The sequence below is a fragment of the Canis lupus genome, chromosome 16, assembly GCF_011100685.1.
Source record: "Canis lupus familiaris isolate Mischka breed German Shepherd chromosome 16, alternate assembly UU_Cfam_GSD_1.0, whole genome shotgun sequence".
In the NCBI taxonomy this organism is placed as follows: domain Eukaryota; kingdom Metazoa; phylum Chordata; class Mammalia; order Carnivora; family Canidae; genus Canis; species Canis lupus.
In genome coordinates this window covers 10,477,368-10,949,404 of record NC_049237.1, presented here as the reverse complement: position 1 = coordinate 10,949,404, position 472,037 = coordinate 10,477,368, and the positions used below count along the sequence as shown (strand labels likewise).

The 472,037-nt window shown below is 39.6% G+C and overlaps 1 protein-coding gene and 1 long non-coding RNA gene across 2 annotated transcripts; one reads left to right on the top strand and one right to left on the bottom strand.

Moving 5' to 3' along the window:
- Nucleotides 1-22,426: 22,426 nt before the first annotated feature.
- DGKI (diacylglycerol kinase iota) lies at nucleotides 22,427-451,118 on the bottom strand. The gene is given in 35 exon segments (XM_038559441.1): nucleotides 22,427-32,927; nucleotides 36,887-36,986; nucleotides 38,598-38,634; nucleotides 48,944-49,064; nucleotides 52,672-52,709; nucleotides 80,021-80,046; nucleotides 106,994-107,116; nucleotides 109,217-109,344; nucleotides 110,244-110,284; nucleotides 112,454-112,523; nucleotides 127,681-127,725; nucleotides 129,737-129,816; nucleotides 150,095-150,195; nucleotides 174,325-174,387; nucleotides 179,561-179,760; nucleotides 190,735-190,846; nucleotides 192,288-192,361; nucleotides 196,712-196,774; nucleotides 197,701-197,756; nucleotides 206,501-206,579; nucleotides 209,595-209,732; nucleotides 211,155-211,268; nucleotides 220,873-220,933; nucleotides 222,991-223,073; nucleotides 232,934-233,032; nucleotides 233,559-233,633; nucleotides 243,792-243,908; nucleotides 247,385-247,456; nucleotides 259,747-259,812; nucleotides 267,803-267,859; nucleotides 269,199-269,273; nucleotides 290,721-290,816; nucleotides 304,998-305,106; nucleotides 450,756-451,040; nucleotides 451,042-451,118. Coding segments are annotated over 35 exon segments (3,198 nt in total). The 3' UTR covers nucleotides 22,427-32,810.
- On the top strand, nucleotides 388,055-413,024 carry LOC111090242. The gene is made up of 3 exons (XR_005371263.1): nucleotides 388,055-388,140; nucleotides 402,406-402,494; nucleotides 411,383-413,024. It is a non-coding gene; the product is annotated as an uncharacterized LOC111090242 (long non-coding RNA).
- Nucleotides 451,119-472,037: the final 20,919 nt, after the last annotated feature.

The following is a 472,037-nucleotide window of genomic DNA, read 5'->3' as shown; positions in this document are numbered from 1 at the left end:
CTCTACAAGTAGACCTTTTAATCAATCAAGCAACCTTTTTTTTTTTTTTTCCAAAAGAGGAGGCATCCGAAATTCCCTTAGGAAACTCCAGTCTATCTCTGTACCCAAACTCTTCATCCACCTGCCACATACCATCCTAAAGCAGAAATAAAGGAACAAGGAGCTGTCTCCCCTCCACACACAGACTTCATGTTGCCTCTTTCCCTCTTGTGATTCCATTTTCCCAGTGATGAAGCTATGTTTGCTTTAGTGTGATTTTACCCATTAAGCTGCAGAGGAATGCACATTGTTCTTTATTATTTTTATTTTGCCAAGGCTCTTTCCTGAGACTTCTCAACAGTCACCGTTACTCCTGAAGCATAGTTGCTAGGCCTTTTAACAAGGAGTTACCCATTTTCTATTTCTTCCTAAATTTTATCTTAACATTTACAAGTGTCACATGTTGCTACCAGTTATTACGATGCTTATCGACAGGGTTGATGACATAAGCATGAGATCCCCATGATTTCCACTCCATTGCATGTATCATATCAAAAATATACTTTATCCAAGTAGGAATATGTGAGCATTATTTATATCAGTGGTCCTCAACCAGGAGCAGTGTCACCCTCCAGGTGACATTCGACAACGTCTAAGACATTTTTGGTTGTCACAGCTTCGGGAGGCGTTTGCCACTGGCACCTGCTAAGTAGAGGCCGAAGATGCTGCTAATCATCCTATGATGCACAGAACAGCCCCCACAACAAAAAAAATTATTTGTCCCAAAATGTTAATAGTGCTGTGATTATGAAACCCTATATTATTAACTATTGTATTTTTAAATATAATGGAAGGAGTGCCTGGGTGACTTAGTTGGTTAGGGATCTGCCTTAGGCCCAGGTCATGATCCCAGGGTCCTGGGAATGAGCCCCCCATCAGGCTTCCTGCTCAGCTGAGAGCCTGCTTCACCCTCTTCTGCTGCTGCTCCCCCTGCTTGTGCTCTCTCTCTCTCTCTGTCTGTCAAATAAATAAACAAAATCTTTAATACATACATATGATAATTAAGGAGGTTTTCTTAAGGAATGGCAATCTCTGAGGTTGAGACTATTCATAATTTACTTCACCCCAGCATTTACACTAAAATTCAAGTAGAAGATATTTTGAACTGTACTCCAAAGTGTTCACCTCCAAATCCAACCTTCATTCTGCTGCCTCATCACAGGCGTGCTGATTCAAGATTTCAATTCATTCTGTTCATTTAGCTGACATTCTTTGAAGACTCAAGTTTTTGAGTGAATAGAGCCATGAACAAAAACAGATGAAAATTCCTACTGCGCTACAGCTTAAATTTTTTATTACATAAATAAACTTAATTAACCAATTAATTAAATTTTAAAAAGATGTGAGGATTGCCATGGGTAAAAATAAATAAATAAAATAAAGACAATGAAGGAAGATAAAGTCACCAATTCAGGGGAGGAAAATCTCCCTGGGTGAAATTTGAGTGAAAACATTGCAGAATTGAGGGAGTTGGCCAAGTAAATATTTTGGAAGATACTCACCAGGTAAAGGAGTCAGTCAGTGCAAAGGGCCTGAGGTCTGATCTTGCCCCAGGTGTTAGAGGACCGGAAGGAAGCCACTGTGGCGGGAACTCAGTGAGCGGAGATAGGCATCTAGGCTAGGCAAGTAATGGGCCAGATCATGCATGGCCTTTGTCTAATGTTAGGAATTCTACTTTTGCTCTAAATGAGGTGGGAAGCCATTAAGAGTGACAAATTCTGACTGATTTACTATGGCCTCTCTGTGTTGAATAGACCACGGGTGGTCAAGGATGGAAGCAGAGGTCCCAGATAGGATGCTACTGTAGTAATCCACTATCCAAACTTCTTCACCCTGTGTCTTGGGAAAAATAACTAACTGCAAACACCCATTCACACTTTCTCTGCACCCAGACATCGCCCCCCCCCCCCCCCCCCCCCCCGTGTTTGCTCTGGCTTGCTGATGCTCACCCTCCCTGCTACTGGCCAGCCTCTGCATGAGAGCTACCAGGCTAAAATATAACCAATGTAAGACGATCTGAAACCATAGAAATTATAACATGTCCTAAGGGTGATCTGAAAATGAGGCCACTGATTTTGCAGTGACAAATACAGGAAGTGTGATCAGCATGGAGCAAAAAAATGTGAAGGAACTGGATGAAAAATTTGTCAGGTGTCTCTCGGATTACCTACTTGGCAGGGTGTTTAGGTTCTTGATTACCATTCCGAGTGCTGCAATCTCCCTAGAATGGAGAAAAAGAACGATCCATCAGGCTCATGCAGTTTGATGGGAGTCCCGGTAATATACTTCTCTTTCTCTCTCTGAAATATTCCAAAGGTAATAAAACTTTATTTTTTGGTTAACTGTAATGAAATTACAAAACTTCTGTATCAATATTTTTGATAATGCCCATGCTACTTGATTAGAAAAAAACACACACACAGAAAACTCAACTAAAATGGCTTACATATTTTGGGATTTTATCTCAATAAGACTGGTTGGTAAAAAAAAAAAAAAAAAAAAAAACAAAGACTGGTTGGTAAAGTCAGTGTTTTGAAGTCTTCAAGGACCCAGGTGTTTTCATCTTTTGAATCTGCATCTTCAATCCATGAGCTAAGGGTTTTCAGTGTGGTTGTGAAGAGCTTCAGGCATATTTGATTTAAAGAAAATAAGGCAGGAGGGTGGGGGAGGGGGGCAGGAATGGTATAACTGGGTGAGAGGGGACATTAAGGAGGGCATGTGATGGAATGAGCACTGGGTGTCATGTGCAACTGATGAATCACTAAATTCTACCCCCTGAAACTAATAATGCGCTATATGTCAACTAAATTAAGTTTAAATAAAAAAATTTTTAAAGAAAAGTAATTAGGCCCAAACCCCAGTAGAGAATGGATCCAGCCGCCTAGTCACGTGGCCACACAGACTGCACCAGCAAAAGGAAGAGGAACAGATCTGGGGAGCAACCAGCAATGCTTATAAATTTTATGAATTATACTTTTATCAGTCAAGCTGTTGTGAATCTTAGTAGCTTGACTTAAGCACCTCAATCTTGTCTTTCTCAGCAAGAGCTGCTAAAATATCAAGGTTCTAAACTGGGAAAGCTGAGGAACAGGCCTTGGGCCTTATCCACACTTACCCAGCAAATCAGGCCTGAAATACCCAAAAGAGTTTTTGAGCACAAGATTTACAAGAAACTAAATCTATAGGCCAATATTCCTTGGAAAAATAAATGTGGAAGCCCTTAAAACATATCATCAAATGAATGCCAGTAGTGTATAAAAAAATAAGATTGTATATCCAAATTGGATGTTTACCCCTGAAAAACAATTTTGGTTTTACATGTGAAAATCAAATAGCATAATTCACTATATTAGTGGAATCGTTAGAGGAATAAAAAGCACATTTACGTTATAGAGGGAAAAACATTTGAAAACATTCAACACTCATTCATGATAAAAATTCTCACCCACTTAAGAATATAACTGAATATCCTTGTTCTGATCAGACCTATCTGCAGAAAGCCCCCAGCTACTGAGACACTTACTAGTGAAAGTGAACGCTTTCCATCAAAGACTAGGAACAAAGCAAAAATTATGATTGCTGTAATTTTTATTGGAGATTGTGCTGGAGATCTTAGCCAGTAAAATAAGGCCAGGAAAAAAGAAATAAAAATAATGGAAAGAGGTACAACTATTTCTATTCTCATGTGGCATGTGTGTATATACATAGAAAATTGTCAGTAATTCACAGAGAAGCTTCTAGAACTAAGTGCCCTTAGCTAGATACAAGTTCCAAGGATAAAAATCAATTTTATTTCTATATCTAGCAAATAGCCACTGGAAAAATAAAGAGTAAAAAACATATCTCAAAAGCATGAACAAGTAGTGAGATAAGTTTAGGAAAACATGTCTAAGGCTTGGGCACTGAAAAACACCAAACATTTCTGATGGAAGCCAAGGAACACAGAAATAAGTGGGAGAGATTCATTATGCTCACCAATCTGAAATTTTAAGACTTTTAAGATGTAAATTCCCTCCATATTTATCTACAGGTTCAGTTAATCCAAATCAAATGCCAATAGATTTTCTAATAGATATTGACAAACTGGTACCAAAATTTCTATGGCTGTACAAAGGATCTCAAAGGAGCAAAACATTTTTAAAATAAAGAATAAAGTTGATATCAAATCCCAGTATAAAGCAATACTAATTAAGATTACTGTGCAATACTGGCATAAAGATAGACTTTTAGATCAATGGAGAACAAAACCATCAATTCACAAATAGACCCAAACATATTTCATGGGGAAAAGATCGTCATTCCAACAACTGGTCCCCAAAGAACTGAATATTCATGTGGAAAAAATAAATTTCAAAAGTGTAGAGTAAAACAAACTCAAGATGGATTGTGGACTAAATGCAAAAGCAAAGGCTATAAAGTTTCTAGAGAAAATAATAGGAGAAAATCTTTGTTACCTTGGAGTAGGCAAAAGTTTCTTAGATAAAATACGAAGAACACATAAATTGTTATTAAAACATTGGTAATTTGAATGTCATAAAAATAAAATTTTACTCTTTGTAAGCTACCATTAATAATAATGCAATCCTGAGAATGCAAATAAATATTCTCAAACGCATGTCTGACAAAGATCGTGATCCAGGATACTAAACATTTTGTGTAACTGAATCATTGGAAGTCAATAAACCCAACTTAAAAAAACGGTCTTCATGGACACTTCACAAAAGAAAATGTGCGAAAAATTTTTTCCCAATAAGCATATGAAAAAATGCTTCATGCCATTTTCCTTGTCAAGGGAATGCAAACTAAAACACCAAATGAGATACCACCACATACCTACCAAAAGAGCTAAAATTAAAAAGACTGACAATCCCACGTGCTGGTGGGAATATAAAACAGTACGACCACTTTGGAAAACAGTTTGACAGCTTCTCATAATTAAATATACACCAACCATCTGACAGAGACTTTTTGCTGTTGGATATTTATTTGAGTTAAATACATATAGGTGTCCCACTCAAAAGTTTACACATAAATGTCTAATGCATCCTTATTTATAATAGCCCCAAACTGGAAATCCATCAGCTGATGAACGTGTTAATAAAATCTGGTTGATCCATTCAATGAGATATTATTCAGAAATAAAAGAATAAATGTTGATGCATGCAACAACTTGGATTAACCTCAAGAACATTATGCTGAGCAAAAAAAGCCAGACACTTCTGCGCACCTGTATGATTCCATTATATGAAACTGAAGAAAAAGCACATCTTTTGTCAATGCAGATTGACAAAAACAGATGAGTGGTTGTACTTGTGACTACAAGTTGAGGTTGGGGAGAGGTTGGGCGAACCACGAAGTATTCTATTGATAGGGTGTTTACACAGAAATAGACATTTGTCAAAACTCATCAAGCTGCGTGCTTTAAGTGGGTACATTTTACTGTATATAACTGAAGTTATTAAATGCACCTCAGTAAAGTTTGTTTACAGAGTAAAATAAAGAGATTGTGGTCTAGTGTTTAACAGCATTGGCCTTTGTCAGACTGCCTGAGGTCTTCCAAAACCTGGGTCTTTACTTACAGCAGGGTCACCTTTGGTTAGTTACTTATCCTTCTGTGCCTCAGTTTACCATTTGTGTAGTGAGGGCAATGACAGTGCCTGCCTCACGAGCTTGCTGAGAAAATTGGGCTTTTAACATGTTTGGAGCATTTCTTGCTAATTAAGAAACACACTCTATCATCATTTGTTACTTTAACAAAGAATCTTTAAAAATCACCCCACTAAATCCCCACTAAATTGAGAATAGATCCATGTAGAAACAAGCCGTAACCTAAGACTTTGAAAAGTAAACTCCTTTATTTTAAGACATCCATTTTTCTTTGCTCATTTCCTCCAGCAGATTGCCAACTGCTGTTATTAATAGGTATTCAGTTGATAACCCAGAAGGAGGTCTGCAGCATGTAGATGTCCAGCCCATCAGCCCCCTGAGACTCTGCTTCAGGACCAGCTCATGCACAGCAGCACTGGTGACTAGGAATATACAAAGAAGTGTCACATGTAAAGACATGTACCCTGTCCTCAAAGAGACTATGCAGACAGCATTACTGATAAAAGCATTATGAGTTTATAGTAAAAGGTGGTTTTCTCAGTTCAGAGGAAAAAGGATCCACATCAAAGGTTAGGGAAAAAAAAAAAAGCATAATAGAAATGGAAGAATTTATACTGGGTTTTGAAGAATGGGTTCTAAAATGGGTGGGGTCACACAATTATCCCAGCAGGTGAGGCCCACCAAGGCCAGCGAGAACAATGGGTACATTCATAGCCAACTTTGGCAGAAGCAAGGGGCTAGGCCTGGGAGCAAACCCGAGCTGAAGTGAGGTTTCCATGTGGCCAATCTGCAATTTGCCTTTGCGGTAGACACACCAGAGATGTGGGGGCTTCTAAAACAGACTGCCTCCGTCCAGGTAATATTTACGAAGATTGATGTCGAAAGCATGGACGCAGCCTCAATGAAAGACAACGTCCTCAAGATATGTCATCTCGTCCATCTCTCCTTCAAGAACCTAAGCTTTGATACCATCAAGCAAAATGTATTTGAAGGGCATCATCTAAAATCTGGTCTTTGGAACCCCTGGGTGGCTCAGTGGTTGAGCATCTGCCTTCGGCTCAAGTTGTGATCCCAGGGTCCTGGGATCGAGTCCCACTTCGGGCTCCCCACAGGGAGCCTACTTCTCCCTCTGCCTGTGTCTCTGCCTCTCTCTCTGTGTCTCTCATGAATAACTAAACAAAATCTTTAAAAAATAAAATAAAAATTGGTCCTTAATAATGCCCTTAATTTCTTATTGTCTCCAATGAACTATTTCTCCTGTAGCCGGGTAACCACCCCCACTGTCCTCTGCGTACGACAGCAGTGCTTCATGCCCCATGGGCTCTTGCTCTGTTCTGCACCCATAGAGCCTTCCCTGCTCTGCACTTACCTACACCCTACCCTTTGGTCAGGTTCTTCCTACACCATGAAGCCCTCCAGAATGACACAGCCACACGGAGCGTCCCTGTCACCACTGCCACCTCTCTCAGAGTTAATAGTCCATTTAGCAAAACAACAACAAAACCAGTGAGTTGTCCTTTGTCGCAAATGCAGATACAAGAATACAGGGTTGAAACGAAGAGTGAGAATCCCTCCAGCTGCTGCTGGTTCGTTTCAGACTTTGGATAAATCACGAATGGCTCTCGACCTTGATTTTCTGACCTCTAAAAATATAGTAATCTGCAAGATTCCTGCCATTCTGAGTGTAGGATTAGACATTTTGTTATAATTTTAGAAGTTTGGAAGCCCTGATGTATATTCATGGGAACAAAACCCATCTTTCTTTTAATTTCCCCTCTTAAGTAGTGCCATTCTCAAGTGCTGTGAAACTCTACCCCCTATGAATAATGTAGGTTTTATGAAGTCTTTCGCGTATATTTTCTCATTGGATACACTTCAGGAACCCTATAAGGATGGATATCATTATTACTACTTTATAGCTGGGGGAGCAGAAGTTTAATCCAGTAATGAGGAGAGAGGGGCGTGATAGCTTTTCACAACAGCATTTATGTGTCCTCTCTCCACTCTTCACTGACTCCCTCTGCTACTCAGCTGGTTCCAGAAAATATACATATTTCATATCTGAGATTAATTACCCACTAATGACAGTTCTGTAATAATGAAAGGGAGACAGCTTATGCCCATGTACTCCATTTAGGACTTCTTTAAGACCTTAATACTTCATTTCTTGTATCGAAAAGGTTTTTTGTTTTTTTCTGGTTTTGTTGTTGTTGTTGTTGTCATTGTTGTTGTTGTTGTTGTTGTTTTAGTGGAATCAGGCAAAGAGATGTGAGCCTGAGTCATTTTGTTATGATATGTTGGGGCTCTGTGGTTTATTTTAAGATCAGTTGCTATTTAGCAATTCATAGTTCTAGTTTTATTTTGGAAATGACTTTTAGTTTCCACTGCATATGAATATTTAAGACAAGATTATTATTATTTGAGACCAAAGTTTACTCTGGAACTCAGCAGAACATTTTCTGAGATTCAAGTAGAATGTGGCTCCAGGACCTATTAGCAGAGATGGATTCTGTGAAGCACACACCATCTACCCGCACACAAGTACACAATTACACACACACACACACACACACACGCAAAGAAGGGACTGAAGGAAATCTATACATGAACGGACACAGGGACACACGTGTCTAGAAATTGAAAGAAATTGGCCCGCAAATTCAGTTTACCAAAATTGCTCCTTGAGATGAAATTTCAGAAGTTATTAGGTCATTCAAGAGGGAAAAAGCGAAAGAAGCCCAAAGATACTGAATACCTTGTTTGTCCAAGGTTAACCCACAGTATCTTATGTCTATAAAGCAATTTTCCTTTAAAGGACATACCAGACTATCCATTTCCTGCTAAATGTGCATAACGAAATAGATACAGATGTTGGATTGCTGAGTTGGAAATGGAAATTTTCTTCTTACTCTGAGGGGTACCAGAGCTCAGAGTCCACAGCCATTTCTGCTTCTGCCCTCTTCCCCTGCACCCCCGCACGGGCTTGGGTTGTGCATGAAAAGGGAGATTCTGTGACTAATATCAATGAGACAAAGAAATGAAAGCTCTCTAATCCCTGGGCCGAGCGCCAGCCGTCCCACTGTACGGGGCCATTGGCCAGAAATCCCACTGTATGCTGGGCCTGAAGCCAACCAGGATTGGATACAATGAATTTCACAGCCACCTTTTCAGAGCTGACAGCAAATGTCAGGGCACCAACGGCCTTTGATAAGAGATCCAACTTTCTCTCTAACATTTCTACCCAATAATAATAAAGCTTTTTTATTTATAAAGCGGTACTCTCTTGAAGATTGCTTAGTGCTCTTAGAGACACCAACTCATTCATCTCAATGCTTATAGTGAGAAGGGGTGGGGCTGGTAGCCAAAACTGGGCAATCAATATTCTCTTCTGTTTTGAGAGAGAGAGAGAGAGAGAGAGAGAGAGAGAGAGAGAGGGAAGGCGGGGGGAAAAGACAGAGAGAGAGAGAGAGAGAGAGAGAGGGAGAGAGAGATTACTTTATGCAACAGTTGATGATATTATTGAAATTTCTAGACAAAGTCTCACATGAATATTCTTCCTTAAATTAAATCCGTTGCTGTGTGATTCTTAATGAGCTGTTTACTTAGAATACCTTCTCTCCTCTTAAAAGACTGGGGGCTTTTGAAAGACCAAACACATACACAAACCAGTTAATACTGGCACCCCTCGTGGAACTTTCTGGCCGTTTCAGATTTAAATATTGATTTCTTTCTCTCACTCTCCCTGTCTCCACAATGGCAGCAGCTGTCAGGAAGTTGGGAACTTCATGCCAAGAAAGCACCCAGGAGAATATGAACGCCATTAAAATATTTTTTACCTTTTACTTTATTGTTGTTTTCCAAAGCTCTTGAGTAGCTCGCTGGATATCAGGTAACCAAGAAGGGCTGCACTTCCACTGGGGAAACACTGGATCTGATTTCCATTAGGGAACTCTGAATTATTTAGTGGGACTCTTGAGTGCCCCAATCAGCTGCTTGCTGAGCAGTTGCCTCTCGGCATCCATTCACCTCAGTGTGTTTTGAGGCCTGCTCTTGAAACCAGAACATTCACAACTGGTCACTTTTTCATTTTCACATTTAGTGTAGAAAAAAAAATGTACTTTCTAAGGATTAGATTGAATATATCTTGTATGCAAAGGGAAGTCTAGAATATTGAAAATTTGAATAATTGCGACTACCTCACTTAATCACCACCTGCTTCTCATTTCCAAATCCTGTCATAATGTATTCCAGCATATAATTTCCAGATTTCTGCATTCTTTCAAACTGTAAATGAATAGTAATTGCGGTAAGAAGTTAAATTCCTAGCCCTCGTGTTACCTTGCTGACTCATCGGTTTGTGTTAATGGATTGACATTTTTGATTGACACCAGTAGAAATTCCAGTGGAAATCTGGGCGAGAAAATAAAATGTTGGGTTTGGGGGAAAGCCAATGTATAGATACATATACAGATAGATATCTCTTTTAATTTCTGTATGTATGTTAGAGAGAAAACAAAACTGAGTCACTATAGCTGACTACTTACCATAGATCTGTCATGTTTTTTTCATGACATGGCATGCTTCAAAAGAACATGTCTGAAGAGATGAGCATGGATCAGGTCTATGGATAACCTTGCCAACATTCATGTGGAAGTTAGACTTTATTGCATCATTATAGGCTTTCCTTGATATGTTCTAAGCCAAGAAGCACTATGTATTGAGTTGCCCATTTGAAAGGTCTGGCTCTGTCTGCCTGGAGTAGCAGGAGGAGGAGTGAAGACGCAGTGGCAATACGGGTTGAAATAATCCAGCTGGGAAATCACAGGTGGTTGAGTAAGTAAGCCAGCAATGATGATGATGGAGAGACAGCAGATTAGAGAGAAAATAATGGACAAGAAGCAGTGGAGGATTGGCTATGGATGGCAAAGGGAAAAAATGATCAGAAATAATCCCTAGAATTCAAGCTTTGTGGATGGTGATGCCAAACCTTGAGACAGGGAACAGGACTGGAGAAATGAGTCCACCCTTAGAAATGCTGAGTTTGGAGGTTTATGTGACATCCAAATGGAGAATGCATTATTCAAACAAGACTGAAAAGAAACGTATAGCACAGCACAAACTGACAATTTTAAGTTCACTTTTTATGTATTTTCAAAGCATTATCTAAGACTCTGGGCCACTTGCTTTGATTAGTCCATTTAGAATGCCTCTGTGAATCAGTTCGTGCAAGAAGCTCTCAACCCTGTAATAAAAATCTTCCCAAACGAGAGTCTGCCCTTTAAAAGGGGCTGTTAATTTTCGATGCTTCCATTTCCAAAATGGAAAGGAGAAACTTTGCTAATGACTAATTCTTTCATTTCACCCCCACTCGGAAGCAACCATATTTTGGAGGTTCCTTATATCAAAATGACTAGAGAAATGGGAAGCTGTGTCTTTATTTAAGTAAAAACCTGGTTGTCTGCGACTCCAGGGACAAAGCCGGTAGCTTAACTCAGTCTTGTTTTCCACCCATTGTCCCTCCTCCAGTGCCCTTCTCTTATCCATTTAAATAATTATTCTAATGAATATCTAGTACATTTGTCACCAGATTTTTGCTATTGCCCAAGACCTGTAATTCCAACGTCTTAAATCCTACTTGCTTTTTATTTGTTTTGTGTTTATGTCTGTGAGTCTTCTGACTCGTCTTATTGTTGTTTACTTTTGTTTTGGCTCCCTGTGTACAGTGTGAGAGGATCAGGGCCACCCTAACTTCCGTTTCATCTCCCTACCCCAGCTAGTTGACACTTCTTCAGCATTGCTTTTACATGTGTAGGGCTGGCTATTGTCTCCAGTTACTTTTGCCTCGCCATCTTGTGCCCTGCTCTCCACACTTCCTCTACATGACACTAATTTTGGTCCCATCCTACTCAGATGAGTCAGGGAGAGGTTGGTAAGAAGAATGCAGTGGTTGATTTGTGCATAATATCTAAAGGATTGGAATAAGTGACTACTCAGAAGAAACTTGGCTCCGATAGGAATTTTGTCAAAAAGGAAGAGTGAGTATATTTGAGAAGTAAATACAGAATAAAAGATTTCCTGAAAAACTGGAAAACTGAAAGTTGATATCAAGGAGATGACTATAAAGGTGAACATTTATTTTGCAAATTCGAGAATATGTAATAACAGGCCAGAATCATCTTCATCTTCCAGGCACCAGGGTAAATGATTTACAAAGATCACATGTAATTCTCACAACAACCCCATGAGGTAAGTGACTCATTATCCTTATTTTGCAGATGAAATCACACAGCTTGAGGTGGTCAAGTCAAGGTCTGAGCCAAGTCTGACCTAGAATGTACTCTGACCTTTTTTGGTCATCATCTTCCCAGACTTTTTGCCACATGATATGACATTTTGATCTGTGGGAAATGAATGATTATGGTTATTTACCTTTTGAAACTAAACTGTTAGAGAAAAATCATAATGGAATTCAGATGAAAAGATCCATTTCTGTCCTTAAATGTGGCCTCCATTTTTAGGAATAGTTAGGAATGCTTTCAGCTTCAAATAACAGAAAACCTGTCTAGCAATGTCTCACATAACAAGACTTCTGGAAATCTGTGGTTGTTGGCAATGGTTCAGAGTCTCCCAGATTCCAGAGCCCATTTGGTATCTCTGCCACACTATAGTCCTGCACCTTGTGTTACAAGATGGCTGCGTCTCAGGAGTGGTGCTCAGCAGAGGGTTTCACCTTAAATATCTCCTCCACATGGGGAGGAAAGAAATCCTTCCAAAGGCCCCCAGAAGACTCCTCATTGCACGCTATTAGCCATGACCGGGTCAGATGTGATCTTTCCTGGAAGAAATATTGAGTAAGTCGGAGATACAATTTTTTCAGCCTCCATAATGGGAGCCAGGCAGGGAAGATGGAATTTGCAGAAGGCATACAGACATCCGCACCAATTATTACATGGCATGGACAGACTTTTCCCCCCTCAGTTTGATGAATAAACCATAATCACATGATCTCTTCCCTGAAGAGGTAACACTGTTACCTGCACTTATCTGGGTTTTGGGGTGTTTTGTTTCATTTTGTTTTGCTTTTCTAATGCTGGATTTCAGCTCCTTTATCTTTACTAAGTTTTAGCAACATTTAATTTCCTGTTTTAATTACCACAGGCTTAATAGAAAGCTGTTGCGTGGAAAAATAGTTCTTTTACTCCTCGTTTCCATCAGGTTACTTACTTCGCCTGTGCAAACAATCTGTAAGCAGTTCTGTTCTTTTCCTTAGGCTCTTCATTGTCTATTTCGGCCTCTTTAGAGTTCTTTGTTGGTCTCACCATATAGACTCAGAACTCCTTAGTAGGATCTGCTGCTAACTGATTCATGTTTCAAGCACTTTTTCTGTCATAATGTTTAGAATAAGAAAACACTTAGAGCCTATGATAGACTCCCAATAAGTGATCCTAATGCCTCATTCAACCAAATATTTTATCTCTGGCAGCGGTATGAAAGTGTCAAGTGGTCAAGTGTTATTAAAGGAGGAATTTATGCTAAAGAAGATTCTTTTTCCTGACCTGCCAATCCTATATCTCTTGTTGATGAATTTTCTAGACCCCAATTGTTTCAATTCATAGTTCTTTTCCACTTTCAGGGTGGGAAGAGTTGAGGGACAACCTGTGATGCCATCCTGTGGGCTGTGTCCTTCTAGAAGCTAACAGGAAGCCCACTTATCCTTCAATATGAACCACACTCCTGATATCAGATTTGTCATTAATAAAAGAAATATTTTGGGCTCCCATTTGCTTTGTCCTATTTTATTTGTATTTACTTATTTTAATGTCTCAATTGGCTTGGAACTTGAACAGTAAGGTGATGTGTTATTTAGTGACTTTTTCTTGAACCACATCAATAAACAACTTGTGATCATAATTCCTTTTCTTTCCTAATCCTTGGTTTGTAATGGGGTTTATTTTATTTATAAAATGGGATTACCGGTAGGTTTTTACTCCATCCAGAAGGTTGTACAAGGATTAATAATGAGAAAGTGAATGTAAAAGACATTCAGTAAGTGGTCATCTCTTTCTGTCCTTTGTATCAGAAGCCAAATCATGCATATAATACAATTAATAAGTACAGGAGGATCTCATTACCAGAGTATAATTAGAACCTGGAAAGTATCTTTTTAGATAGGTGACCAATGTTTTATAGTAAATGGGGGTTTTTATATTGAAGAATAAAATAAAAGTATATTATTTAACAAATTTAGATTAATATAAAAATACACACTAATTGGGCACCTGGGTGGCTCAGTCAGTGAAGCTTCTGCCTTTGGCTCAAGTCATGATCCCGGGGTCATGGGATCAAGTCCTATGGCAGGCTCCCTGCTCAGTAGGGAGTCTGCTTCTCCCTCTGCCTGTCTTCCTTGCTCGTGCTTTCTCTCTCTCTCTCTCACTCTCTCTCAAATAAATAAATAAAATCTTTAAAAAAATACTAATTATAAACTCAAAGAATACATCAAATGGTAATTTAGTCTTTACACTTTGTTTCTGTTTTTTCCAACAAATTATATATGATAATATGCCCTATTTCACATTTTAAATCTGAAGCATGATTATATTTATAATAATATGGAAAGATTTCATCAATCTTCCGAGATTCCCTCTTATTCTTTGCTATTCAATTATCCTCATTTCCAGAAACTACACTGCCATTATTCTCTATCTTTTAAAAGATTTGTGATTTATTTCTATAATTTATTTTCCTCATATTATGCTGTACTGTTAGGATATTGCAGCATTAAAAAAAATCAGAAAAAAAAATCAGTGAGAGATGGCCCAATAAGATGTAAGTTCAACAGCTGACAATAGATGCTAGCATCTGGAATGAAAGGCTCGTTAAGGAGAGACTAATTTTGCTAGTGATATGCTCAAAAGTTAATGGTTCTATACCACCACAACTTTTGATCTACTACACATTCTACTACTACCTGAGGAATCTGAACAGCGAAGTCTTCTTGAATAACTAGGATATTACTGGTCAACTACCTTCAGTTTATTGTAAACTGGATAAACTATGTCATAAACAGTTGGGTGTTTTTGTTTTTTTTTTGTTTTTTTTTTTAACCTCAAAGATGTAGCTTAAGAACCTGTAGCATAGAATAGGTTCTTAAGTATAGTATAGAATAGGTTCTTTTAGTAGCTTCTCTAACCTCAAATTTTATGATTCCTTGACCGCATGGCGAGAGGCTTATCAGATTTGCATCCCTAGGGTTTAGAAACTCACAAATGGTTGGTGTGCACTATTTTTCTCTTAGAACCCAGTGGAGCTCTTCATTAAGAACCAAAAACTTGGGCAGCCCTGGTGGCTCAGTGGTTTAGCGCTGCCATCAGCCCAGTGTGTGATCCAGGAGTCCTGGGATCGAGTCCCACATCAGGCTCCCTGCATGGAGCCTGCTTCTCCTTCTGCCTGTGTCTCTGCCTCTTTCTCTCTGTGTGTCTCTCATGAATAAACAAATAAAATATTTTAAAAAAAACTTCTCCAGATCAGTAAGTGGGTATTTTTTTATAAAAGCAGAATTCTCAAATCACAAGTCATTGAGGCTAAAATATTCTATATTATGGGGTGACTGCAGACATAGCTGCTTCTTTATGAGGCCAGAAAGTGGCTGGAAGCTGTTTCCCTACAGATAATTTCTTAGCTTTCCTTTCAAAGATGTGATTATCAGCCTAAACTGTGTCCTTTGATACAGATATAGCTGTGAATCTGACAGCTTTTGGTGAACATGAGCAGAATAAGAACAATAAAGCAAATAAATTAATTCACATTAATTTAGCATTAACTATATGTTCCAGTGTTGTTAACAGTGGTCTGTGTCCATGAAAGTGTTGGAAACCACTAGAGTCAACATCATACAGATACTGGGAGAATTATGAGGCTTGAATTCTATTCCTAGTTTAACTTGTGTGGACTCCAGGGTCTTTGTGTTTTTGTTTTTGTTTTTGTTTGTTTAATTTTCTGGCTGGAGAGTTTGAAAATACAAATAAATACCGTGTGAGGACTCTCCAACTCCATAATTCTGATTCTATAGCATAGAATCAGGCCACTTCAATGTACAAATTCAATTATTGGTGGGCTAAAAAAATCATGTAAGTGTTCCTTTTCCTGTCTTCACTAACATAAGGGAACGGATCACAAATGGTCAAGCCAATCAGGCTGCATCGTTCCAGATAATGAGACTCAGATTCAGTTATCCATGGCTTTGTTTCGAACCACCCCAAAATCATTTATTTGCTCATGATTCTGCCGCTTGGACTGGACTTGTCAGGGCAGCTCTGCTCTGCTACACACTGGACTGGACCATCCGATATGTCCTCTTCAATCACCCATTGGATGGATGCCTCCACTGGGGGGGCTGAAACAGATCAGGGCTGGCTCAACATCTTTCTCTCTCTGCATGTCTCCCTGTGTGGCTAAGTTGGAATGGTGCTGAGTCCCCAGAAAGAGCATACAAGAGGGACAAGCCCCAGTAGGCAAGCACCTATCAAACCACTACTTGCTTCACACCAGCTAAAAGGAACATTAGCAAAAGGGACAAACCCAAGGTCAATGAGGAAGGGGATTATACAGGACATTAAGACCAGGAGGCAGGGTTCATATGGGCCATAAAATAGCAGTTGACCAGAAATACAAGTATGGGATCTCTGGTTCAATTGAAAAAGTCAGGAGACTGAAATAGCTTCTGATCAGGGCTCCCACAGCCCATGTTTTGTTCCTTGAAAATAGAAAAATGGCAATAGTACTAACACATTTCTGAAAGATTCATTTTTCTTGAGTGGGACTATTAAATCAGGTAACTAGGATATTATTCTAGCACAGATCCCATGGATGATATTTAGTAATTGTTGCTCATCCAACCTTAATTCCCTACTTCTTTTTAGACAAAATAGTAGAATGAAAAATATGCGTTGGGTTTGGGTTAGAGCAAGAAAATTCCATCCCTTCTGGATCACCCTACTCTTGACAACCAAAATGGCCATTTCATATTTGGTAATTAAGCATGTACCTTTTAGGCTACTGCTACCGGAGTTGAGAATCTCACCCCTGATTGCCTCTGTCAGAGGAATGAGTTTGTCGTTGGCAGCCAGGGCAGCTGTAATCTCTTTCTGCAATGAGCCAGCAGCTCACTGAGCCAGCGCAAACTGTTGCCATTGAGTTTTCTATACAGATAATTAAAAACAGCTTGCATGCCTGTATTTTATACCCATCATCAGTGACGATGAAAGGCCTTAATTCATGTGAATATATCATGGTCTTCATTGCAAACCTTAGGTTTGGGCTGAAGAAGCATTTTCCTTTCCGTGCAGTACAAAACAAAACAAAACAAAAACAAAAACACACAAAAAAAAACCTCACCACAAGGCCCCAAAAACCTAAATTCAGGGGGGCCAGACTCCATGTAATTCCAAAGCTGAGAATAAAAGTTATGAATACAGGACACTTAAAGAGAGGCTTCAAGGAATGGGACTAGACACAGAAGCCGAAACTGAACTGTATGGGTAATCTGGTGGGCATAAAGAATACCACTACAGCTTACCCATTGTCAGAGGTTTTCATGTTATGAAAGAATCTTCACAAGTTTGGCTCTATACCATCTGAGTCTAGAAATTTGGGATTCTCAGAAGAATAAAGACTGTTTAAAAATAGGTAAATTAAAATAAGAAAATTATCCCTAGACCTAACTAAATTGTTAATATGGGTTATGTGTGTATGCAATTACAAGAGACAGCACAGTGGTTTCTTAAACCAGCAATGCCCACAGACTGACATCATCTTGAAACTAGACTTACAATAAAGCTGATGAATTTTCTTTTCCATTCTCATTTCTAGCTTTTGGGTCTATTTATTCCATATTTTCTCTCAATTTAAGTTTTCAGAATTGTGCCGTATTTATCACTGTCAAAATGCGTATATCTTTAATTTTTAAGGCATTTTTACAAGCCAGAGAGAGTAAAAAGGATTGAGGCAAACTTTAGATTAGGAACTTCATGTCAGAGAAAAGACAATCAAGCAAACTAAGTCATCTAAGGTGAGTATGTATAGTCGCTCTCCTTTCACCTTGTCCCCTGCCCTGTAGGGCAGGGAAAGTGCAAGAAATGTGATAAGCATGTCACCAAAGCAATCCTCCCCAGCACATTTTCATGGGCACAATTTATTGAGCACTTACTATGTGTTAGGCTTTGTTCTTAATATTCTTTCAGCCAATATCTCATTTCATGTCCCCAAAACTCCACTTGGTTGGTAGGTATTGTTTTCTACATTTCCGATGGTTGAGAAATGGTTGGTACATTACTGAGGCTGAGAAACAGTATTACATGACCAAGTTCACCCCACCTGTCATCAGCAACATAGGTGTCAAAACCACAGCTGTCTCTATGGATTCAGACAATGTCAAGCCAAAAAGAAACCTCACAACCTAATTAGATTGGTCAGTGAAGGAGAAACATCCTTCCTTGTTATCATCACCATAGCTGAGATGTAATTGTAACATCTAATAGTTATTAAGTATCTGTGCTCCGTGTAAGTTCTGGTCCTTTCCATCTGTACAAAACTGAGCTAATTATCTCTATTCCTCAGAAGTGATAGCCTGTAGAGTCAGGGAGCTACCAACCTGTGACTCACTGCACTGATCCCTGAAAACAAGTGCATATAAAAATTTTCAAGGGTTGGAGCCAGAGATATCTTATTAAAAATGCATTTGTTTTAGATTTTTAAAATGCTAACCAGTTATGAAAGCTATGACAAATAGTGCTCAAACAAGATATTTGGGGGATAGCTTTAGTAATGTTTTCCAAAGGGAGGAGCTCAAATGGAGGTCATTTTGAAGCTTTTTCCATCTTTATAATGACTTTCAACTAAAAGATCCCCTTCAGGGTCACTTGGGTGGCTCAGTCAGTTAAGAGATGGATTCTTGGTTTCAGCTCATGTCATGATCTCAGGGCCATGGGACAGAGCTCGGCATCAGCTCTGTGCTTAGCACAGAGCTGCTTGAGAGTCTCTCTCTCTCTCTCTCCCTCCTCTCCCCCCTTTCTTTCTCTCTCTCAAATTAAATAAATAAAAACTTTTTTAAAAACCTCTTTAGAGAATTTCACTACTTGAGAAAAGAAAGGGGCCCTCCGAAGCCTATCATTTGTACAGGCTTATTCTACACATCAGGAAAGTTGAACTAAAGGAGATCAAGAACCATAGCTCCTTAGGAGCAGAGCTAGGCTGGAATCCAGTGCATTCTTTTCTGCTACAAGCATCTCTTTGTTTTACCCCAGTAGCTCCTTCAGACAGCATCCAAAGCATTTGAACATGCTATTGCAATAGGAGTTGCAAATGAGGAGGGGGCAAATGAGCCCCTGAGCTTTGGTGAAGTCTCCCTGGCACAGTTAGCTGTGTGATCTTGAGCAGCGCTTTCCATCTCTTTGAACCTTGGTTTCCTCCTGTGCAAAACAAAGTTATTCCACATGCTTTCTAGAGTCATTCTGCTCCCATAACATATGACTCTGTGATTTTAATGTATTGGCAAATTAGTTTCTACTTTTCACAAAACGCTTGGGCCTTCTTTTCCCTAAGATTTTCCAGATTTCTAAGGAAAAATGATATTGCCACCAGAATCCCAAAGACAGACAAACTTTAAGAGGCAAAATAGCCATTTTAAGACTTGCAAGAACTCAGAGAATTTATTTCCCTAGTGTTTAGTTTTAAGTAATTTGTGACTATACTCCAGCAAATCAAGAAACTAAGAAACACATGAGTTAAAAGTGATAAGACAAATGTGGAAATCCAAAGAAGAAAAGCCTAAGGTGATAGTTGTACAGCATTACGAGGAAAAAGCTCATCAAAATTAGAACAGGAAGCCACTGGGCTCTGAGGTGCCTTCAGAAAAAAGAATGAAATGGATTCCAGAATGACACAGGAGATCAATGATCCTAGAGACATAATGAAAAAATCTAAAAAAGAAAAAAAAAAAAAAAGAAAAAATCTGTGTGTGTGTGTGTGTGTTGTATCTTTCAACAACCAACACCAAGAGAAAGAAAAAAAAAAACAGTATCAAAAGGTCTAAATATGAAGCAGAGCAATCTAAAAAGAAGTGGTAAGAAAAATGATTTGATCTGAATGACAGAACATTGTCTTTCCTTGGCATTTGGGTGGCCTTGAAAAGCTTCAGAAAAAAAATGTAACTGTAGCTTACTATTTGCCTCTGAGGTACACATTAACATGCCATGCTAATGAATGTATGTGTTCTTAACTTTGAAACCTTAGAACTAAAAAAACTGATAATATGTAGAACTTTTAACATTGGTATGAAACAGAATGTAAAATGCACATCTGTAGACTATATCAAAACAGAGTTCTGTACAGTGAAGGAAATAATCAATAAAACTAAAAGACAACCTATAAATGGGAGATTTTTGCAAATGACATATCTTATAAAGAGTTAGTATCCAAAATATATAAAGAACTTAAATAAGTCAACACTCCCCAAAAAGTTACCCAATTGAAAATGGGCCAAAGGCATGAATAGACGTTCATCCAAAGAAGATATACAGAGTGCCAAAAGATGCGTGAAAAGATGGTCAGCATCACTCATTATCAGGGAAATGCAAATCAAAAGTATAATGAGGTAAAACTTCACACCTGTCAGAATGGCTAAAAGAAAAAAAAACACAATAAACAACAAGTGTTGGTGAGAATGTGGAGGAAAAGGAACACTTGTGTACTGTTGGTGGGAATGCAAACTGGTGCAGCCACTGTGGAAAACAGTATGGAGGTTCCTCAAAAAATTAAGAATAGGGAAGTCTAGGTAGCTCAGTGGTTTAGTGCCACCTTCAGCCAGGGTGTGATCCTGGAGACCTAGGATCGAGTCACACATCGGGCTCCCTGCATGGAGCCTGCTTCTCCTTCTGCCTGTGTCTCTGCCTCTCTCTCTCTCTGTGTCTCTCATGAATAAATAAAAAAAAAATCTTTTTCAAAAAATTAAGAGTAGAACTACCTTACAATCCAGTAATTGCACTACTGGGTATTTACCCCAAAAATAAAACAAATAATAATAATTTCAAAGGATATATGTATCTCTATGTTTATTGAAGTATTATTTACAATAGCCAAACTATGGAAACAGAGCAAGTGTCCATCAATAGATTAATGGATAAGGAAGAGGTTGTGTGTGTGTGTATGTGTGTGTTTGTGAGAAATATTACTCAGGCATAAAAAAAAAGAATGAAATGTTGCCTTTTGAAACAACATGGGTGGAGGTAGAGAGTATAAGACCATGCAAAATAAGCCAGTCACACCATGACTCCACACATATGTGGGATATAAGAAACAAAATGAAGGGGGAATAAAAGGAGAGGAACCAAGGAACAGATTCTTAACTACAGAGAACAAATGGGTGGTTTACCAGAGGGGAGGTGGGTTGGGGCAAAGAAGTGAAGAGGATTCAGAGTACACTTAATGTGATGAGCACCCAGTGATGTACAGAATTGTTGAATCATTATATTGTAGACTTGAAACAAATATAATCCTGTATGTTAACTATACTGGAATTAACAAAAAACTTAAAAAAAGTAAAATGCACATTTGTGACAGGGAATATAGTTATAGAAGTTGAGAAGTAGAGGGACAAGAGATGAGGATGTGTTACGCTTCATACAAAACCATCATAGCGATTGCCACTGTGGCCGGAGTGGAGATGTGTGACATTTTGTTAAGAAATAAAAGCTGTAGGGATCCCTGGGTGGCGCAGTGGTTTAGCGCCTGCCTTTGGCCCAGGGCGCGATCCTGGAGACCCGGGATCGAATCCCACGTCAGGCTCCCGGTGCATGGAGCCTGCTTCTCCCTCTGCCTGTGTCTCTGCCTCTCTCTCTCTCTCTGTGACTATCATAAATAAATAAAAATTAAAAAAAAATTAAAAAAAAAAAAAAATAAAAGCTGTAGCTGAGTAGATGGAAGGGGTGGGCATGGCTGGTGGCAAAGGGCATCATTCCCAGCCATGTGAGAGTACTGGTTGTTGTTCCTTCTAAGTATTTGGGACAGTTCTTCAAAGTCTGGGCAAGCTTCACACACACACACACACACACACACACACACACGCCCAAGTGTTTTCCTGAATAACTAAGGGGGTGTGTGTGTGGCAGGGGGGTCTCTGCAGATTTGTGGGGCTCCGTGTAGTTTCCTGATATTCCGCTCTGTAAGCACTGGTTGCCTCGGTCTCCCCAACTCAGGAAATCTGCCAGGCTCTGAGCCACTGTCTGGAAACGTTGAAGTCTGTAAAATGGCACAATCATGCAGCTAACTGCCATCTCTTAGGGATCACTGTCTTTCTTCGACTCACGCCCGGTGTCCTAACAATCACTGTTTTATATACAGATGTTCTTTACTCAGGTGGAAGGGTAAATGTGGCCTCTATTAGTCCATCTTTTATTTTATTTTTTAAGATTTGATTTATTTATTTGAGAGAGTGAGAGAGAGCACACAAGAGAGCACAAGCAGGGCGAAGGGCAGAGGGAGAGGGGGAAGCAGCTGAAGGCAGACACTTAACCGGCTGAGCCACCAAGTACCCTATTAGTCCATCTTGAAAGAAGAAATCTTTTTTATTTTTTATACCTTCTTCCTTGTCAGGGATCCCTTTCTGCCTTGTCTAACAGCCAATCTTTGCTTAGCTCATGATACCGAAACTCTAACTTAACTACCGTTACGGCCAGTGCTCCCACCGACTACACCTAGCAGCTAGTAACAGAAGAAAAGAAACTAGTTATGTTTCTTAATTTTTATTCTGTACATTGCCACACAATTCACAATACAGAAAAAGTGTCCAAAAAGTAACTGTAACTAGTCAATTTCGTTTTCAGAGATTAGTTCAGTCTCCCAAATGAAATTCTGTTGAAAATCTCTGTAGAGCAACACAGTGATCAAGATACTTTATATAAATAGGAAATGCAAGAAAATTAGGGAAAAATACTTTATGACTTTGTTACAAAAAAATCCATTCTTCCCTTCCCCTCCCCACCCTTCCCACCCCCCCCCCCTCCATTTTGTATTATCTGGATCCCACTTCACCTGGAAATAAAACTTCATCAATCTACTGCCACAGCTGCTACTTTCTTTTTTTTTTTTTTTTTTTTTTGGGGTGGGGGGGATTCCACCTGCCAGCTGGCAGCTTTGCAAAATCATGGCTCTGGGATGTGCTAGGGCATAATCAGAAATCATGAAAGAGCCCTTTATAATGTGGCTGCAACTCTTCATACAGATGTAGCCTCTGAGAGTGAACTACCCCCAGCCAAGGGTTCTCTGGATGCCCAAGAATCTTTTCACACTCAGAAATCAAATTAAACAAAATATATTCATTCGTAAGGAACCGAGATTGTCCTCTGTTCCTTTAACTCTTAACAGGAATGGTTTTCCCCTCTTTTGATCAGCTAGGATCCGTATTATATTCAGATTCATGGTTGTCACTTAATCATTGGTAAAACATAAATAGTAACCTAAAAAACAGACTACCTAACCTTTACTGAGACTAATTCAAACTCTACCCTTTCAAAGATGTGTTTTGCAAAATATTCTATTTTGCTAGAATATTATGTCTATGAAAGTTCTGAATCTCATTTCCCAGGATAGCAAGAAGCCCACGCTTCCCAGCCCACAATCAGGATGTTAGCATCAATCTGAGTTCTAGTCGTGTTGGAAATTATGCATGTGGTCAGAGCCTCAGTCCAACCAATAAGGAATTGAGGACAGCCAATGAAAAATTGTAGTGTTAATAAAACCCAAAAACCCAATGGTCAGGAACCATTTGGATTCATTATACGAGGTGCAGTAAGTATCAAAGCTAGATAGTATCTTAAAAGTGATAAATCTCGCCAACATATCTCACAGAGTTACCTATAAATTTCAAACAAAATATAAGGTAAACCAGTTTGGAGCTGTCATTGGTTTATTTTTACAAGTAAAGACAATTTGTAAACATTTCCTATTCTATAATTTTAAGAAGGTTATGTGTAAACCCCAAAATAAAAAAGTTAGCCTTTGAATTTTTAAGGATTGTATATATTTAGACTTATGAAAAAAAAAACCCTAAGTTGTCCTTATTTCTCTCAAATTTTACCATAGACCATCACAAATCTGTGGACAGGTCTAACCTCCTATGAGCACTTAGAGAAACTCCTTTAACAAACAACCCAGTCCTGAGGAAAGCTCTATCAGAAAGTTCTATTACAGGAACCCTCTCTTCCCCTAAATTCCACACATAATTTTTCTAAGCTACATAGATTGAAAATTTCATGATAGTCCTTGAAGCCACTGAATAAGTTCAATCTTTTTATACATCTTCTGAATTTGCTTTTCATGAGGATCAAAGTTTGCTGAGTGTATATATTATTTATTTGTGGGTTGCCATGGCAATTTGTGTAAAGACTGAGCCTTATTATTGCTCTACTCCTGCAAATCTTTTTTCCTTTATCATATCCCTGCTCTTCCTTTACCTTCCCAAGGCAAGGGTAACGGTGAGGTGGGGGAGAAGGTGGAGTGGGAGCATTTTCTGAGCAAGATTCCAGATAAGAGTTCATTTTTAAAGACTATCTCAACAGTGCCTTCCATTGAGCCAACCTGAAATCTAGGAACCAGGCCTAATATGGAAATAAGGGAGGATAAGCAATTAAAACTATAGTCCACAGAACACCTGGTGGCTCAGTCAGTTAAGCGTGGGACTCTTGGTTTCAACTGGGGTCATGATCTCATAGGCTGTGGGACAGAGCCCCACAATGGGCTCCTTGCTCAGCAGGGAATCTGCTTGAAACATTCTCTCCCTCTCCCCCTCCTCCAACTTGGGCACACATGCTCTCTCTCTCTAAAAATCTTATAAGATTTTAAAAATGGGTTTTAAAAAAACCTATAGTCTACAAACATTATAGCAACATTTCAGTCTAGTGACACAAGACTAAGTCCTACTTAATGGCAACAAGCTACAAAAATGGCCTTTTTGCCTCTTTACCAGAAAAGAGATCTGCCCCTTCCAAGCCCCAGCCACAACCACACACCCCAAACAACAAATGGGTAGAGAGTAGGAAAATGAATACTAGATCCTTTTTTTAAAGTTACTGAACCTGTGACTGTTCTGCCTTAGTAGAAACATATATCTTAGGAGATTTGGGAAACAGCTAGCAACAGACAGAGTGTGTGTGTGTGGGGGGGGGTGGTGTGCGTGCATGTACACATTTGCAGGTGTGTATATAAACAAAGAAAATTGTTTTAGAAGGTCATGAAATACTTGCTTCTCAATGATCTGGGATATATTTACAATGACTGGTGTTTCCACAAAATAGCTTTAATTGCCATCTACGTGGCAGGAACCTAGAGAAGCCAGGGACTCTAAATGAGTTCTCCTTGAGTCTGAAATCATTGACATCTAAAACTAGAAAATATCACAGAAGTCTTTTAGTCTAAGCTCCCTCACGATTAAGGAGGGAGCTTAGACTAAAGCTTTTTCCTGTTCCCTCATTTGGTTGTTCAATTTTTGCTTAAATACTAAAAGAAATCCTAGCTGCAGTAAGTCACTTTGCTTTTTAGAAAGCCCCACCCATTTTTCCGGAAAAAGAGAAATCCTTCTAGAAGTAATAATGCCCCATCCTTTTCATGTCAGTTCTGAACTCTTCTGTCCTTGCTTTATTCTACAAATTATCTGCTGTATGGAATTTGAATCTCACCATTCTACTTTACCCGGCTCCTCCAAACATTCCTGTTCCTAATCTAACTTTGTCCTCTTTCCAGATCAAATATCCTTCTTCTACATAGTCACTGATCTGCCCATCCAGGTGCCTTTTTGTAAAATATGAGATCCGGAAGTGAAGAATCCCTCAGGTCTGTTTATTCTTCCCATTTCAAGGTCAGCAGGACTTCCTGTGGGTCTACGAGGCCTCTACCTATGTGACTGTATGACAGATGCAGCTTTGCATGCCCACCCACTTAAAACAAGGGAGTCTTGAATGGCAAGCCATCGTCAACATTTTCCGGGACACAGAATTCTAAAATCTCATTCCAATAGTGACATCCAAGGAAAGAAGATAGTACTAACATTTTTAAATGTTGAGAACCACAGAGAAACCAGGAAGTCGTCCTCAGTGTTCACTTCTTCTCGTGAAATCCACCTTGGCACCAAAACATTTGATCTTTTATTCCTTGAAATTTGCCCAACCGATAAGCCTCTGGTAGCAAAAACTCTGACTTTGTAACTCCATATTTTCCCTCAGTTCTACTCAATTCTTGCTATGGGATACTAAATCATTATCTTTTCAAGGAGGCACCTTCTCAATTTGGAGAATGGAAATCTGAATGACGTGAAACAGCATCGCAGGCAGTGGTGGGAAATTACTGGATGTAGCAAACATCTACTGTGGATGTGTTAGCCTGTAATATCTAGAGATCCTAGTTCTGACTGCAGTTTTACCACTTACTATATGCATCCGTGCAAGGTGAATTCACTGTGTTGAGATTTGGTTTTATCACCTAAAATGGATTACCTGCATTATCCACCTCATGGGTTTGTACTGAAGCTCAAAGGTGTCACAACTGCACCGAAATGCTAAAACACTAAATTTTTCTTAAAATACTGAAATTGCAGTAGACAGTATCAATAACAGTAAGCAGTATAGATTTGAGTTGTTTAAACTATTTTCTTTTGAAAGCTATATGCATTTCATTAAAAGATTGAGAAACAAGAGAGTTTAGGTTGTTCCCGCCATGAAGGGATCCCTTTCAGATGCCATTTGGCTCAAATATGAAAACTTGGGAAAATGTTCAGAATCATCACTTATCATCATGGGTGAGCCCTCCCTAGTAGTTATCATGCCTGCAGCAGAAGCAAAGGCATTTTCCATGATTGTCTTTTGCATACATTTACTTGGCTCCTAAATATCTTTTGGGCAAAATTTTCTTCTGTGGTTGTAGTCCATTTAATTGTAAGAATATCAAATCACAGCACTTTTTTTGTTGTTGTTGGATGAACAGTAAAACCAATTTCTAATGTGACTTAAGAATGCCTAAGGAACATTCATCAAAATCCATGATGCTTCAAGCAGCATTTTGGAGTAAGTTAGACCTCTCAGTATGTTTTCTTTGCACTAGCTCTTAAATTCAGGCTTAGCTGGTTTAAATTGTTTTTAATGGCAACCAAAAATCATTATCTCCAAGATTTTTCCTCTCAATGGGATTTTTTAAAGATTAAAAATCAAGATCTTAATAAATTTTAAAAATGAAATCTTGTCATTTATCATTAAAAAAAAAAATAAACTTCAAAAACTCACAGAATCTGATTCCAGCCTCTCGGACAAATGTTCCTAATCACAGCATCCCTCCCAGGTAGTCAGGTAGCCTTTGTTCAAACAGTCTCAGGGCCTGAAAGCACATGTAATTCCATAGGAGTGCCCACTCCACTGTTGGATAATATTTATACTTCATCTTTGCATTCAGTCAAAACCCACTGCAAATTTTGCCTATTGCTTCTAGTTTTGTCCTGAAGACATAGCGTGAGTTTTAGCTCTCATTTTAGTAGTATTTCTGTCTCATCTGAAAGTCTTGGTTGCAAATATGTTTTTAAGAACATTACCAAGACTCTTAGGGAAAGGAAATGCAAAATATCATTTCTTTCATATTCATATTCTCATGTCATATTTCTTAGAACAAAAACATTGCTGGCTGAAGAGTGACTGGCACGATAAAGGCCTGATGGATCCCCCAGTCCATGCTTCCCTGCTACACTGTGCTTCTCCCATGCAGAACTGATCCCATTGGAATCTCTTAGGTTGCCAGCTCCATGAAGTCAAGAGTTTTGGTTCTTGCATTCATTCTTAGATCCTTAGCATGTTGCCTGCATCAGAGTGAGGGATAAATAGATTTTTAATAGAAATGATTAAATACATAAATGTATGCTTGACTCATGAACATATGATTGCATGCAGAATGCCTGAGTACATATATAGACTCTGGAATCTGTCTACCATGAGGACACCATTCAATATGCAAATCTCTACTGTAAACGGCAATGCTTCAACAGCCTAAGAATTATTTTTCCTGTTTTCTTTTGGGGACCAGGTCAGTGCTGTGTGTCCAGGGAGTGGCTTTTCCAAAGGCACTACTCCTTGCTTAATTCCTATTTTTAGGCTTCTCATTAAACTGTGGGGATACAGCCTAAAATCCACAGATGGGTATAACAGGTGTATAGTCCAGTCAACTAGGTGATCAGAGTTAGTGGACATCTCTTCATCCTTCAGACAAAATGGATACTTGTCCCAGAGGGTAACTGCATTTTGATACATTTTGAGCAGAATCCCTGAGGAAGAATTTGGGTGTCCGTATGACAAAATTACTGAAGGTAGTGGCAGAAAGTCCAGGAAGACTATGGCCATGGTCAGAAAACTAGAGGGACTAGAGATGAGTGAAGATCAGGACACAGAGCACAGGGATGGGACAAAGCCCATCTGAGAAGCCAGACAGAGAAAAAAAACTGCAGCAATCAGCTGAATATGGAATTCAGAGAATGAGGAAGTAGAGGGATTCAGAGAGGTTCTACTGAGACCTGGGTAGAAACTATTGTATACTAATAGGGATCCCTGGGTGGCGCAGCGGTTTGGCGCCTGCCTTTGGCCCAGGGCGTGATCCTGGAGACCCGGGATCGAATCCCACGTCGGGCTCCCGGCATGGAGCCTGCTTCTCCCTCTGCCTGTGTCTCTGCCTCTCTCTCTCTCTCTCTCTCTGTGTGACTATCATAAATAAATAAAAATTAAAAAAAAAAAAAAGAAACTATTGTATACAAATAAATGTCAAAAACTAGTTAGAAAAGTCTCCCATTTCAACAATGATCAACAATGATCTATTATTATATGTTTAAACAGCAGAACTGAATGAAAGATCATGCTGTTTTCAATGATTTCATGAGCTACACCTACTGGAAGGAAGCCGAGCTCCTCAGACCCCCAGCCCATATATCCCAGTTCCTACACCTTCCTGGCAGCAGCTTGCCCTCATTAAATATCATTAGGGCAACGTATTGAGTGTTAACCCTGCAAATTCAACCTTATAAAGCATTACAGAGAAAGAAACTTTCCATCTGAGATCCAAAAACAGCACAGACAAGTCTCTGGGCTCTAGGTTTCATGCTTCGTGTAAGGTAACATGAACTGTTATGAGACCTCTTGGTCATGGATTTTATGACGCAGGCAATAGCAAATGCCATGTGCAATTGGAGTGGCTGCAGTAAGAGAATTGAGCTTAGCAACAGCAGAAACAACAAAGAATAAATGAAAAATTTCTGTTAGCTTGTCTTTGCCTGTTGGTGTTAACTATACATAGAGAGATGACTAGCATGCTTCTAAAATGTTTTGTCTATTGGAAACCTATGTAATAACATGTGTATAGTATATGTATATATATGTACACATATAGATATGTACACATATGTATCCAAATAAATAGATTTCTATAGGTCTGTGGGGGCTTGTGTGCACACAATCTTTCTGACACAACATACAAGCAGCAATGTAGATCAGTGTTAACACTGTTTATCCCTGGGGAGTGGGATGGAGGACACTAGCACAGAGGAACACCTTGTTCCTCTTGCCTGTGATTCCCATCTGTACCATTAGAACTTTTTTATAAAAAGCATGTTCTACCTTTATAATTTAAAAAAATCTAAATATTTTAAATAAATCAAAATGTAAAAAAATAAAACTGCTGCCCCATATATTATAAAACATGGATATTGTGAGAAGTCTGGTAAATAAATTTCAGAAATCCTTTAGGCAAAGAAATGGTTACAAGGCCCAAATACAAACTACCTGTTGAGTATCTCCTGGTGCAAACACATCTGCCTAAGTGCTAAAGCCAGCTAGTATGACAGGAAAGGGAGTGATGGGGTGTGCAGGGCTTTCCATCAGCTGTCATGAATTTCAGGGCTGTGCACTTGCCAACTAAATTCTCTTCTTCAGAAATTGCATTGGTTGTAGGTTATAGTCTCCATAGAGGTAACCAGAACTCTCAAAGTGAAATTTGCAGCCATGGTGTTTATTTCCTTCTTGGCTTCTTTTTTTTAACAGTCCTTGAATGTGATATAGCACAGCTTAACTGGCTCCTATTTCATTAAATGTGTACTACTGGAATATATGGCTCCAAAAATGACTACCTTTAAGGTTGATGTTGTCTTGTAATAATTCTCCATTCCTTACCCCCCTCCCTGTCAACCTAACCTACACATGGAATCCAAGAGTAGATAGCACTGCTATGTAAGGGGCTCTTCTGAGCCAAACACAGAGGAATGGCAGCTAAGACAGCCTCTCTCCAATACCGCCTCAGGAGTTTTGTAGAAAATTGTATTTTTATAAGTGTACAGTTTTATGTCTTTTAAATTAAATGGATATGGGTCTACAGGCCAGGGCCAGATCATTTGCTTCTACGCTTTCTGATAGCCCATTAAAGGGGATACTATATACTTGAGCTGAGCTGGAAACTCCTGGAGCATATGGCTTCAGCTCTTTCTGAAGCCCAAGATTGTTACATGCAGTGATCAATTTAAAAAAAAAAAAATGCTACAGGAGGTAGGTTTAATATTGAATCCATTAAATATGTAACTGTTCTGCTTATTTTTTATATTCTTTTCTTGGAAAACCCAAGTCCAGAGGGTTGTTCACTTCTTCAAAGGGATATTTGCCTTGGTTGTACATAGTTTCCCATCAATAATGTAGAACTTTCTTTTTTTTTTTTTTTTCCTTTTTTTTTTTGGCTTGGAATGATTTCCAAATGTACCAGAACCCTACAGTAGTCATTATCTTATCAATTTTCATACCAGGAATTTACTTGTGACTTCAGTTGGACCTATTTGAATTGGCCCATAGCCATCTATACCCTAAATTTTCTCTGGGCTGCTTTGAAGCATCACAACGAAATATGAGATGGTAGTTGGTGAAAATAGTCCTACATCCCAGAAATGGCAGCTGCGTAACCAACCGTGTGGCCAACTGTTTGGCTCAGTCTAGGGAATGGAAGGCACCATTCGAAGCCAGATTCCAGTCTGTTTTAAGGATTATATTTCTGTCCTCACAACATCTCTTTGACAGTCCCACCAACTGAAAAACTCCCAGATGAAGCTCAGTGATTAAATTCTCCTGTAACATATTTTTTTCCAGCTTCTGGAAACAATCTACTGCTGTCCTCCTTACCTCACCATAAAACCCAACAGATAATTCCATTTCTAAGACTGATATATGGAAATAGATTACTCATAACCAACCTGTTCTCCTACAGCTGGAAATAACACTAACAATTTGATTTTGAATTGACTAAAGAGATACTTCATCCTCGTCCACTGAGAAGTTTCTCCTACTTAATACAGCATTCATATCTGTCCTTTCAAAATGATATGTGACCAAAATGTGGTTCCGATAAGCAATGTGTCAACAATGGACCTTTAAAGTAAATGTAGAAAAAAGATCATTTATATGTTCACATGCAGACACACTAGGGAAGCACTTTGCCTGTGTCTAAGAGCAAAATGGAAGAAAGCTCAGAAGACATCAGTTTTAGTCTGAGACAACCCTTTATCCACTTTCATTTCTGTTTTATACCCAAGGCAAGTAGACCTCCTCACTGAAAGTTAGGAGGCTTTTCCTCCTGCTATTGTAGTTATCACAGAGTCCCTGATAGAGGGACCTGTAGGTACCAACTGATCTGTGGCAAGATTCGAAGTTGTAATTCCAATGCCAGAGACACATTTCTAGCTAGGCTCCCACAGCAATTTGTACTAAGAATTTTCTGATAGGGGAAAACAGAGAAAAGAATGTGTTAGACTACCCTGTACATAAGAAATAGGGTTATAGTGCTATCGGGTATGACCTTGGGACCTGACAAGTAAAAGATGAGGCATCCATCAGAAAGATCCAGCCATCCTGGAAATCTGGCAGTGGAACTCATAAAACAAGGCTTTGTCCTTGGGACAAGGCTTACTTGGGGTGATGAGAACCAAAAACTTAGAAAGAGAACCTAAAATGGGCCCCCTCTCACCACAGTAACCCAACAGTCTATACTTATTAGTTTCTGTGCAACATGCCAGTGACTGTTTTCTTGCGTAAGTGAGTTATTTTGACAGATGCTGCTACTTTTGCATTGGCTGTTTTATTTCAAGTCAATTAGCCTGCTTTCTATTATCACTCAAGAAAGTCTAGAAGTAGAGGCTGTCACAGTGCTCCATTTCCTGTAATCGCAGTCCCCACACATGGTTTTCTGCTCAGCAACTTCAACTGCACTTAAAATCCAGTGGTTCCGCAAACTGGCCGTGGGCCTTTGTTGAACCCTTTGCTCGTCTCTATTGCAGCAAAAGGCAAAGATGGCTACACGTAGGCAGTATGGGGCTGTGCAAACAGCCCAAGCTGAACCAGTCTTTCATGGCTATCAGCAACAGCCCCGCGGCCAGGGCCGGCCCCTGAATGCCCTCCCATGCCACCTTACCAAACCTCAGATATATAGCGCACAAATTGACATCATCCATGTGGCACGTCCCAGCTCCTACATAATGACAAGGGATTGGGGAGGGAGGGGAAACATGCAAAAGGTCACTAATCATCTTGGTATATTTTGTCTTGGAAATGGAAGCAGCTTTACAGTTGTGTTTCTGCAGGACATCCAGAGGGTTTTCATAGACTTTCTGACAGTCTTGTGATCTTCAAAGACTGAACATAAAGAAAGCAGATCATATTTTTTGAATGATGGGTAGTTACAGTAGAATTGTGTGGTACAGAGGACTCAGGAATGCATTGGGGGAGGAGGGAGCGGTGCCATTTATACGAACATCCTTTGAATCTTGAAAATAAATTATACAGGTGAACACAGAAGTTCATGCTACTTGCTGGAAGCAATGAGGATCAAATTTTGTGGAATTGGGTATTCCACAAATCTCCAGGTATCCTGCCCCTTCCTCAGTAGGCTACCATGTTCTGTTGTACATCTTGGTAGCCCTTAACAACTGGTGGCATGGTATCAGATTCTTGCAGAGAGAGACAGATTTATGGATTCCATCAGCTTCTTCCAGGGGAGCTGCCCAGTCGCCGGGAGGGCACAGGTGATACACTTGCGCAGGTTCTCTTTGTGATCTACCAGGGTCAAACAGCAGTTTCCAGGTCCTCATGGCCAATGATCTTATAGTTCTGGCAGCTTTCTAGGTAAGCAGCCAAATCTGGGTCTCCAGCTTGCTGTGCTCTGTCTTGAGGGGTCTTACCCTATAGGTAACAGTGGGAAGGAAGGAGACACAAATACTTGGAATGAGATTTAAAAAAAAAAAAAAAAAAGGTACAGAGGTATTTAAAGATTACTCACTAAAGGATTTTTCCATGCTTGTGGTTTTAGAATCCACAAGACACTTTCAAATCTATTGTCACATTAAACATGTGAGTTAGGTAAGTTCAAGAGAAAGACATAATCACTTAACAGGTGGGGCTGAGATCCAAGGATACAGGAGTTCAGAGTAACTGAGTCCACAGCAGGAAACAGTGTGGTACAGTGAGTTTTGAACCCAGATTCTTTCCAGGAGAAGAGGAATAGAAATCACTGAACAAAAAAGTAGGAAGTTGGCATTCGGACTTCTGATGCTGGACTCTTCCTATTATCCTAAACTCTGGGAGGCAGCAAGCAGAAAATGAGAGGACCAGATGGTTGTAAATGATCTAAAGATGTTTCTTTGCTGATTTCAAAGTCTTCAGTTAAATTCTCCAAATTCAGAACCATCTCATCTCTCCAAAAAGTGCTTTAATTTCTGACTATAAAAGTGATGGATGTTGACTAAATAAACAGGGAAAAGCACAAAAGCATAAGGAAGAAAATAAAAATTGCCAATAATTCCTACACTATACTAAGATAACTGCTGTTAACCTTCTACGGAGTAGCTATTTTGTCTTTTTCTATAGTTCTACACATAACTATTTTTTGTAAAAATGAAACTATACTCTGGGGCACCTGGATGGCTCAGTCAGTTAAGTAGTCTGACTTTTGATTTCAGCTCAGGTCATATCACAGGGTCATGAAATCGATCCCCGCATCAGGCTCCATGCTAAGTGTGGAGTCTGCTTAAGATTCTCTCTCTCCCTCTCCCCCTGCTCCTCCCCTGCTTGTGCTCTCTCTCTCAATAAAAAAAAAAAGTTAAAAAAACATACTCTGTTTACATACTATTATATAACACACTTTTTTGCTTACTATATCAAATATATCACAAATATCAAATATATGACTTTTATGTCATTCAATGTTCTTCTACATCATCTTAAATGATCATATCATTTCTTGCAGCCTGCTATAAGGCTGTATGTATATTTATACACACACATGATATTTTTGGAAGAAGGTCAATGAAGAGAATTCAGTAGTAGAAGGAAGGAAGGTCTTCATTTTTTTGAATGCATATAGATATTACTTAACACTCCTTGAAACTTTTAATTTTTGTTCTATGATAAAGATACAGGTAAAACTATTTTAAAAAGTGATATTAAAAAATAAAAAAATAAAAAATAAAAAATAAAAGTGATATTAAGTTAAAAAAGGTGGAAGCATGGTCATTGTACCAAAGAAACAGCTCCAAGTATAAATGCACACAAGTATTACAAAAAATGATCGAAGGCTTCTCAGCTTCCATTTGAGTCACTGCAATGGAGAGCATCAAGCTCAATTAAGCCTGCTTCCACTAGCCTACAAAGATACGTGGGTAGAGGATGAAAGGAAAGTAACAGGGGCTCTTGATTCTTTCTAAAATTTTACTTATACATACTTAGCTGGGATTTAATATTTAACCACTAGCTTAAAGCTCTTTTAATATTTTTTCCAACTTATTTACAGTATAAATAGACTTATACGGGTCTTCAATATTATTAATGAGGTTGGAATTACTAGCTTCCAAGTATTCAGAGAGGGAGACTGGGGTGGCTCTTGAGTTGATACTAAAGAAACTGTTCTCTAGCAGGAGAAATTGTCAAGATACTACTTCTCACAAAAAAAAAATATATATATATATATATTTTTTTTAATTTTTATTTATTTATGATAGCCACACAGAGAGAGAGAGAGGCAGAGACACAGGCAGAGGGAGAAGCAGGCTCCATGCACCGGGAGCCCGATGTGGGATTCGATCCTGGTTCTCCAGGATCGTGCCCTGGGCCAAAGGCAGGCGCTAAACCGCTGCGCCACCCAGGGATCCCCTATATATATATATATATATATGAATGAAAAGATCCAGTTATAATTATCATGTTCTGCTTTAACCTAGCATAAAATTCCAAAATAGAAAAAATGAACAGATCTCCCAAAAGGATAAAGCATGTCATACGGTGAGACTTCTAGAACACAATGTTGGGTGAAAACAAGCGTTCTACAACAGCATGAATAGTATGACTTCACCGGCTTAAAAAAAAAATGAGGCAGAAAAACAGGTATACCTACATGTGAAGAGAGATCATTAAACTTTTAATAGTACATAGGTCTAGGGTGTGAGATTTCTAGTGATTTTTATCCTTTTACATATTCTTTGCATTGCTAGAGGTTTTTTTTTTTTTTTTGCTAGAGTTTTTTATATAAGAATGCCCTATATTTATAATCATAAATATAATGAAACTGTGTTTTGAAAAAAAGCAGGCACACACATAACACCAAAAAGGAAGCAATCTCAAGGAATGTCCAGCCTATTTATCTGATTTAGAAACTTCGAAAGATAAAAAAGAGCAATCTGCTCATGAGCCGGGTCTCCAGCCTAGTCTTTTGTTTGTCTCTTTCACGTTGCTCCTCCTTTTCTTTTTATTTTCTGAGTTGAGTGTAGGAGTAGCCCTTTGTGTGTAAATAGGCAATTGCCACGCTGTTGTGTGGTTGGCCCCAGCAAAGGCAACCCCTACCTGAAATCGTGCCCCCCCCCCTTTCCCGCCTACATGGTTTGTGTTTCTCAATCAATTTTTACAGTTCAACAGTCTTTCCTTTTTTAGGGTCAACCCAGGGTGGTTTCTCAGAGCTCATCAGGCTCCTCTGTGGCTCTGTCTTCTGTAGACGCTGTCTTCCCACCCCCACCCCCTTCTCCTGGGCTGCAGCTCCAGCTACACCACCTCCTCAGCTCCAGCTTTCTGCCCTTCCCTTGGTGCTCTCAGTAAATGAATGACTTGCGTTGTACCTTGACCTCAGGTCTCCTGAACCGAGTTTCTCCTGACGCCTTACCTCTCTACCTGTTGGCATTTTTCTGGTCAAGGCATTTTAGTGGGTCATTTTTATATGTCCCACTATCAGTTTCTGGCCTCCCTGCCCCCTCCTTAAGACGTTAACATATTTTAAATCCAGATTTACATGCCTTTAGCTGCAGGGTAACCAACCACACGATGCCATAGGTACCGCTGTAAGGCAAAAACATTATACAAACTATAGGAAAAAAACACATCTTGGTTACTTTGTTACCATACTTCATCCTGTTGGATCCAGTGGGGTATTCCATCACCAAATTAGAAGGGATCTGCTCAAACAACACTGGGCTGGGTGTCAAGAGAACTGGATTTGGATTTGGGCTCAGCTATGGTCTCAGGGCATAGAACTTTCTTTTAGTTTCAGTTCTTGCACTGATAAGAGCAATTCCCACCCTAACTTCAGGGGTTAGATTTTAGGAAAAAAGTATAAGAAAATAAATAGGAAGAAATTTTTAAAAATAGAAAGCCAACACAAATGCGCCAGATTTAAGATTGTAACCCTCTTGAAGTCAGGGCTGACCATCCTGACGGTGATTGCCAATCACCTGGGCACCTGTACATGGGGCCATCATAAATCATAGATTTTTAAGCTACCCTAGGTAAAGTAGCTGAAGGAGATAGTCCAAAGAGGCTCTCAGTAGCAGGGCAACGTCTTTCACCCCTCTCCTCAGGCTTTGAACCTCACGTCCCAGGGCCTTGGCTGCTGGCCTTCAGCAAGACAACCCCAAAATCCCAAGGCCAGGACATTCAGAGCTTTATAAAGTCCCATAGGCAAGCACACACCCTTCCCTTTGTGCTTATACATTTAAACTACAGTTTCTCTAAATGAAGCACTTTATTTTTTCCTCCTTTTTCCAAAGCCCCAGGCACTTCCATAAGCAAGAAAGGGCGCCTTTGCTATGCGCACAAGTGAAGGCAACAGTGCCGGTGATCCTGCCCAGCGGGAGGATGTTTGCACTCACTCATCAAGTTACCTTGGAGTCCGTCTTTCTCAGAGATGCTCCCGCATCCACCAGAAGCTGGCACACAGCCCGGTTCCGCTGGCAGGCAGCCTTGTGCAGTGCGGTCTCACCCCTAAATCAAAGAGGAAATGGGAAACCACCCATAAAGGGACTGGAGATGGGGGTGGGGGTAGAGGCAGCAGGGAGGGGGTGAGGATAGCTTCCCATCCCTGCTGCTGAGGCTCTGTGCTCCTGTGCCTCCTTGCACTCCTTGCACAGCTGAGACCATGGCTGGGGGGCACATTCTGGGGAGGTGGATGAGGGGGTGTCTAAACATGCCTTCAGTTAGTCATCAACGAACCATAATTTCTGATTCCAGTCTCTTTCCTCCACAGTGTTAACTAGGCTGAGCGACTTGTTTTCACCCATAACCTCTGGTTTAGGTCATACTGAATGGCACTATTCAACAGACGGATGTGTATAGACGCCTCTGAGCACCGTCAAACAATTTTCTCTGTGGATGCATCTGGGCAGAACATGGGGGAACCAGATAAAGCATACACGGGGCAGTGATGGAAAACCACCATCCCTTCAGATACTTCCCACTATGCTTGGCAGACCGCCATTGTGCCCTTGGTAGAGTATCTCGGGGGATTCAACTTCGAAGGACCAGGTCAACACAAGCTGCCCTATCTACTGATTTCATGTGAATGGCAGGTGGGAGGATGTGGGGAGCCATACAGGACATCTGGGAGAGTTGGGAACATGAGCTCTCCCATGTTGGCCATAGGCCCAAGGCCAGCCTCTCGGTGTAGGAAGAGAGCAAAGCCGAGTAGCTATTTCCACCCCTCTAACAGGCAGCATAGGGAGGCGAGATTTCCATTCAGGTAAGTGTTCACCTTGCCATTAGGATGTGGTATGTGGACAAACTCTATGGCACAAAGGAGTGTTTCCTCCATGTCCAGGAAGTCGTAAGTATAGAACTATACCCTTCCCACTCATCTGCCATTCTATTCATTCCTACTTTTCCTCCTCCAGACCTACTTAGCTGCTCTCCTTCCTTTATCTCTCTTCAAATTTCTTTGAAGTTTTTTAGTGCTTCTATGGGGCTTTCAGGGTTAGATGTTTAGCCTTTCTTTGTTCCTACTTGGGGAGTAGTAGCTATCTGGCTGCCCTAGGATTGGAAAAGTTGAAAACAAACATTATCAGTTTGGGGACCACACCAGAGAGGAGGACTTTCTGAACTGGAGTCTTTCATCTGGACCACAGAACATAAAAATGATTGGAATGACTATATTCTTAATTCTCCAGTGCTTGTATAGAACTTGCTCCATTCTAGAGCCAGGAGAGGGGTTTCATTACTAACGAAGGATGCCATAGGGCATTAGGATTTAATTTTCTCACAAACCTCAGTTGAGAAAGAGTAAATAAAAAAGGTGAATGTACTTATTTAGAGTTTTCAGTAGTCCAAGAGGCACCAGTGCAGAACTCCCTTGCCTGTAGGAAGCTCTAAATGATGAAGAGCAATGGCTGTGCATGTAATCATTATGATTCCTGTCATTAATTTTTATTGTGTAATTTTTGATTTAGAAGATTAGCCCTGCACAGTTGTAAATACAATTGAAAGTGAAGTTCTTATCACTGACATTTAAATTATCTATTGCATGCTCTATAGACTACATTCTTCTCCTAGATATGTACTAAAGAAAATAATCTAGACTATGTGACGAGAGGCAATACTCACGTTTCACTGTCTGCCATATCCAATAACTCAGAAGGTCCTAAATAAGGGGAAAGCAAGATGCCCATCAAAAATAAGTTCAAAAACTAACCATTTAACAAAAAATTATAGTCACAGAATTAAAATACCTTGGAAAGCTGAAAAAAGAGTCATTTGGTGATAGGGAAAAGAAAGCATTTCTCTGCCCCCCACTCACCAACCACCACCAGCCCATATGTGTGGAATGATATAGCCCATACCTTTAAAGCAACCTTCAATCAAGTAGAAGAAATAAAATTAACTGGAATAGAATAAGTGATAAATAGCTAAGTGGTTACCTTGGAGAAAGGGGACACTTCAGTAGGCTTTAAGGATTGTTTATAACTCCTCAGTGGCAGGTTGAGATGGGGTTTTATATAGTATAATTTTAAAGCTACAAGGTACCACAGATATCATTCCGTCTAATATCTGTATTTTAGAAACAGAGAAAAATTACATTTTTCATAAAATTTCCCTTCTAAGATCTGGAAGGAATGTCATGCATACACACCAAAAGATTATAGATGCTTCCTCAGGAAGTGACATGTTTGGTGAGTTTTTGCACTGACAACATTCTATTTGATCACCAATTAATTAATTCAATCTGCAAACAATCCTTGGAAATGATCACCTTTCCACCTTCTGCACCACTGCTTCCCTCCCCAACCCTCCTATACTCTAATTGGTCTGCAGGTATCAGCTGAGACATATTTTCCATAAAGCCCTCCACAACCCTCCCTCCAAATACTGCATCAAATGTTCCGTCTATGTGCCCCTCACTTTGTGCCCTAACCCTATGTCCTAAAATTGTGAAGGTAATATAATTTATCATCCAAATTGAGACTGTCCCAGATAGGTGGGAATAGGTAATCATTTTAACAATCATGAGATTTACACCATAATAAAACCACTAGTCTCTCTCCACAACTAGATTCTAGTAAACCCCTTGAAGCTGTGGCCTATGCCTTGTCCACCACTCCGTCCTTCCTTGGTACCTGGCATAGAGCCTGGTACCAAGCAGATGCTTAAATGTTTCGTTGAATTAATGAATAAATGTGCTTAGATGTACCAAACACAGTTCTATGTATTGAGCATTTTAGTCTTTAGAAATATAATCCTGTTGATCTGGTCGCTATATTGTTGAATATCATTATCATTGAAAATTTGCTTATATGATTGCTTATTACATAAAAGGAAGGGAAGAGGTTAGAACTCCCTGACCATGAAAGTCACAGGCCAAGAAGGACTTCCACAATCCTCATGGTCATCCAAGAGCTGCCTCCTCTTTCACATCTACAGCCACGTAGGTCCTGTGAATCTTCCTTTGTACCCCCTGCCCTACTCACCTCTTCGCTTTGTCCTGTTTGATAAATAGGCTTCCTAATTGGTCTCTGCCTAGGGCATAATTAGCATGCAGAAACAGTTACTAAGAAAAATGAAAAGTTCTCTTATCATTCAGATTTCTAGGTTTCTAATTCAACACATTGACTGCTTGCTCCCAAGTATTTAAACATGAAAGTTGGCAGACTTTCACCTGGAACTACCCTTTCTCAATTGTTCCAGGTTCCATTTTTTTCACATTACCTAAACTGATAACTGTGCCATCATCCCCCTCTCTCAGCCCCTCCCAGCTCACAGAGCTTGTTCCCACCACTCTCCCAATCCAGAACAGCCTTCCCTTTTCTAGCCACATACCTAAATCTTACTCATTCCATAAAGCCCAGTCTGTGACAAGGTCTTCTGAAAAGACCCGCTTTGACAGAAAGAATCTATCTTTGAACTCCTGTAACATTGACTTGGCTCCACTCTTGTACTATGTATTTGCTTTTCAGTCATATAACTTGTCTTCCTAAATGAATTATTCTAAATCCCTGCCATGTAAGAATATTTATTATTTTTCATTTATTATTTTGCTAGCACTATCCTACATGAAAGATTCAACAAAGACTTCATTCATTTATTTTTGTTCCTCAGTCTTGGCGTTCTGAGGAAACAGGAACAATAATTCCCACCACACACACCCAGGGAAGTGCAAGGCAGTATAGTGCAGTGATGGGGTCTAGAGACGAACCTGCTTGCTTCAAAATTCTGACTCTACCTGCCACTTACTGCATCTCGGGCAAGTTCATTTAATCTCTCAGTTCCTAATCTCTCAGCCACATTCATAACAAAAGACTGATATCTCTCTCACAGAATTGTTGTGAGATTTCACAAACTAATATAAGTTATGTGCTTAAAATGGGAGCTGGCAAGATACAGGCAATGTCTGAAGTCTAGATATGAAGTGTCCTACTTTCTGACATAATCCAGCAGGTTACACTAAGTGGAGATGTGAAGCATCTGTGGAGGAAGGACATATACCAGGATCTGCATTTACCTCCATTTACTTCTGAAGCCACTTGTTGACTCAAATTCAATGTCCTGAGAACCAGTAACTCCAGACCCCCTCAACCACTAGCAGGGCATTCTCCACAAGGTCAGGAATAAGAAGGCTTACAGGGTCCTAGGGTCCTCACAGAGAGTGCCTGCCACCTTCAGAGAACCTTTGGAGCCATTCATCTGGAAAGGAATTCCATGAATAGGAGCAACCCAGCCCCATGGGCAGGAGCTCTGTTCCCACCATTCACTGCTAAGTGCATGCCTATTCAGGCACCAGAAGCCTCACGTCCTTTCTCCCTTGGCCCATTGACTCCAGAGGCCACACTACCACGTAAGTGAGAGGCTGTGGAACCAGCTAAATCTGAGCTAAAATGGCAATTGTTGGACACTCTGAAAGCGAGGACAAGGAAAAGAAGGGACCCTGCTCCTTGAATTTCTTAAAGAATCACCATAAATGCAGCCAACCCAGGATAATTGCAGAGCTGATTATCCAGCATATGAGTCAGGCATGCCTATAGCTGCTTATCACATCCCCCTTCTCTCCTTTTCATCCTTGGCAGCTGGCAGAGGTGAGAGGGAGAGGTGCTGCTCCTAAAATGAGATACTTTTGCTCTTAATTAAAATCTAACGAAACTCCAATTACAGGTTTCAGGAATGGAATGGGCCCCGGAATGATGGACTTAATTAACCCAAACTTTCCTCCTCTTCCCATCAATACATAATAATCACAAAGGAGCAGAACATTTTGAACAGCGTCAGGCAAATCGCCAAAGAGCGAAGGGAGGCAGCAAACTGATGAGAGGCGGGAGTAGGGAGCTATTTTTAATAGTACGGCTACATTTTCTAATAATGTTTTAACCTGCTTTAAAATAACTGTGTTTGCATAATGCTAGCAAGAAGGGGGGTGCAGAGGAGGAAATAAGCAGAGGCCAGTGGGGCAGGGGCAGCCTCTGAACAGGCTGGAGTTTCCCTCCCTGTGTGTGCTTCCAATGACCTGCTGGGAGCCCCTTGGGTCCTATATTGTACTGGTGAGTGATGCCCTGCACAGGTTAGCAGCATTGGTGTAAGATTCAGAGAAGGGGACATGGCCAGAGAAACAAAAAATCATCTACACAGACCTCAAAAATTCTGTTCAAAAGAAAAAGTACTTTTAAAAATGGCATCTATGACTTTTGGAAAGTTAATTTGAGTGTCACTGATAAGAGAGAGCACTGATAAGAGACACAAGAAGGAAAAGATGATGGAATTCTTTCAATTTATGTCAATGGTGAACATTTGGACCTAGGGCTTACTGTGTATGTTAGGTATACATATGGTCTGATTGTGGAGATCATGCCATCTGCCCTGGGGAAGTCGAAGGAATACTATGAACATGTTAGCAGTGAACTCACAATAATTCCCTGAATATAAAAGGAAGTCTCGGTGCTCTGTCCCTCCTAGAGTTTACTACAATGTCCACACCCAATCTTACAAGTGACCTGCACCGGAAAACAACTATTAAATCCCAATTGAAGGCACACGTGTGTTCATGTTTGTCCATGAAACTTTCGGGGGCAGATGAGCCATCGCTGCCCCTCCATAGCTCTGCACCAGTTGTCCCTGGAACCCTGCAGACAACACTTATATTGAATGATCCTGCACTGTGGCTCTTTATCCATGTTTCACTGCCCTTACTGGGGTTTTAGAAATATGGAGGGCAGAGATCATATACTACGTATGTGTCTTGGCAAGGAACCTAACTTCACTATGCTTCAGCTGTCACCACCTCTCAGATGGAGATAAGAGAACTCACGTATGTAGGGCTGTTTTATGAATTAAACACATTAATACATACAAAGCATTTAGTCAGCAGTGGCTATTACTATAATATTTTTTCTCAAAAGTTCATGGGACAGAATTCATTTCTTTAATGAATGAATGAAGACATTTAAAAGTCAGTGTGGACCCTAGCCAGTATCATAACTTTTCTCAGAGAAAGATCCATAAATGTTACATGGATTCAAGAGACTGCTACATAGAAAATGGCCTGAAAAATAGGGGGGAAAATGTTTGAAGAGGGTTCACACCTCAGAATAGAGGTGAAAGCCAGGGAGTGTGAAAGGAAGCAAACTTCACAAATCTCCCCACTTGAGAAACTGTGGCCAAGTAGTCAAGCTTTCCAAACTGGAAGTTTGCGGCTCGGTGCTCATTCCACTGGCTCTTCCACTGGACATCCCAGCCTCTTGTGAGCACAACCCTATCATCGATTTTGTCCTTGCATTATATATGATGTGTCTTTTGTCACGTGCATCCTGTAGTTTGCTTCCCACACCAAGGCATCCAAATCCCCTTTGCTATTCCTTCCACCTCTCCATGGCCTCTCTCTCCCCAGACCTCATTTCCCATTAGTCTCCCTGACGCTGCCAGCAGACCATTCCAAATCCTCCTCTGCTTCAGGACAAAAGCTGCACAGATGTGGGGAGAGTTGGCTCTGGGAACTCTAACAGCACCGTCATCCTGTCCCAGCGGGATGGTGGTCGTTTCTCTCGGGGACCAGAGGCAGAAAAAAGGGGGGTAAAAAAAAAGAAAGACTAGAGACAGAAAAAGAGAGAAGGCAAAATAAGCCATTGAAATCAAAAAGGAAATGCATGAGTGAGATTTCTATCGGGACCCACGGTAGGGGGGCAAAGGGGTGGGAGTGAGGAGAATAAAAACAAAGGAGCAAAATGTGCGGGGTGGTAAAAGACTAAAACAACACAAAAGTGCCTCTCGGAGGGGTATGAGGAGGGAGGAGGGAGTGAGTAGAATATATGGTTGAAAGGAGCTGAAAAGCAGGAACCGCTGGGGGACCCTGGCTGGGACCCCTCGGCGTCCTTCCCTCTCCACCGTGTCCCCATGGAATTTTAGCTCTCTTCCCCCTCCATTCTCCCTGCAACCCTCCAAATGCCCCCAATTCCAGCTTTGCATAAAGGAAAACAGCAGGTTGTATGTTTGAGAGAAAGTCCCAAAGAAGATGTGGGACAGAAAAAAAATGCAAGCCTCCTGTGGCTTTTCAGAGTGTACCCCATACCCCTGCCCTTCGCCCCCCAGCCTGGCTTTCAAAGAGTGCTTAGAAGAGAAATGCATTGCTGAATGTGGAGTCTGGGAGAACAAGTAATGTCTCAGGCTCCTGTTGGGGGTAGGGAGGGTAGGGGGGTTGCCCTCCTGACTGTGGACCACTGCTCACCATAAACAACCAGTGAGGAGAGAGGCCAAGCAGAGGAGAGAGAGGCTCCCACCTGAGCAAGGATGCGAGAAGCAAACAAGCCAGCTCCCTCTCAGGCACCTTGGAGAGAGCCCACCAATTTCTGGGGAACCCTGGTCAGGACGGCATCTTTACAGTCAGGTCTATGAACAAGTTTTACGATTTATATCATATGAAGCCCCAGGAAAGACTTAAACCAAATTAAAAATAAATAAATAAACTAAAACTTCAAAAGATTTGCAGCATTCGAAATTGGAAGGAATGTCCATCTCCATCTCTGGCACAGTGTAAAATTTTAATATTTTTCCATTTCCATGAATTCATGTTGATCAGACATGTTGACCACAAATCTGATGCTGGTTTATAAATATGTCGCCACGGTCTGATGTACATCCTGACTCCCAGCCTCATTGAGGCCTCTTGGAAAAGGCTATTTTCCTTGTCAGACCAAGGGGATTCCATCACGTGAAATTAGGAGAGATGATTTCACTGAGCAGGGGTTACATTAAAAGGATTGCAACAGAGCAGAGAAAGGGTCATGTTTCCCATGTGCTTGTCCCTGCCTTCAAAAACACTATAATTTACAGAGGTTCCTATAATTTAAAAGAGACAATTTTTTTTTTTTTTACAAAAGTAGTTTACAATCTCAACATGCACAGGCTAATAGAAATTGTTATCAGCGACTAAAGATGTCAAAACAAACAACAATAATAAAAACAGGTAAGCAGATGCACTTAGCTCTTGGGGAAGCTGCTGACTTATTAGGCTGGCTACGTCAAAAGACTTACCTGCATATACCTAAATATGTTGGAATAGTGAGGTCTACGTTAAGGCTAAAATTGGCAGGGCCTATCAGGTTGATAAATGCTAATTTCAATAAAAACATCAACTGCAATTCAGTTTCCATTATTTGACTATAGTGCTGAAAGGTTAAAAATTGCCATCCCTCAGAACTGCAGTGATTCTTGGACTGGATAGCATAATAAGATTTTATTTTCAAACAGAAAGATGGAGCGTGCCTCATAACTCCAGTCTCTCCTCAGGTATGAGAGATTCTGATGAGGGGGGCCGGGAATCAGATGCCTCCCGTGACCATGGGAACTACATGCCTGTGAGGGAAGCAGAGGTGAGTGTTTCTCTCATTATCGTAAATATGACAGTAACTAATTTATAAAATCTAATCCCCACAGAAAGCTGGAAAAATAAACATCCTCCTCGCCCCAAATTAACAGATTGCTTTGTGTCCTTGGTTTTGATAGAGAGCTGTATTGTGTGATTCACCTTTGCCAGAGATGCTGGCGATGGAAGAGAAATGAGTTTAGCATTGGAACATCAGGCTTTGGTTACAGCACTAAGAGACTAACAAACCAGCTTGATTTCATGCCAGGCAAAGTATGGGTGCACCAGTCCATGGGGGGGGGGGGCTGTTAGAAACTGCAAGCTTGTAGAGGCACTATTATTTAGGGCAATGGAAAGAGTAGCGGGGAGATGAAGAATCTATGGTTTTATTTTTTTATTTTTTTTTTAAATCTATGGTTTTAGACTCATGTCATCTCATGCCTCATCACTCATGCTCCTGGGATATGCAACTGAGGAGAGGCATTGTGGTTTTGTTTTTAGTATAAGTACGTCCCAAATATTGCATGGGTCATACTTATGCTTAAAAAGGGGGAAACTGGTGTTTTGGCAGAAGCTGCAAATTAAAAGAATTATTGTTGCTAATCAACCTTAGGACCCAGAACCAAAGGAAAATGTAGAAGCTGAGGTCCAGGGGATTTCCAGGTGAGACAGTAGTTCAGGATATGGAGAAAGTAAGCTCATCATTTTCAACTGAAGAAAATAGAGAGTAAGGGAGAGCGGTAGGGTAAATCTGGCCACAGATTATTTGCAGCTCCTTTCATGGGTTGGTGGGGGCCATTTTGCCCTCCTTTGCCTTAGGGGTAACTCTGTGACCTATTTCAGCTAACAGAATGCTACAGAAATAATGCAGAACTTTCCAGCCTGGCCTCAAGGACATCTGGAAGCTTCTATCCTCACTTTCCTGGAACCCTAGGACTATCATGCTGTGAAGAAGCCTGGGATAAAAGAACAGGTAGAGAGAGAGGCTCAAGTGTGCTGGCCATTCCAGCCATCTTAGCTGAGACCCCCAAATATGTGGGGGAGTCTGTCTTCAATACAGACTCAATTACAGTTGCAGCTCCCTACAGCCTCATGAGTGAGATCAAATGAGACCAATAGGTAACTGATACAGAGAGGTTTTCAGAACTATGGGTGTATGTGGGGGTGGGGGAAGATGCTAGCTCTTCAGGAGAGGTAAAAGAGAGAGAGAGAGAGAGAGAGAGAGAGATCCTAAATTGCGTTAGCACTCAAAAAGATGGCCAGTGTCTCACCTAACTCGAGAGAGGATCTGTGGGTATTGAACCACTTAAAGTATGCCAGCAAGCATTCAATCTCATTGGGTAAAGGACAAACTAGGAAGAAATGATTGAAAAGGTCAAGAAGACAGCAATCAGGAGTACTTTAACTAGAGCTAAAGAGGAATAAACTGACAACATGTATAGCTAAAGCTCATCTCCATTTTGTATGGTAGAAATCCTGAGATCTTTTTTTCTTTCTTTAAGATTTTATTTATTGATTTGAGAGAGAGCAAGAGACAGAGACAGAGCACAGGCAGGGGGAGGAGGCAGAGACGGAAGGCAGAGTCCTTGAGGCCTTGAGCAGGGAGCCTGATGATGATGACAATGACTTCGGCCTCTATTCTAGGACTCTGGGATCATGACTTGAGCCAAAGGCAGCTACTTAATCAACTGAGCCACCCAGGTGCCCTGAGATCTATTCTGTTAAGAGAAAAATAATCATAAAAGCTCTGTGACTGTATGTGTTGTCTCTGGGACTGTTTTCTAACATTTGGTTTTACCTCTCACCAGCTTTTGGAGAAGTCACTGCGGGAAAGAGAAAATACCTATGCCTTTTTTTTTTCATGAAGGAGGTAAGCAGAACTTATGCCACCATTGCTAAGTCTTGCCCCTCTTCCCCAAGTGCTTTTATTGCAATGGGTAGAATGGGCAGGGGAATGGGAGATGAAAAGATGCATACCCCAGACACAGCACCAAGAATACAGCTTACCACCTAGGCTTTCCAGGGTAGACAGACTTGGAACTGTCCAGCCCAGCCTACAAGGGGGAAAGAAATGGTCAAATGATCATTAACCTGCTTTAACACACTTTCCTTTCCTTAAACCATTCTTTCCATCGTAACTCCAGCCAAGGGTTTAAGCAAAGTCATCACAGGGGGAAGGAACTGAAGTCAAAGCAAGGTGAGTCAAGCGTAACTGACAGTCTAATATCTACCTTACAAGGTCTTTGTAAGGATTAAATGATAGGATGTTTAGTATAAGCATCTGAAGTATAATAAGTGTGCGACAAATAGTAGCTGTGTTTTCTACCTGCGGCTTTACAATAGGACTTAAAACATCTATAAAGAACTGTTTTCAATTTAATTCTGCATATGATTATATATTTTTTAACCTCCAACTGCCTGAAAATAGTGACTGTATTGTGTGTGTAGTGTGTGTGTGTGTGTGTGTGTGTGTGTGTGTACACTGGTCTATAATAGGTAGTTCCTGTTGGGCACTCTACAAATACTTGTTGAATGACTAAAAGACACATTTGTGGAACTGAATAAAAGAGGAGCAGGGCACCTGGGTGGCTCAGTTGGTTAAACATCTGACTCTTTATTTCAGCTCAGGTTATGATCTCAGGGTCGTGAGACTGAGCTCCACACTGGGCTCTGTGCTGAGGGTGGAGCCTGCTTATGATTCTCTCTCCCTCTCTCTCTACCCCTTCCTCCTCTGCTCATGCATGCATGCTCTCTCTCTTTCTCAAAAAAAGAAAAAAAAAGCGGAGCAAAAGGAATGTACCTTTCTACTAATATGCTTACTTACAGCCTGAATCTGGATTTCACAGCCTCACTGCTAGGGCTCATAGAGTATCTTCTAGAATCTCTGTGTACCTGCATCTAGCAGAGCTAGAGGCTGCTCCAATCCCCGCCCCCCCCCCCAAAAAAAGAGCCAAGCCAGGCAGAGTTTTTCCTTTACTCCTGTTCTTAATTCCTACAAACACTATAAACATGGGAAGTTGAAGGTATTGGTCATGATTTGTTATCCATCCATGTGCTTATGCCTCTAAAGGGCCATGAGAGAATGATGCCACCATTGCATCTTCCATGTATGTGCTACTTCCAGCAAACATCTAAGTACAGAAGACATGAGAGTACCAGATGTTTTCAAAGAGAGTGAACTATGGCTTAAACTGAAATGATGAATGACATTCAGACCAAAAATAAAAAGAGAGAAGCCAAAGAGCTAGAAAAATACGGGTTCATGTAATCCTCAGAATGCTCAGCGATGAACATGGATTTGGTACCTGGTCCCAACCAGGCAACTTAAAGCTCTTCCCCCGAACAATCCAGCATATTCTGTAAGGACGCATTTGTTCTTGTCTTTTTTACCAATCAGCTCAACAATATCCTGCAAAGACTTTGCTATGAAAATTATTTCTAGGAGTTGTTTGGTTCTGGTGAGGAACACTTCTGTCTGCCGCACATAAGCAAGGAGGTGTCAGCTGTAAGTTGGGGAGCATTTCTACTGTTCTGAAGATAGCCTGAAGTCAACTTAGAAAATTCAGTGACTTCCTGGATAAGTGACCCTTGGTTTACTGTGCCTACTCACCGTGGTCCAGGATATATTTTACGATCTCCCCGTGGCCAGTTTTAGCTGCATGGTGAAGGAGGGAGCAGTGGTCCGGCCCCTGGATCAGCAGACTGCCTCCATTTTTATAGCTTTCCATTAGCTGAAAAAGAAACATAGGAAAAGCAGCTCAAGCAGAGTCCGGAACCAGGGAAATAGTTAACCGGTGATAAAATAAGAGTAATGTAGCAAACCACAAATGTTTCTGGCCTCAGAGGACACAGAAAAGTCAAAGAGATGAAGTAACACTCCTGGTCTGTGTTAGCACTCAAGGAGATGGCCAGTGTCTCCTCTCACTCCAGAGAGGGTCTGCGGGCACCGAGCAGCCAAGCAAAACTGAAAATGTGCTGCCTTAGTTATTTCTTTTCTGTTTGATGTCTTTTTCTTTTCTGGGCACTGGTCTCTGTCCCAAGAGAGCAGCAAAGAGGAAAAAAAAATGCTTTCCTATGTTGGCTTTGCTTTCTCTTGAGTGAAAGAGTAATTAAGGCTGGAGACAGGAATAGCTTGGTGTCTGGTAGCTAAGCTCCTTTCCTAGCCTAGGGTTTCTCTTCAAACTCTAATGAACCTAGCTACCAAATACAGAAGCTGCCTCCCATTTTCCCATGGGAGATGGTGGCACACGTGCGTGCAGCATACACAAGCACACACATGTATGGCCTCTTTCTTCTCCAACTCTGCAGCCCAGCCTGCACGCCTTCCATTAATCATCCAACCTATACCCAATCAGGCTAGAGACAATCCACGGGAGGAGAACCAGAAGGATTCAGAGAATGTTGCAGGAGAAACCTAAAACACCCGTATTACGAGAACAGACTGGAAAACAACCAACAGATTTTGCAGCCTGAGAACAATGTGGCAAAAAGAGGATGCAGTCTCATTTCATGAAATACTGAACATTACAGAAAGTGGAAATGGGTTCCTGTTCTCCAAACTGTGGAATAGCAGAACAAAAAAGAGTCTTTCTGGAACTTCTAAGAAGTAGTTTTAGGACAAAGAAGAATAAAGTAACCCAGCAGGTGCTAAGCAAAAGGAATGTATCTATCACCAAGAAGTTAGATCGCACATTATATATAAAAAAAAAAAGTAAACATCTCCTAAGGTCAAAGAAAGTAAACATAGTTCACGATTTCACTCAGATCCAACCAGGGAACTGCCATGTGCCAAATGCCACTGGCCTCGAGAACTTGCAGTCTGTGGGGAGGACAGATGTCGAAGACAGAGACAGGAATGCAGAAGAACACAGGAGGCTATTACAGAGTGAAAAAAAAGGAGTCAGGGAAGACTTCCTTGAAAATAGTTCAAAAAAGAAGAGTTGAAAAGAAGTAAAGAACATATGGTGGCTTGTATCCCTCAACCACAGGACAGCAAGAGGTAGCTAATAGTTGTCCCTCCAAAATCTAAGCATATCCGGTACTGGTCAATAACAATCTTACAATGACACTCCCTTTCTTTATAGGCAGACCCACAAAGGATTTGCGCTTGATGGACTAGCACAGACTCAATCCATCAGGTGCTGGGATGTTGCCTTTCTGTGGGGTCTTTGGACAGTACAGACATTAAGTCAATGCATGGGTATCTGACGCATCCCAGTTGCACAGAAGCCACTCCCAATACCCCTTGACACTGACTGCTTCCTGGGGTCTTCAGTTCTCTGCTGTCTGGTGTGTGCTCTCTCTCTTACAGACACATGCAATATTTAGTATTTATAATGCTTTCTGGGTGGGACAGAGAACCAGAAGAAGGCAGAAAAGAGGAAAGGAAAGGGGAAGAAAGACTTGGGAAGGAAAGAGAGAAAAAGGTGTAAGAAAAACTCTAAGTCACTATATTTCACCTCTCAATAAATAAACTTAAATAATTTCTTTTTCAAAAAAAGATTTTATTTATTGACTTATTTGAGAGAGAGAAAGAGAGCACAGAGGGAGAAGCCGACTCCCCACTAAGCAGAGAGCCTGATGCAGGGGCTCCATCCAGGGACCCTGACATCATGAGCTGAGCTGAAGGCAAATGCTTGACTGACTGAGCCACCCAGGTGCTCCACGGTGTAGTCATTTCTTAGGCACTTAGGAAAATGATTATAACAGAGAATGTAATAAGATAACCAACTGAATATAGCAATTGCTCATATTTCAAATAATTCTCTATTAAGCACAAAAAAAAGTGTGGTTGTATACCCAGAGACCTGAAAAATATGCTACTTAAATGAAAGGCACACACACAGTGAAATAAAAAGACTCCAAATTTACAGCAGCTTGCAAAATTTTTTTGACTTAGAAGCTCTGCAGAAGCAGGAATCCCATCGTAAGACTGCTCAAAGCATCTAATACAAGGCCTTGTGGGGAGTACAAGATAATATGGGTTCAATCCACTGCTGGCTGGACAACAGCATCAAACTCCCAGGTACGCTGCTTGGGGAATACTTTTCTTTTGTGGGTAACAGTTCCTCGTAACATTCTGCTCTAGACACTGCCACAGGCACCATTTCTAGGATTATGTGTCTAAAGATGGCAGTTTATCAAGATGCTTGCAACCTTCTCGCCATTTGTTTCCTATTAGTAACCTGTTAACACTGCAGCACAGCGGTTTCTCAGTTTATTCAACAGATGTGCTTCAAAGGAAATTGCAAGCAAGGTCAGTGCTTCTCAGCTCTCTTGTAAGGGTTTTGGTTTCCCGGTCTGCAATGGCACCACACTCCACAGGCTAATGAGTAAGGCAAGAGCCTCTGCCTCCATGCAGTTGCCTATATTATAGAGCAGATCAATGCCAGTGCGGGTTATACGGGGATATACAGGCCGTCATGGGTCCCAACGCCTGAAAATGATGTGAGACCAAATATAGCTTTTAGGATACTCGTGGACTATACTATAGTTTATAACAAATATTTGCATCTCCACTATGTTTATTTAAAAAACACAGACTAACACCACTAGGTAGCATTTTAGAGTCCCTTCTATATAATAAAAAGTCTTAAGAGCTTTACATGTGTTGTTACATTTGATCCTCACAATAAAGGAAAGAGGCACCATTATTCAATTTTACAGCTGAAGAAACTGAGGCACAGAGAGAATTAAATGATTATACAAGGTCACACATACAGTGAACGGCAGAGCCAAGATCTGAACCCAGGCATTCTGACTCCAGAATTTGCATTCCCTCTAGAGGCAGCAGTGACCACTTCCTTCCCTCCGAACTAAGAAAATATAAGCCTGAATTCAAGTATTCGAGGGAGACAAAGTGTGTTCTTTTGCTTACTTGTTATTCTCAACATACAAAACTGTAATACTGTTGGAAGCTGTAAGCTCTGGCCTGGGTAATGTATTTCTGGGTGTTGTCCAGATAATTTTTACAGATGCACTCATTTCAAGACCTATCTAAAAAGAAACCTTTAAATGTCAAATATCAGCTTCTAGAGAGCAGGGATTCCAGACACCCTGAACACTGCATCCAGGGAATGTGTGATCCATGTTAACTAGTTGAGGCAACCAGCATGGTACCCCTGCATACATTCTTCACTGTTAGGAAATGTAGAGATGCTGTGAAGACTTCTCTGGCCCTCTCTGCCCAGTTCTCAAAAGAGCATCCTTCCCCTTTCAAGTCAGCTAGCACAGGCAGGGGGATGATAAATGACATATGAGAGATCATGAAAATTTGGTGAGAAACGATGTTAAAGTTCTTAAAGAATCACCAAAAGTTTGGGTAGGAAGATATCTTACCTTCATAAGATCACCAGCTATTACTGCCTGCAAAATTGCTGTGGAAGACAAAAGAGAGATGTCCCATTAGTAGAAGACCCTCTCATTAAAATACACAAAGGGCTGGATCCATATTTTGCAGAAATAGTCTACATTTGGAGCAGGAATCAGGGAAGGAGAAACATGTCAAAGGTTGAATCTCGCAACAGGCTAACGCCTTCACTTCATCCTTTTGCTACCCAGGTACCCATTCTATCATTCTAGAATCTACCCGAACACTCCTCATAAAACTTGGAGCTACAGAGGTTAGATTCAAATCTTAGCTCCAACACAAGCTGCGGGCAAATCATGGAAGCCCTCTGAGCCCGATTTCTACATCTATCAACCAGCAAGTCTAAATCTTACAGAGTGACTGAAATGATGGATGAAATCACAGGGATTTCTCAACTCATCTACTGAGGCGGGTTGGGTGCCTAATCATGATCGTTTCTGCTCCCTTCTTTCCAATTCCTTTCGCTTTGTCCTCTTGGGGTCCTATAAATCACTAGTAATTTTGCTCTATAGTGAGAAACAAACTTCTACTGTTATGGAAATGAAGAGGACTGGAGGTAGTGAGGAGGGAACATGTATGCTTCATTATGTTCTACGGAAAATAACCATGTGGTCAGCATCTATCCTGATGACTCTTGTGAAAAGAACTCTAAAAGTCTTAGGAAGCCTAAACTAATTGTAAAGATATGTAGCTCCAGGGGCAAAGAATCAAAGTGGACATACAAGTCACTTGGGAGGTAGAGGAGAAGATAGAAGGGGGAGCTGGTGAGAGAGGGCAGGATTTGGAAGCATCTAATGACAGTGATGTCTCCTGAAGGGAACATGTGCATTGGAATAGAAATGGTCCCTTCAGAAAAAAGTATTTAGATTCTAGAACTACTGAAAACATAGATGATCTTAAGGCTTGAACAACACAAAATTTTAGAAGAAAGTAACTTGAATTTTATTTTTCAAAGCATCATTTTATTTTTTATTTTTACTTTTTTAAGACTTATTTATTTTAGAGACAGAGAGCATCTGCAGGAGGGGCGGAGGGAGAGGGAGAGGGAGAGAGAGAATCTCAAGAGTCCCCAATGAGTGCAGAGCCCAACGTGGGGCTGATCTCATCACCCTGGGATCATGACCTAAGCCAAATCAGGAGTCGGACACGTAACTGACTGAGCCACCCAGGAGCACCACTGCGGTGCCTTTTCACAACAGTATAAACTTGATAGCCTATAAAGACTATTTACTTTTCTTTTCTTCAGGCCTCCCAGAGCCTTGTGGAGCTTTACAGGGGGGACTCCCAGAGGGCACTGCACAGAGGCCGGGGTTGGACACAGGGACTTGCATTATGGTGACAACCGGGCCCCTTACTTGCATGCACATGCTTTCTCTCTCTCCATAAATAAATAAATAAATAAATAAATAAATAAATCCAAAAAAGGCACTGGATTGGAGTCTAATTCTAATCTCTAACTTAGCAGACATGTAAGTTTAACAAGTCAATGTTTATGAACCAACTTTCTTAATTTTTAAAATAAAATTAATAGCTGTCCTGTTCATCTCTCTATAGCAAGAACAAAACCAACAATGAAAGCTTTATAATTTTGAAACAGTAGAGTGCCCATTTTTCAAGATTATATTGAAACATTTTCCAGAAGTCAAGAGAAAAGGGGGAGAAAAGAAGAAAAATGAATTCATTAATTTAAAGCCTTTGTGTAATAAAATTCGGTGCATATAAGCAACAAATCAAGACAGTAAAGACAGTCTATTGAAGGAGCACCAGGAAGGGAAGAGAGAAAAGGAAAAGGAAGGGAAGGAAAGGATGAGAGAAAGAACAGAAAGAACGAAAAATATTAGGAGTCAGGGGAAAGCTTATTGATTAGCTGTGGAGTTCAAAGATTTCTTGGATGAAGCCTAAGCCAACTTTTCCATGGTAAATGGGATTAATTAGCAAAGAAGATTTGGAACATCCTGGCAAAACAAAGGGAGGATCTGAACAAAGACATGCAAATTAAGTTGTATTATCTAAGGGAACCCGCAAAGAGCTGTATATTATCCTCCCTGAGGTGGAGAGTGGTCTCAGGTAAGGTGCTGCAGAGTCAGAGGAATCCCCCACCCAGTGAGCACCTCTTCCGTCTAGATAAGGCACTTGGAGTTTATCCTGCAGGTGGTGAGAAACCACTGCAGAGGCAAAAGTAAAGCAGGGAAGCATATAAATGTCAACCATGCCAGTTCAATCCCACCCTTCTCCTCCCGGAAAGAGAGTTATGACCTGTTCCCTGCTCACTTTCTCCAGATTGCCCATATTATAGCCTCTTTAAATGTCTACCCCAACATTCACAAGCACTGCTATGTTTGTTGGTTTCCAGCTGCCTTGTGGGTTAAAGTCTCCATGAACAGGTAGAGGATCATATAACAGAATCATAACCACAGATAATTTCCAATTGTACTGGAGACGGAAAGCGGGGATATTTATTTTTAAGTCAAGCAATACACCCAAGGGTTGCTATTATGCAAACATTATTAGGCTCAAGGCTCACTTCTTTCTCTTGATTAATGTCCTTCCCCATGAACACTGTTGTTTAAGATTTCCTCTGCATAAAGGGAGCTTGAACCTATTAGTATTCAACTCCAGAAAATAACCTTCTGGAAGATCAAGCTTTAAAAACAAATAATGAGTTGTTATGATTATAGTATTATTCTTTATTATTTCTTGAGCTCCGAGCTTGCCTTCCCGCCTTTTCCAAAACTCTTTCCAACTGGGGAAATCATGCTCCTAAATGCAAAGAAAGGAAGTCAAATTGCTGATGGGATGTAAATGAGTAGATGGATAGTAAGTTTCCTGGACAATTAAATCACAGAAACTTGTGTAGTTAGGCAGGAAACTAAGGGAGTAGAGAACTGAGAAGCTGGTCATTTTTAGAGCTTAGAAGTGGAATCATTAATTCGTATGAAATGGTTGATTTTTCCTTCAATGCTATGCCTTCCATTAAACTGCTATCCAGTAAATATCCTGGAGCTGAGAAGTCAGGACTGCCAGGAAGGAATCACTATCTTCCTTCTTCTTCTCTTTTTTTTTTTTTTTTAAAGATTTTATTTATTTATTCATGAGAGACACACACAGAGAGAGAGAAAGGCAGAGACACAGGCAGAGGGAGAAGCAGGCTCCATTCCATGCAGGGAGCCCCATCCCGGGTCTCGATCCCGGTCTCCAGGACCATACCCTGGGCTGAAGGCAGTGCTAAACTGCTGAGCCACCCAGGCTGCCCACTATCTTCCTTCTTGTCTCTCTCTTTGGCTTCGATTCCCAACAGTCTGGATATCCTCAGGAATCATGCATGAAGGAATAATGGCTACCCACTGGAATTAGGATAGGGACCAAAGAATCCACTGGGGGCACTGGCTGGCCTCCTGCTCCTGTGCCAGGCCCTGTTGGAGCTTTTGGGGATACTTCTGGACAAAACAAACTCTATCCTCTCAGGGAACTGGCTTTTGGCAAGAAGTCCAAACTACGAAGGGATACATCATAACTGAGTCAAGAACCAGACTGCCGGTTAGCACCATGAACTAGCTATAACCTTGCACAAGTTTACTAAACTTCAGTTCTCTTGTTAGAATAATGAAGATAAAGTCAGTTCCTTTGGGACTCTGCCTTTTAAATAAGCTCAAGGACCAGAGGATTTATTATGGTCTCCTGCATAGAACACTACGGAATACTAATGTTTTTGACCTCACTACACAGAAAAAGAACCATTTTTCACCTATGAAATGAGGTTAGATTAAGGCCAATTACAGCTGTAGAGTTTGGCATATGACTACTTCCAAAGGTATAGTTTAAGGTTGCAGTTTTTGCTATGCCATCAAAAATATTTAATATAAAGTCTACAAGACTTGGCAAAGCCACATATCTGAGTTCTCAATAAATCAGCTGAAATAACTACATCATATAGTCTCAACTCTGAACACTTATGTCTATTTAAAAAGTTTAATCTTTCATGCTGCTTCTCAGTCCTTAAATTAATATTCTATTTCCAAATTGCTTGTCACCTACTAATGACAGCAGCTGCTTAAATCTTTTTTAAAAAATTGTGGAAGAAAAAAATTAAAAGTACAAACAACCACCATAGAACAAAGAGTAGCTTGTAGAGCCCTGAGGTAGTGGGAGAAATCAGCTGATGCATAAATATATACCTGGCATAAATATATCACTGGCTTTGCCAAGTTCTGCATACTTTTTACCCCGAAATATTTCATCCACAAAGCAAGAAGCATATGCGAGAACCATTCCTTCAGCAGTGGTCATGTTCTATATTCCAGAGCTATTTGGGGCCCTAGCCTAAACTTCTCATTTCATAGATGAGAAAAATGGTCTTGAGAAGTAACTGGACTTTTGCAAGATCACACAGAAGGTCACACAGGTAGTTAGCAACCCAGATGACAGAGACTCTTATTTATTTTTTTTTTTTATAGTTTCTTTAATGTTATTGTATCTGACCCCTATGTGAGAAGTCCTTCCACCATGCCATTTCCTCTTGAACTAGGATCAAGGTGGGCAAAAACTAAAGCAAATAACCCCTAATAAAAATTTCATGAATGCATCACATACAAAATGAAGTCAGTTTATCCTTTATGATCCAACTCTTTTTATGCTGACAGAGCCACTGAATAGAGAGGGCATGCAGGGCAGATATTGTGTTCACAGTCCTGTTAGTCTGATCATGATGGGCATCTTCCTACTTCCCCTTTATTCAAAGTTACTTATTGCATAGTCACAGATAGCTTGCATTGTCAGGTGCCCAAGAGCCTACTTCTTTCAGATACATATTTCTGCAGACCTTTTCCCATATTTTCCTTATCAGAAGCATTCTGTCCAATTTTTCTACTTTGTAAGCAGTCATGGGACATGAGCAACAGACCGTGAAGGCTTAGCTCCCCAAAATGGAATCTAGTATCATCATCAGATACAGCAAAGGTAACTAACACTCACTTAATGAATGGTATGGATAACTACTGTGAATTATGCTAATGAGGCATAAATGAGAAGCAGCTCATGAAAATGACTGTAATTAGTATTATTTTACATAGTCATACTCAACAAGATGAGGTGAGAGAACGGAGGAATTTGGTATCTCGAAAGACTCCTACATTTTAATATAAGTCTAGGGGAGGTTTTGACAACTGATAATAAGCTATGTGCCAAGTTATTTGTTAATAATTAAAATACTGGGGTTTTTAAATATATTGGAACAATTTCAAGATTATTCTTACAATGGTGCAAAATCTGTATCAGCTCTTTGTTATATAGTAACACAGAGCCGCATCATCCCAAAACACAGTGGCTTCAAACAAAACTATTATTTGTTTTGCTTAAAAATCTGCAACTTGGGCCATATTCAGCCATTAAGTTTGTCTCCCCTCCACCTGGCATCAGGTAGGGCAGCTCCATTGAGAGCTCAAAGATCCACTTTCAGGATGGTTACACATGACAGGTAAACTGGGTGCTGGCTCCAGCTGCTTTAGATCCTCAAGCATGACACTCCAGCTGCTTGGGCTTCCCCCTGAAATGGTGGCTGGGTTTCAAAAGCAACCATCCCAAGAAAGCCTCATGGAAGTCACCTTGCCTTGGAAATCATGTAGTGTCACTTCTGCTGCTACAGTCTTAAGTCTGCCCATATTTAAGAAGACACAGACCCCCACATCTCAATGAAAAGAATGTCAAAGTCATACGGCAAGAATAATGTGTGGGATGGGGAGATAATGCTGTGAATGTTTTTGGAAAATTCGGTCACATCATACGCTAGCATTGTGACAGGCCTTGATTAAGAGGGCTGACACTGACTTTTGGTTAGCATTGGGAAATGACCTTGAACCATAGCCTTTGCTACCTGTGTCATCTATAGTAGTGTGTTTTGCATACAACGTCATCTGTTTTAGGTCATGAATATCTCAGCAGAAAAATACAAAATGCTGCCAGCTGCTTATCTGAAGGATCAGCTTTTTGAAGCAGGAGGAAGAAAGGCAAGTAGAAGACACTGCAGACAAGTGTTTGTTGAGTTGAATTAAGAAGTCTATCTAAGGTAAGCTTTACCCTGAAATTCTCTTTAATAACCAGATGTAAAAAAAAACAAAAAACAAAAAACAAAAAAACCCACCATCTCTCCTCTTTTTCCTCCTCCAGTCAAGCAAGGACTCACTCACCAAACTAGTCCCATATCCCTCACACCTGGCCTACCGGCTTCTCCTCCATTGCTGAGATACAGGGCAGAGGGCTCAGAGCACACATCTCCAGGATCTCCTCATCAATGGGATTACTCCATCAGCACATCTGAAGGCCATTAAATGCTACAATGGTCTAATATTCACCCACCACCTGTGCCAATGGCACTCAGAGTGTGTAACCATAGATGGGAGACTTAAATAGGTTTTGTTTCTCTCTAATGACAGAGTTAATCCTCAAATTGAATTAGTCCCTGCTAATTGAATGCATGAATGCATATGGGTTCTTTCCATCTGCTGCTGAGATCCTTTTGAAGCTACTATTGGCATGGAAGGAGTTTCCTGTTTGGAGAAAAAACAAACAGCCCCCTATCCAGTGTTCCCTCCTGGCAGAAAACTTCTACCTTGCTGCCAGAGGACGGGACGTGTTCCCTTCAGAAGTGGTTGGTTCCATTTCTCTTATTTCCCCCCTGGAATTAGCTATAAACAGTGAGGAGACCAGATGTCTCTCCCAAACACCCCATTTGTTTACCTGGGGTTGCAAAACTGTTCTCTGGTTGTTTCACATGTGTAAGCCCCATCTCTGCACTTAAGCCAAAAGCACAGGGGCTATGTTTTAACTGTTTTTTTTTTTTTTCTCTTTGTTTTATCTACATTCCCTCTTTCAATAAAAGCTCTAGTACTAGAACTATATGAAGTGCTTAAGAAACACTTGGTTGATACTGTGGTCTGGTGATACAGTGAGCTATCATTCAATCTTCTTCCAACCCCCCTGAATCATGGAAGGCATTTTAAGGAATGGAAGCAAGCCCACTTTACTGGCCCCTGCTACACCTGGCAGTCAATTTTAGAGTTAAAAATATGTTCTTATCTTCTCAGGCATCTAATAGCGTTTATTAGATGCCATGAAACAACATCATAAGTATCTCAATGAACCAGGAATATTTATATTATGGGTCAAATCAGAGCCCTATGCTAAGCAATAGTTATTTCCTAGAACATCACTGGTAAGGTTTGGACTGGTGTAAAGAGAAATTTCATGGGTTAATTTGCTTTGAGCATTGGGCTAGAGAAGCCAAGTTCACAGGTCTTCCCCAGTCACGGTTTCAGACAGCTGTGTAAAATATGTGCCAATAGTCACAGGAGGGATGAGGCAGGTTCTTGAAAGTGCCTTCCTGAGAATCTATTAAACTCAAAATTAATATGTTCTCTAGTGATGATATATTAATCTTTGGATGTAGTCACCAACAGTTTTAAAAACATATAACATCACCTTCTAAAGTAATATCCAACCATTCCCTTAAAACTGGAAAAATATAAATTCTTTTTTACAGAATCCCATCAACTATTTTTGTTCAACAACTGTTAAGTCTCTACCAACAGGGAAGATTTTTTCATATATGTAAAGGGTTTTAAGCTGGTTACACCTTACTCAATTCATATTCGTGAACCCCATATAACCAGAGTCCACAATAACACTCTTTCTCCTTCACATTTGGATAAAGTGGTACATATTAAGATTCTTAGTAGGGGATCCCTGGGTGGCTCAGTGGTTTCGCGCCTGCCTTTGGCCCAGGGCGTGATCCTGGAGTCCCGGGATTGAATCCCGCGTCGGGCTCCCGGCATGGAGCCTGCTTCTCCCTCTGCCTGTGTCTCTGCCTCTCTCACGCGCTCTCTCTCTCTCTCTCTCCCTGTGTCTATCATAAATAAATAAAAAATAAATCTTTAAAAAAATAATAAAATTCTTAGTATATTAGAACCAATTTAGTGCTGTGAGAGATTTAAAAAAATTCTAGCACCCTCCAAAAGTCCTCTGCCTCTACAACCCCGAGAGAATTTAACTCAGGTTGATGAACTTTATTTTTGATTTCCCAGCATTATAGGTGATAGAGCTATAATCCTGAGAGGCTAAGAGAAATGGAAGAACAAATAAGCAAAGTCCTCATTTGCCTCACAGGTGGGAGGAAGGTGCCAAGTACAAGTGGTGCTGGGGCTGAACTTGGTTCCTAATGACTCTCACCAAGGACCCTTGGAGATTGCATCAGGGCCTTGGCTTCATCCCGCCTCTCAATATCAGGCCACCTTTCTCCTGTGATAGGTCTCCTTGAATTCATCTGATATATTGTAGCTGTGTCCTTCAGGACCTCTAAAAGGAACTTAGGTGGAATAGCTGCGCTCATATTTCATTCCATGATAGCCGCGAGCAGGTCTGACGTGGCCTGAAAGTGATGGATGGTTATTGGTTTTAACCAAACATCAAGACGGCATATGGGAAATGGTGTTTAAGGCCAGGATCCAAGTACAAATGAATGCGCTCTGGGGCTCAAAAAGATGACGGGTTTATAGGTCATCTGGTCATCGGAATGCACAGTAAGTAGCTTATCACTGTCTAGCAGCACACTGACCACTCTGTACGATGAAGGCCTTTTGAACTTAAAGGAAGAACAGGTTGAGCCCAAACACTCCTCCCTAGAACACAAGTAAAACCAGGGAGGGGTTAACATTGCAAAAGTCACTTTCAGGGACATCCAGCAGCAAAATGCACATATAGCAAAAGTGTCCAACTTTTTTTAAAAAAAGATAGTTTCTAGAACCTGCTCTCATGTATACTTGTAAATACAATTTGTACCTCTAATCAAGTTATAATAAAATGCTAATTTTGAACCTTCCCTGAATTAGCATAAGACAGATATGAACCAAAAGCACAGAAAACTTAAGCATTTTATTTCAGAGAAATGAACAGTAAACTTCAACTTTCACTTTGACATTATGCTAAGTTGACTGAAGCCATATCACACCTTAAAAGCAAGAATTCTAAAGTAAATGGTTAGTCCGGAAGCTTCCGAGGAAGATACAAAATAGAACAGGCTTCAGTGCATGAGCACATCTTCAATATTTACTCAAGAGCAGATTTTACCATCTAGTTGCCATGAAGAGAAATAAAAACTAAACCTTCGCTCTTCTTAAGAACTCATGTATTCTCAAGAAAGAGAGTCATCCATAAAGTAACACATGTATAATTACATATCTACTCATAGCCCCCTGACTGCTAAGGAAACAGAGTGGCATATGGAATGATTTCCTGGGAAAGTCATAAGAAATTGTGCAAAAAGGGAAGATCTGCCCTAGTAAAAAATAAGTAAGGGTGGAGGGTTTTCCCTGAAGAAGACTAGCTGGCATAGAGGCATGACGGAACAAGTGATAAATGGGTTCACTTGACTGAGTAGCATGTCTAGAATGGGAGTAGAGAGAAAAGAGGCAGGAAGGGGGTATGGAGGGCATCTGGAGAGAACAGCTTCCAAGACACAGTCATGTGAGGCCAAAAACTTTTTTTTTTTTAACATCACTGAAAAATCACTCACCAACTCCCTTTTCAGAATACAACTTTGACCAAGACTATCACTGTCTTCCTCAAATATAAAAGGAGCTTATAGAGAACAATTGCTGGGCAATCGGATGCCCAAAGAACATCTTGGGGTAAGCCCTGCTTTCTGAGAATGAGCCCACAGAGTTAGGGAAGATATGAGGCCCAAAGAGGCACATGGTCAGAGAAATAGAACAAGCAGCTACACAAACAATATGGTTTCAACATGGTCTTCTGTGGTCTTATAAAACACTACTTCTTTTGTTTTTTGTTTTTTGTTTTTTGTTTTTTGTTTTTTGTTTTTGCAATGGCTGAAATAATTGCCTTTACTTGGTTAAGCACAAGATGGGATGGAAATGTCACCAGACTGCACAAAATTGAATGGGTCCTGGCTGATTACAAATCCCTTTTCCAATAAGCACTAGGGCATCGTTTTGTCAAGAGAGAGGCTGCGAGCTGAATAATTAAATAGTAATGTAGTTTGTTACCTTGTTAAAGAAAGCTATCAGTGTGAAATCTGCCCGAAGCATTTATGCACTTGCAAAGTTGATTTTCTTTCTTTTCAGAAGGTGAGTACCTGGTGAGGTTTGGAAACAGCAGTGCTGTTTTGTCATCAGCAGCAGAAATATTAAGAGACTGGCACTCATCTGCAGGAATCCATATGCCTGCTCCTTAGAAAGCAGAGCTTGGATGTCTCCCAAATACTCTTCCGAAACTGAAGGTGACATTTTGGGGTTCATCTCATGTATCTCATTGCTCAGGAGTCTTCCCTGGCTCAGAGGCCTGAGTATGTATGTATGTATGTATGTATGTATGTATGTATTTATTTATTCATGAGAGACACACACAGAGAGAGGCAGAGACACAGGCAGAAGGAGAAGCAGGCTCCATGCTGGGAGCCCGATGTGGGACTCGATCCCGGGACCCCGGGATCACGCCCTGGGCCAAAGGCAGATGCTTAACCACTGAGCCACCCAGGGATCCCAAGGCTTGAGTTTAGAGGACAGGAAAAGGCTTAGATGGTGCCAGGTCAGCTTGTTCTCTGCAGAGACTAAGGTCTAAGGGGAAATGATCTGCCTTAGATTCCACACCCCCTACACCCCACACCCTAGCAGAAAGCAGAGCCGGGGCTGGGGTCAGTCCTCCTTACTCTGAAATAATGGTCTTGTCCTTGCCCTATACAACCATCCACATTCAAGTGGCCACTGCCCAGCACAATATGAGTCACTCTCTGCCCACTGGGCTGTAACCTGAAGGATGTTTAGTTCCAGGAAAGTTAGAATACAACATGCCTGAATAACATCCCAAGTCCAGGCAAATACAATGGGATGGGTCTATTTATAGAAAAAGATTCTCCCATTTTGTTTTTTGACTCTGGTAGCTTCTCTTGCTCTCTTTGGCACATCTACTCTCTTGCTCTGTCCCTTCCTTTTGTGAGTATTTGCAGGCAAACTATGCGCTAGGCAGAGAGCTAAATACTACCTAAGTTAATACTCTGATACAACTGCTGGACAGGTACTGTGACTGTCATCACCCCCATTTAAGTATGACAGACTGAGGCTTAGTGAGGCTAAGTCACTTTGCATGAGGCCACATGGCTTATATGTGGCAAAGCTAGGATGGAAACCTAGCATGTGGAAGAGTGACTTGCAAGACAGCTCTACACTCCTCCATTATTTGGCTGCACAGAGCATCAGACAGTACTAGGGTGCCATTAGGTGGTGAAACGAGGTCCTCTCTTCCCTTCATCTCCCTGGTCAGCCACGAGGAGTGCAGCTGTCATGCCTCCATGCCTTAGAATTCCCCGGCTCTGAAGAGGGAGGCTACAGAAAGAAATGTAGCAGTGCTGGGAGAAGGAAATGCAGTAGTAATGAACTGCTTATGGGCACCACGTGCAGTCATGGTGACCGGAAGAAGACATACCGCGTGCAGCTAAGACAGTCATGACCTGACACGTAGAGCACCCAGGGTGGACCCAGAAAATGAGGACTGACACAGAAGGCTGCTGAAATGAGGCAGCATTTCGTTGACTTCATTAGCTTGAAAGCGAGCTGGACTGATGGCTATTTCCAAGCTCTAAGGCTGGCATAGACAGCCTGCACAAACAAAAATTCACACAGAAAAAAAATGCTTCCAAGTGGAACATGCCAGGATGGAATGTACTGTAAAATATCCAGGGCTCATCTTCCAACTGAAAAAGTGATGAGGCATTCTAGTATTTTGCAACTGGTAAGCATGATAAGAGACGCTTGGGCCAAGACCATAATTCAGGGAAAGCAGTGCCCACACCCACATAGTTCTTTGCAGGAGGAAGGCATCAAAAGAACAAATCAGCTTTCGGTGGAGCTCCCTGGGGAAAAAATATTCACTGGATACTGAGGTTTCTCTTGTCAAGTAGACAACAGACAAATGGAGTGTTGATGACCTTCATCTAAGGGTCCTACTGTACTTGTCAGCATACCTGTCTAGCCCCTTGGTGATATGAGTTCATACCATAGCTCAGCTCCTATCATTTCATGCACTAGAAAGCTTAAGTAAACACAGTAAACTTTAAAAAGTAAGCACAATTCCATTCTTCATTTCTGCTCTTATCGATGACTACAAGGGACCAGGTCATACACCTCCCCTGTCCTTTCGCACATTCACCTGGTGGAGAAGTAACTGATTTGCAGGCATAAAATCTGTGATAGCTTCATCTGTTGCCAGAGGAACAGTGACACATAACCTTATTTGCTGACCTCTTCTGACCCATCCACTTACTTACATGCAAACCAGGGGGTTAATGTTCTCCCCTCCTCTCCCCTTTCTTGTCACTTTCTTATTTTGCAATGTTTTAAATACTTAGAATATTCTCTTGAGGCCAGATAAACTCAAGCCAAGTTGCAGGTGAATCTCAGTCAAGAGCACTCCTCCCCCTCAACATACACTCATCTCTAATAAGGCTTCAAAAGATAATTAGATGATGATCGCCAACAAAGCACTCCAAAGAAACCACAGGATCAAAGGATTATATGGTTACAATCAATAGTGAGATTTAAGATAGGGGGAGGAGAGAGGAGAGCAGGGTCAGGACACATAGAAAGTAATATAACCTGATTCTGGAAAGCCCAGGGTTTTTTGTTTTGTTTTGTTCGCTTGTACTGTTTTATTTTATTTTTTTAATCAGCAGTGATTGTCTGTTTTCCTACAAAATGTGAAAGAAGGCTAGCCAACTAAAAGCATGCCATCATTTTTATTCCTTTCCTTTTCACATAGTCTTTGGGGAGCACCCAGTGAGGCCACCATAAAAGGCCATTTTTTTCAGCACATTACCAACTGAATTTCATTGGAAAAGAACCAGGACTAACTTACCTTCTCCAACAGGGAACAATGTTAATGAGGCTACAATGGAATTCAAAGACGTGTATTGAAAGTTTCTGTTTGCCAACACCACATACTGCAGCAAATCTAACAGTGAGATTTGTATAGAGAAAATCAATTCTGTGCCAGGGCACAGCATAGAATGGGGCAACATCTCTATTCACTGGGTTCATAGTCAAATAAGAAGGGCAACACCACCCATGGGGAAACATTTTTGGAATACACTCAAAAAAACAGTAAATGAATAGGGAAGGAGAAATTGTGGGCATTTGAGTTGTCAGGAAAATTCATCATTGTTTGTCCTTCGAATCTATGGAGGTGGTTCCAACACATGGGAATTAATGAGTGCCAAGGAGGGATTTGAATGAATGACAATGAAGGTGGTCTGCCAGAGAGATGGTAGGAGGTGATATAAACCATATGGCTGGGTGAATATAAAGGAGATGAACATGGAGAGAGGCCCACAAGCAGAGGAGTAAAAATAATTCAATAAAGCCATATGAGCTAAACCAGGGTAAGAAGGGGCCTCAAAAGTGAGCACTAAAATGTTTGAATCTAATTAAAAAGCCAATGGGGGATTCCATAGTCAGAAATAGAATATGGGGCAAAAAAGAACACTCCAGCAACTTTGCATTAGCTAGCCCAAAGTCATTGCAGAGTGGCATACTGTGATGGCCAACACTGAAGACTCTTCCCAGTTGAGGCAATTAAGAGCTGTGAGGTTTCCAGCTGTATCATCAGCTGAGTTTACTTTACTCATCACATTTTGCTAATAAGCAGCTTATAGAAAATAAAAGGGAAAATACCAGATTTTCTTAATATATACTACCATTTTGGTCATCATATTGTCTTCCGGTTGTGATATCTCCTTAAGGAAATAGCTACCTTTCGAGAATTCTTCCTTTTGAAAAATGGATGCTATTGACAGGAAATTGTTTCCTTGATTAGCTTCCTTGATTGAAGAAACTGTTTCCCTGATCATGGAAGTATGAAGATAGGAGAAGTAGATCAAGAACACATCTTTGAATTATCCTGTGTCAGAGGTACTGGTCACTGATATTAAATAAATAAATAAATAAATAAATAAATAAATAAATAAATAAATAAATAAACCTCATTTTTAATGATGAATTGCCATCCAATAAGTAGGAGATCTCCATTCAACCAAAAGAATCAAGATTTCCTACCACATCAGTTCGACTCTTAGCAATGCTATTGAGGGACTCTGTGGGGCAGTGACTGAGAATAGGATCTGGATCTAGATTACTTGAGTATAAATCCAAGTTCTAACACTTATCAACTATGCATAGGACCTTGGAAAAATTACCTACAGGGTTTGTGCCTTAGTTTCCTCATGTGTAAAATGGTAAGAGTAGTATTATTATGATTGTTTTGTAGAGTAAATATGTCTAAAATATCCGGAGTAGTTGGTTCAATATACACTAGTTTGATGTGATCTGGAAGAAAGTATTTAACCTCTCTAAGCTTCATCAGAACACACCTTAGGACAATGCCTGGCATTAAGTTTTAATAACACGGACATTTTTTTTTTAATTTTAAGGACACCTAAGAGTATATTAACCCACATAATCCCAAAGGAGTAGTTGGAAGTATTTTGCTGAAACACAAGGACCCAAACCTTAATTAATCCCTTCCATTCTGAGTTTCTCAAAAATTATTATGCTTGTTTTAATTCTTCAATTTCAGGAGATAGCAGAAATTTAAAAATATATAAATTTCAAGATGTTTAACTTTAATTTGAATAAAAATGAATATAGGGTTCTCTTTTTGCTAATAAGGGGAATCACAGACACTAAATTTCTAACAATTTAAGCTAAAATGATGGATTTTTAAAAATCAGGAAATATGGGAAGATGGTGGTAATAGTAGCAGCAGACTTTTTGAATGTTTCTTTTTTGTTGTTTTTTTTCCCCCTCAAGTTTTAATTTAAATTCCAGTTAGTTAACATACAGTGTAATATCAGTTGCAGGTACAGAATTTAGTGATTTATCACTTACATACAATACTCAGTGCTCATCACAAGTGCCCTCCCTAATGCCCATCTGAATCTACACATAGAAAGAGAAACTCAGTAAAAGAACCAAAATACACCATCAATTGTAAAAACAAGGTAACAAGATATCCTTACAAACTTCAAGATTACAAGTGGCTGCAGAGAGGCCATTAACTGCCAAAAGACCTGCATTCTCCCAGTGTCTGCACAGGAGGGCATAGGGAGGCAGTGGGGAAGCTGATGTACCTAACAGCAGGAATGCCACAAAGTAGCCAACAGGTGGTCCTGGTAAAGTATTGGGCTCCAGTATGAGAGCAGCCTCAGAAGTTTTCCCCTTTCCCTTGCCAAATCCATGTAAGGGGCCCCACTACAAACGGAAGTACCTAGAGCATTGTAGCTCCTGTGAACTCTCAAAACTGACCACCTAGGATACCCCTTCAAGACAGGATCCAAACTGAGGATGAATTTCTGAGTGGAATTCACATTGTGCTGAATATGGCTAATGGGAGCAAAGAAAGAGGTCTTGATAAAAGTGAGGATATGGATCAAAGTCAGGAAGTCAGAGAAAGCAAGCTACCACATTTTCAATAGGACACAAAACCAACAGAAGAAAGAGGCCTCTGAAGCGAGAATAGCTAACTGAACTTACATTTCTTTCCAAAATTCAGAAAGAAAATGAATTTCATAGAAAAAATAGCAAAGAAAGGTAAAATCTCATATGAAGTTATTTTAGTTAAAAAAAAGGATAAAGAACAGAATAACATTGAGAGGCAATGAAAGTGTACCATAAAGACTTGCTTAAAAAGTAGCATACTATTTCAAGTAAGCTTAATGGCGTTAGTAAAGTGATACATGACATCAAGAATAGCCCATCTGAATCAGAATAATTCAGAAATGAGGTGATGTCATTCAACAAAAAACTAGAAATAACAGAAAAAAATCATTTTCCAATGAAGACAAACTGGAAGGAACACAGGAACAAATAAATTCAACCAGTAAAGCCTTAAGAAAAGTAGAAGGCACAAAGAAACTTTCAAAAAATAATGAAAGGGGTAAAAAGAATGTGATAGGAAATGACAAGTGTTAAAGAGACATAGAGAAGATCAAACATACAAAATGAGCTCCTAAAGAAGAAAACCAAAGCAAGAGAATAGACCATGTATAAACACTTAATTCAAGAACACTGCTTTGAAATTCAAAATGAACCATACATTTAAATAGTGTATCATGTATCTGAGAGCATCAATGTCTCAAAGTGATCTATACCAAGGCATATTTTTGTAAAGGTATTGGACATTAAAGAGAAATATCCTTTGGGTATCTATACAAAAAAAAGAAAAGAAAAGAAATGACTTTTTTGGAAAGATTTTATTTATTCATGAGAGACACAGAGAGAGAGAGAGAGAGAGGCAGAGACACAAGCAGAGGGAGAGACAGGCTCCATGCATGGAGCCTGACATGGGACTCGATCCTGGGACTCCAGGATCATGCCCTGGCGTGAAGGCAGTCAACTGCTGAGCCACCCAGGCATCCCAAGAAATGACTTTTTTTTTAAGATTTTATTTGTTTATTCATGAGAGACACAGAGAGAGAGAGAGAGAGAGAGAGAAAGAGAGAGGCAGAGACACAGGCAGAGGGAGAAGCAGGCTCTATGCAGGGAGCCTGATGTGAGACTCCATCCCAGGCCTCCAGGATCACGCCCTGGGCCAAAGGCAGGCGCTAAACTGCTGAGCCATCCAGGGATCCCAAGAAATGACTTTTATAAGAATATCATCAGACCTTAAAGGCAATACTTTATTCCAGGAGAAAATGGAATACTCAAAATATCAAGGAAAGAACATGTGACACGATGAGTCTGTAGAGACCATAACTATTTTTTTTCAAAAATTTATTTATTTATTTATTTAAGAGAGAGAGCATGTGTGAGCACATTAGGGGAAGGTCAGAGAGAGAGAGACAGAGAGCAGACTCCCCACTGAGGATAGAGCTTGACCCTGAGATCATGACCTGAGTCAAAATCAAGAGTCAGATGCTCAACTGACTGAGCCACCTAGGCACCACAGACCACAACTAATTTTTTAGGGTAAAAGGTCCAGATAAGCTTTTTCATGAAACAACTCAAAAAATACTGTTTTCAGGGGATTTTACCTAAGGGATCTGGGGGAAAAAGTGGCTCAGACAACCAAAATAACTAGACTTTCTTCAGCATATTAATTCATGATGAGCATTAGTTACTTTTGCAACCAAGTCAAAAATGAATATTAAAAGAGAGACATTATAGTGTACAATGTCTATATGATTTTAATACCAACATATCATAAATCAATAAAAATACAAGGAAATCTGTTTTAAATCCTTTCAGTAATCCTAAATGAATTGTGTGAGTTAAAATAAAAGATGAGGCATGTATATACACAGATATAGACACACATACGTATCCATAATGCAAATATAATTGTCTTATCTCTGCTCAACCAGAAACAATGAACAACATAATAGTAACTAGTGCCCAAATTGTGATCTTGAAATACTATTCTTCTTTGAAATAATCTAAGAAATTTTAGAGAAATGATGTCCAGGGCAAGAACTACAAAAGATGAGCTTGAAACATCTTGCTATGCTGGGTATCAAGGAAATTATCTATAAATATTAGGACCATATTAGACCTTAGAAGTCAAGATGAAGGGACTTCCTTCTTGCCATAGATAGGACAATTTAAGCTTCAATAAGAATGATAATTGCAATGCACTGAAGCCCATGAAATGTGTTAAAATTGTGAATTTATGGGGTGCCTAGCTGGTTCAGTTGGTAGAGCATGTGACTCTTGATCTCAGGGCCATGAGTTCAAGCTCTGCATTGGGCATGGAGCCTACAAAAAAAAAACATGAATTTGTAATGATTTTTGAAAATTGGTCATTTTTTACATTGATAAGGAATCAATTAATTATCTTGATAACCAGATAAATAAAAGGAAAGATTCAAACATTTATTGTTTTCCTTTACAGCACTGTTTCACTGAGAAATAAAACAGTAGAGGAGATGAAGTGATTCTTTATGAAATGAAAGAACTGGGAAAACCCCAAAGGTAGAACTAGAACAGCACTATTTTATAACCCTAATTGATAAGTCTGACATCAACAAAACAGTGAAATCCAGACATCATTTGTCTCTGATAAAAGAACAAATTCTCACCAATATACTTGCCAGAGATCAGAGTTTGTGTTAGAATACACTCAGCAAGACCCAGCCTGTGTGAAAGTCTGCAGTTCAAATGGCCTGAGCATTTCAAAAATAAATTCTAAGTAAAAGAAAGGGGTATGTGGAGAATGTACATTTAAAAGAGACTTAGATGACAATACTATATTTTTAAATGGGCAAGATTAAACTATAATATAGTTAAGATAAGACTAGAATGAGTGATTAGATTTTATAGATATACAAAAAAAATACTACAGAAGTCAAGATAGTGGTTACTTTTAGAGGCCTGGAGAGATGTAATTAGGATGGAGACACATGGAAGGAATTTCGGTTTTTGGTCTGAGTGATGGTTATGAGGATATTACCATGATAATATGCCAAGCTATGTATGGTGTTTCATTTTACAACAAAAATAACCTTTAAAAACTCATCATACACACACACTCTCTACTGTGAAGAAAGACAGGAATATATAAATCCATTAAACAAAGTAAATCCACTGACCTTCGCAGATGAACAGGTGCCCAAACCACCCGATGCCCTAAAGTTTTCTGCCACACCTTTAGGATTTTGAGCCTCTCTTTGATGACTGTGTGAGGCATGGGATATAGAAGATAAAGCCTGGAACCTGCCCAAAGAGACCCCCACATAAAATTGAGCCCCTGAAGAGCTAAATCAGTATAGGATGAATAATAAATAAGACCTATAAAGGACTGAACAAGAAAATTTGATGCTGTGTGGACATAAAACCAAAAACAAGGCAACTCTTATGTGAATTTATTGCCATCAATAGAACACTGGGCACTCTGAATTATTGTCTCTATGTTCTCTATGTATCTTAAGAAAGAAACAAACAAGCATACACACACACACTCACCAACAGATAATTTAATTAAGTTTGCTATTTTTCTTTGGTGATTGGAAAACCTCTCTCAAGGACTTAAAGAATTCTCATGTATGAAGGCCCAAAGATATGAGTGGCTCAAAGAATAATCAAAAACAGATAAATACAAATCAGTAAAAACACAAGAAAACAACTTTGAAGAAATAATGCAGGATGCATTCCAGAGAAACAAGGAGAAATAAAATACAAAAGAGAGTAGGACACATATAGGATGAAAAGGTCTATCATGCATCTAAACAGAATTCCAGAAGGACATATACAGAGAAGAGAAAGCATTCTGGTTACATTTGTACTTCAATTGTCTATGTTAGAAAAAAAAGGGGGATCCCCGGGTGGCTCACTGGTTTGGCTCCTGCCTTTGGCCCAGGGCGTGATCCTGGAGACCTGGGATCAAGTCCCACATCGGGCTCCCGGCATGGAGCCTGCTTCTCCCTCTGCCTGTGTCTCTGCCTCTGTGTGTGTGTGTGTGTGTGTGTCTTTCATGAATTAATAAATAAAATTGTTAATAAAAAAATAAAAAAATAGAAAAAAAGTATAAAAACAAGCCAAATGATTAGAATAAAGGAAACTATAAAGATAAGAAACCAATGAAACAGAAAACAAATATGTAATACAGAGGACCAATGAAGCTAAAAAGAAACATTCCTTGAAAAAAATAAAATAAAATAACAGTAAAAATCTAACTCCTTTTATAAAGCTAGATTTATCACACATGCTCTGTAAAATAGGAAGGAAAATGAGAGGCCAATCACATGGATGACCATGGACACAAAAATTCTAAAAAGAATAGGAACTGAATCCAGCAATATATAAGGGAGATTAATATAATAACCAATTTGAATTTATCTCATGCATATGGTATTGCTTTCTACTAGACAATGACATACACCAAAGAAGAAAAATCATTATCTCAAAAGATGAAGAAAAAAGTAGTCTGTAAAATTCTAATACCTGTTGAATTTATCACATTTGGATGAAAAGGAAAATCCTGAAGATACTATCTGCAAAACAACCAGCATCACCAGTGCTGTTCACCACACTTATTGGTGACTTGTGGTTGGCAGTCACTTTGAGATCAGAAACAAATCGATGATGCCACTATTCAATCTACTATCTCTACTTCTATTCAGTACTGTTCTGAAGGTTCTAATCAGCATAGAAAGGACCAGAAAAATATATAACAAAGTATAATCATTGGAAAGAACGAAACAAAATTATCATTACTTGCAGATGATAATGCCTCTGCAGAATTTCTTCCTCACAACAGACCCTTCAAGTAAAGTTTATGAATTTAAAAGTTTAGCCGGAATCTTGACTTAAGATTTTGAAGCAAGAACCTTGAAACAAGATTCTAAAGTGAATTTCATTCTACTATGCCAACAATGATCACTTAGAAAATACAATTTTTAAAATACAATTTTTAAAATATCACCAAAAACTGTAAAGTACCTAGGACTTTATTTAAAACTGACAGTCAAACCCTTCATGAAGAAAATTATGAAATTCTATGGACAGGCATTCTAAAAAAAACAAAAACAAAAAAATTAAATATAAAGAGATTGTTTGAGATAGACGTGTTGTTGTAGTATCAATTGTCTTTATACTGATTTATAGATTCATGCAATTTCCATGAAAATTACAACACAAAACTTGATAAAATGATTCTAAAATACATAGGCAGGAACAAAGGTCCAAATACAATTCAGACATTGTTGAAGAAGAACAAATTTTAGAGTATGTGCTCTCCCAGATAGCAAGATTTATACCAAAGTTAGAGCAATTTAAAAAATCATTGTACAAGAATTGACATACAGATCAATAAAATAGAAAAGAGATCTAGAAATCCACATATAGGGAAAGATAGAACAGGCTTTTCAAGTCAGTGAAAGAAATAAACAATAATGACTGGTTATATATATGAAAAAAATCAAAATAAAACTGGATCTTTACCTCTCATCAAACCACAAAATCATTTCCAAAATAATGAAGACACAATTGCAGTTTAACACTATGAAAACAGTAGAAGAGATAACGGGACAATATCCTTAGGATATTCTAGCCTATGAAAGGACTTCTTTAAGAACATACCAAAGCTAGATACCATAGAGAAAATATTAATAGGGCCCCGCTGGCTCAGAGGTTTAGCTCTGCCTTCAGCCCAGGGCGCGATCCTGGAGACCCGGGATCAAGTCCCAAGTCAGGCTCCCTACATGGAGCCTGCTTCTCCCTCTGCCTGTGTCTCTGCTTCTTTCTTTCTTTCTTTCTCTGTATCTATCATGAATAAATACATAAAATCTTAAAAAATATATTAGTAATTTGTTTACATTAAATTAAAGAATACCTATTCCTCAAAAAAAGTTTGGAAAGATAAACCACAAACTGGAAAAAAATTGCAACACGCTTATCAACAAAAAACCTTTACCTAGAATCTGTAGAGATGTTTATGAATCATTAAGAAAAAGAAAACCTAGTGGGAGAAAAACGAGCAAAAGAAATAAAGCAACATTTCACAGAAAAGTAAACACAAATGGCTTATATGAAAAATAGTTAATCTGACGTGTAATCATTTAGCACAAATTAAAACCCCAAGATAACATTTGACACTCCCACCAAATTGGTAAAATATTTTTTCATTAGTTAACATCAAGTGTTGGCAAGTATAGGGATCAATGGGAGCTCTGACTAGAGTTGTGAGAGTAAATTAGGATTACTTTGTAAAACAACTTGTCATGATGTGATAACTTACACAGATATATAACCTACCACCTAACTATGCCATCCCCAGGCTTAATCCCTAGAAGAATGCATACATATGGAAGCCAGAGGAGTTATGAAAAAGAATGTTCATAATGATATTGTTTACAATAGCAAACAAACAAAACCAAAAAACCCAGTCTGTGCAAATATTCATCAGAGTTTGGATATATAAGTTGTTTTATATTCATACAATAGAATACTATACAACATGAAAAATTAATGAAATAAATGTACGCAATAAGGCACTTAACAAGGATGTGTCACAAAAACATTCTGAACAAAAGAAGCACAGAAGAATTTACCACAGGGTTCAATTTATGAGAGTTCAATATAAGCAAATCTCTATACATATAAAGACACATATATCTGGAATACACACACACATTCATATGTGGAATATGTGTATATGTAGTAAAATGACCACAAGAAACAAGGAAATTATTTAAAAAACAGAACAGAGGTATCTCAGTGGGAGAGGGAAGAGAATGTAAACAGAAAGGGAAATATGAAGTTTCTAGATGACTACCAATGTTTTATATCTTAGGCTGGGGGCTGGGCATGCCATAGTTCCTTTTGGTTATCATTTAAACTAAGCTGATAAATTTTGTACATTTTTATGAATATTATCTATGTCAGTAAAACTGCATGTGTATATGTTTACATTGGAGAAAAAAACCATCTATGATGTTTGAGCCAAGAGATAGTTATTGATATATTAAAGAGTGGTAGGCCACCCAACAATGTGTTGTTTGGAGTTGTTTTTTTTCTTGTCTAACCTCCTGCAAAGTAAAACTGCCTCCAAGTCTGATACTGGACCCTTTGGGGACTTACTCTAGTGACTGTGGTCCTTAAAATTTTACTTCCAGATGCCTGCTACTCCCATCCTTGTCTACTGTGTTACTATTGCAACGAAAAAGCCACCATATAATGCAAGAACCATTATTGCCAACCGGTCTAGGAGGGAGGACAGGAAGGGGGTGCCTGCTTCAGACATCTAGGGGAATCAAACAGAGTGTTGGCACTTCCTTGTGAGAGATTCAGTGACTGTCCTGTATTTTGTAAGTGAGCAGACGTTAGTTGGAAGATGACCCTCTGTGAATGCACTGGTGGAGGAGCAGCAGCACAGGGGCATTCTCAGGGGTCCCCACAATAAGGTGGCCAAGATGACAAAACAGAATCTGAGAGCTCAAGCAGAGCAGCCTGGGCACAGGAATTATGCTCCTGGAGCAATTTAAATGATGAGGTGATAGGCTCTAAATGCAGAGGAAACTCCTAGGGCAGGGCAATCAATCACTGCCAGGCTTATCTTTTGACAAGGGGTAGGACTCCAGCTTGCAGCTGTAACATTAAAATGTAATGTTCCCACTGGGATTTGGTGTGGCAGGTTTCCCTGAAGCTTCGGTTTCACTCAGTTAACTAATTATGAGAGAATGTGACATTGGTATTTGCTTTTTCTACAGGGACAAATCATTCCCAGCAGGAGAGACAGGTTGTTATTTTTGTTCTGTTTTGTTTTGTCATTAAAAAGAGATTACTTACACAGTAGTAAATAAACTCTTGTTAGAGGGAATTTTTTTTCTTTATAATTCTATTCACCTTAATTCTGACAATCATTTCTTTTGTTTTCCGGAGATATGGTACATGAATGAGCAAGAGTTGGGTATTAGAACTGGGTTTGAGGGCAGCCCCGATGGCGCAGCGGTTTAGCACCGCCTGCAGCCTAGGGAGTGATCCTGGAGACCCGGGATCGAGTCCCACGTTGGGCTCCCTGCATGGAGCCTGCTTCTCCCTCTGCCTGTGTCTCTGCCTCTCTCTCTCTAGCTGTGTCTCTATGAATAAATAAATAAAATCTTAAAAAAAAAAAAGAACTGGGTTTGAAAATTAACTCTAGCTATGTGATCCTAAGCAAGTTATTTAAGTATCATGAACCTTTTGCCTCCCACTAAAAAATAGATGGTAAAATGTCTACTGTGTACTATTTGTTAAATGAGATGAAGTAATATAGTTGAAGTATTTTTAGCACAGTGTGTCTGCATCAAAAGTGCTAAAAAATGTTAGCCTTTATTCTTAATGACTCTGATACTATATATACCAATAGGAACATTTTATATTTCACTTATGCCTTATATGGTCAGTTTCCTATATGATGCCACATGTAATCATGAACTGTATTTTTACTTCGCCACTATAAGCTGCATTGTGCATTAACCATTTTACTCTTCCTTACCCAGATGTTCAAAGGTTTCCAATGAAAACACAATATTTATTTTTTTTTTAATTTTTAAAGATTTTATTTATTTATTCATTCATGAAAGACACACAGAGAGAGGCAGAGACACAGGCAGAGGGAGAAGCAGGCTCCATGCCTGCAGCCTGACATGGGATTCGATCCTAGGTCTCCAGGATCTCGCCTTGGGCCAAAGGCAGGCGCTAAACCACTGAGCCACCCAGGGACCTGAAAACACAATATTTAATGATAACATTGAAGGAAACAGTTTTCTATCTCTCCTTCTCCCCCAGGACACCTTTTAACTTTTCAAAGACAGTGTCCAATGCTGAGCAAACATCACAAATAAACTCACACTTCCTCATCCACTGCCTGGATGATATCAGCATTGTGTTTGGGGTGCTTTTAGCAAACTGGAAAATGATTTCACAGATGATCTCCCCTTGAACTCATAATCCCATGAGGTAGGCATGGTAGATATGATGATCTCCACTTTACAGATAAGGAGGTGGGAGATAAGAAAGGGTAAATGACAGAGCCATAATGTTCAAGCCTATTTTCTATGAAAAGTAATCTGTGGGAACTGAGAATACTGGGCATATTGGACTTTCGAAAATTAGATTTTCTCAAGAACAAAGTCTGTTTTGAAGTTAGCCAGCGCAACCGTTATTAGAGAGAAAAGTAAGATCACTGGTAGTAAGTTAACAAAATAGAAAGTCAAGAGGCATGGGGCATTATATTCCAATGTCACAATCCATTTGCCCAATGAACCTCAATTTTTCTATTGTTAAGTTTGAGAAAAGAAAACTGTTACCTCTTACCATTTTTAAAAGCACACATATTGCAATATCATTATCATGTATAAATGTAAGCTTGATAGAATATTCAGGAGATTTAATGTGAACCACAGAAAATATGAGAACCTAAAAATGTATAAGCAGGAGGAAACATATTTTAAGTTCTAGTAGAAAATCTTGGTGATAAAAGAAAAGGTTAAGAATATTTTCCTTTTCCTTGGGTTAAGAATACTTTTCCCAAGTATACATGGGCTAGAAGATGATGGAAAATTAATAAGATTAGATAAATCAGCACTGTAATTTCACCTTATATATTCAAGTAGTTTTTGGAAGTTGTAGAATCGACGAAGAATCATGGACATTTAATAACTTTTGAAGCCATGAAAATATAAAAGCCCTCAAATTTGGATAATATTTCCTTAACTAGTCACATATACTAGTTCTTAAAATAATTAATTCTGAAGTGCTATTCATACTGAGCAAGTCTTTCTGGTGATAGTCATTTTTCAAGGATTTCCAAGGATGCCATCACTTGCTCACTGATAGCTCATAACCCCTTAAGAATTCCTAGCGAACTACAGAATAACAATTCAGAAGTCCCCTACACACTCCTTTGTTAGGAATAGGGGATAAGTCTAATAGATTGGAAGGCCAAAGCAAACAAAAGTCATTTAGGAGAACCCTAGATCGAAATAAAAACGAAACACGTTTTGAGTCCATGGAAATTAGAAGCCCAAGGATCTCTAAACACACAATAAAAAATCTAGTCAGACCAACAATGATGAGCGAAATAGCATACCGTAATAGGTCATCATTAGGTGGTTGGTTACCCAATTCTGACTTAATAAGTTTAAACATGATTTGCCTATGATCCTCAGGGATGTGATACATCTTCATTTCAATATTACGAGAGATCTTATGATATGGCACGATATCCAAAAACTTCCTCTCTTTGTCCTTAATTCATTCACTTAATAAGCATTTGGTGAATGTTTACTGTTTGTTAGGATCTATATCAAAGAACTCACAGCCCAGCATGGGAGACAAGCAAATCAAGCATCAAATTTACTATTAAATTCTAGAAGAAAAATTTTTCATGCAAATGGTAAGTGGATCAGAGAGCTCTCAGGGAGGATGAAATGATTAACAAGGTCTCAAATGGTAAATGTAAACCATGTATATCACAAAAAGGAGTAGTTCTGTCACAAAGAACAGCATGGATAAAAGCAGGACACAGGAAACATGGTGAGTTTCAGAAATTAGTTGCAATATACTGCATGGCTTGCGCATTCAGAAGGGGGAAAAGATGCCATAAGAAGCAATAAGCAGTAGCAATAAACAAAGATTCCATCAGTTAGGATTTCCATTCCACATTAAAATACAATAGTGGAAACCTGAATACAACGAGTGATCTTTTGATAAGATTTCAACCCTTAGGCAATGGGTGCAGATTTTTGCTACAGAACAGACAATGTAGTGCTATCCAAGTATACAGAGAACTAGAGGATAGAAAGCTAGGGTATGGATAGCAGTTTTAAGATAACTTTAAAAGTACAAATAAGACATGGAGAAACCCTAAGCAACAGCATTGGGGATGGAAAAGAGAACAGAGATAAAAGAAATACAAAAACCAGAGTTAATAAAATTTAATGACCGAATAGACTAAAGGGATGAAGAGGGAAGCTTATAGCAGCTTTCATGTGTTGTATTTAGCTGGCTGAATGCAAAATAGTGCCCTCACTAATTAGGGATGGCATGACGAGGAATGCCAGTATTACTCAGAGTCCTACTATCTTCTCACCACTTCCTTCACCACTAGACTCATAAAGCTCCTGGAGGGAGAAAATTATGTCACGTACCACATGTGTTTGCACATAGTTCCTAATATTGTATAACATGATTACATAGTATAATGGACCCATTGTAGACACTTAAAGTGTACATTTTTTGAATGACTGACTGAATAAATGAACTCTAAAAGTTGGATGTGACAAAACTATATATTTTATCCTTTTAATAAAATAACTATGTCTGAAATGTGAATAACTCACCTTAGCTGGGTAACAGTTAATACCTCTGTGGATTAGGTTCATTTCAGACCTCTAGTACTTTTAGCAAATTCCAACATCCAATCTTAAAGAAACTTTTGGGAATGTCTACTACAAACTCTCATTTTAAAGATGAAAATCTGTGATCCAGAGAAGTTACACAGCTAGCCCCAAGTCACAGAAAGTATCCAGTCATAAATCAGGCAGATACATAAGCTTCATAATATTTGTCAACCAAATTGGTTATAATAGATTGGAAGACAAGACATCACATTTAGCTAGGATGCATTGAATTTTTAAAAGTGCATGACACTCCACATGAAAAAAAAAAATACTAGACCAATGTCTTAGAAACATTTCCTTAAATAATTCTTTCTTCTGACAATGAAATGTAAGGAACGGAGCTCAACTTTTAATCTTGAATTAGTATAAGTAAGACAGATTCTTACCGTGATCTTCTGAAGAGACTGGTGACCTAAAACGAGATAATAAGCATGATAAATGTTTTGTAAATAATACTAATAATTACAAATGCAATAATGATCAAGAATAATCTCCTAGGAATATTACCCCCCAAATTTAATTAAATACAAAGTCAATATAGTAGACAGTGTAATTAATTTGTTGGTCACATGGTATTTTCTAATTGATCACTCCCAAAGATTACCTTTGATTGGTTGGGGTTAATAAAATTCCAGTCTACTGCACAGTGTCATGGGACTGCAACGAACTTAAGTCTGTATTTATCACACACAAATAGAAAAGTCATAGAAATGTGATAATGGATGGAATGCTGTGATGTCACCAAAGGCCAAGCCTTCAGAGAAAATACCAGGGATATAAATAAGCACTAGACTGTGTGCAAGTAAAAAGAAATCTACTTGAACAGTAAAAAATGAGGCAGAAGTAAAACAAATGATACGTACCCTTATCATTATTGTTTTTTGTTTTCACTATTCGTGGAATTTAAGGTTTACGTGAGCATGACATAGAACCTCTTTGTACTGACCTCATAGCTCTAAACCTTTAAGAACCAGGATGAGCAAAAGAGTGATCATTGGGGTCCCACAGAACTTTTATATATGGATGACTTCTGCAGCTCCAATTATGTTAGGAAGACACTGATGAAGCATCTTATCGACCCTTTCTCAATAAAAACCTTTCTTTCTTCCTCAGCTAGCCACTGATTGAGTTACTCTGAGCAATACAGATTCATCCTTGAGGATGAATTTCCCTCAAGCTTGAAAGATACAGTCTTAAAAAAAAAAAAAAGAAAAAGAAAGATACAGTCTTGACTCTACCATATCATTCTTTCCTTGGGATAAAGGGAGGTGTATAATTCTGTACTAACAGGTGATAGAATTTTGTAGGGAAAGGCAAGAAACCAGGCAGGAGGCATCCTCTCTTCTACATGATCAGCCTCCTGAGGTCCACAGCAGGAAGATGACCAAAGAGAAATGCAAGAGTTTAGTAACACACCCATTTGCATAACTCGTGCCTGGGCAAGAATGATTCCATGGAGGCACAGTGGTTAAAGGAAGATTTTAGCTACTTTGGGATGCTTGAGAATGCTTTACTTTATTTACTGCTCAGTAATATTTTTGTTCATTATGTAAGTGATGAGTAAGGTGTAAGGACACAGCAGTAGTGGTGGGAAAGATAGTGGCAAAGTGTCAAATCATTTCAACCTTACAAGTTTCTTCAAGTGAACTTTTGCATGTGAAAACAACAGAGGGTCCCAAGCTTTGGTAGCGAGAAAACTGACATCAGGGTGATGGACACAGGGAGCACCGAGAGGGAACCTGCCATGAGCTAAGTCATCTCCACAGAGTCCACTGCTTGAGAAATACCACTTGGCCTCCCCAGGTGAAGCCAATCTGTGTTCTCCTCGGGATTTCCCTCTTTCATGCTATCACACACCAGTCTTCACACACCAGTCTTCCCCACTGGGTTGTGAACAAATAGAAAACTAGGACTATTTCCTACATGGTACAGAATGGGCCCCTGATTAAAATTTGTTGAACTGAATTAATTAATGTCAGCACCACCACAGTGGTGCTTAGGCTCAAACATATTCTGGAGGGCCTCAAAAAAATCATCATGTCACCTTCAAACTTTCTGCAAACCAGGTTTGCCAGGTCCTAGGACAACCATGACGGAAGGGCCTAGTGAGTGAGACAAGTTCCAGAATAAGGATAATGGGAGCACTCTCAGAATCAAAAGACATCCAATACACCCAGCAACAGAGACCCACGATCTGCCTTAGTGGTTAGGAAAAAGAAAGGGGGAGACAGTGCTGAATCGAGGTAAATAGGATTGAAAGGTGAGTCTAATGAGAAATATGTATTTAAAATAAGATAATTTCTTAAGATGCTTAGGGCATAAAAAGAAGTCAGCAACAAGGTAACATCTTTAGCCCTCGTGTATTCTGATGGAAATTAAGCAATAAGACTTGTTGGACTGTTGGCAATTAACTTCTACAGGAACAAAGAAAAATCCATGCCAACAGACGGCTAAATGTTTCAGGTAGAAGGCTTGTAAAGCAGGGCTTTTGGTGCCTTTCTGTGAAAGCAAAGAACTAATATTAAATCTGAAAAATTCCAGATGGCTTCGTTCAAGTCCCAAGGGGATGCAATCGTCCAGGCAGTGGGAAGAACTATCAATTTCAGAGTGTTTTCTGAAGATTAGTCATGTTGAGTTTCTGTGCTGAATGTCTCCCACACGCCTGGATTTGTGGAATTTTAAGACATATGGAGTATTTCAATCCTCACTCAGTATTTCACCTTTCACTCTAACGAGTCACTAAATTATACTACTGAGACATGCACATCATCCATTATTGCTGGAAATGGGCATAAAAAGTTTTACAGAACTTAGCTCAGGAGAGAGGAAAATTCATGCGATCAGCAATAGAAGTAGTTATTTTTAAAACAGAGTGGTTGAACTCCAGGAACAGATAATCTTCTTCAACCTGACAACTGAGGAATGCAGGAAAGTTCACTCTTATTCTTCCCACTGCACCTGCAAGACTTGTGGTTCTGTTCCAGACTGTTTATTTCTCCTCCACGTACACTTTATCTTGGGGATAGCATCGCTCTCATAGTGCAAACTATGACTATCATTCAAATAACTCCAGGATTTAGAGTTCTTACCTCTTTCCTCAGTACTAGTCTTTTATGACAGTCTGTAGAATATTTATACTTGATTTTACTTAGTTTCATTTGCTTTGTGGTTCTTAAAAACATTTTTTTTTTGCATTTCATTCAAATTCAGCAAAGTGAAAAAGCAGAAACAAAATCTCATGTCCTTAGATTTCAAAACCTCTCTCCTATTTTAAATCTATTTATGTTGATTCAAACCTACATAATAATTATTTGAGACCCTATTAGGTACCAGCCCTACACCTTGTGATGAGGATACAGAGATGAACAAGATACCGACTTTAAGGACCTCAGTCTAGTGAAGGAGAAAAATAGGTAAATAAAGGATTAAACTGAAAAAAGTATAATCATCAAAACATGTGTGAAGTAAAGAGGGAACAGGAGATAGAGAGACCCATTTATTCCAGAAGAGCAAAAGAAGACTTCAGAAAGCAAGAACCATGTGAGCTGGGCTTGGAAGGAAATGCAGAAACTTGTTAGGTAAATAAGAAAGGAAAAGAATCTCAGGCAGAAGGACCAGGCGTATGACAAGGAATCTGGGTAGGAAGTTTTGTAATACGTTATCAAGCAGATGAGTAACTCAGTGTTGCTAAAATGTAAAGGAGTAATAAGTTAGGCCTGGAGACAGAAGAGGCAGGAGCCATTTCATATATGGCCTGACAGGCCATTTCGAAGCACTGGTAATTTACCTCCTAAGCTAAATGAAGTGAGTTTCCGAAGCAGCGAGGTCATACATTTTCATTGGTGCTTCTCATCAGGCAGGCTGTGCAGAGTGGAATAAAAAAAAAAAAGCAAGAATAAAGGTGGAAGATGAGTTAGAAACTATTACTGCAAATCTTCTGCTCTTCTCTTTGAAATTCATGAAAAGCAACAGGGAGGGGGGCGCCTGGTGGCTCGGAGGTTGAGGGTCTATCTTTGGTGCAGGGTGTAATCCTGGGGTCCTGGGATTGAGTCCTACATCGGGCTCCCTTCATGGAACCTGCCTCTCTCTCTCTCTGCCTCTCCCTCTCTCTCTTTCTCTCTCTCTCAAATCAATCAATCAATCAATCAATCATCTTTTTTTTTTTAAGACAACAGGGAGAATAAGAAAACAGAAAAGGAAGCATCGTCTTTGACTAAGCCAGAAGATGCTCATAAACCAAAATCATCTTTAAAAAAAGAGCTACCAAGTAGGGGGAAAATTCGACCACGTTTCAGAAAGACAAGGAGAGCATATTTTGATCTCAGTCAACTCAAAAGATATGAGCTACACTGTGCACCACAAAATCTGGCAGAAAGCCCTCTGCTCTGAGCCAGGTGTCCTGTTAGTCAGAAGTAGAATCAAATGCCAGAGGATAGCGCTGCTAAAAAGAAATTGAAAACAGACCCAAAGTCAAGCTTCCAGAAACACACCAACCCACTATCCCTAATTATCCGTTCCAAACTAACAGTTCCAAAAAGAACTCCTCCAAAACAAATATGAGTAATGAAGAAAAGACAGCATGATATCCACACGAAAATACTCCAAGAAGAAAGCAGGATAAGGATCTGCTGACAAACAAAACTTAAGGTGGGAGTACACTAAAAAGATGATGGCAGGGGGTAGGTAAAACTATTAACAGATCTCCATAAAATTTTAAAATGGAAAAAGGGAAGGAGGGAAAGGAGGAAGGAGTAACGGATGGAATAGAGCCTCTGTGAACAGAAACATAAGGAAGAAATATAATGATTATGAAATAATCCTAACACTCTAGCAGAAGAAAAGAGCAAAAGTTGGTCCAGAATATTTGAACAGGTAAATTATAGAAAAAGCTTGAGGGCTCTTTCCACTGTGTCACCACTGCACTAGGAAAAGGATATTAAGAGAAGGTAAGAGATGAATAATAACTACAAATATATTAAGATATAAGCCATTCATTTATTCCTCTATTCAAGTAACTGCTTTGTGGAAAATGTCTTGCTGTTTTTCCACTTTGATTTACTTTTCTGTGATTTTTTTTTTTTTGCTTTTTAAGTTTTTTCAAAAACTCCAGTTAGTTAACATACAGCATCACGTGAATTTCAAGTATACAGATATAGTGACTCAACAATTCCATATATCACCCTGTGCTTATCATGACAAGTGCACCCACTGATCCCCATCACGTCTTTTCCCCATCAACCCACTCACCACCCCTCCTGTATCCATCAGTTTGTTCTCTGCAGTTAATGTCTGTTTTTTGATTCTCGCCCCCCTTTTATCCTCCCTTTGCTCATTTGCCTCGTTTCTTAAATTCCACGCAAGTGAAATTATATGGTATTTGTCTTTCTCTGACTGGCTTATTTCACTTAACATAAAACTCTCAGCTCCATCCATGTTGTTGCAAATAGCAAGATTTCATTCTTTTTTATGACTGAATAATATTCCTCTCTCTGTGTGTGTATGTGTGTGTGTATACCACTCCTTTATTCACTTCATCTATCAACAGACACTTGGGCTGCTTCCATAGTTTGGCTATTGTAAATAATGCTGCATTTATCCTTTCAAATTAGTATTTTTGTATTCTTTGGGTAAATACCCAATAGTTCGATTACTGGATCATATGGTAGTTCTATTTTTTACTTTATGAGGAACCTCCATACTGTTGGCCAAGTGGCTGCACCAGTTTGCGTTTCTACCAACAGTCACTGTGGTTTTGATTTGTATTTCCTGATGGTGAGTGATGCTGCCCATCTTTTCATGTGTCTGTTGTTGGCCATATAGATGTCTTTAGTGGAGAAATATCTGCTCTTATCTCTGTCCATTTCTAAATTAGCAGATTTGTTTTTTGGGAGTTGAGCTGTATATGTTCTTTATGTATTTTTAATACTGAACTTTTATTGGCTATGTCATTTGCAAATATCTTCTTCCATTCCATAGGTCGTCTTTTAGTTTCATTGATTGTTTCCTTTGCTGGGCAGAAGCTTTTGATTTTGATGTAGTTTATTTTTGCTTTTGTTCCCCTTGCCTGTGGAGACAGATCTAGAAAAAAGTTGCCACAGCAAATGTCAGAGAAGCTACTGTGTTCTCTTCTAGGATTTTTATGGCTTGAGGTCTCACATTTAGGTCTTTAATCCATTTAGAATTGATTTTTGTATATAGTATAATAAAATGGTCCGGTTTTCCCAACACCATTGTGTTTCTCCCAACAGATTGTCTTTCTCCCACTGGATATTCTTTTCTGCTTTTCTGAAGATGAATTGACCATGTAGTTGTAGGTTTATTTCTGGGTTTTCTATTCTGTTCCATGGATCTATGTGTTTGTGTTTGTGCCAATACCATACTGTTTTAAATTCTACGGCTTTATAAAATAACTTGAAGTATGAAATTGTGGTGCTTCCAGCCTTGTTTTTCTTTGTTAAGTTTGCTTTGGCTATTGGTCTTTTGTGGCACCAAACAAATATTAGAATTATTTGTTCTAGCTCTGTGAAAAATGCTGTTGGTATTTTGATAGGGATTGCATTAAGTCTGTATATTGCTTTGTGTAGCATAGATATTTTAACAATATTTATTCTTCCAGCCCATGAGCATGGAATGTCTATTTCTTTGTGTCATTTCAATTTCTTTCATCGGTGTTTTATAGTTTTTAGAGTATGGTCTTTCACCTCTTTGGTTAGGTTTATTCCTAGGCATCTTATTTTTGGTACAACTGTAACTGGGATTGTTTTCCTAGTTTCTTTCTGCCACTTCACTATTGGTGTATAGAAAAACAACAGATTTCTATACATTGATTTTGTATCCTGTGACTTTATCAATTCTAGCAGGCTTTTTTTTGGTGGAATGTTTCAAGTTTTCTCTATAGTATTATGTCATCTGCAAATAGTGAAGGTTTTACTTTTTCCTTGCCAATTTGGATGCCTTTTACGTCTTCTTGTTTGATTGCAGTGGCTAGGACTTCCAGTACTATACTGAATAAAAGTAGTTAGAGTAGACAAATTTGTTTTGTTCCTGACTGTAGGGGAAAAGCTCTCCATTTTCCCCTTATTAAGGATGATACTAGTGTGGGTTTTTCATATATGGCCTTTATTACGTTGATGTATGTTCCCTATAAACCTACTTTGTTTTTATCATGAATGGATGTTGTACTTTGTCAAATGCTTTTTCTATATTTATTGAAATGATCAGATGGCTTTTATCCTTTCTCTTATTGATGTGATATATCACACATTGTTGATCGATTTGTGAATATTAAACCACCCTTGCAACCAAGAAATAAATCCTACTTGATCATGGTGAATGATTTAATATATTGTTGGACTGGGCTTGCTAGTATTTTGTTGAGGAGTGTTGCATCTATGTTCATCAGGGGTTTCAGCCTGTAGTTTTCTTTTTTAGTTTATTTGGGTTTGGTATCAGGATAATGCTGGCCTCATAGAATGAATTTGGAAGTTTTCCTTCCTCTTCTATTTTTTGGAACAGTTTGAGAAGAATAGGTATTAACTCTTCTTTAAATGTTTGATCAAATTCAACTGTGAAGCCATCTGGTCTTTGCCTTTTGTTGGGAGTTTTTTGATTGCTAATTCAACTTCTTTGTTGGTTATAGGTCTGTTCAAATTTTCTATTTCTTACTGTTTCAGTTTTGGTATTTGATATGTTTCTAGGAATTTATCCATTCCTTCTAAGTTGTCCAATTTATTGGCATATAGTTTTTGATAATATTCTTTTATAATTGTTAGTATTTTTGTGGTGTTGGCTCTTCTCTCATATGTATTTTATTTATTTAAGTCCTTTGCATTTTTTTCCTTGATAAGTCTGGCTAGACATTTATCCATTTTATTGATCTTTTTCAAAGATCCAGCTCCTGGTTTTATTGATCTGTACTATTATTGTTTTTTTTAGATTCTATGTCATTTAATTCTGCTCTAATCTTTATTATTTACTTCCTCCTGCTGGTTTTAGGCTTTGTTTATTGTTCTTCTTCTACCTCCTTTGGGTATAAGGTTAGGATGTTTGAAATTTTTCTTGCTATAAACTTCCCTCCTAGAACTGCTTTTGCTATATCCCAAAGGTTTTGGACCCATGTGGTTTCATTTTCCTGTGTTTCCATGTACTTGTTAATTTCTTTTATTTCCTGGTTGACCCATTCATTGTTTAGTGGTATGCTATTTGACCTTCATATATTTGTGGTCTTTCCAGATTTCTTCTTATGGTTGACTTCTAGTTTCATAGTGTTGTGGTCAAAAAAGATCCATGATATGAGTTCAGTTTTCTAAAATTTATTGAGACTTTTTTGTGGCCTAATATGTGATTTATTCTGAAGAGTGACCCCTGTGCACTTGAAAAGAATGTGCATTCTGTTTTAGGATGGGATATTCTAAATATATCTGCTAAATGTATCTGGTCTAGTATGTCCTTCAAAGCCATCTTCTTGTTTTTTTTCTGTTTAAATGATCTTTCCATTGATGTAAGTGGGGTGTTAAAGTCCCTTACTATTATTTTATTATATCAATTAGGTCCTTTGTGTTCATAATAACTGTTTATGTATTTGAGTGCTCCTATGTTGAGCGCATAAATTTTATATCTCCTTGTTGGATTGTCCCCTTTATTATGATATAGCACTCTTCTTTGTCTTTTGTTACAGTATTTGTTTTAAGGTCTATTTTTTCCAATATAAGTATTGCTACTCCAGCTTTCTTTTGATCTCCATTTGCATAAATGTTTCTCTATCCTCTCACTTTTAGTCTGAGTGTCTTTAGGTTTAAAGTGAGTCTCTGGGGATTCCTGGGTGGCACAGTGGTTTGGCGCCTGCCTTTGGCCCAGGGCATGATCCTGGAGACCCGGGATCGAGTCCCACTTCGGGCTCCCGGTGCATGGAGCCTGCTTCTCCCTCTGCCTGTGTCTCTGCCTCTCTCTCTCTCTCTCTCTCTCTCTCTCTGTGACTATCATAAATAAATTTAAAAATAAAAATAAAAATAAAGTGAGTCTCTTGTAAGAAGCATGTAGATGGGTGTTGGGTATTTTTTATCCTATTTGTCACCCCATGTCTTTTGATTATAGCATTTAGTTCATCTACATTCAAAGTAATTGTTGATAGCTATGTATATATTGTCATTTTATTATTTGTTTTGTGGTTGTTTCTGAAGATTTTCTCTGATACTTGTCTTTTTTCATGTTTTGCTGATTTTCTTTAGTGATATATTTGGATTTATTTGTCTTTATTCTTTGCATATTTATTAGTAGCTTTTGTTATATGGTTACCATTATATTTGTATATAACCTTCTATGCAAATTGCAATCTATATTACGTTGATGGTAGTTTAAGTCTGAACACATTCTTTACTCCTCATGTCCTCATGTTTTAGGTATCTGTTGTATATTTTACATCCTTTTATTTTGTGAGTTCCTTGAATCATTTTTTTTACAAAAATATTCATTTTTACTGTTTTTGTTTCCTACCTTTATACTGTCACTTTTGTTCTCTCCTTTTCACTCAAAGAGTCTCCTTTAATGTTTCTTGCAGTGTTGTTTCAATGGTCATGAATTCCTTTAGTTTTTGTTTATCTGAGAAACTCTTTATCTTGCCTTCTATCCTGAATAATATTTTTGCTGAGTAGAGTATTCTTGGCTATAGATTTTTCTCATTTAGTGCTTTGAATATATCATGCCACTCACTCCCTTCTGGTTTGAAAAGTTTCTTCTGAAAAATGCCCTACTGCCCTTATAGGTTTTCCTTTGTAAGTTACTGTTCTTTTGTCTTGCTGCTTTTAAAATTTTTTCTTTATCCCTACATTTTGCCATACAACTTGTCTTGGTATGGATCTGCTTTTGCTGATCTTTATGCAAGTCTTCTGTGCCTCCTGGATCTGGATCTCTGTTTCCTTCCCCATATTAGGGAGGTTTTCAGCTATTATTTCTTTGAATATATTTTCTTCCCCTTTCTCTCTCTTCTTCTGGGACTCCTATAATGTGAATGTTATTACATTTGTTGGGAGACACTGAGTTCCCTAAAACTATTCTCATTTTGCATAATTCTTTATTCTCTCTTTTGTTCACTTGATTACCTAACATTACTTGTTCTTCTAGGTCATTAACTCATTCCTCTGCTTCTTCAGCCTGCAGTTCATTCAATCAAGTGTGTTCCTCATTTCATTTATTGAGCCCCTTTTCTCTGTTATTCCTTATCTCTGTAGGTAAGGGTCTCATATATCTCCTACTCTTTTCCCAAGTCCAGTGAGTATCCTTATTATGATCATTGCTTAAAATATTCCATTAGGCATGTTACTTATATTTATTTCACTTAGATATCTGGCCATGCCCTTGTCCTGTTCTTTAATTGGGGATAAATGTCTCTGTCTTCTCATTTTGTCTGAGTCTCTGTGCCTATTTCTCTGTGTTAGGAAAGTCAACTACATCTCCTATTCTTTTTTTTTAATATTTATTTATTTATTTGTTTGTTTGTTTGTTTGTTTGTTTATTTATTTATTTATGAGACTGAGCACTTGGGGGGAAGGGCTGAGGGAGGGGAAGGGTGGATAATCTCAAGCAGATTCCATGCTGAGCCCAACACAGAGCTCAATCCCACAACCTTGAGGTCATGACCTAAGCCAAAACCAAAAGTCAAATGCTTAAACAACAGAGCCACTCAGGTACCCCTACATCTCCTGTTATTGAAGGTAATGGCCTTTGAAGAGGAGATCTTGTAGTGTCCTGCGGTGTAGTGTCCCCTGTTTTCTAGGGCCTGGCACTTTTAGGAGTGCCTCCAATATGTGCTGCATGTGCTCTATCATTTTGTCCTGGTCACTTTATCCTTCAGGCCAGTTGCCTACAGAGGCTCTCTTTGCCTGCTATGAGCATTGCTTGGTACCTAGCCTGAATGTGGCATATTTTAACTAGGTTTGCTCTAGTCTATGAAATGAGACCTGTCACCACAAGAGACCTGTCTCCAGAACTGAGGCTCTGCACAACTACCCTGTTGGGAGATGTGGTGTGAGTAGTGTTTTAGGTTGGTTTTCTGGGGGCAAGGACACCCCCTCTGCTGGGACCAATATAAGTGTGACTGGGAGGAGTGGTTCCACCAAGGGGCAGGGCTTGATGTAAGTTAGGTAGTGTCAGCCCTGAACTGGTTCCCACGGGTGGCCCTGCACTTATGCTGAGGAGTAGGGGAGGTAAATGGTGCCGGCCACTTCCTCTGTTCCCAGAGGGGTCTCTCTGTGAACACTGACCCTCTGGGACATGCTCCAAGATGAGTGAATAACCTCCCCATTGTGTGTCATAGGTGCTCTTCAGATTGCTGTAGTCATGCTGTATGTCTGCAGGCTGCTTGCTCTGCCTTCTCCCCAGGAGCAGCACAATGCCCTCCAGGCTTTAGCCCAGCCAAGCCTGCTGACCTTTAAAACCTCAGGCTTTAAGCTCCCCTGGTTGCAAGAACTCATGAAATTTGGATCTTCTCACTTACCAAGCCAATTGCTATGGGAATTCATTCTCCTCATGCATTCTCTGTTAGTCTGTCTCTCACCCCTCTTGGCAACTGTGGCTCCCTCCTTTCCGTAGGAGCTACATGTTTCTCTCCCAAACTGTGTTTCCGCACATTGTACCTTCTTCAATGTGGCCTCTTATCTTCCTTTAATTGTGGGGTTTGTTCTGCCATTCTTCAGGTATTTCTGACAAATTTAGGATGACTGATTGTTATCTAGTTGTGTTCATGGGATGAGGTGCATCTAGGGTCCTCTTCTCCACCACTGTCTTCCTAGGATTATATCTACTTTTCTATAAATTTTTATTTGAAGATTTGCTAGTGAAAGTCCTCTTCTCAGTGTTAATTATGCTAAGAATATTCATACTGTTTTCGCCTTTTACATGAAGGCCACACTTCTCAAACAAGTATCTACACAGGAATTTGAAAATAGGGCAGCCTGGGTGGCTCAGCAGTTTAGCATCACCTTCGGCCCAGGGCGTGACCCTGGAGACCCGGGATCGAGTCCCATGTTGGGCTCCCTGCATGGAGCCTGCTTCTCCCTCTGCCTGTGTCTCTGCCTCTCTCTCTCTCATGAATAAATAAATAAAATCTTTAAGAAAAAAAAAGGAACTTGGAAAATAGGGGAGGCTCCCAGGAAAACCAACACACTGGTTTTGGATGGGGGATTACATAATTTAACAGGTAAAAATTAAAATATTATTTTTTTATTGAAATCAGCACCAACATATTATGGGTCCCAAAGCAAAAGTCACTTGACTTCTTAAAATAAAACAACAAAGTTAACAACATCAACAAAAAAGTCTGTATTTGAGGCAGTCAGCCTCAGGCAATAACCCCAAGGCCTGAATGGGGTAGATTTGTTCACCTCTAGAATAGGAGTGTTTCCAGGGAAAAATCTGCAAACATGAAAATATACACAGCCATAATATTTGGAATAAATCATTTTTATCAGATTAAGAATCTGAAGGAATGAGACATCAGGCATTTATTAACTAGCTGCTACTGTTAAACGGTAAACAGCACAGCTTATGATCCTGTTGTCCGTCATTAAGAAACAAGGAATCCCTAAGAAAATCAAAGATAGTTATTTAAATTGCTTTCCATCAGCAAGTTTCCCTTCAAGGCCTCTAATATTCCAAGTAGATCAATTACAAGGCTTAAAGACATTGAAAATCATGCTCAGTTTTCAATCAGCAAAGTAACACCTGAGATCTAAAGAGCCTAAGAGTGATATATTTATGAAGGCAAAAGTCTTTAAGAAGTACTACGCTTCTTGTGATTTCTTGTTGTTTTATCAATAAACCTAGAACTGAGATGATGAGCATCATGACTACCTCAGCCTGTAGGACGTGGTATGATGCTTTGCAATACATTTTAGATTAATGCATTTTCTTGGCAGCCTCCATGAAATGCTCTAAACCCATAAGCATCCTAAGACAAGATTTTTTTTTTTAATAATACTGTCCTGACTCTTTTTTTTAGGCCTCCTTACAGTATTTTGCTTTTTGTTTCATTTTGTGGTTTAAACCAATAGCATCCATGGCTTTCCTACTTGGCCCTTCCTCAGAATGTCTGTATCATTTCCTTCCTTCCTGGGAGGTAGTAGTAGATCAATAGACTGTCTAGTTCAGATAAGGTCTTTCTTAAAGACAGACCAAATGAATACTGGGGACCCATCTACTTCTTAGAAAGACTCATTCACAAATAAATGTCAATTTCCCTTCCCAGTGTCCCCAACCCATATACCCTCTACTTAGCATTTCTAAACCATCATCTGAGTAGGACAAGGGTTGGGGTTACCATATAGAAGTGGACTGGGAATAAACATATAGAATAAGTATAAGAACCAAGCTTGAATAGGCATAAAGGCAGAGATCCATATTCTGAAAATACCAAATACCAGATCCATATTCTGAAAATAGCAACAGAAAGTTTCTCTGACTGGACAGGAGAAGGAAGCTCTGACATATTCATACCAGCTCATAGGCCTGGCCAGAAAATCTGAGGCCCCTTTATTTCCTAGTTACTAACATGGAATTGTTAGAAAGCAAACAAGAATGGGCTGGAAGCTCTGCTACCTCTACAGTCCACTCAGCACACTATGAATAAATAAAACATTTCTCGACTGTGAAGTCCTCATGAGTAAGGCAGTCCATGCCCCCACACTGAAAGCAATGCTATGAATATTTTGTCAATGTTCCTTTTTCTGTCTGCCTTCCCTCTTCATGTTCCAGCTTTAGGGATGAGGACCAGCAAAAACACCACTTTCAATAAGCAAAGGTGACCATCCATCCTACTCAGGAAAGGAAGAGAAAATTGAAGTCTCTGGCTTCTAGCTGTTTATATCAATTCTGAATGCCTTTCATCAGTCTACTTTTATTTCTCTTTCCTTCTCCTTACCACAGCCTAAGAAGTACCTTGGCTTATCTCATACACCTTCCTCACACTTTGGTAGAATCCAATCTCTCTGTGAAATAGGCCTCCTCCCATCATGTGCTAATTAATACACTTGGTCCAACTGAAGAATACCAGGGACAGTCAGGTGTGGGCAAAGTCCTTGGGTTGGATGCTGTTCCTGCCTGAACTGTTACTGCTAGTTGTCTGTTAACAAACTCCTGAGAAGTACCCCAAATGGAAACTGATTTCCCAGCTGGACACCCCTTTTAGGCACATTTCAAGAGACCATGTCACTGCTGCAGAAACACAAATAAAACAAGCTTTATTTTTCTTTTGTTTTACCTTCAAGTAATGGTGTTACACAAATTCAATTTATTTCCTGAAACTGTTGATAGACAAAGAATTTTCATTTAAGTAAGCCAAAGGATGATTTAATGTGATTTGAAAACATGGCTGTAGATTATCATCTCTGGCAATGCGTTTCCCCCTTAAGATTCTCTCAAGGACGTGCACTGCCTACAGGACTGTCATGTCTAGCCTATGACATCATTTTAAGAGCTTGAGGGAGAAAGAGTAAGATCACAGATCCAGGTGACAACTTCACAACCATTACTTTAGCACCAAAGCATCCCTAACTAGATAAAACAGAACCAGAAGTCCCTTAGCACTGAGAATCTCCATCAACCAAACAATTCTCTCTTTGTTTGCTTTTCTTCCCTCTAATTATGAATATTGCTATTAAGACAATGAACAAAGCACCGACAGTAAAAGAGCTACAGAGAATGGGAGCCAGAAAGATGAAAGTTACAGCGACCATACAAAGTGGCATTGAGATGAGAGAGACAAACACATTCTCTATTCAAGTGGTCACAAACCCATTCAGGGAATGCCAAATAGCCTCAAAGGTAATATTCACCACAAATGAGGTGGGGGCAGGGAGGGGAGTGTGCTGAGGAAAGAGCAAAATTGAAGGAAGGAGAGAGAGATAGGTATCTATGTGAAAGTAAGGAAATAAGACACAGAACCTAAATGATAAAGGCTGCTCGGTCATTTCTCCATTTGATGTAAATATCCTCTAATTCCTTTCAGGGTCCTAATTTCCTATTCCTTGAGAGTCTTCTACCCAAATATATACCTGATGATCCCCACATGAACTGTACTTGAAATATCTTCCGGGTTTTTTTTTATATAAGCACCTGTATTTCATTGGTATCTAAAAAATACCACTGTATTTTAGTTGTTACACTAGCTTGTAACAACTGGATTTCTCCTATCCATCCTCTGCAATTTGTTTGCTGAGAAGGAAGCCCCTGAGGGCCCTTTGAGCTTGAAATTGTACTGCCACCTAATGTTCATGCCTAAGAACTGCAACAAAATGAAGGGAAAGGCATCTCTGAAATCTACTGGTAAAGATCAGGACAAGTGGGCAAAAGTGGGCAGTAGACACAGGGGAAGAAACAGATGAAGAGATGGTGCTGAAGAAACCAGTATCAACCAAGTTCATTCAACATGAAAACTTGTCCATCACACTTTTGATTGCCTAAAATATGAACATTCCTGGGAAACATTTTAGCATTTTGGAGACATGAAAATAATTGCATACGAGACTTAGGACAGCCATGTAGGCACAAAAGATGGGATACTTCACATTAGAAATCAGTTTTTGCAATATAGTTGCCTGCTTAATTTCTTTAAAAAAAGGGGGGGGGTAGTAAAAGAATAAGACAAGCATTTTTTTTCTGAAATTGAACCAAGGGAGATATATCTGCAGAGAGCCAATAGGCAGTATGAGTAAGGAGGACCTGATACCAAGAGCCACTGGCTCTAACTTAGTCACTCGGTGAATGCTGGCCAATAGCTCCTGTTGAGGCACAATAGATCTGGAGTTTTGTGAATATGGACTTTTTTTTTTTTTAAGTGTAATTTGAAACAAAGCTCTGGGCACTGAAGGCAAATCGTGTGAGTGTCACGTTATACTGTTAACAGAAGAAACTTCTCACATATCACAATATTCAGGATAAGCAGTATCTACCTTGTGGGGCCAACGTAATTGAGCAAAGACTTACTCACAACTAATTTTATTTTCATTAAATAAGACCTTCTGAATCCAGCTTTAGAAAATGGAAGAAAAGACAGAAGTGGAGTTGGAAGCTGCTTTGGCACTTTTCCTGAAAATAACTGTGATATATTCCAGAAGTTTTTCTATTAACATCTCCCACCTTACCCACTTCTCTGAAGAGGGAATTCATGTTCAAGACACTGGCATGGGAAACAGAATATGAAAAGTATCTCCTCCCCACACTTCTGTGTCCAAGGACAGGACAGTTTCTACGTAATATATTACCAACAACCCAAAATAGTAAAAAACAAACAAAAAAAAAAACCCACAAACCTCTATGAAAAAATGATAAATTAATACAAATAAACCACAGTAATATTGGGAACAAGATGTGAAAGTGGGCTCCACAGACTCTCTTTGAGAATAATTAATTCCACATGTGACTATCAAGCATTGCTATAAACCTAATTCAATTCCAGAAGTTGTCAGAGATACAGAACTTACAACATTTTATCCCACTTTTAAGGAGACTCTAAGAGGTTTATGGAGTAAGACCAACATCAAAGAGAGAATTGGAGAAACTGTAAAGCAATGCTGTCGATGTTCTTATGTTTGGTGATTAGCACAAGAGCCAGAAAAGTTAGGAAAAGGGAAAACATGGTCCCTGTCTCCCTGAATTCCAAGCAAGTCATTTCTCCATGTTGTAGAGAATTTTCTTGTGCCGGTCTCCTCAGGGTGGTCCTGGGTTCAGAGGTCCCCAGAGGTTCATGAGAGAAGTCCTATACCCACCCCTTCATTTCCAAAAGCAATAAAGGGACCCTTCTCACTCTGACCCCATACCTGTGCAAGCCAAGCAATTACTAGTCAATATCCCTCCAACCTGAGATTTCTGGGCAAGTATTTTTGGAAGGATTTCAAATTTATCACTGACATTTTAAATACATTTAATCAATACCTCATCTAAGGCAGATGCACTGAGAAAATAAGAGTTTGGGTGGCAGTCTGAGAAAGAAGCAAAAGGATGAGCAGGTTGTGGAAGTAAGTCAACAGGAGGCCCAGTGCCTCTTCACCCGTGTTCCGAGTGCTCTGCCCCTCTCTGTGGAGGTAAGCAGGAGGGCAAGAGGCAGCCAGTACTGAGCTTGTGTGTGCTCCCTCTTTAAAATAAATAAATCAAAAAACAAATGTTTAGTTCAGATCCTGTCAGTCACCCTTACTTGTAAAGGGATAATCTCTGGGAAAGATTATCTCACCTTTCCTCCTGTTGCCAAAACCTGCTATGGATGCCCAAGGACAAGGCATGTGTCCTGAGGAACAAGGACTCCATGGGATGGGCCCTCTGGGAATAACATCACAGAAGACCCAACTCTGGATTTTGCACCCTTTCCAAAAGGAAGGAAAGATCATTGATAAGAGTCCCCAGAAACTGTACAATTGTCTGATGGGTTGGACACTTTCCCAGCAGGCTCTGGGAGAGGATTCTTATCACACTTGACTAAATTTTAATCCTGATGCTTAGAAAAAGTGGGCCCTCAAGAAGAGACGTGCCATCATTTTCTGGGATTAACATCCACTTTATGCCAACTTTTTTTTTTTTTTTTTTTTTAGCTTGGATCCCATTCAACACACCCTAAATTCCTACTTTACCAGACTGAGAAGATTTCAACGTTAAGCCCTTAAAGAAGAACCAGGAACAGTTTCAAAAAAAAAAAAAAAAAAAAGAGCACCAAATGTGCAAAAGCCAGACTGCATGGTGAGCCAGCCACATGCTCATGGCTACTCCCAGAGGGCACAAGACAGAGGAATGACAGGAGATTCCTCTCGCACACACCCAAGTCTCCATCTCTGGCACAGCCTCTGAAAACAAAGAAAAATTCTCATTTCTCTACTGGCCTAACAATACCTGCTCTCACTTCCGGGCACAGAGAAGTTTAGTTTTAGAATGGCACGTAGATGCTTTTGTCACAAAAGACTGTGACCTGGGACCAGCTTTTCTTAATGCCCTAAGGCAGAATGTGTTGTTGGAAGGAGAGAGAAATTCCCTTTGTCTTGTTTTTAAATAAGACTGATAGTTTTTCATTAGAGGCTCCTTCTACTGCTCCCTACTTGTTAAGGGAACTCAAAAAAAAAAAAATGCTTTCCTTCTGCATGTCTCGTCCCCATATTTCCTCATGCTCTGGCTCTGTCCTGTCTCTTTAGGTTGGAAATCCTTAGGAAATCCCCAAATTCTCTTCCATCCATAACATTTTGACCGTTCATGGTTTCCCACTTGGCAACTTTCTTCCCCTTTGTCCAAAGAACATCCAAACCCTCCTCAAGCACTCAACTTACTGACATAACCAAAAAAATCCAGAGCTCTGACACAAGGAGCATGCTGACTTCTCAATGCACGAGGTTCTAGATGGGATTCTTCTCCTCCACCCCCTGGCCCCATCTCATCTGTGTGCTCATCAACAGTGCCTATAATTCTCTATACTCACCATTGTTGCTTTCTACTTTCTCACTTATAAAACAGCAACTTCTCTCTGTCTGAGGGACTCCATGCATCATTATTATTTTAATGTAAATTCCCTGCGTCAAACAGATCTACATTAAAATACGAAATACATAAATGGATTCCACAGCCTAACAAAAATGTTTAACATTTAATGTAACATTTTGTTACATTTTTGTATGTGTGTGATTAGAACTGGGTTTGCTGCAGTATTATAAATAGACATCTCTATTTTGGTTTGATAGAGTACCTTCTCTCTAATGTCCCATATTTATCCATTTATCCAATAAGCCTGCCTTACGGGACACCTGGTATACCAGATATGGTGCAAAGTGCTGTGGATGCAGAATGAGTAATATAGTTTGGCTATCCAAGGAACTCACATGCTTTAAAGAAGGGTCTGATAAAATTTCCCTCATTTACCATGTTCCTCAAGTGTGAGTAGGTAATGCCACATCTTTTGCAAGTGAAAAGAAAGAGCGCTTAAAGTAATATTCTGACGTGCTGTAATCACTGACCAAACTTGAACTCATAAAAATGGAAGGGTGGAATTTCTTGGCGTCATTTTAAATCCAATGGATGTTTAATATTAGAGCTTATTTACATTAACAAGATTTTTTTCAGTGTTGGTCAAAATAAGATATATTTTGACATATAAAGACATATAAAGAATTCTAGTCTGGCTCTGCCACTAACCAAACTTGGAAAAGGATTTCCATATCTGACAAAAGGTTTAGGACCCCCATATGCAGAAGTATTTGAGGAGCAACTATAAGAGGAATAGAGCAAATTTTCTTATTAAAAATTTTGCACACACAAGGGAACAGAGCATTATGTGCTTGGCTAAATAGGGAGGGTAAAAACTGGAGGTAAGGCAGGAAGAAAAAGAAAGGAAGATATATGTCAGATAAACTGGAGCCCTTCCAGCTTCAGTGATTAGGCAGGGAGAGCAAGATTTAGACCAGTCAACAGTAAGTAGGATGGGAACCAACTATCTTAGTGAAACAGATGCAAGGGACTGTGTGTCTCCATCCAGACAGCACTGATTTCATCTCTAAGACAGATTCCAGCAAAACTGGCATCCCACTAAGAAGATTAATTTTCTCCCTCTTATCAGATTGTGAAGCATGAAGGGTATTTCCACAACCCAATCACTGCCCAATGGTCTGTCCTCCTGTTGAGAACTTGGAGCTGTGACTATAAGCCAATTATCCTTTTTATTAGAGTCAGGCCATCACCTAATGTTCCCGAAGAAACTGGATAAAGGAAATAGTCGGAAAACAAGAGGGGAATGCAGCTCTTAACCCTATGTTCAGCCAAGAACGACTGAGTTTTTGGAAGGGGAAGGAAGGGTTATCTTCTCGATATTGTGGTTCAGAATTTTAGAGCCACTTGGAAATGCCAATTTCTAAAGTACTATTTGGTATCTTGGATATCCCTAAATAACTTGCTAGTTGTACCAACTTCCTTAAGCACATGTCAGTTAGAGTGATGCTAAACTGTGCATTCAATTATTCGAGGAGCATTTCTGGTTATATGATGATGAAAAGCAGATAGTTATCTGCTCATGTACAAAGGATGAAGAAAATAAGCTTGGAGTTCTTAAAAAGCCTCTTTCCTTTGAGGCTAACATTTTCATTATTTCTCTAAATACTCATTCTTTTCACATAAATATAAAACAGTGAAATCTGGAGGAAGCAGCAAATTCTAGTCCTCTTATTTCCAGGACATTTAATGCATATCTCCATTATGGCACTTAGCAGAGAGAACTCTAATAATTGATTTGTGTAATATTCCCCTTTGCATATAAGCTCTTCAAAGGAGATAATAATTTCTTGTTTAGTTTTATCTCTTCAGTGCCTACGTATGTATGAGTGTGCGCCTATATACATATACCAGATGGACAGTTCCTTACCGAGAAGGTGCTCAATATTTATTTGCTCAATCAATGAATGACTTACTGAATGACTCAGCCTGTTTCTTGGAATCCCAATGAAAATAATCAGACCAGATACATCATAGTTTGATTTTTGATAACATTATCTCTTAGAGACTGCAGATCATAAGGATCTATTAGCCCTGCTGAGTTGATCAGGTAATAGATACTTGCCTAGACACAGATGTCTGGATGGAACGTCTGCCTTCGGGTAGCTCACTACACTCTTCTTTCTTGTCTTAGTCACGTGGCAAGATATTCTGTTTTTACCTGTGTGACCTTTACTTAGTTCCTTCCAATTTAGGACTTGAAGACACTAAGAAAAAGTGTACTTCTTTCAGTCAGTTTTGGGGGTTTTGCATAACCCTAAATAAATAAAAATTTCAAAAAGATCATTCTTTTTCAGAAACTAAATATCCTCCCAGTCCCTTTACCGGTTTTTCCTTAACCCATCTGACTCAGGTTAAGTCTTTCCTTCTCAAAAAAATAACTTATTAAGAATATATTAGAGTTGAGGCACCCAGGTGGCTCCGTGGTTGAGCAGCTGCCTTGGCTCAGGTCATGATCCCGGGGTCCTAGGATGGAGTCCCACACTGGACTCCCCACGGGGACCCTGCTTCTCCCTCTGCCTATGTCTCTGCCTCTCTCTCTGTGTCTCTCATAAGTAAATAAATTAAATCTAAAAAAGAAAAAAAAAAGAACATACTAGTTTTCACTCAGTGCTATTTTTTTTTTTTTTCCAAATCTCAGATCCTGAAGTTGAGAAAACTCTTTCTCAGGACTAAGATTCTGTTTGCTATAATTTCCATTAATTCCTTCCTTACAAATCTTCTGCCAAAATGAAATATAGCCTTGTCACTAATTCTGGTGGTATGATTAATGATGAGAGCTGATGTGTTTCTAGAATCTACTTAAAATCATATTATTTTAAATAGATTTTAAATAGAACTTTCTTAGATACTGAAAATATTTTCTGAACCTAAAGACAAATTCATTATGGTTCTATTTGTAAGAATGCAAGTCAACTGTCTCTACCTAATTTATCTTAAAATTGGTACTTAAAGATTGTTTTCTACTATCTTCATAGGTTTTGAAGACCTTAGATGTGTTATACGTCCTTCACTGGAATTATGTTCTCTCCTAGAGGACTGTGTATAAGTAGAAGGAAGGATGATGGATCTTATGAATAAAAGTTAAAACGAAGAGACAACTCTGAGGAGACCCCTGGCATTAGGGCATTTGGAATTTAGAGAGGAAAAGGCCACTGTGAGCAGGTCGGGGAGCCAGGCAGGAAGGATGAGTTGGGAAAGCACTGCAGTTAAATTCCTCCTGTTTCCCGAATTTACTTTTTTTTTTTTTTAAAGATTTTATTTAGTCATTCATGAGAAAAACAGAGACAGAGGCAGAGACAGAGGCAGAGAAAGAAGCAGGCTCTGTGCAGGGAGCCTGATGCAGGACTTAATCCCAGGACTCTGGGATCATGACTTGAGCCAAAGGCAGATGCTCAACCACTGAGCCACCCAGGTAACTCCAAAATTTACTATTTTAAAAATCAGTCTTCTCAGGATTTTTGTCTCTTACCTACCTTTTTACCTACTTTTTGTCTCTTACCTACATTTTAGTCTTGGTTAATCATTTCTTTTTTTTAATTTATTTTTTATTGGTGTTCAATTTACCAACATACAGAATAACACCCAGTGCTCATCCCGTCAAGTGCCCCTCTCAGTGCCCGTCACCCACTCACCCCCACCCCCCGCCCTCCTCCCCTTCCACCACCCCTAGTTCGTTTCCCAGAGTTAGGAGTCTTTATGTTCTGTCTCCCTTTCTGATATTTCCCACACATTTCTTCTCCCTTCCCTTCTATTCCCTTTCACTATTATTTATATTCCCCAAATGAATGAGAACATACACTGTTTGTCCTTCTCTGATTGACTTACTTCACTCAGCATCATACCCTCCAGTTCCATCCACGTTGAAGCAAATGGTGGGTATTTGTCATTTCTAATGGCTGAGTAACATTCCATTGTATACATAAACCACATCTTCTTTATCCACTCATCTTTCGATGGACACCGAGGCTCCTTCCACAGTTTCTCTTTGTCATTGATTTGTCTCTATGATTCTTCCTCCCTCTTATTTCTTTGTTTTCTACTCTGGGATTCTTTTCCCAGTTTATCAAACTGAATGCTTTATTTGTATGAATCATTTTTCCTTTGATAAGTGAATTCATAGTCATAAATCATTCTGTGAGTAAGACTAGTGGTTTCTGCAGACTCTGATAAATAGTATTTTCAGTTCTAGGAATTCAAAATTTCCCTTTTGATTTTTTTAATGTAGTGTATTATTTAATATTGTAAACATGATGTTAAACTGGGACTTTCTCTCTCTCCAAACTTACTGGGGCTTTAAAGCTAAAGCAGCAGATGCCAACTGTACCTAAAATATTACAATAATTCTTCAGGTCTTTTTTACATACTTACTTTTAATATTCCTGATAGGAATATCAAGCAAAATTGAAACTGCACATACACCCTGCAACACAGGACACATGCAGCAGGGTATTCACTGCAGTTTTAAAATAATAAAATATTAGAAATCACTATCAAAATGGAGAAATAAGTTATGGAGTACTAATGATGCAATATTCCATACCAAGTAGAGTTAATTAAAAACTGCATATATCAATACTAATATATTTTAAAATATGACCATTGAATGAATGGCAAGTCTGAAAAGCGTATGCATTGTTCAATGTAGGTAATGAAAGTACAAAGACAATATAAACAAAAAAGTTCATAAAACAACATATTTTTATGTTACTCTATGTTGTTTATAGAGTGAAAGACCTAATGCAAATAATAACATAAAACAACATAATATTTCAGGGTATTTGCCACATGAATACCCTTCCTATAATTTTTTAAGATTTTTATTTAAATTCCAGCTACTTACCATACATGTAATATTAGCTTCTGATGTACAATATAGTAATTCAGCACTTCCATACAACACCAGGTGCTCATCACAAGTGCACTACTTAATCCTGGTCACCTGTTTCACCTATCCCCACCCCTCCTCCCTTCTGGTGAGCATCAGTTTATTCTCTATAGTTACAGATTCTTGGTTTGCCTCATTTAAAAAATATTTTATTCAAATTCAGTTCAATTAACACTTACTATACTAGTAGTTTCAGAGGTAGAATTCAGTGATTCATTGTTGCATAACACCCAGTGGTTGTTACATCACAGTCCCTCTTTAATGCCCATCGTCCAGTTACCCCATCTCTCATCTCCCCACCACTTCCCTCCAGCAACCCTCAGCTTGTTCCCTAGAGTTACAGTCTCTTATGGTTTGCCTCCTTCTTTGTCTTCCTCTTATTTTATTTTTCCTTCCTTTCCCTTATGTTCACCTGTTTTGTTTCTTAAATTCCACAGATGAGGTGTCAATGCCTGGTGGCTCAGTGGTTGAGCATCTGCCTTTGGCTCAGGGTGTGATCCTGGGGGTCTCTGATCAAATCCCACAACAGGCTCCTTGCAGAGAGCCTGCTTCTCCCTCTGCCTGTGTCTCTGCCTCTCTCTGTGTCTCTCATGAATAAATAAATAAAATCTTTAAAAAAAAACTCCACATATGGGTGAAACCAGGGAACCCTGGGTGGCGCAGTGGTTTAGCGCCTGCCTTTGGCCCAGGGCGCGATCCTAGAGACCCGGGATCGAATCCCATGTCAGGCTCCCGCTGCATGGAGTCTGCTTCTCCCTCTGCCTGTGTCTCTGCCTTTCTGTGTGTGTGTGTGTGTGTGTGTGACTATCATAAATAAAAAAAAAAATGGGTGAAACCATGTAGTATTTGTATTCCTCTGACTTATTTTGCCTAGCCTAATATCCTCTAGTTCATCCATATCATTGTAAATGGCAAGATTTCATTCTTTGTGATAGCTGAGTAATATTCCATTGTAAATATACACCATATGTTCTTTATCCATCCATCAATCAATGGACATCTGGGCTCTTTCCCCAGTTTGGCTATTGTGGACATTGCTGCTATAAACATGGGGGTGCATGTGCCCCTTGGAATCACTATGTTTGTACCTTTGGCTAAATACCAAGTAGGGCAATTGCTGGGTTATAGGGTAGCTCTATTTTTAACTTTTAAGGAAACTCCATACCATTTACCTCATATGTGGAATTTCTTTTTCCCTTGGCTCATATGTAGAATTTAAGAAACAGAACAAATGAGCTTTCAAATAATTTTTGTACTTATTTACATTGGGACAAATTTAATATAGTTTAATAATTTTTGAAAATAAAAGTCATTTTTAAAATTTCAATCTTTTTTTAAAAAGCAGTAAAACTGCTTTAAAATTAATTCTCAATCATATTTACTTTTGGGTTAATTTGTAGTTAAATATATATAATAATATATAATATATGTATAAAGTGAAAATTTCTATATAGGGAGATTATGTATGCAAATATATTATATATGCAAATATATTATATATGCAAATATATATTTCTCCCCACTACACTAAAGATGCTAAAAAAATAGAAACCAAAGTAAACCTTTTTTGGGCCGTGGAGCTGTGGGCACCATGCCTTTGCACTAGCCCTTCAGGAAGATTATACAGTATGGTCAGAAAAACCATGAAGTCAGAAGTCAAGCCAACTGACTCGAACCACAATTTCCATTCTTGCTATCTTGCATGATCCAAAATGAGTATTTTAAACTCTGTATGCCTCAATTTACTCATCTTTTAAGCAATGGCAAGATTTAGAAGTTGTTACAGGAATTAAAGATAATTTATCTATGACACAAAGCAAACAGGAGACATTCTATCAGTAGTAGCTATTACTAACATGGCACATAATATCTAGGTATTATATAATTGAACTATTTGATAACTGCAAATATACCTCTTCGCATCAGAGATGATCTCTGAAGGAAACAAAGAGATGTTCTTTCTAAGGAATTAATGGACACAGTAACAATAATAAAAAATTAAAGAATTAATAGGCAAAATGAGGGTAGAGTACGGTATTTGCTTATTGTCAGTGATTTAAAACAACTGTTTTATTATGGTCCTGTATTCTGAGTCAGGGATTCAGACAGAAGCCAGGGGGAACAACTTGTCTCGCTTCCATGATGCCCAGAGATTCAGCTAGGAGACTCGAGCACTAGAAGGTGAGTATTTGAGTGTTACTTTGTTTTCAAGGAGATTTGGCAGAATTTTTTTTTTTTTAAGTTAACTGCTCTAGTGCACTTGAGAGCTAAGGTAGTATAAATGACCAGGACAACTAACAGCTGCCAAGTGAAGATCAATAAGAAAATTAAGAGAAATCTTTGAAGGATAATATATCCCAAATAAAGAATAAGATTTGATTCTTATGTAGAGTTTTAAGAACTTGGCTATTAATATAAAGTAGTACATCTATTTGTGATTTAGGAAGGATATTTACTACCTTAGAAACAATCACTTCACATATCATGATACATACTTTAATATACTCCATATAGGGAAATCAGGAAACAGGAAACCAGGGTGAGGTCATACTCTACTTTTTGGAAATAGCTTGTCTGGAAGAACAACTACAATACTCATCTGGTTGGTCTAGGCATAATTTCTATTTCTGTGGCTAAACTCTAATTTTCAAATAAATCTGCCCACAGCTAGATAGCCATGTCTTTAACCATCAATGGGTGGCTGACTCACCATGGTTTACAAGCATCAATTTCATATAAAAAAGAAATGGAAAAACAACCCTGGGTTGTAAGGAATCAAGATGTGACCAAAATCTAACTATATGGTTGCATTATAAAGGAAAATCCATGGTAATTCACTTTTTTCCTTTCTACTCTTCACACAACAAAAATAAGAGGTAGTGCCGAGAAGCAATTAAAATGAAGTTGCCTTTTGCCCCTGGGATATTTGAGTAGAGCCTTCACCAAAGAAGTAATGAGCTCCAGATTTTTCACTTATTCTCCCCTTTGTCATACCAAAATTGCTGTGGTCTTCCTTTAGAAACAACACCTCTTCAGTTAACCTTAGGCTTCTAAGACTTTGACTCCTTTTATTTTGTAAAAATGGTAAGACTACATGGCAACAAGGCCATTTTCGCTATTCAATTAGGACCTAGGGTAGGAACGGAAATCAGCCTAATATCACAAATTTTGAATCAACCAACTTGTATGGCCTCTGAGATGGGGTGATTGGCCTGAAGTGTGGAAGAAATGTACCCATGACCACTGACTGTACTTAGAATCCGCTCCTGCAAGGAGATATCACAGGGAGAAAAAGATTCCCCAGCCAGAAATGTGCCAACACTGTTGCCAGAACTCCAACATTCATCCTACTTCTTGACTGTGATCCGACCTCAGAAGAAAACACACCGACTATTCTGATCTACAAACAAAAAGCATCCATAAGCATGAACAGATGCTGCTTCGTTTACCCAGAGACTCTGAGAAACATGAGCAGCTCCACTTCAGCCAACAAAACTACCTGGCTGTGCTACACAGAGCACACATCCAGAGGCTCAGGACTGGACACAAATGAAACAGAGTTGTAAAAGCAAGTGGGGATGTTCATACAGATGAAAAGATGCTATGTCACTTCCCAACTATTCATCATCTCTTTCATGCATGTCTTCCTGAGGCGGCAAACATAGGGACATCTAGTAAGCACTGGACTTCAGTAAAGCAAACACTGGTGACGTTCAACGTATTTGTAGATGGACATGCGAGGTCTCAGTGTGGTTTGGGGGCCAAAGAAATGGAAAGTGAAGCTCCACTAGGAGCCGGGGGTTGGGAAAAGTGAGCCAAGTGAATGCAATGTGAAACCACTGGGTGCCACAGGAGACAGCGTGGGAACAGCACTGGAAAGAGACCCCTTGTCACTGACAAGGTACCTGGCAGGCCTCTCCAGGTGACCACAGGGCGCACAGGAAAAGAACAGTGAGAGCGCGCTTACTGTAGCACACGTGAGTGGCTGAGATCCCTCAAATCGGAGTCCTCATAATGCGGAGTAATCGTTCCCAGACCACTGTCGCTCAGGATACGCTTCCGTAGGGCAGGATTCCACCATTCTGACAGCCTGGGAGAAGGAAGGTACCAGGCATTAGGCATTCAGGACCAGCCACAGGACCTACTCTGCTCTTCCTCAAGATGATGCTTGTCCGAACAGGAGATGGGAAATTAATCTTCATCTATTAGCTCCTTCTTCCACATTTATTATTTACTTTTCTCAACCATCATGAACTGCTTGTGTGCCTCTGCCTTCTTTACAGATGAGAAGACTACATTTCACGATTAGGTAATTTTAAATGTGATGTAAATAAGAAGTAATGGAACCTGATGGAGAAATGGAAATTGGGAAATAAAAAAGCTCAGCCCTTTTCACTGTTTTCCTGTCCTTGCTCATTTCCAGAAGGGGCAACTGATCTGAAATAAGAAAGGGATTGATTGAAGTTCTAGTAGATTTTCAGGCTACTTTGGGCTACTTTGTTTTGGGAGCTGGGGCTAATAGAGGTTTAACTCAGGACGAAGCCATTTCTTTTGGCCATTATTTGATATAGAGAAGGACAAAGACCAGGATGAGTGTGGCAGGATGAGTTGATTCTTTCCCAGATCAAATACTGTAGCCAAGATCATGTTGGGCAGGAGGACACCGAGACTCTAGTGCTCACTGCTCCTGCAGGAGGACCCAACATCTCACTTGCTTTCCTCCCTCCAGCTGACACACTGGATTTACAGTACGTGGACTGTGAAGATGGGCTTTTCCACCACGTTCTGGGATGCCCAGGGAAACATATCTGATATCACTAGCTCTGGCTTCCTAAACACAACTATATACTTGCCCTGTCATGCTACTTCGGTCTTTTCTTGACTTGATACATACCAGTGATATCAGCTGGCCCTTGCAGAGTGGGAGATATTCAGAAATGGCAACAATGGTCAAATAAATTAGTGCAGAGGAGTAAAAAGGCATAAGGGCTACCTCAAGTGAACATGTCAACTTATATGGTAGGTATGTGTGTGTGTGTGTGTGTGTGTGTGTGTACACAATCTGCAAATGCTATTTTAGCACATGTGTGTGTGCTTTCCAGGGAAATCCTTATTTTAACTAATTGGCCTCCATATACCAGTAAGACATCAAAGTTCATTAGACTTCACAAGGGCAGAGATTTTGTTTGCTTGCTTTTGGGGTTGTTTTTTTACATTGTTGTCTCTTAAGCACTTATACTAGTGGCTGGCACATAAAAAGTTGTCTAAATAAATATTTTGGAATTGCTGAAATAACCTAGAAATATTAATAATATTTTAGTGGCTCAAAGTAGTGATTAAATGCATAAGCTTTAGCATAAAACTTGGGACCAAATCTCAATTTTGCCATTCATTTTCTATGCAATACAGGCCAAGTTAAAGAATGCTCTAAGCCTCAATTTAGTTATCTATGGATTTAGGGTAATAAAAGTTCCAGATGCACAGGGGCATTGTTACATGACCGTGATGAGGCTGATAATTTTAACAACATCATATTTAATGAGTGTCTACCAAGTGTCAAAAACTATCCCAAATACTTCACAAGTATCAATTCATTTAATTTTTGAACAGTTCTCTGAGTAGGTTTTATTTCTATTTTACAGATCAGGAAATAAGCACAGAAATAAGCACCAAATCTGATGATTTGGTTACTATGAAGTGATGGCAGGGATATAATAAAGGCATTTAGGACAGTAGGTGGCTTATAATAAGTGCTTCATACATCATAGTTATTATTATACAATCTATGTCTCAAGCTGCTTAGATATAGCAAAAAAAGGAGAAGTGGTGGAGGAGAAACATAGAGTCAAACCACTTGTGCCCATTTTTCTTTGGATAATACAAGCATTATAGATATATACGCACAAATGCAAATACTAGCACTTTATAGTTTGGTAAGAGGTGTAGACATGGTGTGTAAAGAAGGCTCAGACATGGTACAAATCTTGGTGGGAAAGAATAATTCTATGCAGCCATTCAAAAGACAGACATATAATGGAACCAGTTATGCTACACTCTAATGAAACACAACAAGAAAACCTGTATCTTAAGTTAGTTTGATGTCATTAGAAATGCCAAGTGCAAAGTCAGATATGGATGTCACCCTGTGGCCAGCCTCGCTACCATGTCACCAAAAACGAGGCATACTCACCCTGAGGCTTGCTCCACCACCAGGTCAGGCATTCCTGGAGGTGTCCCTGCCTGCTGTGACAACACCATATCTGGGTCCAGAATAAAAATCTCATCTTGGGAAATCTCCATCACAAAGTGCAAATGTTCCTAAGGAAGAAAAAGGAGTCTGTCAGAGGATTGACAGGATGCTCAAATCTATCATCGGATATGTAACAAAATAAAGCCTTCTTGATCTTGAAAGATAATCAAAGTCTATGACATAACAAAAGACCAAGTGCATTTTCAGAGGTCTGACCTGTGGACATCCATCCCTGAAGCAACACGGGAGGAAGAGGCTGGTGAAGCCCTCTTGGCCTGGGATTCCTACTTGACCAGGATCTTGTCAGGTATGACCAGAGTTGGGCTTGCCTCTTTTCAAATACAGTCAAAGAAGTGATACCCCACCTGCGGCTTGGTCCAGCATGAGTTGTGCAATAAGCTGGACTTGGACCCCCAGGATCTGGCCAAACTAAGTGACATGATTAACAACTAGTTTTATCACTGGATTCCATACTGTATTATTTCTTCTCTTCCTCCTCCTCTTCTCTATCTTCTTCCTTTTTCTTTTTTTCAGGAGAATTTGGACAATGAGAACACATATTATCATTGGGCATAAGCATTTTTTTTCTCATTATGGAACTCTGGGAAGTGATGAATTGCAAGTAAGTAGCATAAATATATACTGGAGGTGTCAAACTTGTTAACCAAAATAAACTTTAAAAGCCATAAAATTGAGCTAGGAAGCAGTAAAAGTAGCAGTGTGTGAGAAAATTTAGAGCGCAGGCAGGTAATGATATCTACAAACCTAGTCATTTTCTGTACTCATCTGCAAGGTCAAGCCACATCATCCTGAGTCCACAGATTACAACATGTGTGAAGACAAATAAGAAAACTCATAGCTTCGGCTATGAGTGCCATTCCAGAATTTGTAAATGTTTTAGGGTTTACATTAGAAAATAATGTATAAGATTAGCTACCAATAAAGTGTTAGGCTCAAGAAAGCTTACCTGAGATCTGTCTATTCGGTAAAAGCGATCAGCAGAAGTTGCTAGGAAGAAAAAAAATGCATATGGCATTCAGAATCCTGTGTTCTGGCACCAAATTCATAGCCTTCTCTCATATTATGCCACCAAAATCTTAACATTCCAGTCCTGCCTTACTGCTAGCCCATTCCTAAGTCTACATAGAAACATCAGGACCTCCATGTCTGCTGTGTCCTCCATGTCCTTGCTTAGAAAGCCCTTCCCCATTATCTCCCTAACTAAATCTTACTTGTCTCTTCAGGACCAACTTAAATGCTACCTTCTCTGTGAAACATTCCTCGGTCCCATCCTCCCTAACCCAGAGAAAATTCATTGCTCCTACCTTTATTCATATTTACATTTTGTTTCTTCTTCTTGTACAAACCATCTTCACAAACAACTATGAGATGAAGATATCTGCCTCTTTAAAGGTCACTGTTTCATTTACTCTTTTATGTCTTCATACATTAACACAGGTCCTTAAACAGAGCTGGGACTCTGTATGTATTTATTAAGTAAATAAAGTTGGGGGTGTGTGTGTGAAAAATTCCTATAGGTAGCCAGACTTCTCAGGGAAATGATTCTCATTTTGAAAAAAAGCTTGAAGATGTGGAGCCAAGGACCACATCTGGTATTGAAGGATTCATTTCACTTCAAGGCTGAGTCCCTAAGCCATGTCTAAAGAAAGCCAAAACAGTGAAAAATAATTATTTAAGCATTCCTAAAAGGGATTGGGCTACATCTGTGGTTTGGGAGAAAAACTGCAAACTTTGAGTTTCTAGAAACTATTCTGATTATTCTTAATACTCAAAAGAATTATGTTCCTCCTCACTTAAATCTCTCCAACAGAGTCCAAATATTATAAATAGATTTTCTACAAAGTACATAGTACTAGAGGGAATAACTCAAAATGCAAATGATCATTCAAAAATCATAAATATTTAATGAGTAGCTTCTCTCCAAAGGAAATGAGTTGAGAAGACAATCATGGTCCCTGCCCCCTAAAAGCAGCAGGGGAGTAAAATCTATCTGAGAAGGACGTATTCTACTTTGTTCTTGTTAAACATAAGTGTGATCACCTTTTAAAGGTTTTTTATATCTATAGAGTATAATAAATATCTGTATTAACACACCAGTCCCTGCACTTAAAATTTTATCTAAGAGTGTATACAGAACAGACAATATATAGAACAATTCAAGTAAGTTTCCAAAATTTTCTTAAATATAAGTCTTCTGTGAAATCAGAAAAAAATACATGATTGTGCTTCTCATCACGAGGGAATAAAGGAGCCAGAGGAAAAGTGGTGTAGATTCTCTTCTTCAGAGGTAGGTGATGAGCTCTTAATGAAAACCTAGGTCATGATTCACATGGGTTAGGTCTGATATAAATGCAAGTGCTCAATCTTCATAGTACTGTTCGCATACTCACACATCCTGTCATACTCTTATCTGCATTTATATCTTCTCAGATGCACCCCCAGGTCAACCAATGAAATGTCTACAGTGAAAACCACATGTCCATGTAGACAAGAGAGATACCATGGAGTCAATATAATGGGCAGTAGGTAAGCAGAAGTGGATTGTAATATGGGTAACTAATGGATAGAAAAACAGAATTGGGCAGCATGTAGGGAGTGAGGGATGCTTGCAATGGAAAATGAACCTATTAACCAGTCTGAAAATACCTGAAATATTATGCATTCAATAGGTCATGCTCAGGAGAGCAGATCCGAATGCAACTGAAAATTTCTGCATTTTTGTAAAAATGTATACTTGTACTGAAATGATGGCTAATGGAAACATATGAAAGTTCCACAATAAGCAAACAACAGAGAAATCAGTACGTATCCCCAGTGTATTGGATCCATCTACTGGCCTGTATTTATGACAAGCACTCAATATGATTTAGGAAAGGGGAGGGGACACAGGAAGGGAAATGTCCACTTGGGCAATTTGAGGCTGAGAAGTTCAGCCCAAGTCAACCAACTTTCTTTGAGAAAAATGACGTCAGGAAAGTATATTGCAACATCAACAAGTCCACATCATTTGAGATGCAAATACCAATCACACAGAGCCACATGAAGGGTTTCTGAATAATCCCTTGGAAGACCAGGGTCCACTCCGCACCATCTATCAATTCATTGTCCTGCTGCTTATGCAACCCCCACCACTCCGTGAAATATAGAAATACTCACCATCTAGAAAGCACCACCGTGGGGAGAGTCTCTGAGCTGAGAGCGCCCTGGGGAAGGAGGTTTCATGGTCCTGGAAAGAGACACATACATCCTCCTGACTCCATTACTCCATTTGACTGACCTGGGGGATTTAACCTCATTGTACTCTATCAACTACTTCTAAGAGAGAGCATCCTTTCCTAAACTGAGCACTGGTGAGAAACCAAATCGTATTTTTACTAGAAAGAGGCTCTGCTTTCAAATAAATTATTTCACACGGAACCATTTAAAACTCCCACAAAGAAATTTCCAGGAAGTTTTCAACTATCATATTAAGCATTCATAAATGATATAACTTGGGACATTTATCTCCTTTAGGGAATTTCTTTCCTTTCGTGAAGCTGAGGAACTAGTGGCAGCTGGCTGACATTTACACCTTGGTTTCCCCTGTAGGTATAAGGCACTAGCACAAAATGGGAGAGTTGAGCTCATCTACTGGCCAGAATGGACTTGGGGCATCTAAGAAACAGAAGAAGCCATCCACATGTAGCGTCAAATCCCTTTAACTAGAGTAGCATCTGTTATACAGGGCAACTTGCATGAGAGCAAAGAAAACCTCATATGTTGAGGCCATCATTACCTCAACCTTATGCACTGACCCTGAGTGCAGAGCAGTGGAGGAAGAAAGTTCTGCCAAGCTGGCTGATGACAAACATCTCTTCAATGCTGACTTAGCCAGAGATGTCCTCATCCACCCCAGCAGTCTCTAGCTTTTTAGCTTCTAAGATGCCGACCCTCCCTCCCTCTCATGTGTGATCTCAAGCCTGAGGGCCTCTATCTTCTCTCCTCTAGGCTTAGATAAAAATATTTCTTTCCTGTTCAAAGCTAACCACTTCATCTAGTCTCCAGATTATTCTCTTCTTTCCTTTCAAGTTTTATTTCTGTATTCTTACCAAAATCCTTATCCCCCTACCCAGAAATTCATTAACTTTTCTGCTTTCAATGATTCACCTTCTCCAAAACAAATTCCCTTCAACTGATCTTGTTACATCTCCTGAAAATAAATCTTTCCTTCCTTCCTTGCTTTGCCAAACTCCTGAAGCATGCCATTAGTATATCTCCTGCCTCTTAACCATTTTGGCCCAATCTCTAGAAGGCTGGCTTCTGATACACCATTCTTCAAAAGCTACCCTTCCAAGAGATCGTCAAGACCAGCATCCTTCCTGATTTAACACTACTACCAGTTCCCAAGCTTCCCAGAAGTCTCTGAAGTGTTTATTTTTTACAAGGAATTGAGGCCACATCACAGAGGAACAGACTAGAGAACTGGAAGATTGAAAGCAGAATGGATTATTTCTTTATAATTCCAAGCTTTCAAAAACTAAAAATCTCTCCTAAGAGAAGCTCTGCTGATGATAATTTAAAAATAAAAAGCACATTCCAGTTTATAACACATGACTTGGAGCATGCTAGCCCTGGCTTATAATGAATTTGAAATAGTTGACAGAAATAGGACAAATGAAGAAGAAGGCTATGTCTCTGTGGAGAAGGCAGTGGGAGTCTGACCCATATTAGGGATCTGAGATGTTCAAATGTAGGGAGCATCCTTGGAGGGCGGCTGGGCTTGGATGATCCTTGTGTACAGAGGGGGACAGGTAAAGGAAATAGGAATAATACAGGACAAACAATAAGAGAACTAATCAGAGGTTGCATTGACTTTTTTGGGTTTTGATCAATACTTCCCTCATGTCTCACTTGATCCTCAGGCAAAGCCTATGCTTAGATCAGTGGTTCTCAAAGTGTGAGCCATAGAACAGCAACATCAGGTAGAAACTTGTTAGAAATACAAATCCCCAGGTGCCACCCCAAGTTTATAGAAACTCTGGGAGTGGAACCCAGCAAGGTTTCAGGTGAAAGTGATGGACACTAGAGGTTTCAAAGCATAGATCTAACAAGAGGAATCCATTTTTATTATTAGAAACCTTGAATATATGGAATTTTTAATATGAATGGTTCTACAAATTAAATAATTGATAGAGAAAAAACTGGTCTCAGGTCTGACAACAAAACTTTATATTTATATATGTAGAATTGATATAGCTATGGATGGATAGATAAACATATATCCCTATGCATATACATAGTATATACATAGCTATGGATACAGAGATATTTATCTCTTTTCTGAACTGGCTTTGCCATCCTGCTGGTTGCACTAAATGAAATCCTGACATGTGCTCAATACCTCTTTGCATGAAAATTATATTTAACATTTTGAGAATTACATTTGACACATGTGATACATTGTTTTAAAGAAACTTAAGGTTCTTAATATATTTTTATAAAACATGTAAAGTTACCAACATGTCAGCTTGGTGTCAAATGTAATAAGTCAAGAAATTTAAATGTGATTTGAAATATTTAGTGACAACTATGAAAGCTACTAAGTAAAGATATTAAATAGAAACATGGCTGTCTTCTCTAGAAATAAACATGGCTTAGACATTAGGGATAGTTTCTGAAATTTGAGGTCAAATGTACTACAGAAAGCATCATATACAAAAATCAAATTTCCCTAGGTAAAAATCTACTCTGAAAGAACACAGAAATACATGACTTTGTGATTTTAAAAATCTAAAGATTAATAATGTTATTGCTGGAGTGTTCAAGTTGGACAATATTGGATATTATTTAGTCTAGCTTAATAAAATGCAGATTGAAAAAAATAAATAAAACGTAGATTGATGTATTGCCTCAGCCACTTGACTAGCTTACCACAGACTGGTAAAGTAATATTGGTATAATTGTATACATTTTTAGGTATGAGGGTCTGTGTGTCAGGAGAATTTTATGCATGTGCCTAAGTATTTATTTTGTATATTTTCTTTGTTTATTTTCTCTATACCTTGATTCACAGGCATTTGCTACAACCCAACTGCTTTAAAGAGGTTTTTTGTAAAGTGAATGGTATCAGTTTGCTCTGTGAAAATACACTGGCTGCCATAGAATAGAGATCTTTGAAACACATCAAATAGGTTCAAATGGATCCTCTAGTAAGTTCAACAATCCTTAACTCCCTGAAATTTTAGGCTAACTTCAGGATGTCTATGTGTACATGCATTTTCACTGCTTTCTACAGATTATCAAAGTGATCTGAGAAAAATGTCTTGGAAAAATAATTGGATACTTTCCTGTGCAGATTAACCTGCCATTTAAGAGATGGTTACCAATGCACAGGGAGAGCCCTAATTTCTCTGGCGTAGCTTCCCTGAACTAGGTTTGCATCCTCTCCCTCCTTTTAGAAAGCTCTTTCAACCTTGTTCATAAATAAACATATATATATGTATATACACACACACACATATATATGTATACATATATATATGAGCTTTTAAGAAGAATGTTATTAATAAAATGAAGTCCCAGGTTAAAAGGCATTTGAGTTCTGAAGTAAAAATGCAAATATTACCTACCCCAATATGGGAAGAATTTATAGTGCAATGCAATTAAACTACTTATTTCAAAATTTTGCATATCAAAAGATATATAGAAGCAGTCAAGTCTCAACAAAATTTTCCCCTTGGATCTAATCTAGCCCACACACATATATATGCAGATGAAAGGATCTCACTTGCATTAGTTCCCTAAAAGTTAGAGATTACCTGAAATCAATGTTAAAACGTTTCAATGCAGCAGATGGACAAAATGTAAAACATACCCACACAATAAACCAACAACCTATAAAATAAGACACAAAGAAATCCAGCTAATTGGCACAGCTGGGTGCTAGGTTGATGTCTAAAAGATCTGAGGGAGAACATGAGGTAAAGAGCATACTAGGGACAGGAAATCTGGTGGTGGTTGAGGCTGTTGTATTTCACTTGAGTTGAAAAACTGAGCCCAGAGCTACTTTTAGTGAGAAAGTCTGCTTTGAAAAACTGATTTTGTATGTGTGTTCCAATACAAGTTTATTTGTGGACCCTGAAATTTAATTTCACATAATTTCTGTGAATTATAAAATATTCTTTAACATTTTTTCCAAGCATTTGAATATCTGAAAACCATTCTTAGTTCACAGGCTTTGCAAAAGATAAATAGGCAGCAGACTGTTTGACATATACTTTTTCAGACCTGTGGTTTCGATCATTACAAGATTGCTTGTTTTGAGATTATATTACATTAGATTTAATAGAAATTGTGTTCCCCCAAAAGTCCATTTTTAAAAAACTGATCTTGTGAATTGTCGTGTCATTGCTGCCTCATCAATGGTTGCTGTTTGAAAATTCAGGAAAAAGATATACCTTAGGTAGGAAACCGCCTAATGCTGAATCTCATCCATGTAGTACCAGGAATTTTTCAATGGTAACCATTTAGTAATGAAACCCAAGAGACAGTGGTAGATAATCACACTTATCAATTCTTCATATCTACAAGTCAAGTCAACTGACATAGTGGTGGGTTGAAAAACTGATATTTTTGTAAGGATGACATCATCTGACTAAGAAATGAGATGACAAAAAGGTTTCTGTCCTTGAGGTATTTAGGAAAGGCAGCTCTATAGATGAGAAGGAACAATAGTACAATCAATGGTACATGATCCACCTCAAGGAGCAAGCCCAAAGGCAGAGGAATTCTGGTGGCTGAGAGCACCAGCTCATGCACATGATAATCCTGGAGCTTCACCACCTGCTGACCATAAATGGATACCTCATTTATAAAATGGCTACCACAGCATATCATAAAGGATTCTTTTGAGAAATAAATGAAAGGTCAGGTGGGATGCTTAACCCGAGGGCTGGCACATGTTGATATGCTGATATTGTTATGCTACACAAGTAATTCCGGGGTAGCTGAGACCTTTTTTTTTTTTTTTTTTTTTAACCTAAAACAATTCTGACCTTTAATCGCCTTTGGGGCTTATGGAACATAGACCACATTTTAGACTGGATCATTCAGATGGTGCTACATCAGCACAAAACTATCCTATCCATAAATGTCTTTGTGCTCAGAATCCAGATTTCAGAGAGAGAAATGGGACAGATCTGTATGTGTGGACACAAAAAAGAATGGCATCAAACTGCAGCTGAACCCATGCCATCCTTGGTTTGATGCTTGCACCTAACACCTCTTTTCACACTATCAGATACTATATATTTGCCTTAAGTACAGGGTGTGGTTTTTAAGGCGTGTCTTCTGTCACCAATAACAATATTTTTCAGAATATCCACTTTACTATCTGTCCTCTCCCATATTCAATAATATTCCCCATTCAATAGTAACTATGCCTGATATTCACCCATTTTCATCCAAAATTATTATCTTTTCTTTTGCTGCTTTGGATTGTCAGATACCACCCAGCTATACATTACTCTTATTCCTTTGACACAATTCTATTCAGTCTTTTCAATTCATATTGATGGAAGCTGATTAAGTGCAAGGCATGTGATATGAGAGTCATAAAGAAGAGCAAAGCCTGGACTGTGTCTTCAGATGCTGTCTACTGCAGTAAGAACCCCCTGGGTGCCCTCAAGCTACTTTCTCACCCCAATTTTTGGAGCTGCTATATGTTTGATTTACCAGATTTCAACATCTTTATTTTTCAAGAGATGGCTATTCTAATTACGACTTTATTTCCTAGATACTGTCAAAAGCCATTGACTTTGGGAAAAGGATCTTGAGTCAGCTACCCAAAGACCTGGAGCCTGGTAGTGAAGACAGCAAAAGATATTAATAGTTGGGAAAGCAAATGGAAGGGTCAGCTCACAGTTAAGAACGCCCTTTCCTTTCAAGTTGGAAATGTGGGGCTAGCAATCTTTGCTGTGGGGCAGGGTTTTCAGGTAGTTCCGACATTGAGGTGTAGCTTAGATGTGCCAGTAGGCACATTCCTGAATCATGCAATCCACTTACACAAAGGCCAGTGGCCATGATGTCAAACAGAGCAGCAGGTTGTTGACTCTTGCTCTCCTTCATGCCTTCCTGCACTTTAAGTCTTCCACCTACAGCTCCCACTCAGACTCATCTCCATTGTCTGGCATCAAAGGATATGGAACAATAATCTTAACAAGCTGTCAACTACTCAGAGAATAACAGTTGGTGACTGGTAAACTTTCTTTCCTTTTCCTCCTTTTATAGTATGCTCCTTTTTTACTTCTGAGAATTTTCCATAAACATAACTCTATTTCTGTATTCCTTGGTGGTTCTGTATTAAATAAAATTTAGACCACCAGTCTTTTTATGTTATTACAACTACTTAATATTCTATGTTTGGAAAAATTTCCCCTCAAAGCATATGTATGGGACAGATTACAATGAAAATTCACAGAACCATCCCTTTTGCTTTTTCAGGTTACCTGGCCACTACCACAGAGTTCATTTAGGAATATCAGGCTTATGTCTTATATGGTAAGTGATGTGAAGCCATATTCTTATGGCATATCCATTCTGTCATTAAGAAAGCTGTATAATCTAGCCCCATTTACCTTACCTACCATCTATCCCCACTGTTCTTCTTGAACTTCTTCTCCAGCACCTAACAGTGAGTCATAAATAAAGAGCAGCAGCTTTGAGAATTAAAGTAAACTCTCACAAGTACAGCCATTTAGTGGTGGAGCTGCTATTCAAATGCAGGCCTTTTTTACTTCAGAGATTATGATCTTACATACTTAGGTTTATAGATTCTGGAGGAATATGAATTAGTGGGGGGGTTTGAAAGATGGGTGGAATTTGTGTAGGTCAAGTTTGACAGAAGTTGTTTTTGTACTCAGCTCAAGCAAAAACACGAAGAAAGCAAAAGCTAGAATAATCTTAATGGTCATGAAAACTTTCTTTTGACTCTGGATTTTTCATACTTTCAACTTTCATTAATCTTCCATATTTCTTTTTTTTTTTTTTTTTTTTTTTTTTTTTTTTTTTTTTAATCTTCCATATTTCATATCAGGGTTCACTGATATCTTCCATATTTCATATCAGGGTTCACTGTCTGGTAAATCAGGATTTTTTCTTCTCTCAAATTCTCCAGTCACATTGCTTGCACACTTTCCCCTCCCATGTCCCCATCTGCCTGAGAATCCCACAGAAATATGGTAATCAATGAAAAAAAGAATGAGCCACAATTCTGAGTGGAGAAACTGAAACAAGACTCGTGTAAATTCTGGTTATATAGTTTACGATAACTTTGCTGTGTTACCTGATTACAATTCTCAACTCCATACAAGTGACCAAGTTGTTCAGCATGTGACATAATTATCACTTCTGTTACAGCTTTATTTTCAAATCTGCACAACCATGTTTACTGCAACTTTGTTTAGAAAAACAATGGCAAGTGCTGCATATAACATAATGTCTATCCAGAGAGACAGGATTAAATATATACCATGGAATAGAGCAGTAGTTTTTAAACAACTGAGTTAGAGCTTCATTTATTGGCAAAACATAATCTCCATGGTATGTTACTGTTAAAAATAAGTTGTGGTATAATATACATAGTGAGTGTACAAAGAATGCAAATCCATTTTTATTAAAAAGAAAAAAAATAGGGGTGCCTGAGTGGCTCAGTTGGTTAAGCATCTGCCTTCGGCTCAGGTCATGATCTCAGGGTCCTGGGATCACATCTCCCACATCGGCTTCCTGCTCAGTGAAGAGCCTGCTTCTCCCTCTCCCTCTGCTCCTTCCCTGCTTGTGCTCTTTCTCTTATTCTCTCTCTTTGAAAGAAATAAATAAAATCTTAAAAAAATATATGAAAAGAAAAAAACAAATGTATATCCATGTATATCTAATCTATGTGTTCTACTTCGTATGGATTTACAGAAAGTTATCAAAAGGTACCCACTGAAAGGTATTGTCCTAAGGTCTACTGTGGGGAGTTAAAAACCAAAGAGAAGTCTAGAATTATAATACACAATTAGAAAATTAAGATAAGCCAGGATTATAAAACCCGGCAGACTTCACAACACAAGTAGCTAATGAAAGTCAAGAGAATTACCTTGAGGACCTTAATGTCAAAGACAAATGCATTTGTGGATGGATTCAAATTAGAACAGGAATAAAGAAAAGATTATTGAAAAAAATTCACAGTAACTTAAAGCCATGGTCCATAAACTTCCTTACACACTGACGTTTTTAGCTAATGATGACCACATAGGTGGTTAAGTGACCAGGATTCATGTACTTCCTACATCTTGTCTACCTACACCCCTTTCTCTCCTACTCAAAAAAAGAGAATCATAATACAAGTGACAGTGATGTTGACATACAGGTAATATTTAACTTAAAACAATTTTGTTTTAAATAACTGGCATTACTAACCCATTGTGGGTGATTGTACCTCACATCGGGTAAATAACTCACTGTACTCCCACACTGGGCCTGGCACACAGGTAGAATAGGTGGCCCCAGCATTAAGGAATCCTGGATTCAAAGGCCCCAGAGGGGATCACCGAACACTGCGGTGCAGACTATGAACCAGACTGGAGCTGAAAGGGGAAAATGAGAAAAACAAAACAGCTCCTCACAGGAGGGTGAATATTTACCTCAAGGGTAGACCTTAGCTTCAGGGACCCTCTATGGTGAACACAGAAACATCCATGCCACTAAACAAGAGTGGCCGGGGGACGTCTGGATGGCTCAGCAGCTGAGCGTCTGACTTCGGCCCAGGGCATGATACTGGAGTCCGGGGATCAAGTCCCACATCGGGCTCCCTGCATGGAGCCTGCTTCTCTTCCCTCTGCCTGTGTCTCTGCTTCTCTCTCTCTCTCTGTCTTTCATAAATAAATGAATAAAATCTTTAAATCAAATAAGAAAAAAAATTAGAATAAAAAAGAGTGGCCGGAAGTATGTCTGTGAATGCTGTGCATTGAAATAAATGTAAAGAGACTTAATTTCTGATAGAAACAAAAATAAGCTTAAAAATATGCACCTTTCAAAAGTGATCTGACTGTATAGATACCTAGGAAACACAATTGTGTGAGCACTGCTATGTGGTAGGGGGTATTCACATAATTAATTGAGCAGTGCCACTCACAATGACATTGATGCTTTTGGCGCTAAATTTAGGGCTTTGAGTCCCCTCAGTCCTCTCAAATTATATAATCAAATCTACAATTCATCAAAACGATCCTTGCCCATTTTATGATCTGTTATTTTTCTTCATAGAAATAGTGTGATTTAGATGAATACGACTGTCCTTGTTCTATACTATAGGCAGAATCACATAACCTTAGACATCCCAAACTCCTTTCCATTTAAATGTAATAATCATGTAAAACCGCATGCTCTTTAAATGAATAATATTAACAAATTCATCTCAAAAATCCCTGATATGTGAATTTTTTAAACATATGCTAATGAAAAACCAGTTTCTCATGCTAAAAATACAGCTGCATGCACAAAAGCAAACCTGTTATTTCTCACATATATTTTTAAAAGTCAACTGGCATAAATTATATGTAATTGATAAGGAAATTATCTGAACCACTATTTGGCACGCATATGCCAAACTTGCCCTTAATTTACATTCAATTACTCATAGCTGATGCACACATAATTTAATGAAAGCACAGCAGCCCATTACACACTCCAGTAGGTAATTCAATTAAGCAGTATTCACCTAGCATTTAACTATACCTTCACTGTGAATTAGATTTCTTTTCTGTCATAAAACTTAGGGAAGATGTAAAAGGCAAAGAGGTAAACAGAAGTCCCTTTGGATTGGGAATCCCTGCTTTACTCAATAATGTCCAGTCAATAATCACTCTACTTTTATATTGGCCACTTGTTTACTCACCCAAATTTCTCATTCCTGCCCAACCCATCTATTCATTTTTTTCTTTCCATTCATCACCACGTTGTATAAACATATATTTTTATCCTTGGTGAACAGATCTACCAGGGATGGGTAGAAAATATGTGTTTGCTCATCTTTGTTCAACTATAATCCCCATTAATAGACTTTGCTACCATTATTTTTGTCTTTCAAACTCTTGCTCCTCAAATCTACTTTACTGCCGATAACTTCTGCAGCAGCAGAATACAGAAATGGGATGCCCATTTCCAAAAGCAGCTTTGAAAAGTGAAGAAATAATAATGGTTTAGAAGATGAAAGATATTTTAACATTTTTAAGAGCCCTCTTGTGTGAGAAAGTCCTCTATTAACAACAACTACACTGTATGCGCATGTGTGTCTGTGTTAGCAGTACCAATGCCTTCTCTTGCAACAGACCTGGCCCCAGGCAAGTCTTATTTTCATTCCTCATTTGATCCATTTCTGACAGCTTTGATCTAGCCCAAAGGAACAACACTCTACTAAGTTCCTAGCTAACCCCTGTCCTTCTCTAAGACAAGATAAATTAATTCCCAGGGTGACCCCTTAAAGTTGTTTGAACCCATCCACTGAATGATGTCTAAAATCCAGAAAACAAATTAAGAGGAGGCAGCTTCAGAAAAAGGAGAGAGATGAATAAGGATAGTCAAGAAAAGAGAAATAGATCAAGTATTTGTGGGCAAATGCTGTTTACCTAGGACAGCACTCTGGTGAAGTATGTAAATCTATCTCCCAGAAGTTCAGGTATTTATGTGAAGTGGGGAAGAGGGATCAGAGGATGAGCAAATTGACACAGACTCAGATCTGACCAAGGGATTTTTTTTTTTCTTATGGAAGTGAAGGACATTTCTAAAGGATGAAAGAACTGTTTGAAAATGTTATACCTATTCTGAAGTATTCCAGCCATTCTACTGTTAGTTTAAAGTAAATTAATTCTTGAAGAAGAAGAAGAAGAAGAAGAAGAAGAAGAAGAAGAAGAAGAACCATCATCATCATCATCATCACCTGGATAGATTCCTTTTTTGCAGCTACTGTTGAATCCTACTGTACTCTAAGAGCTCATGTGGTTAGCTCATAAGATTCTGGAAAGCACACTCTCATATGCCCACTACATTCATGGAGCACAACACAAGGGAAATGGGGAAACTCATTGTCTACAAAAAACCTTTACTGCTCCTGGTTCCATTATCCCCGGCTCTCTGTTATTTTCCTGTGCCATATCCACAGATGCCTGTTTCCCTGCACTATTTTTTTTCTCATCCTGCTCCTTCCTCATTTCTTCTGCTCACCTAGGTCTTATTTACATCTGCCCGTGGTCTCTAGTAATGTCTTGAGAGCCATCGGAATGACTCAGGGTTTCATATGAGTCTCACTATTGATATTAGGGGGTGGATAATTCCTTGCTATGGGGGCTGTCCTGTGCATTATAAGATGTTCAACAGCATCCCTGGCCTCTACTCAACACATTCCAGTAGCACTACCTCACCTGATGGTCATATACAAAAATATCCAAATTGCCAAATGCCCTATATCAAGGAGCAAAATCTCCCCCTGTTGAGAATCACTGGAACAGTTGTATCTGCTTCTACTCCTTAACTTAGCAACTTAGGGCTAAAAAGGAATATAATTAAGAACAGAGAGGGAACAGAGAACGAATAATTTCATAGGAGGCGGCCTCAAGAAAAATTTCTATCAAATTGGTAGGCAGAGTCCGATTTCTCTATGACTTCTATCTCTTCTGTCAAGCTCAAGAATATCCTGAATCCGTCAGCACAGTGCATTTTGCTTGTCTAACTTATCAGCTACAGGTTATAAGACATGTCATTAAGATGGAGGGGCCTTTGTATTTTGACCTCAGAGACAGTGTAGGCAGGAATTTTCAGCAGGCTATAAATATCCAACACATTCTTGTAGAACCCATAATGCCTTGTTAGGTTAATATAAGTTGTTGCTTTTGAGTCTTCGGGCTTTGTTGGCAATTCATTATGAATTTAGGAAAGGAAGAAACCAAAGCAATGAAATGCTTAAATGACTAGGAACTGCCATTTGTCTCACTAATAAGGTGACTTGGGCACTAACACACCCTTCTAAATGCTGTTTTCTCTTGGGTTTTTTCTAGCCTTAGAAAATAGTCAGGTAAAATGCCAGCTGCCAATAAGTGAGCTGATAGGAATTTCTCATGCTTTGTTTTTGGGTGTTTTTTTTTTTCTTCTTAACTTACTGGTATTTATTCATTCTGTCAAAATGAATTTTCCAAGCTTAGTTTGTGCTATCTCCTACACAAGAAAGCCCATTTAAATGTATTTAAATTTTTTAAATTTTATATATATATATATATATATATATATATATATATATATTTTTTTTATTGGAGTTTGATTTGCCAACATATAGTATAACACCCAGTGCTCATGCCATCAAGTGTCCCCCTCAGTGCCATTTAATGCATTTTGTTGTCTGTGTTTCTGACAGGTCTTTCTCTTACATCCCCCCTGTCTAGTACCCGAGTCTACTAGACTAGACTCTAGTCATACTAGAGTCTGGTATTATTAGTTACTGCATTAGGAAACACAAATTTAATATTAAATTTCCTGCTGGTTGGTTTGGTCACTTTCTTTGTGAAGCTAATAGCACTTCTATGCCATGTTATAAAACTATAAACCTATAAACCCTCAGAATGCTATAGAATTCAATCTATGTCATCTCAGCCTCTCCACAGCACTGACACATTTCACTGCTTCCTCCTTCCCTGAAACATAGTTCACTCTTGGCTTTCATGATTCCACCTTCCCCTTGATTTCCGGTTCTCTGGTTGCTCATCTCAGTTTCTACGACTCTTCTGGATTAATGGTTCTCTTAAACTTCCACTCTTCTTGACCCATCAGTACATGCAGATATGACATGGAGCCCTCTTTTTTATCTAAACTCTTCCTAAGTGATCTCCTCCAGCCTCATAGTTTTAAGTACCATCTACTTCCTAATGACCAACCAATTTCTATCTCCAGACCTGAATTTTTCAATAAGCTTTAAAATTCATATATCTCATTTTCTTATCTTTTTTTTAATATCTCATTTTCTATACACCAAAACCTCTTGGATCTAATGGGCATAAAAAAATTAGTGTGGCTAAAACAGAACTCTCTATTCCCCATCCCTCTCACTCACTCCTCCTTCTACTGACTGCCTAAGATCAGAGCCAAATGTGAATATTTATTGTCCCCCATTTCCTTACCTCTGCTCAGGAAATTTCCTCACCACCCTCTACTTACTCCCTCGTCATGTTAATTCAAACGTTCCCCCTCAGCTTCTTATTGCATGAGCAGATCTTGGGCTTCCCTAGACTTCTTTTTCCACTCTTTCCTTAATGCCCAAAGGCCCCTGTTTTTTTTATAACTCTGCAAGTAGAGGTGTGGGCACAGTAACACTCCTGACACTCATCTTTGGTCACTGCATTGGTTATCCTATGTGGACAGTGCATAAAAGCTTCTGATGTGACATTTATAATGTGGCAGTTTTGATACCAAAGTTTGACTTGACTACAAAGAAACAAACAAACAAACAAAAAAAAAACAAAAAAAAAACCACAGCAAACTCTTGATATAGTTAAATAAATACCACTAATTCTTTTGCATGTTTTTGTTACCAAATAACAAATGAAACAAATACCCTTCTCATATGCTATAATGTCAACCATCTCCTGATCTCTGTGCAAACATGTACAAATATGGTATAAAGAAAACATGGCACAAAATATTTACCTATTAAAACTCTCGCATCCAAATGACTACATCATATAAGCCAGAGTAATAAAGAGATGTATTAATTTCATAAAACTATTTGGAAAAAATATCTGAAATGTCTTGATAAAAATGCGAAGATGAAAACTGTTCATGAGTAAAGAGTACCAACTTAAAAAAAAAACTTGACAGTTTCATAAAATCTTGTAAGTAATAGGGCCAATTTTTAAAGAGTAGAGATCAGCTGTAGCCTCTAAAAGTACCAAACTTAAAAATAAAATTAAGCTTAGTGGTTTCAGGTAAATATGCAAATAACCAATGGGAGGAATGTTGTGCTCTGAAAAATAAATTGGAAATTAGACTTTTAATGGTTGATAAACAATCTCAGAAGTAGAGTTTGTTTTCTCAAAGTAAATATAAGTGAATTCTTATCCTTCTTATTGAGGCCAGATGGAAGAAAAGACTCTTGAATAGTGGGGTACTTTGTTTGAAACATAAACATATAAACAAACAAGAACACCAAGGCTATTTCTGTCATTAAGCCTCAGGATAATTAGACTGCCTTGGCTGAAGGTATATTGTATCCACCAGCAGGCAGAGAAGCTACCTGGAGGTTACAAGATAAAGTTTTTAAAAATGGCTTAAAAAATGTTGTTTATATAAAAGGATGTTGAGGTGTAGCAAAAAAGAAACCAAAAGCAAATGTGAGGTGCTAAACCAGGATTCACGGACTGAGACATATTTAAACATTTGTCCCCCACATGGATATATGAAAGGGTCTAGGATAGGACTTATTCGGAGGGAATCTTGGCATGCTCTAACTGCCACACACCCCTCTAACAGGGAAGGGTAATGGCTTCCCAAAGAAAAGGGATTTATTGGGACCACTCAGAGCTTCACATTTGCCCCATACAGTTTGGAGTGTACTGAACACTGGGATCTGAACCATGTCTGAGAAATCTAATTTGTAAGAGGATGGCTAGAGAGTGCAATTGACTAGGGACAGGGAAGGCAGGAGATAACTGTCTTCCCAAAGATTGTTGGGCCAAAGGATATCTGAGTGTTTTCCTGAGGACTTGATGTGAGTCACAAGAGAGAGAGGCAGGCTGGGTTTCTAGATCCTGTCCAAAACACCAGGATGTGCCAGTCAGAATGCATTTGAGAACATTTGCTTGATGGCTGTGGGAAGAGATAATTCATTTTCCTGGATGTGAAGAAGACACATGCAGCCCTGATTGCTAATGGCAGCCATGTTGGACACGGAAACATCTAGTTGAGAGGTGAAATTGACAGATGAGGAGAATAGAGCAGAAAGGCCAGCAGAAAAATGAAGCATGAAGCATGGCCAACGGATACATAAACTCCACCCTTGATCTGAACTTTTTGCTGATGTGAACCAATATACTCTTTCCCTCTCAAGCTAGTTTGAACTGAGTTTCTAATATTTACCGTTGATAGCACTTCGTTTTATAATATTTTCTAAATGATCTGGGAGAAAATCCACAGTCTAAATCTGTGCTACACTAGGATAGTCCAAAACCAGGAAAATGTAAAAGAATCAGAATGTCTACTTCACTTAGTTCTTAGTACCAACTCCATCCCTAGGGAAGATTTGGCCTATGAACATTGATTGAAAGATGGACCTTCTTTTAGGGGGGAGGTAAGAAAACAACAGGGGGTCAATTATGTGTTACCTGGTAATGAACTCTCTGGGAGCCAGAAGAAACTGACTGCAGGTCCTAATGAGAAAATGGGGGGAAAAAATCCATACCTTAAGATTAGTTTGAACAGGCTGACTCTATAACTCTATGAACCAAACTCCCAATTTAATATTATTAAACTCATCTAGAAAGGATCTAACTCTTCCAAATTCATCAAGGTTAAAGAAGAAAATGCCCAAAATAACAAAAACAAACCAAGTTGGAATGAGAGAAGAAAGGCCAGTTAGCTACTGAAATCTATAAATCCTAAATAGTTTTAGAAGTGAGTGATATAATTTCAAGGATCAAAAAGATCAAAAGTAAAAAAATAGCCAATTTTGTTTTAATAAATGAGGGTTGTATTTAATTTGCACCTGAACTATTGACTTATGAAGAAAGCTTCTAAAATCCCTTTCAGTACTTAGAAAGAATTTATTTATCTTAGACCAAATACAAATTGTCATAGTAATTGTGTTTATACCAATAAGTGCTTGGCAAACACAGGTTTTCATAGATAGCAAAGAGAAAGTCTTTGGCCACCTCTGCATTATTAAGAAGTGCAAATTAATAGGGTTGAAATTAATGAGGTTTTACTGGCAGATTCTGAGTGTCTGGCTCCCTTTATAAAGTTTTATAACTAAGTTGTCACCATGATCATGTCCTGAAGGCTTCCTTGTTAATGAGGATAGTGATTCTATTTACAGATGTCAGCAATCCTGGGTACCTTTGTCCTCAGACCTGCTTCCCATAGGGCTTTACCAACCTACTCTCTGTGCCCAACTTAGTTTTAAAACTTATCCTCTTTGAGTTCATTCATTCTTTTTTTTTTTAAGAATCTTAATTTTAGTTGAATATTGGTAGTTAATTTTCAACAGAGTCAATTCATCAGTCATGTAGTTGACTACTGTGAAATCTTAAGTTACCCAAGAGTTACTTTAACATGTTAAAGTTATCCTTGGTAAAAAAGATAGCCAAATAAAGCCACAAGTATAAAATTTGCTGACTTTTCTTCTCTCATCCACATCAGTATTCAAAGTTTGCTCTCTATCTCAAAATACATTGTATTCACAATTCCATCTCTATCTTTAAAAATGCTGAAAAGAAAACTTAACAATTTTTTATATTTATGCCTCCTACCTGATTTTATTGCCACCAAGAGAAATAGAATCTCATGTTCAAAGCTAATTGGTTACAACTGGAAGATATTTTAAGTAATTTATTTATATCTTATTTGTGATATTTACTTATGTATAATGTGTCATCTAGAAGAGAGTTGTTCAACTTGTGGTATCTATCAAAATTACCCAACAGCTTAAAGAATACAAATGTCTAGACCACATCCAGAAAAAAAATGATTTTAATGTGCATCTTTCATCAAGAAACAATGATGAAGTAGATATTTATGCTTTTCATCATTTGTAGAATGGACACAGTGAATACTCCTCCTCAAAGTTTTGCAAAAACAATCAACAGCCACTGCAATGATGGGTCTGGGTCTCCTGACTTCACTGGTGTAGTTCACATTCATGAGGTCTCTTCCATTGTCCTTCTCTATGGTAAATCATACAGAGGGAAAAAGGAGAATATTCTTCTGTGTTCTGACATGAATTCCTATGAAAGATGGAAGGGTTTTCTTTCCTGTAGAAGTTATATTTTTAAAAAATGTAGTGATCTTTGACAGAAGACTGGGCTAGATACAAAACATTAAATAATCTCTCTGTTCTCATTCATTATTTATCAGGACCCTTTGAAATTTTATATAGCTCAAAAAATACAGGGATGTAGTCTGGCAAGAAGACAAGATGTTCCAAGCTATAATTAAGGATCGCACTAGAGCAACATCCTTCCCCATTTCAGTCACCTGAGGAGGGAAAATAGCAGTGGGGGGTCAGGGAGAGAGAAGATGTGGTCAATGCTTAACAGGCAAGGACACCATACTTCCATTTCTTCCCCAGATGCATCATTTCAGAAGTATATATATATATATATGGCTGGTAACCGTTTACAAAAATGGAAAACTAAGAATAAATAATTGGCTAAAAAAACTCACCTCCTGTAGGCGATCTATGTACATACGGCAAGTCTCCAAATCACAGTCTCCACGCACAACTAGAATACCCAGAGGGATAGCTAAGGGTGAAGGAAAGAGAAAAGTCTAAAATAACATATTTGATTTTTCTAGATTGGCATAGATGTGTTTCTTATGGTTAAAATAAAATCTCATAAATATTATTAGTGTTTTGGACATTTCAATATACAAAATTCTCAAACCTCCCTTGTGACTCAATCTCTTTATGTCATAAGCTTTCCTTGCATGAGCCATGTTGTCCTTTGCCACCTGGCCAGCCTTTATTTTGTCTTGGTGGCCCTACTATGAACTGTAATGTCATGGAAACAGTGTACTGGCAGGACCAGGAGGCGGCTCACAGCCAGCTAATAATTTATGCCTGCATTTTCAATGGTCAATGTACTACCAGAGAGAGGAATTAAAAAATCATGATTCTGGATACTTACTCCTTTCCCTCCTGAATGCATGGAGCTTAACCTTTCTGTCAGTGTGCAGCAATTTCCTGTTTAAGAGACTCAAGCTACTCCAGCCACTGTGCTACCTGGTGGCTAACACCAGAACTACATAGATATGAAATGTTTAAAAAACAACAAAACAACAAACCAAAAAAAAAAAAAAAAAAAAAAATCCTGGAAACTTTAAAAATCCAATTGATTTTAAAGATGGTCAGTGTAAATGTGGTAGCAGCAGAGCTTCAGGGAACAGGGGAACAGTTAGGAAAAGCTGTTATGTGTCTTAAATATCTTACATTTAGGTGGTGGCAAATGTCATACAGAGGCATGGATAGAACTTCCTACTTCAGATATAACCACAAGATTCCTGAAACACTGAAAAATAGTCTCCTTCCCAAAACTTCAAAATATGTATTGCCTATGTCTAATTTTAAAAGTGCAGTTATACTATTAAATCTATTATTTAACAAAAAAAGAACACCGTTCAAAATTCTAAATTAACCAACTAGAGTCTAGCAAGCATATGATATGACAATGATACTCACTAAAGATTTTCTAAAACCTTTCACCCATTGAATTTTTAAAGCCTCATCATCAATAAATGGGTCTGAAATGCAAAATGCATTAAAAATTAATAATACAGAGAATAAAATACATATAAAATGCATGAGGAAATCTTGTGGAACTCACAAAGTAGTAGAGAAGACATACATATAAACAATAATAGCTGTAGCATAGGCTACATTAAATATGAGTTTAGTCATTTGAAAACTATAGGAGAGTGGGACTAATTCTTGCCAGGAGGATAGTTTTAGGCTCCCTGTAAATGAAGCCCCACTGGCTCTTTTAGTTAGGGAAGTGAGGGTAGTCTGGAGAAAAAGAAATAGTTTCTTTCTCAATGATACCTCTTAGATTGGCAACCTAAAGCAACAGAGTGTGGTATTGATCTCTCTAATGGAAACCAAAGTCTTGCATACATAAAGCTTGAAAACAGTCATCATCTTGTAGAACTATGTAAACATGTGAATAAATACTATCACAACCATAATGTCTGGTATAGCAATGGTAGATGTTCAATAAAAGTTTGTAACAAGAGGAAGAAGAGCTTAGAGCATGCTCAAGTGTAAAAGAGAAAGTATGTCTTTACAGGCTAGGTCAGCTTTCCAGAGGAGGCAAAAAAAAAAAAAAAAAAAAAAAAAAAAAAAAACCCAAAGGTTTGGAGCAGGAGACAGAGCATGCATTGGGTTGGAGTAGAGGAGGCAGTAAGCAAAATGGTAAGGAGCCCTGCAAGTGTCATGTGTTGAGGGGAAATAATAATCTGGAAAAACATTTTTCTTTTCTTTTTGAATATAAACAGAAACATCAGAAAAGTCATCATGTGGTAATCATGCATCTTTAAAAGAAATGGAAGGAAAATTCAATGAGGAGATTCCTAAAACTACTAATTAAAATAATCATCCTCAGCTAGACTACTAAATAGATCCAAATAAAATTAGCCACTGAAGTAAAGGAAGAATAAAGATTTTTAACCCTTGAGGAATAAGGAGGAGAAGCTAAAATTTTGGCCTAGAAAGTCAGTCAAATGTTGTGAAAATAAAATGTAACTATTACTAACATGAGAGCCCATGTTAGAGTCTTAATGATGTATTCTCTTAATTTCAAATGTGCCAATGTAGAGAAATGAAATTTGATCAATACTTATCTATTTATTTAAATTAGGAGATATATTTTTTTAGAAATGCAGGAATCCTTTCAACATCTCTCATTTCCTTCTATTATCAATGCTTGGAGTTAATCTGGCCATAAATTCAATGTATGTGGTAGCAGATATTTTAAACTACATTTAGAGAGTAGATATTCCAGACCTAGCATCAAGAAGGTATAGCTTGGAAAAAGTTTTCAAAGATGTGTCATTCATTTCTACTATAAGTATAAAATCAGCTACTTTGCAATATTCCTCAAGAAGTCAATTAAGAGAAAGAGTGCTTTTGATTGATGTAAGCTATAAATTGGGCTTAAAAAAAGGCATTCTCCACCACAATTTAATACCATAGTTACTGACAATTGCTGTCAAATTTATCCTATGAAACTAGCAGTATGCAGTAGAAAGGATTTATAGTCATTCTCTCTTGGATTCAAATCCCAATGCTGTTTTAATCTTAGGAATTACTCACATTAGCTCTTTGGTCCTGTAAATTACTCAATTCATCTGATCCTTAAAGTGAAGACTATGGTATTTAGGATAGGTATCTTCTAGGTTTTTGTGAAGATTAAATGCAACAGTTTATTTAAAAATGAATAGCCAAAATATCAATGTTCTTTCTCACGTACTCCCTTTACTATCTTTTGAGCAATTTTAGCTAGAAAATGAACACATCTAATCATATATCTTTCAGTTTATCATAATACTGTAAGGATTAGCTGATAGTTCCATAAGTTATATTCCTGTTTTTTTTTTGTTTTTTGTTTTTTTAGATTTTATTTATTCATGAGAGACACAGAGGAAGAGAGAGACAGAGGCAGAGACACAGGCAGAGGGAGAAGCAGGCCCCATGCAGGGAGCCTGATGTGGGACTTGATCCCAGGTCTCCAGGATCACTCTGGGCTGAAGGCAGCGGTAAACCACTGAGCCACCCAGGCTGCCCTATTCCTGTTTTCTTAAAACAAACTTCTATTCTTTCTGCAATGAGAAAATAACTGTAGTACAAAAATACTGTAATCTGACAATATCACTTGGGGCTTAACTTGGTGGAGAAAGTAGAAATTTGTGGAAATTATCACCTTCCTTTTATAATATTGACAACCAACCACCACTTCAATGAAGTTTCATTCATATTTGTTGGGAACAATGAAAACAGTTACCACTTGAGCATTAGCATCATTATCCCCAATCCTGATGGTTCATGTTATTTTGGCATTAAAGATTTTATTTGACTCCAAAAAGCAACAGCCAATACTCAGCCTACATAATGGAACTTTTATTTGTAGGGATCAAATGGAATTTATAAGTTCCAAGCAGTAAAGAACACGCTGGTTTCTCAGTTAAGATGGAAGATTTAACACCTCCTTTTCTCTTGCCAGAAATGCTACTAAATTACAGTAAATGGATTTTTTTAAAGACATAAACCAAGAAAAAAGGAGGAGAAACAGTGAGCAGAGAGTAACAGATAAAGCAGATGGAAAACTGGTAAATGACCCATAGCACCTATAGAATCCAATCTTAAACCATGGGTAGGATTGATGAGAACCAACATGATTTATACAGAAAACCCTCAGAAGTCTTGTAAGTGGCCGTTTCATGCGACTCACAAACAGATTGGAGGGGCAGCCAAAATAGATGACTAGATTCTACTAGCCACTCTTGGCAAGTGTAATTACTTTACAGACAATGGGGGATTAACTAACCATCTAAAGAATGCAAAGATTCCCAGATTTCTCCCTCACTACTCTCCAAAAGTTGGCAGTCAGAACCTTACACTTTTTTGGAAAAAAAATTTGAAGTCTCTTCTCTGAGGAATCCTCAGATAGTTAAAAGAAAAATTCCATCTATGAAATATAAACAGATTATATTAAAAGAAGATAAAGAATATGAGGAAGAAAAAGGAGAAGGAACATCACTCAGATAACAAATATTGAAAATTTTAAAAACTGATAGAAAAAAAATAGAGTTTAATGGAAAGAATAGAAGATAAAGTTGAGGAACTCTCCATAAACTTAGAGCAAAAATAAAAGGAGGCATAAAATACAAGAGAAATGCTAAGAAAAATAAGACTGGGTCAAGTGGTCCAACATTCAAATAACAGGAGTTCCAAAAACCAGAGAAGAGCAAAAGGGGTAATTATCAGAAATAAACAAAATAAGGGGTGACTGGGTGGCTCAGTCGGTTAAGTGTCTGCCTTAAGCTCAGGCCATGATTCCAGGTTCCTGGGATCAAGCCTTGTATCCGGCTCTCTGCTCAGCGGGGAGCCTGCTTCACCCTCTCCCTCTACCTGGCACTCTGCCTAAATATATGTTGTTTCTCTCTCTGTCTGTGTCAAATAAATAAATAAATAATTTTTTTAAAGAAATAAAATAAAAAATATTTCTTAGAACTGAAGAACATTACCTTCAAACTGAAATGGCCTGACAGGTGCCTAGCACAATAACAATAAAACAATAGGAAGACATTTTATTTTAAAATTTAAGAATACTGGGGACAAAGCATCTACAAATTTCCAGAAAAGAATAACTAGATGACATATAAAGGATCAGAAATTATTTAGTTTTAAACTGTACAGGCATCTACATGGTCAGGCAGGAAATCAAACAAGGCCTTCAGCATTCTAAGACTTTTACACATAATCCAAGCTATCAAACAATTCCAAGGATTGAATAAAGGACACACCCTCTATCAAGAAGCTCCTATAGTACTTCTCCAAACAAAAGTTGAATTTGCAATAAGGATGAGAAATGCATGCAATATAACATATAGAGAATACAAATAAGAGGAGCAAAGGTGGGATTAGACAAGCACAGGATGACAGACGCAATGAGCTACCAAACAACATATACTGGAACACTGTGACTCAAGTGACCTTTATGTGGATAGCTATATCATTGAGATTTTCACAATCCTTGGAGTTATTTTTCAACCCAAGGGTACAGCCCAGGCAAGTCTGAACCAGTTTCTCAAATATATCAACACTGTAGCACCCTAGATGTACTCTGTCTTAATCTGTTTTTCAGAGCAATTGTTAGGTTATGGTAAAGCAGAAATATTCAAAGAAGTCCATTCCCCCAACCATATTTCTGCTTGATAATTTGAATGCACCCCAACACCCTGAAAAATGTTTCTCAGAATTCAATCATAATCTTGCCCCCTAAATCCTCTTAGAAGGGGCTCATGTGCACTCTCAGGGAAGCTGAAGCCAGACACTGATGCAGACTCTTTTCAGCTGTCCTGAGAGCCTTCCTCTACAAGTGAAATCACACATAGGAAACAAACTGAGGGTCATTGGAGGGGAGAGGGTGGAGGGATGGGGTAACTGGGTGATGGGTATTAGGGGAGGGCACATAATGTCCTGAGCACTGGATGTTCTATAAGACTGGTGAATCAATGACCTCTACTTCTGAAACCAGTAATACATGATATGTTAATTAATTAAATTTAAATAAAATAAAAAAGTTTAAAAATAATAAAAATAAATACAAGTGAAATCATCACCTTTTCCTTACATGTTTAAGATGTTTAAGTCAGTTGGTTTGTCTATCTCTCTTTATTACAGTGTCATTCCTGTTACAACAGAATTGCAGCTGAATGGGGCTGCTAACCTATTCAAAACATGAAAAACTATCTTCAACAGGATCATTAAAAGAAGGTGTGTGATCTTAGAGAAAAACTTCTCAGAAACTGCAGGGATTTGCAAAGATTGGGTTTTAAGCTCTAAGTGTATACATAAAAATGTTAGAATTGCAGTCTCGAGGCTAAATAAAAACACTGTCGCCTCCTGAAAAGAATAAATCTAAGTTAAAAATTCACAAAATAGGGAAGCATTTCAAATACTATGGTAAATCAGGGAAAATATAATATTACAATTAATTTATTTTATGTTAATACTATTTAGAGATAATCTTTTTAAAATGTGACATTTCCTTAAGCATTGATTTTAGATTTGTTGGCATAATCAATACTCACTCTCTATCAACCTATACACAGCCTTGAGAAACTGATAGGCTGAAAAAGAAACTGTTCCCTGGAAAATAATACAGGCGAGAAGCTAGGCAAGCTTATGTTTGGCAATGACAGGTGACTACAACACCGAAAGCATGATCCATAAAAGAGAAAAGTGATAAGTTGGACTTAATTAAGACTTCTGTTCCGTTAAATATACTGTTAAACAAATGAAAAGACCAGATAGACTGGGGAAAAAAATCTTTGCAAAACACGTATCTGGTAAAAGACTGGCATTCAAAATATGCAAAGAATTCTTAAAACTCAAAAGTAACAGTCAATTAAAAAGTAGGCAACGGGGGATCCCTGGGTGGTGCAGCAGTTTGGCACCTGCCTTTGGCCCAGGGCGCTATCCTAGAGACCCAGGATCGAATCCCACGTCGGGCTCCTGGTGCATGGAGCCTGCTTCTCCCTCTGCCTATGTCTCTGCCTCTCTCTCTCTCTCTCTCTCTCTCTCTCTCAATCTGTGTGTGTGTGTGTGTGTGTGTGTGACTATCATAAATAAATAAAAATTAAAAAAAAAAAAAGTAGGCAACGGGATCCCTGGGTGGCTCAGCAGTTTAGTGCCTGCCTTTGGCCCAGGGCATGATCCTGGATTCCCGGCATGGAGTCCCACGTCAGGATCCCGGCATGGAGCCTTGCTTCTCCCTCTGCCTGTGTCTCTGCCTCTCTCTCTTTCTCTCTCTCTCTCTCTGTCTCTCATGAATAAATAAATAAAATCTTAAAAAAAAAAAGTAGGCAAAAGATCTAAACAGACAGCTCACCGGATAAAAGACTTAGATGGTAAATGAACACATGAAAAAGGGGCTCAACATCATATGTCATTAGGGAATTGCACATTAAAACAACAAGATACCATTACATATCTGTTAGAATAGACAACATAAAAACAAATATCTGACAACACCAAATACTGGTGAGAAGGAGGCAATAGGAACTTTTATTCATTGCTGATGAGAGTGCAACATGCGCAGCCACTTTGGAAGATAGCACTAAACAAATTCTTACCAGCAAAACTATTCCTTGGTATTAACCCAAATGAGCCCAAAATCATGTCCCCACAAAAATCTGAACATGAATATTCACAATTGGCTTTATTCACAATTGCCAAAACTTGCAAGCAACCAAGATGTCCTTCAATAGGCAAGTGAAAAACAAAACTTATCATTGTACAATGGGTTACTATTTGGGAACGAAGAGAAATGAGTTTTCAAGCCACAAAAGATAATGAAGGAAGCTTAAGTGTATATTGCTAACTGAAAGAAGACAGTGCTGCATGATTTGAACTACATGGTATTCTGGAAAAGTATGAAGAGTAAAAAAAGTCAGTGGTTGCTAAGGGTTACAGGAAAGGGATGAATTAATAGGTTTAGCCCAGGGGTACTTAGAGCAGTGAAGCTACACTGAATGATACTGTCTTGGTAGATATATGCCACACATCTGTGAAAAACCATAAAACTATAGAACACAAACATGAATCCTAATGTAGAAATGTGGACTTAGTTAATAGTAATGCATTAACATTAGCTCACCAATTGTAACTGAATATATCATACTAAAGCAAGATGTTAATAAGGGAAACTGTGTGCTGGGGTAGGGAGCCTACAGTGGGAGACTATGTGGAACTCTGTGTACTTTCCACTTAAACTTTTTGTAAAGCTAAAACTGCTCTTTAAAAAAAAATCTATTAATTAAAAAGAAATAAAAAGCAAGAGAAAAGAAAAAACAGGCTCTGAATTTCCTATAGACAGATACTTTGCTAACATCTGAGAATCTATTTACACGTAGAAAAAGCAAATGTTACCGACTTTCTTGGCCATAGTTTTAACACTATTCAAGAAGTCACACAATGATGGGTAGAAGGGACTAGAAGTAAAAATCAGGGAGGGGAGGCAGGGGACTAGAGAAAGGGAGGAAAGTCCTAAGGGAAGATGGGAGGAGCAAGTGGAATCTTCCTATGGTCCTCATTAGTTTTGAATGTGACAGGGTTATCAAGGAACTAAAGTTCTAACTTGATGGCTGATAATAATTAAAGAGAATGAGTTGGCAATGTTTCAATCCAATTTTTCCCCACAAGTCCATTTTATAACAACTTGTCATCATTAACTGCCACAGCTCAATGGAACCAACAGGGGAAATTAATAGGCATATAGCACTCAACAGGGTATAGAACATCCTCAGAACTTTATACTGCACTCTGCCATAGCTGGGGTCTGTAAAAGGTTTCAGGAAACCTGATTCTTGTGATTAAAAGTGGTCCTAGAGATTGTACTCCATAGCTTGAGCTAAATCTCCCCAAAATTAGTTCAAAACGTCACCACAAGATAAAAGTCAACTAGGTAGTTTTCATTGCATTCTATGTGAGTATAATATTTTGGAGGCATGCTTTCTAGGAAGTAGCAGTTTCTCTACAAATCTGGGTTTCAAACTACAGTTCGAATTCTGCTTCTTATCCTAATAGTAAACTAACTGAGAAGGCAACCCAAGGGACAGCCAACTCACTTTTTTAAAAATTCTCTTAAATACTTTGTCATTTATAATCTAAAATAACAACTCCTGGTACTCACTTTCATTTAACTGGCCAATTGTGTTTCAGATATATATATGGAATTGTATGAAAATATTTTTCAGGTCTATAAGTCATCCACTTAATCACTTGACACACAAGTTTTAAGGATTTTCTTGTGCCAGCAACAACTAGAGTGCTAGGAAGTGAGGCCGCAATACTGAATAAGAACCAGTACCTGCCCTCAAGATATTATAGACTGGGAAAAGAAGGGGGACATTAAAGACATCCTCTTGATTATATACCTTGTGATTGGAATTCTGACAGACAAGAAACTAGTGTGTTTAGGATACAGAGAAGTTGCACATTTCCTAGGTCAGGATACAATTCATGAGGAGTTATCCCAAATGAAGACAATAAGGAAGTCTGGCAACAGAGACAAGAGTTTTTCAGGCACAAGAAATTCCCTTAGTTTTAGATCATCCTTAGATTTTGAGAAACCAAGGTCTCATAAACAGCAAATGTTCAGGACTTAGGAAAATAGATGGATGCAGAGTACAAGCTGAGGCCAAGGCCAGAGACTTGCATTTTTTTTTTTATGCTAAGAATTGAGACTTTATTCTTAAAAAGATAGACAGATACTATCGGGTTCCCAACAGATGATAAAAGTTTCAGATTTACATTAATCTAGAAGGCCTTAATGTCCCCCTCAGCTTGACTATACTTAAGACAGTGTCTGACCTCCCAATTCTTATTTAGAAGACTTCCAATTGTAAATTACTTCTCTGTCCTTTTAAGGTGTCAATCTTCTCCCAGCCTCTCAGCCACTTTTACAACCCTAGAATGTCCTTCGCAAAGACCTGGGAGGCATCTTTTTGAAATGGACCCTTTAAGGAAGATTGTGTCCGGATCCTTGAATTTCCATGGGTTGGGTGGGTAGGAGCCTACTTAATTGCTGCTAATAAGTGACAATTAACAAACACAGATACCCTAATCACAAAGACTAACCTGCCAATGTCCTGCACTACTTTTCTACTCACTCATTCCTCTGCTTTAAAATTCTCCTGCCTTTTGTTACAGGGGAGTTGAGTTCACTTTCTCTTTCTTATTGCAATAGTCTTGAATAAATTATTCGTAGCCTGTTTAATTTGTCCAATGCAATTTTTCTTTGACATTTTAGAAAAATCTTTGGCAGAGATATGAAGACGATGAGTGGCAGGAAGGTGAGTTAGGAAGAGCTTTAGCTCAGTTCTATGAAATGCCATAATCTTCCAACTTAGTATGAAAGCTTAACAACAATAACATAGATTTCTAATTTTGATGCAGAAAATTCCATTTCAATGAAAGTTCCTAATGTCACATTCAATGAAATCCTAGTACAACAAAATGTGTTATAAAATTCCTTGGGATTTATTCCCAGCGTAAAATGTAATAACAGCTTTTAATGGTGAGATTCTAGAATGTACTTGACAATGGGCACTGAAAAATAGAATTTCTTCCAGGTGCATTTATCAATAAGGTAGGATTTATAAAATTCCTAGATACAGAGAAGAAGCACCAGTGACGACTTACTAGAGCTAGTGCTCTAGTAATTAGGAGATAGCAAATATTTGGTTATGACATTGGAATCTTAGCTACCTGGCCTGGCCAGCCAAAAAAATATGAAAGTCAGATGAAACGTTAAGGGTTCAAAAGCAAAGATTCATAACTGTACCACATACTTAAATACTAAAAATGATGGTTAGAGACACTAGTTTAAATTTCAACATCATACTGTCTGTGTACCATTCAGTGATGCGCGAGGTCACCAACAGTTAGATATGGAAGACATAATCAGTCACGTAGCTCTGAATTTCTGAGTTCATTGGATACATGTAGAGAATTAATGATACAAAGATTTCCCAAAACCTTCTGAAGAGGCCTAAATCTCTTTCTGGAAGCAAAAAGAGTAAACAAATTATATGTAGACAGCTGCCACATAAAGATGTGAAACTGGGCAGATTTCAGCAAACATATCCTTAGAATCTGACAACCCAGGGGACTCTGATTCTGTTTATCAGTGACTCCAGAGGAGATTCATGGGTCAGTGATTCAGGAAACCCACGAAGTATTAAGTATGAACTATGAAAAGTCTACAGTTTTCACCCACGTTAGTAGCACACAAAATTGTTATTCTGAGTCAATCCGCAAAGAGGTTATTATGTTCAGATTAGTATACATTTCTGTCCTGGGTTCTATTTGGTTCAACATCTTTACCAATAAGTTGGAAGAATACATAGATGAAATGTCTATCTTGATGAAGCTCAAACTCTGAAGTTATCTCTAACTACAGTGTCAGGCTAGAAATAGCTTAAAATTTAGATTGCCTTATATTTACGCTTCCAATTTTAATCACTCAAATTCCAAGTGAAGAATATTTGGCTTAATAATAGTTCACGTCAAAAAGAGCTCTCAAGAAAAGGTCATCATTAACATTTTGAGTTTCTTTTAGCTAATTCTGACACATCTAAAGAAGATAACTTATATTCCAATTCCCTGAATTTGGAATAGTAGGAGACTCAGGTTAAAAAATACAAATTAAAATTTGACTCTAATCCCTAGCACCTAGAACAGTGCTTGGTACATGGTAGTTACTCAATAAAGAATTGCTAATGAAGAAGTGAATAACTAAGGAGGGCACTTAATGGAATGAGCACCGGGTGTTATGAGCACCCGGTGTTATATTGTATGTTGACAAATTGAAAATAAAGAAAATATATATATTTTTAAAGTGATTAAATGCACTCAAGGATTTTGGGGGTGGATCTTTCCCAGTCTTATTTTAAAAATCAGGTGCTCTGTTACTGTAAACAAGAAGATGCTTTCAGAGCTGAAGTGCCCCACCCAGATGAGGTGACACAAAGAAGCACTCATTCTTTCAGCTCTCAAGTGGTGGCTCTACTGATAACTCACAACTGAATCCCTCTCCAGGAAGGAAAATACTCTACTCAGGGTTTGCTTCCTCTCAGCGGACAGCCTGGCTTGAGTGGGACAATCCTTGTTTCAACTGGGACAACCCTACATGGCCATCTCAGATGCAAATATCCCTGTGGGAGGCCTCTGTTGCAATTGTCTTACAGCTCAACATCTTCCTCTGCCCTATCCTGATGGTACTTTCCTCCCTCTTCACAAATGCTGTTCCCTCTTGGAGAGTCCCCAACAAACCTCCTACATCTAAAACTCAAAAGCCTCAGATTCTATTTCTGAGTAAACCCAACCACTTACAAAAACTATGATCCCAAATCCTTTTTAAAAACACATTTCTATAAGTGCACAGCTATGTCTTTACAAAGAAGTAGAGCTGTGTATTAGGAAAGTGTACTGGCTTAGGAGAGAGATGCTGGTTCTTATTAAAATCCCATCACAGCCATGTGACCCCGGGTGAGGCAGTGTTTCTAAGTGTCCCTGTGATAACACATGCATATGGCATAGATGAACACCCTCTGTAAACCGTGAGCAGTGTGTAGACACTAGCTGTTAAACACAATGCCATGATTGCAGTGGCACCCACATGTTAACATGATAAATAAAAAAGCCATAATTTTATACAAGGCCCTTAGAAGGAAGCCTTTAAAGAGAAACCTGACTGCAATCTGAGTTGATATCCTAGAGTTGTCAACCTGGGAAGGTATCAACAAAGTGAACTAGGTTGGTGTATAAGCAGTAAGAATTGGTCATGATTTTGTGTGTGTGCACAGAATAAACTAAAGGGGGAAAATATTCCTTTGGGTAGAGACTTGAGGATGTACCTACAATAGATGGTTCTCATTCCCCAAACCTACATTTCAACAATGAAAGAAGGATCAAATATCAATGCCTGAGGCTTATTTCCTTTCTGAGACCTACCATCATCAGCATCTAATTCACCAAAGCTCTGGAAGCACATATTTTCTTATAAACAAAGCAAGCCTTTGGGTCATAAAAAGAATTAGATCATTTAGACATTTATATTAAAAGTAAGATCACCATCTTCCAGCCTAATACCCTCCTGGCATCTGAATTTTTGAGGCTGGAAAGAATGACAGTGCACTCATTTATAAGTTAAGACCCCTAGGAACAGACCGGGTCAGGCTCTATGCACTTATGAAAAGCCAATGAATTAATCGATCTATATCGAAAGTGCTGCTTAGCAATTCTGTGTGAGCCACTCACTGTGTTGCTCTTCACATTGATTCTTTTCAACTTGCTCTGTTCTTCCTGAACATTGATACTCTCCTGTCCCTACTGTTATCTGGTAGGCTTGCTTTTTATCTCACTGAGAAAATAAAAGTCATCAGAATGGAACTTCTGCTTCTCTCTAATACCCAAACCCCCAACTCACCTGCCTCTGCAACACTCCTCTGCTTTTCTGCTCTGTACTCTGTACTGGTGCCCTGGGCACTAGATCCTATCTCCACCCACTCCAAGGCATTACCCCTGCATTTGGTCCTCTCTCCTGAAAGGAGTTCTCCCTCTCTAGTAAATGGGTTCCATCAAGAGAGACAGCTGTACTATCTTACAAAGCAGAAAAAAATCCTCCCTGGGCTCCACGTCCCCTCCCAGCCACCATTCCATTCCCACTTCCCTTTTGTAGCTAACCATCTAAAAAGAGCAACCTATGTAGACTCACTTCCTTCCCTCCCATGTGTGCATGTAGCCATTCTAGTCATCTTCACTTTTTCACTCTTCAACCTCTTGTAGGGTGATGAATAATCACCCTCGGCCCAAATCCAAATCTGATGACCAGTTCTTAGCATGCAATCCTTATTCCACCTCTCCCACTCTGGGGCATTTGGCATAGTTCTCACTGTTCTCGCATAAAACATTTTTCTTCTCTTGGCTTGCAATCAACAAGTTTTTTTTTTTTTCCTAGTTCACTGTGTGCTGCTTCTTGGTCGCTGGGGGGCCCCTACATCTCTCCTGTCTCTATTTACCAAGCTTCTCAGGCCAAAACCTCAGAAGATTTTGGAAGAATTAAATTATATGAGAGGAATAGAAATGTTAGGATATTTCCTTGCTCACAGTAATGCTTATGAGTTAACTATTACTTTCACTTACTAGTACATATTATTTTTTTTAATTTTTTTAACGATTTTATTTATTTATTTGTGAGACACACACACACACAGAGGCAGAGACATAAGCAGAGGGAGAAGCAGGCTCCCCTCAGGGATCCCGGTGTGGGACTTGATCCCTGAACTTCAGGATTACACCCTGAGCTGAAAGCAGAGCTTAACTGCTGAGCCATCCAGGCATAACCTAGTATTACATTTTAAATAAAAAGATAAATACACAGTATAGACAAAAGACAGAGAAGAACAGTAAAAGAAACTAAGCACAAAACTCTGGGTAAATGTCAACCCATGAAAAATAGGAAAAGACAAACACATTCACAAAGGGATATACAGTGTCCTTCAGAGAACAGACTGGAATCATTTTATTCCTCAGACAGCTTTCAAAATGGAACACTTACCTCCACCGAATGGGGGCTCAATCCCCACTGAACATCCTGATTGTTAACTTGTTAAAGGAGTGGAGAAGACTAAATTTTACATGAAGCTATCAACAGAAAAAAATATCAGTATTTGTTGCAAATTCATGAAGCAAAATGCACTTACAGAATTTTCTAATGTTCATACTCATGAGTGATGTGTGTGCTTTAAAAACTTCGCTAAGAAGACATGTCTGGAGGAAAAATGTTAAACCCTATGTAATTTCTATAGGGCTAAACATTTACTATAATACAGTAGTTCTTAGGAAACGCCTAGTTTAACCACTGTGTGTAGAGCAGATAAGGCCAATGAAGCCTGAAGAGGATAAATGCATTGCCCAAGGTCATACAAGTAATTAGTAGTTAGATTGGTTTTTCTCATTCTTGCTTCTATATTTCCATCACTTTCTTTAGTCACTTAAGTGATGTTTGCTAGGAATATAGGTACCTAGTGTTTCCATAGCCCTACTGGAATTCACATGAGAAAAATGCTCCAATGAATCAGGTACTATTTCTGTTTTTTAACCCCCACCACTGTTTGCTAACAGTAAGCACTCAATAAATGTGTACTGCATAAATGATATTGTCATGTTAAATGTCCCAATTTCATTTTCCAATGCCTACCATCTAATGCGGTGGATAGTATATAATTGTCACAAACACACAGTTTTTGGAAGCATGGATGCATCTGAATGAATGGCTCCACTATGCCACATGTATTAAAATAAATTCACTTGAGGTCAAATATGGACACTAGAAACGATGAAAACCCTTGTGATAGACCTCCCCCTAGTCTGAAGATGGGCTAAACGTAGTGATTCACAAAAACAAACAAACAGACAAACAAACCAGCATTGCGAAAGGAAAAAAATAGTAACTTCACAGTAGAGAAACCTAGCAAGTACAGCCTTAACCAAGTGATCAGGTTACCATCATCATGGATATCATATGGGTGTCAGGGAATCTCTGATATCATGAGACTAAAAGGAAACTACACCTCTGCAGTATTTTTTTCCCAAGAACCTTTAACTCACTTCACTCTCATTATGAACTAAACAATAGACAAAGCCAGATTGCAGGTATTCTACGGGACACCTGGCCACTATTTCTCAGGACCATCAGGGTCATGGAAGAAGAAAAAGAAAGATTCAGAAACTGCCACAGACCAGACAAGTCTGGGAAGACATGTCAACCAAATACCATATTTTGTCCTGAATTGGATTGTGGAATAGAAAGTACAGATTTTAAATTTTTTTTTTTTTTTTATTTATGATAGTCACAGAGAGAGAGAGAGATTGAGAGAGGCAGAGACACAGGCAGAGGGAGAAGCAGGCTCCATGCACCGGGAGCCCGACGTGGGATTCGATCCCGGGTCTCCAGGATCGCGCCCTGGGCCAAAGGCAGGCGCCAAACCGCTGCGCCACTCAGGGATCCCCAGATTTTAGTTAATAGTAATGAAGCAATATCAGTTTATTTGACAAAGGTAGCATGGTAATATAAAATGTTCAGCAATTGGGAAAACTGGGTGAAAGGTATACAGGAACTTCCAGTAGTATCTTTGGAACTTTTATAAAAATCTAAAATTACTCCAAAATAAGTTTTTAAAAGAATATTTATTTGATTTTTAGAGATTTTACTTATTCATTTATTTGAGAGATGGAGAAAGAGGGAGACCATGAGCTGGGGTGGGGGCGGGGGGGGGGAGGCAGAGGAGGAGGGAGAAAGAATCTGAAGCAGAGGCTGTGCTGAGCATGGAGGCCCAGAGGAGCTTGATGCCATGACCTTGGGATCATGACCTGAGCTGAAACCAGGAGTAGGATTGAGCCATTCTGGCACCCCTTGATTTATTTATTTATATGAGAGATAGAGAAAGAGGGAAACAGAGAAAGAAAGAGAGAGAGAGAGAGAGCACGCGCGCGCACATGAGTGGGGGAAGGGCATAAGGAGACAGAGAAGCAGACTCTCTTCTGAACGTGGAGCCCTAACATGACGCTCTAGAGACCCAGAGATCATGACCTGAGCCAAAACCAAGAGCCAGATGCTTAAGTGGCTGAGCCACCCAGGCACTCCCAAAATAAGTTTAAAAAAAAAAAATCAGTCCCAAATACCAGATGATGCACGTATGAGGCTGTCTTAGGACTCAAGAAGTGTGCAGATAGATATCTAGCCAGATCACCAAATATGGGCACTCAGTATTTACATGTCTCACAGGTTTAAATATCCTGCCATCAGAGCAGTGTCTTGTCCTGGCAGACACAATAAATGTGAATTGAGTGATTATGTTCTCTTCCCATAATCTTTCTGTGATATTTATCAGTGTTTTCAACACTGTTTTTGAAAGTGAGAAAGGGAGTTGGAAGGTGGTAGCATGTGTACTTTAAAGTGAAAGCCACAGGTGAGAGAGGTCAGCTGGCTTTTGGACCTGCAGATGAAAGAGCAGCCAGTGTGCCTGTAGTATGTCTCGAGCAACAGCAACCGCAACAATCAGAGCCATCACTCTTGGAGAGAATGCTTGTGTGCCAGACATTGTACCAGTGGTTTCATCTACAAGATTACATTGCACCCTGTAATTCTATGAGGCTGCAATTATATTCTCATTTTAGAGCTGAGAGATAGGATCATCAGAGAGATTATTTATTTGGTCAAGGTTCCAACTGTGATTCATACACAAACATGTCTGACTCTTCCACCACAGTAGTAAATGAAAGACAAGGGAATTCCATTAAAGCAACTGTCTAAAGAATCCTAATATCATTAATCTTTGCCAGAGAATAATGTAGTGAGATGTTATATACTATACATTATACAGGCTTATAAACATCCATAGAATTCCCATTACACTGAGAAAGTGTAAAAGGATAGTTGAACACTATACTTGATAAACAACAAATGTTAGTCCTCTCCTACCTTTAGAGGCTACCCCTATTTTCAATTAGTTTCAAACTGGTTTTTGCTTGTATTTTAGGGCCTACACCTGTATGAATTATCAGGGCAATTCAAAAGCACAGAGTAAGCTAATGCCAGAAGTCAAGTTTAGCCAGTTTACACAGGGTAGAGTTCAATCTTGGCCAGGATCAAGTTATTCTAGATATAAAAATACACGTTGCATCAACAAAACTCCTTTGGAGTTAGAACTATAAGAGATTTTCAATAACTAACCACCCTCTGTCTAGACTACATGATTACATGCTTTTTTAAGGACTCATTTATCTACTTCATTCAGATTATGGGAGTGAGTTTCTGCGATCATTATGGATTTACTTTAAGGATTTTTAAAAATGTTTCTCTTTATGTTCTGCCTTTTAAGCTGAATAGACTTTCCTCTTGGACATCATAACCATTATCTTGAGGGTTAATAATTCATAAATCCAGGAATGAGATTCTAATTATTTTAAGTAAGTCTGAAATTTACTGGCAAGAGCCAGGGAAGGGACTGGTATATATTAACCCTCTTTAAGCTATTATTTCAGGGGGATTGCCCCCAGGCTAGTCGGAGCTAAATGGAAGAGGGATGGTAAGTCTTTGAAATAGTGTAGTCATCTTTATCTACGCTAAAATAAGCAAGGTAATTAAAAGAGCTGCCATCCTCTAATTACCAAGGAGTCCTGCCTTATAGACGGAAGTGGGGCTTTGTTAGACAACAAATATTCGAGCTTGTAATCGAATACAATGATCCAGACACATGAGCAAGATCCATTAAACAGTGATGGCAAACAACCACATGCTGCCTGGATGAATCACTTGGTGTATCATCAAGAAAGGGAACTAATTTTTTTGGGGGGGTACTAATTTTTAAACCCAATAATGCAGTACTGCTCTAGTTCAGGGTTTGTATGTTGACAATAAATAGATGGCCGAAGAGGATTCACTCCCTTTGTGATGCAGGTCAGAGTGCAGTCCTCAAATCCCTTTTATCTATATGTGTTCTATGCATTTTATTTAATTGATGCTTCCGAAATAACAGATCTATTTTGGCATTGTATATCACAAATGGACTTGAACTGGTTTTCATCTTTATACTCAGTTTGAGCTCTGCTAGTCTTCCTGTGAATCTGTAGTTGGTTGCAAGTTGGAATTAGGCAAGAGAGTGAGGGTAATAATCAAATATATAACCCTGAAGGACAAACTTCCCTGAGCAACCAGTTTAGGTGCATCACAACTACATATTCAATGTGGAATGTCTGAGTTGGCCATCTTCACTTCTAATTAATATATTGTTTCCTTCAGACTCAAATCTTTAGAGCAAGTTAACTTCTTGATTCCCTCTTTGAGTGTTTGTCCTGAGACCCATAGACACTGTTGAATTTATTGGATTTAGATTTATACCAAGTCATCTCCCCCAATTTGATATAAGAAGTTTCCTTACAGAGAAGTTGTATCACAGAAGATATGATGAGTAAAGCACCTGCCAGGAAATGTCATCTTCTTGTAAAAACTCAAATCACAATTACCTCTGTCAATGGTGGACAGATAATGTCACAGAAGAGATAGAACAGATCATTGAAATCCACAGATAAGCCTCAAATCCCATTTCAGCCCCAAATTTCAAATGCTTCCCTACTCCCAACCAACTTTGTTTAGAGTCTATGGTAAGCTGAAAAATATTACTGACTTGAGTTCCATTCTTTCTTTTTTTAGTTTTCAAAAATTATAAGCTTTTTGTCCATAAGTTTGGAATGAGAAAGGACATAGACACTCTTCTTTAGAATCAGTAGCCTTTACAAGTCCATTTAAGTTACACAGTAGCTAGCTACACCTCCCAATACAAACATGTATGTCCATCACATTATGAGTTAAATTAGATTTTGTGCTAGTCTGTCACTTATAATTTCATTTGTATTAAATATATAATCTGTCATTCATAGAAGGGAGAAATACAGAGGGTCAGGGAAGTACTTCTTCTTGGCTTCAAACTTTCCAAGGAGAGGAAATGAGAGTGAAGAACAGAGAGGGAGAAGGCTGGGGAAAAGCTAGAAGGTATTGATGTTTAAGGAAAAGAACCAGAAGGGCTGAGGCAACTGAAGTGGCAGAGAGAATTCAGAGAGGAGGAATTTCACAGAATTTGCTGGGACGTTCAGTGGTTGGGCTACCAGTGAAATAGACCCTTGTTCACTGCCACCTCCAGAGTGGAAAGTCCCTCACTGACCCCCCAGACTGACCCGGAACTTCAGGATTTCCATTCACGAAATCCCACTCCGGATCTCAGGTTCAGAATTACAACTTGGAAGTCATTATCCCAGGAATGTGTCCCCTATGTTCTTCCTGCCAGTTTGAGCTATTTGTGTCTTCTATTTTAAGTTTATAAACCTCTGGTTCTATGTCAAATTCTTTTTGTTCTTTTTTGGATCCCTGCCTATGCCCTGGGATACTGGTCCTGATCTTCTCTGACTTTACTGCATTTCACTATTGGCCTCCGTAGTTATAACAGAGCCCAGAACCCTAATATCTAACACACCTGTGGTCTTCACATCTTCTGGCCTACTTTACTTGGTTACCTCATATATCACAGTACAGACAGGGAGCCAAAATAGTAAGTGGAATGTAAAAAGTGCCCAATAAATACTGAATGATAGACAAGATGAACTAAAACCTAGCTACGCATTTAAAGAAGCATGTGGAAAATATGAACATTAAGAAGTATTCATTCTTTGAGTCAACTTAAGATTTCAGAACAATGGCATCTCATCATCCATGAGTCACTTTATCATGACACTGAGTATTCTGTGGGCCTCTGACATTTATGCAATCACATAATAGCTAGAAGCATTGGACATGTCTTTGCAGATAACTGGCACACCTGCATGAAGAACAAGGATAGTATTTGGTAATGCAGACATTTCTAGACATTGTGATACCATATGACACTTGCCAACTTTCTGCTTCCTCATTTTAGGTGAGCCTGAGCCTAAAGTGTTTAATAAACCAACAAATCCTAACTTGGCATCTCCAGCACAATAATTTTATCTTGCTACTTTCCTTTGTTCAGTTCCATTTTCTTCAGCCCATAAATCACCACTTGGGGTTCACACATTACTGTGCTTCCTTTCATTTCCCTAACCATTGTTTTCAGACACAAGATGAATCTATTCATCAAACCAAGGAGGGTCAAGAAGCTGAAGATAGACTGATCACATGAGATCAACTTTAGGCCCTTCCAACTTACAAGCTTCCCGAAGTTTCTCTTTGTCATAGTGGAATCCTTCATAGTCTTGTAAACTGATTTTGTTCACCCGGATCCTCAGGCGGTCTGGGACAGATTGGGGACTGCAAAACAAATGAGAGCGTGGAATTGAGAGTCACATACACTTGGGAGAACTAAAGCCAATAATGTTTCTTCATGCTTGGGAGAATAAGTTCTCATTCAAACCAGAATTGGAGGTTCTTTACCACAATTTGACCATTATCTGGAGAATACATCTCCAGAAACCTCAAGTTTCTGGAATTTAGGTAAGAACATGGAAATAAGCAGAAAAAGCTTCTGGAAGCCTCTCCTGTCCTGTTTACTATTAACTTATTAAAAATTCCAATAAGCTCACGTGCTTAGTTCTGCAATAAATTATACATAGCTAATCTGAAATTGTGAGACATGGCACAGAGCTGTAAAAAACTCCTCTAGGAAAATATGCCCTTGTTAGCCAAATATAACAGTTAGACCCTCAAAAGAGCCAAAAAAACAAACAAAAACAAAAACAAAAAACCTCTAAAAAGCAGACCAAGAATTAAGAAAGCATATGATCGAGATCAAAACAGCTCTACGTACCCCAACAGTCTGAAGGAACCTCTCAAAGTTTAGGACAATACATTCTGCCTGTGATGGTGATTTTTGAGTACCCCAAAATGAAGAAAAATTTTAAAATTTGTATAATGTACTTTCTTTAGAAAGGGAATGAAGTTGTAATTCATTTTCAAAGAACTCAATCCAAATTGGTTCAGGATAAATGTTAAACAATTAAAAGAGGGTAGTACGAAGGTTTCCAAATCATCCTGTTCACTTATAGAATGCCCTTGGGTTTTACATAGTATTTTTCAAAGCAGTTTAATCATTGGCATTAGTTGAGTGTAACAATTTAATTTTCATCATCACCATTATGGATCAATGCATTTCTTCAATATATTAATACAACACAATCCCCATCTGTCCTTCAGTATTAGTTTATACTTAGATTTCATTGGTTCAGATAATTTTAGCAAATAGAAGATCGCTTCTCCTTTCTTGTATTATGGAATAAAAATCACTATTGACCAAAGTAGAAAGAATAGCATTATTCTTCATTTCAGTAAAGAAGGGAAAGACTGAAAGAGGAAAAAGAGAAAGAAAGAGAAGAAATAGTAAGAAGGAAGAAGAAAAAGATAGATGGAAGGAGGGAGTGATAAAATATTGTCAGGATACCATGACCCCCACCTCAAACACATACATACATGGAATTTCACTGCAATTCTGGAAGAAGGGAAAAAATAATTCAATCTCATTCTCTTGCCTATCACCTTATCTTAGGGAAAGTATAATTAACTCCCTCCATATAGATTCCCACTCTAATACCCCCAAAACAATATATAGATCCAACTATGGATTCATATGTGCACACCCATATGTAGTTCTCCTCCTCCTCCCCCCACACAAAGATAGTTAGATACAAGAGCATAAATCCTAAAGATAAATGGTGGACAAATAAAAATGTCTGAGGTTCACTGGGTTTAAAACAAAGCTAATAGGAAATGACAAGATGGATAATTCTGAGAGAAAGTTTTGAGAAGACAAATCAATAGACTAGTTCATTCAAAGTGTTTCTGTTGGGTGTCCACTTTGTACTGGGCATTGTGCTGATTATGGAATAGGCATTGACAAATAAAACTGGTAAATTGAGATGGGCAATAGAATTTAATGGCATGTTTTGAATTAGTAGAACACACCTTAAATATCATATATAACCTTACCATCATTTACAGACAGGGAAGCGAAGGTTCAGAAGGGTAAAGTGATTTTATGGTCACATAGCTACTAAGTGGAAGAGCTGGGAGCAGAGTCTTGGACTATTCACTCATCAGTTTCATGCTTGCTTTATTATGTGATGCCAAGAATCCTGTGGATTTGACAGCAAAACCAGAGAGCCTGAATTAACACAGTCAAATAATCTCTATGTGGTGTTCAGACTGTTATCAATAAGCAATCAACTGGGGGAAAATTATGTAAACTGTGGTATATTGAAACAAGAGAACACTGGGGATTTACAAATGAGTGTCTAGATCTACATTTGTTTAAAGGAAAGTCTTACCATAACACTGAAGTGAAAAAAAGTCATGGAAAATTATATCTGGAATAATCCCCTTCATGTAAACTGTGGAATCAGCATTTGTATTTGTATACAAATGTCTGGAGTGAATGTTCAGTGAGCTATCCCAACCAGTTATCTCTACATGATGGGATTTAGGGATTATTTTACTTTGAGTATCATAGTTTTTAGAAAAAGATTTTAAAATTATGTCAATGTATAAATAAATGTTAACTCAGAACCAGAGTAAAAATAAGAATTACAGTAAAGAATGTTAGATATTAGATGTGAGTAGATAGGAAATGATAGGAAAGAATTTAAGCAATTATCAGAGTGATCATACAGTATTTATACCAAATGCTCATTCCTCAAATTAAGAGGGGTCTGATATTTTCATTTTCAAGTTTACCCTAGTGACCTGAAAAGATTGTAATTAGGAAATATTTCCCCACAAGTACATTAGGTAAGAGGGAAGTGATAAGCAGAGAATGTGGTGGCCCACCAGACCCTCTGGGGAGGACAGAAGTTGAAAGAGCTCTAATTCAACAAATTTTGAGATTACTGTAGAATTAATGACAGCAACCTCTAGGATCCTCTAGCAGGCTAGAGGTATCAGGAATAAGACTGGGTCCAGCAGTAGCTGTAGAGTAGAAAAGAGGATTCAGAGAATGACTATAGACCAGTCACTGTACACCTTTCCCCCAGGCGCTCCCCACTAGCCAACCAGTGTGTCCTGCCTTTCTCATGGTTCAGCCATGCCCACTCCCTGCCCACATGCTTCTGTCTCCCAGCTTTATATCTTTGCCCACCAATTTCAGCCACACAGTGTTGCCTCCTGAGCCACAGTCTCCACCAATCTTCCTGACCTGACAGGTGGCACACCATGGACATACAATAGGAGCTGTCATTTGAATGGAACTTTCCAGATCCAAATGAATTTATATATTACCTCACTTCCTCTCCAGAGTGATCAGCTAGGCAGGAGACAATAAAATGGAGTCTCTGGAACTGCCTGTTACTCTCCCCCATCCCACCTTCTTAGACACTCACTCCCTTGCTGTCGCACCCATCTGTTCCAAACGACCTACAAGGCATCCCACGTTCCCACCAGCCACGGCTTGCTTGCTTAAACATCCTTCTGTCTGAGGTACTTGGTGTTTGGCCTGCTATCAAATGTTGGGGACCATCAGCTAATTTTAGGGCAATCATGGGGTCCATCGTGGAAGTCTCCTTTGAATTATTTTGGATTCTGGACTAAAGTAGGCAGCTCAGCAAAGTGTAAGAGCTCAGGCTCTGAGTCAGGTCGCCTAGATGTGAAGTACAGGTGTTGCAATTACCAGAATCAGGAAACCCTGTGTTTTCAGATTCCTCACCGGTAATGTAGAGATAACAAGATCCACTACACAGGTTTCTTTCAATCCTCATAACAGACTCTCCTCATTCCAACATTCTCACATGAATACCCTTTATGGACAAAGATACTATGAGGATTAAATGAGTCAATACCAAATGATGCCTGGCTCATTGTAAGTGCTCAGTAGATACTAGCTATTATCAGTTTAATCATTATTCTGACAACTACTCCCCTACATAAGATTTTGCTAATAAACAATAGCATCTGCTGCTGCCAGGTAGTGGAAGAAGTTCAGGGGTGTGCTGGGCCCGCCTAGGCACTTCTGACAAGCAGCTGGGCTTTCTCTGAGGGGAAATGGTCTAGCCTGGATAGGGCCATCATTCACCTGGATCTTCTCCCACAGGTATTTTACAGGCCAACCAATAACATGAAAACAGACAACTAGAACATGGGGAAGATAAAATACACAGACATTAAGTGAAAGCCAAGCAATTCAATTGTGTCCCTTTATGTCAAAATATATTAATCTCCCATTAATGGCTGAGTGGAGGTGGACGATGACAAAGCTGTTCCTTGGAGTCTGGGGAATAGCAGTGCCATTAGCTTTCTAAAATTAAATTTTCCCAAGAAAGTTAGTAGAGCATAGAAGAGATGAACTCCTGGATAAAAATGAATTTGCCTCCATGCCAACATCTACCACAAACTATTCCTATACTGACGTAGGCTCTGTGGTAGGGGTTTTAAATCAGACTTCTGTCGAAACACTCAAGGTTCTGAAAATGGACTCAGCAATCTTTGAATTCCCCCTGAAATCAGGACAGTGACCTCTACCTATTACCTTATCACAAATTTCCTCTGAAATGTCAAGATTGAGTTTTCTGCACATGTAGGAAGTTCATGACTCTGAACATAACTCCTAAAGGTCCCCATGACAACTCCCTCAAGAACTGCCATAAAAGAATCTCATTAAATTCATGCATTTTGGCTCCAGACCATGCCTTCCCATAGCCACATTATACACACCTGTTACCCTGAGGCACTGGTGGGGGAGGACGGAGGTGGAGCACCATCCAGACAACTCCCAGAACACTCAATGCTATTCAACTTACACCTTCCTTACTACACAATCCTCATAACAGAATCTCCTCATTCCAACCTTCTCACATGGATACCCTTTATGCATGAAGAGAATGAGCTGAGGGCTTTTGTTCCCCAGGGTTACTTCAAGGCCGGCAACACCACAGACTTCATTCTTATTGAAAACACAAATCATGGGATCCCTGGGTGGCACAGCAGTTTGGCGCCTGCCTTTGGCCCAGGGCGCGATCCTGGAGACTGAGGATCGAATCCCACGTCAGGCTCCCGGTGCATGGAGCCTGCTTCTCCCTCTGCCTGTGTCTCTGCCTCTCTCTCTCTCTCCCTGTGTGACTATCATAAAAAAAAAGAAAAAAGAAAAAGGAAACACAAATCATATGGGAATAATATCCTTTAATTTTAGGACACTATAACACAGTGTGCAACGCAAGAAGGAAACTCAGAAAAATCTTAGTTCCAATCTGAACGCTGTCAATTAATATGTGTTTGACATTGAGAACCCTAAAGTTACCTTGGCAAAAACATTCTCTGACCTGAAAATGGAACTGATAATAGGAATATGTGAGCACTGAATGAGAAAATACATGTAAGACAGCACATCCCTAGTAAATAGTGTAAAATATATTGTTGTATTCTTTTAAAGATTTTATTTATTCATGAGACAGAGAGAGAGAGGCAGAGACATAGGCAGAAGGAGACTCAGGCCCCTTGCAGGGAGCCCAATGCGATGCAGGACTCGATCCCAGGACCCCGAGATCACTCCCTGAGCCAAAGTCAGATGCTCAACTGCTGAGCCACCGAGGTGTCCCTATTGTTTATTTTTATTAATAGACTATTATTTTTATTAATAGACAATTAGTTAATAGTCTGATGCTTCAACTTCCACAAGCATTTTTTTAATGTAATCCTAGATAATATAGCAGAGGCCAGAGTCACAGCTCTTAGTAGTTAGTAGATACTGAATTTTAGCATAATGACAGTTTGATGATACAGGCAGGGAGCCAAGACTGAGTTACGTAGCCATCTATAGGCTATGGGATGACAAAGCAAATGGGGACTGCGAATGTTTGCAAGATATCTTAAGGATACTAAGAATATAAATCTTCATTCATGTTCCGTGCGACCCTCAAAGTTATATAAGTACTCTACATTTCGTACTTTGTAAATGTCCAATCTTCCTTAACATTTTCAAATGCTTCAGGGTAAGACCCGCCCCTTAAAACACTCATTAGGTAGATTCACTGATTTTTATGATGAACTGTAATTTAACCAGGAATTTGCTACTCATATATAAAGAGTTAGTTTTCCTTTGAAAGGTAGAAAACATCACAACTTTTGTCTGCCTTTCTCCCTCCAGGGCCTGATTTAATCATGGTATGTTGCTTTAATTTATTTCAAGCAATTGTAAATGTGGATGTGGGATTCTACTTGACCATAACCTACATATAATATATTTCTGACTACTCTCCAAAAGGATTTCTTTGAACTGGCCCTTGTTTTATGAACGGACTTTAGTGTGACTTCATGGCACAAAAGACTATTCCTCTTCTTTACAATGCCAGCACCTAAAAGAGTCTAACCTGGGTTGTTTACAATAAATGTTTTTAAACAAACAAATGAGTGAAATGCAAGAAAGCTGAATTCCTCTGGGACTATGCATGGCCCTTTAGCCCAGTTTGACATCATCTGAGCCACTCCATAGCTGTTTTTCTCTTTGTGAGCCCTAGGTAACCCCTGATGGAGTTGTCCATTTCTGTCCTTTTTCCATCCAGCTCTCCAAGATCTGGAGGTAAATCTATGCAGGATGATGCTCCTTCACATCTTAGCTCTAGGGGGATCTGCACAGAGAGAAAAGAACATACAAATGGTAGACGTCCCTACCAGGAAAGTATGTAAACCATTTTAGGACCGCCTGTTCTTCAATTAAATCACAGTGAACCAGAAACATTGACCACACCACATCCTTTCATCAGCTGTCAAGCTGGGCCTTATTTAGATATAATTATATCCAAGAGCTTTCTTTAACAACTTCCTAGAAATTGCTGCAATTTACCCTGGGACATTTTCAAGCTGCCACTGCACAATAATCTATCTAAAAACACATCCAAAGAGGCCTCTTTGCATTGAGCAGTGAAACCAAATTGAATCAAAGCTTCTGAACAGAGATTTAAAGTGGATTTCTGACACCTGCTGTGTTCACACAGCACTCTTAGAATTCAGTTGTCTCCTGCCTGGAGTAGAGAGAACAATGCTTCAGAAATTTGAAAAAAAAAAAAAAAAAGATATAAAGGAATTTTTGAATTTGGGACCAAAGATAAACCAAGATTACATTAGCAGCAATCATGAGCTCCCAGGGTCCAACATGTTTTTCTAGAGAAAGTACTTTTTTTAAAGGTTGTTAATTGTTTTTCAATAGAAGTTGTTGGGGTGCCTGGGTGGCTCAGGTGGTTAAGCATCTGACTCTTGATTTCGGCTCAGGTCATGATCTCAGGATCCTGAGATAGAGCCTGGTATGGGGTTCCACACTTAGCAGGGAGTCTGCTTCTCTCCCTCTCTCTGCCCCCCACCCCACTCGCACTCTCTCTCCAAAATAAATAAATAAATCTTAAAAAAAAAATTCTCTCCCTCACCTCTTGTGGTCTCTCTCTCTCTCTCTCTCTCTCTCTCTCTCTCTCTCTCTCAAAAAAAAAAATAGATTAAGTTGAGTAAGTTCTTAAGACATCCATTTGTGAGGTGGTTAATATAATATGTCATAATGGCAAATTATTTGAGACAGCTATCCCTCCGGATCTCCAACAAGATAATGGAATTACAGCATTACAGAGTCAGGAGAAAACTGAGATGTTCACTAATTCACTGTTAGCTATTCCATCTGATTGTATATTGTGTCTCTGATTGCAGCCATGGCTGCTCCATCTCTGCTTGACCCTCACCAAGTGTGGAAGGTGAAGGATAGAAGTGCTCTATTCTTTGTTTAGACTATTCTAAGCATTTGTAAATTCTTCCCAAAGAAATTATATCTCTTTCCATAATTTATTGACTTCTCTTCTACTATTTGGGTTGGAATTGGGTTTTAAGTCACTGGGATAATCAACCACAGACACTAATGGCAAAGGAATGTAAACTTTAAGCACCAGGCCTAGACACATATCAAAGAAACTATTTGCTGACTTAATGGCTAATAGATTAAAAATAGATTTTAAGTACCAAATATCAGAGAACTTTTATGCAACTGGTAGAAACAGATATTTTTAAAGTTTTCTGGAGATCTTCAAATACATATTGAGATGTACATTTTCATGCTTTCTATTGGAATAAATTTTTTTAATTCTGAAATTGTGATAAATGAATATGCAGTGGAGTGAAATTAGCATGTCGTATTACAGACTATTTCTTCAGCTGGGTGTCAGGCTCCTGGAATGCAAAGGAGAAGCAAAGACAAAGAACTAGTAGTTGCTTCACTTGGTGGCACTATAAGCAGCTCAGCAAGTATAGCAGTTTTATTTCGCTTTAATGGAAAAGAACCCACTAGCCTTGGTCAATTTTTCAAGTTCTCCGACCATCCTCTTCTTTTTGTGATAGTGAATGTCATAACTGTCATTGCCTCAGTCATCAACTCTGAGACTTGTATGTGGAATCATCCCATGTGTACATAACATTACAACTTCTGAGTACAAGAGTCACAGATGTATGTTTTTTAAGTCAAAGACCCCCAAACGTTCCTCTATATAAGAACACACTGTCCCTTTATCTTCTCCTTTCCCTTTATCCACGGTCACTAAATCCATCTCTCCGTCCTCACTCAAATCCCCCCTTCAGTAGGATTCCTCCCTCTGGTTAACTCCTGGAGTACTTTTCTCTGGATTTCTGTTCAAAATACTCTTCTGATTTTCCACCTGCTCCTCCTTTCCCTCCCTTGCAACTCATCCTCCTTTATTTGTTTTTAAGATTTTATTTATTTATTCATGAGAGACACACAGAAACATAGGCAGAGACAGAAGCAGGCTCCCTGCAGGAGCCCGATGCAGGACTCAATCCCTGGACCCTGGGATTATTCCCTGAGCCGAAGGCAGATGCTCAATCGCTGAGCCACTTGGGCGTCCCAATTCATCCTCTTTTAAATAGTGTTCAAATATGTATGCTTCTCTACCCCCTCCAGTAGCACCTCCCCTCCCCCAGACCAAGCTACTATCATCTCGCACCTAGACTGACTGCCATAGATGGCGCAGTCAGTGTGAAATGTAAATGTGATCATGACATGGTAATGCTTCACCCCCATTAAATCATGAGCTCTTCAAGGACAGGATGCCAGCTACATCTTATCCAGCAGTAAGATGCTGCTTCCTACATGGACTTACTAATTTTGAAGTGAGAACCAGTTTTCATGACAACTACATTCTTCATCCTACCTAATCATGTGTGCTATGTAATGTGCATCACTAACCAATCAACAGAAATTGGTTCAAGGGAAAATTCAATTCCCATTACTAAACTAACAAACAAAAAACAATCTCAATATTCATGCTACCCTCACAGATGGGGTTGATTCTCTGGTTTATCTCTGGTTAATAGGAATGGAGAAAAATGTCCACTTGTAATTAGATACCACCTACAGATTTAAATCTCCTGAGAGTTTCCTGCCCTAATAGTTGCTGAATTGGCAACTAGGGATGACAACTTCTCAGAAAACTTTATAGGAGTTTCAGACCTTAGGTCCCCAATTATACTCTTTTTATGTTGTTTTATGTTTAAAGAGTATAGGAGCTGGACAAATATCATGATGAAAGGCAAAGGAAGCAAATACCCCTGGGAAATCTAGAGGGATGGAATTAAAGGTAGAGGGTGCATGCATTTTTGTAGAATCCTGCAAATTCTAACTGCTGAATGAAGAACAGTTAAGAACAGTTGGAATGGGAACAGGAACTCAAGGTTAGTCTTTCATCACACCAGGCAAGAATCATTTCTGCCTCATGAGATAAGTCTACTTGATAGAGGTGTCCTGGCTATTAAAAATGACTAAAAATTCTATCATAAAATACTAATATGGGCTACTTATAATAGCAGAGCCTGCAGTGGCTTGGAGAATTCTTTTGCTGCTCTGATTGTACAGAGGTCCATTAATTAGCTCCAGTGGAATAAGGAAGGAAACCCTGGGCCTGAACCAATGAGATATAACAGAATAATGTTACTCTCAAGACATCCAAATGGCTTTAGATATCATGTGCTCAGAAAGAAAGACATTTTTTTTCTCCAGGTTTCAATTTCTATGTATCAAACAAAAGGAAAACCAAGCATTCATTTGCTATTTAAATGCTAAAATCTTCCTTTGGGTTTGCAATCACAAGCTGTTGTAATATCCTGTTCTTCTTTGTAAATGATAAAGAAACTGTCTTTCTTTTGGAAGAGAGTATAGAGCAAGTGTTGGGATTTGTGTAGTTTAAAAAGTGTCCTTCTAGGGCACCTGGGTGGCTCAGTCAGTTATGTGTCCTACTCCTGATTTCGGCTCAGGTCATGATCTCGGTGTCATAAGATGGATCCCTGGGTTAGGCTCCATGCTCAGCGAAAAGCTACTGGAGATTCTCTCCCCCTTCTTCTGACCCCCATCCAATAAATAAATAAATCTTTAAAAATAAATAAATAAAAATTAAAAGTGTTCTTTTACAAAAGAAAATACTGTAGCCCTTCACACATATCATAAAGGAGTAAATTAGGCCAGAATTATTAGCATATTTGCTCACCTTATAGAAACCCTATACACTTTGATGAATCAAGTGGTGATATTTGATTGAGAGTAATATTTATTTAAAAAAAAAAACCCTAGAGGGGCACGGTGTCTCAGTTGGTCAAGTGTCTACGGTTGGCTCAGGTCATGACCTCAGGGTCCTGGGATAGAGCCCCACATTGGACTCCCTGCTCTACCAGAGAGTCTGCTTCTCCTTCTCTCTGCCCAGGCTCTCTCTCTGTCTCTCTAAAATAAATAAATAAATAAATAAATAAATAAATAAATAAATAAATAAATAAATAAATTTTTAAAAATAAATATCTTTTTTTTAATAAAAACCTACAGTACATGTCATCTAAAAATGTTTAACACTTATTTCATCTCTGATACTATAGGAAAAATTGAGAATTTTTTAAAGTAAAAATAACCAACAAAGCAGAAGCCAAAAATGTGTAAGACAATAATGGTGTAAAGATAAACATGGCCATCTTAATAAGGTAGAGAAATGCAACCTCACTTAATTTGAGAAAGGATTGAACATATTACCAGATGTGCTCCTACTGGAAACTATAGGGCAAAGGAAATAGCTCTGCACCCCTAGGAAACAAGCTCAGTAAGAAGAAGATTCCATATTTGGTTTACATCAAGGAAATAAAAAAGTACGTATTGGCCTAACAGTAAACGGCATTACATAAGAAACACTTCCTTAAATGGTTTCAGCTTTCTATATAAAACATTTTAAGAAAGGACACATATACTTTCTTAAAATCTAGGTATTCAGAAAATTTGTGAAACCATTACTCATATTAAATAATTAGTATTTTACCATGTTACATTTGACTCATGTTCCCCTCCAGGTTGACAATGGCTTGCAAGATCTGGAATACTCAGTGGTGCTGCATCTGGCCCTAGGGAGGAGAGGACACCACTTGTTTCCTATTCATCCACCTATAGCTGGGGGAAAGCTACGTCCTCCACTCATAGCACAGATAGGCTCCCACCAGCTCATGCTTCCTCGTCAGAGATCCATGAACAAATCAGAGTCCCCAAACCTGACTCCTCTTTCCAAGTCAGTAAATGTAGCCAATTAGGTAGAAACTGTTATTGCCACTCTCTAAACCCTAATCTAATGACCAAGGGAATCTTTTTATATCATTCTTTTGTTGGTGTCAAAAAATGGAAAGAACAAAGACACCTTCATAGAACAGTACTTGCAAAAATCATATAATTCTTTTTTTTAAGATTTTATTTATTCACTCATGAGAGACACACAGAGAGAGAGAGAGAGAGAGAGAGAGAGAGAGAGAGGCAGAAACACAGGCAGAGGGAGAAGCAGGCTCCATGCAGGGAGCCCAATGTGGGACTCGATCCCAGGTCTCCAGGATCACACCCTGGACCGAAGGCAGATGCTGAACTACCCGGGCTGCCCCAAATCATATAATTCTATCATTACAACTACTAATCAACAAAAATTTAAAAACAAATGCAAAATTTGATAGTAAACTTGAGGAAAAAAAAGTTCCTTAAGATATACTTTTAGTGGTAGACTAATAAATTGCTTGGATGGTCAAGAGCAAACACAAATTAGTCAAAATACTAACTAGTTACCAAAACTAAAAAGAAAATAATGGAGGAGAGAAGGAAAACAATGGGTTCTGCTGAGAATGCCATGATAGAATATGAATATAAATCAGGGTACTTTTGCTTAGGTACATTTCCCTTTCTCATTTCTCTTACCGTATTACAGAGCAAGCCTCTACCAAAGGCAGTATTTTAACATTTCATAAGCCAAGAACCTCTCATCAAGGAAACATTTAATTGTTTTACTTTGCCTGAGCAACAAAATATCATCAGACCAAAAGATTTATGTCCCAATTAGAGACATAAATCACCTCTCCTGAGAGCCAAAGGAGAGGCTACATGATAAAGAAAAAGTACAATTCTCTCTAATACAAAGCTGAAAACTTCGGCCTTTTGTTCCATTTATAATCCTTCCAACATCACTTTCATTTCAGTCAAATATCTGAGCTCCAACTTTGGAACTTGCTGAATTCATTTTTAGAATTTCATTTTCTAACACAAAATGTGATGAGTTCTGGGGATTAATTAAGTGTAGCATCAACAAGGATTTTCTCTTTCTGCCTTTAACCATGTACTTCCTTTTCATTTCCTGTAAGTGTTTCAGGGCATTATGACAGATCGGGAAGCTAAACCACATTGGTATAATTAAATTAAAATTCTACAAATAAAGTGTGCACTGCAGCTTATTACTACCTCAGCAAAGCAATCCAAACTAACAACCTGTTGGAATGCTCCAAACAAACATCTAGATTTCTTTGTTACTGATATATTCCTCTGACTTATGATGGAATATGGTATCAGTTATCATTGTAATACTGGAGTAAATCTGCAATGCTTCTCTTTTCTCTCTGAATGCAGCAAATCCATTAATAACACTGCAGATTGTGGTTTATCTAAGATAAAAATAACTACTTTCCAGAAGGGTTTTTTTTTTCCTACATAGAGAGTCCATTTGTAAATAGATCTTTTGTTCACAAACACTAGCAAAATTACTCCCTTCCCTTTGCATTTATAGTCTGTATTTCTTTTTTTTAATAATAAATTTATTTTTTATTGGTGTTCAATTTCTATTGTTGCTTTTATTACAGTAATACCTTAGAAATTCATACATGAATAAAAATTTAAAGTTCATTTTGTTTGACCACCTTATTTTATAGAAATAGGATTTGGGTCCAGAGAGGTCAACAACAACCCTACTGCACCCAAATACCAAGAGTCTGCTATAAATAAAAGAGCAATATTCTTTAGCCTTTCTTATACCTTTTAATAAAAAAGATTTTAAAGAATTAAACCATTAATACAAGTCACATACTCAAAGTTCAGTCTTCACACAGTTGGTGATAGGAAAAGAAACAAAACTAAAATTCAGTCCAATTTATCTAGTATGAGGCTGGATTGTGTCATCACCTCCCCTCCCTTGTCCCCCCCCCCCCCCAATTCATATGCTCTTAACTCCAGTACCTCAGAATGTAAGTGTATTTAAAGATAGGATCTTTAAGGAGGAATGGAGTTAAAATGAAGTCATATGGGTGGACCCTAATCCAATTGGCCTGGTGTCCTTATAAAAAGAGATTAGGACAGACACACACACACAGAGGGAAGACCACCTGCAGACACAGGAAAACAACTACCAACTATAAGTCAAGGAGAGAGGACTCAGGAGAAACCAACCCTGTCAACCCCTTGATCTCAGACCTCTAGCCTTCAGGCTGTGAGGAAATATATTTCTGTTGTTTGAACCACTCAGTCTGTGGTAGTTTGTTACAGCAGCCCAAGCAAACTACACAAATACCTACTACAGAGAATCACTACATTTTATTTTCATCCTACAACTACTGATTATGAAAAGATCACACAAAGAGAAGAATGAGAGGCGTCTGATTTTTCATTTTCCAAAATTCCTACCTGGCTTGGAAATCTAATCTCTGCTGGTTTGATGTCACTGTTTAGGATATTCAGACCTTAATTTCTACTTCTCCTAAAAGTCAAGGTACATAGAATAATCATATAAATAATACATATTTGTATTGTGTTTATTGAACTAATTTATTTCCAAAGTCATTTTTTATTTGGAATTCTTAAAATTTATTTTGATTAAATAAACAAAGAAATTAATAAATTTTCCTCCTCCTTTGTCTTGCCCAGTGGGCCTGGTGCACACACTGTACCTGAACCCTTCTACAAACTCTCCCCATGGCTCTGAAGCTGATTTGTGCAATCACCTCCTCAGGCCCTACACCTCAAGCCAACACCTGGGTATATATTCCCTTCAGTTCTGAAGTGACCTTTTACTTTATAAGAAGTGCTGACTCGTAAGTGTAAGACTGTTTCTACACCTACGCAGACATGAATAATTCATCTCCAAAAATAAATTTTAAAAGCAACAAGATACAATTTTAAATGTTGAGGGAGTCCTAAATGTATTATGCCTTACATAACTGTACCAGAGGCTGCCATCTGTGTTTACCTTTGCTAAGAGAAGAACATAGGCCTCATTCGTCCACCATAGTCGTGGGCATGACCCTTCCTGAGGTGCCATGTTCACAGACCAAACACCATTACTAACAGTTCTACAAGACTCTCCGGGTTCTTTAGCTGTACTAGAACTTATTTTTAATTGGGGCTTGTCATTCTGACATTTTTCTTATAATAACACTGGAGCTGCAAGCCTATAATACTAAGGAGTCACACATTTGAAACACGCAAAACTGAATTCTAAGTTAATATTTCCAAGTTTTCTTTAAAAAGGAAGAAGTTAACATAGTGTGACTGAATAAAATGCATAAATCATATACACAAAAATAAACACGCACACACAGGAAAATGATCAGAAGTTATATCAACAGTGGCATTTAGGGTCTTAAATGCCCTCTCCACAGCAGAAAACTTTACCACTTCCTGGCATATACTCTTAGTTAGGTTCTTAATATTTCTTTTTCTCAATCTTGTCATTGATGTAATGGGAATAATGACAATTGCTACCACAGTTATCAAGACATTAAATTTGATCACAAGTCAAGGTGCTTATTAGCATAATACCAGACACACATTACCTTTCTAGCTAAATGAAAAAAATCCACTTGGGTTCTTACTGACAGCAAGGAGAAATATCAATTAAATGTACTAAGGTAGTATGGGGCCTAGCCTCCCTGACCAGTTTTAGGATAAAGGATGACCCTGTCATGTCCCAGGGTAAGTCTTGCCTACCTCAAGTCTTAGATCCCTTTGGGGCAGACCTTCATATAGTCAAGGGTGATGCCCTGGATTTTACCATAACAGAACTTTGGAGATGATAGAAATCCAGGGGAACAACTGCATTTCTATTTTAATATTTGAAAAAATGAAATGCAAAGAGATTAACACTGGTCAATGTCAGACAAACAAAAGCAGAGCTCCCCTGAATATTCAAAATGGCAAGATGTTACAGGGCAGTGCTACTGAATAAGGAGGAAGACACTCCAGTTAGAGACCTCCTGTGTCTGTTCCTAATGTCCCTCTTCTGACCATCTGAGTGGGAATAAAAGTGCAAGTGGAGTGAGGAAATTCTTGGGGGAACATTGCGGAGCACAGGAAATAAAACCACTATCATCTAAGCTGCAGCCTGGGCTCAAGTTTGAAAAGCAGTATGAGATGAAGCTCAAGTAACTCTTACTTTTCCTTGGAATTCTCAATTTGGCTTATCTGTTTTACACAACCAGGAGAGAGGATACCACTGGCAGAAAGGACACCAAATATTTTGACATTATGAAAGTTCAAGAAACCGGACAATAGAATGCAAAATCACCAGGAAGATAACCCAGAAAATGTGAGAGTGGGATTAAGAGAAAAGAAAGAAGATGGATTAGCAGTTTCCTCTGCTCAGTGGTTCAGAGAACAAATAGTTTTGTATTCCAGAAAGCCTGAAGCTAACTCTAATGCCTCCCTATCTCACTCTGAGATGCAGTAAATGACATTTTTTTTTCTGTTCTGTGGATGTAGCAATTCTCTCCTGTCCTTTTTAAAATATGAACTTTAATTTTTCTCCCTTTATAGAAGTAATGCGTGTTCACTAAAATCATTCAGAAAATAACAGAAAGCCTCTAAAATACTACCCATGATCCTGTCACTCAGAGATAATAATCACTCTAAGATCCAATAACAGTGAAAGCCTTAACAATAAATATATTCATAATTTCTTGAATGCTTAGGCACTTTTGTTATCCTCACAATTGATTTTGAGATCTAGAAACTCTGACCTAAAAATTGTAATCTGTGAATCAGAATCAGGACAGATTTCCACCCCAGACATGAAGCACTCTTCTGGAGGCTCAAGTGGTGCAGGAGTGCTTTTTATCCTGAGGTTCTCAAGAAGGTTTCTGTGTTATCCACCTTTAGCTTTATTCATTCTCAGGCAAAGTATATCTGATAGATCTTCTGGGCTACTTTAGAGGTAACCCTCACAGTTTGCAGAAATGTACGTGTAAGTTTCTACTTTGGCAATGTTTTTACTACTCCCAGACAGTGTAGTTTGTAGTAAAGTGGAGTTTATAGAAAGAAAAAAGGGAAAAGAGAAAGGGTCTGAATAAAGCACATCAAGTCTTATTTTCTAACTATAGGGCCAATATTAAATAAATGGAATAAACAGACTCTTTACACCACATTAGACAAATTCATAAAAATGTTAACAAAAAATTTAATGTCACTAGTTGGAGAATAGACTTTTAGAAAGCACTTCAAAGATCAACTAGTTCACTTTGCCGGCCGGCATGCAAATGTTAAACTACCTATGACCAGTTTGTGTTTTCTTCAGTCATGAAGACTGGAGACTCTTGGCTTTATCCGAGTAGTTTCCCAACAATAAAATTCTTAAACTCAACCCAAAACAGAACCTGTCTAAAAAAAGACATCAAAAATATTTCTCTTTCTCTTACTAAAACTCCCCCTCTTCTTGGAACAAAAATCAATTTACTTTCATCTTTTACCATGAAGACTTCATTTATTGAAACCACTTTTAGAATGCTGAATCATATTCAGCTTGTAGTCAAACATGACAATTTTTGCTTTTTCATGGATCTGTGTCCAACTCTGCCTTCCCCAAGGTAACAAGCAAATCCACACAACTTAGCAGTGGGAAATATCTTGTTTATGTTTAAATTGTACCTGTTGTGCAAAATGGCATATTATGTTTTACATATGTTGATTGTAGTTCAAGAAATATAGTAGTTTCTCTGCAGATTTGTTTTGCGGAGTTTAGCTATGGTACAGTGGTAGAGAAGGGGATACAGTAATATAGCACTCTGCTTTTAGAAAGCAGTAGAGAATTCTAGTTCTGAGTAAGGTAAGTAAACATACACCATTCTTTCTCTATAAATGCAGTTATAAATCTGGACAGGATTCATAAAGCAGCTATTTGAGAACTCTGGAAAGTAAATGACAACAGCAGATTAGAGAAGATCAGAATATAAAATCCCATCAAATGGTGGTGAACTCTCCCTTCCTTTTCCTGCCAATAAACTTGGTGTGGACTCCAGGCAGCACAAAGCCTGAAATGAACATCAAATGTAGGTAGAGAAAGCTCCAAGAAAGACCTTGAGCTCTGGCTTCAGGAAAAGAAAGGGGCTCTGAATGCTCAGAAAAATTTATATATATTCTCTCCTTACCATTTTCTTACACCTCAGCATTCACCCTGGCAGCAGCATTGATAAGGTGCTTAAAATTATAATGGAAGAGAGCTTTCCTCTCTGATAAAAGGAGCAGGAATCCCAAGAGGATGGGATAAATCAACATTGCTTTTATTCATCCTCTTTCACTGCTTAGTCCTGCACATGAACAAAGTTGCAGGAAGTATTCAGTAGAGCAAGATAACTAAAACCTTAACTTTCTGGCTGGAAGACCAAAAAAAAGGAGACTTAGAGAATAGCAAAGTACTGGGATCACGCCCTCCGCCAAAGGCAGGCACTCAACCATTGAGCCATCCAGGCATCCCAGTTTCTTGGCAAATTCTAAAAAACATTAGAGGGCAGCCTGGGTGGCTCAGCGGTTTGGCACCACCTTCAGCCCAGAGTGTGATCCTGGAGTCCGGGGATCGAGTCCCACGTCGGGCTCCCTGCACGGAGCCTGCTTCTCCCTCTGCCTGTGTCTCTGCCTCTCTCTCTCTATCTTCCATGAATGAATGAATGAATGAATGAATAAATAAATCTATCTTTAAAAAAATTTAAATTAGATTAAAAAACATTTAGAGGACAAATAATTCCTAGTCCCCTAATCTTTTTCAGATGTCCTAATAAAGGACTTTAACAAATAAATCTACAACTAACAATCATACTTTATGGTGAAAAAAAATGGAATGATTTCCCCCTAATATTAGAAGCAGAGCAAGGATATCCACTGCAATCACTTTTATTCAGCATCGTACTAGAAATTCTAGCTAGTGCAATAAGGGAACAAGAGAAAAAAATGAAAAGCATATGGATTGGGAAGAAAGAAAACCACTCCTATTCACAGATGACAAGTGTGACCATGTAAAAAATCCCAAGGATGCAACCAAACTTCTAGAACTAAAAAGTGACTTCTCATAAGACCATAGGACACAAGGTCAACACATGAAAATCCATTGTAGTTTTATATACCGGTAACCAAAATGTAAAACCAACACATATCTAACACAGGCACATACCTAACAAAATATGTACAAGATCTCTATGTTGAAAACTACAAAACAATGATGCACAAAATAAACAAATGGAGATACAATACAGTATTCATGGACTGGAAGTCTCATCAGAGTAAAGATGTCTACATTCCCCAAACTGATCTACAGACTCAACACAGTTCCAAAGTTCTAGTAGAATTTTTGGAGATACAGTAAAGTTTATTTTAAAATTTATGTGTAGGACACCTGGGTGGCTCAGTGGTTGAGCATCTGCCTTTGTCCCAGGTTGTGATCGGGAGTCCTGGGATCGAGTCCCAATGTCGGGCTCCCCGCAGAGAGCCTGTTTCTCCCTCTGCCTATGTCTCTGCCTCTCTCTGTGCCTCTCATGAATAAATAAATAAAATCTTAAAAGATAAATTTTATATGGAAAAGTAAAGGGACTTGAGTAGCCAAGACAATTTTTAAAATATGGAATAAAGTGGAAAAATAACACAATTAGATTTTAAGACTTACATAAAAGTCCAATAACCAGAATAACATGACATTGACAAAGACACAAATAGATCAATGAAAAAGAACAGAAAGTGCAGAAATCAATGTCTATCCATCCTTATATATCCATAGCCTCCATATATACATCCAATTGATTTTTGATAAAGATGTAAAGGCAATTCAATAGGAAAAATCAGTCTTTCTAACAAATGGTGCTGCAACTATTGAACATCTATACACAAAGTGAAATAAAACATTAGCCAAAAGCTCACATCTTATACAAAAATTAACTCAAATCATAGAACTGAATGCAAAATGTAAAAAAAACAAAACTATATAACCACTAGAAGAAAGCAAAGGCGAAAATATTTTATTACCTGATATTAAACCAAAAATTCTTAGATATAACACCAAACACACATACACACACATATATATATAGGAAAATTTGATAAGTTGGATTGTGTAAAGAGAAAGAGAAGAAAAGATACATGCTGAGGGGAAAACATTTGCAAAACACATCTCTAACAAAGGACTTGGATCCAGAATATATGACTCTCAAAACTCAAGAGGAAAAGAACAAATAGCCCAATTAAAAAATATGCAAAAAGGGATGCCTGGGTGGCTCAGAGGTTGAGCATCTGCCTTTGGCACAGGGTGTGATCCCAGGGTCCTGGGATCAAGTCCTGCATCGGGCTCCCTGCATGGAGCCTGCTTCTCCCTCTGCCTGTGTCTCTGCTTCTCTGTGTTTGTGTGTGTGTGTGTCTCATGAATAAATAGATAAAATCTTTAAAAAAATGCAAAAGACTTGAGCAAATGCTTTATCGAGTAGTATATAATGGATGGCAAATAATGAAAAGACACTCATTAGAATGATTAAATGATTAAAATCTTAAAGTGCTGGCAATACCAAGTGCTGGCAGGGATGTGGAGCAACTGAAACTCCCTCTCTCCTACTGCTGGTAGAAATGCAAAATTTGCACTCTAGAAAATAGTTTGTCGATTTCTTATGAAGTTAAACATACACTTACCGTATGACCCAGGAATTCCCTTCCTAGGTGTTTAACCTAGAGAAATGTAAATTTATATTTACACAAAACTTGTTCATCGACGTTACAGCAGCACTATTCATAACTGCCTAGAACTGAAAATGAACCAGATGTCCTTCAACAAGTAAATGGATAAATAAATGGAAGCATCCATCCATATAGTAGAATACTACTCAGCACTACTCAGCAATAAAAAGGAACACGTGACTGATACATGCAACAACTGATAAATCTTGAAGACATTACACTGAAAGAAGTCAAGTGCAAAGGGTTACATATTGTATGATTCCATTTATGTGGCAATCTCAAAAATATAAAACTATAGTGATTGGTGGTTGCCAGAGTTTGGAAGGAGAGATGCAGGAATTAGGCAGATTTCTGTTGGTAGTAGAGCAGTTCTGTATCTTGATTAGGGTGCTGGTTTTATGAATCTATACCTGCCTTAAAATCCCAACTGTATACCAAAAAAGTCCATTTTTGTATGTTAATTTTAAATACTAAAAGAAAATAAAAAATAAAAACAGGGATGCCTGAGTGGCTCAGCAGTTGAGCGCCTGCCTTTGGCTCGGGATGTGATTGCAGGGTCCTGGATCGAGTCCCATGTCAGTCTCCCACAGGGAGCCTGCTTTTCCCTCTGCCTGTGTGTCTGCCTCTCTCTGTGTCTCTCGTGAATAAATAAATAAAACCTTTAAAACAAATAAATAAGTAAATAATAAAAAATAAAAACAAATGTAATAAATACATAGTCATTTACATGGAAAAACAACCAGAATATGTACATGGATGCTTATCAGATGGCATTGTCATTTTATTATAAGCAACAAACTATGTCTATCCCTGGAATGTTGATTTCTATAAGACAAAAACCTTAGCTTTATAATCTTGGTATCTCCAGTATCCCACAGAACCCCTGGTATTTAAAGAAGGCACTCAATACTTTTTGAAAGATAAAAAATTGACGAAAATTAAGTATAAATGGTTTACATTATTTCATTTTGGTGGAGAACAGATACAAAATGGAATTTAATAAGCAGTTAGTGAAGGATAAAAGTTCTAGAAAGATAACTTACAATTACATACCTTTGTGCTATTTTTGGCTGAACAGGAGCTGGTAGTTGGAATATTTAGCATAAATATTCATGAATTTATAAAATTTATAACATTCATGAATTTATAAAATTCAGTGTGCATATGTGTCCCTCAGCGAGGACTTTACTATGAAGTCACTTAATTATAAGAAATTTTTAAATTGAGGTATTGCTCAATAATTCATTAAGCTACATGCATGAGATTTGTGGTAAAATTCTCCATTTGTTTTGTTTTGTTCTACTGCATAAAGCACTAAATACTTTTGAATAAAACTCAGGATTCATACATGATCATATGTGATCAAAAATAAAATTTCAGGGTTCTTTGTAAAAAGGTGAAATTTTCCACATGCACAGATATTAATAGTATGTTCCAATTCCTAATTACACTGCTACTACTATAAACTGCTCAAAAAAAAAAGTTTTTAGAAAGCTAAAGAGAAAGACCATGTGCGTCGCTTTAGAAACCCAACATTTACCATCAAACAGTAGAAAGGGAGGCTTCTCTCCAGAAAAGATCATAGAAGAGTTTTTCTGAGCAGAGAATGGCTGACCAAGGGTCAAAAAAAAAAACCCAAATCAGACAACCTTAGTTCAAAATACTGGGGTCTTCACTTTCATGAGGACCAAAGCAACATCAATGCATATATTAAGTGCTGCTGAAAATAGCAAATAGCAGCATGAGAGTGGGTCAAAACTGTTAACCAATGACATAATATATAAAGACAATATCTGTTCTAGGGTTTTTCTCCAGGCTCCTTGACAGTGTTTTCTTATGTTTTTTTTTAAAATAGTCTAATTTAATAAAGCTTATTTCATTAATACTTTAGAGACATATAAATATAAAATCTATAATATATAATATTTACTATATCATATATAGATATAAAATATTTTAGATCAACATTCAAGTTTAAAGTGGCCACACCTAGGTGTTTCCCTGTTACACCTTATCACAATATTGACAGTTTATCTTACTGTAGTATGCACACATGGAATCAATATAAAAGAGTCTCCTTTAAATTTTACAACCTAACACTTAAAACACAACCCAAACTTAAACTGTGATAGAAATGGGACAGATTCCACATGCATCTCTACTATTGATATTCTCAATTCTTTGAAATCTATCTATTAGCCCCTGAAAATTACTGAAAGCTACTCCTTGGACTCCTATTTATTAAAGAGGCTTTTTGTAGAATGTAGGATTTACACCAGAATAACCTCTAATTGAAAGTTAAATATTATTTTACTATTGATTTTCTCAACACTCAATTTTTTTAAATTAATTTTTTTAACATTTGATTGATTGATTGATTGAAGAGAGAGAGAGAGAGAGAGAGAGAGCACAAGGGCAGAAGGGCAAGGACACTCCCCGCTGAGCAGGGAGCCTGATGTGAGGCTCAATCCTAGAATCCTGGGATCATGACCTGAGCTGAAGGTTGATGCTTAACCAACTGAGCCACCAAGTGCCCTTGACTACTCAGTGTTAAGTTCCATGAAGGCAGATCTCTGTTGTGCTCACCTCTAGATTTCAAGGACAAAATGGTGGACACAGAACAACTACAAAGTAATGTTTTTGAAAAACAAAGAATGAATAAATGCATATCTATAAGACTAGGACTGAAAGTAGGATTATATGATTAAATTTTAGGGATCATTTTGGCATATTCCTAGATGACAGATACTGTACAGTTCAATGACATGTGTATTCTTTCACTCATTCATTCTGCCAACCAACGACTCTGTTTGGTTTCAGAATATTTTGGGTTAAGTTCTGTGTTCAGGGCCAGGGACACAAAAATTCCTAAGAAGATATGGTCAAGGATCTCAAGTAGCCTAAGTCTAGTGCACGACACATACACATATAGACCTAATGTAATTAATACCAGCCTATTAAACCTTGAGAACTATAATAAATATATCAATAGTGAGCTCTAGTAAGAACATAATTAATACAACAAGAATCAACAAAGAATTCCTTGAAAAGCCAATGATTCAACTAGGACTTAGAAAGACATAGATGAAAGGTGGCAAAACTGTAAATTGTTAAAGGTGTGAACTTTGAAGCCAACCATGTGAGTTTGCACCCCAGTCTACCACTTGCTGGCTGTGTGATCTGAGCAAGTTACTTAACCTCTTTGTGCATCAGATTCACCACAATACCATGGATAGGGGAGTAACTAGTTAAGTAGTTAATGTAAAGCACCTGTGACAGTACCTGAACCAGAACAAAAGCTAAGTATTTGTAAGATGAAGAAAGAGCAAGACAGATGTGACAACCTAAAAAGTTGCAAAATGCTTAAAAAAAAAAATCACATTTTTTTTCCACCAGAGAAAAAATAAAAGCATAGAATACATTAAGTATAAATTATGAACCCTGGGTGAAGTGTGTTTTGCTAACTCAGAGCCAGTTTTTTCAGTCATTGATCTTTTATTACAATCCATGGATTCTCCACCCCCAATAATGCCCAGATGCATCTGCATTCACTCAGAACTCCACACGTGGGAGCCCCAGGTGGTGCAGCAGTTTAGCGCCTGCCTTTGGCCCAGGGCGCGATCCTGGAGACCCGGAATCGAATCCCATGTCGGGCTCCCGGTGCATGGAGCCTGCTTCTCCCTCTGCCTATGTCTCTGCCTCTCTCTCTCTCTCTCTCTCTCTCTGTGACTATCATAAATAAAAAAAAAAAAAAAAAAACTTCACACGTAATTTTCGGAGTGGGTTCACAAATCAAGGATGGTAGGCACTCCTTCAACATCATCCCTGAGCTGCAGATAACAGAATGGTCTATGGCTGTTACAAACTTTCCAGAAGAACCAACAGCTTAGCATGGAATTTTATACAACCCCATGTAATTATGGGCCTTAAAGTAGTTAGCCAAAAATTTAAACCTGAAGCCTGAGAGCACTGAGACAAACAGGACACAAAGGACTGGACAGCTCCTTCTCAAATCACAGAGGGGTAAAGAAGGCAACCAGGGCTGGCAGGTCCTTGTCTGAGAAGCAGACGTGGGTGGGCAAAGGAGCAGGTAGGTGGTCCCCACCCCCCCACCCCCAGGAGGACATGAGGTTGCTGGCCAAAATGTAGAAATGGAGCGGCTTTGTACTCACGTGGTGAAGGAGCCAGGGGGAGCCGAGACTCTCCGCAGGTCGCCAGCGGACACCTGGTGCATACTAGAGGCAGCAGGGAATGAGCAGCGAAGACAGTCAGCACAACAGCGTGGACAGACAGGGAGCAAGCCAGGGGAGAGAAAGAGAGACATACACAGTTTAAACAGAAATTAAATGAGTGCATCACCACACAGTGAATGAAAAGAAAAGGAAAATCCAGCCAGCCACGGACATAATCCAAAAAGCCGGTGATTGCGATGAAGCCAACAGGACACACGGCAAGGGCCGACTCTCAGGTGAGCCACGGAGCGGACCGGAGCATGGGGCAGGGCGCGGGCAGGTGCGGCAGCAGTGCGGACACTGGGCAGGGCTACAGGTGGGAGGCATCGGCGTGCTCCTCTCTCGCTCCAGGTCATTTGGCACATCCAAGGAGAGGATGCGCACACACATGCATACAGGCACACACGCACTAGAGAGGGGTAGGCTAGCACAGTAAACTCATCTTTGAGGAAAGTCCAGGTAAACTTAATCCTTTAACATAGTCCTCCTAACTCCAGAGCTCTGGAGGAAATTTGTGTCAAAAGACAACCATCGTGGAAAGATGGCTCAACAAAACCTTTGAAGATTCTGAAGGTAATACCAAGAAAGCCTAACTTCATCACAGTGATGCTGTAATTCCACTCATACTCTTGGTAGAAGAGGGAAGCCATAGACTTCTCTATTTTCTCTCTTCTTTTATAAAGAACCTTCAGTAGCTATTACAAAAGATGAAACATAAAATTTAAAAAACTAATTCCAAAATTTGTTGTCACATTTACATAATAGTTCTCTTCACTCTCTCAGACCATTTGAAGAGCTTTTCTGTAACTGTAGTAGGCACAGCAGCCCCATTCCTCTTTTCTGCTGGGTATGTAAGTCCTTACACATAGTCACCTATGAATCAACTCCTTGTTTTCCTCAAAGGACTATCATTTACAACCAATAATGCTTCTGAGCAGCCAAGATGATGGAATCCAATTAACCGAGTTGCCCAATTCAAAGTTTGCCAACTAAAAATCTTGCCCCTGAATATTATGATCGCCTTTCACAGTGTAGTCTGAATTACCAGTGAACTCAGGATTTCAGCTTGCTTAAGATCTCCCCAACGGCCTGAGAAATTTTATATTTCTGATCTCTCTCAAAGGTGCTGTTCAAATAGGGTAATCAAATTTACCTGGGTACCATGTTACTAATATATAAATATGAACCTAGATAATTTCCTCTATTTCTTTTTGGGGGGTGATATTTTTTAGATCTATGTTATTTTGAATACGATCTCAGAGAAATGTATCTGATCCATGAGCAACCCACTTATTCAATACATAATCATGTCTTAGACATACTGGTAGACACTGAGGACCCTAAGAGGAATCTCTAAGCATGGAAGAGAGACACGTAAATTAAGAACTATATTATTCTTGATAAATGGTGTGATGAACATAACCTAGAACACTAACAGGAATAGATAGATTAGGGCTAATGGCTAGAAGTAGAAGTAGATAGATTAGGGAAAGTGATATTTCAATGGAGTCTTAAACTTGAGCAAGAGTTAACAGACAAAAAGGCTGGAAGAGCGACAGAAGTGCAAAAGTATGAGGATGCACAAGGCAGTCCACTGCCCCAGAATAGCAATGATTTCTGGAGTGAAAGATGAGGATGATGGAGGCAATGATCAAAAGGTCCACAAAGCTAAGGAATATAAGTTTGACCTTTCTAGAAAGATCCTTGTAATTAGTCTATTGGAAAAAGCATTGTGTGAAGGGCAGTGACACTGGAAGCAAGGAATCATGAGCATAGTTTAGTGATGCTGTGGTGAGGTAACTTATATGGCCTTTGAACAGAGGCTGTAACACTAGCAGAGGGGGTAGATGTTGTGAGTTAAAAACATGGGAAATAGGGGTGGCTGGGTGGGTCAGTGGTTGAGTGTCTGACTCTTGGGTTCAATTTGGGTCATCATCTCAGGGTCGTGGGATCAAACCCCATATCTTGTGATATGGGGTGCACACTCAGTGGGAGGTCTGCTTGAAGATTCTCTCCCTCTGCCCCTCCCCTGCCTTCTAAAATAAATAAATAAACCTTTGCCAAAAGAAAAAAGAAAAAAAAAAAAGAGAGATGTGGGAAATAAATAGAAGGTAGACCACATGGGGTGTGTAACAGCGCAGGTAACTGCAAGGACTCCATGGCAAGGATGGGCAAGGATGTGGTGAATGGGCAGATGGTTCCATATAGACAAATATGAATGAAAAGGGCTCATTGGCTGATGAGCAGGGAAGGAAAGAGAGCAGAATTAACAAGCCCATTTTCAGCCTGCAGTCTGAGGTTGCTATCCAGGTAAAGATGTCACCTGAGATATCTGGGTATGAGTCTCTGGCTTTTAGAAAGAATATCTGGATAGAAAACACAGATGTGAGATTTATTCACTTATCTGTCATAGGTGAAATCTGGAGTACAGATGTGATCTCCTAGAGAAAGGCGAACCTGTGAGGAACACCATTGCTCAAGTGGAAAAGGAAGCCAGTTGTTTAGGGAATCACAGTACTTATTTCTCAAATATTCCAAGTTAACTCGCTACACCCAGCCCAATCCTTATCAGCTACAGAGGTTTCTAAATGAATTCTCCAGACATTTGAAGCCAGTTCTCTTTCTTCTAAAAGAAGACAGGCAAAAGGAACAGAAGTAACAATCTTAGAAAACAGGAAGGAAGGAAAGAAGGAAGGAAGGAAGGAGAAAAAAATAGAGGAAAACAGGGAAGGAAGGATGGAAATAAAGAAATATCTTTCAATTATCTCTCTGCCTTAGCTGCAAAAGTGAACTTGGCACAACCATGGCCAAAACAGAAAAGCCTAGGGGACATAGAAGGTTTTAGAAACTTGTAGGAAGGACTTAATGACCAGGCAATCCTCAAACTGAAAACTCCACCTGGAAATCCAGTGGAAGAAGTCAGATTTCAAAACAAGGATTTCTAGTAGAAAGAAAGAAGAAATCTAATTGCAAAGGGTGAACAAGAGCAGTGAGGGAGAGCAATTGAGGTTTAGTGAACAAGCATGACAAGATAACTAGGTGTTTGGTTTTCCTTTGAAAATGTGCTATCTGTATTGATTTTCTAAAAAATGTAGTGTTTTTATAGTTATTCATCATATATAATAATAAATATCTTTGTTAAGTTTTGCAGGTGTCCTTTTTTGAACTGAAAAGCATGTTATTGTGGTTCACAGAGGTTTCCTGAGGCCAGAGGCTGCTTAGGTGGATGCACCACTGCCCCCTGGTGGGAAGGAACAATTTTTGAGTTGAGGCTGTTTCTCGAACACCCTGCAGCTAAATCTATGCGGTCACATCATCTGTCATACGTAGTCTAAGTACGAAAAGAAAACAACCATTTGTATTTGTTTTTATATGTGAAGAAAGCCCAGATGAATTAACAATATGGTTGCTGAGCAAATACAAATTCTTTCTCAGTTCAAGGGCAAGAGCTGTTTGAAACTTAAGCACCTAGAAACAATTCTGTGTCTAATAAGGTTATTAAATATAGCACCGCCAGGCATGAGGATGAGAAGTCTTTACCTGTAGATATTAAGAACTTTTAGTTTTATTATAGCTTCTTAACTATCTACAAGTGACTCAAAACAACCTGAGCTGCCATATGACCTCCAAGATGGCTTTTCATTTACTATTTCAGAGCTTTCTCCCCAACCACTCGTTCATGGATTAACGCTAACATTTCTTGAGAGGATATGGTCAACCATATACTGTTGTTGGCATCCTACCTTTTTAACATATAAATGTTAACATATAAATGTTGCCAGTTGTATATTCAGCCTAAGAGAAGCTAAAGGCAAAGAGAAAAGAAAACCCTTGGGAAGGAGCTAGGAGTTTCACTAGCTACAAAATGTAAACAAAATAAAGAATACAATTGAATGAGCTGTCTGGATAATGGTCTGGGGAAAGTGCTAAGTGACTCTGATGTCCACAGTGACTTTGAGAAAGGAGGAAGCAGAGGAGAGAGGATCTCTCACACCAGCTCAGACTTAGAAGCAGATGCCAAAAAATGCAAACACGTTAAGAGCCCTGTCTAATGCTATTCCTCACCATATGCCATCTCAGAAAGAGAGGTGAAGTCAGGTTCTGGCAGTGAGCTATGGCACCTGTGTCACTGATTTATTCTAGGCACTTCTGTAGATTGTCATAGTGACTCCATAAATATGTGGCAAAGCATGCCCTGCTTCATAGGCACTGCAGGAAGCCAGCCATTCAGTACAAATCAGTAACCATGCATCACAGACCACAGACAGGAGCAGCACCTCAGAAGGTCCCTCACTGTGACAGGATAATGACCCAAGGCTGAGCCCAGAAGCAGCCTTACCTTGAGTTAGATTAGGCATATGGGCATTATATATAGAAGATACCAAAAAAGAGGCCCCAAATCCCCATCCTTCCCCATCCCCTTTCTCCAAACCCAGGTAGACCTCTCCATTAACAAAATTAGATGAAGGGGTGCTATAGAATGAATATATACTCTAAATATCTAGTTATCATCACCGTATCTCAAACCAGTTCATCAAAACCACAAAGAAAAGAAAGGGTCCAAGAGGGATACCTTTTTTTTTTTTTTTTTTAGATATTGAATAGTGAGTTAGGTTATATCCAGATAATAGGATCCACTCTCAGAATAGCAAAATTGAGTTGAAACACCAGAGTCCACAGGACCCCAAAATGGGGGTATTGGGAAAGTGACAACTCACTAACAGGCAGAAGGGGATGCCAGATGGAGAGAGATGAGCTCCAAACATCCAGCTCCACCAGCCTCCTGCTATTGGGGAAACCAACACTCTCCAAGTGACCAGGGTAAAAAGGAGGCCAACAGCATGCCTTCTTAAAATGAAACAGAGCATATTTATCTTGATGCATTTTATGACCCTAGATCACTCTTAATGATTTTCTGCTGCTCCCAAAAAATATATACCAAAGCGGTCAATGCAGAAAAGTTCTCTCTCTAGTATACGATATAGTAGTTATTTCTAAACGAAGAGTGTGGTCACTGTGTAATAAACATGAAGAAAAATATGTCAGAGAAACCAATGACTGCTGTTTCTTGGACTTTGTTCCTTTCTCAACATGGTAAGGCCCCTAAACCATGCACATGCTTGGCGTTCTCTCCATGGTCTTTGTGCTCACAAAGGTAGGCAAGGGGCAGACTCACTCATTGAGTAAAGGCATGGATGTTCTCCTCTTGCTCTTCTGTACCATGTTGGCTTGATTCCTCAAGGAGATCCGAATCATAGCCGGGGCCAACCTACAGGGCTCCCCATCCACTTGCATGGGGATGGATTTGTAAGTGAGCAGCATGACCTCCCGACACTGGTGTAGCCTTTCCCCATGGCCCCCAACTTGCAGGGCAGCCTGTGAATTCAAGAGGCCAAAGGAAGCTAGACATTAGTTCTTAAGAGTCAGAAAGGTTAGAAACCCCAAGACCATGCTGCATAACCAAAAGGCCTTTGATAAACACATTGAAAATTGCTAGCCAGGAGTAGAATGAGAAATCTTGGATAAATTGCCTTATCAAAAATAAAGTTTCTAAACTTTTCATGAGCTTGACCAAAAATTCTCATTGATAGTCCATTTTCAGTTTTATGTATTTTTCAGTCTTAATCTAAAATATTACTTTAATACAAAATTGTCCTTTGTGCTATCTATTCCCAGTGAATAATCAATATAAGGAGAAAAAAAGACAATAAAAGGCATAAAGCACAGTTTAAGACAGCTTTTATACTAATTTAAATATAAATACATAACATATATTTAAATATAAATATATAATTACATAACATATATATGTATATGTAACCTATGTCTTATATACATACATGCTATAATATGTAACTACAGATTATATATTAAATATATTAATATTTAAATAGGCAGCCTACCCTTGGTTAATTTTCAAACTTGGGCAAGTTTTTTTCTTTTTACCAAAAACCTCCTCGAGCTACTTCTAATCTATATAAGATCAATGCAATCAATTAATAACTCAATTAAACACATTATCAAAAGTTAAGCAGCTTTGAGGATCAAAATCAAATACAGAGCTCAGTTCACCGTGATTTCCACAGAATGGAAAGTCAATCCAACATGAAAGGCCTGTTGTTAAAAGCAACAAATTAACATAACTTTCCTGCATTAGTTAAAAAAATATATGTATATGCAAACATATACATTTATATATGTTAAATTATATACTATATATTTTTATGTTGTATATGTTATTACATATTTAGTGTCATTTACCTTTTAGGGATGAATGAAAATCATACACCTTTGGTTATAAAAGAGTACACAAATTATACAACTTGATGAATATTTTTAGACACATATGTGAATCACCATCCAGATCAAGCTTTAGATAATTTACAGGTTTCTATGTGTTCCTTCTCAAACTTTTTAACTCCTCCTACCAACATGTTAGCAACCAATACTCTGATTCCTATCACCATAGATTCATTTTGTTAGAACTTGAACTTCATATAAACCATACTAGATGATTCTTTTGTGTTTCATATATTTTGCTCATCATTATTTTTCAGTAATATATAGCAAAATGCATTTATTTACTCTTCTGCTGGTAAACATTTAGTTGTTTCCAGTTTGTAGCTCTTGTTGATGTAAACTTTCTTGTACTTATCTCTTGGTAGATAAATATTCTCCTGGGTACATACAATGAAAAGAATTGCTATGCCATTGAGTTGAGATATATAATTAACTTTAGTAGATACTGCTAAATAATTTTTTAGTAAGGTTATATTATGCATTTTGAGTTATCAATTAGCTTATAATAAACATTAAAAAGGAGTCAAAGAGTAACACACTCAAAAATCTAAAAGGTTAAAACATACTATCAACTTTTTTTGTATGTCTCAATTTTGTGAATGTGGAATAAACTTTGTTAAGATTTGTGAAGTCAACTTCCTCTTCTTCAGTTGCCAAATATTTGTATTTATCTGATGCTTTAAATTTCTTTTTTTGTACTTGCCTTAGTTTGAACAATTGAAACTTAATTATCTATAAATGCAAAGAGAAAAGAAACACAAAGGGGCAAAAAGGCTAGAAAGAAAATAGAATAGAAACTGAGAACTACTTACTGAACACCTATAATGTTAAAAGCATTCCGTTGTGTGCTTTACATACAATTTTATTCAATTAGTTGGGGAGAACAAAAAAAGCAGAGAAGGATGCAGTGAGGATTTACTAAAATTCTTTTTGGCCTATTACCTGATCCTTTGTTATTCAGCTGAAAGGTTTTTCTTGGCTGTAATCTAACGATCCACTTAAGTCCATTAAATTAGAGCCACTATCTCATCTCCAGAATGTTTCTAAGGTATTTCCCTTGACTTCAGGTACTTCTCAGCTGAGAACTCTATCCCTTCATCCATTGTTCTGGAAATACCATCTCTTCTCCCCACTGCTACCCTTGACTAGGCCTAATTACAAATAAAAATGCAGAAACTGCCAGATGAGATCTTCTTCGAGTTTAACAGAATTGAACACTACTTTGAATACTTTCCAACCCCTTGGCATGAGAAGGCACAGCACTGCGGAGCACTTTTACTCATCTTCTCAGCCTCAAACATACAACAGCAGCAATACCACAAACATGTCCACAGCTGTCAACGGCAGTCCCATTGGCATTTCAAAATCAATCCAAGATCACTGCAGAGGCACAAGAGGAATTACAGTAAATAGCTTTGCAGGATAAAGACAGTCCTATTATTGTTAGCATAGCCATGTTATTTTTGGAACAACTTAGAGTAAAGGTAGTTTTTTAAATGCTTCTTAGAAATAATTATTTTTCATCACTTGGTGGTCTAGGCTTAACCACAAATATTCCCATGATTTGCTAGAATGAATCTTTACTGCTAATAATATGGTGATTTATTAGTGATACACATTCAATGATCTGTTCAATCTTGCATAGACTACTCTTGTGAAAACTTCAAACATTGCCTTTCTGATAGTATAGGTCATGATAGGAAAACAAAGACTTTCCTGGAACCAAGTGCATCCACTGTCATTTACTGCCCTGCTATCCAGACCATAACAACCTTCCTTCATGCCAGGAGATCTTCTGTCTTTCCAAACTATATTCCTCCCTGTGATACTTGTCTCCATCTTCCTCCAAGCCTGATCCTCTTTCTTACTACTCAGGCCCTTATTCTACTTGTTGTCCAATGGGAATAATGGCAATCTTGGGTCAGAGATGGCAGAGAAGAAAACAAAATACTTAGGAATATATTTAGCAAAGGGTATGCAAGAACCTGAAAACTATGCTGAAGCCATGAAACTATAAAACTTTGCTAAGAGAAATTAAAGAACAGCTAAATGAAGAAAGATATGCTTATAGTTTGGAATGCTCAGTACTGTTAATATGTCAATTTTCCCTAATCTATAGATTCAAAGCAATACCAATTAAAATTCAGCAGGTTTTTTTTTTTTTCAAACACAGTCAAACTCATTCTAAAATGTATATACAAATATAAAGGACAGAATAACCACAACATCCTTAGAAGAGCAAAGTGAAATGATTCATATTACCAGTTTGAAGACTTACTATAAAGCTATCGTAATCAAAATAGTGTGGCATTGCCATAAGGATAAAGAAATAAGTCAGTGAAACAGGATAGAGTCCAGAAATAGAACCACATACAATCAAAGGGCAAAGGTGCTAAGGTAATTCTTTAGAAAAATCTACTCAACAAATACTGCTAGAAAAAAGATTGGATAAATGTCTTTTTTAAAAAATGAAAAAAAAATAAAAAATAAATAAAAAAATAAAAAATGAATCTTGATATGGACTTTACACTATCCACATAAATTAACTTGGGCTGATTTACAGACTTATACACAAGAGCTAAAATTATAAATCTTCAAAAAGAAAACCCAGGAGAATATTTTCCTGACCTTTCTTGGAATAACCACGTTTTCTTAAGAAGAGCAGCAAAAGCCCTAACAATGAAATAAGCCTACCTCATAAAATTGGAATTCAGAAGAATATTTAAAGTTCTGCTCATCAAAACAAACACTAAGTAAATAAAATGTAAGAATAAATGAAGAATATATTTGCACTAAATACATCTGTCAAAAAAACTTGTATTCAGAATATATAAATAACTCCTGAAATTAAGAATAAAAGATAAATACCTTATGAAAATATGCAAAAAACACACTTCAAAAAAAATGCAAGGTAACAATAAAGTTAAAGAGTAATGTGTCCTTACTCTCATTTTTTGCTGTTTAAGAGGACATAATGGAATGTACAAAACACTCATGATTTTATTCTCATCTCTCCTTCTGTTTCATCAGGTATAGTATTATAATAGCTTTTTGTTTCTGTTAACACATTTCCAGCACCTATGGGATATTACTCCTTAATAGGTATTCTTGTACATTGCTGTTGGGCAAGTAAATGAACAAAATTTCTAGAAAGCAGTTTTATAACTGTTAAGAGGCTTTAAAATATTCATGTCACTGACTCGGTAATTTCTTCTGTGGGGATATGTCATAAGAAAGTATTGTGAAAAGTGAACAGAGGCTCATGAACAATTATGTTAATCACAGGATTATTTATACCACCAAACATCCAAAGACCTAAACATTTCATAAAGAAAGGTTTTCATAAAGGAATAATTACTATATGAATTGAGATATTTATACAAGAAGGAGTAGTCAGCCATTTGTAGTCAGCCATTTGTGCTATGAGGTTTACTTATAATATTATTTTTATATGTTTAAAAACAAATAAAGCAATTGGAAGAAAACACATTAAAATATATATAGTTATAGGTTATTTAATTATGACTGATATTTTTATTTTCAGTTCTTAAGTGTGTTATCAAATAAGCACCCACTTAATATTTTTTCCTTGAAGAAGTAAGGAACATACTCTCTTGATTGTGTGAAACTTCAGCCCTGGGAATTTCCCCATGTGATTTTTCTCATCAAATAACCTTTCGCTTTTCTAATTCATACATAAAAAAGAGCTTACATATTTGAATTTAAATTAACAACAGAAAAGCTGGCTATACTTTCTTTAAAGTTTAGGAGACTGAAATCTTTGGATTTCATACTGCATAGCAAATTAGGTAACCGATTCCTCAATCTGTATAATGCTTTGGGCTGTCTTATAGAGTTTGAGATTACTTAGAAATATGAAAAGACTTTCAAAATCATAAAGGCAAAAAATTGTGGCAGAAATAAACAAGAATTATAACACCTGATTATGGTCTGCATAGAATCCAAAAAGATAATTGGGGCACCTGGGTGGCTCAGTTGGTTAAGTGCCTGACTCTTGATTTAGGTTCGGGTCACGGTCTCATGGTGGTGAGATCAAGTCCCTGTCGAGCTCATGCTTAGCAAGAAGTCAGCTTCAGATTCTCTTTCCTTTTCCTCTCCATCCCCTTCTGCCCCTCACCCTATTCACTCCCATGCTCTATTTCTCTTTAAAATAAATAAGTAAAATCTTTTTTTAAAAAAAGGTAATTAGGTTACCAAGCACCCAATGCAGAATCATCTTAATTTGTAGGAATGTGTTTCAACCAGGAAAATAAATTGAAGATTTCTGTTTTGAAATTTGCAATCACAAGATAAAGAACCTAAAAGAAACAATGTCTTTTCCCATCCAGCAATTCTATTTGAATCTCTTTTCAAGTGCCACTCTGAATATTTTAAGTACACAAAAATATATACATATACCCAAATAACCACACGCCTCTGTTTATGCAATCATCTTACACAGATGTGGTTTTCAAATAATTTATGTTCTTAGAAACATAATCAGCATAATAGTTTTAAGAAACATGTAACTCAAGTTCTGAAAATTAAATTCTTTCTTCCAGAACAATAGTTTACTGTTATATGAGCAGTCAGGTAAGATGGATATGAAAATAGAGAAACATATGCCCATATTCTTTAAAGAGCATAGGGTGTTCAAAACTGCAATATACACTACATTTAACTCTGCTTTTTTGAAGTAGAATTTTTTTAAATCTTAGAAACAATCTAAAGTCACTAGAATATGAGATCCAATCACACATTTGATGTTAGCTAGTATGCATTTTTAAATGATTTGTATCATATAAAGAGAAAAAATGATCAACGTAATTTTAGTATTCCATTTTCTCTTCACCAGCTTCCATCAACTATTATTCTTCTCCTTTTCCTACCAATGATGGGATAGGAGAGAAAGAGATCTGATAGACCTCCAAAACCCTTTCTCCCAACCTGGAAGGAACCCCTGAGCTCTAAACATGCATTTCAAATTGCCTCTGTCTTCCTAGATGTCTTGCAGGGTTTCCAAATTTAACTTCCATAAAACACAGTTGATCACTGGGTACTATATAGAACTGTTAAGTCACTATATTGTTCATCTGAAACTAATTGAACACTGTGTGTTAACTAGACTGGAATTAAAATAAAATTTTAAAATGTGGTAAAAAAAAAACCCACAATTCATTTTTTGGCAATATTATCTTTCTTTTATATTCTCCACATCTCTAATGTATTCACCATTTATCTACTGGCCTACTCTAGCCAGCCAGGATTCATTTATTCTTTTTTTTTTCACCCTTCACAATAAGTTACCTTGTCTGAATAACTCTTGAAGTTGCCTGTCCTCCCACCTTCATTATCACTTTCTTCCCTCGGGCTTCCAGGCTTTCTCATTTCTTCACCTGAACTTTGGTACCAACATCTTGCTTTGTCAATCTGCCTCCAGCAGTAGAGATTCTGGTTATCATCCACACAGACATCCAGGTAATCTATCTAAACCACAAATCTGATTCTGTCTCATTCTGTCTCTCTCAACCTTCTCAACAGTTACAAAATATTGTTCCTGTCCCATCCTTTCTCCTCCACACGTGTCTTTCTTCACTGTATGTGTCATCACTAAACCACCATGAGAGCTCTAGAATACCATGCTCTCTTAGGCTAATTCTCTCATAGAATGATACTTGCAATCTCATCTGTAGCCACTCCTGCCTCCTCTGTGCAATTTTTTGCTTATTTTCCATTTTATAAACACTGGTCTGCTTTCAGTTCTTTTTCTATCTTCACATATGCCTTTTTTCCCAGAATTTATGATGCCAGACCACAACTCTCGTGTTTTTTGTGTGTGGGCACCCTGAAGACAGTGCTTGTCTTTGGGTCCCTCTCATAACTGTTCTACGTAGCAGAGTGTCATTTACGAATTCAATAAGTATTTGTGGTTCCAACAAATGTTCAATAAATATTTATGACAGACATTAAATGAATGAAAGCAGGGAGACATTTTAAATAACAAATATTAAACTGATAAGAACAGATACTACACTGGGTGTTATATACAACTGATGAATTATTGAACACTACATCAGAAACTAAGTATGTACTATATGTTGGCTAACTGAATTTAAATTACATAAACAAATAAATGAAGGAGCTAAAAATATTACCTAGAATGTATAAAATTCCTATTAATTAGAGACCATCAGTATGACCTGTATTTTCCATATGCTGCATGGCCTTTCATGATCCAGCATCCCAAGCTACCTAGTGTCACTTCCACTGTACCTCACTTGCCAAGTACTTGGTTTCTTTTTTTAAAGATTTTATTTATTTATTCATGAGAGACAGAAAGAGAGGCAGAGACACAGGCAGAGGGAGAAGCAGGCTCCTGTAGGGAGCCCAATGCGGGATTCGATCCCAGGACCCCGGGATCACACCCTGAGCGTGAAGGCAGATGCTTAACCGGTAAGCCACCCAGGCATCCCAATGACTTGCCAAGTATTTGTAAGCCTCCGCAGATGTGAGAAGAGGGTACATACACCCAAACTTGTAATGGTAAGTGTCAAAAAAAATCCAAATCCATTGAAAACAATGGTCACCATCAGAAGGTGCTAGTGAATCTATATTTTGAAAACATATAAATAAAAAGAATCTGTTATCCCACTTTTCCTACATAAGTTATGTAACTGAGTACCCAAATAATGGGTGAAATTACTCTTCATAACAATATTCCAGTTAATAAATGAAGAAGGATACAATTAGAATATCATTACTCTGCCAACCTCTAATGATTGCTGGATCCAGACAATGCTCCTCAAGGACTATTAGTCAAAAAAGAAAGACAACTAGATATTACCTATTCTCTTTTGGAAAAAGAAAATAATACCCACAAAGTAGATTTGGGGGATAGGGATGGAAGTGATACATCTACATCCAACAAACAACTTAAAGGAAACAGCAAGAGAGAAGAACATGTTAATTGACATCTCAGAAATATTATCAGCACAATTCAAACTCAGGGAAATTTTACAGGATGAATAGCCTGGTTTCTTCAATAAATAATGAAGAAGGTAAAGAGGCAGAAATCTATAGATACATAGATACATGAGTCATATCAATCAATTACTATCAATAAATTTTACTTGAATCCTGGTTCAAACTGACAGAGCATAAGAAAACAAAGGGTATTTGCAAGACAACTGGAAATTTGAGCACTTAGTAATATTCAGATGCAACTGTCTTAATTTTTTCAGATATAAAGTATATAGTTTTGTTCATAAAATAAGTCTTCTCTTTTAAAAACACATTCAGAAATATTTATAAGTAACTGATATAATGCCTGAGATATGCTTCACATTAGTATGAGGGAGGCGGTCATAGGTGGAGACAGAAGATTGCCCATGTCTTGAATATTATAGAAGCTAGGTGGTGGCACATGAGGGTTCAATATATTATTTTGTCTATTTTTATATTGGGCTCTTTTCAAAATAAATACTTATTTAAAAACACACTTTACTAATTCACCAGTGACCTTGGAATAAAGTCAAAACTGCTGTATAAATCCTATAATCAGTCCATGATCTGGCCTTTGCCTACCTCTCTAGCATCATCGACCACCCTCACTTTTCACCCCCTTAAAATGGGTTATAGTTCCCACAGAGGACTATGATTTCTCACAATTCCAAGTGTACGTAAATTTCTCTTTCTACAGAATGCCAAATCCCGCTCCTCTTCTCCTGGCAAAATTAATTTGCTCTGCCACATTTGCTTATGCCAATATAGGTTATCAATCTGTCTCGTGTGGAAGGCACACTGGACTGATGCATATCCACCACCTGCCATGCTTGGCTGGCACTCCACCCTTTCCTGCTCTCCGTCTTGCCTTGTGAACCTGACCCCCTTTGACTATAGCAGTAACTGCATGTTCCCTGGCTTCTGGTTAGACTTCTCCAGAGGGAAGCACCAGAAAAAGATCTATAGGGCCAAGAAGAGTAAAGTCACTATATCTAGGGCTCTGGCTCCCTCCCTGCCAGGTTGCCACTGACTGACTGCTTCCACTTGGCAAACATTACTCCTATCACGTGGTCCTTCCCAAATAATTCTCCTTCTTGTGCAGCTGACTGCTTCCTTATCTTTGCACCTTGAGCTCAGGAATACACCACCATCCATTGCTGCTGCTCACAATTAGTTCAATATTTGTAGAATCCTTCCACAAACTCTCCTCTACTTACCCAGTTTCAGCTATCTCCTTCCGGTCCAGATACTATGCAACTGTAAACAAAAATAACCCAAGAAAGACCTGACATAAATAGAGCTGAGAAGTTATAGAAGATGGAAACTTGAAGAACATTTTAGAGAGGAAAAAAGCATATGCAATGGCCCTGTGGTACAAAAGCAGCAAGAGATGTTCAAAGCTGAGTTTGACTTGAGAGGCTACTTGAGTTAGAAAGTGAAGAAGGCAGGGGAAAGGCCAGAGAGTTAGAAATTCAATCTTGCAGGCTTACATTTCGATTTTGATCCTGAGAGTGATGCAGAAGTAACTAATATTTTCTTTGCCCTCCCAAGCCTCGGTGAAGGATCATCTTCTCTCCCACATCCCTTAACAACCTGCTGCCACACAGTCAGGAGTAGGAAGCTCTGGAACATTCAATAAATGTTCACCAAACCCATGAATAAATGAATGAATGAAACACATGTGACTAGATTTGAGGCTTTTGGGGTTGCTTTCAAGAATTCTTCCTTGCAGATATCTTTCTTGAATTTATTCCTATATTTGCTCTCCGCTGAGTCTTTGCCTTAATTACCATAAAGACCTTTGGAGAGAAAGAGCTGTACCTGAGCTACAACCCTGAAAATTAGATCACTCCCAGACAAATCTATCACATGTAACAATCACTTCATCCCAGAGAGGGTGGATTTCATGAGGAGCATCACCATCTCAGGTGATGGACAACCTTGCTACAATCACAACAGTCTCTTCTATCAGATCTCAGTAACCTGAGGTGATTGAGGAAAAGTCAGTAGGAATCCACAAGATGAGTGATAAAGAAAGCTGCTTTGGCTTGCTCGGATCAAGAAATAGAACCTTTTTACCTTCAAGCATAAGGTATAGCACAAACCAAGTGCTAACCATGGGCTGCAAGGAGAAGCTTTTAATTTTTTAATTCATTTTATAAACCGATAGTGTGGCTTGATTTATTTTTTTTTTATAGATTTTATTTACTTATTCATGAGAGACACTCAGAGAGAGAGGCAGAGACATAGGCAGAGGGAGAAGCAGGCTCCATGCAGGGAGCCCGATGTGGGACTCAATCCCGGGACTCCAGGATCACACCCTGGGCCGAGGGCAGGTGCTCAACCACTGAGGCACCCAGGCATCCCTGTGGCTTGATTTATACTAGATAAGATGATAAGCATAATTTTTAATTTGTCTCCTCATCATTCAATAATAAGTTGAAATATGTGCTAAAACCTGTTTGAAATTGCCCTTACACTATAATTCACAATTTAATGCAAGCAAACAAAATTAAAATGTGAAGATGATCTCAGCGCTGTAGCAAATGAATATTCATTATTGTTACAATAATGATGTCTTTCTTTATTCCTGTATTTGGTGATAATGGAGCTATCTACCTTATTCTTAACCAGGCAAGATAAAGCTGAATGCAAATGACCACCTTCCTTTCTACCTTTCATTGTTTCCTCAATGAAACAAAAAGGTATCAAATGGCAAGGTTTCTGCATTAATGCTGAGATATGTCTGTGGTATAACGCTTTTTAATTTCAATAAAAATGTTTGCATTTCATTCTGGTAGAAAATTAATCAGGAAAATGAACAAATAATATTTATTTTTGAAATTCAAACAATTGTGCATCAATTTCTCTCGTAACATAAAGAATTATCTTTTTTTCTTGTTTTCCTCAAACAATCCTATATTGCATAAAGTTCATAAATTGGTAAAGTAGGAGAGAAAATTAAAGGCTAAAACCCCAAAATCTATGAAATCAATAAACTCTGTAACTTATGTATATTTCATTTCAATAAAATATTGCATTGCTCACCAAAGAGGCCATAGTGAACCCAATGACTTCAATATAACCATCATCATGACGCTGAGGTTCAAAATCATGGTGATCTCCTGGGTTCCCCCAGGGCATTGTGCCAGCACAATATCTGGAAGATAAGATTAAACACAGAATTAAATTTATTCCATCTCTCTCATGATTGTCACTAGGCATTACCTTACAGTAAGATCCAACATGTATCTCACTTAAGAACAGTTTCCTGTTCTTGGTGCATACCTTCCAATAGAAAAGAAAATGGACTCATCATTTCCAAATATTCATCTTTGAAAATGGGTCACAATTTTATAACAAAAGTACCTCATAGTGCCCAACTATATCCCTAATTCACTGTTTATTAACATTTCTCACTCAGTGATCCATTATGTTTTTTTCTATGATATGTCACGAGTTATCCATGGGCAGTTCCGGAATTTGGTCTCGGAGGAAGACAGTGCATGCCAGCAGAAAAGGGCCAGGAAATGGAGGTAGGTACACATTGGTCATTATGTGCATAACTAAGATAATAAATAACCACCAGGAAGGTAAGCAGAGAAAGGTAGCTGAGGAAGAGTGAGAAAGGTATGAGGAAAAGATAAGAGATGAAAAAAAGAAAGAGAAATAAAGGAAATTGGAAACGTAGAGGAAGCAGAATAGAGAGGAGGGCAGCAAGAAGAAAAAAAGAGGGAAAAAAAATAAAGAAGATAATGTTTCCTGAGAAAATAATGTTTCCTGAGAATCTAGGTCTTTTATGGAAATAATGAAGATGAAAACCTTTTGAAATAAGATTGTAGGTGACTCTGCTGAGCACTGCCAAAAATAATCAAGAAACTATGTTTTCCTAGCCATAGATTTACATACAACTCTCATTTCAATTAAATTCAGTCTAAATAGAACTTATCTGCAGATTTTGTCTTGAGTTGTGTGGTTTGCAAATAACAAAGGGTCATAGATTCATCCCTTCCAAAATCTTGGCTTGGGAGTCTAGACTCTAATTTTGTACCACTGAGATAATGTGCTTATTTTGAGTTTAGTTAATCTTAAATACCCCTTTCTCCAGAGGTACATAATAGCACCAAAGAGAGTTGACATCCTGGCTAGAAAATGCTACTCTAATTGATCCTATTTTTTCAAAGCAATCATCTAGCAACAATTTTGAATGAGTTCCATGCTAAAATCAGGCTGCATGGCTTCCTAACAGCTTTCAGGAAACTGAGAACAGGGATTTATTCAAGTCTATTATTCTTGGGAGGGAGAGAGAATCAGTAATTGAGAATTATATTAAAATGTTCCAGTAAATAGGGGTGCCTGGGTTTCTTAACGATGGATAAGTATATAGCATGCACACCACATCGCATTAAAAAAAAACCACCTACCACAGAGAACACTAACTAAACCGAGAACAAAATGATCAGGCCTGGACACCCCTAATGAGTCAGTAAGATAACTTACTTTCACTGTTTGTACCTAAACATTTCCTATAATGAAAACTGATAACCTCATGTCAAACAGAGTTCATATCAAACCAAAGAAAAAGGATGAGCAGAGCTTACCTGGGTATATTTAAAAATACTATACACTGGAACTTCAGTTCCTGAATCTTTGGAGTGAGATCTGTTCCATCACACTGCAACAATCAGAGTAGAAAAAGGGTTTTTGAAGTAGTCACAAGTCTACAAATTTTATCAAAGATAACTAGGTTGGCACAGTGGTATATATCACGGTCTTCCCCTTGCCCTCAACTCTGCTTAAGTGGATGTCATTACTTTGACTGAAAATGTATTCTGATTATAACTTTAGCAGACCCAGGGTTCAGAGAATGGTTTTGTTTTAATAGGAAAACAAAGCTGCCAAAATAATTTTTCTCTGGCCTCATAAACAAAGGAACTGCCATCATTCTTAACCTTGGATTTTTAGATATTTTGACTTGTATCAACCTTAAAAGATTTATGAACATTTAAGGGCATAAAAAGGAAGCCTTCATGAGACACCTGGGTGGCTCAGCGGTTGAGTGTCTGCCTTCAGCTCAGGGCTTGATCCTGGAGTCCTGGGATTGAGTCCCACATCGGGCTCCCTGCATGGAGCCTGCTTCTCCCTCTGCCTATGTCTCTGCCTCTCTCTTTATTATTTCATGAATAAATAAATAAATAAAATATTTTTTTTAAAAGGAAGCCTTGAGTTCAGGCTGTAGTGATCTCCACCACAGTTATCCAACCCAAACAATAGGGATGAATATAACCATTTATTCAATTTGCTTTCTGAAAATAATTTTTATTTTGAAAACACTAAACATAACATTTTGAAAACTGTTTAAGAGGAATATATACTGCAAGCTTTAAAAAAACTATTGTAAATCAGTGATATCTCCTTTAGGGATTTGCTCTTACACATTTAATGTCCTACAGACTTTGGTCTTCTGAGATAAACTGCTTTTCTGGATTTGAATGACCCCAGGTGTCTCAAAGGCCTCAGGCTGGCTTGGCCCCAATATCTCTGTACGGAGCTTCCCTCATGGTTAGCACTTCCCTTGAGCATCCTCCAACTAATCAAAGAAAAGGCTTTCATTTTCTTTTCTCATTTCCCACTGGTGACAAAAGTCAAAAGAAGAAAATTCTAGTCACAACTATAGACTTCTCAATGTCAAAGGTGTACTTCTGTATTTGCTCTCCTCATACCCTCATCACAGAATTCCCCATTATCTTCTCCTTTGGAGAGCACAGTAATGCATTCCCAAGCCCCTTGTGAATTTTTAAAGACTTCTTTCAAAAGAGTGTTCAATCTAAGAACAGTGCTTCTCCTAGCATTATTGTCTCATTGTTTTCCCAGCTGATCTTAATGCAGCCTAATTTTAATGAGCATGCCCTAAAAAATTGTTTCCAGGAAATGTTATAGCCCTAAATAAACAAAATATTTCAAAAGGTGATTTAGAAAGGAATCAAATTCTAGACATTGATTGAAGGTGTTTTTACAATATCCTCAGACACCAAGAAAACATGAAGTCTCCCAATTTAAGGACTTGAAATGATTGATAGAGGACTATACCAAGGAAGATACCTTAAATTATCAAAATTGAGTGTTGTAAGTAACTAAAACTTTAAAAATAGGATGTGATACATTAATAGCATACAAAGCAGTATTGTTTGCCTTACAGAAAAAAAAAACTATAAAATTATCATATTTAGAACGGAAATCTTTTTAAATTTTCTACTTTTTCTTCCTGAGAAACATGTCAGTGATTCTGGGAATTTATCAAATTATAAAAGAGGGCACTTTACCATCTCTCATGCTTCACAAAATTTTCTTACATATTGCTGCCTTTAAATTTTGTGTCTCTTTAGAATAACAGCGGGGTGTCTGGGTGGCTCAGTTGGTTAAGCATCTGCCTTTGGCTCAGGTCATGATCTCAGGGTTCTGGGATGGAGTCCTGAGTCAGGCTCCCTGATCAGATGGGAGTCTGCTGCTTCCTCCACCCCTCCTTGCCCCCCATGCTCTCACTCTTTCTCTCTCTCAAATAAATAAAATCTGGAAAAAAAAAAAAAAAGAACAGCAGCTTTCAACTTTTCTCCTATTTCAAACACACAAAGGAAAATGTCTACACATAAAATATGTTCCTATACAGAAGCTCACATATTGATAAGTCATAAGAAGAAGAAAACATGGGAAGGAGGACAAATAATGCTGTACATAGGATTTTGTTATTGTCCTATGATTTTCTGATGTAGTAGTCATGCAAACTACTCTACATTTATGCGAGAGATTAACTACTACCTCAGAAACACCTGACTTCACCCTGTGGCAAAAATGAGACAGTCTGTTGTTACCTGTACATTAAATTGCTCTAGCTAATCTTCTATCCTTTCCATTTCTCACTCAAGAAAACATACAGTGATGTCCTTATAGAAATATTCTGTATCCCTGTGTGACACATCACAATGGTCAGTAATTGTTGTTCAAAGACATGTCCTGTTATGCCTGTTTTTTTTTATTTTTTTTTAATTATTTATGAGAGTCACACAGAGAGAGAGAGAGAGAGGCAGAGACACAGGCAGAGGGAGAAGCAGGCTCCATGCACCGAGAGCCCAACGTGGGATTTGATCCCGGGTCTACCAGGATCGTGCCCTGGGCCAAAGGCAGGAGCTAAACCACTGGGCCACCCAGGGATCCCTGTTATGCCTGTTTTAAAGGAGGCAAGTAAACTCTTTTGGAAGGTTACCTGGTTCCCCGAAAGTCATATACCTCATAAAGGTGGACCTAGGACTGAATCCCAAATATTTCTATTTTGTTTCTAATCTTTTTTCTCCTCACAAAAAAAGAAGATGGTATTACACAAACCAATTCACCTGGAATCTTGCCTGTATTGGCTGACAGCTTATCTTTCCTAGTTATCTGGGTGCCATTTTGGTCTCTTTGTAAGCTTCTTTTAATCCCTGTTATATAGCCACCTACGTACAAGATACTTGTCATCAGGGGGAGTGCTAGATGTGCAGACAAACTGTCCAGTAGTTAGGGAGTATACAGAGTTTAATTTCACTGCAGCTGACTTGAACAGTAAATGCCATTCAATATGGCCACTGCCCCTGGGCAGTGTTGCTGCCCTTCCTCTCAATGTAAAAATACTGGAAAAGCAGGACAAGTTCATTTTTCACTGGGTGGTCACTATTACTTAAATTTAATATTTAAATCTTTAAAATTTAAAGAAACAGGGAGGTCACTGTTACTTAAATTTAATAACCATAATTTTATCAATAAAAGATCTTCAGGAGCAGTCTGGGTGGCTCAGCAGTTTAGTGCTGCCTTCAGCCCAGGGCCTGATCCTGGAGACCCGGGATCAAGTCCCAAGTCGGGCTCCCTGCATAGAGCCTGCTTCTCCCTTTGCCTGTGTCTCTGCATCTCCCTCCCTCCCTCCCTCTCTCTCTCTCTCTCTCTCTCTGTCTGCCTCTCATGAATAAATAAAATCTTAAAAAATCAAAATAAAATAAAAGATCTTCATAGTTCAGTGGACCACTGTCTTTCTTGCCTCCAGCTTTAAGAAAGCAGTACCTCCCCTCTAAAGAGTCTCTACTACTAGGAGATGCTTGTTTTCACTGCTATTGCATGAGAACTAAACTACCTAAAAGTGATGCCAATGGCCTTTGACACTAGTGGTAATCGCTTTTCTCTCTTCTTTCAACTGACTCAGGAGACTGATGTCTCATACATGCTTTATTGATTGGTGATTATGAATTTTATGAATTTTTCTTATTGAAGTATAATTTACATACAGTGTTATTAGTTTCAGATGTACAACATGACGATTCAACAATTCTATACATTACTCAGTGCTCACTGAGTGAAATCATCTGTCTGTCTCCAAATATCATTTCTGTAATCTTACTGACTATATTCCCTATGCTGTACTTTTCATGTCCATGACTTATTTATTTTTTAACTGAAAGTTTGTACTTCTTAGGTCCTTTTATTTCACCCATCTCCCCACCCACTTCCCCTGTGGCAACCACCTGTTCTCTGTATTTAAGAGTCTTTTTCTAAGATGGAGTCTCATCAGGTAGCCCTGAAATAAAGATATTTATTTGGTGAGCACCTATTTCTATGTCAAGACCCAGCTCAACATCACTTCTCTGATGAAAGTATCCCTGAACCCACCATAATCAGTTTCCATTCCCCTTTTTGTGCCACCACCATATTGAATGCATAATCAACAACACTAACTACAATGTTATGCAGTGACTTACAGGCCCTCTCTGTAATGGAACTGTGAGTTTCTTCAGGAGTGAAACTAACTGTTCATCCCAGCAACTAAGACAGTTCCCAATACAGAGTTATATTATCAGAAATGTTGGCTGAATGAACTATATTAAATGATCTCTGGAATTAAGGCAGCCCATTGATTAAGTATATAAACTGGTATTTGGGGTACATTATTTGCAGCATACATATTTATATTCAAATGAACTGAGTCAACACATTCAATACTTACAACAACTTTAACATGTTTGGATAGATCTCTAGAACTTCTCTGTAGGAAATCAGAAAAAGCTGCCTATACCACACGGAAATAAAGGGGAAAAAAACAAATTTAATCACATGGTTATGCCAAGTCCTTGCTTCCATGTTATAAATAGTTCCTAGTGCTTCTAAATTATTCAAAATATAAAATAAGTTCTTTTCTTGTTAAATCCAAAACAAAATGCAATGCAGTAGCTGTCAAGATGAAAACTTTGTTTTCAAACTATAACCTATAATAAAATTTAAGAACACAAATAGAAAAGTGAAAAAGTAGATAATTCCAAGAGCCAGTTTGAAGATTGATTTTGATGACCTTTCCTGACCTCCTACTTGACCATAGGGTGTTGATATCATCTTTAACTTGACACTAAGAACATCTTGCTTCACCCTCTCCTCTTCTATTTCAATTCTGTCTATCCAGTGTTATAAATTTAAACTATACTTTCTTTAAATCAATAATTTAGAGGTGCTTCCCCCCATCAACGGTCATGCATCCCCAGGGATATTCCTGAGAAGAAAGAAAAAAGATCTCCTTTACTCACATATATCCTTTCATGAGAAACTGCCCATCCTCTGTCAATTTCTCATCCAAACATGGATGCATATGAACTCCTATGCAATCCACATTCTTATCCAAGACTTTCCATACATCTTTTAAGTCTGCCTGTCTCATTCTCTAGATTGGCTTTGATGTTTTTCATGTCACTCCTTGAATATCATCCCCTCAGTACAACATGAAGCCTTAGGTTTTAAAGTTCGAAGTGATGAACACCAGCTCCCTTTCTACCAACTTAAATACATCTTAATTTTAAACCAAGACATTAAACCTTAATCATATATAGGCATACTTGTAAACATCTGAGATGTGTAATTATTTTTAACATAGTTAGTATCCTTATTATCAATGGTGAATTAGTATTAAATAATACATAATACTTATAAAATACAATATATACTTACCCCTGCATAGAACATTTTATTTCGAAAACGACTGTTGAATTTCTCTGGATTTGCTTCTGTGAAAGGAAAAAGGTAGTTTTGTTATAGAGACCTCATTAAAGGTAGTAACTTCCATTAGCACTCTTACTTCCTTCCCCTCTCTCCCCACCCCACAGATCCAACAGATTCAACAGCCTTATTATCATCTTTCCCTTAGTTATAGGCCAGTTGGTATAGTTGTCTAGTGCTACAAAACTGTAGCTCCAAAATGGCAGCATCAGCATAAACTGGAAGCTTGTTAGAGATGCAAATTATTAGACTCCACCCTAGACCACTGAATTATAATGTTTAGGAGGTAGTGTCTAGAAATCATGATTGAATAGGCTCTCCAGGTGATTTGTATGTACATTAAAAGATGAGAGACTCTGGACTCTATTCAGAGTAGAGGGCTGGCAGGGATCCAGGGCAGAGGTGAAAGGATGAAGGAGGGGGTGATAAGAGGTGATTATTTGTGATTATTCGCTTTGACCTCCATAAGACATGTCTTTTATAAACTATGTATGCTGAGCAGGGAGCCAGACATGGGGCTCAATCCCAGCACTCCTGAATCATGACCTGAGCCTAAGCAGATGCTTAACCAACTGAGCCACCCAGGATCCCCTACGGTCTATTTATGTAACAATCCTTGAAAAAGTCATTTGACTTAGTGGGGGTACATAAATATACATATATGCAGGTGAACTGCTAAATGCCCTCAGGGCATTCAACAGCAAAGGCTCTGGCTGAAAAATGGTTTAATTTTGAGTTTGGTTCTGTTAATTATATAGGTTGAAGACCACAAAAAAGTTAAATAAGAATCTGTATTGGAGAATGTTCATATGAATTTAAGGGATTACAAAATCCCAAAATGAAATATTATTTCCTTACATTCTTTCTAGTAGAATTCCAAGACTTTCTGATCAGGCCTACTGTCAATGATTTGCCTCCTGTTATTTTATTCCAAGTGCTCATCAATTCCTTCTTCAGGCAAGGTGTCTCTTCAAATTTTTTCTCATCAGACAGCTGGCCAGCTAGCTGAAGCTGTTTAAGTCCTGGCCCTATGTTTGAATGGCAAATCTCAACAATTGTCTAGATGAAGAACAGTAGCAAAGAGTTCACTCACTAAGATTGTGCAGAATAAGAGCTGTACCATCTCAGAGAATAATCCTAGGCATAGGATCGTTAGATAATTTTCATGATTATTAGAATATAATATTAGCACATAATGTGGAAACTGGGTGGAATCTTGCAAATTAAAAAAAAAATAAGGTAGTATGTTGTAAATTGAGTACTTTAGTATTGCCTAAATTGAGTACTTTAGTACTGCCTATAATATTAGCACACAACATGGAAACTCTTGAGAGTTTTTACATATTTAAGTTTCACACCTCTCCTTAAACATTCACTATGTTATACAGAATTAAGTACTCTAAACCCTAGAAACAAAATAAAACAAAAGTCGAAGGTTAATTTGTAGGCAATACTAAACACAAAAAAAGGATAAAAGTGGTACTGAGTGTTCTATCTCCCTGGTCCCCATTTGTGGACCCCAAAGTCACCATTTTTACAGTATGGGTCTTTAGAATAAATTTGGCTGCTAAGTAACATTGTTTATTTGTTTTTAACCTTTCTTAACCCAGATTTGGCTGGGTACCATTTTCAGTTGCATTAACTCTTGCTTTATGGAACCAGAGGCAAAATTAGAATTTTTGTTGCAATGCAATTTATCAGGGGTACATAATTCCTAATTTTAAAAAGATGAAAGAAAAATAGTCAGATCTGGCTATCATGCAAGTTACAATAAAAAAAATGCAAAATAGGGCAGCCCGGGTGGCTCAGCGGTTTAGTGCTGCCTTCAGCCCAGGGCCTGATCCTGGAGACCTGAGATCAAGTCCCACATCAGGCTTCCTGCATGGAGTCTGCTTCTCCCTCTGCCTGTGTCTCTGCCTCTCTCTCTCTGTGTCTCTCATGAATAAATAAATAAAATCTTAAAAAAAAATGCAAAATGGCAGAACCCATAGTTCTGACATAGAACTTTTTCAGGGCACTCACATCCACTGCTATCAAGTGAATCATGCATCAACTATTACATTTATTTTTTAAAAATATTAATTTACAGTTTGAAAAAGATTCACATTCCTAAGGGATTCTCCTATGAGCCTATTTATTTCTCCTTTTAAAGAAATAGTTTTCTCTCAAGATACAGAAAATGTTCTGTAAGACCTAAAAGAGTAGAATAAAATTAGTAAGTAAACTGGGGTTTTGATGATTTCACTGACACAGCTAATGAAAACAGTTACTTCAAATGTAATTTAACTAGATAAAATTCAATTAATATGTAAACTAAACAAGATTAAGACACTAGCATTTAGAGAGGTGTCAGAAACATAACAAGGTAGGAGAGTCATACCTATGCTTTGGCCCTGAGAACAGAAAAGATGGAGGTAAATTCTGTTATCTCTGTTAATAGTATAATGGTATTATACTAATGACTCCTTGATTGAGCCTACTTTGATGATTAAATACTTTTTCCATTTTAATATTTACCCTACTCCAAACAGCCTCGGAAACAAAGGCTGACTAGAGCTGAGAGAGGTGTTGGGTTATGTTAGAGCTTCCCCAGTCCCTGCAGAAGCCAGTCCATTAAAAAGCAAGGGGAAATCTGCAAATAATAGTACTTAATCAGTCCTTATTGACTCTTAAAGTGTTGAGTGGCTGAATATATCTACATGTATATCTACAATATATCTATTGTAATATAAGAATATAAGAATTGACAGGTCTTTGAGAAGGTCCAAGGAACGTGGTTCCCAAATATATCAAAGAAAAGGGTCATACAGAATCGAGAAAGGACCAGTAAGAAAGTTCAAGCATTCTTGTTCCTTAAGGAAATTGTATCGGTTAATTGGTATGACGTCAACCATGAAACATCATTCTCATGAAATGCCAACAATACTCAAAGTATCCCAAGATCCTAATACTGGAAGTACTCATAACTTATTGCTGCAATTCTTCAACTGCCCATCTTCCTCTTCCACAAGGACACAGTGTAACCAAGTGAGATCTAAACACTGTGTATGTCTAGGACATTAACTTATTTCTAATCAGATGGGACACCAACATTAATTGTATTCATTTTCTATTCCCCAAAACTTGGTAGCTTAAAACATCCATTTATTTTCTTATTCTCTAGGTGAAAATCTGGACTGAACTCTCCTCTACCTAGGGTCTTACAAGGCCCAAATCAAGGTGTCAGTCTGCAGGGCTCTTCTCTGGCGGCTCTATAAAGAATTCACTTTCATGGCTGCCTGGGTGGCTCTGGGGGTTAAGATTCTAACTCTTGATTGCCTCTCAGGTCATGATCTCATGGTCATGAGATGGAGCCATGCATTAGGTTCAGCACCCAACAGAGTCTGCTTGAGTTTCTCTCTCTGTCTCTTCCCCTGTCCCCCAACTCATGGGCGTGTATGTGCTATAAATAAACAAATAAAATCTTAAAAAAAAAGAAAAGGATTCACTTCAAAGTTTATTCAGATAGTTGGCAAAACCTATTTCCTTACAGGTGGAAGAGTGAAGTTCTTTTTCCTTGCTGGTTGTTGTTGGCTAGGGTTCATTCTCAACTTCTAGAGCCCACCTGCAGTCCTTGGCTTGGGATCCCCTCCACTGTCAAAGCCAGCAATGGCATATCAAGTATTTTTCACAATTCAAATCTATCTGACTCCCCTCTGCTACATCTCTTTGACTTCCTGTTTAACTTTCCACTCATGCTTTTAAGGGCTCATGGTGTTACATTGGACCCACTCAGATAACCCAGAATTATCTTCCTTTTATTAAGGTCAGCTAATTATTAACCTCAAAACATTCAGAAAGTCTTTTTACCATGTAAAATAACGTAACCAACAAGCATGACACCAAATAGCAAAGGTCATAAAGGCCAAAGTTTTACCTACCATTACCCACCCTCTGGTCCCCATGATTCACATCCTTCCCATGATGAAAAACATTCATACCCTCTAAGGTCCCCAAAGGTCTCATCCCAAATTAGGGCATCAACTCAAAATCTAAAAATCTCATCTAAATTTTATTAGCTCAAACTTCCCAAATCTCACCATCTAAATCACCTAAATGATTTGGCTCTAGATATAATCCAGTTATAATGATAATAAGGTTCAGGGTATAATCCATTCTATTGATTTAATATTAATCCCATTTTTATGTATAACATGGTAACATCTGTGCCATCAGAATAGGATCCTAAACCCTACTTTCGTCTGTAATTGGTCTATTAGGGGAAATATTCACAAAAACAAGTTCAACTCTATGTTTATAGAAATCAATAAGCAATTTGAACTGTACAGAACTCACATTTTCCATCTTCTCTGCATTAGCTATGTACCTAATTGTAAGACTTCAGTTATATATACATAAATGATCCCAAAATCTATACCTACAGTAACAATGCCACCTTCAATTTAAATTGTATGTATCTAAAAAAATCTTTTCTTCCAACTTCCTCTCCCATTAAGGACAAATATGTTTACCAATACTACCCATTTTTCTAACACCGCTGTAAAAATCTGTCATTATGTGTTAATTGGTCCACATCTTTACACAAGCTCATTTGTTCCTCATTGAAATGCCCTCAGCCACTTTACTTCTTTTTTACATATATCATACTCCTCCTTTATCTTTCAGCTCCATCCTACCCTTTCTGGAGATTTTCCTCTGATTCCTTTCTCCTGCCAAATTCCTGTATTATTTATTGCCTGTACAACTAACTAATCTTGTCCCTGCTGTATATTCCTTTCTACTTCTACCTTTTATATTATATATGTGGCCTATCTTCTAATTACACTTTCCATTACTATAACATTTATTGAGATAGCCATGGCCTTGGCACAGAGAATATAAGATGTGGTCTTTTGCCCTCATGAGTTTAGAGTGGAGGAGATAGATTTGAAAATCAGAGGAAAACATCGTTTTTTATATGCCATGCAAAGGTGCCTATATCAGATGAAGTGAGAGTCATACATAAAGGGAATGATCAAAAGAGTTCTTGAATCTTGAATGAAGAGCTGGTGCCATGCAGAGGTTCAAAATGGAAAAGAAGGTTACAGAGAACCTTGGACAGTGAGAGTTTCTCTAGGGCAAATCAAGCTTGAGTCTCAGTACACAGACATAAGACTGATAGTGTCTCCTTTGCAGTGATGATGATGATGATGAAATTTAGCAAGCCACTGAACATCGTTTTAAAGAAATCTGTTCATTCTCCATATGAATCATGTAACATTCATAATCCTTAGAAATATGCCGATCTGCATGTTTCTATATATTCAATGAAAATAGTAAATTTTAAATCAAATTTAAATACTGCCTTGTCTAGAGTCATAATTGTATTTCCCTGACCTTGTAGCATAAGGTTCAACTCCTCTGGATAAGTAATTTCAATGAGGCAGTAAAATTTAAGCATCCAATCTCAGGCTAAAAGTTTGAGGTGCTTAATATCCTTCATGTCCAAAGAAATGACAATCTAATTCATATAGCTGGCAAAGTGAGACCTAACTTTGCCACCTGATAACCATAATCATTGTTAACATGGCTATACATTAATAGATGAGAATATTTTCAATGCACTTGCTCAAGCACTGTCATAATGCAATAATTATTAAAGTTCTGGGCAAGACTCCAGCTGAAAATTAAATGGCCAATTCTGTTACATCTCCAAGTTCTGTTCCAAATGACTGCACTTTCTGATATGCAAGCAACAGTTCAACCATGCATGGTTTAGCCACTTTAATAAGAAGAAAGCATCTCTATTTTCCAATCAAATGAACTAACCCTACCTTCTGATCAAATATAGAAACAAAATTATTCAAATGTTTAATTTTTTATATACAAAGGCAATCAAAATGTTAAGACTATCTTTACTCCTTGCTTGATTTTCTACTGGTAATTCTAAAAGCATTTACACGGTAATGCCACCAATAAATGATCTCAATTGTGTCTAATTAGCCCCTCTATTCAATGGGCTATTTCACATCTATGCCAAAAATAGTTTTTGCAATTACATTTTTAAAGACTCTGCCTTAGTAAGATTTGTATTTATTACCCATTTCATGTAGATAGATTAGCATAATTCCCAAGTACACACACACACACACACACACACACACACCTTACACATCTTTTTCTTAATACCTAATAGGTTATTCTATCCAAGCTCATTTTTTTTATAATGGCTCTCATGAGGCTTTGAATCACCCTCCAAGTATTTCATGGCAAATGATACAAGTTTTGTCATGATGCCTCCAACTGTGAATGTCTGCATTTGAGAACAGTTTGAAGTGTCAGCAATTAGTGTTCTTGGCTTGAGAATAGCCACTTAAGACCAAAAGAAACAAGTTGAAAATATAGCCTTCTCTTTCTTTTTCTTTTGCAGGTGAGCTTGAGGTTTCCTGTCTATCCAGGTAAAAATATGGGGGAAAATCCAAAGAAACAGAAAAAAGTAAAAAAAAAAAAAAAAACTGGTTTGGGCAATTATACTTTTCATCATAAATTAATGATTTTTAATTAATGCAAAATGAGTAATAGGTCAACAGATACTAAGAAGTCCACACTTCTGGTATAGCCATATCAACCAAATCTCTATACCATCTTCATGAATATTGCAGATTAGTCTCAGTCAGTATCAATTGTCCCTTATCAGCTCTTCAGTGGCTGGTTTTCCACAAGGGCTCCAGCTTACCTCCAGGGCAAATATCTGTAATACCATTTCATACTGCTTGAAAGCATTTAAATTACTAAGCTTCAACAATAAACTATTCAAAGACTAATACCTTGAGTCTTTTAACCAATTGTTTTATAATTACAAATATATTAAACTATGTATATATACACCAGAGTTTGCATATTCCTCTCTATAAATAAAATAGTCCCACAGCTTAAAACTAAACAAAACAAAACAAAGAAGCCCATGACTTTCCTTCAAGAATTCTCTTCTGAACCCAATCTTTCCATCTTGATGTCTCTGCTCCTGTCTCTCCAAGACACTGAAGTTTCATCAGAGCACAAGGAAATGTATCATGAGGAAATTGTCAGATTAATTGGACAAAATATTAGGCTCCTTTGAATGAGCTCGTTGTCTGCCACTTACTCATTTTGGCCTCTTTTCATGCCATGATATCTATTTTGGGAGATTCATGCATTGGTGATACTTATAAGTATTGTTAAAAAATCTAAGGATTTTATTAGGAAGCCCAGAGCCAGAGTCTCCTGAAGAATATGAGAGAAAAACAAATGGGTTAAGAAATGAGTAATCTCTATTTACTGCCCCAAATTAAGTCTCCTTAAATACAGGGAGCCCAACAGATTATAAATGTAGGCCCTTAAGTAGGGCTCTCTCAATATCTGTCTCCAAGACCTGCCTATGGCAAGGAGGTGGGAGGGTGGTATTGCTTCTGATCTGGGTATTTGAATATTTGGGTATTCTGTTATCAACTAACCCTTCAAAAAGAGAAGTCAAACTATGGCTTTCTCTTCCATCAGTACTGCTTTTATTTGACACAGCATTTGACCCTCAAAGCCCCATGAAAGCAGGAAGGCAAAGCCTACCAAAACTGCTAAATTCAGTAAGAGAATTACAGGTTTGGACTTCACTCATATTTTGTATCCTAACACCCTTAATCCTACAACTCAACTCTTAACCTTTAGTGTGTAAGAGAGTTTCTTCTGTGTTATTACTAGAATCTGAACATTCAAATTCTAGCTTTTAGGTCTCTGTATTTGAAATTCTAGGAGTTAAAACCACTGATGCTCTTGAAGAATATGGAGAAAAAGAAGTAAAATAATCCTCTCATTTATCTCACAACACACCCACTAACCTACAGCCTGGCATGGTTTTGGTTATATATTAACATATTCACCAGGTACTAGGTGTGATGTAGATGTAGATACAGGCAAAGGCATAGACATATAGCTACATTAACAAGAGATTTTAAGAGAGAGATGAAGAGACACCAAGTAAGTGAGCATGAGCACAGAAGATTGGGGCTTTACAACATAAGCCCAAATCCTAAACTTTCTCAGCTCTGAATGGCATAGGAAATGTTCTGATGAAGTACTTATCTGTGTGCCATTATTCTGTGTTATTTCTCTTTCAAAAATAGTTTGTTCTCTAATCTTGCTCCCATATCTTTTAGCCCTTGAAATTATTACCACTCGGTGTCATTCATCCCTCTAGCTTGTCCAATGGGCATTCCCAGCACCTCTGCCACCAATCCAATCATTACCCCTTCTTTCAACCTAAACCACTTGTCAGTTCCCCTATTGTTCTAAGATGCCTGTTGTCTCTTTTGCACACCCAGGGAGGATTTGTATATTTTTGCTAATTTCAATGGCCCTGGTGTATGAAGTGTTGGATTTTTCTAATTGGTGGTTCAAGAAGCTGTGAATATCCTAATAACTTGAGTGAAAGAAACTTTATCACTTTCTAGTAGTTCACTAACTTCAAAGTTTCTAGTCACACTTAAAAAAGCAATCTGAGACCTGAAACATATATCTGGTGCCATCCTTTACATCTTTGAGACCTAAACAACTAGATCTCAAGGTCCGATCTATAACAAGTTCCTATCTTGTCTAGCTCACAGGGTCATCATAAAAGTTAAAATGAACAACACTGAAGCACACTGTCAATACTTAAAGTGATATGCAAGCAGAAGGGAACATGCAAAACACCTGCTGGAAACTTCCTCTCTGGGAGATGGAAATGGGACGTTGTCCTCACCTCTGGATTCATGGAACTCCAGTGTGACGTGGGCATCAAATCCAAGGCTGAAGTAATTATTGAAAACATTCAGAGGGAGCTGAAATGATGAACAAAGTAGAGGTGAAGTGGTGTGTAACTGGGCAGAAAGAGTAAAATAAAGCCTAAGGCCAGACACCTCTCGGGCAGTCCCTGGGAAAAAGAGAAGTCACAACCCGAGGTAGAAGGTGTTTGCATAGAAGGAACAGGTGATTTTTTTAATTCATTAGTGAAAGCTCAAATCAAATAACACTCCCAAGAATCTTAAGTAGTATAGGAAACAAGTGAAACAAAAACAAATTATGAAATGGGAACTATTCTTGTGGATATTAATGAGAGTCCAATTGAGCTGAGGGAAGCACATATGCAATAGTTACAAAGAATGACTAAGTAAACTTAGAAAGTCAATTCAACTGGAAGGATCATGTGTAAGCTAATCAGTGGATAAACTTTTTGAGGATTTATATTCAGCATATTAATACTGCAACTTATAATGAATAATATTTAATGTTTACCCTTTAATTTTTTAAAATATATTTTTGACATATGTCATAAGCAATAAGGCAGTGGGAAACATTCAGCTATCCCTGATCTACAGGGGAAAAAGATATATGTATACATAGTTGTTAGTATTTTTCAGATTTCTATTTGAATCTGAATCTATTTGAATCTATCAGAAGTCTATTAGATCTTGTATCTTTAGTAGACTATGAAATATGCAGACACAGATGCATGTACACACACAAGTCTTCCTATAGTCCTCTGGGTCCCTGGCTGTTACCACTGCAAGCTTAGTAAAGAAGATGATACAACCTACAATCCTTCTTCATAACTGCAAAATTCATGTGCTTTTAAGGCTTTAATGTTAGAACAATTAGAAAAGCCCGTGGAAAATGCTAGAAAGGAAATTGTGGCTCTTCCACTTTTCCCTCTGCAACTCAGAGTAGAAGGTAAATGTTAAATAGAGAAGCAATTTTATCTCAGCTTGGATAATGTTTCCAGATAATTATCAGGTTTAGCCTCCAGATAGAAATATACTTCTCTTCTGTTAGAAGTGTTTAATCCTCAAGATTTCAAAAGTAAGTTTATCAAACGTGTTCATATGCTCCTTAATCAGTAAGATTTTGTTTGACTAGAGTGAGGACTTTATCCCATTAAGAGATAAATGAAACAAGAGGAAGAATAGCAGAAAGAGAGATATTAATACAGAAGAAAAGAAAACAGATTGCCTTGGTCTCCAATGGAAAGAAAGAATGAACCCCCTACAGAAGGCCCTGAGTCAGAGCTTATAATAAACTCATAGGTCAAATCAGCCCCCTTAGAAATGTTTACAACTGACTGGAGAGCAGGAAAGAAACAAAACACAGAGTAATGCCAAAATCACGTCTCATTCTCCTGGCTTAATATTTGAGAATGTCCAGTTCCTGCACTTAAACAAAATACCAAGCTTTAGTAATGACAGCAAGGGTTGGTGATCTTGCCAAAAGCATAGATATGTTCATCCCTACCATTTATGTTTTCTTGGCTACAATTCTAACCCATGTCTTAGCATTCACTGATAACTTTAGGAGAACATCTGGTTGCCATTCCCTAAATAATATCCCAACTTAGTCTGTTATTAAGTTCTTATTCATATTTTCCAGGGAAAATTGTCCCAATTTCCTACACATCTCCTCCAAAATCCAAGTTTTCAAAGCCCTTTAATTATCTGAATTAATGCTCCCTGGCTGCACCAAGGAGTCTTTCCATTTCTTAAGTTGTTGGGAAGAGATTTAAATAGAGATTTCTACTGACGGCCGAAGCATTCTAAGTTCGGTGGGGAAAGGACCGTAAAATCTCCATATGGTATAATTCTTTTCACACTGGCTGTATTCTACTGAATTTCTGTAGGTCAAACACATCAGAAAAAAACATCATATCCCAAAATGATACCTGTGGTTTCAAACAACATTGTGACATTATGAATGCAAATCCACTAAGCAGTCATGATACCTGTTAGAAACCTTATAATTTCTGGATCATAGTTTTGGGGAAAAAAAACATGAAGACAAAATAAAACACCTTTTAACTTATCTTAGCCATAGATTGAGTGTTTATCACAATTGGTCAGGATCGTGTTGCTAATGAATAAATAGGTTTTGGTTTAGTTGGGAAGGATATCTGGTTCAACATATTTTAAAGTGGAAACATCCATGACAATCTTGGCTCTATCAATTGCATAATCCAATAAAGTAGGGATGTCATTTAAAGTATAGGTTCAGGGCCTTAACTCTGCACTTACTTAATCAGAATTAATGGGGACTGGGCCCCATAATCTGCATTTTTAACAGATGCATATGGAGGTTCTTATGCATGCAAAACCTTGAAAACACTATCACAGAAGAAAAGTGGAAAGTAATATGCAGAACATGGTTATTTATTATTTGGCAATCTGTCAGATTTATCTGAAGTTGAGGCCAGAACTTAGAACCAAATGTTCTACTGAAGCTCTATACTAACATATATACAATTGTGTCTCTTGGTTTGCCTTGGGTGGAAATGAAAGCTCAATCACTGAAGGAAAAATACTAAGTCAAAATATTTATTTAGGCATCTTTAAGTCTCAATCAAGTAATGAAATGGACTAAGTTAATATTTCTTATACATAAGAGATATTTAGTAAGAGACTAGAAATCTTGGGAGGTTATCTTTCCATTGAAAGACCATATGCCTAATGCTTCAGGACCATTTTTCCACCTTCTCATAGGTTATGAATTTACACCACCCATATTTTCCACCTTCTCATAGGTTATGAATTTACAATGCTTGAAAGATTAGAAAATGAATACATTCTCTTTGGTGTGGAAGTTGAGGACAGAGGTCTGGAAGCAGGTAGGAAACCTCAATCTTTAGAAGTCTATGGGGGCAGAATCACTAAGGAGTGTCATATTTGTAGTCCTAATAGCCATAAACTCAAACATCATCCTCTTATCTCATAGGAAGGAATCAGCATAGGCTTCTCCAGCCAGCAGTATATTTCCTGTGGCTCAGGTACATGCTCCAGGGTTCCCTTCCACTGAAGAAAAAACTCTCTCACCTTACATACGCCATCTTCAAGTTCTTCTGGAGGCAAGTCTGGGTTTCTTTCCACATGGAGGTTCCAACGATCCAGCTGTACGATTGTCCCATCTTCTACTTGGCAAAGGATCTTAGAGACAGGTTCATCAGTGTAGCCCTAAGGAATCAAAGAATACACCCATTGCCACTTGGAACAGTATAGCCAAAGGAATTTCATGCAAGCAAGAGCCCTTCTGCTATAGATCTCTGTTTATTTTACAATTATCAAGGCTGGGAAGGTAAACTGGTTTTCTTGAAGTAGTTAGAATCTAGGACAATAGTCACAGGCAATATGCATAGAAATATTGCTCTAACTGATTTAAGTTGAGAAGTAATTTTTGCCACCATCAACAACCAATGTCACTGGTAGGCATTTGAGGGCCATGCTGGCTGGTTGCTTCTATCAGAATGAAAACAGGATTCCCCAAGCCTCCTAATAGAGGAATCTGAGACATATATAGAACAAGTGTGAGTGCGGAAAAAGGAGGAAAAGAATCAAGGTGGTATATGATAGACAACTATTTCTATTAACCTTCCACCTCATTCACCTCTCCCTAACCTTGTAGTGAGCTCTTTCTGTGTTCCTTCTATGACCTAAGGCAAGTCTGTCTGAAGCACAGCTGTATCAGACACCCACTCACTCCTTGACTATGTGTTATTTGCAGCATGATTATTAAGGATAGTCAAGTTATTGATGTAGATGAGAGGAGTTAACAGTGATAAGTATATTTGCACAAAGCAACTAATGCATTTATACTATGCTCACTTGAAAAAATAAGAAAGACCTGTGGGAGGTTAATTCATTCAATGTTAAATCAATATCTGTTAATATATGAAGATAATTATCACCTAAGGGAAGTTAATTCACACAAAGGTCAAATCAGTATCTGCTAATATCTGAAGAGAATTTTCATGGAGCCCAGCCCAATCTCTCATATGAGTAGATAAAAAGCTGGTGGGACCGCATATGTTAGCAAATTTGTCTTCTTACTATTTTAACACCCTAGAAAAATTAATAAAATGGCTAGATAGTGACAGGTATACTTCTTCCACTAAGCTTGCTTAAAGTTGGCTCTATGGTGGAAAGGACAGCTGGCTACCTGCCCAACAAAGCCAATGATGGCATCAACCAAAAAAACAAAATGCTCCAAAAAAGCTGTAACTCTCTTGACTTAAGGATTGTAATCTGAAGCAGACTGGCTATTCTAGCTAGGGCTACAGTCAGGATCAGTTGAGGTCTGTGTAATTGTTTTAGATGAAGACTTGAGGCCAACTTACCCAACTGCCTTCCAATGGCTACCTCAAGAAGCTCCAAGCCTGTGTACTAACTCCTGTTTTGTATACCATACTTTCTTCTCTAGATGATTAAAGGTTTAAACTGAATAAGGTCCAGATAAAATCCTTATGCATGGGCTCCCTGATTCTGAATTCTAACTTATTCTTTGGACAATAAAAGCACATTTCCCTTCCATTAGAACATCTGTGGATTCAAGGCTCCTCCTGCCTGATGGTATGGGCAGCCCCTTAGAAAAGTTCTTACCCCTCCCCAGTTGAGAGTTCGAGCCAGGTCATTCCCAGTCCCCAGAGGAAGGACCCCGACGGGAGGCTGAGGGCTCAGCTGTAGTTCATCCAGAATAGAAAGGATCCAGCCCACCTAGAGACATTGTGGGGGCCAGAAGAGATATAAGAAAGATAGGTAAGTTACAAAGACAACCTGAGAGAAGGGAGCTTTAAAAAGCAAATGAAATGGTTTTTCTTGAAAACATATATGTTTTAATCTAGTGGCCAGGAAACAGACCACTTATCTCAAACAGTTTCAAAATGGCAAGTCCTTTATAGGGAGAAGGGCCATTTTGTATGTGCTGTCATATAAGCAAAACTAGACCCACTAACCTATATGTTTAACTTGAGATCTACCTTAAAATTCAGAACAGTTTGAACTTTAGGGAGGTTTATAACATAGGCACTGGAAACAATACAAAACTCAGAATCAGACTGAATTTCAATTCTGGCTCATATTGGCTACATAATCTTGATTAAATTATTTAACCTCACTGAGACTTATTTACCTGATTTTCAAAATGGAGATAATGCCTACCTCACAAGATTGTTTACAGATTAAACTAAAATATATATAAAGCCCTTGATATGGTCCATGTAAGCATTCATTAAATGGTTACCCTCCATAGCATCATGTAAGAAATTAGTAGCATTTTCCTAAACATCCTTATATTCTTCTTAATGAAACATTATGAAAACATAATTATGGATGGTCCTAGGGACTTATTATAAGTTTAGGCAGAAAATAGATACTTATATACTAGAATCATATTCCCATTTAATCTTTTTCTAAGATAAATAATACTTTAGGTTTGGTCTTGTAACTATTTAGAATAATTATCCCAAACTTGGAAATAGCAAAAAGAAACTTGCATATCCTCCCAATGTCATACTAAAACAGTGTTTCACTAGGCCTAAGAACTTTGTGACTGTAGGTTAACGGACAGATTTCTGTACTGTGGAGATACAAATGTCGACAATAAATGATTATGTTAAAAGTTTGGTTTTACTCTTCCATAAGGCCATTAACCATTTATGTCTCAAACTTAGAAAAATTATTTTGGTATAAACTACATAGTCCTTTTCTTCTACTTCTCTAATAAATCAACTTTATCATCTTGCTGGTTCCTTCATTAAAGAGCTAAATAAATTTGACATGCATATATTCTATATTTGTACGAGTCCTATTCAAATTTTTTTAAAAATTGTGCTTTAATAGTACGTTTACTGAACACTACTACATATAAAACAGAACTAAGCAACTGAAATAAGATGAATGAGCCAGGCTAAGATAAGTAAGGTACACGGCTGCTGTCAAAGAGCTTACAGTGAACAAAGAGAGGAACATACCTTTGCTTTCTATGTGCTGATGTCTGAGTAAAGCTCTGTAATCATATTATTAAAGTTCAGAACAATTCTGTAAGGTAGAAATAATTTTCACCTCTATTTTATAGATAAGGAAGCCAAAACTTGGAAGATTCAATGACCTCTTTAATATCATATCGTTTATGCAGTATAGCTTGCATTCAAAATTAGATATGTCAAACACCAAGGCTAACATCTTAGCCACTCTGGTGCAGGGAGCCTTTAAATAAAGACCTAAACCTAATTCTGGATATAGTCTAACCATGCTGGAGACAGCAGCATGTTCTTTTGGAATCTTTGGAGCGCTGGAGAAATCTTAGCAATTGCTCTATCAAGTTCAGTTAATTTGCAGATTTATTAACTGAGGTGCAAAGAGGTCATGTAATTTGCTCAAGACTAAATAATTAGGAGTCTCAGCATCAGAATCTTATCAGGTCTCTTGATTCCATCTAGAGATTCCATCCTTTCTCCACCACAATATTTCTTCCCAGGAAGTAAAACTTGCCTGTCCATTAAGAAGCCTACATTGTGTTTACCTCCTAGAAAGGCATACCATCATGTTCACCCAATATGAGAAACTAAAAATCCAGATCTAAAGAAGTATCTAGAAGTCCCTCTATTCCCTCAAACTGAGCAAGTCACTCCTAGATGACTCCATAGATTCTGACCCCACACGTTCTTAGTTTTTTTACAGATGGTATTAACAAAGCTTGCTGTCGAAGTATAGGTCAGATGCTAAATAGTTCTGCTAGCTACGGTACCTGTGCTGCTAAAAGCACGAACTGCACACCGTAAGATCCCTCTAATAAACTACAACAAGACATGAAAACTCAGGAATCCTAGCAATCAGGAATCACTGACTACAAATGTAAACAGCTCTGTGACTCAGAGACTCTCAGAAACATGATGAAACTTGGTGGAAATCGAGTCTGATGTCCCCGGTAAAGAAGGCAATCTCTCTAAAACTTCTCCAAGAGATGAACACTCAGTCTCCTCCTTATGAATTATACTCACAAGTCCATCTACTTTCTTTCAGGTAGACTTAAATTAGAATTTTTTTTCTTATGCTTTGGTGAAACAAGTCTCTTTTTTCCTGGCAAAATAATGTCATGTATTCACATTTGCAATACCCATTGCACTCTAGACACAATGATAGGAAAAATAAATCTTCAGGGACCAGAAGCAAACCAAACACAAAATGGCAAGCAGATGAAGACAGGAGTTTAGCTTCTGTCTGATAATAGGGGGTAAATGTTAACCCCTCCTGGCAGGAGGCCACATATGAATGAGACCCCTCGTGGGCCTCTTGGCCAGTAGGAGAGAGGCTAGAAAAGGGTGAAGAACACCTGCACCAGGTCATAGCCCAAAGACAGTGGAGACTCATTGAGGCTGGAGGGACAAAGTCTCTAGCAGTGGGCCCACCTTCCTACTGGCTCACTGACATACCTCCAACACCCAACATCTCCCGGGATGGGTGCCTGAGTCACTTACAAAAAAATCCTCAAGTCCCAGAGTCCTGGCAACCATGCAAATGACTAGGAAGTGATAAAGATCACTAGGAAGTGAAAGGATGCAGACAAAGAAAAGAGAAAGACAAAACACAACAAACTAACTTCCTCTGAAGAGGAGCCTGCAAAGAAAAATTCTAAATCGTAGGAAGAACACTAATACCAAGATGGATGGGAAGGATAGGGGATTAGTCCACAGTGCATGAAATAAAAATACTTTTCAAATGACTGAAACGAGTGCCCTGTAACTTTCATGAATTGATCTTCTACTAATTCTTTAATTTGTACAACAGCCCTCATTCAAACCTTCTGACGCTGTTCCTGTTTTTTCAAAGAAAGTGGCCAAGAATCCATATGATACTTTACTATGCGGGAGCACTCAGGACACTTGGACTTCTCATCCACTCTCTGTCTCTCACACTTGGCCTAAGCAGAAGAAGAAAATGCATAACAACCTATTTGAATCAAGGGATCTTCTCCTTTCTTAGCAACTGATTTAAGAACCGCATAAATAGGGATCCCTGGGTAGTTCAGGGGTATAGTCCCTGCCTTCATCCCAGGGCATGATCCTGGAGTCCCAGGATCCAGTCCCACATCAGGCTCCCTGTATGGAGCCTGCTTCTCCCTCTGCCTGTGTCTGTGCCTCTCTCTCTCTCTCTCTCTCTCTCTCTCTCTCTGTCTCTGTCTTTCATGAATAAATAAAATCTTTAAAAAAAAAAAAACTGCATAAATATGTCCTACTTTCTTTTCCAGTGGACAAATATTCCATTTTTCTCCTGGATACAGTCAGCTGGTTTAGTATTCCATCATCACATAACTGTGATGTCATGAGAGGTCACCTGCCTTTCATAGCCAAGATTTGTCATGAAATTCTCTCAAGTGCCATCAATGTTAGGCTAATCATAGTTCTTTAGCAGAAGTGAATCTGTATCTTTGCTTTGCACAGTCCTTAATAGTTTTTCTCATCCAAGAGCCATATTAGCCAACACCAACTTCCTCAGTAGGCAACAGAATGTAGGGCTGAAGGGAGAAACAGATCCCAGTGAGCCCAGCTCCATCACAAGCTAGTTGGGCGAGTTTAGGTAAACCATTTAATCTTTCCAATTTCCCTCATCTGTCTCTCAAGCCTTTTAGGGTTATGTTATCAATTAAATAACGTGTAGACATTACTTAGCATGCACTGGCAAATAGGAAATGCTTAATTAACATTAGCTGCTGTGATTAAGCTTAATTTTTCTTCCTCTTCACTTCCCCTATAAAGGTCCAGTTTCCTAGAAGCCAAATGCCCTCTTCCTGCCTCACCACTTAAAGTTGGAGCCTCAAGGTGGCATATCAATCCCACTTTTGACTGCCACCCATCACAAAGTCTTTCAGAGACTATCAAAAACCAAACTGTACTGAAGTAGAAAACTGCTACAAAGAGAAAGAGAGAGAGAATGTAAGCAAATATACTACAATAGCAAGAGGCATAAAAGGTTTTGAATAATCATCTGTATCTGTCCTTATAAAAGCAAAACTCTATAAAAGATCTTCAGGCCCAAAGCTGTTATTGGGGCCTCTCCCTTATCAGGAACCTGTTCCTTCTGGAAATCCAGGCTTCAGGTTTGTGGCACGCTAGGCTTTCACATTTCCCCAAATCGTCTGCACCAGCCCATCCAGCACTCGTTCAGTTAAATTTAATTAATTGTAAAACACAGTACTTAGCATATTTTCTATCACAATTGAAGAAAACTATCCAGATTGGGTGAAACCATTTCCCAGTTTGCAAGCTCCTTCCTGCCTCTGGGTTCTGAAACCCAGGGGTCCTGGGTTTTGTCCCTGAGCAGTCCCAAGGTGCCACCTGCAGCTGGTCAGTGCTGCCACCGCCTCCCCAAATCCTGCTTTAGCTACCACTAAATGTTCACCCGGTGTGTTCTGAGCAGTATTTTCATTCTGCAATGTACAAACATTAGAGGCGGCCGAGGGGTGGGAAGATCGGTGAATTGACGCTTTCTCTGAACAGACCAGGTACATGTCACATTTCCTCACATGCTGGCAAAAAGATGAAGGATGTGCATATTGAGAAATGAAAAGAAAAGGCCAGCATTTCTGAACTGAAAGATCAAGACAGCATTCACTGCCTGGGTGTCCCTTTCTAACATGTACACTTTGATTCTTCCCTTTGATATTTTTAATTTATGTTCGCATCTAGTAGTTTACAAGTCACCATGAGTTCCAAGAAACGTTTAAAGTCAGCCCTAAAGAAATCAAGATAGAAGATGAGAGAGATGGAGGTGGAGAGACAGAGATAAACTGAGGCTTTGGGAGGAAAGGGGCTTGGAATGATGTGCCTGCCACCCTGCGGTGGCTGTAGTAAGTCAGGGCATGGAGGCACCTGCTGTTTGGGGTGGATCCTCATCTAGGGAAGCCAAGTGATCAGGAAATAAGCATGAAGTGGATGGCTAAATAGTTTAATTCTAGGCCTTTGGAAAGACGTGAACATGGTTAAAGGCGGATCCCCCCCAGTTATCAAGGTCAGGAGCCAAATAGGTAGGGATCACCTTATGCCTTAAGGAACCAGCAGGAGGGGTGGGGGGTGAGTGGGTATGTGTGCCTCTAGGGTCTTGGGTTCATATGCCCTTCAATATTTAAGCAGCTATGGGGACAGTTATGGGGAGCTGGATGGGTAGAGATGTGGCCAAGGAAGGGAAAGAATATAAATTCACCACATGACAAAAAACAAACAAACAAAAAAAAAACCTAGTTTATAAACCTGAAGGTCTGATAAACCTCAAGCTTATTCTTGAGCTAGGGGAGTTTTCTTTCAGCCTAGAGATCAAAGATGAGACAAGCCCATCCAATACCCGCAACTATGTGACAGCCTTGGGATTACACTAACTGGTTACAAAGAGACCACATCTGTACTGTCCACTGTAGCATCCATGGGTCACGTGTGGCAGCTGAGCACTGGAATGTGCCCCCATACAAACTGGAGGTGCTGTTATAAGTAAAAATATACACTGGATTTTTGAAGACAGTAGAAATTGAACATAAGCTATCTCGTCAGTGGTTTTTCTATGATTGCATGTTGAAATGATAACATTTTAGATATATTACGTTAAATGAAATATATTATAAAATTAATTTCATCTGCCTCTGACTTTAAGTGACTTAGAAAACTTAAAAATGTGGTTTGTATTGTGGGTCTCCTGAACAGCAAAGGTTTGTACTGTTACAACGCTAACACTATGAAGACCCTTAGCGATGCAGATGTACCGCTTTGCAAATTTAGAAGGTCTCAAAGAAGGGTGAGGAACCTGCTGAAAATCAGAGAAATATAGGCACCCAACAAACTCTTCTGGCTCCAAGTGCAGTGCTGGAGGATGGGTTATTTAGAGGTGCAAGGAGGCAGAGCAACGCAGAACTTTGGCAGTGAAGCCAACGAACTTGTTTCCAAATTAACGTGAGACATCTATATGTGAAATAATACTCCGTGCACAAACTAGTGCAGTTAAGGGTTAATATATCCTCCTCCTAATCAGTCAAAAAAAAAAAAAAAATCCCATTCCTGATTCTGCCTGGAACCTTGTCACTATACAGACAGAATTCTGACAGCTTCTACGGTGATAGACATGCTTGCTGAGTAAAGGCTGAATGCCTCATGTCAAATGTCTACTTGACACTCTCAGGAATTCGTCTTCACTTGCCTCAAGCCAGCAAGCTTTCTTCATAAATCCATCAGGAGGTCTCGCCTTTACAGAAACTCTGCCCCTACTCAAAATTAAAAGTTTCATATCCTAAACTAATGAGATTAAAAATATCGATCACTTACCCAGAAAAACATTTCATAAACTCCAGGCATCTTTTGCAAAATATCCATTTTAACCATGTAAAGCAAAATAAAATAAAACCTGGTTTTATATAAGGTACAAGATAAGCAAAGTCTTGATTCTGAGTGATTAAATCACAGAGGGTTACTATTGAGAAAATAATTAGTACAAAATATGCACCAACTCTAGGGTAAACCTACAACTTTCCTTTTTAGGCATGCCTGTTGTGAGGGACCTGAATATAAATGTCTAGTATATTCGCAAGTTGTGTGGAAGGATGTGAAAACCGAAGCCAGGAACACAGACACAGTCCCTAAGAGGAAAAACTACCTAGAACATAAAAGAAGAGTAATATCTAGCCTTGTAGAGTACCTATTAATTATGGTACATTTAAAGAAAGGATGCTAGAAAAGACAGGCTAAGTAGGAGAACTAGGTAGTCTTCGTGTCAAAAAGGTGTTATTAATGGCACCAGGGCGTATTCACAGATATTCAACACTGTAATTGGGTCTGGTCTTTAGGATTCATTAGCAATCTATCATGTCTCACTTGTTCGTCATTCTGGGTTTTGTACCAAACACGCCATTGAAATGGTTTTCTTAAAAACCACTAGTTACCTACTAGTCTTCAAAATCAATGATAATTCTCCGGACTCTCCCTCAAGATATAACCACTACCTCTTTCTTGAAACTCCTTTGTATTTTGTTTTTGTTTTTTTCTTGACAGACTAGACTACAAGTGGTCCTTTCTACTTCTGGCTTTTCATTTGCCTTTTGAACTTTGGCCCTGACTCCCTAATCACAGGCCTGTCACAAGTGTTGGACTCGGCTCTTTTCTCTTTGTCCTTTAGGCTTTAAAACTCCAGGTTTTCTGAACAAGGGATAGTGGAAAGGGAGGTGGTGTGGGGGTTGGGGTGATTGGGTGATGGGCACTGAGGGGGGCACTTGATGGGATGAGCACTGGGTGATATGCTATATGTTGGCAAATTGAACTTCAATAAAATAAATAAAAATTTAAAAAAAAACCTCCAGGTTTTCAAATATGTCTCTACTTGCAGAGAATGCCTCAAAACCACAAAACCTAGAATATGCTTCCTATATGTGCCCACTGAGTAGAGGAAAGGGCGAAGAAAGGAGAAGTGAGAGCCAGCTGCCAGAAGGCTCCGTGATGATGGGAGAAATTTGGAAGGCGTGGCACTCCATCACTGCTGAAGTCCAAGACGTAGAGATGGAATAGGAGGTGGATGTGGATTTGAAGTCATAGCCACTTGGGTTAAGAAAGGATAAAAACTATGAATTCAGGACAGCAGGCAAATCTCCAACTTCTCTGCTGCTATCACTGAGATGGAGAAAATATGGGAGCAAATGCTAAAGTCATATAGGAAGACAAGGGGATTCTAACTTAAGGAAAAGAACCGTAGTAAATGGTCACAATAAGCTTACATTTTAAGATAACTTTCTGGGGAGAGCTGAGCTAAGAGGAACATTCTGTGTGTGTATGCTAAACATAACAAATATACTAATATATATTTAATATATTTATATATGTACACAAATACACACACACTATAGATAGATGATAGATTATAGATGATAGATAGATAGATAATAGAAAGATAGATGATAGATAGATAGATATTAAATACACATATATCCCTAGAGGATTTGCTTGAATATAATTCTACTAAAAAAGTTGGGAAAATTCCAAATCAGCCTATCCCTTAGTATATTTTCCTAGAACACTGCAACTGATTGAACTTTAATTGGTATTGTGGTAGAAAAAATTCCATGGTCAAATCGTTTTGGAAAAAACTGGATTAAATAAAGTGAAACAGGTTTGGCTTCTCAGTTGTATGAATTTATCATGAATTTTATAAGCTAATAATGTGTATTGTGAATTTTGACAAATGGTAAACACTATTTTCCCAACTGAAAAATATTTTCATCTTCATGGAGTAACATAAGGGACCAGGAAACACTGTTCTATTTTTTTTTCCAGTTGCATTTATTGGTATTTAATGTGTATCCAATGCTGCATTAAGTGCTATGAGAGATGGTTAAAAGATTTTGATGCTACCTTTGAGAATAAAGCATTCTAATTAGGGAGATTAGAGAAAAGCCAAAGATAGTTCATAATAAAACTCCAGATCCTATGGGAGCAAACTCCAAATACAGAAGAAAAAGACACCTGACAACAGAGTCTAAATGTCATGGTTCTCAATTCTTTGCCTTTTCTAAATATACCAACATAAGTAGAGAGTAAATGGAGAAACAGATGAGACAAATAGAGGAAAAAATACCCATGATATTAAACTTCAGCCCAATTCCATCTTTTCTTAAAAAATGAATACAAAGGAGACCAATCAATGATCTTTAAGGCAAACCAATGTCAGCATTCTAAGTTTTGTCTTCACTAATAAAAGAACAAATACAATAATTTTTTCCATATACTTTTATTTCATAATTGTGAACAATTATTTTTTAAAGATTAATTAATTAATTAGAGAGACAGAGACAGAGAGAGTTAGTGAAAGAGAGCATGAGCAGAGAGGGGAAGGAGAAACAGGCTCCCCACTGAGCAGGGAGCCCAACTCGGGGCTCAATCCCAGGACCCTGGGATCATGACCTAAACTGAAGGCAGATGCTTAACTGACTGAGCCACCCAGGTGCCCCAATTGCGACCAATTATTAAGAACCAAAGGAAATGAAGTATTTGGTGTTGTTGTTGTTGTTGTTTTTTTAAGAATTTAGTCATCTGTAACTTTCATCCTAATAATCTGACCAGATCTTTACCTTGTAGGACAGGAAGGGATACAGTAGAGCTGAGGGAGTAAGATATAATTTAGGAAGACCAAGTATGAATCCATTAGGACAATAACCACATCCCTTCTTCAAGCTAGGGTTCACATGACAGAGACCTATGTTTTAGGGGATTGGAAAGAGGTGGGAATGAATAAAGAAAACAAAAGAAAGATGGAAGAATAAGGAAGAGAGCTTAATTCTAATTCAAGGACCTACCGTTCCATCCCCTCCACAAGCCAGAATTCGCAGATTTGGTACTTTCCTATATAACTCAAGCCTGTAGAGGAAAAAGAACATGAAGTAAACAAAAGAGTACATCACCAGCCATCGCAGAGAGAAAACTCAGGGCAAAAAAGAAGGGAATGTCCACCGGGGAACTTGTATAATCATGAGGATAATGATGTTATCATAACTAGTTACTAAGTCATCACAAGGGTATGGGCCCCAACAACTGCATCAGAGATTGGCAGCAAAAATCTTTTGTAAATGGCTGACATTGGAATGGGATTTCAGAGTTTTATTTCCCATAATTCCTATTAATACATCAACTCACATTATTTTCTTAATTAGTTTTGACTTCCTTTTCTTTTTCCCATCATACCCCTTCTACCTTTCTCAAAGAAAATCATCATTAATCGATGGTCAGCAGTCGTTATATGTCTCCTCTTTATATTTTGTCAGCTTTTCCTGGATTTTTTTTTCAAATATGTACTTTCCACTCTTAATTCCAGGAAGTCATTTCAGAAAAACAGGGTGATAGGAGGATATCCACTAGCATTACTACCACACCTACAATTCTAGCTCTCTCTCCACTCATTCACTAACACTCAAAAACAAATTTAAACTCCCCAGCCCCAAAAGGGGAAGATTTACTGTTTTTTCTGTATTTAAAATTAGTCTACTTTAAAATGGATCATTTTTCATGTTGGCTCTTGAGAAAATAAAACTATACCACCCCTGCTAAAACATTTACTTAAGTGAAGCTGTTAGAACCTCTGTTGTAGAAAACATCACCTTTTAAACCAACTGTTTTTTTCTAGAAATATCTCCTATCTGGCCACATTCTTTATGATGATCTATGAAGCCTCTGCCTAAGTCTAACTAAAGTCATAAGATTTTAAGAAAAGCATCTGGGATCCCTGGGTGGCGCAGCGGTTTGGCACCTGCCTTTGGCCCAGGTGCGATCCTAGAGACCCGGGATCGAATCCCACGTCGGGCTCCCGATGCATGGAGCCTGCTTCTTCCTCTGCCTATGTCTCTGCCTCTCTCTCTCTCTGTGTGACTATCATAAATAAATAAAAATTAAAAAAAAAAAGAAAAGAAAAGCATCTAAAAGGGCCAAAGCTGGCATAGCAGATTTGCCTTAGTCCATTAAAATACAGAAAAAAAAATCTAGAAGTTTTATAGCGAACTCTAGTGGCAAAAAAGTTTATAGATTAAAAGAATGAGCAGAAAGTAATTTTTATATTTAATGTTCTCCTGAATATTTAAAATATATGATTTATCCATTTCATACAGGAATATTATTTCTCTAGAAATTATCTGAACTGATTACTTTGCCTGCAATATCATTACTTATTTAAAAATAATTAGTACCACTTAAGTTCTAACGTTTATCAGATGACATCCAAACTATCTTAATACATGGGTTTTAAAAAGGGAATCAGACAGTAGCAGAAACAGCTCTGCTCTTTGTTACCATGTACAGCACCACCACCACCAAAGGAAAGATAAGGGATACATGTCACCGACATCTAAACTTGATTTTCAACATTTCTAACAAAGACAATGAAATGTCTGAGAAGCTCAGAAAAGGGATTGAGCAGAAAATAAAATGTCTTCCCATTGTGATGTGGAATCGTAGGCAGATTCAATTCATCTGTCTCAAACGGACACAGACACACACACATACACACACACACACACACACACAAACATATTCATTAGCAATTATGGCCACTCTCCAAAGATATACTTAGAGTCTAATGTACACCTCCAAAGTTGTACTTGTATAGATAGGAAAATGACAAATCTTTTCTCAAGGCAGACTTGTAAATAATCTACAGACCATGTCCATGAGCAGCAAACACACTAGAAGTACACCTGGAGTTGATAACTGAGTAGCTGGGTTTGAAGGAAATTAGCCCAGTGAAGAGTAGGAGGAGAAACATCAGATGAAGCTTTAAGGGAGATGATTGCAGGGGAGAAAGTCAACGAGGGATGGTCAGAAAATATTTCACGAGGGAATCTAATAGTGAAGCTTGACTTTGCTGCAGAAGTCCTTCTCTTTGCCTAAACCAATATGGACCATGGGGGGTTTATTTCCAGACTTACGCATCTTTTGGCCCTTCCTGAGAAAGATCAAAGACCTGCCGAGGATTCAGGTACCACATGAACATCTGCAGGACTTTGGTTCCCTGTAAGAAAAAAATAATAATAAAAAGACAGTAGGAAGAGATTTCCAAATATTTGCTGCTCATTTAAAAAATAAAAATAAATCCTCTTCTCTAAAATACCACCTAATTATAAATAGCATAGAGTAGTAGTTAAAGTCATGGCTTTGGCCATCTATATACATGTTGAATATCCAGATGAGGCTTCGGTCCAACCTGTGTAATTCTGGCCAGGTTCTTCAATATCAGTAAAACTCAACCTCCTTCTCTTTTCTCTTTTTTTTTATTGAACCTCCTTCTCTTTAATGTGGAGACAAGAATGCCTAGCTCACAGACTTGTTGCAAGGATTAAACACGATAATGTTTGGGAGCACATCACAGTGCTTGGCACTCAATTAAGTGATTACTGAACAGTATCTACCGATTTTTACCATCACTCAACGTGAAAATCCATGTAGGGAAGTTATTAGCCAATCCATGTGATTTAACATCCATTTTTACTTCATTATGAAGATTACTCTTATCTTTGCATAATATGAACATAGTGTGAGCTAAGTATCATTTTATTGAAATAATTTAACTGAAGCAAAAGTCTCACAGGCTCCTCATTATTTAGTGTGTGTATATATATATACACACACACACACACACAGAGACACACACAACTTTCCTAGTAATAGTTTACTTGGACATGTTTCAATTTCCATGTCTCTAAGTCAAACAGTTCTCACATGAACATTTTTAGAATTTTTTAAGTAATTTCTAATTGGCATTTGCAGAACTGGCCATCATGGAAAAAATGCAAGGCAGTCCTGGAGATCATTTCTTCACAGTGAATTGAGCAAAGAAAAAATGAAAGAGGGATCATTTCATTAAAGCAGCATCAAAACAGCTTTAAAACTGTGTAGGGTACCCCTTTTTGGTCATTATCAACCACAGCAAACAGCATTTGATTAGTTGGGCAGTTCTTGTTCCTTATAATTAGAGTTCCTTTGTTAGCTATTATGATTGTTCTTCATGAAAATATTCCCAAGTTTGTTCACCTACTATGCCTTATCTGAGAGTCATTCTAGGATAGCAGAAACAGCATGATATTTGAGTCAGTAATAACTTGGGTGTTCTCATTAGGTGATTGTGAGTATTTATAATCCTGCAGAAATCCAGCATATTAAATAGGAGGGCAACATCCACTTTCCAGAGGATAATGAGAATTAAATGAATCAGTAATAGTTATGGATCTAACACAGTATGTGGCGCAAAATAGGCCTTTGTAAAGGTTAGTCTCTTTCTTTGTTGCTCCTTGTTAATCTATTCAGTAAATTGCACTTGAGGGCGTGAGGGCTAAAGTGTAGCTTGTAATTATCACATTGTTATGCCAGTTGTTACAGGGGCCAATGCAGGTCTTTTGTTCCACATTTCATCCAAACCTATAATTTAAAAGTTCTGCTTTATCATGTGCTTGCTATAAATTTAGGAATAACATTCTATCCTTACTTATTACAACTAATCCTTCAATTTCACCAAATGACATATTTTGCTTCCTATAAAATGCAGACATAGATTTGGATACATAATACTAGTAACAACTGGATCCTTCTCTCTCTTCCCATACTGGGCTTTGCTACCAAGTCAGTTGGGGATTCTCTCAAGTAATCTTTTATGTTTAATCGGTAACACCAGAGTCATTTTAATGACCAATTTATAAAAAATTTCCCACTGACTTGCTAGAAAAGTAATTTCCAGTTCTAAATTCCTAGAGCAATATGAGTGGTTAATGTTAATTATTCCTTTCCACTTCTGGCCATGGCACAGTGCTCGTCTCAATTTCAGCTTCTATTATGCATACGATACCAGGTAATGAACACCTTACAAAAATAAAATAAAAAGCATTTAGAGGTAGTTTTTATTTCTTTTTTTTTTTTTTTTAAGATTTTTTATTCACGAAAGACACAGAGAGAGAGGCAGAGACACAGGCAGAGGGAGAAGCAGGCTCCCTGTGGGGAGCCCAATGCTGGACTCCATCCCAGGATTATAACCTGAGCTGAAGGCAGAGGCTTAACCACTGAGCCACCGAGGGGTCCTTAGAGTTGTTTTTTGTTAAATTGAAATTTCTCCAAAAGGTTTGAGTGACCACAAAATTTTGTTTTTGCTCATTTTAAGTTTGTGATTCCTGGGACATTCTAATTATCTACATTTATCCCTTCGAGGAAGGGGAGTTAAGGCAGGCACATCTCCAGGAGGCTCTGCTGACACCACAACCCATTGGAAGGATGGCCTCAGAGCTGTGCAGGTGTAATGTGCATGGCCAGACATGTCAACCCTGTCAGACTTTTTATTCAGGGATGATAGAATTATTTCTTTTAAAAGTAGTATTTCTAAAGTATGTGTGTTATCAAAGTGTAGGGGCCTGAAAAACACTGCACTGTTTTAAATCCAGCATGGTGGGTGGAGAAAGAAAAAAAGGTCTGACACATTGAAGTCAATTATATTACCTCTGCTGTGACCTCTAGGATGAACTACTTTAGGGCTTAGGTAATTTATTCAATAGAACTGAATGGCTTGAGAAATTTCACCAGGAAAAGAGTAATTTCTTTCTCACCGACTGGATTAAACCTACTTGGACATTAACACAACTGCCATTCACTAATGCATCCCAAACATGCTCATAGTTGTGCACAAGCTACAGGCCAAATGCAAAAGCTATAAGTTTTTTTTTTGTTTGTTTGTGTTTTTTTGGAGGTTATTGTGCCAGTTTGTTTCTTCCTGCTCTTTCTCCCTCCCTGCCTCCTTTCATACACCTGCCTTTCCTCCTTGCTTTCACTCCCTCTGTGGTCAGTAAAGAGCCACTATGTTAATCCACAGGACTATGAAGACAAAAGACATAAAACTGCCTTAGGGTTCATCAAGACTTAGGGGGAAAGAAAGACACAATGGCTGAGAGCATAGAACAGAGAATCTTCATTTGCTTTCATTTTAAGGTCATATGGCAGGTGAGCAGGAAAGGAAGAGCAAGGCCATGAGCTATAACTTTTAGCCTTGGGCCTCAAATATAGGTTACTCAGGGCTTTTGGTTTGCTTATTTTCCTTTAGTCTTAAAAAAAAAAAAAAAAAAAAAAGCTGCAACTTCTCTGCAAGAGTGTTATACTTTTCTCTAAGTAAAAAAAAAAACAAAAAAAAAAAAAAAACAAAAAGCTTGCAGGTCAATTCTAGCACACTCTTGGGAGGGTTCTCATACACATTGACTAAAGAACCTGTTAAGATATTGTGAGATTGGGTATTCCTGTGGAGTGATGAATAGGTTCTTTCTGGCTCCAGATTTTGGGAAATAGGCTGGGACAGGAGAAAACAACTTCCCAGAAAACCGGTAAATTGTTCTAGAGGGAAATAAAGGAGATTCATCTACTCACCTACTAGGTTCCAGACATTGTTTTGGGCGGGAAGAGAGAGAGATGGACAAAACAGGAAGATCCTGCTCTCTAGAGGAAGTTTTATGCATTATTCATGAAAGAAAATATGATAATGACTTGGAGGTATGGAGAGTCAAGTCAATTAAGAATGAATCAGCTCAAATGGCTCATCTCTCTTCACTGAAGGCTTATAACTCTTGTATAGCCTGAAACATTTTGGTAGGTTATGAAGCAAGCCTTGGTTTATGTAACAGAGGTATTATCTAGGTCATGGCAAAAGCTGATGTGAAAGTCCTGAAGAAAAGAAAAGCTAGTGAAAGGAAGGGATGAAGAAATAATTACTTTAAACTGGCTTCAAACAACCCCAAAGGAATACCTAATTAACTTAAAAAACACAGGGGATCCCTGGGTGGCGCAGCAGTTTGGCGCCTGCCTTTGGCCCAGGGCGCGATCCTGGAGACCCGGGATCGAATCCCACGTCGGGCTCCCGGTGCATGGAGCCTGCTTCTCCCTCTGCCTGTGTCTCTGCCTCTCTCTCTCTCTCTCTCTCTGTGACTTTCATAAATAAATAAAAAAATTTAAAAAAAAAAACTTAAAAAACACATACCAGGCTCCTACTCTGTGTACATGTGTACACTCAGGAAACTCAGAAAGAGCCAAATGAAAAATAAATTAGCCTGCTAAAGATGGTCAGTGTGATAGTGGAGATACATAATGAGAAGTAGGAGTGGCCAGAGGGGACACTCTAAGCCCAAATTTTGGGATTAGATGAAGGCACCCTATATATGATATCTGAACTGTTTCTTGAAAGATGAGTGAAGTCAGCCATTTCTTTACACGTGGAGAAGAGAAAGGTGAAGGCACAACACATGCAAAACAGCAAGACATGGGAGGAGGACATTCTGACATTCTGTTCAGTTTCTGAACCATGAGGCAGAAGCGGGGGAGATGAAGCTACCCGAGTTGCAGAGGTACTAAAAGGGTTTGGCTTCCACTTTATAGGAAATAAAAGTAATTGAGATGTCTTAATCAGGGGAGCCAGACTGACATTTTGATGTATTAGTCTGGCTATCAACTAAGAAGCTAGACAGTTGGGCAGGCCCTTGACCCGTCAAAGGAGATGGGACGTTGGGGAAATAGAGCCCTCGTGAGTAGATTAGTGCCCTTATAAAAGGGAACCCAAAGAGCTCCCTCATCATTTCTTCCATGTGAAGACACATCAAGAGGACACAGTGAGAGGTCAGCCCTGTGAGAACCAGGAAATAGAACCTGACCGGCTACCATATCTGCGTTGCCCTGATTGTGGCCTCCCCAGCCCCCAGAACTATAAGAAATAAATTCTTGTTACTAAACCACCTAGTCTGTGGTGTTCAGTTAGAGCAGTCTCAGTGGAGTAAAACAGGTACCCCCACACTTCCACCAGTATTATAACTGGGAAAAGGGACTTTCCACAGACTTATCATTCAGTTGTTTTAATTCCATCTCTTGAGGCTGGTTTGACAAGATCTTGAGCTTAGATTTTTTGACACATGTGATCATCTACTGATATCCTTCTGCCCTCCTCCTAGCCCATTCTAAGCATCAGGGGCCTAAAATTTTATCCAAACGTCATGATTCTTGATTTATCACCAGGTTGAACATCACAGAAAATAATTGTGGCTGTTCGGTCAACTATTTAGGAAGTTTGGGGCCTCAGACATTTGAGATTATTGACTTTTGTCTCCTTTTTCCACCTTGGTTGACTTGTCCCTGACTTAGGAGGGGCAGCCCTGGTGTGATGGTGCATAGATGTGTGATGGTGGTGGACTCAGCATGAGCCTACCCACAAATTGGACACTGCCTTCCTCTTATCATCTACTGATAAGATCCCTAGAAATCTAATCTAACACATGCCACCCCTCAACAATGGGATTTCACAATGAATAGTGTGAGGATCCAGAGCCTGGGACCCCCCAACTGTCAGGACCTCAAGGTAGAATCACTCTAGTGGTCAGAGCAGCTGCTTAACCCCAAACATATAATCTAAGACACTAAAAATGTAGTCCTGAGAGGGAGCCTCCAGGAGAGATCATGTGAAAGCAGGAAAAACATCAAGAGATATCAGAAGTGTCTATAAGACTCAGAGAGAAAGATGCTAAGGAGTCAGGGATGTCCAATACAAATACTAAGTTCTGAAGTTAGAGCGGAGATTAAATATAAAGGAGGGTGCCTATCTCTCCAGTCCTCAGGTTTTCAAACACAGAAGAGGGGACTGTGCTGGTGCAAACTTTATCTCCCAGATCTTACGTCTTCTCCACAGGAGGACACACTTGAAGTTGACCTTGTGGTCCATGATTCCAGTTCCCAGATCCCAACAACAAAAGAGCTGCCAACCTCTAAAACTTTCAAGATACCCACTATCACCTCCACCTTAAGTGATAGAAAAAACAGAGACAATTATTGTGAAACAACTGCTTAAAACAAATTATTGTTTAAAAAAATGCATAGCATCAGTCCCAAATGTGTTCATCTCAATATATATCTGCAAAGTGTTGGAAAATTTCTGCACACACGAGTGCTTGGAAAAAAAAAAAAAAAAAAAAGGTATTTTTCTTGCCAGAAGATGGCGATATAGTCTAGTTATTTACTTAAGAGAAGCCCAGGCAAGTCTAAATAAAGGTTTGAAGCCTAGGCTTCAGAGGGAGTGCTCTGTATCTACAGAGATAAGCAAAATAAATCAGTCATTAAAAGGCAAAAACCAGGACTGAACAACAACAGCGGTGACGTATTTCTAGGAAGCCCTAGCTAATCAGTCAGAGTGTGGTCTCGGAGTTGCAACAACAGTCAGCTGGGAGCTTGTTAAAAAAGCAGATTCTCTCGGGCTTGTGGCTCAGCAGTTTAGTGCTGCCTTCAGCCCAGGGCCTGATACTGGAGACCCAAGATCGGGATAGGAGTCCCACATTGGACTCCCTGCATGGAGCCTGCTTCTCTCTCTGCCTGTGTCTCTGCATCTCTCTCTCTCTCTCTGTCTCTCATGAATAAATAAAATATTTTAAAAAAAGAAAAGGAAGAGAAAGGAGAGGAGAGGAGAGGAGAGGAGAGGAGAGGAGAGGAGAGGAGAGGATCTAGGAGAGGAGCTTCTCTTCTGCTTCTCTTCTCTCCTCCCCTCCCTCCCCTCCCCTCCCCTCCCCTCCCCTCCCCCCCCCCCCCCCCCCCCCCCCTCCCCTCCCCTCCCCCTCCCTCCCTCCCTCGCCCCACTCCTCCCTCCCTCCTTCCGAAAGGAAAGAAAAAGAAAGAAAAGAAAAGAAAAGAAAAGAAAAGAAAGAAAAAAGAAAAGAAAAGCAGATTCTCAAAGCCACCTTCCTGGGGGGTTCATTTGCCCAGTTTTTACTGCCATCCTTAGTTCTCCTTTGAACTTTTAGTCTTAAAAAAGGTTGAAGTTATGAAGTTTCTTCATAAGAAAACAAGAAATGAAGAAACAAGATTCAAGGGAGCCAATTCACCTTCTGACTCCCCCATCACACAGAATCCAACCTTATTTGCAATGTTAAAGACATAGGACAACCACAGCACAGGAAAAGGTGGACCCTAACAGAGGAATTAGATTATCTATGACCACGACCCTTCCCTGGGAATCATGCTGTGCCTTCCCAAGATTGAAGATGGAGATCAGATGGAATGATTGCAAGCATACATAGGTATTCGGATGTCTTTAAAGCTCTCTGGGGCAGCCCAGGTGGTTCAGTGGTTTAGCGCCACCTTCACCCCAGGGCGTGATCCTGGAGACCTGGGATCAAGTCCCACATTGGACTCCCTGCATGGAGCCTGCTTCTCTCTCCGCCTGGGTCTCTGCCTCTCTCTCTCTCCTTGTCTCTCATGGATAAATAAATAAAATATTTAAAAAAATAAAGCACTCTCAACATTTCACACTGTGCTTAGAAGCAATGCCCTTCATTTATTAGGCTTAGTATTCTGTTTTATAAAGAAAGTATATAGAAATGTAGAGTTATACAATATTCATCTTGATTTGGTTAGTCATACTTCTGAGAATCCTAGTCTAGAAGTAATCTTGTAAACCAAAATGCATAAAATGAGAGCCAATCATTTAAGTCCTCTGTCTCTAATAACTGGGCATTTCTTATTTGAATATCTCACGGTCACTTACAGTTCCTTGAACACACCTCAACTTCTTTTCCAAAATAATTCTTTCCTTTCCTGAATTCTCAGCAGTAACAAAGCCACCGTCCAGATAATCTTCTGTAAAATCCCAATTGCCTATTATACAATTCTTTGTTCATTTCCATATCCCACATACTAGAAACCACAGGTTGAAAGGTGCAACCCCAGGCATAATGGAGTCTGTATCTTAGCAGGACACACACAGAGTACTTATGTTGCAATTCACAAAATACAGATTTGTACCAAGGGCTATGGGACTACGGCCCTGGACAGGGTGATTAATTTTGAGAAATGGTTCCAATCCTTAAAGGATGAACAGGAGAAGAAAAGTGGTGCTGTTCCAGCCTTCTTTCTCTGTATAACTCTAAGTAGTGTCCATCCATCTTCAATTTACCCACTGCCATGACACCACTTTTGTACCACCCCCAAGGCACTACTTGCCTCTGAAATTTCAGAGCACGCACAGTCTGAACCACTCATTTTAAAACTCACATATAGTTAATGTTGCTTGAATTATTTTTCACATTTGCCCCTTGGGTATCATTATCAAAATGTCCTTAGAAAATTTACTTAAACTTTCTTGTTTTCTAATTAGTGAAATAGGAAATAACATCAGATCATCTCTGCAGACCCTGGCATTACTAATTTACAGAGATTCCAACAAAAATGGGCTCTATCTTTACTAGACTATCTGCTCCTAAAACCTACAAGTTTCTAAATGCCCTAGGAAAAAGGCTTATGATTTGATGAGTGCATCCTCTAGAATGACTTTCATAATAAAATATATTGGGAATTAGCATATGATATTCAAGTGGTCAAAATCATGGACTCCATTGCATTATCTTTGCTCTGTTCCGTGGTCCCCAAACATACTCCTGACCCTCTTAGGCCTATATGGAGGCTAGACCTAGAAAGTGAGTATGTTTCAGGGCACACTGAACCTCACTCCTGAAAAGCTCCACCAGTAAAAACCTTAAGATCATCATCATTACAATATGAAAATCATCACTCACTGGCTTTTTAAAAAAGCAGGATGCTGAAAATAGATTATCTGCTAACAACACATTTCTTTTCCCTGTTTTCTACCATGTTAAAGATTTTTAACACAGCAAGTTATCAAGAATTTTAAAGGAAATAAAGAAATGGAGAAATAATATTTTCTTTAAATCATTAAGCTCTTGGGGGCAGCCCAGGTGGCTCAGCAGTTTAGCGCTGCCTTCAGCCCAGGGTGTGATCCTGGAGACCTGGGATCAAGTCCCACATCGGGCTCCCTACATGGAGTCTGCTTCTCCCTCTGCCTGTGTCTCTGCCTCTCTCTCTGTATCTCTCATGAATAAATAAATAAAATCTTTAAAAATAAAATAAAATAAAATAAAAATAATAAATCACAAGCTCTCTTAGGAGAAGCTTTATTATAATTAGTCCATTCTGGAAAATGCCCAGTATCCTTAGTAGTAAGAATATCATTCCTAATTATATGGCTCCCCTCCCTATATGGGGTTAAGTATGCAGTTTCAGATCATTAGTTGTTAAGTGTGAACTTCAAGGAATCTCACCTCTAAATGTAAAATGTGCACTTAGAGGACAGATAAAATATCTTATCATCCATTCTCACATGAAGATAGAGAAAATCAAAGCCAAATAAGAGTACTGGTAAGGAGCCTCAGAGTAGAAAGAGAAGCATATGAGGAGACAAAGACCTAGATTCTAGAACAAAGTCTGTCCTTAGAGAGTTGTGTCACTTCGGGTAGGTCATTATACTTAATTAATGAATTATACTTCTTAGGCATTTCTTCCTCCTCAAATGAGGTAGTGATTAATTATGCTACACGATTTGGGCAAGGACCAAGTGAAACCTTTAGAAGGTGATATTTTTGACAGCTTTGGTGGTGTTTGTTGTTAATGATCATTGGCAATGATGAGCCATTGTTCTCGCTTTCCTCTCGATAGGGACAGAAGTCTAACTTAAAAGGGGAAGCAACAAAGTCCGTAAAGAGCTTCCTAACAGTAAGAGTTGAGAAACCCTGAAACATATTAATTAAGAGATTTTGGAATGACTTTTTTTAAATTTTGTAAGGAAAATGTCAACAGGTTTTTAGAGAGGCCTCTGGTATAATCTTACTTGGAAGCTGAGAGATAAACATAGGACCTCTAGATTTTGCATAACCCTGCAATGTATAAGGCTATGCCCTATAACAATAACCCTGTCCCTGGGAAATTGGTTTTCTTCCAACACTTGGAGTCCTAGGTAGTTGGTGCTGGGAACTGTTTTCAAGAAAGCATTGAGATTCCAAGTTAAAATCATGAAAAATGACTCACCTGGTTGCCTCCACTCTTGGGGTTCACAAACACAAGCAAGGGTTTCATGAGAGGAGAAGAGATAGGTTTTATCACAAAAGGACGACCTTTGTTTTCCTGCTAAAGGAAGAAAGCAACACTATTGAGACATCCATCCATGACTTGGACAGGTAGCCCAAAAGCAATGGAAGCAGCTACCAGCACCCCACCACCACCACTAACCCTTGATGTCTCCAAGTAAAAAAGTTCCATCTTATGTCACATGGCTTACTCTTAACAAGATAGTCCATATAAAGCTTAGAAGAAAGGATCTCAAGCTATAATTTGCCCTAGAGAATAAGCCATGCTTTTGGTGTTATTCTGTATGCTCTTGAGCATTCTAGAAATGTTAGTTCTTCATCGTTTTTGGGACAGTACTTCACGGACAAGTACAAATGCTCTGATTCTGAAGTAGCAGAAGGTTACACATACACACATTTTTTTGGAAATAGAAAAGAATTCCAGTGTGGTTCATAAAAGTATAGTGAAGGATGGAAGTGGAGTAGAAAATTTATCAGAAAAAGAAGCTTGGGCCAGATCACAATGGACAGAGGTGGTTACAGTAAGGAGAATATAGTTTATTGGGACATTGTCCTGAAACACTTACTTCAGTTCCTCTTTTACTGGCTTTTCTTTTAAAGCTTGTTCTCTTCTTCTTCCGATTTGAAGCCTTCAATGAGTTCTGTGGGGAAAGAAAGAAACACCTGAGCTCTAAGGCAGACAGCCCACGAACCTCCCATGCAGAACCATGTAGGAGATGAAGGCAGCACATGCTGTTCCACTGCATGCTTCTCATGCTTTGACACTTCCAAGCCACTGTTCATGGGTAAGCCACAGACAGAAACCAGTCGAGTGCTTCAGAGTGAGCGACTGACTCCCCACCACACGGAGAGGCAGGGAGTTAGAACCCTGGAGGCTCTCATGGACTCACATAACAACACATGTTATACCTGCCAACCCTCCCAGTAAAAATGGAAGAATCCCAAATTCTCTGAGGGGCTCCAGTCTCCCGCCCAACCAGGTCCGTCTCCCGCCCAACCAAGTTCAAGTTCACCTCCTGGTATGGAGATCACCTATGTGGAAATGTAAAAAAGGAGGCCATTTTTCATGTTTTTCTTTTTTCTTTTTTTTCTCTGTTTACCTTTTTTTTGGTAATGACCTTTCTAGTAATAGTCATAAAATGGCTCAACCCTAGTGGAACATTATGATCCAACTATCCTATCAGCCCTGATGGCAAAGTTTTAAAATGCAGAGATAAGGCTCACCTGAAGTTTCTTTTAATATTAGTAGAGTGGCAATCATTGCTCTCTTTCTCTAAAGACCTATTGGTTTAAAAAGTCTTCCCTCCCCTGGTAGCCTTGATTTATTCTTCTCATAGAAGTGCCTCCAACTTGTGGAATACAGTGACCCCAAGTTTAGTTTCCCCATTTTTCTCTTTCTAGGAATGTTATGGGCCCCAACCTTGTGATTACTTCAACTAACCATTTACTCTTAATATATGATACAGATGCTTTGAGAAGAACCTCTCTTAAGGGACAGTCACAACTCACTGGTTTAATTAGTGGAGAGTCAATAATTAATTACATTGCCATCTTCACAAAGGCAAGATGTTACTATCATACCATAGATGGTTAGCAAACTGTTGAATGCCTGAAACACAGAATTCTTAACTTAAAAGTTTATATAAGCATATATACACATGCATTGCCCAAGCAGATAAAGATTTTCAAACAGCTTCAAGAAACTTAGATATCTATTCTTAGGTTCCTGGGTATTTTTTTCTTACCGCATTCAAAATAAACCTTAGTCTAGAGTACAGATATTAACACATTCAAATTAGCAAGATTGAAACTACTTTTTTTTTTTTTTTTTTTACTTTCATTTGGACCATAAAAAAATATGTTGCTCTGTAGCTGGTACTCATCAAGGATGAAGGAAGTTTTCTTCCTCCATCAGATTGAAAGAGTTTTCAGGTTCTGAGTCTCACCAGAAAAGAGAGATCCAGAAGTTCATGGGTGCTCTAGGCCCCAGGTTATTTCTTACCACTCACTGTAGACTACACTCGTCCTACATAAAGAACTCCAAGTTTCTGAATTCCTCTTTAAGTTGATCTACTACCATGTTCCACTTTGAGGAAACGTTTGCATTACTAAAGTATTTCCTACGTGTTAACTACTTTGTTTAAAAGGGAAGAACTACCTGGAAACTGGAAACAATGAATCAGTCCCAAGAAGAATGCTAGAAACTATTAGGAGGGCAATTAATGATATCGAATGGTTCTCAACCAATCACTGCACATTGGCCTCACCCAGAGTTCTTTTAAAAATGCTGATGTGGACTCCCCAAATATTCTTTGTTTGGAGTAAGGCCCAGGCAAAGATACTTTTGAAAAGTTCCCCAGGCAACTGTAGTGTGTAGCCAGAGTTGGGAACCTCTGAAGTAAAAGGGAAAAGTGAGGGGACATACATACTGGACTAAAGCATAATTTCAATGGGATAAAGAGCATGAGCTGAGGAATCTGACACAACGGGTGGTAATTCTGGGTCTTCCAGTTACGAGATCTATGACCTTGGCCACGTCAGTCAAGCTTTTGAAATAATGATTCCTTAATTTTAAAACGAAGGTGATAATACCTACCTCCCAGGACAGTTGTGAAGTTAAAACGGGAAAAGGTATGTGAAGCAGTTAGCTTGGTATCGTCCCATGATAAGCACTTCCATAAATGTTAGTTGCCTCGTTCACAGCTGTATATCCCCGGCATTGAGCACAAATGCCTGGCACATAGTATGCACTCAAATCATTGTTGAAATGAATCAATATTATAATTCACAACACTTACTGATCTTTCCTGATTTTGGAAAGGATCTTTCAGAAATGAATTCTTGTCTCCTAACTTCTTTGTTGTTTTAGTTCATTTATTGCCAAGAGCAATGCAGGGAGCCACATGCTTTCAGGAACACGCTATAGGACTTGGTTCTTGGCAGGACTCAATAAATAAGCACTATGAGAAAAGTCTAATGGATCAGACTAAGATCACTCCCTAAACTTGCCTGATCACAGAAATCACAGTTCTTCAAGGGATTCTGCAGATCAAGCATGTTTGGGAAATAGTTAGAAAACACATCAAAAGAAGGCTTCATGTCTGAAAACAGAGCAGGCAAAGAACTCAACTCTAATAGGGAACATACAACAATGGCCTTTCTCACACAGATATAGCAAATATGAATGTTTCTGAGCCTCATGGAGCCAAATGCACGTGAGGTCTTCATCTCACAGAACAAGGGAGCCCAGATGAAGCACAGCGATTGACTTACAGTACCTGGACGCTTCTATGTGAACTCTGAGGAAGCTTACAGCCCTATGGATAGTCAAATAGCAAAAGATAAGCAGTATGGGATTTCACAGCACACCTCAAAATCCCCAAGGCTTCCTTCTGTTCATGTGTAAATATGTATCTCGGTCTCAACACAGAACTTCTTTTAGAAGGTATCATCATCCAGTGAGGAACAGATGGATGTGAAAGCAGATTTGGGTTGTGTTTCAGCCATGACAAGACAAGTTAGCTAGTCTTGCTAATCTGAGATATTGCTCACCCTGCCTGGGTCAGTTGTGAGAATTAAAATAGCATGCTTTTCAAGAACATAAAAATTATTCCAAGAAGTTATTTTGTAGAATTGTTGGTTGCATTATCCAAGAAACCATCGATACTTGTCCTGTGTTCTTAAACAAAGCATCTCTGTTATCAAGGGCAGCTAATTCAGTGATACAAAGGATTTACTTGGCAAGTTGAACACCATCCAGTGAAATGTTATACCCTCATATGGATTTTTGCATTTTTCTGACTCTAACAGCATTTGCCCCCGTACATTCAGTGTCTACTCTTTTGTTCAAGTTCTAAGAATAGATAAAGGCCTTTTGTTTTACTTTATTTTTTTCTATGCCAGGTATTGGGGCAGTATTACTTTACTACAGAAATAATCCTATCAACAAAAGCCTCTCTCATAGTCAGGACCCCTTCCTGGGCTGTTAAAAATAAAAATAAAAAAAAAAAGAAAAAAGAAAAAGAAAAAAAGCCTACAGGTAAATCACTCAACTGTAAATAAAACTTAATTACCTCTTAATACCCTTCAGGGGTTTTCCCAGATTATGGGATCACAAAGGACAGGTTATAACAACAGCTCTAAGGAGAAGATATCTCATACTTCATCATGCCAAATGAAGCCTTCCCCCATTATATGGGACAAAACTCTGATGGATAGTAGGAGAGGCATGGACTTCATCTATTAGACGGTATTCTCCTGCTGCCCCACTCCAGCTGCACCACCATGACAAAAGTTGTTCCATAGGCAAGCAGAGAAATAAAGAAAACTAATTCCAAATGATAAGGACAGAGTCTTTGCTATTTCTCAGGGATATTTGGTTAAATTGCAGCAAGTATTGCCTAATCTTTAGAATTGAACAAAGGAAATGGCTTGAGCAATTCTGAAAGAGATGGCTGATCATAGCTATTACATGTTCTGGGTCTCCAGCATTTTCACATTATCTGATCATAACGAATAAGAGATTGACATGGAGAAACCCATATGGGCTAAGGAGTTGACTGCAGAATTTTTTATAAGGAGACCATTTGAAACTATATATATATATATATATATATATATATATATATATACACACACACACATGAGCAGGAAGTTTTCCATGCAAAATGGACTTTTTCTTCCTCAAATGCTTGTTTCCTGCTGGTTGATCTTGTTTCCTGCTGGTTGATTTTTTCCATTTGTTTTTATTGGGATTCCAAAAGTCATGCATCATGTGACCTTTTTAACAAGATATTACTATATTGTGATTGCTAACTGCTTAGTTTTTATCGTGATAACTATTTTTTTCAAGGTTGGTATGAATATCAATTCCAAATTTTGAAGTTAGAAGATGAAAAAGTTAACACCAACTTTAACATGTAATTTTGCAACTTCAACTTTTGTAATAAATCCAACTAGTGATTTGACTAAAAAAAAAAAAAAAAAAAAAAAAAGACTATAAATCTCCACCAATAGGGAGTTGGCTAAATAAACTGTAATATATTTATAGTATAGAATATATGTAGCAGTTTTCAAAGGAGTTAAATTTACATGTATTAATACAAATTTTTCTCCAAGATTTTTTTAAACTAGGAAAGCCAAGTTTTAAAGTATTATGTGCAGAATGACATCATTTATTAAAAACACACACCTCTAGTCTCCTATAATTTAACCCCACAAAAATTCACATATCATGGGTCTTTCTCCAACAGCTCCAAGTGCTCATATTTTAACATCTTTAACTTGTTTATCCAAAGTATTATCCTCTAACATTTTCAGTCCAGAGGAGAAACTGTGACATCTGTAACATTAAATATAACTTTGCCTTTAAATATATGAACAGATTTGTGCTTGATTCTTAAAATTTGGGTTGCTTTTAATTCTTGACTGTCTTCTAAATTCCATCATCTTTTGTTTTCTAGCTCTCTCCAAATGATTTGGTGATGAAACCCAGCAGACCATCCAAACCAGCCCCATTCTCCATACCATCCAAGCTTCACACAGCTGGTCACAGAGTGATGATCTACTCAGAACCAGCCATCCTTTAATAGATATGTAAAATATATAGTTTGATTCCACTTCATTACAACCTGCTTTTCCTGGCTGTTATACACACAAATGGCTTTCTTCCTCTCTTGGGTCATTTTCTTAGACATAAGCATCAAAAGTAAAGCTGACTTTATCTAGTGATCCACCTTAACTGCTATTCTCAGTATCTTCTCTAAACTCATGTTGTCCTTCTTCAGCCCTCTTCCCAGTGTGGCCCCTCACATCCTTCAAGACTGAGTACCAACAGGACTTTCTGTTTGGCCTCCAACCATCTCTGCGACCAAAATCAATCCTTTCTACTTCACGCTTCTACCTCATTCCTACATCTCAGCCATCTTTATCACCTCCCATGGGGAGGGGGGGTGGCTTCCCATAGACCATGGCTGGTTTAACCAACCTGTGGGGCATCCTCTCTCTCACCACCCTGTGTGTATCTGTCCTACAAGATGCACACTGATGACAGAGGCAAACCTTCCAGATACCTGAAGATCACTCTTTTTTTTTAAAGATTTTATTTACTTATTCATAAGAGACACACAGAGAGAGAGGCAGAGATGTAGGCAGAGGGAGAAGCAGGCTCGCCATGGGGAACCCGATGCAAGACTTGATCCCAGGGTCCTGGGATCATGACCTGAGCCAAAGGCAGACGCTCAACCGCTGAGCCACCCATGTACCCCGAGACCATTCTTTTTATTAAGAATTTACAGGTGGCTGAATTCCTTTTCCAGAATCCACAAACTCTCTGCCCAATGGTTTAGTTTGTTGTATCAGTTTTCTCACCTAGGGAGGATACTCTTTGTGGACATCAGGTGAACATCTGTTTCATCTGTGGACATCCCACTGCCTATAATGGCATCTGTGAATGGAGTTAAACATCTACCTCACTCAGTTAAGAATATCTTCTTGTTTTTAAGCAGTATCCTCGAATACAAAAATATACAGAAAAAATATACATAAATTCTACAAGTAGAAAAAACATTTTGTCTGTTCTTCTCTAATTTCCAAATTCTTTTTTTAGCATTTCTCAATGTCTCCAATGAACTCTCTAATCTCACTGCTTCCAACACCATCACTAACAGCTTGTCACCCACACTCCAAAAACTATAGCTTTAGGGCAGCCCTGGTGGCTCAGGGGTTTAGCAACACCTTCAGCCCAGAGCGTGATCCTGGAGTCCCACGTCGGGCTCCCTGCATAAAGCCTGCTTCTCTCAGCCTGTGCCTCTGCCTCTCTCTCTCTCTCTCTGTGTGTTAGCAATCATGATTAAATAATTAAAATCTTAAAAAAACAAAAAACAAAAAACTATAGCTTTGATGGTCATCAATGATCTATAGCCAAACACAAAGACTTTTTTCAATCCTTGTTATTTTTTAATGCCTACAGAATTTAACCTTGATGACTACCCTATTTTCTTTCTATTTTTAATAATGAAACTGTGCTATAAGGTCTCTCCCTGTTCTGCAGGATTCTCTTCCTCCTTCCACTTTCTGATTGTGGATGCTTACTCGGTCTTCTTCAATTCTTCAATTCAGTAAATGAATAGTTCTTAACTCTCTCCCATGGGATAATCATGCTATGAACACACAATCTCACTACAGTGTAAAATACAATAGTTACAGTTGCATCTCAAGGTGCATTTGAGAGCACCCGAGACACCAGGCTGTGACCCCTACTCTGCCTCTTTCCCCATGAGAATCCATCTCTTCTCATCTTCTCTCATTAAGATACAGATGGCTCAGGAAACCATAACTTCTGTCCTTCCTGACCTCTGTACAACTGCCCAAGGTTTTCTTCTTTTTTTAAAGATTTTTTTTTTATTTTTATTTTATGATAGTCACAGAGAGAGAGAGAGAGAGGCAGAGACACAGGCAGAGGGAGAAGCAGGCTCCATGCACCAGGAGCCTGACGTGGGACTCGATCCCGGGTCTCCAGGATCGCACCCTGGGCCAAAGGCAGGCGCCAAACCGCTGCGCCACCCAGGGATCCCCCAAGGTTTTCTTCTTGATGTAGAACTTCATTTGATATTCTGTACTCACAAGGAAAATAACAAGAGCTAACATTTATTGAGTTTTACAATGAGCTAGGTACTGTTCTATGTGCTTCATTTTCATTTCTTAGCTCCCTAGTCCTCGTGAAAACCCTATAATTAGGTACTAGTATTATTTACCCTTTGCAGACGAGAAGGCAAAGACTTTAAATTCTTTGAGATTAAAAATAAAAAATAAGGGATCCCTGGGTGGCGCAGCGGTTTGGCGCCTGCCTTTGGCCCGGGGTGCGATCCTGGAGACCCGGGATCGAATCCCACGTCGGGCTCCCGGTGCATGGAGCCTGCTTCTCCCTCTGCCTTTGTCTCTGCCTCTCTCTCTCTCTCTGTGACTATCATAAATAAATAAAAATTAAAAAAAATAAAAAATAAAAAAAAAATAAAAAATAAAAAATAAAAAAATTCTTTGAGATTATACAAGTTACTAAGCAGCAGAGCAAGATTATGAATCTAGGCGGTGAACTCATAAGCTAGAGCTCTTAACCACCACTGTATTGTCCCCCACGCTCATTGTACACTGGCTTACAAATAGAATTAAGTTATTGATTAAATTCTTTCTTTTGGGGGCCCAGACGAGGAGGGACTACAAAATTTTTAAAGATATGTGCCTCGGCAAGGCTTGCTATAGTAAGACAGTGAGGCAGCATGACATACCATTAAGAGCACAGTTTCCAAAATCAGAATCCCTGGGTTCAAATGTCACCTTAAACAATTTAATAATTCTATGGCTCTGGGTAATTTATTTGACTTTAATTCCTCACTCTCCTCAGCTACAACGTGGGAATAGGATACCCCATGGGAATACCCATGGGGTACTTAATGGTAAAATGAGATACTGAATGTAAAGTCCTTAAAATATTTCCTAATACATATAAAAGCATTCCATAAATGTTAGTTTTCCTTATTATTACACTTTCCTGAATCACAGAAGGACAATAAGAAGGTGTGTGATGAAAACTATCTGGACTTTGAACAGACTGTGAACTGTAAATACCATCCACCATTAAAAGTAACCAAGATTCCTTAGAAAAATGGCTGCTTCTAGGTATGGGCAGGAAATGCCTAAAATGATCCTGGAACATGATAGGATTCCTGAAACTAAGGAAGGCATCAAAAACCTCATGGCTCATGAAAAATGGAGACAAGAGCCATCTAGAAGGGTCCAACTGGTCAAAGACATTAATACAAAAAAAAATGATGCCAATGGATTGAAACATGTTTTAGATATCACGAGGTAAGTTGATAACTCATAATGATACTCTCCAAAAACCACCACCACCACCTTTAGCCAACTAATAACATTGCTAAGTTGCCAACTTATTATTCTGAAAATTTACAAATAAAGATAAATAAATATTCAAGCATTTTTCATGAATTAGCTTTATTTTTTTTTTTAGTTCCCTTATTACCAGCAGGAAAATAAGAGTAAAAATTGTAAAAACAAACAACGAAAAAACACCTCTCGGAAACCCCTAACATAATAGACTTAGGCAATAATCCTTAATGGATAAAATGGTGAAAGGCTGATGGACAACTTTATGACAGATGGAACAGAAGCATAGCTCCCGAACTCACTGATCAGTCTTAGAACTAAGAGTAAACAATCTGCTGCCCCATTCCTCTGAAAGCAATATCACAGAAATACGTCACCACCCATGTAGTACAAACTAGTCTCATAGCCTCCTGAGTCTGATTTTGGCCACAGCACCCTTGCTCATGCCATTCCCCGGGCCTGCTATTTCCTCTCTTCTCCATTGATCTAAATCCCACCCATCTTTATAGGGGTAGAACAGAACTCACCTCCTTTAGGACACTCCCTTATCTTTCCTTAGGAAAACCATATAGTTCTTCAGAACAAGGATCATACATTATATCCCAATGCCTAGGAGCTTTCTCAATGCCATGAAGGTTTTCAGTGTAAGCATGTTGATTTAACTGAGTATTTGATATATAACTCAGATCACTGAATTTTAGGTGTTGGAGAATCAAAGAAGTAAAAAGGTTAGAGATTTTAAATTAACAGTAGGTTGGAAATTGGTACTTGAATTTCAAATGCAGTATTACGCTTGCTGTCACCTTGGGCCACTCACTTATTAACAGCTCTTAGCGTTTGGCTCTAAAATATTAGATGAAAAGTCTAAATTCCCCATTTTTTAATACATAGATATTGCACTTGCCTCTGGAAGAAGGGATTTCCCAAGGGCTTTTGTTGGATTGTAACTGGGAAAGATTATTACTGTATGTTACTCATCAGCAGAAGCTGAACTTTTTGTAAAAACACACAAAGCAAAACAGTCTCCCTGATCCACCACTTTTTAAAATAAAACAAAGTCAGTGAGAATAACCTGCAGGATGATTCTGAAGACCATATGAAGTAGGACCGCCATATCTTTTAAAGGTATTACATTCAATAAGGACATCCTATGGGCAGCTGTGTCCCCAGAAGTATCCTCTTTCCCCCATAGCATTACAAGTATGCCATCTTGTAACTTGCAGCTCACAGGCTAAGATGTATAGGACAAAGGTAGAAATTTTGCTATCAAAGACTGTGACCCTGTTGAGAAACCACTAAGGTTTCCTGGAATATCACAGAGACGCTCTAGGACAGAATGTACAACAAGAATTGAATACAGAATGAGATTAGGTATTAAGAGGATAAATTCTACTTTGCCTTAAGAAAAGAGTGTTGCTCTCTGAGCAGGCCTTGTGTATTTAGGAAGGTCATGACCCACAGTCTGCCGTTCAGGTTGGAAGTGGTGGTAATCTCAACCAAACAATGAAGCCTGCACAGTTTGCCCTCACATTCACTCCCTGGGGATGCCCAGGCTGGAAGAGAAGAGAGTTGTGTCAGAATTAGCTGCACCCGCCACTAGTATTTAATGAACTCAGGAGGACACCCAAAGAGAGTCTCATTAGCACATGAATGGGAAGGAAACATTCCTGCTGTGGAACTTTGATTTCTTTAGGAAAGGGAGGCTGGTTCCATGAGAGAGCCCAACTGCAGTCAAGTGCTGGGCTAAGGGGATGAACTGGGGAAGCTGAGCGTGGGGCTGGGGGGATGAGTGAGCAGAGATTTTAGGAACCCAAAAAAAGAGGGCAAGAAAAGCAAGAAGCAGCAGTTCCTTTTTCTCTGCACTGGCCCAGCAGTACCAGGGTCCCAGAAGTTACCTGAGGCTTCTTGACCTTAATGATCCAGGTGGGCGGGACGATAACAGCAGCATGAGCCCCCAGGGAGCAGGGTTCCTCAATGTGATGCAGCATGAAGCAGGTCACCTTATTGTGAAACTGAGGAGAAAAACAGGCCAATAAACAATCCTAGGCAAAGGCCCCTGCTGCAGCAAGAAGGAATAGTTCATGCACCCACGTGCACTCACCCAAACTCGCAGACCCTGAAGACACATGTTCCTTATCACTCCCCAAACAGCCCTGGAACTTAGAGACCAGATTTACAACTCATTCCCCTTCACAAATTGATAAAGAAATCAATTTTGTAGGTCAAGGCCAGTTAAAACTTTACAAGCTTTTATTAGGATATTTATATAATGAGGTCTCGGAGAGTTCTATTGATCCCAACCCTGGATGTTGCACTTGACTCGCGCTTGTTATGGACTTGATGTGGGATAATGCTGAGGAGGCAATGAAGGCAAGCAGAGAGGCAGGTCCTCCCACTGGCCTCTCTTTTTTCTGATCATTGATGTAAATCCAGCACAGGTAGTCCTTCTAGTTTAGGAAGCCCGGGAAAGAAGCAAGACGTCTCTTCTAGAGAGTTCTTAATCTAAGAGGTAAGAAAGAAATTGCCTCTGCTGGGTTTGTCTGGGGCTGCTAAAAAATACAATGACCCTACCACACTTGATAAGTCTAAAAGGCTTCCTGTTTTTGAAAGGAAGAAAGTAAATGGAGACTGGTGATCATAACAATACCTCAGGATTAGTGGCTTAACTCTGCACCAATGGACTTGAGTCACCATCATTTTCTGAGTGTAAAGTGATAATGATGTGTGGTAACAATTTTTTCCTAAGAAACAAAATCCACATTATGCAACAATTGGGGCCTTAAAGATTTAATCCATGATTTTTAAAAACTTTTACATCAGTTTCTACTGCATTATACTTAATGGAAGCATAATGTGTCATCTTAACAGGAACAATTTTAAAAATGAAAGGGAGCACTGATAAAAATTATGTTGGAACAACAAACATAAATCAGGACTGTCTCAGGAAACCTGGCAAATATGGCCATCCCAATTGTGTCAGAGAGAGAATTTGTCTTCATTTCTGCCTATCTTCACATGATCCTGTAGCAAATTACTAATTAAGTATGAATGCAAAATAAGTTAGTAATTTCTCCTACCACCAGTTATTTGTGATCTGCAAACAGTGATATACTGGAGAAACATTATCTAAATATCTTCTTCAAAACTGATTTTCTTTTAGCAATTCAAATAAACCCCTAACTGCATGCCCATTGCATTTCTAAAATAGTCAAGATCGGGATCCCTGGGTGGCTCAGCAGTTTAGCACCTGCCTTTGGCCCAGGGCGTGATCCTGGAGACCTGGGATAGAGTCCCGCATCGGGCTCCCGGCATGGAGCCTGCTTCTCCCTCCTCCTGTATCTCTGCCTCTCTCTCTCTATGTCTATCATAAATAAATAAATCTTTAAAAAAAATAGTCAAGATCTCTGAGACAGTCTTTCAACTCTCAATTTATACCTGAGTACTCTCCAACCCAGACAAAGAGCTATCCAGATAAAGTCCAAAAATGCATAATTTTTACAAGGTGGAGTCAGAGCCTAAACCAAAAAACCTAGCTTTTGGACCCAGTTTTTTTTTTTTCCCCTGCTGCAGAAAGTGCCTACAGACAGCACTTGTTTGACATCAGATATTCTTTTTTTTTTTTTTTTTTTGACATCAGATATTCTTGAAGAGATTACCAATAGGGTTAAAATATATCCCCAATGCAATTTGTCTTAAAATGGTTTGTCTTAACTTTTTGTCATTTAACTGTTTGTCACTAACTCATCTTCTTGCAAAATCATCTACAACATGATTCAATTGGACTATGAATTAGTGACAAGAGAACATGTGCTTCACAGAAAGTAAGACTGAGTTCCCAAAATCAATGGATGCTGAAGAAACCCTCTCACTACAGCCTGGTTGCTACAGGAGTGGAGCCAATGTAGTCCATAGGAGCTCAAACTATCAATGATGTTATCCCACACGTGGAGTCTCAACAGATCAGGGAAACTCACAGCATAGATGCTGTTAGAGACACCTGAAACCTGAATCAGTTTCTTTCTCCCCAGGTGGAGATACTGCCTTGATGGCATAGTTTCATTCAAGGACTAGAATGACCTTATGAGTCATTTATGCTCATTTATGAGCATGTTCTTGAACAGAAGCACAAAGATTATTTGTGTAAAAATTAATTGAAAGGAGATGCAAATGCCTAGAAAATGTGGCAGGATGAGGATACAGTAAGCATTGAACTTTCCAGACTAGTGCATCCCTACCTAGTGACAGTAGGTTCTCTTGATACGTAGGGAACTAGGGAAATTATGCTAGAGAGATATAGGTCAAATGTCATAAAATTTCCCAAATTCAAAAGCTTTTGCCCCACAAAAAATATCAATTTTATGTGTTTCAACTAAATGCATCTGCTCCTGCCCTGTGTGCTCATTTGGCTAGTTAAATCTGATGTATGTAGAGGGCTGAAGTCTTCCTGCAAAACCTTAACTTACCTTGAACACCGCAGTCCTTTCTTTTCAGGTTGTCTATGCAATGAGTGGACTCTATGCCACAGTCATACAGTCATTCAACAAAGTAGGTGAACTGAGAGATTAGAGCAGAGGTCCACAAGCTTTTTCTACAAAAGGCCCAGCTAGTAAATAGTTTAGCTTTAAGGGGCCATACTGTCCCTGTTGCAATTACTCAACTCTGCTGTTGTAACATGAAAGTAGCCATAGACAATATGTAAATGGATGGGCATGGCTGTGTTCCAATAAAATGTTATTTATAAGAACAGGCCATGTCAGATTTGGCCTATGGGCCACGGTCTGCCAACCCATGAGTTAGCATCATCTGTTTAAAAAAAAAAAAAAAGAACAGGTGCATAAGCAAACAAGAAAATGAACCATCTGGTTGGAACAGAGGAGATAAACAATGGATAAAGGATAGATAAAAGAGGAAAACAGGGAAACTACCATTGGATCCTAATGAATATATATGCCCAAATATAAAGAAGAGTTACATTTCAATGAGCATTTGCACAGCTGTAACCAGATCCAAGCCTAAAGAGAGTACAGGACTGCCCCTGACCCCAACGCAACCCCATAAAAGTCACCCACATCAAAAAACAGAAGAAGCAAGATGGCTGGATTCCAGTGTTAGAGAGATTATCTAATGTTGCAAAATCCAACCATAGAGGAGTTATCAACAATCTAGTGTGGTGGAAGAAATACGTTCTAGGGATGAGAAGTCCTCGACTATAGACCCAGGGTGAGAACCAGGGGAGGATTTCCCAGTCTCTGATCTTAGGTTTCAGTGTACATAAATGAAGGGGTTGATTGACCTCTCTAGTTTCTCCCAGGTCATATAAGCTATAGTTCTATAGTTTTAATCTATCTTTCTTCCTTCAAGGATCCTAGGTGAGAGAAATAATACATAAATTAGAACCTTCCACTTATAGACAGCAACTCAAGTAATGATGTAAGTCTACTTTGATAAAACATGAGCCCACTTTGTTTTATTTCATCCCCAAACTTACCGCCTGCTTGCACCAGGAACAGCTGATAGCCACAATCTCTTTACTGTGGAAGGAGAATTTTTGCTGGAAGCCCTGGGATGTTAGGACAAGAGATAGAGAATTTAAAACCAGTTTAATCACAGCACACACTCGCCCTCCTGAAGTCCAAAGAAGTAAGGCCAGAAGTGGCCCACCACTCAAGGTGACTAGCACTGCAAATGCCACAGTTAGCACTTGTGTCCTCCAACCTCCACCATCCCAGAACTTCTCACTCCTGAATCATCTGTAATGTGAGAGGAGGCACCAGTATTTGCTGTGCCACTAACTACTCAAGTCAGCCACAAAAAGTTGTTTCTTTTCCCCAAATAAATGTGGTTCAGATTGAGTTTTATTATAAGTAAAAGGAAAGCCACTGTTGGGTCACATGGTTCTTTGTGATGATGGGCATCCACCTCAGAGGTTCTGCACGATATGAACATCTAAGAACCCACAAAGAGAGAAATTAAATATCAGAGTTAGGACCTAGAAATCAGGGTCTGGGTAGAGTCCAAGGGTGTTGTAGGAAATTCAAACACTTTCTCCATCCCCTTGGGACTCAAAATAATCAGCTTTCAATTTTTATTTTTCACTGGCAAGCAGCAATGAGATTAATGGAATAGCAAACACAATCCTCTTAAATGAATAAACAGAATTACTTATCCATCAAGAACAGAAGAGATGTTTTTTGGTGGCTGCTGTCAATTACCAGAGAGAAGTAGGCAGTAATGCTCAAAGAACTTTGGTTAGTCCTCCCAAAGCTTATCCATTTCTATCTGCCTGTGACATCTATAAGCCCAAATAAACTAAAGCAAGGCAATGACAAAAAACATTTGAAGAGAGGATTGTGTAAAGTGATCAAAAGAAAACAAAGATGTAATGGGCAGGGAAGCTATTAAGGTCCTGGCTGAAAAAGTCTTGCCTTAATGTGTATAGATCACTGTAAGAAAAAAAATCAATTTACACATTATTAAAAGAATTCCCAATGGCACTTTTCTGCAGTCCCCAGAATTTCTACCAGTCTGTAGTATTTTATATACTATGGAGCACTTTCTCCATTTTGAGCCTCTCCATTCTCTTCAGTTCCTAAAGCACATTCATGTTCTCCATCTGCTTCTCTCATCTCCTGCACAAAACAAACCAGGATGGCTCTCAGCCCTCTATGCTCTGACTCCTCCTTGAATCCTTTTCTTTTGTCCCATACTCAAATCTCACTTCCAGAAACATGACTTAACATCAGACCTTCATGGATTTTGAAAAATTTCTCCACCAGTCCCTCTTTCTCAGCAACTAAAGTGATAGCCATCATTCCAAGAACAAGGGGGTTGACCCAGCAGGCTGGAGATCACTCTCCTTATAAGGCCAGCTCGCAAAGTTGGCCCTTGGCTGGTATGTAGAAACTTGGATTTCAAGAGAGTTCCCCAATTCTCCCAAACAGCTCAGAGTGGCTCACTACATCTAACGTGTTGGTACAAACAATGTGGTTTATGCTGCACACCTGCTTTCCTCTAGCAGGTCTGGGACTTGGGTGTGTGCCAGGCAGGAGGTGCTTATGCAACCAGACCCCCAGTAAAAACGCTGGGCACTGAGCCTTTAACGAGACTAGGAGACAATCTTTCACATGTGTTGTCACAACCCATGTGGCTCTGTTAGGAAAGGACTTTTAGAAGGTTGCACCTGGTTGTCTCCAGACTTTGCCCCATATGCCTTTCCCTTTGCTGATTTTGCTGTGTGGCCTTTCATTGTAATAAATCACAGCCATAATACTTACTGATTCCTGTACTCCTAGCAAATCTTCCAAACAGGTGGTCTTGGGGACCCTAACGCACTCACCTCTCCCAAACAATGCCTCCTTCTGTCGGTGATACTATCATTTCCCAAAAGGAAGCACTACTTGTAAAACACATATGGATCAATTATTAGGACAGGTGTGGTGTTCACTGCTGCACGGCCAGCAACAACCCACACATCCCCCAGCACTGAGAGAGCTGCCTGATAGACACGGCTTAGAAGAGAGGACACAGAGCCCAGGGGCCAAAGGATTAGGCATACACGTCCTTTCAATTCAACGTGATATAATTCGATTCAAGATGAGTCAATGTGACACAAGATGGCACCAAATAGGAAGAAATGAATTCATACGGGAGGTGTTTGCCAAGTTCCCCATCATCTCTCAGGCTACTCCTGATGGACTAGGTAAAAGAGAGATGAATAAAACTTCCCTTTGAGCCATAGCAACCATTTGTAACTGTGTGGGGAAGGAAGCTGTAGCCAAGAGCAAGTGTACTAAAGCTGGTGCAGTGTCTGCACAGGGACTCCTGCAGCCAGCCCTGGCTGCATGGCTAGGTCCTTCCAGCCTGCTCCTCACAGGCAGCAGACAGCAGGCTTTTCAACTGGTCACTTCACATCTGGATGTCTGCCCCATTTGCTAACTTGTTGCTCTTGGGATAGTCTGTTTCCCCCTGGCTTCTTCATTCCATCCTGGCACAGCCACCAGGGAAAATGCTACTTCTTACATATCAGCATCATCTCAAAATACTCAACTAACTACTTCTTTCCTCAAAGCTACAGAATCAACTATTCCTACTGGCATTTAGAGCCACCCATAATCTTCCCAATTTTTAACATCAATCTGTCACCCTATTATAAACTCCCATGTTTAGAGGAATGGATTTAATTTAATTTAATTTAATTACATTTCCAACATGCTTTATTCATTTCCATGTTTTGGCCAATTTTTTCTGTTATCTTCAAACCATCATCTAGAATGCCCACCACTGTATCACCTATGGCATGTGAATTTTACTTCCACTACAAAAATCCAAGTCTTCTAAGATCACTTCAATTCACTGTGATCCCTCCTGCTAAATTGTAAGCCTTTTTTTTTGGTCCTCCCCTTAGCATTAATGAACAGCTACCCTAAGTTGCTGGTTATTTTACGTGTACATGAATTTGAGAGAAGCCCTTGTAATTTTTTTTCCTTTCTTTTTAAGTAGGCTCCAAGCCCAGTGCAGAGCCCAATGCACAGCTTGAACTCATGACCCTGATATCAAGACTGGAGCTGATATCAAGAGTTGGAATTTAACTGCCTGAGCCATCTAGGCACCCCATAATATTTCTTAATAGGTCTCTACAATTCACCATAGTTTTTGAAAATCATTGGCATGTTATGTTTTCTAATTGAACAAGAAAGTCATTGCCGCCACGTGATCCAATTAAAAATTTTATGCTATCCAGACCCTAAAAACCTAACGCAAACCACCTGAAAATACGCCCCTACCTGCATCTTCCTCCAACCCCTACAGACAGGGCAAGCATACAAGGATTCTAATTGTCAGTTGTTAAGTCTGTGACACTGACAAGCTGCATGGCTGACCATCAGTATAGTAGAACCAGTGATGCAACAGCAGTAGCCAACCAGAAGTCTGAATGCTGCTGTCAGATGTATTGGTAAACAGTCTTAAATGCTATTGTTACACAGCCACTTTTCTATTAATTCATACAGCAGATGACTGAATATCAAATAGAAGCTGACAGAGAGATGGAAAAACAGAATAGTCCTTGGACCTTCTAATAGTTATTAGCCTGGTGATCTTAGACAAATCACTTAACCCTTCAGATTTCTTCCTTCACCTGAAAATGAAAATAAAAAATACAAATTTCTTCTATACCCCAAAATGGTTTTAAGTATACAATGAAGCAATTTTATCTGCGAGATCTTTACAACACAGCAAATATAAATGAAGGAATACTTTTATTGCTAAGATCTATCAACAGGAACCTCTCCCATTGCCTTGCTGATGAAGCTCTGCAGTGACTGATAGGACCAGTGACACTGTATCTGATGGTATTGAGTGTGTGTATTAGCCCACCCCTCTACTGAACATTGGCCTTCTGGCTTCAGCGAAACAGATGCAGCCCACTTAGGCTGTAGTCTCAACAGCCAAGCTGATACCAGAAACAAACAGCAAGGCCATCCACAACGAGGGCTCTGGGCACTGCACTCATACAGAATTGTAGGTCTCTTAGAAACGAGGTCTGTGCTTTGTTTTTGGATGCTGGTCTGGAAGAGTCACAGCAGCCACGGCTTCAGGGTTATTGTCTAACATAGAGACATAAATAGAACCACATCAAAGCCTTCATGAACCAAGTTCTCACAGACCACCTGCAATGGGGAGATTTTGGCCGGGATCACAGCAAAAAGAGCCAGATTCCTAATTACCCATTTTTAAATACTGGCCCAAATCTAATATCATGGTACTGACAGATGCCCTTACTGAATTTCAGCTGACTATGATTTTTAAGGCTATTTTGTTCATCACTATCAAAGAGTAAAATAGGGATGTGAGGTCATATGCTTTGGATCTAACTGACTGCAGAATTATAAATGCCATGAACCCTGAGAGATAAGGTCATTTATTTTGGGGGGTTGAGTTTTTTAATGAAATTGAGTCCTTGGAATAAAGTTTAAACAATATTTCTTCTGTATCTAAAGTATCTAAAGCTTTGCTGTCTCTTTTTCTTCTGCAGTCTAGGGCATATACCAAATGGCCCTCAGTTCTACAGCTTTGGCTTAAACCAGAAACGAAGGGCTTTACTTGAAACAAACAAATGATTTTACTGTTTATGTATTTTACTGAGGTTTGAATAAGGGGATCTCCTGACCACCGCCTGATTCTCTGTTTGACTTTGTTTTATCCAACAGTATTGTTGATACTGCTCTTGCCTCCAAAACTTTAAACAACAAAAACAAAATAAACCTCTACATATCCACTCCCATGTCCAAGATTCACAAAGTATTGCAAAAGGCAAACCCAAGGGAATTATAAGACTAAGTCAATATTTATCTCAAAACAGAGAACTTGAAGCATTTTTGCTCAAGTACTTTCTATAATTTTTGACAAATGTCTAGTTTTATACATTTTATATTTAATATCTAAAATCTTCAAAAAAAATAAAATAAAATAAAATAAAATCTTCATCAGATGCAAGTTCATTACTTCTAGAAAATAAAAATGAAATTCTAAAATAAACTGCTATACCACTCTTATAAACTTATCCAATGGAATACAAATACCACAGTGATTCAATACAATGAAAAAGGAAATGCTATCAATCAGAGCAGAACCTCGCTAAAGATCTCAAACTGGTTGTGCTGTTTCAGTATGAATGCTTTTAACCAGCTTAGGCTCACAAACAACCATGACATTTGAGCACCACCAGCTGAAGCTGATAAATAACTAAGACCTCTGAATGACCTCAGAGTAGACCCACACCAACCTAATTGAAAACATGTTTTTAGCCAATGAAAAATGGTACTTGTATGACCTTTGAGCGACCCAGGCACAGACCCACACCAATCTAATCTAAACAATCTAAAACCTTTTTCCTGACTAATAAAAAAAAATTACACTTGTTTTAACCAACTATCTAGAGACTCATGGACTAATTCTGCCCTATGCAGAGTACAACCTTTAGTCTTTAACAAAACCACCATAAACCAATCCGTTTCCTACAATATACAACTTGTTGACTTTTTCCCCTCAGCAAACTATTTAGTCCAGTCTTTTTACTGGTATGTGTACTCTTGCCTGACAATGTGAATCAGTAGATACTGGGCTATTTTTATAATATGTCTTTTTCCTTGGTCCTCCAATGGTGAAAATTTAGTAGTATTGATATACATGCTCACCCTTATGGTTAGTGCAGCTTTATAATAGCCAAGATATGGAAGCAGCCTAAGTGTCTACCAATGGATAGATAAAGAAGATGTACACATACACACACACATACACACACACACAATTACTCAACCATGAGAAGGAACTCAGCCATAAAAAAGAACATGGAATATTACTCAGCCATAAAAAAAAAATGAGAAATTGACACTGGGATAACATGGATGGACCTAGAGGGTATTATGCTAAGTGAAATAAGTCAGAGAATGACGAGTACTGTATCATTTCACTTTCTGGGGAATCTAAAAAACAAAACAAATGAACAAAGAACAGAAAGAGACTCATAAATACTGAGAACTGGTAGTTGCCCAAGGACAGGGGTGTGCGTGGGTGGGTGGATGGGCAAAACAGGTAAAGGAGAGTGGAAGGTACAGGCTTCCAGTTACAGAATAAATAAGTCACAGAAATAATAAGCATAGCATAGGGAACAGAATCAACGGTTTGTAATAGCATTGTATGGTAACAGATGGCAATTATGCTTGTGATCATAGGATAGCATACACACTTGTCAAATCACTATGTTGTACACCTGAAACTAATATAACATGTCAACCGTACTTCAAGGAAACAAAAAGTACAGAAAAAAATGGCAGCATTAATTTTCTAGTTTATGCAGCATTACAGTTTATTTACTCATAGAAAATCTAATTTACCTGAACTTCCTAAATTTCCTCTACTGATTTTACTAGGCTTATTTGTAGGAATAAAGCTAAATTTGTAGCAATAGTCAAGATTTTCAAAATGTAAACCTATGTGGTCATCTAAAATGAATTATAACAAATGATGTCTTTATGAATGGAAAGCAATGTTTTTATGGCTTCTTACAGCACTGCAAATTATGAATCTAGTGACTTTATTAGAATTATCTTATATTCTTATCTATTGGGTTTAATTAAAATACACTTTGCAGTATTAATTAAAGGCTCTGAAAATTTATTAATGCCCTTATTGTCGATAATATGCTCTTGCTCTAAAGTAATCACTGACTTACACACAGATTGACACTTTATTATTTTTCAATAAAACATTCTGCATCCTTCCATTCTAATGTTGCCAGTAATTACAATGCATTAATCAGTGCAAATCAGTCTTATTATCCTCACAGTTTCTGTTTTTGCCATTAATTTATCTGAAGGCTCTTGTCATAAACTACAGATCATAAATTGAGGAAGCACAATTTAGGGCACAGTCATCTTAGTAAAGTTAACACTGCTACCATGAACTTGTCAGGCTGTTTGAAGAGTCTAAGACTTGATTTACAGAACTTAGTCATTTCAAAGACAGATGACTTCATTGAAACAGCTTAACCTAGGACCTTGCAATTAAGAAATAATTAGAATTAAGCCTATAACAATGGCTACTGATTTACATTTAATTTACATGTCAACTATTTTTAACTGTGACATTTATATTTCATAGTTTTATGACTATCCTTATTCTAGGACAAAAACGTCTTATACAGATACTGGGAGTTATACTCAATATGGCCAAAACTGTATATAAAACATTACCTGTTGGGTTTATATCTTTGTCCTAAAATACCAGGGAAGTTCTTTACATGAAAGTATTTTCCTAATGATACAACCAGCTACAATTATGGTAATGATCATCCATGAAAATTAATTTCATCTGATTGTCTCATAATTGATACTTACCAATAAAACTATAACACTGATAATATTCACCAAGCAGGTTGTTTTGTTTAAAAACAACTTTTCCCAAAGATAGGATTGATGTTACTACAGTTACCAAATAAAAATGATTGCAGCTTTTCTGAGAAGCCATATAATCTATAATCTTGCTGACAGTATGACATTCCAGGAGATAATTGGCTGTACTTTTACCCTTAACTAATGGAGGAAAATGCTCTTCTGCTGGCAGAACTAACGATGCTTTCTTTCTGGGCAAACTTAAGCTATTTTGCTGTAACAGCCCCAGACAGCTGAGAAAGAGAGTTAGAAAATTTGCCAAAATTAGTTAGATTGTGTCCCTCCTGGTTTCATGAATTTATGTCAGAGTAGCATCACCATAAAATGTATGCCTTTAGAGAAAGAAAGGATTCTGCTGCCTAGAAATAGCTTTGACTTCATTTTAAGGGTTTGATAGTCCACTGATGGATTTTCTAGCTATGCCTAATAGAGCCACTATTTCTGTGAGATTTTGATTGTCTCTTCCTCTATCACAGCAATTCTGACTTTCCTGCTGTACTTAATGAGGACTATTTTTTGTTCCAGTTTTCAAACACCATCTCATGTTACATTACACTTCCTGATAGTACTTCAAATGACCTAATAACTTTTCACATCAATGTGCCCGGCCAGGGAGGTATATGGGCATTAAGAAAGAACAGGTTTCATCTCAAAAGATCTAGCTGTAGGACATAACCAGTATTTACCAGCTGGAATGGGAAAGTGTATATGGGATGGCATCTGAGGGTTCAGAATAAAAGGGGATAGGACTTTAAGCTGGATAAAGACGTCTCTCAATGTGGGAGCACTCCTCTACAATAGAGCATTTAACACATTATCAGGAACCCCAGAAGATGATGCTAATATTCAATGGCATTCTGAAAACTTGAATAAAGAGGGTTTAAAGTGAAGTAGAAATGCCAGGATTGCTATGATAGAGGAAGTTGTGAAAATTTCACAGAAATAGGCATGATAGAATTGTTATATTAAGTACAGCTGGAAAATCCACTAGTGGACTCTGTTCTGCAAGAGGAGGTAAAGGATACTCCCCTTACAAAAGCAACAAAAGCTGGTAAGAAGAATACCATCATTGCTGAGAAGCTCTCCTCTGTAGATTAGGTCTGATGATAGGAAATGCCTTATAGAATGAGCATTCTGACAGCAACAAGGGCTATGGAATCCCAAAATAATAGGACCACATGGCAGCAATTAGCCATTGAAGCAAGGTGGGTACAATCACAGCAAGATTGAAGTTGAAGCCAAGGGGGCTTGACCTACAAAGAGCTATCAAATGGTTAATACAGCAATAACTCCCTAGAGGCAAGATGGAGTACAGATAAAACGGGTATTGTTCAATCTAACAATCACAAGAAATCAGGAATGGAGAATCAAGAGATATGAAGACCAATGCTCCCACAGGTCATAATCTTTTGCCTCATTTCTGGACTTAAGCCAGTTTTCAAAGATAAAACTCACTGATTAGAGACAGCAAGTCTACCAGAGAAAAATCCTGCAACATCATAGTAGGGGTCTATGGCAACATTTCCTCAGCCTCTAAAAGAGGATATAGACATTTACTTGGGTAGTCATACACTGGGGAGGCAGAAATATCCAAACATTCTGAAGACTACTGGACAAGAGTCCAAGTTGATCTGTATACCCAAGGTCCTGGGTATGAAGCAACATCTTGGTGCCCTTTTAGAGTAGGGACATACGAAGTCCAATTAAAATAAAGTCCTGGGGATCCCTGGGTGGCTCAGCGGTTTAGCGCCTGCCTTTGGCCTGGGTGCGATCCTGGAGTTCCGGGATCGAGTCCCATATCAGGCTTCCGGCATGGAGCCTGCTTCTCCCTCCTCCTGTGTCTCTGCCTCTCTCTCTCTCTCTCTCTACTAAATAAATAAACAAATCTTTAAAAAAAAAAAAAAAGTCCTGGGCCAGGACCGGTTCACAGAGAGTCTACTAGCCTCACAAATCCACCAGAATTAATTTTCCTGCTCCCTAATTGTGTAATTGGAGTAAACATATCTGGTATATTCAGCAGAACTCCAGTTATTGGTTTCTTGGCCTGTTATGCAAGAGCTGGCATAGGGAGGCCTCAAGCCCCAGTGAAACCATAAACCACTCTCCCTGTCATATCTAAATCAAAACCAATGTCACATTCTCAATTAGGTGATATTAAACGATTAATTTTAAAGTTATGGTAATAGTATTGTGTTTATGTTTTTAAAAATTATTACCTGTTTACATGCCACCCATACAGACTACAGGAAGCCATGGTGGTAGTCCCTAAAATATTGCCATTTAATGAGCTCCTACAAAACCAGACATTATACTGGAGATAATTCTGGACTACCACAAATTCAACCCAGTGTATCTAAAAGCAGGGATCTTCTGATCTTGAGTATATGACATATGGCCATTGATTTGGCAAATGAATTATTTTCCATCCCTTTCTGAAAAGAGAATCAAAAACTGTTTACATTCACTTGGTAGAGTTAACAGGGCTTTTAACTCCTCTGAATCCTATCCAAATGTAGTGCAAAGGGACCTGAGCCATATGAACATTCTGCAGACCACTTGGTTCACTCTATCAATGACATTGTGTCGAAATGGGTGTCAAGAAATGGCAAGTACGTTGGAGGTTTTAATGAGACAGAGGGTGGGGAAATAAATACTATGAAAAAAACCAGGATGCCTGGGTGGCTCAGTGGTTGAGTGTCTGCCTTCAGCTCAGGGTGTGATCTGGGATTTCTGGGATCAAGTCCCACATCAGGCTCTCTCCGGGGAGTCTGCTTCTCCCACAGCCTGTGTCTCTGCCTCTCCCTCTCTCTCTCTGTGTCCTCTAATCCAGAGTACAAACCAGGATCCAAAGAAAGATTATTTACCATCTGGTGAGACACACAGGTGCAAGATCATCCCATCCTATAACTCCTAGAGTCTCTGAGAAGTCATAAGCAGCTGGATTATACACAGGGGATGAATATAGTAATATATTATTATGGGAACATTATGTGAAGAGTTGGGATCACTGACTTCCCAGCTAATAGCCATAAGCACTCCAAGACTGCTGCCTGAGAACAGAGGAAGCAAAGGAGACATGGTCACAGCATCCCAGGGTACAGGGAGTCCAGTTTCCCCATTTGGTTGACCAAGCCAGTGGAAGACAAGGCCAGAAAAGGGAGCATGATGTGACTGACACAAGGGGATACCTGAACCAAAATATAATGTTTATTGATTTTTTTTAATCAAATTCTTCCAACTCTATTATGGCTTGAAAGTTATTGGGGGTGGTGCCAGCTACTAGGCTATCCAGTGAAGATATGTTTGCAAGGCAAAGAGCTTCTTCATCCAGATCCTTCCTACTATTCACATATCTAACCTCAAAGTTGGCTGTGCCTGAATACCTACCTGTTTCTTCTCTCGTCTTTCTTTCTTTCTCTTTCTCCTTTCTTTCTTTCTTTTTCTTTCTTTCTTTCTTTCTTTCTTTCTTTCTTTCTTTCTTTCTTTCTTTCTTTCTTTTTCTTTCTTTCAGGAAAGTTGTAGATAGTCTACAGTCTACTATGTAAGATAAAGCCTACAAGCCCCAAGGCAACCCCAGAAAGAGTAGGGTAGATGGACCCAATGAAGGAAGGTCATGTAAGAGTAGAGGACTTCTTCCTAACCATGTAAAAGGTCAAATAAAAACCATTCTACTCTCCCTTCCTCCTCATCTTCCTTTTACTTTCTTCCCCTTTCAACCTATTTCATGTGTTCTTTTTATAAGCTAGAAAGGAACAAACTAAAAGTCACTGTGAACTGAGGAGATAACGCCAGTTATAATGGAGGGCAATACCCTTGAAGTAAAGACAAGTAGCCTTCCAAAGAAAAACTTGGTATTTGAAGCTACAGTATGATATTTTCTTTCCAGCACCGGTCAAAACAGTAAAATTTGTGAAACTTTTTCCAATTCTCACTCACCCTCAACACTCCTACCTCAGATAGCCAGTATTTCCTTGCAGCCCTCTTTTGTCAAAAATGCTATGCTGGTCAGCTCATCCCAGTGCTTGATCAAAAAAAGTCATGTGAATAAATAAACAAATTGGGAATTAATTGATGAAGAATATATATACTCCCAAGTTATCCTGCTTTACCAAATCAAAACTGCCCTTTACTGAACCCAGCTTACTATTGATTACCAAAAAAAATCTTTGTAGTATGTCTTACTGTCAGTTTAACCTTCCCAGAGGGTCCTTTTACTCCTAAGGCAGACCTTTCTTTGTACAATAAAAAAAGCCATAACCCAAATCTCTTGAAGTCAATAACTTGTGGAATCTATGGAGTTTTATAGCATGTGGCCATGGGACCTACCCTCTCCCCCACCGTCTTTTGCCCAGTGGCCCTGTACACCAAGAGGCCTTTCACCAGTCACACAGGGAGAGTAGACATAAACAGCCACAAAGTGAAGAGGCTATCTCTTTCCAGGAACTGGATAATGGCCTAAGAGAGCAACACATTTCTTGTTTCTGTGTTGCCTTCCTGGGTTGAGTTCTGCCCAAACACAATAATGTGTCAACAAAAGTAGTGCTACTCACTGATTTTCTGCTGAGCAAGGAATATGGCAGGCTAGGAGTCCTCAGGAGGGGGTTTTAACAAAATAGGAAGTTTTTTGTTTTTTTTTTTTAACCATTGACCATGAAATTCACTGTACAAGTGTGTCCATCTCCCTTAAAACGTGCCAATACCTGTATTAAGACCCCTGCCTCTTGCAGGGAGTTCTACAACTCAAACACCTCTTAAGAAAAGGGACCTGGAGAAATAAGGCCTTTCAGAAAGGAAGAGACGTACTGAGCACTGGATTCGGGTGAGAGGACTCATCTACCTCGGGTGCTTATGAAGGCCTGGGTAGCCTCCTGTGATGGCCATGAGGTGCTGGGCCCCTTACCTTACCACACTGCTTACATTTTCCCTCCTGCCGACGCCTGTGCACCCAGTGATGACGCACAAAGTTCTGTGGGAAAACAAAATTAAATGAGTATGTTTAGATTGGCAAACCTCATTATTAGTTTTTTAAATGTTAAGCATATAGATTCCCATAAACCAAAACCTAAGCCCATATCAGCACAAAACCAAATATGTGTGTGTGTGTATGATTGGTTTAACAATAAACATGAATCCACTTAGAAAACTGAACCTACTCCCATGCCCAGCCACCTTCCATATTTATAGAAACCATTCATTGTGTCCTCCTGCCATGTCTTCCTCATGGCCACAACATTGCACTCTTACTCTGCTTCCTTCCTAGTAAAAGGCTATGCTGATGTGGGAAATAACAGAAATATCCTCAGAGAGGTAAGAAGATGAGGGAGATAAGATGAAGCAATAATATCCATTTTTAAAAACAAATATGTATCAGGACACCTAGGTGGCTCAGTGATTGAGCATCTGCCTTCTAGTCAGGTCGTGATCCTATGGTCCTGGGATGGAGTCCTGCATCGGGACTTCTCCCTCTGCCTGTGTCTCTGTCTGTCTCGCTGTGTCTCTCATGAATAAATAAAATAAAAATCTTTTAAAAACTTATAAAAACAAATATGTCTTTAATGCTTTATATATGCCAGGCAGGCACTGCACCTAACATCCATGCTAGACAGAGCTTCAAGAAACTGAGTTCTCAGAAAGAAACAGACCTCCTCATTCAGGACATACAGGATGAGAATTTTTCACTAGCTAAAGTGAAGGGAAAGAAAAGCTGAAGGAGAAAGATGACAGAGGCAAGAGATGTGGCCCCATCGTGACATGATGTTTGTGCAATGACATTATGCTTAAACTGTCATTGGGTTCTAGAAACTAGATCTGCTTTAAAGTCTATTCTCATCTTTGAGAATTGGCCTTCCCAAATAGACAATCACTTCTAGGCCAGGAGTTCAGTAGCCCCATTACTATTGCTGTTAGGATATATTATAGGAGAGAAAGTTGTCTTCAGGCCCTATGGCAGAAATAAACTTACATATAACTCGTCCTTCTTAGACCAATATACAGAAATTATCTCCTTTTTTTTTTCTTGCCTTTTTCTGAGAAAACACTTGACCTGACACTAACATGTCTATCATTGGGCTACAACCCATATTTCTCCCTTTAAAAGGCCCTTAAATGTATATTCAGTCACTCAGCAAATACTCACTAGATGTGTACTACCTGCTAGGCATCGTTTTAGGTATACAAGTATATAGGAAATAGATCCGTGTTGAGGAAAAAGAAAAAGTTCTATCAACACATGAAAGTGAGAGTAACAAAGGCACCTGTAACAGACATAAGCATCAGTTCTACAATGCCACCTCTGTTTCTCTTTATAATGTCAAATTGATTCAAGTTATAGATCCTGAAGGAATAATGTATTTTAACTATAATAAGATATAAATAATTAGTCGAATTTTTTGTCTGGCTTTTCCCACTGAGGCAGTTTAATAAAACAGGGACACAATTCTTATATTGTTCTTAGAAAAAAGCTAATAATAATATTTTTGAATACTAACTTGTGTCAGGCACTTTTTAAAATGCTTTAAATGTAATAATGATTTCAATTTTCATGAGAATTTATATGAGTAGAGGTGCTATTCAGTCAGTACATACCAGAAAAATCCCATGAGTCATTAAAATACTGAAACATTCCTATACTGGTTGATAAATTAGTTTAGTGCCCTGACCATCCCGTGGCTCCTCCCTAACTACCAGAGCACCCCCACCTCACCTCACCCCCTCAATATTGGAAACCATTTCTACCCTTATTATTAACAAAAATGTTAATTTTTGGCATAACAGGTCTCTGGGATTCTGTTCCAATGAGCTGTCTTTTGAAAACAAACCACATTGCCTGAGCAATGCCATTGGGTTCCCCTAGCCCCCTAGAAGACTAGGCTATGCCCAACTGATGGTGGCTCTCTGTGCAAGTTTAAATATCATACAATGTTGGGTCCCCTACCTGGTTGTGGCTTTCAGAACAGTGGCAGCAAGTCAGGAAACCACCCAGTAATCAGTGTCCATACCACTTACAGGGAATGAAATTGCTGGACCCTGTACCTCTCTACTTCACAGGTGAGGCTGATCATTTCAGCTTTCCATCCACTCAAGTGATGAGAACTCTAGCCCACTGCCTGCTTAAGAACAGGGCTGGAGAGGACTGGGCCAGCTGCCAACAGTACTATATCTCAGTTTACAACATTGTAGGGCACGTTATCAGAGGGTGTTGCTTGAATTATTATTATCATGCTCCTTTTAGAGATTGTAAAACTAAGTTATGGAGCAGTTACTTCAAATGTAAGGTTCAGAGCAAGGATTCAAACCCAGGCAGGCTGGCAACGGAGCCTATGCTCTTAACCACTATGCTGCTATGCCATTCCTCTGCTCTGAAAGCTCAGGATCAAGCACCTTCAATAAATGATATCAATGACAGTCAATAGTAGAAATATTGAATGCACAGGAGTGTCACACAATACCATAAGAGAAAAATTTACTGTAATTGCTGTTAGTTTAGCAGAAGCTGTGGGAAAATGAACAATATCATTGATGATAAGGGAAATTCTCTGCTTATGGAGATTATAAATCACCTAATGACTATCAATTTAAGGAGGGAAATGTTGGACGAATTTGATGCAACTGTTTATGAAATCTGGGTTGAATCATGGGGTTATTTAGCTAGTGACAGCTCTAATCAAAAGATTAAACCAACAATTTCCAGAAATCAACAATTATTTAGAAATTATAAGACTGACTTAATGAATCATTTCTTTTGCAACATGTGTCATTTGGTAAGCAGATTTATAATACCACGTAGTTTAATCTGTTTAGGGAATAAAAGGGAACAGTTTTAAATTGTTTATTTAAATATTAACATATGACTCAGGAAGTTGTTAAATATTTTTAATATCATTCTTCCTAGAAATTGGGTCACAGATTAAGGCACAGCTAAAGTAAGTGAAACAAAAGGAGGACTCCTTGAGAAAAAACTGAGTAACTGTCTACCATCTGTAGCTCTGATTTGACAGGTCAAGGATCCTTCTATGAATAGATCTTCTTAGGCCTAACATAAATGCTTTCTATTGCTGCTTTAACACAGTTTGGACAAACATCCAATAAATATGTGTTGAGTAGAATGGAATTCTGAACCTAACCTTTTGATGACCAAATCATATAGTTACCATATAGTTATGGATCAATTGCCGTATTAATCGGGGGAAGAGCCCAGTTTCTATGGAATCACTGCTGTTTTCTGATCCTTATTCCCAAGCAATTTCATTTTTCACCATCTTTCCTTTTGATTATTATTCACATCTCCTAAATTATGGAGTAGAAATTAGACTTGAAATCCTTACACTGAAAATGTGAGTGTTGACATACTGCTGTTAAGATAGCAAAGCAAGGCTTCTAACCCCATGACATCTTTTTATTGCTTGTCAATAATCTGTGAATTATTCATACACTATCTTCAAGTACTGGGCAAAGAAATAGCTATTACTTATGGGTGTTAAAATCTGAGTGATACATTAATTCAGGGTTTATATTCAGTATTGTTAGCAGACATTCATAACATACTTGCTCACTTATTTTCAAACACTAAGTTCAATTCCTAACATTATTCATAGAAAGCTTGAAAGAATCTTGAAATTACAACCTAATCTACATAGCATATGGCTAAGAAAACTGAGGTCCAGAAAGATTTCGCCTAGAGGAGTCCAACCAACATTCATTAACAAACTTCCACGTGTCAGACATTCCACAAAGTGTAAGGTACAGCAATGAACAGTCCCTGCTCTAGGTCTTTGCACTTGAGATAGGACAAAGTGGAAAAGTAGTAGAGTTATGATTTGAACTCAGGCCAAACTATTTCTAAGGTGACTGTTCTTCCATTGACATTCGGTAAATTACCTGAGGTCTCTTAATTAAGAATCTCCAGTGAGTCATAGCCTACCATGAGTTTCATCTTCAAACTGTCCTCTTAGAACAAGAGTTCTTAGGCATTGAGGGAGAAAGTAACTCCTTTATCAATGCTTTCAGTCAACGGACAGTCAACAGATCACATCCTCTACATCCTGGTACAGTGAGTTTGGGACAAATTCCATGAGTGACCTCAGGGGGACAACAAACAAGCAGAGGAGTACTACCCATAGATAATTATGACATACAAGGTGCTCTAAAGGGGCAGAACAAGGTGCTTTGATAAAGAACACTGTGTAACCTATTCGGAGGAAGTAACCTGTTCTAGAGAGGTAGGCTGGGGCAAGACTACGCAGGGCTTAGTCTTCCAGAGACAACTCATGCAGAGACAACTCATGTAGAGACAAAGAGTTGGGTTATACTCTAAGTGCTATGAAAACTAGTGGAGCATTTTAAGTTAAAAAAAAAAAATTACAGGATTGGATTTCTGTTTTAAAGATCTCTCTTCAATCCCAATGGATTAAAGGGAAAAATTAAGGAATCATGAAGAAGCTATTGCCATAGTCAAAAGACATCATGATGTCTTAGTCTAGGGTGCTAACAGAAATGAAATAAGTAGATGATTTGAAATATATTTTATAAATAAAATTGTTAGGGTTGGCAAATGAATTAGATGTGTTGAATACATCAGAGAAGGAATCCATGATCTCCCAGTCTTTTTGACTGAGGAGCTGGATCAATAGCTATCTCATTTTCTGATGTGCAAAAAATTTGAAAAAAAAAAAGATTTTATGGTGATGTTCATAAAGAGTTTAGTTTTAATGTGTTATGTTTGAGATGGCCATGATACATTCAAGGGACATGTCAAATGGAATTCCAAGAAGTGTGGACCAGAACGTAAATTTAGGAGTTGTCAGCTCAGATGTGATTTTTAAAGCCATGAAATTGGATGAGATCTCCCAACAAGAGTGCACTGAGGGAAAATATGGCCAAGTACCAAGCCCAGAGGATTACATAGGAATTGGGAGGAGTGAACAATGAGTGGGAAGGACACTCCAAAGAAACAAGGGGGGGAAAAAAAAAACAAAGAAACAAGGGGAAAATTAGGAAAGAGGTCATGACAGGAGAGAAATATAAGAATGGTGGAATAATGGTTGAATAATGGTTGAATAATTTGAATATATTTGAAAGAATAAATATGCAAAGAACAGACAACATCTAATGGATTTGGTAACTGGGAGATTCTGGCAACATTGAAAAAAAGCAACTTCAGTGAATGGATAGAGTGGGAACCAGATGAGAACAGGTTAAAATGACTAGGTAGTGATATAATGAAAACAATGATATAGACAACACTTTCTGGATGTTTAGAAGTGAATGCAAAACTGAGAATCAAACAGCAGTTAAGATACTGATGGTTAAGAAATATTTTTGTTTTATTTTTAAGATGGGAGATGTCAGAGCATGTTTACGGTGATGGAAATAACCTAGAGGACTGGTGGAGAATGGAAGAAATATCAAGTCCTTGTTACAAAGACAAGAGCAGGTGTTCAAAAACACTTGTGGAGGAGGGTCTGGCTTCACAGAAGACAAGTGATACCACTACTAAAAACTAAAAAAAAATATAAAACCCCTTGCATTAGAAAATAGTACCTATAAACACAATCTAGAGAGAAAGAGAGAAATGAAAGGACAGGGAGCTAAACGTAGACATATGGATCCTGGGTTGGAAAGTCATTCAGTTCATCTTAAAAACACAAAACTATTCCTTCTACTGTCCTATAGGAATTTTTCCCTTCACTAGAACTCTGAGTTCTCTTCTGGCCAATGCTATTGTGCACTTGGATGGCATTGAGGGTACCCACAAGCCTATCACTCTTTTGCACTTTCCTCACCCTATATATGGCCTGTCACCTTCCTGTTGCTGACATAATGGCCAAATACAGTGGGAGAAGACAAGTGAAAGGGACAACTGTATTTCCCCGCTCCATAATCTCCACTCCCAAACTACCCTCCTCCCATGTTTTCTCCCAATCTTCTTGTATTTGTAACAGTAACAATAAGATCATTATTTTTTCAGTGTCTTCTTCATTATCATTAAGATGTCATTGACCCTCTCTGTACTCACACTTCTCTGTTCCTTTTCTACACATTCATCTATTCTCATAACTTTAATTACTATCTATATGTGCTAGTAATTCACAAATGTCTTACCTCTAACCCAATCTTCATAGGCTCCAAACTCATATACCCATTCAACTTTCTACTGGGCATCTCCAACTGAGGCTCAAGGACACTGCATGCTTGAAAATTCTACCTCTAAACTCATCACCTTACCTCTCCAACCCATCCTCAGATCAACTCATTTTCCAATGTTTCATTGGCTTTCCAGGCCAGAAGACTGGTTTACTCTGGGCTCTGCCATCTCCGTGTCCAGTATCCAATCAATATTACTCATAGTTCAGATCACCACTAGAGGAGCTCCTTAAATTCTCTCCATGCCTCCAATATGGCTGCTCTTGAACTGTATGGTATTCCCTCCACACTGTAGCCAGAATAATATATTTCATTTAAAATAGTTTAATGCCCCAGGGCACCTGGGTAACTCAGTTAGGGTTCTGACTCTTGATGTGGCTCAGGTCATGATCTTAGGGTTGTGAGATCAAGCCCTGCATCAGCAGGGAGTCTGCTTGGGATTCTCTCTTCCTCTCCTTCTGCCCCTCCCCCATCTCTCTCTCTCTCTCTAATAAATAAATAAATTTTAAAAAATAGTTAGTGTTCCACCTAAATTACCATGATGATAAAACAAACTTGTAGCACAGTGACAAGGACTTTTGTGTCCCAGCCCCTGCTTTATCCCTCAGATTTCACGTTTCTGTTACGTTCTTTCTCATCTTTGAGCTTGGAAGCATGTGCTCTTTCTGTCTAGGAGGCTGTTACCTCCTAACCACCCTCCCCCTACACACACCATCACTTAGATAACTCCTCTGGGTCTCAGTTTGCTTGCCACCTCTTCCCGGAAGCCCATTCTCCAGTGCCTTACCTCTCTTGCCTATTTATCAGTACACAGAGCTAGTTTGAGGAGTGCACCAGCTGGGAAGATTTCCAAGGGGCTACATCTGTATGTGGAATTGAAAATAATCTCATTGGGAATGTAAGTGAAATGGAGAAAGTATATTTTACAAAAATGACACATCGCACTTTCTCTTACGGAGAGCACCATATACAACGGTAACACTTAGGCACCTAAACAATTTTCTAAGAAGGATGGATTCTGTTCATTGCAGCCTGTTGGAGAGTGCAATCTGGGGCCTGGAGCTGGGCTATCCAGGATAGCACAGGAGGGCTGAGACCCTCTACCAACCGTCTCACCTTCTCTAACTTCTCCTCATGTGCTCAGTCTCCTCGAAAAGAGCTACACAAACAAATATGACCAAAGTGCAGCTCTCCTCCTGTCCTCCCGTCTGCTTACCACCAACAGAGCAACTGCTCTTCATTATGATTTCCTCTTTAGCTGTTTGTCTTCACAACTGGGCTGTGAGGTTAAGGACTAAGCACTGAATGTGGTTCTTCCATTTACCTACCTACCTACTGACTTAACAGGTAAAAACACTGCAGTTCAGAAAGATTAGGTACGATGTCTCAAATCACACAGCATCTAGACTGGTATAGAAATCAACCTGGCTCCCGTGTTCGTGGGAATACTCAATAACCATGCAGCCCCCTGAAGAGCTTCTACCCCCCTCAAAATTGAAAAATGGAATTAAAATGGACCAAAAGACAATAAAATTTTATTTACTTCTTACCTCTTCAAATTTATCACTGCCTCTCCACCTGCTCATGAAAACCTTAGTTCCCCAATGCATTTCATGAGAATAATAAAAGGCAATATACACATGCTGAAGAGACTGGGAGATTCTACTGATGGTATTTATTGATGTATTAACGAGAAACCCATATGGAATGGAGGGAGCTAGACTTTGGTATTTAATTACTGGTGAATATCTATCAATCCAGTAAGTCAATGGGAAATAAAGGTGGTATTTAAAGTCGAGCTCTGAAACACTCACTTCTCTTGGTGATCTTGAGCCCCCTTCTCGAAATGTTGGCTTACATCTGAAATTAATCTGTCATTTAAAAAGAAAAGTGTATTACATTAGGGATACGCATCAGACTAGATTGACTTACCTGAACAAATCAACAGCGACACATATTGAGACTACAAAAGCCCCAAAGAATAAGGAACACAGTTTAACACTTGAAATCATCACCCTACATAATCTATATAGATCCCAGATGATCCTCTATCTCTAATCCACGTCTCTTTATTCTCATTGATGAAATCAACATATCTTTAAACAATAATCCCCTTACACTATAAGTGTGAGAAAAAGATAAAGAGTAAAGAAAATATCTAAGGCAGCTGAAATCACCCAGTTATGTTTCAGATTTTAAAAGTAGGACAACATAAACTTGAGAAATATTTAATATGATGATGATGATTCACACACAGAAATTTTTCTTCAAGTCTTCAGTACTGCCTTTTTTTTAGATAGGCAGGTCTCCTGGTAATATGTGCATCTTCTTTAGTTACTTGATAAGGTGAAAGGAGTATAGAAATGAAAGAGGACATAAGTAAATGGGGTTGGAACAGCAAGAAGAAAAAAATATGTATATGTATACATATATGTATAAATGTTAGTAGTCCTCCCTACAAAATAGCAGCTAGCAATAATCGGTAACATGTTCATGAAAATAACGAATGTTTCAGGGGATGAAAATATTTCAACACGTTCACACATGGCAGCTCAAGAACATATAACACAGACACTCACAGGTGGAAAGAGAGGAGAGCAAGAGGCCAACAGACTACTCACAGCTGGAACCTCCCCTTTCCTGCAAATACCCAAATGGACCGCAGAATCTACTTCTTCCAGAGGCAAGACACCGGGGAGATGTTACTTCCATCCCACCCACACATTCATGCTGCCCCCCAAGAAAGGACAGAGAGCTGGCTTCTGGCCGGACTCTCTTCCTTGTAGCTACTTTAAGAAGAAGAAATTCACAAAGGTCAGACGAATCTAAACAATTATTTTTAAAGAGCTTATAGATTTTTTTTCTTTAAGAAAAAAAGATTCTATGGGTGGAAAATTCTATGGGTGAATAACAATTTTGTCACTGTAAAAAAAAAAAAAAATTGTGTGTACCAGGCTTTTCCCTCTAACCTCACCATTCCTCCTCCCAAGAAGCAACATAAAATGTTATCGAATTTACCTTCAGCAAACAATAGGGCGAATTAACCTTAAGCACTGCTTTTCCATTACTAATCTGGTAACAATGTTGGTATTTCAGGTTTTTTTAAAAGGGCATTGTTTCGAAAAAGTTGGCAATAGGAACTGACACCTGGTCTTAGAAGCCCAAACACTTGCAATGTAGCCCACGCTGCAGCAGGTGGTGCTGTCTCACCTTCTCTAGCTGTTCAATGCAGGCAGCGTGGACGACGATTTTACAGACCGCACACTTCCTCCTCAGGGCCGATTTCTACAACATTCAATTCAAAATACAAGAAGAAACATTAACAGTCTGTTCTGAAAAGTCCCTTGGCATTAAAGAGAATATACATAAAGAAGACAAACATAAGCAAATTTAAAACATCATCTGAAACATTTGATAATATGGCAAGCTTCAATCCCTCAACCCACCTCCTACCTCCGTATCTCGAGGACTTGGGGTGGGGGGGCTAGATTTTCTCTCCAAAATGTAATACTTATGATAGCTGCTATATATTGAGCATATAATATGGACCAGGCTCTTTCTTCTGTCATTTCTAAGTTTTATAACTGAACAACAGAAGCATTAGTATCCTCCTCTTTTGTAAGTTTCTTTTTTTTTCCTTAGTAGGTTTCTTTTTGTTTTTGTCTTTTTATATTTTTACTCTGCTAGTTAAGCAGCCCGACCAACATGCAGAATTAAATCTAAATTCAAAATAGGCATTCTTTAGTGACTGCCAGGAATCGACATTTCAAGGGGTCAATCACTTTAGGCTTCTATCCCAGGCACAAAATCTCTACTAAGCTACTTGGGTCTTTACCCAAATCTTCAGCAAAGTAATAAGAGCAGCCTAACACTTACACCTGGTAATACCAATAGGCAGTAATAACAGGAGCAGGAACAACTAACACAAATGTAGTTCTCAGTCACTCAGGCACTCAGAAGCACTTCATGAATAGTAACTCAGTTAACCTTCAACAACCCTAAGAAATAGGTAGTATTATTTTTAGGATTTTTTTTTTATTTAAAAAAAAAGGATTATTTTTTTATTTATTCATGAGAGACACAGAGAGGCAGAGATGCAGGCAGAGAGAGAAGCAGGCTCCCTACAGGGACTCTGATGTGGGACTTGATCCCAGGACTCTGGGATCATGACCTGAGCCAAAGGCAGATGCTGAACCACGGAGACACCCAGGTACCCCAATGGGTAGTATTTTTACTCCCATTTCATAGATGAGAAAGCTACAGCATAGTAAGTGATGCACATGAGGTTTCATAATTAGGATACTGCAGAGCCAGGGAGTCTGGCTCCGAGCTCATGCTTGTCTGCATTATACAGTTTGGCCTGACAGACAGTATAGTTTCAATGCACAATAAGAATACTTTTGAGGTGCATTTTTCCTCTAACAATAAAGAAAAAAAATGAGCAGTGGGGTGAGAGAGGAACAGGTGGTATCTCGATACTCCAATGTCCTGTAAAATCCAAGCTGGAAATGTTCAGGCCTCCCTACAAAGCACACGCTAAAAGGTAGGTCTGCATGAATAACTGGAGTTTGAGCACTGAAAGCAGCTTAATATAACAAAGCTAATCTGTGAAACAGTGAATCAAAGCATCCAAGTGTGAAAGGCCTGAGTCCTTATTCTCAGGAAAGGTGCTAGTATAGATTACTGGCAAACTGCTCTCTTTTGATGTGTGGTTTCCCCTGCTGAGATATAATTTTTGAGCCAAAAATTGAGGTATTGCTGCTACTGAAGAAAATTAGAAGGACTGCAAGCCACCCCCTCGGAAGGGGCAGGATCAGAAATGCAAGCAACTCTAGCCTGCTCTGTCCCAGATGGTTCCATGCGTTCAACATGGGGTTTGCATGGTGCTCTGTGCCTTCTACAAGGCACCCAGAACCCTGCAGCATCTCAACTTGCAGTCTAGACACCCACTGACTGAGGTTTAGTTACCTGCTTGTAGATGGCTCTCCTCTGCCTGAGGAAAGAACATGGTCTGGAACATTAAGTTTGACAATCAATTGATTTTGCAAAGAACAAAGGATAAGGGAAACCCAAGCATCTAGCTACATGACTGGAAAATCTCAGCTCTATTACTGAAAAGACAGGAGAGGGAGGAGGACGAGGGGGGGGAAGGGGAGCACAAACAGTGGTAGTGGTAGAAGCAGCAGCAGCACTCGAAGCAACAATAGGATTCTAGTTTGCAGAATGCCCATGAGCAAATTCATGTTTTTCTCCCCTCTCCTTCAGATCTTCTGGTACAGATCACTGATGCAGCACCACCTGCAGAGAATGCATGGGGCAACTGAGTCATATAGCCAATCAGAGTTGTAGTGAGGCTATGGAAACTGGAATTGATTCCAGCCTACTCATCATCCACAAAACCCCTGGTAGATTACACTGCAGACAAACAAAGCAACTCTCCTCACAGTAGGCACCACTGATGGGTTATGATTTTTAAGCACACTGGACAAGCCTCCCTCCTTATCAGTAATTCTTGCTTCAGTCTGGCTTTGCACCTGCAGAGCTCCAGGGACTCTGGGAGGCTCCTAAGAGGTCACTGAGGATTGTAGGAAGAGCACCAAGCAGGCACAGGGACCCAAGAACACTGGGTAAAACCAGAATATCTCTTCCTTTCCTTGTTTTCCGTACCAGGATTCTAAATCAGAATCTCTTTTGAGGGGTACCTGGGTGGCTCAGTTAGTTAAGCATCTGCCTTCAGCTCAGGTCACAATCTCAGAGTCCTGGGATCAATCCCCGCATCAGGCTCCGTGCTCAGTGGGAAGACTGCTTCTCCCTCTCCCTCTGCCTGCCCTCCCACTGCTTGTGTTGTCTCTCTCTCTCTCTGTCAAATAAAATCTAAAAAAAAAAAAAAAAAAAAAAAGGAAAGAAAGAAACAAAGAAAGAAAGAAAAGTTTTGGAATAAGGTATCTGGGCTAATAGTAAGAGTTTGAGAATCACAAGGTTCAGACAAGTTATCTCTCAGCTTTCTGGAACAGCATGTAAATATGTCAACATCATTCATAGAGTGTAATTCAAGTGCAATGTTCTCCAGATGATAATGTAGGAAATAAAATGCTGTAAGTTATAAAACCAACATTATTTAAACAATATTGAATCTTAAAAAACCCTCCAAAAATATAGACTTTCATGCCTCTAGAACCAGAATATATAGACCATAATCTAAATTTTTCTTCATAAACACTCTAACATGATGCATTTTACTATGAAGAACAGTTATTTTTGTTTTCTTTCTGACAGACTAGATATACTTTCAATGTTGTTGTGCCTGTCTTTTGTTGCCTTCTATTTCTTCAGTGACAGCTTCTAACAGTTAATAATCTAAAAAGTGGGTAAAATTCAACGTGGATCGAACTGGAGGGTATTATGCTGAGTGAAATGAGTCAGTCGGAGAAGGACAAACATTATATGTTCTCATTCATTTGGGGAATATAAATAATAGTGAAAGGGAATAGAAGGGAAGGGGGAAGAAATGGGTAGGAAATATCAGAAAGGGAGACAGAACATAAAGACTCCTAACTCTGGGAAATGAACTAGGGGTGGTGGAAGGGGAGGAGGGCGGGGGGTGGGGGTGACTCGGTGACGGGCACTGAGGGGGGCACTTGACGGGATGAGCACTGGGTGTTATTCTGTATGTTGGCAAATTGAACACCAATAAAAAATTTATTATAAATAAATAAATAAATAAATAAATAAATATAAAAAGTGGGTAATTGAGGCTTATGATCATATGCAAAATCAAGCAAATTCTGAATGAAGGGCTTTTTCAATAGTAATAAAACACATGGAATTTAGTTTCTCAAGTGACAAAAACTGTTCCAGTGAATCAGAAATTTTAACTCCTGACTTCTTGGCTTATGACTATATTTTGACTGGTCAAAGTTATTCAAAATAGCTAGATGATAAGCTTTTGGGCAGAAATTGCTCAAAACATACAGAATTTTTGTGCTAGGTTATTTTACAATTTTTAACTGCAAGATTTAAGCTAAATACAAAGTTAAAAGTGTCAGAATATAGACTTTATTTACATTTTCTTTAAAAAACCACTAAAAAAAAAAAAACAATCACTGAACTCTTATTTAAACCAATGCTTCACTCTTAAAAAGTGATGAATCAAAAAAGGTCATTAAGGGATCCCTGGGTGGCGCAGTGGTTTGGCGCCTGCCTTTGGCCCAGGGCACGATCCTGGAGACCCGGGATTGAATCCCATGTCTGGCTCCCGGTGCATGGAGCCTGCTTCTCCCTCTGCCTGTGTCTCTGCCTCTGTGTGTGTGTGTGTGTGTGACTATTATAAAAAAAAAAAAAAAAAAAAGTCATTAATTCTACATATGTTTACAAATTAAAATTTTAAAAATTTAAAAACTCACTCTTTTCTATGAATTTAAAGGCTAATCAGACTTACTGCTTTGAATATCAAGTGATTTCAATGCTCTTACTAAGGATTTTCTGATTTTGTCAGTATTCAAAGAAAATATTAGGAGGAAATACTCGAGTCCTCAGAGCTGGCATGACAACCCCTTCTCAGTCTCCCTGTTTCAGAAGAACTTAGAGACCAAAGCCTGCTGCTGGCCAAATAGAGTTTGGACTTGCAGCATCTCTCCCCAGAGTTCCCAGGGTTGGGCTCACAGACTTAATGCAAGGAGTCACTACTTCCATCAGCTCTGTCTCTACAATGAGGCTACACTGATAAAAAGATGAATGGCCAGGGAGGGGTTCCTCTGGGCAGGAACCCAATCATACTGGGATCAGGGAAGGAGACAGAGGAGGCACTCTGGGGAAAAAGACTTAATGGAGCACAGAGTTGGAAAGAGGTGAGGGGATGGGGCCAAGGGAATGGGCATCAAGCTCTGCCTAGCAATCTTCTTCCCAGTGATTCCTTAGCCCCTTGGCTTACCCCAGATCCAAAGCATCAGGCTGAGGAACAGAAGCTAAGTGAGGGTTGAGAATTAGGTAAAGAGTAAAAAGAAAGCAAGGCAAGAAGAATTATATCCTCCCTTCTTGCTCCCTTTCAGACACAGAACTCAGTCTATGGGGTGCTTTGGTGGGAGGGGCCACCAGGAGAGGCAACAGAGCACAGGTAAGGCCATCTTTTCTTCCTCTCCAAGGAGAGAATGGAATGCTCAGTAAAGAGGAGGGAGGAAAGCTCCTAAGCCTTTGGAGTGTCAGGAATTCGGTGTCCTTTCAGTGGGGATTGCCTCTATGGGCAACGTGAACCAGAACACTGTTGCTGTGTAATCCAAGGTAAATGAAAACAAGAGTTCTTTGATTTATTTAAAAACCTAATTAGAAGAAAAGACAAGCATACTTGGCAAGTTCTGCTTCTCTGGGGATCCTGGGATGCAATCTGTAAATTGGTATTAGGAAAAATGAAGAATGACATTATCTGAAAGTTCCATTAATGTGATTTGAGGGCCAAGCACAGCCTCCAATGCCACTCATGTTGGCTCCTCTTTTCCTCAAACAGAATGCAGGACACTTCGGACAAACCAGGAGGGCAGCTATCTGAGGTCTCAGTGCACCCCTATTGTGGTTCTTCATTACATCAGTAAGTCTATGACAATAGGATTTCAAAATCCCAGACTGAGGAGCAAAAACACCACACATGTGGAGCAGTCTGTGGCTCAAGGGTAATCTCAAAGCTGTCTCCCAGGGTCTGCTACAAGATCTCACTCTGTGTTAAAGGGGTCAGCCTTCAGCCTAAGGATTGTTGGCCCATGTTGGAAGGTCAAGACCCTCATTTGCCAAAGTCCTATGTGTTTGTCCCCTGTGTCCTCTGGATAGACAAGGGCTCAAACCCCTCCGAGGGAGTCCCCCACCATCGACACCCTACATTCTAAATGCCAGATGTACCTCAAAATATCTGACAGAGAAAGGAACAGGAACAGGAGGTTGGGTGGAGGACTTATGTAAAAGAGAGTGCACAAAATTTGCTCATGCAATGCTCAAATACATATCAATACACCTAAACCTGCATGTGCCAGTCCTCTGGAACCATGATGGTCTGAAGTGTCCTGCATAAATTAATTTTCCATGTGGCAGAAACAGTGTTAACCACTGACTTTTCCAAAGCATATCTATAAACATTTAATCAAGAAATACGTTTAACCACCACTAAGAAGATAAGGCAATGCTAAGTGCAGTGCAGGAATTAAAGAGGAAGGAGCTTCTGTCCTTCCTAAGAAAAGCTGGCAAGCCACTTGAGGCAAGGAGGACTCAGCCGGGAGGGTGGGAGGAGGTCATTAACAGAGAAGGCCACACATGGCTAGATGCTAAATGACCAGCTCAGACAATGAGAGCCATTATTCAGAGGATGATAAAATCTCAGAGGCTGAGTCAGTAAGAAGGACCTAACAGAAAAACAAATGCTTGAATTGGGCCTTATAAAATGTATATATTTCAAAATTTGAGGACACTTCAGTAAAGAGCCTTTATGTAGCAGTCACTGATATCTCGTATAGGAATGGAGGCTGGCTTTGGCATGTTTCACGGGGTACAGAGTTGCTGGGCTCACAGGTGTCCACTGGTGCAAGTTCTTGGGTGCCAGGTTGAAACTTGGAAGTATGGAGACTTCTACGTGTGTTCCCGGCTGGAGGTTCAGATGGAATAAGGTGTCCCCAAGTTGAGGAGTAGGAGAAATGGCCATATTAAGAAGCCACAGGAGCTGTGTCATAAGGGGCTGCAAGACAAATGGCAAAGCAGGGCATCCCTGGGTGGCTCAGTGGTTTAGTGTCTGCCTTTGGCCCAGGGCATGATCCTGGAGTCCCAGGATCGAATCCCATGTCGGGCTCCCTGTAGGGAGCCTGCTTCTCCCCCTGCCTGTGTCTCTGCCTCTCTCTCTGTGTCTTTCATGAATAAATAAATAAAAATCTTTTTTAAAAAAATGGCAAAGCAGAACTATTCCCAAGAGGCCCCAGGGTTAAAAATTGTAGAGGTATAGGGGTGCCCGGGTGGCTCAGTTGGTTGAGCATCTGACTCTTGGTTTTGGCTCAGGTCATGAATTCAAGGTTGTGAGGCTGCACACTCAGTGGGGAGTCTGCTTCTTTCTCTCTCTTCCTCTGCCCCTCCCCACACTCATGTTCTCTAAATAAATTAAAAATAAAATTTTAAAAAATTGTAGGTTACAAAAAGTAGGAGATTCCTCAGACTCCTAAAATCCATCACCAAGTACACTACTGGATACATACCAAGAGCCTAGTAGACATTCTGGAAGGAAAGGAAAGAGGAAAGAAGAAAGATTTGTAGAGAAGGGCTTTCTCTCTTTCAAGCCCCCAAATCAGCCCCAATCTGGAGAACTGGTGGCTTTGAGATCATGAGACAAAACCTTCAGCAGGACAGAGGCATTCTCACAGTAGGCAACCCCCAAAGAGAAAATGCGGTACTTTAAAGGAAGAGAAGACCTCTCCACACAGAGGGAAGATAGGGTAGAGGCTTCGCAGTGATTACAGCAGCACCACCTTTGTGTCACAAATGAGATACCTTCTGCAGAGCCTTGGGGACACTGGATGGGATAGCTATTGGGCAGAGGACTGAGGTCTTACATAAGTGGGTAGAGTTAAGAACAAAAAGTCGGTGCTATTGCTGCTCTTGTTATACTACCTGTATGTACAGGCTAAATTGGAATCTGTACTTGGATGATGGTCATGGGGGTGGGGAGGAAACACGCTGGACAAAATTGGGGCCAGCAAGTAGGCCAGGCTTCCCAAATAGAAGTCCCGGTTAGGTGATGCAGATCAGGCCAGAACGGCAAATCCAAGACTACTCAAATCCTTAAATCTAGGCTGAGCAGTACAAATTTTAATCTAATATGCAATGGAACGCTGACAGAGTTGTTGAGACCAATGTGGCCAAAAATAACCATTTAATCTGGTGGCAAGATGTCGCACAATCTGAAAGCAAGAGGAAGAAAAAAGGAGATGGGACAAAGTAATTTATTAATTCAGTCAATCAGTAAATACCAAGCGTATAGTAGGTGCCGAGCTCTGGGGATACAGCAGTGAGCAAAGCATTAACAAAACATTTTTTTTTATCTCATGGAGATAACTTTATCCAAGAAGAGAGAGAAAATAAATATGATACATAAATATCATATGTTGGTAGATATAAGTGCTAAAGAGGAAAATTAAAGAGAGAACCAGAAATAAGAGAAAAAAAAACAAGAGTAGAAGGAAGCTGTAGTTGGCCAGGAAAGGTCTCAATGAGAAGATACATTCTGAGGAGCACCGGAAGGAAGTGTAGGAGTTCGCTTGCAGATGTCTGGGGGGAAAGCATTCAAGGCAAAGGGACCAACAGCAAGTGCAAAGCCCAGAGGCCTGAGGGCTTTGGGATGTTTAAAGAGTGACAGAAGGGCCTGAGTTGTCGAAGTAAATGAGGTAGAGATGAGGCCGGATAACAATGGCAAGGCCAGATCACAAGGGGTCTTGCAAATCATGGTTCCGACTCCACAGTGATAACTCACGTATTAGGCAATTAGGTACTGAGCTGAAGTGACAAAAACAAAACAGGAGTGGAGGCAGAGATGCACAAGTGTGTAAGTGATAAAGTAGACCCCTCTCCAGTCACCTGCGGGCCTCCACTAAAGCTTAACACAGATGTCTCCTACTTGGGCCCGTAGGTCTTCCAGTTGACGGTCTTCCAGACGGCCAAGGACGGCTTCCCTCCTACACCTTGACCAGCCTGCTGCTGGTGTATGCCGGCTGACTACACATACTACAGTGCACAGCGTGTTATGGTGCGGATTGCCTCTAAAGTCCTGCAATAAGCCTCACTTGATATGCTTTTCAAGCAGCACATTGTATCGTGTTGTAAAGAATGTGTATCTGAAGCAATGTGTGTGTGAAGTGTTTACATTTCTAGAGACCCGCTCTCCTGAGTAACCTCAGATAGGCCTATAAATCTAGAAGGTCACAAGAGCCACCTGAGCTCAGGCACAGAGGTGTTGCTTCCACAGCTTCTCTGGAGACACATAAAGAAGTGCCTTCTCCTGACTGTTTCGACACAAATAAAAGTCTTATATTTCCTCAACTGATGATGTTTATTTTTCATGTGAAGGGAAAGAAAACCCAAATCTTAGAGCAGAAAACTGTGGAAGGGAACAGACTGGGTGAGCTGAATATGAGAACTAAAACATCTTATGAAAACCTTTCCTCCTCCTGTAAAGCAGGCAATCTGGGCTCACCGGAGAAACCCTTAGGTAAAAACTAAATTGGTAGAAATTGTGTTGATTAGCAATGTCCACAATAGCCAAACTGTGGAAGGAGCCTCGGTGTCCATTAAAAGATGAATGGATAAAGAATCTGTGGTCTATGTATACAATGGACTATGCCATTAGAAACGACAAATACCCACCATTTGCTTCGATGTGGAGGGACCTGGAGGGTATTATGCTGAGTGAAGTAAGTCAATCGGAGAAGGACAAACATTATATGGTCTATATGGGGAATATAAAAATTAGTGAAAGGGAATAAAGGGAAAGGAGAGAAAATGAGTGAAAACATCAGTGAGGGTTACAAAATATGAGAGACACCTAACTCTGGGAAATGAACAAGGGGTAATGGAAGGGGAGGTGGGCGGGGGGTTGGGGTCACTGGATGATGGGCACTGAGGGGGGCACTTGGCGGGATGAGCACTGGGTGTTATGCTATATGTTGGCAAATTGAACTCCAATTAAAAAATTAAAAAATAAATAAAAATATTTACCCAAGAGAAAAAAAAAAGAAATTGAGTTGATTCAAAGATGAAATTATTGGTTGGTTATAAAGAGTGGCATCTTGTCTTATTTTTAACATTATATTAAGATTGGTAAAAGCTACGGTCAGAGTGGCACAGTATTCACTTTAAGTGTGGGGGCCAAGGGGGAGATATTTGCCTATATCTTAATAGCTCGCACTTACAATAAAATTTGTATCATATTCTTTAAGAGTGGTTAAAAGTGGCTAACGTTAGTGAATTCAAGGCATTTTTCTCTAGCGAAAAAAAAATTGATAGGTACTGATGGGTTGCAGTAGAAAGCTACATGTAGAAAATCTTAGGAGGAGTCCACATCGTGGAACTCAGTTGAGTTTAACTAGTACACACACTACTTTATACATCTATGCAGAATTTGGGTGCAGTTAAAGAGATAGGAAGCAAATATATGTTGCAGTTGTCACTTATGGAAAGTAAGGTGCGTGGTCTGATAAATCTGTGTAGGTCTGATGGAAAGGTATGTACACAGGGCTGCTCTGAGAGACTGCTGGGCTATGGGATGCTCAGCATGTGCACTCATGGACGGGTACAAGTTTGCTCTGCTGCTTACACATTCGTTCTGCCGCCTTCATGGTCCTGATGCATTAAAAAAAGGATTTCAGGACAAAAGAAAAAGGGATTTCAGCCTAATGAGCTAGAAGAAATCTTCAAAAATCCATAATTCTATTTCCCACTCTTGGTTGTCATTTTACCCAAGGATACTTGATATTTCCATAACTATTGTTATTGACAGCCTCTGTACTTTGTTGCTCTCATCTCTTGTTTTACCTTTTTCTCTTCTGCCTGTCTTTTCTCTTATTTCTTTTTCCCCATTCATTTCCTCTATGTTTCTCAGCTTAGGTGCCAGCAGGTCCTAGCTTATATGACCACAGCCAGTCAATGGCTTTGACTTTATTGTGTGCTATCTTTCTATTTTTGTTTCTTTCAAGATGACTTTGTGGCTGCTGCCTGTTGAATTTTTATACTCTTTTCAAGTGATCTCAGGTCAGAGTTGTTGTACATCTTACAGATTAAATGAAGTGTTACTATATGTGCAAAAAATGTATGTAAATAGGATTATAAGAAGACAGACACTAATAAGTAGATATTTGCACAATAACTCTACACACCCAAAGATGTACAATTATGAATTTCAAGGAAATAGATACAAGAATGGCTGGACATACTACAGAAGTCATAATAAAAATTAACAGGAAATGGTGTGCCTATGTTGTGTTAATGGCTCTCTCTAGTTCTGAGGTAGTTTGTCAAGTGTGTAGAGATCTGAGGTTCAGTATAAACTAGAGAACACCAAAGTCTGCCTTTCATTCCTTGTGGGTGTGATGGCACCACATACATTCCCTAACCTGCAGCATGATTCCTAACATGTTCTCATTATCAGTTTACATCATGGAAATAGAGGAATTTTGTTTGTTTGGGTTTCTTTTTAATTCACAGCTTGAGATTTCTAAAAAATAATTTAGATACACATGCTTTAATATGGAATACTGTACCTGCTTAAGAAGCCATATTGAGCTATGGTAAATAAGCTATTCTTTCATTGCCATTTCTTATATCCCAAGCTCTTGGTGACATAATTAAGAGAAAGTCTTCCAGCCAATCTAGCCCAGGGGGACCACTATTTCAGCCACAGTTCACCCAATGCTATATCCCCAGTTGGCACCATGGCTTTTACTCACATACACACACCTACCTATACCATCCTTCAGTGAGAACATCACTACCACTGACGGTATTTACCAGTATGGCTGGTAGTAGAATATATGCATTATGTGCACTGTCATCACAGCCCACTCCAGCCATGCAAGGCAGTACTTCACCCATTTTACAACAAAGGAGGTAAGACCCTATGAGATTGAACAACTCTCCCAAGATAGATTAGCTAGTGAAACCCAAGTCTTTCTGGCTCAAAGCTACATTTCTATTACAACTTACTATTTCCTTGTCATTTTACTAGTGAAAGATTAGGGGAACAAGACTAATGAAGATAAATACATTTGACATTGCTTCAGATGATCCATTCTCATGAGAGCCCCATGGGGATGGACTATAAGACAACCATAACATGACCACCTATGTCAAGAATGGTAAACACCCAGCCTCTATCCTCCATGAGAACCAAATAAAATGGGCTGCAATTGGCATGGCACAGGCTATACAGGGGTTTTAACCACAAGAGCCTGCTAAACAATGAATGTTGAACCCCCTGCTAAAGAGCCTGAGAAGTAAGGCAAGAATTCAAACATCCTGGATGCTAAGTATGATGATACTTAAATGGCAGGGTTCGATCTGGTGACAGGCATCCATGTGTGCATGTGTGTCTCAGTAATACCATCACTGAACTCATTCATTCCAGAAAATGGCAGGATAACTCCTGACTTTAGTCACTGCTCTCAGAACTAAGGATCCAGGACAGTAGAACACAGGAAACAGTCTCTGAGCTAAATGGAACTTGTATGTTCTAGGATGGAGATACAGGCAAGTAGGTAAGTGATTAAAAAAAAAAAAATTGAAAGTGATCCATGCTATATAAGATCAAGAGAATGGAGAAGGGCCACAGAGTTGAGCGACAGACTGTCAGCTGGGATCTCACTTCATGAGCTCCATCTTCTCTTTTATTCAGTGAGAGTAACGTGCTGATCATAAGGCCCTCCAAAGTTTGTACTCGGGCTTTGGCTCGGGATCAGTTTCTGACAACCCATTGCAGCCACTTCCACTGAAGGAGTAATGACTGTAGTGGAAGATTTTTACCATGTGTTCGTGACTTGCCATGCTGTTGATTGCTGTATATGCATGATCCCATTTAAGTTTCACAACAATGGTAAGAAGCAGGTATTGTGCACATTTTGAAGATGGGAAACTGAGGCTACATGATAACCAACATCACACAACCAGGAAATCCCAGAGCCTAGATTCAAAGCCAGGTCACCCTTTGATTCCACAGCCCACATGCCTCCTCAAATGAAGTCATCAAAGCAGGCTTTTCCATTTCCGTGTGTTTTTATGACACTACTTTCTAAAATCTCTATCTGCCTGGTCTATGAGATAGGGACCAAAAATAACAACAAGCTCCTAACAATTAGAAATCATGTCTACTTAGAGGCTGGTAGTAATTCTGGGGAACATCTGATACAAATAATGCTTCAGCCAAGACTGGGGCCTCTGAGCAACAAGACTATTGGTTGAATTCTATTTTCTGGGTCTCTGCACTGAGAACAGTGGAAAAAGCAAAAACATTTCTATATACCTGGGCATTGCCTAGCTGAGATACAAACCCTATGTTTAATTAGATGCAAATTATTTTTATTAAGTAACAGGACCATGCCAGTATGAAATAACAACAACTGCTCCACACAAACACATACCCACAAACACCGCCTCAATCTAAACTTATCATTGCAGAAGAGATGACAATTATTCTCAGAAGCCCAAACTCTTAACAATAAAATACATGCTCACGTGCGCTCTCTCTCTCTCACACACACACACGCGTGCGTGAGTGCACACTTGTCTTAATGAAAGTTTAGTACAAAGGCAAAATAACAGAAGATAAAGAACAGGTATGAAACTCTGTATGGTTATTTTCTCTGACATTCCTTCACCTTTAAATGGGAGGCAACTGCCTCGATGACCAGCCCAAAGGGTTCCTGTTATTGACCAACATTGACAAGTCCTAGGTAAATGCCATGATGTGAGCATTTCTAAGGTTTCCAGTGAATACTGGGATCCCACATGATGCCAGTAGCTGTTCTGTGGGAAAAATAATGGATTCATCATCCCTTCTCCCAAGGAAAAACTTAGAAAATCCTGCATACTTTATATCTTCTTAGAGCTTCATAACATACATTTGTATATCAAAGGTGTTCGGTGTTTGCTAAACTTATTTGGTCATAAGTCTGCTTTAATAAACAATGCACCGTATTTTTTATAGGAGTTTAGTGCTCTCCAGAACATGATTTGGTTTAAAAAAAAAAAAAAAAAACAGACTGTGCAAAAAGCCAATGATACTGTTGATCCATGGTCACTTAGGAGGGAAGAATCCTAAAGTTTCCTGGGCTCCATAGCACATCTCTGTCTCTGTTTCATGAAGTGGGCAGGAACAGTACGATATTCCCCTCAAGTGCATGGACAGCACTCTACACCAAATAATTACACTAATAACAACAATGATAGCTATAATAGTAACAATGGCTAATATTTACTGAGGGCCTGCCACATGCCAGATGCAGTTTGAAATGTGCACTTGGATGATCTCATGCAAATGCCCAACCATCTGGCCAGACACATATGGAGTACCATCACTTGCACCCACAGAACCACCTCACTCCCTTTCTCCACTCACGTCCACTGACCACAGGGTCAGGAGCAGAGAATCTTTCTATGCAAATGTTTTTCAAAACAATTTTTGTTGATGGCTCGGCTCTCCCTGAGTCATCTGGATTCATTAGCTCCTCAATATCCTAATGATGGGAGAGACCTCTGGCAGAGAGCAGAATTGGCAGCTCCCTGGAGATGGCATCTTCAAGGCTGGCACCCAAACAACAGAAAGTTGGCTTAGCCTCCTGGGCTTTATTGCCACACTCACAGTTCCCTGCGACAGCCCACACCCGACTCAGCCAAGCTGCCATCTGGGGGTATGGCCCGCCCATCAATCTGCCACGCTGGACAACTGGCATGTGAGGGATCAGCAGGCAAGCAGTCCTGATGCATTCTGAGGCTTGAGTCCAATGTTGGTGCTCTGTGGTATACACCTGCCAGACCTGAATGCACAGATGGGCAGAAAGGCCTCACCAATGTGTGCTGGACACTGCTTTGCCTCTTCACCCACAGAACAGAGATGCACATGAAGAGCATCTGCACTCACTGCTGTCTAGTGTGTCCATATTCTAGAGATGAAATAAACAGTGTGTGACCAGGTTCTGCATCTTTTTAAAAAAAATTTTTTTTTAAGCAACAAAAAGCTGAAAGTGTTGCTCAAATAGGGCAGGAAGCTACCGCACTTGTACTCTAACAAGTTTCTTCCAAGGATCCAGTGAAATGCCCAGCCTCCTTGTGAGCAGAGGCTGTGATATTGCAATGAGACTTCTGGTCTACCAATAAGGAGACACAGCCTAGGAGATGTTTTCCAGAATGGGTTACTTTAGTTTGCACACTCGTTTCCCTATCCATGACCTAGGAAGATTATGGATATTACACACATAGCAGTAAAATGACAGGTAAAAGTTTAAGTCTCAGTGTTGGGGTTAGCAGAAGAACCCCAAACGTAAAGTCTTCTTGAGAGCAAAGTCCAACTTGATGCCATTGAAATAGAAGTAGGGACAGGAGAAAACAAGAAAGGACATTAATGTTTGTCAAGTAATTTAATCTCTCTACCAATTTTTGAGAGGCAGATACAATCACTACTATTTTACAGAAGGACCTGGGGCTCAGAGAAGCTGGGCAGAGCTAGGATATTAATCCAGATCTGTTTGTCTCTAAATATGCATGGTTCCTCACTCTCCACATCCCACCCCACATCACATGGCCTCCCTAATGCAATTTGTTCATTTACTCAATAAAACTGTATTTGTTAAGCTTCCCAGCAACATTGGAAGACACTTTAGAATGAAGGTCGTGGGGGAGAGGGGTGGCCATTTTTGCTAAACTTTACCCACAGGGAAAAGATTAAAGCAAAACGTATAAACAAAACAATTACAAAAGGAAAATAGTACCCATTAGCCTACCCACAAAAACAAGGTGACATAAGCCCACTTAAAAATAGAAAAGATATCTGGAAACAGCACTCTGAAGTCTGACAGTTCCTTTTTTCTCTCACCCAACCTACACATTCTCACTCACCTAACGTCTAACTACTCTCTTCCCCGCGGTTCTCAGCTGCGGGTACCTCCCTGCCTGTCTGCTCACTTATGCAGAGAGCCACAAATGTCTCAATGAAATCTTCAATCAAGGCTGTTTGAAATATACCTCTGGGTGTATGCCCATCTATGAGTCTCGCGGAGGAACCCATGTGGCCAGATAAGTCACCATACAGGACAACTATGGTATTTGTTTCCCGGGGCTACCCTAATGAAGTATCACAAAGTGGGTAGCTTAAAAGAACAGAAATACATGAACTCACAGTTCTGGGCTAGATGTCTGAAATCAAGGTATCCACAGGGTTGATACCCTTCTGAGGACTCTGAGGGGCCATCTGTCCCATGCCTCTCTCCCAGTTTCTGATGACAGCCTGTGGTCTGTGGTGTTCCTGAGTTACAGCTCCATCACTCCAGTCTCTGCCTCCTTCTGGTGTATCTCTGTGCCCTTCTCTCCTTAGAAGTTCATTTGTCACACTGGAAGAGGCATCTTAACTAATCATGTCTACAATAATCCTATATACAAATAAGGTCATAATCTGAGGTCCTGGCGATTAGGAATTCAGCATCTTTTTTGTGATACACAATTCAAGCCACAACAGCCACTATACACCAGGCGCTGAGACCAGTCTCTTCATTGGGTCCTGACACTCTTTATGAAGTAAATGGTAGACTTCTCCACCTACATGTGACAGCAAGGAGTCATCTGTAGAGTTATTTTGTTTTTAACAGATTCACACCCAGTGCCACCCAACAGAGTGGTAGATCCAGGCTGGTACCAACCACTTTAAGAAACAAAATTAAGAAGTTTTTATAAGTTCACAGTGCTCATCCAGCACTAAGAACCACCGAGGCTGATCTTAGTGACCATAGTTTAAATCAGGAAGTGGAGGCAAAGTAGGTGAAATTTGTCCAGAGTTCACTCTACACAGATGGAACAGGTTTTCTTTTCTTTTTTTTTTTTTAAGATTTATTTATTTATGATAGACACAGAGAGAGAGAGAGACAGAGACAGAGACAGAGACAGAGACAGAGACAGAGACACAGGCAGAAGGAGAAGCAGGCTCCATGCCGGAAGCCCGACACGGGACTCAATCCCGGGACTCCAGGATCGCGCCCTGGGCCAAAGGCAGATGCCAAACCGCTGAGCCACCCAGGGATCCCCAGAACAGGTTTTCAAATCCAGGTCAGGCTCACAGAACCCATTTCCTTCCTACTTCCCGCATTGCCTATCTCTGTCTCTCGTATAGAGGCAGGTTGAGGACCAGGACTACGGTTATTAGGTACCTCAACATAGCAATGTAGGCAAATGTCATTTCAGTGTAAAAATAGGTGTGCACTAGAATGTGCTCTATTGATTATTAATGGAGGCGTGAATTTCTTTAGAAGCAAATCTCTGGCTCAACATCTTTGTACATACGATAAACAAAGCCTGGGAATAGTTTCTCCAGAGTGCACCTACCGGACCGTGATAATGTCATTTCCAATTAACTGTCACTCTCAACACTGTCTGCAGTTTCGGGTACTGTACTCAGCCCATAAACTTTTACAGAATAATAAATGAATGAAGAAATGTCCTCCTCAATAAATAGCACCAAATGAGAGTGGTCCTAATTGGAATTTTATTTCAATTTTTCTCCCCCCATCATTGTGTTGGGAAACAGTGATCCTTCTGCTCCCATTTCATTACTGCTGCATCCCTTTCTCCTCTCTAGACCAGAAAAAGAAACAGTTACTAATTTGGGGACTGTTGCTGATTTAGGAACAACTTTAATTCCATTAAATTTCTGCTCACAGACATTCTATACTATTAAATGTTGCCACTAGAGAAATGCAGAAGATGAAGGATTTTAAAGGTCATTTGGTTCAGCCCCAAGGCTTTGGAGCAAACTCTCCTACAAATGTCTTAGTGTCCTATGATGTCACTGCCTTGCTTTCAATACCCTCCAATATCAGCCCCAAATATCAGTCCATATGGTAGCAGGAAGTCTTGGACTTGGTTTCAAATAGACTGTTGCAATGTCCCTGTAAGGTAGAGTGACTACCTCAGTGTCCCTGATGCAGTTCTGGTTTATAGTTAATGTTACAGCACCTTATAACCAGCAGCTTCTTTCACCCTCAAAGCTATCTTACGTTAGAAGATTTATTATATAGCCATGCTTCATAAGCACACAGACATTTATAACATGCACTCCAAGTTTCAGTTCAGAAGACATGAACACACACAGCCCCCATCTTTCCTTATTTCCATTCTTACCTAACACATGCCCTTTGGTATGCTCATGCATGTCTGATGATGACTCCTCCCTTGCTCAAAGCTTGTTCCTGTCTCTGAGTTTGCTAATGTTCCCTTCGTTCCTAAATGTTCCCCTGCCCCACTCCACTTACATAAATCTTACCCATCTTTCAAACCGTGCTCAAGCCCCACTGCCATGAAGCCGCCTCTGTCTACCTCAACCCACACTGATTTCTCCCTTCTCTTAACTTCTACCCATGACATTTGCTTTGCTAAAATAAGGTAAGGAGTGAAAGGCACATCTCTGGGAATGGACTCACTCCTCCTCCAAATGCTGTGCCTGTACACTGTTTAGAAGCCTCCAGGTAGTACCTGGTAATGGTAATTTGGTCTTTATCTCAACAGGTTGGCTATCTTCAAAGATGCTTCATTAAAAGAAAGGAGAATATAATGCATAATCCATTCGCACATGCTTTTTTCTTACAAAACTGTTGTTCAGCTAAGAAAGCTGCAAATAGAACATTTAAACTGGAGCCTCTCTTGAAGATTAACTTGCCTAACCTCTTAGCCAAGCATATGTGCACACCCCCACACCCCCTACCCCCACCACAGCATCCTTGAAAGATGGTCATCCATCTTGTTGGTAAACACATCATTTGAGCCCATCTCTCCAGATACCTTGGTCCTTTGCTGGACAGTTCTGGTTGTTAAAGTTCTTCCTTATAATAGAGTATTTCTCAAAGTTAAGTCTGTGGACCATCTGCACCATAGTTATTTGAGGTGCTTGCTAAAATCACAGATTCCCAAGTCCAACTCTGGCATATTGAATCAGCATTTGGAGCATTTGGAGCAAGGAGAGAAACAGTCATTGTTAACAGGTTTTCCAGGTGATGTTTATGAAACATGTAAGATTCACTGTTAGAGTCAGTGGATTCTACACCTATAATTTAGTTCTACTGTCCTAACTATGGAGAGCAAGACCCTTCCATTTTCTTTGAGGCATGTCTTCAAACACTGGAAGAGATCAGTTCTCTCTACTTCCCCTCATTCATATTCTTTTGCAATCCAGGTTATTTCACTCTTCTTTCTCCTACTACCTCTTCACACTCCTCTAGGTCTTTTCCTGCTTGCCAAAGTCCCCTTCCCCCACCAAATATGCCCAAATGAGAGAGAGCACTAGATTTGTAATGCTTTCACGACATACTGACAATTTCAGCAGTGCAGTTCACCCTCGGATGATGTAGGGGTTAAGGGTACTGACCTCCTGTGCAGTCAAAAACCCACACATAACTTTTGACTCCCCCAAACATAACTACTATAGCATGCTATTGGCCTGAGGCCTTACTGATAACATGAACAGTCAATTAACACATATTTTGTATGCTATGTTATATACTGTATGCTTATAATACAGTAAGTTATAGAAAACATTAAGAAAGCCATAAGGGAAAATACATTTGTATTACTATACTGTATTATTCAGAAATATTTCACATATAAGTGGATCTATATGGTTCAAACCCATGTTGCTCAAGAATTAACTGTATATCAATTTACACTTCTACCAGCTGACAATAAGAAGATCCATTTAGGCTTAAACTAACCAACAGGTATTACCATTTTGCAAATCTTTGCTTATTTAATGGGCACATGATGTTGACTCCTCACAATTGTTTTGAGTACCTTTAAAAATATTTTCCACATATATACTGGCATTTGGTAGCTCTTTTGTGAATTGTCTGCCTTTTCTGTTATTTTTTTGATTTTTAATTCATTGTGTCGATTGCTACAAGTAAATTCCTTCAATGCATTATCTCATGTAATGCTACAAACATTGCTCTCTTTACAGAAGAAACTGAGCCTTCAGGAGTCTATGATGAGGAAACACAGATCTTCTACTTCCTCACGGATTCATTCCTCTTTCATCATTTTTTTTTTTTTTTTTTTTTTTTGGAGGAGAGCTCTTCATCTTCCAGACACATTGTAAAGTGAGTTAATATTGCTGAGCATTAAAGATGAACTTTGGAGAAAGACTCAGAAGAGCACCAGGAATATTCACAACTCTGTTGTCTCCTACTTACACTTACGATTTCCCTTATTCTTTTTTATTTTTCCTGGTATAGAGATAATAGTGATCAAGTTATAATCAGTTGGTGGGTCACGATGCTACCCAAGGTGTAAGGTTTATCTACATATATATGCCAAGAGAGGTACTGACCCTAAATGACTACCAGAAGAGGATCAAAGTGAGTAATTTGGAAATGATGTAGAACTCCATAACAAATTAGAGTATCAGTAGAAATCGTTCAAAAGCAAGTGTTTGGAAGTAAAATTGTCTTTCATTTTTTTCCATTTTATATTATCTGATATTCCAAGACCAGTGTTTATGCAATTAACTAAGATCCTAATGTTAATTCATTATTTACAGCATTTCAGACCAAACAGCAGAGCATCTCTGGGTTTTTGGTTAATTTAATCAAATTTTATGCAATTATACTTTAATTAAAAATATGTATGCAGAAAGTTGAAACCCTAATATTTAAATCAATTGAATTTACAAGATTAAGAGAAATGAAAACAACTAAGTACAGATCTGAGTTGGAAGCACAATTAAAATAATTTCATCCTATACTCTCTTTTTCTAAGAAGGTAGCCAGTGCCCAAAGGACAGGAGTTCTCAAGATCACACAGTGAGTGGTAACAGTGAGATTCAAATTGAGACCCTCCCTATACAGCTGGGCCTGTCACTGATCTTTGTTCCTAACTTCACTTAAAGCAACCCTGGTCCTCTAAACTCTTATGAAATCTCCCAAACAAAACCTAGAAACCAGTCGTCAAAACAGCTAACTCAGTTTTTAAAGTCTTGTTCCACAGGCTTTGCAATTCTAGGCAGCCTGATAAAAGTCCTTGAGGGCTATATTCTTCTAAAAGCTGTAGTGAAAACTCAATTTCTTCCTTATTAGTCATTAGTAGAAACATATTCATTTGTAATTCCAAAGTCCTGCATTTTGCCCCCAATTTTTCTTTCATGTAATAAACATAATGAAAAAGAAAAAGAAATGTATTATATGTCATTTATGAGGCCCGTTTCCCCAAATAAGAAGGAACCCCTTTTTTTTTTAAATTTCTTCCTTACTCTTCTAGGGTTCCCATTACTCTCTTTCCAAATCGATAATTTTGAATTACATAAAATTTAAGTTCACTTTCTTAATACAATTTTAGTTCCTCACAACTTAATGCCTGGCAACCATGCTCTTTTCACAGAACATAAAGACAATCTTGACATTTATACTGATGGTTCTAAATAGGGATATGAAGCAAGTTTTAAAAAGCATGGGCTATTTCAATGTATTTGTTAATTGTCCAGTTTCTAGAATTTTATCCTCCACAACTTGATCTGAATTCAGGCATATGGCAGAGATATTGTGGGTTCAGTTTTGGACCACGGCAATAAAGTATCACAATAAAGTGAGTCAAATGAATCTTCTGGCTTCCCAATGCATAAGAAAGTTATGATTTACACTATTCTATAGTCTATTAAATGTGCAATGCCATTAAGTCTAAAAAAAAAGTACCTACCTTAAAAAATACTTCATTGTTACAAATGCTAACCATTATCTCCGCTTTCAGTCAGTCATAATCCCTGATCACAGACGACCATAACAAATAATGAGCCAAGCCCTAAAGCCATTAAAACCGACCCCTTGAAAGCCACATTAACTGTCAACCGTCTCACAAGGTACAGGCTCTCTCAAACCTCTCCTTGGAGATTCAGGCACGGTGGCCTCTGTGCTGCTGGAAGACTCAACTTGGTGGCCCTCCCAGGGGAAGGTGAGAGCCCAGAGGTCCGAGGAGCACACTCACTGCAAATCTGACTTGGCAGTTCTCTTCTCCCAGGTAGCATAAGTCTCCTGAGACATTGGTCTCCAGCCACAGGTGCTCTCCGTTCACAGCATTCTCCTGGAAGGAAAAGATCCACCTGAGTTCAGTTTTCTTTTCAGGCATCAAGGGGGGAGATCTCAAATTTAGATTCTGGATGCAAGAAAATAAGCGCAGCCCTGGAGATATGGTTGGTGTTAGTCCTATCAAAATTCTAGAAACAGAATAGATATTTGGGAAAACTTTGTCTGAGCCATAACTAAAACAGACATTAGGCCTATAAAAGCTTTATCCACAGATGCCGTCATCTGTGAAACATATTTTAAATAAAGGAAGAAAAATCCCTCACATTGCTCAATGGAAGGCCATATTTATCCAGGCCCAACACTGCACAGCCCACAACAGTTGAGACCAAAATCCTATTAAAAGGTGCCTTTACTTAGTAAATTAGCTAAGAAGAAGGATAGTGGTATTAGAGTACTTTAAAGACTATTTGAAGCCATATGTATTATCAGTAATGGGTAAATTATATTCTAAAGCAGAGGCCTCTCAAAACTTACTTTAAGTCACTGTGTACTCAAAGCATAATGAATTTCTACTCATTCACACTTTTCCTACTTCAGTACATCTTTTACCCATATAGTTCTACATTCCTCAAACGGAGTGATTTCCCTGCTCCTACATAGTCACATCTGATGGCAAACAGAGGTGCTGTGATGGGTGACATAAGTACAATAATCTGATGTTCAGGAACACATACTGTTTCATTGGGATGGGTGGGGGGAGTATAATACTTTAAAACAGGATAATGAATAGGATGCCACCTTCCTTCTGGCACACTACCTCAGAAACATTGTGGATTTATGTATTAATTGTGAATTTTGCTCATTTGCTTGAAAAGGACTCAGCTACTAAGGAAGGCACTGTATTGGGTTAACCACAAAGAGAGGAAGTTTACTGATTTTAAAAGAAAATTGCTCTTGTTTTTATCTCATTCATCAGGGGGGCATGCAATCACTCTTCCATGGGGGATGTTATAGACTGAATTGTGAATCCCCCCCCCCCTAAAATTCATATGTGAAGCCCTACTCCTCAGTATTTGAGGATGAAGCCTTTGAGAGTTAATTAGGTCATGAAGGTGGAGCCCTCATGATTGGGATTAGTGCCTTGATAAGAGACACACAAGAGGGCTTTCTCTCCATGCATACACGGAGGAAAGGTATCTGAAGACAGAGTGAGACAGCAGCCATCTACAAGCCAGGACATGGGTTCTTATCAGAAACCGAATATACCTGTGCCTTGATCTTGCACTTCCCAGCCTCCAGAACTGTGAGAAACAAATTCCTATTGTTTAAGCCACTTATGGCATTTTTGTTAAATGACTTCAGTAAGGAGCTTTACAAAATAACCAAGTAACTTAGAAGTCCATCTCACATGAGTCACCTTTATAATAACAGACTCCAGAAATGCCCGCCTGACTGCCCTCTGAATCCCAAAGCTCAACATGAAGTAGCAGAAACATATACTGAAGAGAAGCTGAAAAACATACAAAGTGCCATCATCTCTTAAAATAAATGTATTTCTTAAGATTCCAGTACAAAACCTTTCTTTTCAGAGCCCATAGGCTCAAATGATTTTCAGGCAAGAATAAGCGTAGGTTACACAGACTTCACAATCTGAGATAGATGACACCAACTCTTAGAAGAGTGAAGGTGAGGGGCAAGAGAAATTCATGAGTTCTATAGATATTGAAGGATCAGGAACAACACAAGGCGGGAGGAGCAGGCCCTGCATATCTCAGAATGCCTCAAAACTCTTCCAAAAAAGAAAGCAATGCTAATGAGAATCACCACCCTTCATGTCAAAGGGTGACTGACCGTCTTTCCACTAGAAATTTTTCTTCTCTGTTGGTCATTTTTCCCTGTAGAAAGTCATGTTCATGTTCTTTATGAAAGTCAATGGGAAAATGGGGTTCACTTCACAGTCCACCTTACAGAAAAGCAACAGAAGCAAGACAAGAACACCCTAGAAATTTTCAGATAGGGATGGATGAATATCCATTTTCACTTAAATATGTGAAAGGCCTGTTTTTGTTAGGTATCCTAAAGAAATTGGTCCCCAAAGTCTAAAACAGCCTATTATTGGGAACTTAATATCCAACTTTTTTATTGCCATTTATAGAATAAAATATTTTTTTCATTCTGTTGTTCTTTAATTCATTCAATAAACATTTATTCCAGACCACTGGTGCCAGGCACTGGGTTAGTGTGGCAACCCACGGCATAAAACCTACCAGAGAACATGAAAACAAAACACATAATTACAGCATCAAATATTAGGGAAGCCAAAAGAGCAAAAATCCCGCCAGCAATTTAAAAAAATGGAGAGTAAAATGTTGCCGTGGGTCAAATGGTCCAAAACCACTGATAGTAAATACCAAACTAGGCCAGAAATTAACTCCTGGGAGGTCAAGTAAGGGAAGCAGGAGCAGTCAAGACTTGGGGACTCAGATTTGCAAGCACTCCACTAACTCACCAGGCTGGTAGGCTTCACCTGGGCCAGGGGCTATTTGCCCCCTGCATACTACATACCACCTACAAGCGCTCAGATCCTTGCTGATAAACCTTGACTCAGATTCAGGCATAGCAGAGCTGCTAGGTCCAGCTAACCTCATTCTGAAGAGGAAATCTGGTCAGAAAGACTGTCCTTTGTAGGGAAAGAGAGAAAAAAAAAAGACAAGAGGTTTCCTGCCACAGTGGCTCTCAAATGTGACTGCTCATTAAAATGAACTGGTGAGTTTTTAAGAATACCTGGGCACCATCTCCAGAGAGTCTATTTTAACTAATGTAAGGTGAAACCTGGACATCATGAGTTTTCAAAGTTCTGAAAGGATTAGTGTGCAGAGAGCCTGAGATCCCCTAATCTAGCAAACCCTACCCTACCCATTCAAGTTAATAGATTCTGGAACTTGTCTATGACTGACATATTAAATTTGATACTTTTCTGTCCTTGTACAGTCACCAGAAAAGGTAAGAGAGGAGGAGAGATGAGGAGGTATAAGGTAGCCAAGAGAGATTTTAAGGAAAGAGACAGGAAACCATAGATACATAGTGAGAAGGTTCAAAGTTAACAAGATAGATCCTGGGAATAAGAGAAAAGTCTTCAATGCACAAACCTTTAAAGAAGCAACAGAGTAAATTAAATCCGTTTATACACTTACTTAGTAATCTTACTTTAGGAATGTACCCTAAGGAAATAATCCTAACAGAAGAAAAAAACTATTTACATCAAGAAGCTTATTTCTACCTTGTCTAATAAAAAATTGGAATTATCATAAATGCCCAGTAGAGAAGAATGTTTGATAGAATAATACATGAAATGGAATATTTTTAAAAAGATTTTATTTATTTATTATGAGAGAGAGAGAGGCAGAGACACAGGCAGAGGGAGAAGCAGGCTCCATGCAGGGAGCCCGACATGGGACTCAATCCCAGGACTCCAGGATCCCATCCTGAGCTGAAGGCAGCACTAAACTGCTGAGCCACTGAGGCTGCCCATGAAATGGAATATTATAAAGTCATCAAGAAGTACAATTATGAAGATTGGCCATATGGAAAACTATATGATGTAAAGTCAAATAAAAATAAAATTCGAGATTACCTGTATATTATGATCACAACTTTGAATATAAATAAGAGCTGGAGAAATTATATTTGTAGTTTGATTTCTGGACCCATACATCCCTGTTAGTTACTTCTACTTGTTGTTCTCCTTTCCTGGAAAAGTTCAAGAATGAGTTTTCCTTATTTGCTACCTTTACTTCCTTTGGCTCCATTATTTCTTGAACCCAACTCCATCAGGCATTCTTCCTTCTCATTCCGCTGTAACTATTTTTGTCAACATCATCAATGACTTTACAGGGCTAAATCCAATGGCCAATTCTTGATCTTTATCTTAACCAACAGCTTTTGATACAGATGATTCCTTCTTTTAGGGACACTTGCTTCCTGGAAACACTATACTCCTTTTGTTTTTGTGGCACCTCATTGGCCACTCCATCACAATCTTCTTTCCTGGACCTTTCCTATAATTCCAAACTCTAAACATTAGAATGTTCCACAGCTCATTCTCAGATCTTTCCTCTATCCACATCCAGTCCTTAGGTTACTGCATTTAGTTCTCCTGGCTGTAGATTCCATCAATTAATTATTGCCTCCCCCATTAAACCTTCTCTTTGAACTTCAGATTCATTAAACAAACAAATAAAAAACCCTGCTCTCTCAGTATGTCCACTTGAAACAAAAAGCACCCAAAATTTTACTCTCAAAACTCAGCTTGTGATATACTCCTTAAATCTGCTCATACTCCAATCTTCTCCCTAGATTTTCAGCAAATGGCATTTCCTTTCTTATAGCCACAAATATTTGCTAAAAACTTTGGGGTCATTCTAGATCTCTCTTTCCCACTCCTCCCATCCGCTAATCTTATTGACTCCAGTTTCAAACTGGGCATGAAACTCAATTACTTACCACTTCAACTGTCACCACCTGATCTTCCATAATCTTTGGCTTAGAATGTCCCAATAGCCCCCCAACCGGTGTCCCTGCTTCAGTACTGCCTCCCCATGGTCTGTTCTCCACAGAACAATGAAAGTAATTGCTTTAAAATGTAAATCTGAGCAAGTTACTGATCTCCTCAAAACTCTTCAAAGGTGGTCCATGAACTTAAATTGAGTGCAAAGTTTTTACTATCTAGACCCTGGTTGCCTCCCTCACTTTCTGTTTCTCTGCAACTTCATTTTCTGTCCTGGTTACCTCATCTTCTATCATACTACATCTGAGTCATTGACTTGCAGTCACACTGGTCTCCTTGCTGTTTCTCAAACAGGCTAAGGAAGCTCTCACATCAGGTCCTTTGAATTGGCTGTTTCCTTGACTAAAAATTCTTTACACAAGATACCTACATTGTGCCTTACTCATTTTTGTTTAGGTCTTTGTGAAATCTCCCTACATCCCTATTCACTGCAAATGCTGTTTATTATATCCAAATTGTTTACTCTTCTCCATTTTGATTCTATATGATTAATTTCTATTTACTTTCTGGTCATCAGATCAAGTGTTACTCCCTCCAAGAAGCCATCACTGACCCCAAAGCTTAAGTCTTAAGTCAAGTTACTTTGTTAGTTTCTCTCATCAAACCATGTTCTCTTCCCAAAATTATCTCCATTGGTAATTATCTATTCATTGGCATAATTATGTGATTAATGTTCCCTCATATACTAGATTCTAAACTCCACTAGAACATTGAATGTCCACTTCACTTAGTTCCTGGAAAATAGTAGATGACAAATAAATTTTGAGAATTGAAAAGATGAAAGACTAAGAATCAATAAATAAATGAATGAATGGTCATTTTGTTACATGGAACTCCAAAGGGGTAGAAAGGGATAAATATTTTTAGCTGTCCATTAGTTTAGAGTCATTAACTGTGAGAAGTAAATATAAGTACCCAATAGAAACATGACAGTATTCTAAATCACAAACAGAAGAAAATCTTTTTTTAAAAAAAAATCATGCAAAATAATGACGAAGCATATCTTTTACTAGACTACATTTCTCCCATGCCTCATTCTTTTCTTGTGCATCTATCTTGTCTGATGCCTAATAAAGTACATTTATAGTAACCTTACCCAAAGAGAAATCTGGACTTTGTCCTCAGCTCTAGGAAGGTCATCTCCCTAAGTGCTTGGAAAGTCCTACCTGATAAGAGTGTTATGTTTACCTTGGGACATGGAACTATGCCAGGTAGTCTAAGAGAATCATGATTTATGGTGGGGCTTGGAGCCATATATCAGCTCACCCTTCAGAGGGGCTAGAGATTACATTCCGCCATGAAGAAACCCAACCATATCTACATGATCAAGCTGCAACTACTACTCAAGGCACCAAGATTCAGATCAATTGGCAATATGCCATATGTACTGTCACACATGGTTGCTGGGAGAGGTTAGCACTGTCCACAGAGCCATTGGAAGAGGATAACTCAAAGCTCCACCTTGGCACTCTCCTGGACTCTGCACCATGTACCTCTTCCCTTGGTGGATTTGAATCTGCATCTTTCACTATAATAAGCCATAAACGTGAGTGTAACAGCTTTCAGTAAATTCTGTGAGTCCTTCTAGTGACTCATCAAACATTTTGAGTATGGTGCTAGGGAGTCCCAAGCCCTCAATTGATGTCAGAAGTGAAGGTGGTCTTGGGGACTCCTGAATTCTGCATAAAGATATCCAGCTGGGGGTTGCATTCACACAAGAATAGAACAGACAAATGAACCATTGTGGCTCTCTTCTTACATTTCTGATGAATCCTTCTCTAGATCAATATCAATAAACATGAGACAGATTTTCCACCGACTAGCTATATGACCCTGGGCCTCTCTAACTATCCTAAATCTCAGTTTACTCACCAATAATAATTGTACTTCACTCACAAAATCATAGTGATATTTAAATGTGAAAATGCATAATGTTCAATGTTTTGCACCCAATAAGAAGTTAATAGGTGTTCAATATAGTTTCTATTATTTTTGCTGTGGTTACCCTTGCAAAACTGAATAAAGAAAATTCATGTAAAATGGAGTCAGGACCTTAAAAAATAAACAATACAATGCAATACAATACAATACAATACAATACAATGGAGTCAGGAGGGAACGCCTGGGTGCTCAGTGGTTGAGCATCTGCCTTCGGCTCAGGGTGTGATCCCGGGATCCGGGATTGAGTCCCACATCAGGTTCCTTGTGGGGAGCCTGCTTCTCCCTCTGCCTATGTCTCTGCTTCTCTCTCTGTGCCTCTCATAAATAAATAAAATCTTTTTAAAAATAAATAAAATAAAATGGAGTCAGGAGATCAGATGAGGGAGCTGACACACTCTACCTCTTGTCATTAATTACAGACTCCCAACTTACCAGAAGAGACTTATCTTGCATTTGCAACAAGGAGAAGCCTACTTTACTACTCCAGCAGGAGGAAAGAATTTCTCCTCCCCTGCAACAGGCTCAGCCAATAAGAAAATACCACAACTCAGCCAATGAGAAATCATCACCTCTCTGGACTCTGGCGCAATTCCTCTGCTAGTTCTAAATAAATCCAGTTTGCTGGTAAAATAACTGGCAGTTTTCTTTTAAGGTAGACACTCTCCAGTTTTCCTTCCCTTCTAACCCATAGATGTTGGTATTATTCAAGTTTCTTTCCTTGGACTTTGTAGCCAAGACTACTAGTGATTCACTAAAATAATTTTTTCCTTCTTCCTGGACATATAGCTAGATTTCATTACCCAGCCTCCCTTCCAACTACTTGTGGCCATGTGACCAAGATCCAGCCAATGGAACATAAGCATGAGTAGACATGCACTGTTTTCAGAGTTGGCCAATTGAAACCTCCCACATGCTTTCTTCCACGCTCTTTTCCCACACCAGATACTTGAAAAGTCAACCTTTGGGATGATTTCAGAAGCCATCTGGTTAGGATATAAGATCAACTGCCTGGAGCATTGAATAACAATGTGGAATAGGACCTACTTCCCGCCTAACTTACTTGAAACAGTCCTGGTTTGTTGTATGAAAGAGAAATATACTTCTCCTCCATGGTAATTATATATTTTGAATATTTTATTTATTGCAGCCTCTTCTACACCAACTAATATAGGCCTCATATTTTTGTCTGGATTTCCTTTCATTATCTATGTCTACCCCCAAGTTACTTACTGAAGAACATGTCTAAACTGAGTCCTGATTTCTTCTGCTCTGAACTCAAATTCTGACATTCTCTTTGATATTTTACAATGCTGCAAAATTAATTCCTTTAGAACAGAACTATGATTAAGTCTCTGTCTTGCTCAGGATGCTTAAACAATGCCCTATTATTTATAAAATGAAATCCAAATTTAATCTCACATACTAGACCTTCCATTAATGGCACCAATTTGTCTATCTTTAACCTTCCTTGTATGCATCTTTGTACATTTTCCTCCTTCATCTCTCTTTTCTAAATATAGCCATATCTTCCTTCTTTTGTGCAATGTTTTTGGTTTATTCCATTCTCCCCACCCAGGAACCTTTTTCTCTCTCCTGTACACATCTACCTTGAACTATCATCTCAAACAATACATAACTGAGAATATCTATCTGTGCTAGACAGAAAAAATAGTTCTCCCACTTTTAAATGAAGATAACATTTCTTCTGTATTTGTGAGCACTGAGACAAGTCTCTATAGATACACATATGTTTATATACATCCATCTGTATAAAGACAGATCTAGCTACCTAAGAGTAGAGACCCATCTAGGTATGGATTTATAGATACAGATATGAGTCCTTGCTCTCAAGTTCTACTGAAGTCCTAGTAATGGTTATAGGTAAGAAGATATGTGTGTGTATTGGTGGGGAAGAGTTTGAATAACACAGAGTGAACTGACACTAGAAGCAAATAGTCTACACAAAAGGAAGACACTTGCTCACAAAAATGTTTTGAAACAGTAAGGAAGTTATAAAGATGTATCTCATGTAAATGTCCTTACAAACTCAGAAAAGAAAAGGAAATCTCAACTGTCTCTCCCTGAAAATTTTCATGATAATAGTAGGTAGAATTTGTCTCAGATGGTTTGGCTCTGTGCTTCCCAATAAGTATATGGCTACTGAGAATTTGATATATGGTTAACTCTAACTGAGATGTCCTGTCAATGTAACATTCACAGCAGACTTTGAATACTCAGCGTGAAGAAAAGGATGCAAACCACTTCACTGATAGTTTTTATACTGATTACATGTTGAGATAGTAATATTTTTTATATATTTGGCTGAACAAAATATGGTCCTAACGTTAAAATTACCTATTTATTTTTACTTTTAAAAAATGTGGCTACCAGAAAATTTAGAAATACTTTTTGGTTCACCTGTATTTCTATTGGGCAGTGTTAGTTTAGATAATCACTTGCTTAGAGGCAGAAGTTCAGACCCAGACACTTCTCAATGACCTGTGAAACTGTGGGATTCTATGATAACTCCCAGCAGCCAGTGTGACATAATTTAAAATTCTTAAAATTGGAGGAAATAAAGGATTATGAGGGTTCTGGAAATCATGCTAGATCTGTCCCACTATTAACACAGCTGACCAGGACCAGGACCTTCACTGATTTATAGTTGGTTAGCTCCTCCTGACCTCTCAAGCATCAGGTACAATGATTAACCTGACTAAACAGTTTTTGAAATGGGGATGGGAGTGGAGAAAATGTTGAGGTGAGAGTCACTATTGGGGACAACACCCAAACCTGAAGGTACAAGAGCTAAAGCCTAAAAGCACAGGTTTGTCAGGACCTGCCATCTGAAATAAGACTGAAATGAGAACATGCGCACACACATACCCATACACACCTGCCTCCTCCTGTTTCTTCATTCAAGGTTTCTAAAGATAAGATGACCTAGTTTCATAACCCAGTTTAAACCAATCCTGCGTGAAGATTCTGTTTCCCTAATCTTGTTCCTGAACCAAGTGGTGAGGTGGTGTATAATTGTGTTTTGTTTCTACCTGCCTAGGAGAATGCAGTTATTTTCTTAGCATTGTCAACTAGAGGCAAGAAAATATGGTCTGGACTTAGAGTCTGGCTTTGTTTGTGTTGATCCTATTTTCCATAACCCTCACGATTGGAGGAAATTTTCCAAGGAGGGAGGGAAAAATGAACTGAAATTAAAATCGACATTAAAACCAACATGCCCTTTAAGAAAGATCTGGATGACTTTTTCACCATTGCTTTGAAAGTTGTTTTAGGCAGTGTAATGGGCAAAAACAAATTATAAAACAGTGGAGACAGAGTAAGACCCACCTCCTATGCTCCCTGCTATAATACTAAAAAGAGGGGAAAAAATATCTAAGTATGAATTAAGTCTCCATCATAGAATGAAGCATATGACATTTAAGAGAAGACACACATTATCTATATAACAGACATACTTCTACAGGGGCTAAATCACTCTAAACCGGAACCTTGGATTCCAGCCCAGGAGATGAGAATTTTTTTTCCTTTTTGAGTATTACTCCCTTTCTGGCAACTTAGCTTGTTTTCCCAAAAACTGGTTTGGTCAACATGCATGATATGGTGTCCATGGAAGCAGCCCCTACAGGTTGTCACCATAAGGGTGTGGGGTGGTAAGTTGGGAGGAATGAGATCAGACCACTGTTGTACTCCAAGACTTAATTAAATGTGTCATACTAGGAAAGAGATTTTTAAAGAGTTACTTGGTATTCAAATAGCATAAACCCATTTCTTTTTTCAAAAGAAGCTTTGGACTCTTGTCTACCAATCCTTTCAGGAACTGGAGATAATCTGAATGCTGGTCAACTCCCACTGAAATGTCCACTTCTCACCAATTGAATAGAAAAGCTGCCCAAATCAGTTTGTCCCCTGATCTCAGCAGCCAAATAGCGGGTAGGCCTATGATCCCATGCTCTCCATTGTGAAGAAGAAAAACTGGGCAAAAAACTTGGTCCCTCCCTTCAAGGAGCCTGAAATCGACCTGAGGACCTGGACTAAGAAAGCAACTAAAAACCACTATTTTGGTTCTAAGGTTTCTAAGACAGTGCACCATGGGTAGAGGTATTGTGAGGAAACAAAGCAAAAAGTGAATAAGATAAACAGAATTAGGCCAGTTGAAAAGATGAGTATGACTTGGCACAAAGCAAGAGAGGAAATCTCTATAGGAAATAGCAATTTCCACATGTGTCTACTGTTGTCAATAGAAGGCTCAGGCACCATACTGAAGACTGATTTGGCTACTCCCCACACATCAACATGCAGGGTTCTATCCCTGACATGCATGGAGGGGCAGGTTTTTGCTCAGGGAGCAGGAGAGAATGTTCATGAAGAGTCACCAAGAAAATGAGATCATATGAGAGACACAATCTGATAAGTCCTAATAACCATTTGAGTAAATCATAGCAAGAGGGAAGTTTTGGGACTTTGAGGAACAGCTAAAAATAAGAGAGAGATAATATATATCACTAAGTAGGTAAATGAGAATATGAAAATGAGAATATGAATACTTTAAGGAAATTATTAAGTTTACATACCCAACACATCAAACCGATTCCTACAACAGGATACACCTGGCCAAAGTACACAGGTGCCTACAGTCTAGGCTCACCAAATCAGTGCACCCCTGTAGTCAGGTTGCTCCTTAAAGCCCTTTGCACAAAGATATTTATGGAAACCATTGTGCCCCTTCTAAAGGCTTTGGCACAAAGTCAAAACAGGACCCCTTTGGGATTCTACAATAAGTAGAAATGTAGGGACTAAGTTTTTAATTCATCCTGATTCGTCTTGCAACTTCAGATGTACCACGAACAGCTTTTTGTATCTGTTTTTCCACTGGTGAAATGCAGAGAGGGGAGGTGACTTAAGTCAGGGGCTCAGAGTCCTACCTATAAGCCTTTGAGATGACCTCATCCCCCTAAGGCCACCCCCTCATTTGGGAAACATAAAAGGCTCCAAGCCAAATCAGAGATCAGTAAATAGTAAAAGTGAGTAAGTGAATTTTGATCATTTCAATGCCGTTAGTCCAGAGAATAGGCTGATAGAAGGGGCATAGGTGGTCGTGCTGCTTTTCCACAGGGAGCCAGGCAGGGGGTGAGATGAGGGAATGACAGAGACAAGTCACGCCCATGGCCTGAGCTCACACTTTAAGCAGAACAAAGAAAATCCTGGTTCAGCAATGTGAACAAACCAGCAAACTAAGGTGACATAAATCAAATTAGTGAAAAGCACATTTGTTAGGAAAAGCCAAAAATTTTGAAGCAAGGGCAAGTCTTAGAAAAAAAAAAAAGCTTTAAAATGTTTTTTAACCATCTTCTTCTTCCTCTCTTCTGAGAAAAATGTTTTATAATGATCATAATAAGGAATCAATCATAAATAAGGAATTGTAGTGTTGGTCACTGTTTGGCTTTAGTTCGCTAACAGCAGTATCAGCCCACAGTTAATTTTTTTTCAGTCATATCTTTATAGCTCCTTACACGTCAGAACTTCAAATATGCCCTCAGATGGAGTGTCTTCAGAGGAGGCTTTCAGTGCTCCCTCCATTGTTAAACATCTCCAAAGTGTTTCCTGCCATGCCATCGTTTCACCGGGGCGCCATGACAGGGCGCCCACAATCAAAGGAGAGGGAGGAAGAAAGAGCTTAGCTCTTACTTGCTCTTCTCCTGCTATGTAGTGCAGCCTCCCACCACTAGCCCAAAATACCATTTTGATGAGATATTAGAGTGCATACATCTCTACAGGAATCAGAAAATAATACCTTCTTGCTAAGCGTCAGCTCAAGCAGGACACTTCTTTTTAAAAGTATTTTCTGATAACTATTTCCACCATCAAATAGAGATGGAACATCCTTCCTGGCACTCCATGACTCTGGGCTTCTCTATTCTAGGTGTCACCACCCTATATTCTTGCTACTGATTTTTGTATGCTGACTGTTTCCTGAGCTTCTCAGAGGCAGAAATCCCATCTTCCTCATTTTAGAATCCCAAGGAACCAACACAGGCTCTAGCACAAAGCAGGGACTCAAATATGTGATGAATTACTGAATTCATCAACATATTATTTCTGATTAAATAAATATGCACAGTTGACAAAGAACTTTCACCCTTACTGCCATATTTGATCCTAATAACACTCAAGAAGTCCCCTTTAGGGAGGTGCTACAATTGTCCCCATCTATAGATGAGGACACTCAGACAAAGAAATCAAGTAACTTGACTAACATCACCCAAGAAGCAAAAGGATTTAATGACTTTTTCTATGTCAGTGATTTAAACTATCCTTCATTAGAATCCTACCTCTCAAATAGGGTCCTACTATTTGGGGGTCAGAGGGTTATTTAGGCATCATAAACACTAAATTCACTGGTTTGGGTCCCTGATTCCCAACATTCGCACTATTGGATCAAGGATGATGCTCTTTGATCTTATTTATCTGCTTATTTACCCATGTAACTCTTTTTAATTATATAAACACTGGTATAAATATACTCCATTATGGTTTAAGAGTTTATTAAGTCACTGTCCCAGAATATAGGGAAACTCCAGGAAAGGAGCATTCATCCTAAGCACCAATCCAGCACATGCAGGTGCTATCGAAGCATTCTCACGACCCTATCACGGAAGAAGCTGCATCTCAGTTAAGTCCAGTCTTCTTCTAGGTAGGCAGCGTACATTGGCATGAGTCCAGAATGTAAAATAAGAATGTCAGTAAGCGTGTGCTTGGGAAAGAGGAAGAATTGTTTTAATATAAAAGGACATTAAGTCATGACAGATGGGCTAAAAATATATATTTTAATTAAAAAACCTCTTTTCCTTTCCCCCACCCTGCCCTGCAATGCTCTTTAATATGGGATAACATGAATTATCCCCACTGTTCAACGCAACTACAAATGCTAAACAAGAATCACCATCAAGATCAAACTGGCAAAATTTTTAGGGCAGTCCTCCTCTACCTTCATGCTGTTCCCTACATTCATTCCTTCAAGGAAGGGACAAAGCCTTTCAGTCCACAGTTATAGATGTCTTTGACCAAGAACGTGATTCACTGAAGACCCTCAATAAATGTATTCTAATTAATTTAAGAACTTCAGAATGCAATCTTCAGCTCAAGTTAATAGCTTTTGTGTATGTGTTTTGGTTAAAATTGTTACTATACTCAAACCACTGATACCAGACCCATCTACCTTTGTGTTAAGGGCAGAAGTATATCATACAGGAGGGCATGAAGTACCTAAAATGTAAAATGAAATCATCTTGTATCAGGGAAAACAAAAACAAGAAAACAAGCACCTAAAAGGAAAAGAAGGCAGTTTGAGCTGAGGAAATTAAGCTTAGATGCCATGATGTTGCTAAGAGTAAGCTCTATTCATCATCAAGTTGGCAAGAACCAATAAAGTATGTGCACAGAGATACTTTTTATCTCACAGCTGCAAACCCAGGCAGTAGTGCCTCAAATAATTCATGAAGTTTTTATTTTAGTCTGAAACACATCTGATTTCATACAAAGGAGCTATGTTGCTGGAGGTTTGCAAATGGAGCTATGGCTTAGGTATTTGAGGATTGGTCAGTGAGCAATATTGAAAATTATTAAGCCTTGCTTCATAGCCATAGGGAGCCCGAGAACGAGAGAGACACACATGCAATTGAATTATGTTGAAATGAAAAAGCCAACACCTACACTCCAGTCCAGAGTCGCTCTGGGCTCCTTTGCTGGACCATTTGCCACAGGAAGGCTGAGGGGATGTGCAGGAGCCAGATGCTGCAGGCCTGCCCGGGAGATTGCTTTCCTGCAGCCAGAAGAAAAAAACACAAAGAAAAACCAACATCAGAAAGTAATACACAGTTAAAAACTTCCCCTGGGGTAAAAACAATACCTGAGTTAGTCTTCCACATGCGAAAACCTTTGCAAATGTATTGGAATATAGGTCTCTAAAGTGCATGGTGAAGATAGAGGCTGGCAAGTCTCAAAAGACAGCAGGGAGCCTGAGGGGATCACTTGGGGGGCAGTATTGCTTCAGAACCAGAAATTAAAATGTAAGTCCCTATTTAGGGTAGAGGGCAGAATGCAGGTCTCTCTGTCTACAAAAAAAAAAAAAAAAAAAGAGAGAGAGAGAGAGAGAGAGATCTAGGGCTTGGGTGGTCACAATACTTGGACAAGTTTAAAGCTGTCAGAGACAAAAGTTAAGAAGAAAAGTAGGCTCCTGGGGTCTTCTGTTGAAATTCTATTTCCCAACAAATTGCTCTCCAAGCTGGTCACAGGCCAAGTTCAGTCTTGCTCCTCTCAAGAACATCCTCCCTCATCCTTGCAGAGGACTTCTGCAGATAGCTTGAAGTTCCAAGTGGGAAAAGACTGATTTGTATCTGTCAGGAAAAGGCACCTGCTAAAAGACCACTACCTTACAAAGGCCCACAGAGAGATAAAACCAAAGCATGTTGCTTAGGTTGCATTTGTTAAAAAGAACATAACAGAATGCAGGTCGGAAAGGACAGAATGAATCAGGAGAGGTTGAGAAAGTCAGCCCTGACCTTGGTCTGCAAAGATAAGAAATAAGAGGAGTTGCTTTAGCAAGCAAATCTAACAACTACAGGAAAAAGGGAAGGGAAAGGAGAGGAGAGCCTGGTGGACAAGTTGAGAACAGGAAGATAGAGGAAGAAAGCAGGGAGATCCTGTGGTATCACCATTAATAACATAAGTACAATTTCTGAACAACTCCTTGAAAAATGCCAGACAAGGGTCTCAAGCTTAAATATAAGTACCGATTCGTGAATTAACTAAGTGGCTCCCTGGAAAGGAGGGGGGTTTTCCCTCCATAGCGGTGCCCACTTGTGCTTTGAGAATGACCTGAACTAGACTCAGGTGGGTCTGTGACCCTGCAGCTGAGTCCTGGACAGATTTGAGGGCGAAGCCCAGGAATCTGCATGTATACACGCTTCCTCCTGTGAGCTAAAGTTTTCAAACTGCTCAGTGGGATTGTGGAGAGACTTTAATCTAAAGAGGATATGAAATGGAGAATCTTCCAAATATACCCTCAGGAAAGCAAAATTTAAGAACTTAGAGACGGATTTCAGGTTAATGCCTGCTTTACAGAAGACTGGAAACCTATCCCTCAACCAATGAACATCCACCAAGATTGTCTCCCCATCCTCAAGTCACTGAACTTGCTGCTTGGACTCAGGCTAGACTCCCTGCTCTTCACACCCCTGGCCATAAAAACAGCCCACCCCAAACTGCTACATGGACTTGCCTGCAGCTTGCTACAGTTTTCATTTCCTGAATTGCAACTCCCATGCTATTCTCAAATAAACTCAATTTCTGATAATTTGAGCTTGCCTTGTTTTACCTCTTTATTTAGGTTGACAATAGCAAGTACATTTGGGCAAGTGGGGGAGCACTAACTTACCCAGGACCCTTGAAAGAAAGCATCAGTAACTTCATTATGCACTTTACACCCACTAGCTCTCAGCATCCTATCTCATAGGATGTGAACGTTGCAGTAAGAATCTGCCATCCTGGACCCTGGACTTGCAGACACTTGGGTTCCCCAGGGAGGCCCAGATCCTCAGACTCCTTCACCCATCTCACTATAAAAAAGGAACAAGGCTGCAGACAGGTAGATGGGGAAAGGGGAGGCAGTGATGGCCAGATGTACGGTGAATCCCATCATGACTGAGCCACTGCAAGGAACTTGCCCAGGAAAGGAGGAGGAATAAGAATAAAACATAAAAGCTCTGTTAGAATCTAGGGGCAGATGATCTCTCTTCTCTGTTCACTGATCTCTGCAAACTCCACCCAGAAATGGAATTTGTAATTGACCAAGATAAACAGTAGCCTCAAAACCCAAAGAAAGGCTCGGTAAAATCCAGAAAAGAATCCAAGATTGTGCAGCCACTGATCAATGGCCAAGTATGTTTAAGAGCTCAGCAAGTGCCCAGCCCGTTCCCCCCATCCCTTATTCAGGAAGTCTTAGAAATAGCGTAAAGGTCTTTAGTATTTGGAAGTGATCACAACAAGCCTGCCAATAGCCTACTTTCAGAAGCTCCCACTGGGTAGCACACAATGTACTTGCTTTATGTAATCCCCCAAAGAGTCATTACAAGTATGTAGACCTTTAATGAAGACATTCCGATGACACAATCTTCTCTTTCCTCATTTTCATCAAGGCAAATAATTAACAACATCCATTCTGGCCCCTTTACTGACACCAACTCTTTTGCGTTCCCAGAGCCAATTCCAAAGTTGGCAGCCAGGTGGGGGGTGAGGAGTGGGAGTTGGGAGATTCCCCCAACATCAAGCAATTCTCAGGTATCAGCAGGGTGTCCCAGAATTCAACTCAATTCTGACACTACCTACCCAGAGCTGGCATCAGATTCTGTAGGTTGAGGGTTCAGCCCTATAATACTACTTCCCACCCCCCTACTTCTGACGCCAGTCATAACCCCCAGGCTGTCACCTGTGCTCCTGGCCACCCAGCTACAGATTGTAGGTTCCAATGACCTCCTCCTTAGGTTTGATTCATTTGTAAAAGTGGCTCAAAGAACTGACAGAAACACTTATTTACATTTACCCATTGAATAGAGGATACGATATAGGATATGAATCAACAGTCAGATGAAGGGATACAGGGGTGAAGTACAGGAAGGAGTGTGGAGCTTCCATGCCCTATCCAGGGGCCTCACTCCCCCAGTACCTCCAATGCTCACCAACCTGAAAGCTCTCTGAACCCCATCCCTTTGGGTTTTTATGGAGGCTTCATTATATAGGCATGGTTGATTGAACCATTGGCCATTGGCAATTGATTCAACCTTCAGCCTCTCCCTCTCCTCCCTGGTGGGAAAGGGGGGTAGAACTGAAACTTCCGACCCTCCCATCACAAGATTGGTCCTCCTGGCAAACAGCCCCCACCCTTGAGTGGGGTACAAAGCCACCTTCGTTAACATAATGAAAAACACCTCTTTTGCCCTTATCACAAGTTTCAGGAACTGTGAGCAGATATCTGTGGATGAAGAACAAATACATATGAGAAATCTATATTTGGTCATTCAGTGGACCAAATGTATGTTTCTTTTTTTTTTTTTTTTTCAAATGTATGTTTCTTATAAATCACAATATCACAGCCCTCCACCCCAAAGTATATCCCGTTCCACTGAGCAATAAGAAAAGAACACTGGAAGATTCTCACACGGTGCTCCTTCAGGGCCCAGCATTTTTCTCCACCTGAGTTCAAGGAACTTCTGTCATATTTTTCTTTAGGACTTTTCTCTGGCTTTGAAAGAGGCTATATGTGATTCTAACTCACGGCTTTCATCACAAGAAAATCAGATCTCTGTGGAGTCAGAATCTACAGGTTCCATCTTTCATTCCTTAAAACACAAACTAAATTTAAGTACTCTAACAAAAAAAAAAAAAAAGTGCCAAAGCACAAGGCCTTGGAAGAACTGAAGAATCCCTAAATCTTGAATAAGTGAGGAAAATACAAGCCCTTCATGTCTTCATGCACAGCCGCAGAGAGCTGTGATGAGAATAAAAAAGAAGGGAGGGAATACAATTCTGCTAGCACAGTGGAAACCACAGGATAAATGAGCTTAACTCACTAGAAGTTGTTGACTCTGACCACCAAAGCCTGTGTTCCTAATTAAAACAGCCAGAAGGGATGGGACACACTGCCCAAATAATCAAATTAGGGTGAAGGGCTGCATGTGTCTCTATAAGAGCCACATGGCAAAAAAAAAAAAAGCAAAAAAAACAAAACAAAACAAAACAAAACACATGGCAATAAAAGGAAAGACATACATACCTTCAACCCTGAGTAAGCCCTGCAATGAAAGTACGGTCAAATGGCACTCTTGCCCGGCCCATGAATAGAAACAATAAGTAAGGGCTTTTGCTGCTTATTTATCCCTCATTGTGGATGCAAATTTAAGGTTGGTTTTCTGTAACATTAATAGAGGAAAATTGTATATGTACGACACACATAAACACTTATTTGGAGGAAAATAAGTAGGAATCATCAAAGTGGTGCCGGTGTATAACTGCAAATGGACCTCGCAAGAGGATATTACCTAGGAAGGAGGACAGGAAAAATACCTGCAGGTACTATAGGGAAGTAGGAGGTAACTTCTGATTACAGCCTTTTCTATCTTTCTAAACAACCATGTGAGAAAATCCTTTTCTTGAATAGCTCATATATGTATACACCTTTTGTTCCAAAATAAGAAAGCAATTTCACTATTTCTCAGACCTCAAATAAAATTAGTATAAGTTATTTTTCTATGTGGGTTATTCTTGGTTGTAGGAGATGACATTTAAGAGTGGTAGGATTTGGGGTGTGTTGAGGTGGCAGGGGTTTTATGTTTCAATATGCTCCAGTAAAAAAAAAAAAAAAAAATGGGGTTTTTGACTCTGGCCCAGAGTCTTCCCAAACCCACAGTCAGTGAGACAGTGAGACGGCAGTGATTCTTCCTATTAATCTTATAACAACACTTTGCTGGGATGACTATAATGGCAAAAGAATCTTTGAAAAGGAGAACTGTGATATTAACTGTGAAATAGATAACGAAAAGAAAATATTTTATAATGCGGTTTCAGGCACACAAAGTCATGGTTAATGTCAATTACCTGCCATGAAAGACCTCAAACATATTTAAAGTATAAAAGCCATAGTACATTTTAAATAGCATTCTATTATTTCCTTTACTTCATCCAATAAGACTACAAACTCCTAAAGGACAGGGCTCAATTCATCTACTAATCTTATTACATTCTAGCCCTGGGGTAGACACAGCAAATATTCAATAAATGCCTTCTGAGTTAATGAATGAACTTGACCAAAGAGCTAAGCAAAACAGCTTGCTGATTAGATCAAGGTTTGAGAAATCTGATTAGGAAGATTTGAGTTATATCCCAGGCTGCGCATTTCGGTGATATACTTTCCAGAAAGGGCCAGAAATCCTTCAAAACAGCTCTTTAAAGAAAAAGGCAAAAGAGGTACAATTCAGGGTTAAGAAGCCTAAGAGACATCAAAACGGCTTTGTGATCCACGTAAAATAAAATCCTATTGCTATAACATTTGCAAAGGGCATGGGATAGTGTTAACATTTTTATAATGTATTTGTTGAAAGAAATGTGCAGCATATACTCTTTGCAAAGAATTTTTTAAAATTTATGGGAAAACATGTAAGTGGTTGTTTAGCCAGGATACCCTCTAATTATCCATTTTTGCAATTTTCTCTGAATTCGCTCTGGTTCCACTCTGATTCCAAGTTTATATGGCTCCTATATTCAATCCATCCCCATCTTGCCAACTCCCTTTCTGGGTGATTCTATGAATAGAATAGAATGAGGACCCCGCCTGCTAAGCAGAGAAACATCAGAACTGAGAGATTCCCGTAACCAGGACGTCTCCTAAGAGAAGCAACTGACACATCAGGGATTGGTGAACTCATCTCCTTGTTTTAGAAAAAGAAGCAGCTGTCTAGAAAGGTACTCCATACCTTGGTTTAATTCCCCAAGTGCCTCAAGAGGGATCTCAATCATTGTGTATGTGTTAGTGTGCTTTTCCCCATATGCTATTTTGGTACTAACTTTGTTTATATTCAAAGCAGCCCACGATGCTCCTTGGTTGATCTAGAGGAGCTGCCAGCAATGTTAAGGTTAGTCCACATGATTAAAAAAAAATTGTCCAAAGCTCCATACAAACTCCAAATATTCCATTAAAGACTTATTTAGGGGAACAAATCCTGTGTAATTATTTGAGCCTAAATCCTAATCCATATTACATATGAACTCAAAGTAGTTTTGACAATTTTAATGTGAATTGAAATTTTCAAGAATGTAAATATTAAAACAAAGGTTGTTTTTAGTTTCCTAAGGGTTGTAAGTCATTCAAAAAAATTGCTTCTGATAGTTTGGGCGCCTGGGTGGGTCAGTCGTTAAGCATCTGCCTTCACTTTGGGTCGTGATCTCAGGGTCCTGCGATCCAGTCTCACATCAGGCTCACTGCTCAATGTGGAGACTGATGTAGCTTGACATCAGTCTATTTAAAAGCTTTCCAGGTATTTCTAATGAGCATCCCAGGCTGAGAACCATGGTTCTACATTGATGTACAAGCATGTGACTACTTCATTACATCTGCAAATGTGACTAAGCCCTGGCATTTACACATTGAAATATATTCATTCATTCAACAATGTATTTACTGGATGTCTATTTTATACCAAGCACCGTTCTAGATGTATAAGATGCATGAATGAATAAAACAGACATAAATTGCTGCCTTTGTGAAGCCTATATTCTAGCAGGAAACACATTTTGCGAGGCACAGATCATTTTACATACCATATAGGTCCCTCACAACCATGAGGGAGGTACTTTTATTATACCCTATTTTATAATTTAAAAAAATGATAGTACATAATGGTTAAGCTATGTGTCCAAAATCACAGAGATAGGAAGAGGTACAAGTGGGATTTGAATCCAGGCATCAAAATCCAGATTGTACATACTTAACCATGATACAATGGTTATTTTTATGAAATTTTGACAGCACACACATACGTGGCAAAAGAGACATACAAAGCAGCTAGAGTCTTACTATGCCAAATTTCCAATTGCCTCAATTATAAATGTCCCATCTCCACAATAATAACATAAGCTTCTAGAAATAGGCCAATCTGAAAGGCACTCAAGTGTACAGATTAAGAGCACACTTAACCTTACCAATCGCTAGCTATATAGTCAAGGTGCTTGATCTCTCTTAGTCTTGGTGTCCTTCTATGTAAAATAAGAACAATATTACCTAGCTCAGAGATAATTTTAAAAAGAAGTGTGTGCAGGATGATTGGCACATAGTAAGCACAAAAAAAATAATCACTACTATTATTCTTTTTTACATGTATTGGCAGCCCCGTTGCATCTAGTCAAAGCAAAGTATATGGTAAATCTCTGCATAAATATGTGGGTTTTTTTAAAGATTTTATTTATTTATGCATGAGAGACACACAGAGAGAGGCAGAGACAAGGCAGATGGAGAAGCATACTCCCTGCAGGGAGCCTGGTGCAAGACTCCATCTTAGGACCCCAGATCACGACCTGAGCCAAAGGCAGATGCTCAACCACCAAGCCACCCAGGTGTTTTTTATTTGATTCTTCTCAAATATTTCAAGTTCCCTGGACACTTCCATTCATTGAGTAAACGTTTAACAAGCTTCCATTACGTGTCACACTGTTCAAAGGGGTTACTCAAACAGAAAGTTCTTCTTCTAGTCGTGGCAAATAATTCCATGGTTGCCAAAGGAATCATTCTTCCCCACCACCTGCCTACCCACCCAATGAAAATTCAAAAGCACACTCTCCCCTCAGACAAATTTACCGACATATTTTTTAAAATACCATCCAAATTCCATTAAAATTACTTATTTATTTAAAATCATGTAAATGAAAACTATACCAAAAAAAGGCATTTTGTTGTTGTTGTGGAATCTGTAAAGCACTCGGGCTGCTAAATGCCCCTGAGAACTTGTGAACTCATCTGTTAAACAGGATTTATTTCCCAAACCTACTTCATCATAACTACATTCCTAAAGCAATGCCAGCATGGACTTGTTGTGAGATGTGGCAATAAATCTCATTTTAAAACAAGGAGGGAGATTTCTCAATTGGGATTCATCAGGAGTTAATGACATTCTTAAGGTACCTGTTGAGGAGAAAAAGTAAACCTTGGAAATGAGAAAAATAATCATACTGTTACGGGTCGCACTGTGACCTCATTTGGATTTAGGGTCTTTACAGAGGTAATCAAGTTAAAATGAGGCCATTGGGGCAGGTCCTAATCCGGTATAACTGATGTCTTTATTAAAAGAGGAAATTTGGACACAGACACACACAGGGAGAATGTGAAGATGAAGGCGGAGATCAGGGGGTTGTGTCTACAAGCCAAGGAAGGCCAAAGGTTGCCAGCAAACCAGCAGCTGCTAGAGGAGAGGACCCAAAGAGACTCTTCTTCACAGACCTCAAAAGGAAGCAACCCTGCTTTGATCTCAGATTGGTAGTCTCCAAAACTGTGAGATAATTTCTATTGTTTGAGACATTTAATGCATGGGACTTCATTACAGCAACCCTGGCAAATACACATACTTTAAACCCAAAGTTTGCATATAGTATGATAGGGTTTGGCTAACTTCAGAATGTTGACTTCTCTTTCCAATTGCCCCATGGAACTTTGGGTACCTTCCTGTCAAATGTGACCCTTTCAGAAACTAATGTTTAAACAGAAACACACACATACACACACACACACAAACACAACAACAACAAAACAAACAAAAAAAAAACAGAAACACATTCCTATGAAAAGCTACTATTAAAAAGCAATATTCTCATACAAATAGGTAGTGAGCATTTGATAAAGTTTTATTTAACTCATTAAGGAGGTAGCCAGCAGCAAAACCCAATGCAAAATCAAAGTGTGTATAAGAAATTGAGACATGAATAATCAGAAAAGAAATGTTGAAACAGATTGTTAAATAAAACAAATGAGCCAAAAGGAAAGAGAGAAAGAGGCAAACCAAGAAATAGACTCTTAACTATAGAGAACAAATTGATGGTTACCATGGGGGATGGGGGAGTGGGGAGGAGGATGGGTAAAACAGATGATGGGGACTAAGGAGTGCACTTGTGATGAATACCAGGTGATGTATGGAAGTGTTGTATATATTGTACACTTAAAACTAATATTACTGTATTAACTAATATTGTTGTATGTATAAATTTAAATTAAAACTTTTAAAATATAAAATAAAATAAAAAGATTGCTAAATCAGATGTAAAATGTATTATCTCTCTACAGATTGATAACTTAATTACCATGGCATTAACTTTTCATGTGGTCTATAAAATCATAACTCATCAGTTTTTCATAGGTTAACCTCTTATATCTTATGGGGATATAAACTGTTAGCACATCCATTGGTTTGGGATTATTTTCTTTTTAATATTTTATTTATTTATTCCTGAGAGACACATAGAAAGAGGCAGAGACACAGGCAGAGGAAGAAGCAGGCTCCATGCAGGGAGCCTGACGTGGGACTCGATCCCAGGACTCCAGGATCATGCCCTGGGCTGAAGGCAGGTGCTAAACCGCTGAGCCACCAGGGATCTCAGTTAGGGATTATTATTTTTTTATTATTTTTTTAATAATAGATTTATTTTTTATTGGTGTTCAATTTGCCAACATACAGAATAACACCCAGTGCTCATCCCGTCAAGTGCCCCCCTCAGTGCCCATCACCCATTCACCCCCACCCCCCGCCCTCCTCCCCTTCCACCACCCCTAGTTCGTTTCCGAGTTAGGAGTCTTTATGTTCTGTCTCCCTTTCTGATATTTCCTACCCATTTCTTCTCCCTTCCCTTCTATTCCCTTTCACTATTATTTATATTCCCCAAATGAATGAAAACATATAATGTTTGTCCTTCTCTGATTGACTCATTTCACTCAGCATAATACCCCCCAGTTCCATCCACGTTGAAGCAAATGGTGGGTATTTGTCATTTCTAATGGCTGAGGAATATTCCATTGTATACATAAACCACATCTTCTTTATCCATTCATCTTTCAATGGACACCGAGGCTCCTTCCACAGTTTGGCTATTGTGGACATTGCTGCTAGAAACATTGGGGTGCAGGTGTCCCGGCGTTTTCGTTGCATCTTTATCTTTGGAGTAAATCCCCAACAGTGCAATTGCTGGGTCGTAGGGCAGGTCTATTTTTAACTCTTTGAGGAACCTCCACACAGTTTTCCAGAGTGGCTGCACCGGTTCACATTCTCAGTTAGGGATTATTAATCAAAGACACAGAGACAGTGAAATTACAGTGCCCAAAGTATCAGGTAAGAGTCAATTACTCGGTAACAAGGTTCTACTTCTACTGGAGCAGGCTAATTAGAATATGTTCTAGTCAAATAAATTAAATAAATAACAAACTTAAATAATTTTTAAAAGCCAGATAACCATTTTCCATTGTCAAAATTTAAGATAATTTTATTTTTACTACTCACAGTTCAAATTATTATATAGAATTCCTTGTGTAGCTCTATTTATATCTGAAATATTATAGAAAATCTCCTAAAAAAATCTCTCACTCTCCAAATGATAATAACAATTTATTCCCTACCTCCTTCAATTACCATAACTTTAGCTATTTTCTCTTAGGTTGGAAACAGATTCTGAGATCGAAGTGTTGAGGTTTACTGGAGTTTGTGCGGAGGGTTTGTGAGGGAAGCAGAATTGGCAAATTGAGAATCTGAACTGTGATATAATTTCCACAGAAGCTGTAGCTGATCAAAAGGTAAGTTTCTAGAGCTGGAACATCCCTTCAGAGCTGTTCTAATTTCAGGCAGGGATGAGACTTTGCAATTCCACATCCACCAGTCTTTGGGTATGGGCAGCCCCTTGGGAGAGTGTAACCATGGGCTAAAGCTTTTCTTACACAGGGGCAATGCCTGAGAAGGGGTGCAGCTGTAGACCATCGGCAGCCAAGGCTCCTGGAAGCTGGAGAGAGGAACATTTTGGTCCTGAGAAGGCATGTGGGCAGCAAAACAAGCATCCACTACACACTCTTAATAGTCATGACAAACTTAGGAAATGGGTAATTTTATCATGCCCATTTTGCTAATGGAAAAACTGACATTAGACAGTTTGAATAACTTAAATAAGCCATACAGCTAATAAGTAATAAGGCCACGACTAGAGCCAAGATGTCTGGCTCCAAAAGCTCCATTGCTCTGCATTCCCTCTGAAAGGGAGAGAGAGAAGAAAAGATCTGGATGTGCAATGGACTGAAAGGCACCAGTGAAAATGCCCTGGTGTCAGGGTGGCTGAGGACATTTTAAAAATATCGTCTAACGTTCAATTGGAAGTTGATGAATACTGTGATGGAAATGCTTTCTTTGTCTCCTCCTCCATATTTTCCACCTGCACCTAAATCTTCAGGGAAGTCTACTCCTTGTCTTAGAGGCAGTGGAGTTTTATGAATGTGGAAATTGAAACAGCTGAATTTTACATCTAGGTCAATGAATACAGAATAGATGTTGCCTACTGGAATAGAAAGATAATCCAAAATTGAACAAATTTAGAAAAATCATGAGCCTGAGAACAGAAATAACATAAGCCCTCTGGGAATTCACAGAAATTTTAGGGGAAAGGATTTGGATTTCCATGGGGTTCCTCCCAGTAAAACTATCAACAGGAAAAGTTTAACATCTGAGCCTCCCTCTTTATTTCTATGCTAGTAACCACTCTCTACTCCTCTCAATTTCCCTCACTCTGCACCTACACTGCCTCAACCACAATCTTGCTCAACTGGTGGTATCACTGAACAGATCACCCAACACAATTTTGCCAACTGAAGGCAGTTTAGGATATGTCCCCCATAAGAGTATCTGCATTCTCAAAAGGGACTCATAAAAAGGTAAAACCTTGCATGACCCAAAGAATGGAGTCAAATGATATTCAAAGCAGTTAAAATAATTTTCCTAAGGCCCAATCCAGAATATTGTAAATACCACTGAGGAATGGGATGGGGGTCTGGGTTAGAAGTAGAGACCTACTTATCTACTTTGAGGTCAGCCCTAGGCATGATGGCGAGGTTTACAGAGAGAACCAAGAGTATACCATATGTTGAGAAGACACTGCCAACTTGCGTCAGTGAAGGAAGGGTCCTGGCAAAAAAATTGAATTCAGCTCAGATTATTCCAATAAAGAGGCTTTAATAAAGCAACTAGTTAAAGGTAGATAAAGGAATAAACCACTACCTAATCTCAAGACCTATAATAAACCTAAGGAAACCAGAACAAGTGATATTGGAGAAAAGGGATATTAAGGCACCATAAAACCAGATAACAGGTTTATGGTTGTTTTTGTGCAGTAAACAAGAATTAGTATAAAACTAATCCAAGTCTTAGACTTCTCTTCAGCAGACAAAAGAAGTCCAGGCATATCAATCTGTTCTCATATTTCTTATTTTTCAAATCTTTTAATCATATTTGCAACTCTACTAAATTCTCTCTGAGATCCACTTGGCTCTCAGCTGTATCTCTCAGTGCTAGATAGACAGCAAAGTGACTTATTTGAGGTCAAATAGCTAGTTGGTGGCAGAGCCAGGAATAGAAATCAGGTCTGTTCATCCAGCCCAGTTTGTCTATATTATCATTGTGTGACCTCTGTCCATCCCATCCAGTCTGGCCTGCAAGTAAGTGTACATGTTCTTTTCATTTCCCTGTCTCCCTAGCAACTAACTCATAACTACCCAGATCTTCATGCTTTGAACATGTCTTTCAGGCCTACTTGTAAAAGAGAAAAAAAGAAGAAAGAAGAAAGAAAGAAAGAAAGAAAGAAAGAAAGAAAGAAAGAAAGAAAGAAAGAAAGAAAGAAAGAAAGAGAAAAAAGAAAAAACAAAAAAAAACAAAAAAGAACCAGAAAGAACTAAATAGAATCATCCCGAACATAAAAAACACCACAAAAAACAACCCCTAACACGCATCCAGCACTCACTACTCCACGAAGAAAGTACACCAAGCACCTCCCTACAACGCCACAACTCATCCACACTACACCACGCACAGCTACGAATATGAGTAGTCGTGGTTGATGAAGAAGGTAAGAGACAAAGAGAGAAAGGAAAGAAGGAAGAAAGAAAAGAAATGATAAAAACCTTCAACAAGCCAGAGAGAGGGAAGAAAATGTCCTCAATATGATAAAGAGTACGTATGAAAAATCTACACAGAACATAATACATGATGGCTAAAGACCAAACACTTTCCCCCTAAGATTGAAACAAAGGATGTCTGCTCATATCACTGCAGTTCAGCATTATAATGCAAGTCCTAACCACTTAGTAAGAGAGAGAGAGGAAAAAAAAGTAAAGAAGAGAAAAAAGCATATGGACTGGGAATAAAAAAGTGAAACTCTCTTCATTTTTAGATTTTATAACCATGTAAAACTGCTAATAATCTACAAAAATCTACCAGGATTAATGTGTGACTTTACAATCATAGTATATGGAACCTATATAGAAAATTCTACTGTATTCCTATATATAAGCAACTACAAATTGAAAAATAAAATGTTCAAAATACCACTAACAATGGCATTCAAGAATGTGAACTATTAAGGGATAAATTTAATAAGATATATATAAGACCTCACACTAAAAGCTAGAAAACATTGCTGAGAAAAATTAAAGAGTCGTAAATGAATCAAAGTATTCTATTTGTGCATTTAAAGACAATACTGGGGGTCACCAGGTGGCTCAGGGGTTTGGCGCCTGCCTTCGGCCCAGGGCGTGATCCTAGAGACTCGGGATCGAGTCCCACATCAGGCTCCCTGCATGGAGCCTGCTTCTCCCTCTGCCTGTGTCTCTGCCTCTCTCTCTCTCTCTCTCTCCCTCTCTGTCTCTGTCTCTCAGAATAAATGAATAAAATCTTTAAAAATAAATAAAGACAATACCGTTAAGAAGTCAAATTTTCCCAAAATGATACATAGATTCAACACAATCCCTATCAAAATCTTTCATGAGTAAATAAATAAAATCTTTAAAAAAAAGAGCATAGGATATTGGAGGAAGAATTAACAGAATGATAGAAAAAAAGTGTTTCCAGAAACAGACTCATACATGTACATTTTCAAAAGAGACACTGAAGCAAATCACTGGAGAAAAGAATATCCTTTTAACAAATGATGCTGGAAAAACTGGTTATTCATGCTGGGGAAAAATTTTTCTTGACCCTTACCTCAAACTATAAACAAATAATGCTTCAGGGGGGATCACAGATATAAACCTAAAAGCTAAAACTATAAAGTTTCTGGAAGAAAACATAAGAAATTACCTTCATCCATTGGAGTAGGTAATGATTTTTTTTTAAGCTAGGATGCAGAAAGTTCTAATCATGAGAGAAGAAATTGATGAATTAAATTTAATCAAAAACAAAAAATCTACTTATCAAAAGACATATCAAAAGATACTAACACTCATTCTGCCATTCTCATTCCTGTGCCAAAAATTCTGAAAAGTTGTTCCTTTATAAAAGTGGTAAGAACACTAGCAAAAATTGTCAAAATATATATTTTTTTCAGAACCCTGGAAATTACCATTCGAATGGAAGAGGCGGGCAGCAGCTCTGGTCTTGGCTAGCCATAGGGCAGGCTGAGCTCATTGTCTTGGACTCCCAGTAGCCTCAATGCGTTCCACTGACCACAGGCTTATCCCCACAAAGCTCCCTCCACACTGGCCATCCTGACCAAGACCATGTCATATCTTCCCACTGATCTTGAGATGTTAGTAGCATCATGCAGCCTTCTTCTGACACAAAAGTTTTCGTTGTTCTATTTGCCTCCAACTCACTCAAAGTTGTGATGATACTAACAAGACTAGATTCTCCTCTTCTCCAAATAAAAATTTCTAGCATTTGGCCTTAAAGCATAGGTGGCACCAATATTTCAAAACCTGAAGCAACTAAGAACTTGAGAGAACTCTAGCTTGTGCTTCATTTGTGCCTGGCAGTACTTCATTCACCAAGACATCTCTTCATCACTTCTTCTCTTCTACTGGATAGCCAGGTGGTCAAGTCCACGAGTTAAGCATATGCACTAATGGAAGTGGAAATGTCTATAGTACCTTCTTGCAGACACCCTTAACTTGTATGATTATTCTCTTGAGCCCTCTGCCTTTGCCCTTAGGGATAGCTACAGAATGTGGGAAGCAAACAAATTTTCCTCACTAACACTGTATTCCAGATAGAGTGACATCTTCTCTTCCATCTGCCCTTTATATTACACTTGATTTACAAGAGTGGATTTGAAGGCTTGGTGGAATAATTTTCTGATCTCAGCTTTCCCAATTGGTGTCTGACCTTAACCACTGACAATTCTCTAAACTTAGAATGTGGGATACTTACAATGTTTATGGTCTTCTGCTTTGGGACTTGGCTGTAATTCCAAGATAATAGGAGAAACTCTACTCAATAGAGATTTTTAAGAAATGAGGAGGCAGTGTATGTAGCAAAAATAAAATGAGTTTCAGAATCCCATTTTCAGGCATCTAATATTTTTATTCAGTGCCTGCTATATTTCAGGCTCTAAACTAATTACTGGTTGTACAGAAGTAAATAAAACTCATATCACCCCTCTTCTCATTGGGCCTATGATCCTGATGAAGAAAACAGAGATAAATAAGTTGACACATGATGTGTGGCTAATAGATGTAACTACTATGAAGGGTACAACAGGAAGAAGGTGGCAGAGAATGGGAATGAACAGGGATTAGGATAGGGGTACCTGGGTGGCTCAGTGGTTGAGTGTCTGCATTTGGCTCAGGTGTGGTCCTGAGGACCTGGGATCAAGTCCCATATCAGGCTCCTCACAGGGAACCTGCTTCTCCCTCTGCCTATGTTTCTGCCTCTCTATGTGTCAGTCATGAATAAATAGATAACATCTTAAAAACAACAACAACAACAACAACCAGTTATTAGGATGGGCTACCCAGAGCAGGTAACAGAGATAGGATTTAATTTTTTTTTATTTATTTATGATAGTCACAGAGAGAGAGAGAGAGAGAGAGAGAGAGAGGCAGAGACATAGGCAGAGGGAGAAGCGGGCTCCATGCACCGGGAGCCCGACGTGGGATTCGATCCTGGGTCTCCAGGATCTCACCCTGGGCCAAAGGCAGGCGCTAAACTGCTGTGCCACCCAGGGATCCCCCAGAGATAGGATTTAAAGGCTTCCTGGATGGGAAGCCTCACTCTCTTAGTTAATAAATACATGAAAAAAAATAAAAAAATAAAAAATAAAATAAATAAATACATGATCTCTCTATTACTTAATGTCTCTTAAACTCAATTTCCTCATCTGTAAAACAGGAATAATAATTTATACCACATGGGCGGGCTTGTTGTGAAGATTTAATTAAGTAAGAATAATAAAGGTACCTTTCTCCTATTACTTTTCTAGAACACTGCAAAGGTTTTTAAAAGGCTATGTCACCATTACAGAGAGGATTAGGGTTGGAAAGGGGAGAGTGAACTGGACAATGATGATGATGAAATCAACAACAACAACAACAACCAGATTCGACACTTACTAACTTTGTAACTCTGAGCAAGCCATGTTGCAACTGCTCTGAGCTTGCTTTTCCTCAACAGTAAAAGAGAGTAGAAAGTACCTTATAGAACATAAAACTATAACTACCTTATAAAATAAAAATATTTATCTGTAAAGCTCCAGGGGTCTACTAAAAAAAAAATCTGTCTTGAATTTTGGCACTATGTGATGGAAAAAAATAAAGATCTCCCCTTGGATATTTGACTATAAGCTGGCCTTTATATGAGTTTGTTCCTGGGTTGTCCAAAAGACTTTAACTACCACACTCAGTAGGTGAGTCTGGCTAGAGGCTCGACCTCACAACCCTGAGATCATGACCTGAACCAAAATCAAGAGATGGACACTTAACTGACTGAGCCACCCAGGCAAACCAAAAGTAGCTATGGTTTAAGAAATTTCCCTGAATGCTTAAGAAGCAAATATGAATCCTCCCTAGAGCAACCAATTTGCAAACCAGGTCTCAGAGAATAGAATAAAAGAGGTGCCAAGACATGCAAAATCTTCATAAAAAATCCACAGGAAAACAAAAAGGACTCAATGAGTACAAGCCAGCAAAAGCAGCGGACTCTAGAAAACTCTCTAGAATACTAAAGCTGTAGTAAGTAGAATATGAAATAATCATGTTGGATGGCTTTAAAGGAATAAAAGATGGGGTTAAAATGAAAGAACAAAGGACTATTAAAACTATTGTTTAAGGAATAAAAATAACTTTTCATAAGGAAAACTATAAAAGGAAATAATAAATGAGTAGATGGCACACAGAAATAGTAGAAAAGAAAATTAGTGAATTACAATGCAGATCTAAAGAAATGACCTGAATGCATAATAAATAGAAAATATGAAAGGAAGGGAAAGTTAGGAAACATAAAAAAATATTGAGAAAATACCTCTAACACATGTCTGTTAGAGTTTCAGAAAGAAAGGAGGAAGAACTGAGAAGGGACAATAGTTAAAGACATATCAGGAAGCCATTAAAGGCACCCAAATAAAAGGAGAGCTGTTCATGTGGTGGAAGACGTCAGTTCTCCTCTCAATGATCTTTGAATTCAAAAAATTCCAGTCAAAATTTCTATAGGCTTTTGGGTGAACTGGACAGGTTGATTCTATGATATACATGGAAGAGCAAAGAACAAAAGTAGCCGAGACTCCTGGAGAGCCAAAAGTTGGAAGTAGGGCTAGCTCATGAACAGATATTAAGTCTTGCTACAAAGAGCTAACAATTAATATATTGTGGTATTGAGGCAGTAATAGACAAACTGACCGACAGGGGAGAGAAGACAGTAATAAATGGTCCCAGAAAAAAGATTATCCTTATAGAAAAAAATGAAATTGACATTACCTCAAAGGATACATAAAAATTGATCCCAGGGAGAATAAGATGGAAAAGTGAAATTAAAACCTATGTAACTTTTAGAAGATAATACAAGAAAGTGTCTTTTTTAAAAAAAAAAGTGGGGGCGGGGAGACAGCCCAGGTGGCTCAGTGGTTTGTGCCACCCTCAGCCCAGCGTGTGATCCTGGAGACCCAGGATCGAGTCCCACGTCAGGCTCCCCGCATGGAACCTACTTCTCTCCCTGCCTGTCTCTCTGTTTCTCATGGATAAATAAATAAAATATTAAAAAAAATAATAAAAGTGGAAAGAAGCATTTAAGAAATAAACACACACAAAAATGCAGATATCCTAAAAGAAAGAATTTATAAATCCATTAAATTAATTAATTGTTTATCACTATGAAGAAAGTAAAAAGGACAAGGCACAAAATAAAAAAGTTATTTTCCACAAATGCAACTGACAATTAATAGAAACCAATAGGAAAAAAGAAAAAGAATCCTCCTCCTCCCAAAAATGTACCAAAGATTTTAACAGATACTTTATAGAAGGGGAAATCCAAATTGAAAAAAAAAAAAAGTGAAAACATCAAATTCATTAGTAATGAGAGAAATGGAAATCTGCCCTCTTCCTCCATCTTCACCCCATTCTTCTACTACTTCAAAACCAACAGACAAAAACAAAAACAAACAAACAAAAAAAAAAACCAGACTGGTAAAAATTTAAAAGTCTGACAAATTAACTCATGGAATGAATTAATGTACTGTTGGAGTGCAGCATGGCATAATCACTCTAGGAAGCAAACTGGTGTTACGGAGGAATGCTAAAACTGCAAATAAGAATTACCAGTTATGCTCCAAGTTCTAGATCATAGATCTCTCTGGCACACATGGAGAAGATGGTGTCAAAAACATCATATCAGCATTGTTTATCATATAAAAATATGAAAGCATCCCAAATGAAAGCAGAATGAAAGCAGAATGGACAAATACATTATTTTCGTACAATAGAATAATACTCTATAGCAATGAAAATGAATGAACTCCAGCTCCACAGAACAAACGGATGAAACTCCAGAGCAGTGGTGATTGAAAAATGCCAATTCCAGAATACCACAGTTGTATTTCATTTACAGAACATTTAAAAATGCAAACAGAGCTATATAGTATGTTTTATTTTGTTTTTTGCCTGTATGCACGAAACGTATTTGTATGTGTATTTAGTTCTATACAATTTATCACATGTATAGGTCTGTGCACTTAGCAACAGTCAAGATAAAGAACTTTTCAATTACCATGAAGATCCCTCATGAAGATCCCTCAAAGATCCCTTTTATAAAACACATTCACCTCCCTTCATCCCACTCCAATCCCTAATCCCTGGCAACCACTAATCTATTCTCCATTTCTAAAATTTCATTGTTTCAAGAATATTATAAAAATGGAGCCATACAGTATAAATCTTTTGGTATTGGCTTTATTCACTTAATGGAATTAATCCAAGATCATCCAAGCTACTGAGTGTATCAACAATTTGTTCCTTTTTATTGTTTCATAGTATTCCATGGTACAGATACATGACAGTTTGTTTAACTATTCACCCTTTGATGAACATCTAGGTAATTTCTGGTTTGGGGCTATTAGAAATAAAGCAGCTATGAATATTTCTGCACAGATTTTTGTGTAAACATAAATTTGTTTCCCTGGGATAAATGCTCAAGAATGAGATTTCTAATTTATATGGTAATTGCATTTTACTTTTATAGAAAACTGGCAAACTGGTTTTAGAATGGCTGACACCTTATACATTACCACCAGCAATGTATGAGAAATCCAGTTTCTTGCCATCCTTGCTAGAATTTTGTGGAATTCCTATTATTTTATTTTATTTTATTTTATTTTTTATTTATTTATGATAGTCACACAGAGAGAGAGAGAGAGGGGCAGAGACATAGGCAGAGGGAGAAGCAGGCTCCATGCACCGGGAGCCTGACGTGGGACCTGATCCCGGGTCTCCAGGATCACGCCCTGGGCCAAAGGCAGGCGCCAAACCGCTGTGCCACCCAGGGATCCCTATTTTTTTATTTTAACTGCTCTAATAAGTGTATAGTGATACTGATATTGTGGTTTTAACTTACATTTTCCTAGTGTCTAACAATATTGAACATCATTCCATTTCCTTATTTTCCTTATTTCCTTACTTCTATGTCCTGTTCAGTGAAATATCAGTTCACATCCTTTCTGTTTTCCAGTTGGATTGTTTTCTTTTTTAAAAATGTTTACTTAAATTCAATTTAATTAACATATTGTATATTATTAGTTTCAGAGATGGAATTTAGTGATTCATCAGTTGCATAAAACACCCAGTGCTCATGTCATCAGGTGTCCTCCTTAATGCCCATCACCCAGTTACCTCATCCCCCATCCCCTCCCCCCAGCAACCCTCAATTTGTTCCCTATAGTTAAGAGTCTCTTATGGTTTATCTCCCTCTCTGTTTTCATCTTATTTTATTTTTCCTTCCCTTTCCCTATGTTCATCTGTTTTGTTTCTTAAATTCCACATATGGGTGAAATGATATATTTGTCTTTCTCTCATTTATTTTGCTAAGCATAATACCCTCTATTTCCATCCATGTCATTGCTTTTTGACGGCTGAGTAATAATCCATTTTGTGTGTGTGTGTGTGTGTGTACCATATCTTCTTTATCCATTCATCTGTCAATCGATTGTTTGCTTTCTTACTGTTGAGCTTTGAAAGTTCTTTATATATTCAGGATACAAACTCTTTATTATTGATTTATTGGTGTATTGTAACATCAAAAACACTGTCTTGATTACTATAGCTTCAGAATTCCTGATATCAAATAATGTTAGTCCTCCAACTTCGTTAGTTTTTTGCTGAGTTTTGATTAGTGTGGGTATTTTGCAAGAAATTCAAGAATCTGCTTGTTAACTTACAGACACACACACACACACACACACACACTAGCCTACTAGGATTTTGATTGGGATTGTACTGAATCTATGTTAAATCTGTATTTTTGAAGTATGATATCTTAACAATACTAAGTCTTCTGACCCAATAATATATTCCATTTATTTAGGTCTTCTTTAACTTATCATAGCAGTATTTTGTAGTCAATATGTAGGTTTTAACATTTTTTTGGTCAGATTTATTTTAAGTACTTTATATTTTTCATGCTACTGTAAATGTTGATCTTTTAAACATCAATTTGTAATTATTCATTGCTAGCACACAGAAATACAATTGAGTTTTATATATTGCTTTGTAGACTGCAACTTTTATCAATTCACTTATTAGTTCTAGTAGCTTGTTTGGAGATTCCACCAAATTTTCCATATAGACACTTACATCATCTGTGAATAATAATTTTTCTTTCTTTCTTTCTTTCTTTCTTTCTTTCTTTCTTTCTTTCTTTCTTTCTTTCTTTCTTTCTTTCTTTCTAATCTGAGTGTCTTTTATTTCTATTTCTTGCCTAACTGCAAGAAATTCTTGAGAGGTCACATAACATAGAGGTTTAAGAGAACAAAATTTACAGCCAGACTGCCTGAGTTGGAATTCTGGTTACCATACTTACTAACTATATGACTGGACTATTTAACCTCTATATACATCAGCTTCTCATCTGTAAAATGGGGATACTAGTCTACCTACCTCTGAGGATTGTTACAGGGTTAAAATGAGATTAGGGCACTTATAAGTGTCTGCCACACAGAAAACACTGTATTAAGGTTTTATGCTGCCATCATTATTTAAGTTATGTTTATATAACTTAAATATATATCATGTATATGGTTAAAAAAAACAATGAAAAACAAGGGAACAAGTAAATATTTCAGGCCAATTAGAGGAGGCAAAGAAATGGAGTAATGAAGTAGATATATCTACACAGACTTCAGAGGTTATGGTAGTACCCTTCAGTATTAAAATGGATAATGAATACTCAAGTATTTGTCGGTTATTATTCCTTAGAATTTACATTTAATTTTATTTTTTTTATAATTTACATTTTATAAATAGGTTGTATTTTATATACTCTCTCCTCAATAAAAAAATATTTTTAAGCCTTGTAAAATTAGAAGCAGAAAAGGGACAGGTGATTCTTTACACAGTCAAGCTACTACTGTCCACTTAAAGTTGCCACCCCAGAAAACACACACAAAATTTCTCTCAATAGCAAATGGTATTTTCCAGATATACTGATACCTTGTTAAAAATTTTAGAGATTCCTCTTTTTTAGAAATGCCTTCTGAACCTGCAGCTGTTCTTTTGTACATTCTGAATGGTGACAGTCCTTATCCTCTGAGGATAGATTTTATTTTAGTCAAACAGCAACAAGCTATTTGAAATCAAGTTTGATGGATGAGATGGGTGATTTAGCTCTATAATAGATAAGTAAGATGACAATGTGTTTCATAAAACAGTTTCTCAAAGTAATTTCAAAGAATAATAGACTTTCAGGGCAAGCAAAGTAACCTAATACAACTTTCCTCACAACTCAGGAACTAGTTCTGCCAAGAATCCTGACAAATGGCCAGACAGCTTCAGCTTGGAATTTCCAAGTAACACAAATTACAACAGAACATCCTAGATCACCAGGGGGAATAAGCATTGATACTTACCAATTAATCTAATTGCCACCTTTTCTAAATTTATAACCTTGCGTTATATTTTATGGGTTGCTATTGGTCCATTCTTCCAGTTTATAGATATCTAAATCTTATTTCCATCATCACGGTATTAGCTCTAGTTCCCAGAGCAGAATAAGTACGAGGTGATAAGTTGATAAGCATGCCTGTATGATTCACCTAAGTCATTAATGAAAGTAGCAACCAGGACATGACCAAGTGTAGAACTTCTATTCAAATAGAAACCTGCTTCCAGTTTGGAATTAATTGATAATATTCATGGGGATAGTTTCCATCTTGACCATAAGGAAATCATGATGCATTGCTAAAGTCTAGATATAATTTATCTATGGAATTTCCCAAATCTATCACTATAGTAATCTTATCCAATAAATGAAATGAGGCTAACCACATATATTTTTTTAGGAAACTCATTCTAGCTCGTTGTGATTTTCCTTTCTAAGTTTACATAAAACATCTGTATAAGATTCTTAGGGGAATTTTGCACAGGTTGCCATTAATCTTATTAAGTTATAAATTCACCTGCCCAATTTTGACAATGAGAATATTTTCCTATCACCAACATTCCAGAAACTACCATTTTCAATATATCTCAGACATTATTGGTAGGTCCTATGATCAAATTTCCAAGATCTCCCACAATCTGTGATGTAATTTATTTGAATGTGGGAAGCTTCCCTCTTCAAAAAAGTAGATTATTTCAAAATATGTTCTTTCTGATCTTGGGTTTTTCATATCAATATTTATTTCTCTCTTCCAGTTTTAAGATAATTCTCCTTAATGAAAATATCTGAAGCGACAATGGGCAAAAACATGAGTCCAATATAGATCTAAAATACTAATATTGTATTCCTAAGAATTTAGGATTCTTTCAAGGGTACTAGTGTTAAAAATATCTAACACATACTTGCTTTTAAATATATATATTTTAATCTGTATGGTTTGTGCCTTGGGACAGTCCATATTGATTGTCATAAGGTAATTTTCATCTTAAAAAAGTCAGAGTCTATCATTGTTTCTTAATTTTTCCTTCATTTCCTTGCACTGACATTTAGACATTTGCCCTAGAGAGAATACAACAACATACTTAACATAAAAATGGTGACAAGAAAGTGGAAAGAAAAGGCAAGAAAAGCAGGGATGTGAAGAGAGGAAGGTGGCATTGATTACTCAAATTCCACGTTAGAGTTTAGTTCATCTTTGGACATACAAAATGGGAAGTGATCAGCATCCCATTACTACCACACAGGTTGATCCTGGGTAACATCCTTCCATATTACCATCCATTTCCATTCATCCTTTTATAGACCAAAAGTTTGTGTCTCTTTCCAAATTCATACATTGAAGTTCTACCTCCCAGTGATACTTGAAGATGAGGTCTTTGGGAGTTTTGGGTGAGGTCCAATAATGAGATTAGTGTTCCTATAAAAAGAGGAGGAGACCAGAGTCTTCTCTCCCTCCCCAGCCCTCATCCATATGAGGACACGGTAACATAAGAGAAGGCCATCTGCAAGCCAGGAAGAGTACCCTTATCAAGAATGAATCAAGGAGCAGCTTGACCTTGGACTTCCCAACCTCTAGAACAATGAGAAATAAATTCCTGTTGGCTAAGCCACCCAGTCTCTGGTAATTTTTTATGCAGCATGAGCAAACCAAGACATGCCCTAACCATAGCAATAAGATATCTTATTGAAATGAAATGCTATCTATGAAATTACTCCTCTGCTTAAAGACAAGTAACTCTTCTTTTAAAGAGTTCTTGTGGGAATGTTATTTCCAACATTAAGTCCACATCCTCAATACAGACTTTGAGTTTCTCTGCCCACTGCATCCCTGCAATCATTCATGCAGGGATCTACCTTGATAATCCACATACTTAGTCCTTCCATCAGCTAAAGCAAATCACTCATTTCCATACCTTCACAAATACTAATTCGGCCACCTGGAATGGCCTTACCCTTACCTTCTTGCTAATCTATTTCTCCTTCGTGCAGGAAAAACTAAAATAATCACCATAAAAATTACTAAAGTGATAAGCTTTCTCTGTGGTTTCCCATAATAAAATCACCCCTGCCTATTTCCTCCTCTGCTCCTTTCCATATCTTGCTTCTTGGTGGAAAGCAGGAAGAGAAAAATCTTAGATCAGTAGTTTGGTTTTAAAGATTCTGATTTAAATGATGTGGGTAGGACCTGGCCTTGATATTTGGAAAACCTCCCCGTGGGAATCTAATGTGCAGCCAGGGATAAAAGTCACTGCGGGATCAATGCTCCTCAGTCCAGCTGTGTACAGAGTCTCCAGCCAAGTTTTGGAAACATGCTTTAATTAGGAGTCATCCACACACCACCAAATTAGAAGCTCTGAGGTTTAGGCATTTGTATTATTAAATAGTTCTTGCCAAGCCTAGATTGAGAAACCCAGGGCAAAAGAGTATGCTGGTCTGATGGAAGAGAAGGGTGGAAGGTTATGAGGCCGACTGTCCTCTTCCCTCCCATTTTTAAAGTCCAGTAACATTGCCCTTTCAACGTCTTCCAAAACATGTGAGTGTTATATGGTCCCCTGTACAGTCAGTATTAAAGCCCCAGCTTTATTTAGGGTGGCACTGTAATAAATACCCAACAGAAGAAGCAAGTGTGGGCACATGCAAAAGTGCCCCATTTTGTGCAAAAGATGAAGAGGAGTATGCAAAGCAACTAGGAAAAACATGTGTTACTCAGAAACACTCTGTACTCACTGAAGACTAACCACATAACTATGATACAACCCCCAACTTGTTGCATTAGTGGTATGGCTAGTTTTCAAGGAGCACAGAAGAGTGAATTCTGAAAGGAAGTAGAGAAGGCTTCAGTGAGGAGGTGGCATTTGAGCTCAGCCTGAGAAGAATTTCACCAGATGAAGAATTAGGTTAAAAGTCTGCTGTGAAGAGGGGAAAGCATAGCAAGACCCAGAGCCGTGACAGTGAAAGTCTTGTGCTCGTACAAGAAGTCACCCATCGTGGCTCATGTGTACAAAGTATGAAGGAGAGAAACAGAGCATAAAGCTGGATGACTGAGAGCAAAAGGACGAAGCCTTGAATGGCCTAAGAAGATCACAGGCAATGGGAATACCAAAGCTTTTATGTAAGGAAACCCATAATTACTCTGGTCTCTGACAAATTTTTTTTTCAAATTTTTATTATTAATAGAACTTCGACAGAACCACAATAGAACATACAATGTTATAGTTTCCTGGGAATCATGGAACATTCTTACAACTGCCTTATTCTAATTTTGTAACATCTTCAGACAATCTGAACATTCTTGAAAAGGTTCATTGTCAGAACAAAAGCCGCAAGAAAGGACTTAAAATGACTGTAAAATTTCCTAAGAAAAGCTTGTACGCTATTCAAGCTCATGATCAATCCCCACAGGTATCCCTAACTGCCATCACATTCAGTTGCTATAACAACCTGCCACTCACTCCTGCTTTACACCAGTAACCCAAAGACAGCTGGATCCAGAATAGGTTAACTCAAACATAAAGCACAAGACACCAGTGAAAGAAAACTCAGCAGGGAGATAATTAAAAATGAAATCACTGTTCTCTTAATGATCTTTGAAAGCAAATGATAATGTAGACTCTTGAATACATATGCAGCATGTGTTGAAAAACTGAAGGGGACACTGAGAGTGAACGTTTCATCACTGCCCAAGAAAGGTTCTCTCCTCAAGTTCCAAACTTCATCTGTACCCCCTATCCCCCTACAAAAGGTTCTGTGCAAATTCCCAAAGGTCAAGGGGGGAGCCTCCTTAACCTTTCCCTCCTCAAGTTTAAACACGCCTCAGCACCATTACTGACCCATTCCTTTGCCTCTCCCTCTGAAAAACAAACAACAACAAAACACCCAGCTCTGTGTCCCAGCTTAAGCAAAAATTTCCACCCACTTTTTAAAAAAGATTTTATTTATTTATTCATGACACACACACACACACACACACACACACACACACACACACAGGCAGAGACACAGGCAGAGGGAGAAGCAGGTTCCATGCAGGGAGCCTATGTGGGACTTGATCCCGGGTCTCCAGGATCACACCCTAAGCCGAAGGCAGATGCTCATCCGTTGAGCCACCCAGGCATCCCTCCACCCATGTTTTTATTCAACTTCTGTCTGCCTCTTGCAGATTGTTGCATCAACATCCGTCACTCACTACTAACTTGACTCTCTTCTTCCACACTGCTATCTTTTCTTGTAAAACTCACGCTATTCCACTTATACTATAAGGTCACTTTTTCTAACTTTTTTTATTAGATTCTAGAATACCTGGAGACAGGCACTTATCTTATTTTGGGACACGGAGTGACCAAAAAATACTAGGGGGCCAATATTTGTTAATATGATTGGAACTACATGAAGAAATTTTGCCTTGTACATGGAAAAACTCCAACACGATTGCTTTCTTCAATTTGGTGGTTTAGAGCCCATGGGATGTGTGAGACCCTATTATTTAATCGTGGGCAGACATGGCTCAGACATGCTTTTTTGGCTCTCAAGAAGGAGAAGAAAAGAAAGACTATTTTTTTTTTCTTTCTGTAACTTGGAAGAAAAAACCCAAAACTTCATTTAAAATGAGTACTTGGCATTTCGGCTGCAGGGAATAGTTCTCAGGAAAATAAAAAATGAAATAAAATCAAAGAGTAGGTAATCACATTTTAGGTGATGTCAGCATTTTATAAGATGCTATGAAGTTTCCACAAGGCTTGAAGAAATGTCTGTTGGTTCATTTATTATCAAGTGGGTACCACTCAGTAATAGCCATGGTGTGTGCATGTACACAGTCATGCAGAAATACTCTTTATGTTCTTCTTTTTATTTTTATTTTAGTATATTCTACATAGGTATTTGGAAGTGTTAAATTTCCATGAAAATTAGAGAGAAGAGAAATACTACGTGGGGTAGAGATAAGGCGCGAAGGAGGAAAAGGTGAAATTCTGACAAGGGAATATGATGAACAGGGTTCACACTTCCCTTCACACTCCATGAAGCCTTCTCACATAAAGTCTGCATCCAATGGCCATTCCTGGCTGAAAAAAATCCTTACATACTTATCAGACTGTTTCCATATATACCATTCTGATGACTTTAAACTTCCCCCTTAACATTGTTGTTGTAAATTATGTAACCCACCAGTATAAGGAGAAAACATGAGCTCCACTCCCACCAGGAGAGAAGTGCTCCTCAGAGGCTGCTTTCTGAGAATGTGCCCAGAGCACAGCCCCATCTAGAATGGGGAGCGATGACTCAGCCCAGTGGTGCTGCCCACCTGCAGCTTCTCAAGTGAATTAAAATGAGAATGAACTGGAGTGGCCAATGGCTCCCAGCCTTGTACAGATAACAATGATGAGCAGCTGAACACCTACTTTCTAGCAGACAACATATGAGGCTTAAAATAACAAAAACCAACACTAGGCAGCATTATTATGATTGTTAGAGCAACCTTATGTAGGAGTATGATGATGCCCAGGGAGGTTACGCAACTTGTCTAAAATGGCAAGTGAATAAAAGATGGAGTGGGGATTTGAACCCAAAGAATGTCCCTTGCCAGGAGGTGTGAATGTTGGCAGGGAAGACTGAGAAAGGAATTAAGGCCAGTGAGGAAAAGACACTAAAAATGGGAGGGCAATGCCAAAGCCTTCTCTCTGACTCAGGACCAGTCTGAGGCACTCAAGAGCTTTCTCCATAAAACACACAAGGTTCCAACCAACACGGTCCAGTCATAGAATCACAGCCTCAAAAGAATAGGAAACTTGCTGAGGGCAGCAATACCCCCGCAGACAAGGAGGGGAAGTCCTCTGGAAACCTCAGATGTCCAGGGAGGGCAATGGAAAACATGGGAAAAGTCACAATACCAGGAGGCTCATAATTCCTCCAAGTGAGAACAGTGGTCTTCAGGACTCTGGTAGTGGTTCCCCAGCCCTAAGCAATGAAGGACAAAAGAAGCTCCTAGTGGACGCACAAGTGACTAAGAACACAGAGTCAGACTATGCTATGTAAGATTGAATGCCATCTGACATAAAAATTTTCCTGTTGGAGGGAATTAAATGCAACCACAATAATAATAAATAAAAAAGACCAGATATTTTAGCAGGATGGAGTTTTTGTGTATAAAATACACAAGGGACATGGCCTTTTACTTTGTCAGTATTTTGGACAGTAGAAGTTTCTTGGTCTTGGTACATAATATTTTAATGTCTTAGACAACTAGATTTTCAGCATCCATTTGCTGTCTTTACTAGATGCCACTGAAATTAAAACAGGGCATAAAACCCAAAATCCACACCAAATGTGCCCTTATAGGCACTCAACTGTTGTCTGCAGCCCAATAGGATTCCTGGCAGTCAAATACCGTCAGGGGAGGTATACGCTGGCCGACCCCTTGATGGACTTATGGCTGTAGTGGGTGACGTGGGGACACAGCAGCTCCTCCCATTTTGGACCTCCTCCATAGCAAGCATCTCAGAGCAGCCCCTCAGCCAAGAATCAGTCACAACTGTCTCAGCTGTTTCAGGATTATCTCTTAAAACCAGATGATTTTCTTGGTAAGCCTTGCTGCATTTGATCAATAGATCACAGAGTTTAAGAGTTATATGTCTCCATTTCCTCCTGGACATGAATCCATCACTTTCTGAGCTGAGTTCACCTGGGTTTCCCAGTGGAGCCCGCTCCTCCATAGACCCCCAATGGAACAGTATTATAGGAAGGGTGGGCAAAGGAGGCCTTGACAGGATTCATCTGAGGCTTGTTGGGAAGGCACCACCTCTTAGCACTCCTAGCAGGTCCCCAAACTATTTCTATCAGAATTACCAAGGGAGCTTGTTAACCAAAAATTTCCAGCTCCTAGTGGTCCAGTGGCTTTGGGAGTGGGGTGGGGCCAGGGGTGGCCACAAATTTACATTTCCAATAAACTCCTCAGCAAGTTCTGATGTAGACTATCCATAAACCACATCTTAAAAACACACTGCCCTAGCTGGGAACAGCGGGTGGCCAAAAGAAAGAATGAACATTTACTACTGAGTCCTATTATATGGGAGGACTTATATCTGCTCTCTGACATGGACAGTATTATTAATCCTACCATACACATGCAGAAACTGAGGTTCACTTACGTTTTGTAACATGTTCAAGTCTACACACCCAATAAGATACAAATAGCATTTGAACCAGGTTTGTCTATGCAATTCCCAAAGTCAGTTTGTCTACACTATTATTCTTGTTTACAACACACATTGTTGTCTATGTAATCCCCAAAAGTCACTTTTCTCCACACAGTGTGAGTTTCCAGGAACAGCCAACTCCACAGATAGGTTGAAGGCTGAGACCTAAGGGAGGGTACTGGAGTTTAAATTTGGGAGGAACTTAAATATCCTGCACTTTTAGAGATTGTTGCACTTTATATTTCTGGATTACTGAAACGTCCAAGTATCAATTTGTATAGCATTCACGGGAAATAGGTAAACATTGGCCCACCATTTAGAGATACATTGCATATCTCATGGCATGAGATACAAATATCTTACAAGTATCATTCAAGATACTTGTATCTCATGCCACCCAATATTATTGTCCTCAGTGATTAGGACAACAGGTTGCAGGAGAAAGACCAACCAAGAGATCTCAAAAGAGTGAGAAGCTGAAGAGAGACACCTAGAAGTTCATGCATTCTACCTGGAATCTTCAGAACACAAGGACCCTAAGCTTCATTCTTGCTGCTCTCTGCATTTAAAATGGCATAAATCAACATTGTCTTCAGAGACAATTACAATGATCACTCTGACAAGGCCCTCACAATGTTAGGCCTTTTGTCTCTTGAAAGATGAATGGAGGGATCCCTGGGCGGCACAGCGGTTTGGCGCCTGCCTTTGGCCCAGGGCACGATCCTGGTAGACCCGGGATCGAATCCCACATCGGGCTCCCGGTGCATGGAGCCTGCTTCTCCCTCTGCCTGTGTCTCTGCGCCTCTCTCTCTCTCTGTGACTATCATAAATAAATAAAAATTAAAAAAAAAATTAAAAAAAAAGGTGAATGGAGAGAAATGATAATCAGACAATATATTTATTGTTTTTTATATTTATATATGTATTATAGTTTCAATTGTTTGACTTTGAGTTTCAGGAAAAAAAGTATTTCCTAACTGGAATCTGCCTTTAATTTGTCATTTCTTTTAATCAAGACTGATTATGCACATGAAGCTCACCTAGAACCCAGGCAAGCTCTGAAGAAAATCACCAACCTGGTCCTCAAGCATTTCTGTGGATGCACAGATAAGGAGGACTGGTAAAGTCTGCCCCTTGTCAAAAGACAGCAATTACTTATAGAATGAGAATTAAAGAAGTCCAGAATGGCAAACTGGATCTAATATTCTGGGCCTGCTCAAACTATTATTCTTGTTTACAATACACATTCATTTTGCAGTAGTTCTCACATGTCTTGGTGAATAGAACAAATCCTCAAAGTCCCACTAGCAGCTGTACACCTACTGCAGGACACTGAGCTCCTCACACTTTCCAAGGAACTAGTATTATCCCAGAACCAAAAGTATAATCTAAGATTCATCAATCTTAAAAGAGCCTTGAGTCCTCATTGTGATTTGCAAAGTGGAATTTCTCATAAAATTATTAGATACTTAAAGTTTCTATGATAGTATTTCTAAATACAGTTCTTTTCTTTCAAATCCTAATCATGTACATGCACATGAATCTTTAAGGTCAATTAATTATACTCACATGCTATTACAAACATTTTATATTTACAATTTTTGTTATGACTTGTTTATCCTAGACTTAAGAATTTAATATGCTGCCCTTCCCTGACACACTATTCCAAATCCCATATTTATTACATTCATATTTAATTTTGCCTTGAAATTTATAATTTAAATTTTTTGTGTGTCACAGGCCTTTAAATAGAAAAATAAAAAAAGAAAAATACTCACAAACTAGTACAATGTCTGCTTTATTCCCATTTAACTGTCACTGCATTTATCAAGTCTCCCATGATTTATTTTTTAAATTTCATTATTTTAATAATCTCATAAATACAGATAAAAAAACAGTACAAAAAAGGAAAATTTCCTTACTACTATTACCCTTCAATCCTCCAATCCATTTAGGACTTTTTTATGAAATCTTTACACTGAAAGATTTTATGTACCTTTCTGGAGTGATATTACACATTTATACATATATACTTATGTGTGTACAAACAGATTCCAATAATCTAAATCATAGCATACTATTCACTGTTATGAACCTTTCTCTTTTTACTTAACAATTTTATCTTGCAGATCATTATTTATCAGTACATGAAGACTTGCATCCTCACTTTTTAACTGCTGCATCCTATTTCATTGTTTGGACACCCTGTACCTCAGTAATTGATTTGCCAGTTGCTCTAATTCAGGGAGCTCTCCTCATCATCTCCACTGTGAATGGCAGCCCTTGGGGTAATACAGGGCCCCACAGTGTTCCTGTGTCTAGTTTAACTACAAATAGCTCCCACAGTGAAATAATCCTGTAAAATAAGGCCTGTGTGCATGCATCAGTAACTAGTCTATCTGTAGAACCAAGCCCTAGAAGTGAAGTGATTGGTTAATTGGTCCTCTAAATGACATCTATCTATCTATCTCCCTCTTCCTCACCCTGCCACTGAGTCCTGTTGGTTCAACCTCACATCTCTACTACCTCTCCATGGCCTCTTCTACAACAGGTATTCATGACCCCCTTCTAGAACTGTCGCAAAACCTCTCTAACTGGTCTCCATGCTTTCCATATGCCTACCTTCCATCCCATCCTCTACAGAGCCACCAGCATGACTATTTAAAAATGTAAATCTGTGCACCTAATGTTTCTGCTTAAAATCACTTAATGTGTCCCTTTGTCAAAAGTAATTCTAAACTCCTTCTACAGCCTACTGGCCTTCTACAGCCTACTGGCCTTGATAACAAATCTCTTCTCTTACCCTCTTGCATGTCTCTTCATGTCCTCAGTGAAACTGGTCATGATCTAGCCCTTGGCATATATGATTCCATTTGCCCAGAACACTAACTCCTACCTAACTGAAACCCTCCTTTTAGCCATATACGCCTCTCTTCTGTCCTCAGCTTAGACCTATAGCACCGTAGTTAAGAGCACAGGCTCCAGAACTAGATTGCCTGGGTCTGGCTCTATCAGCCACTAGCTATAGATCTTGAGACAAATTTATCTATTTCTCTGTACTTTATTTTCCCCATCTGTAAAGTAGGACTGATTATAGTACCAATCCCACAGGATTAAACTGCTAGTGCACACAAGATACTAAGCACAGTAGATGACTCATAGTAAGTACTCAGTAATGTGACAGGTAAGATTACTATTACATACTCTCCTTAGAGAGGGCTTCACAGACCCCTTAGGGTTACATTTATTTGCTATTCTAACCCTACCATAAAGAATGGGACTAAAGAGCAGATGATGATGTAATGGTAACTTTCTTTTTTTTTAAGATTTTATTTATTTATTCATGAGAGAGACACACAGAGATGGGGGGGGGGGTGGCAAGACGCAGGCAGAGGGAGAAGTAGGCTTCCTGCAAGGGGCCCAATGTGGGACTCAATCCTGGATCCCAGTCTCATGCCCTGAGCTGAAGGCAGATGCTCAACCGCTGAGCCACCCAGGCATCCCTGGTAATAACTTTCTAATCTAACTTCATCCATTCACTTAATCATTCATTCATTTATTCAACATGTATTTTATGTGCAAACTCTGCTCTAGGCACCATGCTAGACACTTGCAAGCATGGGCAGACTCTCTATCTTCCCCAAGCTGCCAAAGTAAGAAGTCATACACATAAAATCTGATCTCCCTAGTTATTGATTTTGCTATTCAGTCAGCTAATATTTATAGAGCTAATACTTATGCCTCATGTGCAGGCAGTCTTCTGAATGTAAGACATGAAACATGAAAACCTGACCAAGCCCCAGGCTCAGAAAGCTTACCATTGAGTAGAGAGCCAGACAACAGAAACACACACTTTTAATGTAGACTGCAATCATAACAGCACCAGTGGAAACAAGGATGAGAGCAGAATAAGAAATGCTGTTCTGCGTAAGGCGTTAGCAAAGTCCTCTCAGAGAAGGTGCCACATGAGCAGAACCTTAATTGAAGTGAGAAAGAATCAACACAACTCCAGATGCACAGAACTTCAGGTGCAAAGCCCCTCCGATTTTTGTCTTGTTCAACTAGGGTGATAAAGCTAGACCTGAATGAGCAAGGAAAAGTAACAGGATGACACTGGACTGGCATCTGGGGCCAGAGCATGCAGAGCTTTCTAGCCATGGCAAGGACTTTGGATTACTAAGTATGAGAAGAAACCATTAGAGGTTTTTGAGCCAATGAGTGCCATGTACAGAATTATGTTTTAAAGGACCACAGTCACTGGTGTGTGAAGAATAAATCTGAATGGTGTGGAAGTGGACAGGGGTAGTCCAATAAACATTTAGGAGGCTGCTGCAATGGTCCAGACAATGGGGCCTTGGATTAGAATGGTAACAGTACTGGTGGCAAGAAGAGGTAAGATTCAAGATATATCTTGAAAGCAGAGATGTCCGTTAATGGACTGCAGGTGGATTGTGAGTAAGAAAAAAAAAAAAAAAAGCCAAGGATGACTGAAGGTTTCGGGACAAATGGTAGTACATTTCCTGAGAGGGGAACACTGGGGGAAGACAAATGTTGGAAATGTGGAAATCAAGCCTTTGGTTTCATACAAATTAAGTCTAAGACGCTTATAAAACACCTAAAACAAAGATGTCCAGTAGGTAGTCCACAGCTCAGGAGACAGAGAAGGACTGCAGAAGTACATTCCATTGTCCTCAGCATCTAGTGGTAAAGTCACTGGGCCAGGTGAGATCCCAGTGGGGAGCCGCTGGGGACAGAGAGGAACAGAAGTGCTAATATTGCACTTGGGGCTCTGAACAATCATAAGTTGGATAGGCAAGATTGTTATAGCAATACAGGCTAAAAGGAGCAACCAGTGACGGAAGAACAAAGAGTGGAAAAAAGTTATTTGTATTTACAAAAGTAAGAAGGAGGTGAGAGGTGAAGTACTATCCCCTCTCTGCTCTTTAATCCCACTCCCTCTCAGAGCCTGGGCTTCCTCTTCAGCACCTAGTCTCTATACTTCTTCCCTCTCTACATTTTTGCTGCCCCAAATGTGTGCATGTGCATGCGTGTGTGTGTGTGTGCACACACCACAGCCAAGAAAGGAGCTGGTCAAAAAATACTCAACCTAGCAGAGAAATGATAAATCAGTGGAATTTTTGCTCTTTGTTTTTTTTTTTTTTTTTCTGTGTAAGAAGTCTACAGCTATGTGGAATACATTCCTCTGGGCAGAAATACAAACAGGACCACCTTGGCAAATGGTCAAAATAACCAAAATTTCCCTAGTACCATCAATCTTTCCCTGATTCATTAAATTTTTAGGCCTATCACATCCTCCTTTTGGTTTCTCCTATTATATTACATGTCCCTGAGGTGACCTGGTGACATCACAGGATACCATTCAAGTCCTGAGGCTTGCTGGGAAACTTCCTCTCAGCTAGTAAAGGAGACAGACTCTAACAGACATATTTCTATTTCAAATAACTTAAAAATGGTTGTGTCATTAAAAAAAAAAAAAACAACTTTTGTTACATCGTCCTCATTATAAAGCATAAATAGATTTAATTAACCTTTGCAAAACAAAAGTGGTGGTAAAGCAATCTGTTTACTTTCTCTTCTTTTGTTTCCTGACTTCTGATAACAGCCTCTATTTCCCATTCCAGCATTAATTTTCATGTGAATCAAACCAAAAGAGAAAATGCAAAGTCTTAAATTTCTCTTTGAGCCTAACTCTCTTATTCTTTTCAAGACTGGCTGATTTTTACTGGACCTGACCTGATGTGCTTGTCTTTGTGGGTTTTTTGGGGGGGTGGGTAGGGTGGTATTACCAAGTATATCATTTCTTATTTTTATGGCTGTCACACAGTACCTAAAATTAGTTATTAAATACTCAAATACTCATGGATGTCAGCTGTTGTAACATGTTATATCAGTAGTCCCACAGACTTTTAAGCCCCAACTCATAGTTTCCACTGTGTGCTTGTCCCATTTGAAGATCCTTCATACCTACCACACCCCAAACAACTTTTGGTCCTCCCCCATCTCAGATGATGATCCTTTCATTCACTCAGTCACTAGATGTCCTCCTTGAGGACGCTATCATCCTCAACCTCCACAACCAATTATCATTAAACCTGGGCAAGTCTGCCTCTACATTATGTCTTAAAGCTCTCCATTACACACCTCCTCTGCCCCCACACCAATCCATGCCATCCTCACCTAGATTACTACAAAAACCTCCTAGCTGGTCTCTCCTCTTCTATACTTTGTCTTTCCAGTCTGATTCTAGTCTCAAAATATTTTTCTCATGGACACCATTCCCCAGTTACCAAAAACAACTCTGCCAAACCAAAATCATTCATCAAAATATAATGATACTGAATTATAATGTTAATTGCTAAAAAGATCTGAGAATTCAAAAAATCTGAGAAAAAAATGTAGATTCTAATATAATAATTCACGTGTGATATGATAATGAGCTTTCTTCTTCTAACCATGAGTTCTTCCATGGAGGGGTCAAGGATTTACATATCAGCCAAATCATCAACAACCCTTACTTCTTAAAGAAGTCAGCTAAGAACAAGATGATTTCTAAAACTTTATGCCTTTAAAAAATATTTTCTAAGGTTCATGAATTGTTGCTATATTACTATTGACCTCTACAGTTGACTTACAGATTTATGAAAGATGATAATGGTATAGCACTTTCTCTGCTTTAATTTCCTCAAAAAATTCTTATCTTAAGCATACTGGTAAAGCTTCTATGACTTCCCCTGGGAGACGATTACTCATTCCTAAATGACCTTTCTACTTTGCTATTACAGGTCTGATATAAACTCTGATAAAACAGTTCTTCTATGTTTCCATCTTATGTATCAAAGCGTTTATTTATGCATATTGCTAGTTAAAGGTACTATTATTTTCAAGGTGAACAAAAGAAAACAAAACATTATCTCATGAAGAGGAAATGTTTAGCTCCCAAAGATCCTTCCTAATTCCATTTCCATAGGAAACAGGACTTTTTTCCTTACCAGAGATGACATTAATAATCAGGTGTCTAAAGTCATACAAAAGGGAGAAAAGGGGACAGAAATTACTAGCCAATCTTTCCTATGCCAGTGGGGAACACAGGATTATGACCCTGATCTAGAAGATCAGACTTCAGTAAGTTAATATTTCATCTTATTTTCATTTCTAAATACATCATATGACAATAAGAAAAAAGTTTCATCCAGAAAAGATTTTGTTCAAAACTGCCCAGTTACGCAACAACCACAGGGCCCAGGCTTAATCCCACTGTTCCTCTACAAAGCCCCTCCATATCTATCATGTAACATCCAGAGTGAAGCACAGAGGGCATTCTGATCAAATACAAAAGAAAGGGATATTTGGGCAAAGAATTACTTTTCTCTCTTCCTTTCTAAAGGAAAGGAAGTGTTTGTATAATGACAAAGAAGCAGATAAAGAAAGTGGGGAAAGAACTCAAAAGACTCAAAGCGGGAATGTTTATAAATGTGTGAACTTCTGAAGTGCCTGGGTGGCTCAAGTCGGTTAAGTGTCCCACTCTTGGTTTCTGCTCAGGTCATGATCTCAGGGTCATGAGATGAAGCCCAGCATTGGGCTCCCTGCTCAGCATGGAGGATGCTTTGGATTCTCCCCCTGCTTGCTCTCTAAGTAATTAATTAATTAATCTTTTTTTTAAATGTGTGAACTTCTCAAAATGTACATCAAACCCTCTCAAATAACTAAATTCAACTCCCCTCACATGCTCACTGTCATGTCAAAAGCCTTGAGCCTTAGTGAAATAATTTGCAAACCATGAGGAAAATTGAATGTAATTTTTCATAGCAAAAACTTAAAACATTTTGTTTGTAAAAAGAACTAGGGGGTTAGGAAACTATCTTGGTATGATTAAACCCTCTCTACCCACTTCCTTCAAAATCTGCAAGACAAATAATCCATCACAGCAGAATTGAGGGCAAAGAAAGGGGAACTGACTTGGGGTTTATCATCACAGAACAATCCAAAATCACATGAATAAAATTATGAGCATAAAACAGTTTATAAAAATTTGAAGCTATTCTCTATAGGAAACAAAGAAAAAAATTTGACTAAACAATACCTGAGGAAAAATGGCAAATGTTATTCTTCAGCACGACTTTCTGCAGAATGTCTGGTCAATAGGCATTCTATTAACTGGGTGTTTTCTTCAAAATGGTAATTTTGGGGGAAACTTTAAAAGAAAAATGATGGCAAGTTACAATGTAGTCTAAAACACTGGCAATATTTCCTTCAGATATATACCCAGGAATGGAATTGCTGGATCATATGGTAGTTCTATCTTTAATTTTTTAAGGAAATACCAGACTGTTTTCCACACTGGCAATATATATTTTGCCTGACAGTATATGAGGGTTCCCTTAATCACTATCTTAAAGAGGTCTCTGTACCCTCACATTTACTGCAGCATTATTCATAGTCGCCAAAACATGGAAATAACCTAAGTGTCCTTTGACAGACGAATGGATAAAGAAAATATGCTATATAAATACAATGGGATATCATTCAGCCACAAAAAAAGAAGGAAATCCTGCCAATATGTGACATGGATGAGCCTGAAGGGCATAATTCAAGTGAAATAAGCCAGACAGAGAACACAGTATGGTATGACCTACATGTGGGATCCAAAAAAAAAAGACAAAGAAAATAGAGTTCTGGTTGCCAGGGAGTAGAGGGAGGGGGAAATGGAAAGATATAGGTCAAAGGGTACAAATTTTCAGTAGTAAGAAGAATAATTTTTGAGGATCTAAGGTACAGCATGGAGACTGTAGTTAATATAGTATCATATACTTGAAAGTTGCTGAGAGTACATATCATGCATTCTCAACATGTATGCGCACACGAGTTAACTATGTGAGATGATGGGTATATTAATTATCTTGATCTTGGTCATATTTCATATATATATATATATATATATTTCACACCATACACATTAAAATACACATAATTGTATTTGTCGATTTCCTTCCATAAAATTGGGAGGAAGAAAAAAACCCAAAACAGTGGCAATGCCAGAATTTGTTCCTACCTGGGGAAAGTCACAGCTCAGAGTCCTCCTGGCTAATGTCACAAGAGTCTCAATCAATCCTCATACCCACAGGCTCAGAAACCAGACTTTGTCAGCACATTATAGAATCCTTCTCCCACAGCTGAGACTGAGGGATGAATCAAGAATGCCAGTTTATTAATTTCTATCAAGAAAATATCCACACAGGGACTTGAATTCTCAGTCTGTTGGAGAAGCAATATTTTACCCCCCAGCACTATAGTATATTCTTTTCCTACTTGGAAAGCTAGAAAAAAGAGGGTGGAAAGAGATGAAGGCCAGTTGGATGCAGTAAATGTTGGTTCATACAGCCTGGCCTTTCCAGCCCAAAGCACCCACTAGTGTCTCTGCTGCTGTAACACAAGTCCCCAAAGACACGCTGTGCCAAGGTTTCTTGTCATCTAATCAGTGTTCAGATAGGCTCCACCAGCCCCGGTGGCTTCTCCATGTTCCCTGGGGTAATCAGCTTCATTGCTCATCAAATGTTCTTCCATTAGACATACTAAGAGTTTTAATCAATCAAGTCTGGCTGGCAGGAAAGCCATTCTGAATTTTTAAGGTAATTTTGTACATTTTTCTATTACAGCTTTTAATGTCCAATTTCTGTGGGTAATCTCATATCCTTTATTTTAAAGGTCTTGGAGGTTGGGCTACAGGTCACTAGCTTTCAAGGATGAATGATTTCATTATTCTAGTTAGTTAGCATTGTCCAAATTAATTCTGGCCCCAAAAAGATAAAACATTTTTTAAAAGATGTCTATTTATAAGGAATTAAAATCACTGAAGAAAAAAGTGGGATGAGAGTTGCCAACTTATTTATTTTGCTGAATAATAGTACTTAAAAAATACCATCTACTGATATTAAGGAAGGATATTTTAATCCAAATATAGGAGAAAAGACAATCTCAGAATCCAGTGGTACCCCTAGTTTTCTTACTTTTCTTTGTACCATGAGCACCTCTTTTTGTGCCAGGATGGTGGGGCGGCTACAGGCTGGCAGACCAGCATTTGGAAAGACATCCTAGTGGCTCTAATGCTTAGCCTCCTCCCAGACCACAGGGCAAGACATTGCCCAGAAATAAAGGCGTCTGCCTTGTGCTCCAAAGTCTCCTAGCAAAGAGATGACAAGAATCCTCCTAGATTTAAGAAACAAAAAGAATAATCTACAAAAACTAACTGAACTCTTTGGGGAAGAAATTTATTAAAAATAATATAGGTTATTTCAATAAAATGCCTGCTTCCCTTCAGTGCTGAGCTTCTGGGAGGAACAATCCTCACTTTCACGCTTCCTTCCACTCGAGTCTGGCCTATGCCCCCTAATGCCACTGAAACACAGCTCTCAACAGTTATTACCATTCTGATGGCTAAATCCAGTGAATATGTTTCAGTTAATATGAGATTAAAGTCTATGCTGACTACTTCCTTTTCCTTGAAATCTCCTCTGCTTCCAGGATACACTCCTTCATCTCCCTTAACAGTTTCACACTCACTGCTTAAATAAGGGACGGAAAAGAGGAAAGAGGACTTGTCTTCCTTCCTGGCACTGGTCAAATGCACAAATTCTAAGAACACTGTGCAGAGAGATTTTTAAAGGACAGAGTGTTGTGATTGATGCACAGTGTTTCCCATGAGCGTGAAAGGAGGTGCAGAGCAAAATTTATGGCAAATATTTTTTAAATCCCATTTAAAATAAATAAATAAACAAACAAACAAACAAACAAATAAATAAATAAATAAAGTAAATCCCATTTTAAGTATTAATATCCACCAAGTTTTACCGTCCATGTCCTTCTCATTCCTGGATCGTGTCATTTGTGCCTGTTTCAACAATTCACACACTGATTGATTCCCACACCTCTATTTCCAAATCAGAAGTCTACCTAAGTTAAACTATCTATTGGCCTGGATACCCAACAGACACCCCAATTGTCAACATGTCTACAACTGCCATCATCTTTCTTCAGAACCTCCAGTGTTTTACATTTTGGTTGATGGCACCACGGTTCACTTCTGCCCAAACCACCAAATTGACAGTTTTCTCGGGCTCCTTCTTTCTCTCTCCCCTCATTTCAAATAGTCTCCAGGTCTTGTCAATTGTACAGTCAAGCTCCTCTCCTCTTCCTCCCTGCATTACCTTAATTCAATTCCTCGATTTCGTGTTGGCTCTTTAATTTCCAATCCATCCTTCACAAAATACAAATGTCACTCCTTTGCTTTAAAACCCTTCATATTTTTAAAACATTTTTCTTTACAACTTTACTGAACTATAACTGACTCAATAAATAGCACATATTGGGAGTGTACAATTTGATGAGTGTTGACATACATCTACAAGCATGAAACCATCACCATTATCAAGATAATGATCATATTCATCACCCTCCAAATTTCCCTTGCGTCTCTTTGTATCCCTCCTATGCAACGTGTATGTGCTCTGAAATCAGACTGCCTGGGTTAACTTCCTCCTTCCAAAACTTCAAAGCTGCTTTTGGCCAGTCACTTAAGTTCTCTCTATGTCTTAGGTTCCTCTTTAAAGTAAAAGGGGATAATAATATTACCTGTCTTGTACAGGTGTGGGGAGCTAAGACAGTGAAAGCTTCAGAATGCTTAGAGCAGCCTCCAATGGTTTCCCATTTCACTAGATTAAGACAAAACCCTTGAAATGAGCACCAGTGAGGCTCTGCAAGATCTAGTCTCCATGTCCTGTTTCACCTCAGCTCAGTTCCTTATATTTGGCAACAATTGCCTGTTGTAGGGCCTTCAGGCCTACTCCTCCCTCTGTTCAAAACATTCTTCCCCAGACCTGTCTGGCTTGTCCCCATACCAATATTGTATCCTTGTTCAAAATGCCAGGCTTGGGGTGCCTGTGTAGCTCAGTGGGTGAGCGTCTGCCTCTGGCTCAGGGCATGATCCCAGGGTCCTGGGATCGAGTCCCACATCAGGATCCCCGCAGGGAGCCTGCTTCTCCTTCTGCCTATGTCTCTGCCTCTCTGTGTGTCAAATGAATAAATAAACAAAATTTAAAATAACAACAAAACAAAACAAAAAACAAAATGCCAGGCTTGTCCTCAGCATCCTACATGAAATTATTCCCCCCTCCCCTAGCTCTGTTCCACTCACTCTCTGCCTCTTCTGTTTCCCAAAGTGCTGATCACTCCCCAATTTCCTATATACTGGCCTGTGTATTTATTCTTTGTCTTGCTCCAATTAAACCATCTTCATAAGAACAAGAACTTTATCTATTTATTGTTTCTTCAGCACTAGGCACAGACTAGGTACTAAAAATATTTGTTGAATTAGTAGTGCCTGGCACACAGTACAGATCCAAGAAATGGCAGATGTTATCAGCACCATGATCATCATCGTTGTCATCATCAGATGTGTCCTAGCACCGCCATACCGAGTAAACCTCCAACTCTAAAATAAACTGTGAGCCAGTTCCTTTCCTCCCAAATTCAAGCCCACATCTGTATTCTGATGTCAACGCCATTATTTCAACTTACAATGCTCCTCATGTCCTTGACCTTGCCTAACCTTGATTTCTAGAACTAGTTGTTCCCATGGTGTTTCCTTTCTCAGCTTCCTATGTCTGGCCACCAAATAAACCACAGACCTTCTATGTGGAGTTTGGCCCATCTGACCCTCAAGAATATGCTGAAATTAAACTCAGAGTTGCTGCCCCCCCCCCAAATAAAAACCCATACCATATCTCCTGTAAACTCTGGTTGCTCAGGTCTTCCCTCCACCTAACTGCTGGTGCTCTAGCTGGATCATGTAACTTTAAGTGAATTATTCATGTCTATGAGACAATCTTTAATTCAATCTTAAATCTCTCATGTCTTAGTGAAAGTTTCCATCTTCCGACAATACTCTAAAACCTATTCACAGTTCTTGAAAAGCCTGCGGTTCTGCCATTTGTAATTTCAACTTATTTGTCTACATGGCAACTGCTACGCTAATGCTAGTTATGTAAAGATTAGCTAATAAGCCAAATAGTGATCTAGTCTCAAAATAATATGTATAATCACTTTTCAATAGATACTTGTAAATATATATTTTGTATGCCCTTCATACCATGGAGATATAGCTCTTGAATGAAGATGTTTTATTTATTAAACTAGGGTCAGACATATTCATTCATAGCTTGTGGATGAGCCTGGGAGTTCATAAACAACTTTATGGTGTTGCTTTTTAAAATTTCCCCCTTTCCATTGTCTCCTTCTCAATATTTTCTGGTTATATGGGGTTGCCCTTTTCAGTTAACTGGCCAGAAAGCTGAAAGTTTAGTTATTCTGCCCTGCATGCATGGAGTAATTTTTTATGAAGCAATAGATAACTCACTCATAAGGGGAACCCTTGCAACCATTCTCTAGATTTTTAGAATTCCAGATTTCTACATTGCAAGACCTTTAAAGTGCCTGGAACAAACTAGATGATCAATGAATATATGATAATTTCTCTCTCTCCTTTACATTAGTCCCTCAACATAATATGAAAATCATCTGCATCCCCATTACCTATACTTGGATAGATCCTTTTTCATCTCACATACCATCTGTCTCTTAACTAAGTCTCCCTGCCTCTACCTATTGCCCCTGAAATCCACCCTTTACACTGCCATTAGAGTTACCAACGTGAAAAACATATCTGTCCTATTTAAAACCCTTCAGGTGTTTAAATTGCTTAAAATAAACTCTAATCTTGCATTTTAGGGCTCTGTATCAGGACTTCTAATGATGTGTTAATACCTATCTTCCACCATTCTCCACCACATGCTTTGTGCTTTAGTGATATTAATCTGTTTTGATTTTTGCTTTACAAACCAGCACTTCATCATTATTCCTTTCCTTTGTTCATACTGTACTCTTACCTGAAAACTCTTTCTACCTTTTTCTACCTATTCTTTAAGATCAGATAAGGATTCATCCTATCAGAAAGTCTTTCTGAATCTTCCAGATTTAGCCAGGTGCCCCTTTCTGTGCTCCTCTGGGACTGTGATATGCCTGTGTTTCAGCATTTACCACTACACACATATATCTCTGAGGTAGAGAGGCTTTTCCTTTAACTTTTTATCTAAAATAAATTAATTCTTCTTGGCGGCACAAAGCCACCTCTAAGCTATTGAAGAATGTCAACTGAGCAGCCAGCCATTTTCTCAAGATTAGGAAGCCCCAGTATGTAAAACCAGTCACTATAAAGAAAATGGGCTCCATTGCATATGAAGCCCAAAGGAATTTTGGGAAGGAAGGAAGCAAAACCCTAACCTCTCACCCTTCCAAATTTGACATTAAGGACACTAGTTGGGACAGACCACGTGGTCCCTTCCAAGCCCAGCAACGAAAAGGCAACAATTCCTAAGAAATGAAGGGACTAGGAGAGCAGGATGGTGGCCCACGTTAAACACCTGTACTGGCTGCAGTATGCTGCTATGTCAGTGATGCTGGACACTCTCCTGGACCCTGTCCCCCCAGCACCACAATCATACCAGGGAACAATGGCTCAAATAAGAGAACCACCATGTCTAAGCACACAACACAGGGATCTGGACACAGATCATATGTTCTGTGCACAGGGCCAGTCAACACTGGGGAATATGTGTTTAAGTCCCCTGCCCTCCCTGACCCCAGCTTCCTCTTCTCCTCTGCTGCCTGGCTTATTTATTCTAACTTCTCCCAATATAAGCCACAGGAAAATTCAGAGAAGACATCATTAATTTTGCCTCACTCTCTTACTAAACGTCCACACAGATTTTGCAACCTGACCAATATAAATGCTGGGAACATCAATAAACCATTTCCAACATTAAGACAAACTCTATTCAGCATGCAGTCTCTATCAGGATAGGTTTTTCTAAGAGGCAGCCTATCTTAAGGCTTAAGCATGGATTTTGGAGACAAATGAACCTGAATTTCAGACCCAACTTCTTACTAGCTGCTTGGCAGTGTGAAAATTATTTAGTTCTTCTGCAGCTTATTTTGAAAAGTTAAAATGGGATTAATAGTAGTCCTTACCTCATCAGGTTGCTGTGAAGAATAAAGGAGAGAACACATTACAGTGCGTGGCAGTCAATAAATTTCACTTTTAAAATAGTCAGCAGAAAGAGGAAACACTTAAAACCTTTTCATAAGAGAAGGTCAAACAACAAACCCACAAATAGCATCCTGATTGTCCTAAGCAAAACAAACATCTGGGAGAAATACTGGAAGCAAAGGGAACTTGAGATTGACCATATGAGATTTTCTGCAGGTTATAAAAATAGCATAATTTAATCAGAAATCCCTAGCTTCCAAGAGGCCTGAGTGAACGTGAGGAGGAAATAGATTTTGTCAATCAAGACCTTGTGTCAGGCCCTCAACGTTAGATGCTGAACTAGGATTAAATTAATCGGAGGTCACGTGCACCACAGGAAGAGATAAGCACCCTATCTAGTTTTTTTCTAATATCTGCCCTCACCTCATTAATAATAGTGGCTGTAAATGATCTCTTTTTGTTATCTCCTATAAATCAGGGTGAAAAGAAGTTGGAGCAATCTGTGAAATGACTCCAAAAAAAAAAAAAAAAAAAATCAAGCCTCATCAGTTTCAAAGACTCAGGCTATAAACTACAACTGGATGAATAGGAGTCAATGGCAGGAAATGTGACAGTGTTTTAAAAATGCAAATCCCCGAATGCTTAGTTTCCTACCTTGGGTATGCGTACAATCACTAAGTAGTGTTAGATTTACTAGCAAATATTTGGATGGGCCTGATTTTAAGAAAAAAATGCATGCAAATTTTCAAAGCAGAGACATAAAAGAAAACTATTGGCATGAGAAAAGATTCTTGATTTACAAGATATATTTATGGAAGGATTCCTTGGAATATAAAGAAACATTATTTGCAGAAACCGAATCTGCATTCTATTATGTAAAGTTGTACCTGTATTGGTGCATTGAAGAAGTTAACAGAAATCACTAACACATAAAATAAAAAGACAGGAAATCTTGAGGATCACAAGGCTAATCCTTCATTTAAAAAAAAAAAAAAAAAAAGGTAAATTTAAGCAGAGGAAATTTAACAACCCAGAATTCCTGATTTAGTCTTTTTTCCGGCATTCTCATAAGGCAAAAACACATCTCCTATTTCCCTACGTATTGTTGGGAGACTGTATTTTGAAATACCTCTAAACAATAGCGGTCAATTTTTTAGAAGCTAAGAACCAGAGCTCAAGCCCCCTATAGATTACTGTTTTTATGTGAGGGCAGATCAATCTGGCGTTAAATGAAGTGCGACAAAATAGTTACACCAACTGTGGAAAAGGCCCAGCCACATGGGAGCTAATTTCACACATACCACCGTTGGCAATCTGAGGCTTCACTGCACTGGAGCTATGAAGAAATGAGACCTTTAATTTATTCAACCAAATGTTTGTCTAAGTGCCCCACACTCTGGGAATAACCAAGGGAATAAGACAGAAACAGTGCCTTACACTTCCATCCACAGTAGCAACCAGCACTTCTACCAAGGACTTCCATGTCCTGGGAATGGTGCTCAGCAATCACATGGATGCTCCGGTTTAATACACCCAACATACATCCCTACGAAATATGTTGTATGATGATTACCATTTTACAGATGCAGAATGAAGCACAGGGAGATTAAGTAACACAACCAGTGTAACACAGCTGCTAAGTGACAAAAGTGGAATTTGAAACCAGACCTCAGGGGATCCCTGGGTGGCTCAGTGGTTTAGCACCTGCCTTTGGCCCAGGGTGTGATTCTGGAGACCTGGGATGGAGTCCCACGTCGGGCTCCCTGCAGGGAGCCTGCTTTTCCCTCTGCCTGTGTCTCTGCCTCTCTCTCGCTCTCCCTCTCTTTGTGTCTCTCATGAATAAATAAATAAAATCTTTTTTAAAAAATGAAACCAGACCTCAAAGTCTGAACCCTTAGCCACTGTGCTATTCTGACCCCAAGCTACTGAGGGAGACACACATCAAATGCATACCTGCAAATAATTATTTATAAGACTAATGAGTTATACTAAAGAAAACTTTGGGCTACTCAAAGATCATTTATGAGAAGGGTCTAGTTTCTGTAATGTAGGGCTATTTTCACTACCAAGGAATTAATTTACTACTTGTAAATGTTATAGTGACATTTACCTTCCAATATAATGTCATATTAGTAAAAAGCATTTATAGTAATGTGGCTGGTGAGGGGGTTATGTTTATCTGCTTTAATCATTAACCACTGATACCAACCTCCCTGTCCATTCAAATTCTGGACCCCAGAAAAAAACCCTCCTGTATTGACCTAAGCTTGGAAAATGGTTCTCCAAACTTACCAGCTTTGTCTTGCATGAACTCTTTTTTTTTAAGACGCTGAAAAGCTGAGAGTTTTTTCCTTTCCTTTTCACATCCAATTCACTAGATATTCATTGTGAAGTTTGCCAGACTTTCCATTAAGTCTCTTTTCTTTGCGATGATTTTGAAAATGTTCACCATCAGTCAAACCAGCACATGCAGGTCTGGCTTCATCTTAATTATTCATGTCTATAACTGCAAAAAAGAAAGACTCACCCCTGATGCCCCAGGCCTGATTGATTTATGCCAAATGAGGGCAATTAGTAGACATATGGACACTCTCATCTACCTAATGGAAAACTGACTCCCTCACTCAATAATGTTTTCTAACCAAATTTGTTTTAAACAATGGGGGAAACTATGCAGAGCTACTTTGTTTAGTAAGTACATCGTCAGTGCATCTCAAATTGGGGATCAGGACCTGATATTTGTTTCATGCTCAGCCATCTAAGCCATGTGCCCTGCGTGGCTTTGTGTCCACCTGAAAGAAGGGCATCTTTTCCTTTGCACAAAGACACCCCAGCTTACCAAGCAATGTGTCCAAAAGGCTGTGTTCTTCCACGGTGCATTTTTGTAAATTCACACTAGGTATTTCATAGACTGGCTAGGACCTCAGCATTGTTTGACCCTGTAAAAGTCACATCTCCCTGGGTCTCATTTTTCTTCATCTCTAAAATGAACAAAATAAGTTCTTAGCCTCCTTCCATGTTTAAAACTCTAGAAGAAAAGCTTAGTCCTTCATGGATTTTTCAGAGTTGCAGTGTGACTTAAGAGAAAGAAAAAAAGGGGGGGGGGCAGGAACTAGAGATCACAGAGGCTTCCTATGGGAAAGGAAGGACTTCTCAGGCAGGACTTCTTTGCAAGCTGAGCCCCGGCTCTCCAGCTCATTTCCCAAGGGGCTGCCTTCAGATCTCATCCCTCTTGCCAATAGAACAGACCCACCTGCCCAACACACAACAGAGTCAGAATGGCCAATGAGAGGTGACTATGAAAGTGTGGGACACATGTAAAGAGTGCTGCATTTTCATGTGAATGTTTATACTAGCTCCTCACAGTGGCTTTTATCAACCAGAGTGTCCAGAGGAAGTTAGTTTGGGTCATATGCCTCCTGAGTCCCTTCTTCCCTATTTTTCCTATTTGCCCATAGAGCATATGAGAGTGAGTATCTGCTTTCCAGACTACATTTGCAAATTGCAGAATGGAACTGGCAGTTCCACTGAGGGAAGGTGACACTGAGGTCTCTCTCTCTCTCTCTCTCTCTCTGTGTGTTTAGTAACAACTACTCTAGTTTTGAATTATTTGTCCTGGTGTTGCCCAATGGTTCTGCTCCACCATAACTTCCAAAGTTGGAGGAGGAAAGAAACAGCATCTCACTGCAACAAATAAGATCCACCAATCACCTGCTTTGGGATAAAGTCAAAGCGCAAACCCACCCCAGGACTGCACAGCAAGTTAAATCTGGCTCTCTCCTCTACTGAAAGCCCCATGAGAGAATTGAGAAATTAAGGATGCTGAGAAATTGAAGCACAAATTCTGTTTATGCAGCCTGAGAGACACACTGCAGAAATCCACAGTCTTGGGAAACACATTTAAAAGATCTTGGTTTATTAATTCTGGATGAAAGGCCAGCTTCTTCTATCTCCTGCTTCTGATTTTAGTCACATTATTCCCGGGAACAAATGAGACTGAATCAGTACTGTTTGGCATGAATGCAAGACGTCTGATGTGAGGAATTTCCACAGGGAGGATGCCTAAGGTCAGGCTGCAGAAGAAACTCCCCGGGGCATCAGCCTGGCCGACCTGTGTGTCCACTTGAGCCCCCAGCAAAGCAGTTCAGCAGCGACAGGTACAGAGGGAACATCCATCAAGTTGTCTCCTGGGATTCGCCACAAACACTCCTCCCTGCCTCAAAACTAGAAAGTCGGAGAATGTCTCACTGTAAGAAATGGAGACTAGCTATTACCTTGACCAGCCCCATCCTTCTCCCCAACAATCAGCCCAGGCATGGTTGCTCAGTGTGATCAGAAGTTGTGCAAATATTTCACCAAGAAAACTTCTCCGGAAAGCTTCTGTGTCTTGCTGGTATCGCAGTGCTCAGCCTATGACTCTAATCTTAAATAACTATCCAATGTAAACTCACTCCACATAGAATAAGGCTGCTCTCATGCAGAAACTGGGCTATCTCACCATCCCCTGCTTGTGGCTATGACAGTGGAAGGAGAATGAGCTTCAGCGGTGGCTCTGGGTCCACATTCTAGCCTGTCACACTCCGTGTCATTGAGCACAATCATTAACCTCTCTGAGCCTCAATTTCCTCCTGTACAAAAGGGGTTAATAAATCTCCACCTGAAGGGTTATTTTGAGATAGAAAAGCACACTTCAGCAGGCCACTGAAGACTCTGTCTGGGGGTGGTGGGACATCACCATTGCAGCTTGCTGCAAGCCATTTGGCGATCCTTTCCTGCCTCCCACCTGATCAGAAATACCAAAAAGGAGAAAAATCAATTCAATGGGTGCTTGCACATCAAAGGTCTTACTGCACAGTCTTCTTGATTTTAATTAGTAAAAGATAGTAAGTGTGCGAAAGTCGGCTTGCCCCCGGTACTCTTGTCTGCACAGAAATATCAGGGGCATTATTCATTCCAACAGCTTTGCAGATGCCTCTTCACACAAACCTGACATTTGCAATAGTTAGAGAAAATGCAGATGGACAAGTGAAATGCTGAAGTTTGAAAAGAGGGTATGTAAGAAACATTACCCAACTTAGAGAAGAAAGTAATCCTAGAAGATTCCTTCTGGCTTATCCCAGCTTCTGATTCTTAATATGTCACATCCCTCTGTACACTGACTCCTTCTTGTTAGGATCATGGAGAGGTCGTGGTTTATGCAGAAAGATTTCGGCCAACAGCACGATGCGGTACTCCAGGAGGCATCTGTGCCTGACTGCTAAGACCAAACAAACCACAAGTGCAGAATCTGCATGGCACCTGCTTGCCAAACGTGGCCACCTGTACCCAAATACCCATCTGAATCACTGAGAGTGACAGTTCCTTCTGGGCTCGGGGGTTGAATCTAGTTACTATAACCATCATGACAAATCTGGATGCTCATTGCAATTTCATGAAGGTGCAATACTGGGCGATTTGGGAAAGCACAGTCACTAGTTAACACGAACTTGCTGCTAACAATGCTGAAAGCCATAGGGCTGCTCTCTCGTAACAAAGCTCCACGCTTGTTAGTGCTTTTACATGTACTAATATTATACATAAGCCTAGTCTGGTTTCTCATGAAGAGACTCCTGTCAAGAATTTAGATTTGCCTTATGGATAGCAGGAGGAAAGTTATCAGGGAACAACAAGTTCTTAGTGGCCCAACTCATAATCTCGCCAAGCCTATGCTAATTGAAAAACCAAATATCTGTTCTTTAATAATGATATCCCATAAATAGTTCCTGGCTTGAGTCAGATTTATAGCATAGCTCCTTCCAAGGAGGCAGAGACAAACTCTCTCATATTGTTCTTATATGCCAAAGGCAGTTCTTTGGCTCTGAGATTGTTCCCAAATTGATGATTGCCATTCCCCTTGCCACCCCCACTCCCCTCACCCACCTACTGCCATTCCAATCCTGTCAACTCTGGCAGCGGTGAGTGAGCTGTTACCTCCAAAAGGGAAAAAAAGAAAGAAAGATATAGAACTTTAAAATCCTTCTTAGTTAGGGTCCCCTTACATTAGGAGTAGCAGTGGTGAACCTGAGAGTAGCTCTGGGTAGAAATAGAGCTTCCAGTAAAGTAGTGCCAGTGAACCAATCTGGGACCGGTATCTTGGCCAGACACACACAAGAACACCCATGGGTGGGTCGCTGGGGAAGCTCGGTCGGTTGAGTGTCTTACTCTTGGTTTTGGCTCAGGTCATGATCTCAGAGTCCTGGGATCGAGCCCCAAATAGGGCTCCCTGCTCAGCAGAGAGTCTGATTGAGATTCTCTCCCTTTCCCTCTGCTCCCTACCCCCCGTCCCATGCTCTCTGTCTCTCTCTAGAAATAAATTAATTAATTAAAAAAAAAAAGGAACACCCATGGGAGCTCTCCATTACCTCTACCCAGCCCCATAGACACACAGACCTGCCTGCAGAAGCAGGTCAACCCATGTGACAAGACTGATGATAGGCAAACCACAAACATGACATTCATGGAATGAAGACCTGGGTAGATAAGCAGCTTATGTCTTACTCATTGTTACCACAAGAAAGAGAACAAGTTATTAGGAAAAAGCCTGAAGTTGAGAAGGAAAAATGAAGTGTGTGAGTGAGCAAAAAGGACTTGACCCCAGAAGTAACCACTAGCAAGACTATAACTTTATGTACAATAGAGTTTATTAAAGAAAATAATTCAAAGAAAGACAAAGAAGGGAAGATATAAAATTGTTTTATTATAATCAGAATACTTAATGTAAGGGAGTTCCAGTGGAAACCAGACTAAAATTGACATGAATCTGTAAAAATGTCCATTTGTGGGATTCGGTCTTAGAACGTGAAGAATGAATGTATCTTTTGGTCTTTGGGGCAGAATCAGTCTTTATCATGGAAGGGATTACCTTGGTGGGCCTTTCATTCACACAGATGGAAGGCAACAAGTGCCTGAAGTAAAAACTTCAGACTAACATGTTAGGTGTCTCTGTAATAATGGGAATTGGCTGTATTAACAGAACTGTGTCTACAGACACAGAATTGTTTTTGTTTTTGTTTTTTTTCCCCCAAAGTTTGATTTAGAACTTTGTTCTTGAGCTACCATGCTTGGAGGTGCCTGGGTGGCACAGGCAGTTAGGCATCTGACTCTTGATCTCAGTTCAGTCTGGATCTCAGGGTCATGAGTCCAAGCCCCATGCCATGCTCCACGCTGGGTGTGGAGAGTACTTAAAAGGGGCAGGGGGAAGGAGGGTAAGATCATGCTTTGTGTTGTCCAGGTATCTGCTCTCAGGAGATGGAGCTGAAGCTAGACTATCAGGAGGGTGGTGAAGCCCTATCTCCCCTCCCGCCCCCTAGAGGAAAAGCCACAAGAAGGTGATACAGACTTAATCAAGCACAATCTGGATGGGCTGTTGGGTTCCACAGTGATGTGATTTGAGTGCAAATAATCCAGATTTGGACTAATGCATTGTGAATTATTACATTATATTTTCAGGGATATGGGGCCAAGCCACACTGCGGAACCCCCCCGGAGGGAAATGAGCTTCTCACTGACAGTCATCCTGGGAAGAAAACACTTTTTTGTTATTGTTGTCAGTTTGGGGTTTTTTTATGCCTTGAAATAGGGCAGGGAAGTCGTCCTCACCCTCTTTCTCCCCAGGCCACAAAGGATCTGGATTCTCAAGCATGTAGAGGCTTGAACTAGTAGTCCCTGTAATGGGGGCAAGGTGGAGGTGAGCCCCAAATTAGCAGAAGAGGAGACTCTGAAGTTAAGTTTCCATCTGAAGCTCCACGAGTCCAAACACGTCTGGTAATAAGTGTGAAGTATGCTCTAGGTGTTGCTTGCTTTGACCTCAAGGTTTCAGTAAGGTCCTATGAACTGAGCCCCATGGTGGCTCTACTGAAGGGAGCCAGGGTGAACATGAGAAGAAGACTGAGTGGGCGGTCACCAATGCAGGATGGACAGGCACAGCACAGTCCTCTCAATAGCAACAGAGTTTGCCACAGGACAAGGGAAGGAACCAGAATGGGGAAGCCTAAAGACCTCTTAGAGAACACCCAGGAGCGGGACCCTGAGAATCCTTGAAAGGTACTTTGAGGGTGGAGGCCTGTTATTTCCAGCAATCTGGCTGGTAGGGTTCTATGTCATAGTAACTTAAGATTAAAAAACAAAGTGTAATCTTCTTTTTTATCACAGGCTGGCAAAGGTTTGGATTATACCAAATTTTGTTGAAGTTACTGTTATTAGGCTCTGTTGTAAAAACTACTAGTGCTCACCCGTGCCTGGGTCTCCTTTTCTTCCCAGGTATCCGAAAATTTTATTTCCTGCCCTTCTACTTGAGTGCGGCGCAATGAGGAGATCTACACAATGACATGTGAGCGGAGATGGTATCTAATGTGTGACTTTGATGTCAATGCAGCTGCGAGCTGGGTGCCATCACCAGGCCTTCCTCTCCTTTGCTGCAGAGACATTAAAGATCACATGCTGGAATGGGACGGCAGCATCACAAGAAGGTAACCTGGATCCTGAGTCATTCGAAAGAGCAGAGCATTCCACCCCTGCCTCCCTCTCCCCTCTGCCCAGACTTGGCTCAGACTTGTGTGAGTGAAAAATACTCTCATTGTCCTAAACCAATTCAATTCCAGGGTTTATCTGTTTATGGCAGTCATAGTCTAGCTAGCCTATCTAACAAATGCAAACCCACGTTACAGACAAGGAAATAAGATTTATAAAATGCAAGATACTTTTCCAAGGTCACCTAACCTAGTCCTGTAGGAGAGAAATAAAATTCAAATTGGGGTGTTTCTGATCCCAGAACCTAAGCTCTTAGCTTTGCCTACACGCCACCAGCTCATCATCATCATCCAAAAGTGACTATCTGCACCTAAGAGAGGGTCCTACAAATAAAGTTCTATAGCTGGTGAAGTAAGGCCCAAAAGGAAAACACCAACTTCAGATTTCTTAATCACCAGGAGTTGAAATATAAACCAAACATTCTTAAATCATTCCATATGTAATGCTATTTTCATTGTTTTTTCTTCTGCTCCCTCGAGGAACTCCTGAATATAAATGCATCTATGGTTGGAATGAAGAAAAAGAGAAGATACAAAACTGAAACACAGAATATGATTCAAAGATGTAAATGGAATCATTATTATATAATCTTCATACATATGTATATAGGAAAAAAAAAGACTTGAAGGAAATACACAAAACAGTCATTTATTCATTCCACAAGTATTTACTGCATGTCTACTATGTGCCAAGCACTTTTTGGCACAGAAACAGAGCAGAAGACAGGTAATATCTTCACTTCATCATCCCTTATGTTCCAGTATTATTTCTTGGGAAACAGAAAGCCAGGGGGGAATTTTTACTTTCTTCTGTATGTTTTTCTATATTTCAATTTTCTCATAGGAATATACTCTTTACATACTGTCAGAAATTCATTTTAAACTCATCATTCCCAACCTAATCTCATCATAGAAATCATGATCCAGTTCTTTAAAAATCTTTAGAAAAATATTAGGATTGAAAGAGGGCATCTTATTTTTTAAAGATTTATTTTATTTTAGGGAGAGAGGGTGTGCATCCCAGCAGGGGGAGGGGCAGAAGGAGAGAATCTTCAAGTAGACTCCCCACTGAGCGCAGAGAGGACAAAGGGTTCGATCCTATCACTCATGAGCTCATGACCTGAGCCAAAATCAAGAAGCCAATGCTCGACCAACTGAGCCACCCAGGTGCCCCAAGAGTGGGCATCTTAAGGACACCTGGTAAAGGAAGGAAATTATGACTGGGATTATTAGCCTTTTATGATTTATGAGCTACTAGTTTCTTCCAATAAAATTGCCAAAGCAAAAATGGTAAAAATTGAGTTGGATGACAAGATAATACAGTATCGTGCCTTGCAGATAATAATAGCAACCATTGATTATATTTTCTGAACCAAATATTGACATGCAGGTTATGATGACAGGATTATTTATGGAGACAATAGAACGCATTATTTGAAATTGGCATGCATGGTTGCCAGATCCAGAATGATCATCGAATATTTATTAATTTAATCATCTTTTCTAGCTCCAGCCATTCTATAATCAATAAACTAGTAAAACAAGATTCTTAACTTCACCTAAAATAAACTCAAACAGCTCGTCTGTCTTCTCTTTCCATGCTCAAACACCATAAAATACGTGCTGCTTGTGTTTCCTCCATTTGCAAAACATACAAAAGCAGAACCCTAAAATAAGATGAGGAGCACAGAGCTCCCTGCCCTCCAATACCCTTCCCCTCAGCTGTTACACCCCCCATTGTTTCTGTGGACAGTTAATTTTCCCCAAGCAAAGTCTCCACTCAAACCACTGGTGAACCCCAACTCACAGACACCAAAGGGCTGTCACTGCCCCCTTCACTATCCAACAGGCCCATTTTATCCAGGATCTAAAGAATTCTCGTTTTTCTCTCTCTTTCTCTTTTTCCTAAAAAATCCTGGTCATTTTTATAACTCTAACTGAATATAATAATCAATCGGCTGTAGGCAGAGGAAGCAAGAGAGAGGCAAGTGAGAGAGAGAGACAGAGAGTGACTGAAAAGGAGAAATTTTTGAGCTAAAAAGGATGGATGTTTGAGCTAAAAAGGATGTTTATCAACTCCCAACTCATCATTTGGCATATGATGAATCAGTCCCTGAAGTTAACCCAAATTCAACCCTGATTCTCCATCTGCGAATGTAAGATCTATGAGAACAGGAATTTGATCTTCTTCACCATTATGTCCCTGTCTAGAATCATGTCCAATAAATACTGTAAAATGAGTGAATTAACATGTAGTGAATAAATACCATCACAGAAATGGAAGGAATGTGGCAAAAGTGCTGAATACAGACAGCTAGGGGTAGAGCTGTTCCCCAAGGTGAGCTGACCCTTGGATGGGACCCAGGATCTGGAGCCAAGCATGCTTTAGTGGGGCTGGGTAGGAGCTAGAAAACTGGAGAGGAGCAGAGCAGAGCATCACAGAGTCCAGCACAAGGACACACAACTGACATTGGGCCTCCTAGAAAAAGGTAATAGGAGAACCTAAAGGGGAACCTAAGGTTAAGTAGAATTAGTAGAACCAGGAAAGGAGGCAGAAAGGAACCAGGGTGAAGGTATTACAGAGACAGAGACTCAGTACAGGGAGATGAGATGAAGAGTAAAGAGATGCAGAGAGTTTTGGAGATGGCCAAGAGGTGGTGCTGGGCTCAGACCCAGCCCTTCCTACCCAGGTCCAGCACTTCAACCTGTCCACATTCCAAGCCACATCTCCATGAAAAACACTTTCCCATAGTGAAGCACCCTTAAATGTGAGACCCACAAGGGGAGGATTCTTGTCTGTTAGACCACTGTTATATCCCAAGTGCCTAGAACAGAACCTGGAATACAGTAGGTGCTTAATAAATACCTGCTGAGTAAATAACCAATGAATACTAATTGAAAGTTAATGGAAGTTGAAGCCCTCCCCCATCATTACCTGTGGGTCATTTTCTCACCCACTCTCTCCTGTCCTCCTCCCCACTGATAAACCCTTATATGGTTGTTCCAATCAGCAGCACTATAAAACTGAGGGCACTCCAGCAGAGCAGGACACCCAGCCCAGCCTGGGAAGGTCTGTCTGCCCACAAGCAGTCCAATAGGGAAGTAGGAAGCAGGTAGAGGCCTAAGGGGTTTTGCCAACACTTTACTCCCCCATCTGTGATTTTGAGGATTCAGGAGGACCAAGGAAAGAACTGACATGATCATTAAGGCCATAAAGACTTCATGCTGGTAATTTTGAGATGTTCTCCACATCCACAGAGACTCTCGCTTAAAAATTGGAAAGAAAACTATGGTGAACTTTAGTCAAGACCAGGAAGCCAAAAATCCTAGGCTCTGGAGACAATTTTATACAACTAACTAGATCTCTTAGACTCAGTTTCTTCAGCTGTAAAAGGAGTGGACTATTTGTAGATGAGCTCTATGGGTCACTTCTAGGTCCAGGCTAACTGGTTTTAATAATATTTTTGTTCCTATCCACTGCCTAAAATTAGGTATCGCTGAGTCTATTACAACTGTGAATCTCATGACAAATAATTGGCTAAGATTCCTTCTATCCTTTCTTGTAAAAAACAAGACTTCTTCAACTATAGAAGCAAAGGTCTACTTCAGTGAACAGCTGGAGACAACAGATAAAGATTTCCTTTACTGTTATTAAGAAGCAACCCTCATTATCATTTTTTAATTTCCATTCCAAAGTTTGTACCTACTAGACTGGGCCATAAAAGTCATTTTACCTCCTCTGAATCCCATAACAATGTGTATTTTCCTATAGCCACCGTGACAGCCTGTCAGAAACTCTAGTTATGTAGCAGATTTGTCCTATTAACTCTGAGAATAGGACTGTGTTCTGTTCACTTGTATACCTCTCCTCATCCTGACAAGCTACTTGCACTGAGTGGGTGCTGTTAATATCTGTTGGGTTATCTTTTCATATATTTTTATCACACGTGTTGCTATACATATTTCAGGTATATCTTTCCTCCTTTTTTGATAGGTTTAGAATCCCCTTGAGTAGAAATAGTGCTCATTCTCCCATTAAAGATACCCTATTTAGTGTCACTATAGATCTTTTGAAAGTACATAAAGAAAAGAGGAAATCAAACCACAACACAGCTCAAATACTAAATATTTTAGGCTTTGGGGGCCATAGAGTCTCTGTTACAACAAATTGTAGCACAAAAACAACCACAGACAGTATTTTTACATATATATGAGTGTGCCGTATTTTGATAAAACTTTATTTATAAAAACAGGCAGTGGACCAGAATGACTATGGGCTGCAGTTTTCCAACTCCTAAATTAAATCTTGGAACAAAAAAAAAAAAAAAAAAAAGGGCCTAAGAACCATTTATTATCATTTTGCCAATCCCAATGAGAGAGATTTGGTCCTATATGGACTCTTAAGGAGCAAGCTAAGAAAAGAGGCCGTAATAATATGACAATAACAAAAAATAAAACAAAAGTAACATCTAGGTTTATTGGTTATGTCTAGGTGCTAGCCAATCATTTAATCATATTTAATACCATATATATATATATGTATATATATATATATATATATATATATATTTGACTGTGGATTTAAGTATATAGCTTCATACAATTTACCAATATGTTGCAAAATCATAAACCTCGGTGCGATAACCTTCAGGCTAAAAATCTGGCTATTTCCAAAACCTATCCCCAGAACGAACCTCCCAGAGCCAGAAATCTTCAAACAGATCTCCCCCTGGATAATAAAAGCTGAGGGAAACAATGTAGAAAAGGTGGGCAAATGATATCAATGCAAAACTATGGATGGTGAACTCCCGTCACTCAAGAATAACATAATCAACAATTTAAAAAAGAAAAAGAAAAGAAAACTCTGATCACACAATCCCACACAGGTATAAATAGGAGGTCTGTTTCACAAACTTCAGTCTGTGAAGAGGAAGCAAGAAGACCTAATAATTTGTCAACTAAAGGTTTTGCTATGACCTAGAACGAAAACAAAACGGAGGAAGTTCCTCTTTACTTACCAGCCATCTGAGGCCTCTGGTACTGGGGTTGTGCACCTGTCTTGGTTCCTGCAGCTTCTGCAAAAGAGATCCACCCATCCTGGACTCATCTTCCCAAGACAGTCAGTAGCACTCACCGACTCATGTGTGTGTTACTCCTGCACGAGTGCGCACTTGTGTGCCCAGGAGCACACACATGTGCACACACACAGTATCTGCCTGGAAGCTTGGTGCTCTGTGCTCAACTCCTCCCCATGAAGTCCCTAAATAATAAACCAAGCTAAATTTGAGTGGTCTGACTCCCAAGAAGAGGAGAAAGAAAAAGACAGGGTGGCTCTGCCAAAAGATAACAAAGGCTGCAAACTGATCCCCAGGAAGCTGGAGTCGGTTTAAATGGCACCAGGACACTCGCAAACCCAGACACTCTCTGGCGCTAGACACTGGCCTGGAAAGTGGATTAGCCGGGCAGATGGTATTAGAGCCAGAGCCGGGATCCCTGGGAGAGGCTGCCCGTGACCGTGGCAGTGTCCTCCACATATAGTTAGGAACCTCGCAAGGATCCCAAAGCCTTTCCGGACGCAGCCGCGCTGTCCCCCCAGGCATCAGCAAGCGCACACAGCACAGGCGGCGACAGTTTAATCCCTCAAGGTAGAAAGAACTGGAAGGGCAACCGGAAGAAGGAAATTAGGAAAATTTAGAGAGGGACGGGGTAGAAAGTCTGAGCTAGTTTATGCCCGAAATCAAGGCTGATAGAATGTTCAACAAATTCACTTTCCATTCTCTTTGACTGGAACTCAGTCTCCCTCTCATCAGATTCAAAGTCCAAGGGGGGCAGAGCACAGGGACTAGAAGGCTGGTTACTGAGGGGTCGTGGAAAAGACGGCCTCCTCCGGGCACCTCCAGGGCCGCTCAATTCCTGGAGCTAAAGCAATGACGTCAGCACCGTCAGAACTGCTCTGGTAGCCAATTCCACCTGCTTCTACAGCACCTGCCTGGTGAACGGCAGGTAGGTAAGAGGAGGCACCAGGGCAGCCGCTCCCACTGCAAAGGGGCAAACAGTGTTTCTGTTACAACACTTAAAAAAAAAAAAAAAAAGTTGGAGAAGGAAGAGGAGAAATAGCTTCCCAAAAATGGAATCTAAATGATCAATGGGGAAAAAACAAAACAGCAGCAGCAGCAGCAGCAGCAAGAAAAAGAACAGAAACAAACAAAAGATCAGAACCTAGTATAGAATCTAAGAGGTCAGAGGGAGGGTTCCTGAGGGGCGTGGGGCACATGGCCCAGGACCAGGGTGCTCAGGTGCCCGGGCCCAGAGCAGCCCTGTAGGCACTCCTGCTTCTGTCCTGGGGCTGCCGCCTGTCGCCTGTAGGGGTCCCAGGTGGAGGGAGGCTGTCCAGCCCCTGCCTGCACCCCCCACCCCCACCCCTATGCCCAGCTTCCTGGTGGGGCCTCTCCCCCACCCCTGCGGGCACCTCCCCCAGGAGGAGACCCCCGCTGCTCGCCTCCTGCTCCCCATATTTTCCGAGTGAGCTTTTCTTTCTTTTTTTTTTTTTTTAAGATTTTATTTATTTATTCACGAGAGAGAGAGAGAGAGAGAGAGAGAGAGAGAGAGAGAGAGAGGCAGAGACACAGGCAGGGGGAGAAGCAGGCTCCATGCAGGAAGCCAGACGGGGGACTCGATCCCAGGACCCTGGGGTCACGCCCTGGGCTGAAGGCAGCGCTAAACCACTGACTGGGCCGCCCGGGCTGCCCAAGTGGGCTTTTCAAATGGAAGCAGAACACAGGTAAGAAGGGCCGAGCCAGAGTCCAAGTCCCGGGGGCAAGCAGCTCCGGCCCCCCATCCTCCCAGCTGGGGGGACCCAGGACGGCCTATTTCACTCCTTCCATCTGGAGCTGGCCCTGCGTGACCCGCCCTGTCCCTCTCACCGCAGGGCACCTGCCTCGAATAACTCCCCCGGTGTTGGCATCCACCTCCTAGATAATTGATAGCAAGTCAAGCGGCTGCTAAGAAAAGAACAAGGTGCTCAGCCTCGCACCAGCTATAAATAGACCCACGCGGGCCCCTGCCCTGCACCCGGGCCTCCAGCACAGACCCGGCCCTGCGAGCACCTGCCTCCCCACCCCCGGCCTCCCAAAGGGCACCTGGGGCAAGGCATTTGCCTTCTTCCTCCTGTGTTACCTATCTTCTTTACTTTTTTTTTTTTTTTTTAAGATTTTATTTATTCGTTCATGAGAGATGCAGAGAGAGAGAGAAGCAGAGACACAGGCAGGGGGAGAAGCAGGTCCCATGCAGGGAGCCGAGGTGGGACTCGATCTCAGGTCCTCAGGGGCATGCCCTGGGCTGAAGGCAGGCCCTAAACCGCTGAGCCACCGGGGCTGCCCAAGGCTTATCTTTTTCTGTGCGTTTTAAGCACTTTATTGCCATGCTCTGCTCTCCAGGGCACTGCTGGTTATAAGCCTTTACACACACACACCGGCACAAGTAAGACCACACAGGATCAGTGCCCGGCCGTGCTGTGGGTGAGGGGCGCATTAGACGCTGCAGATACAAAGAGGAAAAATAAAATAAGGCCTCCTCCAGCCTCCAGGGGTATCCATCGAGAATCCTTTCCTTGCAAGTAGCAAAAATCCATTCAAGACTGAAATAGAAACGGACCAGATTATAAGGATGCGAGGCTTTTCTCGACACCTCCTGCTCCGCACAGGCTCACCACCAAGCAAGGGCGAAGATAGCATTGCAGGGTGTTGCCTTCACCTCCGAGCCTGGCTTTTTTGGTAGGGCCTTGGGATGGTGGCCTTTAATTTGAGAGAGCTACGGAGAGGGGAGGCAAGTTAACAAAACTTCTCAGGCTTAAAAATTACTTCTATGTCAAGATTGAGATCTTTGGCTTGGTTACTTACATAGGGAGCAAACCGGAAACAAATCCATCTGAATGCTTTTAATTCTTTGAGGGCGCTAAGATGCCAAAGAAACGAGTCTCGTCTGGAAAATCCCACCGCCCAAAGCAACCCCAGCTTCCCAAAAGCTCCGCCAACAAGAAGGTCGCTGTGCTGGAGTCTACCGACAAAGCAGCAAATTGGAAAGCCCAGGGAGCTAGAAGGAAAAAAGCCTTGGGTCCCTGGTCCAGTTCCCAAATGGGTGACTGAGAACACCTCCTCTCAGAAGAGATCTGTCATGGAAGGGCCATAGGAAAGGCACACTTCAAGCGAGACATTGACCAAGTACATCAGCTAAACAAGACGGGAAGTTCTTCCTCTACCCAGTCATCAACCTTAAGTAAAAGGGACGGATCGGAGCTGAAAATGCAGCCAAATCACCAGTGCACATAGATCACCAATGAACCTGTTTCCTACAGAGGCCTTAATAACCAAGCAGATAGGAGATCTCTCCCCTGTTTCCAAGCAAAGCACCTCATCAATAATCCAGACAGGAGATAATATGCCAAGGCCTGCTGTGCCTTCCTAGCCACGCATGACCTCAGGGGCTCCAGGTTATCATGCCCCCAGCTCACGCCTAGGAAATGATGGAAATACGCCCTCGGCTGCACAGCCTTTTCTGATTCATTTGTAAGCTACACTAATAATCCCATGATGCAAACACAGGGGGGAAAAATCATTCGGGAACCGTCAGAAAGGTTATTTTTGCAAGACATAAGGGAATGATTATAATGATTTATTAAAATCTTACAATGTGAGAAAGTAAGATCGGCAAACAAAATCCAATTAAGGGGATCCCTGGGTGGCGCAGCGGTTTGGCGCCTGCCTTAAATCCAATTAAGGAATTCACCAAATAAAAAGGAATTGAACTCCTCCAGCCTGAGGTTGACAAAGAAGCCATTCAGTAAAGAGCTTTATATGCTAAACTTAGCCGGGTAAACCTAGTTATTTTCCACGCAGCGCTGTTCTTAAAAGAGCTATTTAACTTCATACATCTCTAGGATCTAAAAGAATAAGTATTTAGACTTGTGGAGGGTTTTTATTATTATTATTATTATTATTATTATTATTATTTAAATTCCAATTTTAAAACAAACTTGCCTCAGAGACTACCTTGAGTAGATTTCCGAGTGATTAATACAGTGTTAATAAGACCACCCCCTCAACGACTTCCTTCCCGTCCCCCACCCCTTCCCCGCTTCAGTTTTTAGCTCTTTTTGTGCAGATAGGTCTACGTATCTTTTGTCTCTCTCAACTGTGTGGGCTCCCTAGATTTTGAATGTGTTTCTGCATAAATAATCTAGGTTTTTAAATTATTTCTCTTTTGTATTTGTTTCTCCTCTAAATTTTATCAGTAAACATTCTTCAGGATCCCCAAAACAAAGGAAAGAAAGCTGTCCTTTGACACTCTAGACTCCCCGCTCCTGGGCACCTACACTCTATTCTGCTCCATTTAACACTGGATTCACTCCATATGAGGTTCTTGGGCTCCCCACTCTCCACTCAAAACCTCTCACCAAAACCACTATTTCTGTTCCAAGGCCCAGATTCTACGGCTATTTCTCAGTCCCATCTTCAGCTACCAGTGCTGATAACCAAGGCCTCCTTTGGTTTCCAGATGTGATGTATTCCTCAGTTTCCCACCCCCTCTCCTTCCCGAGCTTCTCATTCTCCTTCCTCAGCTGCAGGGTCTCCTGGGTTCTGTGCCCAATCCTCCTGTCATCTCCACATCATTTCCCACCCTCACTCTATGGCCACATAGAATGTTGAGGGGTTCCAAACTTTCATTTCTGGGACCTCCCTCCTGACCAGCTATATGTGAACAGCTCCCACTCAAAATGTCAAAACTGTGCTCATTACCTATCCCTCCACACCTGCCTGCCCTCCACCCCTGCTCCCCGTGAGAACAAATCCATCAAGCCAAGACAGCAGCTCAATCGGCTTAACCTTCTGCTCTTCTACACTCCCTACATCCAGGCACCAAATACAACCAGTCCTCCCTCCCCTCTACTGCCAATCACGCTAACCTAGGATGGTATCCCCTCTACCTCAGGCTTTCTGCTTCTGATGAGACGACATACACTGTTACCACCTTAACAGGAATGAGTGGCTCCATATCAACCACAAAGTAAATCCGAGCCCTTTGATGTGTCCTTACTCCCCATTTCCCTGTCTACTTTCTGGCTATCTTAATCTGTAGAAATGCAGAAAGTCCTTCCATCCCTTCCTAATCTATTCTTTTTAAGGGGGAGGGAATGCATCCCTGTTCTCCCTTGCATAACTTTAAAAAATATATTTCAATTGTCATCTGCTCTACGAGCCTTCTGTTGTAGACCGAATGCTGGTCTGGTGTCCCCCCCAAAAATTCACATGTCCTACCCACCCACCCCTCCCCACTTACCACCCCCGTGCCTGTATTTGGACGTGGGGCCACTAAGGAAGCAATTAAGGTTAAATGAGGTCCTAAGGGTAGGGCCAGGATCCCAAAGGATCAGGGTCCGTACCAGAAGAGACACTAGGGAGTCCCCCCCTCCCTTCCTCCCTCCAACATGCATACTTTGAGAGGGAGCCATGTGGGGACAGAGCAAGGTAGCTGTGTGCAAGCCAGGAAGAGAGCTCTTATCAGAAACCAAACACTGCTGGAACTTAATCTTGGGTTTTCCAACCTCCAGAACTTATGAGAAAACAAATTTCTGCTGTTTAATCCACCCAGTGTGTAGTATTTTGTTATGGCATCCAGAGCAGTCTAATAGGCCTCCCTTAATCCCCCTCTTTCTCACCCTAGAGATCATGCTTTCCTGTAGTTCATACAACTACCCGTCTATTACAGCATCCACCATCCTGTGATACAACCACGTCTGTGGGGCTTTCTCACCTACTAACAATAAACTCCTGAGGGCAGCAGCAATGTCTGACATTTCTCTGTGCTCCTTCTCTCAGTCTAGCACAGGACCCACCCAAAAAAAATGTCCAATAAATGCTTGGGAGGTGAATTAATGAACTAGTAAATGAAATAGGCAAAACTGAATTTTTTGTTTGCATCTGGATTTATACGTGGGGGGTTCATGAGTGCAGATGTGTGTGTGTGTGAGTTTGTGGGTCCACACATGCGTGTCTATATGAGATGTTATGTGCAAGGGGTGACAGTGTGAGTGAATCAATGTGCTCCAGACTCTATTCTAGAACCACCTCTCTATTCCCTCCCCAAATCCTCCTGAATCTCTCTAATCAGTTCCACCCAAAAGGGATCACCTCATCACTTTATAAGTGTGCTTTCCTTCGTTTTCCCTCCATTGGAGCACTTGGCCAGTCACCTCCCTCTGCATGTGGCTCTATTTCCCTTGGCCGGTACTGACAACAGGAGGCCAGACCGAAGTCACTCGTTCCAGAAATCCTTCTGAACCAATGAAATCTCAATGTAGAACCTATTTCTCAAGGTACTGAGGACTCTTCACAACACTGCAGAACAGATCTACACATTTACAAGTTATAATGTAGCCAAGAAGAAGAAGATGACTAAATCTACCTGACATAAGACTGTTTTTCAAGAAAGGGGGTTGGGTAGCTTTAAGCTTAGAGCAAAATTGGAGACTTGTGCATACTCTTTCCAGCTTTGAGAAAGATCTCTGCACCCTGGGGAAATCAGTCCTCTTTCTGTTTTCTCTTCTCACAGCTATTTAGGACAGCTTGGAAGAAAGAGCTCAAGTTTTAACTTCTCTTTGTGCAAAGGAACCTTCTTTTTCCAACGGCTTGGGCTCTACATTATTTCCTCCTTATTTGGAGGAAAAGACATTGAGAAATAGATGTGAATCCCCTTGATCACCTCCTTCCCAGTCAAAATTGCAGAAGATCTGAAATGATAACTGTTGACACATAAACCTACAGCCCCAACATGGTTCTAAGAACCCCTGGGTGAGGTGTAGGGCTCCAATCTTCCTGAGGTTCATTCAGCCCATTCCATGGTGAGTCTAGCTTTTATTTCCTTAGGGAGAAACTTAGTTGGAAAGGGAGGAAGGGAGTGGACTCCCAAGGCCATTTTTGCAAATCACTTTAAGTTAACCTAAGAGAAATTCCGACAGGCCTGTCCTCAGCAGCGCTGCTGGTACTGTTTGGGATGAGATCTCACTGGGGTGTGATGAGGAGATACTTAAGCTAAAAGCATCATTAGTTTGGGATCATGGCAATTTCTTACATTTCCCATTCAAGTGCTTTGAGCTTACTCAGGAAGGAACTGAATTCACATATTTTAAAAGCATCTATATTCTTACGGATAGAGATTCTCAAGCAGCTACAGAAGTGGTTGGTGACAGAGCAAGGATACAAGACTTCCAAGAAGTTCGTAGATAATGACAGGCCCGGGCTGGGTGAAGAGGCTGCGTTCACATGAACTCATAGGAATAAGAGGCACAGCCTGGGGAATAGAGTCAATGGTATTGTAATAGTGCTGTACGGGGGCAGGTGGTGGCTACACTTGAGGTGAGCACAGCATAATTTAGAGAGTTGTTGAATTACTACGTTGTACACATAAAACTCAAGTAATATTAAAAAAATATGAACTCTGGGATGCCTGGGTGGCTCAGCGGTTGAGCGTCTGCCTTTGGCTCAGGGTGTGATCCTGGGGTCCCGGAATCGAGTCCCACATCGGGCTTCCTGCATGGCACCTGCTTCTTCCTCTGCCTGTGTCTCTGCCTCTCTTTCTCTCTCTCTCTCTCTCTCTCTCTCTCTCTCTCTCTCTCTGTCTCTCATGATTAAGCCAAATCTTTAAAAAAAATACATGAACTCACAAACATACACACATGTGCGTGTATACACACATACACACACAGAGAGAGACTTGGTGCAGCTTCAGGAAAAGAGTCTTAAGGGGCTTATACCTCATTTGTTTAGAAGTGGAAAATGTGATATTCTGAGAAGCTAAAAACAAAAAGCCATGGAGGTGGTACCACCTTCGCTACCACAGAGTAAGCAATGAAATGTGACTGGATAGTGCATCTGTGCCTGGAAGGCACGGGGGTAGACTGAGGCACCAGATACAGACTCCCCCTAATCCTCTTCTGTACCTCCTGTCAAGAACCCTGCTTAGTCCTTGGGGGTCACTCCCTTTCTTTGAATCAGCTGGACCCATCTCACCCACTGCTCTTTCCTGATCACCCTCCTTTCCTGATTGCCTTTCCCTTCCAGCCACCATTGGTGACTATGGTGATTCCTGTGACAGCCAAGGACCCTGAGGGAAGAACCGGCTTTTTCCAAAACTGTAGGCTGATACCCAGCCAACAGCTTGCACCTCCCCTCCACCTCCCTCCCTCTTTCCCAAATCCAGAGTGCCTTAGCCCAAAGCCTGTTGTCATGGTTACTCTAATCTAGATCTGCTTTGCTTGTTAAACAAGCTGAGTTCACTCCAACCCACCTCCTGGTTACCCCCACCTCCTCGTCCTTTCATGGCTTCCCTCTCTCTCTACTCTCAGGTCTTTCTTTTCCTGGGGCATAAAGGGGAAACGCAGTAATCACTTTTCCCTTGCCACCCATCCAGTCGACCACATCTTATCAGGAGGGTTTTCTGTTATAGTCCTAAATGGAAAAGTGGCACTCACATCAGAAACAACCAGTAAGTGGAAATGAAGATTCTACCCAAGTTCTAGAAATGGCGGGGGGAAAAGGAGGAACAGGAACAAGAAGGGTAAGTCCAGTGAGAACTATTTTGGTTGGCAAAAGGAGTCAGATACATGCTAGGCCTACTGAGGTCCAATAACACCAACTCCACCCAGTGAGCTCCCCTCAGAGCGAACCTTGCATCCTATTCTACAGAGACCATCCCTTTTACCTCCCATGACACCCCTTCTTCCCCCAGCTCAAAGGGATGACATTCCCTTCTCAGGTCCAGAGCAGTGCCTTGCTGCCTATCTGGATTCTATGATCTCCTGCTTCCTTAGGGATCTCTCTTTTTTTTCCAGCTTTACTGAGAAACAAACAATTATATTTATTTAAGATGTGCAACTCAAAGTATAGGTATTTGTATGCATTGTGAAATAATCACCACAATCAAGCTAGTTAATATATCCATCACTTCACATAGTTAACCATTTTCTTTTCTTTCCTTCTTCCTTTTTTTTCCCCTTTTTCTTTTGTTTTGCTTTGTTGTTTGTTCATTTGTGTGGTAAGAACACTTAGGAATCTAATTCAACCAAAATTGCTCCGGCTCCTGAACCGTAAACCAATTTCTTTCTACTTACTCTTCCCCTGCAGCATGTAAACACCATTTCCTATCTTAGAACAAAATCCTTGTTGGCCCCATTACCCTGTAGGTGAAGCCCACTTATCTTCCTTCCCCTGTCTCTACTTCCTCATTATGCATCAGCCCCCACCAACCAGCACCAGGGCAGAGCCCGGGTCTTGAGGAACTTCTCTGTTGTTAAATCCAGCAAATGCTTGTGAGCCTCCTAGCTATTGTACTCTCTAGCAAGTGGTTGTGGTGGTTAACAGATAGGACTCTGGAGCCCTTTCAATTATGTTCACATCTGGGCTCTAGCACTTATCCAATGTGTGATTTTAGCCAAGGTGCATGACTGTCCTATTGCCTCAGTGTCCTATGCCACTGGGGTAATAACAGTAGCCACCTCAATGGGTTACTGTGATGGTTGCATGAGGCAACACATGTAAAACAACCACAACAGTGGTCACTCTTAGGAAGCACTGATAAAAGCAGCAGTGGCATTCTATAACCCAACAACAAAAAAGTGAGGACTCTAGGTAACATCTCTCTGTTCCAGATCCCTGCCATTGACGACCTCCATAAACTGGTTTTGCACATTGTCTCATACCCAGACCCCATTGCTCCTGGTCACTACATACACCCCCTACGCACACACACACACACACACACACACACACACACGATTCCATAGCAAACAACTCTTCATTCTTCAAAACTGCTCCATTATCACCTTCTCCAGGAGGACTTAACCTGGTCCTGAGCTCCCCCTTCTTGGGGTTCATTGCGTCTATGCTCTTCCAGCATCCTGGGTCTACCTCCATCAAAGCACTGTTAGAGGATACTATCTGTGTCTTGTTCTCCTTTCTATAGCTGTGTACTTCCTAACCCCAGAACCTAGCCCAATTCTCAGCAACCAGGGAACTTAATATTGGTGACTAAGTAACAAAGAATGACCTCAGTAGGATTTAGCTCCGTTGTCTAAATTGTTCATATCTGTTTGAAACCTTTATAAGCTCATCCAAAGTATTCACTGCCACTTCAGATCACCTAACATTTTGGTAACATGTACTCTTTATCGTCATCTAAGTTATGATCATTAAGTTTCAAATAGGGACCTAAAGCACAGAATCCACATGAAATATCTCTGCATCTGTGAAGCATTGTATGTAAGGGCCCCAGAGAAGTCACTGAAATGGGGATGGTGTATCTGACTGTCTTTTTATACAGCTCATACTTATCGATCTTGTCCAAGAAGATTTGGGTGTGAAATTACCTGGCACAGACACTGTCAAATGTCTCGCTGAACCCCAGACATACCATACCTATTGCGCTTACATCTATTTAGGCTTTGCAACTTTAAATTTCTCAAAAACAAATCATGCTACCTGGACAAGTTCTCTGTAAACCAGTGTTTGCATTTAGGTTCACTCCTTTCCTATCCTACTTACAAATTATGTGTTTCATAACCTGTTCAAGAATGCTTTATGGAAATGATGTCAGACTCTCTCATCTACAGTCCTCTCATTTTTGAAAACCTAGAAAATGTTTGCCTATCTCAATTTTCCACCTCCTGTCCCATTTATTAGCCATGATTCTCCAAAGATTCTAAATAGTAATTCAATAGTAGCTTCTCTACATTACCCAGAATGTAATTTATCCAGGCCAAGAGGCTTGAATCACGTAGCTCAGGCCTGTGTTTGCTTACATCTTCCTCATTCAGAAAGATTCTGAGAAAAAGGACTAGGACTAGTTTTCTTCTATGGGTTATTGAAAGTCAGAGGTATATCCTAACCTTCTGTGATTTCCTTCATAGACTTAGGCAAATCAATCATCCATTGATCTTCCCAAGCAGAGCTGTATAACTACACTACACACACACATTTTGGAGTCAGAAAGAACAAAAATAAGAATCAAAGCTTCATCACCTTGTGACACGGCACCCACGGGCAAGATGATTAACCCCTGAGTCTCAATTTCTTCATTTTCAAAATAAGGAGAACAATAATGTTATCTTTCGGATAGCTTTAAGATGTATGTATACAATGGAATATTACTCATCCATTAGAAACGACAAATACCATTTGCTTCGGTGGATAGAACTGGACAGTATTATGCTGAGTGAAATAAGTCAATCGGAGAAGGACAAACATTATATGGTCTCATTCATTTGGGGAATATAAAAAATAGTGAAAGGGAATAAAGGGGAAAGGAGAAAAAAATGAGTGGGAAATATCAGAAAGGGAAACAGAACATGAGAGACTCCTAACTCTGGGAAACGAACTAGGGGAAACGAACTCCCTAGAAAGGGAGGTGGGCGGGGGTGGGGATGACTGGGTGACGGGCACTGAGGGGGGCACTTGATGGGATGAGCACTGGATGTTATTCTCTATGTTGGCAAATTGAACACCAATAAAAAATAAATTTATATATATAAAAAAAGATGTCAGTAAGAGGCTCCTAGAAATGGTGCATGCTATCACAAATGCCACTAGGCTTTCCTTCAAGCCATATGAGTACTTTTTGGCATGTAATTCCTGGTGTAAAAGGGTCCAGAATAATGTCAGGAATCATATGGCAGGGAGAATTAAAATAATCAAGCACAATGATGTAGGACTTCCACCAAAAGAACTGCTGAAAACTACTTATCCACAGATCTTATTTTCCTTATACATTTGATGCGAAGATCACAGTGAACGCCTAAGAGTAAGGTAAGCCCCCTGGTGTCTAAAAATGCTCTAAAAAATAAAGCCAAAAAGAAAAAAAAAAAAAAGCAACAAAGAAGACCTAGAATGAAGTTAAGCAATGACAGGAGACTGGCATGATCAGACCCTGCTAAGGGCTCTGGGATACTGCCAAAGCCAAGGGTCTAAAGAGCAGGTGAGCCGTGTGTCATTCCTGGGTCAGCAGGCAAATCCTGCTATACCCAGTTGTTATTTTCAGGTGCGATCGCCTCAGCTGTCCATTCCCAAAACACTGACCCACCCATATCTGAAGACAACCTAAGGAATGTCTGCACCCAAAATGCTCAAAGCTTCCTCAGCTTTCAGGCCCTGTTTCAGTTTTTAGACACAGAAATAGCTGAAATGTACATTCGCTCTTACTTGGGCGCCCAGAGCTTCAACGACCTTACTTCTTAATAAGCCCAAGTCAGGAAGGATTGGTTCAGGTGTGAGATGTAGGAAGGAATGTGAGTCCTCACAGAAACCAGCCCGTCAGCCATTGCCTGCAACGGGCTCCCGGTTCTTAGACCTTTCTGCATGTCTAGGGTTGTTGAGGTATATTCAGGTTTCAGGAAAAAAAAAAAAAAAAACTTAAAAAAAATTTTTTTAGCCTTCTGAAATAGAAACTATATTATAATTAGTCTGAGAATTTTGATTTGCCTTTCATGGGGAATTATTTTTTCTTCAGCAAATTTGGCCTTTTTCTCTCATTTCTCTTCTAGACTTGGAGATCAAATCCTTCCGTTTGAAAAACGAGAAAGCTTAGAATTCTTAGGTCCAGTGTCACCTGTTCTCAAAGGGAGACCTCTTCCTTCTCAAGGAAAGTTACTTTCCCATGTGAAAATGAAAACCAAGAGAGGATCACCTAGGATCTCCTGGACTGGGCGAACCTGCCATGTACGAGGTCCACTGTCTGGTTCTCGGGGACAATAGTGACTTAAATGCTCAATGGGAGAGAGGCCCTGACTTGCTTGGATGTTTCCCTTCCTAACAAGGCAACACAAAGTTACCCGCCCATCCAAGGGGAGCTGCTCTTCTGCATGTGAACTGCTAGCACCTGTCTGCATCTAGTCCCTAGGAAGCTCTCTACCCTTCGAGGAGCAATTTTCAGCCTCCTGTGTCAATGATAAAAGCATTCTGTACTACCTCTAACCAGTAAGGACACAGTAGTCTGGGCCTGAGAGCCAGAGAACTGAGTGACAGGGCATCTAACTGCTTTGGTATTTGCTCAGTGTTTGCACATCATCATAACATTTATTTTAAACCTGTACAGGTGCCAAGTGATGACTCCCGGACTGTCTTTGATCAAATCCTATCACAGATCCAGCAACTATTTAATAAATACGTTTTGCTGCTCATCTCAGATGTGAATGGGGTCACTCTAGAACAGATGATGTTTTCTAATGTGACCCAGCCGTACTCTGACTCCAGCCCTGCAAATCAGTGTTTTTAAGAAGCTCCCTAAGTACACTAGAATCTTTGTTCCAGGTAAACAGACTCCAACGCTTTGGTTTCATAATTCAGAAGAAACTGCCCTATTTTTGCCAAATATATACATTTTTAAAAATCAGGGGAAGGCCAGGATGGTTTCAATGTCACCTGTTTCATATACCCCCCAACTGAGCATCACTTATACCAGGAGTTAGAAAGGATCTTAAAGTTCATCTTGTTCATTTCCTCTAAAGCAGAACCACTGGTCTGGTCTGTAACACAGGTTCCTTCAGCCAAGCTCTGCTTAAGAGCTTCCAAAGGCACCTCATTTACATCCCAAAAAGCAGTTTTCCCCAGCCTATAGCACCAGTTACCAGGATGGCCTTTCCTCCCATGTTTGCCCGGGGTGCCCTTGGCACGCAAGTTGCTGGTAGCATTTTATATCTGTTGTATTCAAAATTTAGGAAGCTCCCCTTCACTCTCAATGTCCTGGTTTGGAAGATAATAGCTGGGATGACTGAATACTTTATGTGCAGCACAGGATAAACTTTAAATCCCTTATCCTGAAATTCAAAGATGTTCACCATCTCATGCCCACCTCGTACCTCTCTGGTCTCATTCAGGAGTTCCTGCCGTCTCCGGCCCCCACTCTCACTGAGCAGAAATGCTCTCCCTTCCCCACTTCACACACAGGGCATCTGAGGCCCAGGCAGCAACTTGCCTGAAGTTTTACAGCTTTTAAGAAGCAGACAGTTTTCTTATCCAACTGCATATACCCAGTTCCATCAGTGGCTCTGATGCCAGGGCCTTAGGCCCTTTGCTAATTGCTCCTCTCCGACAAATTCTTATTTGCTGGATCTAATCAAAGGTACACCCACGAACACATGTCTCCAGGTGCTGGCTAACCATTGAAGGAGGGGTTTCTTCCTGGGATCAATACATTATGGTTCCATTAATGCAGCTTTTTAGTTGCCTCATCAGATGTAGCAGCTTATATTGAGTTTTAGTCAAACAAAACCTAAATGTCTTTTCTCTACCAGAACAACTGCCAGTAGATTTTTTTCTCCCATCATTACCATTGATTTTTTTTTAACTTCCAAATAAGATTTTTACATTTATCTCTTTGAAATGTCATCTTGTTATTTTTAACCCAGCATCCCAACATATCCAGATCATTTTGAGACATACTTTTGTTATTGATTATATCGGCCATTCTTTCCAACTTTGCATCTATTACAGATTTAATAAACACGCTTCTAGTGTCTTCTTCCAACCTGCTGGCAAAGTTACTGCTCAGGGCGAGCCCCTGAACTAGGAAATCTCAAAATGATTTTGCCGATGATACTCCTCATCTCCCCTGTGCCACGAGTTTTCTAAGGGGCATTCCTGCAGAAAGCGCTGTCCTGTGGAAGTTTAGAGCCAGCCCGCCCCAGCTCCCTGCAATGAAACGTGAACATGGGCCTCCTCCTAGAAATGATGGAGCTGAATCACACCACTGAATAATTCACCTCTTTTCCAAGAAGGCCCTGAAGCCCCAACCCAGCCTTTCAACTGGCTAAGGAGATAAAAATTCATTTTTGGAGTTTTATCCTCAAGGCCTTATCCATGTTCCCAAAAGAAGTTATACTTATACCTTAAGCTAATATCCCATACTTGTACCTCAGTACAATAAAGGTTTTCTTTTCTTTTCTTTTTCTTTTTTTCTTTTTTTTCTTTTTTTTTTTTTTTTTTAAGATTTTAGTTATTTATTCATGAGAGACAGAGGGAGAGAGGCAAAGGGAGAAACAGACTCCCTGTGGGGGAGCCTGATGCGGGACTCAATCCCAGAACCCTGGGATCGCCACTTGAGCCAGAGGCAGATGCTCAACCACTAAGTCACCCAGAGGTCCCAATACAGAAAGGTTTCAGAGGACATCCTTGAGAGGACAAGGCCAAGAGAAGCCTGTTGCACGAGTTTCCCTTAATGTAGGATCCAGTTCCTGAAACCTGTCAGTCCCTTTCATTTACAGATGAAGATCTTGAGAGAAAAGAGCTGAGAGACCATACAGGATTTTTTTTTTTTCTGAAAGAAAACAAAGAAAGGTACACATCAAGAAAACTCAAGCAGGAAGGAAGAAAGGTGAATCCATCCCATTGTTCTGAAACAACTACCATGGGAGGGTTCTCCAAACTAACTGGAAAATGAAACAAGTTCCAGAAAATACTTCTTTTTTTCAATCGTGATGTAAGCAGGCTTCCATTAAGCATGGCATATTAACGTGGTATTTATCTCTGCTCCCTTCCCAAACTACAATATAAGGAAAGTGAATAAATTTAAAAAGTAAAACTCCACAAGGACAAAGAGAAAAGGAAAGGTGATAGCAGTAAGAAAGACATGTCAACAGTCTTCCAGAAGATGGAAATGGAATAAACAAGGCATTACTTAACCTGTTACAACAAAGAAAGCTAAAACTCTCCAAAAGCAAAGTCAAAGAAAAGCAAGCCAGTTAAAACTGCAGGTCTTTGAGGGACAGCAGAATTACAAGTAGTGCCATGAACTCCCTACAAGGTGCAAAGAAACCTCCTGACCCCCTTGTGCTCCCCACTCAGCATGTGACCATGCTTTCCCGAGAAGTGCAGCAGAGAAGGGATTTTCTTTTTACAGAAATTGAAAAAGCAGTCCTCAGGAACTAGAGACAAAAGTAGGGAGGGCTTGCATGGTGGTGAGGGTGGTGCAGGGGTAAATGTGAGCCTGGAAAGGGAGAAGTGAGTGGAAGTCAACAGGCATTATGAGATCTTTCTGTCCCTGGCTCCAAACTTGGCTCCCACAATCCCTGCAGCAGCACATGTTCCCAGGAACAAATCTGGAAGACTCAATTCTGGAGAATCTGACCTATCCATGGGAAAAGCTTCCAGATGATAACTGGGGATCCTCCAGCCAAACAGATGTGAGGCCTAGCTCACTCAGCAGTGAGCTGCACTGGCTGAGGGCCACCCTAGAGTACATCCCTTCAGCTCCTTAAAGCCTCACTTGTCTATGTGAACTGATGACCACAGAGCTCCTGACACTGGAGGAAAACCACTAATACAGAGGACAGGACCAAAAATACAAAGTCACGAAGAAGTAAAAGAGAAACAAAGGAACGTGCCAAAAAAGAAACATTACCAAACAAAAAGTCAACAGATGAGTCAAAAGATAAAGTTTAGGCAATCTCCCAGAATGTTGGCCAAAAGGTAGTAAAGATGCAAAGGTTAGAAATTCAGAGATTTGGGTATCCCAGGTGGCTCAGCAGTTTAGCGTGGACTTCAGCCCAGGGCCTGATCCTGGGGACCCGAGATCAAGTCCCACGTGAGGCTCCCTGCATGGACCCTGCTTCTCTCTCTGCCTGTGTCTCTGCCTCTCTCTCTCTCTCTCTCTCTCTGTCTCATGAATAAATTAATTAATTAAAAAAATTCAGAAGTTTAATTCAGGACATACAACTTCCAGCTACTGGGAGTTCCAAAAGGAAACAAATGACGCCATGGTGAAAAACATGAAATGAAATTATAGTAAGTGAACTGAAATTTTTAAAAAAGTGATAGTATGCATTTGGCTGCCCTATAGTATTGATTAAAAAAAAAAACTGAGTAATTTACAGAGTACAGTGCTTAAAAGCAGATTCTGGAGTCAGATTTACTCTGCTCTGAAGCCTGCCTCCACCAACTACTACCTGTATGACTTCAAAAAAAGTTATTTAAATAAAACAAACAAACAAAAACAAAACAAAAGTTATTTAACCCAGTCTCAATGTTCACATCTACAAAATGGAAAACAATAGTTACCTACTTGATACCATTGTTTCAACAGTAAGTTCACACATGTCTAAAACTCTTAAATGGTGCCTTATGCCTAAAAAGTACCCAATGACTATCAGCTATTATTTAACATGTTATATATCACGGTACAAATAGTACAATCACTAATTTAACCCAAAGCTTTGATGTACGTATACAAAGAAGAGAGAGGAAGAGGAGGTACGTCAGGGGACACACAGGTGTCAGTCTCAGACCTTATCATCCAAAGGAGGAAAACCATAGAGAATGTCTACACCTGGCAGATCAGGAAACGGTAACAAACATAGTATTCGGAAATGTGGAAGTAAATGAATACCAGAAGGTACAGCCAGAAGAAGTGAAAGCTGCTCCTAGGGAGAGCAGAACTCAGTAGTGGGGAAGGGGTGAGCCACATTGGTGCCAAGGGTTTATTTTCCCAACCATCTAAGAACACACACATATTTAAGTAACCTCATCACACTGAGCTGGAACCCAGAGGGATGACAATAGATGACTTTCATGAAGCAGCTTCTTCAAAAGCTAAGCCATGACTCAGAGCGAAAAATATCTTTCCAGCTGCTTCAAACAAAAAGTTAGCAAAGGGCATGCTTCCAGAGGGAAGGGAGAGTCCAGACCTGATGGGCGGGCCCCAGGCAAAATCCCGCTGTACCTTCATTGACCCAGGTGCCCCGACTTTCCCCTCCCTCCCCAGGACCCGCCCCTGTATTCTGGCCTTCCACCTCCCAAGCCACACCTTCCCGGGGTGCCTCCTTCACACAGGGACAAAAAGATTGCTGCCCCTTGATTGAATGGCTGTTATATTGTGCTCTCACGTCTTTTGAGTTTTCTATTAAATGGTCCATATGGTGGTGTCATTAGAGAAACTAACTCTTGCAGAAAAGGTATTTCTTTTCTAAGAGAAAATGTGGGCACTCTCTATTCCATCTGAGAAGCACATTGTAATAGTTGAGAGGTGCCAGCAGATGAAAATACCAGTTAATGTAAGAGATTTCTGAAGAAGTCAGGAGGGCAAGAAAGAAAATGTTGTCTTCTAAAAAAAAAAAAAAAAAAATAGAAAATAGAAAATGGGTCAGGAAATTCTGAGAAAAGCCAGCATTTATGTGGAGGGATTATTCATTCTGATTATGGGGCCCAACTACATGACAATAATCACACTTTCTGCTTTTGTCACTTTAAAGGGAGAAATCTAGAGCAAGTGCAGAAGAAGCCAGAGCATGTTAAACATGGTAGATAAACTTTGGCTGAAGTAGAATCCAGCCATGGCAGTTGAGGGCAAAATTCGGTTAAAAGATTTTGACCCCAAATGTACCTGAAATTTTAGAGCTAAAAGTATCTCAGTCAAAGAAATGGGTTTAAAGTGAGCTATAAAGAATTGTTCTAATCAAGGAAGACAAAAGCAGTACTACTCACTAGTTAATAATTAAATATTAGTTTTTTTTAATAATAAATTATACCCAAGTGGATTTTAATAAAGTATTCTCGGAGTTTTAAAAGAATTTTTGTGTCTTTACAAATTTAATATCATTATATAATCTTGGAATTAACGGATAAAATGCAGACAGTTACCTACCGCATTTCTGTTGTTAAAGCAACCCTTGAATGAAATCATTAAAGATTGAATCCATATGATCATTAACTTTCATTTTCTGCTTTTTATTCCCAATCTGAGTTTATGTTTTAGCTTTGAAATTAACAAAAGCAAATCACTTATCTTGCAACAAATGAAACTCTTCCTTATATCTCTGACAAACTATTTTCCTACTAGTTAGTAGAAATGAGAGTCCTGGTACATCATACACATTGCAGATATTTTTAGTTTTGTGGAAATCACAAACTCCTAAAATTAAGCCAAAAAAGCTTTTTTGTACAAACCGAAGTAAATTTCTCTGGAACAAGATAGAGGAATAGATAGACACCACAAAACACAAATCTTTATTTGAATGACATTTTAATGATATATATCAGTGATATTTTAAAATCAGAATGACTTGGTACACTCTGATGATATGCAGAGTGATGCAGCTTTGCTCTTTCTTTGTTCATTAACTGCTGAACAATCTGATAGATTGAATTAAATGTGTCTAACAACCCCTGGATGAGTTTGGAAGCTTTGTCAGGAAAACCAGAAGTACTTAGCGCCGGAGACAGCTGCTCAGCTTGCCTCCAATTCACATTGGAAACACCTCCTAATAATAAGATGCCATTGTTCCTGGGTGCTCCAGAATCAATGAAAAGCAGTGGAAACCTCTGGATATAGACATAGGAATTGGCAGCTGTGTGCTTCGGGAAATAAAGAATGTCCTGGTACTTACACAGTCTTATTCCAAGTTGTGACTTAGGGCTGCTGTACACTGTTGTGCACGTACGCCCAGAGAGAAAGTAGCAAAATAAAACTTGTGACTGGTTTTTATGCCTGTCATTCATTCTGGGGTCTTCCATGTTGGGGAAATGAAGATAAAATCTCATCTACTCTTTTGCACTGAAACCAAAATGGTGATATCATTAGAACACTGGTGAGATACACTCACACTCATCAAAAAGACAGAATTTTTTTTAACTATGAATAAAATGTGTGGGGAGGAAGATGCTTACCTTCACAGTTACGTCTCTGTAAGCCAGAATCATATTTTTTAACTACACCTCTGGTCTGTTCTGTCTCTCCTTCTAGACTGTGAACTCATGAGCAAGAGTTATTCCTTACTCATCCTTAGGCCCAGATGACCAGCACAATGTCTGGTACAAGGCACCTCAATAGATTTTACTTTGACTGAACTGATCAAAGGCAGGTATCAAAAAAAAAAAAAAAAAAAAAAAGGGAATGCATATATCTGACCAAAAAAATATGCAGAATGGTTTCTAAAGAACAGCCTAAGTCCCAGACCTGCTGCTGGTCCTACTGCCTATGGGCTACCACTCCTAACTGTAAGAATTTGTCTTCAGATATCACCACATTCATTGCTAATGCGAAAAAAAAAAAAAAGAAGAAGAAGAAGAAAACAAGGATGCCAGTTTCAAATTATTCATGTCTCTTTACTTAAATAGGCCTAAAATATTTGGAAACACTGCCAGCAGTTGTTCCAAGTTGTTGTATTCATGCATTCAACAAACATATATTGTTCACATTGAAAGTGGTGGCATTTCGGTTTTCATACTTTTATTAGTGAAGATCAGCTTTTTTCCCCACTCAGGGTGCAGAAGGCATAAGTCAGTGCAACCCTAGAATTAGTGGGGACAGAGCACATCAGAACCAGACAATGGGGGTGGAGAGGAAGGGTGAGTCAGTGTCATAATGGGATAAAGTGCTCGAGTTAATGCTGCAGAATGGGGAGGACTGCCAGATGCACAGATCTGCTCCCCTTTTACTTTCTTTCAGCAGGTGCCATTCCACACAAGATGGAACCCACAGGGCAATTGCACTGTACCCCATTCTACATCTACAAACTGTCTACCACAGCAGCTCCAGGTTCCAGGGAACGGTCCTCTTATATTGAACCAGCAAAATAATCTGCAAAATCCCTTGGAATTATTTATAATGGGGTTTCTTCTATATTAGTAAAAACGAGTAGGAACATAAAATGATGCCACACTTATAGCACATAATGGTAGGAAACCCTCTGTGAAGGCATGACAATTTGGGAAAATCCTCACTCCAATCAGAGTGAATAAATGTGATTAACTTGCAAAGACGCTATTAGGCTATTTGCCAGAGAAACAGATTACTGCTTTACAGAGTCAGCCTGATAAGGTGACCTGACTCCCAGGAAATGCTGGAGCCCTGAATGGTGACCCTGACTGAGGGACACCCCTGTCACGGTGCCTCAGTGGATCCAGTAGGGGCACACAGGAACTGAGAAACCAGATATTGATCAGAGAGCTGGGCTGAATGGGTGGCTATTTGTTGAAAAAATACATAAGACCAGTGGAAAAAAGAATTCTGTTAGCAGAATTCAGATTTCAATACTGCAGGAAAATCACCTTCTACCTAAATTGGAGAAGAAACCCACATCTCAGAAAGACACAGACAAACAAATAATAACAACCAAGAAACAAGAAAAATGGTGAAACTGATGTTCTCTAAATGCTTAGTATGAGCCAAGATTTTATAGAAATAAACTGAATTAACCCTCACTCCAATACTAACCTATAGGCATTATTTTCATTTTTTAGATGAGGTGATGGAGGTTTACAGAGGCTACAGAAGTGATACAGTGACTCAAATCCAAGACTGTGGAACACTAAATCCATGTTCTCTCTATCGTGAAAAGGCAGATATCTAGAAGGTGAGAAAAATCACATCTCTAAGCAGGTAGACATTATGCACAGTAATATGTCTGAGGTTTATAAACTAAACTTGCCTCCATGAGGCTTGGCCAAACTTTTCTCAGTCACTTAAACTTAACTTTCTTACCTGAGTGCCTTATAATATCTCCCAGGTGACCAATTTGGGCCAACATTTTAAAATTCCACTGGATTCTGGTTAGAGGGTCTTTGGCATTCAACTTCAATTTTAGTTCTAAGAAAGTGAACTTTGCTTTATAGAGCGTTTAGTAAGAAGAACATGTATGATTAAGTCTTCCAGTGGGTCCGTGCCCTGGGCTGGTGCCTCCAGACATCATTTAATCAGAGAAGTGATAATGCACACTCCCCTGCCCCTTAAAGACAGGTTAAGAAGGAATGACCCAGGGCTTGACACAGCACACTCAGCTGACGCACCTGCTAAGACTGCAGGGGAAAGTAATCACTATTTCACATAAGAAAAATTCCACTTTTTATGAGAACAAAATAGTGAAGCACATGCAGCATCTCATAGAGGCCTGTATGTGGGCTGTTATTTAAACTCTCCAACAGATTCGAAATTGAATCAAAAAAGAAACAATGGTCATAATTTGGGCAACATGAAAAGCACATTAAAAGCGTTTTCACTGTTGAAAAAAGGAGGAGTTAGTTTTAGCTCCAATTTCCCAAACTGTTTTAAAAATCGAGCTTTGAGGGCAGCCGGGGTGGCTCAGCGGTTTAGCGCCGCCTTCTGCCCAGGGTGTGATCCTGGAGACCCGGGATGGAGTCCCGTGTAGGGCTCCCTGCATGGAGCCTGCTTCTCCCTCTGCCTGTGTCTCTGTCTCCCTCTCTCTCCCTCTCTGTGTGTGTGTGTGTGTCTCTCATGAATAAATAAATAAAATCTTAAAAGAAATCAAGCTTTGAAAATGTAGATTTTTCTTTCTCAGAAAGTTACATATTGCTGATAACAGAGTGAAACTAGGATCTTCATCGCAATTTCCACTACACCAAATCTTCAACTCTGAAGGGCTTCTTCCCCTACCGTAAATAAAATTAAAATGTTCACCTTTATACGCATGAATATAATGAAATCACACCCACTATTCTGTTGCATGTTCATGTGTCTGCAACAGATACTCTTACCATTACCCCCCCAAAACACACACACACACACACACACACACACACACACAATAGAAACATAAAATTGAACTCCACCTTCCCCCCATCCAGGGGTGTTTTTCCTTCCAGCGGTCCCACATGTCTGAGCTGCTGGTAGCAACCGAGTACTCACAGGTCACTTTTACCCAATGGCATTTCCTCCAAAAAACCCGCCTGATTTGTGAGGGAAACTGGCCTGCCAGGTAGGACAGCAGCTCCACCTGCCTCACTCCCTCCTCTTCTCTTCCCAAGCCCCTTGTGCTAAAATCCTATATGATAAGGAAGTGGGATGGGCTTGGGAAGAGAATGCAAAGGACCAGCAGGAGTCAAGATTTCTGTGATGTCATGGAGCATTATTAGTGGCTGCTAACCATTTCTGAAAAAACATCAAAATTCACCATCAAAGTATATAAGCTATGTTCAAGTCTTTCCATTCAGCAGTTTTTCCAGGCAGGTCTCTGCACACAGCTTTTTTTTTTTTTTTTTTTTTTTTTAAACACACTAAGCTGACTCAGACACACAGGCAGAAGTTCTCTGACTCACTTCTCTCTTCTTTCTTTCTTTCTTTTTTTTTCTTAACTCCTTGACTCCTGAAAGCAAATGCTTCACTGAGGTTTAGTTCTTCTCACAGAAGGGAGGGAAACCATTTGAAAATCAAGCAGGACAGTTTGTGATCTTAAATGCTCAGAAAAAAAGTGCAAAGTGTCATTGGATGGACAATGGAAAACAACAAAAAATTTTCTCAAAGTTTGATAGACAGTCCTTCCAGGTACATGAATATTGACACATCCCTAGACCTGCCACCTTTCCTCTTCTCCTTTACCTTCTACACAGGTGCCTCTGCCATTCCTATCTCTTGCTTACCTTACTGTGCCCCTGATTTGGGGAGTCTATGGATGCATAAAAGCTTGGATGCATGTACACGCACACGCACAGAGAATTTAATCATGTGGAATATATACAAGATTAATACACAGATTATATATACTGGTACAACCATACCAGTTGTTAACTTATTTAAATACCTACACATCAATTTGGAAATAGAAACGCTAGGCCTACTAAGTTTACAAATCACTCCATGACACCATCTGGCGGTGACCACAGAGCCAGGTGACTGGGCCAGGGCTCAGAGACCAGCACTGATTAGAGAGTGGAGCAAGCAGCTTCTAAGATGGCACTTCACTGGGGGCTAAGATACCAGCTCCCCATGTCCATGCATTCAGGTGCATGTCCAGCCACCTTCTGGCTATAATAAAACCTTGGGCTCAATAACCTGATGCTTATCAATGCAGTGAGTAAACTGTGGAACAGATTCATGTGTTTCCCCATTTCAAATCATGGTTCATATAGCACTATCACTTAGCTGTAGAGAGCTGCACCATACCAACAAGAAATCAAGAAATGCTTTGGAAATTATCATAATGATTTGATGAATGATTTGCCCTCTAACATTTAGCTCTTGGCAGTCATATATAGTTAGTTTACTCAGAGAATAGAAGAGAATATATTTTGAAGTGCTGAAATAAATATATTTATTTGTACTACCATACCAGTGGCCAAGGATTTCATCATTATCTTGCTATATGTATGTACATGTGTGCATTCATAGGTGCTTAGAAAAATATGAAAGACACACAACACAACAAATGGTAATGCAGTTACCCCTGGGGATGAGGGAAGAGGTATATTTGGGGCAGGTGTATTTAAAGGAGAAACTTTCCATTTGTACTCTCTATTATCTATTCTATATGAATAATACATTTGTTGTTTTTGTAATTACAACTTTAAGAAGACCATACACCACATACACACTTACGAACATGCAATCAACTATTTATGTTCAGTGCAGGTGAACTTCATCGAGGAAGTGCATCAGTGTTGTAAAGCATGATGAAAGGACAGGCCCCTGTGAGAAAGGAAAGGCGCTGGAAGTATACAGTGGGGAGGCATGAGGGAAAAGTGAAGTGAACACAGAAAGGTAATTTTCACAGATTAATCTAAGGGGAGAAGAAGGAAAAAATGCAAGAGAAAAGGGGGAATAATGAGATCATCACTAATTGCAAGGAAAGGTCTTTGAAAAGCTGGGAGAACTTTCCAACTTAGTTGATGGACAAGATGGTAATATGGAGGATTGTGACATCACAAGAAAAAAATGTTAAGTGGAAAAGTCATTGGCCACCAAAAATGACTTCTATGAAAGCAGTATTTTACATTGGGATTCCACCAAGAAAGAATCCATATAAAAGTAAGTAATGCCTATATGATTATGTAGCAGAAAGACTGAAGGAAGGAATGAAAGGAAAAGGAAAAGGAAAAGGAAAAGGAAAAGGAAAGGAAAGGAAAGGAAAGGAAAGGAAAGGAAAGGAAAGGAAAGGAAAGGAAAGGAAAGGAAAGGAAAGGAAAGAAAAGGAAAGGAAAGGAAAAAGATGGATGAGTTCAAGTAAATGTGCAAAAATTTTGGCTCCCTGTGTCCCACAAGAGCATAGCTATGGTTAAGCTTCCCTGGTATTCCCCTGTGTCACTGGCTGACCATGTAGATTAAAGTTTCAAGAGGCTGCTTTATTCCTGAAATCATTATCAGCCTTTTTCTTTGTGTTCACAACACTTTAAATTATATCTCAACAAATGAAATATTTTGCATCATTGGTCCTTTATTTATTTTGTCATTGCCTTCTACTCATAGATGTCTTTTATTCTCTTTAATATATATATTTATAAATATATAGTTATATATTATAAAGATATATCATTACATTATATAAACCACAGTATTATATAGTATTATTTATATTTATTGTTTTTGTAATTGCAGCTAAAAGAAAGAGTACAAACCCACATACACATTTACAACATGCAATCAACTGTATATATATATATTTTTTGATATATATATATATATATATATATATATATTGCTCTGGATAATTGAGGTATTTCTGTTGTTTTAATTTTATCTTGTTAATTTCTTTTTTTTAAGATTGTATTTATTTATTCCTGAGAGACACAAAGAGAGAGGCAGAGACACAGGCAGAGGGAGAAGCAGGCTCCCTGTGGGGATCCTGATGCAAGATTCAATCCCAGGATCCTGGGATCATGACCTGAGCTGAAGGCAGATGCTCAACCCCTGAGCCACCCAGGTGCCCCTTGTTAATTTCATATTGGCATTTAAATATCCAGACCCATGAGCAAGAGGAATGAGAGAAAATATTTGGGGATGGTCAGATACCTACAATTTACAATGCAACCATAATTTAACTATAAAACCCATCCATACTCCTGTCTTTGCTTCACTTGAATGCTAGGTGACAGGCATTCAAGCACAAGACCCTATTCTCAAGGACCTCACAGCCTTGATAGTTGAGGTAACAAATAAGTGATTAAACAATTACATACAACCTGACATGCTTTGTGATGCTAAAATATAATATGAACAATGGGAATATAAGAAAGCATGAGTAACCCAGTTTGGGCGTTTTTCTTAAAGGTTGGTACTTTGAGCTGACTTTTAAAGGACCTTAGTAGTCAACCAGACCACGAAGAAGGTAGAGGTATTTGAGGCCAGGACCACGATACCTGCAAAGGAGGGGAGGTTTTTAAGGGAACAATGTCTAGGGAATGCCAATGGTTCAATAAAGTCCAAAAGCACCTGGGATAAACACAGATGAATCTAGAAAAATATGACAACAATGAGGAACAATGAAAGCAATGAGGAGCCATTGATGGGCTTTAATTCAGGGAATGGTTTGCTCATGTTTGCATCTTTTTAAAAAGATTTTAATCATCTCTACACTCAACATGGGCTCAAACTCACAACTTCGAGATCAAGAGTCCCATGTGGACTGAACCAGCCAGGCACCACTCATGTTTGCAATTTTGAAAGTTCACTCTGGGAACTAGGGACAAGTAAATTAGTGGAGGGGAGAGAGGAGGCATGGAGAGCATTGCGAGGCAGCTGACGGGGCAGTCTTATGCTAACAGCATGGCACCTTGGACATAACAACTATCGCATAGATAACATTGACAAAATGTAGAAAATTAAAGAAAATATTACTCAAAAGCACTGCAAAGGGGCCAAGGTCATGCAAAAACTGGAGCAGAGAGAACCATTAAAAGGCAATGGAGCATTTTCTCATGTGCCTGTTGGCCATGTCTATGACTTCCTCTGTGAAATTTCTGTTCATGTCTTTTGCCCATTTCATGACTGGATTGTTGATTTCTTTGGTGTTGAGTTTAATAAGTTCTTTATAGATCTTGGAAACTAGCCCTTCATCTGATAGGTCATTTGCAAATGTCTTCTCCCATTCTGTAGGTTGTCTTTTAGTTTTGTTGACTGTTTCTTTTGCTGTGCAGAAGCTTTTTATCTTGATGAAGTCCCAATAATTCATTTTTGTTTTTTTTTCCCTTGCCTTCATGGATGTATCTTGCAAGAAGTTGCTGTGGCCAAGTTCAAAAAGGGTGTTGCCTGTGTTCTCCTCTAAGATTTTGATGGATTCTTGTCTCACATTTAGATCTTTCATCCATTTTGAGTTTATCTTTGTGTATGGTGTAAGAGAATGGTCTAGTTTCATTCTTCTGCACATAGCTGTCCAATTTTCCCAGCACCATTTATTGAAGAGATTGTCCTTTTTCCAGGGGATAGTCTTTCCTGCTTTGTCGAATATTAGTTGACCATAGAGTTGAGGGCCCATTTCTGCATTCTCTATTCTGTTCCATTGATTCATGTGTCTGTTTTTGTGCCAATACCACACTGTCTTGATGATCACAGCTTTGTAGTACAACCTGAAATCTGGCATTGTGATGCCCCCAGCTCTGGTTTTCTTTTTTAATATTCCCCTAGCTATTTGGGGTCTTTTCTGATTCTCTGCATCACTTGCCATCAGGGAAATACAAATCAAAACCACAATGAGATACTACCTCACACCAGTGAGAATGGGGAAAATTAACAAGACAGGAAACAACAAACATTGGAGAGGATGTGGAGAAAGGGGAACCCTCTCACACTGTTGGTGGGAATGTGAACTGGTGCAGCCACTCTGGAAAACTGTGTGGAGGTTCCTCAAAGAGTTAAAAATAGAAGTGCCTTACGACCCAGCAATTGCACTACTGGGGGTTTACCCCAAAGATACAGATGCAGTGAAATGCCAGAACACCTGCACCCCAGTGTTTCTAGCAGCAATGTCCACAATAGCCAAACTGTGGAAGGAGCCTCGGTGTCCATCGACAGATGAACGGATAAAGAAGATGTGGTCTATACATACAATGGAATATTACTCAGCCATTAGTAACGACAAATATCCACCATTTGCTTCGATGTGGATGGAACTGGAGGGTATTATATGCTGAGTGAAATAAGTCAATTCGAGAAGGCCGATCATTATATGGTTTCACTCATACGGGGAATAAAAAAAATAGTGAAAGGGATTAAAGGGGAAAGGAGAGAAAATGAGTGGGAAATATCAGAGAGGGTAACAAAACATAAGAGACTCCTAACTCTGGGAAATGAACAGGGGTGGTGGAAAGGGGTTGGGGTGACTGGGTGAGGCACTGAGGGGGGCACTTGACAGGCTGAGTACTAGGTGATATGCTATACATTGGCAAATTGAACTCCAATTAAAAATAATAATTAATTTAAAAAAAGGCAATGGAAAAAATGTGTGAATTTGCAAATTCCTGTCTGAGGTCCTCTCAATCCACACAAAGGTTGGGCTGCAGGAAACCACAACTTCCTTACTTAACTGAGATGTCAGGTGATTTCAGGGAAGGCAGAATCATCAGAAAGGTAGGAGGAAATGGTGGAAGGGAGGAAGTCATAAAGGGAGTGAGTCCTAAAATCTGAATAAAATCTCAGATCCCTGGCTAACCAATGAACAAGGCATGCAAATTAACATATCGAGTCAATGCAACACTAATCATAATCCCAAGGCTTTTTAAATTTTTCCCCCCAGCAGGGCTTTTTAAATAAAAATTGACATACTAATTCTAAAATCTAATTGGAAATGTAAGTGTAAAGAATCTAGAACAGTAAAACAATCTTGAAGAAAGAACAAAATGCGAAACTTTGAAACCAAAGCAATTCCATAAAAGAAGAATTTTTTCAACAAATTATGCTGGAACAGCTAGATACCCAGGTGGAAAAAAAATGAGCCTCAACTGCTGTCTCATACTACGCATGAAAATTAATTCAAAATGGATCACAGATCTAAATATGAAAGCTTATATATAAAACTTTTAGAAGAAAATAGAGAATATCTTCATGACCTAAAGATAGGGTAAAGTTTTCTCAGACAAAATATAAAAAGCAATACTATAAAAGAAAAATTTATAGTATCTGCTTACTAAAAATGACATTTAAAAAATGAATAGGTATGTATCAGATGGGGAGAAAATATTCACCAAATATATGTATGATAAGGGATTTATATCTAGAGTTCTTTTTTAAATCCTAAAACTTTACTAATACTTTTTTTAAACAATTAAAAATAGGCAAGAAATGGTTGGACAGACACTTCACAACAGAAATTATGTGAATGTCCAATAAGAAATAATGCTTACATCATTAGTTACCAGGGAAATGTAAAATAAAACCACAAGAGGCCATTATGCACCCGCCAAAATGGCCAGATTTGAAGACTGACAACAATATTGGTGAAAATTTGGAACAACTAGAACTCTCATATCTTGCTAGTGGAAGTGAAATGGTACTTTTGGAAAAGATCTAGCAGTTGTGTTTTTTTTTTAATTAAAAAATCAACATTATTCCTACCCTGTGACCCCCCAATCCACTGTTAGGTATTTATCCAAAAGCAATGAAAACATTTCCCCACAAAAGACTTCAGGAATATTCAGGGACACAATATGCAAAAATTTTTAAATGTCCATCAACAAAAGATTCACAAGCAAATTGTAGTGTATTCATATAATGGAATAATATTCAGCAACAAAAAGGAATGAACCTACTAATCATGCAGTGATATAGTTGGACCTTATACTGTATTCCAGGTTCATGAAATTCTAGAACACACAGAACTAAACTAAGGTTTTTAAGAAACATCGAGTGGTTTCCTCTGAAGGGCAAGGCTAGACTGGAAAGGGACTGGGAAAAGAAGGAACTTTCTGGGAAGATGTCTCTTCATAGAGGTGTGGGCTTTCTGCTATGAAGGATGGATTGTGGATTCATGGATCCAAACTGTACAACCAAAAACCTATAGGGACATCTGGGTGGCTCAACTGGGCAGCATCTGTCTTCGGCTCAAGGTCCTGAGATGAGTCCCACATCAGACTACCCACAGGGAGCCTGCTTCTCTCTATGCCTCTGCCTCTCTCTGTGTCTCTCGTGAATAAATAAAATCTTTTTTAAAAATAAAATAAAGGGATCCCTGGGTGGTGCAGCGGTTTGACGCCTGCCTTTGGCCCAGGGCGCGATCCTGGAGACCCGGGATCGAATCCCACGTCGGGCTCCCGGTGCATGGAGCCTGCTTCTCCCTCTGCCTGTGTCTCTGCCTCTCTCTCTCTCACTGTGTGCCTATCATAAAAAAAATAAAATAAAATAAAATAAAATAAAATAAAATAAAATAAAATAAAATAAAATAAAAAACTGTTTTAAAACCCTATAAAATCATCATCATCATCAAGTAGGAAGTAGAAAGAAGTAGGTTGAAGTATTATGTTGATAACTGTCAAAACTAGGTGATGGTTCTATGGGTTTTCATTATACTGTTTTATATACTTTGTACATATTTGAAATTTTCCAATACAAATTCCTTATAAAATTTAACTGCTGCAATTCAAGTGAGAGCTAATGAAGGCCTGAATGAAGAAAGTAGCCCTGAAGCGAGACAAGATGAAATGAGTCTGCCACCCAGGTGACTGGTGACTGAAACTAAACCCACATGAGAGGTTAAAAAAAAGGGGGGGGGGGATCCCTGGGTGGCGCAGTGGTTTGGCGCCTGCCTTTGGCCCAGGGCGCGATCCTGGAGACCCGGGATCGAATCCCACATCGGGCTCCCAGTGCATGGAGCCTGCTTCTCCCTCTGCCTATGTCTCTGCCTCTCTCTCTTTCTCTCTCATTGACTATCATAAAAAAAAAAAAAAAGGGGGGGGGGAGATTCACAGATTCCAAATTACTCAAAATAGACTTGTATTTTCATATTGCTGGTCTCCATAATGGTTCTCTGTGTTTAAAGACATCATTTTGAAAAGTGTCCATAAATAGCAATACATTGCCAAAGGGGGTACCTATGGTGCATAAGAGCTTAAGAACTTATAGATGACTCCCAGGTTTCTGATTTGAACAATTAAGTGGATGTTCTAGGTGCCATTTATTAAGACTAAAGAGAAATTACATGAAGATGAATGGGTACTCAGGATGAAGAGCGGGATTCATAGTAATGATGTGAATTAAGTCTGTAATATTTTGATCAGAGATGTCAGACATATGGTCTGCATCTCTGGAAGAGTATCTTAAGCTCAAAAATTCAACTTGGAATCTCCTTTTGGTATCCAAACTGGGAGGAGAGAGGAGGTCACCTTGCCTAAACCTTTAAAAACCTCAAAGAGTGGGATGCCTGGGTGGCTCAGCAGTTGAGTGTCTGCCTTCTGCTCAGGGCATGATCTTGGAGACCCAGGATCGAGTCTCACATCAGGCTCCCTGCATGGAGCCTGCTTCTCCCTCTGCCTGTGTCTCTGCCTCTGTGTGTGTGTGTGTGTCTCTCATGAATAAATAAATAAAATCTTTTTAAAAAAATAAAAATCTCAAAGAAAGCTGGTTCAGGTTTTACTTGGGTGGTTAAGGATGATAGGGCTCTCGAAGTAAGAGTGAGAATGTGAACATGCCCATTTCTTATCTGTAGCGTGGCAAAAACTGGGCAGTGAAGCTGCCAATCATTTTATGTTCCCATAAGGATGGAGATGAGGGTGAACAGCTGGGGTTCAGGGTTTTTGATGAGAGGTTGTAATGCGTTTTCAGGGTCCATCTGTGCTTTCTTAGCCTGGGCTGCAAAGAGATTGGAAGTCATTAGCAAGGAGGGGATCGGTCTTGTAAACTGAGCTCCTATTAGATGCACGCTTCTCGTCCAAGGATGCCCCGTCCACATGGAAGGTACACACACAATGCTCACAAAAACTACCTGGTTCCACCCTTGTCATCCACTAAATCCACCCAGAAGCAGCCAGCCAATCCTACACTGTGTAACAGAACTGTCTCTACAAGACAGGAAAGTTTAAAAGAAACAAGGAGAGAGTAGTTATATATATATATATATATATATATATATATATGTATATATATATATATATGTAACAAGATGTTCCAATGAATAGTCTCTCTGAGACATCAAGAAATAATACATAATATATTTTAAAAGAGGTTGCTTGAGTGTCTTCCATGGAACAAGATGTGGGCCATGTGCCAGAGACAGCCATCTTGGGACTGGCTTAGATACTATCCAAAACACCACAGCAGAGTTTAGCTAGAGGTGCTACCAAGATCCTAAGGGTTGAGAAAACTTGTAGCCAAGAAAGCAATGCATTGCCCTCATCTCAAGGAACTGCAAATATGAGATCCTCGGCAATGAGGGAGGGAAGACAATAAAGACTCCACAGAAAAACTCTAAAGAGAAAAAGACAACTTTCCATATCTGCAAGATTCAAAGAGCACTAGCAGTAGAAGCATAAATCATGACCAGGCAGATAGGGACTTCACTGTTTCCCTCTCCGCCTCTTTGCCAGCCCCACTTCAGCTTGAGAGAGGTTTGCAACTGAGACCAGCAAGTAGGAGACAAGAGAGAAAAGGCACCATGGAGAAAGAAAGAAGCAGCTGGCCACTCTCTTCTCTGGCTGCAGTGGTCTTGTCCAGATCCACGTCGGAGGAGGGAAGAAACCTCAGTTCTAAGTCCAGAGTTTTCATTATTGCCCAGCTCTGAAAGTTTTAGTTAGTGAATTAGTACAGTGTTTTGCAACAGAAAGGTTTTTCATTTCCTAAGAGTGGCCAGCAGAGCCAGGGAAGGGCATGCCCCACTGTGCAGATTTAAAGGATGAATAGAAGGAGAAAGCTAGGCTGTTTGAGGAGTATCTCCCATTTGTCGAGTTTAGGAATTCCAAGTGGAATCTTAAAGAATCATGAGTCTAATGACTACTTCTTTTGGTCGCATCAATACTTTGGAATCCTTTTTTTTTTTTTTTTCAAATTAATTGAAATTAATTTGAGTAAAATTAGTATTTTATTCAAAGTGAGACACCACATTAGGCACTGTGAGGATGTGATAATGAGTGGCTCCTCTTCTGGTTGCTTCCCTCCCACCCACAAGCCTCAGATGATACCCTGGTCTCGGGTGCCCACCCACATTTCATGACTTTTGCATCCATATCACCAACTGCTTACTGGATAGTCCAATTTGGTGGGCTCATTTTAAGCTCACTAAGGCCTAAGAGGAAACATGCCATCTTTTCAAGTCTCCATGTTCTATCCAATCTGCCCCTTTCCCTTCATTATCTACCATCCCACCCACCACTAACAGAAAGATCTTGCTAAACTAGAACACTCAGGTTGCTATTCTGTCTGAATTTTTCAGTGGCTCCCAGTCTCCAAAATCCAACCTCCTAGATGTGCCATTTCTTGATGAGTCTAACCTCTATTTCCGACTATTCCAATACCACTTGTCTGCATGCTTTAAACATCTCCTGCACACCTCTCTCACCACCATATTCCCTGTCTTGTTGGTCCAAAGTTGCTTAGGATGCCCTACCCATTCCCAGGGACCTGTCTTTGAATTAGCCCAAATGTTGCCCCCCTTGCAAAATTTTTCCTCTGATCTCCAGACTGGAGAGTTAAGTGAGTTACATACTTCTGTGTTAGCATCGATCAAATTTTATTTTAATCACCTCTGGGCATAATGGTTTATTTTAATCACCTTCCCTATACTGCGCAACAAAACAAAACCATGTTTTTTTACCAAAACCCCTTTTTCTGTATGCCAGCATGATGCTTGGTATAGTGTATGTCCTCATAAATATTTATTTAACTGAATTACAGCAAAGTGAATTAATGACTTCAGGGAATTTGTAATTTAAAAGAAGAAATGAGAGCAGAGATTGTGTCTTACTCATTTCTACCACAGAGAAGTCCTCAGTATAAGAGTGGTGAAGAAATGAATAAAAGATCAGATAGAAAGCTGGGTATCCTTACAAATGGAGCAGATAAAGACTACAGAAATTTAATGGAGACAGACAGGACAGGACACCCTTTTTTCTGTTCATTTCTCATTCCAGTACCCTACACTGCAAAGCTTAAAATAAATGAATGCAAATGGGTTGGAAGTGGGAGAGGTTTTCTTAAAAAAATAAAATAAAATAAAAATAAAAAGACTACCACCCACTACCCATGCTACCCTCCCACCAGAATGACTATAGTTTTAGCATCCATAATAGGATTGTTGCAGTTTTGAGAATGTTGCCATAGTAACCAACCTCAGCCCTTCCCCTAATATAAGATAAAATTTAGCAAAAGAAATAAATAACAGACTCCCAGACTCCAATAGAAACATTATCAGACCTTTCCATATAAATAACCTGGGTAATTAAATGTTTCAAAACAGAATATTTAGAGAGCCATGAAAAAAGAAAGAAAAAATGATTCTACAGAGTTTATTTTTAAACAAGGGCGGGGGGGGGGGAGATCACAAAACATCAGCTGGAATACTTGGCTCCCTACATGGTTTCAAGGAGTCACAATTTCCAAACTTGCCTGGACAAGAACCACAGAACAGAGAATCACAACTCTGTATTTTGTTGCACAAGCAACATTTCTACAAGGAACTCTCAATCCCTGTTATGAGGGGATAATCAAGAAAACTGTCCCCTTTGGATTTCCCCAAACATCTGTAGCAGACCCTCACCATACTATGGCCTAGACAACACCCATGCTCCTTTTTCCCTTCAAGAATTCTCTAGGTGACTTGTTAATCAACAGCAGGGGTCACAGATTTGTTTTGTAAAGGGCCAGTAATAAGTACTTTAGGCTTTGCAGGTCATACGGTCTCTGTCACAATAACTAAACTTGACTGTTAAAGTACAAAAGCAACCATACACAGTACACAGTGAAAAAGCAGAGCTACATTCCAGTAAAACTTTATTTACAAAAACATTCAGGTTGATCCAGCCCAAGGGTGATAGTTTGCTGAGTCCTTATTCAAACTTATTCCTTGTAAACTCAGTTTCTGTGACTGTCCCATCATCATTAACTGAGCAGGAAAGCCAGGCCCACACAGTATGCCACACTCAAAGGGAGGAACAGTGGATAGTCACGTCGATGATCCTAAGACTGATCTGGAAATGACTGCAATAAGCTCTGTGAGAAACTGTGAACTTCCCTCCTAAAAAAATTTTAAAAGCCAAGTAGAAAGCCATCTGTCAGAGAAGGGTAGATACAATACTCCCTACAACCAACTGGATGCTGTTCTACTTTAAATGGATAAGAAGCTCGACTGGCTGGCATGAGGCCCAGGGATGCATCTCTACTCAATAAAGCAAATTATTATCGGTCTGAAGCCTGGAGCCATTTCAACCAATTTGCAAATCTGGATGTTTTTCTGAAGTTCCTTTAAGTTCTAGAAAGAGACTTGGATGCAGCTGGTGAAACAGAAAGTACGGGACTCAGGAGATCGTTGGTTATGGAGATCAGCCTCTCCTCAAGTAGTTGTGTTACCTGCCAAATCCCTGACTGTCTTATCATCTGTAGAATGGGTGAAACAGTACCTGTTGCTGGACTCACTGAGGATGAAACTGGGTAATCTCTGGAGAACATGTATGTGCTACAGAGTAAGGATTCAACTCTGTGACTTGCATTCCTTTCAAGAGCACAGATGAACTTCCAGCTTTTGCCTTAATTTTATTTGTCCTCTCAGAGAGAAAGCATTTGGGTCAATGTTGCTATAGTCCAAATAATATTTTTTTCCTCCTTGCAAGTTGATGTAGAAGGAGCTAGAAGCTTAAACTACTTATTACTTGAACAACTCATTTGCACAGAAATCAGTCCAAGGAAACAACAGCACATGAGGAGCAGCTCATCTCAGAACTCACAAATCCCTTCCCTCCTCCCTAGCCCTTTCTGAGCCATGGGCATCTACTTCCGAGTGCATATTTTCCTCTGTTCTTTTCCTTCTTCTGATCGATTCTATTTCTTCCCCTATATTTCCTGCCTTACCTTTCTCAACTGGACATGATAGGAAGTATATTTAATGGTTTCATATTCTCTCTTAAATGACCTAAATTACATTGCTCCTTCTTAAGTGTGCCTGATTAATCTTTTCAGTGAGTCAGTTGGGCCTGATATAGATTCTCTACCCATATTCAAAACCCTTTGTAGCAAATCTCTTCCAAAAGGCTCACCATTATTAAACATTAGAGGAAAAGGCCTATTTAATGGCAGAAAGCAAGCCAACTTTAAATAGAAGGATTCAGAGAGATCAGAAGCACTGGACTATAGGTTTCTACAGACTTTCAAGTGAAATTAAGTCTCTTAAAAGTTCCATATCACCACATATGGAAACTTTTCTATCACAGAGATTCTCTGGTGATACATGAATAGAACTTTCAGCTTCTTGGAAAGAGATTCTAGATAACTCTCTATTTTAATTCCATTCTTCAACTTGCTGTCATATGGTGATAGGGGTTGGAAAAGTTTCTGACTTTTGCACAGGAGAATATTTTATCTTAGTAGTGGGTGAAAAAATAGAAGCGAAAATGAACCACTCGATCCTTTCCCTCTTGCTTCAATTATTCTGTCAAGTAATCATGAAAGTTCTAGAAACTTGGGCTCATGCACAAATGTGCAGTTACATGTATTTCAGCCACATGAAATAGAGAAAGAATTTCAGCCACAACTCATTAATTTGGTTGTACCAAACACTTCAGTGATGTTTCAGAGAGGACAAGCTATTCAAAAGAGCTGAATTACATATGGCAGAGAAACACGGGTATCTTCCTCACTGATGGGAGTGCTTTGAGGTATGAGCCCCAGGTCTAGAAAACACAAGTTTACAAATTAACACAAATATTTACTGAGCATCTACTGTAAAATGCAGATAGACAGGAAGAGCTGGCTTCCTGGAGTTACGAGTATAGAGATAGGAACCACCAGGATGGGAGTAGACAAGTAGAGAAAGAAAAAAAGAGAAAGTTGGTTTGGAGAGCAGAAGATGCAAGATAAATAATCAGTTTCCTCCAGCCCTCCACTGGGGTATAATATTTATAATAGATATCAACAGTAAAATGTGATTTTATTTAGAATCAATATTTTTGGTTCCTACATTGATAAATATTTTATTTCCCATTCATCAAACATTTATTATGTATCTATTACAAAAAAGCACTGAGTTGGGTACTGATTTTGAGGAACAGAAGTGCCACTTGTTGTCAGCACCAGGAGGTCCCTTCTTCCAGGAAACAATGTTAATAGCTAAAATTTACATTGACTGCTTACCCTGTGCCAGGCATTTACTAGGCAACTTACAAGAATTAACTCATTTAATTCTTACCATTGCCTTATGAGAGTGGTAAAAAATAGTTGTTGTGACTACTACTATTGTACCAGGTGGTTTCTCTCTGTTCTCCTTCCTTCTTTATCTTTAATGCAAGACCCAAGCTGCTTGATAAGAATTCACTCCTATGGAAAACCAGGAACTTCCAGTAGCAACTACTCTTCATCCTGTAGACCTTGGTTCACATCCACCCGCCCTCATCCCAATTCTGAAAACACCTCATGGCTGCTCTACCTGACTCCATTCTCTTCCCATTCCAATCCACCTAGTATTGTTTTAATCACTGTTGAACCCCATTTTTTACATGCCATTCCTCTGCCTAAGATCCTACAACATACAAAAAGTTGAAATGTGCCACTACTGTCTACCATTTTTTTCCAGCTTTCTTTCTCCTTAATGTGTGATTCCCATAACACATTCTCATTTAAATGTATGCATTTCTAGAATAGCCAAGATTTTAGAGGGCTATATTTGCTGGAGTTTGAACATAGTTTTTTTTTTTTCATCATTTTTCTAATAACAGCCCCAAGTAAACCTCCTTCCATTTCCCCATGGCTTATTGAAAATTATCCGACAAATTTAAATACAAACTCCTACCAAGCTTTCAAGGTCCCCATCACCTGGACGTATCCTAAGCAATTTGTATCAACTCCCATAATTCTTATATAAGTCCTCACTTTCAGTGAAGCTAGTTTTGTCACTATTTAGTTAAAAAGAATTTACAGAGTGCCTACTGCATTGAGTAGGCAGTGAATCAATGCAGTTACTGAGGATGGATATATGAACAAGACATAATCTACATCTTCAAAAATTTTATAATTTGAAGTTCTACTACATATGATAGATAATCCCCACCTCTGTAGGCTGACCTATATTCCGTCATCTACCTGACATGTACTCACATCCTCCCTTTCCTTTCCTCAAAGTCCAACTCGAATAACGCCTTTCTGGACTAATTCAGCTCACATACTTTCTCTCTCTCTGAAACTCTTGAGGTTCAACTCTTTATCCTCACTATAAAAAAAACCAAACAAACAAAAATAAAACCCTAGAAGGATAAGACCGTGCAAAGATTGGCATTCTCTGAAGTTTTAGGAAAACAGATGACTACATCTGAGATTTAAGTTGATAAAAATCAACATGAAAGAGACAAGGCTAGTCAATCAACAGGAATCTTCCTGGGACAACCACATAAAGATATAAATATGCTATAGGCATGTATTTCTCCAACTTTACTGTGTATATAAATCACCTCGTTAAAATGCAAATTCTGATTCAGCAAAACCAGAGTGGGATCTGAGATTTTACATTTCCAGCAAGCTCTCAGGTGGTGCTGACACTGTGGTTCCTAAGCTGCACATTAAGTAGCAAGTCAACAGCAGGCACATCTCAAGGGTCCCCAACCAACAGCTCACAATCAGCCAGCCAATTCCAAAGCCCCACTGTCACAGTTCTGTTCTGTCAGTTTGTCAGTTTTATTAGGGTTTTCAGTTGAGACTTCCACTCAGACTTTATCATCAGCAGCAACTGCCCCTCCCTCCTCCTCTTCTGTGATCTCAAGGCTTAAGGGAAATATCTAATCATGGTGGCTCTTGAACACAGAAATATGAGGTACAACATTCCTCTACCGACATAAATATCAATCTCCCCAGAGTGGAAACAAGTACCAGACTTAATCATCCATCTATATCCTTCTAGCTCACCCATTTCCATTTTCTGGTGCATACCGAACAACTTTCTGGTCTAAACCTATGTCTCAAAAGCAGCCCTGATATCAAGGTCACTCAAGAAGAAGGAATACTTCCAGAATGGTGCTCCATTAAAGCAATGAGAATGGCAGCAAAATAGTCAAAATAAACATTTTCAAAATTCTGTAAATTCACCAAAGGATGGAAAAGAAAAATAGTCGTTTTTCTAGAAGAACAGTGAGCTATGTGGCATTTATATTTGCTGTTTTCTCATCTCCCTCTCCCCAGCATTGCAGCAGTCTTGAAAACCAGCAACTGTAGAAACATGGTGGCTATGAAAACCAGTGGTCTTCCAGCTGTTTGAGAAAGAAGAAGAGGTCTGTAGCTCCCTCAAAAAGTCCCATCTTTAGAGAATTATCTCTATTGTCTGAAAAGTCCCACCTGCAGGATTTATCTTTAGTTGATCTAACTCAGATATTACTAAGTGAGAAAATCCCTACCTTCGGAGTGTTTTTCCAAAAGAATCAGGAATTATTTAGCATCATGGCTGCTTAAGATGGTGAAACCAGTTGGGGCAAACAGGAAGCTGACCAAAGAAACTTATAATAAGTATCTGGGAAATGAGATGTCCATAGAAGGCTTTGGAGAGTTTTGAGATATCCCTGGGAATCTAGAAAGCCATATGTATATGCATTCTTGGAAAACACCTAAGAAGGCCCTCATCTCTCACCTATGGTTGGCCATACAGGAGATGAAGGCTAAGGCATAACTGGAAACTGCCAGAGCATTGAAGGCATACTTCAATTCACACACATATATCTGTAGCAAAAGGGTGGGAGACTTATTACTTAAAGGAATTTAAAGAAATCTATGTTGACTCATTACCTGACTACTACGCTAATCAAGCAGACTTTAGATGCTGCATACAACAATATAGATTTTAAAAATTACTAAAGTCATTAATCAAGCAAATAGCACTGATAACAACTGCTACAGTATACTACAAGCAATGAAGCAAACCAGATATGGAGATATGGAGACAATCTGATTTCCAGAGATGTCTCATGAACTTATCTTAAAAGCCCAGTTTTCAACAACCAAAAAAATAGCACACATAATGACATAAGAAAGTATGCCCCCCCCCCAAAAAAGTATGGCCCATAAATAGGAAAAAAGAATCAATAGAAACTATCCCTGCAAAGCTCAGATGTTGAGTTACTACACAGTTATAAATGAGTTATTATAAGTATGCTCCAAGAACTAAAGGAAATCTTGCCTAAAGAATTTAAGGAAAATATGAGAATGATATGTCACCAAATAGACAATATTAACAAAGAGATATTATGAAAGAATCAAATAGAAATTTTAGAGATCAAAAATACAATAATATCAACGAAAAGTTGGGACCAACAGCCCAACTGAATGGGGAGAAGAAAGAACTAAAACTTAAAGACAGGTCAGTTGAGATTATCCAACTTGAGGAACAGAAAGAAAAAATAATGAAGAAAAACAAACCAAGCCTCAAAGACTGGGACCTGAACATTGCACCAGCATAGGCAAAATGAGAGTCCCAAAAGGAAAGGAGGGAGAACAGTAGAGAGAATGATTGAAGAAACGATGACTGAAAATGTCCCAAATTATGGAAACATTAATCTACATATTCAAGAAATTCATTGAACTTCAAGTAGGATAAACTCAGAGACCTATATCTTGATAGTCATAAACTGTCAAATGCAAAAAAAAAAGAAAATCTTGAAAGCAGCAAAAGAAAAATGACCTACCATATGCAATCAATCTTGAATAACATGAACAGCTGACCTCACATCAGAAAACATAGAAACAAAAAAAAAAAAAAAAGAAAAGAAAACATAGAAACCAAAGGCCAATAGGATGATATGTTATTAAAAGAACTGAAAGAAAAGGACTGTCAACAGGAATACCCAATTCAGGGGTGCCTGGGTGGCTCAGTTGGTTGAGCATCTGCCTTTGGATCAAGTCCTGATCTCAGGGTTCTGGAATCGAGCCCCATTCAGGCTCCTTGCTCAGTGGGAAGTCTATTTCTCCCTCTCCCTTTGCCCCTCTCCACTGCTCGCTCATGCTCTCTCTCTCAAATAAATAAAATCTAAAAAAAAAAAAAAAAAAAAAAAAAGAATACCAAATTCAGCAAAACTATCCTTCAATTTGAAGGAGAAATGAAAACACTACCAGATAACTGAACACTGAGAGAACCCATTACAAGCAGACCTGCCCTACAAGAAATACTACAGAGATTCCTAGCTGAAAAAGCAGGATGATATACAGTAACTTGAATACACATGAAGAAATAGAGATCACCAGTAAAAGTAACCACATAGGTAAATATAAAAGATGATACTAGTGTATTTTTATTCATAACTCTTTTTTATCAGATTTAAATGGGAACTACATAAACCAATAATCCTAAAATGATGTTACTGTGGCTCTAATGTAAAAGAGGTGATTTGTGTGATAATAACACAAAGGTCAATGGGGGGAAGAGAGCTACATATGAGCAGAGTTTTTGTAATACTATTGATATTGAGCTGGCATTAATCTGAACTAGATTTTTTGAGAAAATATTTTAAATGTGATCCCCAGAATAACCACTAAAAAAATAACTCGCAAATATTTCATTAAAAAGGGAATTAATTAAACTAGTATACTAAGAAAGGTATATTTAACAAAAAAGAAGGCAGTAATGAAGAAATACAAGAACAAAAAATATATATATAGGAGGGTCTCAAATCAATAATTTATCTTCCCATCTCAAGATACTAGGGAAAAAATAAACCTAAACCCAAAGCAAGCAGAAGGAAAGAAAGAAATAATGAAGTTTACAGCAGAATTAAATGCAATAGGTTCTAGTTAAATAATAGAGAAAACCTACAAAACCAAATGTTAGTTTTTTAAAAAAAATATTAATAAAACTGAAAATCCCTCAGCTAGGCTGACCAAGGGAAAAGAGAAATTGCAACAAGCAGGAATAAAAGAAGGACATGACTACTAATCTTACAGAAATATAGGAAATACTATAAACAACCCTATGCTAATTACATAACCTAGATGAAATGGAAAAATTCCTAGAAAGAAACAAACTACTGAAAATGGACTCAAGACAAAAAAAAAAAAAAAAAAAAAACTAAATAGACCTATAATAAGTAAAGAGATTGAATTAGTAATTTAAAAACTCCCCCCCCCCCCCAAAAAAAAAATCCCCAGCTCTGGATGGCTTCAACGGTGAAATCTACCAAACATTTAAAGAAGAATTAACACTAGGCCCTTAAAAACTCTTGCAACAACTAGAAAACCAAGAAGCACCTTCCAGCTTATTCTATGTGGCCAGTTTCACCCCGTATACTAGTCAGGGTTCTCAGAGAAAGAGAGGTGATAGGAGATATAAAGATATATAGATAGCAATATATACAGTTATATAGATTGTCAAAGTTGTGGAGGAATGGAACCCTCATTCACCACCAGTGGGATCATAAAATGGGGCTGAACTTTAGAGAAACAGTCTGGCAATTCTTCAGACTCTTTAACATAGAGATTTCACTTCTCAGTTTACACCCAAGAGAAATATATCCACACAAAAACTTTTACATGAATGTTCATAGCAGCATTATTCATTATAGACAAACAAAATATAGAATGTCCATTCAATGGAATATTATCTGACAACGAAAAGGAAGCAAGGTTGGATACATTTTACAACATGGATGATCCCTGAAACTATGATGCTAAGAAAGCCACAGGATATCATATACTGCATGATTCCACTTATTCCAAATGTCCAGAATAGGCAAATACACAGACAGAAAGTAGATTAGTGGTTGCCAAAAGCTGCAGGAAATAGGGATATATAGAGAGTGACTACTAATGAGTACAGAGTTTTTTGGGGGATGATTAAAATGTTCCCAAAATAGATACTGTGGATGACTGCCCAACTCTGTGAATATACAGTACTAAAAATCTACTGGAGTGTACACTTTAAAAGGGTAAATTTTATGGTATGTAAATTGCATTTCAATAAAGCTGCTATAAAAAAAAAAACCAGCCCAATTCTTCAGAAGAACATATTGAGTTCAGCTATTCTGCCTATAATTTATTCCTTTAAAAGCCATAATTTTGACATTACGGTTCATTACGTTTGGGGTTCGACTGGTTAAGAAGTTGATCACTTACTTTTCTAAGGGAAAATGATCAAAATACATCTTGAAACCTTCAAGAATTAAAGCCAGAACATGAAAGCCCAATATGAAATAGTAAGGCAATCGGCCTTATCCATCTCAGTCAAGGTGTGCTTGAAGAAAAGAACGACCAGATGAGAAATTAGTTACAATCCCTCCCATACAACAGAAGTCCTGCCTGCTGTTCCATCAGTTGCATCCATTTTGAAGCTTTAACTAGCTTTTAAACTCCCTGTGATTATGAACCACGTGTTTTAACTTTTTGAAATTTCCCTCTGTAGTTGATTAGTTCCTTACTAATTTTTAGTATTCAATGACTCTAGAAATACCTGTTTCAACTGCTCAATATGCTTATCTCTAGATGACTGCTGGGAATAAAGCCGAAAGAAACCACAAGAGACAGCAGGAGCACAGGTGTGGTTGTTTTAGAGAAATAGGTCTAGGACTTTATAAATGGAAATGAGCAAGCTCAGATTTCCAAGAGACTTGAGGGTGCCATTTTCTCCACTGCAGAATGTGGCAGGATAGGCAATGGGGTTGTTGTTCCAACAGAATTGGCAAATATTTACTACATCCTTAGAACAACTTGGGAGTGATACTCTATCCAGGTGGCTTCTCACTGGTTTCAGGAAAGCAATGACACAGTTTGGTGCTCATTTTTAATAGGTATAAAACTAGGCCTGGACAAGATTGGAGGAGCAGAGATTCAATTCAGGCATTCTGGCTTCAAAATTTGTTGATACTTAGGGCTTATTTCAGGATCATATGCTTTTTGACATCTCATACTATTTTTAAGTATTCTGTGCCCATCCCATACTCATGATGCTTAATCAAGTGTCTGTGAGTCCATCCTCGATAATTATATATTCAGTGGAGTTTGGTAGTTCACCATTCCATCAGATTCTAAAGCAAGAATTTTTATGACTTGGAGTAAAGAGTTTCTGCCTCACCTTAGGCCATATTCAATTTCAAGAATCTCATCTTAAGATGTGCACTGTTCAGCAGCTATCTAAATACTATGCCCCTTCTGTTTGTAGTACAAGGGTCAGTACCCTGCAATTTTTCATTCTGCAGTCTTTCTCTCAGTCCATCTAATGAAATCTTCTCCTATCACTCGTACCCAGTGATTTGTCGTTTTTACTCCCGGGCCCTAGGAAACTTTTGATGAGGCATGACTCATGGATCAGGGAGAGAAGAAAAGGAAGTACCAGCTGGTGCTTAAAAAATTGGAAGGTCAAATGCCCCACTAACTTTCAAGTCAACACTCCACTTCCTTCTCTATGCACTTATATATTCGTACCCTCCCACTCACATGGAGGTATCTTCTCCTTATCCTTCAAAGATATTTTTGACGTTGTTTTGAACATACAAGAAGGAAGGCAAAAACAAATGAAAAAAGGAAGAAAAAGAGCGACGGTGCATGGGTGGATGAATAACAAGGGAATGAAAGAAGCCACCATCTCTCCCCATGCCCACCTGGACTTGCTTATTCCCTGCTCCCTGGAGTTGGAAATGGGGCCAGCTTTTCTGAATCTCATAATTTAGGGGGGAAAAAATCAAGATTGGAAGAAGCCAGGGGGATTGGACACCAAATAAGTAAACAACAGTGTCCTTTACATCGTTATAACTATGGAGCACATGGCAAAAACAAATAGTGATAACAAAATATGAGCCCACTTGTCCTAGGACCAGAGAGCTTTGACCCTGCAGGTCCCAACCATTTGCTTTTGAAAAAGTCAAACTAGGTTTCGGCCCTCAGTTTCACCAACCACAAAGTGGATAATAAGTATGACTGACTATATCGTGAGCAACGCTATCACCCTTCTGGCCAACCACTACAGAGTGCGATTTGAGTCCTTACAGTGAGTCCTATGAATCAAATGAAGACCATTCTCTTTGATGATAATATATTATCGCCAGTCCTGAATGATAAAGAATAGAATGTGTTTACATGCCCAGCCATGCATCCCCTGGGGATGAGGGCAGGAGGAAGAGGATTAGTAAATATCCTGGAAGAAATAAATATGGGTTTGCAGCTGGGAAAAACACTATCTGGAAAAACTGCAGGCCTCAGCTCTCTCTCTCTCTCCCTCTCTCTGTGGGGAAAGCTTTAACTTTAGGATGTGCGCCTTGTCCTTGCACGGGAAAGTTTACGCAAAATGTGTTTTTGGAAAGAACTGTTCTAGCTCTAAATTTACTACATCTCTCCCTTTCATTGTTAACTTTAATCCTTTGTTCCAGTTGTTTTCATACCTGAAAGCATCATAATAATCTACGTGCGATACCATAATTGTTGCTAAGTAACCACATATGCTGCCATCAATAGGGTTATGGCTGTAGGGAGTTATGAGATTTTCCCACTGTATAAGTTCCTGCCTAAGGAGGAGATATGGTCCCTCATGAGAAGAGTGAAGGTGGTTTATGGACACATGCCGATTTTCCATTGTAAACTTCATGCCTGCCAAATTACAGAAGTGCCTACTTCTGTCTTCCTCTCTCCTCCAATTCCTTCCCTTGCTGGAAAGCGGTTTATCCACAAGTCAGAGAAAGTCTGATGCCTGGCTGTTCTGACTGCACATTTCACTCTGGCCTTATTTAATTTGTTTTTTTTTTTTAAAAAGATTTTATTTATTTATTCATGAGAGACACACACAGGGAGAGGCAGAGATACAGGCAGAGGGAGAAGCAGGCACCCTGCGGGGAGTCCGATGTGAGACTCGACCCCAGGACCCTGGGATCATGACCTGAGCTGAAGGCAAAGACTCAACCCTGAGCCACCCAGGTGCCCCTAATTTGGTTTCATTTGACCAATAGCTACCGATATTCATTACTGCAACTTGTAAACCCTGTGCTAGATGCTACAAAGAATCAAAAGAGATGAGAAAAACCTTCAAGAAACTTACAGTTTAGTGGGTAAAGCAAAGCAAGTACTAATAACAACACAAAGCAAAGCAAAATAAGGATCACTAGGTGAATGTCAGCTCTTCAAACAGGAGTCCAAAGGAAAGACAGGTCAGGTCACTTGCAGTAAAGAAATATCATAGAAATCATCCTGGAGACTGAGTGAGTATTTAAAATGGTCCCACACTTGGGGAGAAAGGGTGCAAGGGTCCTAGCCAAGAGAAGAACAGAGGTAAGACAAAACAAAAGTCAGGCGATAGTGAGGAGATGAGCTTTTTGTATTAGCCAGACAAGGTATTTATACAGGAAAGTACCAAGACTGGAGCTCTATTTTATGATTCTAGTATCAGTGAGTATATTAAATAGATCCTCAGAGGAATCCTCCTCACTGACTTTGAATGTTTTCAAGAATTATATATACTATTTATATCACCGGAAGTTTATTTGCACATTACTTTATTTCTTTTTGATGTCATTTTTCTCTTTGTGGTCTACCAACTAAGATAATCCACCTCTCACATTTATGTGTCTTTGTCTAATAGACTTAACATCGGGTGTCATTCTGAAGAGTTTTGACATTTTTCCCTGGGCAAAGTGACTTCCCCCATTTACCACCTATGAGTCTCTTACACAAACACAGTTTCACCTTAGGATTTTCTATTACAATACAAATACTTCTGCAGATGTAACATATCAGGTCCATATCAAATATGCTGGGGAACTCAATAAGCATTAAATGTACATCAGAAAAGAACAAGGGCTGAGGGCTAGACATAGCTGAGTCCAGACCTCACTTCTAACACTCATTCACTATATGATCTTAGCTATGTGAGATATATAGTCTGAGCATGTACTTTTCATTTATCTGAAAAATAAGCTAATAACCATGTCCACTTCACATGATTATCTACTGTGAGGCTTGATTGTGATTTCCCTTTATGAGAGTACTTGACAAACAGCAAGCATTAAATAAATGCTTTGTGAAGCACTCAACAGGAAGTACTTGGCTCTTTTTCCCTTCACATCTCCAGTTTTCATCAAAATGTCTGGCATACAGTAGCTACCTAATGTGTAATTTTGATCTTGTTGTCTAAAAAGGGAGCAATGAGGCCCTAACATTGGACTTCCACTCTATCCTCCTCCCTGTGAGATATGGGAACTTGACCAGTTACTTAGCTTCTCCGAGCATTGACTTCCTCTTCAAAAATAAAGAAAATTACCAGTTTACAGTTATTGTAAAGAAATCCTATAAGGAAAGAATCTGGAATGTTCTAGGTATATGAGTAAAGGCAAGTTTTTCCTGCCTTAATAAGATTTAATAAGATTTCATTATTGGCTCTCGTCCCTGTTTCCTCTCTGGAAGAGAAGTCCCTCACTCACTCTTTCCTCCATGAGTCTCTTTGGCCCCATACACATTCGTTTAACATAAATAAAACCAATCTGCTATTATGAATTATCTGTAAGAACAAAGGTGGGCAGTTTTAAATTCTTTGCAGAAAAAAAATGAAGAGATTTAAACTTTTTTGGTGTTTCTGTGTTGGGTGATTAGCACTGATACAGGCTAGAGAAGACATGGAGGGACCCCTGAGTTACGAGCCTGAGTGGACACAGGGTGAGAGAAAAAAATGCGGTATATTTTTCTTTTCATAAAGAAGCCAGCAGTTAAAAAATTATTCACGGCATAGCTTTGCCTATCCACCAAAAGGAATGGAAAATGATATTTATCCTTTCAGAGCAAAGTAAAATTTCTGTCTATTTAGCCTAATCTTACATTGTACACTTATGAAGTTGAATATACTCTTTCTAAATCTTCATCCACATCTCCTTTTCGATGTTCAACTTAAATTACTCATTTTCTAAGTCTGTATTTTCAGCTGTGTTTCCACCAACTCATTCTCAAAGAGAGCAAGAAAAACCACAGAAGCAGCTGGGCTGTATATTACCTACTTGTTTATACATCCCTGTCATTAAAAACTACAGGTTGACACACATGGATGACTCCACTATTGTGCTGATGTGTATTGAGCGCTATTTTGCCAAAATGCTTTAAAAAGATAATTTCACTCTGTATGCCTTTTCCTTCATTTTATTTATGTTTTTTAACATAATAGGTTCTGGTTTGTGTACATCTCCAGTAAATCCATTTCTTTGTCTCCCAGCTGTGCTTGGGGGAAGCTAACGCTGACTCACGTCTGGTCTGACATCTCTATTGAGCATGATGGCATCCCCTTACCTGCCTGACAATCACCAGTGCCGTTCCTGACGTGGGAGTGAGTGGAGAGAAAATGCCTACCATCCCCTCTGGTGTCCAACACAGAGGGGAGAACAAGTCCCTGGCCAAAGAGGAGCCACCAGGAGAGTCATCATGAACTGTTGAGGCAATCCACTGGCTTGAGAGCTTCCTGGACAAGGAGCCAAAGAGAAGCAGCCGTGGTTGCTTTCCCAAGCAGATGTGACACAATGATTTGTGACAATACAGTATTGTCCCCACTAGAAACAATGGAAAAAACCATGCCCTTCAAGGCCAAACAAGGGCAATGCATAAGCATGCAACCAGGCAGACGGAATCAGAAGCCTGCCATGAGCTTCTCTGAGCCCCCAAACTGAGATGATTCATATCTATTCTTGTCTTCATCTCCAGCGCTTCCCCCTTGAGGGCTCCCCTTCATCGCATTAATTCTACTTGCTCTAAGAGGGGCGTAATCTCTCAGAATTTTATAATTGGAAATACCTTTGAGATCACAAAGGCTCATACTCTCATTTTAAAGATAAGGAAACTGAGGCTAAGGAAGATGAAGGAAATTGTTTGAGTCCAGACAGGTCAGCCAAGGCTAAGCCCGCGTCAGCACCAGGAGCTAAAGAAAGCTCGGGAAGATCATTTCTGTGATGCTAAGTGATCACACAGACAGGGCTCAAGCTGAGTAAGAGCTGGGGGACTGGGTATTTCATTTCTTCTTCTTGGCCTCCACCGTGAATCACTTGTGAGCAGGAATAATTGTTCAGCCTCCCTTTTCTACCTTCTTTAGCATTCAGATTTACCACATGAAGGTCCCCACCTGAAAGCCAGGGGAAGGGAAGTCTTTAGAAGACACAGCAAATGGCAACAATGACTATGGCCTAGTAGGGGGTCTCAGGGATGGGAAGGATCTGCCAAACTACTTGCAGATTGCATTCGTTTGTTAAAGGAGCTGAGTCAGATTTGTCACCCCTATTTCACAAATGAAGAAACTGAGTTCCAGAGAGGTTAGGAAACCAGCCCAGAGTGATAGAGACAGGATTTGATGCTGGGTCCAGCTGATTTCAAAGTCAGTGCTACACTAGCCTGGGAAGAACCAGGTGCTAAAGCTATGCACCCATGCTCGGGACTGAGCTCAGTAACAGAGCCAGGCTTCGCTCCTGCCCTCTTCCATACCAAGCATGACAAGCATGCTCCAAGCCAAAAACCCAACCGAGGCCAAGAAGTGGAATAAGAATTGGATAAAATGCCTCAATTTCCACTCCCACACACCAATTATCACCAGCAGCCTAAATGACAGAGGACACGGGGAAAGGGGAAGGAACAGGACCATGCAGGTATTTGCTTCCCTTATCCTATGAAGCAGAAGCTCATACAGCACAAGGCACGAGGATAAGAGCGATGCCAAACCCCTAAGTCCTGGGTCACGGGAGCAGCTTTGCTATGTGCCAGGCGATGTGCTCTGTTTAACAAAGGGACGCATTTCATTTTTGATTCCCAAATCTGTCTGCAAAGACCCAAAATATTGTGCATCATGCAGTACTGAAGGTGTATCTGTTTCTAAATACTGGTTTTCAAACACTAAAACTTCTTTTTAATACAAATTGTTTCAAAAAACCTTCACTCAAGAGCTGTTTTCTTTTAGATCTGGATGCCTGAGAAACCACATAATGATGAAAAACTACTAAGAATCAGTAACACTTCCAATTGAATTTTGTATTTTGTCATAATTCCATCTAGGTACATTTGGAACAAAGAAATATTACATTTATGCATGAGCTATAGAGTCTGTGCAGTGTTCAGACTGCATTGGAGATACAGATGGATTTATGGAACCCCTGTAAGGATTCAGCAGCTCGCAGGAAGCCCAAAATGAGCCTCCCATAAAGTCAAATTCTTCTAGGTTGCTGTTTCTCAAAGTTTCAGGTGCTCAGGAATCATCCGGGGATGCTTTTAAAATGCATATTCTCATGGGAGGGGCGGGGGGAGGTGGGCAGGCCTCAGATTCTATGCTTCTAGCAGGCTTGCAGGTGATGCTGATGCTGCTCAGCATAGACACACTTTGAGTAGCATGGCCCTGGCATCGTACTTACCCAAAGCAGCCCAGACTTTCAGCCACCTACCTGTCCACTCATCAAGCCATATCCCCTCTTGCCATATTTCCTCCTCTCATCAAGCCATATCCCCTCTTGCCACCCTGTATTTCCTCCCCTCATCAAGCCATATCCCCTCTTGCCACCACTTTTCCTAAGAGGTGAGTATGGATATGTGTGTGTAAATGAAGCTCCCAAAAGGTGAATCTGGTCTCTCAGGCCTCATATCCTCCTTTCATTCCTGTTGCACCTACAGCCCAGAGGGCTGTAGAGACACAGCCAATTAAACTCCACCTGTGGTCGCCTCACTGCCATTTTGCATGTGTTTGTGTTGATGTCGGTGGTGTTTAGTTGTATCTCTTTGGAAGCAAAGATGAAGTAGTATATATTCTCCATAGCAACTAATATTTGCTAAATAAATAATTGGGAGTCGAAATATTATCTGGATGAGGAAAATATGCATCCTGGCATGAGTACGAATGTGCAGACAAGTTAGCATATGAATGCAAGAATTACATATACTGACTAATTGCTAAACATTTCTTTCATAAAAATTATAGGTGCCATTTATCCAGCACTTACTGAGAGTCAGGCACTGGGCTAAGTGCCTTGTATATTCTCATTTAATTGTCATGGGGCCCTAGGAGGGATAACTCCAAAACCCATGCTTCAAAAGAGTGCTGCCTTTCATTAAGTGCCTCCCAGGTACTAAAACTCAGTTAGCATCTGGTAGAGGATCACAGAACAAGACATTCTCCTGCTCTCCAGGCAGCTGCAGGCACAAATAATGAAGCTGCCCTATGACAAGTACAATAATGCAGGTCAATGCACAGTGCATTGGAGAGAGAGAGGGAGGGAGAGAGAGAGAGAGAACCATCTCTCTAGAGAGAGAGAGAGAGAACCATCCAGTGTTGGGAAAGGCCTAAGAACTGACATTTAAACTAAATGTTAAAAAAACATGCACCGAAGCAGAGAAAGGAAGAAGGGCATAAAAGGAAATGATCATGCATGTGCAGAGCCAGGAGATATGACGGAGCTTAGTTGAGGAGGTTGAGGAGGCTCCAGAAGCTGGGAACCCACACTGGATGTGGCCCCATGGTGGGAGAGCAGAATGGGAGGCAGTGGTTCTATCTGGGGAGGCAGGGGGTTGCTAGGTGTGGAATCTTCCTCAAACTACACATTCCCACCCCAGGAAGGTGTTATGTCTCCCTTGCACATCAACAACCAGCTCGTCAGCATCTCTTGGGGAAGAGAGTACAGAGATGGAGAGTTTGACCAGCATCCTTGGTGCTTCCAACACGGCTAACGTGGGTGAAAGCCTGGCCGGACAAGGACGATGCGTTCAGAGCTGTGGGCCTTATTCCCTAGGCAGTGGAGGCCAAAGGGCTGTAGAGAGGGGGTAAAAGACAGGAGCTGATCTATTTTGAAAAGATGCAGAGTACGGACTGGGATGTAGAAACATGGAGACAGGGAGAATACGAGGCTGACAAAATAGCAATAACACAGACACACAGATTATAATAGCTGTACTTATTGGTGTCCTAGGCACTGTTCTAATTTAATAGTGCAATCAATGGATTTGAGAGCCTGATCTGAAGCGATGACAGGAGAAATGGAGAGAAGGAATTGCTTCGAGAGACATCTCAGGACGCCTGGATGGCACAGTGGTTGAACGTCTGCCTTTGGCTCCGGGCGTGATCCCGGGGTCTTGGGATTGAGTGCCACATCGGGCTCCCTGCAGGGAGTCTGCTTCTCCCTCTGCCTGTGTCTCTGCCTCTCTCTGTGTGTCTCTCATGGGTGAATAAATAAAATCTCAAAAAAAAAAAAATGGGAGGGGGAGGATATCTCCTTATCTCTGGTTGGGCAGGATATGTGCTGAATGTTGTAAAGACTGGTATTTTGTCCCCAGGTATCAGACTGAAGTCTTGGGCTGTCCTAACCCCTGTCCATTTTCCCCTCTGCATCTGGGACAGACATCTTAGGTGTGGCCTCATGGGAAGAAGTTTAGAGATGGCACTCTCTAGGGTCAGAGTTGAAACTACACAAATTTGAAATTTAAAAAAGGTGAAAATTCTTCCAGAGCCGGCAGCAGTTTGGGTACTCTGTCCTTGTCCAGAAAATGGTGCCAGAGTAAGGGATTTTCCTGTCTGCTTAAGCAAGGATCTCATACATTTCCTGGGTTTGCTGAGTTTAGAAGATGGAGATCCTCTGTGCTGCTCTCTCTAGAGAGGCCACTGCAGCTACTGATAAAGCCAGAGCAGAGCTGCCTGCCATTGTGGGAGGCCTGAAAATGAAAAACGGTATGACTGCAGGTCAAATTAATAAAAGGATAATTGGCAACAGTAAGTTCGGGAAGAGTCAGAAAAACTTCTAAAATGCTAATGGCAAATTCCTTTCAGATTAGTGGATTTATGTACAAATTCATTCATCACTCATTTACCAAGTGGCTGCTATATGCCCGGCAAAATAGTAGAGGCTAGGATAAGGAGATACAGGGGAAAAAAATTAAAGAAAAAGACAAAAATCAGACTATGAAGCAAGTTTGATTATCCCTAATACATTTATTATCAAGGTGTCACATTTTCTCAGACTTCTAGAAGGACTTTATGGTAAAGATAAAAGAGAGAAAACAAGTTCCATCAAGGATATATCTTGACTGCTCACCAAAAGTACAAGCCTTTGACCATGGATCATTGCACTAGTTGAGATGGAGCAGGATATCCTGCAGGCACATAACAAATGTCTCATTTGTCAAAATAACAACAGTTTATTTCTACTTTGGGCTGCCTGGCCATAAAGGGTTGGCTGGGGCTCTCTGGGACCAAGATGACAATCAAGACTGTTGCCTGTAACTATGGCAGAAGGAAGAGAGATCCCTGGATAGGCTCATGTCGACAAATAAACGTTCCAGCCCAGAAGTAGTACATCACTACTGAATGGCGTACAATCACACCATATCGTCCAAAACTACTTACATGGCTCCACCAAAATATAAAAAAGCCAGGAAGTGCAATCTGCCATGCTCCCAGAGTGATGAGAGAGAATATTTGGTGAACAGCATCAATGACTACCACAGATATGGGGCAGAGGTGGCCCTGTTTGAACTGATCATAATCCCAAAGATGGAACTCATCCATCAGCCTTGATCAGACAATCTAACATGTTTATTGTCAACCGATAAACTAAAATTGTTGCTGAATTTCTGCTTCTGAAGCAATGGTGTGCTACCCAAAGATGAAGTTATAAAGAAGGGGGAATAATAGATCTGTAATAACATGTGAAATTGAGTTTGAAGTGATTAAACAGTAACATCCCTGAGCTACTCCTTACCGACTGCTGTCAGGAGGCTCTGTAATGGCATTACATTGGGAGCGTTATGGGTTTCATAAATGGCGAAAATCCATTCTAAGCTCCATTCTGGCCAAGAACTGACAGAAAGGATTTAATATGTCCCCTCCCATCACGATCACCCATAATCACAGGCTGCAAAAGCTAGCTTCCCTTCAAAATAATTTCCTGACCAACCTCAGAAGGAAACAATCACAAAATACTCTGTTAGAAAGACCAAGAAGAAAAAAAAAAAAAAAAAAAAGAAAGACCAAGAAGAGCCAGCATTTTGCAAAGCCTATCAGAAAGAACGGAAATTTGTCGTGTAAATTCCTTGATGTTGAGAAAGACTGGGACTGAGTCTAAGGGCTATGTCCCAGCCTCCCAGACTGATCAGACTGCACAGAACAAGAGTAACTTGTGCACCCAGTTTGAGCCAAAATCATTCCCCAAGTCACATTGCTTAATGGCCATTGAGCTCGGTTCCATCATGGAGAGAAATGCAGACTAATCTCAGAATGCACTGTCCCACCTTCATCATGTACATTAAACATGTATATGAAATGAAATCTTCAGCATTTCTGATTGCCCTGGCAAAGCCAGCCAGGAAACAATCCTTGAAGTACCTCCCTGTTCTTGCTTTGTTATGTATTTTACTTTGTTTTACATCTGTCACACAACCTGACCAGTGATTGTCTTCTTCAGCATGCAGACAAACTCTGAACTTCAGGGAAGTTGAGTGCCTTCCTCAAGTTCCAATAACACCTTAGGAGTAGACCCCAGAAAGATCTCCTTCTCTTCCCATTCACCCAGGATTCCACTTTGAAGGAGAACCGGCCCATTGTTGTAAACAAGGCAGTTAACAGTAATGGTTAATAGTGCAGGCTTTGGGCAGATAGACCTGAGTATGAATCCAGCCCCAAGCCTTTGAGTTTCAGCTTCCTCAACTGTAAAGTGGAGATAAGCCTCCCACCATGTGGTTTTTATGAATAAATAAGATTATATATAATGTTTAGGATGGGCCTGGGGCATCATAAGTGTTCCATAAATGTTGGCTATCATCATCATCATCCACATAATATAAAGTAGAGAGGCGTTTAGCCTAGTAAAAGTTATACCAGACCTCTTAAGCAGTTTCACATATATTTTCTTGGAGTCAATAAATAGTAAAGTGTCAGGGCAAAATGACTGATGAAGAAACCCCACTCTTTCAGTTCTTCAATCACTAAAATTTGATATCAATCTCTGAGAGATACTATTCCAAGCCCTTGGCATGTACTAATTCATTTAATCCTCACAATAACCCTCTGTGGCAGACATTGTGAAGGTATGGCAGAGACACAACATGCAATCAAAAGGAAGGGAGTCCCTCTTTTTAAGCCAGGTAAGTAAACCAATGATGATGCTAAGAGACAGGCTCCATCCACATAACAGCAGACAGAAGAGGGGTACCTGGGGGGCTCAGTGGTTGAGCATTTGCCTTCAGCTCACGGCGTGATCCCAGGGTCCTGGGATCGAGTCCCGCATCAAGCTCCCCATGAGGAGTCTGTTTCTTCCTCTGCCTGCATCTCTGCCTCTCTCTCTCTCTGTATCTCTCATGAATAAATAAATAAAATCTTAAAAAAAAAAAAAGGGCAGACAGGAGAACCAACTATAGTGCCCATGAGTGATGATGTTAGTGCTCATGGCTTTATCAGCATTGCTAAGACAAAGAGAAGAGATTACTCTCAGGTGCATGACCTCGGACAATAAAGAACAACTGCATATGGGACCACGTTAGTGAAGAGGCTGAAAACCAATTACTGACTTGGCCTTTGACTTCTTAGTTGCATTTGGCACACTCAGAGTCTTCTCTGCATGTGTTAGATTAGGTGTGTAAGGATAAGTCCAATGCTAATATTTCCAGGATAGACTCAGGTCAGGAGGAAAGGATGAGAAGGAACCATGATCATCACTATGGGTCATGTCACGCTGGAATATGCATGGTTCTGGGTGCAGACACCCTGAGAACCACCTCTAGGGTGTGGAGGGTGCTGGTGCTGACTTGACAGTATCAGACACCAAAGACATTTACAGTTCAAGGAACTAAAACAGAAAGAAATTGACCTCTACTCCACTTCGTCCTCTACCGTGAGGACAGCTCCCAAGGACCTACAATCTTTATCACAATCTCCAGTTCCAGACCACTTTGCAAAGATGGCAGAAAGTCCTCAGCTATAAATTTCAAATGCTAAAACAGCTCTATCCATGAGACAGATGGAAAAGGCATTTTTGGCAATATTCTAACCCACTCAAATGTAGTGATTTTTCTCCAAATTGAATCTTAGAATTTCAAGCTGCATTTAATGCTGGCGAAATACAACTTCCTGGTTCAAGATATTTAATAACTCTAATAGTTATTGAGTGAGATACCAGACAAATGAGACTAATATATGGATATAATTTCCCTTGAAATAATCTCAGAAATGAAAGCCCAAGGGAAAACACATTTATAATGAGGCAAAATTGATTTTTGCTAAATACAAAAATAGTGCAGGACACATTATTAAACCCCAAAGGGCAGCTTTGCTGCCTCTTTTGATCAATGGTTTATTCTTCTAATGCTCTATTTTCAAAGGCTCTCCATGGTGGGACGGAGGGGTAGGTCTGGAGGTACATGAGGATCAAAGGGAGAAATAAGGAGAAGAAGCCACAAGTGTAGCATGATGACGCTCACTCACAAAAGCCTTCATGAGGCCTTTTCTAGTAGTAGGGCTTTCAGTTTAAGAGTTAAGAAAAACTTAGCACTGGAATGGAATACCGTCTAGTGTTCTTACAAACTGGGAAAATGCCAAGAAGGGTTAAAATTCCATCATCAGCATCATCCCTCTTAGAAGGGGTGAGTCTCTTGTACCCTTGAGCATTTGACAGCTTCTAGCTCCTTTGACTACAGGGATTTGAGCTATTCCAAGCTACCTGGCACGTAAGTTGAGGCTTAGAACCTCAGTAAGAAGTGCCCTAGACTCTTTAAGTATTATTAAATAGTAAAGCCTACCTAGAGAACAAGTATAGAGAGAAATCTGAGCCTACAAATATTCCAAAGGCAGAACAAACTATGTAGGTGTATCATTTATATTTAAAAACAAATGGTATGATGGTTTTAGGTCAAAGAAGCATATAAACTAAACTAAAATACAGTCCTTGGGCAGCAATTTCCTGTCTCTGGATTACTCAAGATGTCTCCAAGTTTGGAAAATGGAAGATAAGCTTCTCCTTTGCTCACTTGAATCCTGCTGCAAACATGGAAATATCAACCAAAAAGATCTGCTCTTTTTGCCTTCCAGTAATAAACAGCACTAAACAACAAGGCTTTCAGCTCAAAAAAGTAGAATAACTTGTAGATAACTTGTTTTATCATTACTTTTCTTGGATATTAACAGAATCTGCATTCTTTCCCTTAAATCTTTAAAAATACATCCCCCTCTTTTGCCCTGCAAGCAGTAAAGAGAACACAATCATGTATGCACCTGAGAACAATGAAAATGTAAGAGCCTTCTCCTCCACACATGAAACCAGCACAGCTGATCCCTTTTAGAAAATCGTATTTTTTTGAGTTTCTGGTCCAGCTGCCAACATCTATGGTACTGACCTTACCATGATACTGATGTAGCTAATTTCAGATACTAGCTAACTGGTTTGCTCAACTGGGAGTTGAATCCATTGTGAAATCAAGAGGAATAAAAACCTAATTGGTCTATAAAATTTCTTTTTTCTGATGTGGGCTAAAAAACAAATGTTCTAAAATGGTACATTCATTCTCTCATGAAACATTTTCTAATTCATGTATTCAATATCATCTATTTATTAAAAGCCTATGAGTGCACATGAGCCACTCAAGTTCATACTACGGACATGGATAACCATGAAGACCTAGGCCTAAAGAAGCTTATAGGCAACTTGCATGACACTCATGACACTAACCATTGTCTAATGCCTCTATAATATCACTTACTTCGTTGTAAATAAAAAATAACAATAATAGAGCAGAGCAAGGAGGACTTAATTCTACAATGGAGAGGAGAGACTTCAGCTTGAAGCTTGCATCTAACACAGATCTTGATATGTCACTCTACTACTCTTTCTGTTTCCTGTGTGGGCTCCTTATAGGCACTTTTACATTGATGTGACTTCAGAGTGCCCCCCTCCACGTCCTCTTTCTAACTCATCCTATAGACCATCCCGAGACAGTCACATTTGTTCTCAGGATTTCAGTTCCCACTACAAAATCCACACATCCAGCCTAGACTGTTCTCTCGAGCGTCAGATTCCCTTACACATCAGACTTTCTCATCTTGTTGGCTCACAAGGACCTCACGTGCAATTTGACTGGCATTTCATTCATCTTTTTCCCTGTCCAATGTAGTTCATTATCCTCTACCCTTTATCTAAGTATTAGCTCCACTAACCAACCAAATGTGAAACACAGAAGTCACCTTTGCTTCTTCCTTCATTCTCAATAAATCTCACTCAGTCACTAAGTCATCTTCATTTTAAGTTCTAAAGACTTTCTCCATCCCCTCCATCTCGTAGGCCTGTTCTTGCCTGTTTCCCTTCACCTAGACTGGCACAAGATCCCGTATTATCCCATCCTCTGTGTATGCATTTGAATAATCTAGCTGAAAAACAAATCTGAAAGATGCACTCCCTTATCTAAAACCTCTCTGTAGTCACCCATACCAGCCATAAAATGGCAACAAATCCTCCATTTTCAATACTGGCTCACTGCCCCTAGCATCAGCCTCGGGGGCCCCGGGGCTTCCCATGAAGAGCTCTCCCTCTACATAATTTTCTCACAAGAATTTTCCAGTCTTTACTTTCTAACTCTTCCAAACTGAGTTTTACATACTCAGTTTGACTTAAGTCCTTGCTTCCAGACATGGCTGTATCTATAAGTCAGACTGAACATCTCCTTTGCTCCATCTTCCACTGCTAGACATCAATGTCAGCCAGTGCCACACCAGCTCCAGTTTCTGGAGACACAACTTAGACAACAGTGCAGGATAAAATGTCAAGAGTCTTTCAGGTTCAGGGCTAGCACAGTAGCCCTAGCTCTCTATCACCTGCATCTGCCTGTTGCCCCAGTTGAACTATTCTCTGCTGGATGTAGAGAAGGTTGAACTTTCAACCACAGGCCTCCAAGCTCTCCATATTCCAGTACCAGCAGCCCCCCGCTGATCCAGGTACAGCCACCTCCCTCTCTAGCCCCTCCCCATAATCCAATAGTGTCCTCCAGTGTCAGGAGGTCTTACTACATTGAAGGAGGTATGAACTCAGAACCCAATCTGCTCTGCCCCATTAATCCCAATGGCCAGTGGTGAAATGTACTAAAGACCCAGAAGTCCCCCACCTCTTTTCTCCGTAAGGTGTATTTACACCAGCACTCACTGAGCTCCAACTTGCAGCTCTACCATTGGCAAAAGGAAAGAAAAACAAAGCAAGGCTGTCATCTTCCTCCCTTGTTTCTAGGTACTTGATACCAGTAACCACCTGCCATCTCAATCCATCTCAGGAGTGCCACACTAGGTCAGCAATGTTATCTGTGAAGGTCAGGTTCATGGCCTTCCACAAAACATAGGTTGGGTTACTTACACAGGAACTACAATGAAATGACTTAGCTGTGTGGCTTTAGTTCTGAGATCTGTAGAGCCACCAGGATAGGAACGTTGTAAATATAACTAATGAGCAATCCTACAGTGATGAGAAGCATTCTCTGCGACCTAGCCACAGAGACACTGCCCAAAAGTTTCCTCTGAGGCAACCTGTCATCCCAGTTATCCCTGTAGTTCATTCTCGACATTGAAAATGGTCTGCAGAAACTTCTGATGCACCTATGTCAGGAGTACTGCTCAGCATTATGCCACTACTTAAGACACAATTTTTCCTAAGCCCGGGATTGCCTTGGAGGCCAGGGCTCATTGTATCTCCCCTCCTTACATAAGAGGACTCTAGTCAAGAGTTTTGACCTATCTGGGTCATTGGACACCCTCACAGAGTAGCATACTCCATTCTTTACAAGGCACCAATCTTTTCATTATTACATCTCCTTTGTTCACCAGCTACTCACCCCTCCCATTTCTACCTGAACTAGCATCTTTGTTTTGGGGATATTGTTTGAAATTCTTCAAATCCAATTCACAAGTCCCTATCCAGCCCCAGAGCGTACTCAGATCGGTAGCCATAAAGAGCTTTTGCAAATACACAAAGATCACATGAGGTGTTATTCCTCCCTAGCACTGCCACTTCATAATCCTGGGAAAATATTCAATCTCTCTTACTGGCTCAGGTTCCTCATATATGGAATGAGAATAATTATCATGTTAACCACTATTATCATTCCAACACCACAGAATCTGCATCTAAGTGGTTGCACGTCTCCATCCAGAACCCAAAGATGTCAAACTTTTCCGTGCATTTGCTTATGTGCCCCACACTATTCTAGGTTTGGGAGACATAGCAGCAAAGAAATCAAAGATCTCATGATGTTTATATTTTAGTGGAGGAGAGGCAGATAATGAAAATAAAAACATCATATAATGTCAGATGGTATCAAAAAGTACAAAAAAAAAAAAAACCCACAGGAATAATAGAGAGTGACAGAGGAAAGGAAAAGAAGCAAACTTTTCTATGACAGGTGGGGTGCCAAGGCAGTTCCTGAAGAACTGGCCTTGAGCTAAGACTCAAAACTTTAGAAGACTCTGAGCTTGGAGCTAAGACTCAAGGAAGCCTTTGAGCTAAGACTTGAATGTTAAAAGCCAGACACGTAAAGGTCAAGAGCAGGGTTGCTCAACCTTAGCACTACTGACGACATTTTGAACCAGATAATTCTTTGTTGTGAGGGGCTGTCTTATGCATCATAAGATGTTTATCAGTGCCCCAGACCTGAAATCACAGATGCCAAGAGCATCCCCAGAGTTGTGACAAAATCACCCTCATTGAATAACAATGAGATGACAATTTAAATGACAACAGTGCTACTATCTGGTCTCCTTTCCTTTTTTTTTTTTTTTTTTTCTTAAGATTTTATTTTATTCATGAGAGACACAAAGAAAGAGGCAGGGAGACACAGGCAGAGGGAGAAGCAGGCTCCCTGCGGGGAGCCTATTGTGAAACAGATTCCCAGGACCCTGGGATCACCGCCTGAGCCAAAGGCAAGACACTCAACCACTGAGCTACCCAGGAGCCCCTGGGCTCATTTCTTAGCCCAAGCCATCACTTTATATTCCTGCATTATCAGTTCACTTCTAGTTTTCTATATAGTCATATCGTTTCTATAGCCATGTGTTTGCTCATGTTGACCTCTTGACCTCTGGGGAAGATCCTTCCCACTGTCTTCAATTGAGTAATTTTTCCTCATGCTTCTTATTGTAAAGATTTATTTACTTATTTTAGAAAGAGGGAGAGCATGGGCGGGAGGGAGGGAGAGAGAGAGAAAATCCCCAACAGGTTCCATGCTCAATGCAGAGCCCCATGTGGAGCTTGATCCCAGGACCCTGAGACCACAACCAGAGCCAAAACCAAGAGCTGGATGCTTAACCAACGGTGCCACCCAGGAACTCCTTACCTCATCCTTTAATACCCAAAATATCTCATTTTCTAATTCCATGTGAATATCTCTATCACTATAATATATGTGTTATGATTATCAGTCTACTTATTTATCTCCCTCTACTAATCAGTGAGATTCTTATGGTCTGTAAATGAATCTTATTCATTTGTGCTTGATGCCTAAAACACACACTGGGTGCTTGACACACCCCAGGTGCTTAATAAATGTTTGTTGAATGAATTAGTTGCTGCACCCTCAAGAATACTACAATCACTCAGAGGTTAACAAGACACATGCAGATATAACTCTAAAATAATGCCAAAAATAATATGTGACATAAGAGAAATAGCCACAAAGTGTTATTAGAGTTCAGATTCAAGAAAAATTACTTTCCACTGAGTGTTTACTCTTTTGCATAGAACAAAGCAAATTCTGTACGTTGTTAAACTGTGTCTCCCTCCAGTCCCCAATACAGTCCTACAAGTTACAGACCATGGTCATAATTTCACGAGTGATCAATAAAAGCCTCCCAGACCAGACAGAGGTAAAGATGTTTGTGATTCCTACTATCACTCCCACTGGAAAGCCAACCTGCAGATATCAGCAAGTTATTTCAATGCTAAGATCCCCAAGAATGTAGGGGACCCAAGCCGTGTGTCTGAATGAGGCCAGTGCTAAAAGATATCTTCTGATGCTCAGTCTCTTTAAGACATCACATATACTAAGTTTTATTCCCATATGTATGTGTCCACACCTCTCGAGCCACAGCTGGGGCAAACACCAGAAAGTGTACACTGGTATGAAAGTATCAGTTGTCCACAACTACACAACCACACTTCACTGATTGTTCCATATTTTGAACATCCTTCTCGCCTACACCCATATTTGGCTGTCGAGCCATCAGCGGCATTGTCTCAGAGCTTGAGAACCAAACCACATAGAAATCGTTTATCCCTTTAGTTACAAAGATGAGCTAACTGGAGAGTAATTTGAGAAAATGGGCAGGTTAGTGACCAAAAAACTCTTAAGGCAAAATAGAAGAAAATATTCCCAGCTCAAAAGCAAATAGGCAACTCAGGGTTTGGGAACTGCTCTGGAGTTAGGCCAAAGTGTTTGTCATGTGGTTTCAGAAAATAATAATCCCCTGGGGTTTAAAGTTCAACAAGCATAAACTAACACTTAGGAGTCCAGGAATGTGTCATCAGCTACACAAGTACATTCCTAAAATGGCCCAGCTGGAACACTCAGCTAAAGCTTTGTGTGTCTGTATGGTTCACTAAGTTAGTTCCTGCAATGCTGGTTTTTGCACATATTCCCATTTCTACCCTAACTCCCACCAGATTCCTACTCTAAATCTGAACCAAAACTCAAGAGAAACTCATCACAAGTGTATTACACAAAATTCATGCACAGATAACTTTTATTTCTATCCTTACTGATAACTAGTCATAAAATTAGAAATAATGCTAAGCTTTTAAATAACTTATTTTTCTCTCAAATGCCCTAAACCACAGCAAAGTCATTATCAAATATAACTATTCCAAAACAAACAAACAAACAAAAACCCTTCCAACTCTACACAAGTGCTATTTCACATGTGGCAATCCTGAGGCACTGACAGGTTAAGTGTTTTAGCCAGGGTCAAAACCACAATCAAAGGCTAAAGTAAGACTTGGATATTTATTTATTTTTAAAGATTTATTTATTTATTTGAGAAAGACAGAAAATGGGGGGAGGGGCAGAGTGAGAGGGAGAATATCAAGCAGACTTCACCCTGAGCATGGAACCCACCTTGGGGTTTGATCTCAAGACTCAGAGACCAGGACCTGAGCTGAAACCAAGAGTCAGATGCTCAACCAACTGAGGCACACAGGCACCCCAAGACTTGGATATTTAAACTCCAGCTTAATTCAAAACCTGGAGCTCCACACCCCACTTGATGTTACCTCTTAATATAGCTATCGAGTCCAGCCCACATTTAAACACCTACTCACAGACGTTACACCAGATAACACTCCTCAACGAAGCTGTGTTCCCAGACCCACATCTTTGTACCCACATAAAGAATCCAAGAATTTCAGACTACAAGGGATCTTAATCGAGCCCAGCCTCCTCACTTAGTGAGTTATCTCAGTTTTCCACAACCCACCACAGCACCCCATCACCGATAAGGTGAGGTCCAAACTCTTCCAGCAAGCAGCATCCTGCATCATCTGAGCCCGTGTATTTTCAGACCCACAGCCTGCCCAGGCACTTGCCACCTGTACCCCAGGATCAACAAACAACTTGCCTTTTCTAGAAGGCGTCATGCTTTTTCAAGCCGCCATGACGATGCTCTGACCTCTCTAGAGCAGACTTTCATTCCTTGTCTGGGTACAGAATCGAGCTTCGACAGTCTGTTTGAACATCACCACTGCTATAAAGCATTCTCTGACCCCTTCATAGAGCATTACTGCCCTTCCTCCATCATCTGTGACATTTTCTACATGCCTCTGATATAGTGCATTTCTCATCACGTGTAAATCTGTGTTGTTTGTATATCTGTCTTCTTTCACTGAAGATAGGGACTGTATTTCATTCATTTCTGTCACCTTTGCATCTAGACCAGCACCCAGGACTTTCTTTATAAAGTCAGAGGAAATGAGATAAAGAGAAACAGAAGGAGGGGCAGAGGGTGCTAAAGTCAGAGAATTTAGGAGGTTGGCTCAAGATCATCCAAATAGATACACGGGGCTCCACTCACTCATGCGCAGTCATGCAGCCCAGAAGGTATAGCCGCTTCACCATTTATGCAACATCCCACATCCACCCAATTCCCTCCATCTTCTCTCTACCAGGGCATAGTTTCCGGTTCTGAGCGTGGGTCCACCCACGGCCCTGCCACAGCCCTGGTGGGAATACTTGCACCTGAAAATAACTGAGAAGGGTGAACCTTCCAGGAACCTAGGAGAGTAGCTGATGAGGGCGCTCGGTCAACAGTTTAGAGGGTAAGAGTCTTCCATGCAAGAGCAGTGGGTAAATGCTCAAGAGGAACAGACACTCTCCCTTCCCCCATCAGTTGCTTCTGGAACTGCTATCCCACCACTCAACCCCAATCCTGTGACCTTCTAGCATCCCAGCCTGAGAGACAGTCTCTGGGGACTGTGGGTCTTCTCCAGCTGCCTCTCCATTGTCTGGGAAAGCCCCAGGACTGAGCAAGGCCTCTCCTACTTGCAAGAAAAGCCAGCCAAGAAAACTAGCCAACAGATTAGCCAGCTGGCAGTGGCTCCAGGGGCGTGGCTGTGTGAGCCCAGACCAATCTCCAACACTGTGCCAGGGCCTCCTGTTGCCAGGAATCAGTCTTGCCAGCCCATGGCCAGCCCACACCCAGTGTCCCCTGAAAGCATCATAGCAATCTACCCCTCCCATGGGGCCCAGCCCAGAGAGAGCTGCCCCTCCCCAGCTACTCCCAATTTGCACCTCATTAGCAACAGTCTCTCTCCAGTGACAGGTCCCTCAGAAATCCCAGGCTGAGCACAGTCCTTGGTGCTAAACGAACTCTGGGTGTTTGGGGAGCATGGCATCTGAGCTGCTAGAATGACAAGTCTCAGGGCATCCCAAAACGAGGAGAGCATAGGATACAGACAGGAGACAGAGAACATTGTGTCTAGCAGAGACCAGTGGTTTCAGGTGAGGAGGCTCTAGAAATCAAAAGGATATTTTGAAGCTTCAGTTGATGGCTGCAAGGTGAATGGTGAACTGAATGAAGGCAACTGGATTGTGGCAAAATGCCTGAGGAAAGTGACAGGAGTTTTATCTCCTTTACTTGGATGCTTGAAAAATGATGCGAAATTACCACCCCTTCCCATGTCACAGAGACTTGGGACAGACAAAATGCCTAATGAAACTCTTTTAAGTAAACTAAAAACATTATTGTCTGTTCAAAAATTCTAAAGAAATACACTGATTTGTCAAATCTCCTATTGTTCTTACTGAGGAAGAACAGAGCGAAAAACTTCTAGTTCACCATGGTGAGTTGGACATACACCTCTCTCTCCCAGCTCCCTCTGGAAACTCCCACTAAAATGAAAGTAAAGGAAATAAAAGACATAATTTCACAAGAACAAAGAAAACAGGCAAGATGCCAGCAAAAGGGATGACGACAAGATTTTTAGAAGCTAGAGAGTGAGTAGAAGTGATTGTGTGCAGGCAGGAAGAGGATGCTGGAAATTAAGTATATCAAGGAGGGAGAAGCAAATGAGAGGTGGAGTCCCCTGCTTTGTTCCAGAGAAGCTCTGGATCAGAGGCACCAGGTCCTGCAGAAGGCGAGGCTGGGGGAGGGGCCTGAAAGGGAGCCAAAGGCTTTACAGACACTCTTTAGATCCCTCCCTGAACAGCCTGGTGGCTACTCCTGCTGCACACAGCCAGGACGCTGGAGATTTAGTTCCTAAAGAGACTAAATCAGAGAGAACCAGAAACATCAACCACACCTTGGTTTGAGTCTGAGCCCCTCCACTGAGGGGAGAGAGATCAACCAAAAATCTACACACAGAATAGTCAAAATCCCAGCCTCAGAGAAGTTAACGGGTGCAAACCTCTTAAAAGGAAAGTAGAGTGTTCTCTTCAGAGAACTGAACAGAAAACGTTCATGTTTAGGGTTTTCCCAGGAAAACAAATGACGTCCCCAACCAATGACACCATAGTGAAGCTTAGTCGTCTCACAAGTCGCATATGTGTACACAGCGAGCTTCTGTGCAGCCTTTTGGGGCCTCTCTCTTAAATATGAATGGATCATCAGATATTTGAATACAAAGTCCAACATGAAAGAAGGTACTAACATTAAAAGAAAAATAATTTTTTTTGAAAAAAGAAAACAGAGTTAATATAGGCCAAACAAAATGTCCAAAAATTATCACTAATATCCTTAGGGAAATAAAAGATATTAAAGCCCTGAAACAAGAATGGAGTACTATAAAAAAAAAAAAGAACTCTAGAAAATAAGAAAGAACACTTAGAAATTATTCAGGATCACAACAAAACTAAAGATCCAATAAAAGGATGGAAAATACATGAGGAAATCCCCCAGAGGACAGATAGAAGGTAAGGAAAACTTTTTATAGAAAAGAAAATTAGAGGAATATTCCAGTAGATACAAGTAGCTATATAATATAACCAGGGAAAACCGGTAGATAGAGTGGAAAAATGATACCAGAAAATTGCTTACAACTAAGTTTTCAGATTGAAGAGATCTAAAAAGTTCCCACACCATGAATATATGCACCCATGCTAAGGCACATATTCTCTTTAAGTATAAAGAGGAAAAAAAATTAAACCCACAGAGAACGAAAAAAAAATAAAAAGCCAGCAAAGTTATTGAGAAACAAGTGGATTTGGACTTCTCAACTGCAACTCTTAGAAGCAGAGCAGCAACACAGAAATGCCCTCACCACTCTGAGGTAAAATTATTTCCCGTCCAGAACTCCATACCCTGAAAAACTCTCGATTAAGAGTGAGGGCAGGAAAGAAAAAAAAAAAAAAAAAAGATATTCTCTAACATGAAAAGACTTAAAATATCTACCACCTTCTGTGCACTCTGTCCGAGGAAGCCACCTCCTGGGAAACTTTTTCCAGTTGGTCATCTAAAAATATGATGGGAAAAAAAATAAAAAATAAAGAAATAAATAAAAAGATGATGGGGGAAAAAAAACTATCCAAGAATGTCATGCTCTCGAAATTGTCATATGCTCCACCTAATGAGGCATAATCCAAAGAAGGAATCTCAGAAATCTAGAAAACAGGGAAGAAAGATTGCCCCATGGTACCCACCAGCCCAGAAAGGGGGGAGATGGGAGGGAACCAGAGCTCTCTACTCAGAAACAAGGAAACTGAATCATGACTTGTTATTTGTAAATGCCATAGAAGACGTATGGCTCTTTTAAGAAGTTTATGGAAAAATTAGAAACAAATCCACATAAAAAAGTATTTTTAAATGAGACCAATAATATAAGGAAGGAAATGTCTTCAGTAGTGCCCTGGGTGGCTCAGACATCCATAAGATTTACAGAGTCAATAACAGAAGCATTTATGAACAATTTAAATAAAATTGTGAGCATTACTGGAAAGATGAAAGAAGGGACACGTGCAGATGGGACAAAAGAGAATGAAATCCTCACCTTCTCATAGGAAACAGTTGAGAGAGATTACAAAAACAATCATTTATAAATAGAAATGTAGAATCCAGAAGAAACAGCTAACATGTCACAACAGCTTCTGGGGAAGTGGGACTATGGGAGAAACACGGAGAAGCGAATCACATATTTGTCATAAGCCTGTGCTAGTTAACTACAAACTATGCAATAAGCTATACTTACATATTTACCTTGACTTAAATAAATGTTATATTTATAACCAAAACCAAAAATTGGTTTTAGTTAACTATGAACTATGCATCAAGCTACAGTTATGTGCTACTTTGATTTAAATAAATTTTATATTCAAAAACTAAAGCCAAAAGTTGGCTAATCCTCACATACCTGCATGAGCACACCTCCAAAATGATGTGTACCACTGGCAAGGCCATGCTCCAGAGCTGTCACAAAGAAATGTGGTTACCCTGAGAAGTCCATAAGGTCTTCACATCCTTCCATCACAGATGGCACACACATGATCTAGCGTGGTGGTAGTGCAGCAGTGTCTTGCATCTAGACGGGGTTTACAATCCACAAAGTGCATATGTCATTCCATGCAACCTCAACCATCATGCTGTGCAATAGGTATCACCAGCCTCATTTTTCAGATGAGGACACAAGACTTCAGAGACAGTGAGACCTACCTGAGGGTTAGCAAGTGACACACAAACAAGCTAATTCCATTTTCAAACATACACAAACACACACATACATGGTAGCAGTATTTTCCAACACGGATAGACAATGACACATTAACAGACTTATTTTCTAATTTTTAAAACAATTTTATCTATTTATTAGAGAGAGAGAGAGAGAGAGAGCGCATGAGCTTGGGGAGAGGCAGATGGAGAGGGAGCCTGATATGGAACCTGATCCCAGGACCCCAAGGTCATGACCTGAGCCCAAGGAGTCACTTAACTGAGTCATCCAGGCACCCCCCAGACTTATTTTCTGACTTTATTTATGCCTTTGTCGATTTAGGACAGTGAAGAAGGAACATTTTTGAAAGAAGGCTATCGAGGGAAAAAACTGAGGGTCACTTTTTTTTTTCATTTAAAACAAAAGTGGCTTCACTGAGTAACATGGGAAGGAATAAAAAGTTTTGCATCTTAGAGTTTACTATTATGAAATGCAATTACAGCATTGCTGGGTGGTCTCTACATAATTAACAGTCGGGTTTGTTGAAAGGTAGACAGAGTTTTTAAATCTTGAAATCCTGAAATTAAGTTTGCAGGCTGTGTCCCCACATCAGACAGGTCATGTGGGCCTGCAGGCCCAAGATTACTACTACTCATCACTCTGGGTGGCCTTGAATCAAGCTCTACTCCCTCCCGTATGTTAATATTACTTTGATCTCCAACTTGTTCTCTCTTCTACCCAATTTTTTCTATTTTCCATTTATACAAGAAAAATGATGATTTTCCAAAATGCAGAGGGGGGCTAGCTCTGAAGTCTTGCAATGCAACGTACCTAACACAAAGAATGAACTAGGCACCGCCCTAATCCTTCAAGAGCCAGCATGAAAGCCACGGGACAGAATTGGTCACACTGACTTTCCACCGCAATGCTGCACTCCATTTACTGAAGATTAGGTCTGAAAAGAGTGTGCAGTTTGCAGCTGAAAGCAAATCTTTCCTGGCTGCAAAATTACCTGTATTTCTATTAACTGGTCCAGCCAATCCCTATTCATGTAAGAGTGTTAGACAGTAACACAGTCCTCTGACAGTGAACAACGTTTAAGCTGCTCAACTACTATTTTCTAATAAATTCAAAACACATATTTCTCTATTAATTTGTCCAGTGCTTTCTAGGGGGACCTTTCCACTTCATTAACAAAATTTCAATGATGATGTGATTTGGGGAGTTTCTCCAAACAGATTAGAAAGAAAAGTCCCAGGGGAGGTGAATTGGGAGATGGGCATTAAGGAGGGCACTTGTGACAAATCACTAAATTCTACCCCCCAAAGCTAGCACTATACTGTATGTTAACTAGAATTTAAATAAAATCTTGAAAGGGAAAAAAAAATTCCCAGTTCTAAGGCACCCTATCCTCTCAAACTTCCCCAATGGTTACCTGGTTTGAACACCAAATCTAACCACTTATTTACACTTTATGGAAAAATGAGTTTCATGTTCAGGCTCTGAGTACATCTCACATTCTCCTTACTCAGTCTTTCCCAGATTCTCATGGATTTGAGATTCGCCCTTCTTCCTTGTGTCCTCCTTCCTCCTTTCTATTGTCCCACAGGCAGGAGAGGAGCATGGCTTTCAGCCACCATGGTCACTGCAGAGACAACAGAGATCTCCCTTCCCTCTTCATGCCCTGAAGGAGGGAGGGAAGCTCTTGTCCACTCTGGAAGGTTTCATGGCAGAGCAGGGGACAGGCGTCACTTCTGCAGCAATGACTTCTGCAGTAATAATAGTGTCTCCAGAAAGAGGAATTAGAAATGGATCCAGGAAGAACAGGGACTTTCCCACATTTGGGTCCAGAGTGTCACCTCTCTGCCCTATCTTCAATGGCTCTCTGTTAACTACAAAATTCAAACCCTTCTGATGGCATGAAGGCGTTCTATCATGAGATTTAAGTTACCTTTCTTGCCTGACCTTTCATTATGTATCTCCCTACTCAAAGCAAAATTATCCCATAATTCACATGGCTGCTCCAGTACCTTATTCATTCCACTCACCAAGTCCTTTCTCATACAATCCTTCCGGCTGGCTTGTTTTCCATACCTGCCCTCCTTGCACCCTATCTCCCCTTGTTGGAATCCTACCAATACTTCAAAGCCAATGTTTCAAGAAAACTCCCAAACATAACTAACTTCTCTCCCTCCCTTTGGTGCTTCTACAACCCAGAAATGACCATGTGTGTCACTTTATGCCTACTGTTTGTAGCTTTGTTCAAGCTGCTGATGCCGAAGAGGTACAGAATAGATAAAATTTCTAGTAAAGATCCTTCATGTGTGGATTTATAGGTAGTGGAGCCTGTTGAAAGCTTCCACTCCAAAAAAACTCAAATGGCTGATTGCAGGGGCTATTGAAAAGAGAGTAGAAGCAAATGGAATGTGTTCCAAAATTCTAGTTTGCCATTTGGAACTTAAAGGCATGTTTCCTCCATTGAATCCGGGGTATGAACGAATTCACTTAGCCATCCTCTCTTCATCTTGAAGGCATGCTTAACCATTATCTGCTCTAGAAGATCTTTTTTCCACTCTTGCATCTGATGTAGGCGCCCTTCCTCTGGGGCCCCCAACCATCCCTCCATCTCTGTACTTATCACTATGTATTGCTACAGGTCAATCCCTGCTTCTCCCTCACTAGACTGTAAAAGCTAGATAACAGAATTTCTTCTCTTTTATTTCTAGCACTTAGCATAGTATTTGGCATACAGTAGGCACTCAACACATTTTTTTGTTTCCCCAATAAGTTATAATCAGTTTAAATCACTTTAAGATAGAAATTATTTATTATTTGACTCTGGATTCTTCAGCAAGGGCTTTGCATGAACAGCATGTGAGTATTCTATAACTATTCCTATAAGATGGGTGAGTTTTCGTCCAGACAACTGCTCGTGTTATTAACATAGGTGAGAAAAACCCAATGATTCTCCCCTTGGTGCCTTTTTTTTTTTTTTTTTTTTTTTAGTACTTTTTCCTGATTTTCAATATCAAGACTTCAAAGAAAGCACTTGATGCGTGGGAGAGCCTCAGAGACCAGGGAGATTCATGTATTTCATTTCTCATGTCCTAAAGCTTCTCTTCTTTTCCATTTTTCATCATCCTCACAAATTATCTCACTCCCTTCAGCTGAGGATGCACATTACTCAGGTTATTTTTAGAACACCCTTGTGTGCAATATTGGCAGTTCAAAGCACCAGAGAGAATCCACACAAACACACAAGGATTCCCTGGGGTTTTTGCTTTGTCCTTGAAGCTCTTTTCATAGTCTCCTAAGGTCTTTCCTGTAAGAACCAGGTGAGCCACCTTAAAGGTTCAAGTTCATGCATTTACTTACATGCCTATGTGGTGAATTTACAATAAATCCTTATTGAACGTAATGAGAACTAGTGTTAAGAATGAAACAAGGAGCCTAATAAGCAATTTCTGTGATGTAGAACCTGAAGCTGCACATTCATATTGCCAAGTTCTGCATACTCTGCATGGTGGACCACGCCCTTGCCAAATTTCAGGAATCTCCTGATGGGGAAGCAGTGATGCTCTTCACCCACCCTTCCCTTGGGCTCCAAATACAACAACTGTAAGGCCAAGCTAGGTATTCTCGAGGGCAAAACAGCCAGTCCACCCAAAAGCCACAGAACTTGTTCCCGGCTGCACAGAGCTCTGCATATCTGGCAATTTACAGGAAGATGAAGCTTACAAAGGAAAGAGAAGACAAATTTCCTGTTCTTACCCTTACAGGGATTGGTTATCACTGGGGCGGGGGGCGGGGGGGGGGGGGCGGGAGGCGGGTAGGGATGTGACCAGCAACATGATGGAGAACACCAAGAATGACCTTCCCCTTTTCCCTGTCTTCAGTGCTCTCTTCTTCCTACTATACTTCTAAAGTATAACTTTGTAATTAGAGAACTAGATTTCTTCATTCAAGAACTATATTCAGTGTTGTCATTTAAGGATGACCGGCTAGCAGTTTCTAGAGGTTTGATCAATTAGTGTCTTGACATTAATCTCTCAAAGAAGCACTGTTCAATAGACCTGTCTTCAGTGATAAAAACGGTTTGTATCTGTGCTGTTCAATACGGTGCCTAGTAGTTACCATGGCTATGAACCACTTAATGTGTGGCTACTGTGACTGAGGAATTGGGTTCAAATTCAATGTATTAAATGACTTCTGATAGGCACATGTGGCTCGTGTCTACTGTACTGGGCAGCGCTCATATCTGAAACAGTAGAAGGCTATCCTCTGGACAAAATAAGTAATGTTTTTGGCCCCCAAATATAGGTTTAGTGAAAAGCAGATGGATTTCTTTATAAGTTCTGCGTCAACACACTAAAAGAAAGTTCACCAAAACCTCACAGACAAATAGCTTAAGCCACTTTTAGAAAGGTTGACCACAGGCATCTCTCCAACAGCAGCAGGGTCAAGGGGGAGGAGATGCGGGGCATAAGTCTGAAAAATAGAGGTAATAGTAAATAGTTCTTAAGAGCTTGACATTTCTTATTTAGGAAAGAAGGGAGAGAAGGATGGAGAGAGGGATGGAAGGAGGGAGAGTGGGAGGGAAGGAGGAAGAAAAGGAAAGGGAATCCTGAACATTCTAGAAGTGCTTGGTGTCTGAAATAAATATGAAACATGCCAAATAAACATTTAGCCAAACTGAAATGACAAACCTTAAGTGAAATGGCTGCATCTTAAGCAAGACACCGGAAATTTCATGAGTAATTTGTCGAATTGGCAACCTGAATATTTGGCTTTTGGAACAAGTTTTACAGCAGTTGGCCTGAACCCATGCTAACCCATATACTCACAGCAGCCTACCACCACAGCAGGGAAGTAAGTTCCTAGAGCCATGCCCATATACACACAGGTTGTACCCTTTGCTTAGGACACCTAGAGGAGGGGGCAGGTGGAGGCTGAAACCCACCCTAAGTGCCACCTACCACCTGCAGAGTCTGGCTCTGGGGCTGAGAAAGAGCTCGGAAGTAAGAGAGGCTTTTTATTAACTTGTCCACTTAGACTTGGAACCTGTTTCTAATTCAAACAAAGATACCGCATGTGCTCGTGGTGGCCCTGGTTAGACCACATTTTTAGTTTACTGCTCAATTCTTATGAAGAAAGTCATGGAGAAACCAGTATGCTGTCAAATTAGGGACACACAGAACAGTGGCTTTGCAATCACCTTTAGATAAGGGAAAACTGAAGAATGAAAGTGGAGATGGTTTAGTCTAAAGAAACAGAGGGCTAAAGAGAAATATAATACCTGACTTCAAATACTTGAAGACCTACCATATAGCAAAATGGGGAGGGTTAATCTAAATGCCCCACCAGAAGGGCAAATGTAATGCCAGTAGGCAAAAAATAAAGGAGTCAGGGTTAGCCTCAACATGGAGGCAACATGGGATCATGGGGAAAATTGTATGCCTTGGGTGACCTAGAACTGAGTCTGAATCCTGATCCCATCAGCTAATACTTCTTTGACGTGAATCAAATTACTTCCCTCTGTGAGATTCAGTGTCCTCATTTGTAAAATAGAAATAACTAAATTCAGACAGTTGCTGTGATAATTAGATACGAGAACAACAAAACAGGAGGCACGAAGTACCTAAGTTATGCTAAATATCCATAAAATGGTAGTGTCTTATTTTTCCTTATAATGAAAACTTTCCAACTATTAGACCTAAGCACAGTATAACACTCTCCCAGGTGTAGCCAAGAACACCTGACAGGGAAGACATTCACCAGCCTCTGCTGTGGACTATTTGCCAATTGACTCTTTATCAGTTAGTTTTTTGGGGGAGTTTTTTGGTGGGAGAAGGGGTTGTGTTTTTTGTTTGTTTGTTTGTTTTTGTTGTTGTTGTTGTTTTGCTTTTTTTACTTAAACAAAGAGGAAGTGCATTGATAAGATGTTGGATAGTTCACAATTTAATCGAAAGGCTGGGGGATCCATGCTTGGAATAGACAGCAGCAAGGGCAGAAGGAACTGTCCTACCGGGGAATTGTTAATGGATATGAACAAACTGTCACTTCCTCTGACAGCCTTTAAGAGGTCAAATCCAAAAGAGCTTGAACTGTTGAAACTCAGGTCATATGCCCTAAGATAGTGTCAGTGCGGTAAGAGGAAGCCAGTGGTGACAGCTTCCAGAGACCTCAGTGGCCTCCATGGCTCAGAGCCGGGTACCTTGATGTACAACCCCAAGAGACTGCACACAATAGGGTAGAGGTGATTCCCAAGAAGAGAACAGGGTAGATCTATACATCTATACCGGGATATAGCACTGGCCAAGGAGGTCTCCTGACGCTGAAATCCTGGCTTCATTGCTTGCTAGCTATGAGGTCCTGAGACGGTACTTTATTCCCCTGTGCCTCAGTTTTCTCTTCTGTCCAATTTTATTTTTTTTAAAGATTTTATTTATTTATTCATAGACACACAGAGAGAAAGGCAGAGACACAGGCAGAGGGAGAAGCAGGCTCCACACAGGGAACCCGACATGGGACTCGATCCTGGGTCTCCAAGATCACACCCCAGGCTGCAGGCAGCGCCAAACCGCTGCGCCACCCGGGCTGCCCTTCTGTCCAACTTTAAATAGTAACAGCATCTACCTGATAGAGTTGTTGTAAGAATTAACTGGAATAAAGTATGCAAATCACTTAGCACGGTTCCTGGCACTTATAATAAGACCTCAGTAAATAACATTATTGTGACTGGTAATATTACTATTAATAATGCTGAGGGTACACCACTGAGCACCCCTCGGAAGTGCTTTTTCTAAAGACATGGAGGCTTTTGCTCCTCTGTGGCTTCATGCCAGGAGAGAAGTCAATGATTCCAGTCCTCTCCTTTCCAGCCCTCTAGACTTGATTTCTCCATGTAGATGATGGTTTCCTACAACACCAGACCTGCTTCACAAAAGCTGTTTTAAGTAATTGTAAAAAGTGCACAATGAAATATCTGAGAAGCACTAATTGCTGGGTAGATGCTAAAACCAACTATACTAATGAACTCACACCACAGTGGGAATAACCGTTCGCCATTTGTGGATTCATCCACGTATTATTTCTTCTGAAGATTACTTTTAGTTCCTGGAAGAGATACTTTGCCATAAATGGGAGGGCAATTTACTGGAAGTTAAAGACCAGCTTCCAAGCATCCCATCTGCTCCCGGAAAGAGGTATTTTCTCTCAAATGGCCTGGTGAGGGGGTCGGGGGAGCAGTGGTGTGCAGCACACTCTCAGGAAACAACAAAGTTTGCTCCCTTAACAGCTCCCATAAAGCAGTTCACTAAAGAAAATATATTTGTCTAGGCACACATAAATTTCACAACAGTCTGGATAACCTATAGCAGAGATGACATGAATGCCTCGAAAAGCAGGGCCTTGGGCTTCCACACACAGATCATGCAGCCTTTAAGATTAATGATAGTGCAATCAAAAAAATATATCACCTGACAGCCCTGTAATTCGACAATCTCCTCTTTTACACACATAACTATAGAAGAATGACACACACTCATGTCTCAGATACATGCCTTCCCCTATACTCCTACCCTCTTCACTGATAAAACTGAACTCCAGGACTTATGCTAGCCGTGCGGTACTCTCTTTTATCTTCAGTTGCTAGCAAAATCTCAATACAATGAAATCTTGTCCACGATCCAACTCTCCACTGCAACCAAATTCTATTCTGTGCCATGTTACTTCAAAAACTTAGAATTCTAAATTATCCAGAACATTCCATTGAGATGTTCTCAGTTAATATCAAATATGGCCTCAAAAGCATACCTGTTTGGCTGTCATATTTTCTGGAGACACTTCCAAATCCTTAAAAGTGCAAGGAGCTTATGAATGCTGCACAACCTTAGTCACAGGTCACGAGAGTTTGGCTATTAGGTGATCAGCTATATAGAACGTTCTTCACACATTCAGCAAATGTGTTGAGGTGCCTACTTCTCCTCCTAAAATCACTGAGCCACAAGAGCATACGCTATATGGAGACGTGAAATGCAGTTGCTGTAAAAATGAAATGCTATTCTTGGAATACCTATATCATTACTTGAACTGAATCTCCTTTACAATGAAATGGCTGCTGCCTAGCAACTAATGCAAAGGAAGAGCCTGAATATTTCTTTTTTTTTTCTCCCAGTAGAGGAGTGATAAACATATACCATCCCGCCAGTGGTTTCACGTTTTTGAACCTACAAAAAAGAGTAATGAGATCAACAATGAGGTCATCCTCCTTGTCAATGTGATATGGATTTGATATGCCAGCCAGTGACTGATTTCAACTTTGCCCATTGTGATTAACAACTGAGATAAATTCAAGTAAATAAAATTAACAAAAGGGAGATGTTGCTATCAACCTACGCAGAGAACGGTGCATGGAAGCAGTGCCCTGAAATGAAAAGAATGTGGGACTTTTTGGAAACTAGCCTAAGCCTGGAAGTGCCCCTTACTAGCCCATCACTTAGTGGTCATGCCTGTTTCCCGAAATGTGCAATGGCCATAAAACCAGTACCTACCCCACCTGTTGCCTAAGATCGTTCTGAGGGTAAAATTAGATCAAGTACACGAAAGCAGTTTATAAATGGTAAAGCCCTAAAAGTGCCACACACATCTTTATTATAAGTACTTAAATTTAGTCAGTATTAACAGTGTAAGAAATCTCCAGAAATCTGTCTTAAAAAAAAAAATCCCTTAGATTTTGTTATAATTCCACACTGGCTCATAGAAAGCTTCTGTTTTAATCTTTAAATAGCTTTGTCGTTTATTTTTGAACTAGAGATTTATTTCGCTAAGAAATTCTGAAGGTTTTCTTCAAATGGGAAAGAATGACTCAGGTTTTTAAAATCATCCTTTGGAACTTTCTAGGTGACTATAACGGTGCACATGCATACACTTATGAATTCTGAAGGGTGTCGTTATGAATTAACTTATACTGCAAGTACTTACAGCCTGAATAGGCCCTCCTGTTAAAGGTGAAGACTCAGCTCTCCTGGGATTACTTACTAATACTTATTATTACTTATTGATACTTATTAATACTTATTAAAAAATAAAAAATCAAATTGGTGCTCACTGGACCATTTCAACCACAAAAGGTACACATAAATCAGTTCTAACTTCTTCACTGGACCCCAAGCCACCGTACCATTAACCACTCCTCTCAAGTTCCACTCTGCTTCCAACAGATCACAAGGTCTCGTAGTGGAAGCAGCATTTGAAGGAGCGGGCTGTAATCCCTGCAAATCATTTCTCTGCCCCAGGAACCTGGATCTATTTCCCCATCTCATGCAATGGAAAATTCATACAGTTTTAGAAAGAGCCACCCAAGAAAGCTCAATGTTGGCCTGCCTACAGTTCCCGGTAGCACGGGGCTATTCCCAGAGCCGAGTCCATGCTGGGACAGGAAAGGAACTCTTGCTCTGCCAGCCAATCAACCTGTCTCTATGTCCTGTGTCAGGACTGGCTGGACCCACCTAAATGATGGGCCCGTGGATCTCTCCTCTCAGGGGATGTTAGTCCAATAAACCACCAGATGGTGGAACTGGGGCTATTTGCACACAGAGAGAGTGGGAAAGGGTGAAAGAAGAACCAAGGTGCAAAGTTGCCTTAAGAGAGCAGTGGGCAGCCACGGGCATGGATTTTACATCTGCCATTTCACTGGCTTTGTGACCTCAGGCAATTTGCTTAAACTCGGAGCCTCAGGACCCTTGTCTGTCAAATGGAAGTAGTAACAGTCCCGACTTGATTGAGGCTGAAAGGAAACGCTACCTATAAAGTGTTCAGAAGCTCTTGGCACAGAGTAAACATTTAGCAAAATCAGGACCTTATACTGATTAATATTCACAAGTAGGTAGTTAAGTAAATTAACACTTACAGTCCGCATCTCAATCCTAAGAAGAGCTTGTTTCTTCTCTTAGCTGCGCTGCACAAAGACTTTGGAAATATGTGGGCTGTCTCTGCTGCCTTGGGGAATGGTCTGTCAGCGGCCACTGGGAAGGGCAAGAACAACTGGTTTCCACTGGACTTTGGCCACTGTGAGAAAAGGTGGTGTAGACCAGGAAGGTTCAGAGGCTCCATGGGTTTTCACTCTGCCAGGGAAGATCATGCTCTGAGGCTTCTAGGGTTCAAGGTTTTTGCACTTCCTGTCTTACTTTAGATGCTGAGGACAGTGCTTCAATTGGAGAGAGACAAAAATATGCTATAGCTTAGTCTTTGCATTGAGAGGGGGCCAATTTAAAAGGAAGAAACCGTTTTAAATCAGGCTCTTTTCTCCAAAACCCCTACAGGGAATGCTCTCTGTCTCAGAGAGAGATTGCCTCACACCCGGTTACCTACCTAAGGACAGTGATGAGAACACAGTCCTTTCGGCTTGAAGAATGCTCCAGAAGTTTGTCTCAAAAGTCATATGTGGAACCCTTCCCAACCGCTTCCGCATAAGCTTATATATAGCCCCTTTCATCTTTAAACAAATTACTTTCAAGTGTTTTTAAAACAAAAATGTATTTTTTTCCATAGAATTTTTGACATATTTCTGGTATACAAAGGAATGACACATTTTAAAAATGTACTTTGAACTTTTCAAGGAGTCTCTTTTCTGGCTATTTCCTGAAAATCTGCATGATAACACAAAAGCAACCAAACTGCCTTTCCTTTGCCTTTTGTAGAAAAAAAAATGAATTAACTTCCTCAGTACTATTCCACGGTCTTGAGCCAGTTTTATTTGTTCAACAAATATTTAATAACCACCTACAATTTTAAAAAGTAAATTCTGTTGTTTGGCCTGGTTGGGAAAACTGATAGAACATCCCAGAAGGCTGAGCCTTCCATTTCTGAAATAATCCAGGCCAGGTAGCATCTGGGAAGCTTTTTCTCTGATTGCCAGGACAGGGCGGCAGGCCATTGTCTGGACGCATAAAGCAGACATCATCGAGCCAGGCCAGAAGAGAAATGACCTCTGTCCTGGAGTCCCTGGTGACAACTCTATTTCTAGTACCTCTGTCTTTATCTGTGTATCTATTCCTGACACTTGAAGCTCTGAGACCCCTGTTATCCAATACTTCCATGCCTGACTTCCTGCTCCCAAATGACTGGTCTGGGGGTGTGGGCCACTGCTGCTTGGCACATTGACCATGCGCATCATCTCTGACCTTGGCTTCCTGCCTACGCCAGTTTCCACAGCACTTAGGGGCAACTTGATCCTCTTCACACGCTCTAGTAAGAGTCAACTAATTTTTAGTATGTTGTGAAAGCAAAAGTGCATATCCTATACCTCGGTGAGTGCCAAAACCTTTAAGTTTCCTAAGTACAGAGCTATCTTATTTTCATATTCTCTGAATAATTTGATTGCTAGCTACTGACATGTGACTCATGTTCAACATTTTGAAGAATAATCACCAAGTTTCCTTAGCTGGACATAACTATGAAAGACACCACTCCAACACTCGTAGCACTTACTTTGTGGCGGAAGCATTACGAGCATCAACCTTCAACCAATTCCACAGGCTGGGGTACTACCATCAGTGCGTACTATTTCATCAGTGAGGCAATAAAGGCACAGAGAGATTAAGTAACTTGCCTGAGGTCACCCAGCAGGCAGAGATGGATGGAGAACCAAACGCGGTGGTAGGGCTCTAGAGTCAGGGCTGTTAACCACAATCCCACCTGTGTCTCATGACATTAGAGAGTAATTATAATGAGACTGGGTTGCAGTTGAGTTCTTACTGCTTTAAGCTTTGATTTTTTTCCCCACTCCATCCAGCAAGCCAGACCATTAATGTGATAGCTCAAATGACAATTGGTTCTTATCAGAGCATTATTTATGAATCTGCAAATTTAACAGCAAATCTCCACTTGAGTAGAATGCATGGAGGTTAAGGACTACAGAAGTCCCTGTCAGAAAGCTGTTGTCTGTAAAAACAAAACAAAACAAAACTGAAAACAGTATTTACTCCATTTCAAAGGCTCACAAAACCTCAGGGCTGGAAGGGAAGGAGTTGAACATTCATCTGCAAAGACCCTTCTTCCCATCCCTACCCAACCTCAGCCAGTGCACACACATCTGACTATCCGATTTCCTCTAAGGGAACAGAGCAATGCTCGTGCCACTTCCCCTTGAGCCCCGTGGGTGTCTGGACACTCACCACCATCCTTCAAGGGTGGTAAATGTACGTGGCTAAAAGGTAGCTAACACTTTTTTGAAGGATGTCTTATGAAGCTAGTGAAAAACAAAAGCTCAGCGTCACTACGTCGACAAAGAAACTCTTCCTCTTAAAAAAAAAATAAAGATTTTATGTATTTATTCATGAGGGATACATAGAGAGAGGCAGAGACACAGGCGGAGGAAGAAGGAGGCTCCATGCAGGGAGCCCAATGCAGGACTCGATCCCAGGACCCCGGGATCACGACCTGAGCCAAAGGCAGATGCTCAACCGCTGAGTCACCCAGGTGCTCCAAGAAATTCTTCCTAAAATAACCTTCCCACCCAACTCAAGTGGGTGACCTGCAAAGGGAGAGTGAGGTGATAGGGAGCGGAGGCCCTGGAAGGCAGGACCTGGGCTGGTGGACAGCAGGACAGGTTCCAGGAACCGGCGGGGTGCGGGGGTGGGGGGGAGGTAGAGAGCCATCTTCCTGCAGCTCTAAATTCTAATCATGGAGTGGGGGGGAGTCAATGGGAATATTCCCCGAGGAGGAAATCAATGATGCCCCCTTAGAAAGGAATGAGACAGACAGAAAGGAGAGCCTGAGAGCTAATTAGTGCTACTCAGAAGGCAAATTAAGGTCTTTTCTTTGACAAGCCACAAATAGCTGGTTAAGTCGGAGCCTGCCACCCCTCTCCAGCCTCCAACAGCTGGCCGATGCAGGTACTCACGCAGGAAGAGGGCCACAGAAACACAGCTCCGGGCTGTCGGACAAAGTGTAAATGAGAAGACCAACCTTTCTTTTGGTGGAAAGGCCAAATTGCAGCGGAGATGGACAGGGAATGGGAAGAGTAGTCATTTATTTAAAGAAGGCAATTAAATTCATTCATCCAATAAATATTTATCCAACACCTACTGAGTAATAAGAACAGGATTCAGAAATTCAACTGATAAGGTGCAATTTGCATCTTCAAAGGAGCTAACAACTTAGCGGGGAATAATAACTGGAAAAGTTAACTCTGCAAGGCGCTGTGCTGAGTCCTTTGCATAAAGCAACCCATGCAATTCTCATCACAAACCTCTAAGGTAGGCATCACTATTACCCCCATTTTAGAGATGAATATGTGGGGTCACATGACATGCCCAAGACCAGCTAGAAGATGCCAGGTTCAAACCCCAGTTGAATTCTCACACCCGAAGATCACAGGGTAGTCCTAACACAGGTTTTTGGAAGTGCCATGTTGAGGACACAGGAAGACCCACCACCTGTCACAGAAAGTGGACACTTTGGAGCTTAACCCTCAGGAGGAGTTTGCCTGGTGAACAAGCCAGAGAGGAATTATGGGGGCATTCTGTGCAAGCAGACGTTTTTTGGCATTTTAACTTCTTTAATCTTCTTCTACATTGCTTTGGTTTGTTATGCCTTGCAATAAGCATAACATTCCAACCAGTTCAAACAATTCCAACAGTTCAAATAGTTCCAGCCAGTTCAAACAATTTGAAATTAGTCCATTTTTATAGTTATTTCATGCAAATTAAATTTCCAAGGAAAAAAAAGAACCTGCAGTTTAGACGTTTTTTGCTCCTTACCTTGGTCCCTCGGTTATCCACCATTGATGTGGAGCAACTGTTGTCCTAAAACTAAAATTAGAGGGTCTTAGCGAAAGTAATTAGGATTGGTGTTATCAACATAAACCCAAGTCAGAAAGTAAATGTCATGTCAGCCTCTAGGCAATGGTCCTTCTAGATGCTTCCAGCTTCACACAGTTCTGAGCCCCCTTCAAGAACAACTCAGGGTTGCCTAAAAGATGTGTATCCCAGAACCCGGCCCCATCGGACAGGGAAGGTGTAGCCAGCCTCACTGGGAGTCCTCATTTTCTCTATTAGAGAGGCTGAAATGTTCCAAAGAGCTACCTCTACTCTAATTAAAGTTGACCCTATGACGCAATGCCATTGTTGCCACAGCAGAAACAAACACCAGCACAACCCCCTCCAACTTCTCCTCCCCCTGATGCCACAGGATCCAATGCTGTCACCCTACCATGTAAAAAGCAAGCCTCTGAAAGATCAACTAGAGCAGACTGAGTACTCTGAACAACGGTTCCAGTGCAATCCTGCCCAGTTGGTGTCCTGAATGAGGACGTCTACACTTAGCCAAGTCTTTTTTTTTTTTTTTAATTTTTATTTATTTACGATAGTCACACAGAGAGAAAGAGAGAGAGAGAGGCAGAGACATAGGCAGAGGGAGAAGCAGGCTCCATGCACCGGGAGCCCGACGTGGGATTCGATCCCGGGTCTCCAGGATCACGCCCTGGGCCAAAGGCAGGTGCTAAACCGCTGCGCCACCCAGGGATCCCCACTTAGCCAAGTCTTAAGGAATTATTCAGGAAGGAAACATTAAATTAGAATTGAAGTTTTCATCTGATCCTGAAGGCTCTAAATAGTGAGCAAATGTATGAAACATAAAATAAGCAAAATTGATTTACAAAGGAGGATACTGCGTACTGATATTCAGGAGAAAACTTTGCCCGCACACGATTGGTTCTTGTGCAAGGAAAAACAGAGTCCATGCTGTCCTATTTGGCTTTCTACATCCCACTGGCCTTTCCTATAATCATACAATCTTGCTTTGCAGGAAAAAAAAAAAAAAAACAAGAATGGAAACTATGTTCTTGTCAACCTGTAAAGAATAACAAATCATTTTTTACCAAGTTGTCTAACCTAAGGACTTTAATAGTTCCTGCCAGTTACTTCTGTATCATACCAAAATTCCCCTCTAAGGAGGGTTTGGCAGGACTGTCCCGGAGCATAAGTCAGGAAGCTGAAGCATACCATCAACATCTTATACATAATGGTAGCTGCCCAGGCCTTCTTACAAGTGAAATCATACCTCATTATGTATTTTGGGCTGCCCAAGGACACACACACAAGCCAGTTGTTCACTGGACCTAGGTTCACCTACACAACATCTGTGTAATTTTTATTCAAAGGCATGTAAAACTCTAACAGGGGCATCTTCATGATTATGGCAGGTGTCACGTAGGTGGTTTTGTTCTAAGAAGCAAAACTAATACATGTTTCGGTGACCATGGGTTTATATTCATTTTTATTCTGACATAGTAAGGGAATTATTTATATTCTTTTTTTAAAGATTTTATTTATTTATTCATGAGAGACACAAAGAGAGAGAGAGAGAGAGGCAGAGACACAGTAGACGGAGGGAGAAGCAGGCTCCATACAGCGAGCCTGACGTGGGACTTGACCCTGGGTCTCCAGGATCACGCCGTGGGCTGAAGGCAGCGCTAAACCACTGAGCCACCCGGCTGCCCTATATTCATTTTTATTTTTGACATAGTAGAGGAACTCCTTAAATTTATATGGCTAAAGGGAGATGACCCAGAGTGAGTAAGAGATAATATATAATGACCTGTGACCTATTACAAAGGAGGTGAACAACAGCTCACATCACACACATACACACACACACACATATATATGCTTGCACACTCGTGGAGAGGCTTCCAACCCGAAGTGAATGTTGAGGGAAGCAGAACGTGGTTTAAAGGGAGCACCCGAGTGAAATAAGTCAATCGGAAAAGGACAAACATTATATGGTCTCATTCATTTGGGGAATATAAAAATTAGTGAAAGGGAATAAAGGGAAAGGAGAGAAAAATGAGTGAAAATATCAGTGAGGGTGACAAAACATGAGAGACACCTAACTCTGGGAAATGAACAAGGGGTAGTGGAAGGGGAGGTGGGTGGGGGGTTGGGGTGACTGGGTGATAGGCACTGAGGTGGGCACTTGGCAGGATGAGCACTGGGTGTTATGCTATATGTTGGCAAACTGAACTCCAATAAAAAAATTTTAAAAAGAATAAATAAAGGGAGCACCCTTTAGAGTCAGATCTTGGTTTGCAATCTGCCTCCTACTCAAGTCCTATCCCTCAAGTTCATTGTCTGTAGAATGAATAGAACAGAAATATATAGAAATAACCATAACCACACATAAGACCATCATGACAAGTAAACAGGATGGCATATGCAGTGCCTGGTACGAGGAACATCAGCTACCCTCTTCTTCCCCTCCCCTGTGGATTTCTGAAAGAATTTTTTTTTTTTACTAACTTAAATGGGAATTCTTACAGCAGTTTTAAAAAAACCCAGTTCCTACACATTATATAGTCGTTGGCACATATGTATCATGTTGCAGCACCATAATTTGCAAAGAAAAAGGAAGTAGTAATTTTAAGAGAAAAGTACCAGCTCACTTGCACTGCCTTCTAAAACCTTTAGCTTTACAGTCTACAGAGACTATTTGCTCTAGGGGAGCAGAATCTGAAATAAAGGAAAACTCTTCATGGGAAAAATGGCTTCCCCCCCAAAAAAAAAGGCTAAGAAAGAAAAGATAATGAGGGGAAATCTAGAGGTATATAAAGAGTTTATTTTACTTAACAAAGTAAAAGTCAGGCAAAATGAATAATCTGCCTCCAGAAATGGTTATTTAAAGGCTTTTTGTAAAGGGCTCCAGTTCCTAAAAAGACAGGAGTCACTGCATATGCCCACCCACTCCTCATTTATTTTTAAAATCTAGCTTATATGTTCCTTAGCAACAGAAGGAGCAGATGAGACCCCCCTACACACACGCACACGCACACCCTCTCCCAAAGTCCCCTTCTTCTTTCCTGTCAAGTGTCATTCTGCAAATTCCCATGTTCTCCAAAAGATATTTTTTACCTACCTGCAAGGCTCCTCTTCCCCCCCACCTCACACAACCCCCTTACACAAATGGCCAGGCTTCCCCCACCAACCGACCCCTTGACTCAGGCTCCATCCCCTGATGTACTCCCAACCTGTCTCCACGAACACCCACCCCACCAGTCGCTGTCCTCGGGTGCCCCCGGGAGTGAGGCGGCGTGGGCCTCAGAGAGGGGCCAGGGCCCAACTCCAGCCAGAGCTGTACTTTCTTTACAGACTACCTGTTAACCCACCAGCAAAATGGTCAGGCCCAGCTACACCTGAATCCAGCAGGAACAGCTGCCATGCGAGTGGGGAGGCCACTCACCCTGACTCTAAAAAAGATAATAATAGTAATCAAACGGGTGACCCAGGACAAACATGTGCCAGATGGAATCACCTATGTCTTCGCTGTCTTTCCTCTGACTTTGGGACTCCCTGGCCTTGTTTGGCTGGGCACCCGTTTATGAGCTCAAAGATCAATTGTTTAGCCTTTGGGCAAAAAATAGGGCAGCAATCCTCAGATATTAATGTGCTTAAGCATTGCCTCAGGAGGCTGTTAAAGATTCCCACCCACGGACTGTTTGATTTTGTAAGTCTGGGGTGGCAGGCCTTTTTAACCAGCCCCCTGAGGTGATGCTGAAGCAGGTGGTTCCATGAATTGGAGATTGTAAAGCTTTATTTGAAAGGAAATGTTCACAAAGTGGGATCCACCTCGATGGATTGGAAGGCAGATGCCGTATTCTTAGTACTTTACAGAAAAATTCTGTGTCCATGTCTATGTTTGTGTGTGCACACACACACATGCATGCGTGGGCGTGCAATCCAGAAAGCCATGCCCCACTCACACAGCGCCCAGGTCCAGGAGAGAGCCTCAGGGAATGACCCCCTGCCAAGAGGCACGCTGAAATGATTTCCCTTGCAAACTCTGGCCTCAGAGCCCTACCCACTGTCGCCAGGAGTCCAATGAATACCAGTAACGCAGGAGAGTTTCTCAGCTCAGAAGCCCAGACCTACAATGTGCTTAATGTAATCAACACCCCCCCCCCCCCCAAACCCACAGCTCCCAAATTAGACTGGATATGGTCCCTGTTCCCCTAAGGGCTGGGCAGGCCATCATCACTAGGAAGTAGAACTGCCTGTGTCCTAGCATACCTCCCTAGAGCTACCCCACTCTCCAACACCTATTTTTAGAAACCAAAAAATATAAAGAGAAAGATTCATTTGATCCTGATCTATGTGAGTAACTAAAAGAGCAAGTCAAGTGGGAAACTCCCTCGGTGCACAGTGAACAAAATGCACGCAGGTGATGCGGGAGCCACAGCCTCACCAGCAAGACCGATTCCGAGTCATCAGAAGCCAACCAACACTTAGAGACACGGGGCCCATGCCCTAGTGACTGGGGCCTCGAGTCCAGGCAATGCCTACGGGGATCCCAATGATTCACACACATGCCCCCATAAACACAACACACGCCCTCACAAACCCACACACCTCTGTCATCTGCTTTTGCTTACATAACAGCACATGGTGTGGCAGGCTTAATACTTTATATGGGTTTCTGGAAAGGACTGCCGGCTCAAAGGAGTCAGGTCACACTAATGTTTTTTACTGACCCCTTTTCAGGAAATGCTCAGAGCCCAGCAAGTGCAAATGTTTGTAATTCTATGCTTATTTATTGCCTTGACTTTAAAACTAACCCAGCAGTAAGGGGAGAGTCTCTGAAACTCTCGGAACCTCTCAAAAGCTTTCTTCTTGCCTGAGGATGCGGGTGGGGAGGTGGAGCAGAGAACGTACTGAATCTTCATTTCTCATGTTTCCATACTGAAACACTTTGGGGTCATCTCTTATGATAACTTGGTGGCCCTTTATCCTACACTGTCCTTGTCTCTCAGTTGCATCCGTCCTCAGGGGCAAGCATGGCCCCATTGTGGCACTCACCCCGGACTGACCTGCGGGTTCCCCACCTCCTGGTGCTGGGCACCCCCCACCCTCCACTGGGGGGGAGAGGGAGAGAGCACGGGTATAGGTAACCCCCTCCCCAGGTGACCACCCACAGACTTCCCTGTACATCGACCCTTCCCTGATGGGAGATTTCAGGGCAGGGCCAACTTCCCCAAGGATTCCTCGTCAGTGCGGTGCTGTTCCTTCCTGTCTGTAGGGCCATCTCCACTGATCTCAACTACCGAGTTCGTGCCAAAGGTTCATCCAAGGAAATCCAGGAGGTAGGGGGAGTGGCTACAGATGACACCGGCTTAGGGACAACTTTGCGGACTTCTCTCGGGGAAACTGAGCCCCGCTCAGGTGCACACGCATGACGGTTGCTGCCGTGACCTCAGGGACCCAGTCTTCTGTCTTGTTCCAGAGGGAAACCGGGCGCCCCTAGCTCCCCGCCAGCCCGGGTGCTGGGAGGAGACGAGGCTGCATCTCCCCACCAGGGGGAGAGAGAAGGAGAGGGTACCCAGGAGCAGAGCGCGCGCGCCGGCGGGCCAGGCGCCCCCAGGTCGGCGGGAGCGCCTGGGGGGGGGGGGGGCGAGCTCTCCGCCCGGCGCCGCACCTGTGCACCCGCGCCTACCTGTAAGACACCTGCTTCCGGAAAGTTAAGTTCCGCAGCTTCTCCTCCAGCGCCTCGTCCTTCTCCTTCGGGCCGCCGGCCGCGGGCTCCTCCAGGGCGGCGGCCCCCAGCGCCGCCGCTGCCCCCGCGCCCCGCGGCTCCGCGCCGCCCTCGGCGCCCAGGCAGCAGCTCCCGCCGCCGCCGCCCGGCGCGCCCTTGTCCTCTCCCGCCGCGGAGCCGGGGTTCATGGCGACCGCTGCGGCGGCCGCGGACCGAGCCGGGGCGGCGGCGTCGCGGGGGCCGGGCCGCCACTGCGGGAGAGCGAGCCGCTCGGCGCGCCGCTGGCAGGGGCGGCAAATGGCAGCCCCTTCCCGCAGCATCCATCCGCGGCTGCACCGCACCGGGGCATTGTGGGAAACTCCGTGCCTCCACGCCCCCTCCCCGACCAATCGGAGGCCGCCTCCCCCGCCCCCGCGGCCAACCCGCGCCCGCCCGCCGCCCTTTCCCTAAATCGGGGGCGCGAGCCAGAGCTGCCCGCGGGCTCTGCCCCGAGGCGCGGGGCTGCGGAGGGGAGGCCGGGGCGGGGGGCGCGGACCGGGCGGCAGGAGAGCAGAGCGGAACTCGGGGGGCGGGGGGCACCCAGGGGGCAGCTCGCGGCGCCCCGGTCGGTGCACGGGGAGGCGGGGGCCGCCGCCGGGTTCGAGCGCCCCGACGCCCGGTGCGCGGTGCCGGGCCAGCGCGGCTCCCTGCGCGTGCGGAGCTCGAGGCCCGCGGGCAGCTCGGGGGGTGGGGCGCGCGCCGTGCGGACCCGGAGAGAAAGGGTGCCCGGCGTCAAGTGAGCGGCGGGGGGCAGGCGGGTCAAGCTTAAGCTACGGGCGAGGCGCCCCGCTTCTCCCCCGGGGCGAGGGCTGGGACCCCTTGCTCCGCGCATCCCCCAGCCGGCCCAGCGTCTGCCTCGCACACCGCACAGCGCACAGCGCACACCGCACACCGCACACCGCACAGCGCAGGCTATTCCTCAACAGCTGCTACTTCCATCGAAGAGGGTCTCGGGATGGGCAGCCCGGGGGGGGGGGGGGGGGGGGGCGGGGGCTCCGCGGTTTAGCGCCGCCTTCCGCCCAGGGCGTGATCCTGGGGTCTCGGGATCGAGTCCCACGTCGGGCTCCCTGCGTGGAGCCTGCTTCTCCCTCTGCCTGTGTCTCTGCCCCTCTCTCTCTCTGTGTGTGTCTCTCATGAATAAAATTAAAAAAAAAAAAAAAGAAAGAAAGCCCAGATAGTGGTTATTAAGCTTCCATTTTTATAAGACAAGTGCCATACGTAGCACTTGACACGCTTATCTCCGCATCTTCACAGCACTCCTTCAAATGTTAGTGGCTTCCTCCTTTGCTCCGGCTCGTGCAACTAGGAACTGGCAGAGGCAGGACCCGCACCCAGGCTGTCTGGTGGTAGGGGGTTGCCCCTCACCCCTGTGCCATGTGCCTCATCCTCAGAGGGGCCTGGGGGAGTGAGGTGCTTCAACAGTAATGTTCGATGAGATCTACGAATATCTAGTGTATCCCTAAGACCACAAAAACATCATCTTACCTGAATTATTGGACAGCCTCCTAACTGCTCGCCATATCTTCTTCAATCAACTCTAGCTCAACCCCTAAGATACTTCTGATATGATATCCTCCATTTGAAACTCCTCGAATTATGTCATAGGCTCATTAGGGCAAAGTTCACATAACCCCTGAACTGATTTTCAAGGCCACATTAGTGGGTGGTGTGCCGGCCCTGCCACCTCCCCTTCCTATTTTTCTGACAGCGCCACTCTGAATGGGACTATGTACAAGTGCCAGATGCTTTCTGCTCCCATCTTTGCACACCCAGGTCTGCTCCCCCCTAGTGATCTTCTTCCCATCGCTCGTATTCGCCTAGCTAACTACAATGATACTTCCATTGGATTTGAGTTGGCACGCCACTTCCTGCTAGAGGCTCCATTGATCTTCTACACCATGATGGGTGTGTCTCCAACAGGTTCCCAATGTACCATTATACCACATTTTGACCAGTGTAACTGTTGGCCACTTGTCTGTCTCTACCATATGTCTGTGGAGGCTATATATTGTTTATTACCATGTCTCCAGTAATGAGGATAACAATTAGGCATATTTGTAGGTCATCATTAAATGTTTATTGACTTAGAAAAGAAAAACAAATGATTTTGAAGATATACAGAGATGCTCAAATTCACTCCTTATAAAAGAAACTCAATTTTAAACTATAATAAGATGTCATTTTTAAAAAATAAACAGTTTGATCATAGATGGTATTGATGATGGATTAGGAAAACCAACACTTCCTCAAATTATTGGGGTAGTTTGATACAATCTCCCTGATGGGAAATTTGCCAGTATCTATCAATACTTGGAATGCACAACCTAATTAACCCAGCAATTCCACTTCTAGGAATTTGTCCTCTGATGTTCTTGTAAGTGTACACCAAAAATTTAAGACTGAAACAACCTAAATGCATGTTAAAATGGACAAATTACCTAAATTATTATTTGCCCAAACAATGGAATTCTCTGCAGCCTTGAGAGGAATAAGGCAAAGTGATGCATAATAATATAAACAATCTCAAATATGTTAACGAAAAAAGAAAAACAGAGTGGAATTCAAGAAACAAAACAGAGGACCATAGGGGAAAGGAAGGAAAAATAAAATAAGATGAAATCAGAGAGAGGCAAATCAGAGGAGACTTCTAACTCTAGGAACAAGCTGAAGGTTGCTGGAGGAGAGATGGGCAGGGGGATGGGATAACTAGGCAATGGGCATTCAGGAGGGTACGTGATGTAATGAGCACGGGGCATTATAGGCAACTGATGAATTACTGAACTCTACAACTGAAACCAGTGATACACTATATGTTAACTAATTGAATTTAAATAAGTTAAACAAAAAAGAAAAGAGAAACAAAGTTCAGAGTATATAGTATACTATCCTTTACAGGAAAAAAGAGAATAGCTATATAGGATTTCAGGGAAAATACATGAGAAGGCAGTGACACTCAGAGTGGAATGGTCCTAGTAGAAGGTTGAGTTTTTCGTCTGATTAAATCAGTACATACCGACAGGAAACAGTGCCTCCCACGCTAACGGAAAAGCCAGCTAGACCAATCAGCTGTGTATTTGCATGTTTAAAGAGTGTATCCACAAAGATGGGCTGCTGAACAAAGGAAAATAGGGTTAGGAAAATGGTCATTGAACACACACCATTGAACTTAATAGAGAGAAAGAGAGAAGCCCTACACCCAAGAGGTACAAATCATTCCAGCACAAAACAAATGAAAATTCTTGTTGTAGATGACCTTCTAAGAAGTTACTTAAAATAGCAATTATTCTTTTAGGCAACGTATTTTCCTTTTTGTTTTTCAGTGGTCACTAGGCAACCTTGTAATTATTCATTCAACTTCTTGGTTACCTTGACTCTAAAGTAGAATCCTTGGAAATGGGTCAAAAGCATTCCAATCACATGAAAGGAAATTGTCATACAGGTTTAAAAATGCATCTTGTATGATTCTGAGTAAATACATAAACAAGAAAATAAGCTTCTCTGAGTTTGTTGAAACATCCTGCTTCTAATCCCAGGCCTCACCTAGAAAATATCTCCATCCCTGGACCCAAAGCCATGCCCCATGAGGTGGGCTTCTTACTTCATATTTCTATAGTTAAAACAGGTATCTTCGGGCAGCCCAGGTGGCTCAGCGGTTTAGCGCCTGCCTTTGGCCCAGGGCGTGATCCTGGAGACTCGGGATCGAGTCCCACGTCAGGCTTCTGCATGGAGCCTGCTTCTCCCTCTGCCTGTGTGTGTGTGTGTGTGTGTGTGTGTGTGTGTGTGTGTGTCGTGGATAAATAAATAAAATCTTAAAAGAAAAAAAAAAAACAAAAACCTGGTATCATCCCTGTCCTAAATACCAAACTGGAGTCTCCAAATTCTAGCCTGACCAAAAACATCTTTAAGCATGGAGTTTTAAAGAAAGAACAATTTCTTTCTTTCTTTCTTTCTTTCTTTCTTTCTTTCTTTCTTTCTTTCTTTCTTTCTTTCTTTCTTTCTTTTTCTTTCTTTCTTTCTTTTTTTTTTATAGTTTAAAGAGATTGCAAGACCAGTAATAAAGAGAATAGTATAACAAACATTTTTTAAAATGTTTGTAGCAATTGAGAATTTTCAGGAAATAACACAGAATTATGGTGGTTGTTTTTTTTAAAGCAAGTAACACACATAAACCACACACACACACACACACACACACACATTTAGGATCTTAGTTATGCATAGACCAAACTCAAGGTAATAAAGGTTTTTTTTTTTTTAATTTTTTTTTAATTTATTTATGATAGTCACAGAGAGAGAGAGAGAGAGGCAGACACACAGACAGAGGGAGAAGCAGGCTCCATGCACTGGGAGCCTGATGTGGGATTCGATTCCGGGTCTCCAGGATCGCGCCCTGGGCCAAAGACAGGCGCCAAACCGCTGCGCCACCCAGGGATCCCGGTAATAAAGGTTTTGAACATACTGTCACCAAAGGGAAAAAACTGAGTTGAACTGATATGTGTAGGCTTTTTTCCTTCCAATGTCTAGACTTGCTACTTGTGCTACCTGGAATACTCTACTTCAGAGGTTCTTAAACTTTCTCAGTTCACAGAACCCTTAGTGCCTCAGTAATTCATTTTCCTGGGAACTCCAAGCCAAAAGAAGAACCTAACATTTCTGTTGATTAGGTAGTTGGGTCCTAACAATTTAAGAAGCATTTATGTCTTCAAAACTTTAACAGGTGTTTGTTTTTATTTTTAAAGTGGAGTTGAGGGTCTAATTCTAAGTCCATGCCTTGCTTTTTTTGTTTAAGATTTTATTTATTTATTCATGAGAGACACACAGGTGGGGGAGGGGGAGGCAGAGACACAGGCAGAGGGAGAAGCAGGCTCCATGCAGGGAGTCCAACGTGGGACTCGATCTCGGGTCTCCAGGATCAGGCCCTGGGCTGAAGGCAATGCTAAACCGCTGAGCCACCCAGGCTGCCCCTAACAGGTGTTTTTTGTTTGTGTTGTTGTTTTTTTTTTTTTAATAGTGCATATGGTTTGAAAGGAAATCATGATATTTGTATCTCATTCTTAAATAGCCAAAATTAAAAAAAAAATTAAAAAAAAATAGCCAAAATTACTTGTCAATGGGATAGTAATGGGCATGGCACAACTTCTCAAACCTTGGAATCTTACTAGATTTCACCACTTTCATTTCCTGTACCTGGTTTTGCTTGTTATCAGAGCAAGCACTGAAAACCCAGCGTTGCCAAGATAATAATGTCATTGAAAGAAGGTAGTGTGGATCCAGTATTGAAGCTCTCAACTACCTTGAGCTAGTAGTTGCATGGCATCTAACAGAAGCTATCACTGTGTTTCTCTTGGAAATTTAAAGCATCCTGCAATGCCCCTGTAAATTCATGGCAGAAACGGAGCACCTTCATGCACAGTTGGGAACTGTAGCTCTACCCCCAAATTTCTCCACGGTGTTTGTTTTCATGTGGGTTTACTAAGAAAAACAGACCTTGATGTAAGTCTCACAAGCCAAGGCTTTATGGAGAAATATAATCCCAGCAGTTGATGAAGGGAAAAGAGAGGAAGGTAGAAAAAGGGGGAAATTAAATTCAAGATGGTGAGTTATGGCATGACTGCATCCTCACAAATAAACATACCTGGTTGCTTGATCACCAGAACTTCTTCCAGACAGGATTTACATCGTCTTTGCAGCTGGGAACATTCTGTCTGCAGGAGCAAGACGAATTTCGCTGCCACTTTATTCTTGTGCCTTATCTCTCACTGGCTGAAGTTTGTCCCTTCTGGAATTAACTCACCCTCACTCCCTGGCTGTGTTACTGGATCATTATGACACCTGCTGGGGACCCCAGACCCCTGCCCCACAGCAAGACTCCTCAGCCCTTTCTGCAAGTGATGGGAGAAACTTCTAAGGACAGATACTGGTTGGGCCTGAACACCAAGCTGTTGAATCTCCTGCCAATATTACCTCAGTAGAGGCTGTGCCATAGTTCAGCCCTCCTCAGGGGGAGACTGAGAAAGCTGGCAGAGGCAGGAGAGGAGGCAATGTCCATGTCAGGGGAGGGGGCTCTCTGTTGAGCAAAAGAATAAGCAAAGGGGTAGGACAGCTGGGGCCAAGCCATTCTGGAGAGGTCCTCTAAACCGAGTCCAATACATATACTCTACTTCTTCTCACCATTCAGATCTTACTTTACATATCACCTTTTCAGAAAAGCTTTCCTAACACTCCCTAAAATGTCTTTCTCAGCCCTAGCTGACATATAACTTTATTTTCCTCATGGCACTTCCCATTGTCTAAATTGTGCTATTTACTTTTGCCTTTCTTCTCTTATTAGAACATGAGCTCTATTTCAGCTCATGTGTTCAACAAAAGTGTGTGAAGCACATAGTAGCATGTAACAAATGTTTGCTGAATGAATGAATAAATATTATCCAACATTCATCTGCCTAGAAGGAAAATCAGAGAGCCAACCGGGAAGGTTCTGGGGTCATAAATTTACCAGCAAATAAGGGAAGAAGGGATGTCCATGATGAATGTGTGTTAAATGCCAGATTCTCAGGCTTACACCATTGGCATACAAAATATGAAGATTCCTAGTATTCGAAAAGAAATCATATTAAAGAAAATGAGTCAAATCTAAAAGGACTTTTTAAATGAACCTATCCTAAATTCCAGGGATCATATCTTTCTTTTTCAACATATTACAAACATTTCTTGAGCCTCTTCTATATGAACACTATGCTAATGCTGAGGATTAGGACATGGATTCAATAAACTCCCTGAACAAGGGCGCCTGGCTGGCTCAGTTGGTACAGCATGCAACTCCGGATCTGTGGGTTATGAGTTTGAGCCCCATGTTGAATGGGGAGATTACTTAAAAATAAAATATTTGAAAAGACTTCCTTGAACAGATTTATCATTTAATTATAATAAATGGAACACATTTATTTTTCACTGCAAATAATAAAAGTAATGGGGCAACATCATGATCTTTTTACTCAAAAACCATTCATATCCCCTTTCACTCTAATCTTCCTAGACTACAAAGATATAAAAGATAAAATACTCTCTTTCCCAAACTGCCCTGCAGTGAAGTGTGACTCTCTGACCTGGTTCTGAACAATGAGATCAAAGCCAAAATAACCAGACGGGGCTTCTGGGAAAGTGTTTTATTAGTACAGAAAGATAATATGCCCCTTTAGTCCTTTACCCCTCTTCCTTCTTCAATTCAATGCCTAGAGGTATAATAGCCATCTTGCAACCATGAAAACAAAAAACCATTTACTAAGGATGGAAGAGTCAAATGTGATGGTCCTTGGTCCTCAATGACTTCCTTGAGCAGTTGCCAGGCTAGGACAGCTTGCCTACCACTAGATTTTCATTACAAGAAAAAAATTAAACTCCAATCTGTTTAAGCCACTCTTGACTGGATTAATTTTTTTCATTTGCTTGCAGCCAAATGCATTTGTAACTTTTGGTTGGCACAAATAAATCCAGAAAAAAATGGTGTATTGATTGAAATATTATAACACCATAAATCAAATTGGGTAGTTGGGCTGTACCCCCCAAATTATACTTTTGCACATAATTTCCAAAGGCAACTATGAAGTTAACAATCTTACTCATTAACCAGATAATTTCACTTCTGAAAATGGATCCTAAGCAAAAATCTCTAGATTCTGATTAAAGGAAGACATTTGTTGTAGAATTGTTTATATTGATGAGGAAGTGATCTAACAAATTAACAGTAGGGAAATAAGTAAATTTTCTAATGTCCATTGAAGAAACAGTATGCAGGACTCTAAAATAATAATTATAAGTCAATGTAGAAATGACACATACTGCTGATGATATGCTATGTAAAAAGAGTAGTATATAAAGTTGAATAATCGATTAGGTAAAATATGCATATATGAGACAGACAAGGAATGCACAAGTAGGAAAATAGTTGGTTTTGAGATGACTTTTCTAATTTTTTCAAAATTATTCTCTGGTCATAATTGTAAGACATTTTAAAGATAAATATTGTTTTATTAAATACTATGTTCCTTCAAAAGTATCTTTTTGTATCTCTATGAAAGATAGAGGTACCACAAACTTTTGATTTGGAGTTGCTGGAAATATAAACAGCCATATATTTGATTTAAATAATAACATAAAAGATTTTAATTCAATAAAGTTGTGAATATTTGTAACATCAGGAAAGCTCATTAAGATTAGAATGATCCTCCTCTCAAGAATGAACATGAAGTGCAGAGTCAAATGAGTTAAAGAATTTGGTTTGGGTTTTGTCTTCATTGCAAGTCATGGACAATAAAATTATGTTAATGATTAGATTGTCTTTTGCACAAATAAAACCTGCAATAATAAGATGTCTGGGCTGGGAAGGATTTGGGAGATTATCTGTTCCCACCTTTCATTTCACAAATGAAGAAACTGACACCTAGAAAAGTTAAATGACTCACTGAAGGTCACATACGTAGTTAGTGAAGAACAAGGAGTATAGTTCAGGTTTTCTTTAATATTATTCATCTGTAAGAAGAAACAATTATTCATTATGTAAGCATTTATTAAGTAGCTACTCTATCTACTATGTACTAGACAATGTTAGGCACTATATTCAAAGACAAATTGGGGACACATACTACTCTTCCAGGATCAGAGTCTTGTGGGAGGGAACAACACTATAATACTTACAAAACATATTGACATAAGTGCTTATTTTCTACTAGATTCCAAGCATCTTAGAACACAACCTTGGAAGACAAAACAATGTGTGTCTGAAGAATTCCAAGGAAGAAGTCACTTTTCCCTTGTTTCTGAAGATTTGAGTAGAATTTCACAATCCAAAAATAATATATTGCAAAAGCACAGAAAAATGCAAGAGCCAGGTATGCTGTAAAATACCAAATATTTTGCTACAGACACAGACTTAGAATGGAGGAGCAAGGGAGAAGTAGAGGTACAAGAGACGAGGAGGGCAAGTTACAGACTTTAAGAACTTCTATTCTATTCTGAGGATTTTGAACTTCATGAAATAAGCAAATAAAAAGCATAGATTATTCCTAGGCAAGGGAAATGGTATGATTAAAAATAAATTTTAGAAAGCTATCAAGGCATGGAAGACAATTCTGGACAGGAAGAAGCAGGAAAACAGATGATGAGGTTATTGAAACAATCCATGCAAGAAATACCAAGGGCTTGAACCAAGGCAGTGGCAGCAGGCTAGGAAGGTGAATACATATTGCTGAAATATTTGAGAGTTATTACTATGATAGAACCAAAGGTCTTTAACAGATTAATTATGGAGAGTGAGGGAAATAGTGGAATCAAAACTGGATCTAATAAGTAGTTCTTGAAACTTTAGGAAGACTCTAATAACACAAAGAACCTAGTAAAATTTAATATATATCATAAATACATGCTCAAAACCTCCATAATCTAACCTACCAAATACCTGCAAGTCAAAATGAGTATTGCAAGGGAGAATTCAAATCAAAAATAATTCTTGGGATGCCTGGGTGGCTCAGCGGCTGAGCCTCTTTGGCTCAGGGCATGATCCCAGGGTCCTGGGATCGAGTTCTGCATCAGGCTCCCCACAGGGAGTCTTCTCCCTCTGCCCGTCTCGGCCTCTCTCTCTATGTCTCTCATGCATAAATAAATTAAAGTCCTTCTTTAAAAAAAAGAAAAGAATTCTTATATTCACCAAGACACAATCATAAAGAAATAGAAAATCTAAGCAGACAAATTTAATAGTGAGATTACATCGATAATCAGAATACCCTCAAGGAAGAAAAATGCAGGACCCAATGGCTTCACTGGTGAATTCTACTAAATATTTATAGAAGAATTGATACTAATCCTCCTCAAACTCTTCCAAAAAGTCAAAGAGGAGGAAATACTTGCAAACTTATTCTACTAGGCCACCATTATCCTGAGCCTAAAGCCAGACAAAGACACTATAAGAAAACTACAAGACCAATACCCCTGATGAATAATGATGCAGGATTCTCAACAAAATACTAGCAAACATAATTCAACAACACATTAAAAGAATTAGACTCCATGACCAAGTGGGATTTATTCCCAGAATGCAAGAATGATTCAACATATGAAAATCAATGAATGTGATACATCATAATAACAAAATAAAGAGATTTTTAAAAATTACCAAATGGTTATTGATTTGATACAGAGAAGTCGTTTGACAAAATTCAACACTGGGACACATGGGTGGCTCAGTGATTGAGCATCTGCCTTTGGCTCAGGGCATGATCCCAGGGTCCTGGGATTGGGTCCCCCATTGGGCTTCCTGGAGGGAGCCTGCTTCTCCCTCTGCCTGTGTCTCTGCCTCTCTCTCTGTCTGTGTCTTGCATGAATAAATAAATAAAATCCTTCTTAAAAATTGGGTTTAAGAAAAAAATCAACACCTTACCATGAGAAAAAAAAATACTCAACAAACTCGAAGTAGGAAGAAACTATCCCAATGTGGTAAAATTCACATGTAAAAACCCCATAGCTAACATCATACTTTCTGGTGAAAGACTGAAAGTTTTTCCTTTAAGATCAAGACAAGACAAATATGACCAGTTTCACCATTTGTATTCCACCTAGTGTTGGAAGTCCTACCCAGAGCACTAGAGAAAGAAAAAGAAATGAAAAATATTGAAATTAAAAAGGAAGAAGCAAAATTACCTCTGTTCACAGAAAACATCTTATGTGTAGAATGTCCTGGATATTACACACACACACACACACACACACACACACACACACACACAAACTCTCAGAACTACTAAAGGAATCCAGCCAAATTCTACAATAAAAAATCAACATGCATTGGGACTCCTGGGTGGCTCAGCGGTTGAGTGTCTGCCTTTGGCTCAGGGCATGATGTGGGATCGAGTCCCACATCAGGATCCCTGCATGGAGCCTACTTCTCCCTCTGCCTGTGTCTCTACCTCTCTCTCTCTCTCATGAATAAATAAATAAAATCTTTTTAAAAAATAAGCATGCAAAAATCAGTTGTTTCTATACACTAACAACGAACAATCAGGAAAAAAAGTAAGAAAACAATTCCATTTACAGTTGCATCAGAAAACATAAAATATTACTTAGCAATAAATTCAACCAAGGAGGGGAAAGACCTATATACTGAAAACTACAAAATGTTGCTGAAAAAAGTGAAAGAAGATACAAATAAATGGAAAGATATCTTGTGTTCATGAATTGATAGACCTAATATTACTAAGATATCGATACTATTCAAAGCAATCTATTTAATGAAAAAGATTTAATGAAAGATTTAATGAAATCCCTGTCAAAATTCCAATGGCATTTTTTGCCAAAATAGAAAAGTCCATCTTAAAATGTTTTGGATTCTCCAAGGACCCTGAATAGCCAAAATTATCCTGAAAAAGAAGAACAAAGTTGGAGATCTCACACTTCCTGATTTCAAAACCTATTATAAAGCTACAGTTATCAAAACTGTGAAATATTGGTGTCAAGGTAGGCATAGACAATAGAATAGGAAAAAGAGCACAGAAATAAACTTTCATATATATGGTCAAATGCTTTCAGCAAGGGCACTAATATCATTTGATAGAAAGGATAGTGGTTTTTTTTTTTAATAATAAATTTATTTTTATTGGTGTTCAATTTACCAACATACAGAATAACACCCAGTGCTCATCCCGTCAAGTGCCCCCCTCAGTGCACGTCACCCAGTCACCCCCACCCCCCCACCCCCGCCCTCCTCCCCTTCCACCTTCCCTAGTTCGTTTCCCAGAGTTAGGAGTCTTTATGTTCTGTCTCCCTTTCTGATATTTCCCACACATTTCTTCTCCCTTCCCTTCTATTCCCTTTCACTATTATTTATATTCCCCAAATGAATGAGACCATATAATGTTTGTCCTTCTCCGATTGACTTACTTCAAGGATAGTGTTTTAAAAGGCATTGGGATCATTGGATGTCTACGTGCAAAAGAATGAACTTTGACCTTTACTCTTACAGTCAACTCAAGTTGCTAGAACAAAATTTCACAGACTGGATGACTTAATAGACATTTATTTCTCACAATAGTGGAGGCTGAGAAATCCAAGATCGAGGTACTGGCAATTTAGTTCTTGGTGAGGGACCTCCTCTTAGTTTGCAGGCAGCCTTCTTCTATCTGTGTTCTCACATGGTGGAGAGAGGAATCCCTTGTGTCTGGAGGGCACTAATCCAACCTCGGGGGTTCTATCCTCATGACCTCAGCCAAACCTGATCACCTTCAAGAGGCCTGACCTCCTAATACCACGTTAGTGGTTAGGGTTTCAATATATGAACTTGGGAAGATACAAACATTCAATCTAACACTCACCTTACACTATCTACAAAAATTAACTCAGGTAGATCAAAGACCAAAACATAGGACATAAAGCTATAAAATACTCAGAAAAAAAAATAGAGAAGGAGCTTCATGACGCTGGATTTGGCAAAGACTTTCTAGATATGCCACCAAAGTACAAGCAACAAGGGTAAAATATTTATAAATAGCCAATAAGCATATGAAAATATATTCAACATCACTCATCATCAGGAAAATACAAATCAAAACCACAATGAGATATCACCTCAACCCATTAGAATGGTGACTATCAAAAAAGTAAAACAGGGCAGCCCCAGTGGCTCAGTGGTTTAGCGCCACCTCAGCCCAGGGCGTGATCCTGGAGTCCCGGGATCGAGTCCCATATCAGGCTTCCTGCATGGAGCCTGTTTCTCCCTCCGCCTGTGCCTCTCTCTCTCTCTTTCTCTGTGTCTCTCATGAACAAATAAATAAAATCTTTAAAAAAAATAAAAGTAAAACAAAGCAAAACAAAATGCCAGGAAATAAGAAGAGTTGGTGAGGATGTGAATGTTACTGGAAAAGTAATATGGTACAGACATGATCAAAAATAGTGTGACAGTTCCTTAAAAAAATAAAATTAAGATTATCAAAGGACCCAGCAATTCCACTTCTGTGTATATATCCAAAAGAATTGAAAGCAGGACCTCAGAGGGATATTTGTACACCCACATTCATAACAGCACTGTTCACAATAGCTAAGAAGTAGAAGTAACCTAAGTGTCCATCGATGGATGAGTAAATAAATCAAGTGTGGTACATCCATATAATGGGATTATTCAGCCTTAAAAAGAAAGGAAATTCTGACACATGCTACAACACACATGAACCTTCAGGACATTCTGCTAAGCAAAATAAGCCAGGCACAAAAAAGACAAATATTATACAATTTCACTTATGTGATGTATGTAAAGTAGTCAAATTCATCATAGAAACAGAGAGCAGGATGGTGGTTGCCACAGGCTGGGAGTAAGAAGAAATGAAGAGCTCCTGTTTCATGGGTACAAAGTTTCCGTTTCACAAGATGAAAGAGTTCTGGGGGTTACTTGCACAACAACGTGAATATATTTACCACTCCTGAACTGGGTACTTAGAAAGATGAAGCCGATAAATATCACTTTTTACATTTTTACCACAATAAAAAAATTTTTTAAATGCCAAAACTGGTTGAAATCCTCTGAAACAAAGGTAAACAAATAAACAAACAAAACAATGTTCTAGGAGAATAAAAATGAAAACGAATTTATGCTGAGACCACAAATTATTGAAGTCAGTCTGACTTTAAGTCTTAGAACACAAACGGGAAAAATAAATTCTCCTAAGACCATGAGTCTGAGTCCTACTGAACAGAAGCCAGGTGGGGGCAATGGCAAGACAAGGGAGCAAACAATTTCTTGATGGAACTGTCTAAACTGTGATGCCAAGCCCTGCATCAGAGTTCAGGATGGTGCAGCCTGTTTTTTCCCTCTTCATTAATCAAAGATGATGCAGGATTACAGGGTGGAATTACTAGCCAAGTTTTCCAGTTGCTGCCACTCTGAGATGCTGCTGACTGGAGTGGGAAAAGTTCCCTGAGGACAAATGCTGGTGCTCTTAGGATCAGAGTTTGCTTGCAGCAAAAATGGAGGGCTCGGAGGACTGCTTCTGCTACTGTTATTTGCAGTCCCTCTGGTGAGCAGAGAACAATTAGCAAAACTCATGTAGTCCAATCCACCATTATGGAGCTGCACACGAGAACATTTTTGCATTTCCCTCTTTGTTCCAAGTGAGTCAGGTCTTTAATTGAATTGCAGTAATTTAACCTTTTTTGTCCAACATTGCTTCTGCTGTCCAAGAGACTTGAAATACGTTCCTATTACTTTTACTTGAACTCCTACTGGACTGATAGTTTACATGACTGTTTCTCACTATACAACTGTTTCTCAATCTTCACTCACATGTTGAACTCTCTCAAAGGAAAAAAAGAAAAGATTTGATTCTTACGTCCTACAGGTTCATTTACATTTTTTCAGTTATCATTTTAATGGTTCTACAAAAACAATGCCTAAAGTCCTTATGTTGGTTGCATAATGATAACACCCAAATAATTTTCAAATGCAATACAAAGGTACACAACCCAAATATTCAAAAATCACACTATTAATATATGAGGGATAATGTTGTTTTCCTCAAATTGAATCATCGCCTTCAACAAAAATATGGCCCTGTTTGCTCCAGAGCAAGTTCTTTTGAAATGGGTGCCTTGAGCATAAGCAGCTCTCTGGTCAGATTTCTATACCGCAATTATTGCAACACATTTGCTCATACTGCCTGTCTTGAGGTCATTTGGCCTCACTTAGTACAAAGGCATAATTTACAGAGTAATTCCATCTCCATTCTTTGCACATTAGCCCACAGTCACAAAATAATGCTACTTGGTGATCAGGGTAAACAGGGGTCCTAAAACCACAGGTCAGTATTTAGTATTGAGAGGATAATCTAGGTTGATATATACCATATTAATTTTTTAGCTAACCCCACAATTAAAAGCAAAAATTTTAATTTTGAAGAGAAATAACAGAAACTCTAGGTTTTTGGAATCAATTGAGGAACATTACATCACACCTTCCTCAGCATCTACTTATTAAAGTATTTCATTGTTTCCTATTTATCTCTGCCTAGAGTCCAGGAACTTCAGGCAATAAGTCCTATGGTTCTATGACTTTTCCTGTAACATACAATAAAACTACACCTATTGTCATCAATTATAATTAACCAATTGTTTCCTTGCTTTTGAGGTTGCTGAACTGATTAAGGTTTCCTGAGTATTTACTACTTTCGAGCCAGCACCAGTTAGTTCCCTGGGCTAAAGAAGATATTCTTATTATAATTACTGTGCCAAGAAAATGGGTTCAGTTCTTTTTTTTTTTTTTTTAAAGATTTTATTTATTTATTCATGATAGACACAGAGAGAGAGAGGCAGAGACACAGGCAGAGAGAGAAGCAGGCTCCATGCACCGGGAGCCTGACGTGGGATTCGATCCCAGGTCTCCAGGATCGCGCCCTGGGTCAAAGGCAGGCGCTAAACCACTGTGCCACCCAGGGATCCCGGTTCAGTTCTTTTTAAGTCACAACAGGTACTGCTCCATTTACCACCTGCATTCAGACCACAACACCTGAGTACCCACATATCCTTTCATTCAACTAGAATGCTCAACTAGAAAATGGGAACTGGATTTAAAATAGGGTAAATCTGGGGGTGCCCAGGTGGCTCACTCAGTTGAGCATCTGACTATTGGTTTTGGCTCAGGTCATGATCTCAAGGGTGTGAGATGGAGCCCCCCATTGAACTCTGCACTCAGTAGGGGAGTCTTCTTGAGGTTCCTCTCTCTCCCTCTGTCCCTTCCCCACTTCTCACTCTAAAATAAATAAATAAATCTTTTAAAAAAATAGGGCAAGCCTGGGACAACCTATGCCACACTTTGGATAGTCAAAGCTCCATCTCAGAAGGACTTTATAGTGGAAAGAACGCTGGATGAGAAAGCCACACCCTGCATGCTCTACTTTTATCAAATAGTTGTGTGGCCTTAAGCAACTTCTAGAATAATCCTAACTTCTACAATAATTAGTCCTCTTATTTAAAAAATGAAAGAATTGAAACAGAAATTCTCTAAGATTCTTTCTCACCACAAGAATCCAAAAACTGTGAATGAGGTAGAAGCAAGAGTTATGAGGTACACTGCCATCTTATCAGATATTTTGTGGTCCTACAGCAAGCAGCCTGAATGGCACCCTTACTATTCAAGTGTTTAGTTTTTCTCTCACATTTCTCTCTCACTCTCTATTTCTCCTTCCCTCTCTTACTCCTCCCTTGGTGATCATCATCAGGGAAGAACAGTAGAACAGCATCAAGAACACTTTTCAAAGGGCATAACTGCAGAACTTCTTAAAGATACCAGTGTGTTCCCTTTCTCTAAGGAATAGATATGGATCCTTTTGATGTTTTTCTGTCTCAGAAAGTAATTTCATGAGCATGTTTGCCAAACTGGACATTGAACTATTTCCAAAAGATCACTTCATCAAAGCTAATGGATAACTGAAGTCTGGTAGGCAAGAGTTCACTGATGTGTTTCCTGCTCCATTACTCAATAAACATTAACAGAAATGATACTATTAAAACCACTCTGGATAAATTGTTTGAAATGGAAGGAAATAGAAGGGAAGAGGGAGGAACATATTATGAAGAAAATTGTAACTCATAAAAAAAAGGATGTGTTTATTCCCTACAGCCCTGGAATTGCCAAACAGACTTGGTCATTTGCTTTGAATCTCTGAATGCTGAAGGTTTTTAGATTGTTACTCCAACAGCTGATGAGGTGGAAGCTTCTGCCTTCCTGTAGGGATATGTAATCACATTGAACACAGTAGCTCCACGGGGCTGGTCAAATTGTCATCACCCTTTAAAAGAAGGTATGGAGAGATTAAAAGAATTCAGTGCAAGTGATAAAGACTACCAAAAACATAAAAATTGGGACAAAACTTGGAAATGTTTTTTGGGGTTTGAAAAGGATAAAGTGTGTCTCAATGGAAGCATGTAAAAAAAGTACAGATTGCTGAACCTCACCCCAGACCAAATTATCAGACTTTATTGAAATGGATTATAGGATGTTGGGGCTGGAAAGGCCTCATATATCATTCAGTTGCTCTTACATTTTAGAGATGGCAAAACTGAGGACTAAAATGTTTGAGAGGTTTCAATGTTTGAGAGGTTTAACCGCCTTCATTTCTGGCAATATGGTGGACTAGCTATCCAAAGACATTTCTCTTGGTATAGACCACCTACAATCCTGGATAAAATATAGGAAAATTTTTAAAATAAATATCTGATTCACTCAATAAGCTGATCCCTTGTTAACTAGGAGTGGTTGTTTAATGGATTGTGGAGTTGGAGGGTACAAGATAAAGCCTAAATAGGGTGATAAGTTGGACTGAAGACCCACACATACCTAAGAACCCAAAGCAGTGCATCCACCATGGAAGATCTAGGAAAAAAAAAACCCACACCATGGGAGACTGGTAGGATTGATTGCAATGTGGATGCTTGGTGAACAACAAACTACAATAAAGTAGGTGGAAGACAAATAAGAGGAGGAAAAAGAGGAAAGAAGCAAAGGAGAAACAGCTCCATGGCAGTGGCAGAGAGAAAAGAAGAGGAGGAGGAGAAGAAAGAAGAAGAAGAAGAAGAAGAAGAAGAAGAAGAAGAAGAAGAAGGAGGAGGAGGAGGAGGAGGAGGAGGAGGAGGAGGAGGAGGAGGAGGAGGAGGAGGAGGAGGAGGAGGAGGAAGAGAAGAAAAAATTATGGTAGGAGAGGAAAAGGTGAAATAAGAAAGAAATTGTCCTCAGGAAATTTCTCATTCTATTTGTGTAGATTTAGGGTGATAATTCACACTATATGAACATAGCTAATTATAAGAACATAAACACTCAGTTTAAAGTGCCAGGTAGGTAGATGTTGGCACCTGCGAAATAAAAGCAGATTCTCTTTAGAGGGACATAGTTTAAATCTAGCGCCTCAACAAATTTCCACCAATGAAGTTTCAAAATAGATGAATTCACAATCAAATATCACAAAAGCCATAAAAATGCAAGGTACTGTGAGTCAGAGACTGCAGAAAAACACAGAGCAAAATCATCCTGCCAAAAAAAATCAGATCTGAGAAATACAAAAACAGAGTATAAAATAATTGTGTTTAATATGTTTAAAAATATAATAAGATATTGAAAGTGTGATGTAAGAACAAATGATAATCAAAAATCAAAACAACTAGACATTTTCCAAAAAACAAACAAACAAATGGAGGTCCAGAAAAAATAATGATCGGAATTAGAAATGCAATGGACAGATTAAAAAGCATGTAGTAGACATGAAGGCATATCTTCAAGATTCCTTATCAAAGAAGGACTTAACCAAATGCAAGAAGTGTGGTCATCAGACAGTCTCCAGGGGTCAGCTCCTTCAGAGTTGCCTTTCCCAAGGTCACGGAGAAGCTGTATGCAATGACTGAGTGATGAGACATACAACGGCCCTGACTATTCCATCTCAATGAAAGAACATACTTTCAATGAGAGGACAACTCTGATGGAACATACTTACTTCAGAGCTCCTCAATGGAGTAGCCAAGGTTTGGTTAGGAAGCCATTGCTATTTGCCTTATTCCTCCATACAGTCCTGCTTCATTCTCTTCTTTCATGGGTTTTGATCCCTTATCGACAGGCTATACCCCAAACTCAGTTCCAACCTCTGCTTTCAAGAGAACCCAACCTGGGACACAACAGATTAGACGCAATTATAAGGAGATCTGTTAACTTGTAAAATAGATCTGAAATGAGAGCTCACAGAAAGACAAATATGATAGTTACAAGATATTGTAGATAGAAAAAGGTCTGGAATAAGAATAGTCAGAATTCCATAAAGAGTTAAGAGAGGCAAAGGAAAGAGGTATACTTGAAAAGCCAATGGCAGAGAATTTCCTTTGGTGAAACACACCCAATCCTGAACACAATGGATCCGAAGTAGGATCAATAAATACATCAAATTTATTATTAGATAAAGAAAAGATCACAAAGCAGTCAGAAGAAAAATCCAGATTACTTACAGATAATCAAGAACTAGAAAAGCTGATTTCTCAATAGCAAAATTAGAACCCTAGAGATAGTGGAATCAAAATACTGAGAGGGGATAACTGACCATCTACAATTGTCAAAAGAAATGATAATGATGTGACATGACAGAGGTGTTAGCTATTGTGATAATCACACTGCAATATATATATAACCAAAACAACACATTATATACTTTGAACTTATACAATGTTATATGCAAATTATATCTCAAAAAATAAAATAAAATTGTATACCCAGCAAAACTATCTTTTAAGAATAAAGAAGAGAAAAAACCAATTATAGACAAATTCAAAACAAGACCCTCACATAACTCTTTTCCTGTGCAACACTTAGCAGATGTTTTTTAAAAATCTTCTGTAGCCTCCAGATCTATAGCACCCTCTCTTGCAGGTTTAACGTTTTCACACCATACTGCTTTTTGAAATGTGTGAGCCAACAGCACTAGCTGAAAGGGGTTTAACATTATCCTGACACTAGCCAGCCATAAAATTCTTTGGCTTTCAACTTCATAACATTATTGTCCACTAGGCTTTCTTTTAATCAACCGTCATCTCATAAATCCGGAAATTTAGCTGCTTTTCCATCTTTTCAATAGCATCATTATTCATTACAGATATTACGTACTTTCCAGAGCAGTCCTCACACATCAGGATTTCCCCTGCATTTTTCAGGATATAGTGTATTGTTGATTTATTAGCATCGAACTTATGGCCAACAGTACTAAAACTCATGCCTGAATGAAGCTTATCTAGTGTATACTTTCTCTATAAGACACGTCACTGCTTTTTTACACTTAGGAACACTAGATAGAACTTCAGCACTATGTGTGGGGGCCATTTAAACAGCAAAATCATCAACAAAAACACAAAAATGGAGGAAAAAATGATGCCAAATCACCAAAAGGGCAGTTGTTGACAGTATAAGAGTTGAAACAAAAAGGCAGCATATCAACTTGTTTGACCTTCACTGGGAACATGTGAGTCAGGCAACTCAGATGTTTTGCTGTCCTGTGCAAGTCCATGAATTATCATGAAAGTGCTGTGAATATCAATTTCCAGGTTAAAGATAAATTTTAATGGGTAAGCAAACTCACAAACAAGGTATCTGTGAATAACGAAGACAGACTTTACAACTAAAACATTGCACCGAAAGTGCATGAAAATAGAAGAGCTGCTCAGAATTAAGGCATGCAAAGGTCTGTAGGCTGTTCAAGAGAAGAGTAAACATACTAACTTCAAATGTTTAAGTTAAATGTGCAGGAAGGGGTGCCTGGGTGGTTCAGTGGTTAGGTGTCTGCCTTCTGCTCAGGGCATGATTCTGGGTCCTGGGATCGAGTCCCACATCAGGCTCCCTGCATGGAGCCTGCTTCTCCCTCTGCCTGTGTCTCTGCCTCTGTGTGTGTGTGTGTGTGTGTCTCATGAATAAAGAAATAAAATCTTAAAAAAAATAAATGCGCAGGAAGAAAATTAAAATAGCATCTTTGGAAAAACAGAAACAGTGCATTCTACTTCAAACAATAACAACCACAAGGTGTCATTTTATGCCCGTCAGACTGGCAAACATTAAAATTAAACAAAAATCAAGCATTGGTGTGAGTATTGGGAAGCAGGAACGCATATATTGCTGGTAGAAGAATAAACTGATACAAACAGTTTGATAAGAGTTTGTCAGTACCTAAGAAGATTGATGATACACGTTTTTAAAGTGTGGTAGCCAGAACAGAATGGAACATGACACATGTAAATTAACTCAGGGTACAGTGCACACTTGCTTTCTGGGACTTGAGGCAGGTTCTAACTGCACTCACTTCAGGATGGTCCCATCCTCAGGTACAAACAGCAACTTTCAGATACATTGCAAAGCCAGGGCTCCCTGAATCTATTATTGGAAATGTAAAGTTTTGGACCTAAAAATAGATATTTCATACACCAAGTAATCTGCCTCTATCTGCTGCCACCCACTTTATCTCTTGGTTCTGGCTGCATAGCTGCTGCAATCATGTATCCAAGAAAGGCAAAAGGAGTAAATCTTACAAGGATGTGTGAAATGCTGTGCAGTCTGGGCAGGTAGGTCTCCTCCTTGCCATATTACCTTCTCTCCATTTTCACCCAGGGTATGTTGAGCTTCTAATATATTTTTGATCCCAGCTTGAAAATTGT